We start from the raw sequence: 481,063 nt of genomic DNA on the forward strand, positions 1-481,063 counted from the left end.
ACGGTCTCTTTAGTGTCCTAAGTTATTGTAACTGTGACCTTAATTGTCTAGCGCCTGTAAACTGTTTAAGGACTGTTCCACAGGTGCATGTGCAATAATTGTTTATGGTTCATTGAACAAGCATGAAAAACATAGTTTAAACCCTTTCCAATAAAGATCTGTAAAGCTTATTTGGATTTTACAAAATTATCCAAATATATATTTATATTAAATTCACATACACACACACATATATATTATATAAGTGGCCTTTATTGGAGAATTCAAGTATTAAATATACATAACTACACAACCACCTTGTTGCATAGTCACACTAGAAGAAAAACAATGAATTACTCTAAGTAATATGCTGTTCCCTCAAATGTATTTAGGCCTCAAAGGTGTTTCGCAACATCACACTTGTTCAATAATAATATTAATAATAATAATAATAATAATAATAATAATAATAATAACGAAATTTGCATGTCTTGACATCAACTGGCAAACTATGTCAAATTCTTGCCAAATAATCGAAATAGACATGTACAGCTAAGCTATAAAGGCTAAAATGTGAATCTGGCGCCATCTGGTGGTTGTAGTGAGTAATTAACTAATAAAATGGTGTGTATGTGACACACCCGCCTCTCTGATTCATGGCGTTTTATCGAGGCCATTCTTTTCTTAGGACCAGTGTTTATGGTCAGGGTGACTTTTGTTTGTTTGTTTGTGTTTTTGTGTGTGTGTGTGTGTGTGTGTGTGTGTGTGTGTGTAAGTGAGAGAGAGAGAGAGAGAGAGAGAGAGACTAAATCCACCCTTTAATCACAGGTGGGGTTTCGGTTTCCTCCTAAACATAACAGTGTTAGGACACGTTCACAAGGACTTAATATCCGTCAGAATTTCAGTGATGATGCACTTCCATTTGGACGAAGATGAAGCAGAAGCTATCACTAACTGTCATTGAAATCTTTACGATTCAGATCTGCAGCACATACAGTACTGTACAAAAGGTGTTTTTTTTGTACTACAGGTTCAGCATATCTTCAACAGTGTATACATTTTCCCAAAAATGTGATTAAAAATGAAAGTCTCTGACCCAGGGCGATTAAAAGATAACGAGCTCTGTAGCAGTGCCTGAGGTGGCATTTTAACCGGAAAAAGAGCTCCAAAGTTGGCTAAAATGCAGGGGCAGGGATGGTGTCATTTGGAAGCTACTGAAAAGCTCTTTGTAACTGTGTAATGTCATATAATCCATCCATCCATCCATCTGCTATACCACTTACTCCTTTTCAGGGTCACGGGGAACCTGGAGCCTATCCCAGGGATCATCGGGCACAAGGCAGGGTACACCCTGGACAGGGTGCCAATCCATCACAGGGCACAATCACATACACATTCACACACCCATTCATACACTACAGACACTTTGGAAATGCCAATCAGCCTACCATGCCTGTCTTTGCACTGGGGGAGGAAACCAGAGTACCCTGAGGAAACCCCCACAACTCGGGGAGAACATACAAACTCTGCACACACAAGGCCACGGTGGGAATCGAACCCCTGACTGGAGGTCGCTATATATTTCAATTGTATATTGGGACCTCTGGTGTTCAACCAGTGCAGTTTAATTAGGTGCATAATACAATAAATTAATAAATAGACTGCTGATTTCCACAGTGTGAATTTTACATTTCAACGATGCAGATCATCAGATTTCTCTGCATTGAGATGCATCGTGTCACTCCTTCCATAAACGCTAAATAAAAGTCTCCTCAGAGAAACCTTTAGGCCTACTATATCAACAATTATATGGTTTATTTTTCATCTCTGTCATAAAAGTACCTGTCCTAAGTTCTTACCATTAGAACGAGCACATTTGTACAAACCTGTGATTTGCCTGGCAGCCATAACTACTCTCAGAGCTGCTGTTAAGGAAAATGACAGAAAGTCAATACAGAATCGAGAATTCAACAGTGCTGTGGTATCATAATGTTTATTTGGGAGGGATAATCAGAGACAAACGCGACTGTTTATCCTGCCACTATTGCAACCTCACCTGATGAGGATGCTGAGGTACAAGTCATTCTAGGTGACTAGGTGACATCAAATTTGCACGCTGGATGTAATCTGTTCTACATTGTTGACCTCTTTCTTCTATTGTACATCTGTTTGGAAATTGTAAAATTCTTATGGCTACAAGATGATTGGTTGAGTGAGTGAATGTTTGTGAACATGGTGCCCTGCGATGGACTGGCATCCCATTCAGCATGTATCCCCGCCCCACAGCCGGTGTTCCCGGATTCACCGTGACCCTGAACAGAATAAAGTGTCTGTTATTATTATTATTATTATTCATCCATTTTACATACTGCTTATCCTACACAGGGTCACAGGGGAGCCTGGAGCCTGCAGCGAACAAGGCTGGGGACACTCTGGACAGGGTGCCAACCCATCATAGGGCACAATCACACACACAATTTGGAAATACCAATCACAATAGAACATGTGTCATTTGGACTGGGGGAGGAAACCGGAGTATCCGGAGGAAATCCCTTCCAGGCACACCACTAAGCCATTATGTCACCTATTACATATTGTTGTTGTTGTTGGTGGTGGTGGTGGTGGTGGTGCATAGATTGCAGTGGTGCCTCAACAGGAGATTTGTGAAGAGCTTGGATTCTGATAGGGATTACACACACACACACACACACACACACACACACAGAGAGAGTGAGAGAGAGAGACAGAGAGACAGACAGACAGACAGAGGAATAATCGGACTGTGGATCATGGCTCCTCCCGGGCTGAAAGCAATTGTCGGAGAAAGTAAGTCTTCAGCACAGACGCTTTGAAATCAATCAAGGTTTATTTTTATACATATTTTAAGTTCAGTGAAATGCTGTTGAACTTTATTGTGTTTATTATGGAGCCGGAATGGATTTGGAGTAGTGTTCTGTGCGTTTCTGCGCCATCAGAAATCCAAAATACCCGGACAGACTGTCCTAAAACAATGGGTTATTTATTATATATTTATTATATATAATTCGCATGGCAATAATGGAGACTAAAATAGCATATTTATTCATTACGTGAACAATTAATTTATGATCAATTTATTTGTAATGCGCATTACGCATCAACACTATTCTGGTGTATTGAACGTAAAAGTTTGGTTCCTGATGTTTCCTTTCATTATTAACGCGTGCTGTTGTCATTGTTCCTTCTCCATGTCCAGCTGATCAAGCGGATGCACACTCGCACTAATCCGTGTGCGCTGTTGCCAGATTGTTAACTTTGCGCCCGGTTTTAATCACACAGTGATTAGGGGAGAAAAATGAGAAGAGAATGCTTTTTAATGCTTACTCGTGGTCGTAGATGTAGATTTCGTGGCATGGCATTCAATTCGAAAATTCACAGTTTGGTTTAGTGATTTGGGGAAAAGCTTTAGTGTTTTTAGGTCTTGAAACAGCAGCTCCAATCTGGCAACTCGGATTAGAAAGAGCTCGGCTGCTTTTTTGCTCCAGTACAACACCCAGAGTAGTGTTGCTGGAATAAGGAATAGGATCATAAATAGGAAATAAAGGAATACTTGTTGGGGTTTGACCCTGACTGGACAAGCATTTACATCAACTGTGCAATATTACTTTCCTATAAACCAGGAGACAACATGATGTTGTGCGAAGACATCATTCTTGTCTACAGTCTTAGAAAAAGGGTACTAAACTGTACTTTTCCTTGTTGCTATAGTGGTAGACTACACATTTGATCTATTTAATATGTATATTTAATCTATAAATGTGCATATAGTGGCCTAACTTTAAGCTTTACTTTAAAAAGGTCCAATTATGTAGCTACCTTCTAAGTCTTTTTTTCTTTCTTTCTTTCTTTTTTTTTTTAAGGTATATTATATTCATATTTCCAGGTCACAGGTACACATTAAAGGTAAATATAAAAATAAGGGTCCTATCTCAGAGACAAGGAAAGGTACAGTTTATTGCCATTTCTTTCTGGAAAAAAAAAGGGCACATTTTTTTTGCCATGACTAATAAATTCTAACAGAACAATAATTCACTCTTCTATTCAGAAGAAATGGAAGGTAATTCTCTTTTATTCGTTCTTCATCAATGTCCTCAATGTTTCCTCCTCATCTAAGCATGCTCACTATGCAAAGGCGATTAGACACGGGACAGGTTGCTAAGGCGCGCTGCTCTGGACCTATGTATGATAATATTAACGTTGGGAATTTGGAGAAAGATTTTGTCAGCCTATAGTCCTTACTAGTTTGGTAACATGAGCAACCTTTTCAACTACAGTGGCTTTGTGTTATGATCAAATGTTTTATCCTCTAGAAAATAAAAACTGCTTTTCGTATAGTCTTTTATCTTGTCCTAAACACCAAAGTCACTGAAATTTAATTAAATTATCAAGTATTTGCAGCATCATACATGTATTCATTGGAGTACCATTTGGGGTGTCATTTAGCCCTTGTCATTTAGATTTAGATGATTTAAAACGTTACTTTTTAATCATTTTTGTACATGAAATCTAAAAATAAAATAGAATTGTAGGCCTAACTATTCACACCTATGCTAACCCACCTCATTTCATTACAAGGTTTAACAAAGAAATATGTGCTAAACTAGCATCCATGCTAATGGAATGGGGACATTCATTTTCTTTGACTCTACAATTGGGGTGTCACGGTTGCATTTTCAACAGGACCCTGTTAGTCAATATCACAATATCATCTACAATAAAATAAAATAAAAAAGATTGAGAGAACTTACTTTAATTTACTTCTTCCCATGATCTTCAGGAAATTCACATGATGCAACATCCTGTCAAACATGTGACTTGTATTGAAATATTGCAAATATTTCATTGGGGTGAATGTGCTCAGGTAACATGGTTCAGTGAATGGTGTGGGACATTTTTCATCACCTATAAAGTATGGCTCGTTGACTCAATTAACTTTAATGGGAGCCTTTTATCACTAACTATTTATAATAAGTCACCATGTAACACAAAACTACAACCATTACACTCTAACAGTAAAGGTCTTAGGAAGAGACAGACATGAGGAAAAGCCTCACCAAAGCTGTTCTTATGGAATTTTCTCTGACTTTTCAACACTGGAACAATTCGGTAAAAGGTAATGACATAAAGAATGAAACACTTGTGATAATGCTGCTGGAGAGGTTGATTATTTTCCAATAACAGCTACTATAACTTCTGTTGTAGAAAATGATTCAGCAGCTTCTGACTAATCAGAATCAAGCATTGAAAATCACTGTGGTATGAGGTTTTTAAATGTCTGATTAATTTCTTATTGGTGTCTAGTCAAAAACCAATAAGACCGTGTGGGGTTCAGAAAGAATTACAACATTTTCATAATCTGAGGTCCTCAGGCACGCCATTAAAATATTTAAATAGCTCTAGGTTTGTAGTCCCCGAAGACAAATAATGACCCTATTAAGCATTTCTGGCTTGCATGGTTTGCTCTCCAAAAATTGGGATGTATCCTGTGGGACATGATAAGATAAGATAAGATAAGATGGAGAGCTACTGTATACACAAATTGCTAATGTTTAAGCAACCACACAATTATTTTCTTAATCTGCTTCTTTGTTTTCAGCTATTTTTCCCCGCTAATTCAACTGATTGCATCCTGGATCTTAATGGGCCTCTATGCCCTTTCCGATTTGTTCAGCCAGAACGTGTGGGTTGTAGTTTGAAATGTAACCTAAATGAGTCCCTTAGCTCTTGATATTTGTTCTACCCAAAGAGCACCAGTGGAAATAATTATTTACACAAAAGCAGCAACTCAATGCAGCGCTTTCTTTTGTGTATGTCCATCCATATGATTTGCACAGCAGCAGTGAAATGGTTTCTAGATTTAATCAATATATTTAAAATCGAGGCAGAAATGGAAAGAGAGAGAGAGAGAGAGAGAGAGAGAGAGAGAGAGAGAGAGAACAGAAATAACAGACAGATCTGCAAGAGGATTGGAAAGAGATTAGAGCAGTGATTGTTGTGTCTCTCACAGTGGACTAGATAACAGGGTTTTTTAAAAAAAAATGATCTCATCTATTTGAAGCATTGTAGTGAGATAAGCACAATGGAAATGAAGGAAACTTCAGGCAAAGTACACGTGTTCATGTTTTCTTTCCGTATACCGACACTTTCAAATGCCCTACAATGCAAAGTGCCATCCCTAAATGTTGGCCATGTCTCAAAAATGACATTCCATTACATATTATTTCACTGTAAATGGCCAATGAATACAATACATTCATTAGTTAAAGAGCTTCATATTGAATCATAGTCAAACAGGCACGGGGCAAACACAGACATATATATATATATATATATATGAATATAAAGCTTGATGATGTACAAAGATGAACAGTGGCAAGACTTGTGGCAAGACAATGTGAGAGTGTTTGTGGATTGTTTATATACTGCTCCATTATACTTCACTAGTGGACATTCGTGCTCTGCGTGTAGTTTTAGGAGACCCTGGATGTGACATCATGCAAATATCAGTCTGATAACTGATATTCAATATCCTATTGGTGCATCTAATAAACATGCACTTACAATAATACAACGAACTCCAGAATTATCGACACCTTTTTGGTTTTTTAAATGAGCGAAAACAAATGTGCTAAATGAATAGCACATGCAATCAGTGCCATTTTTAACTTCCTGGCAGATGCAACCAGGTTTTGGGCTAAAGTATCCTATTGTGTTTACTTGTATATATTATAATTTTTTGATTTTGATTATGGCCTCATTTTACCACAAGACACAATTCAAAATAACCGTGCCAGCTGTAATGTTGCAATAATTTCTAAAAAATCGTTTTGTTGTTGTTATTGTTTTGAGGAAATTAGCATTTTCTTATTTGGGTTGAGTGGAAAATATGAATCACTGTGTGTAATGTTTATTTTAAGCAATCAATTTTCCCCATTTTCTTGATATGTACCAATATTTTGGGACTTGACGTTATGCTGCTTTAATTTAACACAGCAGCATGTTGGCCTTCTGTATTTTTCCTTAATCTTTGTCTTGTGTTAAACAGATTTAGTATAGAATAGTAGAAGTAATTTCACCTTTAAAATCAAGCAATTCATTATATGTAAGTATTCAAAGAAGAGGTGGAATTGGTCCTGGAATTCAGTCACACTTCAGACTCTGTTCTTCCTCACAGCTGGCATTTCAGTCAAGTGACTTCACACATTGCAAAAGTGTACCTGACACACACACACGCACGCACACACACACACACACACACACACACACACACACACACACACACTATATTTAGAGTGTGGCTGATGTGCCCTCATCATCACCTGCTTTCCAAATCACAGCAGAGCTGAAAGATCATCAAATATGAACCTCACACTTCAGATCTAACATATACGTATGGTTGAGTGCAAAAGTTTGCATACCCTTAGGACAAAATTTCATTTATAGCAACACTTAATTTTATAGATGTGCCTTTATTATAACAAATACTATATTTAAGATATTAATGCAGAAGAAAACAACACGACATTTCTGAAATTGGCTTCTCCTTTTCTGAATATGATTAATATTTTCTAATAACTAGTATGGCCACCCTTTACCTTTATAACGGTCTCAAACAGAGTTTTATATCCTGACTACAGCTATTAGATCATCTCAATGGTCAGCACAAAACTAACTAACATACTAACAAAATACCTTCTGCCCATTTCAGCTCACTAACATTGTTGTTCCGTTCAAAAACGGCATCTCTTCAATAAATGTACTTATGTTGTCTATTATTTCGTGCCATTTTGATAGACTGTTAATGTGCAACCTGCATTCTCAAAACTGTGCTTTCCTCTTGCAGAGATTATGAATGATGTCATCAAGAAGGTGAAAACTAAAGGAGAATGGAAGGTAAATTTCTCCTCAAGTGCTGATGGGGGCTTTTTGTATAAGTACAACACTTCATGTACTTTGTCACTTGCAGTGAATTTATTATGTACTGAACAGTCTGGATAATAATGATATGTGTGAGATACGTTCTGTCTCAGGTGCTGGTGGTAGATAAACTGAGCATGAGAATGGTGTCATCCTGCTGCAAAATGACAGATATTTTGTCTGAAGGAATTACAAGTAAGTTACAGATAACAGATACACATACTGTACATGATACAACCACTTTACTTGGGAATTTATTTGACTAACAGTAGAACCTGAAATTCCAGATGCATTAACAAGAACTATTTATATTTTACAATTTATTAAGTAAGGAATAAACCGTTTGGGGCATGCTGTTACTGTAAAATAATTAACCAACGAGATGGTGTCATGTGACTTGAAGTGGAGCTCCTGTTACAACTCCAAATTTGAGCCTCTAGTTTGCAATAGCATCCTGAAGTGTTTTATTCCTCTTATACTAGCAGCTTGCCAAAACTAACAATTTTTTCATATGTTAAAGAATATGTTGTGCTTTTTATCCATTTATAGTTACATTTCATTTTGTGGACGGTAGATGAAACAAGTTATGTTTTCCTGTTATCACTTATGTTATTACAGCTGTAAACAGGCATTCTCTCTCTTTTTTTTTTTTTTACCAATCTCTTGAAGAATTAGACAAAAATGTAGCTTGCCATGTTACTGAGTACAGGAAAGTGTACATTTCTCTATCCTGAAGACTTTCCTGAGGTGGAAAACTTACTTTTACAAAGTCAGAAACTGGAGACTCCTTCCATAGATGTCCCTTACAAAAAGTTTCAACATATCAATGATTGTGCATATATATATATATATATATATATATATATATATATATATATATATATATATATATATATATATATATATAATGTATTAGACCTAATAATGTATTAGAATGAGCGCATGAATATAAACCAGTGATTTGAACTACTGTCAGAGCTGCTGTTATAGAAAATTTACCAACACCTTGTGATTGAAGCAACAACACTGTTTTAAAATACAGTTAAACAAAACTGTATATGGTGTTAATGGCATATATACACATTTTTGTAGCAGACTCTGAATTCTGAACCATACTGAAAAAAAACACCCAGATTTATCCCTCTCTCTTTGGTGCCTTGGTCCATATTTACATAAAATGGAAGCATTTGTTCTCTACAAAGAGAATAAGACAGAATAAAGATATACACAGACACCCAAACACACACTTGCAGTATTTCTGGAAGACTAATTGACACCCTATTCCCAGTTGCGATACCAAGTATATTTTTGTTCTTTTTCTTCCTCTGCTGCAGTTGTTGAGGACATCGCTAAACGGCGTGAACCCCTTCCCACTATGGAGGCCATTTATCTTTTAACCCCCTCTGATGAGGTTGTTGTCATCAGTCTCATTGTCTTTAATGAGTTCATCATTAAAAAATCTTAGTGTTTCTTTAACAGCATTTATTATTTTGATGGCGCTTCTCAGAAAACAAATCAGCTTCCAATTTACTGGTGCTGTTTTATAATAATGATCTAATTACACAAACTGTACGCGGAAATAGAAGAACCTATAATGTAGTAACATTATATTTTAATACAATGTGTATACTAATGCGTGACAAATTAAAGGAAAATCTTAAATAACTGCTTGAAGATGCTTCCAGACAGGCGCATGCATGATACAGTAAAGCAAATAAAAGTGTAATGTGCCCACACATGTACAGACACTGGCCTGTAGAGATGTGGAAAAAAAAAATAGTGATATAGTCAGATGAGTCATCCTTCACCATACTCTTCACAACAGAACAGTACAGGCCTGATTTCTTGAGGATGACTCTCTGTCCCAATCCACAGGACATGAGTGCTCACTGAATGGGTTGAAGAGGATGAAAAATATGTAAATCATACACTGTGGCCTTCACAGTTGATCAGCTACAGGAGAATTTGGAGCGAAGTGTTAGACAGTGCTCTCCACCACTATAATCAAAACATCAGAATATATTTTGTAAGAATGTGTTCGTCCCTTGAATACCAAGATGCATCGAAGCTGTTCTGGTGGCTTATGGTGGACCAGCACTTTACTACTTTATTGGTTTTTCCTTTAATTTGTCACCTGTCTGTAGCTTCCAGTATAAATTATATAATAGTAGTTAGTGTATTCCATCTCCAGTGTCATAATTCCAATAAATGTTTTTTTTTTATTTTTATGATCATGTCTATGATTGGTATTTGTTTTTACAGTCTGTGGAGGGACTCATTAATGATTTCAGAGATCCCCGTGCCCCATCATACAGAGGAGCTCATGTCTTCTTCACAGATGGTGAGTGAAAGGATTGATATGTTTTTGTCAGTATCTACAGTATGTGGTACAATTTCAGTCAGTTCACCTCTCCTCTGAATGTACTTGAGATGAGACAAACTATTTCTCCATAATATTAGGTAAGACATAATCTGAGTGAAAACAATAATAGTTCATCTATTGGTTGGCTAACTTTCCCAGTTGTTTTTGTCTCGCTCGCACACTGAGTTCATACATGAATACATGAATGCCACATGATTAAGCAGTCAGAATAAATCATACAAGAGACATTGACTGATATTTACCACCAAATGTGGTTTCTAATGCAGCTTTGATTGTACTGTGCATTTCTGGAAGGATATACCACTGTGCTTGCAAAGGACTGAAAGTGATGGTAGGATTGGAGAGAGTTTTTTTTTAAAGAGGAATTTTTCTACAGCTCTGAAAGTGTAATAAAGAAAGAAAGAAAAAAGAAAGAAAGAAAGAAAGAAAGAAAGTAATATGGAAACAGAGAGGTAATAGTAAGAAAGAAATGAAGAAAGAAACAAACAAACAAGGAAAGAAATGTAGTAGTAGGAATGAAGGAAAGAAGGAACAAATGAAGAAAAGGTTGACCAAACTCTTGAAAGAAAGGGATCCAAGGAAAAAAGAAATACAGAAGTGAAAGAAAGAAAGAAAGAAAGAAATAGATAGTAGTAGAAAGAAGGAAAGGAAAGAAAGACAGGTAGTAGTAAGAAGGAAGGAAGGAAGGAAGGAAGGAAGGAAGGAAGAAAGTAATGGGAATGTTGAACAAAAAGTTGAAAGAAAGGGATGTATGGAAAAAGTGCAGAAGTAGAAAGAAAGAAAGAAAGAAAGGAAGAAAGAAGTAGGAAGAAAGGAAGGAAGGGATGAACAAATTGAAAGTTTTAACGGAAGGTTGAAAGTGATCCATGGAAAAAAGAAAGAAAGAAAGAAACTAAGGAAGCAAAGAAGATGGAAAAAGAGAGGTAGTAGTAAGAAAGAAAGGAAGGAAGAAAGAAAGAAAGAAAGAAAGAAAAGTAGTAGTAGGAAGGAAGGAAAGAAGGAACAAATGAAGAAAAGGTTGACATTTCTTGAAAGAAAGGGATCCAAGGGAAAAAGAAATACTGAAGTGAAAGAAAAAAAGAAAGAAAGAAAGAAACAAACAAAAAGAGTGAATGAGCAAGATAAAAAAAAGAGAAACTGGTGGGGGAATGAGAAAGGAAATGAAAAAAGTCACAGAAAGGAAAGAGAAAGAAAAAAGAAACACGGCTGACATCATTGTAGAGTAGTGTGAGAAGAAAATGAAAAAGAAGTTTGAGGAATAAAAATACAACACTTGTTCTAGAAAGCACCATAATTACAGCTGTTTTTGGGATGTTTGTTTTTTAAATTCTCATCTTTATTAAGATCTTCTTGTGTTCTTTTTTTCAGCAATCCCAGACTCTTTGTTCAGCCTCCTCACCAAATCCCGAGCAGCCAAAGTGATAAAGACTCTGACTGAGATTAACGTCGCCTTCCTGCCCTATGAGTCACAGGTTAGCATCTGTGGTGTGAACGGAGGAGCTCTGATCTCATAATGGAATATTCCAGATGGCTTTTCTTCAATCCTTTGCTGTCATCCTCTGTAATAAATCCTGCGACTAGCTGCATGGACCGACCATAACTTACCCCTAATCCTGCATCCCATTGGCTAACATCCTGCCATCAAACCAACCAGTGACACAGAGTGCGACTGTGAGAGTGTTTAAATGTGGGACAGATTGTGATCATGTGACCTGGGACAGGGCAGTGTATTACGAGAGTGTGAGAGAGAAGGAGGGTCAGATTGTTCCACACAGAGGGGGGTTTACTGACCATGCGTTAATCTACTACTGCATTAGAGGATTAGGTTGTACTAGTCCAAACCTGATGACTCTGATGAGCAATAATACATAGTCCTAGTGGGGGATTTGGGGGCGGGTGAGTCATTGATGGGGTGGTTGACTAGTGGGGTAAAACTGCAGTACATTCACAAATAACTGGTCTAAGGTAGAAACTGAAGTACGTATATACACAGGGTTTTATGGGAATTACCCGGAGCTTGGGGGAAAAACGCTGCCACTCATCTGTTTTAGTTTAAGATGCAGGAGTGTAGTTTTGATCTTTATTCATTCATTTATTTATTTATTTAACATTTCCAGCCAAAAAAATGTGAGATGGGGAAGAGGACAGAGCATCCAGGAGGACACGCCTGCACAACTGCAATCATTCCAGATTCCTATGTGAATTGGTTCATCTGCCATTTTTATTGGGGACAAAGGAAGGCTGCACTTTTGGTGTATTTTTGAGTGATAACTCATAGCAACATATTCCAATGTTAAAATGTTTGAATGAATTTCTACTCAAAATGTGTAAAGGCTGGCAGGTCTGCTAGTCTGGTAGCATATAGACCACTCTTCCATGCACAACATTTTAAGCTTCTTTATATTCTTCGATTTATGCATGTGAGCCGGCCTCTTCAATTCCGACCTCAGGTTTTCAACAGGGTTCAAACACAGAGACTGAGATGGTCATCGCAAAACACTGATTTTCTGTCCCACTATTTGTGTATCGTTTGGGGTCATTTATGTTCCCATTGAATTAAATTTTTCGTGTAACACTTTACAATATTGTTTAATAGCTCAAAACAACTATGCAGGGACTAAGCAGGAATGAATGAATAACTACTAATGTCTAATGGGTAATTACTCAGTAATTAATAATAAAGTGATGGTTTGGTAGTTCCTTATGAACTAAGCAGTAGCCTAATTACAGAGTCTTAAATAGCTCCTGGAGAACTACTAGCCAATTAATTATTACTTATTAGTTTATTTCATGTGTTTCACTTTACAATATTGTTCTAGATCATTATTACCTTGGGAAGAACACAGACACACTTCAGTCATTATCTAACGCAGTGGTTTTCAAAGTGGGGGCCGCGGCCCTCTTGGGGGCCACCAGGGGGCGCCCGAGGGGCCTCAACATTTTGGTGTGAAAAATAAATAAACACATGATTTTTTTACATGATTTTTTTTTTCAGACAACCACACACACACACACACACACACACACACACACACACACATACAATCAATTCCTAATGTAACGTAATGTAAAGATGTAAGATGTAATTATTAATTTAAAAAAAGGGGGGATATATTCAGAAGTCTGTATTTTTAATGTGTTTTAAAGACATCTTGCAAAAGGGGGGCCTCGGTCAAATGTTAATGCCATTTGGGGGGCCTTGCCTTGGAAAAGTTTGGGAAACCCTGATCTAATGCATACAGATAACTTGCTCAGTCGATAATATTTGGGGGGAAAAAACTCAGAGACTATTATATAATACTTTAATACTGAGTAATTACCCAGATTTGTTAAGAGTTAATAATAATGACTCATTTCTGTACTACTCATTCATTCTCACTTAGTCTCTATGCATAGTTTCCTAAAAGTGTTGCCTATGTTTAAGCACAAAATATCGCTACCTGTCATCTTTGAGCTGTAGTCATTTTTTTCACCTTCCTTTAGTAGTTCATTCTAAAAACAAGAAAATCTTTGTTGAGTCAGTTTGGTTTCTCTGCGTAACATTAAAACTACTTACTGACAGAATTCATGCAGGACATGTACATCCATGGACTTTTCTATGTGGTTCTCTAGGTGTTCTCTGTGGACAGAGTCAATGCCTTTCAGGACTTTTACAGCCCTTATAAAGCAGATGTGAAAAACCAGATGCTGGAGCGCTTGGCTGAGCAGATCGCCACCCTCTGTGCCACCCTGAAAGAATATCCAGCTGTCCGATACAGAGGGTAAGCACACATACACACATACACACTCACACTTGTTGCCTGTAATGGTAGTTTAATGGAAAATGTTGTTTCTATGATGAATCGAACAGGTAGGTGAATAGATGAATCTGATTTCATTTCATTCATAAAAGAAGGCCAGCTACTTAGACACAACACTAAGCTAATTTTGACTAGGTTACTTATTAATTTAGCCAATGGCACTATTCCAGCAGTATGCATTTGACATTAGTTGCTAAGTAGCAAGCTAATCATGCTTGCTAGCGAGCTGTTATATTTGCAAAATCTAAATTGGGTTCAGATGGTTTCTGTTTTCACCCACATTCAAATAGCGCATGTCTTTTGTATCAGCTCAGTGAACTGAATTGGTTTTTGATAACTGTATTGTGTCTAGTTAGTGTAACTGATGGCCTGGGTGTGGGTGTGTGTGCGTGTGTGTCATTTCTCAGAGAGTATAAAGACAGTGCCATTCTGGCTCAGATGCTGCAGGACAAACTGGATGGCTACAAAGCTGATGATCCCACTATGGGTGAGGTGAGTCAGGGAAATTAAAAGAGCCATTATCCTACCACACCAGAACAAATTTGCTCAACATTATGCATATTAACTCTGCTGGAACAAATGGAGTGAGTCAGTTCAGTCTAATCTCTCGATCAATCTCTCATCTTGTAGTCAACCTCTCTTCTATATCTCTTTATCTCTCAGGGACCAGATAAAGCCCGCTCTCAGCTTCTGATTCTGGACAGAGGATTTGATCCTGTCTCTCCAGTGTTACACGAGCTCACCTTCCAGGCCATGGCCTACGACCTGCTGCCCATCGAAAATGATGTCTACAAGTAAACTATCATCCTTATAAAGTCATTTATAATGCTTCAAGGCCAGGTCATTGTTTTACTAAGAAATGAGGTGATTAGTACACATGTTGCTGTGTGTCTCTGTATCAGATATGAGACATCTGGAATGGGAGACACTCGTATGAAGGAAGTGTTGCTTGATGAAGATGATGACCTGTGGGTCACGCTCAGGCACAAACACATCGCTGAAGTCTCCACGTAAGTCTGAGCGCCAGTGCATGAAGCTTGATGGGAGCGTGATGGGAATAAATGAAGCATCCATATTATAATCGCTCTCATTCTCAGCAGCAGCTCATTACCATGGAATTTAGTGGGGAGGGATGCCATTAATAATGACATAGCTTCAAACAAAATTAAGTCGAGAGGCTATCACACTTATACTACAGGCTACTATCATGTGGATTTTAAGAGTAACCCCATAATACGGTCATCCAGCATACAGTCAAGCAGCTCAAGTGGTTTTAGATGTACCTTTGTTTAACTGTTCAATACGGCAGTGTTTCCTGTCATCAGTGAGGCTAATATCATTGACCAGGGTTGCCAGGTTTCAGCAAAGTGTTAGTCTCAAAAATCACACAAAAGACTTCATGTCTAAATAATTTAGGCATTGAAATAATAAGACACATTTTTCATACATCTGATGTACGAATCTTATGCAGTCCATAATCCCCTTTCCTTCATATTTTCAATATCTTATAATACAAATTGTTCTGTACATCACAGACACATTGTCTGCGCTTAAACTTTGCCTCTGCTTGCAGAAATGTAGATTTAATGCTGATTATCTGCTATAAAACAAGATCTATTTAAACTAGCTTAGAGTATTTTTAAACTAGCTGTTTTTAAATTAACAATTTGGCCTGGTACTAGCATTTCTATCATTAACTGTCCTGTCTACAGCTTCTCCTCCTAGCATGGAGCAGCGTGATTCCTGCCCCAGTGGGCTTCAATTAGTATTTGTTGTAGTTCCCATTTTGACCACTAGGTGCTATAATAACTCTATGGAAGCTAAATAATGTGTACATGGACCTACAATTTCACCTGTAGAAATGTGAGCAAATCAATGGAACATCGACTTATATCTGTCAAATTAACACTTTTTTTTTTTTAAATCGTTGGATCCTATATATATGGGGCATGGTGGCTTAGTGGTTGCACATTTTCCTCACACCTCTGGGACTGAGGGTTTGAATCCTACCTCCGTAATGTGTGCGCTGAGTTTGCATGTTCTCCCTGTGTTTCGGGGGTGTCCTCCGTGTACTATGGTTTCCTCCCCATTCCAAAGATATGCACTGTAGGTTGATTGGCATTTACAAACTGTCCACAGTGTGTGAATGGGTGTGCGATTGTGCCCTGTGATGGGTTGACACCCTGCCCGGAGTATTCCCTGCCTTATGACTCGTGTTCCCTGGGATAGGCTCCCCTGCGACTCTGTGTAGGATAAGCGGTACAGAAAATATATAGATGGATGGACAACTGTCATAAATGGTGGGGCAAATCCCCTATGGATGAGTCACCTCTGCTCATTCTTTCTGTCTGTTTCCTACTCACAGGGCTGTGACAAAATCGCTAAAGGACTTCTCTTCTAGTAAAAAGATGAACACCGGAGAGAAGGTACACCAGCTACTCTTTCTTACACGTCTACAGCCACTCTTTTTTGGTTGCCACACTTTGTTTAACTTTTTGTGTGCATTATAGACCACCCTAAAGGAGCTGAGCCAGATGCTGAAGAAGATGCCGCAGTATCAGAAAGAACTGAGCAAGGTAGAGCAATGTTCTTCTAAGCAGCAGTTCTTAAAAGGTACAAATATATAGTATCTAGGTGAGGTTATCCACTGAAGCAAGGGTGAAACTCTTTAGTGTATCCATGTGGCACCAGCCACAGCAGTAGAAAGTGAGTCACAGGTGCAGCAGCACCAAGCACACGTAAAACATCAGGAGGAATCAGACAGGTCTGATGTTCTGTCTCCTCTCTGCAGTACTCTACTCACCTGCACTTGGCAGAAGACTGTATGAAGCAGTACCAGGGCACAGTAGACAAACTCTGCCGCGTGGAGCAGGTAGAGCTACTCAGCCACTCTCTCTCTCTCTCTCTCTCTCTCTCTCACTCACTTACTCACTCAAACCACTGATTGGCACAAGACACAGAAGACTAAAGAACATAATATATTTTGGAATTCTCACACCATCATTAAGCATAAAGCACATTTTCACCACAGGAACTTTTTCACGAGCTCAGGAATATTAGGTACATTTCCATCAGAGTAACCAGGGCTGAATTTAGTTCCTGGAACATAGTTTTATGATTCTTTTAATTTTCCAAGGAACAGAACATCACTGATTTGTCAAATGCAAGCTTTATAGCATATAAATGTCGTACACTGTAATGTACTCGACAGGTAAAAACTTTGTTTATGTTTGTAGACCTTTTTTTAACGTTTATGGGCCGTCAGGCAAAGCAGACCTTTCTGAATGCTTTTACTTTTTAAAATGGCAAAGTAACAAATCAAGACGGGTTTTATGTACCTGCTTTTAGTGGCATGACAAAAAAAGGCAAAAAATTGCTTTATGGTTGTGTAGCTGGTTTAAAAAAAAAAACCCCAAACCCCTCTCCACAGCCATTTAGCAATTAATGCAAGCTTTACATTTTTTTTTTGAAGAGTCAAATATATTGGAGCTTCAGAGACAACAATGCACCACAAACAGATAAACAGAATAAAGTCACCTTTAAACTTTTTTGCCCAATTTTGCTGCTGCAGAAAAAAACCCACATAAAATAATTGTTTGATTTTGAAATGAGATGGGTGGACTTAACGCATAATGTGACATTTAGTGCCATTGTGACCAAACACGGCCGACGACAAGGTTCTGGCAGTTTTGTTAAAGTGAGCTCTGCTATGACTCTCATCTAAAAGAATAGGATTATGCAAAACTCACAGGACAGCTACTAATACAGTAGTTGCAACAGTGAAACATAAACGTTTAATGAATATAAAACATTTGCATGATTTAATATAACGTTAATTCATTAACCACACAATATATCCATACATGCTAATGGATGATTAAAAATACCCTTATTACTAGAGATGCACAGATGAGGCTATTTTTCCCGTTATCGGCTATCGGCCGATAGTTTAAAAACATCCGATGATCAGGGCCGATTATATCCTGTCAATCAAAAGAGGGCGGGAATTCGAGGGCGGGAATTCGTGCTGTGTGTAAAGAAGATGTCTCTTGTGTGGAATAACAACAAAACTGCAGTTTGTAACCTCTGCACTGATACAAAGTTTACACTGGAAGTGAGCAGCAGTGAAGCGGGAGTTTCAGCGTCGAGTCAAATCCCCCCCATAAACCCCCTGTGCTAAATTAAAGCACCAATACACCGTTGAAAGATTTCAATCAATATCAGTTGACAAAAAAAAGTATATATTGCACAGAAAAATATATTTGTAGAGTAGTATATTTCATATCCAGTTAATGTTAATATATAAAAAAGTTGATATTATATATGACCAGTTTGATGTTCAGTGATGAAGTAGAAATGCTTTTGTTTGTGGTGAGTGAATGTGAAGACTAACAGGAGGTTTTTACAATTAGTCAATGTTAATATGAATTAATAACATTCAATAAGTTAAGAAATCTTACTTTAATATTCAGAATTTAGTTGACGTGTTAATGTTAATTAGAGTAATGTGTTTTCTGTTTATGAGACCAGGTACTGTGAAACAGCTTGTTGAAATGGAGAGAATAAAGATTTTATTTCCATTTCTTACAGAATTATTTTTATCATTATTAATTTATAAGAAGGCATAAAAGGCAGAACTATCGGGCTTGGTTATTGGTATCGGCCGATACCACTCTGCATAATTGGTTATCGGTATCGGCTGAGAAATTTAGTATCGGTGCATCTCTACTTATTACCTCAAGCTCACTTTGAAGAATGGGTACTCCATGTGGTCCTCTTTTTCCCAGTCATAAATGGCTCCAAAGTCCTCTTCATCCATTAAAGTGCTTTCTCTAGATATGCTACTGTAGATGCTACTGTTATACCTATCTGGCTTGTTTATTTTCATGCGATTTACTGCAAGAGTGCTGAATGATGGAAAAAACAGAACGTAGTAGTTTTCTTTAATCGCAGGTCTATCGTTAGAGAATCATCATTGTATAATCCGACATGGAGAACAGGTTATCACAGTCTGTTATACAATTCATCCAACATCTTATATAAAAAAAAATCTCTGGCAGGACTTGGCCATGGGTGCAGACGCAGAAGGAGAGAAGCTCAAAGATCCAATGAGAGCGATCGTGCCAATCCTCCTGGACTCTAACATCACCATCTTCGACAAGATCCGTATCATTCTCCTCTACATCTTCCTCAAAAATGGTTAGAGTCCTATTTTCAGGCTACAAATCTCATTTCCTGTGTGAATGGCCTTAGTAATGCTGAGCATCAATCAAAACTGACTGTGCTTACATGCACATCAATAGTCTGATATTAATTGGAATTTGGCAATATTCTAATTAGTATCGAGTCATGTAAACGCCGCAATCCGATTGCCAGATTCAGATTAAGACAATATTCGGATTCTCACCCCTGGAATACGCCTGTTTTAATTTGAAATGTGTTGCATGTAAACACCTTATTCAGAAAATCCACTGATAGGAGATATATGCGCATGCTCAGTCAGCAAGGAATTGTGGATAGCAAAGGCAGCATCTTGAATCTCTCCGCGGGAAAGGAAAAGCACATGTGCAGATTGGCATACTTACAACAACCATGTATACACTAATATTCCGATGCCTGTACGCATATAAACGTTGTATTCGGAATACGGCTGCAACCCGAATATAGATGGGAATTTAAATGGAATTTGATGTGCATGTAAACGTAATCATTGTCAACAATTAATTGCTTGCCATAGTTCACATCATACCTGGTTATTTGTGGTGTTTCTGTATGTAAATATGTGTGTGTGTGTGTGTGTGTGTGTGTGTGTGTGTGGTAGGTGTAACTGAGGAGAACCTTTGTAAACTTCTGCAGCATGCGCAGATCCCTCCAGAGGACAGCGACATCATCTCGAACATGGCTCATTTGGGAATGCCAGTCATCTCGGAAGTGAGTGACCCACTCAAGCTTTATTAAACATAAATAATTTTTAATAATACTTGTCTACATACCTTTTGTACACAGGAGGATTAACTAGAAGCAGGTCAGTCAGGGCTGAAACATCTCTGCCTGGCAGGTTTCCATGTCAACTTTTCTGGGCCGCAATGCCAGCTAGTATTCCGGGAGGCATATTTGTTGCCATGGAGAAGTATGACGATGTCATACAAAGGTGGCTAATTGTGGTGTAGTGTCCGTGGTCGTCCTTCCTACCAAGATGGTCCACCTGGATGTCACAGATACAGATACTGCTCTACTGGCTGAAATCTCCCTTACTGTAGCTATGCTACTAACATGAACGTCACACAGAATCAAACAGCTAGCTGTCTTGCTTATGTGCTTATGAATGAACTCATTAGTTCATTGTTAAATGCAAAAACAAGATAGCCACCTAGCCTAGCACTGTGAATTGTAAGGGTTACACCATTGTTGGGATTTTAATGAGCTGGTCAAGCAGCAGCTTCACATTATGATATACTGACGCCACCATTTTGATTGGTCTGAAGGTTGTTGTTGTTGGTTTTTTTTTTAATAGCAGCAGCTCTGAGAGTAGTTTAGTCTCTAAGGCTAATCACATGTTTATACTATTGTGCTTGCTCTAATACATCGTCGTTTCTATAGTAACAATTTACACAGGGACTGTGATGTGGTGTTGTTGATGTGGTGTAGTTTTCTCCAAGTATGATGTGTCATTCTTGGAGAAATATAAAAATGATAGGGTCAGCAAATTGCTGTTGTATGAGAGGAATGAAACACTGCTTACGTATCATCCTGCGGAAAATTATTTCAGCAAAATTAACAAACCAACACAGGATTAACAGACAGCCAAGTACATGTGGTAAACGTAAAATACGACATAGTAGTAAATCTGGTATGCATCACACTATAGTCCATTATATAACATCTTTATATATATATATATATATATATATATATATATATATATATATATATATATATATATATATATATATATATATATATATATATATAGATAGATAGATAGATAGATAGATAGATAGATAGATAGATAGATTTGACTGGTGCTGAGGGCATGAAAAGGTACTGAGATCACTGCATCTCATTGGGTTTTTTTTTGTTTTGTTTTTAGCAATCCACAACACGGAAGAAGAAAGCTGATCGTAAGGAAAGAATCAGCGAACAGACCTACCAGCTCTCCAGATGGACTCCTCTGGTGAAAGACATCATGGAGGTACATCTGCAGCCTCACAAATTTGAAACATGACTCCAAAATGCATATTATAATATGGTGGCTTAGTAGTTAGCACGTTTGCCTCACACCTCTGGGGTTGGGGGGCTCGATTCCCGGGGTTCAGGGGTTTCCTCCGGGTACTCCGGTTTCCTTCCCCAGTCCAAAGACATGTGTTGTATTCTGATTGGCATTTCTAAATTATCCATAGCGTTTTAATGTGTGTACAGTTGTGCTCTGAGATTGGTTGGCACCCCGTCCAGGGTGTCCCCCACCTTGTGCCCTAATTCCCGTGGGATAGGCTCCAGGCTTTCCTGCATAGGATTAAGAAAAGCGGTACAGAAAATGGATGGATTTCCATGCCCTATTTTTATAATGTTTAACCATTATTACAGGATGCTATTGAAGACAAACTGGATCCGAAGCAATATCCATACATCTCTACACGTACAGCCTCGTGCAAAACCACAACCGCTACCAGGTAAGATTAAATTATACATATACACACATAGAAGCACAGAAACACACTTTTTTTTTTTCCCTGATGCTATCCTTCTCTCGAATGCAGTGCACGGTATGGAAACTGGCACAAGAATAAAAGCCCAGGAGAAATGCGAACAGGTCCTCGGGTCATCGTCTTCATCATCGGGGGCGTGACCTACAGCGAAATGCGCTGTGCCTATGAGGTCACACAGGCCAATGGCAAATGGGAGGCTCTGATTGGTGAGATCTGTAGTGGAGACTCAGTGCTCGAGTGAATGTGACACGTGTATGCTCTCTGAACTTAAAATGTCAAGAACTACTGCTAAAGTAAAGAGCAATGAGAAAGTGCTGATCCTTTCTGTGACAGAGCATAACAGCAGATCATTTCAAATCTCTGTATTTCTCTAGTGCTCATATTTGCCTTTACGACCTGTGTGATATAAGAAAAGGAAAGGGTAAGAGTGAGTGTCTTGGCAAGAGAAGCATTGTTTTGGCTGATATTTTTATTTACTCAAATTCAAGACTGGTGCAGAGGTTTTGTGGAAAACAATTCATTTTTATTGCTCAGAAAGATTTTTTTATAGCAGCTATAGACAGTCTTTCCCTCGTCCCTCGACGGTGAAGCGGTCGATGAAACCACCACACTCTTTTCTCTTACAGTAAACAATAAACAAAAAAAAAACTTTGGAGTTCAAACATCATACAACCTTTCTGTCTTCACAGGTTCTACACACATCATCACCCCCAATAATTATTTAAAGGAGTTGCAGCACCCAGACTTCCTGGACCCTAACGCAGCTCCAGAGGACCAGGTCACCACTGAAGACTGAGATATTTTGCAAGCTACACTACATCCTTAGAAGCAGTTAGTCCCTTGATCCTTTATTAGACCTTATCAACTGACATGGTGCTGGTGCATAATTTTGTCCAAAAGAAAAAAGAAAAGCACAACATGTCCCCCCCCCCCCCCCTCAATTTCCAGTGATGTTCAAGATCATCCATAAATCCATTTTCTATACTGCTTATCCTACACAGTTTCACGGGGAGCCTGGAGCCTATCCCAGGGAGCTCCGGGCACAAGGTGGGGGTTCAAGGTCACTTAATGAGAAATCCAATGTAGCGCCAGAATGCAAGTCAGACAGACTAAAGGAATTAAGTATTGCTGCTCTTAAGGTAGAGATCCAGCAAGGGCGAATCCTGCACTCCATTTACAGGAATTTGGAATAATGTAATTCTGTGCATTCGAGCTACAAAGTGGGAAAGAAACACAGAAATCTCTGTTCTTTGGCTTTTCTTAACATCAATGTAATCAGCTAATTGTGATGAACGATATATTTACCTCATCAAAACAGCTAATTGTTTGGTCAGTGTGACAAATATAACTCAAATATAAGCAAATATATCTGTATGTCGATTAATCTAAGGCAAATACTTGTATATACAGTATAATTCATTGCAATTTTTTTTTTTTTAAGTGCTATTTTGTTTACTGTTGATGCTGTGAGCAGCCATGGTGATACGATGTCATGTCATGTCCTGAACTCGGGGTTGAGAGACCATCCCGTGTTTCTGAGAACTAATTCGGAGTTAAAAATTCCAAGAGGTTTAGTTGAACGCAACAATCATCCCAATGCACCACTATTAGCATGTTGTTAAACGGCATTGTGCGTAATGTAAGAAACAATTAGCCAAAAAGTTGTAAAAGCCAGCTCAGAATTGCATTAAATAAATCATGGACGGACGTCATTCAGGGTGGATTTTCTTCTTCTTCTTCTTCCTTTTTTTAAATTTATTTATTTATTTATTTATTTAAAAAAAGCAGACTCCAGCACTATGTCAGTGAGAAAGAGGTATAAATGTCCAACCCAGAGACACACTCCCTTCTGGGGACATAAATAATATTTCAATTTCATTTATATTCATTAAAAAGTTTCACAGTCATTCCAGTTTAGAATGCAATACAATGGTGATTTTTTTTTTTTCATAGCTTGTGTAGATTTTCTGTAAGAACATCAGAGAGATGTATTCCTGCTGCTTCTGATGATCAGGTCTGCAGTAGACTTTAATTAAAAACCCTGTGTTTATAGATACAGAGCTGCAGAAACGCGTACACTCTCGCTTGATATCTGACATTTATTAAATAGATCTGTAATATGGCTGTGTATTAAAAAAAAGCTCTCAAAGGCAAATTGGACAGTGTAGATCTGCCACTCAATGTTTTTCATACACTTACATAACTCGTCACGTAGGGTGAATCAATACTACCTCCACTTTAATCTCGATATAACAATTCAGCTAAATATATCCGTGTGATGAGGTGAGCAATCGTGCATCAGCTGAGTTACTGTGTAGATGAGGAACATGAGTAGATGTCTAGCATTGTCGAATTATATAATTGATAGAATAGTTTTGAATTAAATTGGTGAATTTTGGGCCTGTACATGATCCAGTATATGAGGAAAAACACCTAAAATATGAATTAATTAAATAAAAACAATTTGGAATTATATAGGAAATTGTTCTGTTTTTTTAGTATGTATTAACAGAATTATTTTATAGTTATTTGTAATCATGCATTTCTTGGGATACACTTTTAGTTCATCTTCAGGTTAAATCTTCAGGTTCATTGATTGTGAGTTTGAATACATTTTTTTTCTGTGGTCTCCAGTACCCGTCTTGTATATTTTGTGACAGTGTTAAATGATGTGATGCATTGTGTTTCTATGTCCATCTCAATTCTTACATTTAACACATTATTAATCTTCCGTGATGGTGTTTGTTGAAAGTTTGTTTCTTATTTGCTCTAGTTTATTTCTCTTCCTCAAACATCTGTCACATGATCTGCTTTCCCTTTTGTTGATATTGTCGTTATTTATTTAACCCAAAAATGGGAATGGAAATGATTATTATCTGTACACAAAGGCAGTGAGAGAAATATCTTCTCAAAGCAATGTGAAACAGATGTCTAATAAAAATGTGTGTTTGTGTGTAGATATGTTTTTAGTTGTTTGTGAGCACTAGATGGCCCCATAATGAGAAGAATACATGAAAGATACTAAAGAATACTTCTTTTTTTCCAGAAATGAAAAGGAAGGGGGGGGGGGGGGGGGTTGATCCAAAAGATCTTGAGGTATTGGTATTGAGCTAGATTAGGGTTTGCCAAGACTCAGGGTTGTACTACTGTTAGGTTTATGCTTGGGCTTGGGCTTTTTAAATAGTAGGCTATGGTTGGGTAAGGGTAAGGGTTGGGATAGACTTAGGATTGGTTAGACTTTCTTGCATTATGACTGGATTTGAGTTAGGATAATAGTTCTAATGATAAAGGTTAGGATTTGGGTTTGGGTAGAGCTTTGCACTACAGGTTTGGGCATGGGCTTGCTTACAGTTAGGGCTAAACTAGGGTTAAGGTTTGCCTAGAATTACAGTAAGGCATAAATAAAACACATCAGCTGAAATACAGTAAAACAAGGTTTATTTTCTCTCTCTCTCTTTATGTGTGTGTTTAGTTGTGTCTCTTTTTCTACAACTATTTTGCTCGGTTCTATTTGGTAGAAACAGCAGTGTTGTGTAATTGCTCTTACCCATATTAAGACACAGGGGGGCACCAAAAACCCATCCAGACCTGCAACACTTCGAGCTAACGTTCACTAACTCTGAGTAAGTGCTTAATCCATATCAGGTTTGTTGTGGATCCGGAGCCTATCCCGGGAATACTGGGTGTGAGGTGGGAATACACCCTGGATGGAAGGCAGTCCACTGAGTTAATATTCTGGGTTAATTCTACAAAGCATCATTATCATAATAATAATAATTCAAATATAGACCACAGACCTCAGTTGGTTAGGTATTAAATCCTTTAATTCATATTTGCAAAGTGCCATAATTCATGAACATTTCAAGCAACAGTAGAATACTGAATCTAACTGCACACTTATTACTGAGTTGTCAGTTCAGAAACTAAAGCCTAATATTCTTAAAGCCAAACCAGTTATAATATCACCTACATCTCACTGAATTAATTATTTTACTCACCTTCTTTTAAGTTTCAGTCAAACATTGCAAAAAAAGCAGATCATCTATTTAATGGATTGCACTGTGTGCATGATGCAACAGTTCTACCCTATTAGATAATGTTTTAATTACATCCATGAACCAAGATCATGTTTTGATAAAGCTATTGAAATCATGATATCATAACATGATACCATAATAGTAAATACAAAAGACTTAATTAAGGTAATTAAAATCTATATATATATATATATATATATATATATATATATATATATATATATATATATATATATATATATATATACACACACACACACAGCTTCAATAATACTCTGCATGTTTATATAGGGCTATTTGGGGGATATGACATGCATGTATATCAACAAAACTAAATCATTATTCTTAGTGAATTATATCTCTGATGTCAAAAATACTGATATAAACATCTCAATAATCTTATCATCTCATCATCCTATCAAATCATTCTAAAAATAGATCTGTCATTACGGTGAGCAGCATGGCAAAGCCTTTGAGGCTAATTAATGATTGTTAGAGATAAACAAGAGCAAGGGCTAGAAAGGGTAAGAGAAGAAGAGAGGAAGAAATTGAGTATTGAATCGCACTACAAATATTTTCTCTTATTATAATTCTTTTCTTTCATTGACTAGTCAAACTGGTGGATAAACAGCCTATAGGTTTGTCTGATACCTTTGCATTGCCAAAATATTCAAAATATTGCTTGTAAATTAAAGATGTATACAAGCATCATTCTATGACTAATGGAGGACCATAAGGGCTCTTTATTACATGAACAAGGGCTAAACTGTCCCCATTTTGTCACGTTCACCAACTTTCCCATTCTCACCAAACAGTATGGCCTTGTCGTTCTCCAGTAAGTCATAGAACCATGGTTACATGGTTTGGGCAAGTCCTCATGAAGATTCAGAACATATCCTGATAGTGTACCTCCCAGACAATAACTAAATAAATATTGCCCATAGTTGAGGATGAAAAATCCCTCAATATTGTGATATTGTACTCTATTGAGGGTGAGAATTACTCAAACTCACCACTATGGGCTGTGATGAAGTCATTTTAATCTCTGGTGAAGGTACATGGAGAAATTTAATGAAAGAAGTAGTCTCTTGACTTGCGTTCAACTATGCTTGCACAATCACTTCCTTTATCCAATGGGCTAACCTGTCTTCAGATAGAGGAGCCCCTTAATGGTACTCCCTAAAGTGCAATAACACCAGGGAACTTCACTTCCATACAGTGCTTGAGTCCGCACTGAATACAGGGCTAGCCTGGGAACATTCATCATCAAGACCAGATATGTTGCTTATTAATATACCGCTGTGTCAATATTTTTCATATCACGCACATTTCTAACATTGTTTCCCCTAAACGTGCATTTTATAGTGTTTGAAAGTGCTTACAGACCTGTAATATTCAAATAATTTCATAAGATACATCAGAAAAGCTGTCATTTCCAAACTTTCTATGCAATAGAACTGGAGTTTTTCTTAATTTCAGACTTTCGTTAACCTTTATCTGGCCCAGAAATAAGCTCCGCCTCCAGCTACAACAGAGCTGCTCAGTCAGAATTCCTTATAATCAGCAGTTCAACATATGTAAATTTTACCCCACGGGGTGGGGCCGGTTTGGAGGAATTGTAAAAGTCTGTCAGTGTTTACATTGCAATTGCAGTTCAAGTTGAAGACAGCAGAGGGCTCCAAACATTACGAAATGCTCCTTTAAGTATGTACAGGACGTTGTACCATTATTCTAGAGCAGTACAAATTAATCACTTTTAAGTATTAGGTCATGATATGTGATTAGTTGTAGGGTCTGCATGAGAAATGATTTTCAAGCTAACAGTGTTCTTCAGCTTTTCTTCAGCCTAGCATGTTTTGCCATTTAGACATCCAAAGTGCTATAAACTCCCCATCATTATTTAAAATATGGGCCAGAGAGTGAAATGAGGGCAAGCCACCAGCCACCCATATTGCTCATACTCAGACAAAGTGGATTTTAAGCACTATCCATTAGCTCTCTCCATCTATCTCTGGTCTGCACTGGGATGTCCTTGAGCACAGGGCAGAGACAAGTCATTTCAAGCTTTCATTTTACTGCTGCTTCACGAGATGGATTTTAATAATCAACCTAAAACCTCCGAGCTTGTCCCATTATCATATCCTACTTCATAAACACGCACAAATCCTGGATGCCTGGTGGGACACAAATACAGAATGCAAGCAAAGCAGGACCTCATTTCTGTGACCCTGAAAAAGTCTGTTTAATAAGCAGGCAATGTGATTGGGTAAGATGAAAGATATTTTTTACTTGTGGGACTCCAGCTTGGCCAACTCCTCCTGTATATGTCCTTACTATCCACCGGTGTCCACGTATATTAAGGTGCAATGTCTGCGTAGCTTTATGTAATGTTTCTTACACCTCTTATAGGGCAACATTAAAGTCGGCAATCAGGAAGTCAATGTAGTCCTTCTCTTTGGTCTTAAAGGCCTCGGCAATGACACGTGCAGCGTCTCGATGCTCCATGCCTTTGAGAGACATGCCATTGACCTCCAGGATCACCTGACCTACCTGCAACTGCCCACATAGATGAGCCGAGCCCCCTTTCTGAGAGAGACAGAGAGAGAGAGAGAGAGAGAGAGAGAGAGAATAAAATAGTTACATTTTTTAATTATTTTATTTATTTATTTTTATTTATTTACAGTTACTCTAACATTTTCCAAATGTACAACCTTTAAAATATATAGTTTTATTTATTTATTTATTTATTAATAATTATATATTTGTTATTGTAATTATGTAGTTTTATTAATATTATTATTATTATTATTATTATTATTATTATTATTATTATTATTATTACTATATGTGGAAACATCTGTCACTTGGCTCTTGGCTTTGAAGAAGTTTTTATGTCAGCTGATGCTTTTCGGAATAAATTGTTTAAGACCGTTGAGCTGCTGAATTCTCAAATCTGATTGGTCAGAAGGTGTTTATTTCTGTTTATATTAATGCCCTCAGTCTAATACATTGTTTTCTATAGTAACAGCTTACACAGGGATATGTATGGTGTACACTCCATGTAATCTTAGACTCAAATTTAATAAACACATTTAAAAATTTTAAAGGACAATGTCCTTTATTTTAAATGTCATTTTAAAAGAACAATGTTTAATCATTGATATGACGTTTTCTGTAAGGAGATGTTTAAGATAAGATAAAAAAAAAAAAAAAAAGATAAGATAAACTTTATTAAGCCCACACTGGGGAAATTCCCTCGTTACAGCAGCCCAATTACACAAAAAACAGATAAGAAACAATGCACATTAAAAAGGATTAGAATATATATATATAAAATAGGAATAGAACACCTCAATGTATGTACAGATGAATACAAATATGAATATATGCAGATGAGTAACACCTCGTTTATATACAGATAAGTCATAAATGGATTATTGCACAGTTAACAGTAGAGGTTGAGCGACAAATAGTAATAAATGAATAAATGTTCATATTGCAGAATTATTGTGAACATGTTGGCTGATGATGCAAAAACAACTAGCAGTGCTACATTGTGTTGTTTTTGCATTAAAGAGTCTGACTGCTGTAGGGATGAATGACCTGCGGGAACGTTCTTTCTTACGCTGAGGGTGCAGTAGTCTGCTGCTGAAGGAGCTGCTCAGAAACACCAATGTCTCATACAGGAGGTCAGAGGAATTGCCCATTGACACCAGCTTGGCTAACATCCTCCTCTCCCCCACCACCTCTATGCTGTCCAACGGGCAGACCAGGACAGAGCTAGCTCTCTTAACCAGTTTGTTAAGACATTTCCTGTCCCACTCTGTGCTCCCGACTCGCCAGGCGACTACTGCATAGAAGATAGCAGATGCTACTACAGTGTCAATGAATGATTTTAGCAGAGTCCTGCACACGCCAAAAGACCTCAGTCTCCTCAGCAGGTGGAGACGACTTTGGCCTTTTTTATACAGGAAATCTGTGTTTATGGACCAGTCCAGTTTATTGTTTAGGTGAACACCCAGGAATTTGCACATCTCCACCCTCTCGTTGTCAACACCCTGGATGTGCACCGGTGTAGACTGGGGTGGCTTCCTACAGAGGTTGACCATCATCTCCTTTGTCTTGCTGGCATTGAGGCAATGGTAGTTTAACTTGCACCAGTTGACAAAGTCAGCGATGACCTTCCGGAACTCCTGATCGTTCTCCTCTGATACTCGTCCAACAATGACAGTACCATCAGAGAACTTCTGCATGTGGCAGCTGCTAGTATTATGTCTGAAGTCCACTGTGTACAGGGTGAAGAGAAAGGGAGCGAGCACTGTATCCTGTGGTGCTCTCATGCTGCTAACCACCACATCCGACATACAGTTCTGGAGCCTCACATACTGTGGTCTGTCAGTGAAATAGATGGTGATCCATGCAGCCAGATGGCGGTCAACTCCAGCTCCCAAAAGCTTCCCCCTAAGTAGTGATGGCTGGATTGTATTGAAAGCACTGAACAAAACATGATCCTCACAATGCTCCCAGTATTCTCCAGGAGTATTAGTGATCTGTGCATTAGATAAATAATGGTGTCATCAACACCAATGCCTGGTCGGTAAGCGAACCGTAGGGGGTCTAGCTCTAGGCTCACCAGGGTCCGCAGCTGTTGCAGTACAATCCTCTCCATGGACTTCATCAGGTCAGAAGTTAAGGCTACCGGTCTGAAGTGGTTGGGCTCCCTAGGATGCGCAATTTTGTGTACTGGAACCAAACAGGAAGTCTTCCACAGTACTGGAACTCACTCCAGTCTGACGCTCAGGTTAAAGATGTGCAGGATGACCTCACTGAGCTGAGTCTTTAAGCAGTCTGTAGCTGATTCCATCAGGGCCCAGGGCCTTTCTTGCCTTGATCTGCTTTAGCTCATTCTTCACCTGATTGACTTTCAGAGAGAGACTGCATGAGGGAGTTATTGATGTTGATTATTACTGTTGAGTTGGATGGGGGTCAGGGGTGTGAAACCTCCTTGAGTGAGGGATGGTGAGCGGTGGAGAGGTGTGAACTGTGTGATGCTGATATCTAAGAAGCTCTGAGGTGTGAATTGGATGATGCCGATATCTTTGAAGCCTGAGGGTGGAGGAGGGGGTGCCCGGTGGCCTAAAAAGGAAAGGTTCAGCCACTGACAGGTCTGAGGTCTGGTAGAAGGCGGGAGGAGATGGAGCCGAATCTAATATATTAAAAAACAGATTTAATTCATTGGCCCTGTCATGGTCACCGGATACAAGGCCCCTCCCACTGTCTTGGTTCTGACCTGAGATTGTTTTCAGTCCCCTCCAGACCTCCCTCTTGTTGTTCTGTTGAAGGCGCTCCTCCTTTTTCCTGTAGCTGTCTTTTCCTTTCCTTATCTCCCCTCTGAGCTGTTTTTGAACCCTCCTCAGCTCATCTTTGTCCCCCAATCTGAACAGTCTCCTTTTTTCATTTAGCAGGGCTTTGAGCTCAGGAGTCACCCAGGGTTTGTTGTTGGAAAACATGAACCTTCTTGTTAGGCACGGTGTTCTCCACACTGAAATTAATGTAGTCCGTTACACAGTGAGCGAGACCATCAATGCAATCCCTGTGCAAACTACAAAGCATTTCCTAGTCCTTGGACTCAAAACAGTCTCTTAGTGCCTCACTAGTCTCTTCAGAGCATTTTCTCACATACCTTGTGATTGGAGGATGTTTATTCACCAAAGGTATGTAGACAGGCAGCAGATGGACCAGGTTGTGATCTGAGCAGCCGAGCAGGGGAAGGGGTGAAGAGCTGTATGCATCTTTTGTGTTTGCATACAGCAGATACAATGTTTTATTGCCCCTAGTGTGGCATTTAACATACTGGGTGAAGGTGGGGAGAGTTGAGGACAGGGAAGCATGATTAAAGTCCCCGGAGATGAGAAGGAAGGAATGTGGGTGCGATGTCTGCGGCTGTGACACAACAGTGTGTAGCAGCTCACATGCCACTGCAGCATCAGTCGGGGGGTGGGAGGGGGGTGTAGACAGTTATCACGATGACATGCGAGAACTTCCTTAGCAGGTAACATGGCCGCATGCTAACAGCTAGCAACTCAATATCCCTAGTTCACCGCTGCTCTTTAACCCTGAAATGCCCAGGGTTACACCATCTCTCATTCACAAACATCGCTATTCCCCCACCCTTCCTCTTACCGCTCTCCTTTGCTCTCCTGTCCACTCTCACAAGTTGAAATCCATCCAGTATGACCAGTGAATCCGTACTGAGTTCGTTCAACCACGTCTCTGTGAAGCACATGATGCTACACTCCCGGTACCCCCTCTGCAGCCTTCCATAAATATAACATTTATGGAAGGAGTCTCCAGTGTCAGTGCTGTGTAATGATGTTTTCCTCTATATAAGGAAGTTTTTAGGACAGATGAAAAAATGGTGAGGGAACAACTGTTACGTAAGTTATAAGAAGAACTTGTTTTGAAGATGTTCCACATTGTAAATATAAATAGATGCATTTTACAATATTTCTTTAATACATAAAAATTGTAATTGTTGCTCTGGTATAAGAGGAATAAAACACTTCAGGATATGTTGTTATAGGAAAATTATCAACTCTAGAGTGGTAACATCATGTTATCCTGTCACTGATTATTTTCCTATAACACTACCATCTGTGTGTTTTATTACTTAAAAAAACAACAACAATTATATAGCGTAGTATAAACTAAGAAGATTTAGTTTAAACTCTGCTGTGAAGATATTAACACAGTCACATTGTCAACGATCTCACTGAACATTAAATGTAATTCCGATGTCTCATGAACAATTAGTTTTGACTAACACTGAGGAAGCAGATAAAACATTCTCACTCATACAGACAGGACAAGTGTAATCTTCTCACCATAAAGACAAGCACAAACTTCACAGCCCTGTCCTCCATTGCTCATCCGAGTGTGACCTTATCACTGAACACAGTGTGAGTGAGCCCTAGGGTCGGACAGATATCAACATTTCATAGCTGAATGAGTAATTTAGTCGACCAGGTTTTGTCTTCTGGAAGCACTTTTGTCCTGGTCAGAGTCGTGCTGGATCTGGAGGCTATCCCAGGAACACTGGGGTGTAAGGCGCAAATACACCCTGGATGGGCCACCATAGCTTTGCATCATGGGCACACACATTCATACACTCTTTAATATACAGCAGAATGCAACTGCATAAAATAAGTCTATTTTGGAGTAATTCAATAATCATCATTACTACTCTAGGCAGCGGTCAAATCACAGGCAGACAACATTAACCACGAGCATGGGTTCAAATCAGAAAGTTATACCAGAAACAAAGGCCAGGAAACAAAAAGCAATGCTCAGAAATGCACCACACCATCGACAAGACCTTGCAACAAGACAAAGACACCAGAGGGTATAAATAGACGAACTAATCAAAGGACTAACTCAGAACACTTGGACACAATCAGGCAATCACCAGTGACACCAAAGACAGGGGCATAGACAAGCCTCAAATCAAAACAAAGGCATGTATTAATGAAAAAAAAAAAGCTTATAGCAGGAAATCCAAACAAATCATTAGAACAGCCAGAAACGATTTTCAAGAGATCACAAGTTCAAATCCTGAGAATGCCACAGCCATCTGTGGAGCCAATGGAGGGTGGGAGGGATGCAATACCCTTTCCCTGTCAATCACAGTGACACTAGCCAATTGTTAAGCATCTGTGAGCTTGTGTATGCAGAAGAGGGCAGATAGAGCTTTCCTCAAAGTGTGTTACACTGCCCTGTTACGCAGCAGTTCAAAAAGATATGGTTGGCTGGTTTCACGTGTCTCTGAAGAACCATGTGTTGGTCTTCACCCTCCAGAGTTGGTAGCTGTCTTATGATTGGGGAAAGCTGACTTGTGGGTGGGAATGGGTAGGTAACCAAACTGGCCACCAAAAGATGGAAAAAAACAAACATGCTCCTCGTGCTGAATACTAACAGGAGGAATTCCTGACACACTTATTCACAACTAAGTGCAATTTAGCTACACTATATGACCAGAAGTATGTGCACACCTGATCATCACGCCAATATATAAGCCTTCTCCAAACTGTTGCCACAATGTTAGAAGTACATAAGTGTATAGGATGTCTAAGAGGCCCAAACCTGTTCCAGCATGACAGTGCCCCTGTGCATAAAGCAAGGTCCATTAAGACATGGTTTGCCAAGATTAGAGTGGAAGAACTCTAGTGGCCTGCAAAGAGCCCTGACCTCAACCCCACTGAACTCACTTAGGTTGAATTGGAACGCTGGATGCGTGATAGCCATCCTCGCTCATCATCAGTGCCTGAACTCACTAATGGTCTTGTGGCTGAATGGGCAAATCCCCACAGCCATGCTCCAAAGTCTAATGGAAAGGTTTCCCAGAAGATTTGAGGTTATTATAATATAATAAAGGAGGGACTAAATCTGGAATGGGATGTTGAACAAGCAAATATGGCTTTGAAGGTCCAGTGTCCACAAACTTTTGGCATTTGTTGTGTGCCATGTCTAAGCCTTTAAATCTCTGATGTGGAGAGACCTCAGGCCACCTTCAGTCTTGTTAGAGCAACAGCCTTTGAGGAGGTGTCGTTGACTGGATACCACCACATTCACACTTATCTATGATGTATTGGCCCTGGTGTAATCAATTTGCTGTGCAGTGACCTTGACTAGTGCAAAAAAGGTTTTGTCGCACCCATTGTTCTTGGGGGAGGATTTCAGTATCTTCCACTAGCTGGTGGTTAACCACTGCTGTCGACCATTGTTCTGTCAGGTAAAATGTGCCAGTAATTACACTTAGAGGTTGATGGGATTTGAGTCAGTGTTGTATATCTCATTGTGTACTTGGCCACAATGTTTTATTTTTTCTAAGAGTTTATTAGTTGCAAACTGCCATCTCAGTAAGAGTACATGAATAGTTGCAAGTGTAAGCAACCACTGGAGTTGTGTAGGTCAGAGCACACCTGATATTATGCACATCATGTTGTGCAGCTGAACTACTACTTTGTGTGAGCAGATCTGGCCCACACTGGAAAGCAGTTTCCAGCCATACAATAGCAAAGTGCTAATGCTGAAGTCTGAAAAGTTGAAGTGGCTGCACTCCATGTGGTGTTACCCAAACGCATGATCAATCCAAGGAACGCTGGAGCTGTGAGACGGCACGGCTATCTACTTCTGTTAATTTCTGTAATTAATAAGTGAATGAATTAATTACATCACTGATAGCAAGAGGTTCACTGCTATAACAGCTCCACAATCTGCCAAAGCTTTTCAACACTCCTACAGGAGGAAATGAATTGGAACATTAACCTCATGGCCCAGAAGTTTTACATATGTTTGAGTCCAATTTCCCACAATGTCGTCATGGTCGATTTTGACATGCGACACATAAGTGGGTGAATAAGAGTCTCTCACAAGAAGCACTACAGCTCTGTGCCGTGTTCTAATCAGGAAAATGGCGTCTCGAGAGCTTGTCGTTTGGGTTCGACACTACATTCAGCACTGATGAAACTCACAGCAATCAAAGAGCAGATTAATTGTAATGCTAATCTTTTTTTCAGCACATTAAACTTGAAGCTTGTCTGTGTAAAAAAAAGGGTTCCTTCATCCAACATTCTTTCTTCTTCTTCAACTTTGTTATAATAATAATAATAATAATAATAATAATAGATGCAGCCCTTCATTTGGAGTCCAAACATGTAAAAGTGGTTTAAATAGAAACTATTACATTATATAATTATGACAAAAGTACATCGAATAATCCACATAATCCACAAAATAAAGGACGGTATGGTGTGAATTAGGTTGCTGTTTATTTTTTTATTGTTACTTTTGCAGTTTCAAATAAAAAAAAAATAAAAATTTATATGTAAAATCTTTGTTCACTTTAAGTCAAAAATGTCATAGGTGATATGGCGAAAAAAATATCATTACACCAGACTTCAAGCTTTTTCACAACAAGTAGCAACTTTCACAGCATTTAAGGAATGATCTTTTATTGTGCATGTTCCACAATTGCCATTCAATAATTAATAAAAATTGTAATCATTGGCAAACTGCTGTGGTATATGAGGAATAAAAGTGTGAGTCTGTAACTTCAGGGTGGTAAAATCTCAGCACATTGTCACACATTTCCTGTGACATTCTTTCTATTACTTACATATTGTCATAACACATATTACAAAAGTCAGTTTTGGAAAGTCTTTTGAATTTATATATATTTATGGGCAGCTGTGTCTCAGGTGGTAGGGTGGGTTGTTCACTAATCGTAGGGTTGGCGGTTCGATTCCTGGCCCACATGACTCCACATACCGAAGTGTCCTTGGGCAAGACACTAAACCCCAAATTGCTCCCGATGGAAAGTTAGCGCCTTGCATGGCAGCTCTGCTACCATTGATGTGTGTGAGTGTGCGTGTGAATGGGTGAGTGAGACATGGTGTAAAGCGCTTTGGATAAAAGCGCTATATAAGTGCAGGCCATTTACCATTTATATAAAGAAACTGCAAGGGAGAAAAATCACAAACTTGTTTTCCCCCCTCCCCCCTTCTCTCTCTCTCTCTCTCACACAAACACACACACACACACACACACACAGAAAAACATCAAACATATCAGTCCCTGACTTTAGAATATGCTCATTCATATTTTACCACCAGGGACAACTGGTATAAATGTGATAACAAGGCCCCTCTTTCCATCTCCTCTAGACTTTCAAAGATTTTTTTTGAAAAAAGGTCCTCAATACAACATTTCATTTTTGGCACATTCGTTGCTGTTAACAAATATCTCACAGTGGCTTATTTTTTATTTTTTATTTTGTGGAACCAAGTGCAAGAGCACCACCATTGGTCTCAAGAAAAAACACACAGAACGGTATGAACATGAGGCTGGGGCTGATTTCTTTCAAGCCCACACTGTAGATTGATACAGCCTATCAGTGACAGTCACGTCAAACGATTACACAGAGTCAAACGCCCCCTTATAGCTAATGTATAATTGGGCTGATATTTTTTCAGCCTCCTTCACTGACACATCCATAACATTAAAACAGATGTAAAATGCAGTTGTAGGTTTATTAAATACAACGGAGGTGGATTATTTATTCACTCTTACTTTTTTCCCACCAAAATGCCTTTGGAAGAGAAACTAAATGTAGACAGACTAAGCATTAACTACTAACATTGTCCAATCAAAGTACAAATTGCCCAACAGGACAGACGACAAAACGGTAAATGGTTTTTGGTTTGAACAGAAGGGTTACAGAGCAATGGACTTAAATAAATAAATAAATAAATAAAAATTAGCAACTAACAGCCTATCTGTTTTTAAGTGCTTGTGGAATAGTTTGCTCCACATCAGTCTTATAATTCCATCTACATGTGTGATTCTCTCACAATATAAAGCTGTGGTCAGACCTATCAGTTTCATTGTCTAGCTACTGATGGATATTATTATTATTATTATATTTATGAACATAGAAAAACAAGAATCTTAAAGAGACATCCAAAAGTGTTTTATTGCAGGCAGAAGCCTATTACTTCCAGAGGTCAAAGAGGTAAAGTTAATACTAAAGCAGTTAAAAGCCCGTAGCACAAATGATCTGTAGGCTATTAATCGCATGACTAATTGGCTAACAGGCAGTTATACGAGCAATGCTGTTCCACTGACCCGCAGCTTAAGTGTCCACCAGAAAATTGCTTTTTAAGAGGACCTTAATGTCTCATAGTGCCGTTCCGGCTGAGCTTGTCCGTCTGATGGTTGGTTAAACAGACGCTTTCATCTCATTACTGCCGTCTTAGAGTTTAGGAGTTAAAACTGTCTCAGCTTTCGTTTAACATATGTTGCTCTTACAGAAAGGTCTTCCTCATGGGGATGAAAACGATGCTGTTAAAAAAACATATTTTTACATGGAGGTTCGACCATGTCAGTGGTGCTGCTGATACACACCTGTATAGTTGCAATGCGTGGAAGAGGTTGTCTAGTGTTGGCGCCACCTTCCACAGCAATGCCCAGTGTATTAACGCTCTTGGACACCCGTACCAATGTAGGCCCAGACAGCCCTGACTATAACACACAGAGAGGAAGAGACAGAGAAAAATACATGAATAATGAAAGTGTAAAATCCCCTCAAACACCTATGATCTACCAGTCCTGCTATTACACTGGATTGCTTTTAATTCAAAAATAATAATTAGGAGCAGAGCGAAGGGGTTAAGCTCAGGACAAACCTGCTGTCTTCTGTATTTTCAAACCCCATTTATTTCTCCATGGTTCTGATCACTACAACGTTTGACACTGGAAACTTTCTCAAGCTTTTTCAATTGAAGTTCAGATGTATGTTTTTTTTTGTTTTTGTTTTTTTAAAGGAGTCATTGCCGAATCACTCCGAGTAAAGCATCACACAGCATATACACAATACTGTGAGACTCACCACTCATAATGTATGAAATGTAGATAATATTCTGTAGATCATTATGTTTGTGTCTGTTGTTGTAATGTTGTTGCAGAAGAACAAGTAAGAATTTCATGACATATTTTACACTGTACTTGTGCACATAATAACACGTCAGACGATTGAAACATAAAGAAGCACTGAAATAAAAAAAAGAGAATAAAGGGAGGAAAAAAAGCATATAGTCTGGTTTGTTGGTGCAATGTTTGTCACATTGTAAGCAAGACAGTCCTGTTTTATTTTGCAACCTGCACAAGCTTTCAGTTTTCAATTGCAAAGATTTACACTGTACAAATGCAGCACAAACATAAACAGAAATACTTTATACGTTTTTTTTAAAAAAAATGATTTTATAGTGAGATATTTCTTTTCAAAATCTCTTTAAAATACTTTGAATTTCCTGCAGACCGGATGTTTGTTTTTTTTTTGTCTTGTTAACGTTTTCTAAATTTTAAAACCTAAAACCTATCCTCAACGAGTCCTTGAGGTGGAAAAAAATCCTGATCTTCAGAATGTTTTTCAGATTATTCATTTTGTTTGGCTTTCTTTCCAATGTCATTAAATGTGATACAGAGAGGCTAGGTTAGTGCAGAAAATAAGGCAATGTCTAAAACTAACAGATTTAAAACCTTGGTGTCTTTAGTCTATATTCATTTGAAAACAGAATATCCAACATTTCTTTCAACATTTTCAACTTTTTCTCCAATTTCCAATGCTTTGAAAGTACATTATTTGAAGAAATTCATTTAGCAGAACCTTGCTGGCTAACCAATCAGGCAAAGAAACAATGACTATGTTTACATGGACAGCAGGAATCTAATTATTGACCTTATTCTGAATAAGACAATATTCTGATTAAGGTGTTTACATGAGTCGCTTTTAGAATACTCCGGTCATGTTCCCGTTTTACATGTTATAGAACATAGAGCGATTAACGTCACACGTCATTACGTCACCGTGCCATGCCATCTGACGTTCCCTCCACAATTTCACGTATCAACATACAGTTCGTCTTCGTTATGGTACCGTGTACAGTTTTGGGTGTTTTTATTTAACTTTTTTACGAACGCTTTAAGTGCAGTTAATTATTTGTCATGCTGTACGTGCAAATAGACGACTGCTTGAAGTCGTGGGCTGCGTCCCAAACCGCGTACTTACCTACTATATAGTAGCCGAGATACATGTATTTCTCCTGCTACAGGCCTATAGTAGGCAAGTACGCAGTTTGGGACGCAGCTGTGCTCTTTTGTTTGCCGTAAAACGGTTGAGCACTGCCGTGTGTGTACGTGTCCTGTCGCAAAATGCGGTGAAAACTCTCACACGATGTTAATAGTGTGATTAAGGTTTTTACATGTCTGCAATACAGAAATACTTTTTTTAATGTGACTAAAACAGGAGTACTCCACACGTCTTAATTCGATTTGTGTTTACTTCGAGTATGACCTTAATCGGATTAAGGTAATTAAAAATTGCTGTTTACTTGGTAGTTTCTTAATCAGAGTATTGTCTTAATCGGGTTAATAGTGGATTATTGTTGTCCATGTAAACGCACTGAATGTTCATCTGGACATTTCTACATTCAATTCAATTTCATTTGTATTGGGGTTTTAACAATAGATGCTGTCCCAATACAGTTTTACAGAAATCTGGATGTAGTTTTATCCATATGTAATTTAGATCCGTAACGACTCAAGGAAACCCATCCTCCTCTGGGTGATACCTGATAGTGGGATTATAAATCATTACTCTTCTGTATTCGATAAAATCAAACAGTACTAAGTATGCTGATAGGACATTCAGTATGAGCAGATTGTGAATAAAAGCCATATGCATCATAGTAACGATGCAGGTGTTTTTACAGTCATCACTATCACTGTTCCATTATCTCCCCAGCTTATTTCCTGTTTCTAAATGTGTAGTGAAATAGATATCTGTATTACTCGGCCATGTTGAGCGCTCTGGTCCTCACCTGGTGATTAGGAATCTTTACTGCTCTCTCTGCCCCGTGCGGCTCTCCTGATGCATTGTGAGATACGGCTTTACCAGGCCGAGGACTGCTGTCCTTACACATTCCCCCAGCCTCCGCAATGTCCACGCCGCTGTCCTCACTCAGGGTCTGTCCACTGTCTGACAGCTGGGATAGAGTAGCCCCTGACAACACACACACACACACACACACACACACACACACACACACACACACACACACACAGATAAGACAATAGCTGTACATACAATGAAAGCACTTACACTTACAAGAAAATAAAAGAGAAATAAAAGTGCAGGCACACATTACACTCCCACACGTCAATGAATATAGACACAAATCCATAAACACACAAGCATCGATGCACAAATTTAATCACACACGTTTTAGAAGTAAATTTACCCTGTCTTCACACATTTTGACTCCAAAGAGCAAATAAAATTGCCCCTTCTATTTAACCCATATGTTGTGTTCACTACTAAGCAATTCTTATTCAATCAGGACATCTGATTTAGAGTTGTAGTAATACAATAGTAAAATATTACTGAAAAATGCCTATCTTTATCTCAGTAATTGAATATGTAACAATATTGAGGCCAAAGACACCAAAGCATAATCTATTTTAAAAAAGCTAAAAATACAATACAATGTTCACAACATAAACTATAATAAAAGTTACTTGACTAAAGTTTGATCAGAAGCTTTGTAATGCTCCTCTCACCTCGTGGTTGGATCCGTGTCTTCTCCTCCATAGTCTCCTGCTCAACGTTGAGTCTGTGGTGGCAAGCCATTCTGGGGCTCATATCGGGTGCGGAAATCGTGACCTCGGGTTTTTCCGGGCTGCAAGGTGGCGGTGCAGGTATACGCAACGAGGGCGAGAGGGACGGAGAAGAGCGAGCCGATCGGCTGGGGGTCGGAGTCGCAGCTCTCGAGCGGCTTGCAGATTCCAGATGGGGCGGCAACATGGCCGCCTGCTTGCTCATCAGAAACTGGACGAGGTCTTTGGCTGGCGGTTCAACTGAAGGTCCAGAGCGATGGAGAGAACATGGAGAGCAGCGATGGAGGGAGCAGGGTGGAGGAGAACGATGGGAGACACAGGGGGAGGAACTGTGGTGGACAGTGCATGGGGAAGTGTGAGCTGAGCAGGACGAGTGCATGTGTGGGTCGATGTGGTTAAGAGTATGACGTTCCTGCTGCATCCTGCAGGGGGTTGTAAAGAGCAGGTTGGATTGGCACAGTTTAGATGTAGGGCGTTTGAGCTGGACCTTCGGACTTCCGTGTCCAGGTGGAGGTGGGGGTCTGAAATTAGGTGGAGACTCGATACGAGATTGCACTTCATCCTGAAATGGTATTAGAATGTGCAAAATTCATATTCTGGAGGAACCAATGAAATTAAACTTCCTGTAAAACAACATTGCAGACACACAGGGGCCTGAAATATGTAGCAGGATTAATGTTTTAATCAACAAGCTATGAGCTTAGGTTAATGTTACTCAGGATTTCTGCCTTCTGACTGTAGCTAACTCTTGCCATGGTAACATGGTACCGCACATTTAATCTGCTCTGGGGTTCAAATTCAGGATCACAGAAGTTGCTTGGCTTTCCCTGATTACTTTTTATATCAGAGATACTATCTTGAACGTTTACCACCTTCTGGGTGTGATATTGCAAATTCCATTCACAGCTGTTGCTCTCACTTTTTCTCAACCTTAAGGTTTTTTTTTTAATGTGGAATAAAACATATTCCTTTTGATGCTGAGAATCTCAGTACACATACACCTTTTTACCTACTCTGGCCATAAAAAGGCACATCTACAGAATAGTATGTAGCCTAAACTATATTTATCGACTAATTAGCAGTAATAAATCATCAGTCAATCATCAAAGGCTTGGCTTATCTTATAATAGGATTCTCAGGAGTGATTTGTGTTATAAACAACACTGTTATTCCAGCCACTTGTCCTGAAGCAATTTTACTTGACTGTTCAGGTATTACCACCTGTTACTATTTGAGTGATTTGTACATAACGTGTAGTAACATCACACTTACACAGTGGTGTATAAGAACATGTATAAACATTAATCAAAACCTCTCACAATGCGGCTGAATGCAGACCTGCTACTTGTAGAGGAGTGATGCGTGGTCATGCCAGGGTCTTTTTATCCTTTCACAAACCATTTATCTAAGGTAGAAACTGGACATACAGTCTCATCTGTGAGTGTTGGAACAGCAAGGACATTTTTTTTTTTTTTTTTTTGCGATACACTGAAGACATTTGGGTTTGAGATCAAAAGATGAATATTAGACGATAGATGGGAATTTCACCTTCCGTGTCCTGATATTTACATCTAGATGTGTTAAACAACTTAGAACATGGCACATTTTAGGTGAGCAAAAGTATAGGAATAGGAAGTCTTAAAGTTAACGAACATCAATAACACTTAATATTTAGTTGCATATCCCTTGCTTGCAATAACTGCATCATGCAGCGATTCACGGACATCACCAAACTGTTCAATTCTTCTTTGTGATGATTTTTCAGGCTTGTACCACAGCTCCTTTAAATTGTTGTTTGTTTCGAGGGGTTTCCCCCTTTGGTCTCCTTTTCAGGAAGTGAAATGCATACTCAATTGGGTTAAGGTCTGGTGATTGACTTGGCCAATCTAAAACCTTTTTCCAGTGATGAAGACTTTTGTTGTGTTGGCAGCGTATCATTGGCTTGCTGCATGATTAAGTTCCTCCCAATTAGATTGGATGGATTTTTCTGTAGACTTCTGAATTCATTCTGCTGCTACCATCACGAGTTACATCATCAGTATAGATTAGTGAGCCTGTTCCAGAAGCAGCCATGCAAGCCCAAGCCATTACGCTACATCCACCATGCTTGACCGATGAGCTTCTATGTTTTGGATCATGAGCAGATCCTTTCTTTCTACACACTTTGGTCTTTCCATCACTTTAGTAGAGGTTAATCTTGTTTCCACTTGGTTTGGTAGAGGTTAATCTTGGTAACTTTTTTGGCTCATCTATGTATTTCTTTGTGAATTTCAGTCTGGCCGTTTGATTCCTACTGCTGACGAGTGGTTTGCATCTTGTGGAATGGCCTGTATATTTATGCCCTCAAAGTCTTCCTTGAACAGTAGATTGTGATACCTTCACCCCTGGCCTGTGGACGTTGATGATGTCACTGACTGTTGTTTTTTGGTTTTTCTTCACAGCTCTTACAATGTTTCTGTCATAAACTGTTGTCGTTTTCCTTGGCCGATCTGTTCCAAGTCGGGTTGTTAGTATACCAATGGTTTCTTTTTTTTTTTTTCAGGACATTCCAATTTGTTGTATTGTCTATGCCCAATGCATGTGCAATGACTCTGATTTTTTTCCCTCTTTTCTCAGCTTCAAAATGACTTGCTTTTCTTCCCTAGGCATCTATATGGTCTTCATGTTGGTTTATCCTTTTTAACACAAAATGCGATCTTCACTGGCAAATCCCAGGGCCCAAACCAAGAGCAGACATTCAGAGCTATTAATTGTTTAAACACTGAATATAACAGGGCACATTTGATCAAGAAGAAACACCTGTCAGTCACATGTTATCGATCAGTTGAACAATGGGTGAGTTCAAACGGAAAGTGACATTTTCTAAGTTGTTTAACAGATCTTGATGTAAATATCAGGAAACGAAAGCTGAATTTCTGATCTATCGTCTCATGTTCATGTTTGATCTGAAACCCAAATGTCTATTTGATGTATATCTATTTTATATATTTAGCTTCACTGTAGGCCTCATTTGGATAAAAAAAAAAGTGCCATTTTGGGGTATTTTTGGCCAAAATAATTATCTTAACTACATACTTTTCAAATGTTAGCAAGTCAAACATATGCTGATTGATTTAATTTCACATTAATGAACTAAAAACCATTCTCCATTTACATACACAGAAAACAAAGCTGCACCCTTCAAATATTACTAACATGAGATGGTGGAAAGGGGTGGAGCTTCCATGGGGTCAGGTAATATCGAGTTCAAAGCATTTGCACAATGGTCAGTAGTTCTAGATTCATACTGTCATCGGCTCTTTTTTATTGGGGGCAAAAGAAAACCTATTGCATATTTTTCAATAATAACTTGTAGCGTACTCTGATTTAAATGGATTCAAATGGATTTTTCGTACAGGTCAGCAAGTCTGCTGCATGCATTAGGCAAGGAAGGAACCTGTTAATCACTTGTAAAAGTTGTAAAGTTGTTGGCTTTAATGTAAACGCTGTTGCTATTTTCTGTCAACCAACTCATTCGCCGTGATCGGTCCTCGCTAACAATCACAAGGGGTTCTGGGTAAGAGATTGCAGCTGAGTCCACTTTGATACAGGCTTCGCCACAGATTGCATTAAGGGTGCTCATAAGCATCCTTCTGAAGCATAAAATGAGAAATGGGACACCCTACGGCCTCGAAGACCTCATAGACATGTGTAAAGAAGTACATTAAGGCTGCAAGTGTGCCATTTGGTACATGACATATCTGGAGCCTGGTTTAATTGCCTGGTTTAAGATCATAGACATGCCTTTGTTTACAGCATCCTCTAAAACCCTGCTGTGGACTGTGACAGCGATTTGAGTAAAATCCTCAATTAAACTCTGCATTTGCTTCGACATCACTCTCCCGAGTCCCAATTTTTACAGCTCCTGTTGTGCATTTCAGATGTGTTTTCATTCACAATCTGTTACAGATCAACGCTAACCTGTCAAATGCACTGAATCCTGACTGGTGCATTAAACGGACAATGTAATTACAGGAGTACGTGTTAGACCATAGGGAAACCATCCTGACATTTCAGAGGTTGATATTTCATTTCAAAATGTCACCACAATATGAAATTTACTCATAATGCGCTGCTGTCCGGTATCCGTAATATTGGTATGCATAAAGTGTAGTTACAACTACGAGCGCATGAGTGAAATGAATGATCCTGAAAGCAAGTAGATGAAAGTACTTTATTGTGAATACTTCACACATTTAGAGCTTTTCCGTATCAGTTACGTGGTGTGAGACACGTGTCTTTGAACTGGAATTAGATAGAATGCTTTTGAGGTATATTCAAATATTGAAGTTTTTTTAATCGTTTGCTATTTTCGATTACATTCTAATAATTTCACAATGATATTGTTTAAGGCAAAGGTGGAAAACGCAGGTACTAAATGTGTAATGGTTTCCTCAGCTGGCTTTGTCATGCATGATGGCTTTCAGTGACAGCTCTCTCTCTCTCTCTCTCTCTCATACTGTACTCACCAAAGCTATTTCCGGTAGGGAGTTAAAAGCCCCCGCAGGTCCTGCCTCCACGCTTCCATCCATCCTGCACTCATTCTGCAAAAGCACAAATCATTTGCGTCATCCTACGAACAATTCAGCGGTACTCATACAACATCAGTCTCAAAGAATTCTAACTTACCTTTGCGATCCTTATATCACTGAAACCTGCAATACCAAAATGAGCCGTCTAACAAACTCACAATGTATGCATTGTGATTTGAAAGCATTCCGACCATTCCCTGCCAGTTAACCCTTTTTCACCATGAAAAGCATCAGAAAATTGTTTTTGCATTTCTTGATGTATTTGAATAACAATGTCTTTTTCCTTCAATTTTTCCTAGACTTACTGAAAGCTATTCTATCAGATGGTTAATTAGACTATGTATGTTTTGGTACATAAGGAACTTTAGTAAATAAAACACTTAAGGGGAAGTTCGTTCCCATTTTCACTTACATTATAGAAGCTATAAACAGTAGCTCTATCCCCAGCCTTCCTTTTTCTTTCCCTCGACATCAATAAGAGCAAAAAAAAATTCATATTACCAAGAAACCTCAAACTCCTCAATATCTTGAAACCTTAAGGAACCTCTGACAGTTGCAAAGCACTGACACTGGAGACTCCCTCCAAAAATACTTAACAAACTTCTCCTCATAGAAAACGTCACCATATCAACTTTTTACACACTGTCAGAGTTGCTGTTATAGAAAATTAATCGACACCTTCTGACCAATCGGATACAGTACAAGAAATCAACAGAACTGCAACGGTGGAGTACATTTTTCAAGTATATGTACTTTATCAGAGGATTTTCATTTTGGGAAACTTTTACTTCACTACATTTTAATGTGTAATATCTTACTTTTTACTCCATATGCCGATCCACGCTACTTTAAAGTGAATACATAAATTGGATTAGGCATTCAACAACCGTATCCCCATGGTTCTTGCGAGAGTTTCTGCAGAGTAAGGGTTACTGGCTAGATATTTCTACAGTAGCGCATTTGAGCGCCAAAGATGGCAGGAGTCTATCACCCTTGTCCTTATCTAAAAAATATATATTTTTAAGCACTGACGAGCAAAAACGATGTCAACGTGTCATTGTCAAATATCTACTATACTGACCACAGCAGAGTCACCACACCACATCAACTCACCAACAAACTTAAGAAAACACGTTGAGGTAAGCCAATTTTTAATATTATTTCATTCATAATGCGTCTTTACCTGTTACATGGTGCTTAGTAGTTAGAGCACACACATACACACACTTACTGATATTGTGCACTGTAGTTTTTCTTAATAAAAAGGAAAATTTGCTAAACCTGCATAATGTCTGTATATAACTCCCTAACTGCCTCACTGTTTGCTTGCAACAATAGAAAACTTCCTTCTTAAAAAGGTAGGAGATGCGCAGGAGAATGGAACATTGAATTACATCCATTATTCAGATGTAGTTCTCATAGATCAGTAGTTTTTGATAAAGATTTGATACTTGAGTACGTTCAAAAGCAAGACCATTTGTAATTTTACTCAAGTAGTAATATAAGAGGAGGACTTTTACAAAAGTACAGGAACGGTGCACTTCGTCCACCACTGCAGAATTGTGATATAAATTTTTTTTTATTAAATCCTAATTATTTTAGTCAAAATAATGCAAGTTAAATTTTAACAAGTTTGTCTTAATATATGGACAGTCACCTGACAATTTCAGTGTAGCAGTATAATCACTATATGCTAGTTTTGTCCATATTGTGCAGCCTTAAAACTAACTACCCCAAATTACCATAAAATACCCCATACCTTGTTGTTGTTGTTGTTGTTAAAGAAACGTTTGTGAAAAGCTTAAAATATGTGCCAGTGTAGCAAGAAAAAGGAGCTGTTAGTCTAATTACTTGACATTCATGTGGAAAGAATTTACAACCCAGAATAATGACTAGCAGACATTGTCAACTCAGACAATTAGCCAGCAAGAGCATGAGACATGAATATCAAAGTCCAAATAAAGCACACAGGACGTCATTCGAGTGCCCCTTATGCCACCAGAAAAGCATAGCAAATGCACGCTCGGGAAAGTTAAAACCCATTTGATTACAATGTGAAGAAGAACTAAAGAAAAAAACAAATACTTAATGCTTTTTACATTACCCTGTTTACATTTTTTCTGTGTGCGTGCCTCTTTAGAATAACTCAAGTGTCCTAAATAATGTACAGTAAAAGCACCTGAATTTTCCTTGCAGTACATCATGCTGCTACAGCATCAAAAGCATGGCACCTTTGACATGTTACAAACCAAACCAATCAGAGAAAAGGTCAAAACTATCTAGAGGATTTATCCACACACATAGTGACAGACAGATGGGCAGATACACACACACACACACACACACACACACACACACACACACACACAACAAAGCAGAAATGAATCAGCCAAATACTTGGCACACACATACAGACAAGGTTCACTGGGCTAACACACACACACACACACACAAACACACACACACACACACACACACACACTTGCCTTAGCATAGCCCATTGCTGAAGCAGTCAGCTGGCAGGCAGTTGGGACATGACCCTCAGGATGAGAGCTGCAGATGGCCTTGGCGTGGTGCAGCAGGCCCAGGCCTCCATGTCTCACCCTCCAAGCCTCCATCTCATGGTGAACGACCTGGCCATCAAAACGCTCCAGATCCTGAGGAGCAATAAGAGCACGCACCTCTGCCAGCAAGGTAAGCTGAGGAGTACACAAGAAAACACGCACAGTTACACACATCACAAGCAATCAAACAGCACAACAGATAAAACCCTCGGTGCTAAATTTACATTTAAACTTCATTCAATTTCTGTATGCAGCTGCCCGTCTCATTAAACAGAATTTTCTCCACAAAGGAAGACATCGTGTTTTGTAGCACCAGTCTCATTCCATGTTATATCTTCGAGCATGCTGTGTGTCACATTATTTCATCCATTTGAATTGCTGCTGTAGTTCTTGTTAGTATCAGTCAGTGTACTTCATGGTTCCTGAATGAAGAACAGCAGTTTACTTGGTATTGAACACAACTTGACTAGGGTTGGGGGAATCATTTTGAAGCTACTTAGCTAACTTAGCCTGACTAGCATGTTATCCACATAAGCTAGCTAGAGACAATTGTTTTCAATTAGCTTACTTAATTAGCTTACTTAATTAGCAAGGTACCCTAACAAAGTGATTTCTAGAAATTTCCAAATGGAACTATGAACACAAATGTGCATATTAACTATTAGACAAGTATTTTTAAATATACAGCTTGATTGGAGGAACTGCTGAGCCCTAAATGGAATCCAGGTCTACTGAAGGTTGAATAGAATAAAGGGATTGTCCATAAAAATACATGCATTGCATGATTCTTAATGAGACAGTCTATATCTCATCTCATTACTTTGCAAATGCTGCAAAAAAAAAAAAAAAAAAAAAAAAAGCTAGGTAGGTAGGTTCACATGGACCTGAATAAACATGGCAATATTGAATCCAGTAATCCATCCATCCATCCATTCATTTTCTTTACCACTTATCCTTACTGGGTTGCAAGGAACCTGGAGCCTATCCCAGGGGACATGGGGCACAAGGCGGGTGACACTCTGGACAGGGTGCCAATCCATCGCAGGGCTCAATCACACACACATTCACACACCCATTCATACACTACGGACCCTTTTGGACATGCCAATCAGCCTACAATGCATGTATATGGACTGGGGAAGGAAACCGGAGTACCTGGAGGAAGCCCCCGAACCACGGGGAGAACATGCAAGCTCCTCACATAGGTCCATGGCAGAAATCGAACCTTCAACCCTGGAAGTGTGAGGCGAACGCGCTAACCACTAAGCCACCGTGCCACTGTAAATGTTTATTCAACTTTGTAAAAGCAAAGTTTTTTTTATTATAAGCAAATTTTCCAAAGCAACTAGCAGGTTAGTGTAGGTGCTGAAACAACAGATGCTTAAAAATAATAAAACCACAAGACGGCCACCTGTAAAATGTGTCAAAGTGCGTTCATCTTTCTCACTAGTCATAAACTCAGAGCTATTTCTAGCAACGCTTCTGTTTCATGTCTCATGCAGCACTTTTGCCAACGCTCTGTTGGAATCCAGACCCCTCCTCTTTGTTAGCTCTAGACTTAACCTTGGCGTGTGTGTTGAAGAGCTCGAACAGGGCCATGGCGAGAGGCTCCACACCAATGTGGCCACACTGGTACTCCTGGATGTAGTAGGTCATGGTCTGGTTCTCTGTCTCGGTCAGCAGCAGATACGCCTGCTCCTCCAGAGAACTCCGAGCCCCTATAAGTCCTGATGCCAGCGCCGGTGACGACAGGCCCTTCCAACACACAAAGAGAAGACATGTCAAATCAGGCTGAGGTTCTGTAGCAGCATATAACTGGAATCCACCATTCAAAATAAACAAATCACTTAAAAAAAAAAATCACATGCTTGAATGTAGGAGTACTTTCAGTAGAAGCCTCCATGTCGGTATGGAGAGGGGTTGACCAGGGAGCACAAAATTTGTGTTGACTGCTAAAGAAATCTGGATTCTGATTGGACAGAAGGTGTTAATTAATTTTCTATAACAGCAGCTCCAGCTGCAAGGTTTATATTAATATTCTCGTTCCAATAGGTTATTGTTTGTATAGTAACAGCTAATATGAGGATTTCAAAAAACAGATTTTAAAAAAGTATATAACTGTTGATATGTTCACATTTTCTGTGAGGAGATGTTAACATTTATGGAAGGAGTCTCCAGTGTCAGCGCTTCATAACAGTCAGAGGTAAAGCTGTAACTAAGTTTTCTGTCATGGGAAAATCTTTGTTCACTAAAAATGAATAAAAAAAAGGATGTCATTGAGTAAAGGGGAGTACTTTGGTGCATGCTTTAATTTGAAAAAGATCAACTTTGTTTTACTGATTTGTTGCTCATAATCTTTACATAACATTATTTCCCTTTCTATATGCATGTGATACAGTGCAATATGCCTCTCAGCAACTTTATATTGCTATGTTGAGTCACTATAACGGTATTATGATTACTTGAAGCACATCTGATCAAACAGCTGCTTTAGTGAAATGAAGTGTGTGTTCAGATCAGTGTGTAGGCTTTAGTAAAACACAGCAAACAGATCCTGGATCAGGTGTATGGACAGACTTCTGAGGTCTCTCCACTCAACCCGAGCTAATATTAAGTACCACAAGCCCTGGGGAATGAAAGGTCTCTATGAGTCACTCTGTGGCACTCATTCACTCGCTCTCTTCCTCTGCTTCAGTGTCATTAACCCACTGTCCGCTGCCTCTGCACAGAAACGCAAGTCTCACGCCTTCTCCTCTTTGACATCCTCCTTAATCAGAAGTACATTAGAACCAGCCGCAGGCTGAGACACACAGAGAGAGAGTGCTTTCTCATTCTCTGGCTCTTTATGTCTCCTAGTGTTGCTGTTATTAGAAAAAGCAAGAGGGAGCAACTGAAACTATCTTTAGCAACAAAGCAGAGGAATAACTTGTACCTGAAAAACATGTCAGACATCAAACTACATCTAAAGAAATAAAACTGCAAGTGGAAAAGGTTGGCTTTGATGTTTTTATTAATTAAACTTGTGTCCCCATAGCCTTGCCCTCCAGACTCCATTCCACCCCAACACAATCCATCTTCAAAGTAAAATCTCTTTGAATACTTTACCATTCCTTTTCATTTCGTTTTCTCCTAATTCAATTGGAGGAATTCTTCTTACAAATAGTGCAGGTATGATGTAAAAGGTACAAAGGACTGACAGAGAAGGGTACTGCTTTTACTCAGCTCACAAAAATCGCTCCTCATTCAATTCCCCAGTGAAACAGCACCCGATCCAGACGTCAGCGCTCAGCTGGAATCAAGGCTAAGTAAGGTCTAATAACCCATCTTCTGTCATACCAGTGTGTGAAACATTCTGGTGTAATCCCAGAGCAGATGTGCACTGACCACAGGCCCATCAAAGCCCTGTCTCATGGGGGTCGTTCTTCGCACTCCAAACTATAAATGAATAAATGAATGCTGCTATGATAAATGCAAAGTGCAGTCCTGACACTCATCACACATGGCAGGGGTAAAATCTGTGAAATTTATATGCTGCTCAAGGGGAAAGTGCTGAGATAGAGACAGAGAAGAAGGGGATTGTTTTCACTACCTCCATTGCAAAATCAATACTTTATAAGCATTTGTGCACTGTATTGGTCCCTGAAAGGCTCTGAGCCAAGTTACTGTTTTGGCTCCACTCTGGTTATTGGGGGAAAATAATAAAAAACAACAACAATAATAATAATAATAATAACAATAAAAACAATAATAAACTGAACACACCATGATAACTGTGGAATTTAGCATTTAATAAAAAAATATTAGATAGCGCTAAACATTCCGAGTGAATGTTAAATATAAAAAATACATTGTAAAATTAAAATTGCATTTTTAATTAAAATGTAATTATTATTATTTTTAAAAAAAACCAAACTACTAAATACTAATTAGCTCATAATATTATACTGCCTCACAGTCCATGTGTTAGCAGTAGTACTGCAATGTTTATATACATAAAAGCAATCAAATTAATGAGGTAATAATTTAGTTCTTTTAATGATTAAAACTATACGTTTCAAATGAATTTGCATTTGTTTACCCACAGTAATGTTTTTTTTCTCTCTGATATTTAGCTATTTATTTCATGAATCTTGTCTGTTGCAAAATACACATCACATATCATAAATTTTATGATTTTACTGTGGCTTGCATAAATATTCACCCCCTTGACTTTTCCCACATTTTTCTTTTGTGTTACAACCTGGAATAGAAATGGGATTATACATAATGAATCTATACAAAACAGCTCATACAGTGGTGCTTGAATTGTGTTTTACATTTCTGCATAAATATGACCTAAAACACCATCAGATTTTCAAATACTGAAATCAAAGCTTCATATACTTTTGCTACTAACAGATCTGTAATATTGGATCATTTTCCTCAATAAATATGCATAATATGCATAATATGCATATTTATGACCTAAAACATCAACAGATTTTTAGAAGTCCTATTTATGCATATATATAGAAGATTCCAAAGGGTTCACAAACTTTCAAGAACTACTGTAATATTGAAGAGGGAAGAAAAATTAATATAGTTTTTTTAAAATTATTGATGAATAATTATTATTCCAGGTTTGGAATAACCCTCCAGGGTTGGGGGTTCAATTCCCGCAGCTGCCCTCTGTGTGTGCAGAGTTTGCATGTTCTCCCCGTGCTGCGGGGGTTTCCTCCGGGTACTCCGGTTTCCTCCCCCAGTCCAAAGACATGTATGGTAGGCTGATTGGCATGTCCAAAGTGTCCATAGTGTATGAATGGGTGTGTGAGTGTGTATCTGATTGTGCCCTGCGATGTATTGGCACCCCGTCCAGGGTGTACCCCGCCTTGTGCCTGATGCTCCCTGGGATAGGCTCCAGGTTCCCCACGACCCTGTAGGATAAATGGTATAGAAAATGGATGGATGGATGGATAATCACCCCCACTGGTATGAAACACCTGCATATAGTCACATAATATTACCTGTGGGTTATGAGCAGCAATTTCTGAAATATTCAAACCACACTAACAATCATGCCACAGTTAAAGTCCCTGAGATCACATTTTCTCCATATCTGATGTTTGATGTGAACTTTAACTGAAGCTCTTGTCCTGCATCTTGTCCTGCCTATAGGTGTTCCTATTAAAGTGGACAATGAGTGTATATAGAAACCTGTAAAGCTCAGATGAGGGTAAACATCATTTAAGAGCCCTATAAAAAGTTTTTTGTTTTTTTTTGCCTAGACATTGATGGATCATCAGGGTTTTAAATGCTCAGTGATACCATTGCTCTCTTGCCATTACTGGGTAGCAGGGTTCAATGACAGACTCTGCACACACACTTTCCTAATAAAAGAGCTCCATGGGCGCAGGTCCCAAAGGGTTGGGGTGTGTGGGGGCCATGCAGAGAGCGGGGGCTGATTTACGGGGCTATACTCTCCAAGGTTACTCCAACCCTAATGCAATCTGCGGCCTGGCAGCCAGGGAGAAAAAAAAGACGAAAGACTTCCGATAGCAACCTTCACTCCACTTCTACCCCCTCCATTACTTCACCAACCCGCCTATAGCCCTCAATCGAGTCCAGCATTTAGGGTCCAGAAAACTGCTGATGCAGCATTACACCACTGCAGTAGCCAAACTCCTGCAGCGGGACTTCAACCCATGCAACAACAACACTAGAACAGTTAATAATATAAGTATATAAGTTAGTAGTGTTTATAGTATAAGTATATAAGTAAGTAGCGTATATAGTATAAGTATATAAGTAGTGTTTATAGTATAAGTATATAAGTAAGTAGTGTTTATAGTATAAGTATATAAGTAAGTAGTGTTTATAGTATAAGTATATAAGTAAGTAGTGTTTATAGTATAAGTATATAAGTAAGTAGTGTATATAGTATAAGTATATAAGTAAGTAGTGTTTATAGTATAAGTATATAAGTAAGTAGTGTTTATAGTATAAGTATATAAGTAAGTAGTGTATATAGTATAAGTATATAAGTAAGTAGTGTTTATAGTATAAGTATATAAGTAAGTAGTGTATATAGTATAAGTATATAAGTAAGTAGTGTTTATAGTATAAGTATATAAGTAAGTAGTATATATAGTATAAGTAAATAAGTAGAGTGTATAGTTAGGGTGTACTTAAGCCTGTGACTGGCCAAAAGTATAGAAGCAAACAGTTATTTATAAAGTTACAGACATAGATTACAATTAAGTAATTAAATCAATTGGCCAAAAAAATCAACGCAACAAAAATATTTCAGTATTTTAACAATTACAGTCCCATACAGCTTTCTATCTTTCTTTATCCATTCTCCCTCTTAATTTCCACCTTTCTTCTTTTCATTCCCTTCTTTCTTCCCTTTCATCCCTCTTTTCCTCTTTTCATTCCCTTCTTTCTTCCCTTTCATCCCTCTTTTTTTCTTTTCATTTCCTTTTTCCTTCCAATAATTTTCCTCTGTTCTTCCTTTAATTTTCCTGTTTTCTTCCTCACTTTTCACCTCCTTTCTTCCTTTTCATTTCCTCCTTTCTTCTTTTTCATGTGTCCATTTCTTCCTTTTCATTTCCTCATTTCTTCCTTTTCATTTCCCCTTTTCTTTATTTGAAGTTTCTTCCTTTTCACTTCCTCCTTTCAACTTTTCTTTTTTCTTTCTTTCTTTCTTTCTTTCTTTCGTTCTTTCTTTCGTTCTCTCTAGCCAGTTCTTCCTGTTCATTTTCCTTTTACTTTCCATTCCTTCTAGTCTTGCCTTGTTTAGTTAAGGCTAAATCACACCTGCTAGCTGAGACTGCACCACTGCATGGCAGCTACCAATCTGGGAGTGTGAAAGCAAACGCAGGAAGCCACTACATCTTTTCCGACTGCTAACACAATGTCATAGAGGTGAGCAGTTACACTCTCTTGGACCTGCAGCCATAGACAGCTGTGGCTTCACCTAATCAGACTTGCAATCTCCTAATAGGAGGAACAAACCTCATGATGCAAGACACCTGATTCCTGTGGGTGTGAGAATCAGGTGTACACAATTAGGGTTACAATAAAACTCTGCAACTGAAATGCAAAATATAGAAACAAAGAATCAGTTAGCTGTAAATTATTGCTGTAGACAGTACAATTCAGGGTTTAACAACTTCAGATTTTTTTTCAGGACATGCAAAAGAAGCACAGTGAAAACAACAAGAAAGAAAACAGATGCAGGGGTAAAGGAAGTGAGAAAGTCTGCTCTGAAATTGGTTCCAGCTGTCGAGACTGATATCGTCTTGTACAACCTTCACTCTTACTCTTCACTGACCACGCACTCATTACTGAGAAATTAGTTTCCGTCAATTACAACAAAGTCCATTAATATACCTGGCAATAAATGAGAATCTCCGAACATGAACACCACCCATCTTTTTCTCTTCTTTTTCTTCTATGTTAGACATCATGTTATTCCTGTTTTTTTCTCCAAGTATCATTCGGTGATTGAGCCTATCCTGGGAATACCGTGTGTGAGGCAGGACTACACCCTGCATACATCATTCCATCACAACCAGACTACAGCTGATGTGTGTAAATCATCTCAGGAAGAACACAGAGCAATGTTACTTAATATGTTAAAGCACTGTTTTAATATGTGTGTGTGTCCCTAGTGTGACATATGACGGAATTTGTGCCTTACCTTTCCTGAGCTCCCAGCACCAGCATCTCCTGACACACTGCAAGGAAGAGAAACAGCTGTCAGGGTACTGCCATGTGGCAGTGATTGATATTGTGACACCAATTAATGTCTCAGGGAGGTAAAACGCAATTTTGCAATCATAAAACAGGTTTTTATGTGTCTGGAATGCTCCTAGACAAGAGTCTGCTGTCTGCCATGGGCGTTACAGCACATGCGTTACAGTAGAACGAAGAGTGGCACGCAAAGCCACCTTGGAGATCTAGAGGAGCACTTTGGAAACAAGCACCTCCTGGGGTTCTCAAACAACCCAGCTCCATTAGGAACAAAGGAGAGCTAGAGAAGGAAACAGAGCGGGAGAGAGTTCAGAGTGCTGTCAGTTCACCATATATAGCCGTCAGCTCACCATCTAAACCCCCCCCCCCCAACACACACACAAGCACACACGCACAAACACCCACAAATGCGCATATGACGCAGGTGTGTTCTTGTGTGCAGCGAGTCATTCAACAATATGGCATCTAAAACTACCTAAGAAGCAGCCGGCAGCTATTCTGAATTGCTTCTTTTTCAGAACCGGACAAAGAACAGCAGCAGGCGCTGACCCAGATTTTATTTCAGACAGGACAACGTGGCTTTAACTGAATGTCGGGGAAATTTGGGAATATATTTAAGCTTTACCATAACATCTGCACATAATTACGTAAACTAGGCATCAAATTCAGAAATCTGATGAGTGACTGAAAGCAGAGGCAACGTTCAAAAAGTTCATTTATTTATTCATTTATTTAGCACAAGTGTCTTGGTGTTTTAGTTAATGATGGAACATTTACATGCAGAGTGTGAGAGACTGAAACTCAGTCCTAAGGAGAATTGATACCATGTTGTTGTTCAGTAGATAATAATCTGGATCTGTATTACACATTGTAATTCATTACTAATTACTGAAAGGTTACTGTTTGGTTATTTATAAGTAAATTATTCATAACTAACATAAATATTCATTACTCATTGCTACATTTACATTTATATTTTAGAGGCACTGGAAAAGGTTGAGATTTATTAGCTAGGACATCTTCAGGAGCAAGATAAGGCTTAGCTGTTGGAAATGAATGTCATTGTGATGAGGATTTAATCAGTAGTGATTATAAAAGAGCCATAGGACAAATCTAAGATTCAGTAATTACTGCAAAGTTAATAATGAACTCGTACTAACTGAACTCATAATTACTGAGCCTTTAACCACTAAGTTCTTATTAGTTAATAGGAATGAGATAAGGGTTAATGAAGAACGACTCATTCATTCCTGATTAGTTATTGCATAGTTAACTATGAGTTGTTGAACAGTGTTGTAATGTGTTAACGATTTCTACTACTGTATCTGCAGGTTGTGTGAGAAAACCACTGACAACAGTCATGACATTTATCTGTACTGAGAAAAGAACAGAAAAAAAAATTGTTTACTTCATACACACTTGAAGCAGAATTCAAGGGGAAGCTAATGAATTTTTTTTAAAAATAAGCGCAAATGTAAAATTATAACAATAAAGGTGTTAGGATCATACAGAAATGTATTTTCTGATAATCCAATTTTGTCCCCCGATAAGGTTTTGGATCTGGAGCAAATTGAGACACTATAGCATTTAATTTATGTTGCACTGACTATTTTGGTAAGTAATAACTACAAAATTCTCCATCTGGAAAAGTAGTCCTATTATTAAGAGGATAAATTATGCCTTTGATTGTGTTAAATTGTTGTCTGTTGTAATTACACACACACTACAGATGTAAAACACAGGAGTATCATGTATCATGTAACTACCACCACTTTATGTGATTGTGCCCCAGTGTTCCTCTATAGATCTGGAAAAAGATGCAAGGAAATCAGTAAGGGATATAAAAAAAATAATAAATAATAAAAAAAAAGAGCTAATAGGTTGCGAAAAGCAGAAGGACCTCAAGGTGGCGCTGGCCGAGCTCTCAGCGATTTGTGGGCTGGAGATCCACTTGGTCTCGTCCACTACGGTACGGGCATGCGGAAGACGCCCTACGTCCTTTACGGTCATCAGCATGTGGCGGGAGCTCTTGAGGATCTGCACAGCCTCGTCGTGGGCAATGCTGCGGAAACTGTGCCCATTCACCTCCATGATCTGATCTCCAACCTGCATCCCAGGAGCGAGAAGACATGGAGTGAATTTTATGAAGTAGCTCAAATTGTGAAGAAAGACTATACCTGTGTTCCAGGAGTGCTTATATTTACCATAACCGCACTGAGACATTTCATTGTTCGTATCACTCCACTCGTCACGTAAAATTCTACTTCCTTGCTCTAAATGGTTACTACAGTAGAGTTAGTGACATCAGTGGACTTCTCAAACGTTTTACACATACATTTTTCATCAATGTAACTTTAGACATAAAATATGAACGCTCATCAGATGAAGATGAAAAGAAAGAAGAAGGTAAAAGATAAAAGAAAGGCAGACAATTACACTCAGTGATATGTACAAAAACTGAATGTACACATAATCGTGAACTAGCTAGCCAACTAGCTGATGGGCTATAAACTTATCATTTCTTCTGGAACTATTTCTGCATGTGGGGCAAAAATAAACAGAACATTTGTCCTGTCTGTGTCTGAAATGTCACGTATTAGATATTAATGTCTTGTTTATACTGTAGAACTGTTGTATAAATCAATATCGCACTCGCTATCGTGAGGTTATACAGAATATTGGCACAGCATAGGCACGAAGCCGTAGCTAATTACAGCTGTGCCAAAATTCAGTATAACCATACTCTTGCATTTGCACTATTGCTTTTATACAACAGTTCTAACAAGAAATTAATATCAAGTAACTGATTATTAATATATGGTCAGAAGGTGCTGATATTAATCAACACCTTTTGACCAATCAGAATTGAGAATTCAACAGATTTGTGGTATAATGATAAAATAATTTTTCCTATAGGTCTGGCTCACATTTAAAAAACATAATTTTTGCTACCAAACCCAGATAGAGCCTTATGTACAGAACATGGGTGTTAAAGAGAAAAAGCATTAACACACTTATTATTGCTTTGAGTATTTTTGTTCCAATCACAGCGCTTTTACAATTTTCAATTGAAATGTGTGTGGCATTAAGGCAGGCTGACATTTAACCATGGCACATCACAGGTTCCCAAGTTTTTAAATCAATTACATGGCATACCGTGATTGCAGTGTGCAGCGATATAATCGCATACTGTTTTTGTCCATATCCTGGAGTGTTGCATTATAATAGATCAACTAAACACATTCCTGCAACCATTTCACACAATCAATGCACCTCGAATCTAGTGCAGTGTCAAGAAAATAGGGCTCAAGTGGGAAAGTTACCCATTCGATAAACAGTGAGAGAATGTGACTTTAACTGCAATGCAGCTTCTATAAGACCTATAAGGATCAGAGAGCACCGTGTAAAGCAGTAATCAGCTCTCAGAATTACCAGCGCTCAGTCTCATGACCTCACGAGGACACGGAGACTGCTTTAGGGAGCTGACGCTGCCTTCCCACAGGGTTATCCAATCACACGCCACAGACAAAAGCGCCCAATCTCAGGCTTAATGAAATGCAAGCTGCTAAAACAGCACAACGCTGGAGATGCTCTAACAGGTCAATAGGGAAATCAATGAAAGGAGAAGCATTCGTGAAAACCTCTCACAGGCAGAGGATAGCAGTCGATGGTCCAGATGGTGTTTATTTCATAAATATTAAACAAATTCAATAGTTCAGACATTTCCGGTTGAAGGCTCATCACTCTTGGAATTTCCTCAGCCAAGTAAAAGATAATGTAAAAGTGTCCTGAAGAAAGTAAAGGCTTATACCATGGTCACTTAACATCATTTAAAAATGGTTCATTTGCATATCTTGCATGTTGTGCTTAACTGAATGAGATGATATAGCAATACATATACATACATACATACACATATATATATATATATATATATATATATATATATATATATATGTTGATGCCAAAGCACTTCTGTAAGTCGCTCCAATGTGTTCATGCAGTTTAAATGGCATACCCTTTATCCTTTCTGTTTCTTTGTTGTGCTTGAAAATTACTAGTGACATTGAGGGAGGATGTTTCTGATATTTCTGACAGCAAGTCGTCCCTGTGAGCACCGTGACAGAGCATATGAGCCTTTTTGTCACTGCAGGATGAGGATATGCTGGATATTTCTGGAGTGTCCATCAGGATTCTAGCATTAATCATAATTAATTATGGAGACAATTGTGCAGTTTACAGGTCTCGTCTAAACAGTTATTTATGCTTGTTCCAACATTGTTACATAATATTAGGACATTTGGTCTGGATCTACTTTATAGTGTTTCCCAATATAAGAAATTAATATGCACCTGTCAGTGTGCGTATAGGCCTTTTTTGTGCCTGTGCTATACATAAAGAATAAAACACTTTGGGTTGTGATGTAAACAACCATAAGGTTGGCCGCAGACCTAATGCAAAGCCCAGAATACGTTTTTTTTTTGTTTTTTGTTTTTTTTACATTTTGTTCAACAATTACATTTATTAGAGAGAACGATGTCATACTTTTTTTTCCTTTTATGTTTACATTTGATGTTATGCAATGTCCACACTTCCTGCTATCACTTATATTACAGCAGTGATAAACAGTCATTCATTCATCAGTCTCTCTTTTTTTCTCTCTCATTAAGAAAATGACGCTTGTCATGCTATTGGAAATCATATACCCTGGTGACTGAGAAGAACATTTTACTTTTAAGTGTTGACACTGGAGACTCCTTTCATAAACATCCCATAAATGTTTCCTTACAGAAATCTTTCCCAGGGCAAATTGCTTTTTACAAATTAAAACAATTACTGTATACTGTGTGTTAAATAACAACACTTTTTTTTGGACCAGTAGAACGTGACACCGACAGCCTTGACACGGGTGCCTCTGCCATGAACAAGTCTTTTTCTTACAAATCAAACACCTCAAACACCCTTAACATATAGTTCAAACAGGAAGGAAGCCGTAGAAGAAAAATCATTTCTTTGACCTTGCTGTGATCTTGATTCTATTTGGATCAGTTCCGAAATTTAAATCAGCTCATCGCTCATTCTTGAGTTATCGCGTTAATGAGGATCTCAGACAGAGACACAAGGACGTAAGGATGGACAACCTGAAAACATAATCTCTCCACCATCTAGTAGCAGAGGCATAAAAACTGTTTACTCTTAGTTTAAATTATGTGAGCATCCACCACCCAAATCCCTGTGAATGAGCTGTTATCATAGAATTGATAATGTATTAAAATGATTGCATTAATACTGTACATACCTCCGATTTTGCCTTGTCAGACCTGCTGACCTGTACGAATTGAGAATTCTATAGTGGTTTGAAGTGAGATCATGTTCTGGGTTGGATCCACATCCAAACAGACTTTTCACTTTTCTGACTCGGCGTAGAATTTTATGAAAGTCCAGGATGGATTGCATGGACATTTACCAAAGGTCAATATTACTTTCATATTGAGTCTATCAAATAATTCCCAGGTGTCAAATTGGCCTTTCAAATGGATTCAGGAAGAGAGCAGAATGAGCAGGGAATTATCAAAGAGAGGACAAAGCGGCTATCATTTTTACACCGGGTGGTTACTGACTCGCTTTTATTTTCCTCTTTGTTCAGCCCTGTGCAGAAAGAAGACCAAGAGGAAGATTAGTTATCGATGTATGCATGTTTGTTCCCCTTTTTTGTGCTAATGCAATGGAATCAGTAGAGGAAGAAAGCTTTGATTTATTGGTATACAGTACAGAAGGATGAGGAGGAAAAAAAAGAGAGAAAGAGAGAGAGAAAAAAACCAGAGCACCTGATTTAATGCTCCCAGAACCTCATCATTGTTGGTTTAGAGTGGACAAGCTTCTTTCATCTTTTGTCAAACCTCTGCATATGTATACACCCACCATCTATATACATGTACAAGGGTCGATTGCTCTTAGTCTAATCTCTGTGCCATTTCCACTACTCACTCCTGCGTCTCTAAATCCCTTTCTGTTGCAAAAGTGGAGCGTCTGCTTAGGACCAACCCTCAAGGACACTCTCTCTTTTCTCTACAATAGCACTAACCTGATTCAAGGCAAGCTTCGGCTATCCTGAGGAGAAGCACAGCAGACAGAAACTACTCGATTTTCCCCTCTCGCTGTTCTCCAGCGGGTCATGACACACACAGGAAAGCACATTGGAGATCTCTCACGCACAAGCGAAAAAGGCCTCCGTCTCAGCCCTACATCCATCTCGAGACTGGCTCAGACGACGGCGGCCGCGTCTGACTGATAAACATGTCTACCGAGACGCGCCTGCAGTCATATCCAGCTGGGTTGTGATGGGGCTAAATGTTAATTAGACCCAGCATAGGGGCTTGCAGATGGGACAAACACTGGGAGCATCAGTCAAGATAAGTTGACACACATTGAGCTGTCAACAAGGGCTGATGGCAGGCTGTTACTTTCCTCTGGACACGTCGCACTCTCGGGTCAATCCATTTAACCTGACTTTCTCCATCAAATCGTCTGGCCTGTGTTGTTACTTAACATTTTCATGTGAGTTCAATTGAATGGTTTATTCAACACTAGTTCTCTCCAGCTAATCAAATGTAAACTTGAACACAACGCTGCTGCAAAAAGCAAATAAATCCGTCCTTCTGATAGAAATGTAATGCAGCCTGCCTTCGCAAACTCTCCATTCATCACTACATATTTTTATGCATTCTGCTCAAATCTGTTTGGTTAGAAGGTGTTGAATTATTTCCTATAACAGCAGCTCTGACAGGAGTGCAGGCTGGAATGCAAATCACAGGTTAATATTTATGCACTTGTTCTAATACATTAAGAACTCGTTTACACTCAACATAATCTATACATCATCATACACATTTATAAAAAAAAACAAACCATGTTATTTTAACAAAAAACCCACATAACTGCTGATTTGGTGAAGCTTTCTGTAAGGAGACATTTATTTATCGTTTATGGAAGGAGTCTCCAGTGTCAGCACTTTGAACATAACCATATACAGATAGAAATGTGATGTTCTTTATTTAATAGAAAATTGCTGGCAAATTGCTGTGTTATTAGAGGAATAAAACATTTCAGGTCATGCTGTCAAATTCGGTCGTTTAGAATAGTTTTTTATCAATTACGGATTATTTCTAAACACAAAACATTTTTGTCTTTCCAAGATTTGGAGAAGGTTATTCATGCTTTTGTCACATCGCGCTTAGATTATTGTAATTCATTGTATTTGGGTCTTCCTCAGTCATCTCTTGCTCATCTCGAGATGGTTCAGAATGTAGCTGCAAGGCCGTTGACCAAGACAAAGAAATTTGATCATGTTACCCCAATTTTAGCATGGCTCCATCGGCTCCCGGTCCATTTTACGATTCAGTTTAAGATTCTGTTGTTTGTCTTTAAAACTCTTAATAATCAAGCTCCTTCTTATCTCAAAGATCTTCTTACACCACATTCATCTAACAGATTTCTAAGCTCTTCTGATAGGTTTCTTCTGTATGTCCTTCCATCCTGTTTAAAAACTAAAGGAGATAGAGCTTTTTCAGTCACTGCTCCTCGTTTATGGAATCAATTGCCCCTGGACATCTGCCTTGTACCTTCTATTACCAATTTTAAAAAGAGGCTGAAAGCATATCTCTTCTCCCAGGCGTTTTAATCTCATTTTTTATAAATTTACTATTGTCTATTGTCTGTCTTTATTTGGTTTTATTCGGTTTTCTATTTTACTTTTCTTTACTCTGTTCAGCACTTTGGTCAGCCTCGCTGTGTTAAATGTTCTTTATAAATAAAATTTACTTACTTAGTTATTTACTTAGCATAGCAGGTAATAACAGTGAAAGTTTTATTTCAAACGTTTCATATAAATGGTGATATCTACAAACCCCACTGATAAAATGGTGAAACAGCGCTCATAGGTTCACTTTAGGTAAACCTTGCTGCAACTGCACCATGAATCAATCTGCTCCCTGAGCTGAGCTTGGTTGGTTGAAAATTTTTACGTGACTTCCTGCTTCAAGTTTGACAATAGCAGCGAAGCAAAATGGCTTCAAGATACAGTAGAAGTATTCCCTCCAGGATTTTGCAAATTTTCAAAATTACCACAGATTTTCCACAGATTTGGGCCAAGGCATCACAACGCACATTCAGTCAAAGCCCTTTTTGATTCACGTGCGTCGAACATGAGTACAGCTAAAACGTCTCATTTACCAACGAGTATCACTGCGAAAGACCGTACAAAACAAATTTCATGCAATTGCAATTTTGCCAATTCAAGTAGTTTTCTGCAAAATAAGCGTTGCAAATTTTTTTAAAAAAAAAGCCGCAGCAAAATCAAGCAGTTTTGGCCGCAACAATCACAAAAAAACTCCACAAACTCCTGTACACACTGTATAAGGAATAAAGAACTCATAAAAGCTAAATTAGAGAGTCAAAGGCTTTACCTGAGCTTTTGGACTAATTAATTATTTAATAATATGAACAATAAAAGTTGCAGTACTGTGCAAAAGTCTTAGGCACCCAATTTCTTTGGTACAAATTTTGTTATAGATGTTCATTTTACTTTATTTTATTTCCAATCATTACTTTTCCAACAACAAAATTACATTTTACAGAAAAATGTTTGTATGTCAGTAAACAAAGCAACATATTACATAACAGACCACTTTTCAGACCCCCAAAAAATAACATAATGAAGGGATTTGCATGCAAAAAAGAAGCAAGTTCAACAATCAGAGTCTCCAGAAGAACTCTGGCAGATTCCCCAAAATAAAATAAAACCTACATGCTAATTTCCTTTTAAAACTCGAGGCTACAATTTTTTCCCTTTAAAAAGCAGAGTTGTCTCACCAAATATTGACTTACCGTGTACTTCTCTTTATAGTATTTTTTTCATGCAGAGAGGTAGAATTATTTTTGAAGGCATCTTTGCATTTCCTCGGATGTGTCTAAGACTTACTCCTTAGATTGACACCGTACTGTAAATCTATTCTCCTCATTTCTGCCAAATGTTCCTGCTTAGCAGAAATAATATATATTACTGCATAATCGATCTGTGCGTTCAGAAGAAATTCCGATGTGTGAAAACAAATCTGCGATGACGACACCTTTCTCCAAACTAGCCCTGAGTTTTTCTCATGGTACAGACTTGTTTGTTCAGACCACGTCCCACAAAATCTCACCGTGTGACCATGTGTATTCTAGCACCGCAGACACATTGATGAAATGCTGGGTATCGACCCGGGAGGTTCACATTCCCACTGGGAGGGCAAAGCCAATCAGACACCTGTCTCAATTCTCACACAAATAGAGTAAAAGCAGAGAGGAACACCTCCACACAGTCAGGTAGATCGTTATTACTACCACTTTGTTTTATGGCTCAACATCACAGAGTCCAACATCTTACTAAAAGCATTACTCATAGCTGGCCGAGAGGGAGAGATTTACACTGCCTTAAGGGAGCAGTTTGTAATTCTGAGCTCTCTGCTGGCTGCAAGACGAGTCACAGTTGTAACTAAAATCATTGAGCTTTTTACCAATACTCTTCTCAGCACCTCCTCGACTTGTCAATCCTACATCTTTTATCCCTTAAACTGAAGCTCAAAATATAAAGAAAGTGCGTAAATGGTTTTTTTAATCGCTCAGACAAATCAAGGAGCTTGATGCGAAAATGCTTGAAATGTCAATTGTCCTTTCATCTGGAACAATTTTGCAAGAGCAGCACACTTTCATAAATGCAAGAGCTTGTCAGATTAACTCACAAAATCAAAAAATAATCAACAACGGCTTGGTACAATGCGACACACGTGAAGAGGACATGGTACCACCTCAAAGTTGATCATTTTCCATTAACAACATGTCCCAAAGTGTTTTATTCCTTTACACTACAGCAAATAGTTTTTATCCATCTATTAGTACCTGTTAGCAGTTATTTCATAGCAGCTATCAATAGTCATTCCCTCACTTTTAAGACAAAAAAAATGAGTCCTTGTGAATGACTTGTGATGATCTAGCTGTAAACTATTATTTGCAGTGCAAAATTGGTCTGAAAGGATAACAATAACGGTTCATTTCCATTAGTTATTTCATATGCGGGTCGCTAGATCTAGAATTTCGCCCGCTCTAAATCATACACGGAGATAAAGTAGTGCAATAAGATTACATTTATTTGAATGAATTACAACAAATAGTTATTCGAGAGAGAGAGAGAGAGAGAGAGAGAGCGAGAGAAAGATGCGTGTGAATGACCTGCGTCTGTGCCACGTCTCTACTAATAATGAAGCTGTGAGTTTAACTGTATGTTATTATGGTTACAACTGTCTATAATTTAGAACGATGATTAAACTGACTAGAACTACATCTGCATTAGATGGGTTTAACGCACACCTTCCAGCCAATCAGAATCGAGTAGAGAAAATGGTATAGAAAATTAATCAACCAATCGGAATCCAGAAGCCAACAGGGCTGTGGTATTCTTTTGTCAATTGTAGCATAAATTTCTCAATGGAAACATTTTTTTCTGTAATAACATGGCCATCTTTTGGCTTTATAACTGCCTCCAACCCCTTCCTCCTCCTCCATCCTCTCAGTTCTAATCCTGATTGCTCTAGTGTCTGTTATAACTCATCTGAAATTCTTTTTATATAACCCCACACTAAGGCACTAAGTGGCTTAGCGGTTAGCACTGTTAACTCACACCTCCAGGGTTGGGGGTTCAAATCCCGCCTCCTCCCACTGTGTGTGGAGTTTGTATGTTCTCTCCAGTGCTTTGGGTTTCTTTCAGGTACTCTGGTCCAAAGATGTGTGTTGTAGGCTGATTGGAATTTCCAAATTGTCCATAGTCTACGTGTGTGTGATGAGTTTGCACCTCATCCAGGGTGTCCCCTGACTTGTTCCCTGGGATAGTCTCCAGGCTCCCTTGTGACCCTGTGTCGAATAAGCAGTATGGAAAATGGATGGATGGTTGGATAACCTCACACTCCTCACAATTTTTCTCCTCAGTTTTGTTCACCTGCCAATTCACCTGAAGTCGATCAACTGCTTTTCTTTTTTTTTTTTTAACTTGCTCATGCTGCATCACAGGACAGCGTAACACTCAGAGGACACACCTGAGCTCACAGACACCCACGATTGGCTAGTGACTGACAGGCAAGAGAGGGTATAACATCCTCCCTCCCAGACAGTGTGGCCAATTTTGCTCTCTTGGCTCTTGGCCATGGATGGCTATGGCATCGCTGGGATTCAATATGGCTAGCACTTTTCAGTCACGCTACTCTGTCGCTGGAATTCTAGACTTTTGGAATAAACTGTGAAGTACAGCTACATTTTAATCTAATCCAATAATCTAATTTGGCTATTCATGTAGATTCATGATTATTTATATTAGGGTTGCTGCATTGGGGTTGGAAGTACATTCACTAGTCTAGGATAACAGTATTAAAAGTACAAACTGCAGCTTTAAGAGACAGTGCAGTTTGTAGGACAGGCATATAATGAATGGCCCAAGGAACTACACTATGCAAATAAAGTGGATTATGTTTCCCAGCTCTTAGTGCAAAAGCCTTGCAGTGCTGTATTAGCGAGTTTGTGCAGGATTTGTGTGTGTGTGTGTGTGTGTGTGGACTGTATATATATATATATATATATATATATATATATATATATATACTTATGTGTTCAAGTGTGAGTCCATGCATTCTGTATCCGAGTGTGCATTCTGTATCAGTCTATTTAGGACTGCATTTCTATGGCTTTATTTCCAAATATCAGCTGCAAAAATGTCTTTAACACAATATTATTCTTTTGCTTACAGGTTCCTTTTTTCAGATTTTGTGTTACATATTTAAAAAGCAACCTTAGGTATAAAGAATAAATAACCAAACACATCTAGTCCCTCCTCATGACCTTGTGCATCGTCACACCGCACAGTTCCACCATTTTAAGAATCAATTCTGGGTGTGTGGTGTTTTGTTTTTTTGTTTTTTTCCCCAGGTCCACTGTGACTTTCCCAAATCAGATCAATCACACCAAAATAACATAGGGAAGAGAAAAACAGCAGCTTTTCATTAATATTTACATAAAGACCTGGAGAATGCTCATGTCTGTTTCCAGACCTGAGAGATGTGGTTCTGCATTAGCAAAAAAACAGTTAAATATTTAGTTGTTTTCCTCCACACAAGGAAGCAGCTAAAGCTTCAGGCCCCAAAACCCTATTTACAGGAGTCTAGAGAAGAGAATGACGGAGAGGAAATGGAAATGGGCTTATTTGCCGCTCCAACGTTTCATCTGTAATGAGCTGATTATTCCATGGAACAGATCAGCTCATGAAATGACACAGCAATTCACAATGAGCAGGGAATTACGTCCTCTAATAGGCAGCAAAGACACTCTGTGTTCAGAAAAAAAATAACATGAAAGTTCACTATTAGGAAAAAGTTTCATCGAGCTCTATTAGGGTTATTCAGTTCCTTCTAGGGCAAAGGGTTTTGAACTCGTATTCTGCCCAGGCCACATTAGCATTTTTGTGAAACCTTGGACCATAAACTAAGGGTATTCATTAATTATTCGCAATTCTATCAATCAACACTAATATTGAACATTATGAGAGATTTAAAATGACAAAAATAAATCCTGATGTATCACCCAAGGTAATGTGGTGGGTAAATCAATTGTTGTGGTTTTTTTGGTTTGTTTTTGTTTTTTGTTAATTCAAGCCCTGGTCTCATAAAGACCATTTTCTAATTAGCTAATGGGTTATATCAGCTGGATTAAATACGGTCTCAGCTCAGCAGTGCTCTCTGGTTTGGACGTCTGGAGTTCTGGAGTCTGACACCTCAGGCCTCTTTCTCACATTCAGTCAGCAATACCCTGTATTGTGAAGGTGCTCAAAACCTTGCCTCAGTCTCACTTTTACAATAATCAGCAAATTGACAGAGGCCAGTGCAGCATTACCATCATCACTCTTTATGAATGTTTTGGCAGCATTACACTATAAACTGTCACGTCAATAAAGCACAGACATATACTCCAACAGTGGCAACACTGGCAAAACTGTTGAGTTCTCTTCCCACGTCAAACAAACAAACAAACACATAAGAGTGGGACTATGTCAATGCCATTTTATGTGTATTTCAGTGAAGGATATAGCTGTTGCACAAAGCAGTGGATGTAATAGAGCAGGGTGCTCTATGACTACATCAGTAATACTGTGTCCATGTTTGCTTTATTTCAGCTTTTTTTTTTTTACATTTCTCTTACATACTGTAAAGAACTTTCACTTGCATACAAGTTATTATTAATACCCGACAGATTTATTTTCATTCAGTAACTGCCATATTTTGTTGTTGGGTTTTACCTTTAAACCTCCACACTCTGCTGCTGATCCATGGTCCACTCCGGCAATATAAATCCCGAGGGAATATTCTGCTCCTCCACGTATCATCAGACCCAGAGGACGTCCGTCGTCCAAGGAGATGGTGACCTGGAGGGACAAATACATACAAAAATAAATCAGACATAAACATGAACCAGTTTTACAAATCCATACTCAATCCATCAGGCTGCATTAGTAAGAGTTATTGAAGATCTTTTCTGACGGTTTCTATTAAGCTCTGTAATGCCTCCTCTCCAGTCTTTCAGCTATCCATCCATCTGTTAATATATCAATCCATTTATCCATCTATCCAGCTAACATCATCCATCTAACCATTTAATAATCCATGCATCTAACCATCTAAGTATCTATCCATCCATCTGTCTGTCAATCCAACCATTCATCCATTAATCTATCCATCCAACCATCCCTCTATCATCTATAATGAACATCCATTCATGTATCCATCTATCCATCTCCCCATCCATCCATCCATCTATTCAATCATCCATCCATCTACACATCTAACCAGCCATCCATCTAACATCCATATGTCTATCCATCAATCAATCCATTCATCTATCCATTTAACCTTCCATCCCCCTAAGCATCCATCTATCCATCCATCTAACCATCTAACTATCTATCTGTCCTTCCTTCACCCGTCTGTCCGACACACCCCTGATATAATTGCAGGTTTTTGTGATATTGAAAAATTTTATGCGATTATAGCAGCCAACAAAATTCAAGTGAAAACAAATTTATTTACAAATTTAAACGAGTTAGATTTGAAAAAAAGAAAAAGAAAAATCTTAGAAGAACCTGGTTGCACGTGCCTTAACTAATACTATGTTAAAGCACCTTTTGCTTGTAACACAATATTCAGTCTTTTTAAGTAAGAGTCTTCCAACTAAGTGCATCTTGATTTGGCAATTTTATTACACACTTCCTTGCAAAAATAGGATTTTCAAAGGGCCTCCGACTGGGTCTTTCATTTGTTGACTTGGATTTGTGCTTTGTCATGCATGAAGGTGACATTTTTCTTCATATTTTGCTGTCTAACAGAGCCCCAGGTTTTACAGCCCCGGTCCCAGCTGAAGCGAAGCAGCCACAGAACATGATGCTGCCACTACGATGCTTCACCGCAGATATGGTGTGCTTTGGGTGATAAGCTCTCTTGTTTTTGTGCCAAACATATCTTTTATGCTTGGATGTAATGGGAAAGGGCAGTAGCCACACTGCCTCATAGCCCAGTGATATGAAGAATACAAGATTGTTGTCACATGCAGGGAGTGACCAGTTCTTGGCAGATATTCCTACAGTTCCTTTAATGTTGCCGTAGGTCTCTTGGCAGCCTCCGTGATAAGTTTTCTTGTCCTTTCATTCATTTTGGAGGGACGTCCTGCTCTTGGTAATGTCACTGTGGTGTCCCATTTTATCCATTTGTTGTTGACGGCCTTCACAGTGTTCTATATTACATCTAATAGTTTGGAAATTCTTTCGTACCCCTCTCCGGATCAATATCTTTCGACAATGAGATACCATACATGCTTTGGAAGCTCTTTGTGGACCATGGCTTCAACAGTCAGATAAAACCAAGATGATGTCAAGCAAATACTACAGAAACAGTTGATCTTCAGTTGGGTTGAATCAGAGTCACATCATTGGTGACAGGAGTATAATAATTACTTTTTGAAATTGAGGTTAATTCTGACATGATTTATCCTGGATTGTAGCAGGGATGTGTAGACATTTTATATCCTTCCTCTCTATCTATCTATCTATCTATCTATCTATTTATCCATCTATCTATCCGTCTATCCATCCATCCATCCATATATCTATTAAAAGTGATTATGCTTTGTCATGCCATTTTAGCTCTGCATAATTAGACACCAATCCTAAAGTGTCCAATCTCAGAGACCTGAGCCATTGTTTTACATAAGTGAGTCAAGCTCTCTGAGTCATCGCCAAAAGCTCAAACCCTTTAGCATCATGAAATATTTTAAGAATATGTTCCAAAATACTATTTCAGTGCACTTATTAGCTGGCAATGACATAAGAGAAGAAATACCAGGCGATTTAATATTTTAATAACTTCTGAAATCACTGTAAAGTCCTTAAAAGTCTAAACAGCCAAACCACAAACATCTTGAGATGCAGGTGCAATGTTCATATGATAAACGACTATAGATCTGTTTGGTTCAAATGGGGAAATAAATCACGCTGACAGACAGAAAGGATTGTTGCCTGGGCTGGACCTAGACTCATATCACTCATCTCCCTTTGGGCAAAAACAACATATCATCATACACTGTTCTGAAATGCCTCTCCTGCTAGCCACGAGTGCCTGCGTCTAAACAGAGCACATGGCTGTCATTTTTAATTAGGATTGCCTCACATCATCACAACATCACAAAAGTTAAGGAAAAAAAAACATCTTGTAGAGAAGATCTGGTAATTGGATTCAGTCCTGCCCTTCTCGAATAGTGTTCTGGAAGTGAGCGTGTGTGTTTGGGGTTAAAATCTGAGTAGTGCACAAGACAGAGTCCGAATTGATGGGTGGGGTGAAGGAGGGTGAAAGACTGAGAAAGAAAAACTGACAAAATAGAGTTCAGAGTTAATTGACTAAAAGGGCGAAGCAGTATGAAAGAGAGCGAGGGAAACAAAAACAGAAAAGAAACAAGGATATTAGAGAGCACATTTTGGAATAATAGAAATGGTTAAAGGGGTCATGACATGAGAATTTTCCTTGAACTTTTGACATATAAGAGGTCTTTGAACCATTAAAACATCCTGCAAGTTTCATAGCTTAATACGTCCTCATCGGTAGCAAAAGAGCATTTATTTAACAGAGCTCCAAATACCAGATAGCAAAATTTGTCTGGCCCACTTGTGGGCCACATACTTGCTTTAGTTCTGGCCCAGTATACGCCTGGGTCCCCGGCCCAAAACTGTCCCACACACTGCAAACCGACACATATAAGATTGGCCCACATAGCAAAACCCGTCTGTCCGCCAGAAGTGCTGTAAACAGTCGGCAGGGCTCTGGGCAATTACCTTCTCACCGATACTGGCATTGAGCCGACAGTGGCGCATTTCTACCGGAATCGACTCAAATGTGCTTGCTATCTGGGATATGGCTCGTTTGGATGTGGCGGGATTTGGGACGTCACATGGGCAAATACATTTGCATATGACTGCCCCTACAGCAAGGCATCGACACCTACTTTTACATCATCGCACCGTCACTAAAAACTGTTCAGCAGGTGTTACGGCAGAGGACGTTGATAATTAATTCATAGGCAAAGATGTTAGCCAATCATAGCAGCGGGTGGTTACGTTGAAGGCTTAAAGGTAAAGGACACAAAAACTGATCGTTTCAGTCAGAGGATCAGAGACAGGGTGGAAAAAGATCATAAATTACAAAATTTTGTATGTTTTTTTTGTACAAAAAAACTTTACTAATATTATAATTACACCACAGGGAAGATAATAAAATAAAAATGTAAAAAAAAAAAAAAAAAACATGATCCCTTTAAAGTAAAACAAAAAAAGTTGACTTCAAATTGTCTTATTTATCGCTCTGAACTAATTTTTAATAGTTAAGCACTGCAAGGGAACTGTTATCAACATTCGGTCTTGCTAGTTGCTTATCCAGACCTTTGCATAGGCAAATAAATGATAGTTGGAGGACAAAAAAAAAAAGCAGTGAGAAACACACTCACCCTTCTCTCCGCCCCCTGTTGTTGGGCGTGTCCGCGGCGCTGGCTGTTAAAGTGTCGTCCGCCTGCTGTATGCTGCTCCAGCAGGTCAGGGGGCGGAGAGATGCTCCGGCCCTGAGGATCTACCCATGTGTACACATGATTGGTCACATAACCTCCTGGGATCCGCCCCATCGAACACACTGATAAGCAGAGCTTCTTGCAACCCTTCAGCACCTGTCGAGGAGGAAGAGAAGGATGGAAGGATATGAGAGTAGAAAGAAATGAGGAGGAGTAGGTGGAGGAGGGAAAGAGGTATGTTTTCAAGAGAGCAATTATTGAGGCCTTATCATTTCACTCCACATCTGGAGTTAATGTCTCGCTGTTTATGCAGATATCATTAATCACAGCACTTAGTCTGCGTGTTAATTTAATCCATCAGTGCGCACACAGGCAAAGTCAGTCAGATAAATAATTACTGCTCTTCATCACACTTTAATTTCAATAAATGTTAACGTCACATTCAATTCAGACTGACGTGCGCACAAGAGGGCGTAGGTTCAAGTAACTTCCTCTGCATGACATAGTGTAAAGGGATGGGTGACTCCAAACCCACTCATGTACAAGACCTCTGTAGACCAAATAAACTCTCAGAACTTCACCGTCCTGCTCTCTGAGCTCCATTCATCCCTAGGAAACATCCACAGCCATCCATCTCACACTCAATATGAAAGCTTTATAGGGACCGGGGAGTTTTTTTTTCATGCTTGTATATAGACACTTCCTCAGTGCTCAGTGGATGAAGTTCATAAGAGTCTGGCGCTCTTGTTTTTACAGATGATGGGGCCTTTATTGACTCTGAGCCTCTGAGCAAGTGGGAAGGTGAAAGCAAAAAAAAAAACAGAGAGAGAGAGAGAGAGAGAGAGAGAGAGAGAGAGAGAGAGAGGCAGGAGCAGAATAAAAGAGTGCAATGAGTCAGAGGTACACATGTATCAATCGCACAAAGACTGTCTGGAACACTGTGGAGCCTCTTGTTAAGCCTCTTGTTCTACCTGACTGACTGACACTGACTCGGTTATGAATACACCGAGACGAGAAGCACTTGCGAATTCACTTCCTCGAGGGAGAAGAAGTAAGCAGCTGTAAGATCACAGAGTGCTTCTCTAAAGAAAACTACAGAACAGAAATATTCCATGATACAGCACTGAATTATCTTTACAGTAACTGCAGGCTATATACAGTAATGGTTGCTGCTATTAAACAAAAAAAAATGATAATATTAATAATAATAAAAATAATAATAAATAATAACATACACCTCCACTGTATTTGGAACACCTATACACGTGCCCATTCATGCAATTATTCAATCAGCCAATCATGTGGCAGCAGCGCAATGCAAAAAAAAATCATACAGGTCAAGAGCTTCAGTTCATGTTCATATCAAATATCAGAATGACGAAGAATCTAAACTCAGAGACTCTAGCATAATAGTTGGTGCCAGATATTTCAAACACTGCTGAGCTCCTATTATTTTCATGCACAACAGTCTTTAGAGTTCATACAGAATGGAACAAAAAACATCCAGTGAGCAGAAGTTCTGTTGAATGGTCAAACTGGTTCCAATGAGCAGAAAAGCATCTCAGAACGCACAACACACCAAACCTTGAGGCTAATAGGTTACAACAGCAGAAGACCACATGGGGTTCCGTCAAGAGCATGAATCTGAGGCTACAGTGGGAAGAGGATCACAGGATCTGGGCAATTCAGGAATGGAAAACATCGCCAGGTCTTTCCAATCTTCAACTGTCTCGTTTTGGTGAATTATTATTATTATTATTATTATTATTATTATTATTGTATACACACTATAAACTGTATATATTATATATATACACAAACATGCAGTTTGCGGATTCCTTACTGCTGTGCTGCCTTTTAGAAGAAGAGATTACACTTAATTTAGGAAAAAGATTTGACTGCACCTTTTAGACAGACTGAGAGGAATAATAGAGAGGCAGAAGCACCCCTAAATAGGATCTAGAATTGGGTATCAGTAAGAGAGCAGCTTTGCAAGGCAGATGAATCAAATTGAGCTCATTAGTGTCCTAGCTGTGCAATTTGACTGTCCAATCTCAATAACCAAATCTTTGGACAGGCCTCTCTATATAATACAGTCTTTGTGTAGACCAGTGTTTGGAGGTATTTATACATTATGTAATAAAATTAGATGAATCCAGAACTTTATGTGTGCGTCAATGCTCAGATTTCAGCTGAGAAGCTAAAACACTGGAAGTATGTGGCACAGACTTCATGAAGAGTGAAGTGTCAAGTGTGTGAGTCAGTACTGCATCAGAGACCAGGTCATTTCCATATATAAATACCACATTCCAGAAATAAATACTGCCTTTCTTTGGTAAATACCATCTGACATCCTGAATAGAATATCTGCCCTGACTGCGGTGGACTGTGTGTGTGTGGCTCATGTTTAAAAATTAACAAAGCGACATGACAGAAGCAGAATTGCTACATTTTTAAATACTAAACTCTGGTGTACACCTACCGAGAACCACCTGTCAGATTTAGCCATTTATCCCCAGGGCTAAGACACCAGTCATGCACAGAATGACAGGAAAGGGAGAGGAAGTGACAGAAAGATAGTGAGCAATAAATAGAGGGAAAGATCTAAAGAGAAATATTTCAATATTTTGACAGGCCTTCAATGAATAATCCATAAGCCTATGGGCTCGTCTTGTCAGTAAAAGATTGCAAAGCAGATGTCTTCATGCATGAACACAGCAGACCTGCAACCCTGTGTGAAGCTCCTAACAAACCAAACAAAAACTCAGTTTGTAGTATCATCCAGGGTAAGAGTAAGAGTAGTATTGCCAAAATTCAACACTAAACCCAAAATCATGAACATGCTTTATACAGAGATGGTGCTGTGTTTTTTCTAAATTTATGCTGCTCCATACATAAACGTATGCTGCTATTAATGCATACGTAATTATGTATGCGTTATATCCTATTATAACACAGTGTGAAAAATTTGAAATCTATCAGCTTTTGTCTTATTCACTTCAAGAAAGGGTGCTGAGCAAACAAGTGTTTACAGCTGCTATAACATGAGTGATAACAGGAACTAATTTGTCTTTGTGACATTCAACAACATTAAAGGTCAATATAATTAGTTAAAAAAACACGATTTGTGCGAGTTTGAATCACACTTCTGGGGTTGGGGGTTCAAATTCCACCTCTGCCTGTGTGTACAGAGTTAACATGTTCTCCCCGGGCTTCAGGGGTTTCCTCCGGGTACTCCAGTTTCGTCATCCAATTCAAGGATATGAGTTGTAGGCTGATTGGCATTTCCAAATTGTCAGTAGTGTGTGAGTGTGTGTGTGTGAGATTGTGCCCTGCGATGGGTTGGCACCCCCGAAGTTCCCTGGGATAGGCTCCAGGTTACCCTGCGACCCTGTGTAGGAAAAGTGGTATGGAAAATGGACAGATAGATGGATGTATATGTCATTCTGTAATAAATAAATAAACAAAAAAATGTATCATTGGCAATCACTGTTGTGTAAGAGAAATAATCATTTCAGCGTGTATTATTTTCATATGAAAACACAGTCCTTTGTATGCTTTTTCTTATTTGTAGTACACCACTGTTGAATTAAATCTGATTCTTCAGAAGCTGTTGATTAATTTTGTGTAACAGCACAGCTCTGACAGCAAATCACAGCGGTATAACCTGTTCCGGCAACGGCATGTGGGACATTTTGGTGCCATCATTCCATGTGGCATGTGGCCCAAAAGAAAATGCCAGCAGCGACCCACATCTGGGCCACACCAAAATTGGTATTGCTCGCTCGCCCCAAGTTGCAAACCTTATTCAGATTGGTCGGGTGATTAAAAAAAGCTTACCGTTTACCGAAAAGATAAACTTCTTAAAAACTTTTAGAAGTTCTCCACTTTGCCAAGAAAAAAAGCAACCACATTTCGTTCCACATTCCATGTGACTGCTTCTCATAGGATTACCAGTAATACATGTGGTGAAGTTTTAAAGGAAAATAACGCCTAGCGCGAAAGTATTTTAAATATCATTTTCGCTTTTCTATCAGAACACGTCTTACCATTTTACATTTACATTTAGTGGCATTTAGCAGACACCTTTATCCAAAGTGACTTACATTTATATATCTGAGCAGTTGAGGGTTAAGGGCCTTGCTCAAGGGCCCAACAGTAGCAATTTGACCTTACGACCTTCCGATCAGTAGCCCAATGTCTTAATCACTGAGCTACCACTCTCTCACCATTAACAGAAGCGTCTGAGCTGAGCTGCTCAAGTGTGTACTTGCTCAAGATTTGTGTCTAGCTTAACTAGATAAAACATGACGCAGATTTACCTGGATCCTAAACAACTACCAATGGTTCTGGTCCTAAAATATAAGTATATTAATTATAAAACATAAACTTGGGAGAAAATGTGCAATGCCGGGTAATACTGACAATGCTGACAGTCTTATCATATTTATATAAACATGGATGAATATGAATACATAAACAATGGGACCTTTTCTGAGACCCAGGACCAACAATCCAACGTACAAGACCATACAAATCCTTTACACCCATCTACATGTTGTGCGAATATTATGAGTGTAAGACAAGAGTTCTACAACAGTAGAGAATCTTTAAGAGCTCCTTACTTGTCACAGAGCAAACCCACAAGCCATTAACTCCTGCTGTGATGTATAGAGTTCAGTATGGCAAACAGCGAGTCATCTTACTGCCAGTCTCAGCCTCAGGAAGAGACAGCATGTCCAGACAAATGGCAGAGGCAGTTCAGTGCACTCATTCTGTCGACATGACTGTTATGTGCCTGTTGGCTTATACACAAGACTATGTACTTTCTAACTGTTTTGCTGAGGTGAAAATGATGGAAAGAAAGCTACTAGGGCCAATGCAGCAGTGATGTGCAAGTCAGAAATGACTTACTCATGTAGGTGTGCTGTGGTATCTGGCACCAAGAGGTTAGCAGCATCCCTGAGCCTTGGGTGCCCATGACCCTGTCGCCGGTTCACCGGTTGTCGTTCCTTGGACCATTTTGGTAGGTAATAACCACTGCATAACTGGAACACCCCACAAGACCTGCTGTTTTGGAGATGCTCTGACCCAGTTGGCTGGCCATCACAATTTGACCCTTGTCAAAGTCGCTCACATCTTTACGCATCGACACTGAAAACTGACTATTCACTTACTGCCTAATATATCCCACTGGAACGAGATAATCAACGTTATTCACTTCACCGGTCAGTGGTGAATGGAAATAGTAAAGAGAATCCAAATATGAAGAGAATCTAAGAATGTGATGTTATTTGAACAATCAAACATAAGGGTGCAAAAAACCCTTCACCAGATGAATTGAGCAAATTTGCATATGCTTAGGAACAGATTTTGCAGGTTTATGCCCCCATTGTTGCTTTTTTGTTTGGCTAAAAGCCAAATGTTTCATGTTTGCACTCTGTTGCTATTTTTGTGATCATAAATTAGCCTATTTTAGTCCAAAATGTGCATGCCTTACCCCCTCCAGAGACCCCACCCCCACATTCGCACAGACACAAGGGGAAAAAATCCTAGTTCCTTGACTTCAGGTGCAAACGTAAAGGTCCTCTCCCATTGCTTACAGCTGTTTTGTGGATCTTTACTATTTGTGTCACATATGTTCAACTTCACTAAACTCACAACTAAATACAACATACATAACACCGGTGCCAGATGGGCTGGGTTGAGTATTTCAGAAACTGCTGATCTCCTGTTTTTCCACATAAAACAGTCTCTAGAGTTTACACAAGATGGTACAAACCAGTAAGTAAAAGTTCTGCAAGCAGCCTATCCCTGGAGCCACAAGGCGGCAGACAGACAGGGTGCCAACCCATCACAGGGCACAATCTCACACACACACACACCCATTCACACACTATGTGCAATTTAGAAATGCCAATCAGCCTACAACGCATGTCTTTGGAATGGGGGAGGAAACAAGAGTACCCAGAGGAAAGCCCCGAAGCTTGGGGAGAACATGCATACTATCGAACCCCCAACCCCAAACGTGCTAACCACTAAGCCACCATGTCCCCGGAGATAATGGTGTCGAGAATGTTTTCTCGGCACGCACTGGGTCTCTTAATCGAGCATTCTCTGAATGCCACAGCCTATCTGATTATCACTGCTGTCCATGTACATCATTTTATGGCTACAATTTACCCATCTTAAAACGGCTACTTCTACATGCCACGTCACAAGGTCATCTCGAACTGGTTCCATGAGCAAGACAATGTGTTTGATGCACTTCAATGTCCTCCCTAGTCACCAGATCTGAATCCAATAGACAGAACATGCGATGTGATGTGATAGAACAGGAGATTAGTGGTATGAATGTGCAGCTGAGAAATCTGCAGCAATTATGTAATGCAGTCATGCCAACATGGACCAGAATGTCAAAGGAATGTTTGGAATCCATGCCATGAAGAACTGATGGCATAGATTGAGCTTTTCTAAAGGAAAAACAACCCAGTTGTGGCTACTACATGCCACACTTTAAAACTTTATGGGATGTCTTTTATTCACACACAAGCTTCTATTTTAACTGGATGTGAGGTGCTATGAGAATTGGCATGAAATGTTGTTGTTTTTTTTATAGTGTTTATACTGTAGCAGGAAACCATGCCAGGCGGACTGCAGCACAGCTGGTGACCACTGTGTCATTATGTCTACATTCATCATTTACCGTCTGAACAGTTGAATACCCTTCCATCTCTGTATTAGCCTAACATCTGTATATTAACCCTCTTGTGTATTGCAAATTTTGGACTGTTGGCATTTTAAAATAGAATGTACGCACTTGTATCTTATGTTTCTGTGTTTATTTGAACAATAAAACGTCGATCTTAAAATACAGATAGTGACAGAGAAAACTGAAAATATATTTGTGATAAATTTTGTCAGTCTGGTGGATAAGTAAACCATGAAAAAATGATTTTTTTAAAAGTGCATTTGCTTTGTATCAGGAAGAATCTTTATAGCTGATATGTCCTATTACTAATGGGTGTTTTAGTGGCCTGTCTGTTTAGTTGGCACTGGAACAAGAGACCAGTTTGAGTAAAGTAGGATACTGTTTGGTGAATGCAACGCAGCAAAGACATAAATCTGAGCGAGTAATAAAAAAATAAAATAAAATACAATGTATAAAACTGAACCAGGTTGGGTTTCTTTGCGTACTAAAACAGTCTGAAACCCATAAACATATACAACCACCACATGCTCATGCTGTAACAATCATACCCATGCCAAAGTGGAATTGGATTTTTTATTAACCCCTCCTGATCTTTATTACGCTCATTACCACAAAATGTGGTTCTCTCATTTCTGCTGCATCATTGTAATCTGGAGCCAAATGTAAAGCGAGTGACGATTGGACTCACACTGTGATGCGCTTGAACATGCTCAAAGCAACGCCCTGCCAGAAAATCATTTTATGGGTTTTTATTTTCCTGGTTTCAGCAAAATCATAATTGAACGCAAGCTTCACTAAGCTGCATCATCTGCGTATAATGCATTTTATATGCATTCGGAATCAACTGATATGAGCCTGAGTGAAGCTGTAAGGTTTCAGTGATGGACCACACGCAGTAGGAATATGGGAAACTATAAAAACCTTTCGAGACAAAATGACAAGCCAGTTTTAAAAACACGAAGCATCTTGAACCGTGAAGCTGCTCCTGTCCTCTTGCCCCTGAGCACTAGAGTGAATGCATCCGGAGCAATCCGTACTAACCTTATGTGCACTACACCCCCTGTAGATTACAGACCCAGAAACACGATTTAACATGCACGAGGAGAGAAAATTAGGTCTGGTCTGTTACTACTTAAGACATATTCACCTGTTTCATACTTTAGATTATGTTTAGCCAAGTTTCACAAATAATATAACATAATTGTGGTGTAAATGGATGTCTTATGGTGGCTTCGTTTGGGATTTCATTGGGTGTGTCTCAATCAGCCCCCTAGTTCAGTAGAGAAGGTCATGAATCAGTATATCGTGTACACAAGCTGGCTCACTACTCATTGAGACACTACTGACTGAATTCCCGGGTTCATGACTATGTGCCCACGTTGTAAAACCTCACCGGAAATGAAAAACTTAAAAGTATTTAAGTTTCATATGTCATATAAATTTGTTAGCTTAAACACGCGTTTCTGTCATAATATATGAAGTAAGATCATAGGCTAGCTAGTGAATCATTTTTTTAAAATCATTAAACACTTAAAAGTCATTAGACTCATACAAACCGTATATAAAATGTCAAATAAAGTTAAAATCAGCAATCATTTCAGAGCTAGAACACCGATAACAAGTTACTTACATTTGTAGACAAATTTGGCTGAGTGCTGGTCCGCCATTCTTTTTTTTTTTTTTTTTTTCAAGCTGAGAGACTTCAGACATGACGTCATTTCCAGTAAGTGAACATAGTGAGCATCGATACTCCCTGGTTTTTACGGTGCATTGTGGGATTTTTTAGGTGCACTGGAGGGATTTTGCAATTGAGACAGCCCATAAAATGGCCGACTCCCTGATCAGTGCTCTGACTACTGAACTAGGGAGCTGGCTGAGACATACCCATTGACATGGCAGCTGGGAGAAGGAACAAGGTACACAACAAAGCCTGTTATTGGTCATTGCAAACAAGGTGTTCCCAAACAAATTCCTTCCAACGAAGATGCTTTTGAGGAGTGTCTGTCAGCGTCCTAATCAAGGGATTACAAAGGCCCACAAATAGTTTTAAATCGAATGGTCTCACATACCACGTGTGTCTTCTTTTTCTTTTCCATTACTCTTTGTAACGATGGAACAAAATAAGCTTCTTTTTCCTTATATTCTATCATTTGTTTTTGTACTTCCAACAACTTCCCTATAATAATAAACAACCGTCAACTCTTTGCAGCACGCAATCTTCATCTTGTAGTCATGGAAACCGTCATGAAACTTTAATAGCGCCACCTGCAGTACTGGAGCACTTGTACGTGACCGCCAATACAAAACCTCAGAGCGTATGAGTGCTTGTTAGAATGTCTTCATGCAATCTCTGCACAAGACAGTGAGACAGAATAGCAACAGTTTACAGCCTGCTACATGCATGAATGGTTGTAAATATGTTACATAACTGCCTCTTCAACTATGGCGTAACATTCAGGCTGTCAGGAACAGTCGATGAAAGATAAATAAATCACGCTACTGCGTTTGGTTCTGTCCTTCTTTGCACCCTGTCTCTTTATCCAGCGTTGTTTTCTCAAGTGCCTGCTAGTTTGCATTTCGTTCTTTCTCTTTAGAGAGAGTGTGCACTACATGCTGAGGTTACGGCTGTAAAATGCTGTGGCCTTTCTAAAATAAAAGCACTCTAGATCAGAATGCGTGCCTTCAGGGACAGAGCAGGAAGAGATGACAAGCTTGAGTATAGTACGTGATTCAGAGCTATGAAAAGAAACTACAAATAAAACTTTGAACCGCCAGAGCTTTAGAATGAATCGTGGGTTATAAATTGGTATTCAGATACGTAATGCTTAATATCACTCGCATATCTGACAACTTAAATGTCAGTCCTTCCTGTTCTAAGAAGCTGACGACATGAGAAGTACAATAATGAATGGACAGGAATACTAAATCAGCAGTGTTCTTTACTAAATTATTAAAAGATATTTTTTGCATACAGATATTTTTGATGTTATTTGTCTGATCGAATGCAAAAGTAATCCATGTATGAGTGTGGTGTTGTATATTCTTGTGTTTTCAGGGGGCAAAGAGTGGTGTAATTGCAACAAAAAAGGGGGGGGGGATCACAGTGGTGTGATTAGACTTGCTGCTGCAGTATCCAATCAAATCAGCTTCTTTCACTGACTTGAAAAAGCGAGTGTGTTTAATGATACTAGTTTGTAATGTGATATGGTTTGACATTCAAATGTTCTATGATTTTACATCAATATTTGCTGTCAGAAAAATAACCAGCTTACTGACAGAACTTATAAAAAATGTCTATCTCGTCTTCGTGTGCAATTTCCTGAGTGATGACTCAGATGTGAGCCTCTAGCATGTAGCATTGATATCAGCTAATTATTTGATAAGGAATTATGCAAAAATGAAGGAAGGAATGTACTGATAAATTATTTCAATTAAACTATGTGTGACTGGCATGAAGCGGCCCAATGTGTGCCATGAAAACCAATTCTACACATCATTATACCACCACCACCAGCCTGATCGGTTGGCTCCGTGAACACTGGATGTTTTTTCGTTTTCGCACCATTCTGTTTACACTCTACAGTCCATTCAATTCTTTAAACGAAGTAAATAAATAAATTAATTTAATTAAATTGTTTATTTAAATATTCATTCTGATGTCTGAGGTGGACTAAGCGTCTGAAATGTATCTGCATTATTTTCTGCACTGCACATGATTGGTCAGTGAGTTTATATTACAATGCAACGTACAAGACTCTGAGGCTCTGTACACTACATAAACGTGTGTGTATCTGATGTGTTTGTACTGCTCAAATTTTTATTCCACAATTTTGTGCAAATTTTTTATTGTACTGCAATGTAAAGCGCATAAAATAAGCATTCAGGTTTAAAATACTCCTAGCAGCTATTTCTGGCTATAACCTGAGAAAGTTTTTTTTTTTTTTTTTTTTTTAAAGAGACTGACCTAGAACAAAATCAGCTCTATTCATCATTATGGCGAAAAAGGTTTGGAATTCCCATGTACTTGTCTAGATTTTTTTTTTTTTTTAAAGAAAAGCAGTGTCCTTGTCCACAGGGCCACTAGGACAGATCGAGGACAAGTTAGATAGATAGATAGATAGATAGATATAGAGAGAGAGAGATTGGTACTCTGTGTCAGAGAGAGAGGGAGATGAGTGCCAGTCTTCTATAAATGCACTGCTGTATTTCAGCCCCACACAGCCTCTCTAGTGGAGTGTACCTAAACAGAGATCTCCTGGGTGTTTTGTGAGTGTGTGAGTGTGTGCGTGAGTGTGTGAGTGTGTTCTGAAAGAGTGTGTGGGAGTTGTTTTGCATGTGTAGAAGGTAAATGGCAGAGTTCATTCCTATGCTGAAGGTGGAAAGGATGCTGCTGATGGGGAGGGAAGAGCCTCAAGGCTTCACACATTTTTATCTCCACGTTACCCTGCTAGGACACACACACACACATACACACACACACACACCCACACACACACACACACACACACACACACGTTTGCCTTACTATCCTTATGAGGACCTTCCATTGATGTAATTATTAATGCAGCTAATTAATGGTATGCCTACTCCCAAATCTAACCCCAACCTTAACCTTGGTAACCAAATGAAAGCCCTTAGCTCTTTTAGTGTTTTTGTTTTTGTTGCAGATTTCCAAAGCAGTTGTCCAAATCTGAACATTTTCCCCATCATAATTCATGCAACCAGAACAGTCAGTAAGAAATATGTTGTAATTTTGCACAAGCAGAAATAAAAAATAAAAAAAGAAAGAATGGTGACTGTCTTGGACTTTGGACTATTTCACCAAAGAATCATTCAAATCTTGCACTCAGTATCCATGTCATCCCTACACAAACATAGAGAGAACATGTAAAACTCCAGACAGACAGTAACCTGACCTTGGGCTCAAACCAGGAACGCTGGGGCTGTATGTTAGGAACGCTGGCCACTGTGCCAAAATGCTACCCAAATGTTAAAGTATATATAAATCAATAATACATCGCAAATATGTCCATAGTAAATTAAAGCTGCTTTCCATATATGGTAAAATATATGGATAATAATACACAGTGTCATGCAACTCCATGTATTAAAACATATTATATTCATTTTTATTAATACTTTAATATATGGATACATATATTAATAACTTTAATGCATTTACATTTACTGCCTTTGGCAGACACGCTTTTCCAGAGCCACTTACATTTATCGCATTTATACAACTGAGCAGTTAAGAATTGAGGGCCTTTCTCAAGGGCCCAGAAGTAGCAGCTTGGCAGTGCTGGGATTTCAACTCACAACCTTCCAATCAGTAGTCCGACATCTTAAACACTGAGCCACCACTGCCTTTCTTAAAGACTACACTTCTTCAATATTCTAAAAGTGTCTGGAGCTGTACTGGAGTGATAAACACTGGTTTTCGGAAAAGATATTCTCTCATCTGGTGTTATGATGGTGGTGGAGAGTTCTATCTAACACATCACTCCAAAATATCCCATAAGTATTCATTTGGCTTGAGATCTGGTAACCATGAATGATTTACATCATTTTGAATGATGCAAAAAAAAAAAACATCTTATCTAAATAACAAGTGATGCGATGTAGGAACTACCACTGGGAGTAAGAAATGGTGGATATTTTTCTCCCCACTGTGAAATTATCTGTATTTTCCACATATTCATTTTTCGAGTAGCTCCCGAGCTACAGTATTTGGTGAACCTCAGCATGCTAGTATGGGTTTGTTTGATGCATTTGAATTATTCAAAATAAAATAGCATTTTAGCTGTTCTTTTTGGGTGGATTAAGGTCCATCAAATAGGTTGCAGAAATAATGAAGAGTGAAACGATGTCTTAGGGTCATTCGGACTCGTATGGAATTAAGAAGAACTCTGATTTGTGGTCAAATGGGTGGTAAATAAAGAAATGCCCACTAGTTGGAGATAGTACTCACTGCAGAACCAAAGGTCCAGGGGGTGGAGCTGAATCTGTTCCGACTCCTCCTATAAGCCTACCCCTAAAACTAACCCTCACAACGCTGTACAACATGAAACGACACATTAAAGACACTTATCAAGCCTGAAACATACTCCACACACTGGACATCTGGCTCAGCTCTGCACAGCTCTGCCCAGGTAGGAGGAGCTGGATCATGTCTGACTCCACCCAATGGACTTTTTGTTTTACAGCTAGGGATACTTGACTAGCAGCCACTTTAAAGTGATTTGAGCAATGTAAGGCACTTTATCCTGGTTAGGGTCATGGTGGATCCGGAGTCTATCCCGGGTACACTGAGTGGGAGGTGGGAATATAGACCAGTGGGACACTGGTCCAAATCCAGGCACCACGCACACACAGACTCACACCTAGGGGCAATTTATTATATCCAATCCATCTTGGGCTGTAGGAGGAAACTGGAGAACCCAGTGGAAACCCACATAAGCATGGGGAGAATTCTCGAGCTCCGGATCGAACCCTGGGGCTATGAGTCAGCAATGCTACCCATGACAATTCTGTGTAACCTTCTCATATTTCCAGCATAAAAGTCACATTTTAATATTCATCCCCTTCTCTTGGGCCTCATCGTCTCCTAGATACGCCACACACTTTGTACATCTCTGCCACAATGACCAAGCAAATCACCGCGATCCATATTCAACAACTGAAAAAAACTTCAGCACTTCACTGCATTAAAAGTAAAAAAGTTCTATTTCAAACATCAGACCAATGTCAGAAGTTTTTCGCTAAACAAGGTCAGCATTTTATAAAGTGCATCGTTTAGACCTTTCAGCTTTGCCTTTCAAAAAGTGTCAACAAATTACTACTTTCTCCTTGATCTGACTTGAGAAGACATGCACACTCTTCATAAATTGGAAAAGGAGGCATTGCTTTACTTTAGCTACGGTATATGTAGTGTTAAATGGGATTCTGCTCCGAGCAGCCAGAGAGGACTGATCGCTGCGCTCTGGAGAGGACAGGTAAATTAGCTGTCACTTTTAATCTGCAAGGAAACGCTGCTCTCCTTTGCTTCGCTTTCGCTCTTCCTCTCCTTCTTGGATTCTGTTTTCATCCCATCTCTCTTTGGCCTTGGACTGTACCTTAGGTGTTCCTTACTGTCACTCAATTTTCTCACAGGTTCTTCATAGAAACAGACAGGTCTATTCTGCAAAGTCATAAATAGAAACTACAGCCTGGTAAAAGCTTGTCCTACTCAGTTAATGCACCTGGGTAAGCACATTCAGCTCCATAATTATTGGCACTCTTTCAGAAAATGCATATAAATAAAATACATACATACATACATACATACATACATACATCTAAATAATGTCTGTAAGTGACAATGAATGGCATGCTTTGCAAATAGTGCCTTCAGTGGCCAGTTCTTGTCAAGAAAACAAACAAACAAATAAAATTACAATGGTTGATTTGTGGGGCCAAGCACCCTTTGCAAATTGTGCCCCCAATGGTCAGTGTTTACCAAGATATACTACTAATAATAATATTAATAATAAAATTAATTATGATGATGATGATGTTGATTATTATTATTAGTAGTAGTAGTAGTAGTAGTAGTAATAGTAGTATACGAGGGAAACAATGTAATGAAAAAATTCAAAAACCTACGTGGCAAGACTATTAACATCCCTAAAGAATGTTGCAAAAAACGGTGTTGTTTATTCATATACCCATATAGCATACATTTATGGACCAGTGTTCTTACATGATTAAACAACCATACTACATGTATGAATTCTGGTGCCCAGACCAAAAGTTTAACTTCCAAACACATGAACTCAACATCAACCTGAACAGGATCTAATTCCTCTATTCACATAACTGCAGAGGAACACAGAACATTACAGAGAACATCTCTATATCAAAAGAGCACCATTAATACAATGAGAGGCTGAAAATAGAGCCTCTCTGAATCATAGGCTTGAAGAAGGCACAGGCTTTCAAACAAACTTTACTCTGTGACCTGTTCTTCATTGACTAGGGTCAATCAACATGTAAAGGTTATTAAATACTGCATATGGATTCATCGTCATCATCATTATCATACATCACCATCATCATCATCATCACTATCGGTAATCATCTGGGCTCGTCTGTTCATCATCCAGCTTTAATTTGTATGTCTAGCAATTGAACCCAACTTATCAATTCAGGTATAATGTACAGCATAATTACATTATAATAATGTACATTCTTTATGATTAGCATGAATTAAAAAGCATAAAATGTCAAAACCAAATACATGCATTACAATTATATCAGAATTATTCATGGAATGTCGAAACAGAAGAACTTATGTGTGGTGGCCTGGGAAAACTCTATACATGGTGACATTTTGACATCTTCTACTATAAATCCATAGTATGGCAATCTTATTAATCACTGCACACTCAAACCCTGATATGCAAACTAACAATTCAATTCAATATTATTAACAACATGCTGGATTCCCATCTTTCCATTTGCATCATGGAAAAACAACAGACACTAGGTACTGCAGTGCCCTCCACTAATATTGACACCCTTGGTAAATATGAGCAAAGAAGGCCCATTGAACCTTTTGAGATTTTGTTTAAAAAATTCACAAAAATACTCTGCTCTCATGGATATCAAACAACTGCAAACGAAACACAGGTTTATCCAAAAAATATCTTTGTTAAATATAGGTGTGCAATAATTATTTTCACCCTTTTAGTCAATACTTTGTGCTACGTCCTTTTGCCAAGATAACAGCTCTGAGTCTTCTCCTATAATGCTGATGAGGTTGGAGAATACATGGCGAGACATCTGAGACCATTCCTCCATACAGAATCTCTCCAGATCTTTCAAATTTCGAGGTCCACGCTGGAGAGTCCTCTTCAGTTCACCCCACAAGTTTTAAATGGGTTTGCTAGGATGGCCATGGCAGGACCTTGATTTTGTGGTCAGTAAACCATTTTTGTGTTGATTTTGATGTATGTTTTGGATCATTGCCCTGCTGGAAGACCCAACCACGGCCCACTTAAGCTTTCTGGCAGAGGCAGTCAGGTTTCATATAATATCTGTTGATATTTGATTGAGACCATGATGCCATGTATCCTAACAAAATGTCCAGGTCCTCTGGCAGAAAAACAGCCCCAAAACATTAAAGATCCACCACCATATTTAACCGTGGACATGAGGTACTTTTCCATATGGCTACCTCTCTGTGTGCACCAAAACCACCTCTGGTGTTTATTACCAAAAAGCTCTATTTTGGTTTCATCTGACCATAGAACCCTGAACCCAAGTTCCAGTAGTGTCTGGCAAACTGAAGACGCTCGAGTTTGTTTTTGGATGAGAGTAGAGGCTTTTTCCTTGAAACCCTTCCAAACAACTTGTGGTGATGTAGGTGACTTCGGATTGTAGTTTTGGAGACTTTCTGACCCCAAGACACAACTAACTTCTGCAACTCTCCAGCTGTGATCCGTGGAGATTTTTTGGCCACTTGAACCATCCTCTTCACAGTGCGTTGAGACACTATAGACACACGTCTAATTCCAGGTTGATTCATAACATTCCCAGTTGACTGGAACTTCTTAATTATAGTCCTGATGGTGGAAATGGACTTTTTTTTTTATATAAACCTGTGTTCTGTTTGCAATTGTTTTATATCCATGAGCGCAGAGTATTTTTGTAAATGTTTTGAACAAAAGATCAAAAGGTTAAACATGGAAATTTATGCTTTATGGAAATTCACTATAAATACAGTTTTCCTGAATAGATTATGTTCAGATATTGAGGGTTGTTTAAATGTATCTTTGAAACACTATGTGTATTACTGGACTAGAAATAACTGAGCAAATTACAAACTACAGCTTCAACATTACTACTACAAGAGTGCTACTACAAGAGATCATAAATGAACCTTGCTGAATGCTGGATGAACAAAATACAGAGGAAGAATGCTACACTGAGTGTGTTAGATGCAAAACTAGTAGGCCACTGACCCAGAAAACAGTGAGATAAATATTCACAGTGTGATGGAACTGGAAACGATGCCCTCCATAAACATTTTAGCCTTATAAATGTTGATGAGTTCTTTGCAGGTTAGTAGCAGAAACATTCAAAGCCAAAACATTACCAGAAATTCTTGACTTGAAAATATTTTCAATACTTGCAAAATGCATGATCTCAACCTCACAGCCTTGGCTCAGGTTGAGTTCTTAGTAAGCACCAGGACAGAATAGAACATTTGGAAATGTGTAGAGGGAGGCAGAGATGGAGAAAATGTTGAGTTGATATTCTGAATGAGTACTAGGCGAGCTATGCGACTGATCTTCAGGGATGACAGGAGACAAAAAGGAGCGAGCAAGGTATCTAGATTGGCATTAAGTTTCATAGCGGAGTCAGAACGATGGCGTTTATCTCTCTATTCTGAAACAAGAGAGACGTGCTCAGACATTCAAATGATCCCTGCTAACAAGCCATTACATGCTCCTGGAGAAATTAATTACAGATAAATTAGGAGCCGATAAAGATTCCAAGTGTAAGGGTTTGATGGGTTGATGAGAGTCAGAAGAGTGGACCCTTTATATGTTTGAGAAGATAACGTCAGCGGATATCTTCCTGCCTTTCACATGTGCTTGTCTTGAGAATTATACGCACTGACCAAACTGCACTGCTCACAGCTGTGCAAGCAAAGTTTGAATCATCCACGCTTAATAAACCTACACAGTGTGTGAGTGTATGTGTGTGTGTGTGTGTGTTTTGATCATAACATATGGTAGGTATACTATCAGAGCACCATGATACAGCACCACTGGAGCAGAGATGGTTAAGGGCCTTGCTCAAGGGCCCAACAGTGGCAGTGCTGGGGCCTGAACCCCTGATCAGTAATCCAGAGCCTTAACCGCCAAGCCACCACTGCCCTTGTAGGTCTGGCTATAACTGAAATCACAGGTTTACACTAATGTCAGTTATATCGCTTCTATAGGAACAGCTTGCTCACAGGGACTTGTATGGAGTGAGCTCCACTAAATCCAAGTCTAATAATAAACAGATTGTTATTCAACAAAGAAATATGTATAATCATTGATATGGTGGACCGTTCTGTAAGGAGACGCTTACTTAACATTTACGGAAGGTGTCTTCAGTGTCAGCGCTTTAACGTTTCTATCATGGGAAAGTCTTCAAGCCGGAGGACTTTACACTTTCCGTTTTCTTGTTAACATAGTAAGTGGCTTAGTTGTTTTGACCAGGACATGACAGTTATTGACAGGGTTGCCAGGGTCGTTTTTTTAATGCCAGATCACAAACAAAGCCAAAGTGCAATTACAGGCAGTGTGTCCAAGATGAAGCGAACCATTTCTGTTGTAAGATACAGAACATTGGGAAAGTGAAAGGGGGATTATGGGATGGATAATGCCTGTACATCAGAAATGCATGTGCACCACAGTGACCATGTTTCCCACTTCTGCAATGCCTGAATTGTTTGGAGCTAGTTTCAGGTCTTTTGTGTGGTTTTTGAGATATAGTTAGTCTGGAAACTTTGCTGAAACCTGGCAACCCTGATAAAAGACATTAGCTCTTCTGTGTGCACCTTGTACACTGTGACAGGAAACATACCCGCTGTTGAACAAATTTACATCTATATGCTGAATGACTGTTGTCAACTACCTATTACAGAGTTACTCCAAAAAAGATTCACTAGATAGTAGCCTATAGCATAAATCAAATATGACAGTCTCTCGGCTTAATTTGAGGCTATGTCGTTATTAATGTTATCCTGTATAGCAAAATCTATGGTCATAATCCACTGCAGTATAAATGGCTAAAAAGCAATACTTTATTCATTAATAACTAAAAACTTGTAATCGTTAGCAAATTGCTGCATTATAAGAGGAATAAAACACTTCAGTAGATCACATCCCAAAGTGTTTTATTCTTGTCATGTCACAGTAAAAGTCAGTTAATCATGTGCTTAGTAAATCTCGAAATAACTTTTCCGAGCTACGTGCTGACGTAGCGTTTGGATTTAAGTAGCCATCTCTGAACACGGCCCATGCTGAATAATTATTTCAGACTTTAATTTAAATTTATATTAGTAAGCCCACGGGAGATCGTAACCTTGTAGGCTGTGTCACTTCCGTAAACGATTTCTTCAGCTAAGCCAAGGTTATTTAATAATATCTTCATAAGAAAAAAAAAAAAGCTTTATAATAGAAAACTGTAATTATCGACTCTTGCCTTTACACAGAGACTATCATCATAGGACCTATGAACAACCCTGAAAGAATCACAACTGAACATCTGTTCATTTTAGCACAACAATAAAAGCAATCGTGTTGTGTTTTGGGAGGTTTATTAATCAACCACTGCACAATGCACACCACCCAGAAAACAAGCTCTTTGTATGACTTAAGCTGAGCTCCATGAAAGCTAAAAGACAGGAAGAAGCATCAAATCTCCTTGTGGGCACTGTATCTTAAAAACTGGTTGCTTAATTAAACGCTGTTATGAATTATTTAGTTGCTGATGAGAAACAGAACAGACCCGATGAATAACTGAGCGTAGCGGTTCCCACCAGGAGCAATGCTCTACACCTCTATTAGCTTAGCGTGGCAACCCAATTACACAGAAACAATTAGACTCAGAGGCACAGAGGCAGGAGCTGGACAGGATTCTACTTCTTCTTTACAGCTAAAACAATTGTAGTTTGGATTAAATTAAGAACTTAATTTAATCCAAACTAAGAACTTAAGAACTTAAATTAAGCAAGTCCATTCTAGCATCTGCTCATGCTACTAAAATGTTCTTCCCTGATGTACAATAAACTTACAAAAGGGCTTTTGAAGAGACATGAATGTTACAAGATTAACCTAGCTCTTTATGTCATGGAGTAATATTTAGTCACTGCAACAGATGCTCACTTAATTTAATACCCTTTTTTATATATATACTTCATTTTTCATAAGAAGAGTAAGTAACCACTAAACTAGCTAGCCGTTTTAGCTATTTATGTTTAGCTACACCACTGACCACCTCTTGTTGTCACACTACTCAACAAACTATATTTAATACCCTTTAATTTCCTATTAAGTAATAACATTTCATACCTTGTTGTTTATCTAATGTACTCCACAAGCAGCACTAGCTAGCTTTAATTAAGAAGCGAACACTGGTTAGCTAGCTGAAGTGAACATTTTACCATCTTTAAAGTATTATGAAACGATTTCTATTTATTTTAATCCAGCACATATGTAAAATGACACAATGTGGGACTTTGTGTACTCAATGTAGTCAGCTACTGGAAAACAGTGAATGAGGAAAGAAGCTGTTTCTTGGCTGTTTTTGTTTTTAGGAGCTAACTGCTAAACCTGACAATTATTTATGATTGAGACAGTGAAATTGTAACTGTGTAACTGTACGGTGTCCACTGGAGTATATTGAATAATGGAAATACGGCACCAGCCAACAAATTAGCACCAGAATTGCTAAATTTCATAAACATGTTTCACGTGTTCCAGGGTGGATACAGATATTAAGAGGAGCCGGCACTAATTGAGCATGAAAAGTCACTCTTAATCCCATGTACTTTATACAGTAAGCTAAGTCAAGGCAGCTTGCAGTCTCCTCAGAAAGTAGTGGAACAGCAAGGACAGTTCTTCTGTTTTTGCTATACAGAGAAGACATTTGGGTTTGAGATCAAAAGATATGAGACCAGAATTTCAGCATTCGTTTCCAGTTATTTACATCTAGATGTGTTAAAAAACGGCAGCTTTTTGTTACAAGACACCCATTTTTCAAGTGATCAAAAATATTGGAACATGTGACTGACAGGTGTTTCTTTTTGCCGAGGTGTGCCCTGTTAAACTGATTGTTTAATCAATTAGTAGTTCTGAACATGTACTCTTGGTTTGAGCTCTGGGTTTCACATGTAAAGACTGCATTTGTTGTTAAAAAAGGATATGGCAACATGAAGAACAGAGAACTGTCTATGTAAGAAAAGCAAGCCATTCTGACCCTGAGAAAATAGGGAAAATCAATCAGAGCCATTGCACAAACATTGGGCATAGCCAATACATCAATTTGGAATGTCCTGAAAAGGAAAGAAACCACTGGTGTACTACCAGCCAGACATCGAAAAGGTCAGCCAAGGAAAACAACAGCGGTTATTGACAAACATTGTGAGAGCTGTGAAGAAAAACCTCAAACCAACAGTCAGAGACATCACTAACATCTTCCACAGGGCAGGAGTGAAGGTATCACAATCCACCAAACGAAGACATCAAGAGCAGAAATATAGAAGCCATACCACAAGATACAAACCACAAATTAGCAGTAAGAATCGGAAAGCCAGTTTGGAATTCGCAAATAAATACAGAGATGAGCCACGAACATTCTGGAACCAAGATTAACCTCTACGAAAGTGATGGAAAACCCAAAGTGTCGAGAAAAAAAGGATCTGCTCATGACAAACAAGCTCATGGGTCAAGCATGGTGGAGGTAGTGTCATGGCTTGGGCTTGCATGGCTGTTTCTGGAACAGGCTCACTAATCTATATTGACGATGTAACTCATGATGGTAGCAGCAGAACATTCTGTCTGATCATTTACAGAAAAAAATGCATCCAATCTAATAGGGAGGAACTTCATCATGTACAAGAAAATAACCCAAAACATTCTAGATTTCACCTCTTGAAGAGTAGACTGAAGGTAGAAACCCCCCAAAACAAACAACAACTGACAGAGGCTGTGCAAAAAGCCTGGAAAACCATCACAAAAGTATAATATAACCGTTTGGTGACACCAGTGGGTCGCCATAATGATGCAGTTATTACAAGCAAGGGATATTTACTTTAAGACTATCTCTTCCAATACTTTTGCTCACCTAAATATTGGGTGGTCTGCCATCATTTAACACATCTAGATGTAATACAGCAAATGAAAACTGAAATTCTGATCTTTGGTCTGATTTCATCTTTTGATCTGAAACCCAAACGTCTTCAGTGTATAACAAAACCAAAAGACCTGGCCTTGCTGTTCCAATACTTTCAGAGGGGACTGCAGTTGCAAACAGAAAGCTTGAACTAAGTGGCAAAAAAATGCAGGAATACGTTTTTATACAGCAAAGCCATGCAAGTTTACAAATTGGTCTTTTTCACTGAAAGTACAATTAATTTCCATTAAAAGTGATTTTTGTGACTATTGTGAGCCAAGCTATTAGTAATGAATTGCATTAGCACCAAGCATTTTGGTAATTGACATATTCTCTACAGCATTAGTGCTGTCCTGCTTTGTGCAGGCTGAGGACTGAGTACTGACTGTGAGGTGGCGAGATTGGCATTACTCACACACACATGGCAAAAATGCCAGGAGAGAGTGAGAGAGAGAGAGAGAGAGAGACAGAGAGAGACAGAGAGACAGACAGACAGAGAGAGAGAGAGAGAGAGAGAGACAGACAGACAAACAGACAGAGAGATAGAGAGCGTGACAGAGAGAGAGACCATGACAGAGAGAGAGAGACAGAGGGAGAGAGATACACTTCTCAGAAATGTCGATTCAGTGTTCGAAAACAAGCACACTGCTCCCAGCCCACACATACATAAAAAAAGACAGAGAGACAGAGCGAGAAGGGATGAGATGCCTATCATTATTTCCCTCTTGAACACCTTACTATCTCTGACCGTTATGTAATCACACTCTGCTTTAAGCTCACACCAATATCTAACATTAAACACAAGCACAGATTCCATCATAGATAGAAGGAAATAAATATCCACAGTCATGTGGCGCTTCTAGATGATCTCATCTGAGAGGGTCAGGTTGGGACAAGATTTAGTCCTCACTTTTGTATCGTTCAGCAACGTCAGAAATGGGACAAGGTACAACAGAAAGAGAACAAGTCAGTAACTTGTGTAGGAATCGATTCCGGTATTTATAGCCCGGGACACGCTGATTCCCAGGTGATTAGTGTATATATACACTCACCGACCACTTTAGTAGGTACATTCATGCAGTTATCCAATCCACCAATGACGTGGCAGCAGTGCAATACATAAAATCCTGCAGATACAGGTCAAGAGCTTCAGTTAGTGTTCATATTAAACATCAGAACGAAGAAGAAATGTGATCTCAGTGACTTTGACCGTGGAATGGTTGTTCGTGTCAGACAGGCTGGTTGGAATATCTCAGAAACTGTTGATCTCCTGAGATTTTCATTTACATAATGTATTTTTCCAATCTTCAACTGTCCAGTTTCTGTGAGGCTGTAGATCAGGGTAAAGACTCCTGTTCTTGACTGGCATGGAACACGATGTGCTGTTGTAGCCCATTTGCCTCAAGGTTCAACTGTGATGCATTTCTGTTCACTGTGGTTGTAACAAGTGGTTATTTGAGTTACTGTCAGCTCCCTGTCAGCTAAACCCAGTCTGGCTATTCTCCTCTGACCTCTCTCATCAACCTGGTGTTTCTGCCTGCAGAACTGGACTGGACAAACACAGGACATTTTTAGTTTTTCACTCAATTCTGGGTCAACTATCGAGATCAGCAGTTTCTGAAAAACATCACATTTTACCCATTGCGTGAATGAGCAGTTGTACACGTGTTCCTAATAAAGGAACACTTGTACAAAACACACCACACACTCATACCTTAATTCACCAATAATAATCATTATTTCTTGCAGAAAACTCTTCACATGTTATTCAGGGCTTGGTTATTTAGACTTGCTAGGCATATTAGAAAAAAAAAAAAAGATTTTTCAGTAATAGCATTTTGCAGAGTATAATTTCTTAGCGTGGTACATAAATCTGCTTACGTTCTACTTCAGCATCAGTTCACACAAACATCGCAGTGAACGTATCCTGTAGGCAGTATATCCAAATAAAATCATCTTTTTCTCTGCTTTTACTCTCCTCACTAGTCTACTCTCCTACAAGCTGGCCATTAACAGAAGGAGCTGCTACACTGAGCTGACTGCTTTAGCACACTTTGTTTTTTTTCTCTCTTATTCCTTCTTTTCTGGGCATTGTACTGCAACCAGCACATTAATACCTTAGCAAAATTAACACCTGGCAAGTTCATCATTAATGCTGGGCCTCCAACCAAGTGTAGACTTGGACCACAAAGCTACCACAGTGTTTCCATTAGTCATCTGTAACTGGGTATTCAACCTAAATCTGTCAAAACTCTTTATCAGATCACTATGCAGTACATACTGTAAATTATACACTATCTGATGTTCATTACAAACGTTGAGAAAATTCTAGATAAGCAGCCACAAACTGAAATGCCCAATGAATTAGTCGTTTTTCTGGAATGATTTTGATTTCCTGTGAAGGATAAGCGGTACAGAAAATGGATGGATGGATGGATAGATTTTCATTTTGTAAGATATTACATACATACTTACATTCCATAAAGTAAGTTAAGCTTATTGGCAGACACTGCATTTTGCCTTTAATTGCATACTATAACTGTATTTTAAATTAATATTAGCTTCATATTTTCTAATGCCTAAAAGTTTACTACACTTCACATTTAGTAAACATCACATTTTTGCTTTTAGATCTCAGCTGTAGGTAAAATAAAATGATTTCAATCTGACGACTGCTTGCTTTATATACACTGAATATACAGTATTCCCATATTTTCTAAGCTGTTTTGCATAACAAAGTTAACTCATAGACACTCGTAACCAAATGGCCGAATTGATTAATTGATTCAATAACAATTGAATCTTTCTCAAGATGACGAGATTAATTTTTCCAAAAATTTTTATTTTTATTTTGTATTTTGCTCCAGAAGACCTTTGATTTGTCTAAGTGTAAATGTTCTAACTGCTGCTTTCAGGTCGTCCAGCAACTTTATTCATCCCTATCAATGAAATTTTTTAAAGATCTTTGCTTATCTTTTGTGACAGAGACCAGATCAACTGAGTGTTTACTTTGCAAAGGTATAGTGAATGAACAGTCTCTTTTAAAGTGTGATGTGATTGTGAGTGTGACTGGGAACAGGTGTGCGTGTGCTTAGTACTCTGGGAAAGGTGAACATGTCTGGGTGTTAGTTTTTGAGTTGTAGTCGTTGTTGGCCATGTTTGTAGTTCGCAAATGCATTCTGGGAAATGGAGTCGCTAGTTTGCCGTGACATGACAGAGACACCACCCCACCCTGAGGGGGGGAGAGATGTTCACCATGCAGATAGGGGGGGAGCGACGCTCTCTACAAGGCCAGAGGGAGGAGCGATGTCATCCATGGAGCAAGAAGGAGGAGCAACATACGATGCAAAGCAGAGAAAAGTAGCAACGTCTTCAGCGAAGCATGGATGCAGAATGACGTCCTCAGCAGGGCAGGATGGCAGAGTGACGTCTTTAGCCAAGCAGGAAGGCGGAGCGAGGAGGAGCCGTCTTGTTGGCCTCCGACTAGAACATGTTGTGGGAGGTCGCCTCGTTGACTTCTAGCAGGGGCGTGACTTTTTGGGTCTTGATGAAGATCACTTCTTGGGTCTCAGGGTTGGAGATTTGGAGCCAAGGTCGCCACGTTGACCTCTGGCAGGAGCTCTGCAGGTGGAGACCGCTTCGTAGGTCTCAAGCTGGAGCTCTGCTCTTGCTCTCTTGTGGAACTGTTTGTGGGTACACCAGCTGCCTTTGAAACACTCCTGAGAGCAGAAATATCATCGTGTATCCCGAGTTTAATGCATATGGGACACTGTAGTTTGGTTTCTTTACTGCAGCCCTTGGTCTCGCACGCCTGTGTCACCCTCACCTCTGCCTTGTCAACCTGGGGCTGGAGCTGAGCTGTGGAGGCCACCATGTCAAGCCACTCATAAAAAGTGTGGAATAGCAGATCAGGCTTGCTCGTCCCACTGACTCTCCTCAAAAGTTCATCCAGGTTGTAGTTCTGCCCTGGACTCCCAAACTCCTTTATAAATAGTTCCACAAACTGAGTGACATTGTTGAGTCCACTGGACCCTATACTGGCCAGACACTCCGCCTACTGGCGGACTGGGCCGAAGAACCAGGACACAATGAATCCAAGCCACTGCCTCTTGTCAGGACTGGGGTTCGCCAGACTCAAAAAATATAATTGGCAGTAGAACAGGATCGGCCTTGGGTAGTTGAAAACTCCATCGTAAGGCTCTGGGGGATCCATGGAAATCCACTGAGTAAGCTTGATTGAATTGAGTCTCGGTATGGTGTTTTTCATTACCTTGGCGTGACGTCACCTTCGCTTTCCTGCTGCATCCATGGTGTGCGTGAAGTAATCTGTCATGTAATGAGGTTTTGGATGGATGCAATCGCAGTTAAGAGCTTTATTGAATTTATTATAATTCAGAGGCCAAGACAAAAACAAAAACAAAGACAGGCAGAGTTCAGGCGATCAATAAAACAGGCTAGAGCAGGTAAGGCAGAAATCAAGGTCAACGGTAAAGCAGAATCATAACCACAATAACAACACAATAGCAAGGCTTGGTAAACAATAGAGACAATAGCAGCTGAGCGTAATACTTCGCAAAGGTATAGTGAATGAACAGTCTCTTAAAGTGTGATGTGATTATGAGTGTGATTGGGAACAAGTGTTTGTAATTAGTATTCTGGGGAAGGTGAAGGTCTCTGTGTGTTAGTTTGGGAGTTGTAGTCGTTGTCAGCCATGTTTGTCATTTGTGGTGCATTCTGGGAAATAGAGTCGCTAGTCTGCCGTGACATGACATAAAGTGGATATGTGCATTGGAAGTATACTAAATAACAAAAACAAAAGTGTATATATATACGTATTTTCCCTCACTGTACACATATTCATACATAGAGGTAATTTAGGATAGCCAATCAAAGTACTGGAATGTTTTTTGGGAGGTCAAAGGAAAATAGAATACCCACACTGATCCATGTGAATCTCCATACAAACAGTGACCTGAGCTCAGAATCAAGCTATGATGCAGCAACGCTACCTGATGCACTGTGCTTCCTATAATAATAACATGATTTACCTGAGTATGCTGTGATATGATTTGGGTATCGTTACAACTTGTAGTTACTGAGGCACATATAAGCTATATCACTAAATCACAGGGGGTGCCCAATAGCGAGAGAGCTCTTGGAACCCAATCTGATCAAACCCAATCTATTATTGGATGAAGCTGAGCTAATTGTGCCTTGATTTTGTTCAGCAACAAAAATGAATCCCCAGTCACAGACACACTCCAGGCTAAATCTTTGCTCTGGGAGCCACCAAAAAACTAAATAACTTGCAATTATTATACACACATAAACTCTAAGGGCAAGGGGCAGGGGTTCAAGCCCCCTCTTGAGGTCTGTGCGCACAAATGCCTGAGTGTACCACTTTGGATTGGATTTTAGAGCTGATTAAATTCCTCATGCTCTAAAAACAGGTCTTTTCAATGCAATGGTCCATTTTAATTCAATTATCCAATTATCTGAAATTAGGCATGAAAATAGAGAAAAAAGCCAGTAAAAATTCAAAGACAGGAACAAAGTACTATGTGGGAGAGCTTCTAATCTGCCTGTGGCAGAACACTGGGTCATCAGGTGGCAAGAATGAAGAAAATATTGATTGTTGTCCTGTGCAAGTTAGTCACCAGGACTCGGACTCAGACCTAACGTCCCCCCTCATGGCTATGATACAAATAGCTCTTGTTTTAACAAGTTCTCTAGAGGGACCAGTGTAGAATGGAGGGGAAAAGTGGACCTGAAGCTTGCTATTCAACCCATCATGAACTTTGCCATGTTGTATACACAATACAGGAATCAAGTGTGACCATGAGAGAGGCTCATTCAGGTGTAACAGGAGGGTTTTATGCACTGTGTCCTTGGTGAAGAAGGATGAAATAACAGCACAGCCAAACACAGATTGCTTTTTCTTCTCCTCTCTGCCTCTCTTTTATTCTGCACGCACGTGTTCTTTTTGAGAAATGTTTTCAGCTGGTGCACAAATTAAGCTTTCCAGGAAGGAAAACAAGTATAATAAGTACATCGGGGGAAACGCAAGAGGAGACTGAAAGGACAAAAATTCAAATGCAGTTGCGCATCCCAAAAGCAAATTGTACACAGTAGTTTTATGGTGCAAGTGGTGATGCAGCAGTAAAGACGTTAGAAGTATCACCCGAAATGCTTGTTTTCCATACATAAGCATAATTTGCTGATGGAATGGAGATATATTAGTGATTTGGTTAGGTTTTTGCCCATTTTTTACACTTTGCATGTAGTAAATATCATGGTTTTTAGCTATTACACCTCATATCTAGGTAAAATAGAATTATTTCTACAACCTTACGAGAATGGGCGTGACTAGAAGGTCCATTACACCGACTTATTTGACAAAAAGTTTCCTACACTGAATATTTGCAGTTACATTTGCATTAAGACTATGAAAAAGACGGCCAAAGTTACACAGTCCACTCTGCACAATGTGTCACACTTCTACTTGACCTCTCTGTCGCCTGGTCTTCCCCAGCAATTACAAACCTTTCCATTTAATAGCATTAACAATTTCTAAGAAAATGAAAGACAGAGGCATTTTATCCATCACACACGGCCTCAGTCTTTTATCTGTAATTATATTCCTTCGAAATTAAATAGTAAGAATTATGATGTGTTGTTTTTGTGTGTAACCACATTTGTGCAGCCGATAATTAATTGCATTCATATTTACATGGATATACATGCATTTTTTTTTTTTTTTTTACATTTTAATTGCATTAATTTACTGTATTACATTCGTTTAGTCAATGAATAGATAATATCACACATGTGAAACATGGATGCTTAGTACTGTATTTGTGCAAGCCACTAGGAGCCCCATAAGAATGCAGGACTTTATATCGATTTATACCACAGCTCTGCTGAATTCTCCAATCTGATTGGTCGGAACGTGTTGATTCATTTTCTATAACAGAAGCTTGGACAGTTGTACTGGCTGCAAGGCAAATTATACGCATGCGCTCTTTTTAATATTTTAATGTTTCTATAGCAACACCTCATTCACAAGGACTTGTAGGGCTGAAGCACAATAATGCAAGGCTAATAATAAAATGTGTTCATATTCAAGAAAAAAAAAAAGTATAATCATTGATATGGTGAAGCTTTCTGTAAGGATTCATTTATTTAACATTTAACAGCATGTAAGTCTTGCTGTAATAATCAGTACATTTCCTGCCCTTTCAGAGAGGACTTTCAGCTTTCTGGTTTCTTGGTAAAATATGCTCTGCATTTGTTTTATCTTATTAAGTGGGAGAAAGAGAGAGAGAGAGAGAGAGAGAGAGAGAGAGAGAGGCTGGTGAGGAGTGTTTTTGGCTGCTAAAACTAACTTGTCTCATGAACATTGCACAACATTAAACATAACTATAAATGGATAAAAAGCATGACAACTCATTCATTAATAAATGAAAAAAATTGCAATAGTTGGTAAACTGCTGTGGTTTAAAAGTAATAAAATAGTTTGGGATGTGCTGTTACTGGAAAACTTTGGAAAGGTTATGGCATCACACACACACACACACACACACACACACACACACACACACACACAGCCCTGACCTTGACTGCCTCTCCATGGGTGACCCGGTCAAACACTACGTCATTGACTCTGATGATCTGGTCTCCCACGCGGAGTCCCTCTCTTTCTGCTGAGGAGCCCGGCTCTATCAGAGACACGTAGATCCCCACTCCGTGCTCTGCGCCGCCCCGGATGCTGAAACCGAGGCCCTCGTGGCTCTTGGAGCGTTTCAGAGTCACGTGACGCGTGTCGTCGTGCGCTGTCCCTTCAGCCGCGGTGCTGAAATCCGCCGCGCCGGCAAAGTGCACTGAGGGCGCGCGCGCGTGGGCGCTCATAACGGCGTTTGCGTGATTGACTTCTCCAGGTGCGTGGTGCGCGTCCACGACAGACGTAGGCGGCTCTGTTTTCAAGTACAGGCCCTCAGACGTGTACTGGTCGAACAGCAGCTGGTCCGCGCGGGGGAGCACGAGCCGCAGCATGGGCAGCAGTTGGCGTTTGCCGGGCGTGTCGAGGATCACTTTAAGCGTCTGCACCAGGTCGAAGACGTTGCGCTTGGCGTGGTACACGCTCAGGCAGTGCGCGAACTGCTCGCGCTCGGTGTCGCTGAGTAACACGTGCAGAGAGTCGTGCAGCCGCTGGACGTTAACGGAGAGAGAGCGACCGCCCGAGCCCACGGAGTTCGCCCGCGACTTGAGCGACACGCACTCCAGCTCCGAGCTCATCGCGCGCGTACGAGCGAGCGTGCGTGCGTCTCTTCGTGCGTACGTCTAAAACATCCACTTAATCACGATCTAGTGCACTTGTTAGAGACTTTTGCCGTTTCATATTCATGTCTGCAAGCGTGTTGCAGAATATCAGGCGCAGTCCTTAAGTCACAGTGTCCAAACGGTGTAGCTTAACGCATGCAAACCAGCCAGAGTGCACTTCGCCGTGTGTAGGGAATAAGGAGTAGGGTGCCATTTCGGACACAATGCAGAACAGAAGCACCTTGAGACCCTGGCATGCAGTGACTCGACATCCTGCGCTTCATTTCTTATTCTTTAGTGTGTTTTAAACAGTTTTGTAATCTATTATATGATCAGTAAAGGAACCTACATCAACACCTTCCCCATAAATATTAGGCTCAATATCTAGTCTGAAGCCAAGCCGAGAGATTTATCCCTCCTAACACAATACAGTGAATTCTGATCACAGCCTATCACCAAACAAGATGCATTTTAAGTGTCAGTTGTTTTATTTACAGTTTTATAAGTCAGCATTAAACTATCAACACACCATAAAATACTTCAAAACTGGAACTGGCCGCTTCATTTGTCCCAAATGTACACTTCAGCACTGCAGTGGGAAAAAACCAGTCCAAACGCCTACTCGTAATTATATAGGGCTAGAAAGCAGTCATATTAGCTGATATACAGTATATTTCAAAATAGATATGCATTACACATATACATTAACTCTACATTAACTGAAGCGTTCACTTTTTTATTTATGTAAAGGTTACTCACTCATAGAGCATGTCGATAATAGGTGCCTTTACGCAAAAGTTTCCCAGAGTATTTAAAGCACTTTAACAACGCAATAAACTCTGCAAATGATTTTTTTTTTAAACTGTTCGTTCTAGAAGGATGATGTTACGCGTTTAAAAGGAAAGCGAAATGGTCCTGGGAGAAGAATCTGAGAATCTGTGCCAGACCAAACCAAGTTCCGCACGAGCTCCAAGTTGAATGCAGATCATTTCAATCCCGTTATTACGGAGACGCAGTGATATATATATATAAAAGACCCTCAAACGGTGGAGCACAACTTTCCTCCCGTGTTCAGCACCGGAGACAGTACCGGAGAGAGAGAGAGAGTACCGGAGAGCGCCTGCCTGCCCATCGCTCACACACCGCACGCGCGCTACTTCTCTCCATAAGAAGCTGGAGCAGGGGCTCGCGCGGTCCAGCAAGCTCTCTTCGTAGGAAATGACGCAGACGCTGCGCGACTACGTCGCCTAGCGACAAACAACACTGTGCTACAGTTAAGGCGAAAGGGGAAAAAAAAATTAATAAATATATGAACGGAACTGTTTTTTGAGCACACGGCTGAATCCCAAATGGCGTCTTGCTCCCTATACAAGTGCACTACATAGTGTATGAGATAATGGCTTCAACGCTTTGCATTGCGCCATTTATGTGCAACAGTGAGCCGTTTGGGATTCAGCCCGAGTTATTTTTAGTCCTCAAGGTTTACTTCGAGAATGACGCGAATCAGGTCTTAAATGGCCTCGTTTATGCGACTTAGTGAGATTTCACACGTTGTCATGAAAAAAAATAAAATAAATAAATGACTTAAAAAAAAAACAGCTTAGGAGTGAGCAAAAGGGAAAGAGACACAAAATGGAGAAAGACTAACGTTTATTATTATTATTATTATTAAAATCTTGAAATATATTGAAAATGCAGAGGGGTTTGTAATTGTATAAATATAACACCCAAACTTTAATTTTGAACTAGTATGAAGAACACACAGAGTAGAATGAACTACTTGACTACATCCATCCATCCATTTTCTATAGCCTACCGGTTATCCTACAGGTTCACGGGGAACCCTGGACAGGGTGCCAATCCATCTCAGGGCACAATCACATACACATTCACACACCCATCCATACAAGTCAGCAGGTCTCCCATGGTGGCTTAGAGGTCAACACACTCGCCTCGCAAATCCCGCCCCTGCCCTGTGTGTATGGAGTTTGCATGTTTGCGTGCGTCGGGGGATTCCTCAGGGTACTCCGGTTTCCTCGCCCAGTCCAAACACATGTGTTGAAGGCTGATTGGCATTTCCAAATTGTCCATAGTGTGTAAATGTGTGTTACTGTGCCCTGCGATGGGTCGGCAACCCGTTCATGGTGTCCCCCGAGTTCCCTGAGATAGGCTCCAGGTTCCTCTGCAACCCTGTGTAGGATAAGCGGTATGGGTAAATGCGTGGAAAACTCACATCTGGACTGCAATCAAAATGTCCACAGAAGGAGTAAGATTCCAGTGGGTTGTATTTTCTACAAACACAGTTATTTGCGTCACGTGCTTTCCTAGGTAGAGTGTGTAGTCAAGGTTTTACCATGCAGACCATGTATAATGTTGAGTGCCTCTTCTAAAGTATCCATTTTTGTTTTTTGCTGAGTTTCACATCTGGGAGAGGGTCACTGATACGCATGCTACAAGACTAAATACAGCAAGTAGCAGCAGCAAAACATCTTTTTCTTCCAGCATGGAAAATCATGGACATGTGTATATGGACTGGACTAACACAATCAGACGACCCCTAACTTTGGTGAAAAACAATAAGTGATTTGGCCTGTAATTTTCTCGTACATAAACAGAAACCATTTCACAGTGAGCTTGTGGTCATAAAGATATTTTTCTGTCCATTAGCATCTGTAGCTGTCGTGTGAGTTTTGCGTAATCATGTGCTGTCCTCCTATTGGTGACTTTTAGGAGCACATCACATTATGCATTCTAAGACCGCCGATCTCAACTCAAACCAAACAATTCTTTAACAAGATGCATTTTTGCAAAAGACATACAGTGTAAACTCAGCTTAAGTTGGCTAGCCAGCCTTTTGCAGAGTCGATCTCTCCATGGTTTCAGTGAACCATATAGGGGTTATATGGGATTTGTTATTCTTTTGGCTATGATTGTATTTTGATGAATGCAAATGAAATTTAACTGAGCCTTGTTTTGGTGCTAATGATGTATTAACTCTAGGTGAAACCTGTTCTCTGCTGTACAATTGTCTTTGCAGACAGATTTGGTTACAAAACCTTCAAAAAAAAATCACTTTATTTTCTTTATGTCTTCTTGAATGGTCTGTTGTCAGTTCTTATACAGTATTAACTGTAAAGCGCATGCCATCTTTTCTACCTGGTTTCTTTGAACTACTCTTAGAAAATGGTTCTTTGGTTATCTTTCTGGAAGAACCTTTAAATCCAACAACAGTGTTTCCCTATCAGAAACACAGGTTTCCAAGTAGAATTCTTTTTTGGAAGCTAAGAGCCTTTAATTATCCATCAAACCCTAAGAGTATGCTAGTTAATATGTTATTTTAACAAAACAAAAAATTATAATCATGTTGGCAGTTCTATGCTCTAGCTGTGGAGTGTAAATAAGTTCATATAAACTTTCTCTGGACTCGATTTAGTGATCTATCAGGTTTTAATTTGATTTATTATAACAGCACTGGTACAGTTCATTGTTTGTATCACTGTGTTGCATTGTGAAATCTTATATAATAAATGTGTATATAATAAAGGAATCTTTAACATTTAAAGAAGCAGCTAGACTAGATTGCTAAAATTTTAAACCTGAAACAGCTTTGGTAAAACACTGATGAAAACAAAGTATCAGTCCTTGTCCTTTTAGACCTTAGTCCTTCATTTAAATCTGTGCATCATAATATACTGTTAGACAAATGTGAAACCTCAGCTGGACTGACTGGAAATGTTTCGAAATGGCTTTAATGATAGACAGTATTTTGTGAAAATTTGAAAAGCCAGACATTTTCTTTGTTTTACTTCATGGATTCCTGGCCCACTCTTATTTTCATCTTATTGAAGTCTCACATTGACAGTATTACTGAACCACCACTTTTTCTCTTTAGAAACATTGCCAAAGTCAGGCCTTATGTCACACTGAATGATGCCAAGAGAAATTGACTCATGCTTTAATTCTCTTTTACCGGGACTGTAGCATGCTGTTCATTGGCTTACACAAAAAAAGGCATAAACAAATCACAGCTTGTACAGAATGCAGGACTGAGCATGAACACAAGCACTTTTCTGGATGTTTAATACTAAATACTTTTTTTCCTTAAAAACTTATTATACACTATATAGCAAAAACGTCTGTGGACATATGACCATCGCACCCATATGTGGTTCTTCTCCAAACTTCTGCCACAAAGTTGGAAGCACACAATTGTATATAATGTCTTTGTTTGCTGTTGCATTACAATTTCCCTTCACTGGAACTAACAGGCCCAAACCTGTTCCAGCATGACAATGCCCCTGTGCACAAAGCGAGCTCCATGAAGACATGGTTTGCCAAAGTTGGAGTAGAAGAACTTGATCGACCTGCACAGAGCCCTGACCTCAACTCCACTGAACACCTTTGGGATGAACGGGAATGCCGACTGCTCCCCAGACCTCCTCCGCCAACATCACTGCCTGGTTTCACTAATGCTCTTGTGGCTGAATGAGCACAAATCCCCACAGCCACGCTCCAAAATCTAGTGGAAAGCCTTCTCAGAAGAGTGTCGGTTATTACAACAGCAAAGGAGGACTAAATCTGGAACGGATGGTTGTTCAACAAGTGCATATGGGTGTGATGGTCAGGTGTCCACACACTTTTGGTCATATAGTGTATTTGTTTTTAAATTCCATAATGAACTAACACCTTCACCTCCACAATAAGATCTAAGATTACCAAACCCATTATTACTTTTAGCCACAAGAACAAGAAATGAAAAAAGATATGGTAAGGCTACATGTCAATCCCACAAAACATACATCAAGCATCCCAATAAGTAATTTTAGTTTAGATTTTCTCTAGATTGTATATTTACATTCCTGTCTTACTGGAATTTTACTCAAAATTGTGATTTTTATTAATATTTTTAAACATGTATGTTGCATATTTTACTTTCGATCTTGTCCAATGTCACTACTTTGTTTCAGATTGTTTGGATATTTTTATTATTTGCTCTTTTTTCTGAAATATTGAGCTGCATTTATATATGAACTGGTGCATTTGAGTATAAAATGGTGCTATATAAAAATTAGTAATATGGTTGTAAGACTCAAATTAGCAAAATATTCAAACTCATACAGTACAGTGTGTATTTGCCATGTTGTGTGAATACAAAAAATCCTACTCAAGCTTGCTGAAGAGTGCCATGAAAAACTTATTTATGTAAGAATAAAATCCTTGGGTGTGAGCTTGTATGCTCTTATAGGGTAAGCAAAGACAGCAAATTCTTCTTATACCTACGGCTGGGCGATATATCGATATAACATTGATATCGTGATAAATGATAATGCGATACACTTTTCCGAGATATCGTTGGTATGGTTATGTATTTTTGTATGTTTTTAATAATTACAAATTAAATGGTACTGAATCGATTCTGTTGATTTGACGCATTTCTTTCTTTGTCTTTGTAGGAAGTAAATAAAAATATCGTCATACTCAGTTGAATGTTTTTTTTGTGTGTGTTTATTTACTACTTTTTTGCAGACTGTTTGTTCGCTAAATTATATATTGTAATACGCATCGTATATTGTAGAAATGTTCTCAAGTATCATGATATGATATTTTTCTCATATCACCCAGCCCTACTTATACCACAGCATTTTCCCAACTCTGACAATTTTGTATTTTATTTTAACACGTTTCATTTTGTAGAACGTCCATGAAACAAGTTCCTGTTATCGCTTATGTTATAGAGGCTATAAACAGTTGCCTTTCTTTTTTTCCTCTCTCTCTTGAAGTTAATAAGAGGAAAAATCCACTGTGTCATGTTACAGCCTTCCAAGACACAAGTTACAAGGCGATGACATTGAAGACTCCTTCCAAAAATGCTAAATAAATGTCTTCTCACAGAAAACCTCGATAACGGCACACGCTTATTTAATATGTTTATATGGAGCATCCGCTACATAAGTCTCTCGAAGTTGTTACTATATACGGGATAATGTATTGGAACAAGCACGTTAATATAAACCTTGCAACTGAATTACATTTAGAGCTGCTGTTATAGACAATTAATCAACAGCTTCTTACAGGTATTACTGTTGCAACGACAGAAACTCACTACAGGAGAGTATAAGATGCGGTGACTGTGGTATATTTACCCTTAGGTGCTCTCACTCTCTAAATAGCACACAAACTCTGAAAAGTGTTGTGCAAGTCTATTATAGTGAGTCATAATGTCCACATAAGAGAAAAAAAAATCCACATAGAAACACTCATTCACCGGTGTAGCAAAGTCAACAGTAGCGTTAAAGTAGCACTGAAAGACATGTCAGTTATTTTACTGGCGATGTGTTGCTTCAGCCTGTCAATCACCTTGAAGGGATTCAGCCTGGCCCTGTAGCAAGTAGATATGTTGACAGACTCCAGTTGTATAACAGCAGCTCTGTGTCCCCTTAAGCTCATAAAGAAGCATTAGCCGAGGGCTTCAGCAGACGTCTATAGTCAGTCACATGCTTTCCTTGGACTATTTATACACACGGATTTATTATCGCACATTGTTGTGACTGAAGAAGCTCTTCTAATTCACATGTCCAGTTTTTTTCTCTGAGCACCTCTCAACGTGTCTTTCAGGATTTTTGGCTTGTCGATTTAGCGCCTTTTGGGATGATGCCATTAGGAGCTCCACTCATCATTCATTCGCAATTACTGTCCTCGGCACCAGACCACATGTAAGGAAATTAATGGACAATTAATGGTTCTGAATAATCATGACGGTTGTGTAATACAGTAGGATGTAGCCAGGGTGTGTGTAATGAAGTCTAGGCTTTCAGTGCACATTGTACATCACAGCCTTGACTAAAATTAAAGGAATACATACTGTACATACACAGACATCGGAAGCAAAACTGGCTCACAAAACCTATTGATCATCCATTCATTCATTCAGTTTTTCATTAAAGTCTCCTTGAAAATGTAACAAAAGAGAAATTTGTGACCAAAATCGGCTACTCAAGGCTCCCGTGATCAACATAAGCACTTTCCCTAAATGGCACACTTGTAGTCTGGTAGTGATTTGTGAAATCCTACAGAGTTCCCGAGGCCATAATGTGTCCCACTTCTCATTTTGTGATTTAAATTGGAGCTCATGAGTATCCTCTATGCGTCCCTTCATGCATCAATGCAGACCCATCGAGAATGGTCCGACTGTGGCACGAGACACTCCAGGGATCAGTGTTTGGTCCTATCCTCTTTATTATTTACTGGACACCTCTCGGGAATATGATGCATTTTTTCACAATTCCACTCCTGCCTTGTTTTACGTGCACTGATTTTGACAAGTAACATGCTACCAGTCAATAGCGGTCTCTCCTTGCGGTATAGGCAGAGCCAATAATGGGGCTAGAAGCATGAATGGAGTCACTGAGAGCAACATGTTATGCAAGCACATCAACAGTAAAAAGGGAGCATTTTATCATCAATGTATAAAACAGAGTTGTTGAATCCGCAAATGTGATTAGTCAGAAGGCATTGATTGAAAAAAAATGTGTTGTTAATTAAGAAAGAAAATGTATAACCATTGATTTAAACGTTTCTGTAAGGAGAGGGTTATTTAACATCTATGGAAGGAGTCTCCAGTGTCAACACTTTGGAACAGTCAGTTAGTTTTCCAATATGGGAAAGTCTTCAGAACCGAGAACTTTGTGTTTTCTGGTTTCTCGATTACATGACAAATTGTGTGTGTGTGTGTGTGTGTGTGTGTGTGTTAACTTGAAGAGAAAGGACAAAGAGAGGCTGGTGATTAACAGACTGTTTATAGCTGCTATAACATACTGTACTTGATAACAGGAACTAACTTGTCTTGCGACAGTACCATAAATATAGCCATAAATGGATGAAGTATGATGTTCATTAATAAATTTAAACTTGTAATTGTGATATAAGAGTAATAAAACACTTTGGGACATTTTGATTTTGGATAATCCATCCATCCATTTTCTGTACTGTTTATCCTTACTGGGTTGTGGGGAACCTGGAGCTTATCCCAGGGGGTATGGGGCACAAGGCGGGGGACACCCTGGAAGGGGTGCCAATCCATCACAGGGCATAGTCACACACATCACACCCCCATTCATACACTACGGACACTTTTTTGGAAATGCCAATCAGCCTACAATGCATGTCTTTGGACTGGGGGAGGAAACCGGAGTACCCGGAGGAAACCCCCGAAGCACAGGGAGAACACCCTGGAGGTGTGAGGCAAATGTGCTAACCACTAAGCCACCTTAGTGCCCCCTAATAATAATAATAATAATTATTGTTGTTGTTATTATTATTATTATGGGTGGTAACACCCCTCTGCTTTAACATCACACCCAGTATTTATTCCCTAATTAATCCATTAGTAGGCAGCATTAGAGTTAAAATAGGCAACTAAACTGATTATGGCTGATTACTTAGATTCATCAATAGCCTACATCATTTGATATTGAACTACAGTGTACTAAGTAGCTTATATGCCACGGTACTGCATTAATATTTGTTTGTGTGATCTTTTCGGCTTTGGTGAAAGGACAAACAAAATGGCAATGAGTTTTATTCAGAAAATACACCTTACAAAACACACCTGTTATTGCAACACAGCCTTCATCAGAAATCCTGCCCATCTAGAAGGAATGTAATCGCGAACAGGATTGCAAGAGCATTTCTGGGAGTTGGAGAGGAGTTGGAGCATGACAATTTGGTGGTGTAAACACATTTTTCAATATGGCAGAGTCATAACATAATCTTAGAGAAGGTATTTGTAGCATTCCCATTCCCAAACCCTGCAATCAAGTCTCTGCCACATTACACTGGCACCATTTTTGACATACTGGTTCATCTGGCCATTAAATCACTTCTCTCCTTGGTTTACACCTGAGCTGTGTACTTAAAAACCAATGGCCTAGTTTACTCATGCACTACCAAATGGTTCTGTAGCCCTAAATACTGCTTGTTCACCACACTTTTCTTCTGCTTTGACTTAGGTTCATCAAAGATAAAATCAGCACGACATTGGCTACCACCATTTTCTGACAGCCTCTCCTTCACTTGACAATGGTAATACCCTCTATAGATCACTTGACAAATTCATGAGAGCTTTTCTCTTTTTCACTAAGAGTCCATCTTTATCTCTAACTCTAAATCAAAGGTTTTGCCTGGCATGATCGATCCAGTCTCCATTTCTCTCTTTAGGAAGTGTCATCTCATTAATATACTTTTCCTTTTGTTTTCGTTTCTGTTCCACTGCTTTACTAGAGAATTATCGACCAACTCCTAATGCTGAGTAATGTGGAGTTCCTGGTTCAAGCTCCAATTGCTAGCTACAACATTTCTTTATATTCTCACTTTACACAACTAGGAGATCCACATTAAATGTGTTCTTATGATCTCTGCTGATTTTCATTCCGTGAACATTTGTTTGATGCTGTAAATCGTCCATATCTGCTATCACTGGCAAACACAGATATGTCTGGCCACTCAAGGAGTTCCTCAGGGATCGGTGCATTGCCCTGTTCTTTATTATTTACATGCTACCCTTGGGACATGCTGTACCTTGTCACAACCTTAGTTGCTTCTGCTTGGTTGGAATGAAAACCTGCACCTACACCGGCCCTTTCTGGATAAGATTGCCCACCCCTGCCATAGATGCTGGCATTACTATTTTTGAATATCTACATTTTCCAAAGTCCACGCTAATAAATTGAAAAAAAACTTTGAAAAACCAAACAATTTATTTATAATTGCATTATGTAAGAACTCATTTTTCAAGAATCAAGAATCATTCATAAAATTGAAATAAAATCAAGATTTATTTCTTTTTGCAAGATCACCCTGCCCTAGCTCCAAGCACACATACACACGTACATACACACATACATACACACAATACATACACACCAAAGAAAAATGTTAGAACTTTGCAAATTGGGTTTGAGTTAACCCGAGAACACAGACTTGATACTTAATTCCTTAACCTTATCTGTTTTTTTTTAAGGTAATTACTGAACTATCATGGAATATATACACGTCTGTTTGTCTGTATGTGTGTGTGTGTGTGTGTGTGTGTGTGTGTGTGTGTGTGTGCATGTATATTGGGTCTTATCTCTAATGGTAGACTTCATTTTCCACACATCTGGCTTCCAGTCCAGATTTTCTCCTCCTTACCACTTACCACAGTGTCTGCTCAGGGCCTGCACCTTTTATTTTTGGACTCAGACAGAGAAGGAGCGGAGGAAATATCAGTGCAGGAGTGTGTGAGGGGAATAGGTTAGTTTGTAAGATAACCGACCGAGAAAGCAAGGAAAGGAAACTACGAAAATACACAGCACTGCCATTTGTTCATTTTGCATACTAAAAATGTTTTTTTTGTTCCAACAGCTGTAACATACTAATCTGTAAACCATGTATAACGTTTGTTTACTCTGTGCCTAAACATATCAGTTTAAATTATGGGGCAGAACCCAAGCATAGATATCAGCCATTCAACAAATGTTAATCTACGTAAAACTCTATGTATATTTTAAACCCTGCTCAAATACTAATGACCGTTTTTGAGCGACCAGTCAGTTGCTGATCTTTGACAGATACAAGCTGATGTTCTATTGATTTGCTCACCTTTCTAGAAAATCGTGAGGCAGCATGCTCAGCTTCCATAGAGCTATTAAACCTAGTGGTCAAAAATGGGAACTACAACAAGCACTAATAGAGGCCCATTAAGGCAGAACTCCCTCTGCCCCATGCTTGCTCTATGAATGTTTTTATGATACTGTGACAATGGCGACGGGAAACACACTTGCCGTATCGAACACAGCCGATTTTCTTTTACAAAATACAAGTGAATGCAAGTTATCAAAATGACAATCTTTTAGTTCATAGTTTTTATTTATTTCCCTTATAAGTAACAATGTTACAGAATTCCGCAGAGTATTTTGTGACTGTTGCGGCCAAAAATGCTTGATTGTGCTGCGGCTTTTTTTAAAAGTTTTTTTGTGCTTTTTACCCCCGGGAAATCTACATGATTTGGTGGAATTGAAATCGCACAAAATTCTTTTGCACGGACTTTCACAGTGATGTTTGTTGGTAAAAGAGACCTTTTAGCTGTAATCATGTTCAATGCATGTGAATCGAAGAGGGCTTTGGCTGAATGCGCGTTGTGATGACGTCATATGTGCCTTGGCCAAAATCTGCAGAAAATCTGCTGTAATTTTGAAAAACTTCAAGCCCCTCCGAATATGGATGAGTTTGATTGATTTTCCGATCATTTCTGCGGTCGCAAAATCGTGAAATCCTGTAGGAACTGGATGTTATTAGCAAGTGAAATCACTGTTATCTAGCCGCGTAAGTAACTAGCTAGGTTGTCTTTTTTTTGCTTATAAAATTATAACATCTGACTTCAAAAAAGATGATCAGAGTTATTAATTTTTATTAGTCTGTGCATCTTGTTCGTCAGTGCTGGGGACACTTTTAGACCATACTGCATCTTTCTGTTTGAATCGCTCATTTCAAAATTGGTGTACATAGTTCTTTTGTTCAAGTCATTCAAGTCTTGTTGACTCTTAACTGCCTATTATGGGTTCACTCTAAAAATTCACTAGATGGTAACCATAAGTCAAGTGTGATAACATCTCGACGCAAGTTTGTTTGAGCCTATGTTGTTATTAATTCCGTCCTCCGCACCAAAATCTACGCTCACGAGACGGTTCAGTGTTTCAGGCAAAATACACTGTCGGATAAATTGAGGATAGAAGCGTACAATTTCCACAGTATTGGCTTTTCCAAATAGATGCGCTCCTTAAACCTTCAATGGTATTTGGAACAGTGACAGTAAATTTGACTAAATTTCATAGTAAGTTAAAATCATAGCGTATATACCACACTAAGTGAGTGTTTAGTGTACTTTTATTTAACCCCGGAACAACCCATAGTAAGCTATAGGAAATTGTCACTAGCATATACACATGTAAAACTGAAGAGGAGGAGAAAGGCTGCGAGTAATTGATTTACGGGTCTGGCGCTGGAAAGAGGCTGCTGTTTGATTAACGGCAGCATGTTTAATGGAAGTAAGGGAGGAAAGTGTATCACGGCAAGCGTTGCCAACACTATGATTACCGTACAATAAAAAAAGAGAGGGACCTTATGCTGCACTCCGACTGTCCAAAAGCCAAACATCATAGAGGTCTGAAGCCGGGCCAGGCTTTCACACCATTAAATACAATACTGCTGATACCTCACTGAGATGCGTTCAACCTCATTTCATCTTAGTATAAAGGGGTAATGAGTGGAATCTGTAATACGTGATGAAGTGTAATGGCTGAACAAATTAAGATAAGTATAATGAAGATTTGGTTCCGCTGAGAGCCACAGAGAGAATGTGGTATGTATAAAGTGAAGGGCAAAAGTTTGCACATTTTATTTATGGTACAACAACACTTTAACAGATTTACGGTGTTGAGGTTTATCTTTGCTCTTGATTATGTTTCTTCATAATCAAGCACAAATAGTCAAATATAGACGTTAATTAGATATTAATATTGAAAAATACTGTGTATCAGTTTAGATCTCGCTTTCTGAATGTTATATAAATATTCTCTAATAACGTGCGCATCCTTACACATCTTTGACGTTTTGTTATTTTTTGATGTTTTACTGTTGATTTTGTGTATTTTTTGTCTTGTTCAGGATACAAATACCTCCTGGAAAAATGGTTTCTTTTTTTCCATGCCTAGCTGCCATGGGGGGCAGGGGGGTGCACTAGAGGTCGACCGATAGTGGGTTTTACCGATACCGATAACTAAGCTGGGAAGTACCTGCCGATAACCGATTCATCAAGAGCTTTTTTTTATTATTATTATTATTTTTTTTTTTTTTTACAATTGATACAGAATGAAAACATAACACTCAAAGTAAAATATTGCTGAAGTTTACAAGTACAAAAATAAACAGTACTGACTGTATCGTGAAAAGATACTGTATTTTGTTTAATGAAAAATATATAAATACTAATATATATTACCTATTAATAAATATTAACATAAATAAAAGATGTACATACAAAAATTAACACTCCAAATAACAAATAAAAATAGAGACATAAAAAAAGAATAAAAAAACACTTCAAATAACACAACAAAATTAGTCAGTGATGGATTTTATTTCACCTCTAGAGGCCGCTCTCATTCTGTATAATGACAGCGGTCCATTCTCAGCCACTCCCGCAACAGACGAAACCGGGAAAAACTATCAGTGTGGAATTTTGCCTATATCCGATAGTTCCAGCAATCGTTTATCATGCCAATTAATCGGCAAAACCGATCAATCAGTCGACCTCTAGGGTGCACACTTTTACACTCAACTGTACATAGTAGTAGTGACAGAAAAATGAATGACTGCTGAAAGTGTTCTGTATTTCTGACTACCACTACATTAAATCTACTTTTTCTGTTACAATGCACTTGATAAATCACTCCTGCCGATAGATGTGAAGTGGTAAAAAATTATGCAAACAAGAAGTGGCAGCATATGCAACACTAAATCCCTTTAAACTCTTCTAAACTGAATTAAACTCATTTGTGACACCTAAAAGAATCTGAAATTGTAGCTCGTATTCATTAATATTCTGCTAAATCAACTTGCTAAGGCTCAGACTCAGCTTTATTTTAATTATTTCGCTGCAGAAGATTTAAATTCCCCAAAGGCCATTATGTTCCAGCTAAGAGCACTTCCAGAACTTGGCTCTAATCTGAGTGAGAGGGGAAAAAAAACATAAAACTGAAACATGAATTGACAAAGGATAAAGCTATAGATTATGGAAAAGCTGGTAATGGAAAGTTCGTCAGAACTGAACATGGGTGGAATATATAAATATGTACAGTACTGTGCAAAAGTAAAAGATGAAGCAGAAGCTATCACTAATTGTCATTCACATCTTTACGATCGAGAGCTGCGGCACATACAGTACTGTGCAAAAGTTTTAGGAAGTTTTTTTATTTTATGACTTCTACATTATCAAATCAGTACAAAAATCATTAATTTTGTAGCCCAGATGAAATGTTACAGAAAAATGTTTTTTTTTTTTTTTTAATGCTCTATAATGTTTTGGGGCTGTTTTTCTGCCAGAGGACCTGGACATTTTGTTAGGATACATGGCATCATGGTCTCAGGGGGGTGTAAACTTTTGAACAGGATGAGCGGTGTAAATTGTTGTTATTATGTCTTCTGGGAAACATGTAAATATTTTATTAAGCTTCTGAAGGGTAGTACTAAATTAACCAAGTTCTTTGAACAAAATAAGAACTATTTACACCAATCATCCTGTTCAAAAGTTTACACCCCCCTGGCTCTTAATGTATCGTGTTGCCTTCTTGAGCATCAGTGAATGTTTGCACCTTTTGCAATAGCCGTGTACGAGTCCCTCAGTTGTCCCCAGTGTGAAAAGATGCATATCAGCATCATAGAGCCGCTGTTGGAAAGGGCTCAAAAATGCAGAACATGCTGGAAAAGTAAAGAATGTGCAGGACCTGGAGGATTTTTCTCAAGAACAGTGGACAGTTTAACTGCTCAGGACAAACAAGGGACTCATGAACAACTCTCACAAAACATAAAAACAGTACTGAAGTATTTTCCACCAGTGTCCAATGCTTTGTTACACCTCCCCTCTTCACCAAGTGTCTTGAGATGTCAGTTGTCAGCTTTAGCTCACACTTCCTCTGGCTGGGTGAAATCCAGTTAGAGCTGTAGTCTGTTTTGGGGATTTACCTGCTGCTCCAAATAATCCCACAGGTGCTTTGTTGGATTGATATCCGCTGGTTTTGCAGGCCAGTGTTACAGTAAATCCTGCTCCTTACACAAGTCACACACAGATTTGATCCACAGGTATGCACAAGACTAAACTTTTACTCCATCACCCATCACCCATTCCACCTGATACTGCACTTATTAATTTTGCCCGCGATATTTTCCTACCAATTTAGTTGAAGCGATTTCGTAAAATATAAACAGATTAGTAATTTTAAACACAGCGAGCTAGGCGCGCGCACCCAGTACACTCTCCTGATAATGAACGTGGAATTTATTTCTCCCACAAGCTTCGCGTTAGATGTACGCACGAGACTGTTTTTAAATCCCGTGCCTGAAGGAATTCTGATCAATCCCTACTGCTCCCAAATGAATTCTGACCAATCCCACCTGCTCCTGAAGGAATTCTGACCAATCCTTACTGCTCCCAAAAGAATTCTGACCAATCCCACCTCCTCCTGAAGATATTCTGAACAATCCCTACTGCTCCCAAAAGAATTCTGACCAGTCCCACCTGCTCCTGAAGATATTCTGAACAATCCCTACTGCTCCCAAAAGAATTCTGACCAGTCCCACCTGCTCCTGAAGGAATTCTGACCAATCCCATCTAGTCCTGAAGGAATTCTGACCAGTCCCTACAGCTCCCAAATGAATTCTGACCAGTCCCACCTGCTCCTGAACGAATTCTGACCAATCCCTACTGCTCATGAAGGAATTCTGACTAGTCCCACCCACTCCTGAAGGAATTCTGACTAGTCCCACCCACTCCCGAAGAAATTCTGACCAATCCCTACTGCTCCCAAAGGAATTCTGACCAGTCCCACCCTCTCCTGAAGGAATTCTGACTAGTCCTGCCCTAGCAAGAAGGACCTATTGCTTGTTAGTGTGAATGTAGGGTCAATAAACATGGCCAAGCTTCATATCTAATCCCTCATATAAGGGAAAGTAAATAATACCCGCTCATGTGACTTTTTTGTTTGTTTGTTTCCTTTGGGTCCTGTTGGATCCCAGTCCTGATTCACACCTTACACACCCTACTGCTGTCATCCTGCCCTGTGGGAGTGTCAGTGTTGTGTTCTGCTTGAACATGAAGCACAAAAGACAACCTTAGTGTCTGACAATCCAGTTTTATGAGATTTTACATTCATCCAGGTGCCCCACCTATTAACATTGTATAATAAGTTGGTGCTAATTATGCCTGGCAGACAAATTTGACTTTAGTGGACAAATACACAGTATGTAACAAATTATAAATGAAAATCATATGATGTGGAATTTCCATTACAGGCTCGGAAACAAATATCATAAACTGATACTAAGAGAAAGATAGAAACATAACTGCAGTCCTGATTTTATATAATCAATATGATTAGAATGTGAAATGCTATGTTAAGCACAGTACTGCATGTTTGGTGATGTTATTGAATAGATTTTTTTTATACAAAATATTACCCAGCAAACACACCTTAATCTATTTATAATCACTACTTAATATTTTCTTGTGATGTTGTTTCACTGATTGTGACTTTCTCTGGAGAGTCTCTATAGGCAAAACATCTGGGGAAAATGCCAATATTTCCAGCTGTGTGTCCTTCTAGCCATTCTTCATTCACTGCAAAGAGGAACAAAGGAAGAATTGCTTCAGATACAGGACACTGTACCTCTGGATGAGAGGAAACGTGAAGGAGTGGTAGAAAGCTCACTGTATACCTGGAATTAACAGGTATTAGGTCATTTTTTAAGCTACTTCTGCTTCCCAATCCACTCTTAGACAACGTTTTCTCTTGTGTGTGTGTGTTTACATGTGTGTGTACCTTCACTGAGGATGTCAATGGTGTCCCCCTCACTGAACTCCAGGTCTTCAGGTCCTTGTGCCGTGTAGTCATATAGTGCCACCATCTGGTAGAGAATTTTCCTGTTTGCCAGAGGATCCTCGGCCTGAAATTGGATGTTTATGACATTTTTTTTTTTTACATTATATCTGGGATGTTGGATCCAAAATGAAACAATGACTATAAGGTCAAAATGCAGAACATCATTTTTAAATTCATTAAATCACAGATCAAAAGTCACGGTCCGTCATCGTCGAGGCTTTCTGGTAATCCTTCATTTACAGTTCCTTAAGTATTATGTATTAACCACCAAAGTGTAAGGTATAAACACTTAAATACTGGTTAATTATTTTGGGTGAAAAAAAGTCATAACAAGGCATTTAACTGAGATGTTGGCCAAGTTCTAGTCATTAAGCAGGTACTATATTTGTGTAGTACAAATAAAAGTTTAAATATTTACAGCTTTGTCGTTTAAACATGTGGCGTTACTGAGAAATATGTTGTGTTTCTACTTAACATCTTGTTATTTAAAAAAAAAAAAAAAGATCCAGTTCTGATTAAATTTATTATGCTTATTTCTTAATAGCGAAGCATTTCAGTGCAATATCAGTGAAATGTGTCAGTTGGAATATTTATTAAAAATCTACATTTCTGTAAGGACACTTTTATTTAACACTTTTGAAAGGAGTCTCCAGTGTCAGCGCTTTGTATTGATCAGCAAGTTTCTGTTTGTTTGTTTGTTTTGTCTTATTATTCGAGAGAGATAAAAATAGAGAGGCTGGTGAGGTAACGAGTGTTTATCGCTGCTATAAGATAAGTGATAACGAGAATGAACTTCTTTTACGGACATTCCACAACAATTAATGCCACTATAAATTGATCAAAGGTATTACTAGAAATTGTTTCAAATTGGTATTGTGTGAGAGGAATAAAAACACTTCAGGCTGTAATTGGAAGTTAAGCAACTTTGTGATGGTAACAGTAATTATGCTTCGGGTTGAGATGTATCACACTACTGCATCATGTATTGCCCTGTAGTGTTTTATTCCTTATTTAATTTATATGGACATATTTTCAGTCATGAATGGAATAAACATTGATTAATGCAGGTGTATTTACTTTAGATGTACAGTATTTCAACAGATACCAATCAATACATGTGTTAACTTCCTTTGTTACTTTACCATTAGTGTATTTATTCTGAATTTTATGGTTTTTATGGAATTTATGCTGGATTTTATGGAATTTTAAAGTGTCCAAACATTTAAGTAAATATCCAAATTTGCATTTCAAACGAGGCTACTGTTGCTTGGGGATATTTGCTATTATTATCCAGACTGCTCATTGACAGTGAATTAAAAGTAGGTGTCCTCATTAAACACTTATATTTAAAGTATTGCCTCCGGATAAAGAATATTTCAGTTCAAACAGGGCTTTATGGAGCTAAACACTAATTTGTCGCAGTTATAAATAGTGCATTCTTCAATAATATGTAACTAATTAAAATGGTTATCATGTTGATGTGTGTACTCTTGTAAACGTAATGTATGAAATGCAGCCATCCCCTTTAAGGACTAATCTGTTTTTGTTTTTGTTGTTGTTGTTGTTCAGGTCATGTGTCCTTCACAAAACAAACACAAGAGGTTACGAGCTTGATAAATCGAGTACCTGACACCACAGAGTGGCTCGGCCTGCTTCTACCACTTCAGCCAGGCTCCTCACACCTCCATCCTCCTCCAGAGGCGTCAGGACGGAGGAGCCATGCTGCTTATGTCTGTAAGAGAGGAGACAGAGGACAAACTAGAACCATTTTTTCCCCCCTTTTGAGTGGCCTTGATTTCAAACTACAGCTGGGAAAAAGCAGGTCGGCACAATCACCTCAGACGAATGAGTTCAGCAGGCTGTCCTAGTTTCTGAGCGATTCTCTCCTGCAGCTCCCGGTATGGTGTCTCTAGTGGGACACTCAAAGCAATGGTGTAAGTGTAGTGCACCTTAACTACGACTGAGTCTGCTCCTGTCGTCTGCAAGAAGGACCATCCATGTGACAAGATTAATAAAGGATCGATCAAAGTGTTAGAATGAAGACAATAGCCAGATGAAGACTGAAGAACAAAGACAACAGCCATTATATAGTAATAATGTAATTCACAGACTTTATCTATGGTATCTATAGAATTATGTACAGTAATTAGTAGCCTAAGACATTTGTAAACATTCCCAACTGTACCGTTAAGGTACAATTTTTGTTCTTTTTTTTGTTTGTTTCCATAAATATATTACTGCATATATTGACATACTGTTGATTAAATCAAGCCAGGAATCAAGCCAGGAAGCGTGATCTTTTTATCTGCTGTAATTTCCTTGTAAGTTCTACATATGATCATCTTTTAGAGCATACACTAAAAAGCATGCAATGCTCTAAAAGATGATCAGACAATATTAAGATGTACAATGCAGTGCTCTGGTCTGAATAAACCAGTTCATATTTTTATCTGCCATCCTTTCCCTCCCCTGGGTTTCTGCTCTGACTGAATGGGGTCAAAGTGCTATTCAAAATACACCACTGCATGCCTCAAAGTCATTTCCTCTCCATCCCAACAAGCACGACATGACAGAGAAATGAAACTTATGAACATTATGGAAGATATGTGAAGAAAGAGGGTGCCTCCTAAAATTTGACTGTAAACCTAAACGCATCATTGTGGTGTATCGGTTAAAATCAGAGCAGGGTGACTTCAGATTTCCTCTGAGAGCTCTGTGTTTCCCTTCTGAGTCTGGTTCCTCTCAAGGTTTCTTCCTCATATCGTCTTAGGGAGTTTTTCCTCACCACCGTCTCCATCGGCTCGCTCAATAGCGATTAATCTACACACTTAAAATCTGTATCCTGTGTTTATATTTATTTCTGTAAAGCTGCTTTGAGACAATGTCCATTTCTAAAAGCGTTATACAAATCAAATCGAATTGAATTTAAACGAATTTAGTTTTAATGTGAATAATATCCCCAACTATCTCTAGAACAGGGGTTCCTTAAACTTTTATACTCAGGACCATTTTAACTGTAAAATTCATTCCACGGATCATAAATTCCACATGATTATTATTTTAACGTGTACATTTGTTATTATTTGCTACTTGTTGGAGGCACAGAGCTTCTCTTCCCACTGAAATTCTGACAGACCGAGCACATTAGGTAATAAGTGTACATTTGTTTTTGAGGTACTGACGTTTGGATTAAACTTTCGCAACTGCAGTGACCATCCATCCACCCATCCATCCATCCATTTTCCATATCGCTTATCCTACACAGGGTCGTGGGGAGCCTGGAGCCCGTCACAGGGAACTCAGGGTACAAGGCGGGGAACACACTGGACGGGGTGTGAACCCATTGCACACACATTCACACACCCATTCACACACTATGGACAATTTGGAAATGCCAGTCAGTCTACAATGCATCTCTTTGGACTAGGGGAGGAAGCCAGAGTACCTGGAGGAAACCCCGGAAGCACGGGGAGAACATGCAAAACTCCATGCACACAGGGCGGAGCCAGGACTCGTCCCCAACCCTGGAGAACCACTGCTCTAGAATATTATCAGAATATTTCACATCTACAGGATGTAGTCAGAAGTCAGAAACCAATGGGAATATGTGACACAAAATCCACCAAAAACATAATACAGCAGCTGAGAAAAAGCATAGAACGTACGAGTGAACATGAAGCATATGTTGTAAATAATAAACACAAAACTAAGTATATCTAGTTTTGCTCTTATTTGTTTCTGACTTTTCCGATATCCTGTAGAATATCTAGTGTTCTACCATCTTAATGTCATGACACTGTTCTCCATCAGTCTCTGCTCAGTCTTACCTGGGCATTAGGGCTCAGGGCTGCGCTGCTGTACTGCGTAGAAGGTGTGGTCTGTGTGTTGCTGGTGTCCACAGAGGGCAATTCTACACACAGGAGTAAATAAAAAGCACACTGGCTATAAATATTCAGCATTTCCTGTATAATCACACCGTACGTGCATGAGTGAAATCTTGCGACATGTTCTCATGTTTGTGAACTTTGCAACACTTCCTCAAGCCTTATGTAAAGGTAGGAAGATTTCAGGTTAGGGGTGGTTTTAGTGCTTGTACTAACGAAATCCCAGAGTGTGATGGGATCATTACAACAATGGACTTTCTGTAGAGAGTAATGTATTCACCATGTACTGTACACAGTATACAGCATGTGTATATAGGTATTAACTCATATTGACTGTTACACCCTGGCATTGTTTCAGAAACACTGCTGATAAGCTTTGATTGTACCTGGAGGAGGAGGAGCAGCAGTCTGTGGGCGTGTAGGGGGCTTCATGCTCGGCGGGAGAGGAATCCCACTAGCGGAGCTCTATAAAGGTCACAGAAGAGAAATGAGTACTCCATAAGAGGCAGGGACTTCTGTCACCTGTGCACATACAACGCTAAATTTGTCTAATTCGTTATCAGGTCTGTGGAATAAAGGCTTTGGCTTGCAGGAAACCAGACAGCTATAAAACTCTCTCTGTGTCCCATTCATTCATGATGACACAATCATTCTTCTTTCCTTTCCACAGAACTTTGTATAAAGCAGCCTTTGTTTAGAGATTGTATTAGAAAAAAAAAAAACTATCAAGTTAAACTGTAATCCAATACTGAAATGCCTGGGTCTCTGCAAAAAGGAGAGTTTCTAAAAAAGTAAATAGATAAAAAAGTAGGATAAAAGATGACTATCGATTAGATGAAATGGTATCATGAATAAATAAGTGATTTGTGTTGCTGGATTGTGATGAAACGCACACTTACTTTCCTTCTCTTGTCTTTTGTCTTTTTCATCACTGTTTCGAGCAGGAGGCTTGGCAGCAGGCCTCTCTGAAGCATGAGAAGCAAAAAGAGAAGCATTAAAAGCATCAGTGAGTCACAGAGAGATGACTCATGCTTCGATGGAAAGTAGCGGGGGAAAAAACCACACAAAAAATAATAATAATAATCTCACCTGGCCGTCATATATGACTGTGACGAGTCCGTCCTTGTCCTCTTCACTGAACACGTACACGTAAGCACCGGCCGGCACAGTGAGCTCACCCGCATTCCTCCCAATGTAAGCCTTCTTCACACACATGTAGCGCGAGTCCCTGTTTAACGGGATCGTCACAATGCTCAGGGTCAACTCACACACCTCTAAATAGTAAAATTGTGATTGTATAAGTGTATCTAAAAACTCTGACCCCATGGAGGTCTACCATCCTGTAGAGAACCAAAAAAACATAGGCGGTTTACACGCCTGGTCATAGACTACAGTAAATCGGTCAATTTGTGGCTTGTCAGGAACGCCAGTACAATTTCTACACTGTTTCCATGGTAACCACTGTAAGTTGTGACTAGTTCACGACAACGCATCGATCATACGGTATTTACACAGAGCAGGCGTGCAGAACCAATTTATTTTAACAATACGTTTTCAAATATAAAACCTATTTTTCTCCATAGTCACTCCGATTGTTCAACTCCAAAGTGAGAAATTTTAAATCATAGGCCTTAGTGTCTATTTGACGCAATTATATTTTCCCCATTTTCTTGAAGGATGCCAATAATTTGGGAGTTTTTATAACCCTCTGCTGTTCTGTCCATATTAATTTGGCTTTGTGTTGTGTTATTACAACTTCGTTTGTATTGTTACATGCGTTATCACATACAGACATGTACAGTTATGATAGGTTGGTGTAAATTTTGTTAAGTCTTCTTTGTAAAAAAAAAAAAAAAAAAAAAAGAGTCTTAGCAACATACAAGCTATTTAATCATTAAGACTTTCTTAATATTCAAATTAGAGCTGAAGTCAAGACCGCCATTGTCAAGTAAAAGACCAGGACTAGCCCAGATCAAGTCAAGACTTAAAGTTGAGTCTTAAAGGGGGTCCAAATGATTGAGAGACCGAGTCAAGATTGATGCGTAACACCATCAATGCTGGCTTCATTTCTGCATTGCACCAAGAATTAAGCTATTTTCTAGAAGAATGAATTACGCTGCAATAAAATGTTCACTTAGCGAGTGAAAATATCTTGAATATAGTCACATTTATCAAGTATTTCTCATAATAAGATTACAATAAACCGAATATAAGATCGTTAAACATATTTCCAGACGTTATTACTCGTTTCAAGCTTGTAGTTTTCCTATTCTATTGGCAGATAATTTTGCTTCTTTCTAGAAATAAATGCTTAAAATGAGCAAAATTATCTGCCAATAGAACAAGACTGTTTCAAGCTTGATGTGAGTTGTATATTGAGTATAAATGGCTTGAAATAGGTTCTCCATGATTTTCTATTCAGTTTATTGTAATCGTATAATAGGAAGTACTAGATACATTTGACTATAATCAAGATATTTCCACCTGCTAAGATGTAATGTTTCACAGCGTACTTCTTGTCAAACTTTGTGCAAGATAACACAGACATTATTTTTCCACAAAATCTCAGCCTAGACACAGGCCATATTCAGAGAGACCAATGCCCAAGACCGAGACCAAATACGAATGGTAATTCCTAAGTCCTCAGACAAGTCCAAATCAATATAGAAATCAAGTCCTACAAAGCTAATTCAAAAGCTACTGAAGAGTTTCATTAGCTCACTGATACAGTATGTGTGGGGCAGCCCAGGAAAACCCTTAACATGGTGAACATATGACACTTTTACTATATACAGGTATAGCCGTGAAAACTACAGGCCTTCCTGAACTGAAATATGTTTTCTCTGTATCTCAGCCAGAAAGTTCCAGCATTGTACGGTAAAAAATTGGATACCTTCAAAGGTGAAAAAAGAGACAATTTAATGTAAAGATCTGACTCTGGAAAAAGGAGAATTGGAAACTATATAATAATAATAATAATAATAATAATAATAATAATAATTATATATATATATATATATATATATATATATATATATATATATATATATATATATATATATAGATAGATAGATAGATAGATAGATAGATAGTTTCTTAAATTAGAGTTGACAAAGTATGTTTTAAACAGATTTTTTTTTTTTAGACCAATCCAAATGGAACTAATCCCTATAGGATGGTGTGTACCTCTAGGATCAGTGTCTTTTTCTTTTTCTTTTTTTATTATTATTCTTGTCAATAACAGGAAATGTTATTTACTTACTGGCCCTCTTCAACCTGTGGCTCATAATATCCAGGTTTCTGCAAAGGATAAATATAGTGATAGGACAGTATTAATATACTTCACAACACTATTAGCCTTAGGATACTTGCTTTCTATATGGGAAGCAAAGTCATATTCATCAGTGCTGACTCCTCCCACTGTCTTTTCTTAGGTATTTTATTCCCATCAGAGAAATTAATATTATTCACATAAAACAACAAATATAGCAGAAACGGATGTGCCTACAGTATGTATCTCTAATGAATATGTAATGTTTTTCTACGTTATAGACATGTAATAAAAAGTCTCTTCACCGCACCAGACTGTTAATAATCATGTAAATCAAAGCCATACACAGTCAGTGGGATGTAGCCTGAAATCTGAAGCTGGTTAATATGTGGGGTCAAAGGTTACAATTGCATGGTAAAGAACTTAGACCGGCTAGTTTTTCTTTCTCAAATCAGATTTTTTTTAAGTTACTAGTATGTTAATAGGTCATGAATTTCTGGTAGCTGTTAAATGTCATCATTTCTGATGCAGTGTTGATTCAGTAATTATGACTGCCACAGAGCTCCTGCTAACACCTTGAGCAAAATCCATCACCCACGACTGCTCAGCGCTATGCTTGGCTGGATTCATCCTTATTTATAATTCACTGAATATATATATATATATATATATATATATATATATATATATATATATATATATATATAAAAACCATACCTGCAACCTCAGAGGTTCAAAACCACCAAAGTCATCGTTCGGGATGTCAGAAATGATGACCTAGAAGAAGAAAACATCAAACATACAATTACTGGCCACTTTAGTCTCACAAAACTGTGTGGTGAAAGAGACTGGCAACTTTAGTCAAATGTAAGAAAATGTACCTCCGCTTTGCCCAGGAAGTCTCTGGGCTGAAGCTCCTCCACATACTGTTTCCTGGGCCGGAACACCACTCCCTCTGGGACCATTAGAGGCGCAATCATCTCCCTCATCTAACACACACAACGGAGCAGAGCAGAGCGGGTGATTATCTGCATGTCTAAAATCACACCACGTTCACTATATATTCTAGAGTTTGGGCCTTTTCTACTTAATGTCTGATAGTTTAATGTAGAATATTCAGCTTCTAGTTTTCCTGTATAGTAGGATAAAGGGGTAAGGGGTTTTAAATTTGTCTAAATTTTTCACTAAAAGAGTAACAAAAATATAACTGATTAACTGATTAACTAAATTCATACATAAATACATACATAACACTAATGTTTATCTTGCCAAACACTGCCTGAGTGCACCATGAGGACTTCTTTTATTTTTGTACTTATGAGAAACATTAATGTTAACTGATACTACTTTTCAATTCTAAATATTTCATACACACACACACACACACACACACACACGTGTGCGCACACACACACTATTGTTGGGAGGTATGTCATAGAGGTATGACAAAGAGCAACTTTTCCTTTGTGAGAAGAGATCCACCCTGGAATTTCCACTTCACAGAACCGGAAGGAGGAATTAAGAGTATATTGTTCTTACTGATATAACATACAATAGTCACAGTTAAACTGACAAGGTTACTACAGTATTATGTTACCTTGAGTAGGATGACTTGACACTAGAAGAGGTGCAAGTGTTGTAAAACAGTAATCCAGTTCTGGACAGGTGTAGATTGGTGCTTAAGCAGGTGTATACAGTACAGTATATGCTGCTAATATAGTGGCCAGTGAGTGTATATCTATAATGAATTCTTGAATGTCAGCTCCTACAATAGAGTGTAACATCAATATACGAGTGTTCTTACCGCTACACTCTTCATGGCCGAGTCGACTTGATCTCCTCTTCCTCCTCCCTCCTGTAAAGCAGCCTGTAGGATCTCTGCAGCTTTATTCCACTGTTTTAGTCTACAGTGCACAGCTGCTGCGTTATAAAGAACCTATCAGACAACACACACACACACACACACACACACACACACACACACACATATATATGTATGTATGTATATATATATATATTATATATATTATATATTATATATATATATATAAATACATACACACACACACCCACACACACACACACACACAATCAGTATTGCTGTACTGTTGCTTGGTATCATTATCTCTCTGTAACAGTACAACGTGCACCTTGTCACGTCTCCTGTACACACAGTATGGGTTTAATGGTGACATCATCGGTGTTCAGTGTTCTCTTGAATACCCAGATTGTGTGTGTACACGTATGGGAAGAAATTCCATTCCAAACCAGGAAGTAGGATATAAACCACAAACCTATCAGCACTTCTCTCCTTTCAATAAATAACAGAGTCCAGTCCTTCAGCGTATGAAGCAGCAAAGACAGAAACACACAGATATTTTTCATCTAGATATACATCTGAAGTCGTTCCACCTGTTTGGGCTGAGGAAAGAACTGTACTGCGATATGACATTTGCATAAGTCAGAGGAGAACTTTGCTGACAGGGTAAGCATTTACAAGGAAGACGAGAGAATATGAGCCATTTCCTCGAAAGAAAGAGCTGAAGATATTAAATTTCAAATCACAGATGAGTCATTTACAGTCAGCTTTCAGAAATAGCACACTTCCTGAGAATGAGCATTAATGAATAACACAAGAAATATCATGTTCTGATCTTTAAACATTATGGATGCAGTATAGTTTTATTATAACCAGAGATGTTACGATACAACTTTTATATTCCGATACAGATACCATTACTGAAATCTTGAGCATCAGCAGATAACGATACGCATTTGGAATTTTTTCTTTAAAAACTTCTGAGCTGTAAAATGATTTTTTTTTGTAACCGAAGCACTTAAAAATTCAGGAGAAAATCCATAGCTTAAAACATGACTTAAACAAAACCGCAGCTTTCACACATAATAATATCAATATAAAGTATCCAGTACCAATTCCAAAAAATATTTTCCAAATCAAATTCCACATTTTTCCATTCCTTTCCAAGTCATTCATTTTTTCTCCAATTTCTGATCCACCATGTTCTGCAGGTATCGGCCTTATCCCTATCCCGAGTATCAGATCAGTGACATCCCGAATTTTAACACGTTTCATTCCAACAAGGACGTTTACATGGTCCATTTTTGGCAAAACGACCGTTTTAAAAGTATTGGCACCCCAATACATATTGAGTGGGGCCTTTCTTGGAAAGAATAACAGCATTAATATTTTCCTGTAATGTCTACAATGTTTGGAGGCACTTGCAGATGATCTTGGACCGTCCTCCAGTTCAAAGTCATTATTATATTAGAGTTGTGTGCTTTTGGATTTAGTGACATCTTCGAAAATGTACTATTTATGATCTCAACATTCTAATCTCTGGGAAATCTTTGAACGATTTCCTGTTTTGTGCGTGTTTGCACATATGTGAAACCCCTCGCCTTTGGGAAACCAATGAGCTCAAGGATCACAGTTTGAGAAGATTCAAGTATAAAAATCAATTATAAAATGTTGTGCTCAGATAAGACCACTTTTTGACTATTAAAAATCATAAATACTGTATGATTGGTGAGGAAAGGAGGACTCTATACAGAGAAAAGCCCCTAAACCCATTGTAAAATATGGATGTTGATCACTGATGTTTTCTGCTGCTTTGTCTACTGTCTATTGGTCTGTGGAATCAATAAAGATGGGTGGCTCCATTAATTCTACTAAGTACCACAATATTTTAGCTCCAAACCTGTTTGCCTCTGCCAGGAGTTTCAGACCTGGCTGTAGATGGACCGATCAACAATAAAATGATTCCAACCAAACACATAAATGTTTGCAGGGACACAAAATACAGTAAGTGTTTTGTAATGACCATTTTAGTCTCTGGATTTGAGACATTACAAGAGGAGGAGGAGGACGCTGAGGAGTGCTGAGGGAAAATTTTTTACCAAAAACATGCAGTATGTAAGAAAAGATTGTATATGTGAACAAATATTGCCTTGAAATAAATCTATGCTGTAAAAAGAAATGCCACTTGTTGCATGTGCTAGTTATTTTTCACTGAAAGTGTGACAATGATTTAGTAGTTCATGGCAATCTTTCAGGTTATGAAACCATGTAGATTTTCCAGATAATTTGCAGTGTTGTGTCTTTAACTGTCTAGGGAAATGACTACACGTGGGCGTAAATGGTGTAAATGACATAAAGGTCAAATTTACAATATACTGTATGCAAATCTACAGGAGTTTGTCTACCTGCCAGTTGTAGAGTCTATAGCGCAGTCCCAGCTGTTTGTAGTCAATGACAGTATTGGTTCTCATGTGCTTCTGCGCCCAAATACAGTCGCCGAGAGCCTCATCCAGTCTGAGAGAGAGAGAGAGAGAGATAGAGAGAGAGAGAGAGAGAGAGAGAGAGATTGGTAATGTATGGTAAAAAGTGATGATGCTGGATATGCTGTATTCACATGATAAAATAGGTGCAGGTTTATAATGGCCAAAACCTCACTGCTAAAGCTTGTCGTAAAAGTGACCATCTATGCTGGGTTAAGCTGTTCTTACCTTCCTGCCATCATGTGCACTGCAGCCCTTTGGAAAAAGCCCACAGCAAGCCTTTCGTCCTTGGCAATAACCTGATCCAGAGCCTGAAACATCAGTTAGACCCTGAATTACAAGAATACCAGAATACCTTCTAGCTTAATGTGTGTTTTTTTTTAAAGTCTCACTTGAATTGCTTCCTCGACCTGGCCCAAAGCGAGGTGCACAGATGCGGTGACGAACAGAGTGCGAGATGTGGGCTCAGAGATCTGATTGAGCTTGGCAAGAGCACCGTCCCAGTCTCGGTTGTCCACAGCACGCACAGCTTCGTCCCATAACTGAATAAGCTCAGTGTACAGCATGACTCTGTCTCTGGAAGTCAGAATCTCTTCTGAGGATCTAAAAGGACACCAATAAACCCTGTCCCAATATACACTCCTGGGCAAAAATAAATAAATAAATAAATAAATACATAAATGGGACAAGCCCATAATGGCAAAATATTAAGCTATTAATGGTCTTAATGACAAATCATTGGTCAGAAAATGATCAAGAATTAAACAAATAGATAAAATATGAGATAGTTTTTAGTTTTTTAATTTAGTATGCGATAGTTCCTTTGATTTCTTTCAATGTTTATGCCTTGTGGGTAAACTTTCATCCATTTAAGTCCATTAAAAGCTTTCTATTTTGCCATTTTGGGCTTGGCTCATTTTGTTTTGCCCAGGAGCGTACACCTCATACTTCATTATATCTCCCAATCTGGCTCAATTAGAGGGATAAATTCCAGAAGTCATTTGGTTTGCATAGAAGATGAATGACAGGAACTGATTGTTTCTCTGTACCTGAATTAATATTATGTACTAATATTATATAACATAATCTGTACACAACAATAGATACAAAGACAGTACAACAAGAAGTTCATCTGAAAATCTGCTTAAGCAGTAACAAACCTCTAAATTACAGCTGTGCTGAAATACACCTACCATTTTCATCAAGTATATCAGTAAATAAGTTACTCACCAGGAGGATAGAGAAAAGGAACGCAGGAAAACTCTTCACCTAGTTGAAAAGGAGATCCAGAGCTGTCCAGAGTTACAGAGCGGCTCATTTATGCCGTCTCTCCTACCTGCCCTGTGGAGAGAAAAAAAAAAAAAAAACAAAAAAACCTTGACTCCCCTGCCCACACCTCTCTGGAAAGCAGGAAACTCTGCCTGTGACATTCCCGAGTATGTGTGTGTGTGTGTGTGTGTGTGTGTGTGTGTGAGAGAGAGAGAGAGAGAATGCAGTTGTTAAATGAAAACAACTATGTGAAATGTGAAACTCATTCAGTAAAACAGGTTATTCTAACAGCAAAGATTATCTAGTCATAGAGAGAGTAAAGGTTATTTAACAAATTCATAAAAAGGTGGTGTTTGCTGACTTGCCTGGGGTAAGGAAGAAGAAAAAAACAAAGCTGCTCTTGTTCTAACAGTTCTCTTTACAAGGAATTAACTAGTGTGTACAGTTTTGCCCTCTGAGTATTACATTGTTTTTATGCATAGCGGTGTTTCCAGTTCTGCTGCATCTGTGTAATACTAAACACAATGATTGCCATATCTGCGACGACATTAAATAAGTAATGTGTATCTGTACATATCTACCACTCATTCATCCAAACCCAGAAACATTTTAGACATAATGGATTATTATAAATGATCACAATAATAATGTTAGGTTTTGTCTTGCTATTAGTGGAAAAAAATGAAGTAAAAGAAAAACATTTAGTAAAGTATAGTACAATAATTCTTTTTGTTACTGTTCTCATTTTATAATAATTACACATATACTGTATGTACATATATTACTACTAATATTAATTATACATTTTTTCATAATGAGATTATGGATGGTTTATACTACTACTTCTACCACCACTACTACTACTACTACTACTAATAATAATAATAATAATAATAATAACTATTATTCTTATTACTGTTGTTCATTTTATTTTATTTTAGTTTGCTTATTTATGTTTTAATGTATTAAATAAAATTAAATTGTGTATCCTTGTGTTGTCTGGCAAATATTTCATGTTTATTACAAATGCTGTTACTGTTGTATGCTCTTATGAGGCATGTACTGTATGTCCCCAGATGAGGAATACAAAAAAGAAAGAAAAAGAAAAAGAAAAGAAAGGAAAAAAACAAAACAAAACCCCAAGACAGTAATTTTGTGTCAGTTGCAGAGCACTAGATGTCCAGCAGATGGCGATGGTGTTACATGTGTACATTTCCAGGAAAACAAAAATAGGGAACATTTAGAACATTTAGGTAATTAATAATTATGGAGTATAAACTGTATAGTTAAATAATTAATGTGTACACACACACACACACACACACGGCTTTTGCTCTGTATTCTGATGAGGTTTCAGACTGAGGCTATGGGGAAACAACTGAGTCAGAGCAAGGGAAATCACGTGGTACTAAATCACGTGACACCGCTCACATCACATGAGAACACTGCTTTTGTGTTTACACTCTAGTGTAATTTAACTCGGATGTGTTACTTTTCTCCCAATGGCGGGCCGGTGGATCTCTCTGGGGATTATTCTAACTGTTCTGTGTGTGCACCACGTTTCTGTCTCATCTACGGTAAAGTTTCTATTTCATTTCCTGCGAAAAATCAGAATAGTTTACTAATCGAGTGACCCTAGGTTGTGTAGGGTGGTTTGGAGTTATGGACGCAGCCTTAGTTTTCATTTCAGTTGATTTGGATGTGATTATTATTTTTTTAATCAGTGTTGATGATGGGGTTCCCCCCTTCTCCCTCTGTGTATCTGGGTTTAGAGTTGGAAACAAAGCAGAGGAAGAGAGAGATTAGTGGCTGAACCTCAGTTAAAGGAGAAGTTCTTCACTCAGATTTTGGACCACTTCAATTACAACAGCCAGGGCAATGGGACATACTCACAGCGTTACCTGATCACAGGTGTGTATCTTTTCCTGCCCCCTTAAACACTTCTATTACAACACAGCCCATGTAGAGATTTCATTCTATTCAGATGTTTCTTGTGTCCTTAGATCAATATTGGACGAAAGGCCATGGCCCCATCTTCTTCTACACCGGGAATGAAGGGGACGTGTGGGACTTTGCCCTGAACTCTGGGTTTATATTGGAGCTTGCAGCTAAGCAGGAGGCGCTGGTCATATTCGCTGAGCATGTAAGACAGAAAATCATGTGATATTGTCAGGAAGTGAAGTCTGAGCTTCAGTGTATGGGTGTACCGTTACACATCTGTTTGTTTGTGTAATTTGGCAACCTATAATCTCGTCAGTTACTGGACAGGGACCACCACAGGACCACCAATGACCAGATGTAGTTTAGGTGGTTTTCAGAAAAGCTCACTAATACTGATACACTCGTATCAGGTCCTGTGATGGTCCGTATGGTGGAATGAGACATTGTGCTTAACAGACTGTGTTGCATACATACAGTACAAAGTGCTTTAGCTGATAGAATGTCAATTACAGTTTACAAGGTAGGTGTGTATAAGAAATTGACCTGTACTGTTCGGGACTGTTTTCGACTCGTACATGAAAACAACAGTACTATCTTCTGATTGTGTTTTATATTATCAAAATATCTACATTGTTATTCCAATTCTAGAGATATTATGGGAAATCTCTACCCTTTGGCCAAGAGTCCTTCAACATTGAAAACGTCGGGCTCCTGACCGTGGAGCAGGCTTTAGCCGACTATGCAGTCATGATCACGGAGCTAAAGGAGGAACTGGGAGCTCAGAAATGCCCCGTCATTGTTTTTGGTGGGAGGTAAGACGCGTTTGTATCTGCACACAGCTGGAGCTGTTCAGTTCTATGCAAAAACATGGGCACAGATATAGAAAGTTGACTTGCAACCAGTTTTTGTATGAAGTTTGACATCAGTTGAGGGGGGCTTAGTGGTTAGCATGTTTGCCTTGCATGTCCATGGTTCCCGCCTCCAACCTGTGTGTGTGGAGTTTGCATTTTCTCCCTGTGCTTCCTCCGAGTACTCTGGTTTCCTCCCCCAGTCTAAAGACATGCGTCGTAGGCTGATTGGCATTTCCAAATTGTTGTGTGTCCGTGTCCTGCGATGGGCTGGCCCCCCCTCCAGGCTGTCCCCTGCCTCGTACCCAGAGTTCCCTTGGATAGATGATAGATGATCTCAATTTACAGTTGAGTGCAATGGTTTGTGCCCACATGAATAGGGTAAAGAGTCAGCAATCCAAAAATCAGAGTTGGAACTAATTTCAACAATCAGTCTGTATAATTCCTAAGTCTCATTGTTCCTTTTCTTTTCACACTACTTTATTTATCCATGGTGAGGTTGACATTTTGTATGGCTTCCATCAGTTCCATACTGGCTTTTGTATGCATTCTCATTGAATCTGTAATGCTGTAGACCAAAACTAACCACGATCTAATGTTCATTTCTGCACTTCTAGTTATGGTGGCATGTTGAGTGTGTATATGAGAACACGGTATCCCAATATTGTAGCTGGGGCTTTAGCTGCCAGTGCTCCGATCTTATCTACAGCAGGACTGGGCGACTCTGGGCAGTTCTTCCGAGATGTCACGGCTGTAAGTTAAATTGTTATACTCGTAAAAATGTTGCTGTTTAACGTTACTGTGCTGGGTAAATGTTTACTTACTCAGCTTTATTTTCAGTAATTTACCAAATTATGTGCAGGATTTTCAGAATTATAAGCCGGAATGTAAAGACGCTGTGAAAGCAGCTTTCCAGAAGCTTCAGACTTTGGCACAACAACAAGGTCATTATTTGGAAATGGTCAGGATATTAGACTATAAAACACCGTCAATTGGTAAAACCTGTTTATTAAAACAAGCTCCTTTTCTCCCCGTCTTTTTTTTTTTGGTGAAACTCTAGACTATGCCCGTATCCAGTCGGCTTTCTCGCTGTGTAAGACTCCATCCTCGAATAAGGACCTCCACCAGCTGAACGGTTTCCTGCGCAACGCCTTTACGTTACTGGCTATGATGGACTACCCTTACGCCACCAGCTTCATGTCAAAAATGCCTGCTTTCCCTGTTAAGGTACAACATTATGTCCTTCACATTTTTCCTTGAACATTCCACAAGAGACAAAACTACCAGACTGTGGGGCATTAAAGGGTGTGGTTCATCACAACATGACAATGTTCCTCTCTCTGCTTCCCAAATATGTAAAGAATGCAGATCAATGCTGTTTCAGTCTACTGTATAGGAAAACTATACAAAGGATAACTATATAAAGAAATCTAGATGTAAAATGCACATAATATTCATTTAGTTTGAGTTTAATTGTGTTGGCAGATTTCTGTGTCGGAAAGCTTACAACGTGCCATGTAAGGAATGATGGCATGCTGGTATAGGAAACCAGTGATGTGGATTTTTTGTGTACTGTTAACACAATGAAATCAAATCTATAGTATAGTGTGGAAGCCTGAGGTTTACACCCCCAGTTTATACTGTGATGTCACACACTGGCAAGTTAAAGCCTCTAGAAGACTCCCAAGTGGTAATTAGTGAGCGTGACAAAGATCGTTCGCTTTAAATTACTATAATTCATGAACGCGACGTGAACACGCTCTTAAAGTACGTTTACAAATACAGCAATTTTATCTTTGCAAGTCACCAGCCGCTGCACCATTAAGTCGCCAATAAGCATTACTTCTGGTTGCCATAGTAACATTCATCAGCGGGTGGCGCAACTAGCATTCCACTATTGACGACAAATCAAGTTTTCCTGCTGCCAAAATTGAACACTTTGGAAGGAGAGCGTTTGTATATAAAATTCACCACTGTATATGCGCATTATATACTATGAGTGTGAGCTCTTTGCCATTGCGGCTATCAATCTGTGGCGAAAGTGCAAGCGCCGGATTGTCTGGGTCTGCGAAACAATTCAGACTCGCAGGCATCATGGCGGATCATCGATCACACGCGCTCTATTGTTTTCACTCCCATTGGTAGTCGCTAGACCAAGTCGCTCCAAACTTTTCTCAATTTTGTCGCAGCTAGTCGCCGATGGTTGCTGCCGCTCCTGTTGGCGGAAGTCGCCAGCTCACATTGAAAATGAGCAGGCTCTGGTCGCTTTTTTGCTGTGTGTGAGAATGTTTCTCTCTCTGTGGCAGCACTACGTACTTTCCAGATGTGATTCATACGTGTGTACACACACACTACGCGTCAAAAGTTTGGAGACACTCGACTGAAATGTTTCTCATGATCTTTCGATCTGAAGGTGTAGGATTTAAACGTTTGAAATCGGAGTTGTAGCCAAAAATAGAATTGTGGCAACAGTCTTCTAATGAAAGAAATGAATAACATTTTATTTACATTTTTTTTTTTTTAAATGGACGACTTGTGAGTCCAAATATTCCGAAAAGCAGCCGATAAGAGTCCAGCGTAGGTGTGAACTCCTTTTAATCCTGTTTAAAAATCATCTCCGGGAAATTCCTCAAGAAATCGGGTGAGAAAATGCCAAGAATACATTTCCGGAATTTCTAGGCAAAAAGTGTGTCTACGTTGAAGATGCTAAAATATAAAATTATTTAGGATTTATCAAACATAGTTCCATTTGTGTTACTCCAGAGTTTTGATTACTTTATTATTATTCTAAAATGTGGGGAAAAAATAAATAATAAAGAACGAGTGTGTAAACTTTTGAAGGGTAGTGTGTGTATGTATGTACGTACTGACTTTCAGTTACTCTGCAATCAGAGGATGGATTTGGACATGAATTAGTTGCATGTTTCTTTCTGTGCTGTAGGTGGCGTGTGAGGTGATGCTGAATGGAACTGAAGTGCTGTCCGCACTTAGAGACACCGTGGGTGAGGAAGCTGCCCTTTAGGAAACCTGAGTTCTCTTCTGATTCCCTAAGCAGCTGTGAACATTAAGGAGAGAAAAAAATACAGTTCAGTTTGAGTTTAGATTTGTCATTAACTGATGTGTGTGTGTCCCTCCTTTTAGGTATTGTGTACAACTCTACAGGGAAGGAGACATGTTTTGACCTTTACTCGCTGTATGTAGAGTGCGCAGATCCTACAGGCTGTGGCCTCGGCTTCAACAGCTACGCGTGGGACTATCAGGTGCTGAACTTTTAATACGAGTATGTCTCGTAAGTAAGAGACTTGTCTGTACATATCCTTTAAAAATGATCATTTATTTGTGCCCCAATCCCTTTAATGCAGCTCGTTTGTTCCAGTTTTGTTTAAGATGCACAGTCCCTCCTGAAAGCATTGTAACAACAAGGCCAATACACTGAATACATCTGGGTTTGAGATCAAAAGTTGAATGGGATGATGGATCAGAATTTCAGCTTTCATTTACTTATACTTGCTGCTATAATTCATTCTGCTGCTACCATCATGAGTTACATCATCAGTATAGATTAGCCCAGAAGCAGCCATGCAAGCCCAAGCCATTACACTACCTCCACCATGACACTACCTCCACCATGCTTGACTGATGAGCTTCTATGTTTTGGATCATGAGCAGATCCTTACTTTCTTCACACTTTGGTAGCTCATCTCTGTATTGCTTGGCGAGTTCCAATCCTTTTGGATACCTTTGATATCTTTCCTTTGTGATACTTTTACCCCTGCCCTGCAAAGGTTCTTGGTGAGGTCATTAACTGTTCTTTTTGGGGTTTTCTTTACAGCTCTGAAAATGTTCGTCATCAACAGTTTTCCTTGGCCTACCTGTTCCATGACATTCCAAATTGTTCTATTTTCTATATCCAATCCTTGTGCAATGGCACTAATAGATTTTCAGTCTTTTCTCAGCTTCAAAATGGCTTGCTTTTCTCCCATAGACAGCTCTCTGGTCTTCGTGTTGGTTTATCCTTTTTAACAACAAATGCAGTCTTTACAGGTGAAGCCTAGGGCTCAAACCAAACGTAGACATTCAGAGCTATTAATTCTTTAAAACGATCAATTTAACACGGCACACCCGGGCAGCAAGAAACACCCATCAGTCGCACCTTCCAATATTTGTGATCACTTGAAAAAATGGCACCTTTTGTTTGAACCCACCCATGTTCTAAGTTATTTAACACATCTAGATGTAAATACGAGGACATAGGAGATGAAATTCTGATCATTCATCTTTTGATCTCACAACCAGCGTATAGCAAAAACAATACCATTTGGCCTTGCTGTTCCAATACTTTCAGAGGGGACTGTAGGAACTATGCCACCAACCATGTTGTTTATGTTGACCAGGCATGCACGGAGATCGAGATGTGCTTCGAGAGCAACAACGTTACGGACATGTTTCCCCCCATGCCCTTTACACAAAGTATGAGACAGGAGTACTGTGCCAAGCGATGGGCGGTGCTGCCACGGCCAGGCTGGCTCAAAATCCAGTACTGGGGTGATGGTGAGCATCAAACACACTCGCCACATTTAAATATATTCAAATCCCCTTTCTTTGTGGCTGGGGTTGTAACAAGTGTGCACCTTTTTGTACATTTAGTGTGCATCTTTGACCTAGAAAGGTTTTATATTTTTTATTTAAAAGTGTACGTACCTAAAACGTAAGTATGGTTCACTTATGCACCATAAATATTTTTTATTTTTATTTCTAGGTGAAATATACCTATTAAAAGGTACAAAATCAAAGGGTGACAAGGAAAGGTACAGTTTAGTACTCATTTTTCTAAAAGTGCGCAATGACTGCCTTTAGTGTGCTTGAAAGCAATAATCCAAAGCTTAGTGATGTAACAGAAAAGTAATGTAGGACCCTGAATATACGAGTGAGGTTAAAAAGTTTCAACACAAAGGGATGTCCGTATTTATTGTGAATGCAGTTTACCGAACAGGCAGCAGAGGGCTCAGATTTCCAGACTTGTTTCTATATCAACACGGTGTTTTTAAGATTAAGGCAAGCTCCAAGAAAGGGACGCACCAGAAAAACAGGGAATGAGTTAATGAACTGTAATATGAATTAATTTTAAGGCTTTACACTTTGTGTGCCTGTATCATTTTCATACAAGACTGTCAGGAATATATTTTAAACTGAAATGCAGAAAGTTAATTTATAACTTGGGCATTATAAGGTTCTAGCTGACAGAAATCGGTACATGTACGCAGAGGATCCTGAATAAATGTGAAGTTTTACACACATACAACATCTTAATGTTGTGAAAAAAACCTTTATTTGAATCTCTTGCACGGTCATTTATATCGTGTCACACTTTTAGCTATGTTACTTGGATAAAATCTACATGTAGTAAAAATGATTATGTAGATTTTTTGTAAAATCTGCATATACTAGTCGCAGCTTTGACTTTTTGTCCTTTTACCTGTACAAAGTTTTTTAGGATTTAAATTTTTAAAATACTATTCATGTTTTCGGTCCTCTGATTATATAATAAGACACACACACACACACACACACACAGATCAACCATGACATCAGGCAACCACCTGCCTAATATTGTGTAGGTCCCCCTTGTGCTGCCGAAACATCGAGGCATGGACTCCACTAGACTTCTGAAGGTGTGCTGTGGTATCTGGTACCATGACATTAGCAGCAGATCCTTTAAGTCCTGTAAGTTGAGAGGTGGGGCCTCCATTGATCAGACTTGTTTGTCCAGCACATCGCACAGATGCTCGATCGGCTCGACATCTGGGGAATTTGGAGGCCGAGTCAACACCTTGAACTCTGTCATGTTTCTCAAACAGTTCCTGAACAGTTTCTGCAGTGTTGCATCATCCTGCACCGTACTAACTACCGCATACCAGGAACACCCCACAGGTCCTGCTGTTTTCAAGACGCTCCAACCCAGCCGTCTAGTCATCACAATTTGGCTCTTGTCCAAGTCACTCAGATCCCTACGCGTGCCCATTTTCCCTGCTTCCAACACATCAACTTAGAGAACTGACTGTTCACGTACTGCCTAATATATCCCACCGCCTGACAGGTCCCATTGTAACGAGATAATCAGTGTTATTCACTTCGTGAGTACATCGGTCATAACATTAAAACCACTAACAGGATAGATCTCTATATCTCTTCAATTTAAACAGCTGTTTGTGTAAAACCACACACATACATTCGGTGGCATTACAATGTTCTGCGCTTATAACATATGCACTTTTTACATTTGGACAAAAAAAAAAACCCTGAAAATTCCAAATCTTCAGTTTAGATTTCATTTTAATATCTTTGAGTCAGAAGTGACATTTTGACAAAACAGAACTTGAACTTCATTACTTCTACTGAACCTTAAATTTGAAATGAAATGTTTAAACCTCATTTTCAGCTTCCAAACAGAGAATGTAATTACTGCTTTAAAAAAATTATTATAAAAATATAATACTGAGACTTCTGAAAAATGTGTTGTCACAATATTGATATCATATTGTGCATGATTCTTTCCAGCTCTTTCAACAGCCAGTAATATTATCTTCTCCAACGGTGATCTGGACCCGTGGGCTAATGGAGGGGTAAGATCAGAGACCACACCCACTTCCTAAAATCCTTTTTCCAACATGTAATTACTGATTCATTACACACACACACACACACACACACTCCAGAACCTTCAGCTGAGATGATAATTGGAGGCTTATTTATATTTTTCTCTTCCAGATCAGAAAGTCACTTAGTGAGTCTTTAATCGCAATCAACATAGAAGATGGAGCACATCATCTGGATTTAAGGTGAATCTCCAGTAATGTCATCTCCACTTAAGTCATTTGATGTAACTTGAATAATGACCATGTTTTATAAGATGTAACTGATGTTATACACTAAACCATATCTTCCTTACATGGTAATAGTTTTAACAGCACACACACCTGCACTCACCTGTGTTTATGGAATCACATGACTGTCGTGTTTGGCAGGGCTTCTACGGAATATGATCCTGCATCAGTGATAAAGGCGCGGCAGCAGGAGGCCACCATCATCGCACAGTGGGTGAAAGCTGCAAGAGAAAAGATGCTCTAAAAATCTTTTCAAAAGGTGCAGTTTGGACATTTTAAAGCTCCACATTATATAGTAAGCAAAATTTCAACGATACCTTAGAAATACTGTGATTGGCAAATGTTGCCATGCAATGAGTCAGGCTGGTCCCTCTACTCCCTCCCCCCATCCCAAACCCTGAAATCAGCTCCAGCAGTCAGAACAGTTGCTCAGTTGTGGCTATGTCCATTAAAAAAAACAAAAAAAAAGAAAAGAAAAAAAAAAGCAGCCAACTTCTGAGGCATAAGTCATTTCCATAAATGATTCAGGAGAAAGGGAAGACTTTTTAAATTGTGATTGCAGTGAAATTCACTACAATTCATCAAACTCCTTTTACTTGTAATTATTACTGCTTGTTTTTTGGTTGTTGTTTTTTTTAAACAAAAAGATTCAAATAAAATTCAAAAACTCAACTCATTTGCATCTCTTTCTCCAAGAGATTACAAAACTGTTTATTGAAGAATGCTTTTCTTTTGCACAACCTCACATTACACACATTTTCCAAAAACTCTTAAAGCGGTCAACCATGACAGATTCCAACTGATTTTACATCATCTTTTATTTTTTTACATTAACAATATCAGCATTGAACACGCATTTGAATTATTTGCTTCTTTCAGCATCACTTATGAAAAAAATGTTTTAATTCAGGTCTTCTTTTTGAACAGCGCTGTCTTTGGTCAATCTCTAGAAGGACAATGATAATTTAAGAAACGTACACATTCATCACCGGGGGAGGGAAAAAAATACATACAAAGCCCTTAACTGTATATGTAAAATATGAACATTGGCCATTTGTATATTTTAACACATTATTACAAAATGCATGTGAGCTGGTTTCATTTATCAGTGATTTAACTTAATCATTACAGAATCTATCATAAATAAGCACAAAAAAACCCCCCAAAAAATACTGATTTCTCAGTATCTACAACAAATCTGTAAACACTAATACAAAACCACAGCCATATTCATGGGATGTGTGACGTCTCAATACAAAACATCAGTCTCAGGAATCAAAATATATTTCATTATCATTGCTCCGTAAAGATTCAAAAGGCACAAGCAGAACAACACACGATTCACAAATTTCGGCCCTTCTTGGCTGAGCTCTACGTCAGACGTAAGCAATGTCTATTGAATCGGCCGTAACGAGCTATTAAACCCATCACGGTCTAATATGTCATCATACGAATGAGGCGATGTGCTATCACAGAGGTTACGTTAGATGAAGTCCACGCTAACGACACCTGATAAATGGAATAAATGATTTATTTTCCTAGAACAATCAACCACAAAGTGGTGTGATGCACTGATTAACAGGACCAAAAAAAAGAGCAGCTTATACTACTTGGGAGGCGGGGATAATCGTCGCAGGATTTATTGAAATAAGAATTTAAAACCACAAAGCAACAATGAAATAAGGAAGTTATTCGCAAATATTTTGTTCAAAGTTTAGCGACGAATTTACTGGTCCATGTTTTAGGTGTAAACTATCACATAGACATCTATGTAATTATTATCAGGTAGTATTTTAAAATACAGCACGGGTAAGGGGGGGATCTTACATCACCAAGATATAACATTACTTTCCCTATATACAGGAATGGCAGTGATGTCTGTGCTCATCAAGTCAGCAAGGAAAAAATATATAGAATATATAAAATAGTACACAAACGTTTTCCTTTTAAGGGATAAAAACTCAACGTGGAACACTGCGGGGGAAGAAAGAAAAAAAAAACAGGACAGATTTGATCGCAAAAGGGGATTTGGGAAGCCATAAAGTGCTCACAGTCTGTACAAAAAGGTTCACAGTTAGAAAGTGAATTCGACTCTTGGACTTTACCTATTTAAACGGCTAAAGAACAGAGTGACTGGCAACAGTGTAATTCGTGCCCGTTTCCCTTCCTCTCTCATCGTGCTCGACGGTGCTGTGGCGATCAGGCTATTATCGTGTGTCACAGTCAACTCTGAAGCCTCCTTCTCTGATGATGGAGGATGAGGAGTTCAGCACGGTCATGCTGGATATGATTGATAATCCACAGCATAGAGAATTGGATTTGTTCTCATTCAGCACTAATGAAATTGTGTAGAGCGCAAAGATGAGATTTACGCTGGGATAAAAGAAGCACGCCGCTTCGGCAGTCTGTATTCTGATCTGTACACGTATCACGTGACTTTAATAAAACACTTGTAGAAATTGTCGCTAATTAAATACGAAATGATTCTTGTTCCCCAAATAGGAAAAAGAAACAAGGCAGTTTAGATAGCAAAGGAACTGAGAAGTCTTTCTGTAAAGCCCTGAGAGAAGTGTGAGAGAGCGAGAGAGAGAGAGAGAGAGAGAGCCCCCGAGTCAATCACTCAGCCTTTGGCCATATGGGCAAAGGATGGGCCTCTGTGTTGAAGATGTACGTGTCCAGGTTAATAAGGTCCGAGTTGTCTGAAAACAGCAGGTAGAAGTATTTGAGCGTCTCGGCCAGGAAGAAGCTCTCCATCTTGTCGCGTGGACTGGGAGACTTCGGGTCTCGCACGTTATTGATGGAGGTGTAACCACCGGTATCGACCTAAGAACACATGCTAGGGTCAGAACTGCATGACAAAACTGTACATGTCTATAGCACAACACTGTGTGTACCCCTTAGACCCCGCAACAATTTTTAAAAATCGTGGACCCCCTTGTTGTGCTTCACAGATGCCACTTTGAGAACCATGGCCTTAGTGTATTTTTTTTTTTTTAAAGAAAAAAGCAACAGTGGGCTGTAAAAGATCAGCTCAATGTTTATGCAAAAGGAGACAAGTGCTGAATCAAAGCATCTGAAACATTTCGAGTAGATCTGTGCCCGAGAAACTGGAGCCAGACTCTCACACAGCTCCGAGCTCTGGCTGCCGGCCAACACGAGTGTGAAACTTGAGCATACGACACTGTAATATTCTACTGTGTACGATAAGATACCAAACACACACACACACACAAACACACACACACACAAATACAATATAATTTCAGCTGCTATTTCTTGTCCTACCCTGGTGTATTTATTGAAGTTTTGAAAGATCTCCCAACCCCAGGTCTGGTATTTCTTGTCCTTGGTGAACTGGTACAGGTAGAAAAGGCTTTCCACGGTTTCTGGTCTTAACAGGTTGTGTCTGTCTGCAGGCTGTGGATAGGGTAGAGTAGAAGGGCACTTTAATTTAATCCATCAATTCTACAATAAATAAGCACAAATGTTCACTCAGCATCTATACATTTTATTATGACTTTCATGAACAGAAACGAGTTTCACTGCATGTTAAGACTGAAGCAGAAATAAACCCCTACGCAGTACGAGAGCTGAAAATCAGTTCAGTGTTTACAACCCATACTGGCTCTGAGCACTGAATTAAACACACACATCATTACTAAGAGATACTGCTATTTGCTTTGTTCTTTAGCCTGGACATTAAAAGTGCTGCGATTTGAATATTGTGTGCGGTATTAAAAATACAGCAAGTAAGTTCTTTTTTTAAGCTCTAAATCCAGCTCACTTTAACATCCACATCCTGTGTGCTGTCCGCTTGCATGTTGAAGTGCACGATCTCAGGACTCAGGCCCGTCTCCATCTGTGCGTACATCTGGTAGCAGGTCTCCATCAGCTGCTTTGCTAGCTCCATGTGGTCGGCGGGCAGGCCGTTGTGCGCCCCCAGGGCCAGCGTGCCAGGCAGGAAGCACACTAAATGATCCTGAGGGAAAGAAGAGGGCAGAGAGCAAGACACAATAAACGCTCTATTGAAGCCAGCTTCTATAAGAGGCCTCTTTAATCTCCTCCATTGAACGCAACTGAAATGGGCTGTGAACAGAAAGACGCTCATACAAGTCTGACTCACAGGGAACGTTTAAAATTAGATGCAGAATTGGAAACTTCATTTACATGTCGAGTTCCCTTTAGACAGAGGAGTCCCATTTACCATCTTGGGGCTGAAGCGTCCGTGAGACAGCTCTCCTACAAACGTAAGGCCAAGAGGAGAAGACTTCTTCAGCAGGTTCTTTTGAATCCCCTCTACCGCCTGCATGTAGTCCTCCAACAACCTGGATACATAAACAACAACAACAACAACAACAACAACGTAAACACCAGCATCTGACAGTTCATTTTCAGGAATGTGTTACATTGGTTGTACAGGATGCCAGATACTGAAAAGGCACTGACGCACAGACTAAAAATAATACAGTCTGGGGGGGGGGGAGGGAAGAAGAAATAAATATATAAATAATAGGCAGAGGTTATTTTTGCTAGAGGAGTGCTGCAGCTCATTCAATGTTAAGACGCAGTTCATGTTAACATACCTAACGACAGCCTGTCTCTAACACGTGGGTAGGCAAATAAATGAATGAATTATAGGAAAGGCTATTCCATATTAACCCATGTTACATGTTACCTCAGTTTTAAATTAAAAATACTAAGATGTCATGTACTTTTCTTTCTTTCTTTCTTTTTTATTATTTTTTACTTGGTCCATTTTGAACCATTTTAAAAGTACTGGCAGCATCAATTAGCCCTCTACTCAAAATTTTAGGTGAATTACAGTGCCAAACTATTAATAATTTTGTATATTACTCTCTTTTTCTTATAAGGAGTGATCCTTGTTGGTCTGCACTCTTAGGGAGGGTAACGATGGTCTTGAATTTCCTCCATGTGTACACAATCTGTCTGATTGTGGATTGGTGGAGTCCAAACTCTTTAGAGATGGTTTTGTAAACTTTTCCAGCATGATGAGCTTCAACAACTCTTTTTCTGAGGTCCTCAGAAATCTCCTTTGTTCATGCCATGATACACCTCCACAAACAGGTGTTGTGAAGATCAGACTCTGATAGATCACTGTTCTTTAAATAAAACAGCTGACACCTAACTCTATTTTCACCCTCAAATGAACTGCTAATCCTAGAGGTTCACATACTTTTGCCACTCACATATATGTAATATTGGATCATTTTCCTCAATAAATAAATGACTCGAGTATGTTTGTCTCATTTGTTTAACTGGGTTCTCTTTGTCTACTTTTAGGACCTGTGTGATAGTCTGATAATGTTTTAGGTCATATTTATGCAGCTAGAGAGAAAATTCTTTCAAGCACTCCTGTAGTTCTGGCCATTCTCAAGTCATATAGCTTGTAACCATGTTCTGTAGTAATGTGTGCGCTGTAATTAAGCCAGCGTCACTAAACTAGACTTAGCTTTAATCTACGCACAGGTGATTAACTGTGCTTAACGCAACTGGCTTAAAAAACAACGACAAAGAAAACAAAAGCTGAGCCGAACTTGGGGCGAAGTTCAACACGTCGCATGCTACGATGTGTTTTATTCCCCTTTCATCACAGCCACTTGCCAGTGGTTACAATTCTGTTACAGTAGCTGAACAAATATTCATATGCTTTGCATGTTTTCATTTCTATTTGCTTTTATGCATGATCATCAGTTATGCTGTCAGTTATTTCCGCTGCTATCGTGCTAGCTAATGTCGTATGGGTGTCAAGGTCATGATTGTTGTTGTTGCGCCACTAATGTGTTGCAGGGAGGAGCAGATTCAAAAACAGGAAAAAGAAAAACATCTGCACAGTTTCCACTTCTCTATACATAAGATATAAATAAATAAAACACTGCTATGATCATAAACCACGTCACTGCCAAGATCACAATAGCTTGGAAAGGCTGTGCAAATGATGCCCAGGTACAGGGAATGAAAAATGAATGCCCTTACTTTTAACCACATCTGCACCTAAAGATTAAACCACCCTCACTCAACTAGCTATGAATATTTAAAGTTGCATTCACACACAACCACAAACACAGCTCTTCAGGGAAAGTGTTACCCAACAGCGCTTGATGCAGCAGGGCAAAGAGGCACCATGCAGTTTAATCACACTCTGAAATGTCGAGAGTTAGACGAGTATCAAACAGCAAGAGGGAACGGGAGCTGTCAAATCTGTGAGCATGTTGCGTAATAGAGATTTATGGTACCTGCTGGGAACACACGCGCACACACACACACATCCACACACCCACACTGAGCTGACTCACTCCATCTCCATCTTGCCACCTTGGATCCACTGTTTCAGCAGGTATTCATAGTAGCTGTCAGCCCTGGCACCCAAAGTGTACACGCCCAGGTGAGTGAACTGCCCGCTGTTGGTGTTGATGAACATGGGCACCAGGCCATCCTGCTTCCCTCCTAGTTTGTGCACCTGCTTCATTACCTCCATTACTGCATCCTAGTCAGACAAAGAAAAGAATTCATGTAAAACACTTGAACATGTTTTGTTCATGTTGTTATTCTCCAAGTTACTGACATGGTGACATTAATTCTTATGTAAATAAACATGCATGTAAACAGAATGGGCAATATCGAGGTCAGGTCCATATACTGTACGATTAGCCGATGAAATAATTAATTACACACACAGAGTTGCAATGAAAATTATTCAACCCTCATTGCAAATCAGGTTTCTTGTCAAAATGTACAGACTTTCAGCTGTTTGCAATGAACAAATCAAACAAAAGCAATTGAAATAGTTCAACACAACGAATGCTTCAAGTGGTTTCCCCAAATTCAACTGAAAATGCAACTTATAATGACTTCTCCAGTTCCAAAATTATTCAACCCCTTCATGGCAAGTGTCTTTAGTACTTAGTAGAGTGTCCTTTTGCTGTTATGACCTGCTGTAAAAGAGATGCAGAGCTTCTGGAAGCGTTCCTGAGGAATCTTATCTCATTCCTCATGAGCAATGGCTCCCAGTTCAGAAATATTCTTGGGTTTGTGTGCTGCAACAGCCTTCTTCAAATCCCACCAGAGATCTTCGATGGGGTTCAAGTCAGGTGAGTGTGATGGCCCTGTAGAATCTTCCAGGACTTCTTCTGCAATCAAGCCTTGGTGGAATTTGAAGTATGCTTGGGATCATTGTCCTGTTGGAAGGTCCAGTGATGCCCAAGCTTCAGCTTCCTCACAGATGGCATGACTTTTTCTCCTAGGATTTCCTGATACTTCAATGAATCCATCTCGCTTTCCATAGGCTGCAGATTTCCAGTGACAGAGTATACAATGCAGCCCCAGAGCATCACCGAGCCACCACCATGCTTGACTGTGTACAGAGTATTCTTTCTTCATTCCTCTTCCTCGAGACATACCACTGATCTATTGTGCTGAAAAGTTCCGGTTTTGTTTCATCGCTCCACAGAACAGAATCCCAAAACTTTGGTGGCTTATTTATATGATTTTGGGCAACTTTTCTTGTGCTTTTGGGTCAGTAGTGCTGAACATCTTGGAGTTCTGGCATGGAAACCTTCTGCGTTTAGTACGCGCCTTACTGTGCTCACTGAAACCTCAGTGCCTGTTACACCAAGTCTTGCTGCATGTCTTTTGCAGTCACCCGAGGGTTTTTCACAACCTTCCTACAGCCGTTGATAGCTTCCTTTTTCTGCCCCGTCCAGGTATTTCATTTATTTTCTGCCCCAGCCAATTCAGGTATTTCATGTGTTCTAGCTCAAGCATACCTGCTGGAAATAATGAGACCCTTAATTAGTTGCATCAGGTGTGCTTGAGACAACACCTGTTTTGCATATTTGTGCTGTTGTGAGGGATTCTATTCAGTGCGTTGAATAATTCTGAAACTGGAGAAGTCATTATAAGTTGTATTTTCAGTTGAATTTGGGGAAACCACTTGAAGCATACGTTGTGTTGAACTATTTCAATTGCTTTTGTTTGATTCGTTCATTGCAAACATCTGGAAGTCTGTACATTTTGACAAGAAACCTGATTTGCAATCAGGGTTAAATAATTCTGAATGCAACTGTACACACACACACACACACACACACACACACACAGCAGGTCCACCTGATATTTGGAGTCTCCGGTGAGTCGGCTGAGCTCGCGGAACTCCAGCTGGATGGTGGTCACCTCAGCGACAGTGCTATCGGAGGTCCAGCGTGGTGGATGAGCCACACCACTTCCAATGTTCACGTCCGAGTACGGGATCTTTGACGGCGTGTTGAAGGCGGGCATCAACCTGGAGCCGATGTCTTTCTGCACGATCGTTCACAGAATCAAAAACATCAATAGCATTAGCAGACTCAGATCAGAGGCTTTAAAATGACTAAAATCCCTTTTTTTTTTTAAATTCCACAAGTTGATGCTTGGCTAAGAGGAGGAATGGAAATTGAACATGTGCTAACAGAAGGAGTGGAGGAGGCTCTTGGTACAGTAATGTGATACACATATGGCAGACTTTCTCTCTCTCAAAGACACACTCACAGCTTTCTCCAGGAACAATGCGTCACCGGTCAGATGGTAAGTGCTGAGCAGGCTACCCAATATGCGGATGGTGCTCTCGAACAGGTTCACGTCCACGTTTTTCTCAAAGGACAGATGTGTGGCCACCCACTGCCTGGCTTCCTCAAACTCTGTGAGAAGGTGAGAATTTAGCCGAGAGTGTTGCTGACATCACTGCTACCCCTACCCCTACCCCCCCCATCCAATACAGATTAGTAATGATGTGGATACGAGATAAAATCAAATGACTTCCTCAAACCTATGCTTTGGCACAGGCTGTCTGTGCCAAGCTTCCACGTTTATAACCTACATTCAGCCCTTAATCAACTGCTGGTTTACATTTCCTATAATTTTATTTAAATACCAAGACATATTTATAAAAAAAAATGTAAATAAAATAAAAGATCAAATGGAGATATGAATAAGTAACAGCACACCCATATAAGAAAACCTGGGAAGCCTGATCATGCTAATGCTAAGATGTTCCTTTTACCCCACGAGAACAAACTCACCTTTTTTCAGCCCCAAGATCCACATAGTGTCCAGTGAATCAACAAGAGTTAGCCCCAGCCCAAACCATTCAGTGTAAGATTTTGAAATGGGTTTGAGCTCATCATGACCCCAGGCAAAGTCTTTGTAGCTTTTCCAGGCATGTTGGAAAGCCTCCCTCACTGCCTCTAGCCTGCTCGCTGCTAGCAAAACGAGAAAAACGTCATTGTGAAATGTTCCACAGTAAACAGATACTGCACCTCTGCACTTAAAAAAAATATATATATTTACAACAGGAAGTGAAAAAGCAGAAACACAGACCTACTGATGAGTCCTCAGCCTCAGGCAGCACCTCTTTCTTCTTAGTATCCGTGTCTTCATCCACCTTGATCACAGCACCACGCCAACTACAGGAAACATATTATTTATATTTTTATATATTTTATATATATATATATATATATATATATATATATATATATATATATATATATATATATACACACACACACACACACACACACACACACATATACATACATATATATACATACATACATACACACACACATACACACATATATTATATATATATATATATATATATATATATATATATATATATATATATATAAAAACAAAAATTATTTTAAAAAAAAAAGTGTGAGATGACACTTTTTAGACTGGTCAGTTACGCTCACAGCGAAGCACCACTGCTGCTTATGAACTCATGGCATGGATAGGACAAAAACGTTGGATAACACCAAACAGTGTAAAGGTTGCCGCTGTTAATATTTGGTGTATAGTTAAACATTTTAAATGTTTATTGATATAATTTAACATCTGCCTCTAAACCTATATTATAACTGCACTTCAAAATAAATTTTCGGTTCATTCGTACATTTGTAAAGTTAAACCTTGAACGGTTCCAGACCTGATTAGCGACTTGTTCCCATCCTCCTCCACCACCATCTTCTTCATCTCCACTCCCCGTGACTCGGAGACATTTCCTTTATTCTGGGAGCGGTTCTGTAGGACAGGTGGTCCTCGCTTACGAGAGCCCTTTCTCTGTTAAAGAAGAGAAACAGACCTTCAGGTGAGTGCACCGGTTCACACCCTGTTGCTTTCATGGCAGGAAAATAAAACGTGTGTCTCTATTTTACAAATCATCAACACCGCATCTGTTGCATATTGAGGAATTTTCATACAATATACAACCAAGCACACAACTACAGTGGTGCTTGAAAGTCTGTGAACCCTTTAGAATTTTCTATACATCTGCATAAATATGACCTAAAACATCCATCCATTTCCTGCACTGCTTTTCCTTACTGGGTCATGGGGAACCTGGAGCCTATCCCAGGGGGCATGGGGCACAAGGTGCGGAACACCCTGGACAGGGTGTCATTCAGCCAATTACTTTTAGGACTTGTATGAAAATCAGAAGTTTTAAATCTTACCCTGATTGAGTAAGTTAATGGTTATCTTTTTAAATTTTTTTATCAAGCTCAGAAATTTACATCCCCGCTGGCATGCTCTAGTTGGAAGTATTTGAATTTGCCTCATTAAGGCATGAAAAATTCAAACATGTTCAAACTCTAAAGCAGTTTGCTATAAGCGATCAATTTCCTCTCGATTACCAATATTAAAAACCATTAAAAGAAATGTAAAAAAAAAAATCAGACACAAAAAAACAGAAGAGAAATAACCAGAAGCTGTTTTTAAAAAAAAAAAAAAAAAAAAACTGGCATTAATTGTTTCGTCGGTTTCATTATCTTGACCTAAAGATGCCCAAAGCTTTGCACCCTGTTATTCTAAAACTGTAAATCAAGTTAATCATCAAACAATGAACAGCCATGTAGTAAAAAAAAGGGGCACATCGCTCTCAAATTGGGTCCCGCTAACCTCTGAAGGGGGCTCAGGCAGAACAACTTTGCCTCCACTCTTCCTCTCGATAGGAGCTTGCATCCCATCACCATCGTTCCTTCCTTCTACTGTGTCTGAATGAGCTGAAAGAAAAGAGTGTATCAACGGTGACAAATCAGATACATCCATTCCTGGTGGAGTAAGCTTAATAAAGCCATGCATACCTCCCCAACGTTTCACCAGACCGGGGTAAAGGATGATCCCAGTGATCAGGAGCAGAACCAGAACAAACAGGATAAGGCTGCGCTGCAGGCTGGGCAACTGCTTCCATTTCTGCACGTACATGCAAAACAGGATAATTCGCGCATTTCAGGGCGAGATGCAAAACCAGACTCACAGCGCGAGATGCAAAACCAGATCATGCATTCCAACTCATGAATCCCGCAACGTATTATTTCAGTTGCACAAAGCCCGGAAATTTAAAGCACATCTCGACGACAGTGTAAGTGGATAAATAGTAAGCGTTAACATTTAATATCTCACTCAAATGTAATCTCACCCTCCAGTATGACTGCTTGCGCTGTTTGCCATTCGTATAAGCCCCACTTTCATCTACTGCTACAGACACAAAATCCTTTCTGGCTGGTGCGATCATGTCTCTAGGTCTCTACGTCCCTGAAGAAAGAACAGACTGTAAGGAAAAACAAAATGAGGACAACCCTGGTATAAATCTAGAGTCAGTCCATGATGACAGTGGCTGAGTGGATGGTAGGCGGATGCATGGGGATGCACAGTTAGTTATTAGACAGATTAAACAAACACACACACACACACACACACACACACACACACACACACACATCGATTTCGTCAACAGAGTGAAAGATGAGCAGATGTTAGTGAGCTCCAGGGGGGAAATCTTGCACACTAATCTATGTCAAATGAATTTAACGAATGTTACATGGACATATATTGCTCACAGAATAAATAAACAGACCAATTCTGTCCTGATCTCATCTCATCCCTTTGATAAGAACCTGAGCAAAAACTCTGGCTGTACTGTGTATAATGTACATATGCCATATAGCCAGCTATAGTATAACGGTTTCTGACAACTATGCCCCAGAAACAACTTTTCAGCTAAGAAATAGGTATAAAGTACCTACTTATTACATAACTAGCCGTAAAATTTTCTTTAATTTTTGTTTTCGGCAAAAAAATAAAATTATATATATATATAGTGAGCTTACATTACCTTTCGAAGTAGACGCTTCCACGACACTGAGTCTCCCCGGACCAGAGCTCTCTTAGTCCGCTTACGTTCTTAGGCGAGACCGAGGCATGACAAAGGCCTACTCCGCCGCGACCATTTCTACCATTCAGCCGAAGATTTACAACCAGTATGAAATTTGTACCAATCTCAAAAAGAGCGGCTACATCATTAAAAAAAACGAATGATTCATCCCTTTCGTTATTTCCAGGTCCTTCAAGGGACTCTTCATTCGCCGACGTGGCTTTAACTCCCGGAAACATACACCTGTAGCTTCCAAACCGTTTTCTCAGCTCATGAACCTGCTGTCACGAGTGGCAACGATACAAATTCCCGAGGGGGGCGGAGCCACACCCACGACCAATCAGAACCCGCAATCAGAATCTCAAAAGGCTCCCTACTGTCGTGCACTACAAATCGTATAAAAAGCTGTTTGTTTACTAACTACGCAGTGCACTTATTTAGGCAAGAGGACGCTATTTAGGATTCCGCCTAAGAATATTTCCACAACTATGATGTCTGGAGTTAAAAACAAAAATCAATTGGAAAGACAACTGCTGGAATTCTTTTGTCAGATTCAGGTTTAAATAAATAAGATCCGGGATCAGACAAAAGAAGAACTGTTTATTACATTGCGTAGAATATGTAAATATCTTGTCATAATGTCATTAATTCAATGACCAGCATATAAATTAACATATCTTGAACATTATGAACTTCAAACATCTTTGTACATATCTAATAAATTTTTTTTTTTTAAAAAAAGGACCTGAACAAAAAGCACATCAGACAGCAGCACCCAAAAGAAATTTGACATGATCTGACATGACTGTTTATACGTTTACCTCTGCAATATTTACTATTCATACTGTAAACCCAACATGTTCATCCCCTTTATTCGTTTGCTACGACACAATACGCAATGCGACAGAATTCGTGTCATATATTTGATTCATTTGGATGTCAGCCTTCCATCCTACGTCTGAAACTTCAGCTAAGATCACAGTGCGTTTGGTCATAAGTTGTGTGAACCTGAAATGAGAGTGCATCTTCGAGCAAACCAGGTGATTGTACAGTATCAACAGCTTTACAAGAAACCTGGACGATGGCATGTACTAGAACATGAACTTGACATAAATAAGAAGCACTGATTTCAGACAAAGAGCATTGTAAACACCATACAACAAAAACATAACGTTCATTTCAACAATGTGTGCAGCAAAGTATCATTGCCACTGGGCAACCCTGGTAAACTAGAAGGTAAAAGAAAGTGGAAAGTGTCCGCTGGTTCGTTTTTCTTTTTTGCTGAGAAAACAACAACAACAACGGCGTCCATTATGGCTAGGTCTTGAAGAAATGCTTCTCTACTATTGTCTGCAAATGCGGCTGTGTTTAATAAGGAACCAATTAACACCAGCTCAGCAGTCAGCAGTCTGTAGGGAACGTGTGTGTGTGTGTGTGAGTGTGTTTGTGTGTCTTCTGGAAGTTCCTAGCTGAAACACACAGGTCCTATAGTAAATCCAAAGTCTTCTGCAAGGTCACTGTGGCCAAACAATGCCAAGTCTCGGATCGGCAACAGCTCCAGGTCTTCGGTTTCAAACTGGAACACCGACTCTTGAGGTCTTGTATCCAGCTCCTCCATTGACTGCAATTAAAAGTTGATTAATGAGCGACATCCAGCCAACAAATTCAGGTATATTGACTGAAATAATATGAAAAGAAGCATACCACGCAATCTCGTAACGTTCCCAAGAAACTCTGTCTCCGAGAATCTGCAAGAAATTTGATTTCTCGCTCGCCTGAACCCTGCCTGCTTCCTTGCCCGCAGGAGAAAGTAATATTCTGTGTGACCTGCTTGCTGTTTAGCCGCAGGAACCTCATCTGCACCACACTGGTTTCTGTATACTCAAACTTCAGAACAGAGAAAGAAAGAGGTCAAATATATTTTTTAAAAAACAAGCCTTTTAAAAGGTAATAGATCCCTTCAGCTTTGTGCGCAGCATACCTGAAAGCCTTGCTCTGTCCTACTCAGCCAAGTGAAAGAATCCTCCTGTGAGTCTTTTAGCCAGGCTTTCACCGGGACCTACAGCACAGGGATACGTATTAGTTTCCTACATACACGAGGCACAAAAGATCCCAGCAACCTTTTAGGATCAAAAATAAGACCTGAGAGAGGACTAGGTTGTGCTGTACCTGTGACCGGAGTGGAGAAAGACACGTCTGACCTCCTAAATTGAAGCTGCAGTAGACGAGAAGTGCATCGGCAGGATTGCCTTGGTTTGGATCGATATAATACATTCCTGAAATAAACAAACCATTGTACTAAATATGTAATAAACATACCAAGGTTTTTCAGATGCCAAAAATGGATTGATAATGACAAAATCATGGAATCAGGCCCATTACTCCATGGCTTCAAATCTTATTAACTCATTAAAACTGCAGCAAAAGTTCACCATAATCTATTATAGGAAAATAATCAACAACGGGCTCGAAATCCTGTTATAGTAATTTACTGCTATTTCACAATAATAGCACAGCTAAAAATGTTTTACTCCTCACACCACAGCAATTTTCCAATTATTATGCTTTTTTTTTCTAAAGAACAACATGTCATACATTTTTATCCATTAATGGTTATTTTGAAAAATATAGAGAGAGAAACAGCAAAGCCCTGTGTCTGGGAGACTTTCCTACTGCAGGTTTACCTCTGTTACAAAGCACTGAGACTTAAATAAACATGTCCTTGATATGGAGAAAATTTCTCCATATCTAAAATTCTACATAAAAAAAAAATACTGGCACAGTTTAATCTGTTTATTAGTAGCCTTAGGTTATGAGGTGTGTTCATCATACACGTCCCTGTGAGATAGCTGTTACTATAGAAACTATAATGTGTTCGAACAAGTACATTAATATGTATAAACCTCTGATTTGAATTACAGCCTGTACTACTGTCGGAGCTGCTGTTATATCAAATTAACCAACACCTTCTGTCCACTGAGATTTGAGAATTCGACAGCACTGTGGTTGTTGTTCACACTAGAAATGTTACCTCTTTTACCGTTAAGTTGTCATTACAACTCAATGACAAAAAGACAAGGCGTGTCTGGAATTTCATCAGAACCACGAATATTGCTTTCAGCCTGCCTACAAGGCAACCTTGCAACCACATCTGTTATCTCGTACTATCTAGTGAACAGGGTGTATTTTGTTTACAATGTGGCCAAAAGTATGTGGACACCGGAACATCCACATCGTATACGAGCATGTTGAACATCCCATTCCAAAACCATAGGCATTAGTTAATATGATTTGAGTTGGGTTAGCACATTTGCCTCACACCTCCAGAGTTCAAACAAGTCCGATCCATGGAGGTCCCACCTCACAACTTACAGGACTTAAAGGATCTGCTGCTAACGTCTTGGTGCCAGATACCACAGCACGCCTTCAGAGGTCTTGTGGAGTCCATGCCTCAATGAATTAGAGCAGTTTTGGTGGCACAAGGGGGCCTACACAATATTACACAAGGGGGACCTACACAATAGTCAGGTGGTTTTAAGGTTACGGCTGAGCGGTGTACAGATCTACAGAGCTGTAAAGAATTGAGGTACTATAGATACATATATAGCATATGGTCTAGGAATATATAGTAGTCGCTGGTATGTGATTTGAGACAAAGCCCGTTTGTCTAGTAATGCTAACTGTAACGAATACAAGTTATACCATTGGTGTAGTTCGGGTGACATATCATCAACTCCAAGCAGGTGGTCGCCGGACGCTCTTTAGTGCCATCAGGTGGATCTATGAAGAGCCGCAGGTCTTGCTGTAAAGAGTTCAGTAGTGTTCTGACGAGGGGGTAGTTAGGCCTGTCTGATTGGTACATAAGGTCCTGATTTGAGAGAAAGAAACACACACACATTATTAACACAGAAGCAGGAATTTTCTTCCTCTTATTGTATCCATACTGACAATGTGTAAGATTGTTAATGATCATGATGGCTGATCCTGAAAAGGCGATCCTGTTTGAGTAACCTGCCTTTAGCTGAGCCATTGTGAGGTTAAGAGATAATCCTGGGGGTCCCGGAGGACCAGGTGGTCCCTGCAGGAAGCATCAGAGAGTGTCAGCAACTACAATAAAGCTCAGTAAATTTATGGATTAGCCCATAATATACTGTAGGAATAGGAATATTTCACTCACAGGTAACCCTGTTTTTCCTACACGTCCAGGAAGACCAGGAAACCCCTTTAATCCCTGCAAATAGAACAGTTTTTACATTTCAGCAGCGCACATGAGATTACACAGTGCAGTATTTCTCAATTCAAACCCTGCCTCCAAACCCTACCTTTTCTCCAAACAGGCCCTGTGGAGGACATAAGTGATCAGAATTAATAATCATTTCATGCTGAGTGTTGATCTGCACTTCAAGGAGGATCATTTTCTTCTCTAAGTGCTTAGAAGACTTCATTAGCACACCATTAACTGTCCTGTGAGAGCTCTGTGCGCACTCTAATACAACTTAGACTAATGCAGCTGCATGCTAGATTATTTTAATGGGAGATTAATCGGAGGTAGCTTACAGGCATGCCGGGTAGTCCCGGGTCCCCTCTTCGCCCTGGTGGTCCGATATCACCCTAAAAACAACGCATGTTATCTCTAATCTCTCTACACCTTTCGAACGTTGATTTGGTTATGTTGCATTTGGAGTATTTGAGATGTTATTAAGCATGCCACCTGCTCTCCTTTCGGACCGTCTTTGCCCATTTCTCCAACAAATCCCAGCTGTCCCTGAAATAAATGTAAAGATTTTCAACACGTGTAAATATAATATTAATCAGGATACAGTAGTGCTGTAAATAAATGAACGATACCTTCGCTCCATCGCCCCCTGGTGGTCCATGTGCTCCCATTTCCCCCTTTTCTCCCTTCATACAGAAAATACAATATACATTACTTTTCTGTATTCTGATGGTTTTTAGACTATAAGGTGTAACAACGAGCCATTGTGAAATTTTATCTAGTGTGGTTTCTCCTATCTATATATAGGCTACACTACTATGAAGTAAGAACTAAAGCTATGTTCATATGCATTTAGTACTCTAGTATACAGTTTAGGATGTATTCCAGCATTTCATTGAGTAAATGCTAACTACTGGGAATTTAGTCTCTTTCCAGTGAGTCAGATCATTTGGCTTAGCTCACAAACAAGAGTCGACTCTTTCGGCTCCTAAATCCTTTTCTGTCTTTTTTTTGTTGTTGCTAAAACTAGGCAACTAGAAGTTTGTTCTATTTTGACCAGTGGTTGCTGTTCTTGTCGCTGAAAGAAAAAAACCTGCTCTACTCTACATTACTTTTCATTTCATTTGATCAAATATTTTGAAATAATTGACTCACCTAATCCCAACTGTCCACATAAAGTATTTAAACCAGCAGGGGATCTTATCCGTCATGCTGGCTTGTACACACGTAGCTGAGCATAAAACACACACATCACAATTCACACTAAAAATGCTAATAGCTATTAAACGGGGAAAAAAACGACTCATATATGCGAGTCGAGGGGGGCACGGTGGCTTAGTAGTTAGCACGTTTGCTAACAACTCCGGGGTTGGGTGTTCGAATCCTGCCTTCACCCTGTGTGTGCAGAGTTTGCTTCAGGGGTTTCCTCCGAGTACTCTTGTTTCCTCCCACAGTCCAAAGACATGCATTGTAGGCTGATTGGCATTTCCAAATTGACCACAGTGTGTGAATGTGTGTGCGATTGTGCCTTGCGACAGGTTGGACGGGTCCCCCGCCTTTACCCCGAGTTGCCTGGGATAGGCTCCAGACTCCTCCATGACACTGCGTAGGATAAGTGGTATGGAAAATGGACGGATGGATAGATATGCGAGTCAGCTCTCTGAAAAGAGTAGACTCGTATGCTAACAAAACATCACTACTAACTAGTGAACTCCAAGTATGTAAAAATTTACCATTCCTACTGAAAAAGCAACAAATAAATAATTAGTTTTCCAACGCGAACTCCATAATCAGTGGGAAATGTTTGTTGTCATTGGTAACTCCAAATGCTCCTCCGACTGCTACTTAGAAGGTAGAGTAAGATTTCATAGAATAGTTTCAGTCATAGAACAATCACTGGTCAAAACCAAAGACTCCTATTGGTGAGCTGAGCCAAATGATCTGACTCACTGAAAAGAGCCATAATTCCCATCATAACCCTAACCCTAACTCTATCTTCTATGTGAGTCAACTGTTTTATGAATATTACTGACATGTGGCTGATCTCAGTGTAAAGGTCACCCTAGTAAAAATCACGTGAGTGGCATTTCATAAACATTCAAAGATGATACAAAAATGATCTGAAAACAGGACACAGGAACTTTAACTTTGAGGTGGTAATTGCATCATACCTGTGGCCCTTGTTCACCCTTTTCTCCTTTTTCTCCATTTATGCCAGGCAAACCCTGTAGTAGAAAGAAGAATGTAGACACAGAAGATACATGAGTGATACACCGACTGTTCAGTACAGTTTATCTAAAAGCTAAAATAAACAGAAAGAAATGATTTGATAAAAATGAGAATGCAAGAGCGAGAGCAGTTATTATGCTTTCTAATCGAGCAAACTCCGCAATATTCGGGGGAGCTTGCAGTTTTTCAAAATTACCACAGGTTTTCAGCAGATTTGGGCCAAGAAGCGTCATGTGACGTCATCACGACACGCATTCAGTCAAAACCCTCTTCAATTCACGTGCGTCGAACATGAGTATAGCAAAAAGGTCTCGTTTACCAACAAATATCACTGCGAAAGAATTTCGTGCAATTGTGATTTCACAAACTCAAGTAGTTTTCTGCAAAAAAGCACAAAAAACTGCACACTAATGGTCTTTCGGTCTTTATTTGCTCCTGCCCCAGTCCACAAAGCTATAAAGTGTCCCAATTCTCTATCTGAGATTCAAAAGAACATCCTATATTCACCCTTAATGCATCGTTTGAAACAGCTTAAAACATTTACCCAAAAGCCCATATGTGTATTAGCTAGCATAACAGATCAGGCTGCTATGATGAGCAAGTTGGATGCAACAGTATGAAAAACCAATGATGCACCATTCTAGATGGTCATGTCAAGACTTGTCAACTGGCCCAAATACCTGCTTATACACCCTCACGTCCTTGACAGTTTATTCACCACATGACTACATAACCAAAGTGCAGATTTGGAGGAATACCACAGGACTCAGGATTCCATTCTGCACTAACAGAGGACGTTATATCACTCACATATGGACCTGGTCTTCCTGGTGGTCCACGCCACCCCACAGACCCCGGCTGTCCCTGAAAAAACAAAAAACCCAACAAAGCACATGTATTACAATCAAATCAAAGAAACAAGTGAAAATTTCTGGGTATCAAAATTACAGACTAATGAGATCAGATTACCAAAATGAGTTATTATTTAGAGGTAGTCATGTTCACCTTCTCTCCTCTGGTCCCCCTCGGCCCCTTCTGTCCGGCTTTCCCTCTTTTTCCCTAAGAGAAATTCGGTATAATAGTTCAGCTGATTCTCATGCTTTGATGTACTGTAAACTCAATAACAGTGTGTAGAATTGTCCTGATTTTCATACCGGCCGTCCAGGGTTCCCGGTACGTCCAGGCTGTCCATCTCGGCCATCCTTCCCCTGAAACAGACAAGAGTTTCTAGTCAGTACAGAGAATTGGTTTTGATTCATCACTGGATATATTATAAAGCAATAAGAAAGAGAAGGGAAATCATTCTATTGGACAATAAAAAAGTGTCCTGACCTTTTGACCTTTCTGTCCATCCCTTCCATCAAGACCAGGTCTGCCCTTTGGACCCTGAAAAAACATAGTAAGGAAAGCATATGGGTAGTAGTGTGGTGCAGGTCATAAGTAACTAAACTGCAGACAATTTTTGAATTTAATATCAAACACTGACTGAGCGTTAAAGTAGTCGTGTGTAAATTTTAGAGCCCTCTACTGCCAATAAAGTGAATTGCAATTGAAATAAAAAAACATCGACAAGCTGTCCCTCAAACCAACCCCACCCTATTTCCTTTTGTTGGGGTGGAAAAAGTGAAGTACACAAATTATAGACAGAAACAGGACGTTTCAGACAAAAGCCCTTATGTGAACATGTTATGTTTTTACCAAATACAGTATATGATGTGTGCCAGCCCTCAGGATGACTTGATAAATTAGTAGTGCTTCATGACTTATCCGATATGATATCAGTTATAATAACAACTATAATAGGGAGGTAATACACATGAGGAACTGACTGAAACACTGACCTGAGGTCCTGGAGGCCCAACAGACCCCTGAGCTCCCTTCTTCCCTTGAAGCCCCTGCACACAGGAGCAAATTCATTGCTAGAAATACTTGATACAGGGTGTGAGATTGAAAAGCCTGCATGATCTACTGCATATTTATATAAAAAAAATTAATATGCATATTTAATAAAAAATCTATCAGGCTGTACCTCTAATCCTGGAAGTCCAGGAGGCCCTCTGATACCAGGAAAGCCATCTGGCCCCTAAATAAGAAACAGCAAAATGATAGCATTAGGTGTGATTCATACAAATGAGAGCAGATTAACAGCACTTCTTTGAGACTCACCGCTTCTCCTGGAGGTCCTGGCCTGCCTGGGTCACTTTTTGAACCTTCTATACCTGGTAATCCTTTAGGACCTGTCAAGCCTTCAGAGCCTCTGGGACCAGGAGCTCCCTGAAACAGGGGCATTATCAGAGGATTCAGCATGTCAGTATGAGATCACTTTATGTGATATATATTATATATATATATATATACTGTATAAACACACAGAGAGAGAGAGAGAATACAAAAAGCAATACACCAACCTGTGGTCCAGGTTTTCCCATCTCCCCCTTTAGTCCTCTTTGTCCGGTTACCCCCTGTGACAGATTATTAGATTATTTTAACACAGAATACAAATAAATGTCTATTCCTATTCATTTATGCATTACAGAATAAAGCCCATCAAGAGATAAAACATACTGTAGTATGTATTCTGGCATTTCAAAACACAACAATACAATGTCATGAAAATACACAATGTAAAATAATTGATATAATACAGCTAAGACTAAATAAAACATTCCTAAATGTCATTAACTGGTGCAGTAAGGGAATGCACCTTCATTTTCCTCCACAACTGTAGTGTGAGTAACTACCACAAAAAAGAATTTTGAAATATTTCTCTGCACTGAAGAAATGAACACCAAAACCTGTTCACTCAAAACTCACTTACAGGAAGTCTAAAGGCAGTTATCATATCAGTAACCATTTATACAAAACTGGTATTTTTTGTAGATGTCTTTCATGAATGATATTTGTAAATTAAACTCTTCTGAGAGAGAAGAATTTTGTGGTTCCCGATGTAGTTGTGTGGGTCTGGTGTATGGATTAATCACAGTGATGTTGAATTCTAAAATCTGATTTGTCAGAATAAGAAGGTGTTGATTTATTTTTTTATTATTATTTATTTTATATTAATTTAGGTGCTAGTTTCCTATAACAGCAGCTCTGACAATAGTGCCAGCTATAATTCACGTTTATGGAAGGAGTCTATAGTGTCAGCTCTTTGTAACAGTCAGTGGTAACTTTAAGTTTTCTGTCATGGCTTTCATCATTGTTGTGCTATAAGAGGAATATAACACTTTGGGATATGCTGTTTGGGGTGGTAATTTTATTTCTGTTGTTGTTACTGTTGTTGTTGTTGTTGTTGTTGTTGTTGTTGTTGTTGTTGTTGTTTTGACCTGGAACACACCACCCTTCTGCTATTTATTATTTATCTATGTGATTTAAAAAAAATTTTAAAAAATCTTTATATATGTTTATTATGATTACAAGGCTATTGGTAGTCCTACAACTGAGTGTTTATTCTTGCAAAACTAGGAACACTTAACTAGCCAAAGAACTCTTTCAGAATCCTTAAAGTGTACCCTATAGATGACATTGAAAAGCTGAGGTGTTTCTTTAACCGTTCCATATGCATGAACAACCCCTAAGCAAGACCATAGCTATTTTAAAAAGATAACACATGGAGCTTACCTGCTGGCCATCTTCTCCCAGAGCTCCTGTCACCCCACTAATCCCAGGATCACCCTGTTAGACAAAAAGGAATATGTGGGGCAACATATTTAATGTGTTATATTTAAGGTCTTTTATCTTGTTTACAGTTAAGAAAGATAGAATACAGATACAAGACGTAATTACATACCTTTGGCCCTGGTTGTCCATCTTGACCTGGAGGTCCTCTGAATCCCATCAGACCCTATAAACACCCAAATAAATTACATTCATTAATTGCATTAAACGTGTACAATAAAAATCCATCCATCTTCCACCCTGCTTATCCTACACAGGGTCGCCTATCCCAGGGACTACGGACAATTCAGAAATGCCATTCAGCCTACAATGCATGTCTTAGGACTGGGGAAGGAAACTGGAGAACCCAGAGGAAACCCCTGAACACAGGCCAGAGGCGTGATTCGAACTCCACAACCCCAGAGGTACCAGGTAAACGTGCTAACCACTAAGCCTCTGTGCCCCCACAATACAAATTTATCCTTGTAATGCAACATTTCTATCCTGGTAGGAGTGGTCTCTTCCAGGATGACTCCGCCCCGAGGATATATAAGCATAAATAAGCATATGCAATATTTTGTTTTATAATAACACGTTCTGACATTTTCATTCAGTTTGTTTATACAAAATGTGCAGTGAAAACAGAAGAGGTGTATTAAAACTCCACTTCTGCATCAGTCTACCTCTAATCCCAACAGTCCTGCTGGTCCAGTTTTCCCCATCAGTCCACTCTGACCCTGGAAAATAATCACAAAGGATGTTCAAATCAGAGGATCAGAAGAAGAAAAAAACACAAGACCACACTAAGGTGAACTCACAAGAAATCCAGCATAGCCTTTATCACCCTTTCGCCCTCTTTCTCCTTGGACCCCAAAGAATCCTGGGGGCCCAGCATCCCCCAGGACCCCCCGCAGCCCAGGGTCTCCCTACAAATAGCAAAAAAACAAACAAAAAAACAAATCTAGAATTTGTCTAAACTGTAGACTCCATAAACACATCAAGACATCATCAGATTTTCAGACCAGTTCTCAAAGTAGATGAAGAGAACCCAATTAAACAAATGAGATAAAATATTATATTTGGTCATTTATTTATTGAGGAAAATGATCCAATATTACATGTCTGTGAGTGGCAAAAGTATATGAACCTTTGCTTTCAGTATCTGGTGTGAACTCCTTGTGCAGCAATAACTTTAACTAAACGTTTCTGGTAACTGTTGATCAGTCCTGCACATCGGCTTGGAGGAGTTTTAGCCTGTTCCTCAATACAGAACAGCTTCAACTCTGGGATGTTGGTGGGTTTCTTCACATGAACTGCTGGCTTCAGGCCCTTCCACAACATTTCTGTTGGATTAAGGTCAGGACTTTGACTTGGCCATTCCAAAACATTAAGTGCATTCTTCTTTAACCATTCTTTGGTGGAATGACTTTGGTGTGCTTAAGGGGTAGTTGTCTTGCTGCATGACCTACTTTCTCTTAAAATTCAGTCCACGGACAGATATCCTGACATTTTCCTTTAAAATTCGTCGGTCTATTTCAGAATCCATTGTTCCATCAATGATGGCAAGTCGTCCTGGCCAAGATACAACAAAACAGACCCAAACCATGATACTACCACCACCATGTTTCACAGATGGGATAAGGTTTTTATGCTGGAATGCAGTATTTTCCTTTCTCCAAACATAACGCTTCTCATTTAAACCAAAAGTTCTGTTTTGGTCTCATCTACCCACAGAACTTTTTCCCAATAGCCTTCTATGTTGTCCACATGATCTTTAGCAAACTGTAGAAGGGCAGCAATGTTCTTTTTGGAGAGAAGTGGTTTTCTCTTTGCAACTCTGGCATGCTTGTTCTTTGAGTGATCCTTGTTGGTCTGCACTCCTGGGGAGGGTAACGATGGTCTTGAATTTCCTCCATGTGTACACAATCTGTCTGATTGTGGATTGGTGGAGACCAAACTCTTTAGAGATGGTTTTGTAACCTTTTCCAGCATGATGAGCATCAACAACTCTTTTTCTGAGGTCCTCAGAACTCTCCTTTGTTCGTGCCATAATACACTTCCACAAACGTGTGTTGTAAAGATCCGACTCTGATAGATCGCTGTTCTTTAAATAAAACAGGGAGCTCGCTCACACCTGATTGTCATCCCATTGATTGACTTGTCATCCCATCTACTTTCACCTTCAAATGAACTGCAAATCCTAGAGGTTCACATAATTTTGCCATGCATAGATAGATATGTAATATTGGATCATTTCCCTCAATAAATATTTAAATAAATATGATAAAAAAAAGAATCATATTTCTGTCTCATTTGTTTAACTGGGTTCTCTCTTCTACTTTTAGGATTTGTGTGAAAGTCTGATGATGTTTTAGGTCGTATTTATGCAGCTATATAGAAAATCGTAAAGGGTTCACAAAATTTCAAGCACCACTGTATTTGATGCTTGAACTCAATGTACCTTTTGTCCTTTAGGGCCTGGATCTCCAATGCTGCCCACAAGTCCTGCAAACCCCTATAATAAAAATGGTTTAAAATGATTCTCCTTTTACAGTATAAGGGACCCTAATATACACTTTTTAATATAATTATGAGGAAATAGTAATTAATGTCGGAAATGGACCTCTTTTCCACTTGGTCCTCTCTCTCCCTGCGTCCCTCGAGGGCCTTGTTGCCCTGGCTGTCCTTGAACGCCCAGTGGTCCAGGCTTCCCGACAGGCCCGGCTGAGCCCTATAATACAAATTCAAGTAGCTGAATACAAAAAAAGAGCCAACCCCCAACGCCCCCCTCACCCCCCAGAAAAATATATATAGTGTCACAGTGGGAAAAAAGTCAATAATACAATTAAATTTCATATATGCGTTATTATAAAGTGTAACTGATTTATAAAGCTGCAGTGGAAGATTTCTCAGGCTCACTCACATGTTCCCCCTTTCTTCCTGGTGCCCCTTCTAACCCCCGAGGCCCAGGAAATCCCTGCAGAGACACAGACATACACTTTATTAGAGATTACCATCTACCATCTACTTGTAATAATATCAAAATGGATGCCAACAAGATGAAAAGACAAAGATGTGCACCAGTCAACAAAACATACTGAATCTCACAATATTACACAATACTGATAATCTAAGAAGACACTTGGTACAGTATATTATTTGGTAGAGCTCCAATGCAAGAATGTCTCTCCTACCATAAGCCCTAACCTGTTAAAAAGAAGGAACTGAACTAACCTGCTGTCCGGACAGACCAGTAGATCCAGGGTCACCTGGAGGTCCTGGAGCTCCCTTTAGAAGAAAAATCGTATTGTCCACTTACAAGCAACATCCATTCTTGTTTATTATTAGATTTGCTTAGTGGCTCTTCTTATTTTTAACTTCTATGTGTATGCATTTATGGTAATCTGGAATAACCGAGTGATACAATCATGTAAGTTACATTGTACGTAGTAGAGTAATGATAATGAAACTTCATAAAACTAGGTTCTTGACAAAATAAGTAAAGAATAAAACACTTGGTGTTCTGCTATAGGAAAATATCATTTTAGAAGCATCAACAATAATCAATAATTCACTGTTACCACCCCGAAGTTGATTATTTTCATGTCCCAGAGTGGTTTATTCCGCTTACATTGCAGCAACTGGCCAAACATTAAAAGGTTTCAATGCTAATTTTTTATTTATTAAAGTTACAGCTTCACCTCTGACTGTTACAAAGCACAATATTAATCTCTTTATGTGGAATGTCCACCATACAAGTCACTGTGTAAGCTCTTACTATAGAAACTATAACTTATATTATATAAATGTCAATGTTCCTTTGCACTACCTGAGCTATGATGTTATAAAACATTAACACTTTCTGACCAATCAGATTTGAGAATTCATGAACACAGTGACCGCTGACAAAGGTACATATGTTAACATAATTAAAGCATCATCAGCTGCTAGTGGACGTCTACAGTACAGCAGCCCCAATGAAAGCCTATATATCAGGATAATTATTTGCTAGCTATATTTTATCTGTGTTTTTTTTTTTTGTAATGGATCAGCTTTTATGGTTGGAGTCTGGTGTGTGATTAGCAGGGCTTGGTGTGTGATTAGCAGGGCTTGGTGTGTGATTAGCAGGGCTTGTACAGCTTGTACAGTCTTGTGTGTTATACTGTAGGTTGAGCTTCACAAATTCCAGCATTTCACGATCGCAGAAATGAACGCAAAATCAAGGAAACGCCGCAATATTCCGAGCAACTTGCAATTTTTCAAAATCACCGCAGACTTTCTGCAGATTCTGGCCGAGACGTGTCACGTGCACGTCATCACAACGCACATTCGGCCAAAGCCTTCTTCGATTCACGCGCGTCGAACATGAGTACAGCTAAAAGGTCTCATTTACCAACAAACCAAGCAATTGCAATTTCACTATTTCAAGTAGTTTCTGCAAAAATAAAATTCTGCAAAAAACTCTGCAAGCTGGATCGAAATTTTTGAAAAAATCCACAGCAAAATCGAGCATTCTTGGCCGCAAAAATCACACAAAAACCTCCATGAAATCTTTCCCATAAAAACCCACCTGCCCACCTCCCAACCCCTATTCCATACAGTATGTTCCAGCTTTTACTCTGCTTACATCTGAAACTGAAATACATTTCAAACATGTAGGATAAAAGAAAAAAACTTTTTCTTTAACCTGCTGCCCTTTCTCTCCTGATATTCCGACTCTCCCAGCAGCTCCTGGTGCTCCCTGACAGTCAGGAAAAGACAAGTAATCAGTGTCACTAAACATGTACTCTGCAGTTTATTTCCTATTAGGTTGCAGTGGTATAATGAGTAAAATGAGGAGTACCCACTCACTGGCAATCCAACAGGCCCCATTTTTCCACTTGGCCCTTGAGGTCCCAGACTGCCAGGAGGACCAGGTTTCCCTGGTGTGCCCACAGAGCCTGGTGGGCCTGCTGAACCCTGAAAATGTGCATGAGTGTTAGGAAACCAGGAGCATCACAACGATACTAATTTATTGTGTTTTGTGTCTTTGTGGACAATTTTGAAGCAAAAGCAAATCCTCCAGGCTTGTACATTATGTATTGAATATGATTGATAAGTAAGGAATAAAACATTTTGGGGGCATGCTGTTATAGGAGAACAATCAACAACCGGGTGGTGTGTGGTGGCCCAAAGCAAAGCGGAGCTACTGTTCCCATCCTGACGTTGATTATTTTTCTCTAACAGCATGTCCTGAAGTGTTTTATTCCTCTTATACCACAGCCATTTAAAAACGCTAGCATTTTTAATTTATCAGAGAATAAGATATTGTATATTTTATCCATGTATAGTCATTTAATGTTGTGGGAAGTCCACAAAACGTCACCATATCAACAACTGCACATGTTTTTAAATCTGTTTAACGTGGTGTGTCCACTATACAAGTCCCTGTGCAAGTTGTTACTATAGAAACAATAATGTATTAGATCAAGCACGTTAATACAGTAAAAGCCTGTGATTTGTCTTGTAGCGAAAACTACAGTCCGAGCTGCTCTATAGATAATTAATAAATCAGAATCGAGTATCGACAGCACTATTGCTGTAAATATTTCTGGATGACCACCAAAATACTGCAATTTCACCAGAAGTAAGATGACTGAAGAATCAGGAGACAAGAGCCAGGGTATATTAAAAGAGACAGCCTGGGCGCTCTATAGTCTAAACAAAAATTGGACACTTTATACTGATATGTACATGCGAAGGACACGCTCAAGGATAATAAAAGAAAAACTTAAGGGAAAAACATAATCAAGGACAAAAACATCTTGACCCAAAAACAGATATGAGTACATCATAACAGAACAAAGGACAGACATGTATGCATCATGAGTAAGCAAAAATCACACTGGATTGATCTTAAAGGGATAGTACACCAAAAGATGAAAATTCTATCATCGGTTACTCACCCTCATGTCGTTCCAAACCCAAAAGACGTTCCTTCATCTTCGGAACAGAAATGAGGGCATTTTAATGAAACCTGGGAGATTTCTGTCGCTCCATTTACACTCCAGTAACCAAAACTTTCAAGCTCCAAAAAGTTCATAAAGGCATTGTAAACAATAATCCATGTGATTCCAGTGATTTAATCCCAATTTTATAAAGCGATGTGAATGCTTTGTGTGGGCAAAAAAATAAATGAAGTCTTTATTCACAAAATATCTTCCCTTCCGCACAGATCTCCGACGCATTCACGAGAGAACCACGACGCATGCATGTTTATTTAGACTTCATTTGTTTTTTTTGCACACACAAAGCATTCGTATTACTCCATAAAATGGGGATTAAACCACTGGAGTCACATGGATTACGTTTACGATGCCTTTATGAACTTTTTGAACGTTTTGGTTACTGGACTTTAAATGGAGGGACAGAAATCTCCCAGGTTTCATTCAAAATATCTTCATTTGTGTTCCGAAGATGAGTGCAAGTCTTACGGGTTTGGAATGACATGAGGGTGAGTAATTGATGACAGAATTTTCATTTTTGGCTGAACTATCACTTTAAATGATTGAATCGTATATCTTTCATCAATAATCATGGAAAAATAGGAAACAATCCCACACAATGTACAAGAAAGTATTAACAATAGGAGATACTCACAGGTGGTCCTTGTATACCAGCTGGTCCTATCTCACCTTGGCGGCCCTACAAAATAAAAGATCATATTTAAGAAGAAGTTTCTTGTCCTTAAGATCCTTTGTTTGTTTGTTTTCTTAAGCACAAGGTCAACACTACACCTGAGGTCCAGGTGGGCCCCTCTCTCCTGGTGTACCAGGAGGACCCTAAGAAATGAAAACAAAAAACAATAAGTATGGTACAGTAAGTTCTATAAGGAACACACCTTAAAGAAGCAATCTGTAATGTTTAAAAGTCTTACTACACCTGAAACTGCCATACAATTTCAGAGATACCTTTGCAAAACTGGGGTTCGTAATGCTACCATTGACTTTCTTCATTTGACCTTTTTTTTCAGGCCCAGAAATTGGCTCTGCCCCCAAATGAAGCAGCTGCACAACTCTGGCCTTTCCTCTTAAGGAGCAACTCATGAGCCACACCAGAGGGAGAGGGAGTTCAAGCAGAGTAAAGGCTTCTCATCATTTTATCTTCAATTGTAATTCATCTCACAGACAGAGGGTTCCTAACATTACAAACTGCTCCTTTAAGGGCCATATAGTATAATAAAAAGCAGTCGTTCAGCTTACAGGAGGTCCCCTTTGTCCTGGTTTCCCAATAGTTCCTCTTACACCAGGCTCACCCTATAAACAATAATTAACTGTGAGAACATTTGCAGCAATATATATCAAATCTATAAAATAATAAAGAATATAGTTTAGTGATATATGGTTTTAATTTAAACAGCATAACACATCCTCTCACCAGTTCTCCCATATGGCCAGGCCTTCCCTGTAGGCCTCTTGACCCTGGATAACCCTGTGAGAACATCATAAATGACATTTAATTACTGACACCCAAACATACTTATACACCACATACCAGATATAAAGTTATTTAATCAAATTTTAGTTTAAAGGTGCAGTGTGTATTGATTAAACATGTTTCTAGACATATGACGATGTACTTTTGAAGATACTTCAGAAAACAAACCGCTCCTTTAAATGGCTGAGAGTGAGGTTTCAAATAGAAGTGTGTAAAAGGTGACACTGGCACTCTCGTAGTCTCAGAATCAGAAATGAACAGTTAATGAACACATTACCTACCAACTGCACGATGAGAGTATAGAGGCACGCATGTATTAGCACATTCAGTTCAGTGTCGAGGCAACAATATTTAAACTGACAAGATGGGATTTCACTTACATACATTCCCACATGCCCCTGTGGACCATCAGTTCCTGGCTTCCCTGATAAACCCTGATCAACATGAAGCGTATTCAACAGGTTCATACAGACAACACTCATTGTGTATTAGTACAATATAAGACTTAAACATATTATGTTGGTCATAAGATTAGCATACTACCATTATTCTAATATATAACAGTATTATATATACATATATACATTATATATATATATATATATATATATATATATATATATATATATATATATATATATACACACACACACACACAGTGGTGCTTGAAAGTTTGTGAACCCTTTAGAATCGTGAATATGATTTAAAACATCATCAGATTTTCACACAAGTGCTAAAAGTAGACAAAGAGAAGCCAATTATAATAACAAATGAAACAAAAATATACTTGGTCATTTATTTATTGAGGAAAATGATGCAATATTTCATATCTGCGAGTGGCAAAAGTATGTGAACCTGTAGGATTAGCAGTTCATTTGAAGGTGAAATTAGAGTCAGGTGTTTTTAATCAATGGGGTGACAATCAGGTGTGAATGTTTCATTTAAAGAACAGGAATCTATCAGAGTCTGATCTTCACAACACATGTTTGTGGAAGTGTATCATGGTATGAACAAAGGAGATTTCTGAGGACCTCAGAAAAAGAGTTGTTGAAGCTCATCATGCTGGAAAAGGTTACAAAACCATCTCTAAAGAGTTTGGTCTCCACCAATCCACAATCAGATAGATTGTGTACACATGGAGGAAATTCAAGACCATCGTTACAAGTATAATATTTTTGTCTCATTTGTTTAATTGGGTTGCCTGAAAACCTTTTAAATGTTTTAGGTAATAATAACGAAGTAATATAGAAAATTTTAAAGGTTCACTAACTCTCTCTTTCTCTCTCTCTCTCTCTCTCTCTCTCTCTCTCTCTATATATATATATATAAATATATAAGCAACATTTTTAGGTATTTTCATGATGAACAGCACAGGTGGTCATGTCACACAAATGAAAAATGAAGTGGGGTTCGGATACATATACATTATTAAGAAGTACAGTTAGGCATGCTGCAGTGATATCCAATCAAGGAATTAAAGCCTTGTGCCCAAGATCTCAGCTCCAACAGCAAAAAACAGGTCTTGGGCCTGACCAAAACAGCAACATGCCAGAGTTAACCAGCAAATTATGTGTGCACAGGCATAAAAAAAAAAGAGTTCCTCAGCAGTTTGGATGGTTCTAGCATTCTAAAGGGTTTTACAGTACAGAGCACCTTTTCCAAAAATACCATAGGAGAAACTCACCCTCTCTCCTGGGGCTCCTGGGCTGCCATCTTGACCAGGCCGACCAGGTGAGCCCTAGAGTGAAATATTATAATGAAAGTAAAAGAATACCGAATCACCATTTTTTTTTTTTTTAAACAGGAGAATTGGATTTTCTCTGAAACCTTTTCTAAAACATTTACCACCATCAGTGCTTCTGATAATAAGTTTGTCCTCCCTTTAATCATTTACATGCTCTTTTTATATATACTTTATTAATAATGTTGTTCTAAATAAAATGTTTACCTTTAAACCTGACAAGCATTTGTATCTTAAACCACAACTACAACTACAAGTTAAAAAAATATTTTCTGATATTGTAAATATGAAACTTTAAAAATTGCACTTAAATATTCATGTATGGATCTGAAGTAACGTTGATACATTTTAGTGTACATTCAGTGTCAATATTCAAGTAAATTCTCTCCTGACATGAGCAGCCTTCTGGGAGAGTTATAATTAAAGGTGCTGTTTGTAATTTCAAACAATGTTGCTAGACCTCTAATGATTATATCATTCACAAATAACCTTTGAAATAAAATGTGTAATGTAAAGTTTTGACATGTAATCAGTTTAGCTAGTTTCTTTGTTTACATTTTTCTGGACCAGAAATGGTATCAGATACACCAGATTGATCCTACTTCCGATTAAATTAGTTGAAACATCTTTACCAGTGAACCAGTGGCTCCACTTTTTCCAGGTTCTCCCGCTAATCCACGGAAACCCTAGATTTGACATAAACTACATGTTACGTTTAACACTGTACATATTTATGTGTCACATTATAGACGTCACATGTTCACAGATCAGCCGACCATGCACATGCCTTCCTATGCAATACAAACTAACTCAGAAACAACATCTAACATTGAGACATCCTTATTTCCTGTCAAACCTCTAACCCAGGTCACTGAGAGAGTTTCCAAAGCCCACAGGATGTTTCAAATACTGTTAAACTTAACTATGTGTGATCTCGTCACCTCTCGCAGACCCCTTGTGACATTTACGCGCTTGTCTAACGTGCATGGCACTTTTTTTCTTCCCGTAAAAGCAAAGTGTGACCGTCCATGTGCACTGACCACACACACAATGAATCTGAGCAGTTACATCCTCATACATTCTGCTAGCATTTTATTAGAATTTAAGACATACATGAGAGTTTTGTCCAAATCTGCATCTGAACATTTTATTAAAACTCTAATAACAACAGTACTCACGTTAGCTCCTTTATCTCCCGGGCTTCCAGCTGAACCAGGAACACCCTGTAAGTGAAACAGATAAAATAATACACCTTCTTTTAGGATTTCATTGTTAGAACAGCATAAGACATAAATAAATAAATAAATAAATAAATAAATAAATAAATATATTTATATGAGTCTACTCAGAGGTGAGTAGTAAGGTGTACATTTACTCCTTTACATTGAGTTTTTGAATACAATATAATGTAGATTTGCATTCATACTGTCTATAACCTATGCCATTTTTCCAACATATTTATTATTCAATGGATGTTCTGTTTGTTTTATAATTTACTAATTATTCAAATTCAGCAACTTATGTTCAAAGGTCTCATCCATATTTATGCAGGGAAAGTTCAGAGTATTCAGACTTGGTTTGGGCAGGTGCTTAAGTTGATTTTCCTGATTAATGTCTCTGTTTAAGATACAATACTGTTAATAAATGAATAGCATCATATTAGTGTATCCATCCATCCAACCATCTTCTATACCGCTTATCCTTTTCAGGGTCACGGGGAAACCTGGAGCCTATCCCAGGGAGCATCGGGCACAAGGCGGGGTACACCCTGGACAGGGTGCCAATCCATCGCAGGGCACAATCACATACACACTCACACACCCATTCATACACTACGGACACTTTGGACATGCCAATCAGCCTACCATGCATGTCTTTGGACTGGGGGAGGAAACCGGAGTACCCGGAGGAAACCCCTGCAGTACGGGGAGAACATGCAAACTCTGCTCACACAGGGCCATGGTGGGAATCAAACCCCCGACCCTGGAGGTGTGAGGCGAACCACTAAGCCACCGTGCGCCCCATATTAGTGTATGTTCAAGGGAAAATTTGTGTGTAATGATGATTGCAGGATGGCACTTTTTCTTTCCTGATACTGATGCTGAAACCTCGAGTTTAAGCCAATACTGATACCTATCTGATATTGCTAAAGAACTTTGCACTTAAACCTTTCACACAAAAGTAACTTCCACTGTAAAAAATAATTAGAATATGTATAAAGTATAAATATAATAAAATCAATCCTAACAAAAGATAAACAGTCAAGTCTCCCTATATGTAAATATTTCCAGTTCCAAAAATACATTTCTTTTTCTAATCCAATTCCAATCATTGCCATTCGTTACAGGATCTGATATCCCCGTCCATTTTTTCTGCCACGTCTAGTGCTTAACTGAGACATGGCTGTGTTTTTGGCAAATTCTCACACAACTGTTGGAGTAGTTGCTTCTGAGGCCTAAATACTAATGTGAGAATTTAGGTACTAACTCCTGACCAATTTCTCACTAAGGTCTAAATACAGCCCTAAAACTGCGTTCATTTTCCTTTTCCTCCCTGTAATTTGCCACATTCTCACATCTCCTTCAGATCACAAAAAGGTCAGAACTTACACGTTCTTTCACCAAAGGTTGGCAGTAGTTAAGCAGTTGTTGTTGTTGTTGTTTTTAAATAATTCATTTAGTAATCATATCATTGTAGCTGAGAATACCAGAAAATGTATACTTTCTACTGATTTTCATTTACACCTTCCAAGGGCTCATTTGGAACGTTCATCTCTACATCCTTTAATTGTTGCCTTTCGGAAACAATTGGATCATACAAAAAGATTATGAGAAATAAATATAAAACAAACTGTAATGTGTTAAGTTGATAAGTTATAAAATGGGAACCTGTGTACCAGGCTTTCCGTCTGCTCCCTCAGTACCTGGTGGGCCTTTGAGACCCTGCCAACAAAGAACACACACAAACTGCATAACAGCAAACAATACAAACTTATATACATATGCTGATCCATTATAAAAAATCTGGACCTACCGGATGTCCAGACCCACCGGGTGGCCCGTGTTGGCCTGCTCGTCCCTGTAGACAGAAAAACTTTTTGTTTTCATGCTTTTTTTTCTGTTTTGTATCACACTGGATTGAAAGTATATCTTACCCGCTGTCCTCTGGTCCCTGTTCTTCCATTGTGTCCAAATTCACCCCTACTCCCCTATGTTCACAATCAAGTGCAAAACCATAAACAGAGATCATGACGAGAACAGATCTGACAGCAAATTGCATATAATGTACAGACCAGATGGATGGAGATGGCAGTGAAATCAGAGGACGTCCTACACAAAAGGATCTTGTTACAACATTTTTTGTTTTATAAGAGACTCTCTATGAGAATGACTAAACGTGGGATCAATGTCAAATGCTAAGCTCTTTTCCAGATGATATTTGTCTCTTATTGCTCCACCTGAAAGTCATAAACTGCTATAAACTGCTCTGACCTTTGGGCCTTCCTTTCCGATCATTCCCTGGAGACCCACTTCACCATCTTCACCCTGGCAAAGAAATGACATGAGGCAAAGAAAAGGGGAGTAAATGAGAAAGAAAAAAAATCTTCTTATCTAACTTATCCTATATAACTAACTTCTAATCAATGCGTCATTAAATCCCTAATTAGGAAACAATAAAAGAAGCCCATAGTCATTTTAGTGCAAGTTTTAGAGCAAATTTTTAAGAAATACATAGAAATACATATAAATACATATACTGCAAAATTTCTAAGCAATATATTTTCCGAATATATTTTCGTGTGTTGCTGAAGAGCTTCATTTGTGTAACTCTTCCAAACAATGTGTTGTAATAGTCACATATTCCCCCTTCTCAAGCATGTGCCATTGTTTGTTTCATTTTGCGTTCATGTCATGTGCTTTTTTTTGTTATGAGTATGTGTTTGTTTTTGGTTTCTGTCCTGTCTCCACCCCGGTCCTGTCATTAGTGTGTCTCCAGTTTGTGTCCAAGGGTTCTGTGTTAAGTCTGCAAGAAGTTATATTTAGTTATATACTATTTAAACCTCCGTGTCCTTTGTCTTTCCTGGTTGTGACCCTTGCTCATGTTTTTCATTTTTGAATATGGACTATCCTACCTTGTTGCTGTCTGCCTGTGATTTGAGCCCCATCACAGACTTTGACTATGATTGTAGGATTGCCCACGATGCATCCTGCCTCTCACTCAAGCATGCTACAGTTAAATAGCTGCTGATTAACAGTTTATTTTAAAAGCTAACAAACCTGTCCAACTCCGGGCAAATTTTAAAATGTTACTGTGTTTGAATCTTTCTTTGCTTTTTCCCCAATGTTAATGGACAACAACGATAGAATAAATAAATTATGATATATGTAGTACATGATAGCCTACAAATAATATGCCTTGCTCATATCAAATATTATATAATCAATCATTTATATCCTATACTGTATATATTTCATACATATCATAATGTATATGAAACATATGAAACTACTAGTCAATATGATCCAAGAGGTGTGAAAAGCACCAATTATTCTAGACATGAAAAATATATTTGCAGTGCATTAAAATTGTATATTTTGGCATATTTAATTTTTTATTGGTCTTTGGTTTTGTTAACATTATAATCACAAATTATCATCATAAAATAGAAAGCCTTGAGAGAATACAGTAATATGCAACAATAATAATATATTCATTTTGTATTAAACAATTATGCCACTACAGTTAGAAGTATTAAATCCATATGATTCTAATGATATTTTACCTCACTGGTAAGCAGACTGATTAAACAGTTTGTGATGGAGTGGAGAAAATCTTGCAAATAGTGTTGAGGAAGTCTAAGGCTTAAAAATCCTTAACCATGGCTGATCTGCCCCTCAAACAAGTACAGCAGAATAATCATATGCTCCTGAAACAGGTCAAGTTCATGGTAACCATACCTGGCTACCTGGAGACCCTGGTTGACCTTTGACCCCAGGTAAGCCAGTAAGGCCTGACTGACCTCTCTCCCCCTGAGGACCCATAATGCCTGGGTCTCCAGGTGCACCCTGATTGCAACAAAACAGAAAGGGACCATATAAATACAGCAGTTCAAACACTAGTGCATCAGTTGTAATATTTGAGACTACTGGGTTAGAGGATCGTTACTCTTTCTCCTTTTGGTCCAGGATCACCTCTCTCTCCATCCGGACCTCTGCTGCCCTAGATAATTAACACTAATTAAAAAAAGACACCAAAACAGACAAATTTTTGAAAATCCCATAATACTAAAAAGTCTTACTGTGTTGCCTAGAAATCCTTTTGGACCTGGATCTCCAATTTTGCCCTACAGAAAAAGAAAACAGAGTAGCAAATTCATCCACTGGTCCACTGAGTGTCTGATATCTTATATCTTATATACAGTTTTCTGAAGTTTCTGAATCATAAATGATGCAATCTGATTGGCTGGCTACATTTCTGGTTCCATGTGCTGGTTTAAAAATGGGGGAAAAAAACAACTTTTGAACACTGTGACACAATGAGCTATTCTTTCAGTTAATGCTGACTAAATGAGATAATCAACAGATTATAGAAAAAGATCTTTGGTTGGTCGTTGGTCGCGGCAGCATGGTGGCCATTTCTGATCTTGTGACACTTACAAAGAAGAATAACCTCAAAGCTTCACTTACAAAATGACATTTGTACTTGTTTTGTAGTTGAAAAAAAAAACAACAACTCACCATTGGCCCTTCAATTCCATGTAGTCCTCTGTTTCCCACCTTACCTTCCTGTCCCTAAAAGGACAGATCACAGATGCAAAACTGAAAATATATATGTACCGTATATTTAGATTATGATGCACGTTTTTCCAATTAGACATTTCAGACAATCTTGATTTCCAATTTATTAATTGGAGGCACAGTAGAAATGATATCAAAACTTACAATGTGACCTTTAAGTCCGCGAGGTCCATCATTCCCTGGTGGTCCCTGGCAGAAAATATGAGTGACAACACTAATCCTTAAACATGGCATTATACACATATACCAAGTATAGTGTATGTCTTATATATAGGATTGTGTACAAAACAATTATACTATTCAAATATACGGGGGGAAAATATGCATGCAATACTAATGTCTAATCTGGGCTGGGACTGACAAAGGCCACGTCTCATTCACTTTGCTTAACGCACAAAGGCCACGCCTCCTTAATTAGCGCTGAGGGACAGAGGACACACCTCCTTGACTGAGACTGACAGGTACAGGCCAACTTTCATTAATGACAACTGACATGCACAGAGGCCACACCTCCTTCACTGAAACTGACAGGTATAGAGGTAACATCTCCTTCACTGCTGTTTACCTGTGGACCTGGCAGACCAGGGAGGCCTCTGATTCCTTCCGTACCAGCAGGACCCTGAAGGAAGCAGACAGACAGACAGACAGACAGACAGACAGACAGAGAGATGAAACAGTATTTCAGATAGAAATTGCATCAATGGAAATGATAAGAGTACATACCTGGGGGCCTTTTCTACCCACTGGTCCTGTAGGTCCAAAATCTCCCTATAAGAACCAACAGCAATAAAATTGTGTCCACAGACTAATATATATATACACACACTGACTGTAAATATATACTGTAAATAAAATATTCATTTTAACTCAATTCTCTTTAAAAACTCACTTCAGAGCCATTAACTCCTTGTGCCCCCACCATCCCTGTAGCCCCCGGAGCTCCCTGTGATCACGCACATAAATCAGCAGGAGCAGTGATCGTATGGAATTTGTATCATATAAAGCAAGTGGACAGGTATGATTCACATGACTTTTAAAAAAAAAATCTCACCATTGATCCTGGAGGACCACGTTTCCCATCATGCCCGGGATCCCCCTGTGGAAGAAATCATACTCTTGCTCATCATAAAAATGTTAAATAGGAATGTTCTTCCTACATGAGTTTAAATGTAAAGCTCACCGGTGGTCCAGGTGGTCCACAAAGCCCTTCAACTCCTCTGACACCCATAGGGCCCTAATGAGAGAAAGCAGAGACAGACACAGTACGCATCAGAAAGATAAGATAGCCAAAAGTATGTAGACATCTGACCATCACACCCATACACTTTCTAGAATGTCTTAGTATGCTGTTTGCATTAAGAATACCCTATTAATGGAACTAGGTGTCTTAAACCTGTTCCAGCATGACAATGCCCCTGTACACTAAACGTGACATGGTTTGCCAGGGTTGGAGTGGAAGAACTCAAGTGTTCTGCACAGAGGCCTGACCTCAACCACATTGAACACCCTTGGAATGAACTGGAATGCTGACTGTGTGCCAGGCCTCCTCACTAAATATCACTGCCTGACCTCACTAATGCTCTTGTGGCTGAATGAGCACAAATCCCCACAGCCACGCCCCAAAATCTAATGGAAAGCCTTCCCAGGAGAGTGGAGGTTATTATAACAGCAAAGGGTGGATACATCTATAATCGGATGTTCAACAAGAAAATATGGGTGTTATTTAGGTGTCCACATACATTTGGCCCTATAATTTATAATTCATATGAAGATGGATGTATGGATATTGCGTTGGATGAATGAATGGCTACATGGACTGATGAATAAATGGAAGAGATAGAGCAAAGGACTGATGGATGAACTGATAACAGATGAATTAATGGTTGCATACTGGTAATTAGTTGTATAGTTGGAAGGATGGGTGGATGGATGGATAGTAGATGGATGTCTGGGTTGATGAATGGATGGATGGATGGATGGATAGTAGATGATGTCTGGGTTGATGGATGGATGGATGGATGGGTGGAGGAAGAGATGGCTGTGTAAATGAAAATATGTGAACGGACAGATAAACGGATAATGGTATGATGAGTGAATGGTTGAATGGATGGATAGATGAATAAAAATTGGATGGATAGCTGGAGGAGGAGATGGAAGGATGAACAAATGCACACATGGATAATTGGATGGATGAATGGTTGCATAGATGGACAGACATATGGATAGCTGGAGGGAGTGATGATGTATGGAAAAATAGATGGATGATATCTGGAAAAATAAAACCCATTGGGAGAACCAACAACCATCTCAGGTTCCTCTGAGATGAGTATTTAAATTGAGTTTAAGTATTTATTTATAAATAAATAAAAGTTTCCCTTTGTAAAATGGTCTATATTACCTGATGAAATAAAACAATTATCATACAATAATCATAGGTTTACTTACTGGAGGACCAACAGAGCCTGTCGACCCAACTTCTCCCTTTGAACCCTGAGAGAGAACATGAGTCACAAACACAAGGCCATGTTAAATTATAATATTAATCTCTATTCTTAGAGAATGTGTAGTGCTGGTTAGTCCACAAGGTGGCAGTAGGTGCTGATTTTTGCCTAGAAGACTAACTGATTGACTGATCAGCGATGTTGAAATTCTGGACATCCGTACACTAGGTGGCGGTATACACAGCAAGATATCAATAAGCTCAAGAGAAGAGCTGCAAGAAGCTCCACCATGGACAGCTGAAAAACCAAAAGTGAAAAAAGTACTACTGATCCAGTCTACATAGAGAGAATCTAGAGAGTCCTGCCTCCTTGAAGCTGTCTTGCCAACCATACGTCACATGTCAAGTTACATAAGTTCTGTCAGCTGGTTGCAAGCATCTGAAACAACGTTGTATTTGGAAAATGCTAGCTTCATTTGGTAATCATTTGGTAAAACGGTCAGAATTTCCACTTATAATGAATGAAGCTAGTCTACTTAAATGGGGAAAGCATCCTTGCTCCCTCCCACCAAACCCACATGACACCTTCCAGGAAGTTGACTCAATCTGGCGGCCTTCATCTTTCCTACTAACCCACTATTGCTTGCTGAATTTTTTTTGTCCGCCTTTAGACTGAAAAGAGTATTCTTACCAACTGTGCTTGGATTAGCATTACTCACGAACAATCCACTGATCAGACAAAACAGAAAACAAATAGAAGCAAAAGATGTTTGTCAGATATAAAACTTCTTCAAAGTTAACACTTTTCTCACATGTAAAACGTTCTGTATGATCAAATAGTTTGTCTCAGTGTTTACCCTAGCTACACATAAACATTAGGAGACAGTAGTGTTGCTAATAAAATCACTAGCTAGCTACTCTAACAACCAATATGGTCATTTTAAAATCGAGTAACGCTTATAAACACTGATTTCCTAACATACACTCAACATATTTCAATTTAATCAGTTGTCTAGCTGATTCTTGTGAGATGATTGGAAACAAAACCAAAAAAAAACAAAAAAAAAAAAACAATTGAAGATTGGAGAAACATTGTCTGTTTGCTTTTTTTTCCAGTGTTCAATTGTCCAGTTTTGGTGAGTCTGTGCCCACTGTATCCTCAGATTCCGGTTCTTCGTGGAAGCGAGTGGAACCAGTTGTAGGGAGTGCTGTTGTAGCCCATGTGCCTCAAGTTTCAACGTGTACTGAGATGCTTTTCTGCTCACCATGGTTGTAAAGAGTGGTTATTTGAGTTTGTGTAGCCTTCATAAACATTGCTCATTAAGTATAATTTCAATCAATGATATACAACATTTTGGATGTACCACTGCAGAGGCGACTGTGTATGGGGTATAGGGGGACATGCTGGATCTGAAACTTATCACACTGGGTGTGAATATGCATGCTCAGCTTAATATGCCAACAATTTTCTTCTACAATGCTACAAAATTAATGAATAGGACAGCAGAAACAAGACATGTTAAGTAAAACTGTCGTATTTATGTACAGGGTACAGTTTGTAGCGACATACTAGAATAGTTATCTAGCATAGGTGAGGCCAATAACCTGTAATGACTCTGTTCTCTTGTTTTTACAACCTCAAAAAAGTTGGGACGCTGTGTAAAATTTAAATAAAAACAGAAAGATTTGCAAAACCATATGTTATTCACAATAGAACATAGAAAACATATCAAATAGTTAAACTGAGGAAATGTACCATTTTAAGGAAAAAAATAAGGTATTTTTGAATTTGATGGCCGCATGACGTCTCAAAAAAGTTGGGACGGGGCAACAAAAGGCTGGAAAAGTAAGTGTTACTAAAAATAAACAGCTGTAACACCTGTTTAGGTAATTCAAAATGACCTTTTTTTCATTAAAATGGTACATTTCCTCAGTTTAAACATTTGATGTGTTTTCTGTATTCTATAGTGAATAACAAATGGGTTTATGAGATTTGCAAATCATTGCATTCTGTTTATATTTCAATTTCACACAACGTCCCAACTTTTTTTGAAATTGGGGTTGTATCAGTGAAATACCAAAAATCCATCATCTATGATCCTGTCCGATTTAATAGGAAGACAATATCAGATACTATATAATTGGCATTTGCATTAAAAATCCTTCGCATTTTGTCCAATTTAAACTTGCTTACTGTTAAAGCATAATCTGCCATAATCTCACCTTTAATCCAGCCTCTCCTCTATCCCCCCTGGGCCCTGGAGCTCCTGGGAAACCCTAAAGTTCACACAAAAGAAGCCATGTCACATAATGAAGACATTTGGCTCGAGGACGTAACATGCAATATAATGTATGTCTGAACGTGTACCGGCTCTCCTTTGTCTCCAGGGGGAGCTGATTCTCCTTTATACCCCCGAAGACCCTTATATCAGAATCAGACAGGAAACATGTAATTGGAATGATTCGGTAATGCATTGATAGTGATTTGGTTCATGTTAAGCACATAAAGGTGTTGGGTCTAACAGTTTAATATGAAAAGCTATGAAACGACACTACATACAGTTATGTTCTGATCTATATGCTTTTATAGGTGTATATATAGATAAATGAGTTTGATTCCCCTCACCTGCAGACCAGGTGTTCCTGGAGAACCTGGTTCTCCATCTAGCCCATTATCTCCGTCTCTTCCTGAAGTCCCTGCTCGGCCACGCACACCCTTCGGCCCCGAGTCGCCCTGTCAGAAAGGGGTGGGGCAAAAAAATGACATGGAAATAGAATATCACCATTATTATTCATGACTACAAACTGAATTAACCCCTTAAAATCATTTGTGATCCATACAAATCAGCCGATCAGTTCTGTGCAAAAGTTTTTATCTACATCCTGCAGCTTCAAGTAGCAGTAGTTATTCTACACTACTGACACACTAATTACACACATGACCATGATGTATCACAGGTTAATTTGTCGCAATTCATTTTGTATTGCAGAATCACCTGTATTATGATACCACTGTTATAATAACATAAAAATAATAGAATAATTATGCCATGTTTCATACTCCCTATTTGACCGCTCCTTGAATGTATGATCATATTAGGACAGGATTCCTTTTATATTTTATCTACAGTATACGATGCACTGTATGTCTGATAACTGCATGCAATACCTTTCTCATTTGTATAATACCATCTATCAGCAGCTAATCCTGTTATCCCATAACAGTAGCTCTAACTGATTAATGAACATAACGGCAGTCTATACAATGCAAGATAAGGAAGCTAGAAAAGAAAGGAAAAAAAGCACGTCCAAATACAGCTTGGTTCAATCCTAGCAAATACTAAATAGTTCCAGCAGGATGAACATGGAGATGAGAGAATGCGATTATTTACCATGTCACCTTGTCGACCTGGAGGTCCCATCTCTCCTGGATCTCCTGGCATCCCCTTCAAGACAGATTGATTCAGATGTATAGCGCTTTTAATAATAGTAATCATTTAAAAAGAATAATAATTATCACAAAGCAGCTTTACAGAAATTTGGATGGAGAGTTAGATCCCTGATGAACAAGCCAGAGGTGACACTAGCGAGGAGAAAATCTCCCTGATACGATATGGGAAGAAACTAGAATCATCCCATCCTCTTCTGGGTGACATTGGATAATGGGATTAGTGTGAACACTAGTGTGAAGTAATGTATCAGGTGTTAAGATAGCAACAAAGAGGATATAGTGAGAGGAAGTTGGTTAGGTCATGCAGGGTGAGTGTTATTAAGTTGCCTCAGTGCAGGTTATTTGCATGATCAACACACTTTACACTGTTGACGGTGTATTTCATCGTATGAAAGCACTCACAGGTGGTCCTGGACTTCCCATTTCCCCCACTGGTCCAGGAGGCCCGGTCTCTCTCTGTATGGAGGATTATTTCAATTAAAAAAGCACACAGTGACTGAATTACCAAAAGAAACTTAAATGATGGATTCAGAGCTTTTGTTACTTACAGGCCATCCTGCCATTAGCAAATGGTAGTATGAAGTTCTCTGCAAAACAGACCAAACTGATATAAGGAAGTGTTTTGGAGTAAAGTATAGTTTTAAGATCTTGTTAAATTCACATGCTGTAGTCGACCGTGTAGCACCGGATGTTCTGGTCACACTAAGGTACCTCAGCCGTACCGCCATCTGTGATGAAATCTCAAGCTCTCAATGTACAGGATCTCCATGCCGGATTAAATATCAGACAGCGAAAAGTGGAGGCACATCCACCGAGACACACACAGTCCACACAGAGACACATTAAACTCATTAAACCACCCAGGCTGCCTCCGCTCTCTACAACGTTTGTCTTGGCTCAGGTTCAGCTCGACCTGGTGAAGGTGTGCTTCAGACCTGCCAGGAGAGCTGGACCCTAGCGTTAGCTCACCCAGAGGGGCTGAGAGATGATCTACACGTCTGTCAAAATCTTTTTTGGGTTGCAACACTGTGGCCTTTCAGAAAGAGAACTCTGGGTAAACTCCAGACTGCAGACTCTAGGCTTGTGGGTGGACTATGCTCCAGTGACGAATCAGCTAATTAACTGCTAATAGCCGAGCATTCAGTGTACAGATCTGCCGCAATACCGGTGAACCATGGCCATGTTAAGTCTACAGGCGTACACATACATACATGCATAAAAACGCATGGGATGCCAGAAATAGATCCCAGAGAACAAACGACAAGTGTGACAAAAACAACAAGTGTGATAATTCTTCACGAATCTGAACCTGAACCACAGAGGCTAATTATAATGCTTTTTTTTGTACTATGATGTCGGGCTCAAGACAAAAGCCTACATGATACAGCGATGACTTCATGCAGGAATTAGGCAATACACGGGCAATTACACAGATCATCTTTGCCAAAAGCATGCTTTAAAAAAAAACAAACCCAACCAGACATAGCATTACCATAACCGTCCTGACTTTTGTTGTTTTTTGTATACCTGCGTGAACATACAGTGCTTCACATTTTCCCCGGTGCAGCATGTTGAAGCCTTTAAAATTCTTGAGCAATCAATTCTTCACATAAATAATCAAATCGAAAGTGATCACTGGGAAAAGAAAGTTTTCCCAGTGATCATGGGTAGTCCATGATTGGGGGTGCCTTCTGTTTCTCACCGATATTACATTTACAAATATGTATGTAAAATTTTAAAAACAGTGAAGTGTTCTTTACAACAACCTACTGTATGTGCATGTTTCAGATAAAAAACTTAAAACATTAATCAAATGTATACACAGAATTATAACTACACTTTACCTTTAAATCTAATCTGTAAAATGTACTATATGGCCAAAATTTTGTGGACATCAAACTGTCATCATCAGACTGTGGCCAAAAAGTTGGAAACACAGAAATGTCTAGAATGTCTTTGTGTGTTATAGATTTCCCTTCACTGGATCTAAGAGGCCGAAACCAGTTCCAGCATGACAATGTCCCTGTGCACAAAACGAGATCCATGAAGACTTGGTTTGCCAAGGTTGGAGTGGAAGAACTCATGTGTCCTGCACAGAAACCTGACCTCAGCCCCATTGAACAGCAACTGCACCCCAGGCCTCCCCACCTGACATCAGTGCCTGACCTCACTAATGCTCTGGTGGATGAATAATGACAAATTCCCACAAATCTTGTGGAAAGCCTTCCCAGAAGAGTGGAGGTTATTATAAAAGCATATTAATTGCCTGTGGTTTTGGAATGGGATGTTCAACGGTCAGGTGTCCACATACTGTTTGGCTAAATAGTGTATTTCAAAATTCATATGATTTTTTTTTTTTTGTTGCATGAATGTGTATATAACATCTCATGCTTGAAACACTTTTTTTAAATGAGTCATCCATTAAAGGTTATGAAAATTTTAGTTTCACTCAACTATGTTACCTGAACACATTCACTCCTATGAAATATGCGGAATATTCCACAAGTCGCATGTTCGACAGGAAGTTGCATCATTCAAAATTCCTGAAGATCACGGGAAAAATTTAGTAAGTTATTTTTCTTTATTTTCATTGATATTTTTATACTGACTGACGAGGTGACTTTGAAAGTACAACCACGCTACCAAAATTATAGACTGAAAGGAAATGATTACATATGAGTGAATCAATTAATTAAATGAAAAAGTGAAATTAATCATTTGAAGTAAATCATTAGAATGTCCTTCATGTCCTTAAATCCTGTTATTTATTTAAGAGCGAAATGCAGCCATTGTCAGCAAAGAAACCTTGTAAAAATGTAGATATTTTTGCCTGAGATAGGTTAACATTTTATGACTAGTTAAATGCATGGTTTCTTAGATTCAACATTGAAAATAAAAAAAAGGCTTTTTCTAAAGAGTTTTTAAAAGTTAAAAGGCACCACAATAATGAAATCAACCACCATCATAAGCTAGTTGATGGATGATTGGTGCTCTTTTGTTAGTTCTTTCCCATTGAGCTCCTGATCCACCAAGAATCAACAAGACCTGACACAACCACACAAGACGAACACAATGCCAAAACTGCACAACTGTTTCCAATTACAGGCATCTATCTGGAAGTCAGACTTGTGGTCTGGGCAAAAGTTCGAATTTACAGACAGAAATAGTCCAGCAGGGATGCAGCCATGACTCGGTCACTCGTAGTGCATACAGGGCGGTGCCATTATGGCTGAAGTGGGACTGGGAAACTTTTTGGTCTTGGTGTCACGTTCTAACACTGGACCTGGCTCGTAGCCATCACTCTCCAATGCTATCACATTTCACAAGTTACAGAGAGACAATGAGGGAATGAAAGAATAGAGCTGTACCATGAATGCAGCCCATTCCTCCTGAGTGTTGCGCCATAGGTAGAGTGAGGGTAATCCTGCCGGTCCCGGAGGTCCTGGATTACCCCTTGGACCTTCTCGCCCTCTTTCTCCTCGAGATCCCTTTGGAAATGTAACAATGGCAATCCATAAATGATTTCCATTCAGAATTAACAGTGCAAGCATACATAATTTGATGCTTCCAAAAAGGTTTATTAAAAATCGTAGAAATTTGTATATATTGGGTCTGAATGAACTAAATTCTTTGAAAAAATTCACGTTGTAGACAATTCAGTACTCGATATGTGATAATTCATGCTGTAGTAATTCAGGGTGTGGAAATCCAAGACAAACATGTGGGATTCTCAGAAAGAGCAAACAAGACTATATGTAATTGGACTCAATCTCTGAGGTCAAGAGTTTTATGCTGCTGAATTTCCATATCCTGAATTTCCACAACCATGTTTTCTACTGCTGAATTTTCTACTACTTATTTTTACTACAGAATTTTCAGACAAAAGAGGTGAATTTAGACCCAAAACAAACAATAAAACACGTGCTACTATAGGAAAACAATCAACATCAGGGTGGTACCTTGAATTAATTTTTAATGTCCTGAAGTATTGTATCCCTCTTATACAAATTCACTATTGATTAATGTTTTATTAATTAAAGTATCAGACTTTTTATCCATTTATAGTTACAATTATTATTGTGGAATGCCTATTAAGAAAGGGCAAAGTCTTCGGTCCTAAAGACTCTGCCGTGTCTGAAAACCTACTTACTGAAAACTTAAGTGCTGATACCGGAGACTCCTTTCATAAACGTTACTTAAAAAGGTTCAACTTAACAATAACACATTGGAACAAATACATTAATATAAACCTGTGATTTGCAGCTGCACTACTGTCAGAGCTGCTGTTCTAGAGAATCAATCAACACCTTCTGATCAATCCGACTGAGAATTCAACACCACTGTGGTGTAAATACAACTGCTTCAGATTCACGATAAAGTGTCAGTAACATAAAACTATGCATCTAGATTTTAGATTCAGGCTCTGATGGATATAATTTCACCTCACAGATGTTCCTTCTCACCTTGTCTCCCTTAAATCCAACGTATCCTCTGGTCCCGGCACAACCCTATAATGACATAAATTATGTCCATTAACCTGCTATACAGTTCTATAAGAGTGTTTTTTTTTCTAATGGTGAAAAGTTTTAGATTTCTCAAGGGGTATTTTTCTGAAAGGGAAACCTGTGCTATAGGATTATACATAGAAACTTTATGGGTTCTCAAAGGGGACAAAAAAAAAAAACACATTATAGTAGCAGGATTGAAGTGTATGAACTCAAATGAAAACCATAGCTGAATAGGGTAAATTTGCCAACAGTTAAGTATAAAACACAATAATCATTGCATTATTATTACACAATCTCAGAAATGAGTAATGTTTCTAGAGCTATAAACCTTAAAAAAAAAAAGAAAAGAAAAAAAAAACTTTCTTTTTTGGACTAGAGACAAGATAAGATGAGTCACATCTTTAAGGAATATTCTACGGTCTGTAATTTGGTAAATCGCTGATGTAATCATCTGTAGCTGTATTTTTTGGCTAGTGCCCCAGCTTTGGCACTGAACAGCGTTCCCTATTTAAAATATTAAAAAAATACAACTTGGGTTGAAAAGGAAGAAAACCTACTGGAGTCTAAACAAAATATTGAAGAAAAAATCAAAGGGCTCGAACGAGTCAAAGCATGTTTAAATCAAGTCAAAACATGCTAAAAATAATGCCATTCTATACTCTTTTCATTTCAGGAAACCCTATGTGGAACCCAACAACAGAAAGTTTTCTTATCAGAGACAGTTGCAAGTAGAACTTCTTTAGCAAGCTAGGAACCCTTAGCTAGCCAACATATAGCCAATTCTTGAAAAATCCCTAAGAGAGTAGTGATTAATCATGACCATAATTACCTTCTGTATGAAACATGAAGGACGTTCTACTCATTTCCTTTTCAACCTGATTTGAATGGTTCACTGACAGACAGGCATATCGCAGCTAATATACTTCCCCATATAGATAATACTGTAAAGATTTCACATACCACTGGAGAATCAGAATGCCTGCTTGTTTTAACCCAGCTGTACTGCACAGAACAGATAAAGCAGTAAGGCTAGACCAGTGGTCACCAACCTTCTTTCTTTGAGCTCTACCTTCCTGCAGGTTTCATCTCCAAACCAAAATCTAACACATCTGTTTTAGTTGATCAAGAACTTCTTAAGGCAATGATTAGATGGTCATGTGGGCACAATTATGGTTGGAGCTAAAGTCTTCAGGAAGGTAGATCTCCAGGAACAGGTTTGGTGACCTGGACATTCATACTATTATGAACTCAATCTTTTACCTATAGCTGGCAGAGACGTTCCCCTTGAGTTTTATCACAAAAGTACCATAAAAAAATGTATCATGTCATTTATCATCATTTTGATGCTATGGTATGACTCACTCTTTTCCCTGGACTCCCAGCAGGTCCCGGAGCGCCTCTCAACATTCGATACTTCTTGCCATCGGATCCTGTGATAAGATCACCATGTTTAGGTGAACTCCTTGTTGTGCTTTGCTGTGTCAATCTATTATGATGGTCCTCTGGTTTTTTCTGGCCTTTCTGGCTGAGGAAGTCCGTGAGGCCTTGGCCCTGAGTGGCAGATCCAGACGTGATGAATGTCCCTGAAGGTAATAGGTCCTCTTCTGTCAGGTTTAGGTCAAGGAACTGTGGATGCACATGGTTGTTATTTACATGCTTGGTTTCAATCGAGGAATCCAGGTCGATGATGTCCTCTGAGGGTTTTGAAGGAACTACATCCACCCGAACTGTTTGTCGTTTTTGCGAGAGCAAATCCTTCACCCTGGATTTAGCAGTGGTGGACTGGGCCTGGTTCTCAGTATTGCCCTTAATCCTGGTGTATGATGTGATGTGAGGGGATTTGTGCCTCGTGGATTCCTCTAGCACTCGGAAACCATCAGTTGCCTCGATGTTGCCCCTCTGGGATGGAGGGTTCAGCTCATCAAGGGGAATGAAATTGAGAGGATCCTGTAAACAAACACAAAAGTTTTTCAAATCCCACTCTGCACCACATTCCCTTCGAGCCTCTAGCATGGTTTGACTTGACCCGCCATCCCTCAAGATACAAGGAAGAGTCTTCCCTGTACTGGTACTGAATGAACTCAGAAATAAAAGATACCAAACTGTCTTTGGGTTGGTACCTTCAAAGGTTGGTACATCTTTTGTATCTTGTATGTATCTATTAACTGGGAAGTTGTACGTGGTTTACATACACCTACGTATGTGGTGCCTTTAATTAGCTTATAGAGTAGAACTTTACCATTACATTAGTGGTCATTAAAGATGTACCCTTGATGGTACTACTTCAAGAGCAAGGAAAAAGTACAGTTTGGTTCCTTTATGTCTGAGACTGCAGGGGAAGTTAATTTCACTGTTTGTGGATATCAGAAAAGCTGAGTCACTGAATCCTCTCTAACAGGGTTTTAGCTTGAGATTATTCCTAGACACTGACCTATTTGTTTGTTTTCGACCTATTATTTATATTTAAATGACACTTTTTTAATACTTTTTTTTTTAAATGTATATATCAACATGGCAGTGGTAATCAAATGTTTTTGAAGTTGAGTTTTAAAAAAAAAAAAATGTTTTATTACTGTTTAGCCACAATTGGCAATTAAATAAGGAAAATTTAAGCAAATGTTTCATCAAATCCCTAAATATTTGTATTTAAGGACTTCTTCATCTTCCACTCTCAGATGCTAACAAGACTCTAAATGAGTGCTTTATTAAAGGCAAGTGTACTTGTTTGGTGAAGCTGTTACCGTAAGACTGTAAGTTACAATAATCCTAGATTTGTCTTAAAGTTGATATTAGACCGTGTTAGCATCAACTGTAAGACGATGGCCTATTTGGAGTGATTAAGATCAGCCTTTTACTTTTAGATCTACATTTTTCCCAATACAACAAAGTCACAAACATTCCTCAGTTTACATACACCTATTTCTTACTTGGAGTTTCAAATTCTAGAGTACTTAAAATGAATTTGATTCTTAGGGTTTAAGTTCGAAATGTTAATACGAGGCATTCAAGCATTTGACTGGCGATGTACATTGTGATGTATTAATTACTAAACAAGGACAGGGCAATTGTTTGGTGGTTATGAAGCAAAATGGTATAAAGAATCTCAGTATTTAAATAAATAAATAGATAAATAAAGACTACACTCCACATATCCTTTGCTGCGGAACCAAAAGTCCAGGAGGTGGAGACAGCTCTAGTGTTTCTGGATAAGTGTGTTAGCTGTTCTATGTTGCATTGTTGCATGCCTGTCTTATTGATTAGGGGTTAGAGTTAGAGGAAGAGTTGCATCTGGTCCAGCTCCACCCCCCTGGACTTTTGGTTCTGTAGCGAAGATGATCTCCTGCACTCTGATAGGTGGCATATGCATGACTCCAAGCTCCATTAACCCGGGTCTCTGTCCTCCATTAAACAACAGGCCTTAGATTGAAAGTAATCAAGCACATCACTCTACAAAGCAGCATCTTTAGATGAAACACTCTTCTCAGAGGTGACATGGTTAGTCCAATTTACTGCCTCACCTCCTTCGAGTTATGAGTCAGATTTTTTGGCTGCTGATGCAAGAAAGTTGGAAATGTAGTTGGCTCATGCAGAAGTATAGTACGACTCACACTTTTTAATAAAAATCAGCTGATCAGATCTTATTGGGACATTTGGATGCAAACCAGAATTTAGTGAGAAGGAGATGCCTTTGTGGATTAAACAATAATCATATTTTCTGAAGCACACAATAGACTAGGATTGGATGACAGGGTCAGGACTCTCAGGTGTCTGATCTGATCTGGATCAAAAGACGTATTGTAAGAGAAAACCCCTAATACAAAGAAAATACATTGTTCTAGCAGAAGGTCACCTGAATGGCCAGGTCATTTGGTCCTCCCTTACTCAAGGACAATATTACATCCCAGCCATGGCGTAATGGAACTGACCAATGACAGATGACCACACGAAGAGCCCAGTGCTCATATCCCAGGGCCAGATATTTATTTGCATCTTGCATGGCTGACCTGACAGCGAGGAAGAACCCACTTGATTAATGCTCACCAAGACAGAGGTATGTATATCTTCAATAGTCATATATTTAAGAAGGCAGCTGAACAAATATGTTTTGATTCTGGGTCTTTTCTGACCCCTAATACCAGACTGCAAAAGTGACAAAACTGTAAGAAAAATGCTGTAAATACGTTAAATGTGGTTTGTTCGTGCATAGCTGGATTATAAGAATAATCTAATAGGTTACAACCCCAACTGCAGGCTTATGAATTGGACGGGTTTACGATCATGCCCACACTATGAAAGATCATGTCCTACATATTGTTAATAGTTGATCATTTGGAGGATCATTTGGAGAACTTGGAATTACATATGGTCACAGAGATCTGTGGTTTAACAGGAAAATAATCACAGAAATCCACTTGCAGCATTCAGTTATTCAGTCCCAAGACCAATCATAAATTTGGTCACTCATCTACAGGTGAAAAAAATATATATATATGAAATAGGGACATTTTTATTGACTGTCGAACCTAATGGACAAAAACGTCTGAAATAAATTTCTGTGGATTCATAGCTGCATATACATACGATTACTTTTGATAGCAAAATAACTCCATATGACCAGTCATTCTGCCATTCTGTTTGAAAATTGCACGGATGAATTGCATACTGTAGTAGAAGAAGAGCCCTGTAGGCTACTGACCACATGTTCCAGGGGCCTAGAGTATATTTGTGTAGCCATTTAATATACATTAAGTAGAAAGGTACACACACATGAACTTGTGGTTTCAAGCACTAGAAATCCTGGACTGCACTCAAAAACAACAAACCCTCAAAATGATTAACTCAGAACAGGTAAATCATACCGAACTCATCCAGATTCATAGGACCAATAATGAAGTACCCACCAATCACCAATCACACATGCTTACAGCTTCAAAATGATTGACCATTTTTTAAAAGGCCTACCGCAGCTTTCCATTGTCCATTCACCTGCTGTCCCTTTTGAAATATTCCCAGAATAAAACAGAATCCAACCCAGACATGGAAACACATGGTGACAGTGGCCCCACGCTGCATCAGTTCATAATGGAGTGCCGTGCTCTCCCCTGCTCTCATAATCTCTCACAGGGCTGGAACCTCCCATATACACCCACACCAGGACTCGGCCCAAACCCAACACACCCAGACAGCCAGGCTTCAGGAAATCAAAGCTTAACCCACAGAACCCGCATACAGGTAGGTCACATCCTGCTAGAGGTCTAGTCATGAAGAAAGATCAGTGAGATGCAGGGAAGTAAAGATCACCTTTGTGCATGGTCAGTGCACATACCAGGTCAGTATCAGTTGGTAAATGCTGCATTTTGGTCTTGAAGTGGAGTATGAAAAAAAATACCTTTATACTATTCATTAAACTGAACACGATTATAATAACAAGCTAATAATTGTATACAACCATATCGGCCATTCCTTTTCTCCTTTTGCACTTCATGAGCTGTCTCCTCGATATTCTTGAGCTCAGACTGTAGCTAGGTGGCTAGCAGCTTTCAAACAGAAATGGGAAAAATGTGTGATCCTGACTGGTTAAATTCAGTTTCTCACCATAGCACCTGGTAGCCAATAAAATGCAAGCAAAGAGAACCCCAGTGGTATATCACCTTCAAACGTGATCACCATAACATTGTAATGTGTTTGAATCCCGACATCCAGAATCCTTCTGTCTCTCCTGTCAATCACAACAACACTAGCCAGTTATGGGTGTCTGTGAGCTCATGTACACAGAATAGAGAACATAGAGCTTTCCTCCAAGTGTTTTAGGCTGTCCTGTGATTCAGCAGGAGCAGCAGTTTGAAAAGGTGCAGAAGGGGAGAGCTAAATTGTGAAGAAAATGGGGGGAAATTTTTACAAAAATTGTGATGAACATTGGAAGACTTGCACAGTAACGTAGAAAAAAAGTCAGCACAACAGAAATCATCACAGCAATATGCTAGAAATAAGTGGTTTCATTCAAGTCCTCACAAGTTCTCCTTGGTTGAGAAGCAAAAATCTGTTACACATCATGACCACGAGGTTGTTCAAACAGGAACGATTAGCAGCAAGGGCTGGTTCAGTAACAGAGCCAACTCTGGGAGATGCATTACAGAGGAAGGTTTTGTTGCCTGGGAGCTCTGTGGAGCTCTGTCTCTGAGGTTTCACAGCTCTTTTTGGTGGGCAGGAAAGCCGGAAAAAAAAAAAAAAAATTAAATACTTCCAACTTTATTAAGAGCTCCACTTTCCACACACTCTTCTCTTAAATTTGGAGGCACAATGCTTCAGAGCTGCCTTTGGAACCATTACAGCAGTGACTGAGAACTTAAGAGTGTATGTGTACGTGTGTGTCTTTGTTGAAGTGTGGGAAAAGACTGGTTTCTAAAAAAAACCTGACACTTTTTCTTGTTTCGATTCCACATGTATGATACCTGGTTTATTTTTGAGCATTAAATTACAGCGGAGTGATCATAATTACAGGACTCCAGTCTGTTAAAGCAGAATACACTGATGATAGACAAGCACTGCCAAGGCACACTGACTTGGAAACGTCTGATATGAAACTGGAGCAGGGCAAAACTCCCAGAGTTCCCTTCACTCTGCTATACTTAATCTGCCTGAGAAAACTAGGAGTCGTACTTCATCTTTGTTAAAGGTGGAAATGCAAAAAAACAACAACAAAAAAACAACAACTATGAGAATAAGAAAGAGTTGTACCTGAGGCATGGCATATAACCCTCAGACTGCCCTTACAGCATTGTTACGCTTACAATCATTTCCATGATATTATACATAACATGATGCCCACATGTGGAACTGCTCTCCTTGAACCAGGGGTCTTTATTATAAAAGGTTTACAGATGCATCTAAAAAAAATTGAATATCATGGAAAAGTGGATCTTCCATATATTCTAGATTCATTACATAAAGTAAAATATTTCAAGTCCTTTTTTTTGTTTTAATCTTAATGATTACCTTGATTTCCCAATGAAATGCAACATTTACCTTCATCTTCCCCATGATTGTGGTTGTGTGTACTGAACCAGACTGAGAGATTAAAGGCTCGGGAAACCTTTGCAGGTGTTTTGAGTTAATTATCTGATTAGAGCACTTCTCAGGTCGACATTTCTGTATTATAAATTCTTTATTCTAATATTTGTAGATACTGGATTTTTGATTTCCGTGAGCTGTAAGCTGTAATCATCGAGATTAAAGCAAAAAAAAGGCTTGAAATATTTCACTTTATGTGTAATGAATCTAGAATATATGAAAGTTCCAATTTTTTTTTTTTATTAAATTACAGGAAAAAATTAACTTTTCCATGATATAATTTTTTTTTAGATGTATATGATTGAGATGCACTTATATGATTGGTTATGGATTAAATTGGGATTTTACAAAATCTGAAGGTACCAGCAAGTATAGTATTGTGACCACTCACAGCTCCAGGGTTCAATACTGAGCTTGAGATACAATGGAGTTTTGCATGTTTTGATCTTTTGCTCAAAAATTCACAAAAATATTCTGCTGTCATGGATATCAAACAATTGCAAACACAACACAGGTTTATCAAAAATATATATTTTTAAATATAGGTTTGCAACAATTATTGGCACCCTTTTAGTCAATACTTTGTGCTATCTCCTTTTGCCAAGATAACAGCTCTGAGTCTTCTGCTATAATGCTGATGAGGTTGGAGAATACATGGCAAGGGATCTGAGACCGTTCCTCCATACAGAACCTCTCCAGATCCTTCAAATTTCAAGGTCTACGCTGGTGGACTCTCCTCTTCAGTTCACCCCACAGGTTTCCTATGGGTTTCAAGTCAGACAACTGGGATGAACATGGCAGGACCTTGATTTTGTGGTCAGTAAACCATTTTCATGTTGATTTCGATGTATGTTTTGGATCATTGTCCTGCTGGTTTTCTGGCAGAGACAGTCAGGTTTTAATTTAATATCTGTTTATATTTGATAGAGTCCATGACGCCATGTATCCTAACAAAATGTCCAGGTCCTCTGGCAGAAAAACAGTCCCAAAACATTAAAGCGCCACCACGATATTTAACCGTGGGCATGAGTTACTTTTCCATATGGCTACCTCTCTGTGTGCACCAAAACCACCTCTGGTGTTTATTACCAAAAGCTCTATTTTGGTTTCATCTGACCATAGAACCTGATCCCATTTGAAGTTCCAGTCGTGTCTGGCAAACTGAAGACTCTTGAGTCATTTTTTTGATGAGAGTAGAGGCTTTTTTCTTGAAACCCTTCCAAACAACTTGTGGTGATGTAGGTGACTTCGGATTGTAGTTTTGGAGACTTTCTGACCCCAAGACACAACTAGCTTCTGCAATTCTCCAGCTGTGATCCGTGGAGATTTTTTGGCCACTCAAACCATCCTCTTCACAGTGCATTGAGACACTATAGATACATGTCCAATTCCAATTTGGCCAATGTGTTACCTTATATTTATAACCCTGTGAGCCCAGGTGTACTAAAAAAAAAAAGTAAAATATCAATGGGAATATACTTCAAATATAATTTTTCTCATTTGAATTCATAGGGGTGCCAATAATTGTTGCAGACCTATATTTAACAAAGATATATATTTTTGATAAACCTGTGTTTTGTTTGCAATTGTTTGATATCCATAAGAGCAGAGTATTTTTGTGAATTTCTTTTAACAAAAGATCAAAAGGTTAAACAATTGAATAAAATTTTCACAGTCTTCTTTGCTCACATTCGCCAAGGGTGCCAATATTAGCAGAGGGCACTCTGTGTGCAAATTTTACTGGTTTCTCGCTGATGCAGACTTTCGGCTAGGGCCTGAGTGATATAAGTGCACGAATAATTCCCTGAATAATTTATTTAAAGTGTGAACCTGACATTGATTATAAGATCATTACCAAAAACAGAACTAAAATCCAACAAAAATTGACAAACTGCAGCATGGACCATGTGAACATTCAGTTGAGAGTAATAAACAAACGGTTTGACATAAATACTAAAATTATTAAATAGCTCAATAACAGTGCATAGCTGTCCATCAGCTACCAAGAGATATTTTTAAACCATTTTAAACAAATTTGCCATAACTAATTTCTCAACAAGCTGATATATTCCTAAAGAAACAGTTCCTAAAGAAGCCACAGCTAACTAGAGCGTTGCATGTTGCCATGCCAACACACATACTGACTGACAGCCCGTATTAACTGTTGTAACTGTTTCAATGTAACAGATTATTGCTCGAATTGAAAATTTATGTTGCGAACACAAGACAAGCGGAATGACACAATCAGTGAAATGTATATCAGTGCAGTTATACTAAATACCAGCACTATTGGAACACTGCTTGTCCAATCAAATTAGTGGACCAGAACTCACTGTTGTATAATATAGAAACAATAGATTATATGAGCACGTTAATATAAACATAAGCGTTCCTGTCATGGAAATTTAACCAACACCTTCTGACCAATCAGAATCAAGAATACAAGAATGGTGTAAAACCACTGTAACACACAGAGCTTCTCAGCCGTTCGCTGCTAGATCCTTAATCACTACTGTATGTGACCCATTTAGCACAACTTAACTTATTTTCATGATGAAGTGTATGACTGCAGGCACAATATAATTAAAACCCCCCGGGGTGTATGACCATGACTTGCAGATTTGGACTGGTTTCAAACACCTGACTGTAATGAAAATATAACTGTATAGATGTTTTTGTCATGATGTCAACAATGTGCTCTGAAATTAGTTTGGAATTCCCAAATGTACAGATGGACTGTTTCCAATCTGATGTTGTTGTTTGAACTGGGAACAGCTGTATAACAACTTTACGACCAGTCCTTGAGCATATAATTCTATTGAATTTGCTCCACTTGCTACAACACCATTTTATACCATTCAATAAACATACATGTGGACTATAAAGAGGTTAGAAAAGCAAACATTTATAACTCCACTCCTACAGAGAGAAACGGCACTCCACGTAATGAGGCCTTTTTGTGGAAAACTACAAAGTCATAACTCTAAAACATCTCAAGACTTCACCCCCAGAGTCACACACACCCTCAACACACACCCACAAACCCACACACAGATTTCACTTGACAACAGATGAGACAGATGAGAGAAAACAGTACACATAATGTCCAGTAAAGCAGCTGTCAACTCAACACGACCTTTTTTCAGCTTAGAGCAACATGCAATGTGTTAAATAAAAAAAAAAACTTAAAAGTTTCAAACAAAAGACTCAAAAGGCCCACAAGAATCACACCCTGAAGCATCCTCTGCTCAAGAAGGCCATTAAAAGGCAACTGAATAAATCTTGTCTCCTTTTCAGTATTTTTGGCTTTTCTCTGAAGTGAAACCTTTAGTGCAGATATTTTAATTTGGAGATGCCATGACACCTAAATTAGGAAGAGACTCATTAACCCCTTAAACACCCTGGATTATTATTCAGATTAATTTACAGCATATTAAGCAGTAACTACTATGAATTATTCAGTAACAAGAGTAAAACTAGTACCAAAATGTATAGGAGTGTTATGATCAGACGATTTGGATTGATTCATAGATTTACAAAGCAAAAATGTAAAAGAATCGAGGCGACAATCATAAACTGATTATTATCAATTGTTATTGTTTATAATGGATTCATCCAGAATTAACAGTAGACTTAACCTGGTTCTGAACCAAGTTTGGTAATTACATAGGAGAATGTAAATCGATTAGCAAATTTTAAATCGCACCGACTTAAAGTTAGCTTATTAGCTTACATTTAGTAATGTTCATAATTGCATAAGTAAGGAATAAAACATGTCAGGACGTGCTGTTATATGAATATAGCCAACGATGGAGTGGTGTCATGCATCTATAAATAGTTATTCCCTCACTCTATCTTTAAAAATGCAGCTTGTCATGTTACTGAGAAACTGGACAGTGAAAAGTCCTGAAAACTTAAATCTGAGGCAGGAACTTACTCACCATTCCAAAGCACTGACACTGGAGACTCCTTCCATAGATGTTAAATAAATGTTTCCTTACAGAAAGCTTCAACATATAAACGATATTTAGGTTTTTCTTGGTTAAATAACAACACATTTTTTGAAAATCTGTATATATCTTATTATTACTCTTGTCTTACATTAGTCTTGCATTACGTGCAGTCAGTATTATTATCATAACCACTGTTATAGAGAATATATATATATATATGGGAAAAATTTCATGATTATATATATATAATCATGAAATTTTTCCCATTTCCGTCCCTATCGTAATTGATAACTATTAACACAAATATATTGCTTTGAATTGCATATCTTTTGGCTAAACTACAAAACTCCAGAGGAAGCTTAATGACTTTCCAGGCCATTTACTAACGCTTGAGTATTTCCTGCACAACGACTCTAAGTGAGCGCCTTCTTGTCCTCCAAGCTGGAGTGTTTATTACTATAGCGCTCCCATCACCATCATTAATCACAGCCAGCCCTTACTACCAGGAGAGAAACGTTACAGATTAATGGGGACAAATTAGAAGTCAGGTTCATCGCTCTATCTCCATCTCATCTCTTCATGTTCCAAATTCATCTACCCTGAAGCTCATTCGCACATATTGCATAAGGGCTGCATCCATTTGTACCAGTAGAACAAGCCAATGAAATGCTCGAGCAAGCATCTTAATGTATCTGGATGTGTTGGAATTCAGCAACTGACTTACCAGCATGTCTACTTCCTCCGTTTGTGGCCTGGGATTATGAATTGTGGTCGTAATAAAAGGATCTATTCTGCCACTGAAGGACTCTGCAGAGGTTATTGGGTCTTCTATCAGGCTGCTTGGGGACAATGATAGAGTCTGGAGGAGTAGTAGTGAAAAGATTTTTGTTTTCGTCCAATTAAAGTGTTCCATAGGACTGATTCATTACGTTAACAGAGTCATTAGACATGACAGTCGAATGTGGCTCTATTCTTTTGTACCTGTTTGTTGTGAGATGTTTTGGAGGACCAGGAGTCCACTGAGGCTCCACACACCGGCTGGTGGAGACTGCACTGATTTTTAGCAGCTCTGCCGTCGCCCATGATGAACATCATCTGCCGGATATCCCCCTATGAACACAAAATCATCCATGTCCAATAAAAACAAGCATAAGCATCAGCCACAGCTCTCATCTGAGTAACAGTCTCTGTGACTGTTTGGACTGCAAACACATTACCACTAGGTTTCTCATGCAATGTCACACTATAATATGAGGAACAGCCTTGAAATTAGCTGGAAGATGTGCATGATTTATCACACACGCTCAGCCAGCTGCTTGACCCATCGCCATTAATACAGCATTAGGTAAGCGATGATGAGATCACTAACATTCAACATATTTGAGCCACATGGCAATTAGATACAGTGCTTAAGGTGCAGCAGCTCAGAGCTTTCCGGTTTTATTAAAAGATCAAGATGATCCGCTGCTAATTTAATACACAGCAGTGAACTAATTTTCTTTAAGTTTATGGGGCGTTTTTTGGATATAATTTGAATTTGGCATATCGTAATGGTCTTTTTAAAATCATCATTATTCCATTTTGTTTAAATGAGTTGCGCTTATGCTGTAAACAGTCTTTCAAAGTCTCGCTTTTCCCAATGCTTGAAGAAAACAAAACAAAATACCTCAAAAGGCGTCTCAAAGCCCTGCAGGATGCCTCCGAGCATCAGCAGACCGTCTGTAGGGATGCCCAAGTATGGGAAGGTCCATCTGACTTTCTCCACCAGCACACAGTTCACATAGACAGCCAGATACTCCAACGAGACTCCCACTGAGACCCAGTGCCACTGCGAATCAGACAGGCCTGACACTAAAAACCTGCGGAAACAAAAACACACACTGGATGAACAAGCGGTGATAAGCCCTTCCTCTCTTTTAAGTAAAAATTTAAATGATAAAAAATGATTAATGGTTATTTTTGACTTTTGTGGAAAAACGTGCCACAGCATTACCGACAGTCATAAGTAAAAATACACAGGATGGTATGATTTTTTTCTAGGCCAGTCTGTACATTCATGCAGCCTATCACTGATACGTGATATGATTCAATGATAATGATACAACGATAATGATTCAAGTGAAACGCCCCTTAGATTTAATGTGCATTGGGGATCATTTATTTACGCCTCACTGAAACATCCATTAAATATCATCAGCAGTAAGTAAGTAACATTCTGATTGTTTTGTAAATGGTAGAAAATGTGCTTGTGTTACAGTATGTAGACCCTGTTAGTATTCATCTTGCATGTTTTTTGCGGTTGTTATCATACGAAATCTGACATCTAAAGACCTATCTCTTCCTAAAGTACCTATTATCACTTTTTATTAAAAAAAACAAAACTATATTACCTCCCCAACAGAGTTTCTAGACTCATTGATAGAGACTTCAAAGCACTTCTGTAAGTCGCTCTGGATAAGGCCTTCTGCCAAATGCCATAAACGTAAAGGTAAATGAATGTTTTTAGACTCACAAACCCTTAGAAAACGGTGGCCTTAATTTGATTGTCAATAATTAATTCATAATGCAGAGTGTAAACAGAGTGCTCGACTCTCAGACTTACTCGTAACCTTGCTGATGGGCAGTGATGAAGGTGAAACCTGAGGGACTGAGGCGAATCTGAAGTGTCACCTGATTGTAAAAGTCCAGAATGGTGAGGACACTGCGGTCCACATTCTGAGAGCTGCGCAGCTGAAGGAGTACACTGAACTCGTCTGCAAAGCTGTGCACACACACACACACACACAGTGTGTAGGATGATGGGTTAAATAATACATGTGATTATTCTGCTCAGTATTCAAATCATGCTACCTGCTCCATCTTCATGGGGTGCCAATAATTCCGTTGGGCACTATTCATATAATGCATATTTTGTATATATATATATATATATATATATATATATATAATACAATAAAAACAGGGGTCTAAGATAAGCTAAGCTCACTAACATCATAGTCAACGATATAATGTGATCAAACCGATAATCAAAATATTAACTATTAATCAGCAGTCTAGCAGTGTTCAGGATTTAGGGACAGACCTCGGGCCAAAAGCGTGTCTCGTTGGCAGAGTCAGGGTTGAGTAGAGTCCAATGTTCAGCACTGAGCATCCCTCATTATCCTCGAACAGAGACACGTTGTTACTCTGTGGCACGAGACTGGACAGGAGCTTCAGTAAGTCCACCTTTCGGGTGAAAGGATTCAAACGCTGTTCCACTTCCTCTGTGAAAAAGGCAACCGACAAGCGTTCATGAGCAACAATATAAAACTGTAGAGTTCTTCATTTTGGATAGTTAAGGGTTTTTCGATTCCTAAAGGAGTTCTGCTGAGCTCTGCTTGGAAACCCTTTCCATATGGAGAAGCTCAGTTATAGGCTTCTATATAGAAATCTCAGAGGGACAACCTAAAGAACGCTTTAGGGTTCTACTCTAATAGTGTGCATTAGCATAAAGGAAACATATTCCACCAGAGTCCACCAGAAAGTAGGGGTTAAGGTACATATTTAATTTACGGTACAGTTACTGAAAAATTTGTTTTAATATGAATTACTAAATAATGAAGACATTTCTGACACAGAGGCTGAACTACTGAGGTTCAGCTGGTACACGTACATCAGTAAGTGGTCCCGGGCGCTAACGCCGCTGTGTGGCTAAGTGTTTACTCCGATATGCTGGAATTGTCGATAACGACACTGTCCTACATGTAAATTACTCAATGTAACCCTGCTAGCTTGTTCAATATGCCTTTTAGAAGTAGACAGTACAAGTCAAATAAATTTCCTACATAGTTTGTTTGTTTGTGTGTGACTTAACACCATGCCAGCTAACATGGCTATTTTCATGTCAAGAAACAGGTTAAAATGTAGCAAAATATGAAGAGTTTACAACAGTTTTTTTTTTTTTTAAAGTTTATTCTCGCGAAGAATTCTAAAACTAAATCTGGCTTCACTTCTTTTAATATGAATCAACCGAATAAAAAAAAGAGTCCTAGACGAGTTGAAACCATCACAGTCCATTAAAATATGCCTCAGAGATATTGGATTTTGGCATAAGGAGCATAATGGATCGTCAATCTGCTTCATAGGTACAATTTACTTCTAATTTACAAATTACATCCATTTTCTATACTGTTTATCCTACACAGGGTCGTGGGAAGCCTGGAGCCTTTCCCAGGGGACTCGGAGCATGAGGCGGTGGACACCCTGGTTGGGGGTCCATTCAACTATTCCAGATGAAATATTATATTATATTATACCATTATTGTGGAAAACTTGCATCATATCCAATAGGATATCTAATATCATCTGGTGGTTTAGAAGTCACTAATGTCTGGTCCAGTTTCATTGTTTTGCTTTATTTGAAGTTACTTCTTTCTAACAACTCAGCAGCCTCGCATGCCAGCCTACCTGGCAAAGTAATGAAAATGCCTTTCAATTTTAAACGTAAAAGCAGAGTCCAAAGCAAATACAGAGGAAAGTTCAAACAATTAGATCCAGTTCTTTACATCAGGTCCGTCAGGTCTGTCGGGTACTCTGTACCCCTGTTTAACAATGAACTCTGGCTGGTACGTGGTAAACTATCATATTTAGCTTAGCCAGGGCTAATAATCTGGTACTTTCCATGGACCTACTAATACTTGCACAGGAGCCCACTGTGTCAAAGTTCTGCCACTGTACTAACCCCAAAATCCATGCTTCAACATAGAGTTTAACACAACATGATATGAATAATGTACTGTAGAACAACCCAGTGAACAGAGTAACACCTCAGGTCATTCATGTACTGTGAGAGTTATTAATCACACAGTACATGACAGCAAAGAAAAGTGGGAAACAGTAGGGAACAGCAGAAAACAGCTGGGCACTTCTGGGTCCATGAGGAACACAGGAAGAGTGCTGATGTAGGATCTGCTCCCAGCATACATGTAATAGTATTTTTTTAAAAGATGAAAGGCAAACCCTGATCCTTCATCAACATTCTTACTTTGAGAAGCCTGATAAAAGTGCTAGGTTGGAAAGCATTTCTTCTATGATTTATCACACAAAGAACCCATAAAAGGGAAAACCACAACTAAATGCACGTGGTTCATGGAAACACAGACCACCTCTCTGATTTCTTGATTTCTTTCAACAGTGCACCATCAAGGATACACCCAATGCTCATACGATGCCTACGTGTAAAAGATAGATCCCTACTCTTTCCCAGGGGTTTTTAATAGAAAAAAGAGGGGGAAAATCCATTTTATTTACCATTTTATCGATAAATTGACATTAGTTCAGGTGTATGGTAAAATCACAGGTTTATATAAATGCACTCGTTGTAATACATTATAGCTTCTATAGTAACAATTAATTTTACAGGGACTTGGATTGTGAACAGTCCACAGAATCTAAGACTAATAATGAATAGTTGTTAGTTAACAAAGAAAAACATATCACTGATATGGCAATGCTTTCTGTAAGAAGATATTTAGTTATCATTTTTGGAGGTAAAGCTGTACGGTAACAACGTTTTCCCCTGGAGAGTATGGCTGTAGCCAAGACCACCATCGTGAAGTCCAAGATAAGTCCAAAATTTTCAAGGCCAAGCCTTTATTTCAGCTAGTTTGTGCATCGTGCCAATGATCAGAGTGTTTTCTAGAAGAAGAAATGACTTCATGTTAAGCTTTGTGCCTGCGAAAAGGAAAAAACAATATGAACATTCTTTTTTACAAACTCTCAGTCGAGACCGAGGCCATGTTTAATCAGACTAATGTCCAAGAAAAGGACACGTCCAAGTACAAACTGCAATTGGCCTGAGACAAGTCCAAGTCAATACAGAAAACATATCATATCTAGACCTGTGTCCAAGATCAGAATTGAGTCCTACAGCCCTACTGGAAAGTCTTTAGGATGGAGGACTTTGTGCTTTACGGATTCTCAGTAACAATTATTTTTTTGTTTAATTAACTTCGAGAGAGAGAGAGAGAGAGAGAGAGAGAGAGAGAGAGAGAGAGAGAGAGAGAAAGAGATACAGGTGAGGGAACGACTGTTTATAGTTCTAATAATTTAGGCAATAGAAGGAACTTGTATCATGGATGTTCTATAACAATATATGTAAATATAAATTTTCTGTAATGAATAAAAATGCAGTCCGTATAGGATTTTGCTGGGGTTTTGTTGTGATTGTTGCAGCCACATATAGTTGACTTAGAATTTTGTGATGCAATTCGAGGAGGTTTTTTTCGCAGAAAAGTACTTGAATTGGCGAAATTGCAATTGCACGTAATTGTTTCACAGTGATGTTTTCTGCTAAATGAGACGTTCTAGCTGTACTCATGTTCGACAGATCTGAATCGAAGAGGGATTTGGCTGAGTGCGCGTCGTGACGACGTTTTGGCCCAAATCTGCAGAAAATCTGTGGTCATTTTGAAAAATCACAAGCGTTTTGCAGAGTTTGCTTGATTTTGCATTAATTCCTGTAATTGCAAAATCTCGAAATCCTGGAGGGATTGAAAATGTAATCATTGCATTAATCCTGTGGTATACTGTAAAATGAATAAAAAACACTTCAGAATGTGCGGTTAAAGGAAAATAATAAACCTTGGAGTGGTACCAGTACTCCACTTTGCATTAGGCCACAGTGATTTTTTTTCCACCTATGACTGCATGCTCCATCATGTTTTGTTTCCTACGTATAAAACATTCAGAAACATGCACACTTTTGAACTGATATCATTATGTTTCTCACTATAACCCACTAAATGTTGTAATAAATGACACTTCTTTGCCTTCATCCTATTGGACAATTTTTGCACTCAACTCTAACCGATATACAAATTTGCAGTGAATCAGCCAATGCGCTTTCAATTTCTCTTGGAGGTCATTCATATTTCTCGAACCTAATACACAAAATGACACAGAAGAGATTTTGGTGAGGTGGTCCCTAATGAAATTTCCATCCATCCCTTATTCACATCCAGCTGTATTGAGCGGGACCAGCGAGACGTCTCTGCATACTTTATTAACCTTGTAACTTTCCAGCAGTTTTAACAAAGGACCCTCTCAGAAATCATACCAAATACAAACCCACGTCATTTTGAAGCAAGGTTCTAATTTTACAACATAACATTTCCATTGAGTTCCATTTGTAGCTTCCGGGTCATTAAACCTAGAGGGGAAAAAGGAAAGCCTTGTAGTCAGTACAGATGTATGCAGATTTATACAAGAAGCTGCTGAATGAATGAAGTTCAAAACAGCAATAATTCACTGTGTATTTAAATAACATTTAATATCTTCTGCCTAAATCAGTCTCTTTGAAGAAAAAAAAAATCAGCATAGCTGCTGTACATCATTCCTCATAACCAGACCTAGATGGCATTTCAGTTAAGAGGGATTCCTCGTTAGCTTCAGCTGGGTGTTGAAAAGAGGCTTCACCGATTAGCCACTCCAGGCCTGTATTGCAGTCACGGCTCACTCGTCACTCTCAGCTGGCGCAGGTAGCAGCTAGCAGTATCATGAGAGCAGGACTCCAGTCACACATTAGCATTCTCTGATAATCTGCTGAAAGCTCAACTTCGCTTTTTACTCTGCATACCACGAACGCATTTATCTATACACATACATGCACACATACCAGGCATATAGAGTACAGAGACATGTAGGCAATCTATTATGACATTTCGTACTATATCATTTATACTCTCACTGGTCACTTTATTAGGAACACCTGTACACCTTCTTATTCATGCAATTGTCCAATTAGTAGAATACTAGAAAAATACCAGGCAATGTTTGGGTGAGTCTGTGTCTGCTGTAGCATCAGATTCTTGTTCTTGGCTGACACGAGTGGAACCTGATGTGGTCTTCTGCTGTTGTAGACCATCTATCTCAATGTTGTGTCTTCTGAGATGCTTTTCTGCTCACCACCATTGTAAAGAATGGTGAGTTACTTCAGGCTTCCTGTCAACTCGAACCATTCTCCTCTGATCAAGAGTGCTTACTTGATGTTTTATTTTTATTTTTTATTTTGTGTAAACCATAGAGTCGGTTCTGTGTGAAAATCCCAGGAGGTCAGAAGTTTCTGAAATACTCAAACCAGTGCATCTAGCACCAACAATCATTCCCTGTTCAAAGTCACCAAGCTCACATTTTTTCCTCATTTTGATGTGCAATGTGAACAGTTACCGAAGAGCATGACCTATATCTTGCATCTTGCTGCTGCCACATGATTGGCTGTTTGGATATACTCCTAATAAAGTGGCCAGTGATGTAGATGGGGTCGTGACCCCTTGTGTCGCAACACAATTGCGACACAAGGGTGAATTATTCATTCATCTTCAGGAAGTGCTTTATCCTGGTCAGGGTTGTAGTGGATCTGGAGCTGATCTCATGAACACTGAGGTGTGAATCATCAAATAAATGATGCATAATCACTGTATGGCATGTTTGGTCTTGACATACACCTGTTCATAGAACTGCATGTACTTATTTTAAAACAGTTATCATGCGAAAACGTCTTTAGCGTAAACACAAGGCCTGAAGCTTGGCAGCAGTCAGTGAGGACAGCTGTTCAGTATCATACACAGTGTATACTGATAGAGTGTGGAGGCCATTTAGGTGCACATAAATCTTATACAGTGATGATGGAAAAGAATCCAACACGATCCAAACAAAGCAAACCGAAAGACTTAGACAGGTGAGGGAAGAGAGAAGCTGCACCATCTTGATGCCACGTGTTTGCAAAAGACCCCTATACCACCATCCTACTTCTTTTGTTCTGAAAAAACACTTTAGAACATCAGACCATAGACACACACCTCATTGCTTTCAGCATGCCTTTGTCACTAATTCCTCATAACCTCCTGGCTGATTAAAGAGCTTTAGTGCAAAACATGTATTACTGTGGTATATATATATACTGTAGTTAAGAGGATGTTGACAACAAAAAGAAAATAGCTTTGGGGTGTAAAGCAAAGGTAACCTTTAGCAGCATGTGGAAGTTGCACGCATATCTGAGTATTTCAGTATTAGAGATTACACTGCAACATACATAGACAACAATCAAATATTCTCAGTATAGCGCATGTGTATTATTTTATATATTGCACTATTGCTAATGGAGGCTACAGTGATCTCACAGTACAAGTGTATATGGGGGGAATGGCAACAAAAATGTTACAAGTTTCAGTATTTTCTCATAAATATATGAACAGTGAGCCTGATTAAACACAGCAGCATCTGATTCATTTATCTTTGAATAAATATACAGCCTTTAAATAATATGTCCATTTTCAAATGTCCAAGATTGAAGAATATCTATACACCTTCTCCCTTATTAAAAATGCCTGAATTTATTAAATACATAGCTTACCATTTAGAAAAGCCTCCATGTTCCTCTGCAGTCTTTACAAACTAGCTAGCTAGTTCACTGCTACAGTAGTGTGTTAGCGCACATTTTTGCCACAGATAGACATGTTTTATTTTAAAAACAATAGCCAGGTAGCTAGCTGATAGTAAATTAGCATGCACCATTAGACTATAACAAACAAAACTGTTTATGTCTCAAAAACATTGCAAGCAGCTTGTCTGATAATTGGGAAGATGTTGGCACAAGTTTTATCTGCTACGTTTAGCCATCATTAAGTCTAATATGTGATTTAAACCTCTCCACCTCTTTAGTTGCAACCATTTAGCTTAATTTCAATTCAAATAACCTGAATACAGTCAACAACTGAATGAGTATTTTAACTTGTCTAAAGCTATAAAAGCAGAATAATAATGACATATAGTAAATTAAGTGTGAATGAAAATGACATTATGTTGCCATCTTTCCAATTAGCAAACAAGCTACATATGATCGTCTTCGAGACATAAACTGGACGTCATACTGACGTTGACTAGATATCTATTTGCTATGTCAATTACTAATGTTAGCGAAGTTAGCTAGCTAGTTAACGCTGCAGATTCTGTGGATAAACTTTTCTAGGCATCATGTCATCCTTTCATAATTAGCATATCAGAATAATTACCCCCCCCCCCTTTTTTTTTGGATAAATTATGCTCATAAATAACACTTTTTACAGGTAGTACAAGGGAAGTCAGCATTCCAAGTTAAATATTTCTTTTAAAATTTATTTTGGAGTTCAGAGATACTTAAGACACACAAAAAAAGTTAAAGGTAATCAGTTTATATGTTTACACTAATACATTTATATTTATAGCACGTTGTTGCAGTGATGTTTAAGTAGCATACAGCAAGTTTTCATTCGAAATGCCATGTCTGAAATGCTAATCTACTGCAGCACTGGCTAACATCGATTGTTTTCTATTCTTCATTAGCCAGCTAATGCATCCTAACGGCTGATTTGGCCAAGTCCCAGCTGGGCTACAAAGAGGTCCAGTGGCTGCTCAGACACCGCGGTAGTGATATCATGATAGTGATGAGAGAGAGATCACAGGGCCAGAGGGTGTAGAGATAATATCTATTACCTGCTCCACTCAGCTGTAGCAGCTCTGCATAGACGGCAAGAACAGAGGCTTATAGAGCTGCTTACTACAGGAGGAGAATAGGCAACTTTCAAGGGCAGTGAAGTCATCAGCATGCATTTATTATATGCCGTTTGCTAACTGCTGTTTTCCCAATTAGTAGGACCTTCAGAGAACCTGTCAGTTCACAGTGTAATTGGATGCTTTGGTGGGCCATTTATCAAGCTGCATCTTTTGCTTTCGTGACACTTAATAGGCCCAAACAAAAACGAACAAATGGAGACTTCTATGAGAAAATAGCATTACATTTAAGCTTGTGTGAAACCAGAAACCCACTAAACATACCTGCATGTGCTCTCTAACTGAGATAATGTTGTCATTGCAGCAATAAGGGGCAGACGGTGTCTGGTGAAAAGGCTTGATCATGACAGACTGGTGATTTCCTGCCTTGCTTTCATCACCCGGAATACAGACAGGAACATTTCCACAGAAGGTACAAGAAGGCACAATTTACTCTGATATACACCTAGCACTGAGTGTTTAGGAATTGTGGTAGAAAACAACAACAAAAAATGCTGAGGTAATGTGAGCATTTTGAAAGATGGATTTTATATTCTCTCCATTATGTTTGGCCATTACTAATAATAAATCACAGAGAGACAGAAGAATTTCGATGTATTACGCATTCAGGCAACAATTTTTCATTCTGAGAAATATAATACTTATTAAACTGCCAGGGATCCAATGGTAATTTTGTCTGCTATTAGTTTTCCTCCTAGCTCTTACAATCCTTTTGTGAAGCTGGAGTATATCTTCAGAGGCCAAGCATATATAAAAGCAAAATTCTATCCATCTCCATGTCTATAAACTCTAAAAAAAACTGCACATGCCCCTGTCTAGAATGCAAGAAATGCAGAAAAAAACAACATTCAGACTAAATGGTAACTGATTTCTTTAGGGACCAACAGGCTTCCAAACAGCAACATTTGGAAGAGACATTTTTGAAAAGACAGGGACAACAGAGGCATGGATACGATAACAACTCGTGTTTCTTTCCCAGATTACTTTGGGAAACCGTGATTCATGTCAGAAAACACATGGTCATGGAAAACTAACAATGCTCCTTAGGGAGAGAAGTGGGAAATCTGGCCTGGCAGAAATGTACAACTCATTATCACCGTCAATAATCTATTTATCCAAATACACTTGTTCTATGGGAAAAAAAATTGCATGCCAAGAAGCTTACATGGGCTCCTCTAGCTCCTCTGTGGAAACATCTATGCCTAAAAAAGTTCAAAATCACACATGTCCACAACTAATGATACAATTTTTTAACTGGAGGGTTTGAGACAACCTGGACCATGCCAAATGTAGTAGCATGCAGCTTAATCACACTCTTTCTTAATAAAAACAGAGACAGACCTTTAGATTCTTCAACAGTCCAACATTTGTTGGATAGAGGTCACGATCACTTGCTTCCCTGCGTATACGTGGTGACAGCTCAGGTCAGTCTGGACAAGGAGCTGGTGACCCAGATTTCTGACCATAGGCTACATCGTTAGCAGCAAGATGTGCATTCCAGGGCCAGGGGTGTAGAGCACACAGGTCGTCCACACGCTGACAAGCTTGATGAAAGGTCTCCTGGACACTTGCCAAATCATAATCCTAAGAGTATCTTATTGTGGACTAAGTCCAACAATATATATTGTTGAGAAATAAGAAGAATCGTCAGGTAAAACAGTTTCATATGGAAGAGCAGGAACGATCTGAAACTGTAGGTGCTATATGCCCAACCAACCAACATGTTCTAAGACCATGTTCTAAGCTTTCCTAACAACATTCTTTCATCCATTCATTCATATTTTTTCCAGCTTTTGGGTTGTGGCATAGTAACAGGCTATGAAGTTCAGCCCAGACGTCTCTATCCACAGTCACAGATTCCAGCTCCTCCTGAGGGATCCGCAGACGTTCCCAAGCCAACTTTGAGATATAATGTGTCCAGCTGGTCCTGGGTCTGCCCTGAAGGTCTCCGTCAGTTGGGACGTGCCTGATGCAGCTCTAGCGGGAGCCGACCGGGAGGCATCCTAGCAAGGTACCCAAACCAGCTCAATTGGTTCCTCTTAACTCTGAGGCTCTTTCATATTGCCAAGATCCTCAACCAATCACAGAGAGTAATATTGCACAGCAACCTTGCAAAGGAATCTCCTTTGCACCTTCTATACAGTACTTGTTTACTCTTTCGGTCACTACCCACAGCTTGTGACCAGAGGTGAGGATATGGACCAACACAGTGAGCATCATCTGCCAACTGAAGCCATTTTCATGAATGTTTGGCAAATTGTAGTTAAACTGTTATAGTGATAAAAAAAATACCAAAGCCCCTATCATGAATCCAGATCAACTGTGACTAGAACAGCATCCTTTTAAGAGCAAAGCTACAAGCTTGTAAAGAACTTGACCTACAATGTTTACACACCATTAAGAACGCCTACACACACCTCCCACGTTGTAGTGTTTCTCTGTGGGGATGCATGCATTTTATAGATCCTAACAACCGAGCCAGACTGTTCCAACATTACAGCATGTCTATTACACATCCCCAGGGATCTGATTTTCATTCTGACCATTTCATTCATACTTACAGCAAGGTTTGGCCTGGGGAGCTGTTCCTATATGCCTCGTACATTTCTTCCAATATCACAAGCAATTACTCTCCATTAACCAAGCAAGAACGTTGGACAGAAATTCAGAGCTGAGATTAAGGTCTGAAAATGTCATTTCCTTTGGAGAAGGGTTTCCTTTGCATGAACTTTAGTACTTACTAATGGCTGTGCACTTTAAATGTCTTTTGAGAAGCAGCCAGGTCAGGCCATCAAACCACTGGCTGTGTATATTTGACAGAGCTGCTTTTTTTTTCCTGTAACAAACCTGATTCAAGTGATTAAACATTTCATATAAAAGGTTATTCAGAATTCTTATTCAGATTCTTATCTTGCTTATTTCCTTCGCTTTAACTTCATGGTAAACTAGCATAAAGGTAGGGACAGTAGAAGAGATCCTTGATGGCATGAGAGTGCCAAGAGAAGTTTGAGGAGGCTTTGCCCCCTCAGGGTCTCTTTTCAGTACTAACAGGAGGGCTCTTGTCTCTTAACCGCAGACTAAAGCACTGCCAAGAGTTGTTCTTGGAGCCTGGACACAAGCTCGATTGGGAGGACACTAGTGCTTTAAGAGGAGATTCCTGTCACCAGTCAGAGCAGCATTTTGAGAGCCGAGTGACTGGCGTCAGGGCCACGACTTAACGACATGAGAGATGGAAATGAGGGGTTCAGTTAACATAACTACAAGTTGGACAAACATAAGAGACATCTCAGATTATCTCTTCATGTTAATGAAAGGCTTAGTTTGTAAGGCATGTTGCAATAGTATCTAAACCAGTAATGGAGATAGGCTATAGGCAAATTTGGGAATGGGATTTTGGAATCCTGATTTCTTTTCGCGTACTAAACCGTTTCAGAAATTAAAAAAAAACTAAGATAAAAGGCAACCTGAGTAAACACAAAATACCAGTTTTTAAATGATAATGTTATTTATTGAAGCAAAAAAGTTATCCAATACCAATTGGGTCTGTGTGAAAATGTATTTGCCCCTGTAGTTACTAATTCCCCAAATCTATGAAACTGCATTGATAATGGGGTTCAGCTGGACTCGACACAACCAGGCCTGATTACTGCAAACCCTGTTCAATCAAATCAACACTTAAATAGAACTTTTTCAACAACAGGAAGTTGGTTACAAGGTCTTACTCAGTAACACAGTATGCCAAAGTTGAAAGAAATTCCAGAAATGATGAGGAAGAAGGTGATTGAAATACATCAGTCTGGGAAGGGTTACAAATCTATTTCAAAGGTTCTGGGACTCCAAAGAATCACAGTGAGAGCCATTATCTCCAAATGGAAAACCTCGGTACAGTAGTGAACCTTCCCAGAAGTGGTCGACCTTCCAAAGTTCCTCTAAGAGCACAGTAACTACTCATCCAGGAAGTCACAAAAGAGCCAAGGACAACATCAAAGGAACTTCAGGCCTCTCTTGCATCAATAAAGGTCACAGTTCATGACTGCACTATCAGAAAGACACTGGGCAAAAATGGTCTCCATGGAAGAGTAGTGAGGTGAAAACCACTGCTAACCCAGAAGAACATTAAGACTCGTCTGAATTTTGCAAAAACACACCTTGATGATCCTCAAAGCTTTTGGGAGAATGTTCTGGATTGAGGAGTCGAAAGTGGAACTGTTTGGAAGACAGGGGTCCCGTTACATCTGGAGTAAACCAAACACAGAACTCCACAAAAAGAACATCATACCTATGGTCAAGCATGGTGGTGGAAGTGTGATGGTGTGGGGATGCTTTGCTGCTTCAGGGCCTGGGCAACTTGCAATAATTGAAGGAAACATGAATTCTGCTCTGTACTAGAAAATCCTAAAGGAGAATGTCCGGCCTTCAGTCCATAAGCTAAAACTAGATTATGCAGCAAGACAATGAAAGCAAATCAAAGCATAGGAGTAAGTCCTAGTCCTAGAAGTGAATGATCTCAAGCTTTTGGAAGCCTTTGCTTGCAGTTACTGCTGCTATTGTAAAGGTTGCACAACCAGATTTCAAGTGAAAGGGTGCAATTTTTCACATGGGTAATAGGTGTTAGATACCTTTTTTTTTTTTTGCTTCAATAAAATAAATAAATAAATAAATAAATAAATAGCTGTATTATGTGTTGAAGAAATCAGCAAATACTTTGTCACAGCACTGTAAAAGAAAGGCACCTTAACCTTTAAAAGTCTGTGATCATGCCCATGCCATGAAATATCATGTTTTACATATTGCTTAATAAAAGACTTTAAATTTCGTCTTGTCAGTTCAAGTTAATATTTTTTTATTGATCAATTTATTTACATTTCATTTTATAATGATATAATGAAAATCCACTAGTTTCATAGTTTAAAAATATAATAATAATTCTGTTTGGAGTATAAACCAGCACTCCATAAATATTTTTTGTATTTTTATGTGTTCTATGTTCAATGTTCAAGGCAGCTGTTATTTGGACTATAAACAGCATGCCCACCGCTTTCAAACAAGACCTTTTGACCAATCATAGGTTTTGTTAATCACCATGTAATTAAAATTATATAAAACACCACATATTTATTTGAAATAAAAAAGCACCAAAAAGGTCCTAAACTGGGGCCTTGAGGTACACCAGTCATTTTTGCATTGATTTTTGCATCATTTATACAGCACAGTTGGGGAACATTTTAGATTTGTAGAATACAGAACATCCTTGATCACTGTTTTTACATACTCCATTCAGCCTTATTCGCTGGCATTGGCTCAAACCTTTCATTCAATTTAGGTCAGCCGTGTGTTTTACAGACAATTTGAAATGGCTGGAACTCCCCATGCCTTGGCTACTAGTGTGATAAGAAACAATACAAGGCCTGAAGATAACTCTTAACAGATTAGCTCCAGTCTCCGAGTCGGTATCCGAGACAGCCTGTGCTTGTCCGGTTATACTGTAATGATCTCCAGACGCACAATAAGCAGGGGCTGGCCCAAATGCTCTACCCTGGCTGCACACCAGGATTATGGTTATCAATCAGGGATAGCAGTAATTATGCTGCTGTCATATCACTGCCTCGTGTCTGGCTCTGGATGATGGGGGTGCCACTTAGTCACAGACAAGGCGGTTCTTTCATTCAGAGTCCAAATTAAAAGATTAGCAGACTAGAAGCTGAACAAATAGACCGTGACCTTACTCTCTAGAGAGCACAATATGGGGGTCGCCCATTACAGTAAATCATATATGCTACTCAGCTGGTGGTTTTCACTATAAAGATTATGCCAGAGCAAGCTTCATGTAATGATTTTAAAAATAAATAAATAAATAAAAACAGAAAGCATGCTGACTGCTTCAGGACAAACGTCTGTGAGACATTTTCCAGTAGGAAAATGGAAATGAAATCTCAAGGCTGGCCTGCTGATCTACTGTATGACTGAAATTATATTATGCTTTCGTATGTGGGTGCTGTAGGAACATAATATAAACTTGTGTTACTCATACACTATATGTCCAAAGGTTTATGGACACCCGTCCATCACACCCATATGTGGTTCTTCCCCAAACATTTCCCACAAAGTTGGAAGCACACAATTGCACAGGATGTCTTTGTATGCATTTCACATGAAAGCAAGGTTTATGAAGGTTTGCCAAGGTTGGACTGGAAGAACTCGAGTGTCCTGCACAGAGCCCTGACCTTAACCTCACTGAACACTTTTGGGATGAACTGGAACGCAAACTATGTGCCAGTCCTCCTCGCCCAACATCAGTGCCTGACCTCACTAATGCTCTTGTCTTTGAATGAGCAAATCCACCACATCCATGGTCCTAAATCTAGTGGAAAACCTTATTATGATAGCAAAGGGGAACTAAATCTGGAATGAGATGTTCAACCACTACATATGGGTGTGATGGTCAGATGTCCACAAACCACTGGCCATGTATTACATATGTTATGTAAGGAATAAACACAATGGGGCATACTGAAGAAAAGAATTTCTAATGTATATGTGACCAATAAAGACTCATTATCATTAGCATTATCATACTGTTATTGGAAAATAATCCATGATGGTGGTGTGATGTGACCATGAAGATGATTTCCCAATAACAGAAAGTCCTGAAGTGTTTCATTCCTCTTAACCCACAGCAATTTACCAACAATTTTTGTTTTTTAACAAACAAAACACACCATACTTTATCCAGTTATAGTCACAGTTCTCTCACAGTCGTTCCCTCACCAGCCTCTCTTTATTCTCTCTCGAAGTTAATAAGACACACAAAAAAAATGCAGCTTGTCACATTACAAGAAACCAGAAACCACAAAGCCCTCTATCTGTCCTGAAGACTTTCCTGTTTCAGAAAACTTAAAGGAACAGCTTTACGTCTAACTATTACAAAGAGCTGACACTGGAGACTCCTTAAAAAATGCTAAATAATCATCTCCTTATAGAAAACCTTACTATAGTTAATTTCACTATGTGTAACAATTACACAAATTTTTGTATCTGTTTATATGCAACCCTGTGTAAGTTACCTTAGAAGTGATAACATAGTAAAAAAAAGAAAAGAAAAAAAAATGAGCACAGCACATTGATGCAAACCTTGCAGACTCTAATTTCATATAAAATTCCAATAGTAAATTCTAGAAATACTGACTCACAGTAATATCCCTGAGAATCTCTCTGGTATGAGTCTGAAGTAATTCAGGGACAGCTAGGAAAACAGTGACCTCGACTGGACGGTTCATGTGACACTTCATGAAAACATCTCTGAATGGAAGAAAATATGTGCCAAAATCTACACCATCATCTTCTGATGATCTAATCCATGACTTGACACAATGTTTTATATATTCTTACCTCAGCTGGCTGGTTATATTTTTAGCTTAGCTGCAAGTCAAATGATACAGTTTTTTTATCCACTAAGCATGTTGGGAAGTGTTAGCCAAATTAGCAAAGTGGGAAACTAATAAACTGTTAAAGACAAGTTGACAAGAAGTACAAAAAAAACCCCCAAAAAAACAAACAAATGCACTCACAAATCTTCTTGCACAGAAAATACAGTAAACATTCCATCCTATGGAATGATATTATAATACATTATTTTCCACCCACTCTGCAATAAAGTCTGGCAATGACTTCAGCAGATCCATGGATTTAATCCACAATGTTCTCCATTTCACCTGCTGTTCTCAATCTGGAGTCGTACTTGTCCCAGTTCAGCAGGGCAGCTGGATGAAATGGAGCCCTTGGGAACTTCTTGTAACATTATCTCTATTATGAAATTAAACTTGATTATTATTTTTTTTTCTCTACACATGGACATTATTTAAAGACAACCCAGATTATGTCATTCTGACATTGTGGGAAATCAGTGCATGATCGTGAACATCATACCTGTGGTTTGCTCTTGGCTGAAGCTATTGACAGTCTATCAGTTAACATGACTGCTAACTTAAATCATTTTCCCTACTAGTTCCGGTGAATTTCTAGTGAACTAATCATAAGAAGATTTTTCAAATCCCCAAACTCACAGAGATCCACCAATGGGCCCTTAAATGTTAACTTCTCAGTTATATGTTTGGATTGTAATCCTGTGAAGAAAATCAGCCCTGTTTATCTAGGATATACGCTGGATCCTCAAGTTGGTTCTTGAAATTGCACAGTATATCTTCCAAGTTCTCTAAATAAACGTACAAAAAGGCATAACCTCGAGGTATTACGAGCATTACTGTCCTGGAAGGTACAGTTTGGTGACTTTTCCTCTATTTAAAATCTCTTTGGCTACTGGAACTCTCTGCCAAATGATATATAAATGTAACTGGAAGTGTACAATACATGGAAGTGTCCAAAAGAGTTTATCAAAATAAAATAACAACAAAAATTGTGAAATTGTAGCGTTTTAGAGAAATTAAAAATAATTTAACTGCTCTTATTAGTAAATCATGAGAATAGTGCATTAACATACAGAATATTTAAGATCCATTTAGTGATGTGTGGATTATAAACGAGAGTATGGCGGCCCCCTGCGGCGTACTTCGGTACTGCAGCTCAGTGCAAACTTAAACACGGTTTAATTTATGAATTTAATTTTTTGTATATATATATATATATATATATATATATATATATATATATATATATATTCCAAATAAATCCAAGAGCCATTCGAAAATATATATATATATATTATTGACCTATACGGTGATCAATGCGATGACAAAATCGCCTTGAACTTTAAAGTGCTTCAGGGAATATTCAAATGTATGCATTGAAAAATATATCCAGCAATAACAACAACAACAAAAAACTCTAAATACTTATATAATAATAGAATAATAGAATAAGCCATTCTTACCTGACTCCTGAATCCCAGATCCCATTTCTGTCCAATCTGCATGTAATGCGTCAATGCCCATGGTGAGGATGGCAAGAGCCAGAAATCCTCTTAAACACATCTTTATAAGAGACAGCAATCCCACCTGATTCTGGCGTTACAGTACACCAAATAACAAAATAATAATAATAATAAACTGCTTTCAATTAATCTGCTTACTGATCAGAATTTCCATTCAAACAATATCCACTGAGGGGGAAAAAGTTACAGTGTGTATGTACATGTGTGTGTGCATGTGTGTGCATGTGTGTGTGTGTGTGCGTGTGTGTGGGTGCCATCTGTGCTGTTGGTCTACTCCGCTTTACAACCTTGGCAAGTGCATAGTTTACGATCAGGCCTATAAAGCCACGCCCACTAGTCAGGCAACAACCAATGAGATTTCTTCAAAACTGCACGAGCCACTTAGGAGTTACAAATCCCAGTTTACCAAAACACTACTACTAATATATATATGTATTAGATATAACAGCTAAACACCACTCAGCACAGTATGATATAGTCATTATAAATAATAAAATAAACAGTACTACATTTAAATTTGACTATACATTGAATAAAAAGTTTAAATCAAATCAATATTTGGTGTGACCATCATTTGCCTTTAAAACTGCATAAATCTTCTTAGGTGTAGTTTTTAAAGAAACCAACTGATAGATAGATAGATAGATAGACAGACAGACAGACAGATATATAGATAGATAGATAGACAGACAGACAGACAGATAGATAGACAGGCAGACAGACAGACAGACAGATAGATAGACAGACAGACAGACAGATAGATAGATAGAGCGATAGATAGATAGATAGATAGATAGACAGACAGAGTGATAGATAGATAGATAGATAGACAGACAGATAGATAGATAGATAGACAGACAGATAGATAGATGGATAGATAGATAGACATACAGACAGAGATAGATAGATAGACAGACAGACAGACAGATAGACAGACAGACAGATAGATAGATAGATAGATAGATAGATAGATAGATAGATAGATGTGTTGGATAATTCTGCATACATCTACCGTTCATGTAAATACAGAGTGAATATAAGAGCAGTTACATACAATTGTTAAAAAAAGAAAAAATTAATAATAATAATAATAATAATAATAATAATAATAATAATAATAATAATAATAATTTAGCTCTTATACAGTATATTTAGATATATTTTATACAGATATATTTTATACTCTTATACTGAAGCTGTTGCAAGGTTGTGATGGACTTTAACTGGAAATATGGCGAGCACATCACACACACGACACTGCTGCCAAACTGATTACCAAATTCAAAAAGACTGGAAGTGTTGCAGACCAACCGAGAAGAAGTGAACATCCACGAGCATCCACAGACGAAGACACAACCGACGTGGTGGCAAACATCGTCCTGTCCAGTACATATGGAGACTTTGGGATTTCCGTATTTTTCTTTGGCAAGTTAAGACCTCCTACTGTAAATAGGTTGTTCTTAAGTCCTTTTCTAAAAGACATATCCTCTGTTACATGGTTCTACACACCGCACCCACAGAAGAACAACCTGGAGAACCCTTAAGGTTTCTAAATTCTCATTTTTTTTCCTTCTAAGACTGTACATTTTAATTCTTTTTTTTAAGAAATGTTTTACTCACACTCATGAAGATGGCTGACTCTGGACATCCCATACAGAATGGCATTTATATATACACACCATAAGAAAATAATTACTATTGACAAACAGAACAGCAAAGAACACTCAAAACAGTCTGGTTTCCCTTTTTTTTAATTCAAGGAGTTTGCTTCATACAAAATATTAAGGTAGAAACAACTGCAGAATTCAAATTCTGGCCATTTGAAATCAACAGAAATCAGGCAACAAACAAGTGAGACGTAGAATCCAAATAAAGGGTGTTTGTTCCAGCTCTATCTCACTGGAGGAGCTGTGCACAATTTTCAATACTGAGTTTATATAGAAACTTGTTTTTTTGTTTTTTTTTTATGCCTCAACAAACCCCTTAATTTATATCAAATGTCATTTTAAAAACAGAACCGAGAAAGAATACATCGTATCAAAAAAGTATGAAGATAAACAATGCGTAGTTCAACATGCACGTACATCGTCAGACCATGCAAACATTACTTTATTCCCCAAAGAGAACAGCCACATTAAACTAGATGTGCAGAAAGGACGGGGTGCCATTTCCGGGTTTGGTAACCAACCGGTTGCCAAATGGTTGTAAAGTTGGACTTTAATAGTGATGAAACTGCAAGTATAGATGAAGTGGATTATATATGGAGTGCGGTTTAAAGCCACGGTGGCAGCGTGCTGAAGGACAACATCATCTGAAGGACGTATCAGGAGTGCAAAGAGGTGTTTCACACTTCAGCATGAAAAACGGTGACAACTTTATCAGCACAGCCATGAAATTAAAGCATGGCCATATAAAAATATGCGTTTGGTTTTTTTTTTCTTTTTCGAAACACCCGCTCTGCTTTTACAATTTCAAAGTGGGTAACTCTGATGCATGCAGATACATTGCAGATTTTTATGTATTTTTTTTTAAAGACATGTTGGTGACGTCTGCTTCATTAATCATTGTGCCTTTGTGCATTCTAAAATATATATTTTTCATACATTTTATTCCTTTTTTTTTTTTTATAGAAAAGATTTGGTCACGATCATGCGGAAGGCTGAATCTGGACATCCCAGCAGGTAAAGCTACAGAATGAATGATGTTTCTTTTTTTTTTTTTTTTTTTTTTTTTTTTAAAGTGTCTTCTTGTTGCATAGCCCTACTTTAAACTTAAAAGTACTCATTTTCAATCAATATCCTGTCGTTTCAATGGCCAAAGGCATTAAAGGCCCCGGTCCCTGTTACTTACTGCATGCTAAGCAGCTAAATGGACAACAAGTTGTGTGTGCAGTGCTACAAAGGAAAGTGGTGCTCAAACACTCGTGGGACATTTTCTTTTCAGCGTGAAGTTGGTCAGCTAGCTTTGATCTCCGAAAACCATGTTAAGTTACACCTTTTTAGTCCCAAGCCACCGAAACAAAGTAATATTCCATTACTGGGTGTTGGCTTTTGTGCAGCTTCTGCAAAGCGTCTCTGTTTGGTTCTCAGCCATCACGGCTACAGAAGCTGGATATACAGCTCAACATCTGGCAGCAGGTCAGTTAGAGCCAGTACCATGTGGAAGGCCAAGGGGTGGACAAATCACTAACACTAACACTGGGACAAGCACATTTCATGTATTGACTAGTTTTTCTGTCTTTTTTTTTTGTAGTAGGTTAAAAAAAATAAATAAATAAACCCCACTCATTATTGACTTTCTCAAGCTATACATCATAAAAGTGGCTTTTTGCTGCTGTTTCTGTCTTTCTTACAGTATCTTTACACACCATCAAATAAGGTTGAACCGTGAAGCCAATGGCTAGCGATGATGTCCCAGTTGAGCGTCTTCACCAAAACAAATTACACATACATCACCATCATTAACCTGATCATCATCATGAAAAACATGCAATTGTGGTTATGATGTGTAAAGTAGTAATATATGACTACTTTCATTCTTATATTTCATCCTAAGTAATATTTTGCATTTGAGTTTGACAAGTCCCACCCTCCCCCATTACAAAGTAATACAAATGTAAGAAGAAGAAAAAGAAAAAAAAAGAAATAAAGGTCGTACAAGAAAACAAATCAAACATAATCATACTGTCATTTCCATTCCGAAAAAAAAGAAGGAGAAAGAAAAAAAAAAGGAAAAGAAAAACTGAAGAATGTACAGTTTCTTTTGCTTCCTGATTAAGGCCTGCAGTCATAACACCTTGTAGTTCCACAAAACCCCGAGCTTCTTCGGTCCTCCTTTCTGTCACGTCCTTAAACGCTAAAAAAAAAAAAAAGTCTGAGGTCGCTTCATTACTACAATATATTCAAAAGGTCAAAAGGTTAGGCACTTTGTAAGAATGTCTGGAGCAGTCTGTAAGAAATGGTAGACCTGACAGGACGATGAAACTGTAAGCAATTCACGTAAAACACCATCATATCTTTACAATATAATACAAAAAAAACGCACCTAATGAATAGATAAAATATTTCGTTTATACAAAAGAAATGACATTTTTACCGGTTCCTCAACATCTCACAGAGTGACGTAGGCTAGGAATGGTCATCAGCAGCAAAATAATAATTATAACCTTCATGGAGTGTGTTAAATAAATCTGTGCATGTGTGTGTGTGTGTGTGTGTGTGTGTGCATACATAGCCCACAGGAATGGTTCAGCTTTCCAGAGATGGAAAACACACAAAATGTAATGTTCTTACCAACATTTCAGCATTTTTCATCAAGTTATATATATATATATATATATATATATATATATATATATATATATATATATATGTGTGTGTGTGTGTGTGTGTGTGTGTGTGTGTGTGTGTGTGTTAAAAGGCCAGACATGGGAATTTGTGTATGGAGTCGCGGCTCGCTGGACAGCTGCCCAGACGACACGTTGTATTCTAAGCAGTTGAGCTCTCGGTTAAGGTCACTGTTTTCCCAGACTTTTTTGTGTTGTTGTTGTTGTTGTTGTGGTTGTCCATCAGTCAGACTGTGACCTCTCTCACAAAGGCAGGGAATTAAGAGCAGAAACATATATACACACATCCAGATCTAGCATGCCTTTATCATAAAGGCAGAATTCAAGCCCGGTTAGACAATATTAAAATACATCAAAAAGCAGTCTGGGGCTCTGTTTTCATGTACATCTTCCCTCTCTGCAAAAATGAAAGCATGTCCACATACACATGTTCCGTGAAACAAGAGATGATAAAACTCATCAAACTTTTACAAGAAAAAGAAAAACACACTGAGAATCGTCAGCAGATCGGTGTGTGTATGTGTTTCTGAGTGTGTGTATGTGTTTCTGTTGAAGCCGTACTAGCACCATTCTTCCCCCTCTGCTTTGGGGTAGTAGCGCTGGATGTTGTCGCTGCTGCCGCCAGGCCCCGCGGTCACGCCCGTGATGTAGTGGTACCCGTTGGGCATCCCGAGCAGGGAATGCTGGGACAGCGGCGGGAGGGTCACGATCTGCTGTGGGCTCAGCAGCGTGGTCTGGGGCCGGAGGTACGGCTCGGAGCTGATGCGTATTACGGGACTCGGGGGAGGAAGGGTGTTCTGGGCGCCCGCAGAGGACACGGGGGAGGAGTTTGCAGTCCTGTAGGCCACCGCTGGGCGAGGGGTCAGGGGCGTCTGGGGCAGCTGCCTGCGCCCGTGGCTGGGCGTGCTCGAGCCCGAACTCAACAACACCGGGCTCCCTTTAGCCCAACCACTACCCTAGATGAAAATTTAACAAGCAAATCAAAACAATAAAACGATGAGGGTAATGCGTAAAAATGGATCAAATAAGCAAAGGGGCCACGATGAGGAAGGGAAAAGTGGAAACAGAGAAAGGGAAAGGAAGACAGAAACAATGAACGAAGAGAGGAAAGCAGGAAAGGAAAGGAAAGGAAAAGAAAGGAAAGGAAGAGAGAGAAGCAGAATGGAAAGGAAGAGATGGGAGTAAAAAGGAAGGGAAGAGAGGTGAGGAAAAGAAGATATGGAAGTTGGGTGTGGGATGGAAATGAGTGGGAAGGAAAAGAAAAGAAAGGAAAGGGACAGAAAGGAGTGGGAAGGAAAGCAAAGGAAAAGAAAGGAAAGGAGTGGGAAGGAAAAGAAAAGAAAGGAAAGGAAAGGGATGTGGAAAGGAGTGGGACGGAAAGGAAAGGAAAAGAAAGGAAAGGAAAAGAAAGGAAAGGAAGAGCAGAAAGCAGAAAGGAAAAAACAGTTATATGTATGACAGACAACAACAGGGGGAAAAGGATACACGAAGCACAAAGACAAAGAAGACAGCACCAAGAGGACAGAAAATAACAAGAACAGAAAAACAAACAAGATACACAGATAAATGGTGAAGAAGAAAAGAGCAGAAAAAGAAGTGAAAGGCTATGAGTGGTTGCACTAAGGGAAAAAAAGAAGAAGAAGTTTCATTTGATATACAGGATAAGGAAAAACAGCCACACAGACTAATAAAAACACACTGTTTACATGCAGAATAAAATCCAGCGCATTCCAAGGACCTGAAAAACAAATGATACTGAAGTGCATGTGCAACAGCTCATAGGGACTCAGCTGCCCGGGTTAAAACATCAGTGTGTGTTCAGTACCCTGAGAATCATAAATCACGCAGTGCCGCTTGGAGGAATCTCGCTACACTGGAACCCTGACCTCTTCGTCACACATTTTCTTTTAAATGCCAAAGCCATATGATAGCACTAACATTTTTCTTTGTTTTTATCTGAACTATGTAAATAGAAATAGAGCAAAATAAAGTGCTTTATTAAAAAGTTAAAGGGAAATAAGGTACTCCGTGATCTCAGACTCAGCACCACAAGCTGAGGTCATAAATTGTGTCTAAATTCGATACCAGCCTCCACTCTACTGTCTAACCAGCTTTCAGTCCCACCTGCTTGGTGAAGGTGGTCTCCTGAGCCTCTCCGGGTGAGGTGGCACAGCTGGCTGGAGCAGGCTTAGCGGGAAAGTGCTCACGGCTGCCGTAGCGATCGCACGAGTAGTAACGTTGCTTCTCCGCCGTCGACGAATGGTGTTTCCTTTCGTGGGAACGGCCTCGGTCGTGCCCTCTCTCCCGGAACGAGGAGTTCCCCGCAGAGTCAGCTGCCGTGCCTGAAACCCAGACAAATAAAATGTGAGCAGACGGACGAGGGGTAAAGAAAATCTCGAATATGATCGAGTCAGCTGTAACCACGAGCTAGCGTATATTTTAGCCTTATCGAATAGCACACAGTTTCCCAAAAGCATATAGAAGTATAGATCATTTATCATTGATCTTTATTATTCGATGCTTTTGGGAAACGTTAGGCCCAGACTGCTTTGTAGTAATACACCGGAAATGTCCAGAATTTCAAAATAAAAAAACGTACGGACAATTAAAGATAAACCTCGCTCCCACAGAAACATCAAAATAGCTATGGTTAATAATCCAAAAAAATGCCACTAAGGTCCAAATAAGGGCACTACTGTGGAAAATGCTTGACCGGGTATTTTGTATCTCTTATGAGAATAAGTCCCCAAGATATTAACTCACTGCACCACGGATTTCGTTCAGTCAAACGGATATGATTCTTTTCTAACGGGACTTAAAGGTCCTACAGGTGTCTGGTGGTCTCTGATGGTGACCCTGTGGGAATACTCCATGGTTCAATAGGAAATCTAATAGCTATTATATTCAGAACTGTTATTGGCAGTTCTGGCTTCATGCAACGAGACAGTGGTTCTTGATGCTTTTTGTAATGGTTTCAATATGAGCTGGTATTGCAATATAGAAGGACTTATTTGTTAAAAGGTGCCTTTTGTCCATTTCTAGATGCATTTTATGGTTCTGTGGTCTTGTAGTCTCTGGTAGTGATCTTTGTTAATATAGTGTGGTGCAATAAGTTGAACCTCATTCCCACGGAGGCATCAAAATAGCTACGTGTATGGATGATTTACTTCCGAATAACGTTTAGAGAAGAAAAAAAAAATCCCTACAATGTTTGTGGAATTTATATTTCGCTTATAAGAATAAGGCCCCAGGATATTAACTCACTGCACCACTATACTGTATGGACAATACAGAAACGTCCGTAAAAGAAATCCACTCACAGTTTAATCGATCATAATGATAACACTAAAAGCCTCTTAAAGTCTTCAAATCAGGCGATGTCCTGCTTCTGAACTACACTTCTGATCGATAACTTTCCCTACAGATCAAAAGGGAGCTTGAAAATGCCGTTCCTCGTCTCGTCTCTCCTCCCCTCCCCTCCAGAATTCCACATTCCTCACACATCGGTCTCGTGGTTCTTGGACTTCGTTTTCTCAGTGCGTTCTGACATTTTTTACCCACGGCTGGCCTGCTGTGATATCCCAATAAATTAGCAGGTCACGGAGTGTCTGTCGGAGCCTTTTATCTGGCTGATGGATGCCAGGTGCATGCTAAAGCTCCTGCAGCAGATCCGGCACACGTTGGCTCCGGCTCGGGTCTGCACGAGTGCACGGTAGAATTACAGCCTTGATTTTATACATTCATTTATTCTGAGTGCAAATCTGAAACTGAAAATCGATGTGCATGTTACCGCAACAACAATAAGTCTTCCGGTTTGGAGTGTAACTCAGAACGTTAGCTGAGTTTTCAATAACCCTGCTAGTCATAAATGAGGGTCAGTCTCACTAAAACATACTTTTTTAAACCGAGGTTAAGAGGATATCCTGGTTCTCGGTCCGATCAGAATAGAACACAACAACGTCAAGGTGTAACTCCACAATAACAAAGTAATACCTATGTAACAAACATCCCATAGGATATTACATTGATATTACAATGTGTATCTATGTGTGTGTGTGTGTGTGTGTGTGTTCTGTATTTAAACATGTATCTTCACTGACCACCCGTGCTATTAGGCTGTCCCCCGGGTGACCTATCCAGCGACCTCTGCTTCTTCTCTCTGTCTCTCCGGTGATGGCAGCGGTGATGATGATGATGGTGATGCGGTCGCTCTTGTGCAGGCTTCTCCAGAACATAGTCGTTCGCGATGACCTCCGGAGGACGCTGTGGCGCAAACGTCGACACCGAACGTCTCAGGGGGGAGTCAGGAATCGGCTACGCAAGAAAAAGAAATGTAGAAATACTGATATAGAACTGTCGGAACAAATATAAGTGCTGTAGAATTGTTTTCAAATAATAGTCAGTGAGCAGTGAGTGACTCAAGACTGCCCTCTGGTGAGGAGAGCAAAAATCAGACAATATTAATTACAGCAAATCCCATGGCAAGCCACAAAGGTCTATTTAAAGTAGTAAATATAAAGAGTGGTACATCTGGGACAGCTGCTTAAGCTTAGTCCTGACTAGCAGTTTCAGGCTTAGCATTTAACAACATACTGCAATAAGCAACAGTGCTTAAGGTGTAGAGTCAGGCTGCGATGATTAAAGGGGAGGTGTCCTCACAGAGACACTTTATATGTCACGTCTCTTTGATTTCATGCTTTAAAACAGACAATCTGTCTGTGCCACCTAATCCTAAAATCCCACTTAACAACATAGGGTCAACATACTGCTTGTAATTCAAGCCTGTGTGTTTAACAGCAGCCTAGTAATAAATACCACGAATGTATTAATAAGTTCTCAATATAGTAGATGGAGAAGGATTTGAAACAATACATACTGCAAGTAAGGTTCCTGGAGAGTGACGTGAATGACTTCTCTGTCAAAGTGCCATGTAGGAGAGAGCAGAGGGAATGATTTAATTGTTAGAGGAAAAGAAAAGCTTCAATGTATAATCATATGCCGGTTTCAGGATTAGTTTGTGAAACCAAATGCAAAATCTATACTTCGGCACACTACACTTCCTGCTTCCTGGTGGCTTTGTAATGGATTATAATGGTTAGTAATGGTATTTTGTGGTTTTATATTGACATGTAAAGAATGCAGATGGTTTAACATGTGACCTGTGACTAGTTCTAAATGGATTTGATTTTTTTTTTAATGGGACTTAAAGGTCCTACAGGCGTCTGGTGGTCTCTGATGGTGACCCTGTGGTAATACTCAGTGGTTCAATTGAAAATCTGTTCACAACTGCTATTGGCACTTTTGTCTTTCTGCAAGAAAACGGTGGTTCTCGTGGTTCCGGTTTTGTAATGGTTTCATTATGGGTTGATATTGCAACATATAAGGTCTTATTTTTTAAAAGGTGCGTTTTGACCTTTTCTAGATGTGTTCTATGATTCTGTGGTCTTGTAGTCTCTGGTGGCGATATTTCTTAATATACTGTCGTGCAATAAAGTAATAAGAGAAGGTCTGTGTTTGTATATACAGTGATTGTATCATGGATATGGGTGTTCTTAAAATATGCTAGAATATGATAAAATCCAGTGTTCAATAAATAATTCCATTTATTATTAATAATATTCGCAATAACAAATTCTTCCGCCATGCAACGTAGCCGTTTAACAATAAGATTTCGTTGCTAAGCAACGTATCAGACAAGAATTAAGGCATTTCATGGATAGAACAATGGATTAAGTGTGACGTATCATGACACAGTCACACGTATGCATATATTGAGGATTTTATGACTTCAAACACAGCTTAGCCTATTGGATTTTATAATCAAAACCGTCCATTTTTATAATATGGATGTAATGGCGCTAATGAACTCAATCGATTGCACACAAACTGATTGGAGGAATGGACCGATGGAAAACAGGGGGAATGTTTCATTCTAACAAATAAGGCCATTTCCCATTAGGAACTGAAACAACATGGCCAATGTTTTATTCTTGGTCCATTATCAGCTCCGGAGCCTGTGTTTTTTGGCCATGATTGAATGTTTCTGTGCTGTGTAGCCTTTCTTGAAGTAAGCCAAGCTGCAGACCTGGAACAGTGCCAGGGTCAGCTAGTGGAGATGGGGTGGGTGGGAAGAGTCTCTGGATGAAATAGGAGGGATTTCAGCAGGTCATATGAGCAGGTGCTGAAACTTCACTAGTCTACCACTATTACACTGCTGAGCACTTTCTCTCGATCTTTCCCAGGATGGAAATCCAGTACACCAGGGAAATGTGAGAAATCCCTACCATTTTTGAAGCAGCGCATTACTGTAAGCCTCCTAATCATCTTCTATATTACAGGCAAAAATGACTTGTGCAGCAGTGCTTTGATTCTGATCTAATATGTCACGTCAGATGCCCTGTAGCTGAGCTGAACCGCAGGAGTTTGCCTGAAACTGTACTAATGAAGGGCTCAAACTGGTAATCACGTTACAATCTCAAGGGTTTTGAGATTCCAGGCTTGGAAAAGGTCAGAGGTTAAAAACCACAGCAAGCAAATGGCAATAACAATAAAAACAAACGGCTCCAGAGTGGCTGAACAGTCTAAGCACTCATCCTGTTGTCGGGAAATCAAGAGTTCGAATCAGAAAGAATCCCAGCCATCCGTGGCCATGGATTTTGAGAGCATAATTGGCCTTGTTCTCTGGTTGGGGATAATGGCCTTCCTTTCTCTGTTTTATTTTGTTGACAGTGACACTAGCCAATCATGGGTATCTGTTAGCTCATGTAAACAGAATTCTCCTCAAGGGTGTTACATGAGCAGCAGTTTAAAAAACCTGTTTGTCCTCTCCCTTCCTTATTGGTATCCATCATGCGATAGCATATAACTGGTGAAAATTCGCCATAGCTAAATTGGGTATTCAAACAAACAGTGTGGAAGTATGCCTAAAAATATGTGCTGTAAGAAAAACAAGGAGTTATTCCTTGACCTTGGGTAACCACTCTTATTAAAAGCCACTATGCAGTATCTGTTAGCTTAAGCAGAAAGTCAATACAGACCTCGGAGTTGGCAGTTTTTCCCCAAACTAACTCCAATATACTCGCTCCAGCTCTCCAAAGCTTGAATACAACTGGTTCATTCATTACAACTGGTGCGTTAAACCAATGCAGTTGTCTGCAGCAATACATCTATATTATCTTGTATGTATAGTAAGTAATGGTAATGACAGTGAGATCATGTTGAGGCTTTCCATTTGTGGGAATTCAATGAGATTAATGCATATGTGTCACGTATTCCAGGTAATGGAGGTTAGGACGGATGTAAGTACAGATAAGAGCTTTTAATAAAGAGAGACAGGCAGAAAAATCATGAGACAATAGCGTGGTCAAAAACTGGTAACGAGTCAGGCGATCAACAAACAGGCATAAACGAGGCAAGGCAAGAATCGAGAACGAGAAACCAGAAAGAAGAACATGAAATAAAACGAGGAACAGGGTACAAACGCTTGGTACGGTGATAACACGCAATACTTCGCAAAGTCATCGTGTTCAAACAGTCTTTTTAAACTGTGGTTGTGAGTGCTGTGAATTGGATGCAGGTGTGCGTGATTAGTATGAATGTGAATGTTCTGGGAATTGCAGTCCATGGCGGCCATGTTTGTAGGCCGCAGTGCAGGATGGGAAATGTAGTCACTGTGTTGCTGTGATATGACAATATGGGCTGTGAATGAGCTTATAATACCCCTGCACCCAAAATGGTTCACTTATGACTTATACTGGTTCCAATAATATACAGCAACAATTTAAAAAATTAAAATAAAAAGTAAGGTGTCGGGTCAACACAAACTGCCAAAACAGCTTCAATGCAACCTTGCCCTACTGAAGATTCTGGGATTTTCACTCACAACAGTCTCTAGAGCTTATACCGAGTGATGTGAAAAACAAAACAAACAAACAAAAACCCATCCATAACTATGTATCAGTTACAGTATACGTAGGTTACCTGAATTTCTGCGCTGAGTTTGGGCATGGATACCGCTCGTCCTTGACCCTCTAAACCAGCAGGCGCTACCGTGTTGGAACTGTTCTCCATTTTCCTCATCTCTACTGACACCTACCACATAAACTCACACATTTACACAAGTGAAATAAAACAGTTTAGGAATGTCTAAGGCGTGTGAGAAGACCTGTTTTCCCCAAGTACCTGGGCGGTGTTTGTGTTTGAGATCTCTTCTGACTGGCCTCTCAGGATGGGTCGCTTCTTTGACCTCTGGACCTCTTTGGTTTTCTCTGAAGCCCAAGACGAGGAGCCTTTAATGGTGTTGTCATGGCTGGGTTTATAACGGGAAACAATATTGTAACATGATAATGACGTGAGTATACACAAAACGCACAGGAAAAGAGAAATAAGTAATCAGGTCCATGCTTTGTATAAAGTATGTCAGTCATGCTGCATTGTGTATGTGTGTGTGTGTGTGTGTGTGTAGAAGCCGAGTGATCAGGGCCTACGGTGTGTGCCCGTTGTTCAGCGTGGCAGAGCTGGGTCTGATGGGAGACTGGATATCTGATGGACAGTCCATCATGCTCCTGCTTTTCCCCTGCATAGGGCTCAGAATGGGCTCCAGGAGAGCTCCCACATTGTTCTACACAGTGGACACACAGAGAGAAACACACAGAGACAAACTCCAACCGTCAACACACTGGTGTCCTGTAGTCCTCTAGACATGCTGCAATGAAGTGATAGCCATAAATGTACTCAATCAACCAAGACATGCCTAGTGCAGTGGTTCTCAACCTTTTGTGAGCTCTAGACCCCCTAGCATATTTCGAAGAATCCACAAGGACCCCTTCACTCCACAACAATTATAGGCTATATATTTAACATTTCTATATATCTTACTTTATTTTATTAATATTTAACATGAATAATACTAATATTGGACATTTAAAATTTTATTAAAACATTTCAAGATTTTTATTTTTGTTTTGTTTTTTACATTTTATTGTTGGTGTGACATTTAATTTGACTCTCTGAATGATCTTTTGTTTATTTTATCAGTCAATGCGACACCTGACTTGTCTACCACTCATAGGTTTTTGCAAATTATCATTAAATTTGTACATAAATTTAAAATAAATCCATTGATCGTCAGCTCAGCTAACGTCAGATTTGTGAATTCACGCGAATAAACAAATTGGTTAATTTTAAAACATATCATAAAGTTTTCTTCCATTTGATGGGCGTATGATATATTTGACAAAATGTATCAAATCTATCTATCTATCTATCTATCTATCTATCTATCTATATATATATATATATATATATATATATATATATATATATATATATATATATATATATATATATATATATATATATATATATATATATATATTACTTAGACAAAAAAAACTTTCCCACTGACCCCCTGCAATGACGCCACGGACCACTAGGGGTCCCCCATTTGAGAAACACTGTTCTAGCGTTTGAAATTTGAATCTGACGTTTACCATCATGCCAAAGTCACGTCTAAATCGTCAGACATCACCATCATCAATATAAATGAAAGTGTATCTATATTATTATCTTAATCCCGCATTAGGCCACACCTTCTACCCGAGTCTTCACTGAAGATGGAAGTGATTCACCTTCAAGATGGCTGCCGTGACTATGATGTCCCTTTGCTCATTTGTAGAAATAACACTTTTGTCATGCAATGTCAGATACATGCAATGTTTGAGATTAATGACCAATAAAACGCCGTTGTGTGATGATTTTGCAGGTCTTAATGTTGGCGATTATAAGCTTCCAGTATTTGTGTGTTAACTTCACAATTCCACTGAAAAACTGAAAAACTTGTGAAACAGAACATGAAATCTTTTTTCTCATTTTTTTTTTTTTATCAGATTTTGCTTTACGCATGCATTTGTGTGTGTGTGTGTGTGTGTGTGTGTGTGTGTGTGTGTGTGTGTGTGTGTCTGTCTGTTATCTGACCTGTGGTCCTGGCTGCTCTTTGGACTGCTGCTGCTGCATCTGAATTTTCTTGGCTCTGTTCTGTTTGTAGTAGTCGAAGATCATGAGAGCAGCGTACACCTTCCCAACCGTCAGCTCGTTAGCTGTCAATGAGAGAAATATATCATCACAAATATAGAAATACACATGGTATGTTACATTTACATCTTAATCCTCAGTCCTTTAGTCATAAAGAGAATCCTGTAACGTTTACAGAGAGCGTTTTCCCTCTTTATTTCATCATTTATCGCAAGGGTTTTTTTTCGTCTCTTAATGTATCATATTGCCTCCTTGAGCATCAGTGAACATTTGCGCCTTATGTAATAGTCGTGTACGAGTCCCTCAGTTGTCCTCAGTGTGAAAAGACTGATCGCAACATCATATAGCCGCTGTTGGAAAGGGGTCAAATATGCAGAAGATACTGGAAAAGGAAAGAATGTGCAGAACAGTGGGCAGTTTAACTGCTCAGGACAAACAAACGACTCATGAACAGAACATAAACAGTCATGGATCATCCAGGTAACGACACACGGTATTAATAATCTAGGGTATGTAAACTTTTGAACGGGTTCATTTGTGTAAATTCAGTTATTATTGTGTCTTGTGGACTATATGTAAACATCTGTTATGTGAAACAGCTTATTCAGGGCAGGACTGAATAAATAAGAAAATGCAATTTTTATGATTCATCTTATTTATTTAATTATTTTATTTAGACCTCAACTGTACATTTGTAGCTGATGACATGAAACAGTTCTGAGAAGTGGATTCAGAGCTGCTGGGTGATTCAGATGCTCTTAGTGCAAACTAAGACAGTGAAGGTATGTCTTACTGGAGTAAGCTCAAGTTGATGAACAGTGTTAATTAGGACCAGCAGGGTGTGTGGGATGCTCACGTTTGTGGGGAGTCACCAGGAGATCCATGGTCTTCTGAGACAGGTTTGGCCAGACGGTTCCCAGCTCCTTCTTTAGCTCTGCATCAGACAGACGCTGGGCCACGATTCCTGCAAACACACACCACCAGTTCAGTATCCCTCAGACTAACATCTGCTGCTCGGTGCACATCTGGAACAAGATGTGGTGGACGGATCATTGCCCATATCTTTTGTATTTGGATTCAGTTAGTTTCTTATTAGTTAGTTACATAACAGACTCATTAGAAACATCAGCTTATTAACGGGAGTTGGCTTTGGAAACAATTCGTGGTGGTAAAATCACCACATTACATAAAGTAAAATCAACACGTCATCATTTCATTAAGTAGTGGGAACTGGCAAAGATTTCAATTCATTTTACAAAACATCTTTTATTTTTTAATCCTCAAAGAAATTTTATTTAATATTTCAACTCCATCAAAGCGACTTTGGCCAATTTAGTTATTTTGTAAACTAAAATCAAAATGAATTATTCAAGTTGTGCAGTAAACTGACTAAACTACTCTTCATTGTGTGAACAAAAGGGTGAGCATTATTCTTATTTTGTAGATGAAAATTTATTTTGTGGGGCACAAAGTGGATGTTGTGACTCAAAAAAAGTCATTTTGTTATTTTGTCCAAAAAATAAAAGATTCTGTTGTCAATTCAGTGTTTCAAATTGTTTATTTGTTTATTTATTCATTGATTTATTTGCCTATTCTTATTTATTTATTTGAAATTGTTTATTTGTTTATTTATTCATTCATTTATTTATTGCCCATTCTTATTTATTTATTTGAAATGGTTTATTTATTTATTCATTTATTTATTTGCCCATTCTTATTGATTTATTTATTTATTTGAAATGGTTTATTTGTTTATTTATTCATTAATTTATTTGCCCATCCTTATTTATTTATTTCAAATTGTTTATTTGTTCATTTTTTCATTCATTTATTTATTTGCCCATTCTTATTTATTTATTTGCTCATTTATTTATTTGCCCATTCTTATTTATTTGAAATGGTTTATTTGCTTATTTATTCATTCATTAATTTATTTGCCTATTCTCATGTATTTATTCATTTGTTTGTCTGTTTGTGTATTTGTTTGCTTGTTTATGTATGTGTTTGTTTGTTTGCTTGTTTGTTTGTTTGTTTGTTTGGAATCTGTGGTACGGAATTTAAAAAACAATGCATACAAATTTTTCATGTTATACCTGGAGCTCCATTTGAAGACATATGCACCTAATTTCACTTTAATAATTCTTGAATACATTTAAAGATGTCTGACTTAAACCAGAAACATCCTCTCAAATAAAACAAAAACATAAGTGCACAGATAAAAGTAGACAGAAAGATTGCAAGACTGTTGATTTGGAACGGAGCCATTCGAAGTGCACTAGAGCAGATTCGTTTCTCGTGGAGGCTGAATGACTGACCTGAGGCCAGTTTGATCTCCAGTGCGGTGCGGATTAGAGCCATGAGCGTGGAGGTGAAATGGACCGTGTTGTCGTCGGCGATGGGCATGTTCATCTTCACCAGACGCTAAGGGGAGTCAGGAGGGAGTTAGAGGAGAAAAGCAACACCCCCCCACCCCCACCCCCCACCATCACCATCCCCATAAATAAAAAAAACCCCACTGTGAAACATAACAAACAAACACAACCCAAGCCTGCGAGACATCTCAAGGCCAAAACCATCTGTGTGCTTCTGACAGGCTTTAGCTCAAATTTGATGCTTTGACACTTTACTTTGAGATGCTTTGAGATGTTCCAATTTACACACACTCTCCGTGGACATATTGCGATAAAGATCAGACGCTTAGCCTGAAGCACACAAAACGTTTTGTCCAAAATGACAGAGTACAAGTACAGAGACATAACAGTATTCAAACAGTCACATTCACTTCTATAGGCTACATCTGCAACAAAAGTGCTTCAGTGGCACAGTGACAGAAAAGTAGAGAGAAGCGTGAAGGCATAACCATGAGGGTGAGTCAGACCCCAGGAGCTCAACACTGCACACAGCTTGGGACAAATCGAGTGGACTTTCTCTCAGGGTGCTTTCACGTCATATTAGTCCCTTTCCTGAATCCGAATCAGAGCGAAATCGATCATTTGGTTACTTTCGTTTGGTTTCACACTGAACACGATTACACTGACTCAAAATAAAATGAAATAACATTGGTTCAACTCTGTATTCACTGAAATACGTTAAACAAATCCTTTAACACGTGCGCATAGAAACCACAAAAATCAAGCGAGCAGGAACACAGCGGCCCGGGTGTGCAGTACATTCACTGGCCACTTTAATAGGAACACCTGTACACGTGCACATTCATGCAATTATCCAATTATCCAGTCATGTTTTGGAGTTGCCTCAGATTCCTATTCCTGACTGACTGGAGCACAACCAGATGTGGTCTTCTGCTGTCATATACCATCCACCTCAAGGCTTAGTGTTTGTGAAAATGTTAGTCAAATGCATTTCTGCTCACCACGGTATTAATGAGTGATTTTATATGTTTCTGTAACCTTCCTGTTAACTTGAACTTCTCTCATCAACAAAGTGCTTCCGGCCGCAGAACCACCACTCTGTGCATGTTTTTGTTGTTGTTGTTGGTCTGTTTTTCTCACCATTCTGTGTAAACTCTAGAGATTGTTGCGAGTGAAAAATCCCAGGAGAACAACACTTTCTAAAATACTCAAACCAGCCCATCTGGCACCATTAACTAAAAATGACCAACAGTCAAAGCATTGCATTGTTTCCACATGTTGTTGCGTGAATGAGCAGATGTGCAGGTGTTTTAAATAAAGTTGCCGGTGAGTGTGAATAAAATGTACGTTTATTTTCTCATTTATCCAGAATGCATCGCATTTCTGCAGCTCTGTCATCTGTCTCAGTTTATGCCTCACGGTTCATGTTAGCAGCTCACATCTACAAAAATACTGCAACCAAAATACATGCCAGGTTGAGTTCACTTCCTGTAGTTGGGTTGATTCAGAGTTGAATCAGTTTCTCACTGCAATCAAACACTACATTTTGATTTAAAATGGACCAAAAACACCTCGCTCAGACCAGCTGGGTGTGATTGGTGTTTTCTCACTGCACTGAGGGGGAAAACACACCGGGGTTCATTTCAAACGGACTAAACCCTGCATATGTGAAAGCACCTTTAGACTACTCGAAAATACTATAGAAAGAAGTGTGTATTAGCCAACGGACTAATACAGTAAATCTGTAATCTCTAGAGGTCGACTGATAGTTGATTTTACCGATACCGATAAATAAGTTGGGCGGTACCTGCTGATACCGATTACTCAACCGATAGTTTTTAAAATTGATACTGATTGAAAATGTAACACTCAAAGTAAACTATTGCTGAACTTTATTATAAAAATACACAGCACTGACTGTACCATGAATACGTATTGTATTTTTTAAAAAGAAATAAATATATAAATATTAAAGTAAATAAAAGATATACAAGTAGCACTACAAACAACAAATAAAAATAGAGACAGCCAAAAGGAATATATTTTAAAAAACTTCAAATAACACAACAAAATTAGTCAGTGATAGTTTTTATTTTCCCTCTAGAGGCCGCTTTCGTACTCTTTAAAACAGACGCAACCGGGAAAAACTAATCAGTGTGGATTTTTGCAAATGAACGATAGTTCCAGCAATCGTTTATCGGTCCCGATTAATCTGCAAAACCGATCAATCGGTCGACCTCTAGTAATGTCTTTTGCTTAATGTGGTAAATTGTGCTGTGAAGAGTTGAGCTTCTGTGAACTGAAAGATCATGAATCCAGTTGCAGTCACGGTGTGGAGTATTTAAAAAGAAAGAAAAGAAAAGGAGGGACTACTTGTCACACTTGCACACTCAGCAGGTAACAAAGGAGTGCCGAACAAATAAGAGAAAGCGCAGAGGATGTAGTGGATGAGAGCACAAGCAAGATAGATAGATAGATAGATAGATAGATAGACAGACAGACAGATAGATAGATAGATAGATAGATAGAGTGGGTACAGTTCTGGTGGATTAAAGCCACACACACACACAACACACATACGCACATATGCACTGCTCCACTACAAAGAAGTATGATAGGGAGCAGTTATTAGGGGACCTTACTACACTAAGCTGAGAGGTTAATCATTTACGACAAAGTTCTCTAGGAATTCCTGTGGCCATTAAAACAGGACCACAACTATAACATCTATAGGAATGTCTGGAATGGCTCGATCGACTGCGTTTAAGCATCTACATATGTATAAAGGTGTAACTCATCTCTGCAAAGCATCTGATTGAGAAGTGGTGCATCTGAGCTGCTTATACTGTGCGCAAACAATGCAGAATAAATAAAGGCGTAACGTGATTCGATGTAAAATGTGACAGCTTTGAAAGTAAAACTGACTGACACTCAGTTTACACTTAATCGTTTCATGCGTCTGAATGAGTATCGGGATTATATCCAGATATCCAGTGATTACTGGGGACAGGCTCACATGGATATAGTACGTTAAGGATTTGAACTTCCCAAAAACACTTCATGCCCAAGTCTTACCCTTGCTTCAGTGGATAATTTCACCTACATACTGTAGCTTTGTACCTAAGAGCTGCTGCTGTAATCACAAACACTACGTTTCTCCTTGGCTTGCCCGTTAGGGATCTAAATCTACATCTGAATTACTGTAAAGCTGTTTTATGTCAATTTCTACGTTTAGTACCACTATGTAAATAAAACTGAACCAAATTTACAGAAGAATGGAAGTGTGAATACACCAGAGGTGGTGTGAGATTTGAGTCTTAAAGACTCAAGAATATCCCGTGTGGGAAACAGCGATTAGCTTCAGTTACAAACAAGTGTGTTATTAGCTAAAAAAAAAATATATATATGCAATACACAATATCAGAGATGAAGATCAGGTTAATCTCAGCACTCGGACATCTTGCCTACATGTTATGGAGATTCTAATTTTTTTTGTGCACTTTTCTGGCCACAAGCTTCAGAATCATGTGAGCTGATTAGCTCTGTGCATTTCCATGCACCAATTTCTGGCTGAAAAACAAACTCTCGAAGAAATTTCTTTGAAACATACAAACACATGAAGAAACATGAACTTACAGTACCTGCAAAAAGCAAATTATCCTGAAATGCTCCCAGCATCCATTTCAAACTGCTGTCAATCTGATCACTATCACTAAACCACCGTCTGAGACCATATCAAGAGGTCTTGCATGCATTTTTATCCAGATGTTATAGAAGAGTTAATACTTCCATCTCTCCGAACCACACTAAACAACTGAAATCTCTTCCTGATACATAACATCATAAAGATACATGGTCCGTAGTTCCTGGTTCCTTCCTCTGAGTTTAAGAGCTGGTCAGATGGAACAGATGGTGTAATTGGTGTAACAGATAACCGAGGATGCAAATGTAAATGCAGGTTTAAATCTGGATATAATCCCCCCCACCCCCCCCCCCACCCCCCACCCCCCCATTAAAATAAATAAATAAACAAACAAATAAATAATGACGCATAAAATGACCAGGTGTAAACCAAGTCTGAGCATGGGACTTCGCTAAGCTATCACATATTTGACCCTTCATTGCATAAAGCACATGCTAAAATCAAATGACTTTTCTATCAAAGTCCTAATCTGTTATATTGTTATAGTATTATCTTTATATGATAAAGGAAGTGGAGAAGGGGCACAATGGTCCAAGAAAAGGAGGGAAAGGAGAAAGACGGGCCACACTGAAAAGAGCGGGCACAAAGGGAAAGAAAAAAAAAAACAAGGAAAAAAAGGGGCGGGAGACACTGCAGAGCACAGACGTTGGCTGAAGGATAAGCCAATGGGAAGACAGGGTGAGCGGAGCGGGGGCGGGGCGCGGCAGGAGAAGTCAGGCTACCTTGTAGGCGATTCGTGGCGGACATTTCTTTCCCAAACCTAAAGGTGGGCACATGTGGAGCAGCATCTCATACATATCGCGGTACTTGATACGGCCACTTCACAGTGTCGAGAACGCAACAGAACCCAAAATCAAAAGACAAGGATGGGGAGTTAGAGAGACGGGAAAAGGAGAGGGGGAGGAAATGAAATGAAACAAAGCAGAACCAAAATGAAAAATAATACAAATTTAAAAAAACAAAAAAAACAAAAAAAAAACAACAAACAAACAAAGAAACAGAAATCTGTGTTAATTAGATTTCCAAGAGTGTCATGGACAGGGATGCCATCCTTGCCTGGGTCAGGGTCAAAGATGGATCCTAAAAGGTTAGAGGTTAGAGGAAGAGAGAAGGAGTTGATCCCTGATGATGAGGAAGAATAATGGAATGAAGCAGAGGTGCACACATGGTGTAGATCGTGACAGAATGGCTGCATTGTTTGTAAGATGTCTGCTTGTGCATGCTAAGAGACATCATGTCAGGTTTCCTCTTTTAGTGCTTGAAAACAAAGATTTCAATCCCAGCCTTTTTTTTTTTTTTTAACCAATGACCTTCCACTCATATTTGCTGTAGAATCTGTGAGCTAAGCTGAAACTCAGCTAAAGCTCAGCTTCAATCTAGCGTATCGGAAGATATTGTTTCTTAACGATAAGTTACACTTTGGTTTTATACTATATGACTATATGACTACGAGTAGGTATATCATACACTATTACAAATCATGAAAATGATTATGTTGGCATTGAAAGCTTTGTTTCCCATTCAGCATCATTAACCAAAGCCAGTCAAGTCTGAAAGGGCAAGTGCTCGTGTATAGGCAAGTCATTTATTGCACAGCCATTCAGTTCAGGTCTCTGAGCATTGGCGCACAGAGCCTGCAAGAGTGGAGGAAGTTTTCTGGGGTTTGCAAACCTTGTATGCTACCCTATTAGGGCAGTTCTTCCCTAAGCCAAGAGGGGGTGAGATAATTCGCAACAAATTGTACATATCCTTATAGGAAATCCGTCCGCTGCAGAGAAAACAAGCAAGACATGACACAGATGTAAGGCAAGCTCAGCTCGGAGAGTATATTAGTATAGGCATTGGACACGTATGGCCACGTCGAGCCCATATGTATGAGGGTTGTGTATGAGTATAGAGGGGTATAGATACTCCGTAACATATTATCTTATAGAACAATGACAGGACAGGAAAGGCTTTTCAGACCCCAATACAGCTTCCAGACTGTGATACTACACAAGCCAGTGACTCAGATCTCTCTCTGTTTGCAGGGAATAGTGTGTGTCGGGGCATACCAAGCAGCTGGGTCGTACTCGGCCCATACGCGGATGAACTCGTCCAGGTGGTGGGGACCCAGGATGGAGGAGTCCCGGGTCAGGTACTCAAAATTATCCATAATCACAGCCACAAACAGATTCAGCATCTAGAGAAAAAAAAGGAGACGGAGACGACATACTACAGGTTGGAGGTTCTATAATGCTGAAGCAGCACATGCTATTCATACAGGAATTCTAATGTATTTCTTTATAAATATATTGTAAAGGTCAGAATTATTGGGGAATTTCAGGAGAATGGGGAAAGTGGGAAAGTGACTGCAAACAATGATTTAAAGGTTCCATGTCACCTCCAACTGGAGAAACAACTTACCGTTCCTGTAACAAAATCTTTCTCCGAAGTGTTTTCTCTCAGAAAACACGAAGCGAAAGTATTGGCACCCATAAACCGGTTTATCACAATATTCTTCCATAATAATAATAATAATAATAATAATAATAATAATAATAATTTATCGCCCCCTTAAAACATTTCCAGTTTCCCTGAGGTATAAATATGAGGTTGCACACACGTAAAAATCTTTCCAACTTATTAGCTAAGCTTCAGTATTACACATACAATACGTATATCACACATACATCAAAATTATAAACCCTGAATTATTAACTAATAGTATATACATGATACAAGATCATGGGGATGTTCATGTTTTAGATCATTATGTTGGCTTTGAAAGCTTTGTTTCAACACAAAAGAGACACAAAAGAGAGTTATTAGTGGCCTGCACAAGTTGAAAATATGATGAAAGCTGTAACAAAGCACCTAGACTTCACCAAACATCACTGGAACTACTATTGGTAGAACTATTGGTACTATGTGTCATAGACACATTAGACTAAATTAGCACTTGATGTTAAAAAAGGGGGACAGCATGCAACCCTCAAACCCATTGTAAAACACTGTTGTTGGCTCACTGATGCTTTTGTAAAAATGTTTTGTATCCAGTGGGTCAGGAACTCTTATAACGAATGATGGAATCATGAACCAAATATGTTCAAACCTGGCCATAGTGGTTTCTCTATGGCAGTGGTTCTCAAACTGGGGGGCTGGCACATGGCTCCAGGGGGGTAATTCTACAACATTATTTTTTTAATTATTATTTTACTTGTATGTAAGTCGGGATTGATAACATTTGTACATAAAGATGAGAAATATTAATAAATTAAATCTATTATACACAGCACACTAAGACACACACCAAACAGAGACATCCGTTGATATAAATGGTCTGCACTTATATAGCGCTTTTATCCAAAGCGCTTTACACTGTGTCTCATTCAACCATTCACACACACACTCACACACCAATGGTAGCAGAGCTGCCATGCAAGGTGCTAACTTGCCATCGGGAGCAACTTGGGGTTCAGTGTCTTGCCCAAGGACAATTCGGCATGTGGAGTCATGTGGGCCGGGAATCGAACCGCCAACCCTACGATTAGTGGACACCCCGCTCTACCACCTGATCCACAATATACTATTGTACTGTTAGCCACACGCTGATAAAAACCTAAGACTATTGAAAATGGACAGGTTTTTAGATAGAGGATGTAGTCTTTTAGCTGAGAAAGTTAATACAGTAGAGCCTAGCATGAAAAAAATATTATTATGAAAATATGATGACCTTATGGAGCCACAAAGGGATGCACCCTACACAAGAGGGGCCTCATGCTGAAAAAGTTTGAGAACCATTGCTCTATGGAGACCTCAACAAAGAAACGCTCGCAGGAACCCGAAATCAGTATTTTGCAGTGACCCAAGTGGTCTGCACTGAGGAGTGCAGTCAATATGCATAACATTTTCTGCATGAACATGTTCAGGAGTGATTCATGATGTCTGTACAAGTGTCTCCAATAGTCGGGGTGCCAATAATTTTGAAACAAGTGTTTTGCATAAAACAATATCACACTACGTTTTACGTTAGAAAAGATATAGTGTTTAAAATAAAATGATATCCCTATTTATGGGTCCCTATATATTACTAACTGTAAGTATTATTCATTTTAGATAGGCCTTTTTGTTCATTTTCATGAAGGGTGCCAATAATTCTACACTTAACTGTGCAGGAGTGGAGGAGCTATATAAAACACTTTATACTCTCTCTCTCTCTCTCTCTCTATATATATATATATAAAGAAAAGAAAGCCTTTTTAGATAAAGCCTTGAAACGATCACAGCTCTTCTTGAGGTTTGGGATTTAGGTTCTTCTCTCTAGACATTTCCTGAAATGTTTTTCATGTTGTGACTTGTGAGAAAAGAATGTGCATCCCATTGTGTAATGCTTCCTGGACAATCACGTCAACCATTTCTTTCTGATATTTTCAGTTTTAAATGGAAAACCGAACAGATCTGAGGGTGTGTTTGAGCAGTATAATTAGGCCCACAGCGCCTCAGTGAGCTGGACTGCAGTAATGAACAGAGACGACTGAAGGCACTGACCAGGAAAGAACAAAGGAAGATGAAGGAGACAAAGTAAAAGTAGGCAAAGTCGCTGCCGCACTCGTTTCCCGGCGTCCCGGAGTTCACATCGCATGGACGGTGACTCAGACACGACAGCATGATCTCGTGCCAGGCCTCTCCTGTAGCACTCCTAAAGGGGCAAATAAACACACCAGTGTGTACACATATTAATACAGCACATTTAGAGACAGACACAAGAAACAGTCCAGAATTTTGAACGCAATCTTTTTCAAATGAATATCTGCTATACAGTATGTACTGTATCTTCATGTATGTACAAATAATAATTTGTAATTAGTGTATTTTACTTGAGAATAATCCTGAATTCCCTCAGTAGAATGAATACTTATATATGCTTTACTCCTTACATTTTCATTTAAACCTTTCAAACACTTGTTACAAACATCAGAGGTCTTTTTTTTGTTTTTGTGTTTTACTACTAAACTCATGTCTGTGGAATTGAGCCTTCTTTATGAACTATACTTTAAAACATCCAGTAAAATCTATACCTATTTGTATGGATTCGACAACCAATCATCTTCTTCTGCAAGGGGTGACTAGTAGTGTCACTCGCTCTTCAAACGTTAAAGTAGCAAGCGCATCTTTAAACATACGCACTGCACGTTTCACCTGGAAATGGCGATATATTGTAGCTTTAAAAATTATTTAAGGTGCATTATTGGACCGTGATTAGCCTTCAGTGTAAAGCTTTACACAGGAACAGTGGACTGTATAATGCACCTTTCTAAGTAAATTATACATACTAACGGCAGAAAATGTTTAGGGTTGAAGCTAGTACCCAGAGACAAGAAAAAAAGCACAGTACCATTTTTTTCCCCCTTTTACCTAGGGGAAATTTAGCATAGTCAATCCACCTATCTGCATTTTTTGGGGGGCATTCAGAGGGGAAAAATAAGCACCTAATTTCTAAATAATACAGACATTTTTCTAACATAAGACACTATAAGCTGCATGAATGATTCCGACCCACCAGGTGGCGCTTCACACTGCGTTTTCATTAAAAGTAGGAGCGGGCAAAAACAAAAAACAGGTATGGTGAAGTATTTAACAGCCTGCTTCAAGCAAGAGCAGGTAACTGCCTGTGAGAGGAGTAAAGAAAACTAAACTCTGAGGCACACATACACACTTCTTTGGTGTGCGACAGTCATAACCTTCTAATCAGAGAGCGCAGAAAGCTTAACACTGGGAAAACACAGACAACTCCCCGTCTGCACAGGCAATTAACAGCTCCCTAAGAACCTCCCCAGGAGAGAGGAAGAGAGAGAGAAAGAAAGGCAAAAGAGCAGCCCTCAACATCTCTATCTCTGCATTTCTCTGTAAAAAAAATTTCTTCCATTGCAATACCTTGGCACTTGAATAAAAAGAAAAAAGCAGCCCGCAAAGGACTACAGGATGCTGGTAGAACATGAAGATAATAAGTTTAGGGTTCATTTATCAGTAGTAGGAGTCAGGAACGTGGTGGGAGAAATAAAATCTTTTTCATTTCAACGTGGGTCTCCTGTGAGGCTTTAACGGGCCATAGGATACAACTGAAACGGATTAAAGTTATGTAATAATTGCTGTTGTAATAAAAGCTTGGCTGCTTTCTTTCTGGAGGAATCTGCTGAGGTGGATCAAAAGCAGCTCCTCACCTGAAGAGCAGCATGAGAGCTTGCAGGAAAGTGCGGAAGTTGTTGTGGTGGTTGATGGCCGTGTCCTCGTTCAAATCGATGTTTCCAAAGACCTGTGGTAGACAAACAAACACCCGATATCACTAAACATAAACTAGGATTATCTTCTCATAACACTTTCGTGCACCGCTTACACACTTACGGACAGTCAATTTAAGGCTCTCTTTTTGTATTTTAGGAAAATATAAGATGTAAATGATAATGAGTCAGAGTCCTGGAGCAGAGAGGGTTAAGGGCCTTGCTCAAGGGCCTAACATTGTCTAAAATGCTAAAATGTGTATAAAACGTTTAATATATATGATATATTAATCATATATTATACTATACAAACACACACACATAACAATAATAATAAAAAAATATATATAAAATAATAATAATTCCCTCCCCCTCAACCCCTCCCCCCTTGCTGACCTGTCAGCAGCACGTCAACATCAGTACGCGTAACATATGCGTGTGTTTTATCCTAATAGTTAGCGTGTGACGATGTGTGTGTAGTGCAAAAGAATATGGACAGATTTATTTAAAGATCCTTCTGGACCATCAACTTCATCCTCATGGAGCTAAAGCCTTGTTTATACTTCCGCCTGGCTCCGCAGCGCGCGCCTCCACTGACTGCGTGCGCACCTTGACGCGCTCGCAGTTATAATATTATTTGAAACGAAAGGTGGCGACTCTGAGTAATCGCCCTATAAACCAACAGGAAGTAGTTTGTCGGAACAACCATAGCAACACTTACAAACAAGGCGTCTTGCGTGGAGTTGCTGAATGCTGAGGAGGAATGGTTGTGTTTGTTTTCAGTAAAAATCATATAAACCCAGTAAACCTTGAGATTTTCACTTGTCACATTACAACAAAATACAGCTATACATAGGTGAACGTGTATAAAACTAAATTGTACCTCCGCTGTTTTTTTTATTCATTTCATTAAGATTTTTATTAAACATGGACCTTTGCTTTCATTAAATAGATGTATTATTTATTGTAGGCTCATTTTGTAAATGTTAGCCATTACTGTAGACATAAATCAAACGTGTGTGCTTCCTGCAAATGTCATTTCTCACATTTACAAAATCAGGTGATTATTATGTTCATCCATCAGTGTGAATGTCTCTTTATGTATAGAGACAAAAGAAAGTTATTACAGAATGATCACTCTGAATGGCCGCCCATCAATGTAAACATCCCTATTTATAAAGACAGCAGAATGAGGTTTAATCACTGTCTGAAGGTATAGTGTAGTGACCGTGTTTATTAGTGAAGATACTGATGAATGAAAACATGGTGCACTCAGCTTTGGCTTTATTCACTCAACAGTATGTACAAAGCAAATCCAGATCACTATTTTAAAAAAAAATCATGAATTTTGTGCCATCTGGCTCTCTGCATGGATGGCTCATAGAGATACCTGTACAATCGTACCTTCCGGCAAGAGTCGCCTCGAAGTCATTTATTTCCGGATCTGGCTCCGCGCAGCAACTTACAAAAAATGCCGTGCAAACCGCCACGCGGAAAGAGGCCTCGCGCACTCCCTCACACTATTGCGAATGTGTAGAGTATAAATCAGGCTTAACGCTGTCTAGCACCAGTGTTTGTGTAGGGTGCACACATTTTTAAACATTTTCAAAGGGTGACTGAAACGCTGCTCTAGAACCTATCCATTCTCAGTCTTTACTAATTCAACATAAAATAATAAATAAATAAACAAACAAATAAATAAAGTGGGTTACTAGCTACTCTACACTGTGTATCTTTTGTAATGATATTTTCTATAATTTTGGTCTTCAACATGACAAAAAGTTTTGGAAATTAAAGATTTATTTAGTTTATTTATTTACATAGTTTTTATTAGCCTTTTTTTTTTTACTCATGGACAATTACTTTTTAATATAATTAGACAGAATCCAAAATTTTAAGTAAAAATCTAAAGAATCTAGATATGCGTATAAGTCATTTGCGCATGAAAGGGATATACAATGTCCCTATTTACTCTATATGTTCACTGACCTGCATTCCTATAATGGCGTAAATGAAGAACAGCATAGCGATCAGAAGGCAGACATAAGGCAGAGCCTGGAAAGGAAAAAAAAGTAATTTAGTTAAATGTGGTGTATAAATTTATCTCCGATTTTTTTTTTTTATCACAGCACTGTTAAAATCTCAAATCTGATTGGTGTGAAGGTGTTGATTCCATTCCTATAACAGCAGCTCTGACAGTAGTAGACAGTAGCTTTATATTAATATTAATGTGCTCGTTCTAGTATGTTAAAAGATGACTACCGAGTGGACGGACTTTACTAGGAGGACGCTGGCACAAATCAGAGTAAATAAGACAGCAGCTAATAGGATCTTTTGCTTTATTAACACTTTTATTTATTTGCTGTTGGTACACTTAGGTTTAAAAGGTCCTGAATATGCGCTCACCGGCCGTTTTCATAGGAACGCACGTATACCTGCACATTCATGCAATTATGCAATCAGCCAATCATGTGGAAGCAGCACGATATATAGAATCATGCAGATGCAGGTCATGAGCCTCAGTTAAATGTTCATATTAAACATCGGAATGGGCGAAAAATGTGATCTCAGTGACCATGAGTGGTGCCACATGACCTGGTATGAGTCTTTCAGAAACTTTTTAACACATAACAGGCTCTAGACATTACACAGAATGGTGTAAAAAAAAACAACAACAAAACATCCAGCGAGCAGCGGTTCTGTGGGTGAAAACTGATCAGAGAGGTCAGAGGAGAACGGCTACACTGGTTCGAGCTGCCAGAAAATCAGATAATAATAATAATTTACAGCCATGTTGAGCAGAAAAGCATACATAGGACACATCAGAACACGCAACACATCTAACCTCGAGACAGACGGACTACCGAGTTCCACTCCTGTCAGCCGAGAATGCGAATCTGAGGCTGCGGTTGGCACAGGCTCATCGAAGATTGTAAAAAAGACCAGATAAGTGTTCTGAGATGCTTTTCTGCTCATCACTGTTGCAATGAGTGGTTATTTGCATTATCACAGCCTCTCATGAAGAAAGCGGTTCCACCAGTAGAAGTACCGCTAACTGGATGCTCTTTGCATTTTGTGTACGCTCTAGAGTCTGTCTTACCCTTGCTAGCCCATTTACTTCCATTAAAGCTCAGGATGATCACCTACCTTGAAGGACTGCACAAATGTCCAAAGCAGGATGCGGATGGTGTAACCCTGCCGGAGGAGTTTGATGAGACGGGCCGCTCGGAACAGCCTCAGGAAGCTCAGGTTTAACAGACGGTCCTGCGGGGTTACACGTGCCTTCGTTTAATCGCCCCCTCCTTCATTTACTCATCTACCATATGCCTCTCTATAGGTATTAATCAACCCAAATGGCTCGTAGACACGATGTCTTTGCAAAATGTTAGGGTTCAGTGAGTGCTGACACACACCTCGACACATTAACCATCAGAGAAACGGATATTCATATAGACGAGAAGACGTGCCACTCACCGTAGTCTATAAATGGAGTGCATATATCATGGTAGCCAAGACGGAGTGAAGACAATGAACAAGACCAAGAGAAAGAAAGAGAGGAAGGTGATAAACAGAGCAAGAAAGCAAGAGGAAAAACAGGGAAACATGAACAGCCGTCACATACAGAGAAAGTTACAATACAAACATTAACATTAGTAACACTTCAACACGGTGACATGGAGATTAAAACACACAGTACTACTTTTTATTACACCAAGAAACTGCGTTTTTTGTTCCATCCCTCTCTCTGTAACCTATTTTTCTCCTCAGTCGTGACGGTTCACCTACGTTAATCTCAGTGACCAGGATATCCGTGATGCTCCCCAGTACTGTCACAAAGTCGAACACGTTCCACGCATCCTTCAGATAGTTCTGTAAAGACAAGTTTTAACTTCGTCACTCACTCACAATCCCAAGACTCGGTCTATTCGTCATTCTCATTTTTAGATTTTTGCTCGTTAAACAGCAATTAACACAGGTTAGAGATGCACCGATGTATCGCCTGATAATCGGTATCGGCCAATAGTTTAAAAACCTCCGATGATCAGGACCGATTATATCCTGTCAATCAAAACAGGGACAAAACTGTAGTTTGTATGCTTTGTAATCTCTGCACTGATCAAATTTTACACCGGCCGCTGCAGCAGTGAAGCGGGAGTTTCGGCGGCGAGTCTAATCCTTTTTTCCCGCGCTGCTCGAGCTTCTCGTGCTGAATTAAAGTGCCAGTACACCGTTGAAAGATTTAAATGAAGATGAGTTGACAAAAAAGTATATATTGCACAGAAAAATATATTTATAGAGTAGTATATTTCATATGCAGTTAATGTTAACATGAGTTAACATCATCCAAACAAAAAGTTGATATTAGGCCTATATATTGCCAGTTTGATGTTCAGTGATGAAGTAGAAATGCTTTTGTTTGTGGTGAGTGAATGTGAGACTAACAGGAAGTTTTTTAGAATTCAGTCAATGTTAACATGAATTAATAACATTCAATAAGTTAAGAAATCTTACTTTAATCTTCAGAATTGAGCTCATGTGTTAATGTTAATTAGAGTCATGTGTTTTGTGTTTATGAGACCAGTTACTGTGAAACAACTTGTTGAAATGGAGAGAATAAAGTTTTTATTTGCATTTCCTTAAGAATTGTGGAATTAATTATTATTAATGTAAAAGAAGGCATAAAAGGCAGAACTATCGGTATCGGTATCGGCCGATATCCCTCTGAATAATCGGTTATCGGTATCACATGAGAAATTTAGTATCGGTGCGTCTCTAACACAGGTGAGAACTTACCAAAGGGCCAAATGCAATAATCTTCAGAACACACTCCAGTGAAAAAAGGGCAGTAAAGACGACGTTGAGATACTTCAGCATTGCTTCATAGGCGTTTGGAGCATCGTAGTACTGTTGGGTCGTAAAAAGAAAAGCAATCGTCGGTCTCAAGGTTTTCATAAAGCCGAATCAATGACTAAACCCTTTTGGAGTGATAAAAAGTTGATCAATTAAAAAAAAAAAAAAAAGTGAAGAAAAATTACAAGAAAAGTGAGAGGAAAAGAAGAACCACAAACCTTCATCATGAGGACCACAGTGTTGAGGGCGATCATGATCATGATGGAGTACTCGAAAGGTGGAGAAACGACAAACTTCCACATCCGGTACTGGAAAGACTGCTGGTTCTGGGGCATGTAGCGTGTCAGCGGTTTGGCATTGATGGCAAAGTCGATACAGGCTCTCTGAAAAAAAGCGGACATTAGAGACTCTCATCCTTCAGTTTTCACTTAATCACTAAACTGTGAATTCTAAAGCAGCACTTTATAAAAGGACACTTACTGCTTTGCTCTCTTAAAGGTGCTGTTTGTAATTTATTACAGTGTTTCTAGACTTATAATAACCGCGTCATTTCAAAGACACTTTAGGCACAAAAAGCATTATTCACAATACTGCCATGCAATGTATCTGTCTAGTTTCTTTATTTCAGTCTTCTGTTGATAGATTTTCTGGCCCAGAAATTAGCCCAACCTCTATCTATAAAAATACAGAAGGACGGACGGTTTATTCGTATGATAAGGGATTTATTATTAGCTTTGATAAAGAACTAGTTATGCATAAATACCCATATTATATTAACTACCAGGATTCAGACTGTAAGTTTTACTGTAATTACGACATCGAGTAATTTATAGTAGGAACTGGATAATATGCTATAAGACAAACCTATAACTGAAGAATAAGCAATTGGTTTAAGGTATTAAAGCAACTGAGCTAGCCCACTAACGTCATGTCCAAATAGATATGACTTTAAACAAGTCCGTTTCTACCTCGGTGCTGTTTAATTCTCGAATTTTATTGCTCAGGAGGCGTAGGACGCGGCACGACACTCTAGTTACTTTCATTAACATCAGTCTGGAGTGTGTTATTCCATTATTCCTCAGCGATCTGCGAACAATTAGAATGTTTATTACATTTATTAATGAACAACACATCGTGCATTTTAATGTTTTATAATTATATTTAATGTTGTTGAACGTCCGAGAGACAAATTAGTTATAAACGCAATGAAGAGCCCCCCCCTCTCTCACACACTCACACACACACATTCTCTCTCTCACTCTCTCTCTCTCTCACACACACACACACACACACACACTCTCTCTCACACACACACACTCTCTCTCACTCTCTCTCTCACACACACACACACACTCTCTCTCTCTCTCTCTCTCTCACATACACACACTCACACACACTCTCTCTCTCTCTCACACACACACACACTCACTCTCTCTCTCTCTCTAAAAACCCAACCTGTCATGTTACAGAGAAACAGGAAAGTATAAACTCCTTTGTCCTGACGACGTTCCTGAGCTGGGAATCTTTGACTGTCACAAAGTGCTTACAACCGAGATTGCTTCCATAAATATGAAATAAATGTCTCATCATCTCATTCTTTAATAAATACAAACTTTTTTTTATCATTGTTAAATTGCTGTGTTATAAATAATGCTGTGAAATAAAACAAACTGGGATGTGCTGTTACTGGAAAACGCATTGCTTTGGCCTGCAATACAGTCGTCACATCCCGCAGTGTGAAAGATGTTTACAGTGAGCATCTTTAATGATTTTACTGATTAACGACATTAACTAAAAAGGTTTAAATGCCAGTTTTACAAAGTGGGATGTTTCGAACTAGACTGCATTCCTTCTTACTGTAAATCGAGCCCCGGCGACAGACGCAGAGATGTGCAGGGTGAGGACATGGACAGAGAGGAAATGTGACAGCGCTGCCTCTACAGCCGGAGTGTACACGTACAACAGAATCTCCAAGGAGAAGAGGCAGCATCGTTTCATTGTGTTGTTCTTCTGCTGCGCTGAGCGAATGTTTATTTGTGCTGTGCCTGTGATCCAGGCTGCAGAATCAGTCCTGTCCTTGGTTTAATCCTGTACCTGCATCTGTTAGCATGACTGACTTCACATCAAAAGACCACAATGCACCAGTGAGCGTGACAAATTACTGCAGCTCTACAGCACCACTGTGGATAACTGTGGGCACAAAAATGCTCAAACAGATGCAGAACTATTCCCTCCTTCTATCCTAACGACGCTGATTAGCAACTTCAACTCTCAGGAGCTGTCTGTGGATCACCTGAGGAGAGAATTACATTCCTCACTCTCATAATCACCTGTACCAGATTGAACAATTCTGGATAATATGCTTAACAATGGAGGTACTGTATAATAAGCTAGGCTATTAAGCGCTTAAGTAGAGGAAATGTCAGCTCCTCATGCACCAGTGTTTTGGCATTAGCTTAAATGATGGCATTTAGCTTTTTTTGCTGAAAAGGATCATTCTGGTTGGTTACTATAATGCTTAGGGACTGTACGATACACAACGCAGCACTAAAATGCTAAATGATCGCTATTATTTTGTTCAGTTCTAATCACAAAATTGATATTTATTACAATTATCTAATTTAGGGAATAAAAACCTTTTATTACAACTTTATCATTGTTTTAAAGTATTTAAAGGCAAAGCTTCATTAGTTAACTAGTGGTCTTTAAAAATCAGTGGACTTTCCTTTAATTTATAAATGTTATACATGTAAATATCTATCCATACATTTTCTGTACCACTTATCCTACACAGGGTCACGGGGAGCATGGAGCCTATCCCAGGGAACTCGGGGCACGAGGCGGGTGACACCCTGGACGGGATGCCAACCCATCACAGGGCACAATTACACACACATTCAGACATTACGGACAATTTGGAAATGCCAATCAACCTACAGTGCATGTCTTTGGACTGGTGAAGGAAACTGGAGAACCTGGAGGAAACCCCCGAAGCATGGGGAGAACATGCAAACTCTGCACACACAGGACGGGGCGGGAATCGAACCCCCATAATACAACTATTATTATTACTGTTGTTGTTGTTGTTGTTATTATTATTATTAAGTGATGATCATTACTGTCATTGTTATGGTAGATTTGAACAGGTTTCGCAGGCACCCATAGGCTTGTTTTCAAATCTTCACAGTTATTAAGATTGAAAGATCCTGGCTTTTTTTGTAAATTCCTGCAATTTTAATCATTTCTTGGGCGTTAAAATCATATTAATCCATTTATTATTGTGGAGAGATTATTGTAATGGCTTAATATTACATGTTCTTTGATCATTTAAATCAACAGAAAATGGGCTTTTATTTCATATTTTCATATTATAAACCTAAATTCTTTCAAACAAGGATAATAAGCCTCATTTATCAAGCTTTTAAAGTTGTGTGTAAATGTTTAGTTAAAAATTGTGTGTATATATATATATATATATATATATATATATATATATATATATATATATATAATTTTTTTTTCCAGATTATTCAATTAATGCCAATAATATAAAATGACTCATTTTCACAAAAGTGTCTCAACTATCTATTCTTAGATCCTGTCCTACTGTCACGTTTTGGACGTAGTGGAGGTTAGGACGGATGCAAGTGCAGATAAGAGCTTTTAATAAAGAGAGACAGGCAGACAAATCCAAATCATGAGACAATAGCGTGGTCAAAAACAGGGTCAGGCGATCTGCAAACAGGCATAAACGAGGCAAGGCAAGAATCGAGAACAAGAACGAGAAACAAGAACAAAGAACAAAACGAGGAACAGGGTATAAACGTTCGGTGCGGTGATAACACGCAATACTTCGCAAACAACGAATGCCTCGAAAGTCCTTTTAAACTGTGGTGTGAGTGTCTGTGAGATTGGATGCAGTTGTGCGTGATTACAATGAATGAGTGCTCTGGGAATTGCGGTCCATGGCAGCCATGTTTGTAGGCCGCAGTGCAGGATGGGAAATGTAGTCACTGATTTGCTGTGATATGACACCTACACCGAAAAAAAAAAGGCTCATTGGAATTTACTTCATTTCAATGCGTACATCGGTTCCATGTGATTGAATTGAGTTCCATTAACACGATTTGTTCTCGTGCATCCAGCATGATCTGATCATGTATTTTCAAAGCCCTGAATAAAACTGAACTCCACTCTCTCATCCAAACTGAGGATCATCCCCAGGTCACTGGTGGGCTACAACAGCCATTGTTGCTGTTATTGCGCTATTCTATCACACACGCTTTAATGATTTTAGAATGTAATTGTACTACGTGAATTGATCACGCTCGCGCTACGTAATTCAATCTAACAACTGGAAGCTTGTTTAAATGAAGTTTAGTATAAGCAATGAAATCACGTTTTGATGAGAAACGTAATTTTTTAAAAAAATGTAAACTATACGTAACATGCTCTCTTACATATGACCGACCACATGGTCCATTTTTTTTTCAGTGTAATGAACTGGCATGAGGATGTGTTTTTGATAATAATAACAATTGTGTTTTCAATAACTTCAATAACTTCGGCAATAAATTCCATATAATAAAATTTGTTTAGTTTCCTTATGCATCCATGTGTCTTCTTATGCGTCTATGCGTTATCCTTATCCTCCATAGTCTCCTTAATATTTTACACACCCTCAGGAGCGTGAGTAAGATATGAATGCCCCCCCACCACCACCCCCCGTCGCCCCCGAATGTACAGGATTTTCATGAATACCAGATTTCTTGTAGAAACACACGTAGAAATGATTTATTAATAAATCCGTTTATATCCAGCTTGATAAATGAGCCCCTTTGTTAGAGACTGTTGTGACTGGCCAAAGTGATGAGTCGGTAAACCACTTTATATAATTTCCCACTTACTGATATATATATATATATATATATATATATATATATATATATATATATATATATATATATATATATATATATATAGAGGTTAATACAGCACACTGTAGAGGCACTCAGTCAATGTTAGCAGGTCTGCATTTTTGTTTTCCTTTGATTAATAATACTACACACAGACTCTCCTACTAGCACAACACACAGTCACCTCACGGTTATTGAGAGGAAAATAAAGACCCTACCCTGCTGAACAAAACAAAAAGAAACCCTCATAGAATTTTTAACGGTTTAAATGGTTATAATGGGAATTGTATTGGTTTTAATACAATTTTAAACTGTTATGCTTCCTGTGGATCTCTACTGGTAATTTGTTGTCTTCTATTGGTGGCATGTTATGCCTAGTGGATGCCATTAAGGACCAATAATGATAATGGTAATGATTTTAATGGTTAGCTGATGGTTTGTAATGGTATGCTTTCCTGTCATGCGTTCTATTGTTTTTTCAACAGGTAGCCAGACTCAAATAATATATATTTTTTAAATATGTGATGTGAAGATAAATCACCACAGCTCACAGCCAAACGTTACTACCTTAGGCTTCCTTTTACTTTCCTAAATAAAGGATGATGACTATGGCAGAGTCATCTTCTATGGAGGAATTTATAGACTTGTTTGTGTGTGTACTAAGAAACTTAAATAACTAACTCGATCTCATATATTATTACATTATTTTCATGACCAATTTTATACTAGTCAGTTAGGTTTCTGGAAGATGGGAACTAAAAGATGGGACTGAGCAGCACACTAGAGCTTTTGAATGCCTGGTACTGTAGGCTAGCTAATAAATATTTATAAATTTCATATGTTTTTATGCTGGCTTTGAATGGTTATTGAGCTTCTTGTATCACGCAGACCCTGGTACCGAGGCTTTCTGACTGGTTCTTACCTCATTTTTCTCCAGACTACACTCGGACAAGGCTTTGTCGCCCTGCTCCTGGAACGTGATAATAATCAACGCCACAAAGATGTTGACGAAAAAGAAGGGGAAGACAACAAAGTAGACCACGTAGAAGATGGACATCTCGATGCGGTAGCCGGGACTCGGACCCTGGTCCTCGAAGGTGGCATCCACAGAGTGCTTCAGAACCCTGAGGACACAAACATCCCGAGATTAATACACAGATTAGGATGTCAGGAAAGACAATTTTAGTCATTATTACGCACAGCCTTACTGTAAAAGTTGTGTTTTTATGAATCCTGAGCCAAATGCAGTGCTCTAAGAAGTTTTAATAGGTATGAGATTAATTACCAACATTAATCTCATGCTGATTAACATTATATCATCAGCTATGTCTACTACAGTAATAAAAGTATAGCAAAGTTTCAGATCTGAGGCGCATGCCCTCTTTTAATTAACGTTTTTTTTTTTTTTTGCTTCACCTATAAACTAATCAGTTCATCATTTTTATATCATCGCATCAGTGAATTATTTAATAACCTACTTAATTTCATGATTTCATCAAGAAATGAGGGCAGAAAGTGAACGAGGACACGGGTGAAATTGCACTGGTGGCCTGGTCTGGAGTCAGTCCTGTGAACTTCATTTAAATAAGATATAAATCATGTAGAATTAAGTGGATCATGAGGCACATCCTCAATCAGCGCTCTCTCTCGCTCGCTCTCTCTCTCTCTCTCTCTCTCTCTCTCAGTTGCCTGAGGTTTGTTTAGCTGCTCTCTAAAACGCCACATATGGCTTTGAACTGGGATCAGAGGAAGCCACAGTTGGGACAGAAAGGCCAAAAGAGATATCTAAAGTGGAGTGGGGCTTTTATGGGCTTTTAGCCCTGAGAAGAAGAAAAAAAGAAACACCCAGGATGCATAAATGTACATAAATAAGAAATAACTGCAGCAGAAAGGCAAAAGAGGAAATAATAATTTGACATGACTCGCACGTTTATGTTTTGTACGTTTCTGGGAAAGTTATTCACACTTCTAGACAATACTTTTTGAGTATATTGGACTTTATTCCAGTTTGATCACCAAGAACTCAGAAGTGCCGATATTGTCAGTAGATAAAGAGAAAAGAAAAAAGGAAAAAAAAACAAAACCACTAATCGACACTGTCACTCTAATTTAATCACCGGCAATTCACAATCAGGCAATTACAGGCCGTCTTGATGGCAAATGATTCTGGAGAGAACGTTGGGGGAATGTTAGCTAGCTAGCCAATTGTTGTTGGGTTTTTTTTTTCACAAATGTGTGCCAATAATCAGTAAAAACAGGAAGGAAAGCATCCAGTGTGACCACTACAAATTAGAGTTCGACTTGGGCGATACCTGCTGATAACTGATTAATCAACTGATAGTTATTCAAAATGATACTGAATGAAAACATAACACTGAAAGTAAAATACTGCTGAACTTTATTACAAATATATACAGAGTACTGACTGTACTATGAAAATGTACTGTACTTTTTAAAAATAAATATATAAATATTAATATATAACAAATAAAAATAGAGACATCCATAATGAATTTTTTTTAAAAAAACACTTCAAATAACACAACAAAATTAGTCAGTGATAGTTTTTATTTCACCTCTAGAGGCCGCTCTCATACTGTTTAATGACAGCGGACCCTTCTCAGCCGGATTAAACCAGGAAAAACTATCGATGTGGATTTTTGCCTATATCTGATAGTTCCAGCAATCGGTTATCAGGTCACCTCTACTACAACTAACAAGCAGCACCTCCATTTTTTCCCTATTGACTCATATGACAGAGGCTCACAAATTTCAAGTAAGCACTACCAGAAGTAGACATGTGTCTTCTGCATCTTGAATCCTTTCCCTTAGAGTGAATTGACTGTTCCATCTCACAGATTTTATCTGCATTATTCTGAATGCTGCATTAGCTGATAAAGCATAAAAGCTGTGGTTTCAAGTGTCTGCTGTAGCAAGGGATCACAAATCGTAAATGCTACAGCTAAAATGTAAATGCTGGCATCTCGGAAAAACTACAGACAAGACAACAAAAGCAAATCTAAAGAGGCACTCTTAATGAGTACAGTATTAAAAGCAGGTACATAATGAGGGTAAAGCAGTTCATTAATGCTTATAGATAGAAGACTAATTGCTAGTATCAGTATCTGTGGTGTGCGCAACAAGTGACGAATTAGAGTAATCAAGATTGTCCTTTTCCAGTAAAGTTTATTTCCTGTAAAATAAGAAATGACGAATATTTATCACTTCATATATACATGTTCCATAGCTATCATTCATACTTCTTGAAATTCTACCAAATAGTCAAATATAGTGTGTTCAAAAGGTTTTAGGTGTGTGTGTGTGTGTGTGTGTGTGTGTGTGTGTACTCACGTAGGCCAGCCCTCTCCTGTGGACACAGTGAAGAGTGTAAGAAAGGCCCACAGCACGTTATCATAGTGAAAGTCGTATTTTCTCCACTCCCTGGGCTGGGCCGAGACCTCATGTTTATCGTACTCCAGAAACTGCCCTCTAAAAACACACACACACACACACACACACACACACACACACACACACACACACACATATTTTTATGAATAGATATACAGATATACAATGCAAAAGTTTGCACCTTTATATAAAAAAAAAGACGACAAAGAAATAAATGAATTTATTTTCATTTACAACAACAAGACATTTGTGTGTTATGATTCACAGAAGTAACAAAATATCAGATATCAGAGTAATACCACCTTTAACTGCCTTTCAGATCCTCTAATTTGTAATATTTAGCAGTAGACTGAGAGGCAACTCTCAATACTTCTTTTCAAGCTATTTGACCCTATGAACTGAATACTTGCCTCATCACTACATACACTCATACTGTGTCTTATAAATAACTTGTAAATTAAAAGTGAATTTGACTTTTTTTCACCAGAAACCATGGGGAGGGGGGTTTAAACTTTTGCACTGTAATTATTCCTGTCTCTAGACTCAAGAATCTCTCTGGTTCAGTGCATGTCTTTACTTTATAATCTCTTCTGCTTGACTGCTTTCTCTTCCCTCAGTGTTAGTGGAGGACTGTACCACTTTACGCCTACAGGAGGAGCTGCAGATGTGAGAGTGGTGACTGACTCTACCTGCAGTCCCTCTCCAGGCCTTTGGACTCATCCGTGCAGTAGAAGAACTTGCCCTTGAAAAGCTGCACGGCAATGACAGCGAAGATGAACATGAAGAGGATGTAGACGATGAGGATATTCAGCACGTTCTTCAGGGAGTTCACCACACAGTCGAACACGGCCTACAGGAAACGCCAACACAACATTAATGCAACCAGCTGAAACTGCCATGCAGTTATGAGGTGCTGTGATTTAGACCGTATAGGACCATATTCAGGGGCGAATTATGCATATTAAGTGGGGAAGAAGTATAAAAAATGTGCATTCAGCTCTCGCAAGGATCGGAATTTAGTGCTGCATAAAAAGCTGCATGAGAGGTTGAGCTTGTCTCGTTTTTTTCCTCAACATGTCTTGTTTTTCTGATAAATAATTTTCTTTTATGCGATATCTATTCTGTCAAGAAGTAGCATTTCGTACATTGGCTAATGTCATTTAATCAAATACAAAAACTATGGAAACCCAATTGAGGTCAGAATATGGAATAAAATACATGGGGCATGCTGTTATAGGAAAATAATCAACAATGCATTACCAACCTGAAGTTTTTCCCATTTTCCAATACCACTCTGAAAACTATTTTCCAATAACAACACATCCCTTAATGTTTTTCCATCTTATTTGACAACACTAACATTTGGATTTAATCCATTACTAAGGAAAATCATGTGTTATCCATTTAAAGTTATAGTTACGGAACAACAAAAAAAGTTCGTTCCTGTTATCACGCCTATATAAAGTTGTCTAGCCTCACGTTTTTCTCTTTCTTGAAAACACACAAAGCAAAAAATGCAGCTTGTCATTTTACCCATAAACCCCAAAGTTACAAATTTACCTCTGACTGTAACAGAATGCTGACACTGGAGACTCCTTCCAAAAATCTCCTCACAGAAAACAAGTGCATTAATATACTTTATACCAGTGATTTGCCTTAAAGCCTGCTCTACAGTCAGAGCTGCTTTTACAGAAAATGAACCAGTTCCTTCTGACCAATCAGATTAGAGAATTCAACCATACTGTCGTATATATATATACAACTTTAAGAAATAAACCACTGTATGAATCTTCCACATTTGTTGGATTGTTGAAGATATATATATATATATATATATATATAGAGAGAGAGAGAGAGAGAGAGAGAGAGAGAGAGAGAGAGATTTCAGTGCTGTAACATCTGGTGGTTTGTGTGAAAAATTAGGCTTTCTTCATTTGGCCTACTTCCATTGTAATTAGGATCTGCTGTATTCCTCAGTGGTATAAAAATGCTGTTTTATAGTCTGGTAGCCAATTACTGTAGGCGGATTTCTGAGAAATTTGCAGAGATTGCACATTAACATAAGTGTCACAACTAGGAATACTCAGAACTATCAACCTTCATACATCCTCAATACTATTGTATGCTTATTTGAATCTTTTGTATCGTACACTATTAGTCTTAAATAGATGATTTTTAAATGATCTCTTGCTTTTTGACAGTACATTTTACTCATGAAAATGGGATCTTTTTTATACAGTATGTTTACATTCCCAGTCTGCTGTCCAATGTTTTCTGGAAGGCATGTGCTTGCGGAGGAAAACTTACCAAACGTTATAAAGCACCAACACAATATCAAGACAAGACTCCTTACTTCCATAAATGTTAAATAAATGTCTCACTTGATATTCACCATATCAATGATCCTAAGTTTTTCTTTGTTAAATATCACCACACTTTTTAATTCGTTTATTATTAGGCCCAGCTTATGCGGAGTGTCCTGTACGGCACAAGTTCCTATGATAATGTATTAGAACAAGTGCATTAATATAAACCTGTGATTTGAAGTGCAGTTATTGCAGTTATATTTCCGCTATAGAAAATGAATCAGCACTTTGTGACTAATCAAATATGAGAAATCAACAGTGGTGTGGTATAAATAGAAAATAAAACAACAGTTTATTTTTACCTTCAGTTTTGGTAAGCGCTTAATGGTCTTCAGAGGCCGCAGGACTCGTAGCACCCTGAGAGACTTGATGGTGCTGATGTCTTTCCCTTTGGTCCCTCTACAAAATGCAATTCAACTGATTAGATATTCACTCTGGTCAGTGTTCCGAGTGAACCACTCCAACATTTACCTAAACACATGTTTCTATTAAAGATGTTCTTTCTAGAAAAGACATTAGAAGGAAAATCTATAGTGAGTTAATGCTGTGCATACTGTATTCAAAGAGAATCTCTACACCTGGTGTTACTGGCATCGACTAGTCCAAATGTAACACTATCTGACCTCTTACATACTTCTCTCACAAAATCAAGTCCTCTGTGGATTGCTTAATTATCTGTATATTACACCCAACCAACAAGGCATCAGTAGCACAAAAGCACATGACCATATCTGCCAAATATCATGTAATCCTGCATTACATGAGCTAGCTGAGATTGTTAAATATCATTAGCATGCTAGTATTAGTTAGTTTGCTTTAAGGATTCTAAGCAAAAATGTTAGTTTAGTCCTGAAACTCAACCATGCAAAAAAACCACAAAAAATTAGCACGTGTAAAAAAACAAAAAACAAAAACAAAAAAAAAACCCTCAGTGCATCAGATTTCTAAAACCACAACCAATGCGAAACTCCATCCAGGAAAAGGGAGACGTTTCTGTTTCTTTGTGGGGAACCAATGCTGTTAGGCAAAAGAGCAGGTAACCACATACTCGAGGGGACATACAGCTTTCTTAAGCATGTAGAGCAAATCAAAAAGAAGCCAACAATGACAAACCCTTTTGTAAAGAAAACCAAAGAACTACAACTTGAACAAATGATTCTGCCAGACACCGTGTGACCAAATGATTGGCAAGGAAACCAAGCTGTGATCCATCCATGCTATGGCCTCTAGATGTCTCAAATAAAATGACGAGACTCTAACATCAGTTCACGGCACAAGCACAGCCTATGACTGAATGTTCACAGAAATAACCCTAAATCAATTATGCACCGTAGAATAAAGGGCCTCTGAAAAATGCAACAAGGACGGCTAAATTCGAATCATAACTTAGCCTTTAAAATGACTGTGTAAATTCTTCACATGAATTTATAATCATATTTCCATTGAGTACATTTTGTTCCATTCTGGTTCTGTACCCTACCTCCGTATGCTAAATGCTAAACATTCAGTACATAGGCTACTGTTGGATTTCTGATTTAATACACAGTGATGAGTAAATTCACACAACACAACATCCAAACCGACTGATGCTGTAATCAATCAATTTTCCCTATGTGGCACAATCCACTAGACAAATCTAAGTCTTTTTTCACTCTGCATCATCTTAGTTATGGATCTCGTACTAAAATGTGATGCTGGGATAATGAAATGCCTCAATCTTAAGGAAAGACTTCTTGCTTGAGCAGGTACCGTTTGGTCTTCCAGTGCAGCAATGGAACAGAGAACAATATTAACAGTATCACATCTCATTCAAGCCCTAGCACTGGCCAATTACAGGTGAGGTAAAAGATGAAAAATGCTGAGAGATGATTCAAAGGAACTTAATGGACATGACAACTATACGATAAAGACAGTACGGTTGCGGAGTACAAATGCATCGTATTGATGACTTGCAACCATACTTGTATAATCATTTTATTACGATGACAGTTACATGAATCTAAAAAGATAGCGCTTGACCATCCTTCCTAAAAGAAATTCTGTATCGGCAACTTATACAACACCCTGCAGTCATCTCTGAACCAACCAGATCATACATACCCATAAAATCTACCCATAAACCATTGCTCTCTCTGGAGACTATCAAAGTCAGGACAGGACAACAGCATGGCCACACACATTATGGCAGTGTTAGTCCCTAGTTCCAATCACTCAATACCAGCATGCACCTTACCCATGCTCTCTGATGCACATTAGTCCAGCATGCTTTCATCTGAAACTAAATCACGACACAGCACTCACACACTCACAGATAATATGTAATATATATCAAGGGTTCCCAACTCCAGCTCTCATATTGCTCAGCTTTCATCTCTTCTCCCGACATATCTACACAGGTTCAGATTTCATTATAAACCACGTCATGAGCTAGATCATGCAAGTGGTCAGGAGGAAAAAAAAACCTGAAACTGTGCAGTGCAACGACTCTCCTGGCCTGGTGTTTAGAACCCATAGGATATATTACATCACACTGGTCTTCCTGATAGCTTTTGCAGAAGCCCTTCCGCATTCAAGCTGTATTCATTCACTTGTGATTTCTGTTCTGAGTTTCTGTTGAAAGGTAACAGAATGGCCAGTGAAGAGGCCTGCACACGTTTCCTCCACAAAGTGGTCCCTTAATTAACAGGACAAGGTTAGAAGATGAGAGTTACAAGGGATTGGGGCTCAAGAAGAAAGAATGAATATACGTTCCCCACCTGTTTGGACTTTGATGCGATCTAATAAATGAATGAGACAAACACAGGGTAAATATTATCACTGCTTACAACACGGTTAAATTAGGTCAGAAACTAGGACTGAACTAGCAGTTATATACCCATCATTGTGCAGTGAACTATATATAAAAAATAAAAAACATTTCAATACATGTATGTTGTTCTTAGGTTTTCACAGTTGGCCTTAAAGTCACCTTAAACTTTTGATTTGATTTTTTTTTTCTTGCAAAATGTGCAATCCAAATGCCAAAAAAAAAAAATCTAATAATTTCTCCATCAATTTTACATCCCTGATTACCCCATGGAAGAAAGGAAGTATGGCAAGCAATTATTCAGAAATTACTCAACCAGAGCAAGGATAAAGCCTCCAAATGCACCCTTCAGTTCTGCACCTTGGCCATCAGCGGGGGTGGGAATGATGAAGCTCGCATTATTGCTTTTCACTGAGTATTCAACAACAAAGTTTGACAGTCAGGATTTTTCTCATTGGACCAGCATCACCCACGTGTGGCAGTTGGGGTGTGCTTGAGTGCAGGCTGTGAATGGGAGGAGGATTTGCAAAGAATAAGCAGGTAATGAATGGGTGTCTACACTTGTATGTGGTTCATAGCAGCCTATTTACTGTATGTGTTGCTTTGTCTTCTCTGTAGGCTGCTAGGTGCCAGAGAGACTGAACTGACATTACCTGCTCTGACCCAGCTGAGCTGAGCTGAACTTGTAAGGTTTCTGCTTAGTTTGATAGGTTTTTTTGGTGTGCATTTGAGTGCCAAAAAGCGTAGTGCAGAAAAGTGCATTTTAATAAAAAGAGAAACAGCCTGATGTTGCCATACTCTGCCTTCTGTAGCATCATTCTACTCCCCATCGGCCTGGGGTGTCACTCCTTGCTATGAGGCTAGATATGTTGTTGCACAAGAGCTGTGAACATCAGCCCCCTAGTTCACTGAGAAGAATACTAGAAAGTACCTCAGAACCCATGCAGTCAGGCTGCCCTTGTACCTCACTCCTGAGCAACAGTGGCAGGAGAAACAGGTATCTTTAGCGATCAGCACTTGGCCCCAGCTCTTAATATACCCAGAGTAAAAGGACTGCCAGTTTTAGAGATGTACAGAGGCCTGGTGGATGTCTTTACTAAGAAAGGTACAACAGAACTACTCCTTTATCAGTCACAGGCCTGTGATATCCTGCCAAAGGCTAGTCCATTATGCTATAGCTAGTACAGAAAGGCAGCTTTGGAGGAATATATCTAAGAGGTTCTGAGGTGTTCATCTCATCTTTGACATCTCCCACATCCACAGGATGTTTTTCATTCATAAGAAGGATGGAGGACTATGTCCCTGTATGAATTACCATAGACTCATCAAATCCCTGTGAATTTAACCAGACGGATACTATAACAAGCACACAGCTTCATACGCATCCAGAAAGGAGGCAAGTGGAAGACTGTCTTCTCTACAAATTGGGGCACTATGAATATCTGGTAATACTCTATGGCTTAGTCAATGCCCCATCTGTTATACAGTCCTTTCTTTATGACTTATGTTTACAAGGTTGCTGTTGACAAAGTCACAAGTGTTATGGGAAGACCAAAAAAAAAATGTCAGATCCATTTAACCTCTGTCTCCTTTCTAGGTTACATCCTGTCTCCTAGAGATGTATGGAGCAGCACAAGTTGCAGTACTGGCCTGTCAGATAGAACTTCGGCACTTCCTGGAGTTCTCGAAATTGTACAGAAGGTTCTGAAACTCCAGTGTGTATGCCACTTCTCAAAGGGGCTCCCTGCAGGCTCTCTTGGTCACCAGCTACCGAAGAGGCTTTCATCTTCCTCAAGGATTTCCATTTCCATTATTTACCATCCAAATGATTCTGTTTGTGATCAAGGAGGATGGCTCTGAAGTGGGAACTGGAGCCAGGCTCTCTCAAAGGAAAGGGAAACTACCCAAACTTCTGCAAGAACCATTCACCACCTGAGAGAAATTACTAGGCTGGCAATTGGGAAGTCCTTGCTCTTAAGCTAGCCTGGAGGAACAGAGGCAGTGGTGGTGGTAGTGTGGTGGGACGGGTGTGTGTGTGGATTATATCACAGATTCTTGCCCATCAGTGTGCACCCAATGCGGTGATTACTGACACCTGTGTCTCATGGTCACCATCAAGGAGTTCGTAAATATCCTTTTAGTCATTTTGTAAGGACTTCAAATTCACGTGTTTGCCTCTTTCTTGATCAACTTGATCATGTTCTTGGATTACCAGCTTTCTCCCTGCATAGCCTATGTACTGTATATGTTCCTGCTAAGTATCACCGATAACTTTTCCCAGGTTCGTCCAGTCTTCATTGTAGCATCAAATTACCTTTCTACTCTTGTTACGTCTAGTTAATCTAAGAATTCTTACCACTGTTTTTGTCCCATATACGCATTAGTGCGTTTCGATTAGCTTTTGGGTTTGTTGTGTTTAGTTTGACAGTTTTAAAAATAAGTTCTGGGTGACTTTAAGCTATAACACAACTGCACTGACAGCATGGGACATAACCACCGACTGGATGAATGGAACAGTCAAATCAATGGAACAGGTTGAGAGACCATTTTGGCAATGTTAAAAAGGGAGAAAAAAAAAAGGGCTACGATGACTCCTTTCGGTCAGGTTTGGAGAAAGCATCTGTAGGTGGATGCACAAACTGCAGTCATTCCACTCTACAGCAGCCTCACAAACACAATCTCTCATGTTCAAAGAAATACATAGTTGAAAACATGTAGTAGCTGTTTACGAAAAAGAAAATCCAGTTCATATGATTTTCATTGGCTCTGAAAACGTTCCATCCTCGCATTCTGACTGCGTAATTATTCAAATGCAGTAAATAGGACCACGATCCGCTCAGGGGTGCTTGATGTTTCCCCTGAAAACAGCTTACAATGTTTCTGTCTTATTAAAACAACATCACATGAATTGGATTTTTGCTTTTCTAACAAAACCTGTTGTGTTATGTGGGATGATTCTACAGAGTCACGCCTTTCAATTCTACTGATCATACATTACACATTATACCTATATAGCAATAGACAGCATTCTCCCAGTAAACCTCATGATAACATGCATTAGAAGAACTTTTTATTCCCCCACATGCCTGAAGATGGAAAAATGGACATGTTCTGTTTGCTGACGATGTGTAGTAATGAAGGAGAGCCAGACCAGCCTTATTACCCAACATGATTTAACAGATCAAACTCAGAGTCACAGTCACATGCACTGATCTGAAATACATGTAAGCTCTGAGAGCACGATGCCCTCATTTGGGTGCTTCAGGCTGTGTTCAGAATGTTATCAGATGCAACCATACGTTTTATATGGAAAGAGATCATGGGAAGAGATAATGAGACTTGGTTTTGTCCGTCACAGTGATTTCGTTTTGAACGATGGCAGGGAAGACGGGTGATCTAGCAAACATGAATGAATGACAGAGAGTCGATGATCACACTTACGCACAGACAGGCAAGAGGACAAAAGAGGGAGAGGAAGAGCCAGAGAGATAGCAAGAGGAAGGAGAGAGAGTGAAGAGAGAGTTACAGTAAGGCATTACCCCATGAAGCTCCTTCACGCCATTCGAACAGGAGAGAGAAAGAAGGAGAGTAGAGAGTGAGCATGAAAAGAAAAGATCACTCAACGGTGTACAATACGCACAGCGGCTCTGACACGACTTCACAGAAATAACACACAGAGAGACAGGAAGTGTGAGAGACCACAGTTTTCAACAGAATAAGCCCTTGAGATTGAAGGCTCTTAATGTAAAAACAAGAAACTATTTTCATCATCATTGGACTATCATTACAACCAGTCCATCTGTGTTTTCTCTGTCATTTTAGCATAAATTAGTACATGTTTATATAATCAGGAATTCCTGTAGCATACAGTAGAACGGACACCAAACCCCACAGATGTGAAGCTACGAATCGATTTCTGATTTTATTTTCTGTTAAGATCCTTGAACCATTTTAAAGTGCATATTAACATCAATAATGCCGAAATAATTAAGCAATGTGTAAGACATTTAAGGCTTAAGACCATATTAACATGTAGAGAGTGTGTTCAAATTTAGTTGTTGAATGCAGTTAAATTCCTTGCCATTCCGAATGCAGACACATACACCAAAATAATAATAAATCTGATTTGAGCTGCCTATCAGAACAAAGTCTAAGAAAACATTTCTTCAAAGCCTTTGGGAATACAATTATTACGCTAAACATTTCATCTTGAGAAAATTAAAATAACTTCTACACTATGTAACGCACACCAATCAAGCGCTGAAATGAGACTACGCTGTGTCCGTATATTAAACTGGCTTCTGACAGAGAGAACGCCAGTGAAGCGAAACAGCAGGAGTTGAACAGCAGGACTTGGTGAAACTCTTACTCATCATTTTCTGCTACACTCAGCAGCTCACTTTATGAACGGGAGGAATGTAGCACACGTCTAATAACACGATTATAATAATGAAGTCATAATAACAAGACGTTCGTCTGGCTGCAGGACACAACACACATTAATGCACCGAATAATCTTCATGCAGAAATGAAGCTGTTTAAACTGTGCAGGGTTATTATAGAATGTACCAGAGCTAGAAAGATTATCTCTGAAACTGGGGGGGGGGGGGGGGGGGGGGGGTCTAATCTAATCTTTTGATCTAATTTCAATATTCCATTTTAACAATAGAAATTGTGAATGTAAATGAAATGACTAAACAAGTAATTCATATTTTCATTTTATTTTTCTGTTACAGCAACATATTGTTTCAATATCAATTTTTCAGCAATATTTCATGTAATTAAATTTCAAAAATGCAGCCAAATAAAGTACTTTTTAGTACCGTTAATGATCCCTTAAGGATCTGGTACCTGACACAAAACTAAACCTAATGAACTTTCAATCAAAAAGAGAAATTAAAACTATATGTATATATAAATATTAAAAACAATAACAACTGAGAAAGCTACACTGAAAATGAACTAAGCTGAAATGGAATTCAAATGAAAAATCGTGACTTACGTGAAAGCGAATGCCACCAGAGCTCCACTGACCACAATGAAGTCTAGAATATTCCACAAGTCTCTGAAGTAGGAGCCTGGATGCAGCAGCAAGCCCAAATCCACCATCTTGCAAAAAAAACAACAACAACAACAACAGAAGAATAAACTCACAGCAGGTTATGCACTTATATAGCGCTTTCATACAAAGCACTTTACACTGTGTCTCATTCACCCATTCACACACACACACACCAATGGTAGCAGAGCTGCCATGCAAGGTGCTAACTTGCCATCGGGAGCAACTTGGGGTTCAGTGTCTTGCCCAAGGACACTTCGGCACGTGGAGTCATGCAGGCCGAGAATCGAACCGCCAACCCTACGATTAGTGGACAACCCGCTCTACCACCTGAGCCACAGCTGCCCCTGGCTGTTGGATGTTAAAGACTAAAACGCTGTAATGTTTGGTATACACGATTCTTTTTTGAAGATATTATGTTAATTAATTCTTGAATCTGGATGTGGGAGACAGATGGCAACCAGATGGAAAGCTGAGGGTAAAGTGCCATCTCACAGTCATACCAGTGTCAAGCAAATATAGCGTAGAACATTAAAAAAAAAAAAAAAACATATCTTTTAAGAACACCTGCCTTTTCCAGTGTCTAAAAAAAGCTAAATTAATTTTGAGCTCACCTTAATTACCATCTCAAATGTGAACACACCGGTGAAGACGTAGTCCAAATACTTGAGCACCTTTCGAAACAAAAGGGAACGTTGAAGTTCTGTTCAGAGAGACAGCTTGAAACAAGCTGGAGAAAAGTACTGTACTAACATTACGCGTAATCAGACAGTTATACAATTTAAATGAAACACACTCACGTAGTTCCGCAGAGCGTTGGCATTAACCGGGTCTTCTGCAGCCAGTGCAATGCTGCTCATAGCTATAACCATCAGGATACACATCTCAAAGTAACGCAGGCTGACTATGTAGTGACACAAACGCCTCACCCTACACACACACACACACACACACACACACACACACACACACAGGGGATTAGATGCTTTATTCTGTCTATCACATACCATGTATTACAACATGAGGAACACCACAGTGATGCCACTGGATGAGGTTATACCTTAAACACATGACCAAACACACACATACACACACACACACACACACACTCACGGGTTAGTTGGGCTGAAGATAAACATGGAGCTATAAGGAAGGATAGGGCGTGGACCACTCTGGTTCCCCTCCTCCAGGTTCTTCTCAGTCATGGGCACTGTCTCGCTGTCTATACTGTTCACTTAAATACAGGGATAGAGCGCTTATTTAGAAACATTAAGATTAACATGATAAAACATTTTTGTCATGGCACTATTATTTTGTAGCATTCCATATTACGAGCAGTGCATACTGGCTATGAGAGTGGTCTCTCCAGGTGGAGAGGTGATGGTGACGGGGATGTGGACCCCCAGGCCTCCTGTGCGGCTGACATTCCGCTGGTTATCCGAGTCTTCTGGTTTCTCCAGACACCACCGACTTCCCACCGCAAGCTGCTGAGAACTTGCAGGCAGCATATCTCCACCCATTTCGGTTTGTCTAAAACAGGAAATTATTATTATTATTATTATTATTATTATTATTATTATTACGTTGTGAGAAACCTCGGTTTCCACACAGCTCAATTCCTGAATAACATCTTAGCCAGATCGCTCACATAAGCAAACCTGACAGGAATTCTGAGAAGATTTTAAACAAAATTCATAAATGCTACCCATCTTCTTTCCGAACACTAGCCTGCCTTCTAAAACCAGCTAACTTGACATAGTTTCTGAGAGGAATTTAAGTCTTATTAAGAAATGCTTGGAATCGTCATTGCTAACACTAGCCTACTAACATAAACAATACTTACAGGATTTCTGAGAGGGATTTTATAAATGCTTGCAAACTTCATTGCTAACACTAGCCTGCTAATATAAACAATACTTACAGGATTTCTGAGAGGGATTTTATAAATGCTTGCAAACTTCATTGCTAACACTAGCCTGCTAACATAAACAAAACTGACAGGATTTCTGAGAGGATTTTTAAGTCATATTCATAAGTGTTAATAGTCTTCACTGTTCAATTTAGCCAACTAGCCAGCACCAACAAACAACAAACAGGAGATATTCCAAAAAGTTCAGGACTGCTAACGCTATACATCTAGCTAACATAACATAATCTGACAGGATTTTTTGATTATTCTTAAGTAATATTCATAAATATTATTATTATTTTTTAATTAATAATAATATAAAAACCTTCACTGCTAATGCTAGCTATCGGGACAGCATATGACATCTGAGAAACCAAGCTATTTCAGTCATTACAAATCAGTATAATGAGAAACTAGCTGGTCATATTTATAGTTAGCATCGGGAGCATATACGGTGGTGCTTGAAAGTTTGTGACAATTTACTACTATTTTCTACATTTCTGCATAAATATGACCTAAAACATCATCAGATCTTCACTCAAGTCCTAAAAGCAGATAAAGAGAACCCAATTAAACAAATGAGATGATTTTTTTTTTTTTTTAAGGAAAATGATCGTATATTACATATCTCTGGCAAAAGTATATGAACCTCTAGGATTAGCAGTTAATGTGAAGGTGAAATTAGAGTCAGGTGTTTTCGATCTGATGACAATCAGGTGTGAGTTACTGTGTTATACTGAAACTATGGTTAGTTATAGTGAAACTCAGCTATAATGGATGTATAAAGTTATAATGGAATAATTGCAGTGTTTTACCTGTGCTCTGGAGGCTTGTCCTCTTCTCGCTCTCCATCCTCCCTCTGCTCCCCGTCCTCTAGTGCAGACTGCGCCTTGCCGGCCCGTTGCCGGTGCCTCCTCCTGCCCCCATTGCCCCCTTCCTCCCCTCGTGAGCTCCTCTCTCCATCCCCCTTGGCCGAGCGTGAGCCTTCTCTGTGGTGCAAGCGTCTCTCGCTCTTGGCACAGACAACACCATTGCCTTCGCGTCCTGCCCTATGCGAACGGTGGTGTCTGTGTTCTCCTCTAGCATCACGGCTGTGGCTGCGCTCACTCTTGCCATCTTTGGCCCGTGTGCCCTCAGTCTCCTTGATGCGGCTGTGGTGTATGTGGTGACGTGAGGCTCCAGTTTCACCATTTTCTTGGGCTTCATTGGAAGTTCGCTCACGTCTCCGATGATGGTGTTTACGTGGGGGTTGGGATTGAGGAGGCTCCATGGCAAGGGGATCAGGGTTTACCTGTGGGCTGGGGTCCTCAGGTGTGCCTGCTTCGACTCTCAAATCCCTGGGCTTGTCCCAGTCGCATCGTGGCTCCACCACCAGTGGCCGGTCCAGGTGGGTGGTGATGTCGGGCCGTAGGTGCTGAGTGGAGGTCAAGCGAGGGTTGAGTTCCTCGTGGTACAGGGCCTCACTGCTGGCTCGCATGTGCTTACGGATCTGCGTGGTGCGCTGCTCCCATACAGACATCATCTTCAGCGAGCGCCGCTGCTCTTGACTGGAGAAGAGAGGAATCAATGGAAGGAGGGGTTCATTTACAATAAGAGCTTTTCAGTTAACCGAGATATGGGACCAGAAATAAACTTTGCCCATCCATGTCAAGACCACCTTTTACTGTCAGCGAATATGAAACAATTCTTTACCACCGTCCAGGTCTTTCTGCAGTCCATTTCAGATAAAAACATTACAGAGCCATACTTTTTATGCTACATGTAAGCAAAAAATATGCATATTCTGGACTTTTTTGTGTGTGCTTTTGTTGCTGTGAGAGAAAAGAGGGTCTTTATGGATGTCAAATTACAATACTCGACATGCTGTTATTTCTTGCCTGCAAATGCCTGCAGATTATAGCTAACCAACGTAGCATCATGCATCCCAAACACAGATATTAGATGCGCAAGGAACATGACATTTAAGGGGTGGGTACAAAGGATTAAGCCTGGTCAGATGAAACTCTAAGAATACCATAAATCTCCTTCCTTGAACTACAGGATTGATTGCATGCATCTTCTCAATGGCAAGTTTTTTGGTAATCCTTTTGTTGTTGCCATTCCTCTAAGACTTACTGTTCAAGGGTTTTGATACGGACTTGAATGTCATGGTGGAGCTTTTTATAGTCCTTCTCTCTGGTCTCGCTGACATTTTTTTTTAATGGATCTGAATCACTAATACCAGTAAAACAATGATAAACTGCACGCTGAACACTGGTGAAGTTCTGATCTCATTATGCAATGCTGCTCATGCTAGTGTGACACTGGCGAGCATGACGGTTTCTAAGAAATTCCGCTCTATAAATAGCTAGCATTTGGTCATTTTATATTAAAACAAGGTTTAACATATTTTCTTTGATTCTAATTAAAGTCATGGCCTAATTTCTCAAGTGTGATGTGTGTAATTTATTTTGCCTTATACTTAGCGTGGTGTCATTTTCAAATCATTTAGCAGCAATCAAAAACTCAGGCGTAATCATAATTAGGAATGCGCTCCTGTTGAAAAGAAAGAGAGTGAGAGTACAAACGTGCATGCAAGCTCCTCTTTTCACAAATCTATTTCAGGTACACCTTATTGCAGTCTCACCGGTTTCAGGACAGAAGACCTAAAGTATCGTATATGAGTATGTAAGTCATATATATGTAACAACTATTGCAGCATGTAACAGGTTACTCTATAAACAAGTCCTTCGAGGCTGAGGGGCACAAAGGACCAGGCTTTCATTCCAACCAAGCACAAGCCAGACCTGAAGCTGCTGGGTTTAAGATTTTGGTCGAAAAGTATTTATTGCAAGCTACTATCGTGAGGAAAAGCGTTTCATAACGTGAGTTGTGCTATGTTGTTCTTCACAGCAGCTGCAAGTACACACATTCACACGTCTATCAGGCTCACTAACCTTATCTCTCTGAAATACAGTATAAAGGATAAAACTATCATGTCTGCTCACTTCTGCTTTGTGTACTTCTGTACCCAAACTGCGTTCTCAATGTATTTTATTACTAAATCTGTGTATTTTACTCTCCAGACTATCAAACATGTTAGGCACAAGTTGAACAGCCCAAAGAGCAAATAGCAAAACAATCCTGAATCTGACATATCAGACTCTCACACTCTCTCACTCGCTTTCTCATGATTGGCTGTGGCTCCTGCCTGCCACTGTGTAATTAGACTTCTTTCATGCCAAAACAATGTATGAAATATCTGAGCTGGTGTATGATGTACACATCGAATTCCAACTAGACACCACTGACGCAGCACTGATTATGAATTACTAATACAGGACTGTCGGGGCGACTCAGAGAGGCTAAGGAACATTAACTTGACTCAGTAATCATGTTGGGTTTTATTTTCATTTCTAACAGCACTTTCACTTAAATACTTCTGCTCGGCTATGAAGAGGCCTTGTATAATAGAGATAATTGGTGCTCGCTGCTAAACCTTGAAAATGTATACATATACATGATTCGTTCTCCCTATGCTGAGTGAATAAATGGCAATCAAGGAGTTGAGAAATCTTAAAACCTCATTAAAGTGATGCAATCGAGTGCAAAACCCATGAGCGTTGTTGTTGTTGTTGTTGTTGTTGTTGTTTGGAATTAACTAAAGACAAAACGTTTAACCTCAGATGCAGAGAATGAAGGATGGGCAAAATACTGTCATGTTTCCAGTCTACACATGTATACACACCAATCACAATGATGAGCGCAATGCTTGTACATATGACTTAGATACATATACAATACAGGTTTGAGTATGGAAAGGAGGTCTCGGCAGTGTCCTTTATGGTACCATTACCTCAAGTAGTGATGGGCGGGGGAGCAGACATAATTCCTAAAACACACGAACATACAGTCAAATACACACAGACACACACACAGACACAAGGAATTCCCATAGTGCCACATAGAAAAGGTTAGAAGACAGAGTGAGACACCCGACAGGGAAAATACAGACAAAGAGACAGACGAATAGACACAGAACAAGCAAAAAGGAACATATATCATAGGAGAAACAAAGTAAAATAAAAGTACATTTAGAAACTAGTTACATAAATGCAATCTTCTTTTCTTGCTTTGTCATGTCACTGTAATTAACTCCTCTGAAGTGTAATTTATATATATATATATAGAGAGAGAGAGAGAGAGAGAGAGAGAGAGAGAGAGAGATTTAATACAAAATAAAAGTTCAAAGCTCCAATAAAATGTCAAAAGATCTTGCATGTTCTGCTGTGAATAAATCTAGTCTTGCATAGCTGAACAGCTCGCTCTGTGTGTGTGTAGTGTGTGTGTGTGTGTGTGTGTGTGCCCGCAGATGGCAGGCACTCCAGGCTTTGGTTGGCAGAAGTGCTGACTCACTCGACACCAGCGAAAGCACTTGTGGTAGTAACACTTGTTCACATACACACAGCTGGCTCAGGAAATAAAGGACAAACTGCCAACTACACTGCTATGCTAACAGCTAACACTGAACATACAGTTCATCCAGCTAAAACAGAGCTAAATTGGAACAGCACAGCATTAAAGCTAATATCCATCCCAGTAGAAAGCCCACTCTCCTAGAGCTGTAATTTAGTGTAGGCATGTATATGCATAATTTAATAGTAAATACTGCTGTAGTGCTAATTAGATTGGGTGTACACCAGTATTTTCCCATTTAGAGCTCATGTGCCAAGGTCAAACATGATAAGAAATCAATGCGCCTGTGCTGCTGTGGGTGAAGGAGGTGTGACAGAAAAATCTGCTGACACGGTGGCATTTTAAAACCATTTTTGTGCAGAATTTTGCTAAAGCTCCCATCTATGGAGATGCTCTCTAAGCGCAGACACAAACGTCCTCTAAATGTCGAATATTAATGTAAATGATTTTGCTCAAGGCAGCTTACTGAGAATGAGTTTTCACAGACTTTTACATTTTATTTACCTTCTCTGGTTTGATCAGTGAAGTGACAACATGGCTCCTTCAATGTTCCAGTTAAACTGGAAAGAGGCGTTGGATTGTCTGTTCAGAGCCTGAGACGTTTCTAAGCTAGGAATTTTATGCAACTCGACCTTCACAAATTTTAGTTGAATACCCCCGGTTTAGCCCTAATCTCTAACCAAATAAAACATGCCCAAAAGGATAACGACCTATGTATATAGTTCCCTCCGAAACTATTGGAACGGCCAGGCCAACAAATTTTTAATTTTTTTTTTTGCTATACACCAAAGTCGTTTGAGTTTGAGATGAAAAGACGGATATGAGACGAGAGTTTAGGATTTCAGCTTTTATTTCCAGGTATTTACATCTAGATGTGTTAAACAACATAAAACAAAGAACCTTTTGCATCAGACCAATCAATTATTTTCAGATGAGCAAAAGTATAGGAACAGATAAGTCTTGAAGTAAACATAAGTAAATAACGCAATATTCGGTTACATATCCCTTGCTTGCAATAACTGTATCACTCCTGCGACTCTTTGACATCACCTAATTGTTGGTTTCTTCTTTTGTGTTGCTTTTTCAAGCTTTTATTGCAGCTTCCTCCAGTTTGCTTTTCCTTTTTAACAACAAATGCAGTCTTTACATGTGAAACTGAAGGCTAAAACCAAGAGTAGACATTCAGACTTATTTATTGTATAAACAATCAGTCTAACCGGACACACCTGGGTACCAAGAAACACCTGTCAGTCACATGTTCCAGTATTTATGCTCGCCTACAAATTGGGTGGTCTGATACAAAATGTGCTACGCTCTATCTCATTTAACACGTCTACATATAAATACCAGGAAATGAAATCTAAAATTCTAAACTCTCTTCAAATATTCATCTTTTGATCTGAAACCCAAATGTCTTCAGTCTAGAGCAATAACAAATGAATTTGCCTTGCCGTTCCAATAGTTTTGGAGCCGGGCTGTATAACTAGAGCATCCGCACCACACTGCTTTAATATCTAATTAAAGTATAAGGATCAATACAATAACTAATGAATACAATATATTGTAGTAAGATTATCTAACCTGTACACCTGATGTTGTATCAAGTATCATACATGGACAAGTATAAGAGAGTAGAGTATACATTACAGGAGATGCAGCACATTCAGAGCTCTGATCAGTGTACATTTAAAGTGACTGAAGATGGAAAGATGGCCTTGAGACAGAGATTGACTGCAAAAAAGGAGGAGGATGAGAAATGCAGGAGCACAAGATAAGAGAGTAAAGAAACTCACGGGGAATCAGAGCTGGAGTTGGAGGAGCCGTGCGACAGCGCACCTCCATTGAGCCTTATAAAACGGCACAAATCAAAGAAAGAACAGAAGGAAAAAAGATCGGAGGGGAAAGAAAGAGCGGAGCAGGGCCTGAGCCGGTGGAGATGTCAGTCACAGACTCGGGCCCTACGCCACAAAAGTCAACTCAACCTCAACTGAAGCATGACAGACATTTCAACTGAATGACAAAAGTAACATACTATTTAGCAACACATTTATCCTTCAGGTTTATCCAAATGAACCCTTTCATGCATAAATTGGAAAAATATCCAGATTCGTTACTTAAAATTGCATATCATATGAATTTCTAACTTCTAAAAGTTCTAAATATGACTTATATTAAAAAAATAAATAAACAGATGTGTTCCATGTGTAGGAATACCATGAGTAAAAAAGGATAAAACATCCATCTATTTTCTGTACCACTTCTCCTACACAGGGTTGAGGGGGAGCCTGGAGCCTATCCCAGGGATCTCGGGGCACAAGGCGAGGGACAGGGTTGAGGGGGAGCCTGGAGCCTATCACAGAGATCTTGGGGCACAAGGCGAGGGACAGGGTTGAGGGGGAGCCTGAAGCCTATCACAGGGATCTCGGGGTACAAGGCGAGGGACAGGGTTGAGGGGGAGCCTGAAGCCTATCACAGGGATCTCGGGGTACAAGGCGAGGGACAGGGTTGAGGGGGAGCCTGAAGCCTATCACAGAGATCTTGGGGCACAAGGCGAGGGAGAGGGTTGAGGGGGAGCCTGAAGCCTATCACAGGGATCTCGGGGTACAAGGCGAGGGACAGGGTTGAGGGGGAGCCTGAAGCCTATCACAGGGATCTCGGGGCACAAGGCGAGGGACAGGATTGCGAGGGAACCTAGAGCCTATGCCAGGGATCTCGGGGCACAAGGTGAGGGACACCCTGGACAGGGTGCCAACCCATCACAGGACACCAACGCACACACACTCACACACCCATCCATACACTATGGACAATTCAGAGATGCCAATCAGCGTACAATGCACGTGTATATGGACTGAGGAAGGAAAACGGAGTACCTGGAGGAAACCCCCGAAGCATTGGGAGAACATACAAACTTCACATACACAGGGCGGAGGCGGGAATTGAACCCCCAGCCCTGGAGGTGTGGGGCAAACGTGCTAACCACTAAGCCAATTGTGTGCCCCAACACCTGAAAATTAAAAAAAACTAAAAATCCTCCTGGTGTTTATAAACACAAATTGTTCGCATTAAGCTCTACAATATAGCAATATTCTTGACTACCAAAATGTATGTGGGTTAGGACTGTTGCATGATATAGCTAATTTGGGAGGTAAACAAAAATCCCAAGTTTTAGAAAAACTATAGCATTCATTAGAATTGGGAACAATTTATTATTATTTATAGAAAGCTAGTAAAGCTATACCAGAGACATGCAAACTGAGAGCAACAGAAATCAGCATGATGATTTATTTTAAACTGCAGTAATGGTCTGGAACAATTTGGGGGGAGAGTTATGTCTGACATTTTACTAAAAACAGCCTGAAATGAATCGTCCATAAGTGTGGATACTATGCATGAAAGGGTTGATATTATGATGCAGACGATTTATAGAAGAAGGAAAAATGTCTTGTAAATACAGTATAGAGATAATTCAGAACAGAAATCTAAACTCAGGGGTGGACAAATCAGTAGGCCGGGTGTCCAGGGCAAATTTTGTGTACAGGCTACTACTGTAGGTTTTTATTCTTAGTTGCCTGATGGACAAGTAGAGTCAACGACCAGAAAAAGAAAAAAAAAACCCTAATCCTTGCTGACTTTTACAAAACGAAACTTTTTCATTTAGTATGTAGCTATGTTTAAATTTAATACGCTTCACGGTGTTGTGACACACCTCAATGCTCGCACTCGCAAATCCTGACACCTGCTCCTCTATACAATACGCCCAAGTATCACCAAAATCGGTGGAACGATTTTTACAGATGAATGTGTATAAGGTTAAGAGACGAAGGTATGTGGAAACTAAAATGAAGTCCAGCGCAAAGCTCCTCTGCTAGCACAAACATATAGTCACCACGTGCTTAATCTAATCCAGAGAGAAACGAAAGACGCCAGCCAGACTCGATTAATATATTTCATGTGTAGCCGAAACATCCTCCAACGACCTGCTGACATTTTGTCAAGGTCGCAAACACGATGTGCTACGTGATCGCAAACACGTTCCTCTCCTTTATTCTGTATCACCGCACATAACTAGCTAGCTAGCTCTTCATACGTTATTACACTACCTACCACTTTTTACTCTAGTCACTTGGGTTTCCAGGTAACCATGGTTACAGGTCTACGGCAGCACACTGGAGCTTTTATTTGCCTGGTGTGGCTAGCGGATGAATTTATGATTTGTCCACTCCTGTAAACTGATACCAAAAATCAAGCAAAGAACATTCAACATGTAAATGTCACTATAATCCTTAAACAAATCAAAAACGACTACTGGGTTGGGATGAATATCGGTTTCGGAAAACAATCTGGCCATAATGACATGGCAGCTATTTCTTATATGTTTTAAGGTTTGTTTTTTTCAACCTTAAAGCCCATTCGAGCAACAATATTCTACTTAGAGTTATAATAAATAAATAAAAAACGTGCAATGAAATGTAATTTATTGGTGTAACAAATCTCCTAAGTCATGGATTTACAGTATGGTAGATGTGTTAAGATTAAGAGGTAGTATTAGTGATAACTAGTGGAAAGAAATACTTGAATGTCCTTTACAAGCCTAATGTCCTTTATAATATGATGTTTATCCCTTTTACCATCATGGCTTATCAATCAAATCAAATAGTCTGGGCTAGAGGTGTTGTACTGAAGACAGAACATACATAGAAATGAGCCTCACACACACACACACACACACACACACATACACACACTGTACGTCATATGTACATACACACATACACACATTTAATCAGTCCAGACACTAGACATTACAGTACTTAAGAATTCAAGACACATGGATAACACTTATAAAAAAATATAAAAAACAACATATATAGACAAGAAATGTGGTTTTCTAAGTGATGCATTCCAGCAGCAGTGGGGTTGTTACTTACGCTGCGAGAGAGATGCTAGCAGCTGACATGGGGCTGACTTCCTTCACCTCTTTAGCCTTCTGGAGGGCCAGCTTCTTACTGATGGCCTCCTCCTGTTCCTCCTCATCCTGTGATAAAGGAGGGTTTAATGACTGAATGTACGACCCATGTTTAGGACTCGAAAAATCAAATCCCGTGATGTCCCAAGCGACCGATAATATGTGTGCTCCTTCTGTGTACTGTAGATACAGTATTAATGTAAAGCCATAAATCCTGCCTGAAACATGGAACTCCATTAGTGTGAGTTACTGAGCGGGATGAGCATCAGTCAACGGTAAACAGCCGACACAGACAGGGTTATGGAGCCATTAAAGGGCAGCAGTGTACGGCGGGTCTGGAGATAGGATCTCCTCGTGTTTAACCCTGGATTCAGGATGTGTGTGTGTGTGTGTGTGTGTGTGTGTGAATGGATCAACCACCTTAGTGAGTTCCTGTGCGTTTGCAAGGTTGTCGACAGCAATAGCCAGGAAGACGTTAAGAAGAGTGTCTGAACAGACGTGACTTAAGGAAATAAAGCACACACGGTCAGCACTGATACCACGCAGGTCCGACCTGTCACGGGGTTACAACGCGGTGCTTGTTTTTCCGCCGAGAGAAGGATACAGTTTCCAAACAGCGTGAGGACGATGAAGTAGACGGAGGAGAACATGCCACTGCCCACTCCTCCCTGAGACTCAATCCCATGATACATCACTGCATTCCAGTCTTCTCCTGTCAGAATCTACAACAGAGAGCACGTCTCTGACCAGACCTGACCCGAGAAAAACGAAACATTCGACTGTGGATCCAACTCTTACCTGGAACACCGTCAGAATTGCTGCTGGGAAAGTGTCGAAGTTCGTTGTCGGGGTCTCATCTTCAAAATTAAACCTGGATTACAGAGAAAAGCAATCACTTTTAGGTTACATGTAGAATGTTTAGTGACAGGATAAGCAATATACTGTAACACTTAAAACTCATTTACAATTATTACTATCAACTATCTCATTTCAGTTACTCAAACCGGGAACCACCGTCTGCTCCAGACTTCCAGGCCTCCTTCTTGTCCATTTCGCTTCAGTTACCATTAAACCATTGAAAAGAATGCTGAATAATAAATTGTTCTACACGTTTCAAATGGCCAAGACACTATTAAAATGGCCTAGGATCATCTCCGCACCTTTACCTTCATAAATAATGCAGGGAGCTATAAAAAAAAAAAACACGAATATGTCATGAATATTCATTATCACACTCCTTCCCCTCACATGGCCCTGGGAACAGTTACCAAGGGTATAGAATCGGTTAACGCATTTGTCTTTATGTGCTTATTGTGCGTTGCTACAATACAAAGCTTGACATTACATTAGGAAACAACATCACTTTTGTCACAGGTACACTAAACAACATATTATTTCAATATTTCAACATAAATATTTCTGGACCTTTTTATACCATGACAACATCAAGAACGTGTATATATATATATATATATATATATATATATAAACACTCAACAAATTATTTTGTTACAAAGTACTGAGAATGTTTCTTTCTTTTTAGGGGGAAAAATGTGCAAAATGCAATTATTGTTAAATGTAAAAAATGTAAAAAAAAAAAAAAAAAAAAAAAGTGAAAAATGTAATTATTCAGTTATAAATTAAAAGGTGAGCATCCTCTGGACCTTTTCCTGGAGGAGAAACTGACTGAAGTGAGTAGTTACTAGTTCCCCTTCCGATAAGCACAATCTTCCTATGAGCACCTGAACGCAGCATGAGGATGTTAAAATTCTTCCTCAAATAACAATTATAACCCCCCCCCCCCCCCCCCCCCCCCAAAAAAAATCTACAGGCTTTAGGGAACTCCTATGTCTTCAAAAGAGGAAAAGCACATTGACATTGGCATTTTGATCACATGCCAGAATCGACTGTTCTGTAACTTTCCTCGGCCTCGACTAGCGGGAACTATTTGTTTATGCAAGTCGCCGATCGTTACGGAGGATCGTGTCACTGGATGTTTACACGTTTCAGACGATATTTACCTTGTGGCAAAAGTGCACACAGGCAGTTCCTCCGTTACACTGCTCTATCAATAATTCATAGCAGAGAGAAACCAAAACCAAAACGGGGCTATTTTTTATTCATCCCAATGGAATCCATTCCAATGCTTGTCACACACACACACATACACACACACACACACACATACACACACAAAACCTTGAAGCTAAAACCACAAACTACAAACAATTCAGCCTTGGTAGAAATCCTTTAAAGAGAGAATATGGCCAAACGTGGCCCTCTCAACAGAGACGTGTTTGCTGTCTGAAGTTGAAAATTGAGAGAAATTTTTCTAAAATGTTTAACCAGGTTAACTTTGTTCAGTGCTCTTGTCTAGATCATCACACACACTGTGCTGTTATTTAGTGAACTCAGATAGACTCGTTTATGGTTTCCGTCACTGTATGAAAATCTATAGAAATGGACAAAAAGACGTTGTAGGGCTAAAAACAGCTCCATCTTGAATTCAAATTCTTTCTCAGGCAGAATGATGTGTTAGAGGTCAAAGATGGATGATAAAGTTTTTCTAATTGTATTTATTCTTATACAGTCTTATTCTGCTATTTTATACAACTTTAAAAAGTCTATTATTATTATTATTATTATTATTATGATGATGATGATTATTATTAGTAGTAGTAGTAGTATTAATAAAGTAAAATATCAGAAATAAAGAAAAAATCTGTAGTCACAATAAACTAGTAAAATAGACATGTTTTCAGGTCCTGAAAACATGTCAGTTGGTTAATTGGTGACTTCAAACTGTCTGTATGTGTGAATGAGTGTGTGTGTGTGTGTGTGTTAAGGGTGTCCTGTGATTGAGTGACATCTCATGCAGGGTGTATTCCAGGGTGTATAGACTCATTTACGGCATTGGCAGACAGCCTTATCCAGATGGACTTACATTTATCTCATTTATACACTTGAGCAGTTGAGGGTTAAAGGCCTTAACCCAAGGGCCCAACAGTGGCAGCTTGGTAGTGCTGGGGTTTTGAACTCACAACCTTCCAATCAGTAGCCCACCATCTTAACCTCTTAACATCTTTTGAACGAACGAATGAATGAATGAATGAATGAATTAGTTTCCAAAAAAATAAAGCAAGAAGGAGTGTGAATACTCACTGTCCCCCAAAAAGCTGCATTCCGAGCAGAGCGAACACCACAATGAAGAGAAACAGGAGGAACAACAGGCTTATGATAGACTTCATAGAGTTGAGCAGAGACACCACCAGGTTCCTCAAAGAATTCCAATACCTAAACACACACACACACACACACACACACACACACAAACAAATACATCACACCCAAAAAGCTTTCAGTGAATCAATACAGCTAGCATGCTTCCGAAATAACTTTGTTTCCGAAAGGGAATACGTCTGGGAAGGAGTCTCAGAAAACACAATAAATCTGCAGTGGATTATAACATGGAGGCAGCACTCTGGAAACGGACATCCGCCCTGAAATACGACACCAGCATCAGGGATATTTCTCTTTTCTCACTTTGTAACCTTGAAGATCCTCAGCAGCCGCAGAGCTCGTAACACGCTGATGCCGAAAGATGCCCCGGGTTTAACTGCTGCCCATATCACCTCGAAAATACTCCCTACGATCACCTGGACATAACAGAGACAGAATGGACATACATCCTAATTCACTCACGAGATTTGTGCCCGTTCTTATTTCTCATACTCTGATACTAGTGCAACAGCAATTCCCCAAACGTGCATCTGAAATATATTCTGTGGTGCTTTATCACTACTCAAGGCAGTAACAGCAGTGTATGGTATTTCAGAGGCAATTCATCACAGTTGTTTGCGCTGAGGAGACACTCACGCCAAAGTCGAAACAGTTGAAGGAAGAGTGGAAGTAGCTCCGGGGGCCGAGGCCGTACATCTTCAGACTCATCTCAATCAAGAACAGGCCCAAGAATACAAACTCGGCCAGATCTGTAATACCATATGGATCATTTCATACATTTCAAATGTAGCTTTAAATACGTTGAGAACAAAATAATACAAAAATTTAAACGGGTCATGACAGGTCATGACATTCAGTAATTTATGACTTAATCCATCCTGTCTTTGACCCTCTGACTGAAACGATATTTTTTTGTGTCCTTTACCACAACAAGACTTCAACGTAACCACGTGCTGCTATGATTGGCTCACATATTTGCCTATGAATTAATTATCAACGCCCCCTGCCGTAACACGTGCGGAAGTGTTTTCGGGCGATTGAGCACCAGTGGGCAGGGCCAACGGTGCGATGATGTAAAAGTAGGTGTTAATGTCTTGCTGTAGGGGCAGTCATATGCAAATGTATTTGTCTTTGTGACATCACAAATCCCGTCACAACCAAACGAACCATTTTTTGGAGCTCGGTTAAATAAATGCTAATTTGGTACCGAGAAGGATGTATTAAGTTATGAAACCTGCAGGACGTTTTAATGGTACAAAGACCTCTTGTATGTCATGACCCCTTTAAGAAATTAATTCATCAATAAAAGGTCCACAATCCATAAAATAGAATAAATAGACAGAAAGTAAAAACTTTGGTTTTGTGTGTTTGTGGTATTGAATAAGAATTTGGGTTTTGAATATGCGTGAGTAGGTTTTATCCCAGACTTAGACATAAATCACAGAATTATTTTACACTTAATTAATTGAATCCCCTTGTACACACAAATTAGCATGCGCTATGTCATATCTTAGTAATGCAGTACATTTCAGAGAATTTTCCATTTTTATTTTATTTTTTATTTTTTTATTTTTTTGGGGGGGGGGGGGGTTCCCTGATTTAGTCGCGGCCAATTCCCACCCTCCATTTAGGTCACCCCATCACACGACAGCTACCAGCCTCTTCTTTTCATGCAACGTCACAGGGCAGCGTAACACACTCGGAGGAAAGCGGTATCCGATCTCTCCTGCATGCGTGAGCCCACAGATGATTGACTATTGTTGCTGATTGATACGGGGGAGAGTATTCCACCCTCCTCGAGAGCACGGTCGATTTGGGTCGGCTGTGGCATCATTCGATCTCGCGAACTCCGGACTATCTTTTCTGAACCCAGATTTTTTTTTTTTTTGTTCTCAAACATTAAAAATGAATTTTGAAAATGGTGTCGAATACCGCATGGTAAGATGTTAATAGTAAAAGAAAAATCCAACAGAAATCAGCTCATCTGTATCTCTCTAGCTTAATATGATATAAATATACTCTAAAAACGTGCCCATCTTTTGCCTTTGCTTTTGGATCCTCTCACTTGAGATCCTCAGCTCTGCAGAGTCCACAAACCCACGCACATCTTTCCTGACATATCTGTTCTAACGCTGCCAGATTTCACACACCGCCTTCTTCAGATCAGGTCTGGAGACTGAGAGGGTCATGACAAAACTTCTTTTCAAACTATTTTTTTTTTCCTGTTGATTTTGGCTTAGGTTGAATGTTGGATTGCGGTCTTGTTACATCCAGGATACACCCACAATGCATTTCTAACGCCTTAGAGTTCTATTTTTTGTGGATAAACTGTAAAACAGAGGTACAATTTCTTTTCCAGAAAAAAAGTTTTTTTTAAAAAGCATGGGAGATGCAAACTTTTGCCCTTGCCTATACGCATATATTTGTATTTTATTCAGATTACACTAGGATTAGACTTGGGCAAATCAATTTCATGGCAACAGCCCCTGCCAGAGTAGCTAGCTAGTAATGATACCTCACTTCTAATATGTATTCTTTACACTAACTTTCCACAGGTTATAATAAGTGGGGTATCAACACAAATCCACACTGAAAAGGAGGCCTCAGACTGAGAAGCACTGTTTTATAATCCACTAGGGGTAGTGTGTACTCACAGAGAGCGTAGGTGAGCCATTCGGGCTGGTCGTAGTGCACTATAGCCACACACAGCGTGTTCAGGCCCACCAGACACAGCACAGTCCAGTAGAAGCCCTGAGACTTCACCATGCGCCGGATGAAGAAGCGCACTCGCTTTTCTTTCCTGCGCAAATACGAAGAGCTCTCGTTCTTGCTGCTCTTCACACTAGCCCGAGCGAACGGGGAGCCCTGGGGTGCTGAGTATAGAGAGAGGGAGGAACAATTACACAAATCCGAGCGATTCAATTCATTGCTAGAGAGTTAGAGAACAATCTTAATAGAGCAGAACAGAATATAAACACGACTCCAGACATGCTCCGCCCCCTCACTCTGGTAAACTGGTGTAGGTGTCTAGACCAATTTACATATTGGAAAATGATTGGCTCTTAAATTTTATGATGCGATAACACTTGCTTCTTCAAATCCCCATTAATTCCCCTAAAACATTTCAACATAAACATGTAGAAGTTGATGCAAATAAATGAAATGAAATAGTATTTATACTGTATAGCGCTTTTAACACTGGACGTTGTCCCAAAGCAGCTTTACAGAAATCCGAATCCAATACAAACATGACAAATTTCCCGAAATATGACTAAACATCTGGAAATTGGGTTACAAAGATGCAAAACTAATAAATGCGCTCTAAATGCTGACTGATGAAGCGGCACGGACAGTGTGGAGCTCCTGACCCGACTCCGTGTCTGCCTCCCAGACCTCTATGCTATATTAAACCCTCAGTAACTCAAATTAAACTCAAATGTCAAGGCCGGGTGTGAAAACAGAGACAGAAGTGAAAAATTGGCCCATTAGCATCTCATAATTCGCCCTGGGAGAGACGAGGAATAATCATTTCAAGGGCTATTTTAATCTGGAAATCTGACACAGGAGAAGCCTCCGAGGCTGGCTAGCCCCTCGATCTCGCCACCTACACACACTTTTCCACCACCTCATCTTTGCTTACTATTCTCCCTCACACTAATTGTTCATCAAATGCTAAAAATGCTAACTGATGGGTGCAAAAGTTGACATTAGAGTGCCATGAATACTACATTAATACTATTACCCTAATACTATTTTCATGTGACATCCAGAAGATGATGAGTTCCCTCTTGGGCCTGGTTCCTCTCCAGGTTTCTTCCTCATGTCATCTCTAGAGGGTTTTTCCTAGCCCTGGTCTCCGCTGGGTTCCTGATCATACATCTAGATATTTCTAGATTTTTTTTGTAAAACTGCCTAGTGACAATATCTTTCGTTCGATTAAAACTGAATTGAATTTACGGAAAAATAGATATGATTGAAGCCACTATAGCAGTCTGAAATCATAAGCTGCACCTTTACCATATATAAAGTAAGTCATATGTCAGTACACTGGAAATATCACAGTAACACACTTCTTATTATTGGAGCTAAATTACAAACTGGTTGAAGGATATTAGATCTTTTATGGGAAAATGGTCATGTTTGTTAAAACTTGTAGATGCCACTAGAGATGTGTGCAAGATGTGCGTTTTTTTTACATCCCACGCCCACCTGCTCCTGCAGAAAGCTTGACCAATCCACACCCGCTCCTGAAGTTATTATTTTAGAGTGTACCAGCCCACGATATGACTTTATTTTTTGCAGGATCCCAGTCCTGATGAACACCTCTAGATACCTCTTTACAGATTCTAGATTCTAGGCCCGACGCTTACCGACTGATGAGATGTCCGTGAAATGATCGTCCCCTTCTTCTGCGTTGATGAGGTCATTCTTGCTCTTCTTGGATCTTTTCAGAACTGAAAACGAGACGCACGTGTGAAAAACTGGAAGGGCCAGAATGAGAAATGAGAGTCTTGGAACGGAAAGTGGATGAGTCAAAACATCTGAGATCTGTGTAACCGCAGCCAGAAAAAGAAAAAAAAAACACACCGAGTGTGAGAACCCAAATACAAAACATAAGCGACAAATCAAATCCCACTGAAGCCAGACATTAAGTTAAAAGCACAGAAATATACAGAATGCAGGTGGACAGATTCATTCAGCATGAGCTGAGTCATCAAACTGAGGGCACTTCAGCACGATGGTTGATTACTAACATAATCGTTTAAAAAACACAATCACCGAACCAGCTGTTCTAAAAAAAAATAAATAAAAAAATGGTATTTGTGAGTGTGTATGATATTTAGTAAAGACAAGCTGTCACTATATAATAATTGAAATAAGGTATTACAGCAACAACACATTTGTAACATGCGCTGCAGCCAGATTCATAACAAAATAATAGTCAGTTCCAACCTGGGTTGTTGCACTTCCTTTTGTACCAGGCACCATCCAGTGGAGACTTCTCCTCTGCGTTCTTGTCCTCCTCAGCAAGCATGACTTCTTCTGAACAGGGAGAACAAAGCACATTAACATTCAGGAAGGAGCATAAGGGTTATGACAGGGATGTCATCGAGTGCAATTTCTTTCCACCCAGTTGAGCAGACCTGTAACTGTCAGGTGAGATTCTGAAATCTTGGAAACATCGCATTACTATTACGTCCTCCAGGGCCAAGAGCCTGGGACATCTGGGCCAAGAGCTTGTGCCCCGGGTGTCATTTTAATCTGAAAATGGCAGGTGTTTAAGCACCAAGGGAAAGATACTGAGAATATACTTTACTTTAGCTGAGAATAATTCTTTAAGAAAGACCAGGCTGATAAATCTCCTGTGAAAAGGTAAAGTGGCTCAATGCTAAGCAGCCACATTTAAGGTTTTCATAGTGTTATATACCCTTTGAAAAAAGGGCTCCTCAGGGGTTCTTTGCTTATTGAAGCGTTCTCAGCTTCTCAAAGGGGCCCCTCCCTGATAAGGGACCTCTTTGTTGTAAGGATGTGCATTATATAAAACCTTTATTGGTTTCCCTTGACTAACAAACTAAAGAACCTTTAAGAGTGCTGGATGACGTTTTCTTTCGCTAAGAGCGTAATCATTTGGCGATTATGATTTAGAAAATTAAGCATTGTCTACGACCCCAAGCGTGGCCCACAGTAAATTTTTTATCCTGGAGTTATAATTTAGGCTTAAATTCATATTGATATTCATTTACATTCAATAAATGTTCTGATGTCTCATTAGAAACTACTCTCTATTTATTTATTTAATATTTATTTTTCAGAGTCTGTCGCACTAAAAGTACTTATATTTTCATTTATTTTACCAGGGAATTCCCACTGAGAGAATCTATCCGTCCATCCATCCGTCCATTTTCCGTACCGCTTATCCTACATAGGGTCGAGGGGGGCCTGGAGCCTATCCCAGGGGACTCAGGGCACAAGGTGGGGGACACCCTGGACTGGATGCCAACCCAACGCAGGGCACAATCACACACACACATTCACACACCGTTGACAATTTGGACATGCCAGTCAGCCTACAACGCATGTCTTTGGACTGGGGGAGGAAGCTGGAGTACCCGGAGGAAACCCTCGAAGCAAACACAAGGAGGGGGCAGGAATCGAACCCCTAACTCCATAGGTGCGAAGCAAACGTACTAACCACTAAGCCACCTTTTTTTTATAAAGTGACCTGACCAAGAGATTTTTGACAGGGGTTCAGTTTGGAACCCTGACTAATAAAGAAACCCTCCGTTGGATGGAACATTCCCAAGAGGAACAAACTGGAGAACTTGTAAGTGTGTCAAGTGCAATTTTATTTTCGTAAAGAGTTTGAGCCAAAAATGTTTTAAAGAAACACAACCATCCATATATAATGCTTGTTTCAATTTTGGCTTGAAAGTGGTCCGGCTGTAACTTCTGTTTCCATCATGCTTGAGATACAACCTCATCAAGTTTGAACTGTGGCTGTGTTCTGGCAGCCAGATATAGATTAATCCATCACCGTTATTTCATGGCAGTATACGGGCCAGATGAAAGTGGTGAGCGTGGGACGGCACCGGGCCATCACTCAGTTGCTGTCTGGTTGGATTTGGATTCTGATCTTGGGACACCTCAAATCTGTCACCAAAACATATTGATTACAAAACCACGTCACCTTCAACGTCAAGCTATCTGCAATAATTACATTCAATTACAGGAGTCTGTATGCAGTTTACTGGAACGTGGCTCATTTCATACTAGAAAAGCTCTAAGCTCGGCTACCATGACAAGAGCAGACTGGCAATTAGTCCTCCAAGTCAATTAAATCTCCACAGAGCAGGTCTGGTGGGCTGCTGGACGACGACAAGCTCCATGCTGAGAAGTGGCTAATTAGCTCTTACGCCATTACAGGAAAGTTTTTTTCTTCCATGAATCGCTTGTATACTTGGCCTTCACAACACAATGTGAACAAATCTGCTTCTTACTCAGTAAGGACTTACAGCATTAATACGAATTGCTGTTTAAAGGATAAAGTGATTAAACCGATTAAATGATGCTTAGCTTAAACTTAATTAAACTGAAAAGAGGATTCACGAAATGACACAGTGACTTGAGTGTCTCACAACTTGGAAACCCAGAGTAAATGACACATGTCTAGGAAAGAAAATAGACCTCTTAGAAAGATCTGTGCAGTTAGAATGGGAAACTGCTCTCGGGTCGGCACTGTTTATACTAACAGCTCGGTAGGAACTACATTGTTCCTTTGTAAATTCTTGGATCAGAAACTTGCTGCCAAGGACACACTCTTTTCAGAAGGTCGACATTTCTGTATTATAAATTCTTTATGCTAATATTCTGAGATACTGGACTTTTGATTTCCATGAGCTGTATGCCGTATTCATCAAGATTAAAACAAAATAAAGGCTTGAAATATTTCACTTTATGTGTAATGAATCTCGAATATATCAAAGTTCCACTTTCTGAATTCAATTATGGAAAAAAAAAACAAATTTTTCCACGATATTCTCATTTTGTGAGATGCACCTGTATAGCATACGGTTAGCTTTTTATTTCTAGCGATTGTATTTAGGCTTCAAACTTCATAAAAGTTGTGTGAATTTGTGAAAATTATCTTGATGGACAAAACGTGTTAGTATTGTAAACTTTTATTGATCACAGAGCTTATTTTTCGCAATAATCCAAAAGCCTATGGGAAAATCCTATTAGGTTTTTGTCGAGGGGAACCAGAGTGATGCTAACTTCCGGGTTCCGGTACAAAATTACGTCATCCCTGCACCTCTCTATGGCTGTGGTCTCTGGGTTGGAAGGATGCCATGACTCTCAATCCCCTGTCAATCACAGTTGCACTAGCCAATCATGGGCATCTGTGAGCTCATGTACAGTATGTTGAAGAAGGCGGATAGCCCTTTCCTTGGAGTGTGTTACACTGCACTGTGATGCAGCAGTATGTGTTATCCTTCACCCTCCCTGGTTGATAGCAACTTTACCCAGTACAGGATTATAACGTCTTTTAACCATACGGATTAATTTAATTTGCTCTGTGGTGAGCAAATTACCATGAAGAGCTCAAGGACAGGGGAAAAAACAGTGAGACAGCATATTTCCCTACAACAGCTAGAATATATGCTACGTTCAAACCAGGTTTTCAACATGAATGTCCTTTTTTTTTGACAATTCATGAGTCATGGAAACTAGCTTGTGCTAGTAGTGTAATTAGCATAGTTTTAATCAGACTCATGAAGTCAGAGTCTTCTGTTTTTAACATTTTACCAACAAATCTGTGGAAAACGTTGATATTTTCAGTGGTTTTGTTTTGTTTCGTGGTCTCTACACCTTTACATCATCTACATATTGTAAAAGGTGACATGCCTATATGCTAGCTAGCTAAATCATCAGCTTTAGCTTTCATCAGCTAGCTTTTTTGCTCAGCACCTATATTTTCCAGTTGCCTAGCAACAGTGTTATGCCACATTAAATTTAATTGTCTGAATGATGAGCTTTGTAGTGAACAGGAGTGCAAGCATTGTCTGCCAAGTGTACCTCACACACACACACACACACACACACACACACACAAACCTGCTTTGCAGATCCACTCCAGGTAGCCGGTGAGCTCTCTTTCAATCTGCTGCTGTCTGCGCAGCTTTAGGAACTCCTGCCTCTTTTCCACACGCTCCCGCTCCTTAGCAAACTCCCTGCGGGAGAAACACACACACACACGCTTAGAAACACAAAAGCATCAAGGGAAAACTATTACCATGTAGTGTGTGTGTGTGTGTGTGTGTGTGTGTGTGTGTGTGTATACATAGTTCGGTGAGTCACCCTAAGCAAAAAAACAAAGGTAACTGCTGCCAGGAGAACTTTGTATATTATGGAAGCCCTAAGAGGCCATGTATTATTATTTTTCTTTCTTAACAGACATAACAAAATAGTTGTTTTCTCATGATCACAACCTAATTTTTCTGTGTACTAGACATAACAATGTGTTGTTTTTATTGTTCTGAGGCAGCAAACGCTTAGTGCGATCCCGCAGCATCCTGGACGAACAAATTCGTTTTTACATTGAGGGACTCTGTCAAGTTGCAACAGCTCTATGTCTATCAGTGATTGACGACTTCCACGTTAGTGTCCGACACATGAGAAGTGGACACTCCACTCTCTTAATGCAGAAATTTATGTCCATCTCTACAATTATTATGTTTATGTTAGCGAAGACGGCAACGTGCGTGCACCAACAGTTCACGAGGCGCGAGATTTTCTCGTGATAAAATGACGTAGTGAGAAAGCGGCTTTTTCTTATGTCAAGATCACGAGAAAACGAAGTCGTTATCAGGAGAAAACTAGAAAGAAAAAATAATAATGCATGACCTATTAGGGCTTCCATAGGGAGGGAGATAGAGAGAGAGAGAGAGAGAGAGAGAGAGAGAGAGAAAGTATGTGAAAAACTATTGGCACCCTTCATGAAAATGCAGTTAAATGAAAAGCCTGTAGTGAGTAGCACCTTGCATTGAGACTGTAGTCATATTTTAACACCATAATCAGTCCCTCCAGGATTTTGAGATTTTGTGATCACAGAAATGAATGCAAAATCAAGGAAACATGGTTTGGGCCAAGACATGTCATGTGATGTCATCACAACGCGCATTCAGCCAAAGCCCTCTTCGATTCACGTGTGTCGAACATGAGTACAGCTAAAAGGCCTCATTTACCAACAAATATCAATGTGAAAGACTGCGCAAAACTATCCAGTCTGTACAGGATTTCACAGAGTTTTTTGCTTGATTTTGCTGCTGCTTTTTAAAAAATTTGTTATACAACTTGAAGAGTTTTTTGTGCTTTTTTTTTTTAGAAAACTACTCGAATTGGCGAAATCGCAATCGCACGAAATTGTTTCTGTTTGTCTTTCACAGTGATGTTTGTTGGCAAATGAGACCTTTTAGCTGTACTCATGTTCGACGCACATGAACTGAAGAGGGCTTTGACTGAATGCGCGTTGTGATGACGTCACATGGTGCGTCTTGGCACAAATCTGCAGAAAATCTGTGGTAATTTTGAAAAACTGCAAGCTCCTCTGAATATTGCGAAGTTTGCTTGATTTTGTGTTCATTTCTGCGCTCGCAAATTCACTAAATCCTGGATTATTTCGTGCAATTGTAATTTCGCCAATTCAAGTAGTTTTCCGCCAAAAAAAGCACAAAGTTGCATCACAAATTATTTTTTTGAAAAATGCAGCAAAATCAAGCATTTTTAGCAGCAACAATCCCCAAAAAAATTCCACGATATCCTTTACAGACTGAATAAAATGTAACCTAATGCCCATAACCGAGTAGTTTATAAATAAATATAAACATAAATATTGTTTTGTTTCGTAGTTGTGCTTCACGGTACCACTTTCAATTAAGACCTCAGACTATAATTAAGGACTTAATGCCTTTACACATTATGCTTTGATTGTCAGGTTGTTTTTTTTTGTTGAGTTTTTTTAAACAAGCCATTTCTTCCGTTTACTCTTCAGACCGTAAGAGATGGTAAATAAAATGAAACATCTAAATGAAATGAAATGAAAGTGTGAAAACTCATCCCCATCTCGTCTGATGTCCTGCCTTCAGCTAAATAATTTACACAAACGTGTGTGATTGGATAAACCACAACAGAAGATCTACTACAGAAGTCACTCTGGTTCATGTTTAAAAATAAATAAATAAATAAACAAATAAAGTGTATAATAATAAACTATGCCCAGTTTTTTCATTTGGCTCTGCTACAGTATTTTTTTATGTATGTGTTTCAGTCTGCTGAAATACTTTACTGAGTCCACATCTACACTATGGTTCTATGAGGACCTCTACAACACGGGTTAAGTAGGAACATCTTAAAGAAATCAACAAACTAATTTTAAAAGTGCAGCGACTTTGTGCTTGCATTTACCGTGTCGGCCCTTATTACATAGAGAAAGAGAGAGAAAGAGGAGGAACAAAACCTGCTGCTATCTGTTAGCACGGCAATTAAAGCATGATGGCACATTGCTGCCGTCAGCCAGGTGCGTACTGTATATGAACCTCGGTGGATCTGTGTCCGATTAAAAATCAAAGGTGAAGGTGAAGGTGAAGAGGAAAAAGCCCGAAGGAGGCGATGCAGGCTGGAAGGAGAGAACGCCTATGAAACCACCCTGATGGAGTTATTGAGCTGGAGAAAGTGTTATTTATCTTTCCCTCCACCCACAGAGAGAGCGTCCCCCAGTTTCCATTAGCTCTAACCACAAGCTTGGAGAAAAAAGAGAAGAGAAGGAAAGATAAGTAGGAGGCAGGGTGAAGGAGCAAGAGAGAGAGAGAGTTAAAGAGTGGGAGGAAAAAGAATCACGCAGAAAACATGGCACAAGGCAGGAGGACTTCCCCCTGCCTGAGCTGTCTGCGCCCACAGCAGTGTGTGTGTGTGCGATCTGTGTCTCTGCCATGAAGCAGCAACACCGGCGCTCCATCCACCTCTCCATCCATCCTTCCTGCAATGCAGCAACAGAAGGAGTGTGACACGAAGAGTCCCTGTACGTATGCGTGTACATGTGTGGGCTGCTGAGAAGGAATCCCTGTCACTGATATCTCTGCTAAATATAGATTCTCTCTCTCTCTCTCTCTCACACACACACATACACACACACTACAAGAACACTTCTATCCAACATGCCTACACTGCCAATCAAAAGTTTTTCAACACGTGGAGTTTTTTTTTTTTTTCTTTTAAGTTTTACAAATATAATCATTTGTAATCATGGATTACATTTTAGCTAGTAAAGAAAACCGTACTTTTTATCCATTTCTAGTTGCACGTTGTACAGTTTGTTGTAGAGAAAACAGTTCTGTCGTTCCCTCACCAGCCTCTCTTTTTCACTCAAAAAAAATTTCAAGCAAAAAAACTAACATTGTCATGTTATTAATCAATCAGAAAGCTCAAAGCTCTTCATCCTGACTTTGACTTCCCTGCGATGGAAAGCATAACGTCACAGCTTTACACCTGGCTGTTCCTAAAGACTCCTTCCAACACAGACAATTTTACTATATCAACAATTACACACATTTAAAAAAAAAAAAAAACTGTTTACATTGAGCGTAAACCATACAAATTGTTACTGCAAAAACAACAATGTTTTAATACAAGCACATTAATATAGGAAATGAATCACCATCTTCTGACCAATCAGATTTGAGAATTCAACAGCACTATGGTTTAAAAGATGTTTTATGGACAAGTCTTTGAAAAAGTGGTGGAAAAATGGCGTCCAAAGCATCCACAGTGTAAGGTACAGCTGTACTTTTAAATATATATTTATATATCCCCTGTTTGAAAATGAATAGCTACATAATGAGCTTACTGTATTGACTCTCTGTAGACTCTAATACTCAAGGGATTGCCTACAGTACTTAAATGACTTAAATCAACATCATGTGCGCACACACACACACACACACACACACACACACACACACACACACACACAGAGTAATTCTTTGCACATTTAATAAAAATAAAAAAAACAAGCAAACTTGATAATTGACAACAAATCAATGTCTATAACTGTGTAAACTTTGCAACACCAGACAGTGCTGATCCTGATAATTTGGTGGCCACTCTGCTAATTAGGTTCATTAAATTTGATCGATCTCCTAATACTAACACACGTACATGACAATATTTATTATATACAACCCCAGTTCCAAAAAAGTTGGGACAGTATGGAAAATGCAAAAAAAAAAAGAAGAGTCATTTGGAAATTCAGTTCACCCTGTACTATATCGTAAACACATTATTAACACATTATTCAATGTTTTACTTTGTGCATTTAATTTATTTTTGAAAATATACACTCATTTCAAATCTGATGACTGTAACACACTCCAAAAAAGTTGGGACAGTCGACTGTTTACCACTGTGTAACATCACCTTTTCTTTTAATAACACTTAAGCGTTTGGACGCTGAGTGAAGATGCCAGTTGATTAAGTTTAGCAAGCGGAATTTTCCCCATTCATCCATTATGTGTTTCTTCAGATGTACGACTCTACGGGGTCTTCGTTGCCTTATATTGCGCTTCATAATGCGCCACACATTCTCAATCGGAGACAGGACAGGACAACAGGCAGGCCAAGCTCGCACCCGCACTCTCTGCTTACGCAACCATGCGCTTGTAATCCGGGCAGAAGGTGGTTTGGTGTTGTCCTGCTCTGGATGGCAGCATATGTTGCTCCAAAATGTTTACATTTCTTCTGCATTAATGGTGCCATCACAGATGTGCAAGTTACCCATGCCATGGACACTAACACACCCCCATACCATGACAGACGCTGGCTTTTGGACCTGACGCTGATAACAGCTTGGATGGTCCTTTTCCTCTTTGGCCCGGAGAACACGACGGCTGTTTTGTTCATAAACTATTTGAAATGTCGACTCGTCGGACCACAAAACACGATTCCACTGTGCTACTGTCCATCTCAGATGAGACCGAGCCCAGAGAAGTTGGCGGAGCTTCTGGACAGTGTTGATGTATGGCTTCTGCTTTGCATAGTAAAGCCTTAACTTGTATCTGTGGATGCAGCGGCGAATGGTGTTGACTGACAAAGGTTTACCAAAGTATTCCCGAGCCCATGTCAGGATCTCCATTACAGACTCATGACGGGTTTTAAGACAGTGACGTCTGAGGGATCGGAGATCATGCACATTCAGAAGTGGTTTTCGGCCTCGCCCTTTATGCGCCGAGATTTGACCGGATTCCTTGAATCTTTTATTATATATTGTGCACAATGTCCCAAAATCCTACTGATTTGCCTTTGAGGTATGTTGTACTCAAAGTGTTGGATTATTCGCTGACACATCTGTTGGAAGATTGGGGAGCCTTGCTCTTGAAAGACTAGGCCTTTTTTGGAGGCTCCTTATATACTGTGATTAGACGATCGCCTCACCTGTTTCACATCACCTTCTTATTTCAACTTGTCACATCACTATTAGTCCTAAATGGCCCCTTTTTTGGAACGTGTTGCATGCAAAAAAAAAATTACCTTCAAAAAACTACGCCGTTGCTTAGGTAAAACATCAAATACCTTGTCTTTATACTTTTTTTTTTTGCTTAAATACAAGTCAAAATACATTTACAAATCACTTCTCTTTGTTTTTATTAGCATTTTCCATACTGTCCCAAACCTTTCCGTAATTGCGGTTGTAAAATTATTTATAACAAATACAGCTTAGCTGCACAAAGGGCAAATTAACATCATATATGATCTAAGAGAGATGGAGGGAGGAAGAGGACAGCTGAATAAACACATCTGAACCTCATACAGCATCACAAGGCTGATATTGAAGGTTGATATTGAAGGTGATATCCCCGTATCTCTCTTCACTCTGCATGTGGCCGTAAACTTCTCTTTAACACTGAACACATCACAAATAACAGTGATCGCCTGGAGCGTGTATCTGTACAGCTGCCATCACATGCAGGCATAAACACACACACACAGACACACAAATGGAGACACACCCCAATCACCATGGCAACCAGGAGAGCCTGCAAATCTGAGTGTGTAACAGAAGATCAAAGGGAGAGGGAATAAAGTAAGAGACACAATATAAGCCTGTGTGTTATGGCTGTAATATCAGCCAAAATAAACATCTCAAAAAGACTACTAACCCAAGAATGCTAAACAGACTAAAGATGGTGTTACACTGATCAAGTTCAGCAGCCTTTTACGATTAGTACTTGTCACACTGTATAACGTGTTCTCCATGTCAGATTATACGATGAAGATTCTCTAACAATAGACCTCCAGTTAAAGGAAATTACTTTAAGAAAGTTCTGTTTACGTGATCCAGGATCATGCAGAAAATGGTGTCACATAAACAGACACAAGCCCTCGGTATAATAGTGGCAATGTTATGCCTGGAGAAAAGATGATTGCAAAGTTAAAGACAAGTTTGGGGTGGATGGAGGCACGGTGCCTTAGTGTTTAGCAGGCTTGCCTTGCACCCCAGAGGTTGGGGGCTCGATTGTGCATGTTCTCACCGTGCTTCGGGGGTTTCCTCTGGGTACTCTGGTTTCCTCCCCAGTCCAAAAACATGCATTGTAGACTGATTGGCATTTCTAAATTGTTCAGAGTTTGTGAATGTGTGTGCAATTGTGCCCTGTGATGGCTTGGCACCCTGTCCAGGGTGTCCCCCCGCCCTCGTGCCCCGAGCTCCCTGGGATAGGCTCCAGGCTCTTTCACGATTCATGATTGTTGCCTGATAGTGTGACCAGACGTGATGTCAGTCTCATTGAAAAAAAAAACAAAAAACTTCATCACTAAGACAAAAGCTTTCTGGTATCATTTAGTGTCTCCATATGAGACACAGCATCAGCTGTTTGTGTCCCGACATCCTACATCAACACTTATTTAAAGCGTACATACATAGTCCTTTATAATACAATCATAAGCATGGCATAAAATACTGAGCTGTGAAGGTTTGACCCTGAATAAGGTCAAAGCTGATATAACTTTATTATATTTTTAATTAATGACAAACTGGTGACAACTTGAATGTTGAAAGCTGCTAGCAGGATGTTATATATGAGGAATATACACACACATATACACTCACCACACACACACACACACACAAAGACTTTGCCCTCTTCTATCTCACTCACACACAGACAAACAAACACACATACACAAAACCCTGGTGCCACTATTGTAGGCACTGTAACAAACCCCCACGCTGACACTGTGCTGTGAGAGCAGGTCTCATCAGCACCACAACATGGAAATACTCTCTGTGGAGTAGTGTGTCTTCAAAAGCAGCTCCAGCACCTTGAGCTCGAAAATCTGCTCTAATTAAACGAATTTCACACCAAAAAAGCCAAGAGAACGTTAACCTGACTTGAAGGACAAAAGAGAGCGAGAGAGAGAGAGAGCGAGAGAGAGAGAGATACAGTGTTACTCCTGGTTTGAGTGTTACTGTGCAGCAAAAACACCAAAACGGGAGTGTGAGGGAGAAAAAGAGAGTGATCAGGATCTCCCTTAGGGCTCAACAAATCCCCTCTGCCCATCAGCCCGGGAGCTGCACACGTCCACCTGAGAGAAAGAGAGAGGGAACGAGGGATAGGCCCTTCATCATGACACAACAATATCCAGGTATTGAAAGAAAGAAAAGAAAGGAACATTATAGGACAGAAACAAAGAAATGTAAAGTCAAGACAGATGTAAAGAAATCCATGCAAATAAACAAACATAAGAAAGAATGAAAGAACATAAACCAATAAGGTATACTAAACAAAAGACACATGTAATGAAAAAGAAATGCAAACAAACATACTCTAAGCAAAGGAAGGAAGAAAGAAAGAAAGAAAGAAAATATAAATAAAGTAAAAAAAACTAAACTAAAAGTAAAGACAGGGTAAAGAAAGAATGAAACAAAATCATATAAACAAAGAAGTAACATTAATGAAAAAAAACAGAAAGAAAGAAAGAAAGAAAGAAAGGCGGGTTTACGATGCCACAGTGTCGCCGGGATGCAGCGTGGAGGAGCCGTTTGGTGATAGAGGGTTGAAAATGAGATTTGCTTTCCGAGAAGTCATAAATTTAACTCTCTCTGGTAGCAGCAGCACCACAGAGCACTCATCGAGTGATCCTCCATTAAGCCAGTGCGTGTGTGTGCGTGTGTGTGCGTGTTTGTAAGAAACAGATTGAGAGATGGAAAGAGTCACAGAGAGAGAAAGAGAGAGAAAGAGAGAAAGCGAGAGAGAAAGAGAGAAAGCGAGAGAGAAAGAGAGAACGCGAGAGAGAAAGAGAGAGAGAGAAAGAGAAAGAGCAAGAGAAAGAAGGAGAAGAGGAGGTATAGTATCTGTCTGGGCCTTTAGGCCACATCACGACTGATGGAAGACAAATCTAATTGTAAGTAACATTGCCTTGGCATAACACTGCTGCCTAATCACATTGTCAAGCACACTGCACCCCATACAGCGCTTAATACCACACATGCACTGTACATGCACAGGCTATAGGTTAATAGAGCTTTCATTTTTACATTACAATGTATGTTATGGTATTATGCCATTTCAGTGCTCTAATAAAAAGCTAATACAGGAACAGCATCCAGTACAAATTAGTCGAGAAATAAAAAGTTGACTTTTTGGCTTGTCCCAAAGTGTTTTATGTAGTGATACTCCATGGCTAGGTGTGCATTACACAATTCTAATGCATGACTCGTAGGCAAAGATCCACCTGACACTTATACCATGGTCGCTTGCCGGCATTGAAAAGTTAAAGCTGTTATTGATGTTTGTAGCATAATGCTTCATTTTCTTTATATATTCTTCTATATATTTATATATATATATAAAGAAAATGAAGTATTATTTTTATCCTTTCAGTATATATATGGACATATATATGTATATATACATACAGGTTATTAGATCTAGAATTCTGCCTGCTCTAAACCATACACAGAGATAAAGTAGTACAATAAGATTAGAGTAGTGCAATGTGATATCTTCCTTGACCACTTTGGTTAATTTTGCATGTCAACAATGAACATGACGACGGTTAAGGAAACTAATTTACTATTTCTCTTGTGAAGATGGTGGAAACAGCGGCAGCGGCTATAAAATCGATCTTGTCAGGAAAACAGAGAGTATGTTTCTGTCGTTCTATGTCATCTTAATACCACCAATTACGTTGGTATTGTATCACACAAATTCCTTCATGCTGCATTTGACAGACCTCAGAAATGGCAAGTCAGAGCTCGGAGTGACGTCATCATTGACCTCCGTGTAAAAGTGTGTAAATAAAAAAATGATAGTTTCCATGTTTGTCTTCTGTATAGTTAATATAATAGATTTAACAAGTCAATATGTCTGTATGTTGATTAATTTAAAGCAAATAGTTGTATATAAAGCATAACGCATTTAAAAAGGGTAAAAAGGTAAGACTACCTCAAGCTCATGGTAAGGAATTTTTAGTTGAGGGGTGCTTTCTTTGGATTTTCCATTGGCTTTTACGACTTCTAATCAAATGCAGCATTACTTTCTAACAATATGCAGAAGTGACATTCCAAACAACCACATACACTGTATGTCCAGCAGTGATTTTGCGTACGCGTTAGAATCCGGGCTATATATACTATATAAATTATATGAATAAGGCAGTTGATGAATGAATGAATGATGAAAGTCCATCCATCCATCCATCCATCCATCTTCCATACTGCCTATCCTACACAAGGTCGTGGGGAGCCTGGAGCCTATCCCAGGGGGACAAGCCGGGGGACACTCTGGACGGGGTGCCAACTCGTCGCAGGGCACAATCACACACCCATTCACACACCATAGACAATTTAGAGATGCCAATCAGCCTACATAGCATGTCTTTGGACTGGGGGAGGAAACCGGAGCACCTGAAGGAAACCCCCGAAGCAAGGGGAGAACACGCACACTCCACGCACACAGGGCAGTGGCGGGATTCAAACCCCCAACCCTGGAGGTGCGAGGCAAAAGTAAATGTAAAAAAACCAAGAAAAATAATAAATAATACAACACTCCATACACACAATGCAAAAGAATAAAACACTGAAACAATGAATATTTGATGTAGCGATGTGATGTGTGCGATCTCACCCTGACAGAACTCCCAGAACCAGGTTGAGCATGAAGAAGGAGCCGATGATGATGAGGGGGATGAAGTACAGCCAGTTCCAGGTGTTCCCTGAGGCATCGTTGGCCTGCACCAGAGAGAAAACAAACGTTAAAGCATATAATCACTTAGTAGCAATCAATCTCTCGTTTTAATGTTCGCCATGGCTCAATAACAGCGAAGATTATTTTAGAGAAGCTCTAAAATGATCTTCCAACAGGGCTAGGCTAATTGTTTTACAGCGCAATCCCTCGTTCCTGATCAAACAGATCAGACAGGAATGATGGCTATAACTGAGTGAGTAATCGCTTTATTTCTCAGCAGTGAGCAGAACTTCCCTGAAACCAAGCTGAACATTCAGCCCCTGTACCTCAGCCCCATTAGCATTTCATCATTCATGACCTACTTAACACTAAAGTAGAAAAGAAACGATACGCAACACACAATATTGCAGACATTCTTGTTAGTGGCTGATTTTCAGCTGATTCAGCAGATATAAATGTGGTACAGTACATGTGGTCCTCCCCATCCTCCATCAATCCTCCTGTTTCTACGGTAACCAGACCACCTCAGTTTTCATACAGTATCCCCTTTTTGTCATTTAAGGTTTACTTATATATTTTACATTTTTTGATTAAATCATCAGTGCAGTTTTTGCACATAAAGCATTCAGAGCCAAAGTGGCTTCTTACAAGCCTGAATCTTAATATGGTAAGAAGGGAGAGATTTGTGTGTGTGTGTGTGTGTTTTCCATGAACACATTTTCATCCATTACTGTTTACTTGCCATTGCATGCATATGAATTAGACATGAGAATTAGAAATGCATTGCAGCGGACAAAAGGGACATTTGTATTGTCTGAAAATAATGCAAAAATATGATAAAAGGCTAAATAACTTATGCATGCTGGTTAAAACCATGTAAAAAAAAAAAAAAAAAAGGAAATACACAATAACTAAATATCCTATAATATTTTTTCGTTTTTTGTTACATTTTATTTATTATAGCTTTGGGGTGTGTGTGTGTGTGTGTGTGTGTGTGTGTGTGTGTGTGAGTGTGATAGAAGATATATGCATTAAAACTGTACAGTCTCTCTCTACCACCAATATGGATCAACAATATTGATGACATCATTCTGCACTTTAGCTTCTCATCAGATTTTCTCTCCAATCAAATGCTCTCTAGAATCTGTTGTGTCCCACCCCCGAAAATGCTATTGGCTATTTTTAAAAAAGGGGGAGGGGCCACACAATGTATCCTGCCCAGCCTTCCTGTTTCAGTGGAAATTACATCAACACATCGAATAACACTGCGTGTTTCAAGGCTTTTCACGGGGACATTAAAGGCAGAGGGGGAAAAAAATCTAGGCTAGGGATGAGAAGACTTAATCTACATCGTATGCTGGAACATCCCTGACTAGACAGTGTGGGGAAAAACCCCTGCTGTGGGTAATGTGGTAATGCGGCGCTCCCGATTGTTGCGCAGAGAATTGCCGAAGCCTTGGGAAAGCCACAATGGCACCGTGGCTCCTCTCATCGTCATGCCACGATCAAGGATTCGTGATTGTTGACTGCATCTCTTCAATGATACAAAGTCTTGCTCCTCTTCTTCCTCTTCCTCTCACCTGGACTCTGCTGCTTCCTCTCTGTCACCTTTGGCTGATTGCTTTCCATTTCACCCAACATACCAAAGATTAATAGTGCTAACAATACCAACTATTACTAAATGATATATAGGTATAGTGCTTACACCATAGAGCTGCTGAATTCTCGATTCTGATTGGTCAGAGGGTGTTGATTAATGTTCTATAACTGCAGTTCGGATTAGATTAATCCGCTCTGTACATACGTTAGAATTTCTATAGTAAAAAAAACTAATAAATTCCCAGGGACTCGCACATGAACAGATTTTTATAAATGTGCATACTCAGTGAGGAGACGTCTATTTAACATGTTTTGGAAGGAGTCTCCAGTGTCAGCTCTCAGAGTAAAGCTGTAACTTTAAGTTTTGTTTTTACCACAGGAAAGTCTTCACGATGGATGACGATAATGTTGCTTGTTTTTTTTTTCCATCTTATTAAAAGAAAAGAAAGAGAAAAAAAAGAGGCTGGTGAAGGAAATGATTGTTTATAGCCACTATAAAGTAAGTGATTACAGGAATTAACTGGTTTATGGACGTTCCAGAAGATAATTAATACATTGTAATTGCTGACAGATTGCTGTGGTATAAGAGGAATAAAACACTTCTGTTATAGGACAATTAAACATGGGGTAGTAACCGTAACTCTGCTTCATGTTGATGATTTTTTTTCTATGACAGCATGCCACATCATGTTTTATTCCTTACTGAATCCATAACAACTGTGCAATATTTATGTTCGTTTTGTGATGACTCTTGTGCTTATAGTTATGCAGAAATGTGTCTAGGAGATCTGCAGTTTAGTTTGAGAGTTTAAAAAATGCCTGTATTTATATAAACCTGAGTGAAAAATCAATAAGATACAGTATACGCTCCATTTTCATCCCGAACAGAACCCACATTTCCAATCTAATCCAAGAAATGTGAAAGCAAAGCGGAATCCTGTGGCTGCACACAGTGTAAAATCCATACTAACCCTCAAACCCACCCAGGTCAGCACAAGCACCAGAAAATCTTTCACCACAATCCACAGATCTAATGGATTCAGGAAATGAGAAGGGGGTTTAGCAATGCTGACCCTCATAACAGCTCTTTCACTGATCTCTTTTGGGCTTTGGGCTCCTGCTCTGCTGCTCTCTGGGGGATTATGGGACGGAGAAGTGCTGAGAAATTAGCAGACCTTAGCTCCAGCGAGTACGTAACGACAGGAACACAATGTGTGAACCATGCAACATGCTAATCCCTACCCAATCAATGACTTAGATGAAGAATTAGACGAATAACACTAATGCTAAACTCAACATGGATATGTTTCGTCTAATTGTGTTTTAAAATGTGAAGGAATGTACAACAGATTTGCAATGTATAAATGATTTGGGTTCATTTGAAAAGTAAAAATGCTGATTATTGTATATTTATAATGTTTTCCCATATTTTTCCATATTTCAAATGTAAAATTGCTGGGTTTTTTTTTTGTTGTTGCTTTAATAAGTAAAAGAAAATGTAATTTTCTAATCCAAAATCTACTTTTTAAAATTCTGTTTTTAAATGCTGGATTAAAATGCTAAATTGCGTATTAGTTTTATTTTGGGAGCATATTTATACATTTCTGGTCTAACTGTTGATAAAATACAAAGGTATATAATGCTATAGTGTAAAATTCATTTGTGTTGAGCTAAAATGTAGAAATGCTGATATCGGTTTACACGTTTAAAATAAAAATAAAAATACTTATTTATTCTTTCTTTTTTTTTTTTTTTTTTTTTTTACTGTTTTCACTTGATCCATGCTGTGGAACCCAATTTCCCCATTCCATATGTTCTCGCTACAACCCTAAGGTGAGCTTTTAAAGTCAGCTCCAGAATTATTGGCACCCTTGGTAAAATAGGAGGGGAATTGTATTTGTGGTTATTTATCTAAATCTCACACAGAACATATGAGAGAAATCTAACCTTTTATTGAAGCTAATATAGTCTCGGAAAATAAATAAAAAGGCTTATAATTAAAAAAAAAACAAGGACAACACAATTGTTTGCACCCTTATGAACAAAATGTAACTTCCCATTTACAAAAACCATTTCCTCATAATGCATTTACTCAGCACAGTCTCAGCACAATGAGAGAACACTGTGCTGGAAAAGAGCAGGAAATAGTTGTAGAGACACTCTCTGACCTCTTGCGGTTCATTTATGCCCCCCCCCCCTTCTCTCAGTGTTCATCGTTCCCTTACATTCTTTCTTCCTGTCTATACATTTGTCTACGTGTGAGATCATGCTCACAAAAATCAATGTGCAAAGCCATAAATAAAGCACAGAAGACAATGAGTTCAGCACTTTAAATAATCAAAACCTCCCGCTACTCCTGCGAGCCTCTAGATGACTGAGTCACTCTACTATACAGACATAATTATAGATTGTTTTTTTTTCCCCCAGTACTAATAATGAGGTCTGCAGCACCGTTAAAACGATGACACATAATATACATTCTTTAAACCAGATGCTTTATGTGCTGGAAGTGATGGCAGGTTTGTTGTGCTATTAATATTTTATATTCACAGTGTAATTCCACTCATCATCTATATTCCATTTGTTGCAATTATCTCCCATAACATTGATTACTAGATAGAGTCCTTATTGAATAGCTAATGGAAGAGCTCCATAACTGCACTAAGCTTAAGGCTGAAAACGCTTGAGTGAGATTTCCAGCTCACTCAAGTAGATTATTTTGTCACTAAATAAGAAATAAGGACCAGAACCAGAGCTATGAAAAAATAACATGAACCTGCAGTGCCAGCACATACAGTTTCTTTAGAGACTCAGCCTCAACAGGACCTTATAAGAAAGAGAAATTTAATCATTATTATTACTATTATTATTATTATTATTATTATTGCTTGTTTACGCTTTATTCAATCTCAAAGGTGCCGTCTGAATGCGCACAAAAGAACGCAAGTGCCTTCGAAAGCTACGTCTCGTTTGCTCCAGAACGCACGCAAGAAAAGGAAGAAAAAAGGGAGCGGTCTTAATACTGACCCAAAGTTCTAGAGTACAGATGTAAGCGAATTATGTGTGGGAGTGGTGAGGTCTGGCTGATGTTCTGCAGCATTCATCCCCCCATTAGGCCTCTTCTCTGCTACATCCCATCGTTATTCATCAAGGACCCTGGAGACCTGCAGGAGCAGCTCGCACAGCAACACTTACAGATGAGATCTGTGCTATGGCTGGGGAAAAAGAATTCTTCTTCGCCATAAGGAGAGAAGCTGCGTTCAAACATACGGTGATTTTATCGCTGCAAGTCGCCAGTCACTGTACTATGAATTCAGCAGTAGGTGTTCCTACCACTGGTTGCCATAGTAACGTGGAAATCGGGTGGCGCAATTAGCGTTCCACTTTTGACGACAAAAACAGTTTTCTTGCCTCTAAAATGAAACATTTTGGAGGGAGATTTGTGTTTGCATATAAAATTCACCAGTGTATATACATATATGCATCATATCCTATGAAATGAAGGAGAAGCAATGAGTGTGAGCTCTTTGCCATTGCGAAAGCACAAGCGTCTGTGTCCGTGAAAAAATTCGGACTCGCAGACAACATGGCGAATCACGGATCACATGCGCTATACTATCTTCACTCCCATTGGTAGTCACTGTACCAAGTCATTCCAAATGTGCATAAAGTTCAACTTTTCTCAACTTTGTCGCATCACTGGACACACCCACATCTAGTCGCTAACAGTCACTGTCGCCCATGTCACTGGAAGTCGCCAGCTCTTATTGAAAATGATTGGTCTCCGGTCGCTTTACCGCTGTATGTGTGAGCGTAGCTTCACCTTAACTGAAGGCTAGAGCTGCTTTCTGTTCTGTGATTTAGTCAGTACATGTGAATTAATGGTCAGAGGCATAGCTAGGAGGGTAATTTTAAATCCCCATCAAAATTTTAACATAATGCAGATATGTGAAAACAAACATACAGCACAGATAAATATATATACACCGTGCCACTCAGGAGCTCAAAATAACATTGTTGTGCAGTCACTGTGCTACAATGACCTTCATAAAATGTCCTAAAATGTAAACTTTTGGGTGTTTGGGTGGCTTCCCATGTCTCAGAGAAAGCCCATAAGTCTTCACGCACCACTTTTGGTAGCTGTTGTATGATAGAGGAGATCTACTTGGTGTGTGGGAACTGGCTGGGGACCAAATTGGGGATTAAGAAGGGGGGTGATTCTCAGCTTGTTTTTATGAGCAGCACGCAACGAACGTATTCGTATAAACTTGTGGGTGTATGACTTCACAGCATTCCTTTCAATTCCAAGAGGAAAATATGGTGAACATTTTTCTTTTAAGACTCCAAATAACACTTCGAGGGCAAAATAGGGTAAATTCCTATGGTTGTTTTTTTTTGTTTTTTTTTTTTTACTAATTGAATTTACATCTTACTGTCCCAAAATGTAAGTACTGCACACCAATGACTACTCACTTATATGAAAGGACAGATATGTACCAAACTAGATCATGCTTTTAGGAACGTTTCATTTTACTAAACAAACTAAATCAACTATGATATAACTGTTGTTTCTACCCGTCAGCTGTATTTTATAGTTGCCATATTGGAACAAGATTTGTTGGTGGTGGGATGTCCCAAATACTTTGCAACGTTATGTCTGGAGTCTCGGCAAGCTGTAAACAAGTCCAGAGGAGACACATCTGTTCAGTTACTGAGTGCTCGACAACAATGAGACCTAGAAAGCTCAAATTTCAAATGTGGACAGTTAACTTGCTACTCTGAAAGACGACCTGCAGGTTCTGTTGATTGATATCATCGCTGTTTTCTTTATACTGAAGCATTTTATTAGTCAGAATGTACACGCTGATGTCTATACCATTAAGGGGCCTGAACAAACCGGCTATGATTTACACAAGACTTCAATTTAAGTTATTTAGTGCCATTTGTGACTGTCAATCTATTATTATTATTATTATGAGATCTAGTCCTACCCTTGCAAACAAGTGCTGACTGGATTGTATCCCGGCTCCATTAGCAATAAGTAACTCAGAAAGCCATTTCATATCATCATTCAGATCATACAGTCTGTGCACAAGACTAGAAATTTACTCAGTGATTTGATCTTGCGTCCAGCAGCGCAGACTGAAATCACAGCAATATGCGACAAATTGATCCACCCCATCTCCCTGAGGGACTATTTTTAAATGTTTAACGAGAAACTGATCAATACAGCAATCGGAGCAGCAACGCAGCCTGCCAGCAAGATTCGTCACGCTACATCACCAAGCCCCTCATCTATCAGCGTAGAGAGTCTGAACGAGACCTGCAGTGGCTCTGCTAAGTAAGGGGTAATCCACGGCTAGTTATTTTATATACAGGTCGCTAGCTCCAGAATTCCACCAGCTCTAAATCATACACAGAGAATAAGTAGTACAATAAGTTTACATTTATTTGAATGAATTATAATGAATAGTATTTAGAGAGAGAGAGAAAGAGAGAGAGATTGTGTGTGTGTGTGTGAATTATCTGTGCCGTGTCACTACTAATAATGATGCTGTGAGTTTATCTACTGTATGCAACTGTAACTGAATGTTACTACGGTTACAGTTGTTTACAGGCAGCGCATTAATTTAGAACCATGGTTAAACTGACTGGAACTACCCTTGCGTTCAACGGTTTGAGCACACACCTTCCAGCCAATCAGAATCAAGTATTTAGACAGACTTGGCATAGCTGTTTAAAGACAATGCACATAAGTAGGGAAACATTTACGCTGAAATATTGTAATATCAGTCCCTCCAGGATTTTGTGCGATATTTGCGAAATAAACGCAAAATCAAGGAAACTCCACAATATTCGCAGGAGCTTGCAATTTTTCACAATTACAGCAGATTTTCCGCAGATTTGGGCCAAGACGCGCATGTCATGTGACGTCATCACGACGCGCATTTAGCCGAAGCTCCGAGCGATTTACATGCGTCAAACATGAGTATAGCTAAAATGTCTCATTTACTAACAGACATCACTGTGAAAATAAATTTCGTGCGATTGCGATTCCGGCAATTCAAGTAGTTTTCCACAAAAAAAACAACAAAAAACTGCAAGTTGCATCGCGACTTTTTTTTTTTTTTTTTTAAAGCCGCTGCAAAATCGAACATTTCTGGCCATAACAATCACAAAAATACTCTGCAAAATCCTGTATGGACTGAATATCACTTAGTAACTCCCTGTAAGATTTTAAGACCCATAAATACTGGCTTTCTTGACTTCTCTATTACAAAAAAACGACAACTAATGAAGCCACGCCTATTTAGTTAGAATCTCCTTTTTTCTTATATATGTCATACTTTTAATGTTTGTTACTTCGAAAAGAAATGTATTTAGTAGTAATAGTATTCCATTTTACTTCTGTAAAGATGTTATTAATGATATTAATTTACAATACATCTGATTCATTTTATTATTTGTTGTTTGTTTATTCACGCATTAACTCATTCATTCATTTGTATAGCCTTGATTCTCCATCCAACTACAAACCGATATCCATCTGGACAAAAGTTTGAATTGTGCTGCAAATCCAAAATGCTGTTGAAAAACTTGCTTGCGATTTGTAACCCTTGATCTGGATAATTCAGAGAGGTTACATTTCACTAGCTCCCTCTGCAAACAAGCACTAATTAAAAAGAGAGAAACATGGAATTCAGGAGAAGAATATAATCCTCCAGTGAAAGCTTGCTGATGTGAAACAAGGTTTTCTGTTTTTCAGCTAAGACAACAAGCCGAGGGGACCTAATTAGAGAGAGAGAGAGAGAGAGAGAGAGAGAGAGAGAGAGAGAGAGAGATAGATAGATAGATAGATAGATAGATAGATAAGGCAGCACACACGCCACACACTACGAGTCTCTCTACAGAACCATTATGAGAACTGGAATAACTGAAGAATGGCAACAAAAGCCTAGATTTCGGCTGCGATTTTCTGATGCTGATGCTATTGTTCCTGAGGATCCTGAACAATGTCTACGTATCAGAAAATACAACAGACAGCAGAATAGAGTAAAGTAATCAAGCCCACACTCCCTCCTCTGAAAATGTAGCTTCCTCTTTATCTCAAATCAGGAGAGGCTAAAAGGGTTTTAAAAAATTACAGGTGCATTATTAGCCAAGCAGCTAGCGTATTAGCGTTCCAGTGCTTTAGCTCATAGAGGATAAATTATTGATGAGTCCAGTGTAGTTTAGCTAAGATATCAATGATGATGATGATGATGATGATGATGATGATGGGGAATTTTGGTGGAATCTTTTATTACCTGAATGTCTGTAAGTTTAAGTGTCAATTAAGAGGACGAGAGGTCCGTGGACCCAAGCCCCTACTCGATCTGTTTACACATCAATAAATCTATTTTTATGTGTCTGTTACAACACACTCACGGTTCCTTATGTAGTAAAAGCACTTCAAATCAAAAACAGCAATTCTGTTCCCTCCCTGCTTATGACCTATTTCCTCCAGTCTGAGATGTTAATATTCTGTGTTCCTGTTGTAAAATTTATGCATCACAAGTCTTGGTTACTATACTCAGGTTGGTTATAAGAGAACAGGCACTAGAAGAGAAGCTGGAACAAACTGTCCTTTTTTGTACAAATGACCACACGCTCTCACCTCAGGAAACTTTGGGTTATATGTACAGCATAAAAAAAAATGTGGACCACAGTCGGGGATGTACATTAATGTATAATATTATAGCGTAAAATATTAATTACACAAATGTCAGCACAGACAAAATGCACAGAGAAGCCCATATTTTCATGTGGCAGCAGAGCAATGCGTAAAATCATGTAGGTACAGGTCAAGCGCTTTATTAAATATTCATATCGAACATCAGAATGAGTAGAAGTGTGATCTCAGTAACTCTGGCATGGTTGGTGGTTCCAAATGCTGATCTCTTGGGATTTGCACACAAACCAGTCTCTAGAATTTACACAGAATGGTGTGGGGGAAAAAAACAAAAACATCCAGTCAGACAAAAACAGGAATCTGAGGCTACAGTTGGCATTTGGTAACCTCAGATTCACATACACAATACGGTCGAAAAGTCTGAGACCACATTGAAAATCAGGGTTTGTTTATTTGTTTGTTTGTTTGTTTAACTGGAAAAGAACAGGAAGTTTTCTAAAAAAAAAAAAAAAAAAAAAAAAAAAAAAGAAGGGAAAAAGGAAATTCCAACATTATTCAATATTTTGCACAATCTTTAGGTCACTATTTAAATGTAAGCAAATTTTCTCTGGGTTACTTATCAGAAGGTCAGGGGTTCAGGCCCCAGCATGTCCAAGCTGCCACTGTTGGGCCCTTGAGCAAGGCCCTTAACCCTCTCTGCTCCAGGGGTGCAGTATCATGTATCATGGTTGACCCTGTGTTCTGACCCCAGCTTCCTGACATTGCTGGGGTATGCGAAGAAAATAATTTCACTGTGCTGTAATGTATACGTGATCAATAAAACACTCACTCATTAACTTCTTTGTAAATAAATAAATAAATAAATAAATAAATAAATAAATAAATAGTCAGATTTTCTGTGATTCTTCTCTCTGTCTGTGTCAGTCCGAGTACACGGTGTCATCAGTGTCAAAAGGGGATGTACGAAATACTAAGAAATTCTGAAATTCATGTAAATATTTTTCACTCAAGTTGTTGCTGATATCATTTGAAATGAAAAAGAAAAAAAAAGTTTTTTGGTATATATGCAAAATGTCAATCCCTGAGGCAACAATAATGCCTAGATTTCAAGGAAAAGAAAGAACAAAAATAATTACCACTGAATCAGTTACCAGAAAATTCCGAGCCCATGTTTTGTCCTCATCTCATTTAAAGTAGTTACAGGACATTCAGTCCTAAATGGCTCCAGTACAGTCAGTCAGGTTGGTTGAGCTACAGAAAACATGTAGTGCATTCACATCATGTCAGAAATACAGTAAGTAATCACACATTGAGTTTTATGAGGTTATAATTTGGAGTTTTATAAGTTGAACAGCTCTGAGTGGAATCTCCTTGTTGTCATATCACGAATACGCTATTCCTGACACGAGGGTCTGTTGCTTGAACATTTCCACAAGGATCTAGAACACTTGCTGGGTTTTTTTCCCCAAACTTGTCAACCAAAAAATCAACAAGATATGGAGTTCTTTAGAAGCTAATTTCCCTTTTGGCTGCTTAGCATGGGATTTCAATTCAACTCAGTGACAAATTGGCATTAATTTATTTCAACATTATAACTACATTTTGAGGAAATCCAGGGTAACTCTAGGAAGTGTTTCCATTCTATCTATTTTACTCCATTTCAGCTTCCTGGGGTGTGCTAACTTCCTATCAACCTGGGGTGTGCTAACTTTCTATCAACACACAAAGCTCCAGCTCACATGCTGGAAACGACAGGGCAGATGATTTAACAACAGAACATGAGACAAAGCATCATGTGACCATATGGACATCATGTAAATGACAACAGATAAGGCTTCCTGGCAAGGGTTTGCACATCTCTACCCTGAGCTCATCTTTCATTTCATAACCCATTAGCAGCTGTAATCTGGGAATGACGGATGAAGTGGAGGAGGAGGAGAAGAGTGAGGGGGCATTAATGGCAGGAAACGAGAAAGCCACTTTGTTCCCCTTTCCATCCCACATGTCCATCTGATGCACCGTGTATCAGCCCTCCTGACACCTGCCGAAGACCTTTATGCCAGCTTCCTCGGCCGTCAGCCACACAAACACACCATACACATACACACATCATACACACACCATACACATACACACATCATACACATACACACACCATACCCAGGCTGAGCATGATGGATTACAGAGTGGTCATAGATGACCCTCCTGCAGCGTTGAACTAAATTCTGCAGTAATAGTCTCTAATGACAATGTGATTAATCATGATATTTTTGGCACGGATGGGAGGAAGGAGCAGCGCTGTATAATTAAGGCGGCAGAACTAGAGATTATTCACGCCGCCCTGAAGCAGCTAAACCTGAACTCTTTAGGGCCATGGATCAAAAACACATTCCTCCCCTGTTTCAAGAAACATTGGCTGCTCTGGCACCATCCAAAAATAGGACGGTGACCTCGGGACGTAAATATTCAGCTTTGTCAAAGTGTGACAAATAATTTCAAGTGACATCACTGGCACTTTTGGAGCTACGTCGCCTCTCATAAATTAGGGATGTGACTCTTAGAAGAGAGGTATGTTCTGTGTCTTTGGGGCTGCTCTGAAATATGCATGGTATGATCTTGTAGTCTAAAAATATCATGGCTCTTTCACAGGATCTAAGTATTAATAGACCAAAATCACACAACCCAGTGGTGAAAATTAAAGGATATTTTTAAGAAGAATCTTTGCACATCCCTGTATGGCATGAAAAACAAAAAACATCGAGCGAGCAGCAGTTCTGCGGGCAGAAGAGCCCTGTTGATCAGAGAGGCCAGAGGAGAATGGCCAGACTGGGTTTACCACTCTTTACAACCGTGTTGAGCAGAAAAGCATCTCAGAACATACTACACGCCAAACCTTGAAGCGGATGAGCTACAATAGCAGAGGACCACATTGGGGTCCAGTCCTGTCAGCCAAGAACAGGAATCTGTCGCTACAGTGGGCACAGGCTCACCCAAACTGGACAACAGATTGGAAAACAACCAGCCGATGCTCAAAACTTTGGTCAGCAATGCTATGTCCCTAATTTCTCGATCTGGGGATTAATAAAGTATTATCTTATTATCTTATGTGCGTGTGATATCCGTGCTGTACGATGTACTCTATGATAATGTTACAAACGTGTTGTCTCTCCTCTTCTTTGCCTCTTCTTTATTTTTGTTTGTTGGAAATGTCTGTTAATAAATGCTACGCACTTTACCCACAACCCCTCCTGACTCAGCTTAGTAAAGTGAAAAGACTCGAAAATATGGGAATTACCCCAGAATGGCACAAAGTTTATCCGTACTCCAGCCCTTATACACGCAAATGCGTTTTAATCTGCATTTTGAAAAAAGTAAACAGCGAGGTAACCGTCATACACTGTGACTAACAGTGAAACCGTGATGCTGTAACGACCCCATCCAGGATTTGAACAACAAAACAAGAAGCTGTGTCTGACAACTCGGAGTGAAAAGAGGCTTAACATAACCGTATTATGTTGCCTATTGGCATATTCCACTCTCCAGACTGCCAAGGAAAAATCCAGAGAGACTGAGTCTTCTAAGATATAAGCCCTCTACGAGACGGCATGTGGTCATAGTTGTTTTATCGACCACTTTGGCACAAGCGGCGACTCTCATTAGGAGCAGTGACCGAAGAAATTTGGGCATGATTAGTATTTGGAACATTTAGAACAGTGCCTTTGATAAAACACTGTACAGTCAAGGCAAAATTTACAGACTTCCTTTTTCTGTTGGATCCGGAGGATGGAAGTGTTTCGAACTTAAAATCAATCACCACCAGACCACCACCACACACAAAATGAGCAGGACTGATAATGGTATTAAGCTCCCAGTGGGTAAACAGTGATTCAGCAGTGATTCAGATACAGCACTGATGCAGGCAATCACAGCATCCGTGTCTCTGTGTAGCGCAACTCGACGGAAACAGAACTGTATTGTATCTATAGCAAAGCATCATATTGAGCTATAACACAGTGCTGGTGAATTCTCGAATTTGATTGGTCGGAAGATGTATACTTTAATAGTAATACCAGCGTCTTTACTGTCACTCAGAGGTGAAGCTTTTCCTTTTTGTTTTCAAACGTGGGAAAGTCTAAAGCCAGTAACAAGCTGTACTTTTCGACATTATTAACTTCAAGACAAACCGAAGGACAAACTGTTTGCAGTCTCTTTAATATAAGTGATAACAGGAAATGTTTTCGAGATTTTCCACAATTCACGTCATGTTCCACAAATATAAATGAATAAAAGAATGGATAATCAGATGTCATTCTTTAATGTGTTAGTGTTCGCAAATCGTTGCAGTAGAAGAGGAATGAAACCCTTCAAGACATGCCATTATAGGAAAATAATCAAATTATGGGGTGGTACCAGTAACTCCACTTTATTTCAGGCCACCATTCCACCACGTCGTTGAACAGCACTCCTCACAGTGTTTCATTCCTTTCTTGACAAAGGGGCATTAGGTAATCCATTTAACAGTGAATAATTCATTAACTCCAGATTTTTTTTTGTTGTTCTTTTAGGAGAGTTTGCTACTAAACCTATCACCAGCATTACTTTATAAGTTTTTTTCACTGATTATTATGTCATTAAAAAAGTAGCCATTCCATTAGGTGAGATCAAATCAGCTGGTGAGATTTTATTTCAAGTCTGGTTATATCAACGGGTAAAAGAAATAGACTCACATTGTAAAGGATTTCCACCCAGCCCTCCATGGTGATGCACTGGAAGACGGTGAGCACGGCGAAGAGGATGTTGTCAAAGTTGGTGATGCCAAAGTTGGGGCCAGGCCAGTACTCCCGACAAGTGGTGCCGTTCTCACAGAGGCGTGCTGGAGGATCCAGGCCACAGGGGAACTCGGCCACCTGCTCGTCTGAGAGGACACACGCCACACAACAGGCATTGAAGGTCACAGCAACCCTACTCCAACCAGATACTAACAATCATATTTGATAGTTGTTGTTTTTTTGTTGTTGTTGTTGTTTTTTTAGAGAGAGATGTAGATTTGTCCCTATTGGGAACTCTATGTCTACAAGTCTAAGCCTATAACAAGGGCTTTCCTCTTATGAAAAGATCACAAGTGGAGCTTCATTAGAAAGTTCGAACCTTTCCAATGGGGAAGCAAAAAAAATATTCCATGAGCACCATTAAGAGTTCTTCAGGTTGTTCTTCTGAATGTTCTACGTATAACCACACAAGACAGCTTTCCTTTTTAAAAAAAAAAGCTTTGCAAGCTAGAATCTTGAACCATTCAAAAACCTTTGAGGAGCACCTTTTGATGGCTGACCCTGCGCTCTGACCCCAACTTCCTGGCATGCTGGGGTATGCGAAGAAAAGAATTTCACGTGCTGTAATGTATAGGTGACCGATAAAGTCTCATTATAAGAGTACGCTTTAATAGACTGAATTAAAACTGAACTAAGCTTTATTTCCAAAGCGTGTCATAACTACAACCATAATTAATACATAGTAAATCATTTACACTTTTAGACAAAGGCACCCTTAAGGTTTCTTTTTTGGTTTGTTCCTCTGGGAGTCTTTTCAATCAGGAAAAGTTCAAAGTAGAACCCTTTAGGAGGAGACCTTGAGGAGACCTTGAGGAAGTGTACTATAATATTTTCTCAATCCTTACAATCCTTCAAGTATGGGAAGGAGTGAACGCATGAGTTAACTTGACAATAAACCTGCAGAAAGATGTACGTACTAGTGTCGTTTCTGAAGCAGGCACGGTGGAACTTGCCCATGTAGAAGTCCAAGCCAATGATGGCAAACATGAGGATGGCAAAGAAGAGCAGCAGGCCAATCTGCAGCAGAGGTACCATGGCTTTCATGATGGACTTCAGGACCACCTGAAGACCTGATCACAGAGAGAATAGATCTGAGCACTTCTGCTGTTTAAATGAGCCTCGTAAATATCTCTTCTAATAAAAGAGAAGTATTTAGATCACGTTCACACTAGAAATCGACAAGTGACTATTGATTTCAGCAACAGCGCAGAGTGACTGCACACTAAGTGTCATCTGAATCATTCTCAATTCCATGCAAATTATGCATGACATGATAAAGCGACAAAATCCAAACGATTGGATGGAATGATTCCTCAGAACATTTCTCTGAAGTGTAGTCTAATGTTTCTTTAATTCTCCACTTACAACTTTAATTCCTACCTGCAATTTATAATGCAAAAACGAAAGAAAAACTTTGGTTTCGACGTATCCTGTTACCTACACGCGTATAGATACGTTACTGAGGAAAAAAATAACGCTTCAAACGTAACAGAAAAGAATGGTGTTGCCTCTGGTGAGTGTACGTAGCTAGTACAATTAGCTTACAACAAGCAACAACTCCGGTGACCGCTACACACTCACAAGAGGCAAACTACAACACAGAGAAAGAGTTTACTACATAATGTCTAATTACTTACTTGGAATTCCAGACACCAGCTTAAGCGGCCGTAGGACTCGAACTGCCCTGAGCGTCCGCAAGTCGAAGTCTGCCCCGACGGTAGTCAGAATCCTGCAAAAAACCAGAAAAAAAAGCCCACAGTATTAGTAAACAGCACTCTCAACAGTGATGACAGGAAATGACAAAAGATGAAGGGATGCACACAATTCTATGAATACAAAGTGGCCACTTTTAAAGTTCTCAACACTGTGAAGAAATAACAACTTGATATGCACAAATTTTAAAAAGCCAATCCACCATTAACTGTTCCAACATTGCAAGAGCTTTACAACAGGCTATGGAGTGGATAGAATGACAGATTAAATCTCTTTCACGTCCACACATTCACTGTGCTTTTAAAGCACTATGTTCCTCAGCAGGCTCATCTTAGCACTGAGTGGTGAAAAAGACCTTCTCCTGGGAACTTCCATGTAATCACAGCAATACTGTTTAAAAGAGGCCTAGTGCAAAGACACACACACACACACACACACATGATGCTGCATCAACTCGTTTAGCTGTCTAAGAAGTGGAAGTGAAAGCAGCATGCATTAATATATTTATTCTCTGTGCTTCAACTTCATCTCCCGTCTACCATCCCAGCCTTGACCCTGGATCAACTCACCAATGCGCTGTCCATTGCTGTAGCTTAGGATACAGCTGAAGGCAATGGGATTCATAAATGTACAGATTTTAGTGAGGATTTTTAAGCCCTTTTCATTAAAAAAAAAAAAAAAAAAGCTATTCTTTACTGTTAAAGCTAGCTATTTAGCTAACCTGACAGGATTTCTGAGAGAACTTTTAAGTCAAATTCATAAATCTTCATTTAACATCAGCTTCCTAGCTAACATGAGCTAACCTGAGTCATAAAACAATTCATTTAGCTAACACAAGTTAACTTAACAGAATTTCTGAGAGGATTTTTAAGTTGTTTTCATTAAAAAATATATTATTCTTTACTGTTAAAGGTTGCTATTTAGCTAGCATGACAGGATTTCTGAGAGAACCTTTAAGTCATATTCATAATCTTCACTTATCACCTAGCTCATACTAGCTAACTTGACAGGATATTTGTGAGGATTTTAGGTCATAAAAAAAACAAACAAACAAACAAACAAAACAAAAAAACATTATTCTTTGCTGCTAAAGCTAGCTATTTAGCTAACCTGACCGGATTTCTGAGAGAACCTTAAAGTCATATTCATTAATGATCATAATCTTCACTTAATGTCATCTTTCCCAGCCAACCTGAGCTAACATGAGATTATTTTGAGAGGATTTTTAAGTCACAACGCAAGGCAATAAGCTAACACAAGCTAACGACAGAATTTTAATTGTTTTTTTTAATTTTTAAGTCATTTTCATAAAAATTATTATTTGATGTTAAAGCTAGCTACTTAGCCAACCTGACAGGATTTCTGAGAGGACTTTTAAGTCACAAAGCAAGACAATTAGCTAACACAAGCTAACAACCGACCTTCTGAGAGGTATTTTAAGTCCAGTAATCCATCCATCCATTTTCTGTACTGCTTATCCTACTCAGGATCACAGGGAGCCTATCCCAGGGGACTCAGGGCACAAGTTTATAACTTTCATAAATTTCAAGCGTGGATGAAGGATGGATTTCAAACTAATGTATGTTGTTATTCATTTAAATGTGTCTTTGGTATTTAAAGTGAAAAGGTAATACAGTTAACAGAGCCCTGGGAAAATGAGTCCAGACTACAAAAAACCTTTGGAAAAGTTTACTCAATGTGTGTTAACAGAATAGTGAACTGAGGAACATAGGAATAACCCCAAATTTAATTATCAAACCCTTTTACTTGATTAACAAACCTCAGGCTATATAAATCCTCTCCACCTTGTCCTTACCTCACACTAGTACATTTCACTTCAGTTAGTACACTTCATTTAATGCTAATTCTTCCTGCATGTCTAATTCAAATTAGCTTGTGAAGAAATAGAGGGTTCACACTCCCCTGGAGTCCTGCAGGATTATTAGAGGTGTCAGTTTGGATTGGTGTTTTGCCTGGAGCAGCCATTGTAAAAGCAGGGACGTGTTTTAGACGGTCACTGGGGAGCTCCGGTAGCAGCATTTTGACTTTGACTTCTACTGGAAGGTTACATTTCACACAGAATACTTGATCAAATGTTACCCCATTAACTGTTTGAGGCACTGTTATACAGACAAATTTGTTGGTACCCTTACCGCTCATTGAAACAGTGCTTTGTTCCTCCATAAAAGTGATGAAATGAAAAAGCAAAGTCATATTTATACCTGCAGGCCTTTGGTATGTTATAGAGTAAAGCAAATAAAGTGTGAAAAGAGATAAATGATTGCTTATTCTACAAAGGAATTCTAAAATGCCCTGGACAGATTTGTTGGTACCCCTAGAAAAGATTATAAATAATTGGACTACAATGATATTTCAAACCAACTTTAAAAAAAAAAAAATTAGTATCACACGTTTTCAATCTTGTAATCAGTCATTCAGCCTGTTTAAATGGAGAAATGTAGTCACTAAGCTGTTTGGTATCATTGTATGCACCAGACTTAACATGGATCAGAAAAAGCAACGGAGAGAGTTGTCTGAGGATATCAGAAAGAAAATTATAGACAAGCATGTTAAAGGTAAAGGCTGTAAGACCATCTCCAAGCAGCTTGATGTTCCTGTGACTACAGTTGCAAATATTATTAAGAAGTCTAAGGTCCATGGGACTGTAGCCAACCTCCCCGGATGCGGCCGCAAGAGGAAAATCAACCCCAGATTGAACAGACGGATAGTGCGAATGGTAGACAAAGAACCAAGGAAAACATCCAAAGAGATACAAGCTGAACTCCAAGGTGAAGGTACATCAGTTTCTGATCGTACCAGCCGTCACTTTTTGAGCAACAGTGGGCTCAATGGAAGAAGACCCAGGAGGACTTCACTGTTGAAAGAAAAACATAAAAACACAAGACTGGAAATTGCTAAAATGCATATTGACAAGCCACAGTGCTTCTTGGAGAATGTCCTTTGGACAGATGAGACAAAACTGGCGCTTTTTCGGAAGTCACATCAGCTCCATGTCCACAGATGAAAAAATTAAGCTTTCGAAGAAAAGAACACCATACCTACTGTGAAACATGGAGGAGGCTCAGTTATGTTTTGGGGCTGCTTTGCTGTGTCTGGCACGGGGTGCCTTGAATCTCTGCAGGGCACAATGAAATCTCGAGACTATCAAGAATTTCTGGAGCAAAACGTACTACCCAGTGTTCAAAAGCTCTGTCTGAGAACAGGATAATGACCCAAAACACACGGCTAAAAGCACCCAAGAATGGCTAAGAACAAAACATTTGACTATTCTGAAGTGGCCGTGATTTGAATCCTATCAAACATCTATGGAAAGAGCTGAAGCATGCAGTCTGGAGAAGGTACCCTTCAAACCTGAGACAGCTGGAGCATTTTGCTCAGGAAGAGTGGGCCAAACTACCTACTGACAGGTGCAGAAGTCTCACTGAGAGCTACAGAAATCACTTGTTTGCAGTGATTGCCTCTAAAGGTTGTACAACAAAATATTAGTTTAAGGGTACCATCATTTTTGTCTATGCCATTTTCATTAATTTTCTTATTTAAAATATTCTGTTAAACCAAAAATCAAAAGCAAAGTCTGATTTTTATTAAATATGGAATGAACAAGGATCGATGCTAATTACTTTTGTCAGTTTTAAGTTATTCCATGGAAAATGATGGGTTCTTTTTTCATGGAAGGGTACCAACAAATTTGTCCACGTCTGTATAAACACAGAAATCACTATTGATTTTGCCCTACATCCACATCAAGTCAGTGAGTAAAACTGAAAAAGACAAGCCAAGCCAAGGTAATACTCTGATGCAAAAAGCAGCAATATCATGGTATGCACCTTGGAGAACAGAAAAAATGTCTTGGGAGCACTTTCGACTATCATGTGTTGAGGCACAACACATGTTAGTAAGGTTTGAGGTACAAAAGAGATTTACATAATACATTTCCAGTAAATGTTAAAAAAAAAAAAAAAAACTCCATTAAATAGCATGAACTAAAACAGACACCAATCAGGTACCTTGGGTTTAGACATTATGCACATTTTACACCAGACGCCATTTTGCAAGCCATTTATTTCTGTGTTTTCTTTCATTGTTTTAATAAATATAAGCGCACAGATATCTATAATAACCATCAGATTATTATAAGCACGTATGTGATCACATGAAGTTGCTTAATCTAATATTCTTTTATTCTTTACAACTCAAACTGATCTCAGAGCTCGCCGTTATAGCAAGGCTACATGCTGAATTTAATATCCCTGTTAATTATTTCTCTACATCATGTCTGTGTTACACATACAGCGAGAAGTTCCTCTGCCAACGGGACGAAGGTTTAATTGCAGTGGGAAAATGATTACACCGCATTAAAGAGGCTTTTTGTTCTCTCCTATGCTAGAGGTTAACTAAATATTCGTTCATTAACTCTTGCAGATATTGAAATATTAAAATGAAGCAGAAGGTACATCCTTAATATCCAAGTCAGTATACGGTATGGTTTCAGTTGAAACCTTTGAATACTAACCCAGTTGGTGTGGAACAGTTTTGTGAAGACAGTTTGTCAGCAGTATACACTGCAGATGTGATCAAGAGATTTAAAAAAAAAAAAAAAAAAAAAAAAAAAAAAAAAAAACATTACATATAACATTGGAGTATTCTTTCAATTACTTCTGTTTGTCCATGTTGAGAGCAATTGCTTTTTGGATTGCTTAAGCAAGCAGTGATTTGTAATTTCTGAGCAGATATGTCTATGTACTATTCTCAACTAAATTATCATTGAGAAAAAATGTACAGAATACAATTATACACTGCAATTTTATGCTCGACAGCTTATAGAAAAGGTGTCATAATAATAAAAGAGCAGATCGTGTCAGGTGTAAAGTAGGACTATTAAATGCAAAATAGGTAAATGCATGAATGACTTATCATGTCAACTGAATAACACATTGATATAAATTAAATTGCCTTCACTTACTGTATAATTGTTTGTGTGATTTCAGCTTGAAGTGAAAAAATGCTTTTTAAAGCATGGAGTCTGAATGCCATTGTATTTCAATTCATGTCTTTGCTATAGTCTTTTACCATTTTAATTAGTAAATCTATCAAAACGGCAGAGTCTAATAAGGCGATGAATATTAACCTAACACCACTAGTTCCATTCTTGTATTGTAGTGACAAACTTAAAACTAGCAGCTTCCCTCCATATTATTAAGTAAAAAGTCTTACGTGGCAAAAAACATAACATAATGTAATACATTATTAACAACAATAACAACAAAAAGGACTGAACTCATTTAAAAAAAAAAAACTTAAACACTGCTCTTTTGAGTTCAAAATAAAGTTCACTGCCAACACATCCATTCCGGTTTCCATTATCGCCTCGATCAGTTACACAGTCTAAATTGCTGGGTGTGACTAGAAGCTTTTCAGGATTTCTGTAGCGCTACATTTATACTACAGCCAGACTAAGTGCAGTCTGGCTGTAGTATATAAGCTAGGACTAAGTGCAGCTTACACTGGCCATTTACATCATAGAGGTGAAGAAAACTTTTTACTCGAGTTGCTACCTAGTGAGAGTGTGAAAACCAACTCCGTCATCTAAAGGAAAACCCACATTATAAATGCAACCATCAGAAATGATGGTTCTCTCTGGCTTTCTGTTTCAATCTATCAATTACCTGCTCTAAATCAGGTTTTTTTTTTTATCCATAAATGGATAATCTAAGCTGTTTTCTCCAGGAGCACTTCTCCTATAATGCTTCCTAAACAGCTGGCCTGCAGAGGATGCTGATCATCAGCCCCCCGCTAAGAAACATCTGGAAAGCCAACACAAAATCTCCCACCACAGGAGATTAGCTATCTAATGGACCTGCGGCAAACACACTGCTCATGAGCCAGCTCCATTCCTTCAATTGCATCACTTCTAGCATCAATGCTAAATGCATCAAGTTGCTATGAAGTGGGGTTTTCCATATCTGATGATGATCTAAAGTCTTTTAGCTGGGTTATGTTAGACCGAAAGCGTCTAATGCTTCAAGAGCATTTGGGCTTGAATCGAATGAGGAAGTTGTTAGCTAATATAAAAGTAACCTGACATGATTCTTGAGAGGATTTTTAAGTCAGATCCACACATATTCTTAATCCTCACTTAATGCTAACTATCTAGCTAATATAAACTAACCTGACAGGATTCCTGAGAGGATTTTTAAGTCAGATCCACACATATTCTTAATCCTCACTTAATGCTAACTAGCTAATATAAACTAACCTGACAGGATTCCTGAGAGGATTTTTAAGTCAGATCCACACATATTCTTAATCCTCACTTAATGCTAACTACCTAATATAAACTAACCTGACAGGATTCCTGAGAGGATTTTTAAGTCAGATCCACACATATTCTTAATCCTCACTTAATGCTAACTAGCTAATATAAACGGACCTGACAGGATTTCTTGTCAAAATGTCATTTCCATAAATGCTCATAATGTACACAGTACTAACAGTACTCACTACTTGCTACTTACTGACTTAACTCTGCTAGCTAGCTAACATGAACTAACCTGACAGGATTTCTGAAAGAATTCTTAAGTAATATTGATAAACGTTCACCTATACAATGTTAGCTAGCTAGCAAAATGAGTTAAACTGACAAGATTTTTAAGTCAAACAATGAATAACATTTAAAAGTTTTTAAGATTCAGTACCAATCAACATTTGTAAGTTATAAAAAATATATCAAAAGACCCGTGATATCTCAGAAAAGTGCATTATGAGACAATTTATCACAATATTAAAATTATCATCATATTGCCCAGGCCTAACTTCCACTTGTGATTAATTTATTAGACGCAAAATCCCCAAACCCTAGAGCAAAGCTCCCTTGACCGCTGGCACACTTTTACAAATGCAGCACAGCCACTGTCACTCACAGCCAGACTTTGACTGGCAGGTTATTACGCAGGCCTGTGAAAGCCTGCAACTCAGTTTATCGTGTGCCAGAAAAACCAAACCTGCAAAATCACACACCCTCAATGTCAGGACACAGGACAGATCGCAAGATCACATCACCAGACTCCATCAGAAGCCTCTACACTAAAAGACAGCCTAACTGTGGGACCGACCGAGCATGAAAGAGCACTAGGATACAAAGCACAAGAGCAGCAGATTATTCATCATAATTAATTCAACGCTGTTGATTTGTGTGAGGTGAAGCATATTCAGGGTGACAGATAATGCATTGTGCATGCGCTGATGAAATCTAGGCTCGAACAATACCAGAAAGAAACAATTTCCAAATTCGGTACTGATCTGAGAAAACAATGCACTCATCAAGCTGAGTTTTGTGCTTCACACTACTCCAAAGTGCATTTCTATGAGATCCTGTGTTAATAATACAAAATGTTGTATATATTTCTGCATAAGATGTGCTTGCACTGACAAAAAAAAACAAAAAAACCACTATATTCATTAGTCATTAGACCCAAGACCGCACTATTGTGTTTGAGAGTCTTTATCTGACCCCAAATCTTACCTAAAAGTGGCATAAAATCTCTGCCTCTCTTTCTCATTGCCTCTCTAAAGCACCATGACAGTGTGAAGTCACTAAGATCTCCGGAGAGCGAGAGATAAGGAGGGGGAATTGGACAGAATTCAGATTCATCCTGTCATGTGAGGCTCCACATTCATCAATCACTGACTGAAAACTAGCAGCGACAGGAATATCATTCTGCAGTCTTATATAAAGCAACAGGTCTGTGTGATACAGAGATGGGTAGCAGCCTACACGGCTCCATTCTGCTTTCTAAACATCGTTATGATGATAAATACATATGCCACGTGTCTACTAAAGGTATTTTATCTTCCTTTATGGATGAAAAACTTCCGTCTCAGACAATTCTTTATACAACATAACGTTATTTAGCATGCACATACTAGTTAACAAGTACATTCATTGGGCTCTCGTAACACATTCACAACCATGGCATACAGTGCTGTGAAAAAGTATTTGCCCTCATCCTAATCTTTTCTGTTTTTGTGTATATCTTATACTAAATAGTTTTAGATCTTCAAACGATATATAACATAAAACAAAAGCAACAATTAAAGCAAAAAAAGTTATCCAACATATATCCCCAGTGTGAAAAACGTACTGCCCCCTTAAACTTAAAATCGGGTTGTGCCACCTTTAGCAGCAATTACTGGAGATCTTTCACTTATTTATAGGACTAGGACTTACTCCTATGCTTTGGATCATTGTCTTGCTGCATAATCCAGTCAATTTACGGACCGAAGACCAGACATTCTCCTTTAGGATTTTCTGGTAGAGAGCAGAAATCATGTTTCCCTCAAAGCATCCCCACACCATCACACTGCCACCACCAAGCTTGACCATGTATGATGGTTTTTTTTTTGTCTTTTTGTGGAATTCGGCATTTGGTTTACACCAGATGTAACGGGACTTTCTGAGAGAGGGAAATCATGTTATTTTGTACATCAAATGAAACTGGAAATATGGTGGACAGAAGTATCACCCTGTGAAATAATGTTTTAGGGGAAAAAATATAAATAGCATAATATCGAAACCTGTGCTAAAAATTAAGTGTGTATCATGGGTTGAAAATTGTAGATATAATAAATAAAATAAATCGTAACTCTTAGTTGTTGAGTCATTACTATAGAAATGATAATGTAATGCAATGAGTGCATCAAAATAAACTATTTGAAGTACAATCAAGAATAATAAAATCAAGAATAAAGGATATCAACATGCTTCCTCTGACAAAAGTTAGGACTGTTTCAAAACTGTAAATGATGCGATGAGTGAGAAATCAGATAATCCAGGAATAAAAAGTTCTCAATGAACTCTCCAGAGAAACCTAAACACACTATGGGACATTCCTTGAAGAAACACAAGGAGGTTACCTGTAGAAGGTTGTCCATGGTTCAGAATTTTTTGTTTTAAACAGCATTACTAATTAGCAAAGCATGCGAGAGGAAGTTGAGTATGCGAGCGCTCGTACACTCTAGTGCCTGCAGTGTATATAATTCTTTGGTGTTTGGCAAACATTTCATTAGGCATGTCAGTGCGCTGTTATTAGTTCCTGATGTGGGCTGTGTTCAACTGAAGCTGTGGAGCAATTCTTGTCTTTTCTCTCCACAAAGCAGCTTGAATAATAACATAAGATAGAAGAAAAAAAAAGATTGTGGGATTCTATGAAAGGAGAAAGCACTTAATCCTGCTCCATATTTCATGCAGCCATAACTGATAGTAAAGAGAATCCTAGATCTGTCAGACCTTTCTCATTTGTAACTGCTTACAATAACATGTTTTAAAGATGCAGTTTGTGTTGTTAAAATGTTACAAGATTTCTAATAAGCATTTACATTTATGTCACGGTTTCCCCCTTTGTGTCACAGTGCTTTGTGTTTGCTTTGGTTTCTGTTCTACTCCTGTCTCCACCCCTGTCCTGTCACTGGTTTGTTGCCTGATTGTGTTCACCTGTTCTGTGTTTAGTTCTTATTCATTTGTCTACTTATAACCTGGTGTGTCATAATGACAAAGTGAAAAAAGTGAATTGTTTTTGTGCATTACTAAACCTTATTTTCCTAGTTTTACTAGGACCCTTGCTGTGTTGAGCCCTACCTGTTAGTTTTGTAAATATGGATATAACTCTGTTAACTGAAGCATCCTGCTTCACACGTTGTTACATTGCTAATACCTTTAGAGACTTTAATTCACAATATTTCAATACAAGTTTCATTATTTCAGGCATTATTCTATATTTTGTCTGGCCCAGAAATTAGCTCAGGATGGATCAGAGCTGTAGACATATTTTAGGGGGAGCTATGGAACCGGTCAATGTTGTAAGTGTAATTGCAATTCACTCAACAGACAGCCCAGAGTTCTAAAAATTATGAACTGCTCCTTTAAAGCAACTTTCCTGATCTGACGAGAAAGATTCAATCATGAATACAGATTCTAATGTAATATAATTAAATATGAATCATGTATTTAAAAAAGAAACATAAGCATTATCATGTTCAATGAGCAATATTTTGATCTTTAAATGCAAAGGAACACTAAGTTTATTTAATGTAATATTTATTCAAACATAATGGTTTCTTAAGTAATTTCTGCCTGCCAAACACTTGCTTCAGAAGTATTTAGAGTATAGACTTTAGGAAAAGGCAACAAGGTTATTTACAAGCCAAGAACTCTTGTAACAATTACCAGGGTTTCTGCAGGTCCTTAAAAAGTCTAAAATCCAATAATCTGAATTTTAAGCCTTAAAATGCCTTAAACTGTCTTTAATACGATTTTGAAAGATCTTAAAAATGGTTTGGATTATGAAGTTATGGTTATGTTTATAAATGTCTAAACGTCAGTCCTGCTTTTAAATGTGTTTTTGGGGAAAATATGTATTGATCATGCTATTACAAAACGGAACCAATAAACACTCATGCAAACTGTGCAGTGCAGTCAGAATTTATCGGAGCACGCCCAGTGTGTCGCAGTGTGGTGTGTGGGTTAACGTTGTGCCTCTTCCCATCAAAAAAATAGCTACTTCTAGAAGTAATACTTTGAAATGGTTTCGGTTAAAGTTCAAGTTCAACGAGATCTGGCTTGGGAACAGTGCATTTAGTACTTGGTTGAAGCCTGTTGAAAATAACACATTTGAAATGCACAAATTAGGAACTTTGGGTATAAAGTTAGGGGCGGCTGTGGTTCAGGTGGTAGAGCAGGTTGTCCACTAATTGTAGGGTTGGCGGTTCGATTCCCGGCCCACATGACTCCACATGACTCCCACTCCTTGAGCAAGACACTGAACCCCAAATTGCTCCCGATGGCAAGTTAGCGCCTTACATGGCAGCTCTGCTACCATTGGTGTGTGAGTATGTGTGTGAATGGGTGAATGAGACTCAGTGTAAAGCGCTTTGGATAAAAGCGCTATATAAGTGCACCATTTACCATAAAGGCATTAGACTCACATAGGGAGTCAGAAAAACATAAAGCCACTGTTTAAAGCCACCAGCAAACGTCCTGCCATTACCAAATATCGTTCTGTATCCACATATATCCTGTATATCACCAATGTCCGGCCCCAGTGCGACCCACTCTGCACTAACAGTGTTAGCTCCGGTAAGTGACCTCCGGGCAAGCGTGTGGATCTAGGTCATGAAATGGGTCTTAAATTGCATTCATAATGGTCTTCAAAAGGTCTTTAAAAGTCTTAAATTTAAAATGTTGAAACCTGCAGAAGCCCTGAATTACTCTTCCAAGTACCAGGATATCGCAGCTCAAAACCTTGTTGCCTTTGTTCAAAGTCTATAGTTGAAATAATACTAAAGCAAGTGTTTGGCAGGCAAAAATCATTATGTTTGAATAAATATTGCAATAAATAAACTTAGCGTTCCTGTGCATTTAAAGATCGAGGTATCGCTTATTGCATGTAATAATAATTTTTATATTTCTTTTTTAATACAAAAACGATTCATATAATTATATAACATTAGAATCTGTTGCATCCTCGACTGCATCTTTCTCGTGGATCCGCCTCTGTTTCCATGGAGATGAGTCTCGTTTTGTCTTTGAGTGTTCCCGTGTGCGCTAAACACTGATGCTGGAAAAGCCCTCAGTTCCACTAAGCTAGGGTGCCAATATTTCTGTACTTAACTGTACGGTACATTGTGTCAGGAGGAGCTCTAACATGCCACCAAGACGTAATGCACCATCTTGTACCTAATGATGAACGATAACAAGACCTTGTGTAACAGTTAAATTAACAAAAGTATGACATCACATCTATTACATAATCCTCTCCCCTGCGTTCTATTTATTTTATTTTATTTTATTTGTGTGTTCATTCGAAAGTGTTTGTTGACACAGCTGAGTGGAACCGAGGGCTTTTCCGGCGTCAGTGTTTAGCGCACACGGGAACGCTCACAAGAGACAACGAGACTCGTCTCCATGGAAACAGAGGCGGATCCACCGCCCTCATTGGAATACAACAGAGAGAAATAAGAGTGATAGAGAGAGCGGTAGAGTGAAATGTATCACAACAAATGAATATACCTTTCCCTCTCAGGCAGACCGCATTACTCTGCATATTATTTCATCAATATATATATTGTAAACAGTATCAAATCGCACAGACAGCGCAACAAAGACAGGGATTATAGGGAGATTAACTCATGTCGCTGGAATGTGCAGGATCATCTGACATATAGCAGATAAACTAAGAAAAAAGAGGCCTTGTTTAAAGAAGATCCATGTCTGTGAAATGCTATGTGATCCGCTCTCACAGTGATAAATTGAGACATAAAGTGGATTTATTTACCAACAAACTCAATCTCATGCATCTCCATGGCAACAAACATTTACCATAAATGACAGAAATACTGGAAAATGCCTGTAACTACACGTACTGCGTCTCTGAACTAAAGAGCGACGTTGTTTGCAACACAAATCACAGCAAAGATAAAGCGAGATAAAGTGGAGCGTGTTTTCAATTTACAGCTGTTTCTCAGCGGTGAAGGTATAACTAATATATTCTGTCTGCAGTGACGGTGAGTGATCTCACAACAAAAGCATTTCAGAGTTGTCATGCAGTCTAAACGAAACAAAAGACCAGATAAGAACGCATCAGTCCAGAGCCGTCACTGTGGAGATGGGAGCAAGTAGCTGCGTGTAGCACAAATACGAGACAAGACGTCAAAGATAAGAAGCAGTAATCCATGCTCCAGTGTGTGTTTACTATGAGAGAAAAGCAGCATGGCTTCTCCGAGGCAACATCAGTGCATCCATCCACCTACGTACTTCTTATTCCACTCATATTTACAAGGGAAGATAAACATGGTTATGATAAAACGTTGATATATGCCTTGAGGTAAATGACGTACACAGCGATCGACATAGTAAGTGGTACCAAACATCTTTTTGAGTGCAATGTTGCATAATTGCTACATGTGGAGGAAAGAAAATCATCTCCTTCTTCACCATTTGTGCATTTTAGGTAACTCTTAAGATCATTTTAAACCACGGAAAATAATATAGAGACAAGGGTTGGACAAATCTGGAGCTCAGGACAAGCGGGTTTTCAAACCAAATACTTTTTTTATTCCCAGAAGATGAGTAGATTTAACAACCAGAAAAAGAATTAACACTGCAAAACGAACGTTTTCGTTTGATATGTAGCTACGTTTAAACTTGCGCATCATGATGATGTGATGCACCTCAATGCTGAAACTCTAGCTTCTGCTTCCAAATCCCACCATCTGCTTTACTACACACCTCAGCTGAGGCTTTATTGTTGAACCTTTTGATCTTTTGTTCAAACACCACAAAAATACTCTGCTCTCATGGATATCAAACAATTGCAACCAAAACACAGGTTTATCAAAAAATATATATATCTTTGTTAAATATAGGTGTGCAACAATTATTTGCACCCCTATGAATTCATATAAGAAAGATATATTTGAAGTATATTCCCATTAATGTTCTACATTTTTTTAGTACACCTGGGTGACTAGGAACAGGAAATTGTTCGGCCATGACTTCCTGTTTCACAGGGGTGTAAATATGAGGTAACACATAGGTCAAATTCACTTAGTCATTCATAACAATGGGTTAGACCAAGGAATATAGCTGTGATGTGCGGCAAAAGGTTGTTGAGCTTCACAAAATCGGAAGTGGCTATAAGAAAATAGCACAAGCATTGAAAATGCCCATTTCCACCATCAGGGCAATAATTAAGAAGTTCCAGTCAACTGGAAATGTTATGAATCAACCTGGAAGAGGACGTGTGTCTATATCGTCTCAACGCACTGTGAAGAGGACGGTTCGAGTGGCCAAAAAATCGCCAAGGATCACAGCTGGAGAGTTAGTTGTGTCTTTGGGGTCAGAAAGTCTCCAAAACTACAATCCGAAGTCACCTACATCACCACAAGCTGTTTGGAAGGGTTTCAAGAAAAAACTTTACTCTCATCTAAAAACAAACTCGAGCGTCTTCAGTTTGCCAGACACTACTGGAACTTCAAATGGGATTGGGTTCTATAATCAGATGAAACCAAAATAGAGCTTTTTGGCGATAAACACCAGAGGTGGTTTTGGTACACAGAGTGGTAGCCATATGGAAAAGTACCTCATGTCCACGGTTAAATATGGTGGTGGATCTTTAATGTTTTGGGACTGTTTTTCAGCCAGAGGACCTGGACATTTTGTTAGGATTCATGGCATCATGGACTCTATCAAATATCAACAAAATATTAAATGAAAACCTGCCTCTGCCTCTGACAGATATTTTTTAATGGGCCGTGGTTGGATCTTCCAGCAGGACAATGATCCAAAACAAAACACAAAAATGGTTTACTGACCACAAAATCAAGGTCCTGCCATGGCCATCCCAGTCCCCTTGACTTGAAACCCATAGAAAACCTGTGGTGTGAACTGAAGAGGAGAGCCCACCATCATGGACCTCGAAATTTGAAGGATCTGGAGAGATTCTGTATGGAGGAATGATCTCAGATCCCTCGCCATGTATTCTCCAACCTCATCTGGCATTGTAGGAGAAGACTCAGAGCTGTTATCTTGGCAAAAGGAGGCAGCACAAAGTATTGACTAAAAGGTTGCCAATAATTGTTGCACACCTATATTTAACAAACATATTTTTTTTAATAAACCTTTATTTTGTTTGCAAATGTTGGATATCCATGAGAGCAGAGTACTTTTTAAACAAAAGATCAAAAGATTAAACAATAAAGACAATTTTTCACAGCTTTCTTTGCTCATATTTACCAAAGGTGCCAATATTAGTGGAGGGCACTGTAGCTCACAAAGCTGAGGAAGCTTCCAGATGACAAAATATAAAGCTACATACTTTTTTTAAAGAGCAATATGTTCAGTACAACCCTTGTATGAAGTAAAGAGGACTTAAGCTAATTAGTCCTGCCTCATTTATTTCCTGTTAAATCAGCATTCCTCTGCTAGTCATGCTAGCTCAGTATATAGATATCCATATATCTGGACAAGTTGCTTAGTTAAAAAGTTAAATGATCCCGTCCAAACTAATGACGATAATAAATTATTAACTCTAAACACAGGGAGTTAAAAAGTTTAGCAGTTAATGACTGTCTGGCTTTGCATACATGTAGCTTCCATTATAAAAGTAAAGGTTTCATAGCATTTTCGAGGGATGAGCTTTCCAAGTAAAATGAGTGCAAAAATAGTTCTTTGTAAGGATGCTAAAATGCCTGTGGCCACCAATCTTCAGCAGGTATATGGTATTCTTTCAGTTAATAAAATAATTCCAACTGAAAAATCAATTTCTCCACTGGATATACATCCACAGGCTGATGCAGTCTCTGCTTTCTGTATTCTGAACCCATTGGGGATGTCACATGCTCATGACACAAATTCTGCAAGCTTATCTATGTGATTGTATATCTGTCATGCATAACTTTTTTTTTTTTTGCACCTAATAAATTTTCTGACCATTCTCCTGATGCCATTATAGTTCCCCTCTCACCAGACTTCCTGATAACATTGCCATCCAACCAGGCACAGCACATGATGCAAATGAATGCAGTGATGAATGATTCAATTAGATGCTAACCTTTAATACTGATCCTGTATGAGTTTCCCATATAGCTAAAATCTTATCTTTTTTTTAGTGGACGGTCTTTCGCAGTGATGCTTGTTGGTAAATGAGACCTTTTAGCTGTGCTCATGTTCAACGGACGTGAATCGAAGAGGGTTTTGGCTGAATACGTGTTGTGATGACGTCACATGACATGTCTTAACAAACTGGTTGGACAAGTTCAAAGCTTAACATTTCAGTTTTATTTTCATTCCACCAGCAATAATGATGTCATTCATTTTCTCTTGTGCTACCTCATGCTTTTTGATTTATTCACACGAGCATTAAAAGCAGTAAGTACTGGCTCAAAAAACCGAACAAAAAGAACACTGAAAACTCTAATCAAAGGATTTACATCTCTTTCTCAAATCACTGTCCAAGCAGAGCACAGCGGCTGAAATATTAATTGCGAAAGAACGAAAGGGATTCGCAGACATCCTCGGCATACAGGTATGTCTCTGTTTCATTCACAAGCTAAAGATTCTAGAAATGTATTTCCAGCTAAAACTTTTAGCATTTTAGAAAGATTTAACTGAGAATATTTACAAACAGTTTGGACAAATTTACTCAGTTTAGAAAAATGCCGAATACATTTAAGTGTGTATAAACAGGTATGTACTCACTTAACACTTCATTAGATGATAATGTTCTGTTCTGTGTTACATATTGTATGTGTACATGTCATCAGAAAAGGCAAAAGGCATTTTCGTTTTTTAGCATTCAATAATAACACATTTTTCATTACGGAAGTGTTAATGAGTTTCATTATATGGTGAAGAGTTGTCACAAAGTAGCTTACATGATGACCTTTTCACCCTCAGATCATACAAAAAGCAACTTTACCAAAATGGATTTGCTATTAGGTTTTGCTGCGGGCTTAGAGTTAAGCCGGGACTGCAACGGCCAGGAAGGTTATATCATGTATCATGGCACAACCCTTCAAAATGTCCCTCAATATCCTATATTACGGTTTCAAGCCTTCCACTGATGGCATGCTGGGACCTGGCGTCTATGTGACCCGGAGTTTTCAGAAAGCTGCTGCCTACCAAAAATCTCTCCTACCGGGTGAAGAACAAGCAATTCTGCGACTTAGAGTGCGAGTAGGTAAAGTGAAACGGATTGACTATCAGCACCATCCACTGCAAAAGACGTGGCACAAAGAAGGATATGACACTGCTTGGGTTCCTCCTAGCTGTGGAATGGTACCTAGTGGACTGGAGGAGAATTGTGTGTGGGATCCTAGGAGGATTGAAGTTCTAGATGTATTGAACTGTGATGGTACAATCAAGAATTTATCTACTTTTGGGTTCATGCCTGGTCCCTTTGGGTACCCATGTCCACCATCTGTACCATCAATGCTAGGCTACTCATGTCCACCATTTGTACCTCCAATGCTAGGTTACTCATGTCCAACACCTGTACCTCCAATGCTAGGTTACCCATGTCCACCACCTGGATATCCTTCACCCGCCTTTCGGTTTCCATATCCATATCCATGTCCTACGCCTCCTCCATTTTGGGCTCCATAGCCAAGTGTATTGAGAAAGCCATGTTTGGGTTATGTTACCTATACCTTTTCCAGCACTGTACCTCTCCCTTTTGGATTATCCTTTGTAGGTGCTATGCCACTACATTTTGTTTTCCATAGCCAAGTGTTTGGGGAGAGACTGCTGGTTATATGGCACATAATTGTTACATGGACTTTTTCTTTTAATAAATGAAAGCGGTATCAAGTTTGACACGATTAATACTATATAAATTGTATACCACTCTGTGGAATGTATTATATATCTGCTTATTATTCTGCTTTCTTATGTATTTGGGAATCAACTTGTGATTCAATTGGAATCATGCAAACAGAGTTCTTTTCTGTAAAAACCTTTTCTAAGATTATGTGTGGACTACGGTTCAACCTGTCTTTACAATAAATAAAATAACCAAATGGTATTTTGATTCTTTAGCTTAAAACTGAAAAAGATTTTTAAAATAAATAAAAAAATAGATCAGTGACGCTATAGTGATAGAGATTCATAAACAAAAAAATTTAAAAATCTTTTTTCTGAACTTTTTTTCCAAGGCTTTAGAGGCTTTATTACTCATTCTTTTCTTGTTCTTCTCTGAGCCAGTATGTTTTGACAGCACATCTAACATACCTTCAGTACTAAAAGAATGCTACCATTAAACTGAAACAGAAACAATGGGTAGTAGTGAGACAGGCCAACTACTCTTGCTCTACCATCTTAAGGACATTCTGCAACCTCCCCAACACATTTCACAATTTTACTACCAGGAATGAATAAAAAAAACATACCTGACACACCCAATCACTCCAAGTAATACGGTGTTAACATAAAACAGACCATTATATTTATGTTTATGATTTTAATTTTACCATTAGGTGATATATACAGTATAGTTCATTTAAAAAAAGGAAGAAATAAATAATAGGACAGTTAGAGAGAACTTAGGGTAGAAAGTCTTGCTGCCATGGTGATGAACAACCTGAGACCATTTTGGAGAAAGACTGGTATGTGGGCTACCCCGTCAAACCTTGAATTGCTTGTTTGCTTGTTTGCTTTATTGGCTCCCTGTGCCACTTTAGTATTCAGCCAAATAGCTTTTACCGCAACACACGTGACTCCTGGATCACTAGACAGCTGGAGGCAGAATACTTCTTCCTCACATACATATATTTGCACATTCATATATACACCCATGCACAATTTGTTTTCCTGACGCCTTAATCATTTCAGCTATTCGTCAAAACACACTATATTAGAAAAACTGTCAACTGACAATGGGCTATTGAGCTGCTTCTACCTCAACACCCAAACCAATGCACATCGATTTATAGAAATTCATTTTGCATTTTCCAAAGCTGCATAATATAAGAGGCTGTGCTAATTCTTCGGCAAGACGGAAACACAGGCATCAAGAAACTCTGGTTCTCCGCCCAGGAGTTTATCATCCTTCTTCAAAGCCTATGTGTAGATAGAGAAGATATCCATCTGAAAAAATGAGTATGCGGTATGCACTTTAATGCTACAGCGTCCTGTTTTTAACTGACAGAAGTGGAAGCCAGTGTGGTCTTCTGCTCTTATAGCTCATCTACCTCAAGGTTCACAGAATTGTACATTCAGCATTGTGCTTTTCTGCTTAACAAAGCTCTAAAGAGTGGTTATTTGAATTACTGTAGCCTTTCTGTCAGCTCAAACCAATCTGGCCATTCTCTTCTGACCTCTCCATCTTTCTGTACAATTTTGCGTAAACGCTAGAGGCTGTTGTGTGTGAAAATCCCCGGAGATTAGCAGTTTCTGAAGTACTCAAACTCAAATATCTGACACCAACAAGCATATTTGGGTATATTTATGTTGTATGGGACAAAATTTGCTAAAGTGAAAGTGAAACCATTTCTTCATTTTGCACTAAAGAAAGCTCTTGTTTTTCCAGAATCTGAACAGAATGTTATAATACAGTAGGTATGTATGTGTAATATTAAACATATTTGTATGAGTCATTTTCTGGCATCGTATCTTCTGTGGAAAAATCATCAAGTTCTGATGTCAAAACAAGCTAAATCATATAGCAGCATACTGAACCACAACCAAGAGCTATGAAAATGTATTCACTACTAGGTAATCACTGTTTACCTTTATATTAGAAAAAACTAAACATAATACAAAGCACACTTATCCTGAAAATCACCATTAAATATGTGAAAAATCCTGCATACATAACACAGCCTATACCTTAGTATATTGCTTTTATATAACAGTTCTATAAACAAGAATTTAATAGCCAGTGACATTCCGGATATTTTATGGCAAAAGATTTATTTTTGCTCTGCTAGAAATAGATCCCTCACTTTATAGCACTATGGCTAGTTGGCTGGCTAGCTCACATTCATTTGTACATTCCCATTAAAGGTGATTCCAGGGAAATTGGCATCTCTTTTTACTTTTCATCTTCATCCGACACACTTTCATATTTTAAGTCAAAGGTTATATTCTTGAAAAGTATCAATGCCCATGTCCTCTGATGATTTCTGGTGATGGTTTCGAAACAGGAAGTGGAATTTTATGAGTGGAGTGATACAAACAGCGAAACGTCCCAGTGCAGTTATACTAAATTTAAACCCTCCTGGAACACCGCTCAACCAATCAAATTAGTGGACAGGAACAAGCCGTTATATAAAATTTTTATATATGTCAGAACAGTCCCCTTCTAATATATAATTCACTGCACATGTCGTGAAGGGTCGTGTCCTTACAAACTGTTCTAACCTCTTTGACAAGACTGATCATAAAGCAGCAATTCAGCAATGAAACTAAAATCCTCAGTTGCATTATTACACATGAGACCATGAGGAAATCATCGACAACATCATCTGGTTACAAAAAAAAAAAAAAAAACATGCTGTAGATCCATGTTTGCATTATGAAAAGATGAAATATGTAATGATGTAAAATGGACTGTCCATTTGGGCTCATATATAAACTAATTAGTTATATTACCTATATTTGCATTTATATATTACTTTAAATGCCATCTTGCTTTCGGTTCATTGTAAATGGCAGCATTTTGATGGCTATTCATGCTCAAAGGCGTAATCTAATTATCAATAAAGAGATGGAAGAGGCAGTAAAAGGCTGACTTTTCGATAACAGCGTCCTTGTTTTGGAATATTCCATAAAAGTTTGTGTGTGTGTGTGTGTGTGTGTGTACTTGTCAAGTACAAGTACAATGGTATGGAGAACACATTAACACATTTATAGTTATATGCTGTGAAAAAAGGATTCCTCAAGGGTTGAGGATTCTAGGGTCTGTTTGTAGGGTCATATATAGAAGCTGAAAGTGTTCTCTCAGAGGTACAAAGAACCCTTAATTGTACTAAATAAAACCTTTGTGCCATTATAGGTGGCCTATGATAACTCCTGAGACATACACAAAAGAACATAAAAACAAAAATACAAACATTGTGTCGAAACAGAGATTAGGGTTATAGTTAAACTTAAATACCTATTTTTACCTCAGGAAAGAACTCAAGTTAGCTTAGCTAGCTCCCCAAATGTTATGGGGTCGTTCCTATGTTCTCAGGGTCCTATGTTCCCCAGTTCAATATTCTGATAACACACATTAAATAAACTTTTCCAAAGGTTTTATGTAGTCAGGACTCATTTTCCCAAGGCCCTATTTACTTTATTACATTTTCACTTTAAACACCAAAGGCACATTTAAATAAATAACAACATACATTAGTTTAAAATGCATCCTTCATCCACACTTTATGAACGTTATGAACTTGGAAAATGAACTAGGTTACACATGCTGAACTCCATGCATGAGCAATAGTGAAATGTATACACTAAACTGAAGAAATGCCATACTGTAGCCTATAAAACATAGTAAACGATCATAAAAAGGTATAAAGTAAGTATAAAGTATGAACATGTCTCAGCTCTCACTTATGCTGAAGCCTAACTCCAGTTTTAAATCGCAGTGTGTTCTTTAAGTGCCTTATAAATCTGGGGAACATAGGACCCTGGGAACATAGATAAAATGTTCAAAAACCAGAGGCGATTGGTATAGCAATATTTAAAAACACATTTTGAGCTCAGGAAAGAAGACTATTTAGCTTAGCTGGCAAGTTTATTTCTCTCCAAGTGTTATTCAATTTTCAAACAACAGAGTTTGGGGTAGGGATAAATATTTCACCTGTTTTACCTCAGGAAAAAAGCCTAGTTAGCTTAGCCAGCAAGGTGTTTTCTCCCCAAATGTTATTACGTTTTCAAACAGAGTTGATAATTTAAATAAATCTAAATACCTGTTTTACCTCAAGAAATAAGCCCATTAGTTTAGCTCCCCAAATGTTATTAAATCGGTCAGGAACTGTCCCCATTGCCTAAGTAAATCTAATCTCCTTCTGGTGAGCAATATCATGTTTGACAGTGAATCAACAGACATCCGAGGCAACATAAGATAGTCTTTTAATTTTTGAAATCAGTGATTATACATTGCTCCAAAAAGTGTATTGTGGTTACAGTGTTTAAAAACTGCTTTCGCACCAGATTGATAAAAAAAAAAAAGTAGGACGTGTGTACACACGGAGGCGCAAATAGCCAATGTGATGTTACCTGGAAAGGGTGTGGCCAAATAAGATTTTTTATGGGTTTTGGGTGAAGAGTAGCCTCAAACCTACTGCTAATAAACAATTTAGGCATCCAGATTAACACAAATACAATAATATCAGTAGAAATGTAATAAGTTACGATATGGTAATGTCTCGATATGATATATTTCCGATGCAGCAAAAATAAGCATTACTTGAATTTGGTGAATCTTAGGTGTTCATTTCACCAACTTATAAAAGTAAAATTTTTGGAACTTAATCATCACAGTGTTCGTGTGATCCATTAAGATCCTTCGCAGCAAATAATGAAACGATAGCAACAGAAGCGTGATGTCTGACATGTTTGTGGAAGTGACTTTATTACACCTCACATAATATAAATGGTATGTTATGGCGAATAGCCTACTTTATTATGTCTGTCGAATGTACTGTTTGATACACAGACATATTGAATCGAGAGCATTAATCAAATGATACGATACGATACGATATGCCGAACTGCTACACCCCTACACTTAAAGTTACAAGATTCAAATCAATTAGTAAATCCAGTTCACCAAATATATAAATTAGCTAAAAATGACACATTTCCAAGCACCAGCATGTGCCCGAAGTCTATAAAATTAAACCTTCCTCTCAACTCAAATAATCTGTTTGTTTATGACTGTGCACAGCCCCCATTGCATTTCTCCATGTGCAGTTGCTCCTAAGCCATTAGGCACAGATTGTGAGCTGCTTACTGGAAAAACTCAAGATTTATTCACACACTCAGTAAACAATTCAAAACCTCATGATAATGTGATTTTGTGTCTGGTGGCCTTGCTTGAAGTTATGCAATAATTTAATAATCGCTATCTTTATTTCAGTCCGAGATTAAATTAAAGCTAGAGGGGGGAAGAAAAAAAAAAAAGGCTGTGTGAAAAGGACTGTTTGGAAAAACAAGAAGCCTTTAATTACCGGCTAAACTCCAACAATTTTTCTAGCACTGTGGCCTGCGCCTGATCACGCTACACATCATTAGCCTGGAATGTCAGGGACATTCTCATTAGGAAAACATCTAAGTAGAAGCATTTATTGTTGATCATTTATCTTTATATTGTTTATTGTTTATCATTTATCTTTAAAAATGTTCTTCTCCATACTGGCTTCAGAAAAAAACACTTTATTTCCAACCAAACGAGGAGAATGCATCAGTAATGACACGTGCCTTAGATGCTGGCATCAGAAGAGACGCTGTGAATCTATATTCTGTGAATCTGCAGATGCTTTTAAGTCCATTGCAGTTCAAGTCTAAATCAGAGAGAAATTTATACTCATGTACTTTTATATTCATGATGGACAATAAACAACCCTTTTGCACATGTGTGTAAAAAAAAAACACGGAAATAAGCTAAGCATAGAGAACACCACACTGTGATACAGCTCCAGGGTCATCCGTTCAATCCTGAGTCTGGGTTTCTTCTGGGTTTACAGGTTTCCTCCAACGTCCCAAAAATATGCCAGTAGAGAGATGGGTTATGAAAAATTGCCCACAGGTGTGACTATACGCGTGACTATATGCATTATTGCCTTGAAATACCCTGAAATGTATCCCTGCCTCTCACCCAGTGTTTTTCCACCACAGCCTTGACCAGTATAAAGTGTGTGAAGATTTCGTGCTTATCGTGATTTCGATATTTCGTGCTTTCGCTACAGTCCGACTCCACTGGCACTCGTTTGGCACCTTGCATGTCAGTTTAGCAACTCACAATTCAAAAACCCAAAATATACAGCATTCATTTCCTGCAGTTGAGCTGAATCACTCTTGGGTTCACTCAGAAACGGATCAAGTGACTGTCCGTGTTGAGAGATATTGCCATGGAGGTGGTGTCGGTGAAGCAGCGCCACCTACAATCAGGACTGTGTGTGGGTTGACACAGTCACGAACTGTTAATGTTAACGTACTGCATATTACATGATCGCATTTCAGGATGTCACCAAAGTTTTCAGAACTTCCCCAAAGCCTGATATTTATTCAGAGGTTACCATTACGTTTTAAACAGGGTAGATGATAGTGTACGGTATAATTGGTGTGTTTACTTTTATTTGTAGCTTGTAGAAAAGTGTGAATGTGTTTAATTAAGGCCCATGTGTGAATATTTTAGGGTTTCTCTTGCTGAACTTTTTTTTTTAAAAGAAATTAGGCTATGTCGTTCATTATAGCTGTATCATCGTCACATGTGCTGAAATATATTAATATTAAAACATTTTATTCAAACATCACTTCATCAGTTACTCAAAGCGAATTAACACAACGCTCAAAGCACTTAATGTCATCATTTTCCACACTACAGCATTATTAATAACAGCTATCCTGTAGGCGATTTTTCAACACATGCTCTGTTTCCTTATGTACAGTATTTATCATTTGGACAATAACTTCAGCTCGGTACACATATCTTTTCTATCCCACATTTTCCAGGATTAGTGTCTGGTACTTGTTTTAAAGAGAGTCTCGATGCTGTAGAAAACCTCCTGCGCTGAGAGGCAGCTCGCAGGTCATTTCAATAATCTGAATGAACCATCTAGAAAATCAAGATAAGCACCTGCACAACAGTCTGAATACAGATCACTTCCACTGTATATCTACTGACACATCTTTTGAACGTACGTCGCAAATTGTCCGTAACCGGTGAATAAAAGTTTCTTTTTTTGGTCATGATGTACACTACCTTGCACAAATGCCAACATACACTATATGGCCAAAAGTTTGTGGACACCTGACCATAACACCCATATACGAGTTTTCCCCAAACTGTTGCCACAAAGTTGGAAGCACACAATTGTATATGATGTCTTTGTATGGTGTAGAATTACAATTTCCCTTCACTAGAACTAAAAGGACCAAACCTGTTCCGGCATGACAAGGTGCGTCAAAGCGAGCTCCATGAAGGCATGGTTTCCCAAGGTTGGAGTTAAAGAACTCGAGTGTCCTGCACAAAGCCCTGACCTCAACCTTACTGATCGCTTTTGGGATGAACTGGAACACCGACTGCACCCCTCATCACTGCCTGATCTGACTAAAATTCTTGTATCTGAATGAGCACAAATCCCAACAGTCACGCTCCAAAACCTAGTGGAATGCCTTCCCAGAAGAGTGGAGCTTATTATAACAGCAAAGGGGGACTAAATCTGGAATGGGATGTTCAACAAGCACATATGAGTGTAATGGTCAGGTGTCCATATACTTTTGTCCATATAGTGAACCTCTCACACTTATGTTCCACAACCGTCAAAATAAATAGCAATGTATTTGCTTCGGAGACAATATAAGCACCAGGAGTGAACTTCAGTGAGGCTGAGCGGCAGGGAATCCCATTTTACACGCCTGAGTGTAATGCAAAATTCCCCATCATTCAATTCCCACATCTCTTCACTCCATCCAATCCCTGAGCCATGAAATGCAAACATTCTCTCTCTCTCTCTCTCTCTCTCTCTCTCTCTTCTCATTTCCATTATACACACATTTCTTATCTCACACAAGCACAAACACTACTCCCCCTCTCTCTTTTACAAACTTGTTCTTGCTCTAGAGGACCCGGGATGATTATCAGCACACACATACTGTGCGTGTGTATTGCTCTTCTCCCTGCCTTAAGTGACTTTCTAAAAAATCTCCAGCTCAAACTGTATGACATTATTATTCTGACTGCAGGTGCAGAGAAAATGAAGGGAAAAAATGAACAACAACAACAACAAAAAAGACACACACACACACACACACACACACAAAAACAAAACGATTGACAAGTAAAAGGCCATTGTGGGAGGCACAAAAGTACTCTGTAAGCCTACAAATTGTAAAGGACAGAAGTGGAAGAACTGAGAGAGAAAAGGACAGAGAAAAAGAAGGGATGGAGGAAGTGGAATCAGGAGATTGCTTTAGGCAGTGCAGCTACTGCTGCAAAATCTATTTAGTGGAGCAGAAGGAGAGATGGAGTGGCCAGGAAGCCACATCCTTTTGATTAGGACAGTCGCAAGCAGTGACGCACAAATTAGATCTGTGATTTAACCCATTAAAAACTCAGTACCCATTGATGTATTCATACCTACAGTCCTCTCTCTCATCTACAGCTACAAACGTTCTTATTAATTTCACACTAAGTGGGCCGCATCGAGAGTTGGCAAAGTCCAAAACTTATGTTAATATTTACATGGAGAAATATTCTGAAATGGATTACCCAGCTGCTTGACCTGATTTTCTGGGCTCCCTATTCAGATCATTAAAATGAACTGCGTCGACTTAGTTCGTGCCTCTAAAGTTGCCAGATTCTTCCTGAGTAGAAACGTCAGCGACGGGGTGTTTTCAGTAGCGTCTAAACCCAAGCACTTGCCTTTAAACCCGAAGAAAAATATCAGATGATAGAAAATGTGGACTGAAGATGCAGATTGCATACATTTTTTTTTAGCACTTGATCCAGCACATCCTATACAGTATTATTTAGCATTTTATTTAACGTGGACACAATCTACTAATTAACGTGGACACAATCTACTAAATCGATGTTATGAAATCATGTGCTCTAGTACAAAGAAAACTTAATTACATGTGTCCATCTGGTTAATGAAGGCTCCCCTCCCAGGTTCGTCCAAGTCACAGACACAGAGCGTGTCTCTTTTGGCTAGTGCATCCTAACACCACGAAACAGTGTTAAAAGAGGCAGCTAAAGTCTCCAGCAGGCTCCCACAGATGGTGTGTAAAGCTCCAGCTCTTTTCCTAAGGCAACAGGAGCAGCAAGAGCAGCAGCAGAATACATCATGCCACTTGCACTACGCCGCCTTCATCAGCACAGCATGTTCCTTCACAGAGTTCTTCCAGGAACCCGTCCAAATCGCTCCATCTGAACTTGTCGCCTTAACGGATTTTAAATGGCAAAAAAACAAATCGCTGGCTGCTTTTACTCGCCGCAACAGACCTGCACAGGTGTGGTTAATAGATCATGTGGAATTCTGAACAGAAGGGACCGTCCTTGACAATTCTGTTTGTAAGTCTGTAAGAGCAAAAGGCGTCAAAATGTAGATGCAGGATGATGTCGATTAGGGTACGGATATCAGCTAATTAAAAATAACAAATGATGGAGAGGAAAGGTAGACTATAGGTAAACGGATGAAATAGGAGAATGTATGCAGATTGCATAGCTTTCCATACATTATATACATTATCAGTTCTGATATTTACAAGTTTTCTGGGAAATGTTTAAGCTAGATCTTTCTGGATATCTAAATACCTATGCATATTTTAAGCAAAATGACACCGTCAGAACACTGGGCTTACATTGTATGATTGTGGCACTATTTAGACATTCTTATGCAAACATTTTCCCACCATTTTCTCTCCATTTTCTCCCCAATTTGCTCACCTGCCAATTCCCACACCAATCCAGCTCTCCTCTATCCTACGACAGCTACTCACTGAAGCCTATCTGCCTTCTCCCGCATACATGAACTAACAGATAGCCACGAATGGTTAGCGTTGCTGTAATTGACAGGGAAGAGATATTAATGTCATCCCACCCCCCACCCAGAGAGGACAGCCAATTTTGAAACCTTGGCTCCCAGCCAAGCATAGTCTGGATTTGAACTCGTAGTGTGAGCAATGTCCAAATCCAATAATCCAATAACCAGAAGCCTAAGTAGCACCATCAGTTAGTCTTTGTTATCATCAGCATGGTCTGGTTGCTCTGTAACCATATTCACGTGCTGTAGGCATACTGTATGACAATCTGATCTGATGTACAGTACTGTATGTAGCTGTTGCTGCTTTCATATGGTATGGGAGGAATCTTATTTACCATGAGTTTATCATGAGATGTGTGCTCAAAGTTCGATCACAGCGTGAGAACTGTTTATAAAGAATTAATTGATTTTTTTTTTTTAGGTTTGCGCCAACGGCTAATGCACAAGATGACTAAGCTCTGGTTTTATTACGGTGTAAACTGTAACTCTCATACCTATTTATCTCACCTTGAGTCACCTTCTTTTTCATAAAAATCATTAACACACACACACAAAACAAAAGAGTCGGCGTTCTGATGAAATATCAACTCTCATATGCACTACAGTCTCTTAGAGACTACGAAACGACTGGGCGTGTAACCTTCCCGAGAAGAGCAAAAGCAGCTCATTAAAATCAATCCATGGAAGAGAGGACACCCAGTGATGTTCACCACAACATCAACCCCAGCGTGGAGAATTACTCTGGAGCTCCCCATCCCCACCCCCACCACTACCACTACCTCCACCTCACTCTACTTCACCCATCATCGCCTCATCAGGAGGAAGGACAGACAAACTGAAAGCAAACTGATCATGTGACAAGATCAAGTTGTATGAAAAGAAAAGTATGAATGCTAACCCTGTTCCTATCCTCAATCTATATATTTTTTTCTATAACTTTGCAGAAAAACAAATACAGGGCGCAGAGAAAGCGATAATACACAGAGAGAGAGAACGGGAAAGTGCTGGTGGAAATGCAAAGCCATAAGAGAAGTGGTGTCATGAATCCGTTCAATACAGTATTGATCCGGGTGTGAGCACAGCGAGTCAGACCTATTCTCTTATTAGCAAACATCTTACCGGAGGAGTATTAAAGCTCAGGGAATGGCTAAATGAGCTGTGTGTTAGCTGCTTATTTCACTAATTACTTCATTAACTGATTCTAAATTTCAAACAGAACATGTTTTTATGGTCAGTTTCCTTCCGAGAACTGGCGTATAGAAACAATGTTGAAATAGTTACTGTACTTATGAATGTTTTGTTATATATCTTTCTTCATACCCCAGCAATGCTGATTGCTCAAATCTGATTGGTCAGAAGGTGTTGATTCATTTTCTATATCTGACAGTATTGCCGGCTACATGGCAAATCACAGGTTTTTATTAATACACTCTAATTCATTTATACAATTTATTAATACATTCTAATACGTTATCGTTTTTTTTTTTAGATAACTGACATACAGATTAGAATGATGTGTGTATTTCTCGATATGGTGTAGTTTCTATGAAGAATGTGTTTAGTGATGCACCGAAAGGAAAATCCTGGGCCGAAACTGAAAATTCAGGATACACTTGGTCAAAAATCGAAACCGAAACTGAATTTTTTTTAAAAACCCATTTTAAAAAAGTTTTTTTTTTTTTTTGTATAATTGTATTAATATTAGACTTTTTAATTCATTTCATTTGAATTGAATAAATCTGAATTGAAAAACTACAAACCAATAGAATGATCACACTTTTACTGAAATGAGCCCATCAAAACAAAAACAATATTAAATATATTATTCTTCATTCAGTTCTGTAACAAATCAAATTTAACAGATTTTTTTTTTTTAAATCCAATTATCCAAATAATGTGAAGTTCTAGAAAACTATTGGTATGCAAAACAGCAGTCAAGTAACGAGCTAGGCCTCTGTTCAGTTTATATAAAGGTATTTCCACATTAATTATAGATTATTGTGCAAAACAGCAGCAATAGAGCTAAAAACCAGCCTCAAACTATAAACAACAGATGAAGCCTCAAGTCAAGAACAAAGTTTTGCAGGGCTACGTGAATTTTAATGTAACTGCTATACACAGAGCAAATTGGACTGCTTTCGATTTAAGCAAAAGTGGCAGGTTTGTCTTCAAGAACAAAAGTTGCTCGACCTTCTGGCAGGAGAGATGGTTCCTCTTCTCATCAAGAACATGAGATGCTGTCTGCATGGGAAGAGGTGTTTAAGCTGAATCCTCATAAGGGTGGCATTATTTCACGGATATATGCAACGATCTGGTCACAGGACGATTCTTACAATGTCAAAACCATTAGTGCTTGGGAAGAGGAATTGGGCCTGGAGCTTGAGGATGATTACTGGGGCAGAGCGTTAGATAATATATGTACTGCTACGTCTTGTGCTAGACTTAGTTTCATACAATTTAAAGTGGTCCATAGAGCTCACCTCTCTAGGAGTAAACTATCTAAAATATATCCCAATGTTCCCGACATGTGTGAAAAATGCAAACTTTCACCCTGTAACCTCAGTCATATGTTTGCACTCTGTCCCACACTGCAGAACTTTTGGAACACTTTCTTTGAAACTATGTCCGCCGTTCTTAAAATCAAATTGGATGTCTGTCCTTTAATTGCCATCTTTGGTGTTCCATCTCAGCGTCAGACTCTGAACTATAAACAAGCTAGTGTTGTGGCTTTTGCATCGTTACTTGCTCGGCGGAGAATATTGCTGTCTTGGACCTCTCCACATGCCTCCTCTATATCAGTCTGGCTTAAAGATTTAATATTCTTTTTAAAACTTGAAAAAATCAAGTATAAGATCAGAGGCAGGGGTGAATCATTTTTGGGAAAATGGCAACAATTTATTACCTACTTCAATGATGTACGCACCCTGGAGGTGGATTGAGGAGAGGGAGATGGTAAATACTAATCATCTTACCCTTGTTTTTTTTGTTTGTTTGTTTTTTTGTTTTGTTTTGTTTTGTTTTGTTTTTGGTATGTCTTTTCTGGTTGTTTGTTTGTTACTGTTTTTTGTTCCCCCCTTTCTCTTGGTTTTGGCTGTGATTGTTTTGTTGGGGTTGTTGGGTGGGGTATTATAATCTGTAAAATGCAAATTTCCAATAAAAATTCTATGATCCAAAAAAAAAGAACATGAGATGCTGCACTGAATATTCTCTGAAATCTGAGCACCGAGCACTGAGGGGCGGGGCGTGGCGGCATATATTTTCGGCCCATATTTTCGGCCTTACTTCTCTTTCGGCCGAAATTTTGGTGCATCCCTAATTTATTTGAGCATTTTTGGAAGGAGTCTCTAGTGCCAGCACTTTGTAACAGTAACGGAGATAAAGACACACAAACATCTTCAGGACAGAAGACTTTGCACTTCCAGTTTCTCAATAACATGACAAGATGTGTTTTCTTTTCTTAGTAAGTTTAAAACAGGCTGGTAAAAGAATGACTGTTTATAGCTGTTATAACATAAGTGATAAGCGACGTCCCACACCATTAAATGTAACTGCAAATGGATAAAAAGTATCATATATCATTCTTTAATTAATAGGAAATTGTCATTCTTGGCAAATTGCTGTGTGTATGAGAAGAATAAAACACTTAATAATCTTCTGAATGGTAATGTTGGGGCATCACACCACTAGGTCACTGATTATTTTCTTAAAACCGGACGCCATTTCATGATTCATTCCTTACTTACGTCATGCCATTTTCAAAAGCTACTTTAACTCAAACAGTTTTGCCCACACACTGCAAATACCATCCCTCCCTTTGGAATTAGAAGAGAAACAAATATTTTAGCTGTCCAATTGATACTTTTATTCGTTTACAAAAGTGTGACTGCAAAGACAAACTCTTAATGATCTGTTTAACGGATTTCTGGTCTGAAATTCCTTTCAATACTCCAGAAGAAAGTGATACTGATTCCACGAAGAACAACACCACCACTACCGCGCATATCAACAAGCAGTCAACGGCACAATTTCTCTTGCAATGAGCGCGTCATTATCCCCTGTGGAGGAGGTGCCAGAAAGCAGGACAGTGTTCGACGCCACATGTATCCTCCCACACAGTCATTTCTCAATAGTTATCAGGCCCCTGTTCACATTGCTAAATCACTAACGGGTAGTATAGCCACTGATGACAGGAGTGAATGCATCCTGTAATGGACTGCAGCTCCTGATCCAGTCATCACTTCATGCTGTGTCAATATGAAGTTGCAAACAGAACGACACGATGTCTGACAAACTGTCATTCCCAGTCTATTAATATGCAGTACAGATATCAATATCACAATAAATTATGCCACAGCACGTTTCTGAGAGTATCATCAATACACAAAAACAACTCCAGTCCTAGGCACAAGTTTGTTCACTGGACTTTTTTCATACCATCTTTAATTTGCTAAATATGGTTATTATGTTAGCAAAATGAAGTACTACGATACATACTGTGTATCATGGCAAAGTTTTATTTATTTGTTTGTTTGTTTTTTTTTGGCCAATTAAGTATATCAATAAGGTGAAGACTGCATGCAGTTTCTTCATTTCTTTCATCTTTTGACTCATCGCTTCCCACTGTACATCTTCCACCTTTTTGCACTTCAGCTGTTGCTATAAAATATAGTACGCTGGATTCGCTTTCTTGGTGAATAATACACAGAAAGACCCTTTTCTGTATCCTGCAGCTCAGCTTTCCTGTTTGCAGGAACAGCCGCTGCTCCCACTAAATCAGTTTATTGCTCTGAGGTGGCAGGATGATGTAAACCCTGGTGGATGGGCCGAATAAATCTGCCAGCCATTAGTGAAAGTGAGCCAGGACCTTCCCAAGTGGAGGCAGTAACCATACGGGGATGTGCTCTGACGCAAGACTAACCCGTCACTGCTCGCTCCCCCTGGACGACTCTGCATCCCTGGGCTATGTCAGCTAACACTGGTTAACTTTGCTCTTTCCCAGTCGGCTCAAACAACCACTGGCTCTGGACGTTATGCACATTATGCCTGCTTCCATAACTGTGTATGCTCTCCTTCCTGCTCTGAAAGAACACCAACAGTAAGAACTGTATTGTTCAGAGATGATGAAGTGTTCCAAGGGATACACCAATTTCTCAACAAAATTCTTACAAAAACTACAGTATGTTAAAGGTGCAGTTAGTCATTTCTGAAAGTGCTGTAATTATTATAACCTGTTATTGACCGGAGCGCTATTACACATATGAGGACAAGGCAGGTGCTGGGGTTCTGTGCAGTTTGAGGTATTCCTCAACGTTTGAAAAGCAGTGTTGTTTTTCAAAGATGACATTTGTAAAAAAAAAAAAAAAAAAAAAAAAAAAAAATTAAATGGTGCTAGACTTACAATAAATATATAATTTCACAGACACATTAGAAAAGCTGTTATTCCCAATACGGCCTTGCAACACACCCAGGTTGTTCCTGTGTTTCAGGCTTGTTTAAAATTTCTGGCCCGGAAATTAGCCCCACCCCCAGATGGAAAAGAGATATTCAGCTCCACATCTTTTACATTCAAAGGGGGTGTAGTCTTGTTGGGGGGATGGGGATGGGGTTTTGTTGAAGGAGAAGTCTTGGCAATGTTTTCAGTTGTGCAATTCACCTCACAGGTAGGTAGGCAGAGGGCTCTAGAGTTCACTCACCGCTCCTTTAATAAGTAATCCCTTGATGCAAAAGTAAGCAGTGACAGGCTGCATGAGCATTCTGTTTTTGAAAGTGCTGACACAATCACATTAGAATGGCACTGTGTCACTGTATCACTGAGCATAAAGTTAGGAAATCTGTAGACTCACCCCGTCAGCACAACGACGAAATCCATTACATTCCATCCGTTACGGAGGTAGGAGTCTTTATGAAACGCAAAGCCAAGTGCAATGATCTTAATCCCAGCCTCAAAGCAAAATATGCCAATAAAGTAAGGCTCTGTGTCATCCTGTGAGAAAGAAATGAAAAATCAAGAAGGGAAATAGAATAATAGGAGAGTCAAGGAAGAGTCAATGAAAGTAAGGGTCTTATATTATGACAGTTTTGAATGAAAAATCAACACTGTTCTCTGGGTTGCTAAACAGATAAACAGTGTAATCTTGACTGAAACAGTGTAAACCCTGACGTTGGGCCCCATTTTTTGGTGACGCCAGTTTTCTTTTTACTCACGTGCACATGTTGATAAAATCAACTCTAAATTAGCAAGCGCAGACACCCACAAAACTCTACGAAGGAACCTATAAAGCTCTATAAAGCTCACAGAGATGAAAATGATAAAAATGAAGACTCGAAGGTGCAAGAGTGACTCCTAAGTGCGGTGCGAGCCAGGAATCTCAGTCCGTACAGGATTTGGCAGAGGTTGGTTTTTTTTTTTGCGATTGTTGCGCACAAAATTGCTTGATTTTGTTGCGCTTTTTTTTAGATGCAAATTATAGAGTTTTTGTGCTTTTTTTTCCAAAAAAAAACTACTTGAATTGGTGAAATTGGAATTGCACGAAATTGTTTTGCACGGTCTTTTGTAGTGATGTTTGTTGGTAAATGAGACCTTTTAGCTATACTCATGTTCACATGAATCCAAAAGGGCTTTGGCTGAATGCGCATTGTGATGATGTCACATGACACATCTTGGCCCAAATCTGTGGTAATTTCGAAAAAATTGCAAACTCCACCGAATATAACAAAGGTTCCTTGATTTTGCATTAATTCCTGCGATCGCAAAAACGCTAAACCCTGGAGGGACTGAAATCTTCCAATAATGCAGCTCAGCCATTGCAGCGAGTCAGCTACCATAGACACACAGTAACTCCTCCTCCTTTAATAGGGTGCCATTTCTTTTATCCCAGTCAAATGGCTAGTCTAATCTGTCTTGATTTACATATTTGTTTGTATTGCTTTCTCACGTCATTAATATGAAATGACTGAGTTTCACAAAATGCATTTCTCTTAATGCATGTGTGTAATTGAAATAAATGAACTAAAACTTGACAACGTAATTTGGATACAAAACTGCAGTAAGTCATCACCAGTTCACGTTATTGAGTGTCCATGCGCATAAATCTACACAAACCCAGGCGCTCTCTAAGGTTTTTCCAAACCAACTGGATTTTCATGAATACCACACTTCTTGTGTAAATGCTCCTGTGAACGATTTCCAAATAAACGAATTTGTATCCAGTTTGATTAACGAGGCCCAAAGTCCAGAGGTCAGGAGTAACGCGCTATATTTACTTCGTTACATTTACTTGAGTAACGTTTTGAAAAAAAAAGTACTTTTAAGAGTAGGTTTAACTGGCCACACTTATACTCTTACTCAAGTTCATTTATAATCACAGAAATGTACTTTTACTTCGCTACGTTCGGTGGCGTTCTTCCGTTACTGTTAAATGTTAATGAATAAATGTCGTGTTAATAATTAGTTTATATCACGTATAATGAGGTCAGGAGATACGCTGCAGTGGTCTGAATGCGGACACAACAACCGCTCACTTATTTATCAGCTCAGTCCTGGAAAGATAACGGCCGAAGACAGGGAAGAAGCAGCACACACACAAACACCCACACACACACACACACACACGCATACTAACCCACACAAACACTCTTTCTCAAGGCTACTTGAGTAGTCTTCTCATTGGATACTTTATTACTCTTACTCAAGTAATTATTAGCATTATTACGTTTACTGTTACTTCAGTAGTTTTACTTGTACTTGAGTAAAATCTTCGGCTACTCTACCCACCTCTGCCAATGTCTCAGAACAGCAGCAATGAAAAATGATCAATGGTGATATTTGCAGTAACAAATCTTTGGATAAATAATATGCTAACCCATGCTACAATTGAATGAAGCAACACAAAGTTTAATCTGATATCGTTCCTTATAATAAACCATCAGGCAGACGCTCGCACAGCTGAACTGGTTTAGCATTTTGAGAAGGCAAGGCTCACTGACTGAATAGGTGACATCTTGTTTTCATAAATGCCTTGCCTTTGGTGCCTGAGACCCCTTCCTGAGCAACACGGCTCTGAGCATGTACCTCTGTTAATGATGTGACATTATGGGAGCGTTTAAGAGGAGGTGTGGATTTAAATACGGGGGGTATGAAAGGGAGTTTGATCCTGGTCGATTTACAAAGCAGCACTGAGGTGTGCCTTGCAGCTACATGACACACACACACACACACACACACTCCATCCCTGCTGAGGTGATTCTCACAAGGGGGGATTTCAAAGGTCTTAACTGGGGCTCAGACGTGCACTGCTGCAGGAGATTTGGATAATCATTAAGCTTTTCTCTTTATTTCTCTTAATTAAGCATTATTCTTTTTTTTATGGTGTGTCTATTTGCGCCTGAGTAAAGTGAGCGTTGACCCAAAAAGTACGGCTGTTTACACTCACACCCCCCCCCCCCCCCCCAAAAAAAAGAAACGGTACACCCGCCTAACATATTGCCATGCCCTTTTTTTAAAAAAGCAGTATTAGTTAAACATTAATATTACCTCTACAATAGTAGCAATTTGGCTACACGAGTTTGCTAATAATCCAGCTAATCTACACTGAAATTAGCCACTAGCAAACTAGCTACGAATATTCTATTCTAGCTAATTATATTGTGCAACCCTGTAGTCAAGTTTAATGGCGAACTATCTAACATTAGGAAACATGTGGCCAAAGCTAAACATGTAAATAAAGTCCTTAGAAAGCTAGCTAACCTTAGGCTAGCTATTATGTAATTAAAACCAGCTAGGTAACGCTAGGAATTCAGCTCACGTCAAGATAACTTACATTGTGTAATTAAAACCAGTAGCTAATTCTCTAGCAAACTAGCTAACATTGTAGCCAAGATTGCTAGCAAGTGTTAGCTTTTGTGATCTCAGAGTGGTGGCTATCAAGGGACTAAACAAGGTGCAACTTATATTATTTATTTATTTATTTTTACCTGGGTACAAGTAGCTTTTTGCCATATTTTGTATCGACCGATGGAAACTATTAGAGGATACGTTTAAGTTTTGTTTCGATGTTATTTAACTAGTCTATTGTGAAAAAGCTCTAAAATGTATATCGATTCAAGGGATGATTTAAATGTATATTTTTTACATAGGATCGTTGGTTACATTTTTTAAAAAATGTATACAAAGTCAGTAAGAACGTGTACAGAAACAGTGAAACACTCACCAGTCGCTCGGACATCGGGGTTTTATCATCCGCAGGTAAATGCTGCTCCAAGGCCAAGACAATGCAGTTGGCTATGATGGTGGCGAGGATCATGTACTCAAATGGAGTGAGACAGTTAAGAGAGTAACACATGACTTGAATACATATGCAGGTAGGAAGGAGCTCCGTTCACTATTAATACATGCTGGATTTAAGCATTGTAGTGATTATATATCCGTGTTATGGTCATTATTAGGATTATTCTATGCAGAGGATATGAAGGATATCTTCTTTATGTCAATTATGTGCAGAGTCATTGCCATTACCACAGAGTCTTTAGACATGGCTCATATGGCTCTCGGACAGCCGTAACTCTCCATTTGTAGATGAAATAACTGAGAGTTGACTGTGTTAATGGTCGTCTCTGTTCAGTCCACCCAAGTGCCAATGGTAGGGATAGAAGATATGACTATATGAGCCTAATATCGCAATTTTTTATGATATATCTTATAGGTATATAAGATGCCATGTGTGTGCTTTTAAAACTCTACATTTTACCTGATTGGATGTTAAAATCATTTTTTGTGCCAGTTGTTTTCCCCCCTTCTTTTTGTAATAAAACACAATAACCAAGACCCTTTGGCCAATCCTGACACTTTTCTTTTAGCTGTGGTGAAATTGTGTACTGATAGCTGTCTGTTGTTCGTGTAAATTTTTATTTATTTTTTTTTTAATCATTTTTGGAATATACAATCTCTGAACGTATACAATTTAACATAGCACATTTTTTTTAGCAAAGCATCAGCAAAATGTAATATTAATAGTCATAAAATTGAATATGAATGCAGGAAACTTGTTCAAAAAGAAAAGGCAGCATGAGCACAGGGGGCTTAGTGGTTAGCATGTTTGCCTCATACCGCCATGGTTGGGGGTTCAAATCTACCTCTGCCCTGTGTGCACGGAGCTTGCATGTTCTCCCTGTGCTTTAGGGTTTCCTCCCCCTGTCCACAGACGTGCAGTTTAAGCTGAATGGCATTTCCAAATTGCTTGTAGAGTGTGCTTTTATGACTTTTAATAGAAACTACAATCGGAGAAGCGTGAAACCACCAAGTACTGGGGTCATTTTAACATGAAAAGCATGACTGACAAATCTTTTCCCTTAATCCAAATATTTGAATAAGACCCACTAAAAATCTCCGTATTATATAAAATCCCTAATAAACTAAAAGGTTGTGACTAGCCTACATTTCTGAGCATGAGCCATGTGAATTGTTCGAGTGCCACCCACGTTAAAAACGGTGCCAGGTTTGGTTTTTATTGGCCAATTGCTCGCAACTTCCTCGCATTTCTGGCCACATAGAATGAGACTCAGTTTCAACACCTTGGAAAGCTCCAGATTGGAAACAGGTGCCAAATGAAGACAAAAGATTACATAAGAGACAACTACTACGAATCGTTACCGAAATCACGTTCCTCAGCACCATTCTGATTAATTATATAGAAACGGCACTATGGATTCACATTCTGGTCACTTTAATGAAATACCGCAGATTGACAAGCTGTTGTCTCTTCCTATTTGAAACATGGCCAGGCGGCAGGGTGGAGAGCAGTAGCGATGTCTTGGTGCGATTAATAGCTGCATTTTAGGCACTCATTGCTGCTGTTCCCATGGGGAAATGTGAGCGGGTAATTTGGGCAGCCTAATGCGAGAGCTGCTTCGGTTGCTAGGAGCGACCGAGAGGTTCGCACTATCCAAAGGGATCAATAGGGCATCAGCTGAAGAAGGAACAGGGAGACATATGTGGAAAAGGACTATACAGGGAAGAGGTGCGCAGGAGGAACTACGGAAACCTCGTGTTGCATTTAGCTCTCATATGTCTGAAAGTGTAGGGCTGCAAAAGGCGGTGTTCGGCATATGCATCTGTGCGTAGTCAAAGACAAACGCACTGCTACTGCCTTCTACTGATCTACTGACCCTTTCTTTTGCACCTACTTAATTCAGTCTAATCTACACAGTCAGCTCACATGGGACCGTTTTCTACTCAGAGCTCATCATCGGAGCTAATCATCCCCTATTGCTACTTCTCGCCTCCTGCTTCTTCTCTTGCTATCTGTTAGAGGTTGTTTTGAGACATTTGGGGTGTGGCCACCTTTGAAATAACCCTCAACCAACAGCAAATGCACCCACGTCTATTACTATTCACGCAGATGTAATGAATCACATCGACCCTGTGTTGATTTAAATCACCTTTATGTGATGCAGGTATTAACTATAGAGCTGTAGAGCAATCAATACATTAATGTCATCATACGGTAATTCAATTTGCACCAAGAAACATTCGGATGTTCTGTTGTTCTTTAGGTAATTAATTAGGTGGTGGCAAAAAAATAAATACTGGAACATCACTGCTTTCGAATCATTTAAGGTGTGTGCATGTCTGTAATGCACGTCGATAATGCGACTAAAACAGGAGTACTCCACACGTCTTAATTCGATTTGTGTTTACTTCGAGTGTGACTTTAATCGGATAAAGGTCATCAATAATCGCTGTTTACATGCTAGTTTCTTAATCAGAGTATCGTCTTAATCGGGTTAATATCGCATTATTGTTGTCCATGTAAACGTACCGAGTGTCCGGCATACAGAGCGACGTTCTACAATCAAGTGTGCCAAGAATGTTTGAGTTAATCCGTACTACTCATAATTTTCATTCCGGGTGGTTCCTGTTAGGATAGCTAACAGTTCTTCCCTGTTCCTACCTAAAGTTACGTACAACTGAACCTGGATATAGCCGAACAGAGAAGAGGACCAGATAGCGGTAGCTCAACAGTGCTGGGATTTGAACTCACAACCTGCTTATCAGTAGCCCAAAGCCTTAACCAATCAACCCTCCCTCTTAGAATCCTTTCTGAACACTCTTATGGGACAGGTTCTCCGAAAGAGCCAAACCAATCAGGATGTACTTTCTAACTCTTTTTTTTTTTTTTTTTTTTTTTTTGTGCAGTAATACTTTCACTCGTGTCATTATAAAAAACAACAACAACAACAACAACAACAACAACAAAAACTAAAGTAAGAATGTTGTTATTTACACGTGTTCATTAAAGCGCCATGCGTCATGCGTAAAAGGACGCGCGTAAAGGATATGGCCACTCGGTGACCCTCTTGGCGTACTTCCGAATCACGTTATCCTCGCTGAAGATGAAGAGAGAGCGGTTGACGGTGAGGCAGTTCTGCTTGACAGGGATGGGGTTGTAGATGGCCATGGTGCGGGCTCGCTGGGCCATGGTCTGTTTGTAGACCCTTGGGGCGCCCGGGGGCCCCTGCTGCCGGCTCGGCCCTCGGCCCGCACCCGACGGAGAGCCGCCTCCATACCGGACCGGCAGGTCGTCTTCGAAACGGGCCATTCTAAAAACGCGCAGGAATGAGACTCGGTATCAGACTGGGCATGCAGAAGGAGCATCACAACGCGCGGTGTAGTCCCAGCCACGAGGTTGCATCAGGATGAGGTACAGCTACAGCATCCGACAGAGCAGCCCATGCACACCCCGCATCAATCAGCAGACAGGACAGGGGAAAAGGCCCAGGTATTATTCCGCCCAAAAACCCGCCGTGCGCATCTCTTCTCTTACATCCATAAACGCAAAAAAAAAAAAACACGCAAGAGTGTTCAGATGCGTCTGAAGTTTACCTTCGCATGTTGCACGATCCTTTCCCAAACATGCGCCTGGTGTTCAGCTCTCTCAAGTGTCAAAAACATCAAATCAAATAAACAACCACACACCACGTCTCCTATTGTGTTACCTCTGATGTTTTGGGGTTGTTGTTTTTTTTTTTTTTAAGATCCCGGTTCGATACTGTTTGGAGATGCTTGGAGATGGGTGGAGAGGGTTCTTCAGGTTCTTCAGGATCCGACTTGGATCTTTTCTCCCAGTATTGATGCTACAGTGCTGCAGCATGCACTCTGCAAAAATCAATAAATAATAATAATATGAATAGCAGAGACCGAGACTTTGAGCTCTGGCTGGGAAAAAAAACCCCCACTGGAGCTCGTTGATGCAGCCGCTGCTGTTTCCCAGCGGGTCACGTGACGCCACGGCAGCGCGTCAGTGGCCCCGCCTGTGTTACAGTCTCCATGGCACCGGGAGGGGAAAACGGGGAAAAGACGGAAGTCCAAACGAGTTCCCACTGGACATCTAGAGCACTAGATAGGCTGCGGAAGGCATTACCTCATACACTATGCAGTGCACTGATACAGGGAGTGAGAAGGCATTTGGGATTGTGCTGTTGATAGGGGGAGAGGGTCTCAATTTCGGGGGGAAACAAGTGATGGATAGAGGGATGAAGAGACGAGATGTGCTTTATTGGTTAGATGTTTTCTCAGGACAGGGTCCCTATGGGGTGCTGGGGTGGGAATCAGGACAGACCCTGGGGTTTTGGATAGTAATAACTCTTACTAGTTCATTCAACTCAACACTCAGACATGATCTGTGATGCTGCCCCTGCTGAAAAAACAAACCATTAGAAATCCTCATAGTACTTGTAATGGTTTTAATGGGAAGTGTATTGGTTTTAATGGAAAACTGGTCATTTGTTGCCTTCTACTGGTGGCATGTTATGTCTAGCGGATACCATTAAGGATCAATAGTAATAATGTTAATGGTTGTAATGGTTAGGTGATGGTTTTGCATGATAGTTAATGGGTGGCGGTGGATCAGGTGGTAGAGTGGGTTGTCCACTAACCGTAGGGTCGGCGGTTCGATTCCCGGCCCACGTGACTCCACATGCCGAAGTGTCCTTGGGCAAGACACTGAACCCCCAGTTGCTCCCAATGGCTCCCATCTGCTACCATCGGTGTGTGAGTGTGTGTCAATGGATGAATAAGAAACAGTGTAAAGTGCTTTGTAGGTTAAAAAAGCACTATATAAGCACAGACCATATTTGTAGTGGAAACCGTGAGGGTTTTTATCATTTTGTTTATTTCCCTCATGAACTGAAGGCTACATTCTGCTAATGAGGATGGCCCCAAGCGGTGCATCCTGGAGATTACTGAGATTGTTGAGGATGGCGCCAATTGAAGTACAATGGGAATGGTTTTGGACCTCAATTTCACATGGACAGTTGCGCTGTGGTTGCTGGGACTACGGTTGCTGCTGTGGCTTTAGGACTGCAATTACCACATACAGTTTTGCACTCAAGTCTCCTTTAGTGAATACTGGACTAGTTCAACAAAACAGACTTCATATAAAAACCATAATGAACTTCCCTTTACTTTCACACTATCCGTTGTTACCCAGATGAGGACGGGTTCCCTTCTGAGTCTGGTTCCTCTCAAGGTTTCTTCCTCATATCATCTTAGGAAGTTTTTCCTCACCACCGGCTCGCTCAATAGGGATAAATTCACACACTTAAAATCTGTATCCTGTGTTTATATATTTCTGTAAAGCTGCTTTGAGACAATGTCCATAGTAAAAAGCGCTACACAAATAAAACCGAATTGAATCGAATAGGATTTTCAGCAGGGGCGAGTAAACCACTAAAATACTGACACGTATCAAACTCATTTGTAGGAATCATTTTTATTCCAGCTGTTATCATGAGAATAACACTATTGGGTGAAGATATTCTTCATTTTATCAAGTACCTTTATAGCTTATACAGCTGCAAAACCTGTATACAGTGTATGGGTAAACAAATGTGGTTCCTTATAAGAGATGGAGACTACCCAAATTCTTCAAGAACCCCAGTATGAATGAAGAGAAAAGTTTTTTTATTTGCATTACTACACACAAAAATTGTACGTCTGCTTTCTATGGCGTAGTGGTGCGGTGGGTAATATTGCCGTCTTACAGCTCCAGGGTCCCCGGTTCAGCCCTGAGCTTGATTCTCCCCATGTCCATGTGGGGTTCCTCCTGGCTCTCCAGATTACTTCCACCTCCTAAAAATGTACCAGTAGGTGAACTGGCTGTGTTAAATCACCATCAAGTGTGAGCGAGTGTGTGTGAACGGCGCCCTGGCATCGTATCCAGAGTGTACCAAGTTAACGCCTCATACCCAGTGTTCCCGGGACTGGCTCTGGATCCAGCACAACTCTGACCAGGATAAAGTCCATACTGAAGATGAATGAATTCATCGATTCTTTCAAGCCTACCAACAGATTCAGGGCCAAACAGCAGAAACATTCATTTGTTATACTGCAAGCAATCCTGTAGTATAATCTCTGAAGTGAAATGTAACAAATGTGTGTGCATTTAGTGACTATAGATTTTTTATTAAAATCAAATCACTAGTGTGAGAGTCCCATCTTTTCATTAAAATAAATAAATAAAATAAAAATAAAAAACATGCGCTGCAGTTTTTATGTGCAACATCAGTCTTGTAGCCAATAACTTACCGCATGACGGTAATTTAAACAAATAGATCATTTTCAAGGTCTATTCACTTAAATATCAGTGAAGTAAACTTGAATAAGACCCAAGCAGACTTGACTGACGGATGTTACAGTATGTTTAGAGAGCAGTGATCATAAAGCACGTGTCATTTTCTGATTATGGAGCTATCCAAACGCAAAGAAAGAGGTAAGAAATAGGTATGAAAAACACCTAAACAGAATCGGACTGGTCAGAAAGCGTAGATTAATTTCCAGTAACAGCAGCTCAGACAGTAGTTCCTGCTGCATTCCTTCTCACGCGTTATCTTTTCTACAGTAACACCTTACACGGTGACGTTTCTAGCTGAGGAGCCGCATAAACGGTTTAATAATCACGTGTAATTGTTGACGTAGTGACGTTTTCAGTGAGGAGACATTAACAGTCAGAGGTAAAGCTGTCAGGCTTTAATGTAAAGTTTTCAGCATGAAGAAGTTTGAGCGTTCTTGTTTCTCAGTATGAAAAGCTGCATTTGTTTTTGTCTTCTTCAATTTAAGTGAGAAGAAAAGAGACGCTTATAGCGCTTTATAGCTGTTAGAACATAAGTGATAACGGGAACTAACTTGCCTCATGGTCATTCCACAACATTAAACGTAACTAGAAATCGATCAAACGTACAAAGTGTCGTTCTTTAATAAATAAACAAATTGCCATCTTTGACATTTCTGTAGATTGGCACCCTGTCCAGGGTAAACCCTGCCTTGTGCCCGATGCTCCCTGGGATAGGCTCCAGGTTCCCCGTGACCCTGAAAAGGAGTAAGCAGTAGAAGATGGATGGATGGATGGATGGATGGATGGACATTTCTGTAGAATGAAGAATGAAATACTTCGGGATGTGCCGTTATTGGAAAATAATCAACCCAAGGGACATAACAGTAAGTATGCTTCGTGTCGGGTTGCATCAAAACGCACCGTCGCTGATTATTTTCCCTATAACTGCACACCCCCCAAATGATTAATTCCTCACGTGACCTTTAGCTACACAGCATCTTTATTTCCACAAGCATTCACGTAACCATTTAAGCACAGTGCTTAGTCATCTTATTTCAATTCAACCAAAGCAGGGAGAAAACCTGCTACCTGAATCAAGGTAACTGAGGTAATAAATGCTCGTTTGTGTTCCAAATGTTATGATGAAAAACTCTGGTACATGTTGAAGGCTGTTCTAATTTAGCAACATATGGCTGAGTGATGCTTCAACCTTTTAATGAAGAAGGCTTTTTAGAGCTGTAATCATACTCTAACTGGCACACACCTTCACTGATCATGTGAAAACAGCACAGCTGTGGAAACGAGACGTTCGGTTTAAATAAATACTTTGAAATAAACAAACATCGTGTGGAATATATGCCTAGACTTCACTGTACTGCAAAATGAAGGAAATAGATCACAGAGCTGAAAACAAGCCAAGGTTTACCGTCCGATTCCTTTTGGAGATGCACGAATCCTGCAAAAGAACTTCTCAGAAACGTATGGTTCATTTTTATGGCATCTTCTACAGCTTAAGAGGTAGAGAAAGGTGATAATAACCACTGAGGATGCTAAGAAGACGAGATAAGTTTGCAGAAATTGCGGCGTTGCTGGTGGCTTTGATTGGAAGATTGAGAACCCTTCTCAGAACCCTTGTTGAAGAACCTTAAAATCCAACAGCATGGCGATTGACTTTGATAAACGTGCCACGTTAGTGGAATGTGAATCAATAAGGATAAAATATGGCAGAAGAAGACAATGAGACTACTCCTGCACAAGGTTGAGGGAATGGTGTGCAATAGATCTGTGTTGTTTTGGCCTTTTTTTTTTTTTTTTTTTTTTGGAAGAGCACAGGATTTGATGCAGCTGGAGGCAGTGCACTGGGCCAAACATTGATTGAAAGTGCCTAAACACTTGGTCTGGCTGTTTGGCTCATAGGAAACGAGTTGCAGGGAACAATAAACTCAGTTGTGCAATTTTCTTCTGTAAACCTCATGTTTCTAGATAAGCAGAGGATTTAATGTTGGCAATGTAAGCCTCGTCACGGAAATGCGTTCTGTATATTACAACATCGGTCTGTAACGTTGATGTATCCATGTTTTTCATTATGTAAACTTTTCCTATTGTAGCGATCCATACGGAAGACCTTACCTAACCTGAGCTTTTTTGGCTCGATTCCTGTTCTGGTGTCCAAATGATCTCCTCTATTAAGAGTCTGGCAGATAACCAGCTGTTAATACACAGGAAGCTTAAACACATCCAGGAGAATAATCTGAAACCAGGCATGGTTATTTTGCAGCTGCGTAATTTCACCAATCAGTGGTTTTTCGCATTGCTAGGCAATTCCTTCAGCAATTGAAACAGAAACTAAATAAATGTTAGGATGTTAAATACATAAGCGACATAAGCTATATCATCCAAGGATGGAAATGGAATAAAAAAGTGATAAAAAATGAATAAAGACAGCACCTCGAGCGTATAATAGAAAATATCTACAAAAAGGCTTTAATCCGCACGGTTATCATAATTATAAACATTATACAAAGATAATAACATTGGGATGACGGGGGAAAAAAAATGCATAATCCCTAAAAAGCTGTTAAGAGTTAAGCTTTATCTTAAAAAAATGTTATCTTTAGCTTGATCTTCATCTGTCCCGGCTGTTTAAAAACATTATTGTTCAAATATATGTATTGCATTCTTATTTCATAATCCTTCCATCACGTTTTAAAAAAAAAAAAAAAAAAAAAAAAAAAAAAAAAATCACTTTGTGGTATAATTCTACCCAAATTCATGCGATCTGCTTTAAAACGAGCCTTTTTTTTTTTTTTTTTTAAAAAACGTCCTCTTTGAAGATTTAAATAATTATTAAAAATAATAATACGCCATGGTAGCGTACCACCAAGAAATACGAACAGGAAGTGGTCCATGAACAGTTCATCTCTGCAGTGTCCTCACAGAGGCAGGTCAGGTTTGGCTTGCTGCTTGTCCAGTGTTGGCTGAGCGAATGTGCCGAGTGCAGGCTACCTGAGAGGAGCTCCGGTCGGTGGGCGTTTGGGCCGAGCTGTCCACATGGCTGTGTGCCAAACCAGCCCCCGAGTGCCTACAATTAGCAGAACTGCACTGACAGTTGAAGTACTTCCTTTTAATCTCCCAGTACTGATCTCCATAATCAAACCTTAGGTTAAGAAGAACGAGAAATCAGAACGGGAGGGTGGGGGAGTGTGAATTGATCAACAGAATGATAAGAGAAGAAATAAGAAAGACTTACCCCAGCTCATCTCCAGCCCGTATGGGTTTGCAGGAGAACAGCGCGATACGTGGGAAGCGCAGGTCCTGGTGTTTGGTGAACACTCGCACAGGAAACAGATTGGGCTCACACAGGTGGTTCATAAACCTACTGACATTGCCATAGAACTGGGCATCGATGCAGTAGACCTCGCCAACCTGCGAGGGGGAAAAAACAAAACAAATTAAAAGCATTTATTCCATCCAAATGGGGGCAAAAGTAGACAATGAATGTGGCTGAGAACCTACAGCACAGCCTGCTGGCCAGATACAGCTCAAAGCTCCGATGTCTGCTTTGGACACAGTAGTACAACACTGACCTTATTGTCCAGGTTGAACATGTACGAGTCGTTGTCTCTGATGTTCGCTTCTCCGTCTGAAATGATCTCGCCGGCAAACCTACACACACACACACACACACACATAAACAGCAACGCCACAGGGAAAAAAAATGATTTGGTCCAAACACCAGGAAATGAATCCCGGATGAATAATTAATAATAACTATTATGGTTCCCTTTCTGAGCTCCATTTTGTATTCAATTAAAATCCCTTTTCTGGAGAGGAGACTATTTAAAGGAACACTCCAGCATTTTATATCGAATCTCCATCAACAGCAACGTACACTACCGGTCAAAAGTTTGTGGACGCTCGACTGCTGTTTCTCATGATCTTAAAAAGCTTTTGATCTGAAGGTGTGCGATTAAATGTTTGAAATCGTTGTCGTAGACGAAAATATAATTGTGCCGACGTATTCGTTTCTTTCATTAGAAAACGAACATTTTATTTTCAAGAAAATCTTACAAAATGGCTTGGAGAGAAATATTCCGAAAAGCAGCCGATAAGAGTCCAGTGTAGGTGGGAACTCCTTTAATACTGTTTAAAAATCATCTCAGGGAAATACGATTGAGAAAACGCCAAGAATACATTTCTGGAATTCCTAGACAAAAAGCGTGTCTACTTTTAAATTGCTAAAACATGAAATTATTTTGATCTATTTAGGATTTTTTTTTTTTAATCACAACATAATTCCCATAGTTCCATTTGTGTTACTCCAGAGTTTTGATGACGTTATTATTATTATAAAATGTAGGGGGGGGGGAATCAATAAAGAATGAGGGTGTAAACTTTTGAGCGGTAGAGTATCTACAGTGCATGTGTGATCAACACGGACATGTAGGATAAGATTCCCATCTACTGAAAAAAAAAAAAAAAGAACAGAAAACCTGTTTACTCAAAACTCACTTAAAGCTGTCAGTCAAAGCTCTAAACCTGTATAACTCATCCTTTAACAGATTCGATCCCACTCTTAGAAACACGAGATGTTAGAAATAAGGGATGTCTCCACTGCTAACAAGTAAAGTACTTCTTGTTACGAAATTTGTATGCCTCAAATACCCTTAAAATATACCATGACCATGTTTGGATGAACGGCAAAAATTTTATTTTACGATATTGCACAAAAAATGGCGGCCTGATAGAACAATGTTAATTGCAAAAAAAATCTTAAGACAGCCAGAAATGTACCTTGAGTGCCTGAACATGGACATGTAAGTATCTTCTGTGCATGGCAAACAGGAAGAAAGCTATTGAATAAAAGCTATTTCAGACGCTTGACCTTTTCCAAAATCTAATCAGTTCATCTGCTGGTTACAATTATCATTCAAACATTCAACCACTCGTTTTTGAGATCTTGCTCTGAGGATAATATCGGACGGACACACAGACAACCCAAAACCATAATCTCTCCACCCCCTAGTGGCAGAGGAATGAAAAATGAGGGTTCATTTCCTAATTAAAGTTTCTAAGCTTCCTAAAAGAGTTCTTGGAAATCCGTTCTGATAAAGAGCCTTGTGAAGTGAAGAATCCTTATAGATACAAATTTCAAAGTCAAGTGGATTTTTATTGTCACTCCTCTATATAGCTTGTGTACATTGGAACAAAATTAGGTTTCTTCAGGACCGTGGTGCAACACAGAACAGTACACAAGACTACACAAGCTGCAAATACACAGCAGTGTGAGATGAGTGCAAAACAATAAATACACAGGACAATAGATACACAGAACATGGAGTGTAAACTGTAAGCTATTGCGTAATGTAGCAGCAGATTATTTTCTAAGCGAGTATGGAATATGGTGTGTTTTTTTTTTAAAAAAATTTTGGACTAACATTGTTGTGTGGTAGTGATACCACAAAATGTTCTGGAAAGTGTTATAACTGGATGGATTGGATAAAACTCGTCATTCCTCTTCAGTAGGTGTGCTTTTTTTCCCCTGGTTAGGCTAGCAGTGGATCTGGAACTGAGGCTGGAATGCACCCTAGATGGGATGCCACACCTTCACAGGGCACCATGTGCACACACATACACACACATTCACATCAGGGGGGATGGAATTTAGCATAGTCAATCCACCTACCAGGTTATTTTTAGGAGGTGGGATGAAACCGGAGAACCTGGAGCAAACCAACACTGACACGAGGAGAACACGTGAAACTCCGTACAGACAGAAACCTGAGCTCAGGATCAAACAGGAGCTGTGAGGCAACAGCTCTACCCTCTGCCCCACCATGCCACCCACTATACTGTTTTTCTTTTTATTAAAGCGCACCTATTATGGTTTTGAAACGTGCCTAGTTTTGTTTTAAAGGTCTCATACAATAGATTTACATGCATCCAAACACTTTAATGTGCTCCTAATTTAAACTGCAGCATGACCCCCCCGACCCCCCCCGTGTCACAAACGACTCGTTAAATGATCCGTTCTAAAGGATTCATTCTAAACTCCTTTCAGAGAGCATACTCTGCTCTGATTGGTCAAATGTCCCAATCTGTTGTGATTGGTCTACCGCTGTCAGCGTGTTTCGAAAAGGAAACGCCCACTACCGTAACGCCTTTCAGCTCCGTCTGTCAGCCGATGAAGACCAGAGGCGGGGTTTTTTGTTACAAACCTACGTAGGTTAGTACAGGAAGTAAAGTCTGGAATCACTAACGACTCGTTTCAGCTGTTCAGAATCGATTCCTTTTTTTGGGAGTCAATAACTTTGATTATTTGATTATTATGCGCTTTGATTATTGAAACTTTGCAGACTTTTTTACATTTGCAAAAAGCTCTATAACACACTACATGAAAGGTAATATCTGAAAAAGCACAACAGAAGCACTTTAATATTCCTTGGTGGAATTCAGTAACTGCCCTCAAGTTTGAGTTTTAAGTAAACAGGTAAATGTGTTAATAATGTTGTGATTTCTACCATGACATTTTAATGGATGTGAGCACTTTAAAGGCCTTACTCGCATATGAAGGCTCCTTCAGGAATATCCTGCAGAGCTCTCACACCCCAGCCCATTTTAGCAGTGCGAAAGACTTGCAGTCGTACCCTGATGACACACAAACACAAACAACATGCTGTCGGTAATTCGAGTCTAATGAAAAACTCGTCGTAAAAACACTCGGCACATTCACGTTCGCATGCTGCAGAACAGAAATAGTAGTGCACCTAAAAGGGTCTGGAAGAGCAAACGCATTATTACCGCAGACGGTTCTGCACCACTCTGTTCCGGCACGTTCTCCAGCACGCGCAGGCGTGATTGCATTCGAACAGGAAGGGCGGGTCTTCCCTACAGAACTCATGCAGCAGACGGCCTTCCTGCACACAGCACAGACGACGATGATTAGAGAAACTTTCTGGTGATTGTGCAAAACCACTTTCTGTCATCGCACAGAGAAACAGAGCAGCAGAACACTGACTGATTCTGTCAAATAGTAAACATTTCAAATACAAAAGGTATCATCTTACCCTGTCATACCAGCAGCGTATACTGAGCTGGCCACAGATGCAGCTGCTGGACGAACAGTCGTCTTTACATGTGCAGTGCTTCCACCCAGACACAGCAACAAAGATACAGAAATCGAAATCAACTACCAAGAACGACTGTGTTACTCTACAGAAATATACCTGTGCATGTTTATGTCAGATTCTCTCACCTGTAGGTGTGTGATATTTTCATCAATGTTCACCTGAGTGGTGAAACAGTTCTCGGGGACGTATTTGAAGTTTGGACAGGGCTCTTGGTCCACTCCGTTCACGCAGGTCACCGGGACGTCCTCATAACCCCGAGACAAATCTCTGCGTAATACCACATTAAACAAACATCTGAAGACCTGAGTACTCTGTTTTTAGTCGTGACATATGTTATTATATTGTTTTTGCCTTGTTTTTCATCAGTGTGTGTGTGTGTGTATATATATGCATTTAACATGCATGTATATGTGTAGATATGGCTGTATATACACTACCGGTCAAATAAAGGGGGCTAAGTAAAGAATGAGTGTGTCTAAACTTTTGACCGGTGGTGTACGTATATATGGATATAGATATGTTGTATACTTACTGCTTTTTCTATCATTTGAATGGTTTTAATGTTTTCTCTCCCCCACAGACATAATTATATCTTGCATGGAATTTTAATTGGGTTTTTTTTGTTACTGTTTGTCTTTGTCGTCTTGTTTCATCTTTGTTCTTTGGGGTTTCTTTTGTGTAATTGAAAACCAATAAAAAGTTAACCATCTGAAAACGATGACACTGCCAGAAGCGCTGCCACTGTAAATGCGAAACATCACAAATCTGCCAAAATATCATCTTAGTATATTATTATTATTATTATTATTATTATTATTATTATTATTATTATTGCTGTTGTCGTTGTTATGATATTAAACTGCCTACAAGTTTGTCTTACCTTACGTTGACTTTTTTTTCTTATATTGTAATTTTGGTGGTTTATTTTGTTTTCTCATTCTTGAAGAAAAATTCTCGATTTCCTTCTTCCTGTTTTCTTTGTCCCCCCCCCTCCTTGTTTATACTTGATTTCTTCTCTTTAATATTTTCTTTCAATCACAGACATACTTTCAGATTGTTCAGCTTTTTTTTTTTAAAAAAATGATAAATTATAACGCATTTGTTTAACACTGTTGTTTTCTTTCATCCCTCCACCATTTCTGCTCCTTACAAGCGCAGAATTTCCAGCAGATTGCAGAGCTGTAGAATTTAAACCAATCTGATTGAGGGAGATGCTCGAGCTACCTGCAGAGGAGCTGCTCTCCCTGACGGTCTCTGCCTCTGCGGGCGTCAGTGAGCTTCTTGCTGGTGTTAAGGATGCTCCACACCTTGGAGTTGATGCTACAGCAGTCCAAAGGAGTTTCTCCATCCTTGTTCTTCAGGTTCACATCTGCTCCTCGGGACAGAAAGAGCCTGCGTACAGAGCGATTTGTTACAACTACGAAACATGGCACAATCTGCAGGTCTGAAAAAAAAATCTTTACTCCAATTATTGGAGATGTAGCGTATCAGACTAATCAGTCATAGTAATAAGAAATGTCTGATACAGGACGGTCTTTGGTTAAACAAATACAAGCAAGTGTATTTAACTAGACTGGACCGTATTAGGACGAACCCCACTGCTCCACACTCACATGACACAATCCATCTGGTTCTGTCTGACAGCGACGTGCAGAGGCGTGTCCCCGTGTATGTTCATAGTATGCAGGTCTGATCTGTTCTCCAGCAGCAGTTGAGCGATGTCAGCACAGCCGGCAAACGCTGCCCAGTGCAGGCAGATATTCTCCTCCTAGAAGTAATTATATCACAAATAACTTCTAAAGCACAATATAGGAACCTTTAATGGTCTCTTTTACTCTGCAAGAGTTTATAAACATTTATAATAAAAAGTAAGACATTTAATCATTATGAGAATGTGAAATGTGAATTTTAAAGGAGCAGATTGGAAATATTTAGAGCCTTTTGTTGGCTGCATGGTGAAACACAATTACATGGAAAACCCTGACAAGTCCTTCCCTTCCTCTCGGACCCCATGAACTTTACTGACAAACTGTAAATACCTCCGAAAATCTGGGGTGGACCTGGGGTAAATCTAGGGCAGACTTAATTTTAGGGCCATAACAATCTAAACAGGAAAAAAAACAATGAAACAGGCCAGTCTGATTGTATGATCTAATTGCAAGTCAGAGTATTTAAGGCATCTTTGAAATGTACACAATATTGAAAGACTGGAAATCCTTTTCCAATTTACAAACTGCATCTTTCAAGCTAAACGTCGCTCTTCAAATCCGGCACCCACCTTGTCTCTCATATGGATATCAGCTCCGCGGGCGATCAACAGCTTCGCCTGCTCTGTGTGCAAGTTTTCAGTTGCCCAGGTGATGGGGGTCCAGCCTCCGTCATCCTGACAACGATCAGTTCCCATATAATAACTCACAATCTGGTATCTAAAGTATCACGTCAGAGCTTCATGAAATCCCTCTCACGAGTGCTCATAAATCTAAATAATACGAGTCACTAAAGTATGAAATTATATAAATAAAGTGCAAACCACACTCTCAGTCTACTCCGTGGACACTTATCTGTCTCAGGTCTAGATCGGTACACTGTATATGGCAACTGTACTCAGGAAGAAGTGCACAGATCACTGCATACCTTACAGTTAACATCTACAGAGGCAGTGGAGAGGAGATGCTGCAGTATCCCGATGTGGCCTCCTCGAGCCACCATGTGGATACATGTAGAGCCCCTTATATCCTGGGAGAAGAGAATCAGATAGCAGTAGAGTGTTTAGTACAGCACTACAGCGTACCAATTAGGTAGGGCACTTACAGAGCTGACTTCGGGTAGGAAGAATGAAATCTGGACCATTTAAGCAATAGTTTGAGAAATAAATTACATTTACATCCTTACTATATGAGTGAGTGAGAGTGTTTGTGTGTGTGTGTGTGTGAGTGTATGTGAGGTGAGTGAATGTGTGTGTGAGTGTGAGTGTGAGAGTGAGTGAGTGTGTGAGAGTATGTGTGTGTGTGTGTGTGTGAACAAAAGCTGTATCTCAGCTGTAATGTCTTTAATGAAGTGCATTATTAAATTCAGAGCCTGCACTGTGTTCCATTAATGAACATTTCACAGCTTTAATTCTGCAGTGTTCCTGTGCTGCTATATTAATCCCCACAAAAGCACACAATCACTTCCCTGCTCTTACCTTGTGCGATGCGGACGCCCCAGCCTTCAGAAAGTACTCTACTGTCTCAATGTGGTTGTTCTCACAGGCGTCCATCAGAGGAGTGCGCTGCTGATTGTCACACGTGTCCAGGTTTGCTCCCGCCTCAAAGTATCACACACACAGGGCTTTCAGACGTGCATTCATAACCAACACTCTGCATTCGGAATAAATCACTGAGATGACAGGGTGATGTTAGCGGCCGCGTGGGGCTTTTCCACGATACCTGAACCAGGATGTGGCAGATCTCTTTATGGCCCTCAGCGGCGGCGGCGTGGAGCGGGGTGCGCCTCCTCTCGCTCTCCATCTGCAAGTTGGGGTCGGTTCCTTCCACTGATCGCCACAAAGACGATGCATGATTACATCAGTGCTCCACAAGGGCAACAGGAACACTATGCAGCTGTGCAATTACGTAATGTCTGAATCTCTGCTACGTGATGTGATTATACATACAGCCCCTTACCCAGCATGTGCATGACCTGCTGAAGCTCTCCTCGCTTAGCTGAGAAGAAGAGCTGCTTCGGGGGAAGCTTTGAGCTTTTATATCTTACAAAGAGGTCAGGAAAAAAGGCATGTAATTAATTCATCAAATATTTCCGCACTGCTCTTAAGTTAGGAATAGGTGAAGTTTCTTAATGTCAGCCAAATCAAAAATGTACCGGAGACAAAAATCTTTTGATAAAGAATAATAAATTAATGGCTTGCCATGGTATTTAATGGGGGGGAAAGGAGAAGTGCCTACATATTCAGATTCTTGAAATTGGAAAATCTGGATACTTGGATACTCTGTAACCCCATTTTCCCAGAGTAACCCAGTGTTAACCCATAACAGGAACGTTACATACTGGAACATAATAAGCTCTAATATTTTAATAATTAATTGCCAAAAGGTATTTAAGCACAAAAACCTGTTCTACAAAATTTAGAGCAACTTGTAGACATCAGAAAGAAAAGCTTACTTTCCATCCTCCAGTGCTTCCAGTACCATCTCCAGCGACTCTACAGCAGGTTCCACAGGTGTACCAGCAGGTGAGGAGTCTGTTCTTGGGTTTCTGTAAAATATAAATCAATCGATACTTTAATAATAAAGACATGATCCTGGCACATAAACGCTATATAAAATAAATACAATCAAAAGCTATAAAAGGTATAAATGCTGTGGCCGTGAGCCTACTCTGCCGAAGCGGAGTCGCCTTTGTCTCCAGGTAAAGCTGCCGCAGTGATGGCCGGCGTGGGAGTAATAGGGGTGGCTTTATGGATGGTGACCTCTTTAGCCTGGCTAGCCTCCTCACCGCAGTGAGGGCAGAAGAGCTGGCCGTGAATCGTCGACGCACAGCTCTGGTGGAACCGGTGAGAGATGTGTCCGTCCGGCTGGCATTCCATAAACGTTCCCTGAAGAGTGAAGAGTCAACTTTCAATCTTCATTGAATACATTTTATTGATTTTTTTTTTTTCTTCTTCTGGAAAAGACCTGGTGTACTATACATGACCTGCAGTGAATTTTTGCCATTTGGATTCTATTACAAAAAATATCATTTATAATATACAGTATATATATTGTGGACACTCGACTAAAATGTTTCTCATGATCTTAAAAACCTTTTGATCTGAAGGTGTGTGATTAAATGTGTGAAATCGGTGTTGTAGACAAAAATATAATCGTGCCGACATATTCATTTCTTTCATTAGAAAACTAACATTTTATTTACAAAAAAATATTTGTTTAAACAAATGACTTGAAACGAAGACAAGAATACATTTCTGGAAATTCTAGGCAAAAAGGGCATCTACTCTGAAGATGATAAAATACTAAATTATTTTGGATTTTTTTTTATCACAACATAATTCCCATAGTTCCATTTGTGTTACTCCAGAGTTTTGATGATTTTATTATTATTCTAAAATGTGGGGAAAAATAAAAATAAAGAATGAGTGTGTCTAAACTTTTGACCTGTAGTGTACAATGCAGGATAGTAGACCAAAACATCAGCTTTATAAATATTTCTTCTGTAATACGAGTGCCTTGCTATTTAAATCCCACATCTTCAATAAAAAGTACCGGCAGTAAAGTATAAACATTCAGATCAATTCCACTGACTAGTCTTGTACATTATGTATTCATGGTGAATGATATGCTCTGTGTTTACAAGACCCAGAGGATCCCCTCCCTTCGCTATACCACAGTCCTTAAAGGCAACTCTCTGCACACAGCGGCCATCGTGGCTGTTACTATAGACTGGGCGCATAAGTACTTAAATAAAGCGAGACCTAAAGATTGCTTCAATTTGGAAGTGATTATCAGATCACACGGTAGGTTCCCAGTTATTATTCATTAGAAACATTTACATTTATAGCATTTGGCAGATGCCCTTTTCCAGAGCGACTTACATTTATCTCATTTTATAACAATTGAGCGGTTCAGGGTTAAGGGCCTTGCTCAAGGGCCCAGCAGGGGCAGGTTGGTAGTGCTGGGATTTGAGCTCACGACCTTCCGATCAGGAGTCCACGGTCTTAACCACTGTCTTAATAGGGTGTGCACCTATTACAGTCTATATACATGTGACACACTTAAAAAAGGGTTCGTCTAGGGGTCTTTAAATGGCAAATTGTTCTAGCTTTTCCGAATATCCCTTTAAGCTGTTAAGCATGTACAGTTAGATAGCGGCCCTGAGATTTAGCTATTCTTAGTTTCATAGTTTAGTTCCATGGATCAAGATCAAAGCTACATATGTATTTGCTAAAGTATTAAGCCAGCATGCTACCACTAAATAGGCTCTAGAGCCGCATTTCCACTGCAGGAACATTCCCCAGGAACTAGGGACTTTTGAAGGTACTCTGTGTGTTTCCACCGCAGGGACCAGGGTCTAAATTAAGCTCCGGGTAAAATATTTCCCCCTCGGAAAGTGGGAGGTGGTACTTTTTCAAAGTTCAAGAACTTTGCAGGGAGGGACTTGGGCACTGAACATGCTGATTTGTTGATTGGCATGCATGCCGAGTATGCCAGTATTTATGCCGAGGACGAAATACAGCGGGAACTGGAAACGGCGAGCCGTGATGAAAAAGTATGCTCAAAAATATCAAGTCGGTTAAGCGAGCCGCGCGTTGTTCACATGGCGCAAACTCGAGAAATTAAAACAGGACTACAAGAACGTTAAGGATCACAATAATAACAGGAGCGGTTCCGATCGGCGGACCAACAAGTGCTTTTCCGACCGGACTAATCTGCCTAATCTTCACGGTACTTTAGACCGCAACGGAAACGCAGACAAAAAAAGGTCTGGAGGAACCAAATTGTCCCTTGAAAAATGTTCCTGGGACTAACTGTTCCGGGTAATTTCAGTGGTTACAGAATAAGGAACTTGCTTGTAGCCTGATCTGTTTCCACAGAGCTAATTACAAGAACTTTATCATCTATGTATTTATATTCATCTAAACGAGATGCCAGGTTAAGAGTCATGCCAAGGCAAGCTTGGCTGCTGCTTTTAACGTGGAGAGAAAATTACAGGATAATGTCTCTAGTATAAGTACCTACATAATAATGTGCAGTGTTAGCTCAGTGATTAAGACGTTAAACTACTGATCAAAAGGTCATTAGTTTAAATACAAGCACTGCCAAGCTGCCACTGCTGGGCCCTTGAGCAAGGCCCTGAACCCTCAAATGCTCAGTTGTATAAATGAGTAAGTAAAAAGATGTACGTCGCTCTGGATAAGGGCGTCTGCCAAATGCCATAAATTTACATGTATATAACAACCAAAAATAAATAAATCCGTAAGGTCAGGTGCAGGATCTGTGTACGCATCTGACAGCTGTGGCCTTTTCCTGGTTGTGCCTTTAGAAATAATGTAATGAAGCTCTTCTGAATCACGGTGGGGAACCAGTAAACCGTCCCCTACCCGATAACACCTCAGACTGCACTCACGGCTCTGCAGAAGACGCCACAGCCTGGACAGCTCTGGTGTTTGACCATACCGGCCCGGTGATCCTCACACAGCACCAGCAGCGGGATCCGCGGAGACGGCCGCATCATCTCCTGCTTCTGGATCGGTCTTCGACATAAATTCAGCTACGTGTGCAGAAAGCGGGGAAAAGGGCGTGTCAAAATTCATAATAGACAGGAAGCAAAAAAAAACTAAACTAAAATGACAGTAAACAGAAATAGTTTCAACCAGAGAGGCATCGAGAGGAAGTAATAGACGCACAGGAAGTCAAGAGTGTGAGATAAAGAGAACAATACCTTCCCATCTACACCCTCTACAGCCATGCACTTTCCCTCCGCCAGCGTTACTACATCCTGGTTCCTGGGTGTTTCCATACGGCAGCTGCACAGCGGCGGCTCCAGTGTCTCGTCCGACTCCATATTTTCCTTATCCTCAGGCAAACCTGTAAAACAGCAGCTGTTCCTCAGATCTTCTGTAAGCAACAGGTGCAACAGCTGATAAACATCTGAACGGGTTTTGCTGAAAGGTTACAGGAAAAGGTAACTGTTTAAAGAAACCCATGTGGCACCAAAAATACCTCTTCAGGTTAAAGATAAAGATAATTGGCGTGTCAAATCTGCCATCTTTAATTTAAATACCATGCTAATACTATGCTAAATACCAAAGAGCTTGGGTTTGCTCACTACATAGAATAGCCCACGATAATGATCATGTCTAGCTCAACATCACGCTATCTCCTGCTTTCAAAAAATCACTTAGATCTGGATTTGCTACCGCGCCGTATTGTCTGATGCACAACAGCGGTGTAAGTGTCCATACAGAGCACCTGTGTGTATAGCTGTGAAGACGCTCTCCTGCGCCAGGGTGTGTAGAGGCAGCTCTGTATATTCTTCTCTGAAGTTTTCGGGAGATTTCACACTTTCGCTTTCGTCCTGCAGTTCGGCGGCGACCGCTTCAGCCGCTCTTCCGCTCGGCTTCTCGTTCCCATCGACGTTTGTCCTGGGTTTAAAAGCCTCCTCTAAGGGCAGCTGTAACCCTTTGACTCCGTGTGATACCGGTTTCTAACGACAACATACAATAATCTTGTCTTTACAAGCAGGCAATAGAGAGGAAAGAACAAAGTGCTGTGTCAAATCCCTTTAAAATATGTTGTTTTTTTTCTTGAACTATTTAAAAGATTTAATATTCAGATGGGTTAGCGTATTAACGAGCTTATGATTTTACGCCGCAACAGATAGAACGAACCACAAACGGCTTCCTGTTCACTACAAATGCACGCTAAATCATCGAAATATTAAGCAATAATGTGATATAAGAAGGTAAAACCACTCACTTGGCTGTGTGAGGTAGGTAAAGCGAGGTTCTGCTGAGCTGAGACTTTGGTTTTCTTCTTAGGAACAAAACTATACAAGCCCATCTTCCTTTTCTTCTTCTTCTTCTTCGTCGTCGTCACTGCATTGATGCAAAGGAAAAAGCAGTGCATTGTTGGCTCGTTCTCCAGGTAGCACTGGACGGCTGAGGAATCAGTAAGAGAAGAAGGGTAACACTGACCTGCTTGTGTTTTTGCTGAGATCTTCGGTCTCTGCGGGAGCTTTAACTGAGTAGACGGCATAATCTTCAACTCTGTGTCTTTCACCGAAACTCTTTTTTCTGCATTTAGGATCTGTACACGGAAACACAAAAACATAGCTCGAGACATTTGGATACTAAGGCTTTCGGTAATACACTGATGAGAATATGGTGAAATTACTTTAGTTAGTACTTCGTTGTTGTTTTTTTTTCTTATTTCCCATGTTCCTTGCTGAATAATGGTACTGTGATGCATATGGTGTATCTAACCTTGAGCGCATCTACAGTAGGAGCAGAACTGGCCATGGTCTTCCACGCCAAACGTGACTGCACCAGCGTAGACCTTCTATTTCCCTCCTCAGAGCCGTTCGAGCTTGTTTTGTCCATCTCTGATCTCCAAGAAGTCCTGGATGAGCTCTGAAGGGACTTAACTGCATGACTCTGTGCAACAGCAGGACCCGAACTCTTAGTCTCCTGAGGTAGGCATGTCGCTGGGGCTGAAACCTTAGCAGTGTGAGAGGATGTGGCTTTTGATGCAGTCTGTCCAGAAAGCAAATGAAGACCTGCTTCTGTGTCTTTCCGTTTTCTCTCCGAGTCCGAGCCTCCATCCTTGTGCTTAGGTTTCGTTTTCCTCCCTCGCTTTGATGCATCACCAGGCTTGTCCGCACCTAGAACGTTATAATTGTTCAAAAGACAGCCACAGTCGTTTATTAACTTCTTTTCACCGATAAGTTTGTACGTTCTTAGAGCTCTAGGAATGCCTGAGACATTGCTGGTTGACTGTAGCAAAGCATCTATACTATGCTTTGGGAACACAACCTCAGCATTTCAATATAATTAATAACAATCACGTTGTTCCCAATTTAGACGGTACTTTTGGTACACAAACGTGTAATTACTTTACCTAAAATTGTCTCACCATCTATACCACATGGCAATATTTTAAACTTGACAGTACAGAATAACCAAAATAATAATAATTTAGGTTATGACTGAGATCTCGGTTCTCTGACGTGATGGGAATATGGGAATATACCATTCTGCATAATCCTCAGAGATCCAACATTTCAACACATCAGGTCTAGTGGGACAGAAACACCACACAGACAGGTCACGTTCAAACCCTGGAGCTGTGAGGCACAATGATACCTGCTGTACTACAGTGCTGATCTTCTGGGATTCTACACACACACCAGTCTATGGAGTTTACACAGTATGGTACAACAAACAAAAAGCGTTCAAAACTAGGCGGTTCAGTTTCGGTGAGCCGGTCTACACTGTAGCCTCAGATTCCTGGAGTGGAACCCAGTTTGGTTTTCTGCAGTTGTAGCCCAACCAGTTTGGCATGTTGTGCATTCTGGGATATGTTTTCTGCTCACCACGGTTGTAAAGAGTGATTATTTGTGTTCTCACAGCCTTCCTGTTAGCTTGAATCGATCTTGCCTTTCTCCTCTGACCTCTCTCAACAGCAAGCCGTTCCAGGCTGCAGAAATGCCACTCACTGGATGCTTGTTTTTTTTTGCAATATTCCGTGTAAACTCTCTCGTGCATGACAATCCCAGCAGATCACCAGTTTCTGAAATACTCAAACCATCCGGCACAAACAATCAAATACACCGAGATCAAGTTTTTCCCCAATTCTGATGTTTGATGTGAAAATGAACTGAAGCTCTTGACCCGGATCTGCACTGTACTCTGACCCTATCTATACGCTTCAAGCTGTGACGCACTGTGTGTTCAAACACCTTTCTATCACAGCCAGCATGAACTTTTTCAGCAATCTGCGCTACGGTAGATTTTCTCAGGGGTCGGACCAGACGGACTAGCCTTCGGTCCCCACGTCACCGGTTCAGTGGTTCTCCTTCCTTGGACCAATTTTAGCAGGTACTGACCTCTGCATATCGGGAAAACCTCACCGGAAAGACCTGCTGTTTTGAAGACGCTCTGACCCATCACAATTTTGGCCCTGGTCAAATTCACTCAGATCCTTACGCTTGCCCATTTTTCCTGCTTCCATCACAACAACTTCGAGAACTGACTGAATAATATATCCCGCCCCTTGACAGGTCCCACTGTAACGAGATACTCAATAGCTGCGTTTACATGGACAACAATAATCCACTCTTAACCGGATTAAGACCATACTTTAATTAAGAAACTACCATGTAAACAGCAATTTTTACTTACCTTAATCTAATTAAGGTCATACTCGAATTAAGCTCTAATCAAATTAAGACAGGTAGAGTACTCCTGTTTTAGTCGCATTATGGACGTGTATTACAGACATGTAAACACTTTAATCACATTATGAACGTCGTGTGAGAGCTTTCACCGCATTTTGCGACAGGACACGATCTCACACGGCAGTTTTACGTTTTACGGCGAACAAGAGAGTTCGGCTGCGTCCCAAACCGCATACTTGCCTACTATAGGCCTGTAGTGAGGAAAAATACATGTATCTCGGCTACTATATAGATGGTAAGTATGCGGTTTGAGACGCAGCCCACAGCTTCAGGCAGTTGTCTATTAGCACGTACAGCATGACAAATAATTAACTACACTTAAAGCGTTCGTAAAAAAAATTTAATAAAAACACCCAAAACTGTACACGGTACCATAACGAAGACGAAGTGTATGTCGATACGCGAAATTCTGGAGGGACGTCGGACGGCGTGGTGCGGTGACGTAATGACGCGGGCTGTTAATCTAATTATGTTCTACGACATGTAAAACGGGTACATGAAAGGAGTATTCTAAAAGCGACTCATGTAAACACCTTAATCACATTATGATCTTAATCAGAGTAAGGTCAATAATTAGATTACTGCTGTCCATGTAAACACAGTCAATGTTATTCACTTCACCTGTCTGTGGTTTTAATGTTACAGCTGATGGGTGGGGGTTTGAAGAGTAATAACTGAGTAATAAGTTTAAGGAGTTGATCTGTGGTTTTATGCAACGTCTACGAAAATACACATTGTGTCACTTATGCTTTATGAAAAGGTTTGTGATTTAAAATATTATCAGGGCCTGTTATGATTTATTCTCCTAATAATGCAAGTTAACTGAACTTACCAGGTCTTTTGGGTTTGGCCATGGCTCTGAGAAGACCACTCACAAGAAGATCCTGCCCAAGTTTTCCAGTTTTGCACACAGGAAGCAGACTGGCTGAGCAACTGCATGAAAAATACATTGATAAAGTTAACTCCAATATGATTCAAAAGTGCATTCATTCCCATTGCAATTAAATGTTTTCTAGTAACATTACACAGCAGCAGACAGTTTAATATACTGATAAGTTGCCAGTCGTGCAAAACAAAAATATAATATTCTACAAATATTTTGCACAAAAAACAAACAAACAAAAACAAAAATTAAGTAGAACAATCAAGCGGCTTCCTGTGAACCCAGCACGCGACCACCAGTGGGTTTTTTTTTTTTTAGCTAAGCTAGGCTAACGTTAGCGAAAACACCATTCATCAAAACACTAGGTTCAGGTAGAACTTGTGTATGTTTCAAAGCATTAAATGAGTCCAAGGTGTTCGAGTCGACTTCGAATGGGCGAACAATTCCTACCTGTTAAAAGAAAATATGCTTCATGTTAATAAGGAGGTTAAAAACCAAAGAAAGTTTAGAGGCAGCGCTTGCCTCACTTCCTCTGCCCCGGAGACTGGAAGCTAACCCGCCGCTGTGATTAGCTCGAGCGCCTCCTGCTGGCTGCTTCCTCAATCACCTCAGAGCTGTCACTCAGTTTTCTGTCTTCTATTTCAGTTTCAGTTCAGTTTTATTTGTACAGCGCAGTTCATAATAAAAAAGAAAAACCCCGCAGATATTCGTATGTAGATTTATATCCTTAATGAGCACGCCAGAGCAGTAGAAACAAGGATTGTTACTTTTTCACATCCATCCCATCCATCCATCCATCCATCTTCTATACCGCTTATCATTTTCAGGGTCACGAGGAACCTGGAGCCTATCTCAGGGAGCAACGGGTACAAGGCAGGGTACACCCTGGACAGGGTGCCAATCCGTCGCAGGGCACAATCACATACACACTCACACTCATACACTACGGACTCTTTAGACATGCCAATCAGTCTACCATGCATGTCTTTGGACTGGGGGAGGAAACCGGAGTACCTGGAGGAAACCCCCACAGTATGGGGAGAACATGCAAACTCTGCACATACAGGGCCACGGTGGGACTCGAACGCCCGAACCTGGAGGTGTGAGGCAAACGTGCTACCATCCCATCCATCCATCTTCTATACCACTTGCCCTACAGGGTCGTGGGGAACCTGGAGCCTATCCCAGAGAGCATGGGGTACAAGGCGGGGTACAACCTGGACGGGGTTCCAATCCATCGCAGGGCAGAATCACATATACATTCACACATCCATTCATACACTACGGACACTTTGGACATGCCAATCAGCCTACCATGCATGTCTTTGGGGCAGTGGTGAACTTACCAGGTGACTTGGCGGTTAAGGCTGATTGGAAGGTCAGGGTTCAAACCCCAGGCTGGGTCTGGGTTACTGATTGGAAGGTCGGGGGTTCAAGCCTCGCTGCCACTGTTAATGCCCTTAACCTGCTCCAGGGGCACCGTATCATGGCTGACCCTGCGCTCTGTCCCCAAATTCCTGGCATGCTGGGGTATGCGAAGACATGAATTTCACTGTCCTGTGACCAATAAAGACTCATTACATTACATTACCATGTCTTTGGACTGGGGGAGAAAACTGGAAGAAACCGAAGAAACCCCCACAGCACAGGAAGAACATGCAAACTCCACACACACAGGGCTGCGGCGGTAAACGGACTCCCAACCCTGGCGGTGTGAGGCAAACGTGATAACCACTGTGCGCCCTACTTTTTCGCATGTCTCTTCAATAGAAGCAAACAGAAATAGAAAAGCAAAGTCATTCTTAAAAAAAGAGACAATTATTTTCATTCTTTCCTGAAAACTTGTATTGTATTAAAAACAAATCTGTTTAGGTCAAACTTTAACGACTTAAAATGAAACAGGAACTATTAACAAGGCATGGAACATTTCCTGTGAGTATTCCCTGTAAGGAGTGTAGGAGGGTAGCTGAAATCATAAAGAAATGTATAAAAGTGAAAGAATGGCAAGGATGATATGAGTAAGGAACCTTGAGAGGAACCATATTCACAAGGGAACCCATCCTCCCCTGCTGGAAAAAAACAAAAAAACAAAAAAACATTAGAAACCCTCAGAGAATTTGTAAGGGTTTTAATGGGAATTGTATGGTTTTTATGGAAATTGTAATGGTCCCTGTGGGTCTACACTGGTAATTTGTTGCCTTCCATTGGTGGCATGTTATGTCTAGTGGATACCATTAATGACCAATAATGGTAATGGCAATGGTTTTAATGGTTAACTGATGGTTTGTAATGAAAACCATTAGAATTTCTGTGATGGTTTCTATAGTTTTTTTTTTTTCAGCAGGGTCTTCAGAGTCAGACCGGATAGTGGGATTATAAAGCCTTCCATCTTCCATCCATTTTCCGTACCGCTTATCCTACACAGGGTTGTACGGGAGCCTGGAGCCTATTCTAGGGAGCTCGGGGCACATGTTTGAAAAACATTCAATTATGGACTGCAGCCCATGTGCTGCTATATACAAATTGTCAGCACAGCTCTAAGCTATCTATCAATAGAATTTGGAGAAGCTGAGCAAGTATTATAGAGCATTTCCAGTATAGCAATGACGGTGAATGACACTGAAGTGCTAATGTATGTGATACAGCAGTGTTGGCAGGTTTTTAAATAGAGTGTAAAATTACTGCACTCCTACTAGAGAGAGGGTATTGCTAATCTTTTTCCATGCTGTGGGTATGAATCATCCTTTTGCTTTCCTTCAGTGTCAGTTTCTAAACACAACACTGCAGTTTGCTGGAGATTTCTCAACCAAACCCTGATACTGAGGTGTTAAAAACTCTCACAGACACTGTTGTGCTTGATGTACTCAGACCATGTCAGTGTTACTGCTGTGCTGAAATAATATATAATATATAATAATATCTGATCAGCAGTGGTCCATGGGTGGTCTAGATTTATTGTTTAATTGTTATATGATCCATATCACTGCCAGAGCCATGTCTTCCTGCAGTTCTCGCCTGGTTTCCCACTGAAGCTAAGCAGGGTTGAGCCTGGCCAGTACCTGGATGGGGAGACCTCCTAGGGAAAACTAAGTTCACTGCTGGAAGTGGTATTAATGAGGCCAGCAGGGGGCGCACACCCCGTGCTGTGTGTGTGGCCTAATGTCCCAGTATAGTGAAGGGGACACTATACTGTAAAAACAGCACTGTCTTTCGGATGAGACATTAACCCAAGGTCCTGACTCTCTGTGGTCATTAAAATTCCTAGGACACTTATGGTAAAAGAGTAGGAGTATAACCCTGGTGTCCTGGCAAAATTCCCCCATTGGCCCTTCTCTAACATGGCCCCACTATATCCAAATCCCTAAATTAGCTACATCAATCTCCCTTCTACACTAATAGCTGGTATGTGGTGGGTGTTCTGGTGCACTATGGCTGCCGTCACATCATCCAGGTGGATGCTACACACTAGTGGTGGTTGAGGAGACCCCCCCATACTATGTAAAGCCTTTTGAGTGTCTAAAGTGCTATATAAATGTAACTGCAACTAAAATAAGATAGGGCTTTTATTAACTTTCTTATTTAATTCTAAATCATAAAGCACTTTAGGCAGAATATATTGGAGCTGGTGGACAGAGTAGACGATAGGGATGACGAACTTCAAACCAAATTCACTAACTGTGTATCTATATAGTGCATTCATATGGAAACTGAATTTGAGTGTATTTTCATGTCCAGGCTTTTAACGACATCCTGCATGCATACAAAATGCAGCGTATTTCTGTAATTCTTTGGGTTACACTCCTATCAGCCAAGAACGGGAATCTGAGGCTACAGTGGGCACAAGCTTACCAAAACTGTATTGAAGACTAGAAACCACGTTTTGCCAATCACTGACTGTCCAAAATTCCTGTTCTCAGCTGACTGGAATGCAACTTGATATGGTCTTCTGCTTTTGTAGTCCATCTGCCTTAAGGTTTGACGTGTTGTGTGTTCTGAGATAAGTTTCTGCTCACCACAGTTGTACAGTGGTTCTTTGAGCTACAGTGACCTTCCTGTCAGCTTGAACCAGTCAGGTTATTCGCCTTTGACTTTTCTCATCAATGAGGCGTTTTTCCGCCCTCAATAACTGTTGTGTGTGAAAATCAAAAGAGATCAGCAGTTACTGAAATATTCAAACCTATATACACATAATTAAAATAATGAAATTATAGCATGTTCAAGACAAAGCAACAAAGGAGGTATAGAAAACAGTTTAATTACAACATAATGAGACAATTTATTGCATTCAGTACTGAAATCAAATGTATTGTTGTTGTCTGTATTTAAATGGAAAATAATAGTGCTAATGTTACACAAATATCTTCCATAGAAGCACAGAGAAAAAGGAAGCTAGTGAGAAGTATTTCCTTTACTTCTTAGAACCTTTGTAGTGTATTAAAAACTAAACTTTTTAAAAAATGAAACAGGAACCATTAACAAGTCATGGAATATTTTCTGTAACTATTTCCTGTAAGAAGTGAAATCATAAAATCACATTTTTATTTGTTTGCCAAATAATAGCAGCAATTATTATTTATCATTATTATACTAATTTAAAATAGAAACTTTATTTTTTTCAGTGGGCTATAAACAAAAGTATGCAATGAATACAAATGAACACAAAGTCTCCCATGAAGAAGAAGAACAAGAAATAATCCAAAGAAGAATCAAAACATGCCACAAGACAAGATATCCAGAGTTTGAGAAAACTGGAGATGAGTTGCCACTCCATGCTTCACAAAGAAATCTTTCGGTTTGCTCTGATCACAGACTTCAAGAGTGACTACGTTGTCCAAAAAGTGCAGTAACTGTGGTTATGAAAGGACATCAGTCCCAAAAGGAGTCATCAGCTGTTCGGTACAGAGCAGGAATCATTTATGTGGTGAGAAAGCTGTCTTCATAAGCTGGTGGAGGCTCTGAAAAAGAAAAATTATTGTGTTACCAAAACCAAACAAAAATAACTACGTACCATAAACACAGTTAAATACATTCACACCTAATTGTAAAACCAACCAGAAATACCACAGGATTTTCAGAGAAATGTCTTTGGTTGTAAAGTAAATTGTGTGAAGGTTAGAAATTTTAAACAATATTTGTACTATATTTTATATTCTAGTTGTGCTCATGGAAATCAACAAAAGGTACGGTGCAAAAAAAAAAAAAAAAGTTTTATTATAGTGTAAACTACATGACGTCTTTCTCACATTTGGTTCTGGGAACAAAGGGACTGTTTATCTATACTTCAAATATTAAAATGTAATAGCAAAGTAACACACAATAGCTTGAATATTTAAATGATTCCAGAATCTGGTCGTGGAAAACGGACGTGTTGATGATCAGTTATACGGTGTAATTGAGATTGCGTTGCTGTTATCACGGACACTTTGGATTATCATCGCAATCCCAACCAACGTGGCAGCATTTTTGGACGACGTTTGCATTCCTAAAAAGAAGGCAGTACAACAAACCTCCATCCATTTTCTGTACGGCTTATCTTACACATGGCTGAGGGGAGACAGTTTAGAGATGCCAATCAGCCTACAATGCATGTCTTTGGACTGGGGAGGAAACCAGAGTACCCGATGGAAACCCCCGAAGTACGGGGAGAACATGCAAACTTTGCGCAGACAACCCCGGAGGTACGAGGCAAACATGCTAGGAGCTAAGCCACCGTTATTTTGGACAAAATTAACATACTCATCTTTCTCAAAGAAGGTATGGAAGGTACTATGGTTCAATTCACAGTACTATAGTAAACATCGTAACTATGGAATCAGGGTTTTGTTTTAGAAATCTTGCAATCTTATGATAAACGTTTGGGTGTTTATCAAGGTATTAACATTTCATCATCAGGATGTGCCTAATCCAAAAACTTACATGATTCTATGCTTATTCTATACATTCACAGACTATCAAAAGCAAACAAACCAATTTGGATTAATAAGGAATGTCAGAAGTTTTTTAAAGCTAAACAGTCTAAGATTCTTAACCAAGTTGAAATGTTTTCATGTTCTCCTTGTTTTTGAGTCTGTATTGCTCTATTTTACGGTTTATCCACAAAATCACAGAAAACAAGACAAGCATCCAAAATGAAGAGAAAAATGTTAAAGTCGTTATTTGATTAGATTTTACTTAATGAATTTCTGTCAAACCTATACATCACCCTATAAATGAATTATCATTGTTTTCTTCATTCTGTTCTAAGGGGATGCAAACGTTTGCACTTTATGTAAATCATACAGAAGCTTGTGGGTCTCACCGTGCGGGAGTGCTGAGCTTCTGTAATCTGGTGGCAGGATGAAGGGGCAGGAGGTGGGCACGGCTGGGCTGTTTCCTTCAGTAAAGAAGGGGATGGTGGCCCCGGTGGAGAGGGAGAAGTGAGGCACTGAGGGGTTGCTGTTACTCTGCGGGAACACGAGACCCGGGGCGTAGCTAAATCTGGGAGACATGGGGCCCTGATGCTGAGAGTGGACCTTAGTAGGAATCTCTTCGCTCTGCCGATCCCCAGCTCCTCTCATGTCTGGCTCTGCTGGGGGCGCGCTCGGAGTGACGCACATGCTGCGGGGCCGGGGCCGGGGCGCAGGGCGAGGAGGCAGACTGGGGGAGCCGGATGGAGAAGGAGAGGCAACAGAGGCATTCACTGAATTCGGAGACGCCGGGTTAGTCCGTGGTGCTGGAGTGGGAGCTGTCTTGGAGGCTTTCTTGGCTTTAGGAGGAGGACGGAGGCTCGGATCAACCGCGACGTTCCCGAAATGAACTGGCAGCGTCAGTGACATTTCCGGGTATTTCAAAGACACCTGGCGCATGAGAGAGTTTTTTTTATTTTAAATTTTTTTAAATGCTACAAAGAATAAGTGTTGGTCAAAACGTTAATGAACACTCTTGTGGAGTGATGATATACACTCACCTGGATGAAATAGTTGATCTCGATAAGGTTACATCCAGCCAGAGACGACTGTGGAAGAGGAGGAACGATAATCTGCTCTTTCCACTCGGCCTGTTTGCCTGCCTTCACTCCAGCTCCTTCCACCTCCGCTATTGTTCTCACTTCGTGTGTCGGTTTCTTTGTGTGATACGTCACTCTCTGACAGGGCACGAGCAGAGGAACATGATACGGCTTTCAAGAAAAGCACAGCGAGAATTTTTACTAGTTCAACAGTAAATCATTACCTGAATTAAACAGGCAACTACATGGCCCGTGTTCTTCCCCGATTGGTTGTCGATCTCTGTGGACACTTTAATGACCTGACCTGCAATGTATCCACGCTGGTCCGTTTTAGCCACCAGGACGACTGTCCCATTCTTCACCAGCATATAGGTGAAATTCTTAGTGATATTTGAAGTGTTTGGCTCCTGTGAAATTAATAATAATAATAATAATAATAATAATCTTTATTTACATTACATTTATCTTATTTATACAACTGAGCAGTTGAGGGTTAAGGGCCTTGCTCAAGGGCCCAGCAGTGGCAGCTTGATAGTACTGGGATTTGAACTCACAACCTCAAAAGATCAAAAGACCAATGTCTTAATGTCGAATTATTGTTATTAAAAACTTTTTGTGTGCTTTTGTGTGCATCTGCCATACTGGATCTGAGTGGATGAACAGTTTAGAACATACAGGGGACAAACAGGTGCTAATCCATTCAGTGCTTTAAAAACTAGTACCAGTACATAAAATCCATCTTAAAAGTGACTGGGAGCCAATGTAATATACTGTAATATCAAGAGAATTGGTGTAACATGGTCTCACATGTCAGTACCTGTTACATCCTTGATCATTACTTTCTTTCGCAACCCAATAAACAGCGAGTTACAAAAATCAATGAGAAAATAAGAAGCACACAAGTGCACCTGATCGTGCATACTAACGTGTACAGGACACTGGTTATTAACGTGCACAAAGCTCACACACTCACATAGATGTCGGGCACTTCATTAAGATTAATGTTGTTCAGCATGTAGAAGGGCTTCTCCGTCTTGTAGTCTTTTGAGAAGCGAGGCGTGTCGATAAACGCTCGAATTTTGTACATAATCTTTCCATACGGCCCTTCGTATGATGTTGGCGCTGTGGCTGGAAAAGAAAAAGGAGAGACATTCAAATAAATACAAAAAAACAGGACACTGATGGTTCAAAATGTCTATAAAAAAAAACCCCAAACCAAATCATTATGTGCAAGTTATTTTTTATTCTTAATCTATGCCAGGAAGACATTTAGTCATATACAGAGGTGCCTCTCACGCACGACTTTGACCTTGAATGCAAGTTTGCGATATCCGCTCGAGCGAGGACCACTGTAACACCCATCCACAGTATTTCCCCCTGAATCACATTTTGGACTGTAAATATATTCAAAAATATTGTGGAATGGCATTTGAGGGCAATAATAAATATATACACTATAAATAATAAATAAATATATACATTTATTAAATATACATTATGGCATTATGAATTTATAAATCTTATACCTAAGCGCTGTGGTATAATTCTCATATCTGAAGGTATGGATAAATTTTTTATAACGGCAGTAACTGTAATAACGGACAGTAGTTCCAGCCATAACTCAAATCACAGGATTATATTCATGTGCTTGCTCTAATGCAGTGGTTCTCAACCAGGGGGAGAGATCGGAAGGGGGGCGCAAATGGTTTTCAAGAAAAACAAACAAACAAACAAACAAACAAAAAAAAACACAGGAAGGGCATCATTTGGGTTCTTGGTGTGTTTTATTGCTTTTCAAATAGAATGTGCATAAATGATGGTGCCACATGATAGGGGAGGCTGGGAGGGGAGGCTGGAGGGAGGGGGGGGGGCTTTAGTTACAAAAGATTGAGAACTTCTGTTCTAATTTTTTACATTTTTACAGTAGCAGCTCTTTCACAAATCCCACCTAACATTTTTTAAAGGAGTCTCTAGTGTCAGCACTTAATAGTCTGCAAGTTTTCTGCCACAAAAGTCTTCAGGACAGACGACTTTGCACTTTCGGTTTCTTAGTACGTTTACGTTTATGGCATTTGGTAGATGCCCTTATCCAGAGAGACTTATATTTAAATCATTTATACAACTGAGCAGTTGAGGGTTAAGGGCCTTGATCAAGGGCCCAGCAGTGGCAGCTTGGCGGTACTGGGATTTGAACTCGCAACCTTCCGATCATAAGTCCAACCTAACACCTAATTCACCTTCTTAATAGCTGCGGTAATGCAAGTGATAACAGGAGCTAACTTGTTTCAGACATTCCACAACATTAAATGTAATTAAAAATGGTGAAAAGCATGACATGTCACTCATTAATAAAATGTAATGCCCCCCCCCAAGCTCGGGGAGAACATGCAGACTCCACGCACACAGGGCGAAGACAGGGATCAAACCCCCAACCCCGGAGATGCGAGGCAAACGTGCTAACCACTAAGCCACCATGACTCACCCCTCTGCCCCCCCCCCACCAATTCACACTTTTTTTCACTGATAAATAGTTTTTTACTGGCATAGAAGTGAGTCAAAATAACTTCCACTTCTGTGTTTCCTGTGTTCCCAGCCCTCTGTGTGCTTGACCTTTTATTTGTGGACATCACTAAATGCAAATGAGCTGTGTCGGGAACATGCTATGCACTTTACAGATCAACATACGCACACGAATATGACTCGAAATCAGCGTTTCTGAAACAATTCGGTTTGGCTTTAACAAACATTTATACACAACCTTACTAAAAGATAAACGAGGCCCGATGTCTGTATGTTACAATTTCATAACCTCAGTTTTGCATCTGGATCGATAGATAGCTTTAGTAAACCTAGAGGAAAATTCACACTTACTTACCCTTCCAACTTACTACAAAATGCTATCAGTTTAATCTTCTAGATGTTATAACTCACATGCCCACGCCTTAACTTCATACCTGCCTCCTATCTACTTGATATCTCCTGAACAACTTTAGGATGCTGACAGTTATCATCTTTGGCCTACATTCTTCCTAATATTCCAGTCTTGGTCCAAGTACACCCACTTTTAACTATGTGACATATTCAAATTCTATTTTTGTAGTTAGACTGCAAAATATATTGAAAAAAATATATCATTTTTTCAATTAAAGACCTTGTGAAATGCCCGTTTTTGCCCTTTAACTGAGTCACCTTGTTCCTTTACACATTTCCTTGACTTTGAACTGGCATGAAAAGGAAGTCGGTTGAGGTAACACACAGCTGTCTCTGCTAGGTTGGTTGTGTATGTGCCACGCTGTTTAGAAAGATGAAACGATTACGTTGGCTAAATCGGGGGCTTGAGTAATATGTGTGAAATGCTTAAGAACGTCACAAAGCAATTCTACTGAACTGCATTTGATTCGAGATGACTACAATCTACACACCACATAAAAATATTTATAAAGGACCATGAACTGTCACGAACAAACATTTGAAGGATATCATTTGCCTGGTTTCTGGCTCGACAGGTTGGGCAAGACCATGGATAGCTCCACTCTATGACCACAATTAAACCTGGTAATATTTACTTATGGACAAGTTCTGTTTAACTCCTTTAACTCAGAGGACACAGAAGTGTGTCTAGACTTTAAACAACACAGTAACATGGCTTGACAAATGAACCATGTTCTCACCTTTCATTGCTATTTTTCCATTCTCACATGACTCTTGTTTGCATGCAAGTGCCTGTGTTACGTCTGATCTCCCTTCTTGCCGAGCCGGGACACAAGTGAGCAACTGAAACGTCAATATTTATCATGTTTCTTGCTAGAATCGTTTTGTACCTGGATGATTTGGAATTGCCTGACTGCGAAGGGTTGTCTCTTTTCAAAATGTCCTTTTACTGGCAACTTTTAGGACTGAATATTTCGCTGTTGTTGTTTTTTTGTTATTGAGTTCTAGAGCTAAATTTTATTTACACTATTATTTAGCTCAAATCCAACCATTTGAAGTTTTCCAATTTCCACTGGAAAGCTGTTTTTCTTTCTATTTCCTGTAGGACCGAACCTAGATCTCCCGGAAATCACTAATTACCTTCTACTCTCATGAGAAGTGTCATGTGGCAGTAATTAGAAACAGATACTCAGATAGGGTGAGGACAGTTCCAGGTTCAGGTGTGTTATATGAAAAGCTTATTTCTCAAGTGAAAGATTGGACACTTTTACAGTTAGTTTCGCTGTAGAAACGAAATAATATGCTAGAAGACCAGTAGCTGAATAGTGAGACGGAGCTTTAATGGGTTAAAGGCAAAAGCAAAGATCATTAGAACCATTCCTCATTGATGTTCAGTGAGCTGCTGTTGCTATGGCAAACAAACAGAGCTGCCAGCTCAATTGTGTAAGAATGTAGAGAAACAGGTGTGTGTGTGTTTGTGCTGTACAGTCTTACCTGGTATGAGAAACTTGAAGGGGAAAATGTGTTCACCCTGTTTCAAAGTGCCTGGGAAATGAAACACACACACACACACACACACACACACACACACATCAGATGCCACAACTGAGTGCGATATGAGATTGCTATAACTGGCAGAAGTTATTAACAGAGCATATGATTAGGAAGAGTGTGTTCCAGTGAAATCATTTCAACAGACACTCTGACTCAAGTAAATGTTGTGGGCAGGCTGTTTGATTTCTTTCTCTTTCTTTTTCCCCCCCTCGCTACCTCAGTACACAATGCTAAACAAAGACAGAGATCATTAATACACAAAGCTACAGCTGAGAAGCTGAACTTATAGGTTAAAATGGCATTAAATCCTACTAGACGCAGTTCTCAAGGGGACGAAAGGTTAAGCATTTCAATGACATTTTTAAGTAATTTTTAAACTTTTTTTAATGTGTTTGAGTAATTATGCAACATTTTGTGACAGAACACTGAGCTACATAAATATGACAACAAACTAAATACATCTACCAAGACTGGCAGAGATAACTGTTAGCTAGTAAATACTACACAACATGACGGCATCATGCTAATGTCAAATGCTAACTTTACACCTTTACTGACCCGAGAGTCTGATAATAAAAATGTATTTTAAAAAACAAATGGAAAGCAAATAAGTACAAATAAAGTGAAATAACATTCTAAAAAAAAAAACTTTTAAAAAACTAAGACATGAATAACCAAAAGGAGAATAAACAACAAAAATAACAGTAAAATACACAAATGTAGAATAAAAAGAAAGTTGCATGAAAACCGAATCCGTAAGCAAGCATAAGAAAATAAACGAAACACACAAAGATAAAAACAAAATGACAACTAAAACAGAGAATATACCAAGAGTAGGTGAAGATAAAATAAATAGGATAAATAGAGATTAAATTGAAAAATAAACTTAAAAAAATACAGAGAACACTGATAAATAAAAATAAATAAAACGAGCATACATAATATGAAAGACAAAATCCATCCATCCATTTGCTATACTGCTTATCCTACAGGGTCACGGGGAACCTGGAGCCTATCCCAGAGAGCATGGGGCACAAGGCGGGGTACACCCTGGACAGGGTTCCAATCCATCGCAGGGCACAATCACAAACACACTCACACACCCATTCATACACTACGGACGCTTTGGACATGCCAATCGGCCTCCGATTTCCGGAGACCAGAGTACCCGGAGGAAACCCCCGCTGCACAGGGAGAAAATGCAAACTCCACGCGCACAGGGCCGTAGCAGGAATCGAACCCCCAACCCTGGAGGTGTGAGGCGAACCACTACGCCACCTTGCGACCCCATGAAAGATAAAATGAAAATACAAATAATGAAAATAAATAAATAAATCAATCAATCAATCAAAAGGAAAGATCAAATAAAATTCTACATGCCAGTACAGAAAAAAAAAGAAGAAACATTTAAAAGCAACACTGAAGACATATTGCTTTTCAAAAGTGTATTAAGGTTTATTAAAAATAAAACATGGTGGTGAAGTCCGCAGTCGAGAAGCGTGATGATAAAACGAGACCCATCTCCTTATTCTGTATTTTCCAAAAGGCATTCTTGAAAGATGAACTGTATCCTGGGATGTACAGGATAAACAGTTTTGTACTTTAGAGACAGGGCTGATGTGTGCTCTCCTTTTTCTCAGCTATAGTGCACAAGTTGCCATATTTGATTTTAAATTATTTAGCTTGAAAGGAATTGATAAAACGGTGCAGCAGAAGGCCGGCAGCTGTATGCCAGGCATCGCGATCAATCCTCTACACAACATTTCCAAGGAGCGGAAATGAATTTAGAGGAAAGTGAGTGAGAGAGAGTGAATATTTTATGAATACTTTAATCGGTGAGTACCTTTATCAGCCACAGAGAGAGAGCTGTTGAAGTACTGCTCCTCCTCGAGCCAGTCCGTGTCGTTCACTTTGTTGGTCACGCCGCATGACCCGTGGCAGTTCACCTTGATTGCTGTACAACATAAGAAAACCAATCAATCAATATAAAATGACTGAATGATTCTATACGGTACAACGCAAGCGTGTAGGAGCGTTTCACAATGAGATGGAATGGATTTCATTTTTATCAAACGCCACACAGAGTTCCACACCTTTGATTAGTTTATGCTATAACACACTGGGACTTGTATAGGACCGTGATGGCTGGAGGGATAAACAAGGAAAGCGCATCGTGGTGGCGCAGAGGGATGATCACATGACCACAGTGTTAAGGGAGTTAGGAGGAAAGAATCACAGCAAACAATCTACCAATGATGTAATCTAAAACCGCACCAAATACAATGACTTCATCTGCTTGTACTACAGTCCCTTGGGCACCCCTCCCTCTCCATCTCTCTCTGTGCAGCACGCTACGCTTTGCTCACACCTTCAAAAAAACATGACAATTAGAGAAGAATCATGCATCGTCACTTACATTTCTCTGGTATCTTGCACTAAAGTGCATAGCCTTTTTCCTCACTTTTGAACACATCACTGTGATAGCTGTGGGTTGGATTTAAAAAAAACAACAACAATAACCAAAAAAATTAAATATAAGACATTTTGAGACGCAGGGTGGCACAGGTGGTAGCACTGCCACCTTACAGCTCCAGGGTTCTCAATCATGGTTATCCGAGCTAATCTCGCAGATACCCGAGCTGATCTCGCAGATCCCCGAGCTGATCTCGCAGATACCCGAGCTAATATCGCAGATACCCGAGCTAATATCGCAGATACCCCGAGCTGATCTCGCAGATACCCCGAGCTGATCTCGCAGATACCCCGAGCTGATCTCTCAGATACCCCGAGCTGATCTCGCAGATACCCCGAGCTAATCACAAATGCAAACTTGATTAGCTACAAGCTCCATAATTTCATCCTTGTTGTTCAAACACAACCACAGACTTCCAGACAAAAATGTTTTCCATTTAACAGCATATTAATCTGTGGGACTGTTTTTTTTTAATCCCTCTCCCACACACTCCCACAGAGTTTGCCCTGTCTCGCCCACTCCTGTATTTTTTTATTTCAGTCCGTTATGTTTTCTCGAAAACTCAGTTGGTTATATTTCCCAAAATATAAACAAATCAGTCACCTAAACCACTGATCCGTAAACCATGCTGCTAAAGTTGAATGCATACGTGTGCTACATGTTACCCAGCGCCACATGAACTCCCAGTACACTCTCATATTAATGTACATTGTTCATAAACACCTCTATTCCAGTGTACACAGGTACCAGGCTGTAACACTGACCTCGTAAGGATTCTCGTCTGTTCTGTCCGAGTAGGAATGTCAACAAACCAGTCCTGCTCCAGCTTAGCAAAGCCCCGAGCTGGATTCGCTTCAACTTTCCACAACACCACAGATAACACAGAGGCTAACTGTCACATGACTATCAGGAGCCGGAAGGGTGGCCCGAACACATTTCCCTCATAATGTACCTCTATAAAGCATACGGACACCACACTGATCCTTCATTTCCATACAACAATAGAGACACCATTTATTCCACCGCACTTTAGCCAAATACAGGGTAAGAGACAGGTGTGACAACGGCAGCATTGCGTGTCGCTCAGGAGTTGCTCGCTCGTTTCCTCAGACCAGCTTTATCCTGCACAAAGCATTACAAATAAAATGGGAAGATGATTTCACCATACATGTGTATAGTGTATTTTTGTGCGCAAGTCAAATTTTCATTTTCATTGTCGCTGCAGAATTCTATACATATTTCATGGTGTGTACTAGGGCTGGGTGATATAACGATATAATACTGATATTGTAGAACTTACGCCACGATACACTTTTCTGACATATCACGGATATCGTGATATCGTTATTACATTTTTAATCAAAATGAACTTAAAAAAAAAATGTTCTATTTAATCTTTAAAATTGTAAACATTACTACAGTTTTTTTTTAACAAATTTTGTTTTCATCCTTTTCATGAAAAATATGTTTTATTTGTTAAATCAATGTTTAAATATTAACAACAACAAAAAAATTCTTTATGGAGACATCAGTGTTTTTTAATTTTAAAAAAAAAAAAAAAAAAAAAAAAAAAAAAAGGTACCATTTTGCTGGCAGTTTGTTTTTATTAGCAAACCTAAGTTACATATCGCAGCCCTTTGAGAATCATATATATATATATATATATATATATATATATATATGATATTATATTTTTGTCATATCGCCCAGCCCCAGTATTTGGTCTTCATTATTATTCTAATATATAAGAAATGTCCTAACTTTTCACTGGTTCTAGTCTTGTGCGATATTGATTTTTCCTGCTCGCAATTAAAAATAATTTTTTTTTTTTAAATCGGGATAAATAACGCGATCATCTAGAACCAACAGAAAAACAAGCATTTGTGGTTCTGTGGCAAAGAATCTCATAAGAATGGAGAAGGTCATGACTTTTAACCATTACTAACTATAAATATTACATTCAGCTGTATTGTATATTTGCCCATTCTCTCTAATAACAAAATCTAGCCATCCTCTGTCTGAGTCTGTTCTTGGAAAGAAACAGAAAAAACACACACTTGAATATACTTTGAGACAAGTAAGGAATAAAACACAATGGGGATTGGTATATAGGAAAATAATCAACAATGCGGTAGTGTGACGTGGCCTGACACAAAGCGGAGTTACTGAAGATTATTTCCCAGTGCGTTTTGTTCCTTTTATACCACAGCAATTTCAACAATTACAGAATTTATCTTCGAACACATAGTACTTTTCTTCCATGTATAGTTGCATTTAACGTTATTGGAACGCGCAGAAAACAGATTAGTTCCTGTTACAGCAGGTATAAATAGACATTTCCGTTCTTTTGAAGTTATTAAGACATAAAAATGCAGCTTGGCCTGTTACTCCTTAAAATAACAGCTTCACCTCTCTTACCGTGACAAAGTGTTTAAGTTGTTACTATAGAAACAATCTCATATTAGAATGACGCAGACCTGTTATTTAACCCGTGACCAATCAGAATCGAGAACCCTATGGTGCTGCGGTAAAACAGTGCATGAATTTCAGCAATACTAAATTAAAGACTCTCATCACGGGGTCTCGTTAGAACCAGACAACATCTGAAGAAATGATATGATGTGTCAAACAGGCGTAAGTGAGACGTCGTAAAGCCAACAAAGTTACAGTGCTGGTAAAAATGGACCGGTGTTGTTAAAGTTGTCCGGGTTCAGATCCTCGAAAAACAAAAACAGTCTGCTGAGTGGAAGAACACTGCTGTAGATGTGAATGTGGCATTATTTCTTACATAACTGCTAAATCTGTACTAAAGTGTCCAATTCAATCAAACAACCAAAGAAGAAAAGGGGGTGGGGTTAAACACCAAAATGACATTCATCACATAACACATCGGGTAAACAAAGCAGCTCTGGAAACAATTCCAAATAAATCGATGGGCAACGTCTTGAGATTAGAATATAAAAGTTTGTGTTAAAACTGTAAAACTGTCTTAGAGACGCTGTTTTTTTTGTTGTTGTTTTTTTGGGGGGACACTTTGTGATTGCAAACAAAGTTGTGTTTCTCTTGTGTTTTAAAACTACACGGACAGCAATGTTTCAGCCCAAATTCTAAGGACTGATACGATCTCGAGTCACAGGTCCCAACAACACACACACACACAGCATTCAGATGCTTTTAAAAGAGGACAATCGGGTCTGCTTAAGCAACAATGTGAATGATTAACCATCCAGACTGGTTTTTGAATATATATAAACCACCCGGAAAAACAATGACGGCAACAGAGCAACTGACAGATGACAACAACAACAAAGACCTGGCTGAAATTTTTAGAAAGTAAATTTAGTAGGCGAAATGGCTCGGTATTAAATACAAAGTTTATAGGCGACTCTAAAATTTCCTAACACTTATGTTTTTATCAGTCACACTGTGAGACTTGATCTATTCAGGCTCAGAGCTATAAAATGGTATTAACTACTGTATTAATGCTATGGAAACACTTTGATACACTATATGAATTCATTTTTAATAGCTCAGGTATGTGACAGTTACTCTAGATAAACAGAAGTGAATAGACCTTTTGTTTGTGTTCTGCCTTATACAGGCTTTTCCAGGCCCAATACAGGTCAAACAGGTTTATTATTCAGTTTATAAACATTTCCCTAAATGTTTACAGTCTAACATGTTGTGTGGCGTAATAACAACTTATAACCTTCAACAACTGTGTCTAAAACAACAATAAATGTAGCTTAGACAGCAAATATGCGTGTAGTAGAAGGTAAACACAATGCCACCCATATGCATGGCTCGTCAAAATCTCAGAAACAAAAGTCTCACCTTTACACTGGATGGGTTGAGCGGTGGAGATTTTCACCGTCCCGGAAATGGACTCGCCGGGACTATAAACCACTTTATTGTCCTTTAGAGTGATCTGAAATTCCTGAAGCTTCCCCATCTTATTTTCCTAACCACCACCTCGCTCGGGTGGCTGACCGAAACTGAGCCCTACACTCACACAAACAGAAAGAGAGGAGGAAACTTTCCACCTGCGCACTCGACTCTCGGCGTGACGTCACACCGGAAGGGCGTTACAAGTATCACCTGGACAGCACGTGTACCACAAGAGGCGCTCGAGTCGTGTAAGTAGTCGTTAGATTAGCTTGGAGGCTAAACACCAATAAGAGTTCAGTAGTGGGTTATATCTTTAGTATAGTGGACGTCTGTAATGGTCTACTGACTTCATGTCAAACATACTTATAACCTTCAACACATAAGTTCGCATAACGTAATTGGGCTATCACGTGCTACAGTTTGCCGAATGCTGAAAAAGTGGCTGTTTTTAAGTGGCTTTTGCGGACATTAAAAAATATATATTCCTTTTTCACTTTGTCGCAGGATGAACACACAATGGATATTCAAAGTCTGTTAAAAATGGCAGGATTTTTTTATGGTTAAAAAAAAAGAAAAGAAAAGAAAAGAATCCAAGATAAATAATTCCAGAAATGTTCCCACCTTCGATGTGAAATTACAACATATAAAAAATAAAGTGAGTTTACAGTTGTGCTCATAAATTTACACACCCCTTGCAGAATCTGCAAAATGTTAATAAATAAATAAATAAATTAGAAAGAGGGATAATTCAATTGCTTTTTTTAATGAACAAATGTTTCTATGATTTATGAACAGCTATCACTAAAATATAAAAACAGTCGTTGATCATCCAGGTAATGACACAGTGTTAAGAATCAAGCGTGTGTAAACTTTTGAACTGGTTCATTTGTGTAAATTCAGTTATTAGTGTGTCTTGTGAACTTTTATTGATCCCTCTTATTTTTTACTTTTTAATTATTAAGATTTGCAGATTCGGGGTGTATGGTGGCTTAGTGGTTAGCACGTTCGCCTCACACCTCCAGGTTTGGGGGTTCGATTCCCACCGTGGCCCTCTGTGTGTGCAGAGTGTGCTGTGCTGTGGGGGTTTCCTCTGGGTACTCCGGTTTCCTCCCCCAGTCCAAAGACATGCATGGTAGGCTGATTGGCATGTCCAAAGTGTCCATAGTGTATGAATGTGTATGTGATTGTGCCCTGTGATGGATTGGCACCCTGTCCAGGGTGTACCCCGCCTTGTGCCCGATGTTCCCTGGAATAGGCTTCCAGGATCAAAGTTCAGAAGAACGAGTGAAGTTTGAACCTTCAGCTTCCAACATTCACTCTGTATGTTGTTAATTTACTTCTAAACTCATTTTTAGGTCTGTCACTGGTTTTGGACAATATGTTCTTAGTGTATCATTTTGGTGAAAAAAGGATGATGGCGTAAATAATCTACTCAATTCATGTTCATTACATTCACAAATGTATTTCACATGCACGTTACAAAAATGAAGCTCAGATTTAGGGGGCTCAAATCTGTCACTCTGTGTAATCACCTGACATGACGGCCACTGATAGACTGCATGAATCTACAGGCTAGGCTAGAAAGCAATCAGCCCCAGCCTTGCTTCTTCATACCATTCTGTGTATTTTTCTTATGACCACTGGTGGTGCTGTTGTGCTTGTTATTTTTTCTATATAAACCTCAATTAACAAAAACTAAAAATCAACATCTGCAGAAAACTGTTATTGTTCTTTTGTAAGTTCCTCTGTGTTGTGCAGTTTATGCTGAAACATCTTCCCACTTTTGAGTTCTGAAGTTTGGTAGGTGAGGGGTATGGTTTATTTGTAAAAGCAACAGTAACATTAGCCCCATGAAACTCTTACTGATTAAATACAGTGCAGCCAGGTGAGTGGTTTTCCTGCAGTGTTGAACAGGTTGATTTTTTTTTTTCTGGTAGTTGTTTTCCATAATTTAGATTCATTTTGACCAGCTGCCAAAATACCTACTGAGTTGTTCATCTACCAGTTGTGTATTAGCTTCCTTATTACTTGACTAAATAGATCAGTAAAATGGTTTAGTATTTCTAATTGCCTTATTCATTCATTCTTCTTCAATAGTCACTTTATCCTGGTCAGGGTTGCTGTGGATCCAGAGCCTATCCAAGGAATACACAACATGAGGCATGAGTACACACGGGATGGAATTCCAGTCCATCACAGGGCACCATGAACATGCATTCACACGCAGGATCAATTTAGTCAACCTATTGGCATGTTTTAAGAAGTGAGAAGAAACCACAGAACCCAGAGGAAACCCAAAGAGTCACAAGTGAGAAGATGTGAAACTTCAGTGTTGACAGTAACCTGAGCTCAGGATCAAAGCAGGGATCCTGGAGATGTGAGGCAGCAATACAGCTACCTACTGCACCACCAAATTGCCTTACTATTGCAGCATTTTCTTCCCATGTCTTTTGGGTGACCGCTGAGCTTCCCCCACGTTCCCCAGTTTTCTTTCCACCTCCCAAAAATGTACCTCCCACCAGTTGGTGGATTGCCTATGCTAAACTGCCCCTTAGGTGTGAATAAGTGTGTGACTGTGTGTGTGCTTACTGCTCTGTGATGAACAGGCATCCTACTCAGGATGTATTCTCACCTTATGCCTACTGTTCCCGGGATCAGCACCGGCTCCACCTCAACCCTAACCAGGATAAAGCAGTTACTGAAAGTAAAATCTTTGTATTTAAGGAGATGTTCCACGTCTAATGAGACACTAAACGAGAGCTTTATTCAAAGCAAGTGCACTTACAGTAGGTACTCCATGACTGTAAGCTACATATATATTCTTCTCTTCTTACAGAAATATTATATTTTCAGAGTATTTAACTAGAACCCATTTCTTAAACCAAAGTGGTAATAAAGGGTGTTCAAAAACTTGACTGGCAATGTACATTGTCTACATAATTTCACACTGCATTACATGTATTAAATTATATTACAAATATCATGCTACAATTTGTCCTTAAAAGCTTAACTGCACTATGGTAAAATGTGATGTCATGCTGTTTTTTTTTTTTTTTTTACCAGCATGACAAAACAAACCAAAAGATTTCAACAGTGTTACTAAAGTTGCAGAAGTAGATTTTTGACATTGCACTCTTGTTCCTCTCTGACTACTTCACAGAAAATATTTGACAGGAAATCGGAGTGAACAAAACAACAGAAAGAAATAACAACCAAACATACCTTAAAATACTTTTGGAAATAAGAAAGAGAAGATTTGTATCTCTGAAATGCTATAACACCATTTCTGATGATATTGTATAGATAGCATTTCTAGTTGCACTGTAACCTGTTGTCTCTGATTCAGTTTTGTTGTCTATTTCCTGTTGACCTCTTGGTATTTTCAGAGATCTTTGGAACGCTTTATTAAAACTGTGTGAGCCAAAGAAATAGATAAGAGGGTCCAAGCAACAGTTGATTCCTGCCAAGACATAGGATGAATAGTATGCTGTTTCCACTCGTACCAGAAGCTTACATTGTGTAGGGTAGTACTTTGTAATGACAACCCCAATAGTCCGGGTAACATTGAGAGGGAGGAAGCAGATTCCAAAGATGACTAGACATAGTCCTATCATCCTTAGTGACTTTGTCTTGACTGACTGACCTTGCAGCGAGTTGACATTTACCTTGGTTACCGATCGAGCCAGACAGCTGTAGCAAACCACAGATACTGTGAAAGGCACAAGAAAGCCAAAAACAAAGAGCACAAAGTTGATAATGAAGTACACATTGGTAAGTTTGGATTGATGTATGGAAAGGCATTGTTTGTGCCCGTCTTCTTGGGTAACGGGCAGAAGAGCGCCGTACACTATGGCGCCAACCAACAAAAAACACCAAACTCCAAAACACAGTTTCTTCACAAAGGCTTTCCGTTTAAACGGTGACGAACGTTTGAATTGAACCACAACCACGTAGCGATGAATGCTGATGAGGGTGAGGAACATGATACTGCCGTAGAAGTGAGCACTGATTAAGGCTATCTTCAACTCGCACAGAAAGTCGCCAAACTCCCAGTTGTTCCCGTTGACAAAGTAGGCTGCCATCAGCGGGGTGACAGGAGCAGCGAGTGCATCACTTATTGCCAAGTTGAACTGCAAAACTGTGCCAGCATTCCATTTGGATATCCGGAAGATGAAAACCCAGAGGCTGAAGCCGTTAAGAAGGAGTCCTATCGTGTAGCTCAAGCACAGGAAGACTGTTATGATGATGTGCTGGGCTTCTGGAGGGCAAGACGCCTCAGTGTGGTTGTTCATCTTTGAGCGTACGAGGAAAAAACTAAAACTGTGAATTCATGTGTTGATACAGCAACTACTAAAAGATGCGTGGAAAAAGAGGAAGAAGAACAAGGGCGGTTCTGTTTTTTTTTCCGAGGAACAAATGAGCTGAAACAGTACTGCATCAATTCACATTAAACACATTACACTCTGATGAATACTGCTAAAATATTCACATCAGCAGGATCCATAAAGAAGAAACAGTGTGGCTTAATTTAAAAAAAAAAAAATTGTTACAGAGGTGAAAATCCCAACCAACAATAATCAAAGTTATATTTAGCATTGAGTTCTTATAGTTCCAGTCACACTTCAGCTGAATGAGAATAATCCAAACCTCAATAACTCAAAAACAAGTCGGCTTATACTGCAAATAATGTCCGTGTTGGACCTAACGTGTTCTGTCGCTGGGAGAGAAAAAAGAAGCAGCTCTATGGCACCAGTAAAGGCCACCTCAAGAGAGGTACACAATCTTTCGATTCTCATGTGCAAGTGAAAACTGAATATCATTCAAGGTCACTTCAGCTGCTCACACTTTGACTCACTGAAGATTGCAACCCAGAAATACATAAACAAAACTTCCTTTATTGCTTATGCAGTTTCATTCCAGTTTCTCAAAATCTTTAAGGAGGTATTTTGAACAAAAGTATTCGCTATAGTAACACCATGAACAATAGAATGAGCTCTTGAATGCATTGAGGACATAAATAGTTACATTACAATTGCATTAAAATACTAAAATGCTGATTAATGGATTTTGTTGCAAAATGCCAAGCTATGTTTAACCCACAGTGGGAGCAGGAAGGCTTTAAGTGCCCCATTAGAAGAATACATTTGCATTTACATTTATTCATTTAGCAGATGCTTGTATCCAAAGCGACTTACAAATGAGAATATGGCAGAAATACATCAAATACATAATGGATTTTTCTATACATAATACACAATACATCAAATGTAAATATATCAAATTAAAATATAAATACAAAATACCACAATTAAACAATACAGTAATTATGAAAATATAATATAACAAAATATAACAAAAGGGATGTGACAAATGAGTACCTGCTCTTATATTTTCCAACCAACCACCTACCTACCTACCCAACCAACCACCCACCCACCTACCTACCTACCTACCCAACCACCCACCTACCTACATTCCCTCCTTCCTTCCTTCCTTCCTTTCAACCTGTCTGTCATTCTTTCCTTGTCTTTCCATCCGTCTATCTTTGTTTCTGTCTATCTATTGTTTAAATTGGGACTTTCATATATTTATTCACTCACTCCTGCTTCTGTAACACTGGTTAGTCTGAAAGTCCCTGAGAAGTGAGATTGCACTAGTATACTGCTGCATGGGCACAAAAAACATAAGAACAAATCCATAAAATTGAAGTCCAAATTTGATTTTATGAACATTTTAGAAATGATGCCCCATGGTTGTACCCTAAGCCTTAAAGGTACACTCACAGGTGAAAGATGCGTACCAAAGCTACTAAGGCAGTACCAATGAGTGACAAGTCCCCTTTTTTGAGAGTGTTCCATCCAGCATGCTTAATTACAAGATGGTCACTTTTTCTAAATGGTCCTAGGAGTGGGGACGACGTGTGTGTTCAGAGCGCTCTCATTCTCAATATCCTCCCGAGTTGTTTGGAACCTGACTCCTATTTTCCTCAGCGAGCTGCGGAAGGCTCCCATAAATTTCTGCGAGGCAAAGCAATAGATCAGTGGATCAAGACAGCAGTTGGCTGAAGACAGGATCCAGGAGACGTAGTACGATGTTTCCACGTGCAAAAGCAGACGGCAGTTTTCGGGGTAGAATTTCTTGACCACCACGAGTACGGTACGAATCACATTAATGGGCGTGAAACACAGTCCGAAAATCAGCAGACAAACAGCCACCATTTTGCATGACTTACTCTTCATGAGCTTGCCTTTCTGATGGCAGATGTTGATGCCAGACATGGATCTTGCCAAGCGGCTGTAGCAAACCAGCGATATCGTGAACGGGATCAGGAATCCGGGTAAGAGTAGAATGAAGTTAGCAAAAAAATACACCTTGATGTATTGTTCCTGGTGGATACTGAGACACAGCGTGTGTTTCCCCACTGTGCTTATGTCCAGAAGCAGACTACACACCACTCCTTTAATGAGCACGACAGCCCAAACTCCTATGCAAAGCTTCTTTACAAAGTCCTTCTGTTTCATGCGGAATTCCTGACTGTGGTAGACCACGGATATGTAACGGTGGATGCTTATGAGAGTAAGAAAGAAGATATTACCATAAAAGTGGACGATCATCAGGACAATCTTGAACCGACACATCTCTCTTCCAAAAGGCCAGTGTCCCATGGCAAAGTAAACCACTAAGAATGGTGCTAGAGGACATAAAATGAGATCGCTGATAGCCAGATGGAACTGGAGAACCGTTCCAGACTTCCACTCAGGAGTGCGGTACTTGAAGACCCACATGCTGAAGATGTTCAGGAAAAACCCAAGCAAGAGGACCAGGCTAATCAGCACAGAGATGAAAATAGGCTGGGACTTCACTGGACATGCTTTGGTTTGGTTAATGAGGGAGTTACAATTTGTGCAATTCATCTAAAGAGAAAAAAACTAGATGTTATGCTCTTAATTTACACTTTCACATACAGGACTGTGCAAAAGTCTTAGGCACATGCAAAGAAATGCTGTTGAGCCTTCAAAAATAAGGAAATTAAATGTTTCTACATAAAAAAAATTAAATACTACAAATAGCAGTAAACAGAAATAAATGAAACAAAGTTGATATGTGGTGTGTCGACCATTTTCTTAAAAAAATTATTATTAGTCTCCGGTACAATTTGCACAGCCTGAGTATCTTGCAGAACCAGTCACTGCTTATTTTTGCAGCAAAACCCAGCAGCCTTCATTGTGTGTTTTTTTTTTTTTTTTTGGTCTGAAAAGTGTCTCTTACCACTTGATATGCTGCTTTCTTTACTGACATACAAACCTTTTTCTGTAACAGTTCATTTTGTGCTAGAGAACTAATGTTTGGGAATCTAAAATGTTTTTGTAAAGATTCGATAATGTAGAAGTCATAAAATAAAAAAATCTATAACAAAGTTTGTATTAAAAAAAAGACTTTTGCACCGTACTGTATATTTGGGTATATATCTATTTCAAACTACTTGCAGCATGTATTTGTCTACTTACCTTCTCACAGGGCTTTGAAGACAAATGGCTGGAGCAAGCCAGTTCACAGCACTTACCTCAACCTTTATGAGACTGTATGTGCGACTTCCTGCCTGCATTCATATTCATAAATAGATTCCAGAGGATGTTTGAAGAAGCAAAGCTTTCAGAAGCATCAGGCTGTGACTTCTTGTCACGTCTCTATCCTTGCCCACTTCAAAACTATATATATATATATACACACACACATACACACTATATATATATATATATATCTGTATGATGTCTGAGTCATGCTGGGAAATGTATTATTGCAGAGGCAAATTGTCCGTTTAATGGTCTCTCTCAGGTCTCTCTTCTCAGTGTGCCCTTTACCTCCTTGACCTGTCTGTTACCTGAACCGTTTGAAACCAGGCATCATTGCTCAGCATTTCTCACTGTATTGGCATCAGGCTGTGGAAACCAGTCAAACATGTACTTTCCTGAGAATTACATTCTAATTACTTTCAGTTTTCAGTTTATGATGTTACCATACAATATCTTCTGTGTTGAGAATGGTCTAATTAAACCCTACTGAGGTCCGTTTCCACTAAAGGATGGGGTAAAGGGGAAGTGTATGCTCTAACGTCAGTAAATGTACACCTATAAAATACATGGATATAGTTAGATTGCTAATAAATGTAAAAAAAAAAAAAAAAAAAAAAAATGCTAATGCTAATGCTAAGGTGTCAGTAGGTTTAATCTATGTAGTTATTATGTTATTTTTGCTGCTGTTAAATTATGTTCTCTGTCTGATTTGTCTTTCTTTAAAAAAAAAAAAGTAAATAAGTTGCATAATGATAAGGTAGAGGTCATGGTGGCTTAGTACATTACATTACATTACATTACATTTATTCACGTAGCTGACGCTTTTATCCAAAGCGACTTACAAATGAGAAAGATACAAGCAAAGCGATATATCAAGCAGAGAACAATACTAGAAGTGCTACCATACAAGATCTATGAACTGAATTCCAGAAGAAGCAAAGTGCAGAGTAGAGGTGTAAGTGCATTTTTTTTTCTTCTTTTTATTATGAGTTGGTTAGGTGTTCATGGAAGAGGTGGGTCTTTAGCTGTTTTTTGAAGATGGTGAGAGATTCTGCGGTCCGGATTGAGCTTGGAAGTGCATTCCACCACTGAGGAACAGTTAGTGTGAAGGTTCTGGAAAGGGACCTTGCGCCACGCTGAGTTGGAACTGCTAAACGTCGGTCGCTAATCGATCGCAGATTGCGAGAGGGAACGTAGGCCTTCAGGATAGTGTTGAGGTAGGAGGGTGCTGTTCCTGACAAGGTCTTGTAGGTGAGCATCAAGGCCTTGAACTTGATGCAGGCAGCTACAGGAAGCCAGTGGAGGGAGATGAAGAGGGGTGTGACATGGGTTCTCTTGGACTGGTTGAAGACGAGGCGTGCTGCAGCATTCTGAATCATCTCAAGGGGTTTGATGGAGCTGGCTGGGAGGCCTGAAAGCAGTGAGTTGCAGTAGTCCAGTTTAGAGATAACAAGAGCCTGGACTAGTATCTGTGTAGCCTGTTTGGTGATGTAGGGTTGGATTTTCTTGATGTTGTAAAGGATGAACCTACAGGACCTTGCAGTTGCTGAGATATGGTCTGTAAAGGTCAAGCCGTCATCAAGAATCACCCCAAGGTTCCTGGCCGTCCTGGTTGGCATGAGTGTGAGTGAACCGAGCTGTACAGTGAGGTTGTGGTTGTAGAAGCTAGCATGTTTGCCACACACCTGCAATGTTGGGGGTTTAGTTTAAATTCTGCCCTGTTTGCACTGAGATTACATGTTCTCCCCGTGCTTTGGGGGTTTCCTGCCCCAGTCTGGCACTCAAGACATGCATTGTAGGCTGATTGGCATCCCTAAATTATCTGTGCTGTGGGTAAATTATCTGACCCTCTGTAGGATGCGGTACAGAAAATGGATGGATGGATGGATGGATTTAATGATATTTGTGTCAAAATTTGCTTATATAACCTAGTCGTAATGCTCCCTACTTTGTCTTTTCCTTAAAACTATTTAAAACTAATATATACTAAGCATATACCTCTTAATGGCTTCAAGTGTATTCACCATATCCATTTATTTATTTTTCACTGTATTATTTGTCAGTGTCATGAAGAAAAGAACAGACCAAACAACAGTGTTTAGGTACTTCCCATTAAAGTCAGCCCAAACGTCTATAAAATGTACAGTATGTCATATAAATAAAGAATTTATTTGAATAAGCAAATGAATAACCTTTCCCGTATAAATCTAAGAAACGGCGAGATCTGAAAATCTAACTGGAAAATCGGACTTGCAATCAAGCAAGTGTTGTTTTGTCATAAAATAGAACAGGCTATCAGGATCAATATGCAAATGCAGGCTGTAATATACAAGAATACCAGGAAGGGGGTGGTGTGTGTACGGTTGGGACTCTATCTAATTTATATATTCATCGAATTTTCATAATTTTTTTTCCCACAGATTGGTCACCTGCCAATTTCCACCAACCGGCCAGCTCTCCCTGATCATACAGTACGACAGCTAGCATCCAGGGAGGGTGAAGGCTAATAAGTGCTTTCTCCGAGACATGTGAAGCCAGGCAACCACAACTTTTCAAGTTGTTGCTCATACCGCATCACAGGGCGACCTAACACACACAGAGCAAAGCGCCATCTGCTCTCATCCACACACGCTATGTTTCCATCCATGTTGCGAATTTAACTTAAGTGAAAAATTGGAATATCGCATAAAATATTTGCGAATAAAGCACCATCTCCGTCCCGTGTGTTGAAGAGAACAAAATCGTCACTTCCAGGGAAACTGATACATCTCACTCGCTTTTGTAATGATCTTTGCGGTTGGTATGTTTGCTTGTGGGGTACTCTCCCTCCACTTAAAATGTTATTGGAAGTTCCACCTGACCTGACTTAACTGAATTCTTCAGTCTCTTCGGTACTATTGAAGTAGCTTATCTTGTAGTTAATAATAATGTTGTATTCTGGATACATGATAAATTGCGTGAAATCCTCTCCTGTTTCAAGCCTAGGAAGTTAGTGTACTGTATTTTCTGTTTCTTGTTTTCCTCGGTTAATTAGCCACGTCAAATCTTCTTATTTTTTTGGTACGTTTGAATACGGCTCTCTCGAGAACACCTCGTTCATATTCTAATACCTGTTCGTGTTTTTGGGTTTCAGGTGGGAGGAGAGTCTCATCTCTAGACAGGCAATATTTACCTTTAAAAAAAAAACCCCAACAACCACCACCACCACAAAGTACAGGAAGTCTCCTGGGAAATTCCCATGATTGGTTGCATTGGGCGTGAGTACATGTACACATTTCAGTTTCTAATAAAACTTTCTAAATTCCTGTTTTCAGTTCCTATTTATTTCTACATAGGGGCAATTCCCAATTAACTACCACTACAAGGAAGCACATTTGTATTTGTAAAAAAAAAAAAAAAAAAAAAATTCTACATATTAAATGTACATCCTTTATTGGGATTAAAAGAATACTACTACTGGACACTTATTAGAAATATCTCAATATATTTTCAACATTCTGTATAATAAAACAGATGAAGAAAAATGAACCAAGAAAATGAACTTTTCCCTAACCTGAGAAGGTTTTCGCGCTCGTCTTCGAGAAACAAGCCAGAGAGTGATGGCGAACCTAAAACCTGGGAATTCTGCGTTTCATGATGATTCCTGACTGCCCATCCTAGCAGGAAGAGCTACAACACAAGAGAGGACAAGAGAGACACTGCTTCCTACAGAGCTCCAGGAATGAGTTTAACAGAGGAAGAGGTTTATCTCTGGTGCTCTGTGAGAATCGCCTACTTACAATTTGTTTTAAAAAAAACTGAGGAAGATAAACAGCACAAATGTTACAGATTAGTGTAAGTTCCTCAGTTGGAATCAGGATGACGTTCCCTGCCAGAGATTTCAGATTAACTTCTGTTATCCACGGGAGGAAGGGGGGGAGTAGATGTAATTGGAAGACTTGGAAGAGATTGTTTTCTAAATAATTTTATTTACAACTGGGCTTGGCTACAAACAATCCATACATGAACAGTCAGTCACAAGAGTACTGTACATATAGTATCGCTTTTAACTGATACAACAATTAAACAAGACCACACTTTAAAATACTCACTCATAACAAATCAAGCACTAGTTCTCAACGGTGCCATTCTGAACCAAGATGATGGTTTTTAAAATGACCTTTGGATAAGAAAAACGAGAAATGATCAAAATATACCACTGAAAAATACGGCTGCGTCTGCATCCGTCTCGGCGGTACGTATCAGACAGGAGTGGTTGGCGTGGTGGGGACGGTGACCGGGTGCAGGCCCAGGTCCAGGGTTGGCGCTTCCTCAGGTTCGGGTGGACTGCGTTTCGATGCCTCGATCTTTTCCACCAGCTGCGTGTAGAGTTCTTTTACCGGCTCACTGCTCTGTGGGCATAAAATACCGAGCGGAATTACTACGACGATGTGAAGACCCCTATTTGGATGGTGTTATTGTATTACAGACTCCGACACTTCCACATCTCCTATATGATCAATGATGCATTTGAAACAGCTATGAATTAACAATCAAATACCTGAATCAGAGAATACAATACGTAACGTGCCCATGAAATGGCTGTGATTTCAAGATTCAAGTTTTTTTTATTTGTCACATACACAGTAACATATATAGTATATAACCTGTAGTCGTGCTTGAATGTTTGCAAACCCTTCTGAATTTTCTATATTTCTGCATACATAGGGCGGCTGTGGATCAGGTGGTACAGCGATGGTGGGGTAGTGATTCCCGGCCCATATGACTCCACATGCCGAAGTGTACTTGGGCAAGACACTGAACCCCAAGTTGCTCCCGATGGCAAGTTAGCGCCTTGCATGGCAGCTCTGCTACCATTGGTGTGTGAGAGTGTGTGTGAATGGGTGAATGAGACACAGTGTAAAGCGCTTTGGATAAAAACGCTATATATATTTAGCATTTAAGTATGACCTAAAACATCATCAGATTTTCACATGAGTCCTCAATTATACAGATGAGACAAAAATATTATACTTGGTCATTTATTTATTGAGGAAAATGATCCAATATTACATATCTGGGTGAAAATCTGACGATGTTTTAGGTCATATTCATGCAGAAATATAGAAAATTCACAAACTTTCAAGCACGACTGTATATAACAGTATACAACAGTGAAATGAAAACCTGGCCTACTCCTCTTTAGACTGTGCATTTAAATAATTAAATAAAAAAATCAGAAATGAATAAGAAATAAGAACTATTTGCACAGGAATGTGCAAAAAAGGGATGTATAAACATGCAAGCTGCTACTACAGAGCAAGACCCGCCTCTGGGTCATATGTTCTAGAGAGCATTTAAGTCAAGTCACGTACAGGATGAGTCATCAAAATTGTGTCATCGTAACGTTTTTCCCTGAAATGACCACAAATTTAAAATTAAAACATGAACGTCTCCAAGACTTATTTTGTTTATTTATTTTTTTTTTTTTTAGAAATAATATCGTATTGGACAGGTACACAAAGCTCTGAATTTTTCAGAAGACGAAGGAAATAAATATGTATAAATAAGAATAAGAGTATCACTTAGGTAACGGTGTCATCTAGTGGCTTTCGGGTTTATTTAATGCAGTCGTACCTGTTTGGGTGGTTCAAGTGTTTTCATCAGTGCTTCCATGGAAGATGAGTGCACTTTCTGGTGGAGATGGTTCAACAAGCGTAGTGTGTGTCTGTGCACATTCTCCTTGCTGGAAAAGAGCGGTGAGATATAAAGATATCGTGAGATACTTCAAAAAAAGAGTAGGGGCACTACACCTTGAACAGTTTCAATAAAATCACAAGTCATCATGTTTATATATAAAAAGTGTATTAAGTCATTTTAAGAGGCATTATATCCTATCCTAAATAGGTATGCCATATACAGTGCTTTACATTAAAGCGGCATTACCCTTGGTGTTTTCTTAACCCACTCCTGAGGCATAGTGTAACCAGAATTGGATAAAAAAAAAAATCCAGTCTTAGTTGCTGGACAATTACACAGACTTATGCATAAATGATTTTCATTTGAAAAATTTCGCCAGGACGACAGATTCCAGATGAAATGTTGTAGTTAAATGTTCATGTTAAATTCCTTTGAAAGTCCTTCCTAAAAAAAAAAAAAAAAAAAAAAAAAAAAAAGTAGCTTGGCTCATAAATTAATACGGTCCTGCACAGAGAAAATAAGCAGAGGGGTTATAATATACGTCTGAAAATTATAGAGGCACGCATTTGTATTTTATTATAATGTTTTGGATCTATTACTGTTTATTTACCCAAAGAAAATGATTAATAATGAACATAGTTCCCAAAGTTTGTACAGGGATATTCTGGTTTTGAATAATGTATTATTATTATTATTATTATTATTAATGTAAGAGTTATACACATGGTACAAAAAACAAATAAAAAGAATGTAGGCTATAATAATGATAAAAAAAAAATCAAGATGCAAAAAGAATTGATTTATAATCACAGGCTTACTAAGACTGTTTTTCTTATTAATTCTTATTCTTTCAACACCCAATGTATAAAATAACTGACGTGATGGCGCTGATGCATAAATATCTGCTGCAACATCGTCCAGATGGACACTACAGCTTTGAGTGTGTGAAGCCTGAGATGAGTCATCACTTCCTAGCAAGTGAATGGCTATAAATGGGTAAAAAAAAAAAAAAAGTAGGGTAAGAGTGAAAAAGCCCAGGCTGATTCACTATAACACTGACTGACCTGGAGGAGGACGTGAGCAGGAAGTTGTCGAAAACGGACATGCAGAACTCCTCGGTGCCGAACTCGTCAGACAGAAGGGTCAGGTGGCCGGTAAGGAGATGAAGGAAAATGTCTCCGAAGGACATGTCATTGTACGTCTCCACTGTATGAGCACAAACACATGCAGATTAAACGTACGGCCACTAGAGGGCACCACAGTAGGGGTGTAAATATACGGTAATTAGTTCACTGGTCTATTCTATATCTATATCTATTCTACACCACTAGATTATAGGATGATATCAGTTTCTTTGGGATTTTTTTTCTTTCACTTCCTCTCTCTCCTTTTCTGAGTCTGCCAGGCCCAGTGAAGGAAGTGTGGCCTCTGAGTCTGCCAGCCCAAGTGAAGGAAGTGTGGCCTCTGAGTCTGCCAGGCCCAGTGAAGGAAGTGTGGTCTCTGAGTCTGCCAGGCCCAGTGAAGGAAGTGTGGCCTCTGAGTCTGCCAGGCCCAGTGAAGGAAGTGTGGCCGCTGAGTCTGCCAAGCCCAGTGAAGGAAGTGTGGTCTCTGAGTCTGCCAGGCCCAGTGAAGGAAGTGTGGCCTCTGAGTCTGCCAGCCCAAGTGAAGGAAGTGTGGTCTCTGAGTCTGCCAGGCCCAGTGAAGGAAGTGTGGCCTCTGAGTCTGCCAGGCCCAGTGAAGGAAGTGTGGCCTCTGAGTCTGCCAGGCCCAGTGAAGGAAGTGTGGCCGCTGAGTCTGCCAAGCCCAGTGAAGGAAGTGTGGTCTCTGAGTCTGCCAGGCCCAGTGAAGGAAGTGTGGCCTCTGAGTCTGCCAGCCCAAGTGAAGGAAGTGTGGCCTCTGAGTCTGCCAGCCCAAGTGAAGGAAGTGTGGCCTCTGAGTCTGCCAGCCCAAGTGAAGGAAGTGTGGCCTCTGAGTCTGCCAGCCCAAGTGAAGGAAGTGTGGCCTCTGAGTCTGCCAGGCCCAGTGAAGGAAGTGTGGTCTCTGAGTCTGCCAGGCCCAGTGAAGGAAGTGTGGTCTCTGAGTCTGCCAGGCCCAGTGAAGGAAGTGTGGTCTCTGAGTCTGCCAGGCCCAGTGAAGGAAGTGTGGCCTCTGAGTCTGTCAGCGCAAGTGAAGGAAGTGTGGTCTCTGAGTCTGTCAGCCCCAGTAAGGAGGCATGTCCTTCCACTTTTCCAAGCCAAAATCTTTCGTGTAAAACAAAATATATTTCCTGGAAAGAGCTCTAAATGACATCACATCAAATTGTTGGCTGCTTTATATTTATAAGTCATACCTTAGATCATGGAACAAAGATGCACCATATTATTATTGCAGAATGAGAAATAGACACCACTAGCTGTTCTTGTATACGGTCAATCTGTGCGGAAATGTCTATTACTGTAGTAACGTTCACGATGAGAACATACCATCTCTCTCTGAAATACACTATTTTAATATGTACAGAGCACGTGTACCAGCGACTGGCTTACCCAAAGAAGGGAGCAACCTCTGCAGAGCGTTCTTATTCCTCTGCTTAGCAATATGGAGTACATAATACAGACCCATCTCACACGCAACTCTGTTTTCCTGCAAATATCTGAAAGACAATGAACAACATTAGAAAACACCAAATAAGTCATATCTGTGTACGAGACGTGTAAACTGGGTAAAACGATCAGATACGGTGTGTGTACTTGATAAGAGTGTGTATAAATACCTGGTAAAAGTGTCAGGCAGGGTGTTGGGGTAGGTGAGGGAGCTCTTCTCTTCACTGGGAAGCTTCTGTTCTACAGTGAATGTGTAATCGTCCACCACTATCGACATCATGGCTGGCAGGAAACGTGTAACAACTTCCAATTCCTAATGGCGGCGACAAACAATATCGCTTACTCGCAATAGTTTCTCAAATAAGTAACGCTTCTTTCAGCACCCAAATTTTCATCACTTAAACAGTTCAACAGAGCGTTCATGCTGGTTCTTAATCTGGACCAGTTCCACATTTTTCCACTACAAAACTGCCAGATCTCAGATGGTAAAATCAGCTTGGTGAAAAAAAAAAAGGGCCAGGGACTTAAATATGAAAAATGAGCTAAATTAAAATATGTAGTTATGAATCAGTGGAGACGGCAATAATAACGGCTTTATTGCCAATTACAACAAGCTACATAGGAGCTAAATTGTTTATTACCATCACAAATAAACACGAATGTGTCGCGTTGCAAACAACAAGTATTTTTGTAAAGTTGTGTGTGAATATATTTGCAGGCCAAACTGAAATATAAATTCCAGCCAGATCTACAAATATTTTGTTAGCGCTATTCGCGTTGTACTTGCCCGTGTCGATAAATGCCACTCGGCCGTAACTTACCAGATGCATTCGCAGCACAGCTGATTTCCATTCAGTGACACAAAACTCGATAAAAACAGAAAGCTCACAGAGCTGAAAACGAGAAAAAAAAAAGGCTCTCGGATTCCCTAAACCATCACCAGCTCCGGGGCCTGAAAAACGGTAAAAGGGGTAATAAGGTGACATGAATAGCAACTAATGATCTTACCAGGCGTGGCTCTTTGAAAACCTGGCTGTCAATCATGTCCCAAGCTCCCTGCCCGAGACAGAGCATCCTGAGGAGCAGCAGCAGGTCTGGACTGTCCTGTTCATATACAAACAGTGATTTTATACTCAAATACAAAAAACTTACCAGATCTCATGCCTGGCTATTTATTATAGAAGAACATTTATATAACGGCTTTAAGCATGGAGCTTACCCCTTAGGCACAGACTTATTTTATGAACATAACCCAACTATATAAACGTTTGTCTCATTCTTCAAATGTGTCCAATAATATTGTGGTTAATCCCTTAACAAGTTGATGTTATTTAGAGCAGGGGTTCCCAAACTTTTCCAGGTTAAGGCCCCCCAAATGGCATTAACATTTGACCGAGGCCCCCCTTTTGCAAGATGTCTTTAAAACACATTAAAAATACAGACTTCTGAATATATCCCCCTTTTTTTTATTAATAATTACATCTTACATCACATTAGGAATTGATTGTGTTTGTGTGTGTGGTTGTCTGAGAGTGAGAAAGAGAAAACATACTAGTGGGAGGGATGGGCACACCAAATTGTTGAGGCCCCACTGGCGCCCCCTGGCGGCCCCCACTTTGAAAACCACTGATTTAGAGGACTGCTTGCTATTGTTAATTCAGTGTGGATTAAACCTGCTCAAGTAAGCTATTTACTATATGTTATCAGTAACAAAAATTGCAAAAGGAAGACGAAAAATAATAAAATAAAATGTAATAAAATCACAGAGCATCTGGGTGTCCCCCTATTTAGAGACCCATTCTAAGCGTACCAGAATGCCTCTCTGATCAGTAACTCTTACTCTGGGCAATGCGTCCTGGCTGAGCAGCTCCTGCAGGTTCCTCACTGTGCTCAGCACGAGCGTGTTACTGGCAAACGGGTCACACAGGATCATAGAGAGATCCCTGGGAGAGACATACACAGAATGAGCACAGTGCTGTAAAACTTTGTGTGTACATCAACAGCGAGTTGGTCTGCCGCTTGTTTATATATCTGTTAAATCGAACACACCCGAGCACTTGCTCCTGGCCTTTCTTCATACTGTCCAAGAAACCCTGCAGCTCTCGGGCTCGTTTGGCATCAACAAACTTTTCCCTGATGCAGGCGTCCAAGCACCAAGTGAACTGGAATAATAAATAAATATTTGTTCAAATGAATCCTTTTATATCCTTTTGTAGTGTTTTAGACCAACTAAATAAACTACTTTTAGCTGCATTTGTATTATTATTATGTCCTAAAATGGATATGCATACCAAACCATAAGTCTCAGAGACATGAACCATGATCAGTGGGTAGTATTTCTCCTAATACTCAAGATGTGTCATGGGCTAGATCGGCCTGATGGTGGCGCTTTAGTACAGCGTTTTAGATTTTCTCACGCCACAAAATATTTCCCCGAGTCCTTGGCTTCTATCAAAGAACAAAGCCTCAAGGACTACTTAGCTCCTCTAACTTCAACCCTGAGCTAATTTGCATTACAGGCAAAAATATACTTCACAAACTAGGACAAAAGGCCGAAGTAATAATACAACCAGATGAACACTGTTGCTCTGAACAGCATTTCTATCTGACCATGTTAATGTCACTGAACAGCTGTATTTGCTAGTTACAAGATCGAGACTGCTAGCACTAAAGTGGACATCAGTTCCTGACCTTGTGGCATGGATCGACGGAGCAGATCTCACTGACGTCCAGATCGTGCAGGGACATGAGGAGCTCGGCGCGCAGGGTACAGTAGTGCACGTTCCGCGTGCGCAGGAAAAGCGTCCTTAGGAACTGCAGCACCATATCGTACAGCTTCACATTCTTCCCGATCATCTGAGTGAGCTTCTGTACAACCTGTTATAAGCGCCAGATACATTCTCTGATTACACGTCGCATTTATTAAGGAATTAAAAATGCTCATAGGGTAATGAGAATAGGGGAATGGAGGCACTCACTTCTCCCTGCCGCCGGGTTTTGGGAGAAGGACTGAAAAAGTTATGCAGTATGGAGAGATCGCTGCTGAAGAGTGCAGCCTCTTTCTCCACGATGTACTGCTTGAGCAAAGGAGAGACCTCGTCACCAAACAGAGCCTGGTTATCCTGCCAGATCTGCCTCTTCACCTCCACTGCGCAAACTTTATACAGCTCCTTATCAGCCATCACCTGCTTCAGCTTCTTCTCCGGCACCTGCGCAAACAGGACGAGAGAAATGAGATGAAAGCGGCAGACGTTAACAGTGTTAATGCCAGCAAACTGAAATGCCGTCCTGTTAACCTCTCACCTTTGGTAAGTGTTTCATAACCTGCATGACGACAGGCTGGATGGACGGCATCTTGACCAGCGGGAAGCTCTTCTCAAGAAGTTCCTCCAACTTGTGGTATCTACGTTGGATCGATTATATTGTAAAGACGAACCATGGAATAATGCGTCAACGTGTACAACTCGGGTGTCTTGCTCTTACCTGTCCTCGTCTTTGCCTTCAGCAATGAAAGCGACTCGCTCCATCAGCTTGTCCCGGAGCTCGTCGAACACCGACTGATGAAACTCCAGCCGAGGAGTGCCGTGAAGATCGAGGAAAGGAAGCGCGGACTGCAGCGTCGGCAACAATATGCCGTTCTCCATCTACACATAACAATATCTGTTGCTGTGGTGAAGCAGAACCTTGCATAATGAGTTTTATCCTGAGTTTTAAGCATGTCTTTAATATAAATGAAATAAAATTAAACCAGTGCAAAAGAGCGTCTATATTTGAGATCTGGTCATAACATTGTGATACTTTCATCAGAGGGCTGCGGATTTCCCATATAATCTGAGTGCTTTTCAACTCGATTAAAGTTCTACGTATGTCGTCAATCAGCTTGATCCGTGCTCGAGCAGAAAATAGGAATTAATAAACAGAAACATTTGTCAACGGTAACTAGAGGGTGACCGATTGATCGGTTTGGCCGATTAATCAGCACCAATGACCGATTGCTGGAACTATCATCATCGGAAAATATCCACAACGATACTTTTTCCCGGTTGCGTCTGAGAAGAGTCCAGTACGAGAGCGGCCTCTAGAGGCGAAATAAAAACCAACGCTGACTAAATCAGTTGAGTTATTTGAAGTGTTTTTAAAAAATTCATTTAGGATCTCTCTTTTTTTTTTATGAGTGTTACATTTTGGTTCCGTTTGAATACATTTATTAATACTTAACATATATTAAAACTTAGATATTTATTTCGGTTAAAAACGTATCGTACATTTTCATGGTACAGTCCATGCTGTTTATTCTTGTAATAAAGGTCAACAATATTTTACTTCGAGTGTTATGTTTTCCTTCAGTTTCAATTTTAAAATCTTTTTTTTTTCAAATTAATCGGTTGATTAAGCGATTATCAGCAGGTACTTCCCAACTTAGTTATTTGTATCGATAAAATCCGTCCATCTCTAACTGTAACATCTGTCAGAGATAATAAGGATTTACTTTTCTGTCCTGTTCCATATTTTGTTTACGTTTCAGCATTGCCGCTAGCATGTTTACACCTGTCCCGTGAGTTTCGCATAGTCCTATGACGTCCTCCCATTGGTGTCAGAACAGAACTTTAGTTGCAATGGCACTAAATCAGCCGCAGATGATCGCATCACGTTATGCGGTACACTGATCTCAACTCAGTGAATTTCTTTAGGACGTGATTATGATTTTTGTCTGCAACAGCAAAATCAGGTAAAAAATTTGGAGAGTGTAAACCCGGCTTTAAAAAGCGATGAATATGGGTTGAGATGGAGTGGTTTGGGTTGTTTTCATGCAGATCTGGCAACCTTGCACCTCTCTGACAAAATAAACACAGGTCATGTGATATAACCAACATTATCTCTCTCATTTTATTTTATTGTCTAGCTTACTTTAGATAGAGCCAGTAGTCATAAGTAAACAAAAGAGATTGAGGTGTAAAAAACAGAAATTAGGGACAATTCTTTGGTAATACGTACGTTCCTCATGCTCCTATTAATTAGTGCTTGACGATATATGATATAGTTTAAAAATATTTAAAGTTTTTAAAATAGTATACAAAACGCTGGTAAAATAAAACTGCTCAATAACGTTAAAGGTCTATTAAGTAAGATTAGATTTTAGATTAGACTTCTGATGGGTAGGATAGGTTCAGCAGTTGAATGAATCCCACTCATATTCATGAAGACCCGCCCCCAAAATCTACAGTGGCCCATAGAGTGTCTATAAAATGACTGACAGGAGCCGCATCCAAACAAAAACAAACATTCAGGACCGGAAGGCGGTATTACAAACAGTTTTTCTTAGCGACTTCATACACTTTTCTAAAGCCACGGCTTAATCCACTGTTTCTTTCTTTTTTTATCATGTTCTACATGTCTTCCAGGCTATTTGTACAAATAATAATAATAATAATAATAATAATAATAAAGACTATTGCACCTTTAATGTGTCCCGTTTGAAATAAGATACGAGCAAGCAACGTATGACGACTTGTAATATAAATTGCGCACTTAAACACAGAAAATTGTGGCGTGGAAATAAAATGATTTATAGCGAGCAAGTATAACAGTCCTCCCAAATGAAACTAGCATGCTAATAACCGTTACCTGAAACTGGTCAATAGCTTTCAGAGGCTCTGTGCAGTTCGTCAAAGTTTCTTTCAGATCTTCGCCATTGGATATCCCAAGCTCAGGCAACCCAGCAAACATCTTGCGCTGAGTGTAGCTCTACTGTCCTGCAGTATTTCCAAACTACACACTGATACGTGTTGAAGAATGTAATAAAATAGGAATAGCGTTCACTATAAGTGTATTACACAGAGCGCTTTGCATTTACACACTTCCTGAGCGCGCAACAAAAATCGACCGGGTAGTACTGTTCTAGCAAGATAAATGGTTCCGTCTGAAAAAGGTTCCTACGCGTAACACTGTACACGTCTGTGTAAAGTTATGTCTTAACAATTTCTGGACATTTGTAAATCAAATCATTAAAGTGTAGGAGAAAAAAACAAACAAACCCCCACACACGTATGTAGAAAATATTTTTTATTGATCACATACAGAGCGAAGGAATTCAGAACTTTTCTTCATCATAGTTCAGAGTATAAAACGCATTGTGCCTGAGCTCACAGATCTGCACACATTGTAAAAAAAATATTCTTGCATCATAACATTTCATTTAAAACATTTACATCAACCAAATCTTTATCAAAAGGTGCTACATAACCTACTTAAAATTTTACTGAAAGTAACCCTGTATGCATTTATTCCAAATAAACAAACAAACAAACAAAATCCTAAATCTATTTAGTTTTATTTTTTAAAAATGATCCCCCTAACTTTTCTCCTACAGGTGAAATTGATAGAGATTATTCAAGCTATTTACTGTAGTACCAGTGTATATTTTTTTGTTGACTGACCTACTGAAATCATGATTTTACTTCAGCCCTTTTGCCACTGTCCTGCCATTCACTGCATAAAAACATAGAAACATTGCAAACAGTCCTAATTATAGCACATTGTCATTTCCTTTCTTCTTGCAGCACGTGGCCACCAGTAGAAACACGACTGCTAGGATGAGCAGGAAAATGAAGAGGAAGAGGAGCATGCTCCAGGCTCCTGGACAAAGAGCCTTTCTCAGGGACACGCTCTCAGATGGCACGAGGCTGCTCAGGTTCAGGATGTAACCAAGAGCCCAACCGATCGACGTATCCCCTGCCTAGAAACACAGCAATCAATGAGATACGACAAGAGTAGAAACCAATCCACAATAGATGGTCATATTAATTGAGCATTACAAATGAGCAGATTGATAGACGCTGTGTGGTGCAATTTCACAACGCTTCACTCAGTCGTGTGTACTGTACATTTACACCGTGCTCAGAGCTTACTTTCTTCTGGAAGGAGATGCGGGAGAAAGTGTTCGGATCAAACCCGTAGCCTCTCAGAAGAAGCACCTGCATGAAGACCGTGGATGTGCAGTAGTCTTGCAGTCGGCTGCGCTGATCTGGAACCTTCTGCTGCATCTTTAATACAGAGAGACAATACAGTGCATGAATACAGAAAAAGCATAAAAGAATGAAGTACAAGATATTTTGCTCAGCTTCTGGAAATAACAATGTGTTTGAAATTATATAAATGTACTGTACAGTGAAATGCTTTTTTTTTTTTTTGCTAATCATCCCAAAAGCAGACCGATTGAGTCTACAAAGAACTTGACATTGTTTTGACATGCAGAAAAACATGTGCAAATATTATGCAAGAAATGCACGTTTTTGTTGATTGTACAGTCGGTCACATTTTGAACGGATTAGTTGGTTTTGGTGTATGAGGAATAAGAAATGAAATGTATTTTAATGTCTGAGATGCATTTTATACACCGAACCATGAGGTGAAGAAAAGTTTAGAATTTTAATTCCTTGGCTCTGCATGTAATAAATAAGAAGTGTGTGGGTTTTTATTTTTATTTTTTTTTTTTTTGCATGTCGATAAATGAAATCATGCGCTTTATGCACGAGAACCTCAAACAGAAACATTTATAATGTGAAACTTGTGCTATCTAATCAGTTTTGAGCTCAGGAAGTGTGTGAATGCATTTCAAATATTAAAATGCCCTTAAAGACACATTATACACCAAAAGCAATCAATCTATTTAAAATGTGACCTACATTCAAGAAAAGAAAAAGATTTGCATAACTGCATGACATTTGCATATATTTTTCTGCCTGGGTAGATAAGTAAACATCACGTAGTACTATATTTGCTAGAATTACAATACTACAAGTATTGTACGAATATACCCCAGTGCAAGTGCATATACAGTATCTTATACAATATACAGTATATTTAGTGTAGGCTAAAGTTCAGCTTGTGCTCCTTCACGAGATTGAGAACTGTGAATGTGAAATATGTAAATGGACATCTCAGAATAACAGAGGACAGAATTAGCACAGCAGGGTCGAACCTCCTGGAAGCTCATGTTGCAGACGGTGACGGCAGCCTCATCTAGGAGCTTGGGGGAAGTGACAGTGATGCCAGTGGCCTGCTGCAGGAAGTTGTGAGTGTAGTAGAAAGCAGAAAATGCCTGCAACAGAGAACGGAAAAAATGAGATATACGAGAGACCGACGATGGCATCCCTCATGGGTGAAAAAGTAAAAACATAACATTTGTAAAACAGAGGTTTCTTATTGGCCTAAACATTACAGCAATATCGTTATGTTTAGTAGCAAGTTCTAAAGCTTGCACCCTCGTCAATCTGCTCCAGTTCATTTATTTGAATGTGGTTTGAAACTGTGCACACGAATTAATTTGTTAAAGTTCAAACAGGATCAGACTCTCAGGCATTTAGCGGTGAACCAACAAGTTAAGAGTCAGTTGGAATCATGTGATCTAATATGTATTTTTCCCCAGAGCTGGAGATATTGTAGTGTTTGGACACCAATTAAAAAAAAAAAAAAACATCAGTGAAACACATAATCCAGAAATGAAAGAATTACAGAAACAAAGACATGATCCAAACAAGAATAAGTGAACAAAAAAAAAAGAAAAAAGAAAAAAAGGATTCAGAAAAATCTAAAACCAAGAGCAAGAAACCCGAGAAAAAGCCCTTAAAGGAAGAAACAGCTTTTTTTTGTTTCACTATTAATATTTTAATATACGATTTTTGACATGCTCCTGATAAAGTAGGAACATCTGCAAAACCCGACCTGCATTAAATGCCTGTGTCATCGTTACACTTACATTTATTCATTTAGCGGACGCTTTTATCCAAAGCGACTTACAAATGCGGAAACACAAGCAAAGCGATCTTTCAAGCGGAGAACAATACAAGTAGTGCTACTATACAAGATCTTTAATTGAGTTCTAGAAGAAACAAAGTGCACAGAGTAGAGGTGTAAGAGCCAGAGTGAGGTTTTATGTATGTATGTATGTATGTATTTATTTTTTAGGGGTTAGTTAGGTGTTCACGGAAGAGGTGGGTCTTGAGCTGTTTCTTCAAGATGGTGACAGGTTCTGCGGTCCGGATTGAGGTTGGAAGTTCATTCCACCACTGAGGGACAGTCAGTGTGAAGGTTCTGGAAAGGGACCTTGAGCCACACTGAGTAGGCACTACTAAGCGTCGGTCATTAATCGAGCGCAGATTGCGTGAGGGAACGTAAGCCTTCGGGAGAGCGTTGAGGTGGAGTGGGGTGGGGTGGGGGGGGGGGGGGTGTTCCAGACAAGGTCTTGTACGTAAGCATCAAGGCCTTGAATCTGAATTTGTTACAAAGTAAGGGTGTAAAAACTATTGCACTCAACCATATGATGTGAAAAAAACTCGCAGCTGACAGTGTACCAAAAAAAAAAAAAAAAAAAGTCATATACTTGACACTGTGGTTTAGTGACAACGTAAACCCTGCCTGTACACGCTGCCATTTGATCAAGATTTGATCAGTTTGGTGACGGCTACAGAAACAGCATCAGAGACGACACTCTCTACAGCGGTCATCAGAAGTCACGCTGGCTTTGTTCACTGTCTGTTACAGGACCTATCGTGTTTTGTTCTGCGGTTCATGATGGGACATGTTAGTACACAAAGTATCCACTGCTCCACACTTTATTTGATTTGTAAGCAAATAAAAGTAAATGTAGACCTACCATAAATTTGCCAGTAACACTGGGCTGGAAGATGCCATTGAAGGAGCACTTGGAGTAGGAGCAGGACTGGAAAGAGAAGATCTGAGACATGTTCCCCAGGCAGTGCTGGTGGTTCCCTGAGCCTACAATATGAAGCTGCTTGTCGCCGTTAAACGGAGTGGGTTTCCTGGATGCTGTGCAGGGAGAATCGAACAACATGTCCAGCGTCTTGGACACATTGTAACCCAATGGAAAGCAAGGGTGGGTTATGAGTCCATCTGTGCCCTGAGACTGAGAGCGAGCGAGAGAGAGAGAGAGAGAGAGAGAGAGAGAGAGAGAGAAAAAATAACCTTATGCAGTGGTCCGAGTGTTTCAGAAACTGATGATGATCTGGGATTTTCACACACAGCATTGCCTAGGAGTTTACACAGAAAGGTGCTAAAAACTAAAAACATCCAGTGATGAATGGGAACATCTTGTTAATGAGAGAAGTCTACAGTAACTCAATAAGCACTCTTTACAAGCATGACGAGCAGACAAGAACATCAATACACACAACATGTCCAGTCTTGAGGCTGATGGGCTACAACAGCAGAAGACCACATCAAGTTCCACTCCTGTCAGCCAAGAACAGGGACCTGAGCTTACAGTAAGTACGAGCTCACCAAAATAGGATAGTTAAAGATAAAACAGACCAGGTGACATTTTTCCATTTTTGCCCAGTTTCTGTAAGACGCTGTGCTCACATTCTGTGAACATGAAGCTCTTGACCTGCATCAGCATCATTTTTGAATTGTGCTGCTGCAAAATAATTGGCTGATTGGATATTGGATAACTGCATGAATGTGCAGATGAACGGGTGTTCTTAATAAAGTGGACGGTAAGTGTATTTCCTAGTACAGTGGTTTTCAAAGTGGGGGCCGCCCGGGGGGCCTCAACAATGTGGTCAGAGCCACTAAGCCCATCCCTCCCACTAGTATGTTTTCTCTTTCTCACTCTCAAACAACCACAAACACACACACACAATCAATTACTAATGTTATGTATTGTAAAGATGTAAGATGTAATTATTAACAAAAAAAGGGGGATATATTCAGAAGTCTGTATTTTTAATGTGTTTTAAAGTCATCTTGCAAAAGGGGGGCCTCGGTCATTTGGGGGGCCTTGCCCTGGAAAAGTTTGGGAAACCCTGTCCTAGTACACAAAATACTTGAATTTAACTCTTTTTAGACCATTGAGAACAAAAAATGGAATTCACGCCCGTTTTGGGCGTGCCTGTGTACACCATTGATTTTTTTTTTTGTGATGTCACACTCCACAGTAGTAGTTAATAGCTCATATGAACCTAGACACTCCAGGCTTTAAGAATTTGCAGTTTTTCATAAGTCTTTCCTTTTTTTCTCCCTAGCCTGTCAAGTTTAAATTTGAGAATTTTATTGTGGCAGTTGTATACGGTGTTTTACTATCAAAAACATTTTGTCCCTTTTATCTCTGTACCAATGTTATTGTGCAGAGGTGTGAATTATTTGCCCAGCAGGGGGCTCACACCCCATCCCTTTCCTATCACCAGCAGCTGAACACAGAGTCATGATACTCTAGACACAGAAACCCAACAGTGTCTTCAATAATCTTACAACAGAATTGTGGTGATAAAATAATTCATTTGCTTATACCGATTGAAAATATCCGAGAAGCCGATTTCCATTCCACCGGCGCAGTGGAAAGGGTTAAAATTGTTTCTCAATGTCAGCAGAAATCCTCAGTCACTGCTGTGACACTTCCTTAGTCTTCCCTATTAACTCCAAATGCTCGAACGACAAATTCTGCTGAAATGGAGTTGAACCTGTAAGTATGTTTGTGTGCATTTTTACTGTTTTACCTTGTGACAAATTGGGTTTCAAACCTGCTGTTTTCTGATAAAAGAAAATGTGCATGCAACACTTTCAATGCTTTCTCTCAGTTTCACAGTTAGAGTGGTTACTGTGGTTTTTACACTTCAGTTCTCTCATGCAACCCACTATAGATGTTCTTTGGGTGGTTTTTCTTTAGAATAAACTGCATCATTGAAGACAAACAAACAAAAAAAACAAAAACAAATGCAGTTACTGAAACAAACAAACAAAAAGGATGTAAATTTGTATTCTTATAGCATTCAAACAGCCAGGAAATCAATATAATCTGCTGTATATTTTGCTCTGGAACTGTAGTTCCTGTGTCTGATGTTTTAGGGTGAATTACTCAAGTGAAAAACACAGAGATAATCATATCTCTACGGATGAGGTTCAAATTGTACTGTTTCAAATGCAATTCTTTTTGACAATCAAAGGTAATGTATTTACTTATGATTAGTAAACAAAAAAATAAAGAAAAGAAGGAGAAAGACAGACCGTGGTTAATTACTTCAGTACGTGACAAGAAACCACAACACGACACACCACTGTGCAAGTTTTCCATGACACACGTCTTCACAGTGTATACAACAGCAACAGTTAATGCCCCCATAGAGAAAAAACCTGCTGCTAACTTTAAACAAATGGTAGAAACAGATGTAAACAGATACATGTATTGAGTTCATTTTTTAAAATACCTGACAATGAAATTGAGTTAAAATGTTGGAAAGATAATTTCCCTCTCAGCGTCATAAATAACATGAAGCTTTTCACTAAAATGTGACAAACCAGAGACTCAGAGGCTTTTATTGATCTTTAAGCGTGTATAGTGTACAAACTAGTCTCTGGGGCTTTTATTTATCATTAAGCATGTATAGTGTACAAACTAGTCTCTGGGGCTTTTATTTATCGTTAAGCATGTATAGTGTACAAACTAGTCTCTGAGGCTTTTATTTATCTTTAAGCGTGTATAGTGTACAAACTAGTCTCTGGGCTTTTTTTTTTTTTTTTTAAAGCATATAGCGTATGAACAAGTTAAAGTAACATGCAAGCAACGGACCTCCTTTAACACACTATTTCCTAAAAAGAATGACAGTCATTTTTAAATACCCATGAAGTTTAAATTACCCTTGACCAGGTTAACCAAATGGAGGCCTGGTATGTACTGATTTACAGATATTTACTTAATAAAATAAACACACATTTTTAAACCTTCAATAGCACCCATTTCCGCCCCATGTACAGTAAATCCCACTCATATACAGTACCTGCATAACCCCTACACTTTTCCTACAATTTAAATTAGCTACATTTATAGCATCAGTGATGAATTCTTAGGTTTCATTTCGTGTCACGCATCAATAAGCAGACTACAAAAAAAGTCAAATGTAGATTTTAAAAAAGTAAAAATACTTATTATTATTACATATACAAGTACACTACAATAAAACTATTTCCTTCACATATCCTAGCTTGTTAGAAAGGCTTCATATGTCCTGCAGCCTTCAACATTAAGGACATTTTCATTGAGCTCAGATATCTATTACAGTACTGTATGTACTGCTGATTTATTTGGTTTACCAGGTACCAGACTGCTGTGGCAGAACCAGTGTTTACCTTAACCAGTTCAGCTAGCAGGAGGCGTAACATCTGGTCCCTGCCGTAGCACAGGAAGCTTTGAGTGTAAATGCTGTAGTTTCTGCCGTACAGCTGCAGCGTCATCAGGTTGTCCTTGTCTTCCACCTTGTCCTTGGTTTCGAAGGTAATCTGAGTAGAGGCACCACCGAAGTCTAGCGCACCGACCGTATCTTTTCCAGGGGACAACCAGTGGCCTACAAACCCATACTGAGGACAGAAAAGGGGCAGGGAAGAAAGGGAGAAAGAGAGCAAGAGAGTAGACAATACATTAAAGACAGGATTTGGGGAAAAATTCCCAAAATGTTATTCTAATAGTATTAGCGAAGTCACAGAGTAGGAATACAGCTAACGTGTTCTAAACATATACATATACAAAATGAATAGGAGGCGCATTATTATTATTATTATTATTAATTTGACCAGCAAGGTTCACAGAGGTGTGCATCGTAACTGGGAAACTGGGAGACACACAAAAAAGTGTCACGCGAGCAGGATGCAGAAACGAGCAAGTGGTCAGATATGAAGCTCACAGGACAAAGAAAAACTACGTTGTGGCGCTGAGCAAAGCATTTACAGCATCTGTAATAACTGCCTGGTCTGGGTTGTGGTGCTTTAAATTTTGCATTTTTGCATTGTGGAAGCAGATCAAGTCGAGAGATTAAGGTTGCTGAGGTTGAGAACTGTCAGTCTGTCACTGGTGTGTTTTTTCCACACAGTGCTGGCATTTCTACTTCTGGTTTTTTGTTTGTGTCTTCCATTGTTTCCACTGCATAGTAGTAGGGGTCATAATTAATTAATGGAAAAAAAAAAACCCTTCCAGTTTAGGCCACACATACTTAAATCTGAACACAGATACAGATACAAATATTTGGAGCATTAAACAGATACAGATACGGGATGCTTTACATTCCACGTATGCATATACAAAGCCGGAGATGGACGCATAACAGGTACAGTTAAGAATGTAATTAAAATTATATTAATTTGAAAAAATGTAGTGTAATAATACTTAAAATGTATTTTTTCCTCTTTCAGACTCTTAGTCCTGTTTTATAATGTTTCTTTTATCTGTTATTATAATTGCTGCTCATACATTACGTACATACTTGATTCTTTTTATTATGTTTTTTTTTTATTTCCTTGAGAAGCACTTTGAGCTGCATTTCATGTATGAAGCTTTATAAATAAATCCATAGAAATAAAGATGATGTGATGACATTGACGATGATGATTATGATTATGACTTTTTCTCAATGGTTACCTTGATAAAGTTCTCTAACAGGTAGTTGACGGTAACCCAGCCATATGCCCCTTCCTCTCGCCCTGTTAGTATGGTGGCCCCTTTGAAGTGAAACGGATAGCTCTTCAGCTTCTCTTCTACTTCCTTCAAAATCTCATCTGACTTTTTGGGATGAGACATGCTGTAGAGTACAACAGACACAATCATTCATCTTTGACTAATGTCTTCTAAGACTATGTGATTGATAGTCCTGTTCACAGGAGTGTGAAGAAATAATTCACTGGAAAAGCCCTGATTAGGTCCTCTGGAATGTATGACTCACTTCAGTAGTCTCATGCCAGCTGTGGCTCCAAGATACAAAGGCGTGGCCTGATGCCTTGTCTTGGGAATGTCCTGCAAAGCCTGCTCCATGCACTCTTCCAGGCTATGAGCAGCTCCTCCTTTTTGGTCGGTATAGCTTGATATTCCTCCGCCTATAAACAAAAAGCCTGTTTACTGATTGCTTCATTTAGACTTCGTGACTTAAATTGAGAACTTCCCTTTCTGAGGAAGACAGAATGCACTGAAAAAGGGAACAGAGGTTGGTTTTGACATGACAGATGCTTCCTCGGACCATTCCGTAGCAACAATAATCACAATACACGCACTATATCACAAAATTTTGTAATGTGGTTGTGTGGTTTCTTTGAACTTGTGTGATGGGGAACCCAAACTGAAAGTGTTGTGTGCCATGTCTTTTTGAGGATATTGCAGAGGAAATAAGGACCTTTGCACACTGTCTGAGGGAGAACTTGGTAAAATGAAGTGAAAGTTCCGAGAACTAGATGTTCTGAGGTGAACATGACCTGGGCTGAGGGAGGAAGTTTATGAATGAACATCAGTTTGGATTCTGGCCAATAATTGTGAATAATTACTGAACTAATAGTATTTAATAAGTAGATACCAAGTAGTGAATAATTCTAATAGCTAACTACACCTATTAGTAGTGAGGTTTTTAAATTCGGTATCTAACTAGAAAGAGTTTTTCTTTCAGTGTTATGTTTTAGGAACCTTTGATTTAGTCAAGTTTTGTTCATAAACATACCAGCAACATCGTTTCAACATTTCCTTAATGTCACTTTCTGAGCACTGAGAAACAATCCCAATATCTCACATGGTTTCAGAACATTGCAGAAACTTTATTTCGGTCTGGTTTCAGCCTAAACGTCTTAGTACAGAAGGAGAAATGTGCCACTACGATCTGAATTTAAAATGAATTTTTCAAATCAAATCTGAGATTCAATTATCATAATATTAACTGCAATAATTATAATAATAATACTAATAATAATAATCAGGCGTAGAAAATTCAAATGCGACGTTTGGTGGCACAATCCGATTTCATATTCAAATAGACATTATATAATATTTTCGAATAGAATAGTAGATAGACAGCAGATTGCCCACTAATCGGAAGCCATTTTGTATCAGTTTTCCAATTTCGACATACATTATTGCCATTATATTATCGTAATATACTGTATAAAATGAGATGGTCCTTCCATCTTTACTAAGAGACAGGGTCTCTGAGGTTACAGGGTCTCTGCGACGAGCTTGGTTCAGTCTTCGACCTGATTGTAGCCATAAAGAAACAAAATAATACTCATGCATGTCTTTATTTGCAGCAACATCGGACAAAATTATCACTAACTTAATGTAATTGTTTCCATACGGTCTCAATTTGCAATCCTGAATGCTTTCCTTTTATTGCCTCACTATCTCATCTTCAAAAATTAGAGTGCAGCTGAATATGATTCATCAATTTCACTAAAATCACAGCTTGCTTGATGTCGTACGGCAGTTCTATGAATTCGTTCAAACGTCATTCTATGTGCGCAAATCTGTGCAACTTTGATGAATAAGAGTTCTAGTAGTTGTGTTTGCTTGTCACATCTATGCACGCCCGTACATGCACACGTACACACACCCCTGCTTTCACTTACCTGTCACATGGCACTCGCTATGCTGGCTGACAATGCCAGTGTCGTTCTGTTTGTCGGCGGGCCATTTGTAGATAAACATAGCTGTATGAGAGGATCCAGCATCCAGGACGATACCATACTGCAAAACACATGCAAGGTCTCAATAAGGGATCAGTCAAACATCTAAGGATAATGAGCACCATCAATGGTAAATGGTAAACGGGGTTCAATGTCTTGCCCAAGAACACTTTGGTATGTGGAGTCACATGGGCCAGTAATCGAACCGCAAACTCTACTATTACTGGGCAACCCGGCCTACCACCTGAGCCACAGCCGCTCGACAGCCGCCTCCTAAGGCCAGTGTGGACAGTTTTAGACAATCAGACAAAGATTGTTATCATTTGCACACATTTAAGGGACAGTGGAACAAGGTTGTTCACTTTTGTTTTGGAAAAAAAACCCCCACATTTGCCTCAAGGGCAGGGCTGACGCACGGGGGCTATTTCATCTAGGCAAGATCAGGTGTACAAGACAATACATGCAACTTGGGCAGTGTTCCCACTTCAGATCTGCACTCCACCCTTCTGTGGAGTTATGTACAGGTTCGCTCCGCTTCTGTGTATTCACCAAGTTCCTGTGCTCACTTGCCTGTGTTCACAGGTGCATTAACCATAGAACACCGAGGACAGCGGAGACAAGTGCTTTAATCTCATCAATAAACCTGAGTGCTCATATATGAAGCAAAATAGGTTTTAAAATGGTTAACATTTCAATGTGTGCTATTTTGTTAGGAAAAAACAGCAAAAAGATAGAATTCCTTACCAAATGACTACAAGATGCATTTAGAAAATATATATTTTACACTTGTTATAATATAGGTTTACAGTTGAGGTCAAACGTTTACGTACGTCTTGCAGAATCTGCAAAATGTTAATAATAAAAATAAATAAATAGGAGGGATCATAAAAATTTTACTTCGTTGTTTATTTATTCCTGCCCTGAATAAGCCATTTCACATATCAGATGTTTACATATAGTCCAAAAGGCGCAATAATAACTGAATTTACACAAATGAACCCGTTCAAAAGTTTACACATGCTTGATTATTAACACCTGGAGTTGTTCATGAGTCCCTTGTTTGTCCTGAGCAGTTAAACTGCCCACTGTTCTTCAGAAAAATCCTCCAGGTCCTGTACATTCTTTACTTTTCCAGCATCTTCTGTATATTTGACCTCTTTTCAACAGTGACTATATGATGCTGAGATCCATCTTTTCACACTGAGGACAACTGAGGGACTCGTACACGACTATTACAATGACACCTTAAGAGCCAGGGGGTGTAAACTTTTGAACAGGATGATCAGTGTAAATTGTTATTATTTTGTCTTCCCGGATACGTGTAAATATCTTATGTAGCTTCTGAAGGGCAGGACTAAATAAAAAAAAAAAAAGAGCTTTAAACAAAATAACAATTTACACCAATCATCCTGTTCAAATGTTTACACCCCCCTGTTTAGCAGTTGTGTATGGTGATATATTACTAGTGAACACACCACATTTATAATTCATTCATCTTCAGTAAACGTGTTATTACTGGGGGGGTGGGTGGGGGGGGGGGGGGTGATGGGGGGGATTCCGGAGCCAAACCATGGAAAACTGGGCGTGAGATGAGAATACACCCTGGAAGGAACACCGGTCCATAACAGGGCACCATGCCCACACACGTTCACAAAATCCTTCACACTTTGTGATAATTTAGCATAAACAATCCACCTGCCAGCATTTATGTTTGTTTGTTTGGGGTGGTTGGGTCGGGTTGTGAGATTGTTCATCTCTATATCCATAGCTACAGGTAACCGCTCCTCGGAGTGCGTTAAGGAAATCAAAACAAACTGCTGGAGTTACGAGATATGTCACCATGGATTAAGGTGTCGCAAAACAACTTGCACCACTCCCTCTTGCTCACCCTGTTACTGGAGCTGATGTGTGCTTTAATAAAGGGAAAACTGTGTTCTTTAATAAAGGTTATAATCTACCACTACGACTAGTAGACTACCACTTTGTAGCTCACTTTGCATTCGGTCATTCATTCAACGTTGCAGAAGCTGTGATTTTACACACGCCAGAGGCCACACATTCCCTCTCCTCAGTCAGGCGGTTTTGTTTCTTTTTTTTTTCTTTTCAAATGAAAACACTAAATGAATGCAGTAATAACACAGCACGGTGTTTATATCCGTTTAATTCCCCGCATTCACGCAACCACTTCTGCTTAAATTTAGGGAAACGCAATATAGCAGTATCTATGCAGGCTTTTCAAAAACGTTACACACTCACTTTGTTCAATAGTGAACGTTACACTTATCATATATCCAGTGCCTGAAGATGTATTACACACGTTCTGTAATATTGCCTTTTTATGTTGTGGGTTTATGTCCCTTGACACCATTATAAATACATTTGTAATACTAACTTCACATTGTCCTTATTCAACAGAGCTCATTTGCAAAACATGAGGTGATTACTCTTAATGGGAGTTGTGTTATGATGCTATTTTGGATTTACAGTGTTTTTTTAAAAGATCTTTCATTTCTATTACAGTGTGTTGTTACAAAGTCACATTCAGTGTGGCCACCCTCACGCTTTTTAATGTAACCCTTTCTTCCTGGCATGATTGGAGAAAGTAGTAGTGGAGAATTGTAGTGTTTTCTATTAAAATTACTGAGCAGGTGTGATCTGAGTAGGTAAGAAATGACTTTCAAAAGGGATTCAAGTCTTAATGAATGTTGTCAGACTCTCCCCTCTGCTTCATTTACATCCAGATTAGATTTCTCTACACTGGCTTCCACTGGGTAATGAATCATAATGATGATAATGATCAAGGAAATAGGAAAGTCACTGAAATAGATATATCAACTGGCAACACCCTAGTGTTGTTCATACCATAGCTGAACATCTAGGGAAGCATGAATGAATCCTCGGATCTTCAAAACTCAACCTGTATTAAGTATAATCAACAATATGCATGCTTTGAAAATGACTTCTGTTCAATTCATGTTTGGGTTACAGAATAGAGAGGATATCACATCACATGACTCTGATGTGCTTTACATTTCCAGAATTTACATTTGAATACATTAGACATGATTTGAATACATTTCACATATCTTTAGCAAGCATGCAAATCATTTTCCAACTTTTCCTTCAAGCAGACATACACTACTTTTTTTTTTTTTTTTAATAGTAAATAAGAGCAAATAAAAAAGAGCAAAGGAAACTGCAAAAAATGCAAACTTCCGGCTTAAAGCTACATCCTAAACCGCATGTAACCTAATGATAAATCCAATTTCGTGCCTCTGTAGTGTAGTGTATGTAAAATTTAGTGCACTTGTGTGAGATATTTTGGACATAGTCCATTAGTCTCTAATAAGCAGCACTGAGACCAGGAAATAGCATTTTTGCGCTGTTTACCCAGTGATGAAAACACATAAATGCGCATATATATCAGGTCTTACGGTATTATGATTACTCACAATAAGCAGAATTAACTGAGGTTTCTTTCTTTCTAAACTTGTATTTTTACCCGTTGAAGAAAGATACAAAGAACATAAATTATATAGATAAAATACTCTATATATATATATATATATATATATATATATATATATATATATATAAAATACTATATATATATATATATATATATATATATATATAAATATATATTACATATATATATATATATATATATATATATATATATATATATATATATATATATAAATATATATTATATATATATCTTCTAGATATTTGCTTAACAAATGTGCATTGCCATGCAAGTAATACTGGCTTTCCCCAAATGTTGATATATACACAATCAATCCTTCACAAGCTATTTACAGATACATTTAAAGACGCCATCTGCAGTATTAGTATTTACTATTATTTGGTGCATAATGTGCACCAAAGTAATTTAGTGCTAAACACATAGCTTGATTAATGTGATTAATAACGATTATTAAGTTTTATAAGGATTTAAAAACTAAATTGCAGTGCATTATAGTCATTTTGGAGAGACACTCTGACGTGTGAAATAACGTGAGATTTTGTTAAATGTAGATTTAAAAAAAAAGTAAATACAAAAAAATTTAAATAATAATCAGCGTTATTTTACCCTGCTCGTCCGTTTACCGTAAATGTGCCTATATACGCGCATTTTATAAATTAATGATTGATCACTAAATCACGCATAGCTGGGCGGCTGTCATGCTTTCGACGTAACATTGGGCCACTATCAAATATAACAGCAGATCACATTTATACCTAAACCCTTTTAGGATTAAATGAATGATACAGATTTGTGTTCGCGAGCACAAAACTAGGTAAAGTGTGGTGAGTGAGGAGTGGTAGTGAAGAAGAGGGATTTACCATGAACTGTGCGGGTTCCTTCACGTCCTCGGTGTTTATGGTGAGCAGAAGAATACCAACAGTCGCCAGTAATAACATGGCAACTGGGACGATAATGCGACATGACTGCTGTTGGTTCCCCATGATAGCTGCCGTGTGTGTGGCACTCGGGAGTGAGTTCACCTGTTGCAGAGAGTCGCGCTGGTGTCGTGAATGTGTGATAAGCCTTGCTGTGTGCTCTCCATAAAAGTGGGCATGGCCCTTATGCGGCATGACATAACTCTATAATGCATGGCTGCAGATTAGCAGGAGTGTCCTCATAAGCACAGTGTTCAAGCTCGTGCAATTATGCACCAGAAAAGAAAAAAAAAAACTAAAAAAAACACCACACACACACATTAACAGGCATCAAAGACTGGAGGGATGTGCTGGGATTGTTTACATTTTTCCTTTAATGTTGTCTTTCAGAATAGAGTGGGGAACAGGAAGAAAGCAAAATGGGTAAACATGGGAGTAAGTGAAAACCACCTGCAGGAGACAAACCCTGAGGATGAACCTATTGAGTCACTGATACAATAACAACCAAACAAACAAACAAAAAAGAGGACACTGTTGTAAATCACTTTATACAGAATCACTTAAAAGCTATTCAACCATTATTATACTTTACCTTGTTGACATTTTGGAACATGCTTAAAGAAATGAAAGAAAAAAAAATATCGATTGAACTTGAAAGCTTCAGGCTGTGTTTCTGTGTACAGAACTCTTCATGTCAGTACTGCTGTGCTGTTATCTGAATTTATGCTGCTGTACATGACCTTTTATCTTCCTGCAAGTTGGAGCAGATGCTTTGTCATCACACAGTACTATGCAACTTGCCGCATTGTAACCGTGCATTATGTGGTTGAATCAAGGCCGCAACCACATCTTGATCGAGGAGGGTTATGGCAGACACACACACACACACACACACACACACACACAAATACAACATATACATATAGGGAGGCCTTTCTTTCATTTAGTATAGTTTTTATGGTGCCTTTATAGTGCACCTTAAAAGCTCATGATCACTATCTTCTGACATTTTATGGAATAGAGCTGTAATAGAGTGGAAAAGAGAGAGAGAGAGAGAGAGAGAGAGAGAGAGAGAGAGAGAGAGAGAGAGAGTGTCGGAGGGAGGGGATCTTCTTTTATGTTATGGAAAGTAACAGTATTTGGGTTTGGAATGACATTAGGGGAAGTAAATGTTAACAGAATTTTCATTTTTAGGTGAACTATAGTAGTTATATCATACACTTTCTGTCAAACTGTCAATCAAATTGATTGATGATTTATGACCCTCTGTGTACCATGACTGACAGTTCTGTAGATGCACATAATTTATGCCCAGGGTATGTCGGGGTTAGCCCTATTGATATCTACATATGTAGGCATATGTGGGTTTGTGTGTGTGTGTGTGTGAGAGATAATGGGTCTTTGGGTTTGTTGATCAGAAAATGCATAACCATCAATAGGGCTAACCCCCACACACCCTGGTCATAAAGTAGGTGCATCTACAGAACTGTCAGCCATGGTACACAGAGGGCCATAAATCATAAATCAATTTGATTGACAGTTTGACAGAATGTGTATGATATAACTACTAACTATCCCTTTAACTTTTTGAGCACAGACCTGACAAGGACATACAGGCTAGTATCAAAATACAATGGTCACAGACACTTGAGAGTTCATTGTCCAAAAAAAGAGAGAATTAAATGAATACAGAAAAACAGTTAAAGAATTAGATTTGCAAATAACATTCTTGTTTTAATCAACCACTCTGCCCTACAACACTTGAGTCAAATCAACACGTGTTGCCATGTTCGAGTCAAAGTCTGAGGATGATAACTCTCAATCTGTTTATGTGTGTGTTTATCCGCCATACAAATCCCTGTGTAAGTTACGTACCACAGATTTGATAATCTATAACAAATAAGCGCATTAATATAAACCTGAGTTACCTTGCAGTTGAAACTACTATCAGAGCTGCTGATGTAGAAAATTAATCAACAATATCTGATCATTCAGAAGCAAGCATTGGGGCATAACATAACAGCATTTAAAAGTTCTAGATTGGACACACTTTGTACAAAGGTTAAATCAGCCTTCAGGGTTCTTCAGTTTGTGTCTCTGGTGGAGGTGGTAAAGGTTTTATGTATGTAGAATCCTACGTGTTGGATTTTTAAAACAAAAAACTTTGGTTTCCAAGTGGAATCGCTATAGGAATCTAATAACCCTTACCTATTTAAAGAGCCCCTGAAGAACCCGTTTTTTCTATGAGTAGATGTCATTTGGACAAAAGAATCTACCAAATAAATGAATGTAAATGTCAAAAAAAAAAGAGCAGAACTAAAATTCAAGAAGAGTGTTATCACTAGAAGCTATTCCCTTCTTCTCTCAAAGTAATAAAGACATTGTGTGGGTCACCTTTGGGATCTTTTAGGTGTTAGGGATGTGCTGACATAATACTGAATATTGTACACGTCCTCATAACAGTATATAGCCAAGTCTCACCCTTGCTTCAGTGGATAATCTCACCTACTTACTGTAGATTTGTACCTATGAACTGCTGCTGTAATCATAAAATCTGTTCTTAGTTCATCCCAGGATCCCTGTTCACAGTACACTCATACTGAACACCCTTTCAACACTCTCAGTACTGTTTGTCTTTACTTTTCCAAGCCTGCATACTGTAATGATTTCTAATCAGACTATTGGGCGTCACTCCAGAAGAGGATGGGTTTCATTTTCCATCTGGTTCCACTGAAGGTTTCGTCTTCACGTCATCTCAGGGAGTTTTCCTTGCTCTTGGCCCTGGCTTACTCAGTCAGGATCTAAATATAAATCTCCAGATTTCTATTAAACTGCTTTGAGATAATATCTATTGTTAGTGTTTATACAAATTAACTGATGCATGTGAACAGAGAATAAAAATAGCATTAAAGCACACAGCCACCACACAGGAGTAGATCAATATCAGGGTTCTCAAAAACTCTGTCCTTATCTCAAGCTCCTCTACGTAAAGAAGGCCTCCTCGCGTCCACGTTAAAAGTGGGTATGCTGAGATCCATCCTCCTAGTCCTGGCACAATCTGATGACCATGAAGCAATAATAGTTCCACAGCAGAAGCAGAACCATGACAAACAGAGCCACCAGGACCAGAGCCACCACCAGGAGGCACTGTTTGTCTAGATGAGAACCTAGATGTTTGTACCTCCAGAGCCATATTGTAAGCAGTGACTCAGAGGGAGGAGGTGGTAAAGTGATAGAGACTTCTCCAGCGTGAGCTGAGCTCTGTGGCTTAGACATGGTTCAGGTTTTACCAGCTCACCTGCAGAGAAATCCAGAGATTAGGGTTTATAAAGCAGAATGAAAAGCCAGCAAAAACACATTGTATACACAGTCTGTACACTGTGCACCAGTGTTTCTTAAACTTGGTCTTGGAGTAAGTCTGCACTTTGGTGAAATCATCAAGGTGCGGTCCTACCATGGAATTCAATTTGTGTCAAAAGCACCGATAAGATTACTGTGAACACTCTTCTGTCTCTGTTCCTCTGTTAACGCTTCCCAACCAGGTACAGACAGATGAAGCCCCTCACCATTTGTGCACCATTTGCATACCTTCCTGAATACCATATATGGAGTTGTTCCTCTCTTACTTTGATATGCTTCCTGTTAAATGCAAATATGCCCTTCCGCCTAGCCAATCAATAGTTAACCCAATGTCTCTGTTGTGTGTTAAGCATGAAATATACTCTGCCTTTCTTTGACTAAATAGGAGATCTTGCCATTTGAATCTTTTGGTAAGCTCTCCCAAGGCCGTGGTGCAGGAAGCATGTAACAGGTCGAGGGCGCCGTCTTTTTGTGTACGTTCTCTTACGCTCTTCTTAAGAATCGTAGCCTGAAGATTCACAAATCCTAACAGTTTTCTCGGGGCTCGTTGTGGGATATCTATTCACGATTCTTAACGAGTACCAAACATAATTTGTCAAGCATCAAAAGAAAAAAAAACTTTGTGCAGTTTCATTATGTATGCTAATAGTCTAAAGGTAAATAAGGCTAGTCAGTATTTCACACAGCCGTACCCAGTTGTATGTGTGAAACTGGAGCTTTCTGTTTGCCACCATGACTCATTATTTAAAAGAATGAACATGCTGCCACAGATACCATATCCAAACATATTTCACGCCAAATTTCATTCAAACTCCACTCAAAACAGTTTCTGGATTTTTGTAACCTGGACACCACAAAAACAATCCTATGTCAGTCCATACAGGATTTCACTGCATTTTTTGGGGGGACTGTTGCAATCAAAAATGCTTGATTTTGCTGCAGCTTTTTAAAAAAAACAAATTGTGGTGCAATTTGCAGAGTTTTCCGTGCTTTTGTGCAGAAAACTACTTGAGTTGGCGAAATTGCTATTGCACAAAATTGTCTTTCGCAGTGATGTTCGTTGGTAAATGAGCCCTTTTAGCTGTACTCATGTTCGACGCACGTGAATCGAAGGGGCTTTATGTGTGTTGTGATGACATCACATGACATCACGTGACGACATCACATGACATCACGTGACTTGGCCCAAACCATCGTGGCAACTTACTCTACCCAGATATCCTGCTCCGGGGTCAGTTAAGTTAAAGCTAACCACACTGAGCATGTATAAAGCTCACCTCCTGTCCAATCAGAGAACTAGGAATTACGATTGGGTCACCTTTCCTCAAGGACCTCCACCTGTAGATGTACTAGGTTGACCTCTTAGGTAAATCTTAATTATTGAGCATTTGAACATCTCCCAGGTGTTGGTATATATTTTTAATATTAGGATGCTATAAAAAAAACTATAGAATTAGTATAAACTCCTGACAATTAAGCAATTTAAACTGTAAATTGAAAAGCCGTAGTATCGCCATGTTGAAATGTGATTCAATGCACATCAGAGTTAATCTTGCCTTTTCTTTTCTTCTTTACAGAAAAGACAAATAACTAAACTAAACAATTATTGGTGAAATGAATATTGTTTCCTCAGTTTATTCTTTGGTGTTTGAACAGTAAGATAAATTTATTAATTAACATGAATTATTCTGCAATATCCTGTCTCACAGCTCTGGCCTCTGATTGTTCCACGTGGTGACAGCATGCACCAAAACAAGGAGTCTCTCCTTCTTAATCGTGGCTATACTGTGCAGCCCTGTTATGTCACATGCCTTGACTGGGTCTGGACAGTCCTGACAGTCTTAAACAACTGAAGTGTGAATCCCAAAGGCCATTTCTATCCTGACCCTTTTCTTTTTTTTTAATGACTCTCTTAAATCAACCCTAAGGCATACGGGAGGCAGTGACTCTGGATATGGAGTCATCGGGCACTTCTTACAAGTGTAATCCAGAGATTGGGGCTTATAAAGCAGAATGAAAAACCTGCAACAACACATTGTATACACAGTCTGTACACTGTGCACCAATGTTTCTTAAACTTGGTCTTGGAGTAAGTCTGCACTTTGGTGAAATCATCAAGGTTCGGTCCTTGTGTCAAAAGTACCGATAAGATTACTATGAACACTCTTCCTAACCAGGTACAGACAGATGAAGCCCCTCACCATTTGTGCATTCCATTTGGGCGCATTTACATACCTACATATTTACATATTATGCATATTTACATACAGTATGCAGTGACTCTGGATATGGAGTCATCATGTACTTCTTACAGGTGTACCCTCTGTCTGCACACACTAAAAAACATTGGGTTAAAAACAACCCAAATTGGGTTATTTTTAGCCCAATGGCTGGGTAAATATAGGACAGAACACATTTTGGGCGAAACTAACCCAATTTGAGTTGTTAATTTTAACCTAGCAAATGGTTTGTTTTTCGATCCAAAAGGTCAAATTATAAACAAACATGTCAACATGGTATCTCCTTTATTTATACACAAGAAGGTGTTCAGAAATGTATTGCTAGAGCTGCTAAAGGGGTGTTTATATTTAGACTTTGAAGTAAATTACTCAAATAAGTCATATGTTTAAGACGAAAACGTCAGATTTGGATCAAAAGAGACACTTAAAACATCCACAAAAACCAAAAAACTGAGTAACCAACTTACAATCCAGTGGGCGTTACAAACAAGTAAGCCAAAGCTAACGAAGATAGCGGTGCATTTAATGTCATGTAAACTGGACTGTTATCGCACAGTTGTGCTTTTTCTGGTGTACAGTAATGGTTTTGTGGAAAAAAAATATTGATATGAACCAAATTTCTCCAAATAAATCTAACAGTCTGTTCATGTGAAAACCGCTACCTCCACCTGAGGCAAATTCAAACAGTTCGCGCTGAGATGATTTGACTCTAGAAGCTGGGCTGAGGCATCAGGGTGGAAGAGGGGTGCATTGATTCAACTGTCAGGGAAAATGACCCACCACTAACCCAGCGGTTGGGTTACATAAAACTATCCAAAATTACCCAAGACTGAGAAAATAACCCAATTAAATGACCCAAAAGGCTTAACCCAACGTTTGGGTAGAAAAAAATAACCCAGTTCAAGAAGCCTATTAAATTGATCTACAATGCAGAATGGACAAGAACATTGTAAGAAACTATTTTAAGCTCTAAGCAGTGATGTAGTGGAGAATCCCTGAGAATATAAGTCATGAGCCATTTTGCCTTAATGCTGGTAATCAGGGACTGACCACGGGTCATGAAAACAGGGGAAAAGGTCTTAAGGGGCTCTACAGTATATTCGTGTTCTGTTAAAGCCCACTTTGTTAATACTAGACACATATTTCAGGAAGTATGTAAATGAATAGCTTACCTGAACATTGATTCTATGCACTGACTTCCTTTCAATATAGATTCATGCACCCACAGAGATGCTCTAATAGTGATGTGTGTGTGTTCAAATCGAACATTTCTCAAAGCAAGATTGCAAAGAATTTCACCATCTACAGGGCATAATATTGTGAAAAGATTCAGGGAATCCGGAGAAATCTCATTGCGTAAAGGGCAAGGCCGGAAACCACTACTGAATGTGTGTAACCTTCGAGCCCTGAGAAATCATCATGCTACTGTGATAAATATAACCACATGTTCTTGGGAGTACTACGGAGAATCGTTGTTACTTAACACAGTCCGCTGCAGCATCCAGAAATGCAACCTGAAACTCTATTACGCAAGGCGGAAGCCACATATCAACACTTTGCAGAAACGCTGCTGAGTCCTCTGGGCCTGAGCTCATCTCAGATGGACTGAAAGGCAGTGGAAACGTGTCCTGTGGTCAGATGAGTCCACGTTTCAGCTTGTTTTTCAGGAAAAATGGACGTTGAGTTCTCCATGCCAAAGATGAAAGACCAACCAGACTGTTACCAGAGAAAGGTGCAAAAGCCAGCAGTCTAGATCTGTCTCCTATTGAAAATGTATGGTGCATCATGAAGAGGAGAATCAGGCAACGGCGACCAAGGACTGCTGAGCAGCTGAAGTCTTGCATCCAGCAAGAATCGGCAAAAATTCAACTTGCAAAACTGCAACAATTAGTATCCTCAGTTCCCAAATGATTAAAAGGTGTAATTAAAAGGAAGAGTGATGGAACACAGTGGAAAACATGCCCCTGTCCCAACTCTTTTTTGCGTATGTTGCAGGCATTAAATTCTAAATTTGTTTATATTAACAAAATACAATTAAGTTGATCAGTGAAAACATTGTAAATCTTTTCTTTGTACTTTTGTCAGTTAAATAAAGGTCCAAGAGAACGAACAAATCACAGATTTTTGTTTTTTTTTGTATTTTAGAGAATATCCCAACTTTTATGGAAATGGCACGTGATATATTTGTGCTATATTATATACATCTGGCAGAAAAAACATCCCCAAAACATTAAAGAGCCACCACCATATTTAACCGTGGGCATGAGGTACATTTCCATATGGCTACCACTCTGTGTGCTTCAAAACCATCTCTGGTGTTTATTGGCAAAAAGCTCTATTTTGGTTTCATCTGACCATAGAACCCGATCCCATTTGAAGTTCCAGTAGTGTCTGGCAAACTGAAGATGCTTGAGTTTGTTTTTGGATGAGAGTAGAGACTTTCTCCTTGAAAACCTTCCAAACAACTTGTGGTGATGTAGGTGACTTCGGATTGTAGTTTTGGAGACTTTCTGACCCCAAGACACAACTAACTTCTGTAATTCTCCAGCTGTGATCCTTGGCGATTTTTTGGCCACTCGAACCGTCCTCTTCACAGTGCGTTGAGACGATATAGACACACGTTCAGTTCCAGGTTGATTCATAACAGAACTTCTTAATTATTGCCCCGATGGTGGAAATGGGCATTTTCAATGTTTGTGCTATTTCCTTATAGACACTTCCCATTTTGTGAAGCTCAACAACCATTTGCCGCACATCACAGCTATATTCCTTGGTCTTACCCATTGTTATGAATGACTAAGGGAATTTGGCCTATGTGTTACCTCATATTTATCAAGTCATGGTTAAACAATTTCCTGTTCCTTTTCACCCAGGTGTACTATTTTATTTATTTATTTTTTAAAATATCACTGGGAATATACTTTAAATATATTTTTCTCATATGAATTCATAGGGGTGCTAATAATAACCTATATTTAACAAAGAGATTTTCTTTGATAAACCTGTGTTGTGATTGCATTTGTTCGATATACATGAGAGCAGAGTGTTCTCACAGCCTTCTTTGCTTATGTTTACCAAGGGTGCCAATAATAGTGGAGGGCACAGTATGTACTAGAGGGTCAAATAACAAGCCTTATTTTTGTGTAGTTAAAAAAAGACAAAAAGAAAGAGGTCTGTATCATCCCTACAACACAGTGCTGTTGTAAGGATGGGTAACACACATGGAAATGAAATTTTCACAATGCAGTGCCATTAAACATCTGTGCAAATGTGCTGTGAGTAGATAAGAGGTAATGTACTTATTCAGATGCAGTATCTACATATGAAGTATTTTTATGTCTGAAATCACTGGTAGTCACTGCGTTTCACCTTTGCATGGCAGCACATCAGTTGCCTGAGGAACAACTCGGTCCTCTCGAGTGTCACTTTGACAGCGAACACCACTCAGCCATATTGCCATGACACAAGCAGCCTGCACAGCTTGTGCTGTCACTTCACAATGCTGCTTTATTTTACTGCTTCATCCATCTGCCCTAAACATATTAAAGCCAGAAGCAGAAATAATGAAGTCCTACCTCAATGTTTGTCTCCACACACAGATTGGGCTTGATCCTGTTTCTGTTTCTACAGTGTAGGGAGGTGGATGAGGATGTGTCCACTGTCTGTGCTGATTTGTTCTGGTACATTTGGACTCTTCAACAGGTCAAAACAAACAAACACACACACACACACACACACACACACACACACACACACACAGACTTTGACTCCACCCCTTTGATTGCTGTTGGCTGCTCAGCCTTGACACACACATTGACCCTTAAGAATGGTCTTTTTTATTTTACCAATTATACCTGTAAATGTTTGATCCTGTGTGCATTTAATAATGATGTTCAAATATTGGCTCAAAAGACAAACTCAATATAGATCGGGCCGAAACAATATGTACGGTGCCCTCCACTAATATTGGCACCCTTGGTAAATATGAGCAAAGAAGGCTGTAACAAATTGTCTTTATTGTTTAACCTTTTGATCTTTTGTTTGAAAATTCACAAAAGTACTCTGCTCTCATGGATATCAAACAATTGCAAACAAAACACAGGTTTACAAAAAAAAAATCTTTGTTAAATATAGGTGTGCAACAATTATTGGCACTCTTTTAGTCAATACTTTGTGCTACCTCCTTTTGCCAAGATAACAGCTCTGAGTCTTCTCCTATAATGCCTGATGAGGCTGGAGAATACATGACGAGGGATCTGAGACCATTCCTCCATACAGAATCTCTCCAGATCCTTCCAATGTCAAGGTCCACACTGGTGGACTCTCCTCTTCAGTTCACCCCACAGGGTTAAAAAAGACAGAAAGAAAGAGGTCAAATTTGTGTTGTAGGGATAGGTAGAAATTATTTTACAGTTAAAGAGGTCCCTGGCTGCAAAAGTTTTTGTCCCTGCTAAAATGAAAAATGAAGAAAAAAAAAAAAAAAACTGCACAAGGTTTCACTGATGTCACAGTTTCCCAGTGTTGCTGCATCTCCCAGTGGTCTAAAAATATACATGGAAATGAAATTTTCACAATGCAGTGCCATTAAGGATCTGTGCAAATGTGCTGTGAGTAGATAAGAGGTAATGTACTTATTCAGATGCAGTATCAACATATGAAGTATTTTTATGCCTGAAATCACTGGTAGTCACTGCGTTTCACCTTTGCATGGCAGCACATCAGTTGCCTGAGGAACAACTCGGTCCTCTCGAGTGTCACTTTGACAGCAAACACCACTTAGCCATATTGCCATGACACAAGCAGCCTGCACAGCTTGTGCTGTCACTTCACAATGCTGCTTTATTTTACTGCTTCATCCATCTGCCCTGAACATATTAAAGCCAGAAGCAGAAATAATGAAGTCCTACCTCAATGTTTGTCTCCACACACAGATTGGGCTTGATCCTGTTTCTGTTTCTGCAGTGTAGGGAGGTGGATGAGGATGTGTCCACTGTCTGTGCTGATTTGTTCTGGTACATTTGGACTCTTCAACAGGTCAAAACAAACAAACACACACACAGACTTTGACTCCACCCCTTTGATTGCTGTTGGCTGCTCAGCCATGACACACACACTGACCATTAAGAATGGTCTTTTTTTATTTTACCAATCATACCTGTAAATGTTTGATCCTGTGTGCATTTAATAATGATGTTCAAATCTGAGTCTTCTCCTATAATGCCTGATGAGGTTGGAGAATACATGGCGAAGGATCTGAGACCATTCCTCCATACAGAATCTCTCAGATCCTTCAAATTTCGAGGTCCACACTGGTGGTCTCCTCTTCAGTTCACCCCACAGGTTTTCTGTGGGTTCAAGTCAGGGGACTGGGATGGACATGACAGGACCTTGATTTTGTGGTCAGTAAACCATTTTTGTGTTGATTTTGATGTATGTTTTGGATCATTGTCCTGCTGGAAGAACCAACCACGGCCCATTTTAAGCTTTTTGGCAGAGGCAGTCAGGTTTTCATTTAATATCTGTTGATATTTGATTGAGTCCATGATGCCATGTATCCTAACAAATGTCCAGGTCCTCTGGCAGAAAAATATCCCCAAAACATTAAAGATCCACCAGCATATTTAACCGTGGACATGAGGTACTTTTCCATATGGCTACCACTCTGTGTGTACCAAAACCACCTCTGGTGTTTATTACCAAAAAGCTCTATTTGGTTTCATCTGACTATAGAACCCGATCCCATTTGAAGTTCCAGTAGTGTCTGGCAAACTGAAGATGCTTGAGTTTGTTTTTGGATGAGAGTAGAGTTTTTTTCTTGAAACCCTTCCAAACAACTTGTGGTGATGTAGGTGACTTCAGATTGTAGTTTTGGAGACTTTCTGACCCCAAGACACAACTAACTTCTGCAATTCTCCAGCTGTGATCCTTGGAGGTTTTTTATCCACTCGAACCGTCCTCTTCACAGTGCGCTGAGACGATATAGACACACGTTCAGTTCCAGGTTGATTCATAACATTTCCAGTTGACTGGAATTTCTTAATTATTGCCCTAATGGAGGAAATGGGCATTTTCAATGCTTGTGCTATTTTGCTTCCCATTTTGTGAAGCTCAACAAACTTTTGCCGCACATCACAGCTATATTCCTTGGTCTAACCCATTGTTATGAATGACTAAGGGAATTTGGCCTATATGTTACCTCATATTTATACCCCTGTGAAACAGGAAGTCATGATTGAACAATTTCTTGTTCCTAGTCACCCAGGAGTGCTAAAAATATAAAATATCAATGGGAATATACTTCAAATATATTTTTCTCATATGAATTCATAGGTGTGCCACTAATTGTTGCACACCTATATTTAACAAAGATATTTTATTAAAATACCTATATTTTTTTCTGAGAAACCTGTGTTGTGTTTGCAGTTGTTTGATATCCATGAGAGTAGTGTAATTTTTCTATATTTTTTTTTGTACAAAATATCAAAACATTAAACAATAAAGAAAATTCATCACAGCCTTCTTTGCTCATATTTACCAAGGGTGCCGATATTAGTGGAGGGCACTGTAGCTTTGAGTCATCTGCTCAGATCAACCTTTCCAGGATGACAGCAATACAGTGTTATGGCTTATTGTTCTATACTCATTTGACAGCACAATGTTCTTAAAATAGACACCGTGTTGAGCGATGTAAATGATTGCTCCCTGCATTCCCTGATGAAAAATTGTGATTTGAGATTTAAATGTCAACACAAGCCATGTTGCAAATAGATATTTGGAAATATGGTTGCAACTGTTGTCTGTTAAAGTGAAAATAAAGCATCTGTGTGCTGATTTCTGTCCCTGTTCACACAGATAACTTATTACATCTATTTATCCATCCATCCATCCATCAATCCATCCAGTGTCTGTAGTGCTTATCCTATACAGGGTCACAGGGAGCCTGGAGCCTCTCTCAGGGGACTCGGGGCACAAGGCAAGGGATACCCCAGATGGGGTGCCAACCCATTGCAGGGCATATTCATACACATACACACTACAGACAATTTAGAGACAGGGCAGAGGGGGGAATCGAACCCCCTAACCCTGGGGATCACTAAGCTAGTAGTTAGTACGTTTGCCTCGCACCTTCAGGTTTGGGGGTTCGATTCCCGCCGTCGCCCTGTGTGCGCGGAGCTTGCATGTTCTCCTCGTACTTCGGGGGTTTCCTCCGGGTACTCCGGTTTCCTCCCCCAGTCCAAAGACATGTTGTAGTCGGATTAGCATCTCTAAATTATCTGTAGTGTATGAATGATTGTGTGTGTGCGATTGTGATCTGCGATAGGTTGGCATCCCATCCAGGGTGTCCCCCACCTGGTGCCCCGAGTCCCCTGAGATAGGCTTCAGGCTCCCTCAACCCTGTGTAGGATATGCACTACAGAAAATGGATGGATAGATGCATTTTTTTTTTTTGGAGCCCATATCAAATAATATACATAGCTATACAAAACCTAAACTTTTAAAAGGATACTAATTCAATTATGAAGTTTAAAGTAGCATTTTTTAAAATTAATTATTTTCAAATTTCTACATGGCATGACACCAAACCTCCTCTGCACCAGTTCTATTTCAAGAGCTTCTATGCAGATGATTTGAGCTATTCTGTGCATTCAAATGAGGTTTAAATGTAATTATGGAACAGCTTTCTTTTTTTCTTTTCTTTTAAAATAAAAAATTAACTCATCCACCATAATATACATTTTTAATGCAATTTAAATGTATGTTTTTCTCACTCTCAGTCCTTTGAGTCTCTTTAAGGTCTGTAGTATTGAGTCTTTTTTTTTTTTTTTTTTTAGTCTTGTCTTTTATTTATTTATATAAATACACTGTAATAAATGGTAGCCCCTTTAAGTTATATAAACTTATTTCTTCTCTGTAAGATGTCATGACAAGTCTTGGATATTGAACTCAAGTTTATAAGTTTTCAAAAATGAAACTTAAAGTAATCCATTGTCTTGACTTGTAAAACTTTTTACTGTGAGTTGAAACAAAGATTATCTTCAAGTCGAGTTTACTCAGGTCTTTAAAGTAACTTTCGTTTCTAAGTTTAACCAAACCTGTAATGCCTTACAGTATAAAGCTGAGTTAAATGAAAGAAAAAAAAGTAAAAAATTATTTGTTGAATTCATCTTATTTTATTTAGCATTTTTATTTATTCCACTTATCCTAATTGTTCTTGCCTTCTTGTATATAAATATTGTTTTCTTATTTTATTATAAGAAAGCAGCTCTCTTTTTTCACTCTCTTCTAATCGAGCTTCATTAAAGAAAATAGAGTAAAAAAAAAAAAAATACTCCAACTGGAAATATAAAGTACTTGACTTGAAGTAAGCCTATACTGTATATACAGTACATGTGAACATAGTCCCAGATTTGTATATATAAATCAGTATAGGAGCTAAAGTTTAAATAAAGCCACCCACTTTTTCATCATATCAGTATGGCGTAACCCCCCATACTATCCCTCTACTGTATATCTGTACATTAAAAACTCACCTGTGGCATAAAACTGTCAGAAATTCCACAAGAACCTGGGTATGAATTAAATTTAGCATTGAAGGGAAATGGAAACTAGAAACTAGATCCCTAAGGAAAAGTGCAGTGAAGAGTGAACCTGCTGGCTTACAAGAATAATTCAAACCAGTTTAGCATCGTACATACTTTTATTGGCACATGAGAGTATAAGTTTTGAACATATATTGGTATTTTATCGTCTCACAGAGTAGGACTGGCCTTCAAAAGCACATTTGGTGATTAAAAAAAAACAACGAGACCTGGATGTATCTATATTAAAATCGTCTAGAGATCAAAAATCACAATGTTTGTGTCAGATTGGACAGGTTACATAGCTGTTTGTTGTTAACATATTAGCACATTGCTCCTCAAATCTGTAGGGCATCCTGAAGGATTTCCGCTACAATCACAATAAATATCATTTCTCCTTATGTGATAAATCAGGAAAGCATATTTATCCATTGCTCGCACTTCATTTCGACTGACTATATGCAAACGCTTGAAGCATTGCCGGAATTTCACAGTACAAGCTTGGCAGCGTACTGACAGCGTACAAACGTCCACTTGATACAGTCTCTACCATATGCTGTAGAACCTCAGCAAAAAAAAAAATTATTAAATCAAATAAATGAATTAATTACACACTTCATGTAATATTCCCAGCTTACAAAATATATTTTCACATCAAAGCCCTCGGAAAGATTGTTTTAAGACAAAAGTGCTACACGGTGTCCGAGCATTACTACCATTCACCGTGTGTACTAGTACGAGTCACAAAATGCAAAAGATCTTCCTGTAGTTGATCATTTAGCCCCCCAAAAAAACGAAAGCTGAAGCTGATTCAAGGAACGTAGAAATGTAAAATTACTTCCACCGCCATCTATATTAATAAACAACCATAATACAACACTGATTTACATTAACACACAATCCTGTTTGTAGTACGAAAGGTACCCTTTGGGTAGAAGGACGTCACACGACGCTACAGAAATCATTACAGAGCATTTCAAGCAGAATTCAATATTAAAACCATCCACTCAAAACGTCCTGTAATAATAGCTGTGTTATTGGATTTACGCCACTTACTGTATTTTGGGTCCCTTTCGCGTGTTCATCTTTTGCGAGTCTCAAAGCTTTTAAAAAAATGATAATCTGCTACATTTTGCACTTTCTGAAAAGACTTGATCACATGACTTATTGTAAAGAAAGATCGGAGCATGTGGAAAAAAATGACAGAGAAAAAAAAACAACAAAGAGAAGTAAATTGATCCACAGTTTTGTTGGCTTAACAGATCCAGATCATGTCAGAGAAATGTTTTTTTGTTGTTGTTGTTTTTTTGGGGGGGGGGAGAAAGCAATGGAGAGAGAAATGAAATGATTCGAAAACTGCAAGATACAAGGACCTGGATAATACCTACAGCATTATTTACAATAGTGCACAAAGGAAAGCTCCACCCTGAAACATATTCAACATTTATATCAAAATATTTGCGACGTGACTATAAATGAGCGACTCTAGTGCTAGTTTGTTGGTCGGTGCTGGTTTTTTTTTTCGTTAGTTGTGTGGGATGTTAGCTGTCGTGTGTTGTTCTGATGTCATTATTAGCAGGACATTGCAAGTGAGGTTACAACGGCGTTTAATAGATGAGAAAAAACAATCATAAACGATAACGCTCAGGTTTAGCTGTTAGCTTATAAAAAGAGCAAGCTTCTTTTCTCGCTCAGCATTTTCTACATTTAATGAGAAATCAAACACAGAAGTAGTAGAGACGTTGGTGCAAACATTGCCGCTCCAGTCTCGGCTCGGCTAGTCGGCGATCTACGAGATGTCGAGCATTGACGTTTGTATTAGCGTGAAAGTTAAAATCCTTCGAAGCTGAGCCGAGGGCACAGATGCGGATGCGAGAGAGTTGGACGGACTAAAGGACTAAAGCGCCGCTGCATCGTTCTCTTTAGGTAGATTTGAAACAAGGGGCTAAATCCTACTACAACACTATTAGTAGGTAGTCAAACTGCATTGTGGGTAACAGGAAAGTTAAAGTAGACATACACGGACATGTTAATGAAAAAGTTCATTGTTGAAGCTCAGGTTAATTATTAAGGTTAGTGTACAAATCGTCCAGGGTGGATTTATCCTTTAATCTACTCTACATGTACCATTTATCTATTGCCTAGTCTAATAACAATACAAATAGCAATCAGAGGTATATTTTACATCAGCAATATACAATATACAAAAATGTCCTTGCAAATGAAACATGAAATTTAGTCAAAGTTTAAAGTGTTTAAATCAGCTACATATATTTTAATATGTGGAGAAGTGGAGGTAGAGTGACCACTGAATGAATCGAACGGAAGTATGCTAGCCAAGCCTAAGATAAATAGAAGTAACTTCCTAATAAATTTATAATAACACCTGCAGCTATGAGCATGCTTTATGAGTGTAGAAAGTGTGGGAAAATGAAGCTGGGTGTTTGCGTGTGTGGGGCATGTAAGGGCATATTGCGGCAGTACATTTCAGCTCCTAGGGCTTTTTTTCGTTCTTTTTGGCAGTTTCTTTTACGTGTCACAGTCGTGTCCTGGGCATGTACGAAGAGGCCTGGGGAGGAAGATGGAGGAGGGTGCAGGATTGTGTGTGTGTGTGTGTGTGTGTGTGTGTGTGGGTGTGTGTGTGTGTGTGGTGTTTTTTTTTTTCAGATGAGCATGTTGTTGGCTCAGACGGCGATGTTGTTGATAGAAAGGGATCAGCAGGTCTGGCACAATTTCAGTCAACCCCCGCCAACCATCTCCCTGTCGCACTCTCATTATGTCTAGCTCTCTTTTTTTTCGCTCTCTCGTCTGCGTTCACACCACCGTGCTGACGGAGGGGTCGGACAGGTTGAGCTGGCCGGTGATATCCGTGGGATATGGCTACAGGCGAAGGAGAGAAAAGAAAACGACAGGAATAATAATAATTCTTCCTATTAATGTTAATGCGTAAATAACGCACATACATTTGGCCATTTAGTAGTCATTTTTCATTAGTGAGACGAATCCCATTTCCACCACAGGCTGTGTTTGCCCCAGACTAAATGTCGAATTATTGAATGTCAAACATGCTGAAGACATTTTGGAGACATTCTTGTTTTGGAGATTTATTAGTACACTTTAATCTAAAACACTTCTGTTTGGTTTTCATTTGTACGTTGTTACTTGGTATATCACGTCAAATGTCAAAAGATCTGACATGATTTATCCAGGATTCCGTGATTTCGTGATAGCAGAATTGAACGCAAAATCAAGCAAATGCCCCAATATTCAGAGGAGCTTGCAATTAAAAAAAAAAACGTTACGCAAATTTTCCACAGAATTAGCCCGAGACGCGTCATGTGACGTCATCGCAACGTGCGTCGAATTCGAGTGTAGCTAAAACGTCTCATTTACCAACAAATTTCACTGTGAATGACAGTTTCATGCAATTGCAATTTCACCAATTCAAGTAGTTTTCTGGAAAAAAAAAAGCACAAAAAAACTCCGCAGCAAAATCAAGCATTTGTGTCCGCTACAATCTCAAAAAAAAAAACTCTGCAAAATTCTGTATGGACTGATTTATCTTAGTTAGATTTTTTTACATGGTAAGAACCTATCATTTTAACAGGGGTGTACAGACTTTTTATATTCATTATATTTCTATTTGGGAACCCTTCTGATGCAGGGTTGTACATAGAACCTATAATGGTTCCCCTCGTGAGACAAACTTAAGAACCCTTTCAGGTGCTAGACTGAACTGACGCTGCATTCACACCATGCTGTAAATACTTTAATTACGAGATTCTGACTTGTAAAAAGTGCTCACATCCTTGTACAGCTCGTAATTACTCGGAGAGCTCCGAATGGTGCCACCCGACAGCGGTCCATGCGACACCATGCAGAAACACTCGAAATGGCAGCGGCTTCAGCAGTAAAATGTAGTTAAGTAGTTATCTGGTAATATTTCTGTGTGATAATTCGTATATTTATTACATTATTTCATTATTGTTGCTGTTTGTTTAAATTTGCAACAACACAGTACCAACACTTGAGTCAATGTAACCTGATGCGCTTTCTGTGTTCTTCAATATTTAGCAATAGAATAAAAAAGCGATTTAATATTAATTATGCAATTATGTATTTTGCAGTTGTCAACATCATCTCACATGGATCCATTTTGGCGTATAGAAACGCATAATTCCGAGTCCAAGGACAGCTCAGACTAGATTAACTGGGTTGTCGTGTAGTAATTAGAGTAATTCCGACATGGCGTGAACGCAACATGAACTATAAGGCATAACTGGATACTATACAAACATGACATTGTACATTCTTTTAAAAAAGGGATCTGAAAGGTTTTTTGGATGAAGGCTTTTTACCTTCGACGAGCGTAGAATTTTAAATTGATGTCTTTTCATCAGTTTCAGTTTATAACTGAATAAGTAAGAGTGCACTTTTCTGAAAAGGTTTCCTTATTACTTCTTTGTGTAGGTATGAGTTCTAGCTAGAGTTCTATTTGGATCCTTTTGTTATAGGGTTTACATTGCACCTTTAAGGGTTCCCCATAAGTGACAAACTGAGAACCCTTTAGCAAGCTAGTGCCACTGTTATCTAAGAGTACAAGCGTGAAAGCGCAAGCCTGATTCATCTTTGACTCTTAAACATGAATGTTTTTGTAGTTATTTTCCCCTCGGTGTCTTTTACAGAGGATGTAAATGTGGGCAGGGCAGCATGGGGTGGTGGGGTGGCCTCACTGATGACCATGTTTGTAGTGTGAGCATTCCCAATCACAGCCTACAGCGCCACCTGTCTACAGACAGGTGAACATCACGAGTCTACTTCTACAACAACAACCAACCACAGGAGTCATGCTGATAAAGAGGAGAGAGGCAGTGTGGCATGTGGCGTAGAGACACCAACATTTACAAGTCCATTCAAATCCATTTATAAAGAAACACACTGATATAAAAGAAAAAGGATGATTAGGACTGAGATGGGTAAACATCAGTCTAAAGAGACAGGTTTTTTGTGTGTGTGTGTGTGTGTGTGTGTGTGTGTGTATTGTCTGACGAACTCTTTCCTGCATTCTACGTGTGACCTGCATGAATCTACAATCCTATATTTCTAGAAACATGACAAATATAAGTATAGCACATTTCTGCCTTCTCCTCATTTTCTATTCGTTGTAACCAGATGGGGGAAGTAGTTCAACTTATTTGACTGGTACTCTCAAATTGAAATGATTTGAGAGGGTTCAAAGTCGACGGGAAAAAGGTATATGGAGAGGAACACCGCTCCTATGTTGGATGTGTTAATGGCAAAAATAAAGCTGGCATCCATTTCACATGGAAATGTGAAACATTTAGAATAAAAGGGGAAAAAAAAAAGAAAAAAATAATAACGATGCCCCGGGATGTTGACAGTCAGAACCAGAACATCAAACCTATAAACTGAAGACAGTGTCACCTAAAAGACAAAAGAGTAAAGCAAGAGAGAATCAGAAAGAATGATGATTGTTATTGTGAGATCTGTCCCATTCTGAACCTGTAGGAAGATTCAAAGATTGGCGCAAATACAGTATAAAGGGACATCTATCAGCAGGGACTCATCTGTGGAAAGAATTGAAGGGCGAGCTTGAGTCGCTGCAAAGAAAACACCTGAAGGTTAAAAACAAACCCTGCTTTGGGAATAACCGAGGTGATTTTAGAGTTACGTGCTATTTGTTTGGTTTCCTTTAGCTAATTTTCTTTAATTAACCGTGGAATGTGTGTGACATCGACCACATAAAATGGGAGAATACAAGGGAGGTGGGAAAAAAAACATAGAAATACGTGTTTGTTAACGAGACCCAGCAGTGACAGGGAAGACAAGGCACACATATAAAGACAGGATGAAAATTAAAACAAAACAAAACAAAAAAAATGTAAGAGCATCAACTTAAAGTCCCATCCAGGTTTAGGCGCGGGAGAAAGTCCAGCACAGGCTTTAAAGAAGAGTCTAGCTTAGCCTCCTGTAGGAGGGACTAACCTACGATGGTCATAACCCACAACCCCTAAACTCGTATACTCCCTATGGCTATGCTCACTAGGTTCCCCGATTGGGCTTTCCCAAACAAATGTCTGGATGGAGCACTGATGGCTGACTGACAGACATGTGGCCATGACCGTAACTCCATGTGTGAGGGGTGGATAGAGAGTCTGAGATGAAAACGTTTGGGGGTTTTTTGCGAAGAGGGATGGAGGAAGTGACAGAAAGAGAGGGAGCGAGAGAGGAAGCCAGAGGAACAGGAAAGAGGAAAGATAGATAGATAGATAGATAGATAGATAGATAGATAGAATCAGAAATGGTTAAGAAGTACAGGGCAGGGTGTCATTTCTTCATCTCCTTACCGTGTCTTTGGAGGACCTACGTCTCTTGATGTTGGAGGCCAGGTTGGTACTGATGGACCTAAAAGAGGCTTTCTTTTTGGGGTCGGGCTCTGCTCTACCACTTTTCCTATCCTAAAATAAATATACAGTATATGTAGAACAATTATTTGCGTCCAATTTACTACTATCACTATTATCCTACTAATACTACTAACCTAATACGAATACTAATACTACTACAGCTGAGTGTTGTTGTTTTGTTTTTTTTCTTATCCGCCATCACGTAAGAAACATGGCGTCTGCTGCTTACTCAGCATCTCCATCCTGACATAGTGCTTTCATGCAGCCTTAGGCTTCTACAGAGCAAAAAGGACACTTATACGCACTATATTAATATTTAAAAGTCTACTCGTACCATACAATCCTCAGGCTCTCGAGGGGGAAAGACCACTACTGAGGATGGCATGATTCAAAAATAGAGCCCTCCCCAGTTGTTTCTTAGCAATGGAAAGCAAAAAGCATTAGCGAAGCAAATGAGCAAAATGAGAAGCAATAAAGACATAAATAAGCGGCTTTTTTTGTTTTGTAAAGGTAGGAGTGGTTCGTTTCATGGAGGAGGAGGTGAGGGGAATGGACAACCAATTGAGAAAAACAGAATCTAAATCGAAACTCAAGATCATCCCATTGCATTATACCCAGGGTCGTGTATAATGACTGGGAGGGCTAAGGAGGGGGCTGTGAGGGCTCATAAGAGGGGGTAGGATAATACCAGGAAGGAGGGGGAGTGACTTCAACCAGAGGACATGCAATACATGGAACCGAAAAGGAAATGCAAAATGAATGACATGACAGTTGACCTTGTCTGGTACTGTCCTTTACTTGTCTTTGATTTCAGACCTGTTTTGGGGTCTACTGGACCTTGATTCCATCTAGTGGACACTTCCTCAGACTGAAAAATCCTACGCAGATATGCAGATAATAAACATAGGATTACATGATTGACCTTGTGTTGCCAAGTATCTCTATTTATATAATCTCTATATCTCCTCTAGAATAAAGTGTGTTTTATTATAAAATATTTATAATAATAATAATAATAACAATAATAATAATAATAATAACAGTAAGAGCACGTTTCTGACTCGGAAAGAGTCATACTTGTTTTTCCATCATTATTTTTCTTTCTCTCTGGCAGAAAAAGCAGGATTTTCCCATCACAATTCATCACACTGTAACCAAGATGACATTTCAAGTCTTTTTTTCCAGTAGGTCAGTGGAAGATCTCACAGAAAGCATGACTGTTTTCAGTTCTTTCATGCGCCTGTGTTTTCATCTGCTGCGTTTCAAACCCCTCTGATGAGCCAGTGTCTCAGCACCGGAGAGCTGACTCAGAGCGCATGGGTTCTCGATCTGCACCTGGTATGCGCCGTTTGAAGTGCAAATGCCAGGGGTAGATCAGAGCAGTCATGCATTCAGAAAGTCACGGTGTGAGTGAGCGAGGCGAGTTGTTTCGTATCGCACCATGGGATGAGTTTTACACTTTTGGGTTTTGAGGGCAGATTTTCTTGTCTTTTCAGAGCCCCCAAAACATCACCATGTGTTTCATCTCATGTACTAGTTTGGTTCATATAGAGTTGTGTGTATATGAATCCACATATTGTCTTCTTCGTTTATTTGCTGGTTTGTTGTCTTTTTCCTTCAGCTCATAAACCACGAGGGAAAAAGAAACAATGAAATCCTGATTTCCTCGTGGACCAACAGCAGTCTAATTATACACCCTCATCAGTGCTGGTCCTTTGTCTATATGTGGGTAGAATGCGTAGGCATATTAACAATTGTGTCTTTAGTAGGCGTAAAGAGCCTTCAGGCCAAAACATGTTGTGAGGAAGACAATCAAGTACAAACTTTTTTAAATATTTATGTCTAAATGACCTTGAGAGAAAACTGTGGGCTTTGTTGCTGTGCAGATTTTTTTTTTAAATAATAAAATAAATAAATCTTTGCCTGATGCATAATGAGTAGAAAATAAGTGCTATATCAATAAAGCAGTTTTAAAGTACCCCTGAACTTTTTAAAGGATGAACTACTTTTGTTTGGCTGATTCTGATGATGGACACATGGTGAGAACAGTCATATTTTTACATTTTACATTTACAAACAGACTTTCTTAGTACCTCTGTAAAAAAAAAAAAAAAAAAAAATGATTCGAGAGCATTACATGTAAGATCCCTTTGCAAGCTAAAAAAAAAAAAAAGGCTACAATATGTAAATAGTTAAAGGATGACATGATACCCAGACACTTAGCTAGCTAAGTGATAAATTGCCAAATATTTTGCGATGAACAAAACCATGGTTGCTACGGTAGCATTAGATTTTAGCAGGTTTGGATGCAGTTTTTAAAACTCTCTGAAAACATGCAAATGCTAATAAAGTGTCAGTTTGCATACATGCATATTCATGTTACCTAATTTGCATATTCATGTCTGTTCATGAGCACAAAGGGGCAGAGATGTTCCAAGACAAGATTTGTAATTTATTGGGGCCTTAAATAAAAATGAAACAAAATGTATTTATCAATTCTGCGTTATTTTTTTTAAACATGTTCAAGGGGTACTTTAATATTTTTTGCTTTTAATACATTTAGAGTCCAGCTAGCTAATGCATTGAGCACTATACTAAAACTGAGCATTACATTGTACCTCTACAGCACCACAGCTGGGCTTTTTCGTGGGAGTAGGGCAGGCCATGCTGTTTCGCACCAGCTTTTTGCTGTTGAGTAGGCCGGTGACTCAGCATGTACAGAGCCAGAGGCCAGCAGTGAAGGAACAGTGATCTGAACACACGCAGGACGGGTCTCTGATTCCTGCTGGAACCCCACTGAGACATTCGGCTAGCATGGCCTTTCAGATTGAACACTGCCCAGCGTGCATCTGCTCCGCTCCACCATAGTGTGTGTCGTGGTGTGTGTGTGTGTGCACTGCTTTTCTTAGTGGTGGTTTAGTAGGCGTGCATGAAGGAGCAGCTTCCTCATGATGCCCACAGTGGAAGACGGAGAAGGAATAAATCCTTAGCATGCATTTGCAGTTAACCATTCATATTACTCTCCAAATTTGCACCTTATTTGTCCTAATCTGTGCTGATACAGTACTCGTTCAGTATAATCAGGGGTTAAATATGGATTTAGCGAGGTGTTAGGTGAGAGCCTTTCCTCCTATAAATGTGTTAGGACACATGAGATCCCTTCTTCCTATTTAGTGGCAACAGTATACAGTAGCTTAATTAATCTTGTGACCAGTGACACCAAAATGTGCTCAAAACAAGTTTGTAATATTTCTGATTCTTAATATAGATAATTATAATTTGTCAGTGTTCATTGTTTGTTTGTTCAAAATGATTGAGATATATGATACAGTAAAGCCCTTAAAAAAAACTATTAACTGAAAATATTGAGTAGTCATTTCCTGTGGTCATATCCTACTCACATCTTGACTTGACTGATTATTAGCTATAAAGCTACTATCGCTAGCTACATAACTAGCTAGGCTGCAAGTGTGCCTTTTGAGCACATTTAGCACTATCCAAACAGTAATCATTATAATTGAACAAAAATTACCTCCAAAATTGAATACACATCTGTTCTCATGATGCAAGCCATATGTATGAAGACATTTTTGATTTTGCTAGCATGTCTAGTGGTTACTATTCATCTGGCTAGTTCAAGTAGGCTAGCTAGCACTCATGCCAAGCTACTTCAGTGACAGAAATCATCGGAATTACTTTGGCTAATGTTCAAGCAGGAAACACAGAAAACGGTTGAAGAAAAAAGGTTAATTATGCAGTGAGTTGTAATACTAGTAACGATACTAATAATAATGCTAGTAAGGCTGACCTGAACAACATTTTACAGGCTTCGGATGCTAGGTGGTGTTTCCAAGTATCTGAATCTCAAAAAGACCCTTACATACTAGTATAATAACATTTATGTTCCATAATTTAGCAAATGTGTAAAATAAATAAATAAATAAATAAATTTAAAAAATGTTATTGCAGCTTAAAATCACCAAGAAATAATAATAATAAAAATATTATTTTCGCAAAAACAAAGTCAACAAAACATGAGCAAATAAATAATAAGCCAAGATACTGCATTCGACCACTCAGTATCTAAGCCTTGGTTTAAATAAAAACATACAGTGCCCACCAGAATTATTGGCACCCTTTAAAAGTCAAAATGACTGCATAAAACACAATAATTCCAAGTTTCCACTTAAACAGTTGAACAAGCTGTCTTTGTTCTCACAAAATTCACTCTCATTAGAACTACTTTTTTCAAGTTTTTTCTCTCAAAAATAAGTTATAATACAAACTCAAAAATATTGACACCCCTAAAAAAAAGAATTGTACCTGTAAGAATCATAACTGTTTCAGCAGCTGTGAAACAATTACAGAAGTAAAATGAAGTAAAAAAAATAAAATAAATAAAAATAAAAATAATGGTTGAAAGTGTTCAGCTATTCACTTTGATTCAATGATACATATCTAGAGACTTGTGTCCGGTGTTTCATTAATAGTTGGCATTATAAAGTAACACATTATTTAAGTCACATGACATGTCTTAAGTCTTCCTGGTTATGTATATGTGCTTGGATGAATTCCAAACTGCTCGCAATTTAAACATATAGTGCACTACATACTGTAGGATGGGGAAACCATTTCATTGCTTACATGGTGCACTTATATAGGGGATAGGGAGGTAAAGATGAAGCTTCTGAATACTAACTAGAGAAACAAATACCAAAATGACAAATAAATACTCAAGTATTTGATTAGTTTGGGCCAACCCTAATATGTAGAGCCAAAAAAAAGCCACAATGTGATTTATCAGATCGGATAGTTAAACAGATTTCATCACCATGTTCCGTCACATTTTAAGACTGGAATTTACTTCATATTTGAATAAACCAATGGTGCTGGAGCTTCACTCCCATGCGCTCACACCCTATTTAACCCCTGATTTTAACTACCTCAACTATACTCTTAACTATTATTGTAAATGCAGTGCACATAAATAAATATGCATTACTCACCATGCAAATTAATTTTACATGCATTAATACATAGAGTGTTGGTGTTAAATGTAAGCTTATTATCCTGTGGCTTACATTATTCTATGCGTACAACATGCCTCTTACCAAAGTTGCACTGTTTAGATAAGACCTATATCATATTTGCCTCAAAATGACCCTTAAATTGAGCTTTCTATCTCAAAGCTGAAAGAAATCAACAATTTGTTCGCATTCAGTGTCATAAACAGAAACGTAGCAGGTATCAGCAGTAGGCAGCCGTCTAGAGACTCATGCAGACTCTTATCCTGTAGGAAGAAGGACTGAAAGGGAGTGCCATACCTGCAGGTTCTTCCTCCAGACATTAACCGCTGCAAAGGCCAACTGCATCTGCTTCCTGCGAGCGTCTTTGTGTCGCTTGTACGCAATCTCGATGAAGATGAGGAAGATCCCGGCGACGATGCCGCCAGCCACCAACATAAACACGCCTGCAAAACAAATGTTGCAATACCTCACTATTGATATGCGAGCTTAGGCCAGAACCTTCATTGCAATATTCATCTCTAAATAGACTTCTTGTTTCTACAAGAAGTGGCCCATACCTGCCATATTCTCAAAGGTGAGTGTGGCTGGGGCATTGCTCCTGGAGTCACACTCCTGGTATCTCACCCAAGTTTTATCCAGGTCCTCCATGAACCCATTCTCATGAGAGCTGTCGATTCAGAGAGTATAGGTCCGAAACTAGACCGCTTAAACCAAGATGAAGATGGAAATGGAAAGCAAAGACAACGTGGATGATCTGATGCATTATGATTGCATTACCTGAGAATGGCCAGGGAAACATTCTGCTTCCAAGGGCTGTCTTTACGCATGCCGATGCCGAAGCCCGAACGGAAGAACAACTCTCCCGTGGTGACCAGGTCGCACTTCTGCGAGGCTTCAAACTCCAACACAGCTGAATCCCAGATAAAAGCATGGAGTTTGCTAAAGGAAGGAAAGGAACTGTGTGTTAGTGCTGGTTCGAATCTTAAATCGAATCTTAAAATTGATATTTTTAGTTAGGTTTTTCCATGTTACTTCATTATCACTACGAAAAAGGTCAAGTATTGTATGTAAAAATGAAAAATGACGATAAAAATGAAATCATTTTGCATTTTATGCTCAGAATGTCATATTTTATGCATTGCACCATGGTCCTGGAGAAACGCCATTTCGTTCCAATGTATACAAGCGATATACTGTAGAGGAATGATAATAAAAACCCACTTGCGTTGACTTGACTTGACATATGAGGCAGGAATAAAACATTTTCGGATAGGAATGAAGAGAATCAACTTTGGGGCGGTATGGTACAGCGAAACATGAAGAGGAGTTACTGTTACCACCTCAAGTTGATTCTTTCTCTATAACATCATCTCCCAGACTGTTTTATACAACAACAGACGTACATACTTACTCACTCTTATACCACAGCAATGACAGGTGCCCTATCACACCACAGCTACCAGTGGAGGAGGGTGTGGGCTGACACATGCTTCCTACAAAACATGCGCAGGTCTGGCACTGCATCTTTTCAAACAGCTGCTCATGCTGCATCACAGCGCAGTCAAACACACTCCGAGGAAGTGCTAATTGCACTCTTCCATATACATGAGCTCACAGACGGCCACGATTGGCTAGCATCGTTTGCTCTCTTGGACTCCCGGCCTCAGATGTTTACAGTCGCGATTAGAACTTGTATCTCTTGACAATAGGCTGAATGTTTTTCTGTTGCACCACTCATCATATACTTTATGATCATCTCTCATTATCGTTATACTGTATGTCAAGACAAACACAACACCACAAATGGCTGAGCTGAATATGAGTATATCTGTCTCACTGACCCGTCTCGCACAGCCTGGATGGCCTCAGCGGCGCTCTCGTAGTTGTGCTTTTCCATGTGGCGGTACATGGTGCTCAGCTCAACTTGACGCCGGAAGTAAATGTCCACAGAGCTCTGCTTCACCGTGGCGTAGATGAACTTGTCTGATGGATTTCGCAGCTGCGAGAAAACAGCACATCAGAAAGTGTCCTCAATCAACATTACATCCCAAACCTAATGATTATGGAGACCAATAACCAAATGTGAGCTTTTTTTATTATTATTCAGTGGTTGAATGTGTGGTTCTTCAAGTGAATAATTTAAGACGGTACAAGTGTGTCCTAAAAGTCCCAGAATCCAGCTTGTTCAACACCACTGAAAGCAAGCAATATGCTCTACTAACATTCAATACCAAGACTGGTTTGTCCTACTGTAGGGTATCCTCAGTATGCCTAATAAAATGTAATTTCATGCAGGATCAGATTATGACAAATAACCAGGGTCTGTGATTCTATTAACTGCTCATTTGAATTCAACTGGGTGTAAAATGATGCTAGTCACACTAATGTCCTAATAATGTGTCAATATCATAGAAAAACAAGCATAAATGATGTCCGTTTGAACCAAACTGCAAGAATAAATCTAGAAATAAATGTCCATATGATATCAAATGCTGTAACACAGTGCAACTGATTTCAATTTCCCTTACAGAAAAATCACAGCACATTTCATCTGATCCCATTTCAGCAAGTTATGCCCTGAAATTGCACATGCGAACTCAAGAAAAGAAATGTAACATTATGTAAAATAAATAAATAAATAAAGTGTCAGAAATAAAATCACATGTCCTTCAGGTGAGCAATTAATATGTAAAAAATTAGTGAATCATGTTGGGGGGAAAATGGAAAAATTAATCACGTGAAAATCCCATGTAAAATAAACATTTGCAAAATAAAAATGACACAATAATAAACGTATTATGTAAAAAAAAAAATAATAAAAAAAAATGTGTAAATATGTTACAAAATACATGAAAACGTGTGAAACATTTACAATTGAAGTGTGTAAATTTCACATCAGCCACTAATCCCATATGAAGGTCATGTGACTTTTCTGTAAGGGTTTTACGGGAGCAAAGTTCAGGAATAAAACATTCTAATAGCTCCTGATGGTTCCTATTTGCTCAATGTGCTTAATATTTAAACAGCTTATCCTCATAGGAGTAATCTGGGCTGTGATCTTTTCATTAAAAAAATTGTGAACCACTTTTCTGTTCATATCAAATGTCATTTCGTCAGGGTAGGTACAGCAGGTTAGAGGTTTCCCTTGGTGAGAGAAAGGCATCTAAATATAAGTTGAAAAAAAGAGAGGTTTGTTGTGTACTTAATTACTCATCCTAATTCTGTACCGTGTAAAACATGAGACTCATGGAGAGTGTAAATGTTGTGTCTGTAAATTTCCGTGCAGTTTTATGGCATGCAAGGCCGCTCCATGCTCCATGACAGAGTCATGATCTCACCCTAGGGTCGTTGATGCCGGTAATGCGCTCCTCAGGCCGATCCAACACTAGGAAGGCTGCCAAATTGGCAGTATAAGATGCAACTATAATCATAGCAAAACCAGCCCACACCATACCTAAAATCCTCGCCGAAAAGCTCCGTGGGGCACCTGGGTAGAAAGAGATGGAAGTAGTCAGGAGACATGCCTGCTAAAAAAAATAAATCAGTCATATATTGAGTAAATTCTCATGAGACAGATTGAGTGAGAAATTCTGTTTGCTGTCAGGTACCTTCTCCAATACCGGAGTTCAAAAGTACCCCCCAAGAGAACCACATGGCAGAGGATAAGGTGAGGGCGTCCTCTTCTTCCTCTTCACTATTCACTTTAAACCTTCCAAATGGGCTGCAGAGCAAAGCACATCTCAACTCAAGACACTCCCACTGAAGATATCTTGATCTTTGATATTATTTTATATACTGTATATATGTTCAATAGTATGTGGAAACCTGACTATCACACCCATATGTGCTTGCTGAACATCATATTCCAAATCCATCAGCATTACTATGGAGTTGGTCCTCCCTTTGCAGCTATAACAACCTCGACCCTTCTTCACTAGATTTTGGAGCATGGCGGTGGGGATTTGTGCCCATTCAGCCACAAGAGTATTAGTAAGGTTGGGCATTAACGATAGGCGAGAAGGACTGGCATGCAGATGTCATTCCGATTCATCTCAAAGGTGTTCAGTGGGGTTGAGGTCAGGAGACTTCTACACCAACCTTGGCGAACCATGTCTTCATGGAGCTCGCTTTGCGAACAGGGGCATTGCCTTGCTAGAACATGCTCGGGCCTCTTAGTTCCATGAAGGGAAATCTTAAACCTACAGCATGCAAAGACATTCTATAGAGTTGTGTGCTTCCAACTTTGTTGCAACAGTTTAGGCAAGGTCCACATATGGGTCTGATGATATGATCAGGTGACCACATACATTACTTTTGGACATATAGTGTACATGCTCGGTAGTCTCATAAGCACTGCATGCCCAGCACAATAAACTGAACTGATCAATATAGTAAGTGAAGAGCTTCTTTTACCTGAAACGGTCTAATAGGTAGAGCATCACCGCCACAACATGGACCGAAAGACCCACCAGTAACCACAGAGTGCTCTGAAAGGGTTGCATGAACGAGTCCAGCGTACTGCGAGGTATTTCCTGCATTCAACAACATGGCATTACTCACAGCCCGAATACACACCACCCACACGGGCTAGCCTGCCACCATACGGAGCATCCAACATATTCTGTAGGGGTATTATTAGATTCCTCAGAAGTAAACAGAGTCACAAGTTTCCGTCTCAAATATAGTCAGAGGAGGAAATGTAATTAACGGGAGGAACTGTAAAAGATTTCTGGGCAGATTTCTAGGCCTGCTCTCAGAGGACTTTGAAGCAGAATTAATTACATTTCAATGACTATTTTCTGATGAAGTTTAAATGAAACTGAACTCAAAATATTGGCACCTAGCTAACTCAATGCATGTAGGATTCTGATACCTAATTTATTGGTATATAATAAATTATATACCAATAAATTATAATATAATATAAATTATATAATCTATCTATCTGTCTATATATATATATATATATATATATGTATATAGAGAGAGAGAGAGAGAGAGAGAGAGAGAGAGAGAGAGAGAGAATTAATATGCTAATACACTAAGGGGTATATTTGCTAGTACAAAGGAACAACATATAGGCATTTTAATGAGCATTGGCACTGGTGGGCATGGCTTATTTGTCTGGTGATCTATTAAGAATGACACGCAAATAACAAAAAAAAACAAACAAATTTATTATTCCCTCCTATTTTCTCCCTAATTTGTTTTTGGCTACTTCCCAGCCACCAGCCAGCTCTGGCCAATCATACGACAGCTACTAAATGCCGAGGGTGAAGGCTAACACATGCTTCCTCTGAGACATGTGAAGCCAGCCTTTTCAATATCTTTTCAAACTGCTGTTCACGCTGCATCACAGTGTAGCATTACACATTCGGAGGAAAGCACTATCTGCCCTCTTCCACATACATAAGCTCACAGATGCCCACATTTAGCTACTGTTTGAAAGGAGAGAGCAGGTATTAGACCCCTCACACCCAGAGAGCATGGGCAATTTCACAGTTAATTAGCAAACTTTCGACCATGGATGGCTGTAGCATCGTCTGTATTCAAACGATCTCCGGACAATAGAGCGGACACTCTTTTTTAGTTTGCTTATCTCTGTAATATCTAATGGTTATATAATTACTGCTGTTTTAACATCACTGTTTATTATGGTTTATTTAAGTTTTATTACTCTAACTTGTTATATTTTATATTATATTATAAAACACAGACGGCTCAGCAGAGAAAGCCGACCGTGACCGGAAAATGCAGACTTTGCACAACTCGTTCTGGTTTGTGGCTCCATATTGTTTTATATTCCGTCCAATAACATCATAATAACGTGACCGAGATGATAAATGATAAATAGTGCATTCAATATCAAAGTCAATAATTATTACAAGCCTTGATAAATCTATATATGTTTACTGTTACAATAAGAACAGCATTTTGTGATGTAAACTCCCACAAATGCATAAGCAACAACGCAATAATGCAAAATACTAGTGAGTGCCACTTTGAATTTTCTTACTGTCACAAATGCCACATCTTCTGAGAACTCCAACACCCAGAATCCTTATCTGGAGCTCATTCCAGTCTTATTTACTCCTGTATCCATACTCCTCAGTTTGTTTTGATCATTGCAAGTCTTGTTTGCACTTTCTAGCATGCATTACTAGGGCGAGTCCACGACTGGGGTGCCATTCTTTTGCCCCACTGTTATTACATTTAAAAATATGTTAGAAAAAAGACATTTTAAACACAGGTAAAATGGCCTTCACATCTGCCTATATGCATGTTTCAGATAAATAATTTAAAACATTAATAAAAAACAAACAAACAAACAACTATCTACAGCTCAATATAACTACACTTATTGCATAGACATTAACATACTGCAAAAAAAAATCGTATTGTTTGGGTATTAACGTGCGAATCTGTTATCCTATCAAGCGTGAAACATCCTTTTAAGTGAGGCATACATTATAAACTATGAAAAATTTACATGCTCAAAAGAAAGTGGCATCATCCAAATTTCCTGAGGATCAAGGGAAGAAGAAAATGCCTCAGACTCGTGCTTCTTTATTGTCTGCTTCATGTTTTCCTTAATAAAAGAAAACATTTATTTTCTACCTGAGAGCGTCTCTCTGCTTTTCTGTCTCTATCTGACAATTATTGGTTTTCTGCTCTTACATGCTTCGTTTTAATAGATCATGATATTTTTTAAATATCAAAAGCATGCTTGCAACAGTGTCATTTGTGTAAAGTATATTAAATATCTGCTTTAATCATAGTGAAAGATGGGGAGTGATAAGGAAATTTCAGAAGTGAAGTACCTTTTTGACAAGGATGGTGAGCCCCTGGTACTTAAACGGTTTGGAGAACTCGATGTACTGGGCTCGTTCGTTATTGATGGTAAGTGGAGCCACAATCATGTCTGCCAAGCCACCCAGCAGCTCTCCCATCATGCCGTTCCACTCCTTCTTATTGCTGTTATTCACCTAATAACACATAGGAAATCACACTCCGCAATATGTCCTGCTCGCAAAGGCCTGTTTGTAATCACACCTGTGAGCAATGACTCTGCAAACTGTAAATGTCCAGAAAGAAGCAGACGTTTTATGGCTCTCCGGAGTGTGACCTTGCTAAAAGACGAATGGGAAATTAGGGGACGAAGGAAATCAATAAAGTGCTGGAGTGTATAACTCACACGCTCCTGGGTGCCAAATTTCCCATCAGCCACTAGGTGCACTTCGTAGGTGAAGTTCATTGTCATTGCGAGTTTGATCAAGAGGTCGATGCAAAACCCATAGCAGCACTGAGGCACTATGGGACGACCTGGAGATATGCCAAATATAACAATGACAATCATGTACAGAGATGTACCGACACATATATATCCTCAAAAACGTCACATATATACAATTAAGTGCAAAAATTTGTGCGAATCCCCACCCCACAACCCCTATCCCATGCCCAAAATGGTTTCTGAATGAAAAAAGGAAATTTTGACTATTTCACACAAACTGAATTACAAGAAAGTTTAAATTGAAACGTGGGTGGATTTTGTAACCAGACACCGATCCAAAATATAAACAGGTTTTTCCATGACCCTCTCAAAACGTATTTGCAGTGTGTGAAAGCTGGCAGATAATAATAAAAGTAGGATGATGAATGGGCAAAGATTGGCTAAGATTGGGGTGAAAAATTGCACCTGTGAGGATCCAAAAGCTCTTCCGAGGATATAAAACAGGTTTATAGTTACAGGAGCAAAGGGTGAGCATATGTTATTAGAGAATATTTAATGTATATCACATTCAGAAAGAGAATGTTTGAACAAATGTTTGAACAAATGTTTGAACTGACTTTCCTTTTCCACTTATAATACACTATATGGCCAAATATTTGTGGACACCTGACCATCACACCCATGTGAGGATCTTCCCCAAACTGTTAGAAGCACTCAAATGTATAGGATGTCTTTGTATGCTGTAGCATTACAGTTACATTTATGGCATTTGGCAGACGTCTTTATCCAGAACGACTTGTATTCATCTCATTTATACAACTGAAGGTTAAGTGCCTTGCTCAAGGGCCCAGCAGTGGTAACTTGGCAGTGCTGGGATTTGAACTCATGACCTTCCAATCAGAAGACCAACATTTTAACCACCACCACTGCATTACAATTTCCATTCACTGGAACTAAGAGACCCAAACATATTCCAAAGATATATTGCACAAGGCGAGCTCCATGAAGACTTGGTTTAAGGTTGAGTGGAAGAACTCAAGTGTCCTGTACAGAGCCCTGACCTCAACCTCACTAAACACCTTTAGGATGAATTGCACCCCAGGCCTCCTCACCCAACATCAGTGCCTGACCTCACTAATGCTCTTGTGGTTGAATGGACAAATCCCCAGAGCCACTTTACAACTTCTAGTGGAAAGCCTTCCCAGAAGAGTGGAGGTTATTATAAGAGCAAAGGAGGACTAAATCTGGAACGGGATGTTCAACAAGAACATATGGGTGTGATGGCCAGGTGTCCACATACATTTGACCATGTAGTTTACGGATATTAGCATACGCTATTACTATCACCCCCCCAACACCACCACCACCACCACCCTCCAGCAGAAGGCACTAGAAGGAAGGTGCTATCTGCCCTCTTCTGCATACATGAGTTCACAGAGGCCCATGATTGGCTAGTGTTACTGTGACTGACAGGGGAAAGTACACCATCCTTCCTACCCAAGGGGACAGTATACCATCCTTCCTTTTCCCAAAAATAGGTTGAACGCTTTTCTAAGGGGATGCAAAACTTTTGCACTCCACTTTATCTTTCACTGCAACCTGTATTACCAGGAATTGTCTCATTGGGCCCAGTGCAGATCACTTTTTTGATCAGGACTCCGTTTACGGTGTATTCCTCTTTACACGTCCCGTCTCGCAGCGTCGGCTTCACGTACACAAACGGCTCTTGATGAATGGTGACAATCTTTAATGACACCAAAGTCGATTAATCACAGCATAAAAAACCAAAATCTGTCAGTGACGAAGTGCAAAATAATCAGTAATAAGCACCTTCAATCTTGTTGACATCTGATAACCTCTCGGCTTCTCAGTGTCTCCTCCTGGCCAAATGATCTTCCTCTGCGTGTTCATCATGACCTGTAAGTTGATCAATAAAATATTTGCATTTCAGATAGCCTTATTCCTTGTACATCTCAAACTGCTGTACATTATTGTTTAAGGCCTACCTGCGAGCCGTTATAGACGCCCACTTGGACCAACCGGGTCTTCTGGTAGTTGAGAATGCTGTAGTGGGCGAACCTCCTGTCTCCGTCATCATTAAACTCCACGCGGCCTGTGAGGCCATCTGGATACTTGGATGACATCAGTACTCTAGCACATTGGAGGGGGTTGAGTGAGAGATCGCGTCAACCATTGCCCTCTCTCCACATTTACTGTATGACAGTGAAGAATGACACTAAGGGTGGACGTGTATTGCAAGATGGAGAATAGTGAGTGCAGCATGGTGGAGGAGGGAAGAGCTCACTCTCACAGCACACACAGAAAAGGATGAACTGAATAGATATACTCATTGCCTGTGGGCGTGATATTAAATGGGAGGGCTAAAATGTAATAACTCTCAATAGCTAGACAGTGAGCCGCCCCTGAACGTACCACTGACAAGAGCTCACGTATACCAGATTTGTGTATGAGGCTGGAGCCATGGTACGTTACTGTACATTCCCAGAGTACAAGCAGATTCAAACAGCTTTTAATTTATTCAACCCTTCATAACAGTCTTCTGCATTCATTTATCATTTAAAAGGCCATATTTTACTTTGATACACATTTACTTTCCATCTATAAAAAAACTGCCTTTAGATAAACGAACATGTTTTGCAACAGATGGTATGGCTTCCACAGAGCTATGATGTCGTCATCATGGAAGCTGTTCTGGGTTTTTTATTTATTTATTTTACCTGCAGAGATAGAAGAGAAAGCCAAAGTCTGCAGAGGAACTGTGGCACATTCTCAACGATGCTTGAAACAACCTAGCAGTCGATTTCTTTAGAAAACTGATGCAGTGTACTGATGCAGATTTGAAGGCAAGTAATGCTCACACCAACCACAAGTTTCATTACTTTGATAGTATTTTCACTTTACACAGACTTTTGCACAATTCTGTTGGAAACATACAGGGGAGCAGTTTGAACTGAGTAGCCTCAATATTGAAAAAAGTTAACTAGATAGTAGGCAGAGCTTCAGCCGTGGTCTTTCTTCCAAACTTCTGTTGTTTCATAACGCCATTAAATAAGCTTCTTCTGCAAGCATAAAGGAGATATCCGTTACTCCTGAAGGCATCATTAGCTGTAAAAGTTTCTATTGCATGAAGCTATATTGTGTGATGCTATATATATATATATATATATATATATATATATATATATATATATATATATATATATATATAGCAATAATCCCTAGTGTAATCTAATCTATACTCTTGGATATAAAATCTTGGTCTCAGATTTTCCTTGAATCACAACCAACACATCATGATCAAGTCATTTAAGCATATTGTATACCTTCAATGTGTGCACAAATACTGTTTTGTAGAAAACCTTCATTTTCATTCATCTGCATGGCACTTCTTCTGTCAGTATTTGTAGTGTGAAAGCTGTCAGTGTTCTCAGCACTAGCAGTAATGTATGGTAATGTATAGGAGCATATGGATGACAGAGGCAGCACAGATAGACTCACCGTTTGAAGAGCGGCCCGGTCTTCCAGATGTTCGTGTTGCCCACGCAGCCTTTCGGAGGCTCGGTGATGTTCTCCTTCTCAAAGAGCTCCTGGATGGACTGTGCCACCACTGCCACGGCGTCGTAGATGTGCGCCGACTCGTTCTTTCCGTTGATCAGCTGGAGGCCGAGCAAGCCTGCCCAATCGACGATAGGACACGGCATTTTTTCGGTGCAAGACACATTAGAAAACAGTGACGTGTATGGAATTAGCAGAAAGCTTGCTTAGCAGACAGGATAGAAGAGGGGTGAAGACAGAGCACATTGAGTGATGTCACTGATGTGAAGAAGCTGGGACAGTAAGGAATGTGGCTTACCATCGTACTCACACGTCAATGCGGACGAAGCACTTACAAATAAAACTCAAAGCGCAACAAATGCACGAGCATTCAAACCATTATGGATTACCACAACTCTCTATTGCATCATTTGTAGTCTACGGAAAGAAAGGACACACACTTAAAAGATGAGATCAAGCGTTAGACAAAGAGCACAATACAATGAGAAGAAGGTCACAGTGTTTAAAACCTTTAAACATCCACATGTTTAAACGTTTAAACACATCTAAGTACACCACACACACCGGTTTGCTGATGTAGATTGCAAAGTGTAATCATATCAAAAGAACAATTACATCATCTATGAGTTAAAGACAGGAATGGAGTTTGGGGAGAAAGTACATACCATCTGGAGCTTCACTTAGAGCTTTACCAGACATCTCCCTTTCCCCCACCAGCCACACGTAACCAGAGCCGGTCATGTTGAGCTGGCGAGCTGCTTTGTAAATGGCCGCTGCCTCGTCCTCACTGCGATTGGACAGAGATTTTCACTGCTGGCATCGTTCCAAACACTATCAAGCTGATGGCTGAGCTACAAACGCCGGAAGCGCCTTCTTGCATGCAGTGTGACATTTTGCGCAAAAATCGCCTACTGATCCAAAATGGATGTCAGATGGTATCACTGAATAACACAGATGGTAAAAGTGTTGTGTAGTAGTGTGAAAGTGTCGACGCTCTGCCAGATCGCTGGCATTTTCAAGTGTTGTGCTGACAATCGTTAAAGCGCACCAGAAAACAAATGATAACAAAGAATATACAAATATAAGAACGTATAGAACATAATACATAATAACATAATTTAACAAATGACTTTGATTAACGGTCTTCGTATTCATATACAAATAAGAGGACGTCTTGTGTAGAGTACTGTTGTGGTGCAAACGTTTGCATACCCTTCGGATCAAATAAAGAGGACATCAGTAAGTGTATTGGGTTTTACATTAGTAGGACAAACAGCACCATCAAATGCCTTTTTTTGTGAATCTAATATAATTATTCTCTAATAAGGTCTATGTCCTCCAACCTGTTCTCCAACCTCATGTCCTCAATATTGAGCTGCAATATTTGCACATTTTACATACACTCACTGCCCAAATTAATTTAGGAACACCTGTGCATCTGCTCATTCGTGCAACTAACCAATCAGCCAGTTATGTACACGTTAAACATCAGAATGGGGATAAATGTGATCTGGTCTCCAATCCGCTTTCCAAACTGTCCAATTTTGGTGAGCTGTAGCCACAGAGTCTTGAGCGTGGCTGACAGGAGTGGAACGTCTTCTGGTGTTGGAGCTCATCTGCCTCAAGGTTCAGCATGTTGTACATTCTGGGATGCTTTTCTGTTCACCGTGGTTGTAAAGAGTGGTTATTTGAGTTACCATAGACTTCCTGTCAGCTCCAACCAGTTTGGCCTTTCTCCTGTTGTGTACTCAGACCAGCCCTTCTGGCACCAGCAAACATTCCGCTGTTACAGAGATCACATTTTTTTGTCCATTCTGATGTTTGACGTGAACAGTAACCAAAGCTCTTGACCTGCTGCTGCGTTCACGCCACGTCAGAATCACCGTAATTACTACATGACAACCTGGACGTTCTACTCACAGCTGTTCACGTCCTCGGACCCGGAATCATGCCGCTTCTATACGGCAAAATGAATCCGTGTGAGATGATGTTGTTGACGACTGCAAAATACGTACGCTGCATATGTCTTTCGTTTATTTTCAGATTAATCTTGCATTATTAAGACATTAATAATAGTCAATTTTACGAATTATTACACGGAAATATTTTGAGTGTTTCCGCATGACATTGCATTGTCAGGTGGTACAAGTCAAAGCTCTCCCAAAAGTCCTAGTTTACGAGTTGTAACTACGAGTTCTAGGAGAACTTGAACGCTTTTTACAAAATCGGAATCTCGTAATTACGGTAATTACGGTAATTACGACATGGTATGTAGGCAGCTTGTATCTGGCGGGGCAGTGGTGGCTTAGCGGTTACGGCTCTGGGTTACTGATCACAAGGTCAGGGGTTCAAGCCACATCACTGCCAGGCTCTGGGTTATTGATCGGAAGATCGGGTGTTCAAGCCCGGCACTGCCAAGCTGGCACTCTTGGGCCCTTGAGCAAGGCCCTTAAACCTCTCTGCTGTATCATGGCTGACCCTGCACTCTGACCCCAACTTCCTGGCATGCTGGGGACATGCAAAGAAAAGAATTTCACTGTGCTGTAATGTATACGCGACCAATAAAGACTCATTATCATTATCTGCATGATTGTATGCATATTGTGTTGCTGCCACATGATTGGATAACTGCATGAATGATCAGGTATACAGGTGTTTCTAATAAAGTGGCAGGTAAGTAGAATGATCAGATTCTATATGCTGACTTCCATTTTTTTAAAAGATCAATCCTTTTCTCCAACAAACCTTTTCTCTCAGCTGTATGGTTGTTTAACCTACACTCTCTAACAACACTGACATGGTTGATAATGTGCTAGGAGGACTGGATGATCTCACCTGGCAGACAGGATGATGACTCTGGCCTCCAGCTCTCTGGCCTCCTGGAGCAGTGCAGTCAGATTTGTGTCTTGGCTGAACAAGAGCACTTTCTCTGCCTGGGATTAGGACACAACATCAGTCAAGTCGCTGACTCATCACCAACCTGAACCATGCTCTGTTCAGCGTTCTCACATCTTTTTTTTTTTCTCTCACATTTTTTCTCATTTTTTTTTCAAAGGGAATTGGGAAAAAATGGATTAAAAAAAGGTTTCCGTGACAATCTGATTAAACTGAAAAAAAAGTAAGCTTGGCGGAGGAAAAATAGTTTTGCATTGTTTTCGCATGCAAACTGAAGGGAAACAAGACTCCAAGGAAGAGCGTGCATGTTAGAGGAAAAGGGAGAAGAAGATTGATGCAACCGGAAAGCAAAAACCGGGTGGAGGAAAGGGAGCAGGGTGGTCATGGTGGCTTCTTTCCCAAAAGTAAAAACAACAAAAAAAAAAGGCAGTAATGCTGCAGAAAGGTGGGAGTAACATCTGGATTGTGCCTGTCCCACACGACCAGATCTCCACGCACTGTGTCAAAAGAATAGACTTGCAAATCTTGCTGGCTTCAGTACATGCAATTCCTTTACACAAAAATAAAAAAGTGGGAGGTAAAGGGAGCGATTCTGTTGTTGAAATTATACGTTTTCAAATAAATAAATAAATAATCAAATAAATAAACAACCCATTCTCGATTGAAACCATAAAAAAAACATAAATAGACGTGCTAGCAGGTAAAGAATCTCTGGAATCTGGTTGTTGATTTTTTTTTTCTTTCTTTTTTTTTCTTTTTCTTTTTTTTTTGGACTGGTTTCTAGTTGCTACGTTCAGATAACTGTTGGGCGGCGTGCATTGACCATGCAAATATACCTTGGGTCCTCGCTTGTTGTCATAGGACAGTTGGTCGAGGTTTTCATAGTTCCTGTTTTTACTCTGATGAATAATGTGCACAGAGAAAATATGCAGACACAGAAGAATATTATAAACAGGTATAAATGGTGTGCAGTAAAGCATTCCAACAAATCTCCACTTTTCTGCTTCAAACTGGGAAACTCTAATCCTGGGGCTTGCAAAAAATATCAAACATAACTACAGAGAGCACATAATTAGAATCTTTTATCAATGTCACAGTGGGTGTATGGGAAAACATCTTTCCCATACACAGATATTTAAAAAAAAAAAATCCTTTTAAAGGACAGAATAGTTGCCTCTAATCTAGCCTCGTTTTCTAATTAAAAACGCATAGCAGCGCCACGGTTTAATATCTCAGCGCTGTCAAATGCTCGAATCTTGAATGACTGTTGATTAATTTCCTATAACAGCGGCTCTGACAGTAGTTCTTATATTAATGTGCTCATTCTAAGACGTTACTGTTTCTATAGTAACATCTATAGAGAGGGGCTTGTATGGTGGACGTTCCACATAAACGGATAAAAAACAATCCCTCCAGGATAATTTCCAGGGAAATTAAAGCAAAACACCGCAATAATTAGAGGAGCTTGCAGTTTTTCACAATTACCACAGATTTTATGCAGATTTGGGCTGAGACGTGTCATGTGATGTCATTACAACATCATTCAGGCGAAACCCTCTTTGATTCACGTGCGTTGAACATGAGTACAGCTAAAAGGTCTCAATTACCAACAAACATCACTAGAAAAGACCGTGCAGAACAATTATGTGCGGTTGCAAGTTCACCAATTCATGTAGTTTTGAGCAAAAAAAAAAACACAAAAAAAACTCGTCACAAATTTTGAAAAAAGCTGCAGCAAAATCACAAAAAATACTCTATGAAAAAGTGTGCAATATATATGGCGACATTTCTCTGAGGAGATGTCTATTTAGTATTTTTGGAAGGAGTCTCCAGTGTCAGCGCTTTGTAACAGCCAAAGATACATTTACATTTACGGCATCTGGCAGACACCATTATCAAGAGCGACTTACATTCATTCTCATTTTTTAATACAACTGGGCAGTTGAGGGTTAAGGGAGTGTGTGCTCGCTTGGTAGTGCTGGGATTTGAACTCACGACCTTCTAATCAGTAGTCCAACACCTCAACCACTGAATTATCATGAGATAAAGCTGCAAAGTATTCAGACATGGGAAAATCTTCAGAGTGGAGGAATTTCCGCATTGCGGTGTCTCGGTAATATGACGAGCTTTTTGTACTTTTTGTCTTAAGAGAAAGCATTGAGAGGCTGGTGAGGGAACAAGTGTTTATAGCTGCTATAAATGTATGTAAAAACAAGTATTTGTCCTGTTCAAGGACATTCTACAAACTTAAATGTAACTATAAATGGACAAAAATTGTGTAGTGTCTTTCAATAAATAAAACTGCATAATTATTGGCTAATTGTTGTGGAGTAAGAGAAATAAAACACTTCAAGATGTACTGTTATTGGAAACGAATCCATTTCATGATGGTAGTCGTAACTCCGTGTTGCATCAGGCCACATCACAGCACACTGTTATTGATTATTTTCCTAAAATACCACACCCCAAAAGAGGTTTATTCCTTACATAGCTGTGTGTCGTACTCTATTTTAGCTATGATGCCTATTTAAAAGACTATTTCAATATAATAATCTGCCTTGGATAGTAATCATACACAAAACAGCCATTACATCTATTTCCTTACAAGCCTAAAGCAAAAAAAATAAAATAAAATAAAAAGCTTTCTCAACTCATGCTTATCACTGCAACAACTAGGAGATCTGCGGAAGTAGAGACAACTCAGAGTGCTTAATCAAGACGAACGAGTCTCCATATTTCTCAGCCGCAGACGAACTTTATCAACTCTACACTTCACGGCTCCAGATGTACATATCTCTGCTGTAGCAGTCCTCCGTATTTCATGCATTTAAATGGGAAATACTGAGGAGCGTTTAGAGCTGCAGCCGTGCCTGACGGTCTAGTGCTTTAAATATGCGCATTCTGCCTAAGCCAAGAGAGATAGGAGGAGAAATGTGTGCACTGACAGGTTTATTCCAAGTTAGAGATTATGACCAGATAATAATCAGCGTTGATTATTGTAACATTACTTTGAATAAATTTGTGTGAAAGCTGTACAAACTTGACAATTATTCATTTATTTTCCAAGCACTCCCTTAATTTGAGTTTGAAATCCCAGAAATTGAGCCAGATACTGTTTATCTTAATAATCTTAGTTTTATATATACATATAATACTGTAAAGAGCAGTAAACAGAAATAAATGAAACAAAGTCTATATTTGGTGTGTCGACCATTTAAAAAAAAAAAAAAACTATTAGTAGTTTCAGGAACAATTAGTGCAGTTTTATAAGGAAACGAGCTGTAAGTTTTATTGAGCATCTTACAGAACCAATCACGGCTCTTCTGGAGATTTTGACTCGCTTCTTATTTTTGCAGCAAAACCCAGCAGCCTTCATTATGTTTTTCATCTGAAAAGTGTCTCTTACCACTTGATATGCTGCTTTCCTTTACTGTCATACAAACATTTTTCTGTAACAGTTCATTTTGTGCTACAAAACTAATGTTTGGGAATCTAAAATGTTTTTTTATACTGACTCGATAATGCAGAAGTCATAAAATAAAAAAAAAAATCTATAACAAAGTTTGTAGTAAAAAAAATAAATAAATAGGGTGCCTAAAACTTCTGCACAGTACTGTATATAAATATAATCTCATAACGAGAAATATTACATTTACCTATACTCAAGATATATCATTTTGTGCAATAACAAAAAGTAATATGTTATGTTTATATGATTTGCATAAAAGGCTGCATGCTCACTGCTCCTAAAAAAAGAATGATCCCAGCTTATTATTTAGTTATTTATTTTAAAGCGTATTATTCGGTCATGACGGTAAAAACTGAGAATGAGGAATGTACATAGGTCTAGAGTTCATCACCAAACTAATACTAATATTTAATAATAAACGAATATGACGACAGCACAAAGTGTAGCGTCTAGTGAAGATCAGACTGCACTCTTTCTTGAGCTTCGGCTCCCCTGATGATAATTTGGGAACTGAATTAGAGGCAGAATTTTAAAGGAGCAGGGCTTGAGGCTGCCATTACTACAAATGACATTATAATGACATTGAAGTTATTCTAAATATACGCGCGGGGTGACAACACAGACACACCGACCCCGTTTCTGAAGCAACCAGGTTGTAGATTTAAATGGCTATGACTGCACTGTGTTATTGCGATGCACTCCGACAAGCAAATAAACAAGAACAATCCTCCTCGGTTAGAGGCTGAAAGGCGACTGACATCCAGCCATTAGTTTTCTCAGAGAGAAGAGCTCTAAGGGAAAACATATCCCACACGTTACACCTACACATCTCTGGTCTTTCCGCGCACTGTAATTAAACCCTCCCGCTATTGATTTTTTGCACAGCCCCAGGTTAAGTCCCTCATTTTGCTCCTTGTTGTGGATCGAGAGACACGTAGGAGAATCTGACTATGGCAAAAAGCAATGTGAGATGAGTAGAAAAAGTACAAAGTTTTGCAGATAAACCACTTAAGACGCTGCTGATGCCTCTGGCATAAATAATGTTAGCCAACGAAAAGAAATGTGTTTACACAAACAGAAAAAGGAAACAGTTAACATACATAGAGGACCTCTGAGGTGCCGGTTACAGGAACACACGCAGACACAAAACAATCTGTGCGCACGCTGGAGGAAGCGGCCGAGCGGCCGAGGGTCTCTCACCTTCGTCTCCCTCTCCTCCAGGAGCGTCTCCAGTTTCTTCTGAGCCGCGCGGCCCTCGTGGTCATCGCTCACGATCAGGATGATGTGATTCCAGCGGAACTCGCGCATCATGTCAAACCACACCTGGGCCTGGTGGGAGTAAGGAGGCACCGTGCGCAAGAACGACAGGTGGATGCTCTGAGGAAAAAAAATGAGCAAGTGACTCTCAAGAGGACAAACTGTACTTCATTTTTACTTCAAGTCCAGGTTCCTGTCATTTCTCGTTCAACAAGACACAAGCGCTACCCATGAAGAATAATCACACAAATCACACAAATCACTTTACACTGTGTTCAGTTTTCAGCTTCACGTGTTTTCACATGCTTGATTCATTTGTTTTCACGTGTGATTTTGTACATCATGAACTTATGTTCACATCTGATGTCTTTCACGATTCACTCACGATTTGTCACATGATTCTTTTATTTTCACATGCGATTCTTCACAAGTGATTCATTTACTTACTTATGTTCATTTTTCACATATACAGTGCCCTCCACTACTATTGGCACTTTTCGTAAATATGAGCAAAGAAGGCTGTGAAAAATTATCTTCATTGTTGAACTTTTTATTCCAAAAATTCACAAAAATACTCTGCTCTCATCGATATCAAACAATTGCAAACAAAACACAGATTTATCAAAAAAAAAAAAATCTTTGTTTAATATATACTTGTGCAACAATTATTGGCACCTCTATGAATTCATATGAGAAAAATACATTTACGTATATTCCCGGTGATATTTTCCATTTTTTAGCACACCTGGGTGACTAGGAACAGGAAATTGTTCAACCATGACTTCCGGTTTCACGGGGGTATAAGTATGAGGTAACACATAGGCCAAATTCCCTTAGTCATTCATAACAATGGGTAAGACCAAGGAATATAGCTGTTATGTGTGGCAAAAGGTTATATGTTCAGGACATAACATTTGC

At 39.2% G+C, this 481,063-nt stretch overlaps 18 protein-coding genes across 26 annotated transcripts in view; 2 read left to right on the forward strand and 16 right to left on the reverse strand.

The window, feature by feature from the left end:
- The first annotated feature begins 2,515 nt into the window (after positions 1-2,515).
- stxbp1b (syntaxin binding protein 1b) lies at positions 2,516-24,629 on the forward strand. The gene is made up of 19 exons (XM_053610409.1): positions 2,516-2,805; positions 7,862-7,911; positions 8,049-8,130; positions 9,270-9,346; positions 10,198-10,276; positions 11,687-11,790; positions 13,931-14,079; positions 14,526-14,610; positions 14,782-14,912; positions 15,021-15,128; positions 16,484-16,544; positions 16,629-16,694; positions 16,910-16,990; positions 19,179-19,317; positions 19,940-20,049; positions 21,209-21,310; positions 21,703-21,788; positions 21,876-22,030; positions 22,514-24,629. The coding sequence occupies exons 1-19, from the start codon at positions 2,769-2,771 to the stop codon at positions 22,618-22,620; spliced, it is 1,809 nt and encodes a 602-aa protein (XP_053466384.1). The 5' UTR covers positions 2,516-2,768; the 3' UTR covers positions 22,621-24,629.
- A 3,567-nt stretch (positions 24,630-28,196) lies between these two features.
- On the reverse strand, positions 28,197-103,734 carry whrnb (whirlin b). Its single transcript, XM_053610824.1, has 12 exons — positions 102,400-103,734; positions 73,110-73,295; positions 69,337-69,462; positions 57,749-58,067; positions 55,909-55,945; positions 49,791-50,076; positions 48,150-48,362; positions 45,601-45,675; positions 41,036-41,654; positions 40,297-40,478; positions 37,823-37,939; positions 28,197-28,447 (listed from the first exon to the last, which is right to left on the reverse strand). Exons 1-12 carry the CDS (start codon positions 103,078-103,080, stop codon positions 28,265-28,267), a joined length of 3,024 nt encoding a protein of 1,007 aa, XP_053466799.1. The 5' UTR covers positions 103,081-103,734; the 3' UTR covers positions 28,197-28,264.
- Positions 103,735-115,039: 11,305 nt separating this feature from the next.
- noxa1 (NADPH oxidase activator 1) lies at positions 115,040-132,670 on the reverse strand. Of its 3 annotated transcripts, none has more exons than XM_053654088.1 (16): positions 132,480-132,670; positions 131,642-131,852; positions 131,478-131,560; positions 131,175-131,283; positions 128,755-128,886; positions 127,832-127,939; positions 127,668-127,727; positions 126,942-126,979; positions 124,769-124,907; positions 124,579-124,644; positions 124,066-124,144; positions 123,623-123,705; positions 121,632-121,774; positions 121,422-121,527; positions 119,736-119,859; positions 115,040-119,533 (listed from the first exon to the last, which is right to left on the reverse strand). In XM_053654088.1, the coding sequence occupies exons 2-16, from the start codon at positions 131,813-131,815 to the stop codon at positions 119,406-119,408; spliced, it is 1,572 nt and encodes a 523-aa protein (XP_053510063.1). In that variant the 5' UTR covers positions 131,816-131,852; positions 132,480-132,670; the 3' UTR covers positions 115,040-119,405. The 3 variants fall into 3 exon arrangements, with proteins under 3 accessions (XP_053510063.1, XP_053510060.1, XP_053510062.1); XM_053654085.1 differs by having other exon boundaries at positions 131,642-131,891; XM_053654087.1 differs by having other exon boundaries at positions 131,642-131,825; positions 132,480-132,669.
- A 1,262-nt stretch (positions 132,671-133,932) lies between these two features.
- dpp7 (dipeptidyl-peptidase 7) lies at positions 133,933-142,867 on the forward strand. The gene is made up of 13 exons (XM_053654089.1): positions 133,933-134,095; positions 134,291-134,429; positions 134,522-134,661; positions 135,108-135,271; positions 135,925-136,060; positions 136,170-136,251; positions 136,368-136,534; positions 138,249-138,309; positions 138,449-138,567; positions 139,702-139,858; positions 141,866-141,930; positions 142,076-142,146; positions 142,333-142,867. Exons 1-13 carry the CDS (start codon positions 134,021-134,023, stop codon positions 142,433-142,435), a joined length of 1,479 nt encoding a protein of 492 aa, XP_053510064.1. The 5' UTR covers positions 133,933-134,020; the 3' UTR covers positions 142,436-142,867.
- Position 142,868: 1 nt separating this feature from the next.
- Positions 142,869-154,704, reverse strand: man1b1b (mannosidase, alpha, class 1B, member 1b). Of its 3 annotated transcripts, none has more exons than XM_053654083.1 (14): positions 154,364-154,704; positions 153,668-153,799; positions 153,333-153,441; positions 153,148-153,251; positions 152,177-152,310; positions 151,564-151,649; positions 151,266-151,445; positions 150,736-150,884; positions 150,319-150,507; positions 148,506-148,696; positions 146,396-146,516; positions 145,976-146,170; positions 145,477-145,608; positions 142,869-145,014 (listed from the first exon to the last, which is right to left on the reverse strand). In XM_053654083.1, the coding sequence occupies exons 2-14, from the start codon at positions 153,761-153,763 to the stop codon at positions 144,808-144,810; spliced, it is 1,893 nt and encodes a 630-aa protein (XP_053510058.1). In that variant the 5' UTR covers positions 153,764-153,799; positions 154,364-154,704; the 3' UTR covers positions 142,869-144,807. The 3 variants fall into 3 exon arrangements, with proteins under 3 accessions (XP_053510058.1, XP_053510059.1, XP_053510057.1); XM_053654084.1 differs by having other exon boundaries at positions 151,266-151,442; positions 153,668-153,783; positions 154,364-154,703; XM_053654082.1 differs by having other exon boundaries at positions 153,668-153,783; positions 154,364-154,703.
- A 406-nt stretch (positions 154,705-155,110) lies between these two features.
- LOC128599110 (collagen alpha-1(II) chain-like) lies at positions 155,111-158,284 on the reverse strand. The gene is made up of 5 exons (XM_053610505.1): positions 158,105-158,284; positions 156,572-156,678; positions 156,384-156,461; positions 156,107-156,289; positions 155,111-156,023 (listed from the first exon to the last, which is right to left on the reverse strand). Exons 1-5 carry the CDS (start codon positions 158,262-158,264, stop codon positions 155,868-155,870), a joined length of 684 nt encoding a protein of 227 aa, XP_053466480.1. The 5' UTR covers positions 158,265-158,284; the 3' UTR covers positions 155,111-155,867.
- A 47-nt stretch (positions 158,285-158,331) lies between these two features.
- Positions 158,332-177,225, reverse strand: LOC128599311 (collagen alpha-1(III) chain-like). Its single transcript, XM_053610825.1, has 38 exons — positions 177,213-177,225; positions 176,876-176,929; positions 176,755-176,799; positions 176,618-176,663; positions 174,900-174,944; positions 174,354-174,407; positions 173,665-173,718; positions 172,361-172,414; positions 171,921-171,974; positions 171,746-171,799; positions 171,281-171,325; positions 171,144-171,188; positions 169,356-169,463; positions 169,192-169,245; positions 167,739-167,792; positions 167,428-167,481; positions 167,128-167,235; positions 166,966-167,019; positions 165,323-165,430; positions 165,188-165,241; positions 164,638-164,691; positions 164,469-164,522; positions 163,256-163,309; positions 163,014-163,121; positions 162,877-162,930; positions 162,689-162,742; positions 162,180-162,233; positions 162,002-162,055; positions 161,853-161,906; positions 161,658-161,711; positions 160,790-160,843; positions 159,251-159,304; positions 159,114-159,167; positions 158,960-159,013; positions 158,725-158,742; positions 158,580-158,633; positions 158,414-158,480; positions 158,332-158,345 (listed from the first exon to the last, which is right to left on the reverse strand). The coding sequence occupies exons 2-38, from the start codon at positions 176,902-176,904 to the stop codon at positions 158,332-158,334; spliced, it is 2,082 nt and encodes a 693-aa protein (XP_053466800.1). The 5' UTR covers positions 176,905-176,929; positions 177,213-177,225.
- Positions 177,145-179,762, reverse strand: LOC128599111 (collagen alpha-1(XII) chain-like). The gene is made up of 6 exons (XM_053610506.1): positions 179,664-179,762; positions 179,460-179,513; positions 179,021-179,065; positions 178,888-178,941; positions 178,680-178,787; positions 177,145-177,266 (listed from the first exon to the last, which is right to left on the reverse strand). The coding sequence occupies exons 1-6, from the start codon at positions 179,760-179,762 to the stop codon at positions 177,186-177,188; spliced, it is 441 nt and encodes a 146-aa protein (XP_053466481.1). The 3' UTR covers positions 177,145-177,185.
- Positions 179,763-184,623: 4,861 nt separating this feature from the next.
- Positions 184,624-191,933, reverse strand: LOC128599312 (scavenger receptor class A member 3-like). The gene is made up of 7 exons (XM_053610826.1): positions 191,281-191,933; positions 189,874-189,918; positions 188,779-188,898; positions 185,959-185,997; positions 185,813-185,866; positions 185,266-185,405; positions 184,624-184,693 (listed from the first exon to the last, which is right to left on the reverse strand). Exons 1-7 carry the CDS (start codon positions 191,929-191,931, stop codon positions 184,624-184,626), a joined length of 1,119 nt encoding a protein of 372 aa, XP_053466801.1. The 5' UTR covers positions 191,932-191,933.
- A 9,944-nt stretch (positions 191,934-201,877) lies between these two features.
- LOC128599145 (collagen alpha-1(V) chain-like) lies at positions 201,878-220,471 on the reverse strand. Its single transcript, XM_053610570.1, has 5 exons — positions 220,417-220,471; positions 204,025-204,205; positions 203,545-203,703; positions 202,609-202,801; positions 201,878-202,052 (listed from the first exon to the last, which is right to left on the reverse strand). The coding sequence occupies exons 1-5, from the start codon at positions 220,439-220,441 to the stop codon at positions 201,885-201,887; spliced, it is 726 nt and encodes a 241-aa protein (XP_053466545.1). The 5' UTR covers positions 220,442-220,471; the 3' UTR covers positions 201,878-201,884.
- Positions 220,472-222,215: 1,744 nt separating this feature from the next.
- Positions 222,216-360,135, reverse strand: cacna1ba (calcium channel, voltage-dependent, N type, alpha 1B subunit, a). 2 transcript variants are annotated; one of them, XM_053610569.1, is made up of 48 exons: positions 359,330-360,135; positions 356,203-356,308; positions 352,837-352,976; positions 319,642-319,733; positions 318,922-319,074; positions 317,903-318,090; positions 303,845-303,948; positions 293,784-293,899; positions 290,124-290,213; positions 289,541-289,624; positions 287,825-288,043; positions 285,807-285,919; positions 285,474-285,586; positions 285,093-285,224; positions 282,729-282,801; positions 282,535-282,652; positions 282,351-282,418; positions 281,893-281,999; positions 276,342-276,377; positions 273,322-274,053; positions 271,943-272,127; positions 271,711-271,831; positions 271,398-271,527; positions 271,212-271,271; positions 270,541-270,647; positions 263,035-263,131; positions 261,056-261,216; positions 260,307-260,444; positions 257,878-258,079; positions 252,258-252,422; positions 251,983-252,093; positions 250,975-251,058; positions 250,336-250,452; positions 249,178-249,243; positions 247,132-247,223; positions 245,459-245,609; positions 242,983-243,110; positions 241,651-241,747; positions 237,169-237,274; positions 235,710-235,817; positions 234,797-234,918; positions 233,308-233,441; positions 233,003-233,129; positions 232,802-232,912; positions 229,698-229,736; positions 228,922-229,135; positions 226,946-227,163; positions 222,216-224,331 (listed from the first exon to the last, which is right to left on the reverse strand). In XM_053610569.1, the coding sequence occupies exons 1-48, from the start codon at positions 359,587-359,589 to the stop codon at positions 224,317-224,319; spliced, it is 6,450 nt and encodes a 2,149-aa protein (XP_053466544.1). In that variant the 5' UTR covers positions 359,590-360,135; the 3' UTR covers positions 222,216-224,316. The 2 variants fall into 2 exon arrangements, with proteins under 2 accessions (XP_053466544.1, XP_053466543.1); XM_053610568.1 differs by lacking the exon at positions 222,216-224,331 and adding an exon at positions 224,897-225,777.
- A 5,281-nt stretch (positions 360,136-365,416) lies between these two features.
- ehmt1a (euchromatic histone-lysine N-methyltransferase 1a) lies at positions 365,417-382,892 on the reverse strand. Of its 3 annotated transcripts, XM_053610239.1 has the most exons (24): positions 382,018-382,890; positions 381,517-381,617; positions 378,712-379,109; positions 378,424-378,535; positions 378,206-378,324; positions 377,699-377,933; positions 377,169-377,314; positions 376,854-376,997; positions 374,108-374,325; positions 373,893-373,985; positions 373,397-373,479; positions 373,160-373,266; positions 372,916-373,038; positions 372,366-372,467; positions 372,010-372,114; positions 371,345-371,499; positions 370,956-371,123; positions 369,857-369,998; positions 369,669-369,746; positions 369,403-369,518; positions 369,163-369,249; positions 366,189-366,267; positions 365,852-366,027; positions 365,417-365,758 (listed from the first exon to the last, which is right to left on the reverse strand). In XM_053610239.1, exons 2-24 carry the CDS (start codon positions 381,536-381,538, stop codon positions 365,548-365,550), a joined length of 3,219 nt encoding a protein of 1,072 aa, XP_053466214.1. In that variant the 5' UTR covers positions 381,539-381,617; positions 382,018-382,890; the 3' UTR covers positions 365,417-365,547. The 3 variants fall into 3 exon arrangements, with proteins under 3 accessions (XP_053466214.1, XP_053466215.1, XP_053466216.1); XM_053610240.1 differs by lacking the exons at positions 381,517-381,617; positions 382,018-382,890 and having other exon boundaries at positions 378,623-378,755; XM_053610241.1 differs by lacking the exons at positions 365,417-365,758; positions 365,852-366,027; positions 366,189-366,267 and having other exon boundaries at positions 369,170-369,249; positions 369,369-369,518; positions 382,018-382,892.
- Positions 382,893-385,806: 2,914 nt separating this feature from the next.
- On the reverse strand, positions 385,807-400,088 carry arrdc1a (arrestin domain containing 1a). Its single transcript, XM_053653930.1, has 8 exons — positions 399,345-400,088; positions 394,881-394,991; positions 392,978-393,028; positions 389,526-389,680; positions 388,777-388,959; positions 388,514-388,690; positions 387,866-388,403; positions 385,807-386,522 (listed from the first exon to the last, which is right to left on the reverse strand). Exons 1-8 carry the CDS (start codon positions 399,460-399,462, stop codon positions 386,482-386,484), a joined length of 1,374 nt encoding a protein of 457 aa, XP_053509905.1. The 5' UTR covers positions 399,463-400,088; the 3' UTR covers positions 385,807-386,481.
- Positions 400,089-401,836: 1,748 nt separating this feature from the next.
- On the reverse strand, positions 401,837-405,256 carry LOC128625537 (P2Y purinoceptor 4). The gene has a single exon (XM_053653933.1). It carries the CDS (start codon positions 403,688-403,690, stop codon positions 402,671-402,673), a length of 1,020 nt encoding a protein of 339 aa, XP_053509908.1. The 5' UTR covers positions 403,691-405,256; the 3' UTR covers positions 401,837-402,670.
- Positions 405,257-405,264: 8 nt separating this feature from the next.
- On the reverse strand, positions 405,265-406,549 carry LOC128625536 (P2Y purinoceptor 4-like). The gene has a single exon (XM_053653932.1). The coding sequence runs from the start codon at positions 406,310-406,312 to the stop codon at positions 405,290-405,292; it is 1,023 nt and encodes a 340-aa protein (XP_053509907.1). The 5' UTR covers positions 406,313-406,549; the 3' UTR covers positions 405,265-405,289.
- A 1,600-nt stretch (positions 406,550-408,149) lies between these two features.
- nelfb (negative elongation factor complex member B) lies at positions 408,150-421,167 on the reverse strand. Its single transcript, XM_053653928.1, has 13 exons — positions 420,859-421,167; positions 418,717-418,877; positions 418,537-418,636; positions 418,212-418,442; positions 417,925-418,110; positions 417,283-417,395; positions 417,074-417,176; positions 416,242-416,337; positions 415,404-415,546; positions 415,177-415,283; positions 413,716-413,857; positions 412,589-412,697; positions 408,150-411,363 (listed from the first exon to the last, which is right to left on the reverse strand). Exons 1-13 carry the CDS (start codon positions 420,958-420,960, stop codon positions 411,214-411,216), a joined length of 1,743 nt encoding a protein of 580 aa, XP_053509903.1. The 5' UTR covers positions 420,961-421,167; the 3' UTR covers positions 408,150-411,213.
- Positions 421,168-421,281: 114 nt separating this feature from the next.
- Positions 421,282-437,119, reverse strand: LOC128625534 (ectonucleoside triphosphate diphosphohydrolase 2). Its single transcript, XM_053653929.1, has 9 exons — positions 436,024-437,119; positions 431,617-431,734; positions 429,957-430,107; positions 429,656-429,815; positions 428,374-428,601; positions 424,889-425,158; positions 423,215-423,334; positions 422,142-422,276; positions 421,282-421,969 (listed from the first exon to the last, which is right to left on the reverse strand). Exons 1-9 carry the CDS (start codon positions 436,273-436,275, stop codon positions 421,760-421,762), a joined length of 1,644 nt encoding a protein of 547 aa, XP_053509904.1. The 5' UTR covers positions 436,276-437,119; the 3' UTR covers positions 421,282-421,759.
- Positions 437,120-452,977: 15,858 nt separating this feature from the next.
- Positions 452,978-481,063, reverse strand: part of grin1b (glutamate receptor, ionotropic, N-methyl D-aspartate 1b) — a 31,401-nt gene continuing 3,315 nt past the window's right edge. The window contains exons 3-21 of one of the 2 annotated variants that reach the window (XM_053610111.1): positions 480,089-480,265; positions 476,256-476,318; positions 475,360-475,457; positions 473,190-473,311; positions 472,468-472,642; positions 470,955-471,099; positions 470,779-470,865; positions 470,557-470,692; positions 468,910-469,037; positions 468,536-468,700; positions 466,128-466,246; positions 465,323-465,435; positions 465,053-465,201; positions 463,556-463,713; positions 462,492-462,653; positions 462,272-462,381; positions 462,012-462,157; positions 456,628-456,738; positions 452,978-453,139 (exon numbers count right to left, since the gene is read on the reverse strand). In XM_053610111.1, coding sequence (XP_053466086.1) covers positions 453,074-453,139; positions 456,628-456,738; positions 462,012-462,157; positions 462,272-462,381; positions 462,492-462,653; positions 463,556-463,713; positions 465,053-465,201; positions 465,323-465,435; positions 466,128-466,246; positions 468,536-468,700; positions 468,910-469,037; positions 470,557-470,692; positions 470,779-470,865; positions 470,955-471,099; positions 472,468-472,642; positions 473,190-473,311; positions 475,360-475,457; positions 476,256-476,318; positions 480,089-480,265 — 2,430 coding nt within the window. In that variant the 3' untranslated portion in view covers positions 452,978-453,073. The remainder of the gene's footprint in view (positions 453,140-456,627; positions 456,739-462,011; positions 462,158-462,271; positions 462,382-462,491; positions 462,654-463,555; positions 463,714-465,052; positions 465,202-465,322; positions 465,436-466,127; positions 466,247-468,535; positions 468,701-468,909; positions 469,038-470,556; positions 470,693-470,778; positions 470,866-470,954; positions 471,100-472,467; positions 472,643-473,189; positions 473,312-475,359; positions 475,458-476,255; positions 476,319-480,088; positions 480,266-481,063) is intronic. The other variant, XM_053610113.1, reaches the window with a different exon arrangement.

This window comes from Ictalurus furcatus, chromosome 22, assembly GCF_023375685.1.
Source record: "Ictalurus furcatus strain D&B chromosome 22, Billie_1.0, whole genome shotgun sequence".
Taxonomy (NCBI): Eukaryota; Metazoa; Chordata; class Actinopteri; order Siluriformes; family Ictaluridae; genus Ictalurus; species Ictalurus furcatus.

Excerpts from the sequence above, each read along its gene's own strand:
- whrnb (XM_053610824.1), bottom strand. The coding sequence starts at position 103,080 with ATGAGCTCGGAGCTGGAGTGCGTGTCGCTCAAGTCGCGGGCGAACTCC. Across the intron at positions 69,463-73,109 it reads ACAGCCAGCGCCGCGGACAC|GTCACCATCTCCTTGGACGA; the intron begins GCCCAACAACAG and ends TTGTCCCTCCAG. Across the intron at positions 41,655-45,600 it reads CCCTACCGGAAATAGCTTTG|GATGAAGTGCAATCTCGTAT; the intron begins GTGAGTACAGTA and ends ATACCATTTCAG.
- arrdc1a (XM_053653930.1), bottom strand. The coding sequence starts at position 399,462 with ATGGGGAAGCTTCAGGAATTTCAGATCACTCTAAAGGACAATAAAGTG. Across the intron at positions 394,992-399,344 it reads TCAACCCATCCAGTGTAAAG|CAATCAAGGTGAACTGCCAC; the intron begins GTGAGACTTTTG and ends TATGTTGTACAG. Across the intron at positions 388,960-389,525 it reads ATGAAGTGCCCGACATCTAT|GAGCCAAACACTTCAAATAT; the intron begins GTGAGTGTGTGA and ends TTAATTTCACAG.
- LOC128599111 (XM_053610506.1), bottom strand. The coding sequence starts at position 179,762 with ATGTGTATAATGCCATGTTTAAGGATTAGTGTTGTCACTCATATTTTC. Across the intron at positions 179,066-179,459 it reads ATGGAATTGAAGGGCCAATG|GGCAAAATTGGAGATCCAGG; the intron begins GTGAGTTGTTGT and ends CTTTTTCTGTAG. Across the intron at positions 178,942-179,020 it reads AAGGATTTCTAGGCAACACA|GGCAGCAGAGGTCCGGATGG; the intron begins GTAAGACTTTTT and ends TTAATTATCTAG.
- cacna1ba (XM_053610568.1), bottom strand. The coding sequence starts at position 359,589 with ATGGCCCGTTTCGAAGACGACCTGCCGGTCCGGTATGGAGGCGGCTCT. Across the intron at positions 274,054-276,341 it reads CCCGCCCATCACTACTTGAG|TCAAGAGCAGCGGCGCTCGC; the intron begins GTAATGGTACCA and ends TCTCTTCTCCAG. Across the intron at positions 271,832-271,942 it reads AGAGACCACTCTCATAGCCA|TGAACAGTATAGACAGCGAG; the intron begins GTATGCACTGCT and ends CCTGTATTTAAG.
- noxa1 (XM_053654088.1), bottom strand. The coding sequence starts at position 131,815 with ATGCTGTACACTGAGCTTATTCAGTTATGGGACGAAGCTGTGCGTGCT. Across the intron at positions 131,561-131,641 it reads AGGTCGAGGAAGCAATTCAA|GCTCTGGATCAGGTTATTGC; the intron begins GTGAGACTTTAA and ends CTGATGTTTCAG. Across the intron at positions 124,645-124,768 it reads CAGTCATATATGACGGCCAG|AGAGGCCTGCTGCCAAGCCT; the intron begins GTGAGATTATTA and ends CTCATGCTTCAG.
- stxbp1b (XM_053610409.1), top strand. The coding sequence starts at position 2,769 with ATGGCTCCTCCCGGGCTGAAAGCAATTGTCGGAGAAA. Across the intron at positions 15,129-16,483 it reads CACATCGCTGAAGTCTCCAC|GGCTGTGACAAAATCGCTAA; the intron begins GTAAGTCTGAGC and ends TCCTACTCACAG. Across the intron at positions 22,031-22,513 it reads CAAATGGGAGGCTCTGATTG|GTTCTACACACATCATCACC; the intron begins GTGAGATCTGTA and ends CTGTCTTCACAG.
- nelfb (XM_053653928.1), bottom strand. The coding sequence starts at position 420,960 with ATGTTTGCTGGGTTGCCTGAGCTTGGGATATCCAATGGCGAAGATCTG. Across the intron at positions 413,858-415,176 it reads GAGGTTGCTCCCTTCTTTGG|TGGAGACGTACAATGACATG; the intron begins GTAAGCCAGTCG and ends GTGCTCATACAG. Across the intron at positions 412,698-413,715 it reads CTGCTCACGTCCTCCTCCAG|CAAGGAGAATGTGCACAGAC; the intron begins GTCAGTCAGTGT and ends GCTCTTTTCCAG.
- LOC128625537 (XM_053653933.1), bottom strand. The coding sequence starts at position 403,690 with ATGAACAACCACACTGAGGCGTCTTGCCCTCCAGAAGCCCAGCACATC.
- LOC128625536 (XM_053653932.1), bottom strand. The coding sequence starts at position 406,312 with ATGAATTGCACAAATTGTAACTCCCTCATTAACCAAACCAAAGCATGT.
- man1b1b (XM_053654083.1), bottom strand. The coding sequence starts at position 153,763 with ATGATCGCACCAGCCAGAAAGGATTTTGTGTCTGTAGCAGTAGATGAA. Across the intron at positions 153,252-153,332 it reads TCTGGTGAAACGTTGGGGAG|CTCATTCAGACACAGTAGAA; the intron begins GTATGCATGGCT and ends CTTTTCTTTCAG. Across the intron at positions 152,311-153,147 it reads TGCCTGAGCCCCCTTCAGAG|AGAAAGGGCTCTCGTAAGCG; the intron begins GTTAGCGGGACC and ends CTTCTTTAACAG.
- LOC128599110 (XM_053610505.1), bottom strand. The coding sequence starts at position 158,264 with ATGTACCAATCAGACAGGCCTAACTACCCCCTCGTCAGAACACTACTG. Across the intron at positions 156,679-158,104 it reads TCACCCGAACTACACCAATG|GAATGTATTATATCGATCCA; the intron begins GTATAACTTGTA and ends TGTTTATTTCAG. Across the intron at positions 156,462-156,571 it reads TTTCTCCACTCCGGTCACAG|GTCCCGGTGAAAGCCTGGCT; the intron begins GTACAGCACAAC and ends CCTGTGCTGTAG.
- dpp7 (XM_053654089.1), top strand. The coding sequence starts at position 134,021 with ATGGCGGGCCGGTGGATCTCTCTGGGGATTATTCTAACTGTTCTGTGT. Across the intron at positions 138,310-138,448 it reads CGCACTTAGAGACACCGTGG|GTATTGTGTACAACTCTACA; the intron begins GTGAGGAAGCTG and ends CCCTCCTTTTAG. Across the intron at positions 138,568-139,701 it reads GCTACGCGTGGGACTATCAG|GCATGCACGGAGATCGAGAT; the intron begins GTGCTGAACTTT and ends TATGTTGACCAG.
- LOC128599312 (XM_053610826.1), bottom strand. The coding sequence starts at position 191,931 with ATGCTAGAGGCTCGAAGGGAATGTGGTGCAGAGTGGGATTTGAAAAAC. Across the intron at positions 185,998-188,778 it reads AGGAATGGGCTGCATTCATG|AGAACTTCATACTACCATTT; the intron begins GTACAGCTCTAT and ends TCTGTTTTGCAG. Across the intron at positions 185,867-185,958 it reads TGCTAATGGCAGGATGGCCT|AGAGAGACCGGGCCTCCTGG; the intron begins GTAAGTAACAAA and ends TCCTCCATACAG.
- LOC128599311 (XM_053610825.1), bottom strand. The coding sequence starts at position 176,904 with ATGGAAGAACAGGGACCAGAGGACAGCGG. Across the intron at positions 174,408-174,899 it reads CGGGAGATAAAGGAGCTAAC|GGTTTCCGTGGATTAGCGGG; the intron begins GTGAGTACTGTT and ends TGTCAAATCTAG. Across the intron at positions 169,464-171,143 it reads CTGGTATACAAGGACCACCT|GGTTCAGCAGGCCCACCAGG; the intron begins GTGAGTATCTCC and ends GCACATTTTCAG.
- LOC128625534 (XM_053653929.1), bottom strand. The coding sequence starts at position 436,275 with ATGCCGCATAAGGGCCATGCCCACTTTTATGGAGAGCACACAGCAAGG. Across the intron at positions 423,335-424,888 it reads GTGTTACTGGCAAATTTATG|GCATTTTCTGCTTTCTACTA; the intron begins GTAGGTCTACAT and ends TCTCTGTTGCAG. Across the intron at positions 421,970-422,141 it reads GCATCTCCTTCCAGAAGAAA|GCAGGGGATACGTCGATCGG; the intron begins GTAAGCTCTGAG and ends CTGTGTTTCTAG.
- LOC128599145 (XM_053610570.1), bottom strand. The coding sequence starts at position 220,441 with ATGGGATCTGGGATTCAGGAGTCAG. Across the intron at positions 203,704-204,024 it reads AGACACGCTTTTGGCCCGAG|CTTTGCAGACGAGTTCAGTG; the intron begins GTCTGTCCCTAA and ends GTGTGTGCACAG. Across the intron at positions 202,053-202,608 it reads GCTTTGAGACGCCTTTTGAG|GGGGATATCCGGCAGATGAT; the intron begins GTATTTTGTTTT and ends TTGTGTTCATAG.
- ehmt1a (XM_053610239.1), bottom strand. The coding sequence starts at position 381,538 with ATGGCCAAACCCAAAAGACCTG. Across the intron at positions 373,986-374,107 it reads GGCGACTCCGCTTCGGCAGA|AAACCCAAGAACAGACTCCT; the intron begins GTAGGCTCACGG and ends TATATTTTACAG. Across the intron at positions 372,115-372,365 it reads CTGTAGATGTTAACTGTAAG|GATGACGGAGGCTGGACCCC; the intron begins GTATGCAGTGAT and ends GATCGTTGTCAG.